Consider the following 487,500-nt stretch of genomic DNA (forward strand, 5'->3'; position numbering starts at 1 on the left):
TGGGCCCTGACCGGCCAGGGCCAGGGGAGCAGGGAGGGCAGATCAGAAAACCCAAGAAGACACGGCCGAGCCAGGGAGCCTCCATGAGCCCCCCGTGGATGGCTGTGCCCTGGACTCCAGACTCCACGGAGCCACTGCTCGCGCACCTGGGAGCCAGGAGCAGAGGGACGTTGTCTTGTTCGCTGTTGGATTCACTGGTGCCTGCGGGAGAAGGCAGGATGGGGAGGGGAAGGGGAGGGAGGGTCTGAGGGATGAGGCTGGGGCTCCTCACCCAAGTCCTCCAGCCCAGGAAAGCCCAGCAAGAAGACACTTGGCTCCTGCTGCCTGCAGGACCCCTGCGTCAGATCTCTAGGATCTGTGCGCTTCAGAGGCTTCTACAACCCCACACCCGCCCCCTGAGGCTGCCTCCTCCCGAAACCATACGCACCCTCTCTTGCTCCTTCTTTTCCCTGTCCCCTGCGTTTTAACCGTTTTCAGTGGGTCTCATTCTTTTTATATATGGGCATAATGTACTAACATATTATTCACCCCCCATCACCTCTTCTCCCCACTCCTGTTCATCCTGCCCCCAAATAGTCCTGTATTTATACTATATACATATATATATATTCTAAACTCTGCTCATAAAAGAAAGCATGTGATGTTTGGCTTTCTGATCCTGGCTTATTATTACATTTAGCATGATGAACTCCAGTCCCATCCACTCTTCTGCAAATGTCATAGTCTCATTCTTTTTCAATGGCTGAGCCATACTCTGTTCTGTGCATACACACACACACACACACACACACACACACACACACACACACACATCTATCTATACATACGTGTACACACACTGCATTTTGTCTGTTCACTGTGGCTGATTCTAGCCTGGCTGTTACAAGCAATGCTGTCATAAACGTGGGTCTGTGGGTGCCTCTGTCTGAACAGTAGCACCCAGAGCGACGGAGCTCGCAGCTCACCATTGACCCCGCTGCTCCACTGTCCTCTTGTCTCTGAGAGGGGCTTTTGTACCTCTTACCCTCCCCCACCCACCCACCCAAGACACTCACTCACACACATATACTCACACTCATACATACATACACACTCACACACACATAAACTCACACAAACACACATACACACTCACACACACACTCATACATACACTCACACACATACACATTCACACACACTCACACACACATATACTCACACACATACTCACACACTCACACATACACACTCACACACATAGACACACATAAACTCACACACATACACACTCACACACATACACACTCACACATACACTCACATACATACATACATACACTCACACACATACACTCACACACACACTCACACATACACTCACACACATACACTCACACATACACTCACACACTTACACTCACACATACACACACATACACACTCACACATACACTCACACACACTCACACATAAACACACACATACACACTCACACACATACACACTCACACACTCACACATACACACACATACATACACTCACACACACACACTCACACACACATACACATATACATACACTCACACATACACTCACACATACACTCACACACATACACACACACTCACACACATTCACACATACACTCACACACATACACACTCACACATACACACACACATACACTCATACACACACATACACACATACATACACTCACACATACTCACACTCACACATACACACTCACACATATAAACACACATAAACTCACACACATACACACTCACACATACACTCATACATGCATACATACACTCACACACATACACTCACACACATACTCACACATACACTCACACACATACACTCACACATACACTCACACACACTTACACTCACACATACACACACACACACTCACACATACACTCACACACACACACTCACACATAAACACACACATACTCACACACTCACACACATACACTCACACACATACACACTCACACACATACACTCACACACATACACATATACATACACTCACACATACACTCACACACATACACACATTCACACATACACTCACACACATACATACACACATTCACACATACACTCACACACATACATACTCACACATACACACATACATACACTCATACACACACATACATATACTCACACTCACACATACACACACACATACACTCACACACACTCACAGTCACACATACACACATACACACTCACATACACATACACACTCACACACACATACACACACATACACACTCACACACACATACACACACTCACACACATACACACACATACACTCACCCACACATACACACTCACACACACATACACACTCACACACTCACACATACACTCACACACTCACACATACACTCACACCCACATACACTCATACACACATACACTCATACTCACACACACATATACACTCACACCCACATACACACACACACTCACACTCACACACATATACACTCACACCTATATACACTCACACTCACACATACACTCATACACACATACACTCACACTCACACATGCATATACACACACACATACACACACTCACACACACATATACTCACACACACATACACACTCACACATACACTCACACACACATACATACACTCACACACTCACACTCACACACTCACACACTCACACTCACACACTCACACACACTCCAGCCTCAGCCACTTCGGCCTCCCAGGCGTCCTCAAGCTGGGCTCTCAGAAAGTTTCACCCAGGCAACAAAGCAAGTGGAGAGACCTAGGCCGAGGGAGATCTCAGGACAAAGACTCCATGCTGGAGGGCTGGAGGTCTAAGCGGAGCGAGGAGGGAGCTTTGCCCCAGCACGTGGGTCTGAGTCACCCCCGAAGCAAAGGCCCCCACGGCTGGTCACGTTCGCCGCTCTAACTGGCTGGAGGCAGCCCTGGGCCGGCCCCTGTGAGCACAAAACTCTCTAGATCTCACCCACCTGCCAGTGTGCACTCCCGGGCACTTGCCTCCCACAGGACACAAGATCGTTGGGCTGGGCACTAATCCCAGGGTCCCGGGCTGAGCAAGGACCAGGCTCGAGTCCCTTCAGCCTTCAGTACAGACTCCACCGGGCTAGCTCAGCCCGGGAGCCCCAGGCCGCCCAGGCCACCCCCACCCCTCCGCGGCAGGGGTGCGCCCCTGTGAAAGAGCAGCAGCCTCCGGTGGCAGGATTGAGCCCCACCCGAACACCCCCTCCTGCCCGGCCTGTCCCACATCCTCCACTGGGCCAATGGCGTCTGCCTCTGGCCTCCTCTGCCGGCCTGGACGCCGGACTCCGCTGCTTCCTTCCCCACGCCGCAGGCAATGCCCTGAAGACATGGCGGCAGCCCACAGGGGGAGAACACTCGGGAATCCTGAGCTGCTCTTCAGAACGAATGGCCGACAATTAGTTGTGAGCATAGCTCAGGTCCCCCGCCCCCACCAGCCCCCACTGCTCTTCCATTGCCCTCGTCCTGATGTCAACCATCACTGCAAACTAGAAGCGGGTACGCTGCCTCCTGCCTAGCCGGAGCCGGGCACCGGCAGCTCAGCCTGTCAGCCAGCTACTCCAAAGACTGAGATCTGAGGATCAAGGGTTCAAAGCCAGGCTAGGCAGGAAGGTCACCTCAAATATACTACTCAGAAAGAGCCAGAAGTGGCGCAGTGGCTCAGGAGGCTGGAGGAGAAAAGCCTCAGGAGTCAAGCCTGTCCGCCGACTCCCAGACCCTCTGTGCTACCAGGGACAGGCTTGTGGCACCGAGGCTTCCGGAGGGACAGCAGGAGGCCCGGGTGACATGGAGCAAGGGTCTGCACCTGGCCCCCGCCACCGGCCTGGGACGTGGACACAGAGGTGCCAATGCACTGTGACCGCCGTCCCGCACCCTCTTCCGGAGGCTCCTCCCCCACCAGGCACCCTTCTGTGTCCTGGGAGAGCTTCCTTCCCGCCTGAGGCTCTGCACCCCACCCCCCCCCCAGCTGGAGCTCGCCACGGGTCAGCTGTGGGCAGGACTGCGCTGCGCAGACGCGGCCCGGGAGCACACTGCTCACGTGCAGCCTCGCTTCCACGGAAGAGGACGGAAGCTCGCAGTGTTCCTCGTGTCGCCGTTAGGAATGATGCTACAATGTTTCACAGATGCTGGGCGCTGGCGCTGGCGCCTCTAATGAGCCATTGGGGGGACTGACACCCAGATGATCGTCTTCAAGGTGCAAAACCAGCCCAGACCAAAGTCAGTAAGACTCCATCTCCAACTAATCAGCAAAAAGCTAGGCCAGTGTCGCGGCTCAAGTGATAGAGAGCCAGGGTACCCACTGTGAGCAAGCACTGTGAAAACACCGAGTTCAAGCCCAGTACCAGGCAGGCAAGTGAGCAAGCAAGCAAAGAGAGAACAAAAGAAAAAGGAAGGAAGGAAGAAAGAAAGAAAAGAAGAAAGTTTGATAAAATACAATGATACTATTCCAGGAAGTCAAGAATAGAATAAGACAGAATTGGGGAGGCAACTGGGCAGAACCATCTGGAAGCCAATCTGTTCCTCTGTATCTGTCAGCCAGACTAGGCCAGGTTACCTATAGAAACAACTAAACCCACGCACCGATTTCTCATAGTAAATGTGGTGTGGGGCGCAGGCTGGGGGTTGTGCTGCGGTGGCTGAGGCCAGCCATCTCTGTGTTCCTCACTCTGAGACCCCAGGGTCAAGGCCGGGAACACCCAGCACCGTGTCGGCCAAGGTGGGGGAGGAAGGATGGTGGAAACGCCAAAGTGCTCCTAACTGCTCACCCAGCAACACTTCTGCTCCTGCTCATTGGCCAACGCTACCATGTAGCCTCCTGCTTTAGCTTCCCGCATAGCTATGGGCTAAATGATGCAGAGAGAGTGAGACAGACAGACAGATATATAGACCAATAGACAGACAGACAGATAGATAGATTAGATAGATAGATAGATAGATAGATAGATAGATAGATAGATAGATAGATAGATAGATAGATAGATAATGATACAGATAAATGGTAGATAATGATTGATAAATAATAGATGATAAGTAGATAATAACAGATAATAAATAATAGATGATATCTAGATACATGAGATGGACAGACAGGAGAGTCATTCTGTCAGGCCACAGCAGCAAGCATGGTGTCCAGACAATGATAATCTAAGACAGAAACTCCAATGGTCACAGAGGCCAGCCAGAAGCAGAGAACTCTACTTGGTCTCCAAAGAGAAAGAGGGCAAGATTGTTCTTGGTATTTTATTATTGGTGTTGTAGTTATAGTTGTTATTTCTACTAATGACTTATATAACTGAAAGAAAAAAAGTTCTTTCACTGAGACAAGGTCTATATAGCTATGGTGCTGGATTTGAACTCACACCACTGCCTTTTACTGCCCAAGTGCTGGAATTATAGGCATGTGCCACTATGACCCACTTTGAGAATCTTTTCTTTCCTTCCTTTCCTTTCTTCACTTTCCTTCCTTCCTTCCTTCCTTCTTTTTAACTTCCTCCCCTCCCTTTGTGTGTTTATTTAATTTTTCCAAGCTACTGTGACCCTTTCAACTGAAAGCTTTCCCATCATTCCCTGCAGGAAGCAGAAGCCTCTGGTGCTGACCAGGGGTGTGACACACACCTGGAAAGCAGAAGCCAGAGATCAGACTGACCCCAGCTCAGCAGGCAGCCCAGCCTCTACGGACCAGCCAACCCAGGCCTGAGCTGAGTTCACAATCCCAGGTCCTGCAAGCTTCAGTGATCAATAAGAGCATACACATGTGCACACACACACACGCACACACTCATGCACACCTATACACATACATGTGTGCACATACATAAACACAAATACACACACACACACACACATGCCCCTATGTGCTTTCTGAACACCAGCCATCCTCAGCCCAGCAGGGCCTCACCCCTGAGCCTGGCAGGATAGAAACCTCCACCCCAAGGCCACTGTGAAGAACCCATACCCCCTCCCTCAGAGGCTCCAGCATCCGAGGCTGAAGGACCAGCGTGAGGAGGGGGCCGGCCCGCCCTTGCCCACCTGGCTCCCCGGCCCCTCCCACCTGCCACCTCCGGGCGCTGCCGGCGACTCTGCACGAGGAGACGCGAGGCAGAGACCCACACGTGTGCAGATATTCCAGGGAAGAAGGAAAAACCTTGCTCCCGTTGCCGTGACAACCCGGCTCGCGCTCCAGCAAGGGCTTTAATTGGAAGTGCTTATTTGGCTGAAAACCCAGGAATAATCAACAGGAGATTAGAAACATTAAAACCAGCAGGGGCCAGGGGACATGAGCAGGGGGTGGTGGTGGAAGGACAGCCCCCCTGGAAACCATCACAACAACAACAGCAGCAGCGTGACCTGAACACACCTGTGCTAAACAGTTGCCTGTGGCATTTCATTGAGTGCTTTAGGTCTTTCCTCCCATGTTACCAAAACAGCGCTCTCCGAAGCTCAGAGCGGTTAAGGAGGTGATCCAGGCCACACCGGATTTAACTCGGATGACTCCAAATGCAACTGTGATCACAAACAAGCTCTAGGCTCCTGGCATCAGAGCCAGGACCGGTGGAGTGCTCAGGGTTCCCCAGCACAGACACCCACAGCACGGGTGACCGGCGTTGACCGCCAGGACGCGAACATATGCCTGCACCTGACTCTTGCTGGGTTCACCGTCAGACTGCCCGAACCTGCCGGCCGTCACCGGCTTTTTCTACGCCATCATCAGCATCCATCCTCAAGCGTGCTGTGTGCCTGGTGACCCCTGGTGGTAGGAGATGGGCACTACACCAAGGCACGATTTATTCCCAGGCCCCCAGAGGGCAGGGGCTGGTCTAGAAGTCTCCTTTGTAAGAACCCAGAGCCAGGCAGCAGGGGAGCTGGCCCAGTACTGGGCGCCTTGGCAGGTGTGAGCCGGGAAGAGCAAGGCTCTGGGAAGAGCTGCCCCGATTCCCTGCTCTCCTTCCCAGGACCCAGCAGGCAGGCCAGACCAAACAGCACTGAGGCATTTGCTGGGCACCAAGATACTGCACCACTGTCCTTGCTAGAGCCCAGAAAATGGATCCTACAGGTAAAGGAAAAGGGCATGTCTATTTGGGCAGGCCCCACCACCTGGAGCCACGGTCTGGAGGCCCCTGTCTGTCCCACCGCCGCCGGCATTGGTAAAATCTAGCCACGGCCACTCTGAGAGCCACCACAGTACAGGGCCTGGCCCTCCGGTTTGGTTTCCTGCAGTTTCTATGAGCAAACAACGCCGGGCCGTGGCACAGGCCCCCTCCACTCACCCCACACCCCACACCCCCACCCCCGGGCACAGTTCGCAGCCACCACAATGGCAAGCTGCAGGAAGGGTATTTTTACCCCAACATTTATCCACTGAGCCATTTAAATTACTTTTTTTTAAAGCAACTGGCATTTACTCAGTTGGCATCTTATTAAATCTCCCCCTTCTTGAACTGTTCGCATATGCAACTCCCCATTACTCCAAATAAAAGGACCTGCAATTCAAACAGTGAAGGAAACAGTACAGCAGGATCACAGTCCACGGAGAAGTTAGAGCATGAGGGCTGGGGGCGGGGAAGGGGACCGGGGGCGGAGGGGGGCGGGAGCGGAGCTGATGGCCGTGTGGGCGCAGCTGTGTGTCAGGGGGCTGGCAGGTACCTGTGTCCCTGAGTCCCCAGCCCAGTTTACCAGGTCAGCAAGATGGTTGGTCCCAAGGATAAGGGGCTTGTGGCAGCCCAAGATGCCACCCAGGGCTGTGGGATGTCTCCCAAAAGTCTGAGTAGAGTGTGTGGCTCAAGTAGGGTGCAAGGGTCCTTGTAGGGTCTCAGTTCTTGGGGGCCCAGGGGATCTCAGGACAAGCCGAGGGCCCAGCTCTACAACACCCTGTGCTGATCACAGAATCGCCCTTCAAGAGTTTGCAGGGGAGAGCCAAGCACCCAGGCTCCCCGGCCCCCAGGCCTAGCGGGCTGGGAAGACCTCCTGGTACCCAGACAGGAGAAGTCGCCCACACCATCAGCCACAGCCCGAATGCCCAGGCTGGCCCCCAAATACGCAGATGCTGCAAATGTGGCTGTGTTCTTTGAAAGGCACTGAGATACTGTACCATCCCCCCGTGCCCCACCCAACCCCCTAAGATTCTGGAGGTGAGATCTGGAGCCAGAGGACCATCTGGCCCTCAGGATGGACTCCTGCACCTGTGTGTAGGCCTTGGGGCCTCCATCGCCTACCAGTGAGATGACCCCCCCCCCCAGCTCGGCCCAGCGCCGGCAGGAGCACGGGGCAGCCTCAGCTCCGAGGTCCATGTTCGTGACCTGTGGACATTGTGTCCTCTGGTTCCAGCAATGCCACAGCTCTGCCCAGAACCACGCCGGCCATGTTGAAGAGCCTCTGCCCAGGGCCTGAGATGAGGTCACATGGCCCTGACCCTCTGGGAGCCCCGCCGGCAGCACCAGCACCGGCCGCCCCAAGAGATGGAGACGCTGAAGCCGCCGGGAGTTCAAGCAGCCCACCCAGCCCTGCGCCTGGGAGAGAGGACGTGGCCACAGGCTGCCCCCGCCCCGCAGCCGCATCAGCCACTGAGGGCTGCCCAGCCTCATGCCCAGGCCCCGCCCAGGCAAGGCAGTACCCAGAGGAGGGAGCCGCGGGGCCCAGGGGCCGGCCCTCCTCCCACGGCGGCCCGCCCCTCCCTTGCCAGCTGATTTCAGCCAGGCCTGGTGCAAACACTGGGCAGCTGTGGATTCCACAGGCCTGCAAACTCCTGACCACATGGCACAAGAGTCTGGGCCATGAAGAGCCTGGCCGGTACCCCTAAGGCACAGACTCATGGCTCTAACCGCGCTGCCTGGCTTTCACCGAGTTCCTACTACATTCCACCCATGTCCAGCTGAAGAGGCCATGAAGGACAAGTAAGAGGCTCATGTCCTGTGGAGGAGATACACAGTGGACAGGTTAGACAAGACAGACAGACAGGGAAAGAGATAGACACGGAGACACAGAGAGATGTAGGCAGAAAGAGGGAGAGAGGAAGATGGCGGTAGACTCAGAGATACAAAAGGAGAGGGGAAGAGACAGGTAATAAGGGAGGCAGAGAAAAGAAAAGCCAATTTTGGGGTTCCCCGACTCAGTGAGGAGAACACCTATATCCACCCACCTTCTGCCCCCTGCCCCTCCCCAGAGGCCTGACCCTTAGGGCTGGCCCTTCACATCTTCCCACCCCCAGGCCAGACCCAAACTCCCCTTCAGCTAGGAAGTTGGAGTCTCACAGCTCTGTGCGTTCTAGATCCTTCCACCAACCCTCCTCTGCACCTACAGAGCCACCCCCACCCGCAGCTGCCACTGCCAGGCTGCAGCTCTCCCTGCCCCGGGGACGATGGCCGAGGACCAGGGCAGGGAAGACAAGGTCCCCTCACAGCCCCCATCGTCCCAGGCTGGGTGTGCAGTGACAAACGTGGGGCTGGGGAGCAATCCCCTGAGCACAGGCACTCAGGGTCACAGAACTGTTTATCTGAAAGCAGTCTGAATAAAGGCTGGTGTCTGCCACGCAGATCCGAGAACGGCAACAAATCTCTGTTATTATGAGCGAGCGGAGGCCCCCGGAGCTGGAGGAGCGGGGATATTTGCAGATCTGCCTTCTTCAAGCCACTTAAAGAGCATCCAATTAGAAACGTTGTACACACACCCATCGCCATCCCACGGACAAGAGCTCCCTCCTCCGTCCCATGCTGGCCACGTGCACGGGAGCCCACTGCCTGCTCGCACCCTGAGCCCAGCCCCCCTGCTGGCCGGTGAGAGCACCAGGCGCCCCTTCCCCAGGCCCCACAGCCTCTCTGAGGCAGCAAAGCAGAAGTTGGGGACAAAAGAAATGAGAAATTGCTTGACCCCCTTCTTGACCATGGAGGAGACACAAGAGCTCAGCATAGCCAAACAGGTGAAACGAATGTCCCTGGAATTCTAGAAATGTCTGGAGATGCCAGGCCATGGGGCTGCAGGAAGCCAGAGCAGATGTCTAGATGATGGGCTGGACTGAAGGGACTCCCGTGGTGCAGGGACTGGATACCCAAAGTCGAGAGGCGTCCACCGACCCTTCAGCCCGAGCCCTTCACATGCATCTGGGCCCTCAGGTCTGACCCAGGCCCTTCCCAACTGGCGGCTTCCAGACTCCAAGCACACACACGGCTTCCAGACTCCAAGCACACACATCGGTGACAGGTGGGACTCGGGAGGCACTGTCCTCTGTGTCCAGTATTAGCAGTGACCCCATGAGCCCCCAGAGCAGCCTCTGCTCCAGCCCTGCCTGATCGGCCAGCAGAGGAAGTGGAGAGAAGTTGGGGGAAGGGGATGCCCGATTGCAGGCTTCCGATCAGGAGGTGGGGAGAAAAGTAACACTTAGTGCAAAAAGCCTCTTCAGACGCAGCCTGGCAATGGACCACGCAATGGCCCCCAGGGTCGGAGCTGTGATTTCCCTGGCCCTGGGAAAGACACCAAATTATGGTTTTCTCTAGTTCATAGTGCTTGGGCCAGGAGGTGCACGCGTGCGCGCGCACACACACACACACACACACACACACACACACACACACAGAGAGAGACACACACACACACACACCAGCTCAGAGCCTCCCACCGCTCCCCCTACCCCCACCCCGTCCTGAGCCTCGGCCTCCCGTTTGGCAGGGCCAGGGGAGCAGAAAGCAAAGAGCTCACCTGGATGGGGCAGAATTCTGATCCAAACCCACTTCCCAGGGGAGAAACTGAGGCACACACACAGCCCACACCAGCAGAGCTCAAGCTCACAAGTAGACACCACTTAGCAGTGAAGCCCCCAAGAGGTCCTGCTTGAGACCAGAGCCAGGCTCCCGGGATCCAAGCCATGTGTGGATGGGGCCTGAACCCGCAGACACAAACCCTGCCGGGAAACGGGGACCCTGATGGGGAGCCTGGTGGGGAGCAGGACCAGGCTGGGACCAGCCTTTGTCTGAGGCTGAGCCAGAGGACCAGCTTGATGTCTCAGATTACCAGGGCAGCGCCCAGCTAGGCTGGGCTTCCTGGGTCCCCAGGGGCCCTCATAGGCGCCCTGGCCTGGCAGAGGCAGACATACCGCAGAGGAAGCCCTGGTGGAGACTCTGTTCTTGGAGTCCAGAGACCCCAGGAATCTCTCTCCTCACAGCAGCTCCTCCCAGAACCAACCGCCCTGTCCATCATGGACGCTGCCCCAGAAAGGCGGCCGGCCTGCTGGGGGATGGGTAGGGCCGGGACCAAAATAAATAGCAAAAGGGCCCTCACCGTACAAGAACGTAGCCTCCACAGAGACACCAAGGACAGACGGGAAGGACATGCTTACACGCCGGGCGCAGGCCCAAGGCAGCCCCAGCCAGCCCCGCTTGGCTTTAGAGTCCCTGTGGGCCTTTGAAAGACAAACTAATAAAGAAAGAAGTGCGCTGGTGGCTCACACCTGTAATCCATGCTACTCAAGAGCTGAGGATCACGATTCAAAGCCAGCCTGGGGGGAAGAGTTGGTGAGACTCCTCTCCAAAAGGCCAGAAGTAGAGCTGTGGCTCAGGCGGTAGACTACCAGCCTTGAGGGAAAAGCTAAGGGGCAGAGCCTGGGCCTGGAGTTGAAGCCCTAGAGCCAGCACAAAAACAAAAATAAGAACAAGGGAAAAGGAGGGAGGCCTGTGGATTGCAGCCGCACAGACAGAACTGGAGGGGGCGGGGAGTGGAACTAGCCAGGCACTGGAAGACACATGACACAGGTTCTCGGTCCTGCTATGGGTTGTTCTTCAGGGAGAACTGAAGGGTGGTTACCCTGGTTATCCTGCGGTGGGGAAAGGGAAGGGAGAGGGGAAGAGAGAGACGTTGGATGACAGGAAGCAAACAGAATCCAGTCTGATGGTGGAGGGTCCAGCTTCCTACCACACAGGGGTGGGGAGGGGGAGAAAGAGGGGGAGCTCACCATGGTTTATCGGGTATTTTATACAGCCAAAGAGGGGAGAGAGAAATATTTAATGAGACAGAAATACTAATTACCTGGCCCACACTGCGTACACCCGCCACTCCACTGACCTGACCCATGAGCGCTTGGACGCGTCAGTTAACACGCGTTCAACTGCCTAAAATGTCAGGGTCATCTTGATTCCCACTCGTCACACGTCTATATGTTTTAACAGAGAAATAATTTTCCACACCCCTGGTTTCCTCCATTCTTGGAGAAAAAGTGAACATCACAGGAGACGCCCTCTCCTCCTAGGGCATGCACCACAGAGCGACCCGGCCCTGCTCAGCGGCCAGTGGGGCACGCCGGGCCCCGCGGCAGGGCCACCAGAGGGCATCTGCCCGGCCTCAGGCCCGGCTCTGCCTTCTTGGCTGGGTGGCTTTGAGGAAATTAAGTCACCTCTCTGGCCCTCAGTTTGCTTACCTGTAAAATTGGGACACGAGATGGATCTGCTTCACAGAGGGCTGAGAACACGTGATTTCACCCCCAGAAGTGCCTGGGGTTTCCATGGCCCCGCAGAACGCAAGGGCAATGAGGAGGAGAGGGCGCTTGCCTCCCCGGGAGCCAGGAACGCCGCGGCTGGACCCCGCAGCTCTCTTCTGCAGGCCTCGGGGAGCGGCCGGCCGGGTGCTGGCCGGGGAGGAGGGGTCCCTGAGCCCGAGGATCCTCCAGCAGAAGGTGGAGCAGGCAGGGCAGACGGAGGGAGAGAGGCCCGAAGGCCGCCCCAGCTCCCGTCCCTGTCTCTCCCGGCGTCCATCCTCCGGCTTGAACGTCCCACAAGAGGACCTTCTGATGCCAGGTGTCTGTGACGGCGTGGCAAGAGCGCACCATCTGCAGGCTGCCTCCTCAGCCCGCAGCCTCTTCCCTGGAGCACTCTCCCGGCTGGGCTGAAGGAGGTCCTCCCTGGAGCACTCTCCCGGCTGGGCTGAAGGAGGTCCTCCCTGGAGCACTCTCCCAGGCTGGGCTGAAGGAGGTTTCTAGGTGTTCCTCAGTACAGGCCTAGCTGTTGAGGGCCCATCTTAGCTCTGGGAGAACAAGAGATTCTGGGAGAGCAGGAGACAGCACCCCCCCCATGGTCAGGAGGTGGACCCTAGAAATCAGACTCACTAAGGACCCCAAACTCTGCCCTGATCTCAGGAGCCCAGACCCCACAGGCTTAGGCCGTGCCCCAGAACAACAAGAGAGGGGCCTGCAGGGCAGAGGGCGAGGAGAGCTGGTGTCGAGGCCGAGAACCATCCTAGCCCCTCAGCCCTCAACTTCTTCCCCGGCTCCCACCCCCCCCCCCCGTGGGAACTGAGCAGAACCATCACCGCCCGGTCCCCACACAAACGACCACCCCAGCCTGGTCCCCACACAAACGACCACCCCAGCCTGGTCCCCACACAAACGACCACCCCAGCCTGGTCCCCACACAAACAACCATGAACCCAGAGCCTTAGAGACAGGCTCCATTGGCAGGCTGCTCTGTGGCTCCGAGGACCCACACGGTCTCGCTGAGCTAAAAGCTGGACAAAGCCAGGCACGGGTGGCTCACCCAGTCATCCTAGCTGCTCAGGAGACTAGGATCTGAGGATCACAGTTCAAAGCCAGCCCATACAGGAACGTCTGTGTGACTCTTATCCCCAATCAAGCACCAAACAAACAGATGTGGGGCTGGGGCCCAAGTGGTCGAGCACCAGCTTGGACAAAAAAAGCTAAGGGACAGCACCCAGGCCCTGCGTTCAAGCCCAGGACTGCCCCCCACCCCCAAAATGAAATAAAATAATAAAAGCAGGAAGCAGGCAGAGCCCACTTCCCTGCCGGCACTGGCGGGGAGTTCAGGCCCCTCTGTTGTCAGTGACATTCTGCTGGCTGGGAGGGGGAGGGGGGCCTGGGGTTACCGGGCACCCAGGTGAGGAAGGTTGACTCCCCCCAGCTCCGCCTTCCTGTCCCCCACCCCCACTCCCTCCCTGCATATGACCTCGGCCCCTCGGACCACAGACATTCTGCTACTATGTACTTGTTGGTGACATGGGGTTTGAACCCAGGGCCTGGTGTTTGCTGGAAAGGCTTTGAACCATGCCCCAGTTCTTTCTGCTTTAGTTGTGTTTCAGAGAGGGGCTCATGTTTATTCCTGGGCTGGCCTCATACTGTGATCCTCCGGAACTTCCCCCCCTACCCAGATCCCCCGGTCCACATCACTGGGACCGCCAGTGTGGCCACCATGTCCGACCCAAATGTTTACTTTCTCACCGTTCCGGAGGCCAGGGCTGCAGGGCCGGGCCTCTTCTGAGGATGAGCACCACACAACAAGCCCCACCCCACCCTGCCCCTTAACAAAGACCCTTAATCCCATTCTCCCAGGGGCACCCTCGGCTCTCAGAAGCCCGTCAGGTCATGGCCTCCTGACGCTTCCCTGGTGGCTTCTGGAAGAGGCAGGGCACACTCAAACCCTAGCGCCGTTTTTTGCAGTACTGGGGTTTGAACTTGGGACCTCGTGCTTGCTAAGCAAGCATCCCACCACTCCACCCAAGCGCCCCCTCCTCCTGCTTTACTCTTACTCTCATAGCGGGGACTCAGAATGCAGTCCTCCTGAGGCCTCCCGGATTAATAAGTGGGAGTCACCAAGCCAGGCCTTAAATCCTAGCATCACGTAACGCGACGTGACACGCAAGACCTTGCAACGTACCAAACGCTGCCTCTGGGTCACCAGGAGCCAGGCCACAGCCTCTAGATACGTGGTGCACCGCTCAGTCCTGTAGCTGACCCGGGCAAGAGACATCATTATCGTCTCCTGTACGCGTGAGGGAAACTGGGGGCTGGAGGCGGAGGGCTGTCCCAGGTCGCTGGAGCTCCAGCATTGCACCTGTCGCCCTACAGCTTTAGCCCAACCCTGAGACACGAGGAGCGTGTCTGAGAGTCTGGGGCTGCTGAGCTGCAATCAGGGTGAGGCACACACCAGCCCCAGGAGAAACAGCCCGCTGCCTCTGGGGACGCGGGGCAGTGTGAACAGGACAGACTCCCCGGGAGGCTGGAGCAGAGGGCTGGCGCTGCCCTGGGCCCCCACCTCCGGTGGTAACGCAGCAGACGCCTGCCACCGCGCCAGCCAACTGGTAAAACAACGTTTTAGCCATGGTTACCAAGTAATAGATGTTCACAGTAGAAAGGTTGGGGTGGGGGGAAGCAGACAAGCCAAAGGAAGGGACTAGAAACAACCCCCAGTCCCCTGATTGCACACGCACCGCTGACACATCTCTGCCACCGCCTCCTGATTTCTCCCAAACGCTCGCTTCTGGGTCTCCATTTGTGTTCCTGCCGTGGGGATCCGGATTACGCCTTTGCTCCCTAATGCCTCCTGAGTGCATGGAAGGGAACAGCTCCTCCCTGCCACCCCCACCCCGTTCCCTTCCCTCTCCCCCTCCCCCCAGGAAACAGGAGCTGGCAGGCTGGAATCCCAACGAGCAAGGCTGCGTGTGTTACAGTGGAGCATGGGGCCAGGCCGGCATGGAGACCACGCTGGCCAGAGCCGACGCCCAGCGTGTGGACCCGGGGCAGGCCTGGGTGGCCAGGCCACTGCCACCAGCCAGCCCAGCCGCTGTGTCGGGCAGGGGCTTGCGTCTGACACCCTTGCTCCACACCTCAGTCCCGTAGGTGACAGGCCATCCACTCACGGAGAGCAGCGGCTCCCGGATCCCCACTGAGTCCATGCCAGACTCCCAGGGGACCATGATGGTTTCCTGAAGGCCACAGAACTCCAGCAGGGTGGGGCAGGCCACAGCCCTGAAGTGGCCAAGGTGCCCAGAGCAGTGACAGCCAGTGCGGGGAGACAGTGGGGCCCACGAGCAGGAACGAGCAGGCTTCCAGAATCTTCTTTAAGAGAACAAAGTCTGCTTCAGGTTTCCAATAGGAGGGCCCTGGCCAGAGTCTAGAGCTTGTGGGAACACGGCCCTAGGAGAGACTTGAGAGGGACTTCCAGCCCCAACCTGATACCCCCTTAATAGACAAGCCACGCCATCTGCCTGGGGCCCTGGGCTTGCCTGGCGGGCCCGTGTCCCCCTCGCCCACTCTTCTTTCTGGGGAAGGCTCTGTCTGCGCCCACCCAGCCATTCCCCACACCGCAGGACCCTCAGCTCGCAGAACTCTTCACATGGCCCAAGCCCTGTCCCTCGCTGGCCTCGGGAGAGGGGCCCCAGGCCCTGGTAGGATGGCCAGGGACAGAACCAGGGGGCCGCAGCCCTGCAGAGGGGCACTGGAGAGCCGGTGAGCGCGAGGCCATATCCACACCTTCAGCGACGGCGGCGCTGGCCCTGCCCCAGAGCCTGGAAGCCACAGACCCACCCTGCTTAGCACCGGGGCAGGAACAGAACCACTGTAATAGGGGTCCTGCGTCAGCAGCTCATCCCAGGTGAGCTGAGGGGAGGGGAGACCCCCCCCCATGTCGCGGGCGCTAGCAGGAGAGGGCCTCCCCGGGCCGGGCCGTGTGCCGGCTGTACAGAGCCTGGGCATCACTTTGGCGGCGAGCGTGTGGAGCAGGAAGTGTTCACCCTGCTGCCGAGAAGCAGCTGGGAAGAGAGGCCAGAACCCACTATCACCTCCAAAGCTGCCCCAGGACCCACTTCCTCCCTCCGGGCCCCACTTCCAGAAGGTTCTACCACCTCCCAAAGTAGCACCACTATCTTACGACCAAGCAGTCCACACAAGCCTGTGGGGGCATCTCAGATCACCCATCATGGCGGCCCCTGAGCCTCCACCCCAAGCCTGGAGCCAGCCAGATGCTCCAAGAAGCCCGGAGACATGCAACTACGAGAGCCCACAGACAGGCACAGCGCCAGGAGCGCCTGCCGAGCGGCCCACGCCTGCCGCACGCTGGACGCGTTGCAGGAAAGTCCTCTACGAGCTTTCTGAATCATAGGAATTTGGAATCACAGGTACATGGGAGGCAGAGACGAGGAGAATTGTGGCTTACCACGGCCCACACAAAACTCTGCAAGAGCTCATCTCAATCTGTAAGGTTCTGTGTAGTGTTGTACACCTACCATCTCAGCTACATAGAAAACATAAACAGGAGGATCGAAGTCCAGGCTTACCTGAGTATATTGTGAAACCTTATTTTAAAAAACAATAGTAGTGAGCTGGGTAGTGAGGCTCATACTTGTAATCCTCGCTACTCAGAGAGGCTAACACCTGAGGACTGAGGTTCAAAGCCAGCCTTGGCAGGACAGTCTATGGGACTCTTATCTCCAATTAACCACCACAAAGCTGGAAGTGGAGCCACATGCAGCTCCAGTGGTAGAGGCACAAAGAAGCTGAGTTCAAGCCCCAGTACTGACATCACATTAGCAATAATGATATCAAACAGGGGTGGGAGGTCGGCTCAAGTGTCAGACCCCCTGCCTAGCAAGAACAAGACCCTGAGTTCAAACCCGAGTACAGCCAAAAAACAAGTCAACACAGGCTTACTGCATGTAGCACTTACTATATCTAGGTACTAGTGCCATACATAAAATTATCCTATAACCATACACACTGCCTGCAAAATCTACTTCAGCTTGTTATTTTTAAATAGTTGTTGGTTCACAAGCAGCTGAGAGAATAGAACGAGAGATAATAGAACATGAGATCCATATTGTCTTTCTATCCAGTTTCTCCCAATGGTGGTGTCTCGTGAAATCACGATCGTACGATCAGAGCGAGCTTGCCGATGGGATCAGGCAGCCCGAGGGCCGCCTCTCCCTGGCTGGCCAGGCCTGCTTCTCTCTCACACCCACCCAGGTTTTAACACCTGCAACCACTAGACCTTTCGCTGCTTTGCTTAACCATAGACCACTGCAGGCTATCTGTGTTTTCAAAGCCAGTGTAGGTTTGTGTGAGGGTCTAACTCCTCATGGACGTCAGGAATGCAATTCTTGGGTCGTATGAATCTCCCAGGGGAGGGGAAGGAGGGGAGGGGCAAAACAAAGGAGGGGGTAACAATGCTCCACAGGAAATGGACTGATTACCTTACTCGTGTAACTGTAACCCCTCTGTACCGTATCTTTACAATAAAAATATGTATATTAAAAAAAGAAAAAAAGCCAAACTCTCTCCTGCCAGCAGTTCAGGGGTGACTCGGTCTAAATACCATCTCACCAGGGTTAGCTGATGCGACTTCTTTTAATTTTGGCCTTTCTGAAAGATGTGCAGTGACATCTCACTTTGCATTAATTTACATTTTCTTAATGGGCAGCCACGTGGAGCGTCTTTTTGTGTGTTTATTTGCTATCTTGTGTATTATTGTATATACGTATTATTTGCTACACCGGGGAAGTACCTGTTCATTCTTTCTGCCCATCTTCTAGTGGGAGGGTTTCCTTTCTCCCGTGCAGGTCTAAGAGTGCCTTCTATATTCTAGGTATTAGTCCTCTGTCAGATCGTGGCTTGCAACTATTCTCTGACACGTCCGTGTCTTTGCATTCATCCCACAAGTCCTTCATGGAGCAAAAAAAAGTTTTCATTTTGAAGGAGTGCAGCTCAGCATATGGATTGTGCCCTGTAGTGTTTAAGAGCTCTTGCTGATTCTCTAATCCAAAAAAATCTGTTCCTGTGTGTGTCCAAGAGTTTTATAACCTTACGTTTGACGTTTAGGATCATGACCCCTTTGGACAAGAACAAAGGAAAGGTGCCACTGACCAAGAAGCACGGTACTCACAACATGGTTTGTGGAAATTATAACATCTTTGCACAACTACTTAATTTTTTTCTGTTGGTCCTGGGGCTCGAACTCAGGACCTGAGCGCTGTCCCTGAGCTTTTTTCACTCACAGCTAGCAGTCTCCCACTTTGATCCACAGCGCCACTTCTGTTTTCTGGTGGTCAATTGAGTCAATAAGAGTCACTAAGAGCCTCACAGACTTTCCTGCCTGGGCTGACTTGAAAACTCGATCCTCAGATCTCAGCCTCCTGAGTAGCAAGGATCCCATGTGTGAGCCACGCATGCCAGTAACCTTTCTTAAAACAGTCTCCATATTGCCTTCGAGTACAGACTGCATGCTCTTGCTTTCCTTGCCCTGATCACGTTGCCCCTCAACATCAAGTCCGCAGTTCGCTGTAGGTAGGTCTTTGTAGATACCGTTTATCAAATCAAGAAAATTCTCCTTATTTCTCCAAGAGCACATCTCATAAATGAATATGGAATTTTGTCAAGTGTTTTTTTTCTGCCTCAATTTATGTGATCCCATGATGTATTTTCTATTGCTTAGCCTACTGATGTGGTAGATAAATTGGTTGATTTTCAAATATTGAACAGGTTTTGCATGCCCATGCCTGAAATTCTATATTGCTAAATTTAATTTGCTAATGGTTTAGTAAAGAATGTTTAGTCTGCCCATATTCGTGAGACATTATTTGTGTGCATGTAGGTTCATATTGTCCTTATTCTGATTTAGGTATCAGGGTAAAGCTAGGTTTATTGTGAATTGGGACGCGCTCTCTTCCCCTTCTATTTTATGAAAGAAATTATACAGGATTAGTGTTGATTTTTTGTTAAATGTTTGGCAGAATTCTTCAATGAAAGCTTCAGGGCCTGACGGTTTTTCTTTGGGGGGGGGAGTTTTATAGTTACAAATTGAAATTACAAATTTCCTTAATAGCCATAGAGCTATTCAAATGACCTCTTACACAAAGGGGTGGGCTGTCGCAGCTTGTGTCTTTGAAGAAGTGGCTCCTTTTGTCTGTTATCCGGTGCAGATGTATCTCCCTCTATGTCTCTTCTTGTCTGGGGCTCTTGATATCCTCTGGTCTCATTCTCACATTGACAGTGTGTTGTCTTCTTTTTCTACATCTGTCTTACTAAAAGTTTGTCAATTTTATTGACCTTCCCAAAGACCATCTCTTTCCACCATTAATATTCTTTTTTTGTTTCTCTGCTGGCCTCTTCATTGATTTCTGTTCTCATCTTTATTACATCCTTCCTTTTGTTTGCATCAGAAGTATTTTGTTCTTCTCCTACGTTTGAGAACTTTCTTCTTTTATAGTATTAAGTGTTAAAATATTCTTGGCCATGATGTTGGGGCCTCCTGTTTTCGGCTTCATTCAGAAGGACTCTGCTCAGAGTCCAGTGTTTGGAGATTGCCATCTGGTACTGGTTTCCCGAATACCTGGAGTGTGATTTCACAAATATGATGAAAGTGTGTTTGTTGTAGGAGCCACACTGATGTGGAAATACGTTCCAGATAGAGAGCATGACAAGAATATATATTCTCATGGGGGTTGGGAGCTCACACCTGTCATGCTAGCTACTCAGGAGGCTGAGATCTGAGGATCACAGTTCAAAGCCAGCCCCAGCAAGAAAGTCCATGAGGCTCTTTATCTCCAATAAACCACCCCCGCTCCAAAAAAAAATCCAGAAGTAGAGTTGTGGCTCAAGTGGTAGAGCCCTAGCCTTGAGCAAAATAGTTTAGGGATAGCACCCAAGCCCTGAGTTCAAGCCCTAGTACTGGCACCAAAAAAGGAAAAAAAAAGAGTCTGTTTTTTTTATTCTTGGGTAGAAAATTCTGCAAGTATTAATTAGGTCCACTTGGTTATGGGCGCTAAGCTCTTCTCTGTCTCTGCTGTTTTGGGGTCTGGTTCTTTATCAACTGTTGAGAGTGAGTATGAAATCTCCAGCTGTCCTTATGGCTTTATCAGTTTCTCCTGACGGTTCTACCAGTTTTCCCTCCAAATATTTTGTTGCTGTATTGGTGAATAGGGACGCATCAAGGCTTCCGGCTCCTCGTTGGAATGACCCTCGCTCATCTCACCTCTCCAGAGGGCATCTTCTTTCTCTGAGGTCTACTTGATCATAAGACTCTTGTTTTATTTTGTTAATATTATCACAGTCTTTTCCCCACACATGTGCTTTGAAGAGAGTTTTCTAGACCCTAAACATAGTTGGATCATGTTTTTTAATCCACTCTGAAAATTTCTGTCTTCTAATGTGTCCATTTACACCTTTTGTGTGTACTTTTTGCTGTATTAAGGCACAGGCCCACCCATGGGTTTTATGTTTTCTGGGTTTTTTTTCTCTCTTCCTTTCTTGTTGATGTTTTCTCCTTCCTATCTTCCTGTGGGACTTGAACACATTTTACACATCCAACGATTTGTCTCTTATAGTTTTTTGTTTTGTTTTCTTTTGTTCCATCTCTTTTTCCTTTTCTTGCTGTGTGTTGGCTTCTTTTGCTCCTCAAGACACCATCTAACTATGTGTCCCAAGCTGTCCTTGAACTCACAATCCTCTGCGTCAGCCTCCCAAATGGGATGACTACAGCTCTGATGGTGTTATAGTGTTTCTGAGCAGATTTCTCTGAGTAATTTTAGTGACTGTTCTACAGGTGAAAAAATGTACCTGTACAGGCACACATTATGTATGCCAGAAAATAGAAAAAGACAGAGGTAGGGAAGTTGGATGGGCAGGATGCTCAGAACACAGAGGAAGAAAAGCCAGACACCAAACAGATGTGCTGTCCGTGTGCTCATTATCCCCAGGACTAGGGAGCAAGATGCAACACACACACATCCACACACGCCCAGCTTGGGCAGAATCAGATGGTTGAAGTGAAGGCCTCTCACCCGAGAGACTCCAGGTCAGCAGGGGCTGGAGTCGGGCTTCTTCTCAGCTGTGCCATTGCTCCAACCCCTCCTGCTACCCGCAGTCCCCGCAGCTACTAACTAGAGTTGTCTATTGCAGACGCTTGGTCCCGGTGGAGTCGCATACTTTGTGGACCTTGTGACCAGAGAGCATTGTTCTAGACCTCTGTACAGGTAGATGTGTGCTCTGCTCCGTCAGAGACCCCGACCCTTTTATTATTTCTTCATCATAAAGTCCACCAGCCTCCTGCGGATTAAGTCAGTACCTAGCCACACGCAGATGTCCGTCATGGAGAACCCAGAGGCAAAAGGAGGCCTCTCCGGGGACCACCACAAGTGTGTCGTCCATCCGCGTCCACACGGTCCCTGGTCAGCAGGGTTTTCCCCACCTGGCCTTTGAGGATGCTCAGAGCTCAGACGGCCCATAACATATGGCTGCAGAAGTGGTTGGCCTGGGGCTCAGCCTCAGTTTCTCCATTTTCACAAAGCACTTGGGAATGGATCCACCAGATGCCTGCTGCTGCAGAGTCGGCTCTCGCATTAGTATTTGTTTCATCAGAGGGCCTCGTGTTGCTAACCAGGGCTCTGGTTATCAGGCTGGTTTAGATGGTCATTCTCAAGAACCAGGGCCTGTGGCCTGGTTGTCACCACCCAGGGAGAAGCTGCCAGTGAGCTTACGACACTGGCTCTGGACCACTGGGGATCATCGGGCCCACGCTCAGACAGGAGCATCCAAGCCCTGTAGTACCCACAAACACAGTTGCCAGGCCAGGCTTCTGCGGGAGAGGACAGCTCCCCCATTGAACCAGGGCACGCGTCCCAGCAGCAGCGAGGTCAGGCTTCAGCCAAATGCGTCTCTGCTTTCCAAGAGGCCTCTACATGGACAGACGGCAGGAAGGGGAGGCAGGAGCAGAGTGGAAGACAGGCTCCAAAGGAGAACGTTAGAGACTCCACTCAAGGAGATTTAATGAGCTAGAAAGAGATGGGAAGTAGGAGAAACTCGGGGTGTAAATCAAATATTAATCACGGTAAAGGCAAGAGTTACAAAGGCAGAAATCAATAGCGAGCCTGCAAACGTCTGCCTCCCGAAAGTGCATCCAAGATTCGGAGGCTAAAACATCAGGAGAACAGGAAGGCGAAGGAGGGAGGGGCTCCTGCGACCGGAAGGTGTCCCTGGTGCCCTGGGGAAATCGGGGAAACGCTCTGGCTGGAGTTCCAGGCTGCAGACGCTGACCACGTGGCTTCTACCCACTGCAGGGATGGCCTCAGCTCAACTCCTCGCCCCTCCACTGTGTCTCTCCTATCGTCCCAGGACCCACACCCTTGCCCCTGCATCTCCCTCTGCAGAACTTGAGGGTCCTGGGTTGTCTATCCAGGAGCAGCCAATGGCCTCTAGCCACTCTCAAGCCTCTGGCTCACCACATCCAGGCAGACGGGTGGAAGGAAGGAGGAGACGGGAGAAGCTCGCTTCTGCCCGAGCACTGACAGACATAGAGGACTCCGTGAAGACAGCAACCCAGCTTCAAGGAGCCTAAGATGTGGCCTTGGCTGAGATTCACGTCTCCCCACTGCCCAGCACGAACCCCAGCCTCCACCCTGCCCTGTGTGCTCCTCTGTCTGAACCACCCTGCAGCCTCGCGCACACCCCAGGCCCTGGCTTCTAAGTGGACAGAGAAGGATGCGCCCCAAACCATCGCCCCCCTCCACCCCCCAGAGGCTGACCAGCCCACCCCGACTCCCTGCAGGACTTTTTGAGAGGTGAGGTCACTCTCGCCCGCCTTGACCTTCCCCGAGCTAAGGAACAAACACAACCTCGCCTGGCTTCCTCCAGCCGGCTCAGAGTTTACCTCCCGGGGACAGGAATCGGGGCTGGGCTGATGTCTTCAGAGCGGGCCTCTGGCCTTTTTCCCTCTTCCAGAATTGTCTCTGCTCCCCTCGCCCAAGAATCTCTTGGCTCACGAGAACAGAGAGGTCCCAACACGGTGTACAAATGCTCTCTGCCCAAACTAATGTAGTCACCTGCCACAGGGCCGGTGCTCCAGAGACAGCGGAAGGGGCCGGATGGGCGGGGCTGACCCTTGGGATACCCTGCCCCCACTTCTCGCTGGCCCGGCCTGGGCTCCTCTGCAGCTGTCCCTGGGGCTGGGCGGAGTGGACGGGACCCTGGAAGTGCTCAGGAGGAAGGGGCGTCGGCTGGAGGCGCAGGGCACACCCTGGCGTCTCTTTTCTGCACATCCTTCAGGAGCAGCTCCCTAGCAGTAAGCAGGAACCTGGCCAGTGATGTGAGACCGGAAGTCGGGCACCAGCCACTAAAAGCTGCACCTGTTCCAGTCACCCACCATCCCCTGGGGCTTCAGGAAGTACCAGCGGCCTCGGATCGGTGAGTACTTGAAGGGGCTCCCTCCAGTGCCGTGCTGCTGGCGCTTTGGTCCTGGCGAGGTGAAGTCTGCCAGCATGTTGAAAGAGCAGGCTTACCATCCCAAGATGGCGGCCCCGCGCCTCCCGCCTCCACACAAGGCTGCGGGTATTCACGGCGTCCACCCCAGTCCCAGCCTCTCCCAGCCTCCCCTGCTACAGGGCCTCCCCTCATCTCCAGCTCATTCAGTTTGTTCCAGAAGAACTCAAGCTCCAAGGCCAGAGCTGTAGAAAGCCTCCCCTCCAGGAGAGCACTGGCAGAACCACAGTCCAAACCAGCAGGGACCGGGGTCCTTGGCGTGGTGGTGGCATGGGGGAAATGGAGGCCGTAGAAGTGGGAGGCAGACTCCTTGTTTGAATCCCATCTGGCTCTGCTACTTTCTGCTGGCTACAACCAAGGCCTCCCTGGGCCAAGTCTCGTTGTCTGTAAAATGGGGAGGCGATGCTGATAATGAATGGGCTTGCACCTGGTGGGGGGGGGCTTGTGAGGGGCCAATAAATGATCACATGGAGGACTGGCGACATGTGGGGCATACCCCAGCACGGCTGCTCTAGCTGTGAGGTTTCAGTGATTACGCTACTACCATTACCATGTGACCGGCAGCAGACCCAGCACCTGAGCTATAGACAGCCCTTGGCAGGGGGCGCGGGGGCCTGCACCGGCACAGTCAACCAACTTTGCTACAGAGATGCAAGGACCGCAGTTAGACCAGAGGGAGTAAGCTGTAACGTTGCACCCTGCAATGGTGGCGAGGGGCTGTAGATGGCAGAAATCTGCCCTAACTTGATCAGGGCGCCCTCAGATGTACAATTGCTACCTGATAATCAGTTAAGAGATGGAGCCAGGCACCAGCAACCCTCCTGTCATCCTAGCTACTCAGGAAGCTGAGATCTGAGGATCATGGTTCGAAGCCAGCCGGGGCAGGAAAGTCTTGGGAATCTTATCTCCAATTTATTACCCACAAAGTCAGAAGTAGAGCTGTCACTGAAGTGGTAGAACCCTAGCCTTGAGCAGCGCTCAGGCCCTGAGTCCAAGCCCCAGTACTGGCACGAAGAAAAGGGGCATTTGGGAGACAGACTGAGCCTAAGGCACTGGCATGTCCTCGGTGGGGCCTGCGAAGGAGGCACACGGCTCCTTTATCCCTACGGCCTTCTTCAAAATCATACGCCTAAATCGTTTTATTGGCAGAAAAAAAAAAAAAAACAAGCTTAGGATGAAGATGGGGCAGGGGAGAAAGTCACAGATCTTCCAGAAAGCTCACCAGACCGCAGCATCTCACCAGGCAGTGGACCTCCCCCTCCCTCCCCCCACCCCCACGCCCTACCTTAACAGTGAACAGGAGTTTGGGATCTTTAAAGCCTGGCATCCAACCTACCAGACAGGAAGAACCAGAGAAGGCAGTATTTGCCTAATTCTACAGAGCACGGCCCTAGAGCAGGCCTAGGGGTCACGGGGCGGGGGAGGGAGGGTCACAGAGGCAGGAGACAACCCTTCTGCTGCTCTCCCAGGGTGGCAGCCCAGATCCCACCATTCAAGCCTCCACCACCACCCGCCCCTCCTCCTCCCCACTCCCCAAGGCCACCCGTTAGATGGGCTGGCGCACCGCGGGCATCAAACACTTAGAGCATGGCACACGGCGAAGCTCCGCTTGGCTTTAAATCAGGGCCAGCAAACTCTCTCTGCGGAAGAATAACCTAGATTTGTCATGGCACATTTTGACACATTTGTATGTCTCGATCCACCCCTAGACTAACAATAGCTCCACGGTTTTACTTTAAATGAGAACATTCACAACACAGACGAGAAAAATAGGGAGTAAAATGGGCAGTCACTTTTTTAAAAATAATAATAACTTACACAAATGCAAAGACGCATTCAGTGTGCTGAAGAAAGGAAGCCCCGCCTCCAGCCAAGTGACAGAATCATCTCTAAGCGATGCTAACTGCTGCCCACAGCACTAACCTCAGGGCAGACGGCGGTGGGTGGGTGATGGGGTTTGGGACCCTTCATTCGCAGGCTCCTGGTTTTAATCTACCCCCCAAATGCCCTGCAGTCAACTAGGAGTTGCTATCATCTGGCCTCTGACAAAAGACAGGCCCGGGACCCTTGTGGGGAGCAGGGGTGGATGTGGGGGCTGATCTGGGGCCGCCCAAGCCTCGGGACAGACAGCAAGGGAGAAAGCAGAGCCCTGAGGATGCGTCTCCACTCTCCTCTCCCTGCAGTCTCCCAGTGTCCACATGGGATCAACAAAGCCCAGACTGATCCCAGCACAGTGGCTCACACCTGTAATCCTACTACTCAGGAGGCTGAGACCTGAGGCTCAAAGCCAGTCCAGGCAGGAAAGTCTATAAGACTCTTAACTCTACCAAAGTAAGCTGAAAGTGGAGCAGGGACTCAAGCCATGAGGGAGAAAAGCTCAGAGACAGCACCCAGGCCCTGATTTCAAGCCCTAGGACCAGCACACACTCACACATGCACACACACACACACACACACACACACACACATACACACACACACACACACACACACACACACACACACACACACACACACACACACACACACACACACACACACACACACACACACACACACACACACACACACACACAGAGACTGGCCTGGACAAGGCATGGGAGGACCCCAGCTTCCCCGCCTTCCTAGTTGAAGTAGTGTCTGTCCTCTGTGCCTATCCTGAGGTCTCTGCAGGAGGGCAAAGCAAGCAGATCCCCCCCCCAGACTCCACTGCTCAGGAAGATAGAGCACCCCAGCTTACAGAGGACCCCAGGGGAGCCAGAACGCAAGGCTAGGCACCCCAGTCCAAAGCCACTGTCAGTCAGTCGCTCCTGAGCTAGGGGCCTACCTGCCTGCCTCCCCACCCTGGGCATATAGCTCACAAGAGGTACCCCACATGAGACGGTCTACCATGGGGCTGAAGAGGGACAGGAGAGCTGGGCTCACGCCTGTAGTCCTAGCTACTCAGGAGGCTGAGATCTGAGGATCATGGTTCAAAGCCAGTGCGGGCTCATTAACCAGCACACAGCCAGAAGTGGGCTGTGACTCAAGAGGTAGAGGCTAGCCTTGAGCAAGCCCTCTGCTCCCGACGTTTCTTCCAGCAGCCTCTGGGCTGTTCTAGGAGCCGCAGGTGTGTCCCAGGGCTCATGGCCCTTCCTGGCGGGTAGCCTGTCTTCGTTGGCGTCGGCTTCCCACTGAGCCCAGCCTGGACGCTCAGGAAGTGAGCGGCGTGTTGTTTACTCACTGCATCTCGGCCATTTTTCATGCTGGAGCTGCGGGGACTGGAGAGAGATGAATGGCATCCACGCACTGTGCTCACCGCGAGGGGACACTTGCCCAGCGTTCCCTCCCAGGGTCATCCATCCCTGCTCTATTATATCCTGACAACGTCTGCTTCCGGTCTTTGTCATTTCCCATACCAAGGCTTATTTATTTTACTTTTGACAACTTGTCCAAGGCAGTTTTCCACACGCCGGTATTTCGTCCGGAAGCCCCTCGGTCTGCCGGTGGCTGAGGGCACCACATGGAGCTGTTTCTGTCATCTCCAGATTCTGGATGTGATTATTGACAGCTGGAATCTTAAAAGAGCTTGCTAAGCGAGACTGCCCACACCCCGCAGCCCTGTCTCAGGTAAATCAGCAGGATTAGATCAGGCCGCTTGTGCTATTCTGGGAAGGCTGCGTTTGCTTGCTGGCCAAAGAGTCCACTCCTATCTACCATCAGGAAAGAGTGATCTGTGGAGAATATCATCACAGGGCGGCCATCAGCCAGGCCAGGACCCTAAGCTGCAGCCCAGGCATCACAGGAAGAGAGAGGAAGGGGAGGGGGAGAATAGGGGGGAAGGAGAGGGAGAGGGAGAGGGAGAGAGAATACTTCAAGTGAACTAGCTGGCAGCAGCTAGCTGACTCTGGAAGGTATCCCCTTGGAATGGGGCATGACTTTGGGGTAGAGTAGATAACATTCATACACACACACACACACACACACACACACACACACACACACACACACACACACTTACACTTTGGATGGGTGGCCAGCTATCTCTCAGGATCCTATAAATGCTGTCCCATCCACACTGTGAGCCATTGTCAGTGACCGCCCTGCTCCCCAGGAGTTACCCCAGGAGGGCCCTGGCTGCCCTGATTATTATCCAAGGCCCCTGCCTGCCACTAACTGGACCAGGAACACAAGCCAATCAGATCTCCTGACCCAGGGATGCTGGGTAGCAGCCGGGAGAGACCCAGTGTGACTGAGGCTGGTCTGTGGTCTGCAGGCACAGGCAGGGGCTGGCTGGCTCACCTGGACAGAGACATCTGGGCCTTGAAGACAGAGCAAAGCAAAGAAGGGGAACATGAGGAGGCAGACACAAGAAAAAGAAGGTGTAAGCCTGCCTCACAATTCCCGCCGGGGGACCCTGAGCCCCCAGCCCCCCTCCAGCCCTCCCTGTTCTAAGAAACCTTCTCCATGCTAGGTCCCGGTGGCTCACACCTGTCATCCTAGCTACTCAGGAGGCTGAGATCTGAAATCGCAGTTCTAAGCCAGCCTGGTCTGGAAAAGCCATGAGACTCTTATCTCCAATTAACCACCAAAAAACCAGAAGTGGTGCTGTGGCTCCAAGTGGTAGAGCACTAGCTTAGAGCAAAAAAAAGCTCAGGGACAGCGCCCAGGCCTTGAGTTCAAGCACCACAACCAACAAGAACAGAAAGAAACCATCACCACTAGGCAGAGCAGATCTGGCCCACGCCTAAGCATCGACACGCCAAGTGTGTGATTCGCACACGTGCTTTGTGTCAAGCTCACCAGATCTTCACTTCATTGTGAATATTTGAATCTAATGGGATAACATCTTACTGAAAACAAGCACACAGCCACCCTTGCCAGCCAGCTGAAAGTCAAATATGACCTGAACGCGTGAATTTGTTAACGAAGTAGGGACAAGCGGTGTTTGATCTTTGGTTCCTGCAGAATACATCAAAGGTCTTGGAATACAAGAGCCACAAATGTCCGGGAAGAAGCCCATGACCCCAGAGCTAGGACACAGGAATCCAGGCTCCAGTCCCTCACAAATCAGACTTTGTTTTCTTTAAAAGAAAAAAAGAAAAGAAAAGCCGGGCATTGGTGGCTCACACCTGTTATCCTAGCTACTCAGGAGGCTGAGATCTGAGGATCACGGTTCAAAGCCAGCCGGGGCAGGAAAGTCCTTGAGACTCTTTTTTTTTTTTTTTTTGGGTCCGGTCATGGGGCCTGAACTCTGGGCCTGGGCGCTGCCCCTCAACTCTTCAGCTCAAGGCTAGTGCTCTACCACTTGAGCCACAGCGCCACTTCCGGCTTTTTTTTTTTCTTATGTGGTGCTGAGGAATCGAACCCAGGGCCTTGAGCATGCAAGGCAAGTGCTCTACCACTGAGCCACCTTCCCAGCCCAGTCCTTGAGACTTATCTCCAATAAACCACTAGAAATCTGGAAGTGGTACAGTGGCTCAAGTTGTAGAGTGCTAGCCTTGAGCTGAAGAGCAGATGGACAGAGCCCAGGCCCAGAGTTCAAGCCCCACAACCGACAAAAATAAAAGAGAGGAAGGAAGGATAGTTTTTAAAAGTTAAACTGGCTACAACTATTTCTGCCTTTTACATGAGACAGTGGGGCTGGGTGTGTCTCAGGGGTAGAACATTCACCCGCACAAACAAGGCTCTGGGTTCCAGCCCAGCACCAACAAATAAAATAGCATAGTGAGAGTGTACTTTCTTCCCTGTATTGGTCTCCCATGGCTGCAAACCTAACAGATCAATATAATCATGGCAACTTCAAACTTCCCCCACACCTGACCTCAAGCATCTAAGGGCCAAGCATCTGAGGCTGAACATCCAGTCTAGAGGCCATGGGTTGAACAGCTGGACACACTTTCCTGCCTGCTACCCTGCGCTGGGTCTCACAGGCTAATCACACCGTGATTGGGGATCTTGCAGGCGGAGGGAGGGAGGCAGAGCCCCAAAGAGGTCTGCATTCTAATCCCAGGACCAGAGAATATGTGACCTTCCAGGGCACAAAAGGCTTTGCAAATGTGATTAGCGTTAAGAACCCAGAGGTGGTGAGATCAGCCTGGATTATCCTTGTGGGCTGATGAAATCAAGTAATACCAAGTAATTAAAAGCAGGTTCTTTTCTAGCTGCGTCCAGAGGGGCATGTGACAGCAGAAGTTTGGCCAGAGAAATACCATGTGCTGGTTGTAAAGATGGTGGACAGGCACCACATGGGCTCAGGGCCGAGAGAGGCAGGTGGCCTCCAGCAGCTGGCAGAGTGACAGAGTCTTCCAGAGCCTCCAGAAGGAGTCAGCCCTGCCCTGCCCACACGGTGGTGTTCGTCCAGTGAGATCCCCATCAGACCGTGAGCTAATACAGTGTGTGGCTGAGTCCCATCACTCAGGCTGTGACATTGCAGCCACAAGAAACAGGTGCCGGGCCTCTGCGGGAATCCTACAGCTCCTTAGCGCATGACCGCAAGCTTGAAGTCTAGCCTCGTACACACGCAGAGGCCAGAAGTCTGAGGCGGGGTGTTCAGGGTCCCCTGTCCCTTCCAGCCTCAGTCAGCTCTGGGCATTTCTTGGTGGGTGGCCGTGCCAGGGCGTAGTCTCTGCCTCCCTCTTCACGAGGCCTCTCCTTGGCTCCATTGGCCTCTCCTCCATCTCCCGAGAGGACGTTTGTTGCTAGATTAGGCCCGCCCGATAATCCAGGATAGCCTCATCCTATGATCTTTAATTATGTCTGCAAAGACTCTTTCCCTAAATAAGGTCACATTCACAGCAGGTAGACATGTGTTTTGAGGGTTTCCTATTCTGACCACTCCAAGAGCATCTCAGAACATCCATCAGCAACAACAACAACCAAAAAAAAAAAAATCTCTGTATAGATACAGAAAGGAACAAGAGAAAGACTAATCACTTGTCTTCTGCCTCCTGAGCTGCTGAAGGGAGGGGCCTGGTTTGGGTGGGGATCTGGGTGGGTGTGGTCTTGAATGGGAGTGGTCTTGATAGGATGAGGTCTGGGTGGGCGGGATCCAGGTGGGCCAGTCCACTACTTAGCACTCTTACAAATGGACCATAGCTGAAGAGCAGGCTGGCCTGCTCAAATACAAAACTTCAGGAGACCTGACTGTCCCCAGCATGACAGAAAGGCCTCAAAGGGTCCCAGAGGAAATGCACTGTTTCATGGGACAAAGAGCACCTTGCACATGAGGTAGCGTCTAATCTGCTGTACCACTCAGGGCTCAGGAGATGTCTGTTCTCCACAGCCATCAAATAACAACCTAGCAGCTCATGTCTACAATTCCAGCTGCTCTAGAGACAAAAAGCAGGAGGATCACAGAGCCCAGCCTAGAGAAAAAAGTTAGTGAGCTCCATCTCAAACAATAAGGCCGGCATGGTGGTTCATGCCTGTGGTTCCCAATCTGAAGCTGGGCAAAAAGATAAGCGCCTACCTGAAAAACAATAATGCAAACAGGACTAGGGACATGGTTCCAAGTGGTAGAGCCCCTGCTTAGCAAGCAGAGGAGCCCTGAGTTCGAGTCCCATTACTGCCTAAATAAATTAAATGCAGCAACTTAGAGAAACCTGAAAGTAAATGTTTGCCTCCCAGCTGCCCCCCATCTTCAAGTTGCCTATTAGCGTCCATGTGTTTCCATTTCCTCATCTGTAAGAGGGGTGATTAGAAACACCCTTCTCCCAGCCTAGCTGTCAGGGTTAAAGTAAGTTAGAATGGACCAGCACCATTGGGGGGGGGGGTCTACAAGATGGGAGAGGAGAGAGGAAAAGGGAGGGGGAGAGGGAGACAAGGAGGAAGGGGGAGGAGAGGGGAAAAGAGAGGGATGGGGGAGGAAGGAAGAGGAAATCCAGCAAAGCCAGGCTCCCAAGAGCCCCAGCAGCTTCGAGGCCCTGGGAGAAGGGGCTGGAGAGTCGGCGCTTCTCTGTGACCCACGCGCTAACCAAGGCTGTCAAAGCAGTTAGGACAGTGTACTCACCACACTTCCGGCCGCCCAGGGTCTGTCGTGGGAACTTGGAGAGACATTCGCCCCTCCTGGGCACGCCATGAAAGGCGTCACCTCCCTCATCGGTGGAAGACGACTCAGGGTCACAGGGTAGCGGTCGCTGGTCACTAGCACAAGCGGGAACCAGGTTTCCAAGTGGGCGCTGGTCAGCGCTGCTAGTCCCTCCTGGGTCATGCGGAGGGCGGGAGCTTGGAGGAGGCTGCGTGCCGCCCTTCTCTTCCTGTCTCCCCTGGGTGGGAAAGGCAACAGGAAGTCCTGCTCGAGCTGCAGAAGACGCAGGTGAGCCATCGGGGCAGGTGCACCTGCTTTTCTCCCGGGCCTGCCCCTGCAGCCGCAGCCCAGCCGCCCCTGGGTGAGGGCAGGGTGGAGCCGCACAGCTCAGGGAGGGACCCCATCAGTCCTCCTCCACCCACCCCGCTGCAGGCAGGGCCCTGCCCTGTGCCCCTCCCCGGACCTGTGTGCGAGGACTCCAGACACAGCCATGGGAAGGCAGAATTTGGAGCAGGAGATCATTCCTTTGCCACGTTCTCTGCTGCAGAGCAAAATCCAGCCCAGATTGATTTATTCCTGTGGGGGGGGGGGGGTTCCTGGCTTCTGGACGAGGAGGAATGGGCAGCTCCTGCTGTGGACAGCAGCCAGGGCCTGGCTGCCAGGCAGGTGGAGCACAGGCTAACCGGACACGCGCGGGTGTAGGGGTGAAGACTCAGCCCCCTCGCTCCCGGGCACGGAGCTAGCTGGCTGCCTCACTGGCCTTGTCGGCCTCCCCCACTTGGAGTCCTCACGTGTCGGGAACAGAACTGGGTGAACTTTCCAGAGATTCCTCATCGATCGTAGATCCCACATCAGCAGAAATGAAATCGAGCCACTCAAATGACGCGGCCTCTTGCCCCCGTCTCCTACCTTCCACATGCCCAAGAAGCAAGTTGGAGGGCTTGGTGTCCAGCCAGGACCAGAACAGAGGGGCCACGCAGACGCCAGCCCCGCCCGCTCTCTGCCAGGCGCCTCCTGCTTTTGTAATAATACACATTTGGTTTTGAAGAAGGTGAGCTTGAAACCAAGCTCCAAAGCCCCGCAAAATGAGACACGTGGCCTGTGCCGATCAGGAGAGCCACAGTCTCCACGCCCAGCCTCACAGGGTCCAGGGCGGGCAGGAGAGCAGCCTGGCCCCTCTGTGAGGTCCTGGTGCCTCCAGAGGGAGGCTGGAGAATCAGAGGCCAGAGCATTTCCAAGAGCCTGACCTCCCCAACCCTGTACCGGACATTTCACATCAGAAATGCATTTCTCAACACAACCCAAGGGCCTAGACTTCTAGACTTATGCACTTTGTGTGTGTCTGTGTGTGTGTGTGTGTGTGTATCCATGCAATGGAATATTACTGAGTCATTAAAAACAGCAAAGTTCTGACATACTACAGCTGGACCGTGGAAACACAAAAAAAACAGACAGTAAAGGTCACAAATGGTGTGATTCCATCCATCCAGTCAGAAGGGGCATCAGCAACTGCAAGGGGCCCTGCCGAGGCGGAGGGGTGTGAAATCGTCAGGCACTAGATGAAGTTTGACTGAATCCATTCTGGTCACTGTAACAAAAATGAGAAGCCTAAGTGTCTGTCTTCAACCCATTCCTCTGTTCCGGAGCCTGGGAGTCCAACATCAAGGCAGCTGCCGTGGGGCGTCTGCTGAGCGCCGTTTCCATCACTGCCCTCGCATTGTGGGAGGGGCCAGGGATCCCTCCGGAGCCTCTTGTTAGGGCCACTAATATCGTTCACAAAGCCTCGCCTGACCCAATGGCGTCCCGATAATGCTTGCTCGTTCCCTCAAATTACTGGGGTGGCAGCTGTACCACATGGTAGGCATAGGATCATGTGTCAATGTCAGGGACACAGTCTGGAAGGGGTGTGCCAGCATCACAGAGCACTGATTCATGACACAAAACAAGGCAGACGCAAGGTCACCGGGTGCTGTCATCTCCGGTGGCATCTGTTGTTATATAGTCTGTGACCAGACAGAATGCCACTGAGTTGTACATGTACCTGTAATGCTATGTAGCCAGGCACCATGGCTCACGCCTGTAATCCCAGCTACTCAGGAGGCTGAGACCTGGGCATCACAGTTCAAAGCCAGCCCGGGCAGGAAAGTCCATGAGACTCTCATCTCCAATCAACCACCAAAAAGCTGAAAGTGGTTCAATTGGTAGAGTGCTAGCCTTGAGTGAAAAAGGCTCAGGGGCAGTGACCAGGCCCGGAGTTCAAACCTCAGGACTGGCATGGGGGAAAAAAGATAAATTTTATGTGATATAAACTTCAACTCAATTTTTTTCTAAAGACTTAGGTAAGATAAGATTTAATCTCGCTGCAAAAGGATTGTTGCTATTCCTTTGTCTCTCTTTTTAAAACAGTTTTATTGATAATAATCCACATATGGTACAATTCACCCACATAAAGAACATGTTTCAGTTTCAATATATTCACAGAGGTGTGTAAAAATTGACTGTAGAACACTCATCCCTCAAAAAGCAATTCTGAGTCCCATAGCTACCACTTCCCATTGTTCCTCATCCCCTACATACACACACAGACACACACACACACACACCACAGACTCCACACACAGACACACACACACACACACACACACACACACCAAACACACACACACACAGACACACACACACACACACACGCCCCCTGACAACTGCTCCTCCACTCTCTGTCCCTACGGTTTTGCTGGTTGTGGACATTTTACATAAATGGAATCAACACCATGTGATCCTCTACAGCATATCTCCAAGCCTTACCACATCGCATCGTGTGACTATACTTCACTCTTGTTTTATAGACAATTAACAGTCCATTTGTGGGTGAATCGCATGTTGTTTATCCCAGTGTCTATTATTTATCAGATGATGGACACGTAGACTGTTTCTGCCTCCTGGCTCCTGTGAATACTGTGTGCCTGCAGATGGATGCTTCCCTCTCCCTTGGGCTAGGAGTAGAATTACTGGTCATGTGCTTACTGTTCAACCCTCTACACATTACTAAACATCGTCTTTTTTCATGTTCTTAATGTGATATGAGTGGACAGATAATAAGGAGACAAATGGATGGATGGATATGGATCTCAATAGGTGATGGGTAGATGAGTGGATGGATGAATGGATGAGTAGACATGCATTCATGGATGGATGGATGATGGATGGATGAATAGACATGAATGGATGAATACAGATGGGAGATGGGTAGATGAGTGGATAGATGGATAGATGGACTGATGGCTGTGTGTTGAATAGATGAGGGATGGATGGGTGGATGGGTGGATGGATGGATGATGCATGCATGCATGTAATAAACACCCATTGCTTATAGTACATACTTTCATTCGGTGAATATTCCTAAGTTTCCACTGGAGAGAAAATTCTAGTCCTACCTGTAGCAGATAGAACTGGTCAACCCTCCCCAAGTCAGTTTCTCAGATACAGGAGAACACAAAAATGACACCTCAGGGAAAAGCCAAGGAAGGTGACATTGCCTATAAATATTCTCATTACCTGACTTGCAGAATTGTAAACCCTCTCTACAACTCCTTAATAATAACAAGATTATATTAATGCAAAAACTCACACCTTCCCTTGACTTTCTCTGCAGGCTTTGGGGACCACCCCCACCCCCCCAGCAGCTTCTCAGGGCCTCGCCCTTCGGGACTCCTTTTGCTCCTGTCCCCTGAGCTCATTGTTTTGACCACTATCTACAGCAGCAAACTTCCCCAAATATTATGCAGTGTAAACAGGATTTGCTCAAAAGCAAAGCTCACCAGTAGCTAGGGTACTGACAGATATTTTTATTTCCACTTGTCACGAGCCAGCACTTTTGTAAAATACAGTAAAAATAAATGACTAGAAAAGCGAAATGAAAAAGACAGAAACTACAAGTCTCAATTTTTTTATTAGATTCAACAGACATAAAATTACTCGGAAAATTGCTACGAAGATTTCTGAACATTTTCTGTCAATTTCTGTCCCCACCTTGGCTCCGTCTGGAGCAGGCCCGTGAGCCACAGGGATCCCAGAGGAGAGACTCTGCACACACCTGGCACAGGTATGTGTGTCCGAGGCCCAGACACACAGGGAGGCTGTGCGGGGGCCACAAGGTGAGCGGAGGGAGCCCGAAGCGCTCCTTGGACACCCAGTGACTCAGGCTGGGAGGCCCCACCCCATCCCAGCATGGGCCCAGATCCTGCTGTCCATCCAAGGTCAGACACAGCAGTCAAAACATCAGAAACTAGGGTTGGAAGCATGGCTCAATTGGTAGAACACCAGCCAGTGAGTGAAGGCATCAGGTACCCAGTTTGAGTCCCAGTATCAGAGAGAGAGAGAGGAGAGAGAGGAGAGAGAGGAGAGAGAGGAGAGAGAGAGAGAGAGAGAGAGAGAGAGAGAGAGAGAGAGAGAGAGAGAGAGAGAGAAACACCAGAAAGTTTACACTCCAGCTGGGAAAAGCTCATTCCCGTACATCCATGTATGTGTGCACACCTGTCTTACATGAACATGCGCACACAACCTATATGCACTGCCACCTACACGTACACACACAGGCACACATATGCCTATTGACAAGAAACCCAGTGTACTGGGAATGACTGCGGAGCTGTGTTAGGTTAAAGAGGTAGTTTTGATTAGGTCGCCAGTGAAGAGGACACCATGCGGTATTCAGGCAGGAAGAGAAGTTTATTTACCGAACTGGGGTCCCACCGCGCATGGTGGACAGGCATGGCCGGAAGGGGTGGGCCTGGGTTTAAGTAGGGAAGGGGCGGGGAGACAATGCGGCCAGTGAGGGAAGATGTGGCCACACGGAAATGGATATGACCTCAGGACCTGGGATCCTCCATGGTCTGATGGAGGTGTGACAGGGATGCCCAGGATGTGACCAGAGGCCTGAATCAAACGAAAGAGGAAAGAGGAGGAAGACTGAGAGCACACAATCCAGGCGCTCTCTCTCTCTCTCTCTCTCTCTCTCTCTCTCTCTCTCTCTGTCCCTCTCTCTCTCTCCACCCCCTTCCAGCCTTCCTGGTCTCCTCTTCTTCCTGTCCCCCATTCTATGAGCTGGAGCTGCTCTGCCCCCCACACCTTTCCGGCCATGATGGATAAAGCCTTCTCAACAAGCTAACCTTTCTGCCTGAGTTCTTCCTCTCAGGTGTTTGGTCATAGCAAGAAGAAGTCTGACTAACAGAGACCACTGAAAGAAAGAGGCAAGTGCAAGACCATAGAGGTATTATATAAACAATAATTCATACATTTAGTAAACACATAGCGTGGTATTGATGGAATCTAATGTGATATACATTACCTAGCCTACCATTGATAAGTTAAGTACACTAAGTAAATAGAATTGAATTGGTAAAATAAAGCGTCACAATCTAACATGATAAACTTAACTAGGAAGGGAAGAGATGGAAAAGCTCTGCCTTCTAGAAAATGCTGCTACTGCATGTGGAAGGGATGCTTCACTTCATGTGAACAAATTATCGATTCATGCTGACGCCAGGGAAAAGGAGACTGAGGAAACTTTGTCCCCCACTGTCAGCATGTCTCCCCACAAATTACTTGCCGATCCTAAGTAGGAAAGTGCTGCTTACGATGAGCACAGGAACCCACTGGGGAGCACCGCCGCGGTCAGAGCCGGCCCTCAACACTGGAACAGGACGGCAGCTCCTCCCGCCTCGGGCGGGAGCAGGCCATCGCCTTGCTCCACAGCCCAGCCCCACCACCTGTGGGCACACGAGGCAGCGAAACACAAGCTACGGGATGTGATAGAACCACTGTCCTGTGCTCTTTAAAAATGTCAAGGCCACAATTCTCAGATAAAATCTGGGAAATTACTACTCCAGTATTTAAGGAGAGTGGAAAAAGTAACACATGACACTGAATTAGATCCTGAAAGATGAGAAATGTGGGTATACAGGGCATGATGAGGCACTTGAAGATATTAGAGAGGTATACAGATGAGAAAGAGAGGGGGTGGGGGAGAGGGAGGATAGAAAGATACAGAGGGCTGGGAAGGTGGCTCAGTGGTAGAGTGCTTGTCTTGTATGCATAAGGCCCTGGGTTTGATTCCTCAGCACCACATAAGCAGAAAAGGCCAGAAGTGGTGCTGTTGATCAAGTTGTAGAGTGCTAGCGTTGAGCTAAAGAGCTGAGGGACAGCACCCAGGCCCAGAGTGCAAGCCCCAGGACCAACCTACAAAAAAAAAAAAAGAAAGAAAGAAAGAAAAGAAAGATACAGAATGAGAAAGAAATAGGGACAGAAATATCAAGCAAAATGAGCAAAATATGAACAATGGTTAAATTTGGATAAAGTATACAGGAATCCCTTATATTATTCTGGCAACTTTGGAATGATTTGAAATTACAGCAGAATTAAAACTTGGGCAAAATCTAACTAGACTCTGCCTGCTTTCCAGAGCCATGCCCTGCTCAAAGGTCCTAAGGACACGCACGGTACAATGAGTTACAAGGAATCACAGGACCCAAAAGAACCCAGTATGTTGACAGGTAAGGCTGGTCACAGGAAAACACATGGACTGAAACCTGCAGAGAAAACAGAACTCATGGGGCGCCAGCTGTGAACCCCCATTTGGCCTCTCCCATGTAACTTCTGCCAACAGGTGTGCTGCCCACCAAGGCCAGCCTTGGTGTCCGGGTTCTGGCAGGTGCCTGCCGCCCTTGTGGCTGAACCCCAGCCCCACTGGCAGTTAAATTGTTACAGCACTCATCCTGAATCACACTACTAGACCATCCAGCACAGCACAAGGACCCACATAAATGAAGACATCTCCTCCCCGAAGATGGGCGTTCCTGGGGCTGAGAGGTCAACTCCAGGAGCCAGCAAGGCCCAGACTACCTTTGGAATGTGCAGGGTACAGACAGCCCAGCCTGCTGGGTCGGCTCTCTACACACGCGTCCGTGGAAACACCAGATGACGTGGAAGCTGAGAGCTGAGAACCAGACTTCAATGCTGAGTTCTCACATTCTGGTGCTGTGGACGTAGCTCAGGAGTAGCATGTTGGCCTGGTGTGCACAAGGCCCTGGGCTCAATTCCTAGTACTGCAAAAAACAACAACAAACACATACTGAGGCCTGCTGATATGACCAGAATAACTTGGGGACACCCAGGAGAGTCTAATTGACCCACAGCAGAGGGAAATGACAGCACAGGTCTCAATCTCCTGCCACACATGTGGAAGACGTTGATGACAAATAGCCCAGGTTTCCAGGCCTGACCACCCATGTCTGCAGGCCCCAGAGACATCGTGAGATCTGTGAATTCCCACCACAGCTCTGATACCTCAAAAGCACCCCACATACATGACCCATCCCTCTCCCCCATTCCCTCCTGCTCGCTTGTCTACATCCACTGGCTTCATAAAAGCTTTGCTTCCCTTCTCCTTTGTGAATTTCAACCTGAAATTCTTCTCTTTGACTCATTGAAGAGGCCAAGGACAGGGAATTGGGTCAAGGTTTTCTCTTCTGCAGCAAAACTCCTCCACACTCCCTGGAGTGACATTTTCCCCCTCTGAAAATCCCTGTGGCCTAATCTCCCTGTTATTATGCTCTGCCTTTGAGAGATGAGGCCACTGAAGTCCCAGACAGAGTGGGTTTGCCAAACCTAACTCCCTTCCCCAGCACGGGCTCTTGTATGGCTCTGTCTCTGAGCAGGTGGAGGAAACCTTTGATGATTTGTTTGTAGGCCTGATCCTCCCAAGAGCTTCCAGGCACTAACACCTGATGGGCGCTGCAGACAAAAGAAGCCACCACAGTAAAGCTTCTTCAAACAATCAACATAAGCTTTTTTTTTTTTAATGATAATGTAAAACTAGAAGCCAACAACTGCACAACAAAGAATCTGAAACGACAATGGAGTACAAGAAATCCTACATGCAGCGCTCAAAGGAATGTTGGTCAGAATGTTCAGTGAATTTGAAGAGGATATCTACAGACAACCATAGGAGAATACAAACCAAAAAATGGAGGAATCCAATGGGATCAAAGATAAAAAGAATTCCAAGTGAATACGAAGAAACAGGTAAATGAACTCAAGCTCAGCAGATAAACAGGATCAAAGACACAGATAAATAAATGAAGAAGTCAAAGCCTGAGAGGAGAAAGGGAGCCAATGAAGAGCAGAGATACTGAAAAACAATTGAGTGGAAATCCTGAAGATAAAACAATAAAGTGGAGCCCAGTGCTGGTGGCTCACACCTGTAATCCTAGCTACCTACTCAGGAAGCTGAGATCTGAGGATCATGGTTCAAAGCCAGCCCGGGCAGGAAAGTCCGTGAGACTCTTATCTCGAATTAACTACCAGAAAACTGGAAATGGTACTGTGGCTCAAAGTGGTAGAATGTTAGCCTGAAGTAAAAGAGCTCAGGGACAGCACCCAGGCCCCACATTCAAGCTCCATGACTGACAAAAATAAAACTGAAGTGGAAGTTGGGTACCAGTGGCTCATACCTAGCTACTCAGGAGGCTGAGATCTGAGGGCCATGGTTCAAAGCCAGCCCATGGAAGGAGAAAGCCCATGAGACTCTTATCTCCAATTAACCACCAAAAAGGCAGAAGGGGAGCTGTGGCTCAAGTGACAGAGTGCTAGCTTTGAGCAAAATGATCAAGGACATCACTTGGGCCCTGAATTCAAACCCCTTAAAAGCAAAGAGGGCTATAGGATGACAGTTAACAACTACAGGTCCAGAATAGTCTCCCCACAAAGCTTTTATTTATAACCAAAGGACAATTTTTTTAAATCCCTTGATAAACAAATGCTAAAACATTTTTTACCACAAAGCCAGAACTACAGAAGATACTCAAAGACACCCTGCACACAGAAAAAGGAAGATCACTGTCAACCTAAAAGAAGTGGGAAACACAAATCCTACCAAATGAATAGATGAGCATAGGAGACCAGAAGAGAAAATAACACTAAATAAAAATACAGCAGGAACAACCACACTCCAACATCAATGGATTCGATTTTCCAATCAGGAGACACAAAATGGCAAGTTAGATCAAAAGGCAGCATCCAACTATCTGTTGTCTACAAGAAATTAATCTATCTACAAACACTGGCTTAGGGTGAAATGCTGAGAAAAAAACAGATTGTGAGCCTGGTGCTGATGGCTCACACTTGTAACCCTAGCGACTCAGGAGGCTGAGGTATAAGGATCGTGCTCCAAAGCTAGTCTATGCAGATAAACCCATGCAACCCTTATCTCCAATTAGCCAGAAAAAAAGCCAGAAGTGGCTCAAGTGGTAGAGTACCAGCTGTGAGTGAAAAAGCTAAGCAAGAGTGCAAGGCCCTGGGTCCAAGCCCAAGCACCTGAGTATGAAAACAAAGTGGACTGTGAAAGCAGACAGGAGTATACTCACAGATGACCAAGTTGATTTCAAGTAAAAACTAGTCAGAAGAGACATCAAAGGAGACTTCATACTGATGAAGGACTCTTTCCATCAGAAGATATAACAATTCTGCACCAACTGTGCACCCAATGCTGGGGCACCTGACTTTGCTAAATGAACACTTTTGGATTAACAACACACGGAGACCCCCTACAAAATGAGTGTTCAAGATTTCAGTACTTCATTCTCACCAGAAGACAGGACATCTAGGCAAAAACTCAACAAACAAACCTCCAGTGTAAATGATGCCATAGATCATTGGAGCTCACAGATACCTACACAGTATTTCTTCCAGCAGCTGCACAGTACACATCCGTCTCAGCAGTCTATGAGACATTCTCCACAACAGATCACATTCTAGGTCATGAAGCAAGAAGCCGCAAATATAAGGAAGTTGAAATCACCTCCCGGTATCCTGTCAGGTCATCAGGCACAAGCTCAAAAGAGACCACAGAAAATATTCCAACTCATGGAGGCTGAACAACACATTGCTGAATAATCAGTGGGTCACTGAAGGGAAATCCAAAAGTTCCCAGAACCCAGTGACAGAAAACACAACCCACAAGAACCTTTGGCACCACAAAGGGGAAAGTTCTAAAGGGAGAGTTATAGTTACGAGTGAGTGCCTACACCAACAAAATAAAGAAATGTCAAGTAAATTCCCTAATGATGTACCTCCAGCTCTTATAAGAATGAGAATAAGCCAATCCTAAAACCATAAAACAGCAAGAAATACATTAGGAAAGAAATTTTAAAAATAGAGACAAAAAATAGACAAAGAAGCAACAAAACAAAAAGACAAACAAAATTGATTAGTCCTTAGCCAATCTGATTAAAAGGAAAACTCACCCCCAAAAATAAAATTAGTAATGAAAAAGGGTATATCACAACAAATACAAGTGAAACCCAGAACATTATGAGGGGAAGGAACACTAATACACTGTTGGCGGAAATGCAAATGAGTGTAATCGCCATAGAAGGCAGTATAGATTCCTCAAAAAAAAAAAAGATTATAGAACTATCTTATAATCCAGCAATACCACTCTTGGGCATTTATCCAAAAGATTGCAAATTAGGATACAATGAAGACACTAATCACAATAGCCTAGTAATGTAATGAGCCCAGATGTCCCTCAATTGACAAATGGATCAAGAAAATGTGAGATGATAGATAGATAGATAGATAGATAGATAGCTATAACATCACATGAACACACATCATTCATACACACATACATACATGAATACATACATACATACAATGAGACTTTGTTCATCTTTCAGCAAGAATATTATTCATTTGGCAGAGAGGTGGGGGGACCCGGGAAAAATAACACTGAGTGAAATAAAGCTCAGCGAGACAAAGGGTATATGTTTTCTCTCTTATGTGGGAGTTAGAGCTTAGCTATGAACATATATGAAAACTTATGTGGGGCTACATCCACACACACACTATCAAATGACTGCAAGTGTGGTGTACATGGCATTGGTTTCCATGGTGGAACCCCTTTGCACAGTTTCACAAAATGAATGCTAGGGAACTGAAACACGTCCTGAGGGGAGCGGGGGCTAGGAGCAGGGTAGACTCATGAGAAGAGGAGGGGCCGGTGAATACATGACAATATCAGTGTACATATGTGAAGTCGTGGAGGGGGGAGGGGGTTTGATAGAAGGAGTAAGCTGCTTTGTGCACACAAATGAACGTGTCGAGTTGAAACTTCTTGGTACAACTATTTGGAGACAATACTAATATAAAAAGAATATAGAACAAATAATGCACCGGTAGCTCACACCTGTAATCCTAGCTACTCGGGAGACTGAGCTCTGAGGATCATGATTCAAAACCAGCCTGGGCAAGAAAGTCCCTGAGACTCTTATCTCTAATTAACCACAAAAGGCTAGAAGTGGACCTGTGGCTCAAGTGATAGATCACTAGACTTGAGTACAAAAGCTCAGGGACAGTGCCCAGGCCCAGACCAGGCTCCAGGACCAGCAAAAATGGAAGATGAGGAGAGAGGGAGAAAATAGACCAGGTCCTGTGTGTGCCCAGGCAGTTGGTGTTGGGGGAGGGAGGGTGGTAAACTAGGGGGATGAGGAGGGATTGTGAATGGCGAGGGTGAAAAGAGAATTGAAGAATTATATATGCCTGTGTGAAAACAGACAGGGAAATCTGCTTACATTGTTTTAAGAAGAGGAGGAGGGAGAGCAGGGCAAGGGAGCCTTCCATTGGTGCCAGTTAGCTCACGGTATCCAGCTGGCCTTCATCAGCTAATAAGATTCTAATGTTTTTTAATATATCAGAAGCTGTCCTTATCTTCACAGAGCTTATATCCCAGCGGGGAAGGCTGGCATTGAACAAAAGCACCACGTTATCATCGCAAGTCTCAACAGCAATCCCGAAGGGAAAAGATGCTGGCCTACACCAGGGAGGTAGCAGGGGGGACGGGAGCATGGCTGAGAGCGTCCGGAGAACCTGGAGAGCCCTGGCAGGGCCCCACACACGGAGGGCTCTTCTGGAGCTCCAGAGAACAAGCAGTGACACGCCTTTTCTCTGGCTGAACATCCAGACAAAGAGCAGGCAGGGAGAGCTTCCAAAGGTGCCATCTTGGTGGGCATGAGGAGCCAACCGTGGGGAACAACAAGCTGAGCCAAAGAACCACCAGGACAGCGGCTCTCGGTCCAGGACAGCAGTGGCCACCGAATGGCACTGGGGAGAAGCCGGAAAGACGCACTAGGACTTGAGCAAGTCGGGACGCTGCATCCAAGGAAAGGGGCTCCACTCTTCCCACCCCCACGGACACCCTCCAACGCAAGGATTTAGGGCAAGCATTCAGCGGAAGGCAGGGACTCTTCCTGGTGGTGTGGAGGGCTGAGAGCCCCTGTTCTGGGGCCAGCCGAGGCTGAGAGCAAGTTCCCAGCTGGCTTTCCGTCTCTGGCCTTGGGGATCGGAGCACTGTGATTTTTGTCTCTCACAAGGGAAGCTGCAGCCCCACCCAGACTCGGGTTTATCCTGTAATGCAAACAATCGCGTTTAGTTACTCGGGAGAAGGCTGAGGAATCTGGAGGGCATTTAGCCCTTACAGTGTGAAATGTTCTGTTAAATTACTAAAAGGAAAGATTCAGCTTTCTTTGAACCTGAAAGATATAGTAATTACTGAACCAGAACTCGCAGCAGGGGATGTTTTATGGAACCTAATTAAAGCTGAACAGGAGGAGAGAGTCATCGCATCTGTGGGAGAGAATGCTTCACCAGGAGCTGAGCCGGCAGAGTGAGGCGGGAGCTGTGGTGGGAAGGGGGCCCTCGGGGCCTGATGCGGCTCACCTGCGTGGGGCGCCAGGCCGGGCAAGGATGAGAGGCCATCTAAAAGATGCAAGACTGCAAATGCGCTCTCCAGCAGACCTTCCTGAGAACAGGTCATCTGTGCACACACAAGCACACATACCTCTGCACACATGAGCACCAACACAGAGGCATGTGTGTGCACCAGCATGTCCATGCATGCACATGTGTTCATGCGTGTGTGCACATGTGTGCAGGCTGCATGTGTGTACAGTCTGTAAACTCTGTCACACATGTACGTGTGTGTAAATGTACATGGACTCATGTGTATACAAGCGTGCACACACGCATGCATGCATGCATTCAGAACACAGCCCCTCCATCTTCTGGATCCATCTGTAGGAATCCAGGACCCCTGCCTACCACTAGCAGAAACCCAGACGGCCACTCGTCCACACTGCCTGAAGCTCTCTGGTATGAGCCAGACTGGAGGTTCGAACTGGCAGAGACCAGATTACGCTGGAACAGAGCAAAGCCCTCCCATCCTATGCCAGATAGAGAAGGAAAAAAAAATGGGTCTTCATCTGGATTTTCCTAGCATGCCACACCCAAGGGAAGGATTAAAAGATGGGAAGCACAAACACAGACTGTCCAGGATGGGGGACAGAGAGGGGCAAGAGAAGATGCAGGGAGCCACGCAGAGCTGCCCACAGGCTGCTGGCTGCTTCCTGCCCTGTGCTATAGCCCCACCCATGGCTTGGCGTATGCGTCTGCCCTGGACTCCTGAGATTGCATGCTAGAGAGGGAAAAGGGCACCTAGCTGGTCTTGGGCTTGGGTCCACAACCCTGCCCCCGGGCTCTGGACCTCAGTGTTTTGTAAAGAATATCAAACCCCATGCTCTGCATGGGGGTCCATGAAAGGCCAGCACAGGAGACCTGGTCAGCCTCCCTGTGGCAGCCTCCAGTGCCCGGCCCCTCATGCCCGAGACCGGTGCCAAGCTGGGCAGCAGCACCGTGCAGAGATGAAGGAATCCAAGGTTGGCATCCAATGCTAATAGCCAGAACTCCCAGTGACGCCTCTCCTGGCTGCCCACACTGCGCTCTGAATCCATTCACCAAGGCGGCCCGCTGGAAGGGCTCGCGGCTAGTGCCAGGTCAGGATGTCAGACCTGCGAAGGGAGCTCGCTACGACGCTCCGCAGTGAAGACCAGGCACAGGCCACCACTGTGGGATTCGGCTTCTGATAGTTCCCCTCAGGGCCTCCTGTCCCAGGCCCCTGCCCTGGGCTGCGCCTCCAAGATGGAATCCATCTCCACCACGTTCCTTCTGCAGGTGGTAGATGTGTCATGAAATGGTTGAGAATCAGTAAGCCATGGTGAATGGTGGGGCAGGGCTGGAGGGGCACTGCTGGGCGATCAGAGGCTACTTCTGTCCTCAGGAGGCTGGAGCCACTTCTCAGCTCATCGATTCGCTATCCTAGCCAGACCCTCAGCATGTGAGTTCTGTGTCCGCCCCGGAAGTCCTCTTCCCCAGGGGTCTCAGAAACCCCCCACACTGACTGCTGAGAGCTTCACCCCATCCCGCACCCCTCCTCAGAACAAAAGAATCCAGAATCCCATTTCTTCCTTCAAGAAAAAAAAGTTTCATTTCCCAGAGTCCAGAAAATAAAAGCTATAAAAGATTGGTAATCTTTTTTTAAGGGGAGAAATGGAATTAAATAAAGGTCTAAGCTTAGAGCTCAACCCAAGGTGAGGCGGAAATGGCCTGCCTTGGCCGTGCATTGTGTGATTAATGAGACCAATCTTGCAGAGGAAGGACAGAGAGGACATGAGTGGCCGTGGCCCACATCCTCAGGGTAAGGACTGGGGGCCCCGCCCCCCTTGGAGAGTTCCGCCCAGGCAGGAGGGGATGGGCTGCACCCCAGCATGAGGAACACATCTAGTGACAAGGGACAACCCTACCTACGTGTCCAAGAAGGAGAGACAAGGCCCCGGCTTCCCGCCACCACCCCACCCCTTCCCCGGAACCGCTGTAGGCTTCACTCACAGGCAGCCGGCTCTGTGTGAAGCAATCCGGCATACTGACAGCTCTTCTGGAAAAATGGGAGAAATGTAAGCTGAGCAAGAACACTATTTGGCTATTTTTCCCCAACGCCCCAAAGCGTTGCTTGTTCCTACCATATTGGGAGGAGATGGGCTGGGGGGGGGGGCAGTAGGGGAGACTGGGACTGGCTCCGCTCTTTCACCCCATTCATTTGATCTCACCGACAGCTGCCAGCAGCCTGCTGGACAAGGGCTGGTAGAGCCTGCTGAGAGGTCTGGGGCCAGCGCACCTCAGTCCCCGTGCAGAAATGTGCTCTCAGAAAGAACCGCGCCCCCTCAGAATTCACAAATGGGGGTCTCTACAGCCTGCAGGACATTCACGTCTCCTCCTATAGTTGCCAGCTAGGGTCTGAGGCTCCTGTGGTTAGAGCTGCCCAACCCCTAAATGCACTTCCTGCCTACCCTGGTGCCTGGACCTGCCGGGCCAACTCGAAGGTAGCTGAGGGTCTCAGAGCCTGCAGAGGGCTGACCTGCTCTGAAAGCTGTTTGTGTTCTGAAGCCTGTTCAGATCAGGGAGGGAGCTGGAGGTGGGGGTGGTGACTTTTCACACCCCTGTCCCCGGGTGACAGGAGAGCCCTGATTCTCCGCCAGGAACACTGGGGGGGGGGGGTCCTCCCCACACCAGCGGAGTTGGACCCAGCAAAGCTCGCAAGGTGCCATCACCCTCCCAGAGCCCTGGAAATGCAGGGAGGGGTGTGGCGCCCAGGCAGGGGAGATAGTAGAGCTAGAGCGCCAGGAGAGGAGGCCCAGGCAGCACCGGGAAAACGGGAAGTTGGCTCATGGAAGCCCTGTCCATCAACACTCACAGCAGCAGCATCCCGAGACAGAAGACAGAAACAGCCCAACGTTCCATCTGTGGATAAGCGAATAAGCGAAGCTTGGTACAGGCACACGACGAAATCTCACTCAGCCACAAAGGAGGGAAATCCAACACTAGCTACAATGCGGTAAAACTTAAACATATCATACCAAGTGAAAGAAGTGAGTGGTGAAAGGCAGCACGCTTATTTACGAGACCCATCAGAAGAGGACACACAGCCCGTAGACCCGGACAGCACAGCAGCGGCTTCCAGGAGCTGGGGGTGTGGGGAAAGCCAAGTACAGCCCAGGTTTGCTTTGTCAGGGAGGAAAACGTTCTTCAACTAGAGCTGGCTACACATTCAGAATGCCCCAAAAGCCCTGGAATGTTACACTTTATGTAGATCACATTTGAATTCAAAGAAACAAAGGATGAAAATGTGGGCTGAGGTGTGACAGATGCTGAACAGAACACCAAAGTGCCAAGTGTGACTGGACCCCCAGGCGTGACTGGACCTCCAGGTGTGACTGGACCCCTAGATGTGACTGGACCCCCAAGTGTGACTGGACCTCCGGGTGTGACTAGACCTCCAGGTGTGACTGGACATCCAAGTGTGACTGGACCCCCAGGTGTGACTGGACATCCAGGTGTGACTGGACCCCCAAGTGTGACTGGACCTCCAGGTGTGACTGGACATCCAGGTGTGACTGGACCTCCAGGTGTGACTGGACCTCCAGGTGTGACTGGACATCCAGGTGTGACTGGACCTCCAGGTGTGACTGGACATCCAGGTGTGACTGGATCTCCAGGTGTGACTGGACATCCAGGTGTGACTGGACATCCAGGTGTGACTGGACCTCCAGGTGTGACTGGACATCCAGGTGTGACTGCACCTCCAGGTGCGACTGGACCCCCAAGTGTGACTGGACCCCCAAGTGTGACTGGATCTCCAGGTGTGATTGGACTGGACCCCCAGGTGTGACTGGACATCCAGATGTGACTAGACCTCCGGGTGTGACCGGACATCCAGGTGTGATTGGACCTCCAGGTGTGACTGGACCCCAAGGTGTGACTGGACATCCAGGTGTGACTGGACCTCCGGGTGTGACTGGACATCCAGGTGTAAATGGATCTCCAGGTGTGACTGGACCTCCAGGTATGACTGGACCTCCAGGTGTGACTGGACATCCAGGTCATCCAGGTGTGACTGGATCTCCAGGTGTGACTGGACATCCAGGTATGACTGGACCTCCAGGTGTGACTGGACCTCCAGGTGTGACTAGACCTCCAGGTGTGACTGGACCTCCAGGTGTGACTGGACCTCCAGGTGTTACTTGACCTCTAGGTGTGACTGGACTGTCCAGGTGTGACTAGACCTCCAGGTGTGACTGGACATCCAGGCTTGACTGGTCCTCCAGGTGTGACTGGACCCCCAGGTGTGACTGGACATCCAGGTGTGACTGGACCCCCAGGTGTGACTGGACCTCTAGGTGTGACTGTACCCCCAGGTGTGACTGGACATCCAGGTGTGATTGGACCTCCAGGTGTGACTGGACCCCCAGGTGTGACTGGACATCTAGGTGTGACTGGACCCGTAGGTGTGACTGGACCTCCAGGTGTGACTGGACCCCCAAGTGTGACTGGACCCCCAGGTGTGACTGGACCTCCAGGTGTGACTGGACCCCCAAGTGTGACTGGACCCCCAGGTGTGACTGGACATCCCGGTGTGACTGGACCTCTAGGTGTGACTGGACCTCCAAGTGTGACTGGACCTCCAGGTGTGACTGGACCTCCAGGTATGACTGGACCTCCAGGTGTTACTTGACCTCTAGGTGTGACTGGACTGTCCAGGTGTGACTGGACCATCCAGGTGTGACTGGACCTCCAGGCATGACTTGACCACTAGGTGTGACTGGACTGTCCAGGTGTGACTGGACCTCTATGTGTGACTGGACATCCAGTTGTGACTGGACCTCCAGTTGTGACTGGACCATCCAGGTGTGACTGGACCTCCAGGTGTTACTTGACCTCTAGGTGTGACTGGATCTCCAGGTGTGACTGGACTGTCCAGGTAGGCTAAGGTGACTGTGAGGTGGCTCTGCAGCCAGGTGTGGCTGTGCCCAGGGCCTGAAGCATCTTTGTCAAATGTCCAATACCCAGCAGGCCAGTGAGGGAGAGCACGGGGGCACCCAGAGGCTCTGGCCGGCTAAAGTACCCACAGTGGGAACCCAGGTGGACGGCCACTTGCTCTGTACATGGAACTGGGAGGAAACCGAAGCTACTCCTGGCCCACCCAGTACCGAAGCCGACACGAACCCCTGCCAGTCCTCCAACTCTCCACACAATGGACAACCTGTGGTTCAACCCAGGAGGCTCTAAAATGTCCTGGGGAAGAGGCCTCGAGGGCCTGGTCTCTAGAACACTGCTTATGAGAACAAAGCCTGGCTGTCCTTCCGGCCCCTCCCCTCTAGGAAGCCTCCACTCTAGAACAGTGGAGGGAGGGGGACAGGAGGGACCTGGAGTCCCTGGTTTGGGGGCTACAGGGAAGTCTGGGGTGGGGAGGGACCAGCACTCTCCCATGCCATCTGAAGATGTGCTAATTGCTACTGAGATCAGGCTCCTAGAAATAATTACAGCCTGTACAGGCCGGAAGACTTAACACGCTAGCAGTGTGTTTCAAAACGGAAGACACTGAAGCATCGAGGGGAATTAAACAGCAGCTCGGAGACAGCCAGGGAAGCAATTATCTTGAGCGGGATAGGTAAGAAAGGCCAGCAGCGCCCCCCCTGGCCAGCGCCTTCCCTGGGCCCCAGGGAAGGGAAGCCCAGAGCCTCTCTCCTCCCTGGGCACCGCAGCAAACCCTGGAGGTAAGTGCTTCCCGGAGCTGACCTTCCCAGGTCTGACTGTGACCCTCACCTGCCAAGGCATGGCCGGGAGCGTCTGCCACCCACAGGGACGGGGACGGCGAGTCTCCCGGGTGGCCTCGGTGGCCGGCTACATCACTGCAGTGGGGTTAGCTCACCCTCACCCTGCGGCCAGCCTGGTCTCCCAGTGAGGGCAGGGACAGCAGCCGGGCAGGCAGCCTCAGCCACATCCTGAGACGCCGCCGGGCGTCACGGTGATGGGAGGACGCTGCCCACCCTTCTCCAGCCCGAGTCCCGCTGCCGGGTTCCATAAGTGCCCGGCGGTTGTGGGCGGGCGGGCCTGGCTTTCCCAGCGGCCGATTTTCTGTGGAACAACTGAGGCCACGTGACAATGTGGGGGAGGAATCCACCTCGCCCAAGACCCTTCCTGCCCGCAGCCAGGCCCCCAAAGAACTCAGGCCCGAGGTCCGCCAGGCCATTGGCACAGGCTGCTCTGAGCAGGGTGTCCTGGACAATCTCAGGGACTTAGCGAAGGAGTTGAGAGGGGAAGATGTGAGGGAGGGAGGGAGGGAGGCAGGGAGGGAGGGAGGCAGGGAGGGAGGGAGGGAGGGAGGGAGGGGGAGGGAGAACACGGGGAGGCAGTAGCTACTCCCCTGACTCAGTAAGTCACAGCCAAGAGCAATCAGTGCCCCACCACCAGCCACACCCGCAGGACAACTAGAATAAAGCATGATTAGCTACTTACTAGCTGAGTGACCTTAGATGAGTTCTCTGCCCTCTCTGTGCCTTCGTTTCCTCATCTGTAAGTTGGACATCACAGGGCTGCTGTAGAGGTATGTTAATCCTTGTTAGGCAAGTGAACTAAGTCAGAAATAAATAAACAAATGCTCTGTGAGCCTGGTCTTCCCCTCGATAGTACTGGAAAATGGTCCCAAAGGACAAATGAAATGAGGTGTGGTGGCTAGGGAGCACACCTGAACCACAATTCTTAGAAAACAATAGCTATAATCCATCATCTTCATCTTCATGGTCACCACTGTCACCCTCATAACCACCACCCCACCATCAGCATCAGCATTACCATCTTCATCACCACCATCACCATCATCACCATCATTACCATTTTCATGACCATCACCACTATCATGGAAAGAAGGTCCTCCTCCATCTTTCCTTCCTCCCATCTGTCCATCCATCCACATGTCTATCCACATACACACCCACCCTTCTTGTATTTGTTCATCCATCTATCCATCCACCCATCTACTCACATACCTACCCACCCATCCTTCCTTCCCCTTCTATCCATCTACCCATTGTCCCTCCATCCACCTACCCATCTCATGTTCTCTTGGGAGCAATTCTTTCCTGAAGGGCCCTGGATGCAGTCTGGAAGCTTCTGGCTTCTGAGTTACCCAAACACAGACATACAAATCTGCTCTACGTACGTACCTTGGAACTCAAGCTTCAGATGGCTCCAGAGAAGGGGCAGGGTAGATTTTTAAACCATGTTAAAAATGTAAGTCTAGACTTTACAGAAAACATGGAGCCCTTTCCACGTGTCCCGGCAATGAAGTGGTCGTGTGGAATAGAACACATAGCTTCCTGTCAGCCCCGCTCATTGATGATTGCAGTACCTGGACAGTGACAGGTGGTGAGGCCTGTATCTGCCAGAACCCTTCATCCTGAGATCCCGCTGACCTCCCCTTCCTGGGGTCCTTCCAGCCTCTACAGTGTTCCCACCACAGACTTCAGGCGTGGCCTCTTTCACCTCACAGGGGCATCTCACCAGTGTCCACTTGCTTCCCACCCAGCCTGGGCACCACAGACAACTACTGGGGGCGAGGAGAGGACAGAGTGCTGGGCACAGTTCTCACCCGGGGAAAACTACCGTTAGCCAAGTAGATGGTGGGGGGAGAGGAGGCCAGGTACCAGGCATGGCTGTGTTAACTGAGCCCAGGTGAATACACTTTTGTACACGTTTTAATGAAATAGCACAGGAAGTATCTTGGGTGGCCCCTTGGAGCTTGGCAGGTTGGGACTTTGGGGAGAATAGTTAAAGAGCTGTTCTTCCAGCTGTCACCCTGCAGGAAAGGTCAGGGCTGCTGTAAGAGACCAGAAATAAGCCGTCCAAATAAGCCGGTGTGCAGTGTGCGGTGTGCGGGGGCCGCACCCTCCCCCACACATAGCCACACTAACCGGCCTAAATATTTTGGCTCCCTCTATCTCTCTTTCTGAGTCTTGGATTGGGTTCAAGAGCCTCTCAGAATTGATTTGATGCAATGCCGCTCTATTTCGCTATCGATTTCAGTTCCTGTGTAAAACAAGAAGTTTATGTCTACACTCGGAACATAAATGCTACCACACTGTCTAAATATTATACAGCTCCCTGTCACAGCAGGACAGTGGAAGCGCAAACATGTTTTTAATTGACCTACGGGCATTCACAAGCCGCGCCATTAGCAGTCAGGCAGGGGGGGCAGGGCTCCTTCATCCGCACACCTCGGCCTCCAGCTACACCAACACGGGAGACCATCGCTCCTCATGGCAGGACAGAGACACGGAATCATCCCTCCTCCACAGCCTCCTCCGCTGCCTCACTCTGAGAAGCGCGGGGGACAGAGAGAATCAGGAAAATGTGTCCTCCCACATCACAAGGGCCATTCCAATTGGTCCCCACCCACCGAGAAATCATTATTTTTTTTCTTTCTTGGAACAAACAAGGCTTTTAATGAGCGACAGTCAAGCGTGTCAAGTCCCACGCAGAGTCCTGGATTCTCATCCGTCAGTTTACTAAAGGGAGAAAACTTAACTGCCTATCAGTCCATTTTCTCCCAGAAAAAAAAAGTTTAAAAATTATACATATATATATATATATATATATATATATATATATATATGAGGGGGAGTAAGCTGTGTTGAAATAAGACAATTTTTCATGTTGGCGGCTTTAAAACTACATACCAGAAAACTTTTCCTTAAAGGGCCAGATGTAACTATTAGGGTTTGTGCTCCATATAGTGTCTGTTGGAACAGAGCCTGAGCCAATATGCAAATGAGTAGGTGTGTCTGTGTGTCAATAAAACTTTATTAACAATCTGGTCTTGAGACATTGTTAGTGCTAAGACATGGGTAAGGTGCTGTAAGAGAGAAAGTGGGAGTCCACCTGATTTTAGACTGATTGTACAGCATGGCAGTGGCCTAGCAGGGGACTTTTCTTCTAGTAAGAAAGTGGCTTTGGGACTCCCAAGGCTCCACAAGCACCTATCAATAACTTCCCAGTCAGTGTCTCTTGCGATTTGACCCTCTTAAGTTCTGCTTTGTGACCACTACAACTAGAAGCAAGACCTGAAAGATGCTGGACACTGCTGGCTCACGCCTGCAGTCCTAGCTACTCAGGAGGCTGAGACTTGAGGTGTGGTACAAAGCCAGCCCAGGAAGGAAAGTCTGTGATGCTCTTATCTCCAATTCACCACCAAAAACAAACAAAAAAAAACAAAAAACAAAGTCAGTGGTGGAGCTGTTCTCAATGGTTACAGCACTGCCTTGATTGAAAAAGCTAAGGGCCTGCATTAGTTCCAGCATAGGGGGGGGGAGGGGGAGGGAGAGAAAGGAACTGAATGGTGAGGAGGTTCTACAGAAAACATCATCCTGGGGGCTGGGAAGGTGGCTCAATGGTAGAGCGCTTGCCTTGCATGCATGAGGCCCTGGGTTTGATTCCTCAGCACCACATAAGCAAAAAGAAAAAAGCCGGAAGTGGCGATGTGGCTCAAGTGGTAGAGCTCTAGCCTTGAGTTGAAGAGCTCAAGGGACAGCGCCCAGGCCCAGAGTTCAGGCCCCATGACCAGACCCCCCCAAAAAAAAATCATCCTAAAATACCTCCCTGGAACCAGGCAGAGTCCCATGGAGGAAGAGAGTCCACCCCCACCCGTGTGTCCATCTGCACTCTTCACTGGCATTCAGGGCCAAGGAGTGGACGTGACACAGATCCAAACCTGAGGTTCGAGGGACCTGGGCCTGGGGAGAGGTGAGGAAGACTGAGGAACTGGGCTGGAAGTTTCTGCAGAAAACCTCCACTTGGTGTAGATCGGAATCCTTCTTCCATAATTAAACATTTTCGCAGCTAATTGGCTTCAGCAATTTAAAAAAGACTACATTCAATTTCCACTTCCTTAAAATGCAATCTAGACAATTTATGAAAAGAAACTAAATATACTGTAGCAATGAATAGACTTTCTCCTGCAGTAACCCTCCTTAAAAGCACTTGGAGAGGCAAAAATACTCTTAAATCAAAAGGAATGCCATGCTTAATAAGAGGAACGTTGCCGTGATTAATTATCAGCTCCTTCAGTGACAATAAAGGGCAAACGAAGAGCTCTATTCTACCTGCTCGAGCTCTCCTGGATAAGTCCACGCAGAAGGTGCCGTGGAAATGAAGATGAATCAAGCTGCTGCAAGGATCTTCAGACCCAGCGTTGGACTTCCTGCTGTGGAGGTACAGAAAACAGTCATTAGGGAAAAAAAAAAAAAAAACAAGGGCAGCCATAGCACGTGGCTGGAGTCAAGAGAGGCAGTGATAAAATGACCAGGGCTACAGAATCAAAGGTGAGGTTGAGGCAAATGTTTCTAGAAATATAAAGAATATGAGAGGAAACCTAGAGAAAGCAGGAGACCAGAGGCAGCGGAGAGAGAGAGCTCAGAGCTCGGAGCCCTCACGTACGTAAGGTCTCTTTCACTGGGGCAAATGAGTGTGTAGATACACCGCACACCCGTGGCACACACAGAAACATGAATATGGACACAAATCACACACACAGATAGAGCCACATGCACATGTCTACACATACAGAGGTGTCCAACCCGCAGAGATGGACACACACACACACACACACACACACACACATGAATGCACATGCAAACATACCTGTACACACAGACATTCAGCATACAACAGGACCCAAGTGTATGGACACAGAATGGTGTCAGGCTCATTGTCCCACACAGGCCCCATGTAAAAGGCTCCGTCCCCCAACAGTGGTGCTATCAGGAGTGGCATGTTCTTTAGGGGGCGTGGCCTAGAGGGAGGAAGTTAGGTCATTGGGCGCATGTCCTAGGAGGGGATCCTGGGACCCTCTTTGCTTCTAAGGCTGTTAAGAGACAAACTAGTCTCCTCCACTCTGTATTCCCATGATGCCCTGCCCTGCCACAGGCCCACAGCCACAAGGCCCTGGGACTATGGACTGAAGCCTCTGAGACTGTGAGCCACAATGAAAGCCTTCTCTCCTGCTGCCTCTCTTGGGCATCCCATTATGATACAGAGAGCAGACTGACACACAGACAGAGACCAGGACAAGGAGAAGTCGTCTCTGGAATTCCCCACTCCTACTACACTGCTTATGAAAACAACCAGGCTTCCCTAGAGCACCCTCGGGGCCTGAGGTCACCGTCAACCTTGGGACATGCCTTCCATCCCCCCACACCCCTGTCTAACTTCCCTTCATACCCCAGGAGAGGGCAGACCGGTCTTAGAGAATGACCAAGGCCCAGCCCACACTTACCCACATGGTGGCTCCAATTTGGTACTTGGCTACAGGTCTGGCGCAGGCTTTGGTCCTGTCTCATGTAGAGATGCTCGGCTTAGTCCTCCGGGTCCCCTGCCTCAGTGAGCACCCTGGAGCCCTAAGGCCAGCCCCAGGAACCTCTGCCACCCCAGAGCCCCAGGGAACCTTGTTTCCCCACATACAGATGACAAAATCTAGGATCAAGCAATCTTAAGCATAGACACTCTACCTTGGCAAGATGCGGTGTGCCAGAGGGGAGAGACAAACCTACTGGAGAAATCCTGAGGTCTGGTCCAGAGCACACGGGGTGCCCAGCCTCCCGAGGTTAGTACCCCCTTGTGATCTGTGCCTGAGAAAGAGGCATAGGGCCCCCACTCCCACAAGAAGTCCACAGTTCTGTACTGTGAGGGCCCGAGCCACTCAGGGATCAGTAACAGAAGCTCTGCTTCCTGAATGAGTGTCTCTGACCCTTGGGGTACAGCAGGGCTCTGAGTGTCAGGGGCTGAGGGACTCTGTGGAGACTGACCACTGCAGTCCTCTGGGTTCCAAAACTATGTCACAGCCTTTTCAGCAAATTATCCCTTCTAGAAAGTTCAGCAGCTGTTCCTAGACCCCCACAGGGGATGACGGGGAGCAGCAGGAAGGGTCAAGGTGGTGTGTCTAGTCCAAGACCACTAAGGGACACCAAGAGACCAAGAGCACGCTGATGGGATCCAGTCTGCTGAGCTGAAGGATGTTCCATGGGTCCGACAGCCCCCTCCATCTAAGATAGACTCTAGAGTTCAGGCACAAATGCATCCTGAAGACCTAGGGGGCTGTTTCGAGAGGAACTCATTCCAGGACAGCCTCCACACCCGGCTCAGCCAGCTCTCCCTCAAGCAGCCTGCTCCCCCACCCACCCAACCTCCCAGTGGCCAGCCAATGGAGGAAGAGGAGCAAAGATCAGGTTTCCAGGCTCTGCACAAGGGGCTGCTGTCTGGGTGACCCAGCTTCAGGAGGGCCCAAAGCCAAGTGGAAAAGAGCTCCCAGCAAAGGAACTCATTTCACAGATGGAGAAAGCGGTGGAAAGCGTGACACGTAGACAGCACTAACCTTACTGTGCACCCAGCACCCAGACATGATGGCCTCATGAGCCTGTTAGGAGAATCTAATGGAGAGGCAACCTCCAGTTGGAGACAGATGCCAACAACATGCAATGGTGGGGGCTGGCTTACAAAGATCACACTCCCCACCCACAGCAGGCACCCAGATGCTGCCCCTCAGCTCTATCTGAACATTAACCCTTCCTTCCCAGCCCCATGGCTCTGGACTTGCTGGTTTTGAGGTCTTGGTCATGGTGAGGATGTAATCTGGGGCTCATGTTTTCAGGAAAGAATAAGATCATGTGCACTGTACTGCCTTGTGCAGGAGCAACTGCTGCTGGTGTGATTGCTTGGAAGTTGAACTTCAGTGAGAAGTAGGCCAGGGAGGGCACAGACTGGCAAGGTCAGGGCTGTGGGGGTAGCAAGTGTCCTGTTTGGCGTCTCCTCTAGTCTAATGCCCCATCCCACTCTGCAGAGGCTGGTGGTTGGAACTACATTTCCCAGACCCCTTTGCTGCTCAGGCCACTGTACCCTAAGTCCCAGCTGGCCCAGCTGCATCCCTGCTGGGCACAAGCTAACAGGGTGAGGGTACTGTGCTGCTCCAAGCAGAGGCAGCTTTTGTTGGGGGGAGGGGGGGGAAGGGGGGAGGGGGGAGGCCGCTCTGAGCAGGCAGTGGCAGGAACTTCCACATTTAACAGAAACAACTTCCCAGTCACTCCTGAATGCTGCAATTGGGTTTGTGTCTTTGCCATCAAGGAGTTTGATAATGCCATTGGATGCCCTGTAATAAACTCCTTTCTGGGGGACTCCAGAGCAACGTCTGTCCTCTGTGAGGCCCAGGTCCAACTGACTGTGTTCTTCCACCCTGGTTTGCCCCACAGAACTCTTAGGTTTAGGTTCAGTTTGGGGATGATGATCCATACAGAGGCCAGGATAGACGGAGCCGGAAAAGGGATATAAATCCAGCAACTCCTATTTCTCTACTCAGGACCCCTTTCAATGGGTTGTCTACAAATGCTTTCAGTTCATAAAAAGAAGCACTTGCGCGTTAAGATCTCTGAGCGACGTGTTCCTGCAACATGGGCATTACAAGCCAGATCAAAGGCTCAGTTGAGAGATAAATGACAGGGCTTCCGGGTTCTCACACAGCTCCCAGCACCAAGCCCAGGTGCCACCAGCCGTCCCTGAGCCAGGCCCCACACAGCTTCCTCGCCATCACGCATCCTCCATCCCGACCCAGCACCACCCGGGCTGGGCAGGAGCCCAGGTCCCGGAGACAATGGGAGGGAAAGAGCAGACGAGTTCCTGACAGAGCAGCGGAGCTCAGAGAAGAGTGTTTCCCCATCCCACCCACTTCCCTTCAAACAACAGTGATTTCTTCCGATGGGAGGCCCAAGCTCCCCTCAGCTGGCTGGAAACCCCACAGCTGTCCCGTCCCAGGAGACACGATTGGCTCGTGTAACTGTTCATCTCTGATAGGGCCAAGGCAGCTGGTCCCACGCCCAGAAGGATGTCTCGGGACTCAGTTTCTCTGTCTGTTGGCCAGCCCCTCCTTCCTCCACACGGCAGGCTGGCCCCTCGGGGAACCACCCACATTCCACCAGTGTGGAGAGCAGAGCAGAGAGATGTCTCTTTGTAAACAATGTGAGCAACCGCCCGGGGTGGCAGTCCCTTGGATCAACATGGGTCATTGTTTTGGAGGGACAAAGGGAAATGCCGATTGGAAGTGCTGGGCATTCTACCTATTCCTAGAGAGGATCCTGAGGCCAGAAGAGCCGCCTGCCCATAGTCCCTGAACAGACTAAGGGCAGAGCAAGAGTTCTCACACTGATACCAAAAAGGAGCAAGGTTGCCACTTCTGGAGAAGGAGATAGATGTAAACCCACAGGCAAGACACGACAGGCCATGGTAAACCAACCAGTATTGCTGCTGCTGCCCTGCACGGACTGGGAGTGGAATGGTGAGGGGAGAGAAGAAGACAAGTCCTAAAGACCAAGGCAGGTGGGAGACTGTGGGAGCAGGTTGAGATCCAGCTCGCGCACGCACGCACACACACACACACACACACACACACACACACACACACACACACACACAGAGCTCTCCTCTCAGCACGGCCCGCCCTTGAAGCAGCTCTAGTTCAGAGAAAACCACCCTGCGTTTACCAGAATAAACAACTCCATTGTCCAGCAGCTCCAAGTGAGCGTGGCAGAGCTGCCTGGCTGTTGAAATGGATCAATACAAGCCACAGGTGGGCACCAGGGCCCCTGCAGAGCACAGAATTGCCTTTTCCAGGCAGTGTTGGCCCTCCCGACCTGCCTGTAGGAGGCCTCCGTTCCGGCTTCCTTTGCCAAAAAGGAGGCACGGCTAAAATCTCAGACAGCCACGTGCTCCTTCCATTGACGAACGTGAGCCACAGAGCCCAGGAAACCAGCCCTGCACACTGCAGCGCCAGCCACCCCAGGGCCGCATGGTCCTCTGTGCTGGGAAGGAACAAAGGTACCTGCTTCCCAGGGGCAGCCGCAGTCAGCCTCCAGCGGGAAAGAGAGCTGAGCGCGAGGGGAGTGCCCCCGTCATTTGGACCTCAGAAACGCTAGCTGACGGAGGTGGCAGGGGTGGTAGGTCAGGGCTGGGCATAGGGTGTGCTAATGCTGGTTCTACGGTAGGAGTGGCAGGCAGTGATGGTGGCAGGTGGTGACAGTGATGCCTGAAGGGTGATGATGGTGATGGTGATGAATGGTAATAATAGTGATGGTGATGACAATGCTGATAGAGATGGTGTTGGTGATGGTGGTGATGGTGGAGATGATGCTGATGCTGATGATGGTGATGGGGGTGATAATGGTGTCGGAGGTAATGGGGTGATGATAATGGTGTGATAGTGGAGATGGTGGTGATGGTGATGGTGGCGGTGATGATGGTGATGGTGGCAGTGGTGATAGTGATGATGGTGGTGGTGGTGATAGTGTTGGCGTTGGAGGTAATGGTGGTAGTGTTGGAGGTGCTGGTGGTGAAGACGGTGCAGGGAATACATGAGGAGGAGGAGGTGGCAGGGTGGCATTCCCATTTTGCTGATAATGCACATGACTTCAGGTTCTCAGGTCCAAATTGCTTTGTTCAGAAGAGGTAAGATCTATTATTTCACCGCAGCCCCTCCAGCGGTGCTAACAACCATTTGCCACGGCACCTCATCTCAGCCACACATTTCACAAGCCTTCGGAATAAAGGGATCCGGATTTCTTTGACCGTGCACAGCCCAGGTTCCCTGAGGGTGCTGATCCACAGACAGCCCTCTCCGGCTGGGCTGCTAGATTCCCTGGATGGGATGTCCCACGAAGTCGAGGGGATGTGGAGAGCAGTGCCCATCGCCTGCGGCTCATCCTGCAGGACACCAGGCTCCACTCCTGGCTACCTCAGGAGCAGTGGGCTGGATTCTGGTGTCCTCGATGGAACCCAGGCCAGACCCTGGGCCCTTCCACGCTCAGCCCTGCAGGCATTTGATTTCCCAGCGGAGCCAGCCAGCCTCTGGGCTCCCTTCCCCTCACCCTTGCTTCTTCCCAGCCACAGTGCCAGGGCAAGGAACGCCCCTTCCCTGGCCACTCTCTCTGTAGGATGCCTGCTGAGCTGTGACTCCGCCCAGAGGAGGCATCCGTGCAGGAGGTGCCTGCAGTGCACAGGGACCGGGCTAGCTTGTCATTACCTCAAAAGTCAGCTGGGGCCAGGTGTAACAGACATTTGCCCCAACATCCAGAGCACACAGGAGCTCTCTGGGGCTCTGGAGGTGGCAGCAGTGTCCAGGTACCCCTGGACTCTCCCATAAAGCCCTCTTCCCAAGGTATCTGCCCGTTCCCTCCCCTCCGGCTGAGAGACGGCCCAGCTGTTCTCCCTCTCTGCTCACCCCTCCATCCCCACCCACAGCAGGTGGGGAAGAGTTTGGAGACCCGGCAACATGGATAAAGCCGGCTGTGGCTGTGAAGTTCCACCTCCCACCCCCCCGCCATGGGCACATCTCCACTGACTCTTGGAGTTAAAAAAAGAAAGGAAGGAAGGAAGAAATGTTTCTGCTTCTCGAGCTGCAGAAGGGACAGTTCCAGGGACAGACCTTCTCTCTGGAGGGCGGCCCGCAGGGAGCCCTTGGGTGCTGACCGCAGCCCGCCCCGTGCAAGCATGCTTTATTGCTGGCCAACAAAGCGCATTCGCTGGGCCAACCAGGAACATGCCAGCCCAGGAAGTAGCCCAAGCATGCCGGAAGGGAGCTTCCGCTCAGCATTTCCCTGCACGCAGCCCATCTGAGAGCAATGGAAATAACATTAGAGGAATCCTCTGCAGAGGCAAGCAAGTCAAACTCACAATTATGTTTTATTAAACCAGAGCTGCTAATGGACTAACGTGGTCCCTGTCCACGTGCCAAGATTCAAAACTGGAGGGGAAGTATGCTGCAGAGTCAGAGCTGGGCACTGCCAATAGGACACTCACCAGGGTCTTTGAGCGACAGCGGAGATCCTCGGTCACGTCTGTGGCAGAGGCCCTGAGGGACAGCCCACCGTCTCGGCACTCTGCTGCTTGCTGTGTGAGCCACTATGGATCCTAAGGGTGGGTGTACTCTCCAGCAGTTCGCTGGATCATTACTGGCCGCTAATCTTCCTCCTGATGGGGAAGATATGGTAGGGAGATCAAAAGACAGGCAAGCAGAAAGCAGGGAGCAGCATGAGCATGCCGCCGTTACTGAGAACAACTGCATGCCCACACAGAGCCCAGACCAGGGTCCCACCTTCCCAGGCAAGCTGGCTGCTCCCCAGATTTGGCAGGAAAGGCGCCCCCACAGGTCCAGCTTTGATGCCAGGGAGGTAAGAAATTTCTGGAACTTCCCCTGAATCTCTTTCTGAAAATGTGCTTCAAGACTACAGGCGGGGAGAGAGCCAGGCCAGTGTCGGCCAGTGAGAACTTGTCAGCATCTTGCCAGAAAGCTGCCATGACTGACATCTGGGGACGCCCTCACCCAGCCTCTAGAATAGCTCAGAAAGCTCCAGCCAGAGCCCTGGGTCTGCTGGAGACCCTAAGACCCTCCCCCGCAAGGCCAAGGGCTAAATGAGCGCGGGGCCATTCAACACCAGTTAGACACATCATCTGTCATGCAAGGTTACACAGGAAGTCCGGGACAGGGTCACCGGCATCACAGCCCCTCCCTCCTTCCCAGAACCCTACCGGTGTTCATCCAATCAGTGTTCGAAGACTGTAACTCCAGCCTCCTCTGTCCCCAGCAGGCTGTGATAGAATGTTTATCATGCACACACAACACTCATGTACAAATGAACATGTATATACACTTAAACATGCACACATATGCCCAGATACTACACACATGCATAGAGATAGGTTTGTACATCCATGTGTTTGCACATGCATGTGTACATGCCTGCACTGCAGCTACATGCACAAATAGACATGTTGTGATGCATGTGTGTGCATGTACTTGGGCATGGGCATATGCATGTGTGTGCATGTATATGCATTGCACAGCTGTGTGTACACATGTGCAGTGTGAGACCTTATGGGCGTGTGTGCACACATGTGCACACATGCACATTCCAGCCGTCACCTCTTGGTACTCCCAGTTCCCACTGGTTGTTTCTCTGGACCCACACATCGTCCTCTGCCACACACATCAGGCCCCCTCATGCTGCGTGTGAGTCTGTGGGTTTGCCAGCTCTGGGCATTTTATACAAATGGCCTCACCCGTGGGTGGCTCTCTCATCTGGCTGTTTCCGGGCATCATGATTGGAGGCTCATGTTTGCTGTAGCCTGAGCCCGTCTCTTCCCTTCCATGCTGGCTGGCCCTGCTCTGCGGGAGACCTCAGGTGTCCTTTCTCCCATCTGGGAGTCATGGCATAGGCATGCAGCTTGGAGGAGCTCCAGACAGGAGTGGCTTCACTAAGCAGAAGTGCTGGAGACAGCCCAACAGCCATCACCTGCCCTGGACAGAAGCACGCAGGCGCTGCCTGCTTGTGTGGGCGTCTATAGTTGGGGGGAAAAGGGGTCCACTGTGGAGGGGGTGTTGCAAGTTCCTAGGCCTGGCAGGAAGGGGGCTTCCAGTCTGGCCACTGCCCTCCCACTCCTGGCATCAATGAACTAATCAGCTCAGCATCTGTGGCCTACTATGGAGAGGTGGGACCAGGCTGAGGGAAGCAGGAAGTGACGCCATAGGATGGCTCCGGTGACCCTCCCAGGAGCAGGTGAGATTAACACACTCATTAATCTATTCCATATGAGCCAGGTCCGCTGGCTCTGGGGCTCAGTCCCTGCTGATAGTGGTCTGTTCTGATGTGGCCGCGGGAAACAGTCCCCTCACAACAGAGCCCCATCCTTGGAGTCGGATTCTGTGGACAGTCTGTCCTGCCTGTGGGGTTCTATTAGTAATGGAGTCACTGGAGAGGGAAGATGGGCTTTGCAGGGTGACAGGGAAGCATCGCCCCTTCCTGCCAGGTTCCTGGCTGCCAGCCTCCGTCTGTCTGTCACTTGCTGGCTTCCATTCTGAAGCTGGGAAGAGAGCTCTAATGAAAGCCACTACACGGATGTGCTACACAGCTCACCCAGGCGGCCGGTAGCCAGGGCCTTACTAGCCTATCAAGCTAAACTTTCCAGGATTGGGAGAGCCAAGAACTTCCCCTGAGCCCAGGACACGGCCAGCCTCACCAGGCGTGGCTGTGCAGGGCCAGATGTCCCCATCCCCGCCTCCTCCCCTGGGGTTCCTGCGGCCTTGCACCGAGACCCGTACCACATGGCAAATGGAAGGAGCTTGCTCACCTTGCCTGGCCTCTCTGACTGCCCCCTTCGCACCCGGGGAAAGACAAGCCAGCCTTCGCTTCCAGGTAGCCACAGCCCCCCGCTCAGGTCCCTCCGCCCCCTGGATCATCTTGTGAGTCCCAGCTCTGGGCTGAGTCACTGGGAGCTGGGTCTCTTTAGCGCCCAGTGTCCCCAAGCACCAAGCATCCTTGGGGACCCGAAGGCTCCCACAGCCAGTCCCAGGGGGAGTGGTCCTCAGACCCTAGCGGCTCCTCCTCTGCTGCCCACCCCGCTGGGCCTTCAGAGTGGGGCTGTTATTTCGCTGGCCCTAGGACCCAAGAACCTTCTAAAGCATTCTAGAATCTTTTTTCTTTCCTGAGATTTGAACTCAGGGCTTTGCTCTTGCTAAGCAGGCATCAAGTCATGCCTCCAGCTGGGGGCTGGGGTTTGGTGGGAGGTCAACACACAAAACACCTCACTATACATCCCTACGGTTTTCCTTCAGACCCTCTCCTCCTCCGGGGCAGGGTCTGCCAGCATCCCTGGGCCCTGGGGCTTCGCAGAGGCAGCAAGAGCACACAGATCGCCCAGCCGCCTCCGTGGAGAGGTGCCTGGCCAGGGGAGAGCGAGTGGGGGTCAATGTCCTCCTCATACTGCACCATCCTTGAGAGGAGGCCCTGGGAGACCACGCTGAGCTCGAGCCACACCCCAGGCAGCCCCAGCCAGCCTCACAACTGCAAGCAAAGCCACAGTGTTCCGAGGATGTTTGCTTTACAGTTGGGTGTCGCTCCCTGCTCTCTACCCACCAAGCTTAGAGAGACGGGAGATAGTCAGGCGGAGCCAAGGTCATCTGACCAAGTAATGCTTTCAAGAGGTACAAGAGGCCAGGCGCCGGTGGCTCATGCCTGTCATCCTAGCTACTCAAGAGGCTGAGATCTGAGGATCACGGTTCAAAGCCAGCCTGGGCAGGAAAGTCTGTGAGACTCTTATCTCCAATATACTACTCAGAAAACCAGAAGTGGTGCTGTGGCTCAAGAGGTAGAGTGCCTAGCTTTGAGCTGAAGAACTGAGGGACAATGCCCAGGCCCAGCGTTCAAGCCCCACTACCAACAAATAAATAAATAAAAGAAGAGGTATGCCAATTCTAGCTAAGCCTTCAAAATTTCCTAGCTGTCTGGGCAGGGAAACTGAGGCAGAAGACCCACACCTTCCCCATCTGCTCCTGATGGCCACAGGGCACACTGGTCCCTCGGCATAGCTGTGATCTGGGAATCTGAAGCCAGAGCTGGGTGCAGGTGGCTCACACTGTAATCCTAGCTACTCAGGCAGCTGGGATCTGAGGATTGTGGTTCAAAGCCACCCTGGGCAGGAAAATCTGTGAGACTTTTATCTCCAATTAACCAGCAAAAAGCTGGAAGTGGAGGCATGGCTCAGGTGGCAGAGAGTCAGCCTTGAGTGAAAAGTCCAGAGGAGAACAGGAGGCTCTGAGCTGACACCCCTGTAGCAGCACAGAAATAGAGGGGGGAGGAGGAGGAGGAGGAGGAAGGGGGGAGGAGGAGGAGGGGAGAGATAAAATGAGGAGGCCAAGATGACAGAGAGGCAAGTGGATGCCGCCTGGCACGTAAGAGATGCCCAACACAGCACTGTAGACCAAACGAAAACAACCAGCCTCCCGAAGGAGCTGGAGGTCCACCCTGCTGGCCTCCCAGGCTGCATGCCTGGCTAAGACTCTGTCCCAGACACATCCAAAGCCCACCACCCATCCCCAGGTGCCCAGCCTTGCATGGGCCTCGCTGAGCTCCTGCATGGTGAACACCCAGCCCCAACACCAGCCACTGGGCCCAAGGCTGGGCCCTGTGGGACAGGGTGGGGGGACAGCTGGGGGGCGGGGAGGGGACGGGCTGCCATGGCCCCTCATCCTTCTCCATCCTGCCCAGGCCTCCTTGGAGTCCCTGTGTCCAGGCCTTTTTCAGGCCACACTGCTTCTAGAAATAAATGGTTTCCGGCAGAGTCTGTTTCCAAATGCTCATTGATTTTGGTCTGTTTTCCTAGCTTCTTGTCACAACAGGTTATTGTGGGCAATGGATCGGAACTCACCCCACACCAACCCACCACCTGAAAGCCTTCCACGGCATGATGCTTCCGGGGTGTGCCTGGGTGACTCGGAGGCCTCTCCTTTTGCTCCGCAAGGTGCAGACAAGATGCCACCTCCCCCCACCCTACAACCTCGGAGGATTCACAGAAACCCGAAGCCTCAGTTAATCTCTCCTGCCCAGCTCTGGGGTTTTGGAGAAGATGGGTGGGTCCACAACATCAAGACTTGCTGTCTGCTCTGCCATTGGCCAGTGTGGCGCTCGACCTCGTGGTCCTGGCCAGTATCTGCGTCCCAGGCTTCTGGAAGCAGCTCGTATGCCGGGGAGCCAGGTGAGCAGCTGTGTGCTCTCTGGAACCCGTCCCTCACCTTCTGAGTTTGAACCCCAGCACCTGGGAAGCCATGGCCAGCTGAGTGGCCCAGAGTGAGGCTAAAGAGTGGGTCTTTGGTGACCCTCCTGGGGGGGAAGGGGGGTGCATGTAAGAGTTGTCTGTGGAGGCAGCAGGCCAGGGGTGCCCAAGTGCCAGCTGGCTTCCCTGAGGCTCCCTCTGCTCACCCCCCAGTCCCTGCTCTGCTCTCCAGGGCTCTCCAGAAAAGCAAACCAGGGGCATTGCTTACAGAGAGAGCTGCACAGTTGTAGGGCTGTCAAATATGAGCTGGGGGGGCGGTGGCTGGAGCCCCACAGGAGGGTGAGGCTACAGCTGGAGCCCAAAGGCCACCTGAAGGCAGAAGACCCTCCCCAGCATCCTCAGTCCTGGCTCTTACGCCTTCCACTGATGAGACAAGGCCCACCCCCACCACCATGGGGGGCAACTGGCTCTGCCTAAAGCCCACTGGTCTCATCATTCAACACATCAGTGCAATGCCTCTGCAGCAGCTTGTGGGCTAGACCCATGATCTGAGTACAATGACCAGCTAAGCTGGCTCACAGCGTTACCTCCTGCCAAGATCTTGCTCTGGAGCATTACCTGCCCCTAGGCCTCACCGAATGTGTTCCTCCTCCAGGCCACATGCTCTGAGCCCTCCCTGGAGTGCTGGGAGGCAGAGCGAGGCCCTTGGGAGGAGACTGAAACATGAGAAATGGGGTCCAGCCTCAGGCCTGGCTGTGGCTTCCTGAGGCAGGACCCTGGATCCCAGGCGCCGTGTACAAGGATGGGAGAAACCACACTCGAGCCCCCAGGAAGAAGGTTGTGGACTCAAGGAGGTCGGAACTCCCACCTCCATGGGCCCAGGGGCAGCTGGATGGCAGGACGGGAGGGCTAGGCCACCCATGGCTGAGCATCAGGAGGCCGGAAGCAGGAGCCAGTAGCCTCCAGCACTTCCTGAGAAAGTACTTGCTCAGCTGCAGCCTTGCAACACATGCTCTCACCCGGGAGGGGTTGATGCTCTTCTGCTGTCTCTCAGGTTGAGGAAGTCAAGGGCAGGCCAAGATCACGCCGCCGCTGGGCCAGGGTGCCAAGGCCAGGGGTCCGGTACAAGCTGGGGAAGTGAGTTGGAAAGAGTTCAAGCTTAGTGCATTTTGTAAGGTGCAAAGTTAATAACCCGTCATTCTCAACAAGGAAATCAACATGTGAGCAAAACACAGTAGGCAGCAGGCGGCGTGCCCAGGGCCGGCAGGCAGGCAGGCAGGCCAGTGTATCGGGTAGTACCCTCACAGGACTCGGGTGACGCATGGCCATGCATGGCAGGGTGGCGGTGGCTTCCTGGGATATCACTGCCCCAGACTCACAAGGGCTCTCATCAGGGGCACGATGCTCCAGCAGGCCTCGGGCAGAGCAGCAATGGATCCAGAGGCTGCTTGAAGCCATAGGTGGCTTAAAGAAACTTAAGTTTCCCACAGTTCTGGACACCAGCAGTCCAAGGTCAAGGGTGTGGGGCTGGCTCCTGCTCGGCTGAGGAAGAGGCCTGGCCTCTGTCCTAGCTCTCTGGGCGGCCACAGCCATCCTTAGCTTGCAGCTGCCAATGCCTTTGTTGTCACATAGCAGTTTGCTCTGCGTCCCTGCCCAAGTAAGGATACTCCATGATAGCAGGACTGCCCTGCTCCAAAGTCAGCCCGCACTTGGGATGCCTGCAAAAGCCTTACCCCCCAAGTTCAGGGTATGGACTTGAGCTTGAAGGTGACACTGTACCCCAGGACAGCAGGGACTGCTCCTCAGCCACCCCTTCTCCTTGGAAGGCTTCCAGTGACAGCTTCAGTGGAAACTCAGTAGCCGTTCCAAATTGGGGAGCCCGGGTTCTGCGAGGCCTCCAAGGTTAGGTTCCAACATGGCTTTGCTTCGGGCCTGGGAATCAGGAAGATGGGGGAATCCCGTGACAGGTCTCTCCTAACAAGGTTTCAGCCGGAGGTGGGGCTCTGGCCCCTTCATAGGGAGGAAGGTGGGGCGTCCTGTATCTGCCCACCCATCTCTCCAACCACCCCAGGGCAGGGCAGTCCTCTGCTCTGATCCAGCCCTGCTACACTGCGACCCATGCCCTGCCTGTCCCCATGGGATCAAGTCACCAGAGGAAGGGGGAGTTAGGGAATCCGCTGGCTGTGTCTCTAGCTTCTTGGAGCCTGAAGGAACAATTTTTAAAGCATCTTAATTTCTTTTTTTCCAAATAGAGACAAACAGCCTTAAAACACTATCGAGCGTGAGAGGGTAAAGCTCTTCTCTGGCTTTCATGTGACTCCTTTTAGTTAAATAGAGTGGGAAGGAAGAAATAAAATAACTGCTGGAAATGCCCTTGATCAAAACAATAGCACAGGCTCCAGAGAAACAAGGCTTTGCGGGGTGAGGGACTGAGCCTCCAGCTTATCTGCCATCCAGCAAGGTGCAGCCTGGTTTTATCACGTAAATCGCCGGGCTCACAAGCTCCCCAGAAATTCCAAGCCATCTGTGGCTGGCACGGTACACTTTGGGTTCAGAAAAAAATGAAGACCGGCCCTCTGCAACCCAGAGAATGGGGGGACTTGACCTAGGCTTCCTGCCAGCCCTACAGTCCCACCAGACAGATACCTACCTATTCACGAAAAGGGGCAAAGGGACACCCAGTGCCATGCCCAACAGAGGCCCAGCCAGAAGTGGGCACAGCAGCCTGAGCAGGGCACCACGCCCAGCATGCGGCCACAGCCTCTGCATGAGGAGCTCCACCTGGTCCAGGGTGGGCAGGAGGTGACCCTGGCACCGTCCCCTCTTTGAGGACTGGACTCTTCTGATGGAGAGGCCAGGGACTGTGGCCAAGGGAGTTCCAGACATGCACTTACCCACCCCAGCCCCCAGCCCAGCCCAGGAGCCTCCTGCTGCCCCAGCCCAGCCCTCTGTCCTGTTCCTGGCCACTCTCCCACTTTCTAAGCCAGATGTCCCCTCTTCACACCCTACCCCAACATCCTGCAGCGTGGTGTTGCCCCAAAGAATGCCCTGTGCTCACATGTCTTGGTTTGGGTCCTACTGGCCAGGCCAGGTCCTGGAGGAAGAGCCATCTGCCCACTAGAACAGGCAGGATAAAGATGGGAGTGAGATGGGTGGGGGTGTGGCTTCCACCGATGGCTTCGGCTGGTGTTTCTCTTGCCGAAGCCTAGCCCTTTCCCCTTGTGGGCCATCGGGCCTCCCTGGGCCCCGTGGGTATTGTGTGCCCTTCAGCCTGCAAGGCACATGCTGATCCCGAGAGAGGGGGCACCAGATGGCACTCATCTCAGCCGTCCCCACAGACCAGCACTAGGAACCCCAGAGATGCTTTCTATGGACCAAGGCCTCCAGGGGGAGCCACCTCTAGGGAATATTCTAGAATGAACTCACCTGGCCAGGAAGGAAACACCTCTGCAGGACGGATGGTGTCCCCAGCCAAGCAGCATTTGGAAAGGGGAAGAAGCGCAAGGGCAGAGGGCGGCCACAAGGCCTTGAGGTCATGGCATCTTTCAGTAGGCAGAAGCTGAGTGGGCAACTTGGCTGCAGCTTGTTGGGCATTCCTGTGTGCCGGTGTCCCAGGGCGGGGGATGGGGGCTCTGGAGTCAAGTCCAGGAAGCAAGCATCCGAGGTCATTAGCTTTTTCACTCAAGGCCAGTGCTCAACCACTTGAGCCACAGCTCCACTTCCAGTGTTTTGCTGTTTTGTTGCTGGTTAATTAAAGATACAAGTCTCATAGACTTTCCTGCCTGGGCTGGCTTCAAACCATGATCCTTGGATCTCAGCCTCCTGAGTAGCTAGGATGACAGGCCTGAGTAACTGGTGCCTGGCTTGGTGTGTGAGAACCCAGGGGTCCAAAGCAGAAGGCCTCGTCTCCTTTCCCACGCCATCACCCCAAGCCATACATCTCACTAAGGCTTCCAGCCCTGGGAGGACTGAGCAGGGCCCTGCCACCCTCCCCAGGACAAGAAGTGACAAATGGCATTTGGCACACAAGGCCTTCACAATCGCAGCCTAAGCACGGCATGGTTAGGATGCAGGCTGCAGTCAGTGCGGCTTGCACGGCTTTTCACGGGCTTGCAGACTGCAGGGGGCTTCGTGACAGCAGACCACAGGCCAGGTGGCCGGCGTGCCTCTGCCGCACACCACGCACTCATGGGAAATTCAGCCACTGGGTGAAAGAGACACGGAATAGACAGGAACAGGCCATCGTGGCCATCCCTGGGGCCTTGGCCTCCCTGCTGTTGATCTGCCCCATACGCCTGGCGGTTCCCGAGGTTAAGTGCCCATCCTGCCCACTCTAGACTCAGAGATGGGAGAATGTCCACCACTGCTGGCCCTCCTTACCTCCGGGGCTGTGAGGGCCTCCCTGGGCAAGCCCAGGCATCTGAGCAGGTGACTAAGGAAGGAGAGCCCTGGCCTCCCAAAGCCAGCAGGGATGTCTCCTCCAGGAGGAGACACAGCTTTAGAAGCACAAGCCCACATCCCTAATGACCGCTCAAATCGCAGCCGTGGATAGACCCCATGGACCCCAAGGCTTCGTCGTGCCCATGCAGAGGGCTGCGTTGCTCCTCCAGGCCTCAGGGAATTGGCATCTGGCTTCTGTGGGCTCCAGGAACCTCTCCCTGAGCAGGGCTGGCTGCTAGGCCTGCCTGTGCAACCCCAGAGCAGGGTGGAAGGAAAGGCAGAGTCCGGCCTGGCCTAGGCACAGAGCAGCACAGAATCCGCTCATGGCCTCCCACTCCCGGCTCCCTCACGAGCACATGAGAGAAAGCTTCGGCTCTAGCCTTCAGGAGGAAACACAGCACGTGCGAAACTGCTCTCTGAAGATGCAGACCACATCTGTACCACAGATCTGCAGAGGCAGCTGCGACTGCGCTTCTGTGATCAAGGCACTTTCTGCCACCGCCCAGGCAGCCAGCACCTCCACTCAGGAAGGGGGCTGAGCCCTCCTGCTCCAACCACGCCAGCCGCTCACTGCCCTAGGGCCACAGCCCCCCAAACCAACACCAGGCCTGAGGAGCCTCCACAGGGCACGGGGCTCAGGCAGGCTCAGCCAATTTCCATCCACAGGAAAAACACAGGCAAATGCTCAGAAATGAACCATTTCAGGGAATCACTTAGAAAATGCGAAACAACGCCACATAAAACTCTGCATGGCAAATAAATAGTATATTCGTACAAAATCCAATGAGAAAAACATAATCTTATCATTTAGGCTGATTTATAAAATACATGTTGCTAAGTGAAGATCAGAACAAAGTTCCAGATGGTGGCAACCTCTGCGCCATGGTGTCCGCGTGGCCGGGATGCACAGCTGCAGAGCAAGGCGCCCACATGGCCGGGATGCGTGGCTGCAGAGCGAGGCATCTGCGGGGCTAGGATGTCCAGCTTCAGAGTAGGGTGCTCGCCTGGCCAGATGTGTGGCTGCAGAACAAGGCATCGCATGTGTGGCGCCCGCATGGCTGGGATGCACGGCCGCAGAGCAAGGCGCCCGCATGGCCGGGATGTGCGGCTGCAGAGTGTGGTGCCCACCTGGCCAGAATGTGTGGCTGCAGAACAAGGCACCGCATGTGTGGTGCCCGCGTGGCTGTGATGCACGGCTGCAGAGCGAGGTGTCCGTGTGCATGGTGCACACATGGCGGGGATGCGCAGCTGCAGAGTGAGGCACCCACGTGGCCAGGATGCATGGCTGCAGAGCCAGGGCCCTGGTGCTCACGTCACGCCTGGGAACTTGGTCAAGCCGGGTTGGCATCGGCAGCGGCTTACCTAGATGCTGAGTTACAAAATGACCTCAACCAAACCCCTCCACTGGATCCTGGGGCCGAGGCTGCAATGGCCAGGAGGGTATACGGGAGAACACGAGCAACCGGCACCAGCTGCCTCTGGCCATGCCCTCACTGGTAGATGACCTTGACACAAAAGGTCTCTTCATTTTTGTCCTCATGGTCGTTGATGTAAATTAGAATCTCCTCCTGCCCCAGGTTTTCACTCGGCGCGAACCGCAGGCCAATGGTGTAGGTCTCTCCTCCTCCCACCTGGAAAGGAGCATTGGGATCCCAGTGCCTACTCCTGGCCTGCCACCTCCTTTCTAGCAGCTTCTAGAAGCATGAGGCAGGCCTTGGCACCTGGGCCACGCTGAGGCCCGGCGACACCATGAGAGATGAGGTGAGCACTGCCACATGCCATGGGGGTCCTCACGATGTACAGGCCGAGGTTCTGCGAGGAGCCCACAGGACCTCCCAGAAGGCAGGGGAGCCAGCGGGGATGCAGGACCTCTGCTGAACGCAGTGCTAGCCCTGCGGCGCCCCAACCATCCCCAGGGGAAGAAGTGTAGCCCAGCCCCCGTGCACAGCCCTACCTGGAAGGAGTCCTCCTTGAACTGGAGCAGGTCCGGGCGGCTGCTGTGCAGGTGGTAGGTCCTCCCAGAGGAGTAGGGATTGGTGTAGGTGATGCGCTTATTGGCACCCTTCCCTTTGCCCGCTGCCATCATGATCTCAAAGGCCTAGGGGGGACAGGGAGACTCTGGGGCCCCTGCGGGGCACAGCCCTGGGATCCCCTGCAGGTGCTTCTTGAACCCAGCTGTATAGCATGGCCCCAGACACTGGACCCCCAGGAAGTTAGGCCGTCTAGACCAGCACTTTCCCGCCCAGCGTTCCACAGAGCCCTGCATCTGGGCAGCCCAAGTCACACAGTCAGGTGGCACTGGTGTCTCCCTGCCGTGTGTGTGTGTGTGTGTGTGTGTGTGTGTGTGTGTGTGTGTGTGTGTGTGTGTGTGTGTGTGTGTGTGTGTGTGTGTGTGTGTGTGTGTGTGTGTGTGTGTGTGTGTGTCACACAGTCAGGTGGCACTGGTGTCTCCCTGCCGTGCGCGTGTGTGTGTGTGTGTGTGTGTGTGTGTGTGTGTGTGTGTCACAGCAGAGGTCCTGCAGTGCCTCTGCCCCTCAGCCTGCATGCGACCCTCCAACTGACCTTGGTGATGAGCGGCTGGCGGCAGGAGAGGCACACCAGCCAGGAGGCCACCAGCTGGTGGTAATCCACATCGACCAGGTTGAGGTGCATGAAGCGACTGCCAGCTCTCTGCGGCCTGACACCAACGTGCAGGTCCTGCACCCCATGAGGCGGCAGCACAAAGACTCCAGCGGGGTCTGTCTGCAAGAACGGAGGTCAGGACACAGACATGGACTTTCCTGGGCCCCTTGCCTGGCTGGCTCCGGAAATCCCAAGGTGTTGGAAATCAACAAGGTGTTGGGGTCTGACTTCACTCACCTGGGGCTGCCCAGACTGGAAACCTCAGCCCTCTCCACCAGTCCAGAGCCAGATCCACCATTGCCCCCTCCCCTCTCACGTGACCACGGGCAGGAGAGCTCAATGGATAAGAGCCATGCTGCCACCTGTCACCCCCATGCAACGCAGGCTGCATGCACAGGAGCAGGCTCAGAACAGCAAAGACTCTGAGGTCCCCAGGGCCCTACCTTAAGTTCCTGGGGGTGCGAAGTGAAGGCTCTCACTTTCCTAACTGTCTGCATCCCACGAAGGACAAGGGACAGGCGTGTGAGCTGGCCCGTGACACAGGCGACGTCCACTCGCTGCAGAGAGTGAAGGCAGACCTGCCAGGTCTGCACCGGCACGGCCAGCCAGGGATCCCTGCAAAGACAGGAGTCGTCTGCACACGTCCTGAGGACAGCAGTGCCAGCCAGCCACAGCTGCCAGAGGGCAGGGAGCTGGAAGGCCGCCCAGGACAAGCTGCAGAGGATGGGAGCCAAGGACAGGCTGTGGCCGGCTCACCTGACCCCCCGATTGCCATCTTCCCACCCCAGCAAGCTCTTAGGCTATGTAGCACCTGTCTCTGCCCCCATGGTGCCACCACGATGAGCTGAGCCTCAGAGCGTGGGCACACAGTGAGACTGTGGTCACGCGGGGCCAGGCTGATGGACATCCGCAGATGGTTACAAAGAAGCACCCAGACACGCACTGACCTCAGCCCTGCATACAGCTTCCCCCACCCTCACCCACAGAGGTCCTGCAGGGAAGCCTCCAACCTGCTCCAGTTTCAACAGGACCCAAAGGGCTGCAAGAGGGGACTACGAGAAAACAGCAAAGGGAGTAGGTTGCTTAACTGCATGACAACTGATCTTGCTTATCAAGATTATTATTTTATTGACTGAAGGTTGCCTAGGAAACTAGGTGTATTTCTACAAATGATCAGCTCCTGGGGGCTCTAACCTTGTCAATGGATTGGTCCTTTGATAGACTCATGATGGCATTATTGGGAGGCAGAGAAATGTAGAAGGCGGGGCCTGTTGGAGACCACAGATCACTGGGGCATATCCCGGAAGCCACAGCTTACCCTGGTCCCTTCCTGGTCCCATGATGGACCAAAACCCCTAAAACTGAGAGCTAAATTAAATCCTTCCTTCCTCTAAGTTGTTTGTGTCTAGCCTCTTTCATAGCAACAAGAAGGCTAATACACGGGATAAAAAAAAAAAAGGTTTGATCATTGTCTTCAGGAATAAAGAGGATGGTGGCCACTCCCCAGATTCTGTGGAGGAGCAAGCTAGAGCCCTTCCAAGTTCAGCCCAGAGCTTGGTGAGGGAGAGAGCCTGCCCAGAGCAGAATAGCCCTTACCAGGGAGACGCTGGCCCAGAGCTCCCACTGCCCGTCTGAGTCTCACGTCACAGGGCAGTCACCAGTCTCCTGAGACAGTGGGAGCCCAGGCTGCCCAGCGTTCCTCTCCTCCCCACCTTCCCTACACAGAGGTCTGTGTGCTTACGCATAAATGAGGACGAAGAAGTCTTTGATCTCTGGGCTCGGTCCACTGGCCACCTTCAGAAATACGTCCTGTGGCTCTCTGGGGCCCTACAGAACAGCTGTGGGTCATACCACTGCAAGGCCACCCACACTCTCCACCATCTACCCGCCCGGCCCTGCAGCTGTGTGAGGCCAGGGAGGTGGAGCAGACCCGCCCCCCACTGAATGCATTCCTTTTCTGTGCTCGTCAGCAGTCAGTTTTGCTCACTGCAAGAGAAAATCATTAGCTTCTTGATTTTATATTGATTTCAATAATTATATTCTACAGATTTTATCTCGTTTCCTAACCAGTCATAATACAATTATTGCCGTTATCCTTTCCACAATGGTAATTAATAAGTGTCTTAATTACCATTCCCTTTATTCACTTTGCTTTACGCCCTTGCCTAAAATTTAAATTCAGATGATTAAGGAACTGATAAGCTAGCAGAAAAAGTGAAAACTCATTCACGAAGCTCCTCTAAGGATGTCAGAATAACCCCTCAGCACCCTGAGAAGAAACCACTTAGCCTGAACCTTGAAATGGGAAGGCTGCAACAGCCAGGCACCGGGCGGGGGTGGGGTGGGCATGGAGGAGAGCGAGAAGGGAGGAGAGGGAGGGGAAAGGGGGATGGGAAGGGCAGTGACACCACCACCAGCCCACCAGCAGCAGACAGGTTGGAAGGGTCTGTCTGTGGTCAGGTCAACGTGACATACCAGGTTCTGGGTCTCACAGATGACATTGGGGTCACTGCAGCGGACATGCACCGGGGGTTCCTCACCAAACATCCCCACGGGAGCACCTGGAACAGGAAACATGGCACTGTGGCCTCAGCCCAGCAAGGCACATGTGCATGGGGGCCCCAGCACCGGCCCTCACCAATGGATGAGGGCAAGTCACCCACAGGGAGTGGTGCCATCAGGCCCAAAGGACATCACTTGGCTCTAAGGGCCACTCCTGAGCCATCAGGAGGAAGCAGATGTCCCCAGCACAGGAACAGACCCGGGCAGCCAGAGCCATGAATTAGGAGTAGAACTGGCCACAGAATATTCACCGCCACCTCAGGGGAGGCAGGATAAAGACAGGGATGCTAGCTTACGAGGCTGCACATGGCAGTGTGACAGCACCATGGGGACGCGGGAGACACGGGGGGGACCTGCCTGGCAACGTGTGCCGTGGCGGCAGGCGGATGGCCTTCTTCAGGAAGGTCAGCTCCGGGTGGTAGAAGCGGAAGACCTGGTCCACGACATGGGGCTGGGGCTCCACAGTCAGACAGAGCACGGCGATGGGCTTGCCGCCGCTCGCGCGGAACACCACCTGTGAGCAGCAGTGCTGGGCGTCAGGACACGCACGCGGCTCACGGCAGCTCAGGCCGTCCAGGGACCACATCTCCACTCCCAAAAGGCGGTCAGGACACTGCTGGGAAGGCACGTGCACACCCCCAGGGGGCAACCGAGCCAGGCCCCAGCACAGAGCTCACATGTGGACATGCCGCTGCTACTTCTCTTCAACAAGGCACAGTCCCCTTAAGGGCTAGACAGGCAGTCAGAGCTTCCCTCCCCACGCCTGGATGTGTGCAGAAAGCACTCCAGTGAGCCACCGCCCATCACCTCCCCAGGAAGGAGACAAGTCAACACCGTGTGATGTTGAGTACAAGCCATGCCATGTGTCCTGCTCCAGAAGCGGCGTGCATCTGAGGACAAGCAAACACCGCACAGGGTGCATCTAGTCACAGGCAAGTGAGACCAGCAGCCTGAGGGTACCGCATAACCACTAGTCACAGCCAAAGACAAGGTGAGCCTAAGTGGCAGCAAGCCAGCCAGGATTGGCCAGGCTTCTGGGAGTCCGATGTGGACAGGCTGAGCAGAGAGGGACATTTATGGAAAGCAAATCTCAAGACCATTTCTGACAGCCCTGGTCCTTGGGGTGCAAATTCTCTGGACAGATCCTTTGGGTTTCAGTGTTCAGTGGCATTAGGTCAATAATTTACTCTCAAACTGTTCAGAAAAAAATATGTATACATAAGCCAGGCACCAAGAGCGCATGCATCTAATCCTAGCGATCCAGGAGGCTGAGATCTGAAGATTGCAGTTCAAAGCCAACCCAAACAGGAAAGTTTGTAAGATGTTTATCATCTCCAATGAACTACCAAAAAGGCTAAAAGTGGAACTGTGGCTCAAGTGGTAAGAACATTAGCCTTGAGTGAAAAAGATCAAGGACAGTGCCCAGGTCCTGAGTTCCAGTATAGGAAGGAAGGAGGAGAAGGAGCGAGGAAGGGAGGGAGGAGAGAAGGAGGGAGGAAGAACAAGGAAAAGGAAGAGAGAAAGAAAAGGGAAGAAAGAAGAAAAAAGGAAAAGGAAGAGCACAAGGGAAGGAAGGAAGGAAGGACAGAAGGGAGGAAGGACAGAAGGAAGGAAGGAAGGAAGGAAGGAAGGAAGGAAGGAAGGAAGGAAGGAAGGAAGGAAGGAAGGAACCAGAGGCCAATATGTAGAGAAAATGGTGAGGCACGTGGGGAAATGTTTGCCATCAGGAAATGGGGGCAAACAACTTCGGAGAATTTTTTTGCATTTTCTTGTAATTTTTCTCTAAGCTTGAAATTGTTATTTTAAATTAAAGACAAAGAAGTTAACTTGAGAAAGATGGCAATGGCCAGAGACAAGGCAGTTTAGGCAGCTAAAGAATAATGCCTGCCATGGAATGAGAAATCTAGATACAAAATCCAGTTCATAATGAGGTGTCAAAAAACAAACAAACAAACCAAAAAAAACCCTTGTCTTTGGAGATTGGTTGTCCATAACTCACTGTTTTGAAACCTGGCAAAGGGAATGAATCTACTATTTCTGCTGACTTAAAGGACAAAAGTATATTTCAGGATAGCCAAAGAGCTGACAGGAAGAGCTCCTGTTTACAGATGAATCACTGGAAGAATGACAGAGCTGAAACTTTACCATTTTCCACTGGACAGCAAAACTGAAGTGGGCCATAAGCCCACAGGCTGACAGTAAGGAACTATGGGTAAGCTAATAAAATGTCTGGAATTCTCCCTAAAACCCCAAATCTGTATGAAGAGATCCTCATTTTGATATAAAGATTATTTTAAAGTGAAGACATCTGAAATCTTTTTTTGACTGGCCTAAAACATTTTTTTTAAGACATCTGAAATCTTGTTTGGCCTTCTCTTAGCTGACTAAAGCCTCCCAAAAATACAGCTGTCACTAACTACCCCTTCTAGGAAGGACCTCTTTCTCCGTCTCCAGCCTGCACACGCACGTGCACACACACACACACACACACGCGCGCGCGCGTGCGCATGTTTGCGCATACACAGGCACACACACTCAACTAGAGAATGCTGTGTGCCAGGCTCCAGAGATGCTCAGGGGCAGGGCAGAAATCACTGGGACCATGGGCTTTGCACCAGAGCCAGGGCTCACAGTGACAAGCTGCCAGGTGTCATGTCCATACTGGGCACCACGCGTGGACTATGCCAGTGCCTGGCAGGGCAGTTACTACCCTGCTGGAACAGGAAGGAAGGGTGCTTGAAGGTCTTTGCCCCACTGCCTCGTTCAACCCCTTCCTTCTAAGAAGGCAGAGAGGGGGCAGGGACAACCCTCAAGCTAATGACACACACGGCTCCAAGGCCATGGGACCAACGGGTGTCTTCTTCCCTTTACCTTGGCGTGTTTAGTGGGCATGGCTCTCCACTTCCCCGGTGACCCAGTGTCTGTGCCCTTCTCAGCAGTCAGTTCAGCCTATGAGAGATTTGTACAAGCAGGTCAGGAGGTAGAGGGTGACCAGCACTCAGACCTCAAGGGCTAGCAATGCCAAAGCCTCACCCACTTACTCTCACGCCAGCCTGTGGGTTGTGGCTACCACTGACCAGCGTCACCCAACAAGCAAGAAGCAAGGCTGCTGTGAGCTCAATGAATGGTAGACCTGGAGCCATCCCTCCCTCTGCCTGACCATCTCCATCCCTGCCTAAAGCCAAGGCTGGGTCTCAGCTACCCCACAGCCCACCCAGAGCCAGTGTGGATTGCCTGGGAGCCTCGGTGAGGCCTGAAGCCCCTCATGACAGTTTTCATCCTATGAAACATCTGCCAGCGCCGCTCCCCATCCTGCACACGTGCACATGGCTCTCGTGTTCCCAACACTTCAGGCTGGCTGAGTGAAGGAGCACACTGCAGGAAGAAGGGCATGCTCCCCCAACCAGAGACCTCTCCCTGGGGTCACAAAAGGAGTGGCCAGAATAGCCTCTGTGACACCCACCAGGTGGGGGAGAAACACCTGAGGTGCTGTGTACAGCACAGGTGCAGAACACCCACGGAGTGACACGCAGGGCAGGCAGACATTTGCGATTGATCCCCCCCATCCCCTGCTGCAGAAATGGGGGTGGGGGATGAGCACGAGATGCTGAGAAGACAGGAAAGTGCTCCCCTCCTTCCACTGGCTAGCAAGAGAAGTCCCTCCTGTGCCTGCACGCACCTGGGCCGGGGCTGGCGGGCCTGCAAAGCAGCTCTGGTACTTGAAGGGGATGTGGGCGGTCTCCCGGGGGCGCAGGTAGAGTTGGGGAGCCAGGCCGGCGCGCAGACGGAACATGTCCTCCTCCAGCGGTGTGTGCAGGCCACTGGCATCTTTGAAGTACCTCCACTCCTGACTGTCCACGATGATGCTAGAGAGGAGGGGACCGGCAGTGAGGACCCTCGCCGTGTGTGGAAGTCACATCCCCCCAGAACCGCCTCAGAGGAGGGGACGGGAGTCGATGGGGCTGAAAATGTGGCTCTGCTCACCCAGAAGTGGGCCAGGGCAGAGCCGCGCCCACCTGAGTTCGGGGTTGTCGATCTCGATGGTCACCGTGTGCTGCGTGTTATGAGGGTTCTTAAGGGCGAACTCAAAGAACTCAGCAGTGCCCAGGCTGGCATAGAGTGTGTGCCGTGTGGTGATGGCCAGGCTCAGCACGCTGGTGATGCTCTCGGCCTTGGTGCGCTCCCGGTAGGCGTCAATGACCTGCAGGTCCCTGCAGTGCTGTGCTCGCACATTCTGCTGGGCCTGCAAACACCAAGGCCCAGCTGGGGGCAGGCCAGGGGTGCGCTCCTCCCTGAGAGGTGTGCTTTGCTTGGCCAGGTGCCCCAGTATTCCAAGTTTCTTCTGGAAACACTCTCCCCGCTTCTTTGAGTACATGATTTGGAAGGAATGGCCCACCCACACTCCAGGGTATTGGAATAGAAAATAAGGGATGCTTCCCCCTCCTCGAGGAGGTCCACAGAGCACCCATCCTTTCTCTGCCCCCTCGGGGGTCTGCCCCGCATGATCCTGAGAGGACCCTTCAGCACAGCATGCAGTGGGGAACACTGAAGCAGTAGTTTCAAGTAAAAGAAAAAAAATGGCCTCAAGACAGCCTGGAGACGTGGCAGATCCCCAGGCTGGTGTCAAGAGCCTGCCAGCGACCACAGTCCACAGAGGGGGAGGTTTGCCCCAGTCCAGACTCGGACCTATGGGGTCCAAGACCTGACACCCAGCCTCAGGGAGGCTGAGGGCCCTGACACTCAGTGGACTGACACACTTGTTTTCTCATGGGTCTTACGTTAAGAAGTGAGACGGCTTCACACGAGCGAGGCCCAGAAGACGCGGCCTCTGTGCCAGGAAGCCCAGGCTGCAGCTGCTCCCGGACCCCTCAGCCGGGCTGAGAGCCTCCCCACACGGAGGGGCCAAGAGAGCCAAGGGGGCCGCTGCCCACAGAGCCTCCCACTTCACCTCAGCGAAGGAGGAGAAATGCGATGCTGCCTTAAATGACTGACACCAGCTTTCCAGTGTCCAATGCTCTGGCCTTTTCATGCTGCAGGGAGACACAGGCCTCTCAGCCCCTAGGAGGGGCAGGGCACCAACCTCCCCTTGGAGGCCTCCCTGAGCATGAAGTTACCACAGCCTCTCTGCACAGTGGAGCTGTCACTGGCCCCGCCAGGCCATGTGTAAGCACACAGAACCCCGCAATCCACACGGCGTGCACCCTTCTGGCCTAGGTGGAGGGAATGGCTCCTGTTCTCCTGAAACCAGGATCTGGGAGGATGTGGAGAGACTGGGGCTGGTGTCACGCGTGATGACCCTTACCAGCAAGCTTGCCTTGCGGCCCACGGGCTCCCCTCTGGACTCCTGCAGGCGCACAGACCTCATCCTCTCCAACTTGCGCCTGCGCACGGCATCGGCCTCACAGCCTGCGCCTGGGGACCTCTGGCCAGCCCGCACGTGGGTCAGCAGCATGGCGGCCAGCTCGCTGTCCACGTCAGCCAGCTTCTGCGCTTGGACCACTTTTTTTCCTGCTGAAAGGTCATGGGATGAGTCAGAGTGGATGTGTGACCTCTGTTGGCTAGTATACTCAGTGACCAACCCCCAGAAATACTCCGTCCAGCCATGGAGCTCCCCCATCTGACTTTTGTAGACCCAATCATCAGGGTTCAAGACACTGACGGAGACAGCAACCTCGCAGCCTGGCCCCTGCAGAGCCCTTCCCCCAAAGGGGGGCGCCAGGGTGGAAGGAAATTCTCAAATCAAAGGCATTCTGATTCCAGTCCTTCTGTACACCAGGCCACACATCAGTTTCCAGGGAAAGCACAAGTGCTTGGGATTTAAAGGGGCAGTGAACGCCCTCCCCAAGGACTGTGTCCTCAGCTCAGGGGAAACTGCATGGAACCCCTGCAGGCTGGGAACCCCCCGGATGCATCACCACCTTGGGCCCCCAAATCCACCCTGTGTGTAGACATTGTGAACCTGGAATTGAACTAGGTGCAAGGTCTCTGTGGGGTTGTGCTCCTGGGCTGGAGGCCTATCTGACTGTCAGACACAAAGATGGCTCAGACAGGCCTGGCTCAACACTGTCCCCAGCTGCCCCTGGGCGGCCTGAGCATCAGAGTGGCCTGTCTCCTGTGAGAGTGGCCCTACTCACGCCCTGGATGCAGCGGGAATCACTCAGCAGGGAAGAAGTAGCTGAACTGGCCACAGGCACAGGGACAGCTGCCACCTGTCCCTCCTTCCCAGGATGAGATCAAATGGTACTCTGCTCAGTGACAAGGCCATGTCACGGTTGTCACATGAGGCTCCCTGACTGTCATCTGGCCCAGGCAGGGCACTGAGAGAACCTGAGTCCCCCTCACTTCACAGGCACCACCAGAAGTTTCCCAAGGAAACCAATGGCAGCGCAGGTTCCCGGGGCCTGGGTCTGCCTCCTGTCAGCAGATGTTCACGGACTTGCTGACAAGCTCACGGGGGTGGGCACCCCCCCACACCACTCCTCACCCATCACAGAAAACATGCTATTGCAGGTATCTTGTCGCCAATCCATCTTAAAGCCATTTAATTGGCTTTTAGATGGCTCAAGTTGGCTTAAAAATGTCTAAAATGACCACTTAAGAAGAGTATTTTGGTTTGTCAGACACAGGCATAATCCTAGAATCATCCTAGAATCAGGTCTGAGCTGCTGTGGTTTAGTCCAGGAGCCGGAGCCGGAGCCGGAGCCGGAGCCGGAGCCGGAGCTGGAGCCGGGCAGCCGCACAGGCGGCTGGAGGGCAGCGTGGGGCCTCAGCACCTCTGCACAAGCTGCTTCCCAGCCTCCCAGAGACCAGCACTGAAGCTCCAGACTGATACTAGCTGAGAGGCAGAAAGTGCTTCAAAAATTGTGTGCCAGGTGCTGGTGGCTCACACCTGTAATCCTAAGCTACTAGGGGGCTGAGAGCTGAGGATCATGGTTCAGTGTCAGCCTTGGCAGACAAATCCTGAGGCTCTTACCTCCATGAAACACTGAAAAGCCAAAAGTAGAAGCATGGATCAAGCGGTAGAGCACCAGCCAGAAACAAGAAAGTTGAGCAATAACACTAGGTCCTGAATGTAAACTCTAGTACCAGAAGTAGAGAAGAAAAAGGAAAGAAAAAAAAGCCCTACTTTCATTTCTATTTAAAAAAAAAAAAAAAAAAAAGCTTAAAATCTGATCTGTGGCACCTTTGGGTTTAAGAGGAATGGCAAACTTTGGCATTTTCCTGCTAAGAAAAGCATTTTTACCAAACACTGTGTCTCTCCCCAAACCCAAGTCTGTCCTTCCCACGCTCTGAAGTTGGTTAGGAAAGCAATGAGCAAGTTTGTTTGTCCCGCTTTTCCCTCACTTCCTCCTCCCTGTCCAAGCAGCTTGCAACACAGTGCCACAGCCACCATCTACCCAGCCACAGCGGGCCACCAATGACACCACATAGGAAGGCTTCAGCCTCGTCTACCCAACCCCATATTACCCACCACCCACCTCCTGGATCTCACAGTTTCAACTCACGTCTTGGGCCTGCAGGCATGAGGAGGCTGCCCCCAGAGAAGTGGCTGGTCCCCACATTCGTGATGAGCCGAGACCTGGTTGGTGGGAGCATGCTGGAACCGCTCACTCTTGGTTCATCCACATGACCTGAGTGAAGGGGACCCATGAGACAGAGACCATGGCGTTGCTGACAGACCCAGCCGCCCTCCCCATAAGCAGCTCCAGTCCTGGGGCGTCACGTGCACCCTCAGGCCCACCACTGGCCCCAGCACCGGCCTCTGCTCTGGGTGTGTCCTGTAACAATGTCAAGCAGGAGCTTAGGTCTCTAAACTCTCATCTCCAGACTCGTGCCCTGCTGCACACAAGGGGTTCAGTGTGCCTACGTAGTTTACTTCTGAGTTTCTAGGCCCCCCATGTGACATGTCTGATGGGTAACCTGAGCTTTAGGTAACACCCTGGCCAAAGACAGGCCTTCTCGTGTGCAAGCAAGGAGCCACTGCACAAGAGTCCCCGTGATGCACGTACCTGACAGAGGCCTCTGCGGGCAGCACAGACGTGCCCACAGGACATACGCCCAGCCATAATGACCTCCAGCTGAACAGAAGTAGCACCCAGAGAACCTGCAAGCTGACCGAGAGCCAGCGAGGCCAGGGGGCATTCTCCCACGGAGACAGGACCCACACACTCCACACAGAGCTGACTTTCACTTGGGGTGAGGCAGGGTGCAGCTAAGGAACTTACATTCCAAAATAGGCCACCCGGGTGGCAAGAGAATGCCCATGCCACACATTGCCCCAGCCCAACAAGGTGGTTTTGAGTCTGCCACACACACGTTCCTCTGCCCACAGCCCAGGGAGCTAGCCACATTCTCACCCTCCATCAGACCAAGGTTGTCCTAATGGCATGTCACTCAGCTCCCTGGCAGACACCTCTTTCCTGATCAGGGTGGGCAGGAAGGCCCCATTCTTCCATAGAGTCCAACAGGTCTCCAAAAATCCCTGAATAAGCCGCCCACCTCCCTCTCACCCCCGCCAAGACCTGAGGCAATGGCAGCCTGGATTCCTGACTCTGCAGCTGACAGTCCTAGTGCATCAGGACCATAGCAAGCCAGCCCTGCAAGAAGACCGGTCAGTGAAAAGGTCCCAATGAGGACAGCAAGGCAGACGCCCCCAATTGTAGCAGCACATGGAGACTGAAGCCAACTCCAGCCAAAGTCTAGAAGAGGTCACCTTAGTGCGCAAACAGGCCATGGCCTTTTCCTTTACATCCTAACCACTTTTAGGGGTGAGGAGGTGCCAGTACGAGGGCTTGATCGAAGGCCTGGGCACTTTCCCTTAGCTTTTTCACTCAAGGCTGGTATTTAGTACTTGAACTACAGCCTCACTCTGACTTTCTAGTAGTAGGCTCTCCTGCCTAGGCTAGCTTCAAACTGCAATCCTAATCTTACCCTCCTGAGTAGCTAGTATTACAGGTGTGAGCCACCAATACCTGACTTTTTCTTATTTTTTTTATGTGCCCAGTACTGGGGCTTGAATTTAGGTCCTCTCATTCTTGCTTGCCTATTTCGCCAATGTTGGTTCTCTACCATTTAAGCGACATCTCCACTTCTAGCTTTTTTTTTTTTTTTTTTTTTTTTGCTGGTCGTGGACCTGAACTCTGGGCCTGGGCGCTGTCCCTCAGCTCTTCAGTTCAAGGTGAGCGCTCTACCGCTTGAGCCACAGGGACTCTTCCGGATTTTTCTGTTTATGTGGTGCTGAGGAATGGAACCCAGGGCCTCAGGCATGCAAGGCAAGCGCTCTACCACTGAGCCACCTTCCCAGCCCATCCCCTTCTAGCTTTTTGTTGGTTAATGGAAGATAAAAATTTCTTGGATTTGTCTGCCTGTGCTGGCTTTGAACAGAGATCCTTAAATCTCAGCCTCCTGAGCAACTAGGATTACAGGCCTGAGCACTAGCACCCAGCTTCCAATCACTTTTAAATGGCCTTCAGGGTGGTTACTGGGAATCTGGCTCCCGGCTGCCTCCCCGCCTCTCCTAAGGCTAGAGCGGGAACCGAAGCTCTGGAGGGTGCTGGAGCTCGGCTGCTTCCTCAAGCTGCCTGGCTTCCAGAGCTCACCGGATAATTAAACACGGGGTCGAGACACCTGCGTGCAGCCTGAGACATCCACTCTCAAAGCCAAGTCCTCTGTTGTCACTGAGGGTCAGATGGCAGGGCTGTCCCATCCCAACTGGGATGTCCCCTTTCTAGGGGAAAGGCTCCCTAGCCAGTGTTCTGTAACTGCCCACATCCCTTTTTCTTTACCCTGCTGCGGATCCGTGGCACATGGTAGCACAGCAGCTTTGATCATGCTCAGCAGGTATGTGCTGCATAGCATAGAAACGCAGCCTCGACTTCTCCCACGTGTCCACAGCTACACTGCCACCATCAGAGCCCAGGACACTTAGTGTTCTCTCCATAGCCCCTGGGCTTCCCCCTGAGAACAAGCATCTGGACAAGAGCTGGTCCCCACTGTCCTCTGCTGAGAACCTGTCCCTTCTCAACAGCCACCTGTCCCTTCCCACCTCTTTCCCAGCCCTCTTCCCAGGTATTCTGGACCCCGGCCATCTGACCCTGTCCACTTCTGCTTCTGCTCTCTTCCTGAGTCTTCTGAACCTTCTTCATGCCAAACTGCATGGCCTCAGGCAGGGGCCTGCAAAGTCCTCACCAGAAAATATACTCATCTCCATCGGATCCATTAATTTTGTGGCTGAGCTCATCTGAGGTCCAGGAAGAGCCAGGCCCTAAGATATGACAGGCACCCAGGCAGCACCCTGCTCCCCACAGGCTCCTACCAAGAGAGGCACACGGGCAAGACCACAAGTACGAACAGCCAGTGTCCTCCAGCAGCTGCCAGGAGGAGGGGAAGGCAGGCGGGGAAAGAGTTCTTCCTCCAGGGCCCAGCACCAGGGCTCCGAGCACTGACAGGCACAGGCTAGGATAGCACCTGGGCCCCCAAAGTGCCTCTGTTTCCTGCCTTCAAACTCAGAACTGGTCCAGGTGCCTCTGCCTTGTTTCTTCACACATGAATTCAATAGGGGGCAGAGGCTGAGCTGTGGCATCCCGAGGACATGCTCCCAGAGGCTCCCAGTCCCCCGGTGGGCACACAGCACCACTGCAGGGGGTCAGCCTCACACTGAGAGAAGCCCAGAACCTTCTGGAGCCTTCTCGACCATCGTGATCTCACGGCCAGGTCCCTGAATCACAGGCGAGGGCATCTGGACCCCCCACATCTGACAGAAGTGACCACTGCACTGTAGAGCCCACAGACGCTGCCTCCAGGTGGGTCAGTCGCGCAGCTCCCAGGGCAGGTGAGCACCTTCGTGGAGCTTGGGCTTGGAAGAGGACAGAGGATGACAGCAGCCACAGCGGTGAGACTTGCAGGCACGAGGTCACCTCATAGAGGAAGGAGGCTGCTGGGCCTCGCTACCACTGCCTGTCTTCATAGAGCACTGGTTTGCTGGAAGTTGGGGAAGCAAGCAGGCACCCAGGACCCAGCCTGCTGTCTGAAGTTTATGTGGTGAGACAGAAGGTGACAGCGAGCCACCCACACATTTACCCCAGGGATGGAAATTCCCCCATGCAGGCAGAGCTCCCACGCAGCCCCCTCTAGGGAGCAAAGCACGCCACCACTGGACGTCAGCCCCACCCACTTGCTCATTTGTCTGAGTCCATCACCACTGGCTGTCCTTGAAGACGTGATCCGCTGCCGTGAGCTGCTGGACAAGGAGCATCTGCCCAGACAGGTGCCCTCCGGGAATGCCCCCCAAGAGGCTGCGGAGTGACAACCTGGCTCCAGCTGACCCCCTGCTGATCTAGGCCACAACTACGATGAGTAACTCCTGTTAATGGGAAGACGGCTGCTGGGAAAGTGAACGGGCTAGGGAGAGGCCACCTGCAAGACCAAGATTCCAGGAGCCGTGGGCCGAGCTGGCAGACACCCACGCAGCCAGAGTCCATAGCACCCGGCCTGTGAATGCAGCCAGCCAGGCACGGGGACCGGGGTGGAGGCTCTGTCCTGTGGCTGTCACTCAGGTGCTTCCCACAGCTTCATCCACTTCTCTGACACACGCCTGCTGCACCATGCAGAGCAGCCAGTTTTGTAACAAAAGAGAGGGTGTAACATTTCTTGTCAAAAAATACAAAATCTGTCTAAGAAACCCAAGTGCAGCAGCATGCACCCATGGGGCCCGCCTGGCCCTCGCCCTCCCAGACACACACACACGCGTGCAAGGGACTCACACTGGCATCTCAGACCCTCCTTCCCACGGGCTTATCTCCCTCTTGCAGGCAAAGTATGAAAATGACAATTGGAGATAACATATAATGGAGCCCATCTTTCTTCTGAAGATAAGACTTTAAAACCTAGAGTCACTGCAGGGTTGTGGGCTGGTGAATTAAATATAAAAATAACCGCCACGGCCCTGGCCCTGGAAGCAGGGTGCCTCTCACAACTCTCCTGGTCACTTGAGCTCTTGAATCATGCCTGCTTCTCACATGCGGCTCGTTTATTTCTCCAGAACCTAATTGAGTTTTGCTGTTTCCATATTGTCTATTTTCCAGGCTGCCTCGGATCCTACATTTGTAAACAAGCAGGCAGAAACCTCCAGCCAGACTTAATGAGCTGTGTGCTTGCTCCTCCGCCGCCACCGCGGGCTCTGCCAACCCCTGTGCTGTCGGAACACAGTGGATGTGGCCCATGGGGCTCCAGGATTTAAAATCAAGCTGGATTTTGAAGAACGGAAAATTCCCTAATAAAACAACAGAGACCTAAGTCCCATCCTCCTAGGCTCTGCTCCAGAAACCCCAATAGCTGGTTTTGTGTTATTTTTCCCAGAACCCACCCCTTTTGGAGCACCACAAGAAGGGGCCGGTGGGTTTTATCACTAGCCCTGCAGAACCCCACATTGGCCCTCTGGGATGGGGGTAGGCAGGCATCTGGCTTTGAGCCTCAATTCCTTTCCTCCAGCTCCCTTCCCCATTACAGCCCCTAGTGGAAGCCCCAGACAGAATCACCCTCAGCCTGGCCCAGGCCCAACACCTGCACCCCTTGGCCCATCTATTGAACACCATCATGGTGTTCAATAGAATGTGTTTCTCACTCGCCTATTCCTTAGCTGATGGCATTCGGAAACGTCTCTCTAATCTCTGTGATGGGGCAGTCATTTAGTCTGGAGCTCCAAAGGAAAATTCTTTCTGGAACCCAGTCACTTTATCTGAGGACAGTCACAGAGATGACCCAGGATAGCATCAAGAAACAGAGCACAGGCAAGCCTGCGATAAACAAGGTGCTCCAATCCTGACTAGAAATCAGGACCAAGTGCCCAATGCCAGGGCAGGCTCAGCAGCTGAGCTCAGCCCTTGAAACCATGCTGATCCAAATCTTGCCCATTTCCCACTAAGTGTGCCAGGCCCATGGCGCTGGCACCCCTCCTGCTCTAGCTGGGCAGTCAAGCAGTCGCTGGACAAATGGCAGAAAACCAGTCAGGGTTGCCCAGACTCTTACCCACATTGGCCAAGGTCAAGTGCAGCCGGCCCTTCACCACCGTGTGGACACCAATGGGCTTGACAGTGCCGAACCCGGCCACGTCGCCACTCACCACCATCATCTCCTGTTCATACTCAGTCGCCACAACCTCAAGTTCGTGCGAGACCTGCACGGCTGGCCGCCCTTGACGGAGGAGGTGCTGCAGAGGGAAGACAGAGCTCAGAAACGGGGGTCTCACCAGGATCGCCTCCAGGTGGCCTATAGGTGAACTAGGCCCCAACATGTGGGGCGTGGAGGCGAGGAAAAGGAGGAGGAGGAAGAGGAGGAGGAGGAGGAATATGAAGGTCAGGGAGCCCTAGGAGAGAGGCAGAAGCCAACTTCTTAAAAACATATGACATTAACATTGGGCCTTTAATAAAGTCCACCCTGACTCAACCACTGAGCAAACACCATAAGGCACTGTGAATGTATAGGATATATAGAAGGCCTGGCACCTCCTTCGAAGAGCAGCCTCCACAGGAAGGAGGACCAGATAGGAGGCAGAAGAACCAGAGGGGCCTTGGCCATGCCCACTGTAGGACACAAGTACTCCAGGACAGAGGTCTGAACCAGACCTTCACCTTCCTAAGGAAGATGAAGCTGTGGTCAGAGGTGCTGGGAGGCAAGCTGGGCCAAGCCTGCCAGAGAGCCCTTGAGGCCAGGGACTGGCAGCTTTGGTGTGACTCATAGAGGCCAGCGCAGAGCCACAGTGAGCTAAGGGACCCCTGGAAGGCTGGCTGAGGCAGCTCGTGAGGCTCTCCGGGCCAGGCTGATGTTGGCTGGGAAGAGACTGAACTCAAGTCCCTAACCCAGAAGAGTGTCAGCACAAGTCCCCAACCTAGGACAGGATCGGCAATACTTTCTGAACCACAGCTTCTCGGCTCATCACGTTCCAGCCAGTCCTCCACTGGAGCCTGAAAGCTTACGAGGCATCCTGGAGAACAGCAATGCGACCTCCAAGCTTGGACTTTCTCCATTGTGTGGCCTTGGGAAGACACTCTCCCACTCTGACCTAGAACTTCATAAACACAAGGGTGGGGCCAAATGAAGGCCTCGACTTTTGTACTTCTTACTTCTTTTCTGTGGCTCCTGCTGGGCCTGGGATTGTAGTCATTTTGAAGCCTGCTAGCCTGGTGGTGCTTGCGCACAAACTACATGCTTGCACACCCACAGTTCAGGAGCCAAGGGCGCTAGAACACAGAGGGCCCCTGTGGGGAGGAGGAGGAGAAGCAACTCCGATCAACTAATAAAGATAAAAAGCAGCACTCAGCCTCACTGGGAAGCCAAGAATTGTGAATAAAGCAAGGTACCCTCTCTCCTATCAAAATCGTGAAGATTGTTTACAAAGGCCAACAGAGGTGAGTGTGGGGCACACGGGAAGTCCCCGCCTTGCCAGCCTCCAGGCTCTGGGCTCAGTCTATGCACCTGTAGCCCTCACTCAGCGTGGAACACTGTGGAGTGCAATGTGTCACTAGGGGACACAACGGCTAAGAGAACAGGCGTCAGAGTCTTGGGCTTCAAGATGACTGACAGCAGGGTCACGCGAAGGCTTAAGTCAAGCGCACAAGCCAAGGAGTCATTGGCAACAGCTCTTCCAGGTGCACAAGAATGTAAGAGGGTGGGGGAAAAAATCATCTCCATACCCAACAACAGGTAGGAGGCAAAATAAGCTGTAAGAATCCTCTGCTTACAGAAAATAAATCAACCCAGCAGGGCTGCGAGTGGCTCAGAGGCAGCACGCACAGGGACCTGGGTTCAGCTGGACTACCAGGGTGTTCTAACCACTCAGTACCAGCCCACAGGAATCACTTCCTACCTCAACTCCCACATCTTTTACCTGAAGCTTAAAATAAAAGGAGTTTTTTACTTAAAAAAAAAAAAAAAAAAGATGCCGGCACCAGTGGCTCACGCCTGTCATCCTAGCTACTCAGGAGGCTGAGATCTGAGGATCGCAGTTCAAAGCCAGCCTGGGAAGGAAAGCCCATGAGACTCTTATCTCCAATAAACCACTCAGAAAACCAGAAGTTGCATTGAGGCTCAAGTGGTAGAGTGCTCTTCTTGAGCTGAAGAGCTGAGGGACAGCGCCCAGGCTCAGAGTTCAAGCCCCACGACTGACCAAAAAAAAAAAAAAAAAGTGAAATTGAGGTGTCAATCCCAAGAGAATGAGGTAGTTTGTCTCCAGGTGTGAATACAGAGGGTACAGGGCTTGACTGGACCAAGGTCCCAGTGGGCCCTCACTGTCCTCCCCACCCCAAACTCCTTCCCACCCTCTTTCTGTCCCTCAGCACCACACACCATTCTCAGATGGAGAGGAAGCAGAGACAGCACCCCAGCTCCACCCTGAGGGACAGCATAACGGGGTCGGCAGACAGACAAGCAATGGCATGACCAGTCCATAGGGTCCCCACCATGGCCCTGGAGGACGGGGAAGGCCGGAGCAGCAGCCACCACCTGCTGAGTTCTCACTGCCAAGTCTTCACAGTCTCCAGATGGCTAAGCACTGTCCCCACCTTCCCCCCCCCCCCCCCCGAGCATGGTCATCATCGTCATCCCATAGATTGGGGACACGAAGTCACAGGTGGGCAGTGGTGCCAGGATTATGGGAGGGAGGAAGGAAGGGAGGAAGGGAGGGAGAAACCCCCTTCTCTGGGCCCAGAGGAGCCCCCAGCACCTCAAGTGAAGGAAAGGCTATGCAGGAGCTCAGGCAGTGAGAGAGCGGATCTGTATCTCTGTGCACAGTGGGCAGCTGCTGATGGAAGCCAAGAGGAACATGGTCACATGGGGCAAAGGACAAACTCAAAAGACCCAGGAACTGTAGTCTCTAGGTGGCCTTCTCCCCACCTGCACCCCCAACCTTGAGAGCTCTCAGGACATCAAGCAACAGGTGGAAGAGACCCAGGAGCTGGGACGGTAACTCTAGGCTCAGCTTCTGGGGTTCCCCTCAGGACATGGAGGCTTTCAGGAGCCCAGGGAGGGGCAAGGAATGGGCTTGTGGTGTTAGCAAATGGAAACAATGGACTACACAATCAGCAAGAGCTGGATTCTGATTCTAACTGGAATAGGAAAGCACACTGATGAACTGGTAACAGGAACTGGGTAACAGTATCACACCCCATCCGGTCCATCTTGAGGCCACTCAGAAGAGCCAGCCTGTCATCATGGTGAGCAGGAAGACCTGGCACCTGTCCTCAGGGAATACACATACATCCTCAGCTTCAAAGGAGGGGAAGGCAACAGCCTGGGAGGCTCACCTCGGAATACCAGGCACTGCAGAATTTAGACTTGGGAGGAGGGCAGAGAACATGGCAGTTTTTAATTAGTGAGCAAGAAGTCACACCACAACCAGTGCTGGATGGTGACCAGAATTACAGGCAGAAAAGCCACACCCTACATTCTGTTACCTTCAGCTGGACAGCAGCAGACCCGATGAGGAGCAGGGAGTCTCCATCCCAGATGTCAATCTGGAGGGCCTGGCCGGCCAAGTACTGGATGAACCAGTGCTGCTCGCCTGGCTTCAGGAACCCAGGACCCACCATGTACCTCAGCTGGAAGCCAGGAGACCCTGTGTAAAGGAGGCCCAAATGAGTGGAGAATAATTGGAGCCATTTATCATCTTTACATGTTAAAGAGATTTCTGCTCTGGTCATGATTACTAATTTCTGCTCCCATCATGGCAGCAGGTAATAAACACATTAATCAAATACATCATAAAACATCCAAATTAACACAACGAAGAGTCCTGTTTAGAAGACTGTGCATCTTCCCAGCACACACAATGAGCTCCCCAGATAAGATCTATGGTTTCCAGCACATCTTTGTAAAACAGCCCATGATGGATGAGATCAACACCCAGATGAGACACACCAGACGGTTTATTATTCTGGGCACATGCAACTTAAGGAAAAAGGTAGGCCACATCTGCTGTCAAAACTGGGACAGTCATACCCGTGCATGCCTGCACACATGTGCACACACACACATGCATGCACAGGTACACGTATATACTCACACACAGAGCTGAACCTGTGACAGCACTGAACCTGCCACACGGGAGCTCAGGATCCCTGGCCTGCCCCGATTCAGGATGGAGGCTGTCAGCCCCACGGGCCCGGGGGCTCTGAGGCCATGCCTCCTTCTCAGGCTGAGAGATGCGACCTGGACTGCAGCCCTGCCTTCATCTTCCTGACGTGACACTATCATAAATTCTCAATTGACAAAAATGCCACTGAAATCACCATTAGTTAAAGAGCAGAGAACAGCAACGCTGAGAAACACATTCAAAACAGCATCCTTCCCTTTCCTATCAATAATGGTGACAGCATTTATGAAGCTCCCCTGAACAGAGCCCTCATCTCCGGGGAAGAGGGGCAAAGGTTTGCTCATGGCTGTGCCGGGCTGAGCCTCACCCCATGAGGCCGAGTCCCCTCTGTGACACAATCCAGCAACACCGGGCCTGCAGGTTATCTTTTTGGAGAAAGAGAACAGTGGATGGAGACCTTGATAGGAGGGGGAGGGGAGTGTTTGGGGTCCAAGGGAAACACCATGGGGACCAGCCACTTGGCCTGGCTCTGGCCCCAGTGGGAGCACGTTTTCTACATGGTGAAGGAATGGGGACAAGGCCCAGGAACTGGCAGGTGTGCTCCAGTATGGCATCTCACAAGTGTCCAGACCAAGCCGAGCTGGCCAATTCTGAAGACTCAGAGCCTGTGGCATCTGGTTAGAGTTCAGGACACAACCAGTCAGACAGGAGACCTTCTCAGAGGCGCAGTGGGCCCTGGAACTGACCGTGAACCCCAACACCAGCTCTCACTGCACTAATGGCACTGCTCCCACCTGCCGTCAGGGCAGCTCAGGCAGAAAGGGGAGGGCTGCAGAGGAAGAGCGGCACCAGCCCTCCTCCATCCTAGCCAGAGCTCTACGGGGCATCCTCCTCTGCCTCTCCTACACAGCAAGTGTACCCCAAGTCCTAGGGGCCCCTTGTACCTGTGTGTGCCATCTGATGCCCCTCTTCCAGTCAGCTCCTCCTAATACCCCAGCATCATCGCCATGGTGCACCATCAGCTGCCACACCCTCCCATCAGTCCAGTCCCTCGGCAGAGGCTTTGCTGGCATGCACAGGGAATGCTGAAGGGGCACCCACAGTGCCTGCTGGTGTGGCATTAAGGTTCTGAGGCAAGGCTTCTAGGGCGCTTGCAGGCACGGGCAGCGTGGGGCTGAGGGCTCTGAAGGGACAGGCAGGCCTGGGGCTAAGGACACCGAGGGCACATGCAGGCATGGCTATCTGGTGTGGTGGTCCTAGGCTGCTGAGATCAGGCCCTCATCTCTCCCTGGGGCAGAAACTGCATCCTTCTCTGAGACCTGATCAAACATGTATCCAGCATATGCTCTACCTGGCCAGAAACTGGTGTTGCAGCCACATCTGCACTAGGAGCAGGACCAGGAGGCAAAGCACCTTCCTCTACAATCTCCTGGCCCGCTGCGACATCTCGGCTCCTTACCCAACCCCACACCCAAGTCCAAGTCTGGGTGGTTGTGCTCTCCTCTGAGACCCACACTCCACTTTACCTCCACAGTTTACAAACACCTTTTTTCCGTGCAGGTATGCACAACTCCCTTGAGTGACAGACACTTCACACTATCAGCAACCACGATTCAGAGTGAGTGCCTATAAACCAAAAGCAGCAGCCATCCAGAGGTGCAGAAAAACAGCGAGACGGAACAACAGGCAAAGAAGGACATGCAAGACCACAGCCGCTAACCCAGAAGGCAGGGCACCCACAGACGAGCATCCAGCGCTGTGCCCCAAAATACAAGACACATCTTTCCAGATACAGTTGGAACATGAATACCATATATCAAGCCACAAAGGAAACGTAAATACACTCAAAAAGTAGAAATTTTACAAGTAGTTATTTTTTACCCACATGGACTAAACAAGAAATTATTTTTTAATAAATAATTGAAATAAATTCACAAGTAATCATAAATTTCTATGTTAAGAGACAAATACAGTCAAAAAAGATTTTCTAAAATATAACAATAACAAGACAGGAGGTGGTGGCTCATGCCTGTAATCCCAGATTCTTGGGAAGAAAAGGCAGAGGGAAGGTAGTGTGTTCAAGGCCAGCCTAGGCAAAGGTAGTCAGAGCCTGTCTCAAAAAGCAAAATAAAACCAAAAGTACTAAGGGTGTGGCTCCAATGGTAAAGGTCCTGCCCAGCAAGTTCCAGGCCTTGGGTTTAATCCCTAGTACCCTGTGTCTTGTATATATGTTTATCTGACTTGGGGAAGGGAAGGAGAATAACAAAATGGTGAGACAAAGGGCAAAGGGTGAACCAATGCAACAGCGATACTCACAAGACACTATGTTGGAAATGAACTTTACAAGTCTTGGGGGGAGGGAAAGTGGGAGAAAACAAGGGAGGGGGTAACAATGTTCAACAAGAAATGTACTCATTGTCCTGCCTATGTAACTGTAACCCTCTGTACATCATCCTTACAATAACATAAAATTTAAAAATCTAACCAGACAAAAAATATTGGTAGCAATAATGAAGATGCAACTAATATGAATTCACAAAGCACTCATTGAAAGAAAATTCGCATTTTCTTTATACCTCATGTGTATGTTTGACTTTTTGAGATAAGATCTCTGTGGCATCTAGGCTGGTCTCAAACTCATGGACTCAAATTATCTTCCCACATCAGCCTCCCAAGTAGGTAGGACTACAAGCATGCACTACCATGTCTGGCTTTGGATTTTCTTTTAATTCTGGGGACTAAACCAGAACCCAAACCCAAGGGTCTTGCTTTACGCTGGGCCATGACAAATACTAGAAATTGAAACTGGCGAGACTCTGGTGGTGGGAGGAGAAACTTCTGTGCACAACCTGATCTTAGTTAATGCGCAACACCAATGATTGGAAGTGGTTTGTCCTGATGTGAAGGTCTTTATGGATGGTAGACTCTGTTTGTGCTGTACATCAGAGACTGTGAAAACAGTTCCACTGGAGCCAGAAGCCAGCGGGTGTAGGTGGCAGGTAGCTGGCTTATGGTCATAACAACTTTTAAGCAAAACTATTCTGAGAATGAGACTTCCTATGTCATCTAGGTGATTTTTGCCTAATTAATAGGCTTGTGAGATGAAACAACAAAGAACAGAAAACCATTCTGAGCCAAGATTATTGTGTATCCATACAAACAAAAGAATTCAGGTAAGTGAATTAAGCAACTCAGAAAAATGAGCAAATAACAATAAAGAATTCAAAACAGAGAGAAGGAAGGCACTAGCACAGATCAATGCAACATTTAATTAATAAAACAAGAAAATGGTAAACTCCATCCAGGTAATACCAAAAACGCCTCATTCAATGCACAAAAGGAGAAATGAACTAATCGGAAGGTGTCTATGTTCTTGTAGGACATCTGCCCCTTAGCTGTGAGTTCTCCCTACATCTGACTGTAACTCTGACAGAGTTTAGACAAATACATAGCAAGTTTCTCTGAGAAGCCAAACAATAAGGAACACCCAGAAAGAGCCTGTACAGTGGCTGGGCTTTTGGAAATCAACACCTCTACCTGAACCAGTGCTTGAGCAAGGAGGGGCAGAACCTCATGCTGAGCCCCTAAGCTAAGAATGATGAGAGGAAAGAGAGAGGAGAGGAAAGCAGGGCAGGGGAAGGGAGGAGAAGGAAGGGGAGAGGAGAATATAAAAAGTGACCCACACGCAGCCCGGAAGCCTAAAATGTCTACTGTCCAGGCCTTACTGAAAACTGTTTGTCAGTCTCTGATCTAATAAACCAAAGCAGAAAATCCAAGACTAAAGCCATGTTTGAAAAGGTTGATCTATGGCAAGGGTAGCTCTTGAGCCACTGTTTAATAAATGGCACCGGGTCAACTAGACAAGCATCTGAAAAAAGATGGAGCGTGAGCCAAACCTCTCACCATGCCATCAGACAGACATCAAACGATCAGAAATACAACGTAAAAACTGAGACCTCCCATCCTGGAAGAACCTCTGCCTGGGTCTCTGTGAGACGGGGCAGGAGAAAGCCTGTGTATCAAGACTCAAAATAAAACAAAGACTGACACATTAGACCACATCCACTGCAAGAAAGGAAAATAACAACCAAGCAGCGAAACTTACTGCCAATTTATAGCACAAAGCGGATCTTCATAATAACTACAGAATTCCTGAAATCAGAGGATGACACAGACTTAACGCCGGGTAGAAACAATGGATAAGGTGTGGACAGAAGTCTGCAGACACACAGAGACAAACACAAAGATGCTCAACTCATGCACCCAAATGGCACTGATACGGACTTCATGCCTATCAGACTATAAAAACCCCAAGGCTGACAGCCCACAGTGAGAGCGAGTAAACAGGCCACCTCCTCAGCGCCAGGGGCGATGGAGGGCAGCCCGGCCCGGCAGGGGCTGTGCAGCCATGTGTGTCCACATCACTGCTGTGGTCAGATACGACCTGGGCGTGGTCCCCAAAGGTTCCTAACGCTGAAAGCTGGTCCCCAACATGGTGTGCTGGCACGGTAGAAGCTCTGAGAGGTGGGGTCTGATGTAAAGGAATGAGGCCACATGAACATACCCTCACAAGGATTGATTCTGCTCCTGCAGAGTGACCGAGCTGTTATGTAAAGAGCCAGTGTGGTCCTGGGTCTCACCACGTAGGCCCCTCCCTCTCACCAAACCAACAGGGCTGCCTTCAGTCTCCAAAATCACCTGTTTTCTTTACTCATTGCTCATCTCAGGCCAAAATAACAGGAAGCAGACAAGGGCATGCCCAGTGGTCTCTCATCCTGTAGTTCCACTTCGGAGCCACATACACAGGTTACCTGTTGCATTTTCCAATACAGCAGAATCTTGGCGAGGACCCAACTGCCTGTCAGTAGGAAACTAGGGGAATAAAATACAGACCATCATCCATTTGAGTACTACACAGGTATTTAAAAAAGAAAAAACTCAACTGAATCAGCCAGGGGGCCAGTGGCTTACCCTGTAATCCTAGCTATTCAAGAAGCTGAGATCTGAGGATTATGGTTCAAAGCCAACATGCACAAGAAAGTTTGTGAGACTCCTCTCCAATTAACCACCACTAAGCCAGAAGCAGAGCTGTGGTGAAAGTGGTAAAAGTGCTAGCCTTGAGGTGCCCAGGCCCTGCGTTCAAGCCTCGGGATTAGGACAAAAAAAAAAAAATGGGGATGACGCCAAGGTACAGTGCAGTACAGGACACAACAGTGACTGAAAAAGCAAAGGGCAAAGGAACATTTGGTACCCCACCCATGCTACCCAGGGAATGAAAACGAAGGAAAAATAAAACACAGATATTCACCTATTGAAAACAAAAACACCAGAAGAATAAGTCCGAAACTGAATGCCTCCAGGAGGCTGAGTAGCTGGGGACCAAACACAGCAGGACCCTTGAGTCTATGCTTGATTACAGGTTTATATTTTGAGCCACAGAAGTTTTCCAAAACATTGAATCAAAAATAAAGGAAAACAAATAGAAAAGTACAATAAATTGAAACAAATGAATCCTCATGAATATCAAATTAGGAGCCTAGCTCCACTGAGAGGAGATTAATTTTGAGGGCTCTGGTCATACCGCATGGAACACACACCTTCAGCAGGAGCCCAGAACAAAAAAAGACGCTAAGAATCTTAATGCCATCTATATGTGTATTTTATGAGTATTTTAGTATCCATACTCATTGTAATTCTGAAAATGTGTGATGCAAAATGTAAAGCAAAGTCATTTTCTGTGTAAGTACAATACAAATAAGATAAAGAAACTTCAAACCTCCACATCTGAATTAGAAAAAGCAGGATGTAAGCATGTGTTAGTTCTTCCCAGTGAGACCCACAGTCAAAGCACTCCAGACCTGGGTGTCCACGGGCTGACCAGGCGCTTCAGAGAAACAGTGGGCACAAGATAAGCCTGGAACCCTACGTTGCTAGAAGGCAAAATCGTGCCCCAGGCCAGAGGGGCAGCTCAAAGCGACCCACGAGGGAACATGAGGGTCCCACTGTCCAGAGTCACCACATCAAAAAGGAGTGACAACGAGCTGGGCGCTGGTGGCTCACACCCGTAATCCTAGTTACTCAGGCGACTGAGTTCTGAGGACTGTGGTTCTTTCTGCAGCCTCCTTTTGGATCCCCAAGTGAGCCACAGAAAGAGAGATAAAAGAGAGGACAGAGCCTGAGTGTGGATGAGGTGCCAGCAGAAGGTTCAGAGAAGCCAAGAGCCAGTGCATTGTTCCCATCCAATCAAGCTTTCTGAGGACATAAGCTGGACCACAACCCTCCCCAGTCCCCGCCAAGGGTCCCAAGAGGAACCAAGGAAAGGTGGTTGGTGAGAACTATTGATCCTGGTGGTGACTGGTCTTCTCCCCCAAGGATGGCATTCCACCCCCGAGTATTATAGGCTTGTGGCTAAGGTCAGTGAGTGGTGAGAACCAAGCACGGGCTGGAGCACACCTTCCCTGGCCTCACAGCTCCATGCAGGGGTCTTCTGGGCCCTCTCGGCCCAGCCCACGGTCCTCTCAGGGCAGGAGCAGTTACCTGACTGGGTGAGGGAGAGGAAAGAGGGCCTGAGCGGCTGGGAACCTCTGCTCTCCTCTCACCTCGCACAAGAAGAACTGCTTCTAGAGCAGGTGATGCTGGTGGTACATCACGAGCCGTGACAAAATCCATCCAAGGCAGGGAACGAAGCCAGCCCTCACACCAACCAAGTTCCCATACTGCTCTGTTATAAATAAGCATAGAGTAAAGGAAAGCTAGATCCTGATCTTCATCTGACTGGCCTCATTCTGATCTTGGACAAGATATGGAGAGCATCTCCTGTTACACGGTGATTCCCCCATTCCAGCCTGGCCTCCGATCCTTTCTACTTTGTTTCCCTGTATTCACTTCCAAATGGCTTTCCTTACACCTGTATTGAGTTTATTCTCTTTTCTACCCTAAACTTCTTGGATTGAACAACTTGAACAGTTTCTTAAAGGGCCCTCCTCTCCCTTGGCAGGCAATCTAGCTTGCAAGTTTTCTTCCAAGTAGCCCTTATTTGTGGTATATTATCTTATGGAATAAAATATGGAATATTATTTTAACATTCAGCTTTAGATAGTCTTTTCTATTTTGATTTCTTCACTGACTTTTCATTCATTAGACGTATGTTTAAAATTTCTTAAATAGCAGCTCGGAGAGTTTGTGAAAAAGAGATAAATCTCTGACCTGGGGCATCATGGTCAGAGAATACTATCAAATTACATTTGGCACTGATTTCCTTCATTTGGAGTGATAGCCACTTGGTGGCCTTAACCAGTATCAGCAGTTTTTATAAATTTCCAGGTTTGCTTGAAAATAACGTACATTCTCTAATCGGACATAGAGTTCTCAAAGATCCATCTTTCTTAAGCTGTACTTTATAACGGCCTCATTAATTTGCTTCAGAGCTGTGTCAACACCACCTGGGACTGTGGGCTTGCCTGTTTCTCTTCACACATCCATCAGCTTCACCTCTGTCTTGAGGCTATGCCTGTTAGAAGCTCACAGATTCAGAATTGCCCTCCTAGTAAATTATTCTCCAGGTTATTATTTAACAGCCTCCTTTATCCCTGGCACTGTCTTGCCCGTTGGTCTCCTTTTTGTCTGATGCTAATGTAACCAGGCTACTTCCTTTTGGGGTCAGAACGTAAAGGTAATTTTTCCTTCATGCTGCTGTCAGCCTCAGGAGGCAGCAAAGGATCAGCCAGTCACTTAGGACCAAAGACAGGAAAAAACATCATCAATAAGCAAATGACATTTCAGTGATATATCTATCCACTGTAGTTTAAATCCCTCCATGTACAATGGACCAGGAGGCAGGGGAGGGCTGCTAGCCCCCCACCCTGGGAGGATGCCAGGGAGCCATGCCATCCTATATGAACTGTACCTCAGCGTGACCACATGGCTGACAAGGGGCAGTTTAGTTATGGCGGTAGCCGCTGACCAGAGAGGATTAAAAAGGAAAACTTAGGGGCTGGGAAGTTGGCTCAGTGGTAGAGCACTTGCCTTGCATGCTCGAGGCCCTGGGTTCGATTCCTCAGCACCACATAAGAAAAAAAGCCGGAAGTGGCGCTGTGGCTCAAGTGGTAGAGTGCTAGCCTTGAGCTGAAGAGCTGAGGGACAGCGCCCAGGCACAGAGTTCAGGCCCCACGACCGGACCCAAAAAAAAAAAAAAAAAAAAAAAAAAAAGGAAAACTTGTGTCCCACCCCAGTGAAATACATGGCCCACACACTGGGTATGATGGCCACCATGTACCATGGAAAGAAACACCAGACTTCGTGGTGCTGAAAACACTTGCTAGAAGCAAAACCGTATGTCTGGTCCCACGACCAGGTTGAACTCCCAACTCCCAGGAAAAGAGGGCACAGAAGACCCTTAATTCCACCACCGGAAACAGAAACAGAAGCCAGGTGCACTACAGGCCCACGAAGGCAATCAAACAGAGAAAACAGGGACCAGGGACTGTGGAGCCACTGGTGACACACAGCTGGGGCTGGCACAAGGCTCTGCCCCACCGCAATACGCAGGCCTGAGGTTTTAGCAAATTATTTTTAAAAGCTAGGAAGCTGGGGGCAGAAGAATGGAAGGAGGAAGGGCAGATGGATACGGTCATTATATTCAATACACACATGTGACGATGGAACCACATCCCTTGAGGGGAGGAGTGGGATGGGGAAAGAAGAGGAAGAACAGTGGAAAGAATGACACTAATCAAGATGCAAAGTACTCCTAATCTGACTTATTGAGGTGAGACCCCTTTGTACAAGTACTTGAAGGTAATAACAAAAAAGAAGAATAAGGTTTTGAAGTTAATTATTAAAGAAATCTTAACTAGATAAATATTAAGAATTAAGTTAAAAATTTCTAGGTGCCTATTCCTGTTTGCCTTTCAAAAAAGACTCCTTAGTTTTTTAGAGAGCTGGAAGAAAAAGTCTGCAAATGAAATTACCCTGGCTGGAATTCGTTTGAAATAAGCCTGGTTCAGTGGAGGCCCTGGGTGGGTGAGACACTGCCAACCAGTGCTGAAGCTGAGCGCCATGCACCAAATCACACATGCTCTATCCTGTGGCCAACTTTCCCAGCAGACCCCTGTCAACCGTGACGTTCACACCCAGCTCAGCACAGACGTTCCTGTACTCACCATCACCCAAGCACTCACCAGCGTCAAAGGAGCCGTCTTTGTGAATGGGAACAAGGACATGGGACAGGGAGCCAGAGTTGGTCTTCCCAGCCCCCTCCAGCTGGACCAGCTGCAGACGCGGCGTTGTCTCAGGCGGGAAGCGGTAGAACTGGAAGGTGAAATATACAGTCTTTGGCCATGGTGCTCCGCGGTAGTCCTGGGCCACTCTGAATTCAACAACAGCTCTGAATTAATCATGCGTCCACAGAAGCGCTGGGTGTGGCACTTGCAGGGACACCTCCAGACACCACGGCTCCCAAGCTGCCACGGTCACCAGTAAGAACAGCTTCCTGTGAGCTCAGCAGCAGGCGGGCTGCAGCTGCACCAGCCGTAATGACCACCTGGAAAGGCTGTTCTGAGAGCCACACTAATGTCTGAGAATTGGCAACCATGGTCCCTATTTTAATTAAGGACAGAAGACTGGGCAAAGCATGTTTCCAGCACCTAGAATGGCTCTGTGTGCTCTAGCCAAGATAAAACCCAAGCAGATGGCATTTCCAAGGTTTCTAACACATACGAAAAAAAAAAATGACAACTGTATAAGGATATGGATAAGCCGGGCGCCAGTGGCTCACACCTGTCATCCTAGCTACAGGAGGCTGAGATCTGAGGATCTTGGTTCAGAGCCAGCCTGGGCAGAAAAGTCCATGAGACTCTTATCTCCAATAAACACCACTAGAAAACCAGAAGTGGCGCCGTGGCTCAAGCGGTAGAGTGCTCGCCTTGAGCTGAAGAGTGCAGGGACAGCACCCAAGCCCAGAGTTCAAGCCCCACAACCGACCCAAAAAAAAAAAAAAAAAAAAAAGATGGATACTCTGATTTAATCACTACACATTGAATATATGTATTATCATCCTGTGCCCCCAGAAGTATATATATATATATATATATACATACATATATATATATCTTTGTCCATTAAAAATATGTATTTTTATGAAGTTGAGGATTTAGCTCAGTGGAAGAACATTTGCTGAGCTCCAACCCCAGCATCACAAAAATAATAAAAAGGTTTTTAAAAAAAGGTAAAAAGAAACATTTGTTTTATTTTATTAATTTTTGGTTGCTGGTACTGAGGCTTGAACTCAGAACCTCACCCTATCCCTTAGCTTTTTCACTTAACACTATCATCTACCACATGAGCATGCTCCACTTCTACCTTTTTGGCGATTAATTGGAGATAAGAATCTTCTAGCTTTGTCTGGGCTGGCTTTGAAGCTCGATCCTCAGATCTCAGCCTCTTAAGTAGCTAGGATTATAGGCACAAGCCACTGGCAACTGGCTTCCACTAAAAATATTGAAAGATAATAAATTCATTTTTAAAATAGCACTATAACAATGAAATGCACAAGACACTATGTTGAAAAACAAACTTTACAATATAGGCGGCTGGTGGGGGGCGGGGGGGGGGGGGAGAATGTAGTTGTGGAGGTAGGAGAAAAGGGATGGTAGGGGAAAAACAAAGGAGGAGGTAACAATGCTTGATAGGAAATGTCCTCATTACCTTGCTCATGTAACTAACCCTTCTGTACAGTATTTTTACAACAAAAAAAATATTTAAAAAAACAACAATAACAACAGACAGCACTGCCAATCTAGAAAAACTTGAGTAGGGAACGTTCTTCAAGGTCTGACCTACAGCACAGCTGCTCTTCGATACAGGAAGCCAAGCAAGAAGATGACAGAGAGGAAATCAAGACTCTACCTGCTGAAGGCAAGAAACTGTAGCACTATCTCGTTGCTGTGCAGACGATCCGATTCTTCCTTCTGAGGGTGAAACCTCACAGGCTCCGCGGGATTGACAGCTTCGACAGGCTGCTTGCTGGCATCGAGGATCTCAGGGAAGCCAGAGGACTGCAGGAGAGCCATGGAGGCTCTGGAGAGCTGGCTTCCAGAGCTGAAACACAAACACCCCTGAGCCCATCTGCCAGGCGAGGGTAGGGACATGGCTGGCCCATCCATACCTCCCTGCCAAAGACTGCCAGTCAGCCAGGTTTGATGGTCCGGCACCTGCTCACCCCTACAATCCCCTCCCCAGACCCCGCCTCACCTCCTGGTCTGAGCCCCCACCACAATGGGGGCATGCAAAGGGGTGAAGGGCAGCTCCTGCAGGGTGTCAGCAATGGGGGTTTCCAGGACCAAAGAAGTCTGGCTCAGGTCAGCCTCCAGGTGAGAGATCCTGCCTTCCAACGGGAATGCCTGCTGGACAAAGGGAAAGTATGGACTCTAGGTGAAGAAAAGGATCCCAGCGTTGGTGTCCGTGAAGCCCAGCAAAGCTGGGATCTGAGGGGACTAAGCTGTGAGGCTAACTGACAAGATAGGCCTGGTTACATTTTAATTACAGATTAATAATGAGTGGTTCTAGTATGAGTATTTCCCATGCAATACTTGACACAAGGAAAAATTATTTGTTATTTTATCTGAAGTTCAGAGTTAGCCTGTATTTCCTATTGTATCCTTATTGGTGAATCAAAGGGCAATAAATAAGGAGTTGTCAATTCCATAAACAGGTCGATATGCAGGCGAAGGCTGGTGGCTAAGATGTTAATTGGGATCTAAGCGGGTTTATGGAAAGTTCCTTCTGAACTCACATTGTGGCACCCAGCCCCTGACTGGCAAACCTGGATGTTATTCCAATCCCCACATCCATGAATTTTCTAGTCTCTCATTTGTATCCACCTTCCTCACCCCTCCAAGGCAGAAGATGGTCTGCAGGAAGAACAGGGTCTACAGATCCAGAACATTCTCTCTCAGCCTGGATTCCTGCATTTGTGGTTTCAGTTCCAAAGTGTGAACCCCAAAACCAGAGGTAAGCTCACACCATGTCCAAGTGGCCAGGATAAGATGAGCAAGCTCTTCCTAAACACATGAGCTGCACATGTGTTTTCTAACAGGGTAGCCTAGATCAGTAAGAAGGAACTGGTTTTCTTCAGCACACATCCACTGAGGCCAGAGGTGAGATCTGCAGGTGGGCTGGCTGGCTCTCCGTGTGAATTCCCACACAGAACTGAGCTCAGCCTGAACCAGGGCGGGGCTCTGCTGCTTCCTTAGGCAGCAAGGAGAGTCTGGGGCCAGAGACCTGCCTCAGCCTCCATCGATGGCTCCAGCCAGCTCCTCCTTTCGTGTAGCTCCAATGATGGCTTAACTCTTGTCTCAGGCAGACAAACCGAAATCAAGCACTGGGCCAAGAACTGAGGTCACACTCTTGTCTCTCAGACCGAGCGGTAGTTACTGTCTGAGGCCTGAAAGAGCAGTGCCCCATCCCACCCTATTGCAGCCCACCAAGGTCCTTGCCACCTAACCAAGGGCCAGATGGGGGACATGAGAAGTGGGCCAGGGCACTTACCACCTGGGAACCATCTGGAAGCTGAGGAGGGGACTTGGCTATGAGAAGTGGAGCTGGAGATTGCGGGGAGGCTGCCAGCTGGGAAAGGGACAACTGGAAGACAAGAGAGTTCAAGTGAGGCACTCATCACGCTATGGGCATCCCCAACGCATGCCTGTGTGTGCACGTACACACACACACACACACACGCGCGCGCGCACACAGAGGCATGCACACACGAACATGTATATACACACATGCACACATGCTCGCACACACACACACACACACATCAGCACAAACTCAAGGGAATGGAGGACAACTGGGGATCCTGAGGCAGAAGCACACGGCGTCTGCGGTCTCCTGGCCGATGGCTGCTCTGGAACCCAGAACCATCCTTAAAGTTCCTCGATTCCAGTTATAGACAGGTGTGATTCTCTGAGCTCTCCCACATCGTAGATTGGAATTTTAAAACACCATGTGAAAGTGAACAGAGATAAGAGTCTCAGCTACCTGGCTGAGGACAGATAGCGGAGGATGGGTCCTCAGCCACAAAGTGACCGTCACGTGACCTTTTTGCCTGTCTCCTCACCTACGAGAAGGGACGAAAAGGGAACCCAAGCTGCTGGACCACTGTCAGAATGAAGTGCAATTCCTGTCACCTGGAAAGCCTTCTATATAAAGATTTACCTTTGTATTTGGAAAGTGAATGCCGCCATATAAAGGCTGGCGTGGAGGGAGGCATGGGGTCCATGCTCCACCTGAGACACATGTGTCACCTGTGCATGCCACCCAGGACTGTTCACTGCTGGCAAGGCCAGCTGACCCAGAGATGGAGGCAGCAGATGAAGATGGGGGGAGGGAGGGGTGCGGAAGCAAGGGGGTATCCTTCAGCCTAGCGGCACCTTCAGAGAGCAGGAGAGGTCTTCACAGTGTTTGGCTTCCCTCCAACCCCACAGGTGTCATTGAGCCATCTCTACTGTGCCCCCTGAACTCTTACAGCTGTTGTAGGACCCACTACAGGGAATGCTCTGGGTGAGGCCAGGAAATGGCCCTGGACAAACACAGTTCACCTGGACCCAGCTTCTAAGCTGTGTCCACAGCTGGAGAAGCCTGGCTATTGAACGTCTCCATTTTCCTAAAAATTCTATTGCTGGAGTGGCGTGGGCAGGCAACATTGCCAGGACAAACATGTGCATGCACGTGTGGGGCTGAAGCCACCAGGAGCCAGAGGTGAACACCTAGTGACTCAGGATCAGAGGCATGGCGGCACGGGGGCATCCGAGCCTGCAGAACCGCCAAGTGCCATGCTAGAACAGGCCTTCTCCCCACGCAGGGAGTGCCAGCACTCAGGTGAGTGATATCTGACAGATTTCATGTCTGTCGGCTGTGGCCTGGAATCCCACAGGGACAGCTGCTGCCCTGGGCTCTGGGCACCGGAGCCCCTGCCCCCTTTCCTGGCCCAGTCAGTTCTGGGAGAGGAAAGAGGGGAAGATCACAACTTGGTGTCTCAGGACACCAAAGCAAGACCATCACTCCTGAGCAGTCTCACCTCTGACATAATTGCCGGGGAGAACGGTATTTTCTGAGTGTTGAAACATGCCTTAGATGGCAAAGTGGAAGATCATTACGAGTCGGCAGGAAGCCGCCACCCTGACAGCCCCACGCTGTGAGGCAGTCAGCGCGTCAGATCAGTCTGTGGCACGGGGCACCCCACGCACAGCCAGCAGCCTCCGCCCCAGGGGCACGGAGGCAGGGCTTTCTCGCCCCAGAGTGTTCCCATCCCTTGTTCTGGACTCTCAGGTAGCTCTGCCTGGCCTGGACTTACCCCTGGTCCCACAGGCGAGTCCTGGGTGGCAGCGAGAACCTGGGATGCTGGTGCAGGCGGGCCTGGGGGGAAGCACAAGGCGCCATCAGACTCTGCGGGGCCGGGGCTGAGCCCCAGCGCTGGCATGCTCTGGCGCCCTGAGCCCCAGGGAAGTCCCAGTGCAGGCACTTCTCCACCCCATCTGCAACTGGCCTGCGGCTCCTCAGATACGGCCCACAGCTCCTCCCAGCATGGGCCCAGAGAAGGGACGCGAGCAAGGCTGCAGGCCGGGCCTCCTTCCTTCTGGACCACGTAGTCTTGCTACGTGAGGGGCAAATGGGATGTGACGCCAACTGGCTACTAAGTTCTCTGATGAGCTCACGCTGTCCGTCTTCTGTCTCCCTCACCCATCGCTGCCCTGGGAGAACGGGCTCTGAGGTATGCCAGCCTTAGCAGTGCCATGGCTGCCAACACAGAGACTTCTGAGCAGACACTGCCGAGGCCGCAGCCGGCTGGCCCTCTACTCCCTGCTCAGCACGGCACCGCTGACTCAAGGTGCAGGTGTTTGAGGAAGAGTCGAGAAGAATCAAGGCCAGTCCCCAGAGGGAGGGGCTGAGAGGACTGGGGCCCTAGAAAGGCCAAGCGTGTTTCTATCCACAGGACGGGCAGCTGGCATCGCCTCAGCCTTCTTCCTCAGGCTGCGCACATGGGCTGCGCGGTGGCAGCATGGAGGCTGAAGGAAGGAAGACCAAGTTGTCCCTGTGAGTCGTCGACAGCCAGGCGCCAGCTCAGTCCCTCCACATGTGCCACCACCTCCTGTCCAGCGCGGCCAGCACGTGAGGTGAGCCCCGGGTACTTGCCTATGGGTGACCTGTCTGTGGGTGACCTTAAAAGTTGGGACATGGTGCCTCACATCAGACTAGGAAGATGGAGGTTCAAATCCAGCCCGGGCAAAAAGTTAGCAGACCCTCATCTCAGTCAAAAAGCCAGCCTGGTATTGAATGTCTCTATAGAAAGGGCATAGGTAGGATAATACCATCTTAGGCAAGCCCCAGGCAAAAATGCGAGGACTTACCTGAACTATAAAGCAAAAAAGGCTGGGAGGAGCGGCTCAAGTATAAGCACCTATCAAACTCAAGATGGAGTTCAAACACCAGCACCACCAATGGAGCCCCTCTCTAAAGCACATCGTCCCCCAATGTCCCCCTCCTACTGGACTTCCAGAATAACCTGTACCTCCTAGAACCTGCATCCTCACCCTGGCTCCATCTGGCCACCTGTCCCTCTCTTGTGGCCATCCGCCAGCACCTCCCTGGCTCTCCTACAGCCTCTGCTGCCCAGGTTCCCACATGGCCCACATCTGCCACGACAAGTCTGCAAACCATCCCCAAGCTCCCCAGCGCACAGCAGCCCTGGAACGACCCCAAGGCCTGTGCTTCCAGTTCTATACCAACCACCTCCTGCGCCACTCCAGGCCACCCACCCACCCAGGAGCAAGCACCTCAGCCCAGCACCACCCGTGTCCACACGCCACCCCAGCCTCTGCCAGAATCCAGCTAAGGAGGACACAGGCTTGCCCAGGGACAGGGTCTAGTGGAGGCCCTGGGAGGGCTCATTAATGAGGTCAGGATGGGGGGAGAGGCCAGGCCACCTGCGGTAACCCACCTGCCCAGCCCTTACACCAGGCACAGCTCACCAAGCAGCTCCCCCCTGGGCCACGCCACCCTCCTGGGAAGTGCCCCCCTCCTGGCTCACTCTTTTTAACATGAGCACCCCACTAATGTGGTTCCAAGGAACTCAGACACCTGTCAGGAGCCTGTGGATCCAGAAATACGCCCCCTGCTTGGAAGGAGCTAGCACAGCACTGGGAGAGTTCGGCTCAGCTTCATGAGCTCAGCTCATGAAGGCAATGCAGACATGGCCGCTGTGGCCTGGCTCCCTCCACACCCTGCCCTTCCCAGGCCCCCTGATCTGCTAGACAATGCAAGGGCCACACACAACCCACGGCCTCCTCCGTCTACAGAAGCCTAAAGATGAAACAGAAAAGCTATTTTGTTCCAACCTACATTGGGACTTGGAAAACTCTGCAGGCTGATTTTGGTTAACTAGGAAAAATTGCAGGAAATGGCTCCATTATCTTGAGCTAAGAGTAAAGCTGGCGCTGAGAGCCCGGCCTCCGCACATCCTCCCCGCGACGACGGGGCCGCGCCGGCCAGAAGACACCATCGAAAGCCATTAAACCTTCCCGCGTGCTGCTTCCCCCCCAAGTCTCAAATTAGGGTTTCGTGTGGTATGGTTTTTCTGGTAATTCTTCCTATTGTGACTTACGGTGTGATTTTTACAGTAATGTAGCCTAAAAAGGCCGTTTTCAAAGACACCTGCTGTGAACCAGGGGGAGAGGCGGTGAGGCCTGCATGGAGGACACAGGCAGGAGCGCAGCGTGACTCGGTGTCCCCGCTCACTGCCTACAGCGCTGCGTCCTGCTCAGGGAGCAGTGTCCTGGGCAGAGCCACCCTGCTTCTCCCACACAATTTCCACCTCAGCCACTGGTCCCCGGGGCCACAAACACATGAACAACACTGCAGGAAAGACTGAAGTGTCAGAAGAGTGCACTTACACCAACGTGGCACATTCTGTGCACCAGGCAGTGCCAGGAGGGAGGAGGGAGGCCAGGCAACGAGCAGATGTAGGGTGAGAGTGCAGGTGAGCACTCCCAGATGTGCCGGCGCATCTTCGCACTGCAGAGGGTTAGTTACACATGGTCACTCCGGTGTCCCAGTCAGGTCTGTCACCATGGCCCAGCAGAGCCAGGAGATGCACCTGGCTCAACTACTGACCCCAATCAGCGCAGGATTAAGATCAAGCTCCACAGCCACTGCTGTGAACCACAGCTGCTTCTCCCCAGCGTGAGCCCCCACAGCTGGCACCCTCCCTGGACAGGGCCGAAAGCAGAGGTGGCACTCTCCAGCAGGCTCATCGCCTCAGCTCGTGGCTCTGCTGCTCCATCAAGGTCCCCCATCAGGGGACAGCAGTGTCCCCCAGCAACCTTCTCAGTTCTGTGTCAGATTTCCACGGCCGGGGGAGGGGAGTTTCAGAAGAGGGGCTTGGAGACTCCATCACCTGTCTTGGAAGTCCCTGAGCGGTCATTGGTCCCAGAAGCTCTGCCTGTCAATCAGTGCGATGTCTGTTGCCATAAGAAGGGAACATGGCACGGAGGAAGGCAAAGGACAGTGCCCTTCCCATCCCGACTTCCTAATGATCCACACTGCTGACGCTTTACCACATGCCTGCACTCAGCCAGGGCCACAGAAGATACAAATGCCAGTACACCACTGATAGGGGACAGGGAAGGGGTTCTGCCAGGCCTCATCCCAGGTGGGACAGTGCCAAGGACCACATAACAACCTGGATTCTGAGGACACATGACCAGGGTCCCCAGAGCATCGAGCAACAATCCAGCAAGAGGTGCCCTGCACAGGAGGCAACATTAGACCCTTCGGCACTGAATGCACACTGCCCTCCTGAGATGCCCGCTACAGAGGAACATAGAACCAGGAGGCAGGTGCTGGGCTCAATGAATGACCACCCCATGGTCAGCTACCTGATGGGAGCGCCAAAGCCCTGGAGGAAGAGCGAGAAGGGAGGGCAGGAGGAGGAGACTGTTGCCTAGCAACTAGCAGCAGCTCTGGGAAGGCAGGAAAAGGCCCTGGGCCTAGGGCCAGGCAAAGGAGCAGTGTGACCACGTCACAGACAGGGAGAGGAGGAAGGAACCATTGCCACCACCAAAAGGTACGGTCACTGGATCTAAAGAAAGATGGCCAAAAGTATCTTCCTGCCACCTCCCTGAGAAAATAAAAGGATGAATCTGTATTGAATGGCATGCTAGACACTGGATTCAGAAAAGCAAACCCATCTGAGAGGCTTTTATTCCTATTTGTGGGCCAAAGTCATTCTTCCCAAGATTTTGATCATATGAATAGGAAAAGGAACAAAAGCTGGGAAGAGGTAAAGAGAGAGCCTGGAGACACTAGTGGGACAATGGACTCAGACCAGGGGCAGCCACAGGGCAGCAGTAGCTTGTTTTGGCCGGTCAGACCCCTGTAGAGGGGGAGCTTCCATGACCTTCCCAGAATCTTCACCACCTTCAAGGTCACCCACCTCACCCAGCCCATGTTCCAAACCACCCTGTCACCAGTATTGCCAGAATGTGCCTCACCGTCTGCATAGTGAGCTTCCATTCCTGTCCCAAGGGTGACCAAAAAGCCACCGGATAGCTTTCCAGTCTCCCTGATGGTGGGTGACTGAATGTATCCCGATGCATGGCCAGGACACTGTCTGACAGACAGAATGTTCTAGACAAGCCAAAGGTCCAGCCAGATCATGGCAGGAAGCTAACCCGACACAGATTCCAGGAGACACCACAGATGCATGTTCACAGTGACCCCTGATACAGAGATGTTTTCAGATCTACTAAGCAAACAACTCAAAATTCTGGCACTGCCAGAATGTTCAAAAGCAAAATATGGGTCAAGGAAATCCCTAGCAACAACAACCAAAAGAAAAAGGTGGAGACTGAGCGCCCTCTAGTGGCTCCTCCCACACTCTTCTCACAGTAGGCGCTCCTCCCTGGCAGATTTACAGAGGGAAAAAAATAATAAGGATTATTCATACAGAAAGCCAAAGTACCTCACTTAAGGTGACAGCTACATATCATTAAGATTTCCAAAGGAGCCTTATAAGTTGGTAAAATATTGAAGTATGGAAAGTTCCCATCATAAGTTAAACACTAGTGGATATTTCAGTTTCTTACACAGGGTCTTGGGAGGCAATGTCTTCAAATGCCTGGAACCTGGGCTGGAGGAGATCATATTAGCATGGCATGAATGCTGCCATAAATCCAAATTAAATCAGCCAAATGAAATCAGGTTCCATCACGTGGCTGTGCGGGTCCCCACAGGTAGCAGCTCCTGCTGCAATGATACATTTACACAATCACTCCATTTCTGATAATTCTAATAACCAAAGTAGTCTCCTCTCTGCCAAGGACAGACGATAAATCTTTTGTAAAGACTTCAAATTGTGTACCCCACTGCTCTGCATATTACGAAGCCAAGGACTGCTTGGCGCACCCCGTAGGATGACGGCTCTCTCTGCACATTCACCAAGGTGCAGAGTAAGAGAAGTAACGCTCACCCTGCCCACACCCACCTGCTGGCTGCAGGACAGGCCGCTGCCCACTGACTCCCAGCTTCTCAAACGTGGCAAAGGCCGGAACCACCAGCATCTGCTCATTGATGATGGTGAGGAAAAGCTGGGAGGCAGCTGCTGTGGAGCAGAGTTGGGGAAGGCCAGGACTGCCCTCAGGAGCCAGCCCCATTCACCCACTCTCAACACATACCCTTTCCTTGGGAAATCATCCTCCAGCCCTTACAACAGGGCCCTGTGTGACCCAGGACTCAATGTCCCCAGCCCTGACCACACTACTGATATGATGTAAGGCCAGTGACAAAAAAACAATGGTCTCTCTCTTGACTCTACTGGAACAACTGAGTAAAACAAGTTCTCTGGTGGGAAAAACCATGGGCAGGAAGTCAACTTTGCAGACAGCAAAGCTGAAAGCGGTAAGGCTTGTAGAAGAGACAGTCAGATCAAGAATGATGGAATCTCACAAGGGCCAGGATCAGCCACGCCTTACACAGCAGATCCCTTCTTTAGAATAAGCTTCTCAGGGCTGGTTTTCTAACCCTGGCACCCGGAGCTGATGATTCACTCCTCCATGGTATTCTACTGGAGACCAGGACTGGGCTGGCAGTAGAGATGAGAAAATGCAGTCCCCACTAGCCAGGTGCTCTGGCATCTCTCCACCTACTGGTGTGAGGACAGTCTTCGTCCCTCTTGCCTGGGTGGGCATGTGGCTACTTCTCACCAGCACAGCAGCAGAAGGAACAGTCATGTCTGGGCCAGAGCTGTCCCTAATCAAACAAGCTTCTCAAGGCCTCCCTTTAGCCGACCACTGACCAGCAGTATTTAATATGTCAGCTGCCATGTGAGCCCAGCCATCTCTAACCACGCACAATGTGTTAAAGACAGCAAGAGACAAACCTTCTTGCTTTAAACCATGAGATGTGGGGTTATTTGTTACCATAGCAAAGCTGACTAATATACTTCAAGAACAGGAAAAAATGAAGACGGTACACTGTGAAAGAAAACAGCAGCATCCGCTGTGGAGAGAAAGCACTATCAAGAAAGAGCACGACCTCTCTTTGAGCTGGGCTTTGAAGGTCAGGAGGCATTTCCATAAGGAAATGCAAGAAAAGTTTAGTAGAGATAGACAGACAGACAGACAGACAGACAGACAGACAGACAGACAGACAGACAGACAGACAGACATAGATTTTTAAAAAAAAGCTGAGGGTTTTTTGGCTGCACAGCTCACATTTTGAATGCACCAGGCCCTGGGCTTGATCAAGGTACGGCTAGCCTTGGATACAGATCTTCCTACCTCTGCCTCCTGCATTGCTGGAATTACAGAAACGCTCCACCGTACCTGGCTTGTTTTAGAGATGGAATTTTCTAACATTTTTTTTGGGGGGTGGGGGGGTCAGGGCTGGCCTTGAACCAAGGTCCTTCCCAATCTCATATGTAATTTGGCTTACAATGTTTTTATTATTAAGTAAGACAAGTGGAAAGTAAGATAAACATTCAATTTTTTTACAAACAGATTGAGAGGACAGAATCAGTAACTTAACTTGAAATAAAGACAAAATTAGAGTAGAGCATTAGTCTTGAGCTGAAGAGCTCAGGGACCATGCCCAGACCCAGGGTTCAAGCCCCACAACCAACAGAAAAAAAAATTAGAAACTTACAGAACAAGGTATCGGAGAAGCAAAATAAGAGCTGGTGTTCCCCCTCCCCCAACCACCACCATTACTGGGTTTGAACTTGGGTACTTGAACTTGCTAAGCAGGCACGCTACCACTTGAGCCACGTCTGCAGTAATTTCAACATTGCTATTCTGACCACTTTTGAGATAGGATCTCACTTTTTTCCCAGCCCCAACTCCCCCAGTACTGGTTTAGTCCCTCCTTCACCACATCCTTGTTAACCTGCATGCTGACACAGGCTGATTTTCCACAGGAGGGGAATGAAATGACTTCTCATTTTACTTCACATTTCTCTCATCGCTAGCGAAACTGAGCGCTTATTCATACGCTTATTAGATATGCTGGTTTCTTCTTGGTGAATTCACTCTTCATATCCTCTGTCCATTATTCTTCCCGCTCCTCTTATTGATTTAGAGGAGTTCTTTCCATAACCTTTCTCTCTAATCTTCTCAGTCTGAGTTTGGTTTTGTATATGATATGAAATGAAGGTTGGACTTTTTATCTCCTGTGTGGACAATCACTCCCACCAGCATCACGGATTGGCTGGCCCTTCCTTCCTCTTTGCCGTAGGCAGAATATTTGCTCCCCACTCCAAGATGGGCGCATCCTGGTCCTCAGAACCTACACATGTGTACACTTGCATTGCCAGAGGAAGAAGCTATGTGTCGGCTCATCCTGAGGCAGGGAGGTCAGCCTGCGGTCTGGGGGCCCAAGGCTTCCCCACAGTCATTGCAAGTACTGGGGAAGCAGTATGGAGATGAGGGAGATTGGTGAGATCGCTATACAAGTGCGGTAAGCTCCTGTTCTCTGACAGCACAGACATAAAACTGGGAGCAGAGAACCCAGTATAATAAGGCAACAAAGAGTTTATTTTTCAAAGAGAAAGCAAAGGCTGCTCAAAAGAGCAAGGGAACCCAGAAACCGATTGTCCACTGCATAGTTAGGGTCTGGCTGTTTTACTCACCACCACCACCACCACCACCACCCTGCCCCTTCCCTCTCTCCTCCTCCCCCCCCCCCCCCCCCCGCCACTTAGGTAAGTTGTCAGATCGTGATTGGTTTGTTTGAAACAAGCAAGACTCTCCCCTGCGTGGTAGCCACAGGACGGTGGCTTATAGGAGGGCTGGCCTGAGTTATGGCAAGACCCTCCCCTGGGTGATGGCCACTGGTTGGGGGAAGGCGGGGGTGAGCTGGCCTGAAATGGCTGACTGATGTTTTCCTTCAGATGCTACTGGAATACAGGAAGCCTCTAGAAGCCAGAAAGGGCAAGGAAGGAACACTGCAGCCCTGCTGAGATCCTGCTTTAAGCCTGTGAGAGCACTATTGACTCCTGACGTCCAGAGCCAGGATGTACAAAGCTGCACTGCTTTAAGTGGCTGAGCCTGTGGTTTGCTAGAGCAGCGAGAGGAAAGTCACACGTCTGCCTGTGTGCTGTCACCGGTCACCTTCCTGTGTCCCGCTCTGTGCCCATGCTGGCCCAACGCCATTCAGTCCTGCCACCTGCACACTGAGAGACACAGCCACCCTTCACCCATACTGCCTTGGCTATTTCTGACTATGGACTGTTTTCACACACAAAAAAAGAAATAAACAGCATATATCCCAAAGGAAAATGAGTGCAGTATATGAAGGAAATTCACTCCAGTCAGAAAGCCAAGAGTCAGAGCAGTGGGGAGAAAAAAAAACACCAGGTCAGGAAAGGCTTGAAGCCCCGAACCATCAGCCAGGGCGGAAAGCTCAGCAGCAGGGTGGGAGGGACAGTAACCAGACTGACCTCTCCATCTGGAACAAATGAGAAAGAAGAAAACCCCAGCATCCCCGAGACAGCCCCAATGCCTGAGTCCAACATGCCCACGGGCCAGGGAAGGGAGGGTCCAGTCAGAGCACAAGGACCACCATGGAGAAGACAGAGGAGAGTCTGGGCAATCATGGAAGCTGGCAGGTGAGGGGCAGAGCAGCAGACAGGGTAAGGTGCACAGGGCGCTATGGATACCCCCGGCACCCGGGGTAACACTGAGGGGCTCGCTAGTCTGCAAGAGGGGGCACAGCAGGAAACAGCCTGCACTGGGGAAGGAAGGAATACAGGAAATAGAAATGGTGTCCACAGGGTCCGGCCCAACACCTGCCACGCGCACACCACACCTCCTCAATCGTGGGTGCCTAAAGCATCTTGTCACCCCCAGACTAGGGTTGATCTGGCCCCACACAACAGATCTAAATAGCAAGACCCAGAAGAACCTAACCATTCTCAATACTGAAGAATACCTCTCATTATATGTAATGAAAGATAAAGATTAACATAAAGTGAACCACTGGCTAAGTTAAAAAGGAAAAAAAAAAGATACTTCTCAAGTGCAAAATTGGTCAGTACCCAATAACTGGGTAAAATTTCTACTAGCTGGAATCTAGTCACAAATTACTAGATGGGCAGAGGCAGGAGAATTCAGACCAAGTAAGGACAGAATTCAGCTCATCAACAGGCCCTATAATAGCTGGGTGCTGGTGGCTCAAGCCTGTAATCCTAGCTACCCGGAAGGCTGAGATCTGAGGATGCTGGCTTGAAGCCAATCTAGGAAAAAAAAAAGTCGGTGAGAATCTTTTCTCCAATAAACTACTAAGAAAAGGCCAGAAGTGGAGCTGAGGCTAAAGTGGGAGAGCACTAGCCTTGAGCAAAAGGGAACTCAGGGATACGGAGTTCAAGTCTCAGAACTGGCACCAAAACAAATGCCGTGTATGAGAAGCAGAGCACTGGGTGAGAAGGCTCAGCCAAGCAGGAGGGCAATGCCTGGAGCCGCTGCACAGGAACAACCACAGCCCACAACGTAGCACAGACTCCGGAGAAGCTGGACGAGAGGCTCCCCGGGCTCTCACATGCAGAAACGATGAATGCCAAAAAGACCAGAGCATGACACTATGAACACGTGTTTGAAACATCACTGCGCACATGTGCACACGCACACACATTATGCTCTGACTAAAAACTAGACTTAAAAAAAAGAAACGATCGGGACTGGCAAATGTATTAAAATTACCAAACAAGGAATAAAAGTAGCTAAAAGTGTATTTCAAATAACATGGAAATTTATTCTGAAATGACTGTGACAGGAAATGCATGCCTGCCGCCCACCCCCGTGAGGGGTTCCAGTCAACTTTCTGGCAACCCCTCAGGTACAAGGGGTGCCTCTTATATAAGATGGAGCATTGACATCCATGGGGAGAGGGGATAAACAGTCCTAAGAATGCCTGCTAAGCACAAGATTCAAAACCTGAAAGAGGCTTCACTGCTTCTATGAAAACGAGAAAGAATCGGCGCTGGTGGCTCACACCTGTAATCCTAGCTACTCAGGAAACTAAGACTAGAAGATCGAGGTTCAAAACCAGCCCCTTCAGGAAAAGTCTGTGAGATTCTTATCTCCAATTAATCACCAAAAATCTAGCAGCAGAGCTGTGGCTCCAGTGGAAGAGCACCAGCCGCGAGTGAAAAAGCTTGGGGGAAGTGCCCAGGCCCTGAATGCAAGCAAGGTGTGTCTCAAAGCAGCCACTTCAGTTCTGGTACCTACTCCCAGACCTCAGGCAATCCCAGAAGACCGTGAGAACCAAGGCCAGCAAGTCAAGCTCTAGGCCCAAGAACTAAGCTGCTCTCCACGAACCGAAGGACCCAATTCAACATAATCGGCACCTGCAAGCCAGAAGAATCTCACCTGACTCCTGAAGAAAATCACTTTCAGTGCCAGAACCAGGACACTTTGTGCTCAGAACTCCAGAATGGCAGAGCCCAGGCTTGGTGCCTTGACTTCCTGAACACTGCCTTGTAACTTTCCCCCAATGCCCAGAAGTGCGTCAGAGCTCAGGTCCAAACTAGGAGGCCCTAAACATATACTGTACAGCTGCAGCCAGAATCCTAAGCTGATCATCTGCAATCGTTCCTCAACCCCTACCCCCCCTACACACACACACACACACACACACACACACACACACACACACACACACACACACACACACACACACACACACACACACACACACACACACACACACACACACACACACGCGCGCGCGCGCCTCTGGCCACCTGCAGGGAAGGGCTGTCCCTCCATCTGCACCCCGTTAGGACTTCTGAAATCACCAGTCTCCAAGTCTGACAGGCTGTAGGGTGAGAAGACAGCTAGATGAATGGACAAGACAGGGCTGGCAGCCCATGGCTTTCAGGCAGGCTTGTAGATCCCTCTGGCCAGGAAGTACCCTCATGGGCATCACCGATCCACAGACACATGGCTGACCAAGTGACTGAGCCTACTCATCACTGAAGCACAGGTGACAAAGAGCCCGGCCACACAGCTTCACACCACGCAAAAGAGCAGCCCAGAGGCTCAGTGAAGGCCTCATGCAGCAGCGACATCGTGAGGGAGAGAACGGATGGGCCAGGCACTTTCCCGAGGAGCAGGGGACATGAAGCTACGTGCTGGAAGCCTCCGCTCTTGGGAACACTTACGTGAAGGGGACATGGGTGGCTTCCTGGAGAGCCGCCCCTCCGCCTTGGGGCCGTTGGCATGCTCGGTGGGGGTGTCCAGGCGCTCCTCCGTGCTCAGCGAGAACTGAAAGTGGACGGCTCCTAGGTCCACCTGCTCCACCTGCAATGGACTCCTCATCAGCACAGCCAGGGACTCACGGGACAACCCCAGCCCCCCACAAACCACCTCCAGGAAACAAGCTGTGTGGCACTAAAACCCCAGAAGAACGAACTATGACAGAATAGCATGTGCCCAAGCAGGAGGATACTTTAATGTATTAATTACACTGATTTATTGTAATTAACATCTAATACTGACGTATGTGCGTGCGTGCGTGCGTGTGTGTGTGTGTGTCTGTGTGTCTGTGTCTGTGTGTCTGTGTGTGTGGCAATGGGCTCATCCACAGCAGTGCCTCATCACGGCTCGTCCCTAGTATCAGTATTCTATCACTTGGGTGCACCACAGGACATTGACACAGCCATCAGGAACATCTGTGCTATTTCTCTCCAGGCTGCTGACTAGGAACAGCTGGCACCAAATAAGGTGTACAGCTTTCTGTTGAACCTCCACTTTCATTCCCTGAGGGTAGACTGCTCGGGTGTGCCGTCTGCACATATTTAATTTTGGGATTTCCTTTGCTTCAGAGTTGACTTTGGTCATCTTAATGTAGCCCCTCCAGGGCTTTCTTTTAGTGGTTGCATGGAACATTCCCCACTCTTTTGCTTTTAATCCCATATCACAATATTTAAGTCATTTAGGCAGACAGTATGCAGCTGGACCTTGTTTTTCATTCGGTCCTGGCATCTCTAACTTTACAAGGGTGTGGGGTAAGTTACAGTTAATGGAAGTACTGGCATGTTTGGGTTCAGAACTGCTACTGTATTATTTCCTGCCCTCTCTTTGCTTCTCCTTTGCTTCATACTTTGAAATAATTTCACTTTATCCATTTATTGGGTTTTAACTGCCACTTGGTATCTTATTTTCAGTGACCACTGGAAGGATCAGTCTGAGGGGACCTGTGTTATTACTACACGTGGAAGCAGAAACTCTATGGCCATCAGGCTTCCCCTCCCCCGCTTCACCGCTGTTTTATAGCTACATGCCTGAAAAACTTGGCTAAACGCGTACGTCAACCTTCCAGTGTATTTTAGAGAGCTCAAGAACAGAAGAGATTATTCTGTTCACCATTCCTGCTGCTCCACATTTCTAAGTGCTCCATCCCCTTCGTTCATTAGCAATTCTTCCAGAAGCTGTCTGCTGCTGATAAATTCTTAGTCTAGTCCATCTGAGAATGTAGCGTGTCTATTCTTGTGTCGCTCCTGCTGGACATAGAATTAATTCTGGGTTCCAAGGCCTTTTGTTACCAGTACATTTTCATTTTGTTTTTTAACAGTACTAGAATTTGAACTCAGGGCCTCATGTTTGCTATGTTCACGGGCCTTTTTGCTTTTTTTTTTTTCACAGGGTTTTGGTTTTTGTCCAGGGCTGGCCTTTAATGGCAATCTTTCTACCTATTCTCTCCCAATGGCTAGTGTCACAGGCAGGAACTACCATGCCTGTTTTATTTACTGAGATGGGGATCTTGCTACCATTTTTCCTGAGCATGGTCTCAAAGCTTCACCCTCCAGATCACCACCTCCTGCGAAGCTGTAGTTACAGGCCAGAGCCACTGTACCTGGCTTGTTACTGCTTTTGAGACGCTGTTTCTTTTTCCCTCTGGCCTCCATGGTTTGCACTCAGCGGCCTGGTTTTGTGTAAGTAGTGTGCCATTTCTCCATGGCTATTTTCAAGATTTCTTTTCCTTTATCTTCAGTCTTCAGCAGTTATGCTGTGTCTGGCTGCAGATGTCTGTATTTCTCCCTGAGGTTCACTGACCTTCTCAGACTGTATGCCCCTAACATCCTCTCCCAAACTGAGCAAGTTTTCAATCATTGTATCTTCAACTATTTCTTTTCTGCCCTGTGCCCTGCTTTTCTCTGGAGGCTCCCTAGCACGGATGCCAGACTCGTGGGTCTTGTCCCACAGGCTAACACTGAAGCTCTTCCACTGCCTTCCAATCAATTTCTCTCTAGTTCAGACTGAAGCAATTCTACTGGTTTATCCTCAGATTCAGGCTGGATTTATCCTCAGCATTACTGACTCTTCTGCCATTTTCCATTCTGCTATGGGGCCCAGGTAGTACATTTTTTATTTCAGTTACTTTTTCAATTCTAAAAGCTCCATTTGATGCATCTTTATGTCTTCTCTTTACTAAGATTTTCTGTCTTTCCATTTGTTTCAAGTGTATTAGCTCCTATTTCCTACAGCACTTTTATACTCTAAAGTCTTCAATAATCCAACATTTGTGTCATTTCAGTGTTGGTGTCTGTTAGAAGTCTTTTCGGCACAAGTGGAGATTTTCTGGGTTCCTGGTATGCCAATTAATTTTAGACTGTATGATGGTCATGCTGAATATTATGTATGAGATGCAGGCTGGTTCAATTCCCTGAGGAAACAAATGTCAGGGCTCTGTCTAGCAGAATCAACCCTGCTAGGTTCAGGCCAGTTTCTGACCAGACCCCAGGGGCTGCGGCAGCCACCTCAGGGCCATTCTCAAAGCTTGTGCGGTGCCCTCCGCATCTCTGACAGCAGGCAGCCCTGAGGCTGGCACCTCACCCACAGCTCAGCACTCAAACCTGCTGGCATGCTATGTGGGGTCAGAGCCACACCGTTACAAACAACTTTACAGGTTGCTCCCTGAACGTGCCCTTCAGTGCTCTCCCTCATAAGTGCTATCCAGCTCCCTAGAATCCTGCTTCAATTTTCAGACCAGCCCCTCTCTGTTGCAGCCTTCCTGAGAGTAAACCTGAAGCCAAAGCCAAGCAATGGTAGTACAGACAGGTGCATAAAACACACCAAAGGTCCTTATCTATCATTTTTTATGAGAGAAAAAAAAACAGCATGATAAACCAGAATGTCTACACACAGGAGGAGGAAGTGGGGAGGGAGGGAGCATGCTAATGGCTTCAGGATTTCTGCTGGCAATCCTATTACAAGGTCTCAACTAGACCATATGGGAATGCAGTATAATATGGTCCCATATTGAGAGCCATTCCTTATAGTAAGAAAAGCTGCACAATCAGCTGTTCCCAAAGCATTATCTAAATCATAAATAACAACACTGAAAATAGTATCTGTCGCTAGAGTCAGCACAGACATAACACACTGAAATAGCAGGTACAGTCCCCTTCCTGAAAAAAATGAGAGCTGAGCGCTAAAATCTCCCATGTGTACTGCTGAAACAGCCCTATTTTCGGGGCTGAGTGGAAGAGCCCTGTGGGGCCCTGCCACACCTTAGAGGGTCAGAGTGGACATCCGACATGCCTGCCCAAGGTGCCCCAGAGGTCACTGAAAATAATGCTCCATGACTACCCAGGACAGGGCAGGGCAGGGCCCTACACACACACCTTTCCTACCCTGTCCACTTGTGCTTGTTTTCTAGATTGGAGTTCAGAAGATATTTCATTTCAAAATAGTAGCTCGGCTTGGGTTTCATTTTGTTTTGTTAGAAGAGAGGGGGGTGGGTTGGGTTTTGTTTTTTGTGGGGTTTTTTTTGAGGTGCCAGTACTGTGGCTTGAACCCAGGGCCTCAAGGTCTCACTCCCCTTTTTTGCTCAAGGCTGGGACTCTACCACTTGAGCCCTACCTCCACTTCCAGATTTTTGCTGGTTATGTGAAGGTAAGAATCTTGTAGTTCTGTCTTCCCAGGGTGGCTTCAAACCTCAATTCTCAGATCTGTCTTCTGAGTAGCCAGGACTATAGGCATGAGCTAACGGTGCCTGGGTTTGTTAGTTTGGTGTTTTGTTTTCAACCTAAGCCTCTCTGCTATGGCCTGCTACTCCATACACAGCTAAGAACACTGAGGTCCAGAGGGTGGGCAGAGTATAAACAAAACAGTGAGCACAACACAACCCAGCCAAGGACCCCAGTGTGGAGAGATGAGCCGGACGCGATGAGATCCACGGCAACACTGACCATGACCCACTTCTCAAACCGCCATTTTCAGGACACATCCCCGAATGAAACAGCCTGCCCACCAATGAGCTGCTGTGTTCTGAAAATGAGTGGAGTTGCTCCATGCACCTGAGAAGGGCTGACACCGGAAGGATCTGAGGGCTTACCTCTTCAGAGCCCATGCTGGCTGCAGGCGCCTGATAGACCAGGCAGTGCGAGGGGTTGGGCCGGATCCCGCCCTGCAGGGGCAAGGTCACCCTGCCTGAGCCACCTTCCAGCACAGGGTTCCAAACGGCCCAGCGAACCATGTGCATGCACGCCAAACTGGACAAGGAGGTGGCCGACGCTCCCTGCAATGGAGCAAAGCACATCCACGTATGAATTACCACGAGCCAGTCAGCCGGGGCTCACACTTAACTCTACGGGAGCTCTGTGTGGCAAGTGTTTCATTGACAAAAGAAGGAAGAGGGGCAGGAGCAGGACTTTGGTGCTCGCAGTACACATAGCCCCTTCTCTTCTACACGAGTCTTCTGTCCTGGCTCAAGATGTCAGTGGCTTACCTCTTCGAGGCCAACCCTGTTTCAACCATCTACATCTTCCTGCAGGTCAATAAGCTCTCTGTACAGTGCCAACTTCTCCTTAAAATGCATCAGGAAAAGGCTATGACTCTATAATGAACTTTGCAAAACAATGAACATTGAACGTGGGTGGATTTCAGCTTTAGGAAACTTTCAGCATACAGTGATACATTTCTTCTATGTGGCTTTGTTGGAAACTTTGTTGGAAGCTATCATATCAAATGTGATACCCTCCTCCTTCCTGCCCTCCCCTGTCACCGGTCAGGTGAGAGGAATAGGAGCCAGGGAAAGCCTTGGTTAGCAGCTACACCTCAAGAGTCATTTTCCAAGCAGGGCTCAAGGGCTTGACTCAGCAAACTATTTGAAAGTTGCCACTTTTATGCATTTTATTTTTTTTTAAAAAGTAAGAATGCAACTGAGCTCCAGGTGTTTGCAGGGCACTGGAATGCCACATGGGCTAGACAACGAGCCTGTGATGCACCACCCTGCAGTGTGTGCTAGTTACCACTCAGAGAGGGAATGTGCCGTTCAGAGTGGGCATCTCTCATGTCCCTGCCACATATCACATCAGGAAGACAGAAACATCAGAGGGCTGTGGGTACAGAAAATACTGGGTCAGACTGGGACAGGTGAGCCCTGCAGAGACCAGCCCAGAGCCCATGGTCTACAAGTGACCCAAGAAGAAGCAGGCCCAGTATGCTTTTGCCCCAGGATTCTAAGCCTCCAGGGTCTCTTACTCAGAAGAAACTCCTTGTGGCAGTTGGTAGTAAACAGCCTGAGCATGTTGCCACCTCCTACTGCTGTCTTCATGGGCAGCAGTGGTCCCAGGGGGAGGAACGCAAGACAAGGAGGCTGGCTCCCTGCCCCTGGGCGGAGTCAAGGCCTCCACAGGCACAAACCTAGGCACCCACACCAGTTCTCACTGTGATATGGTCAGAGGGAGGAGACAACCTGAAAGACAGCCTCCCCCACCTGGCAGGGCAGAACCATGCCTGCCTAGGCCAGCAGAGTCATCCGCAAGGAAGGACACACCACAGAGACAGCACTGCAAGTGAATACAAGCAGCACCAAGGACAAGACTCTAAGTAGCCAACAGCCACACACACCTTGCTCATCTAAATGGAGACGAGGAGTGGCCATGCCACCATCACTGTCCAAACACTTGGACCCCAAGGCAAACACACACGCTCACACCTAGCCCCTAGAAGGCTAAGATCTGATGCAGACACCTCTCCTGGGCTAACCTGTAGTTGTGTGTGCCAGCCAATCTGAATACAGGAAAAGGAATAATCCTTGTTTTACCCAAGGCAGTCTTTCAGACTGCTCCTCAAAGATGACATCTTATCCCACTATAGTCTACATCCAGACTTTCATGGACATACAAGCTGCAGAACAGTGTCTCTCCAGCCTGTATCTGGACCTCAGCAGGGCCTGGGCTGGCCCCTCCCATGGCCAGACTTTAGATTGTGGGTTAGGATGCCACCACACTAGTCCCTCTGCCCAGGGTGAGTCAGAGTCACTCAATAAATGAACATCTACACCCTGGGATCTCCAGCAGAAAGTCTAAAGAAACTGAAACACCTATCCAATGAAAACAGCCTCCGCCTCCACCCTGAGCCACTGCTGGCTGGCTGCTGGATCACGAGAGGTGCCGAGCAGGTGCAGCGGTGGAAAGACATCAATCTGCTCTGCTGCCTTATGAAAATGAAATTACTACAAATGGAATAGGAAAACTAGCTCTGAGACCCTCTCAGAAATCAGGACCGTCTGGACGACTCTGGGAACAGCTGTCTCCTCCAACACAGAGATGCTCATGACAGGATCAAAAATAAAACCCGAATCCAAGCACTTGTACTATTTGTGCAACACCTTCTGGCTCCGTTTGTTCCAATGAGGTGATTCCAATATCTAATTTCTCAATTTTACTATTCTTTCTTGGGTTTTTGGTTCTCTATCAATATAAATCTGCTATGTTTTTAAAAAAAATCCATTTTTCCTGGCTTTTGTCCAAACAGCCTTAACAAAAAGAGATGACTTTTGAGTTACTGACCACCATGCAAGCCCTCAATGGGATGGCCAGGGCCTGGTGGCAATCACATGCCAGCTACTCGCCTCTCTCCCCCACCACCAGTCTACAGAGGCACCTCTCCTAAGCCCTGAGCTCTAAGGAAAAGGCCAAGGGCACCCAAGCATATGGGTAGAGCAAGAGCAAGAGTTGTTCAGTAGGCTCCTACTGGTCCTACTATTAGCCAATTCTGGTGGTTAAGACTGGACTGGCTAGCTGGATACAGTAGTATATCCCTATAGTTCCAGCTACTGGAGAAAAAAATAGGAGGATCATTTGAACCCCAAGTTCAAGGCTACCCTGGGCAACATAATAAAACTATATCTTAAATAAATGAAAGCTATTTTTAATTTCTTACCCTAACCAAGAATTTGAATTTATGTAAACTAAAAGGAAAACTACCAAATTAACACCACCTGGCTTTTTTTTTCTGTGTGTGTGTGTGTGCGCGCGCGCGTGCGCGTGTGTGTGCGCGCACACGCGCTAGTACTAGGGCTTGAATTCAGGGCCTGAGTGCTGTCCCTTAGGTTTTTTGCTCAAGGCCAGTGCTCTACCACTTGAACCACAGATCTCCAGCCTTTCTTTTTAGTGGTAAATTGGAGGTAAGAGTCTCACAAACTTTTTCTGCCTAAGCTGGCTTCAAACCGCAACCTTCAACCGCAGCATCATGGATGAGGGCTGAAGACAGGAGGGAGGGGTCCCCAAGACGCACAGGAACCAATGGATAAAGCATAGACACACACACAGCTGGTCACCCAGCGCAGCAGAGGGGAGCACCAAGAAAACACACATAAACCTGGCTAGGCTCACAAACAGCAGCCCTGGGGCGAAGAGCAGGAAAAGAGGACCTGGTTGTCTCTGAGGGAGGGAACAGCAGGACAGAAAGAACTGTAAAGATTCACTTTTTTCCAAGATAACCTTTTGTACAAATCTAACCTTATCTTTTTAAAGCATGTTTAGCATTATATGTATTCAAAAACATAGAGTAAAAGGCTGTGGTGAGAACAATAAAATTGAAAGCAAACAAGTAGGAGGTGCCAGCAATGGTACATGTGAACCATCACCACACCCACAGGAGCATGGATGAAGCAGTTGTGACTGAGCAAACGTGCCCACACTGTCACCACAGAGAGACATGAGGGCACAGCACAGCCCTGTGCAGGGCAGGCCTGGGACTGACTGAGCCAGCATGAGTGTATGATGTGTGTGTGTGTGTGTGTGTAGGTATGTGTGTGCACCTGAACGTGTACATACGCTCCTACCGTTGTGTCAGCTTGAGTCCACAGGGACAGGTATACTTGCACATGTAAAAGTCCCTCGCTGTATCCACAGACAGGGCTAAGGGGCAGACATGCCAACACCTAGATCTTGATTTCTAATGCAATCAATTCCTTTCAAAAGAACCAGAGACCATCAAAAACAAGGGAAGTGTGAGACGCCATCTTGATTGAGAGGAGCCCAGAGAGTGACACAAGAGCCAGATGAGGTGGCCCTTGGGGACCACAGCAGGAGGCAAGGACAGTAGGAAAGGACACCCACAGGGTGAGCTACGATTAATCACAACAGCAGTGCTGGCTCATGGGCTGGGATGAACATCAACATCTAACAATGCCATAGGTATGGGGGGATGGCAGTTCTCTTACGAGTACCACCATCTTTCTGCACATCTAGAGATGTTATAAAAATAAAATTTATTTTTAAAAAGGCAGAGTACAAGCTGGGCACTGGTGGCTCACACCTATAACCCTAACTACTCAGGAGGCTGAGTTCTAAATATCACTGTTTGAAGCCAGCCTGGGCAGGAAAGTCTAAGACTTACCTCCAATTATACACCAAAAAAAGCCAGAAGTAGAGCTGTGGCTCAAGTGGTAGAATATTAGCCTTGCGCAAAAAGCCCTGAGTTCAAGCCCCAGAACCAGCACGCACGCACACACGCACACGCACACACACACACACACACACACACACACACGACCAGACATACAGACACAGACACACAGACACGACACACACACACAGACACACACACACACACACACACACACACACACGACCAGACACACAGACACAGACACACAGACACAGACACACACAGACACACGACCAGACACACAGACACAGACACACAGACACAGACACACACACACGAGACCAGAGTATGGAAAATTCCAGCTCCTCACAGAAACACTCAGTGCCAAGGCTAGAACAGGGAGACGCAGGTGAGCCTAAGTGAGTACCTTGTTACTCTGAAGGTGATATGCTCAACACCAGGCACAAGATCATCACACAGACACAAGGGCAGCCAGCAGGGACTCCATCTGGCCAGTGAGAAAACTTGAGCAACCAAAGTAATTAGGAACAGCAATTTTAAAAAGCAGGGGCCCTCAGCTTGCTACTCACTGCACCATCAGGAGGGCTTGAGCCCCCTAGGGGTGTGCAGGCAACCCTAGATCTGAAGGCTCCTGAGAGAGGCATGGATGATGGCCTGGGAAAAGCCTGCTCCCTGGTAGGAATAGATATCTGCATGCTTTGAAGAGTCACTCACAGGCTGGTATGGCATGCACACCTGTAATCCCCGCATTGAGGAAGTGCAGACAGGAGAATCGCAAGCCTGAGGCCAGCCTGGGCTACTAAGCAACATCAATCTGCCCCAAGAAAGCGCACCCGAAGACTGCTGATTACAAGAAAAAAACAGTGGCATACAGTGCAGACATCACTCCACACTGGACCAGGGGGCCAAAATCAACACCACCTGATGAGTCTCATGGGCCTCCAACATGAGACCCTGCAAAGGGCCTGGCTTTCCTCAAGCACAGCTCTGGCCAAACATCCATGATCTGATTTGAGTCATGAGGAAATGCCTGATAATCCCTAATAAAACAAATTCTCTTTAAATATTTTAAAAGGAAGACAAAAAAACCTCCATTATCGAAAAATAAACTTGCCAAGTATCAAGGACCTCATGCCTATAATCCTACACTACTCGGGAGGCCGAGATCTAAGGATCACAGTTCAAAGCCAGCATAGGCAAGAAAGTCTGTGAGACTCTTATCCCCAATTAATGAGCAAAAAACTGGAAGGGATCTGTCTCAAGTGGTAGAGTGCCAGCCTACAGCAAAACAAAAGCTAAGATAATAGCACTCAGGCCCTGAGTTCAAGCCCTAGTACTGGCATAAAATTAAAAATTAAAATTAAATTTAAAAATGAACTCATAAAAGACAAAGAAATACTGAGGAGACTAAAAAGACACTGCACACAGCCCTAAGACTGGCCTGGGGCAAGCAGGACAGGAGATGGAGGGGCGTTTCCTCCCCAAAGTATGAAGTCAAGCAGCATGTCCTCATATGCCTCAATGCATCAGAGCAGTGTGTGCAGTGGGCACATGCATCTAGGCATGCATGTGTGCATGCGCACAGAGGGAAGGCAAGCCATGAGAGCAAGTGCAAGGGCAACAGCAGAGAACCTGTGCACATAGATTGTTTTTTTTTGTTTCTGCAAATCATCTATAGCTCTCGACACCATGTCCAAATAAAGGGATTAAATAAAAGAAAGCAAAGCCCTACCATGACATTCCTTTTGACAAGTAAAACATTAAAAGCATAATAAGGCAAGCTGCGGGCTACAAAAAATACTCACCATGAATACATCTGACATAGGCTTTTGTCCATATGTAAAAGAACTTCCTTCCTTCTCAATAACACAAAGACAAACAAGCCATACAAAAATGGACAAAACAATGGAATGGCCACTTGACAAAGGAAGATTATGAACAGTGAAATTCACATAGACGAGAAACAAACAGCACAGGTGCTCAAAGAAATGCAAACTAGAAACACAATGAAGTCCCACTGCCCACATACAAGAGTAGCTAGCAAGCCAGGTGCTGGTGGCTCGTGCCTATAACCCTAGCTACTCAGGAGACTGAGAGCTGAAGATTAAGGTTGGAAGCCAGCTCAGACAGGAAAGTTTATGAGACTCTTATCTCTAACTGCCTAAAAGATGCCAGAAGGGGCTCAAGCTCAAGTGATGAGAATAAGCCTTGAAGGAAAAAAAAAAAAAAAGCTCAGTGATAGCACCCAGGCCCTGAGTTCAAGCCCCAGGACTAGCACATACACATACACCACATACACGTGTACACACGTACACACGTACACACGTACACACACACACACACACACACACACACACACACACACACACACACACACACACACACAAAACAGAGTGGCTAGTAAAGTTAAACTGAACCAAAGGCTGGCAAGAATGTCAACCTGGAGAAAGAAGGAATGGAATACCAGCCACCTGCACAGGGGAGGGGAGAAGGTACCCCAAAACACAGGAGAATCACTCCTGGGTCTTCCTTGGTGCAGGTGGGTAGCTACTGGGCAAATGATCTATATTTCAAGATGACTACAAAAAAGAGTATGAAATTCCAACATAAAATAATTCATAGCTGAAGAGGTAATTACCCTGATTTGATTAATGCATATCTGATTAATGCATGTATTGAATTTACTATAATGCATCCATAAAGATGAACAAATTGATATATCAATAGTTGTTTTTTAAAAGAGAGAGAGAGAAAGAGAGAAGCACACAAAAAAGCCCGAAGACCAGCAGCTGTGACTTTCAAAGCACTGGCCATCTGCTCTGATCCAACACTCCCTAAAGACAGCCCACCCCTAGCACCACACCCAGCAGCTCTGCACTGCGGCACCCATGAAGTGCAGCGTCTTCCCACAGAGACAGATCACGGCATCCACTGAGCACAAGCACCTTCTGACAGTGAGGGGCCTGCAGCATCCACTGAGTACAAGCACCTTCCCACATTGATGGGCTGCAGTGTCCACCGAGCACAAGCACCTTCCCACAGAGACAGGCTGCAGTGTCCACTGAGCTCAAGCACATTCCCAGAGATAGGCTTCAGGGTCCACCGAGCACAAGCACCTTCCCACAGAGATGGGCTGCAGCGTCCACCAAGTACAAGCACCTTCCCACAGAGACGGGCTTCAGTGTCCACTGAGCGCAAGCTTCTTCCCACAGAGACGGGCTGCAGTGTCCACCAAGCACAAGCACCTTCCCACAGAGACGGGCCTAAGGGCAAGAGCAGCCTTATCCATAATCTTGAGCACAAAGTAACAAATTCCTACAGGAGAAACTTCAGCAGTGAAAACAGAAGAATGGTGTGAGTGTGGGTGAATAGCCAACCCACCGTGCATCATGTGGGAGTGGTCTACACTACTCATTCTAGATCAAAGTCAGAAGCAGGTGAAATCAGCTTGTGGTTATATTCGCAGTAACAGCCCCCAATCATGCCCAGACCAAAGACCTGGAACCTAGTAATACATCTTTAAAAGAAAAAGGATCTTCTCAGATGTGCCCAGGCATCTTGAAAAGGAAACAACGCTCTGATCACAGAGGCAAAAATGCCATCCCAGGTGTCCTCCTACGAGAGGCAATGTGGTGACAGAAGAAGGCGACCTGAAGGTGCTGTCCTGGGAGACTAAAGGGATGTGGCCACAAGCCAAGGGATGCCAGCAGCCTCCAGAAGCTAGACGAAGCAGGAAGGTTTCTCCCCATGGCCTTTGCAGGAAGCTCGGCCCTACTGTCACCCTGTTCTCAGCCTGATAGCATGAAGCTCCCGGCATCCAGAACTGTGAGAGAACAAGCTTCTGCTGTTTTGAGCCACCCAGTGTGTGGCCACAGCAACCACAGGAAGCTGATAAAGTGCTGAGAGACCGCAATCTGCAAGGGTTAGAGGGAGCAACAACTGGAGAGAAGCTGGGACTTCTAGAAGCACTGGAGAAGCTCCGTCTCCAGATTATGGTGGTATACAGGTATGCACACCAACCAAAACTCACATGAGGTACATGTAGCTCTGTGCAGGTCTCAGATGGAAAACATGTATGTGTATAAGGGCATGGGGGGGGGGTGATGTGTGTGTGTGGTGTGTGTGTGTGGTATGTGTGGTGTGTGTGTGGTGTGTGTTTAATCTGAGCCCCTGAATTTCCTAAGACCTCATGCCTCCCTGGAAACCAAAACAGTCTCAACTCACACCCCTAATACAAGGCGTACTTGCTGTTCAAGGGGTGGGGCCATTAAGCACACCTGCTCAATGACCTGTTCCCAGATTCCACTTGACTGGCTCCTAGGTATAGGAAATCTTGGCTTTCTCAACTGCGTGACAGAAGGTACTCCTGGAGCAGGCTCCCTGGCTGAGCAGGAGGACAATTTATAAACACACACTGGAAGAGGCAAGACAGGCTGCTACTGAAGGCAAAGGTTTTCTCCTGAACAATCCCAAGGCAGTACTGGAGCCTCGTGACTTCTCCAGTTCGGTCCCTGGAGTAGAAGTCATAGTAGCAGTACTGGAATCAAACAATGGCGAGAAACCTTTAGCCAGTTCCCAAGGATAAGACAAAATGAGCATTTGAATACAGGAATCAATTCCAGAAGCATCTCTACTGTGACAAAGTCTACTAGCTACAAATCTTCCCTCTAAAAGAAACAAGAAGGCAAAACATCAGCTCAACATAAGCAAAGACTTGGAAAGGCAACAGACTAGAAGAAACAGCAAACAAGCAAGGCAGGGCTGTCATCTTCTAAAACATCGTTTGGGCTGCGGTAGAAGCCATTCCCTTGCTGCCTGAAGAATCAACACTGAACGAGCGCCCTGAGCAGCAGCGGGGCAAGGCAGCCCACCTGACTCACAGCCTGGCAGGTATGAGACAGTCTGCAGTGAGAGGCAGCGTCCTAACCACTGGTCAGAATCAAACCACAATGGAGACCTGCCAGACAGAAGGCTTGGAACAGGGCAGGACCGAACTGAACCAACAAAATGATGAGACAAAGAGAATCTCTCTTCAAAAGTCAGTCACCAGCCAGGTGCTGGTGGCTCACGCCTGTAATCCTAGCTATTCAGGAGGCTGAGATCTGAAGATTGCAGTTCTAAGCCAGACCAGGCAGGAAAATCTGTAAGACGGGCCTTTTAAAAAAAACTAATTTTATATGAATGTCAAGGTGATGTACAGAGGGGTTACAGTTACATGAGTAAGGTGGTGAGTACATTTCTTGTCAAACTTATTACCCCGTCCTTCATTTTTCTCCCTCTGTAAGACTCTTGTCTCCAATTAACCACCAGAAAACTCGAAGTAGCACTGTGGCTCAAAGTGGTAGAGCGATATAGCCTTGGGCAAAAAAGGAGCTCAGGGACAGTACTCAGGCCCAGAGTTCAAGCCCAATGACCAAAACTACAAGTCAGTCAGAGGCCAGATGCAGTGGCTTATACCTGTAATCTCAGCTACTCAGGAGGAATGATCCAGAGATGGCAGCTTTAGGTCACCTGAGTAAAAAGTTAGCAAGACTCCCATGTCAGCCAACAAGCTGGGCATGGTGGGGTGTACTCTCAGGACACAGGGAGCGCTACACCAGTCAGCAACCAGCAACCAGCCAACACTGTGAAGTCTAGAGGCCACTCCATGCGAGCTGGCAAAGCACATTGTCCCTAGGGCCCCAGAAAGGAAGCAGTCAGGTGGGAAACACTTGGGCTCTTCACAGATAGCCTGGCTAATAAAAAATGCAATATTCAACCACAGAGGAGTGGGTGTGTATATGGGTGTACGTATGGTGTGTGGGGAGGGTGTGTAGGTGTGCACGCACACCAATACTGGGGCTTGAATTCAGGGTCTCAAATTCTAAGTTGGCTATTTTGCTCACAGCTAGCACTCTACCACTTGACCCACACATCCACTTCTAGCTTTTTGCTGGTTAATTGGAGATCAGAGTATAGAAATTTTGTTGGCCCAGGCTGGCTCTGAAGTATGATTCTCAGATCTTAGCCTCCTGAGAAGTTAGAATTATAAATGTGAGGCACTGATGCCAGGTACAGATTTGTTTTTAATGATGACAAACTGCTATGAGTAAAAAACATGCGCTCAGCCTTGAGTGAATAGGTATGAATTTAAACCGTTTTCAGCCAGCAATTCTCCTGGGACAGTTGGTCTCCCACATGTCTAGATCAACCTGAAGATGCAGAAGTGACACAGGCCTTGAGGGTGTAGCTCCTAGTGCCAAGTTAAGAATGGCCAGAAAGCGGCTCTATTTTGCCCTCCAAGCATTAGAAAGGAGACAGCATGGGACCCACCCACTGTGACTACACAGGAATGAACTTTACTCTATCCATCTCTGATAAAGTGAACAACTGGAGGAGGGAATGGCTAAAGGCAAGCTCAGTGTTTGATGACGAGGAAACTTTAGTTTGGGATTGCGACTCTGGTATTTGCAGTGAAGCCCTGAGACCCATCTTTGGAGACATCTAGTGGACCACTTGGCTGAAAGGAGAGGTGGAACCGAGACTGGCAGCGTGGGTTGCCAACGCTGAGGAGCATCAGGGACACAGGGGCCATCGTAAGCTTCTCGCCACCTTGTTTATAGTTCACATTTTCCATAATGAAAAGGCATTCTTAAAATACAAATGCTGGAGTGTTTACAGAACAAAATTATGTTCATACCTTGCCTCCAAGTAATTGAAAAGGGGTTGTAGGAGAAGGTGGAGATAAGCAAATTATCCCGTAAGTCAGCAACTGCTGATGCTATTTGGGGTTTGTTTTACTACCCAGCTTGCTTTTTTTTTTTTAAGCCTGAGGCTTAAACTCAGGGCCTAAGCACTGTCCCTGAGTTTTATTGCTTAAGGCTAATGCTCTACCACTTGAGCCACAACTCCACTTCGAGCTTTTTTGGTAATTAATTGAAGATTAAGAATCTCACTGATTTTCCTGCCCAGACTGGCTTCAAACTGTAATCCTCAGATCTCAGTCTTCTGAGGCAAGAATTATAGCCAGGAGCTACTGGTGCCTGACGCACACTTATTCTGTTTATGCCTGAAACTTCTAGGCCTCAAAGCCTTTGGGAAAGGAAAGCAAGGGATACTTAAATACACCTGAGAAGGCCTCATCCCAGTTGATGTTCTCTAAAGACATGAGGGAACCAGTGCTGGGCTGTGAGGTCCCCTCCTCAGCCTGAGCCTACAGAGAAGGCTGGTGGCTGGTGGTTTCCATGTCTCACAGACAGACCACAGGGGAGGAGCAAGAGCCCAGGCTGGCATCACAATGGACACTACCATCTTCTCCAACAGCTACATCTTGAGCTGGGAAGTGCTGATTCAAGTTCCACCACACACCCCCACCACTAAATGTTATCTGCCTCTGGCTCAGCATTTCAATTAAAGGGTAAGACACCTCAGTTTCAGGTTTCTACTGAAACCAAGTCCTGAGAAGATATTGAAGGGAAGGAACACAGTAGAGAGATTGAGACCCCACAAAGGTGCCAGGCACCTGTTCCCCTTCAGGGCCCACACTCTCCCAATTCTGAGCAGCAGCCCCTGCCCTCTATGCCATCCTGAGGCACTAGATGTCACACAAAGCACACCCCAGAGGCCCAGGTCTCCCACCAACTTCCCAGCTCTCTGAAGCTCCATCACCCAGTGAGCCACAATCAGCCCAAGATGGCCTAGTCCCACCCAGCCAGTATGTCCCAACAGGGCTGCGTACAGACTGCGATCTCAGTAATAAGTGAAGCAAAACTGACCACACTTCATTAACATGGCTGCCACCCTGGGCTGGCTCCACGAGTGTCTGCTGCCTCTGGGTCTTCTCTCCCAAGAGTGTGAATCACACACTAGAGATGCACACATGGGCCGAGCACTGCTGAAGAGGCTGAGGCCCGATGACTGCCCTGTGTTCTTCAGACAAAACTGCTGGTGACAAGGGCACCAAAGACACCTTGTCAAACTTCTTAACATACTTATTGAAATGATAATGGCTTTTTTTTTTTTTGGTACAGGTCCTAGAGCTTGAGCCCTGGGCCTGGACACTGGCCCTGAGCTTTTGTGTCCATGGCTGGTGTTGAGCCACACCTCTACTTCTAGCATTTTGGGGAGTTAGAGAAAAGAATCTCACAGACTTTCTTGCCTGTGCTGGCTTTGAACTGTGATCCTCAGATCTCAGCTTCCTGACCAGCTGGGATTACAGGTGTGACCCACCAGCACCTGGCAATATTGGACTTTTTAAACAGAAAGTTGAATCTAAAACTTGCATGACTTGGGATTACCTAAAAATCCACATCAGTGATGTAAATGATGTCTATGTACCATATTTCTTCCAAATGAATCTAAAGTTCTTTCTCTTAATTATGATGTAGATACACATAATGTTCACTATAAGAAGCTATTTATTACTTGCACAGATTCAAGCTTTACTACACTTAATGTCTCATGAAAAATACACTACAATGGCCTCGTTTTTCAAATACAATTATCGATTCAATATTATGAGTTAGTGTTATTATGACCCATTAACCACAGTGAGTGCCCACTGCCAGCTGCCGCAGAGCACGCCATCACAAAGATGGAAAATGACTACCACAAAGCTTGCCTGATAGAACCCCAGGTCACGCTGTTATCCACACAGCTGAGCAGAGTGCCAATGTCCATGAGGTCGCCCACAAGGTCTGCCCCTGGCACATGGTGCCCACCCCAGACCCACACAGAGATCTCACATTGCCATCCGCTCCAGAAGGGCTGTTGAACACGTACTCCAGCTGGAAGACAACTGCAAATGCTGGGTGACTGACCATCTCGGGGAGTCGCAGGTGGCTTCTCAAAACGAGAGACTGACTTCCAGAGCTGGGAAAAACACCAATCAGGAACTTGGAAGAGTGTTGGCCCCCATCTTGCCTTGTCTCACTTCCATCCCACTACAAATGGCAGCCAAGATCAGCCTGGGGCCTGGAGACACAGCAGGACTGCTGCAATGCTGCCCAGGGCTCTGAGAAGCGGAGGAAAGAAAGCCAGGGCTAGGCTTCAGGAGGGTAGGCCAGGACAGCTACGTCACCACGTCACTGGCCTCCTGCAGGGAATGGCCGGCCTCTGCCTCACCGAGAGGGGAGGTGTGATGGCCCACTGTGGCATCTGGGGTGGAACTGGGGAGACTGGATTCAACAGGGCAGCAGGGAATGCTGAACTGGAGCTCTGTGGCACTTGGGAAACGAGGGCCAGGGAACAGCTAGATTCTGCTGCAAGCAAGTACCCAAAGCCCTAACTCCAAAGCTGTCACTGCACAAAAACAGGCTTTGCTCAATAAGGCCACTCTAAGATCAATTCCTAGTAGGTGTAGTGAAGCAAGAGGAAAGGGAGATGACAAGGAGGAACACCCCAGGCATGTGGCAGCTGTGTTGTCCCATGACCTCTCAACTGTCCCCACCCATCTCTTACGATGTCAGGCCTTGGGATGCAGGGAGAATACCTGCTCTTAGAAGAGGAGCCCACTTTCTTGTTGAAGCTGGCGGAGCGTGTCAAGACCACATCCATCTCAGGAACCAGCACGACCACTTGCGGCCTATGGAGAAAGCCCAGGCCATTGTGCACGCCTATATGCAGTCGACGCTCCAGGACCTCCAAGGAGCCAGCATCCAACGGACCGCCCTGCAAGAGGCACAAGGTAGATGGGGTGAGTCTCATCCAGCCAGGAAGTGGGGTGACCGGAGAAGCCAGGGTGGATGAGCAAGCAGAGGGAGGACATCAAGACAGAAGCAACAAACCTTTCCAGAGGTGATGCTTCACATAAATGAGTCCAAGCAAAGGGAGATGTGTAACCCAAGAGTGGCCGCTGGCTGTGAGGCACTTCCTGGGTAAGTTCGGCAGTATTGATACAGCATGACCTTCTCTGCAACATGTCTGAGGCGCACTAGCTTCCCAAGACTTAGCTGACATTTCTCAAGATGCAGCAAGCTTAGATGGGTGATCCCATGCCCTCCCAGAAGGGATGTAGGAGCAAGTGGTGCCCAGAGGCAGAGTGTGCCAGGTCTCAACTCTGTCCACCCTAGACCTAAGACCATGAGGAAGCTGGGCAGAGAGTGTACACTCAGGCAGTAAGTCATAAACCAATAAAAATGGAATCTGCCCCAAAGTGATCACTGGATATTAAAGTGTTTCATCTTAACAGAAATTGAACGGGGACTTGAACAAATGATCAGGGCTAGACCTCCAGGCTATTAGTGTTTATTAAATTATGTGATCTTTGCAAAATGATCTCTGAGTGTTCCAGTGTTCTTCACTGTCCATTAATCGAACTGAATGGATCTAAATTCAGACTATTAGTCTTCAGAAAATGAAAATAAAACTACAGAGATAACTGAGTATCTGCCAGGTGGATGGGAACAAAAATACAAGGGTAGTAAAAAACATAATAAAACTATTTTATAGGAGTATGTAAAATTTAACAATGGTACTGTTAACACATCCCTGCCTTCACACAACCAGCCTGCTCTGGAAAGTAAGGACCACAGCAAGGCCCACACGAAAAGCATGATTCATGCTTATGTTCATGTACGACCGTGCTGTCAAGCGTGGGAAGAGTTAAAGCCCCCACCGTGCCCATACACCTATGTAACTAATAAGTTGCCAACCTCACAGACAACTAGAGTGGGAACCAACACATCCCATTACTCGTTCTCATGACAACGACATGTCACAACCCCCATGGGCCAGACACACTAATGTATACTGCATGATGTGTGCACAGCAGCCCTATCCCTGTGGTACAGGTACTCCCTAGGAGGGCAAGGGCAGCCCTGAACAGAGAGGAAAGCAAAGTGCTCCAGGGAAGCAGCGGATGGTGGGAGAGGCCTGGTAAGAAGGAAGGGGACACGACCTGTGGCATGGCCAGGGGCTCCTGGAGGGATATTCAGATGGGCACTGGGACCTGGAACCTGAGAGTGGTCACAAGAAGATCTGCAGGCAAAAGTCCAGTGGTGAACCGTGTGTCCAAGGCCCAGAGGCCCAGCAGGAATCCACATGAACAGGTCATGGTTGCAGCTCAGAATGAGGTCAGAAGAGCAGCAAAGACCAAGTGCCACATGTCTGCTTCACTGACGGTGATGCCTTTGTCTGTTGAGGGCAGGGAGAAGCCAGACTCCACAGAGGTTTCAGACAAGGAAGCTAGCTGGACTGATGTCCCTGAAAGACCACTTTGACCAGAGTGAATACGATGTTCTCTGGGCCCAGACTCTTCCCTGAGCATGTCCTTACCCCAATGTCCAGAAGCAAAAATTACAGACTCAGCCAAAACCAGCCAGTCACCAACGGAGGAAGGTAAACACTGTAACACATAGCTTTCCATGCCTGAGGGCCCAGAGCAGACAGACGCACAGCCTCTACAGCAACAAGGACAGTCAGGCTCCACATCCTCACCACCTGACCCCAGAAGTCACGCCACGTGAGCAAGATTCAAACTCCCCCAAAACCCCAGTGAGTACATGACCATCTGCCTGGCCTAGGATGGCTGATCTAGGTAGACCACAGGCAAGACAGCAGGGCGCCACGTGGTCTCACTCTCCAGCAACAGGACATGTGGAGGATAAAGAGTAACCAAAAGGACACAGCCATCGTTAGGCCTCTGTTATGCATTAAATCTACTATGATCCCCTTAGCCACAACAAGTCAAATCAGTTTCAGTAATGGAAGACCTCACGTGACACAGCAAAGGCTGTAATTCAGAGAGGCAGCAAGTCCTCAGCTGACCTGCCAGCTACCCACACACAAACAGGATTTTACTTCTTGCTCAAGATCACACTATTTAAGATACACACAGAAAAGGATGATGATAATGGCCCAACTAAGTGCAACCCAGAAGTCAGCCCATCAGCAGAGGGGACACACACACGAGCAGTGTCTCAATCACAAGTGCCATGCCTACGGGGAAGAACTGAGCTGCCTGAAGAGGAGACGGGACTGAGACTGCAGCCACCTCCTGACATGAGCCACCCACCCTCAAATGTCCGTTGTAGATATGGGGCATAATCTTTGGTGATATGATTTCTTTTTTTTTTTTTTTTGTCGGTCGTGGGGCTTGAACTCTGGGCCTGGGCGTTGTCCCTCAGCTCTTCAGCTCAAGGCGAGCGCTCTACCACTTGAGCTACAGCGCCACTTCCGGTTTTCTGGTGGTTTATTGGAGATAGGAGTCTCACGGTCTTTCTTGCCCGGGCTGGCTTTGAACCGCGATCCTCAAATCTCAGCCTCCTGAGTAGCTAGGATTACAGGCGTGAGCCACCAGCGCCCGGCTCTTTCTTTTTTTTTTTTTTTTTTTTTTTTTTTGCTGGTCCTAGGGCCTGAACTCCAGGCCTGGGTGCTATACCTGAGCCTTTGTGCTCAAGGCTAGCGCTCTACCACTTGAGCCACAGCGCCACTTCCAGCTTTCTCTGAGTTTTTTATTGAAGAGAAGTGTCTCATGGACTTTTCTGCCCAGGCTGGCTTGAAATCACAATCCTCAGACCTCAGCCTCCTGAGTAGCAAGGATTACAGGCATGAGCTGGTGATGTAATTTATTTTAAAATGAGGACTGGTTTATGATCCTTCCACATTAACATCAGTGCCTCAGGATATCAGTGCCTGAAATCATGCCCACCCCTTCCAGCATCTGTGGAGGTCTTGGCCCAGGAGGAAACAGGTCCTGGAAGACTTGCTGACTGTAACAATTCAGAGACAAAAAGAATGTCCCCATCAGCCAGAAAAAGGGAGGAAGGAGTGTGCTCTGTCCCAACTGTGCTATCATACCTCCCGGAAGTGGTCGCTGATGAGCAGCTCCAGCAGCTCCCCCTCAAACTTCTCCAGGGAGGGGGCCAGAGTGAAGGAGACAGCATCCAAGTGCAACGTGATCGGCTTCTGTAGGCGAGGCTTCCTCAGGGCGTCACCTGAAATGGGGAGAAGATTCAGGAGAAGCAGGAACAGGGCATGCACACACACACACGTATGTATGTATGTACACACACACACACACACACACACACACACACACACACACACGCGGCTCAGGCTGAGCACGGGCAATGGGTCTTACAGGCGAGAAGGTAGCAGAGGCACACCAGAATCACGGCAGGCCAGGCTGAACCACTCTCCTTTCAACCAATGCCCATCCCACTGGCAGTCAAAACTCTATCTGAACTTCCTCCAAGAAGAAATTTTCCTAAGCGAGTCCCTGAAAGAACACTGAGTACGGGAGGAAAAGCTGTGCAGAGTCCCAGTGCACGTGCACCTTGAACTGCTTGGAACACACAGGAAAGCACATGTGCGCATGACACCAACAAGCAGAAACAATGATGGGGCTGGCAGCACAAGAACGGAGCCTGTCCCCTCCAGGAGCCTCTGTGGGGCTTCGGGGCACAGGGGAGGGCAGGATCCAGGTGAGAGAAGCCCTTCCCCGTAGGAACCATGGGGTGGTGGGGAAGCCTGTGGGTCTGCCCTTCATTCTCGGTACTATATATCACACTTCAATCCTCTCTACACAGCCCCAACACTCCCCGCTTTCACATGAGATGCTGAGATTAATGTACGCCTGTCCAGGCACCTACACTTCTCTCTTACCATCCCAGTTAATAACAGCCGCAAGCCCGTGGCTGCAACTAAAGAAACAGAGAAACCCGTGGGACCTGCAGGTGGCTTCTGTCACCTGTCTCCACCTGCAGGTTCAACCACCTTCACGTATCACCTACAGGCTGGTGACTAAGCCCTCACTACATGGGAACTCCAGACCCAAACTCCAGTGCCCAGGTCATGAGGGGCAGCTAGCAGAACCCTAACTTCTAAAAGCCACACCACTTCTGTTTCCAAAAATAATCTAGTCTCTGTACATCAGTTTTCCTAGCAATGTTTTTTTTAAATTACTGAGTTTGGGGTTGGTTAGGTGATATGCAGACTCACTGTATCAAACTATAAAAGTGATGAAGGAAAAATAGTTACATTTAATCTCTTATGTTTCCATACTTAGTCCTTGGCAGAACTTCAAGGACTTTCAGAACATTTGCCTGCTTTTTTCTTTTTCTTGCCTTATGCTGAAAATACCTAGACACAAAAACATTCATTGGTTTTCACCAATACTATTCTGATATAAAAGTACATATAAAAGTAAGTTAAATAAGATTATGTCTTTGTTGCTTTGTATGTCCCTCCTCCATGGTATAACTCCTGCTTTCACTATATATGATGTTGGTATATGTGGAGGGGAAGGGAAAAAACAAATCGTTAAAACAGGGATACAGGAGGACCCATTGCAACAATGAAATGTACAAGTCGTTATGTCAAAAAATGAATTTTACAACTTTGGTGGGGGGGGGGACAGGATGGGAGGATGCGAAGGGATGGGAAGGGGAAACAAAGTAGGAGGCTACAATGCTTGATAAGAATGTACTCATTATCTTGCCCATGTAATTGTAACCCCTCTGTACAGTATTTTCACAATTAAAAAAAAAAAAAAAAGTAAGTTAAGCCTAGCGCTGATAGTTCACACCTATAATCCCAGCTACTCAGGAAGTTGAAATCTGAGGACCACAGTTCAAAGCCAGACCAAGCAGGAAAAGTCCAAGACACTCATCTCCAATTAAGCACCAAAAAAGCCAGAAGTGGAGCTGTGGCTCAAGTGCTGGAGTGCCAGCCTTGAGCCAAGTGCTAGCCTTTGCCCATGGACAGTACTCCGGCACTGAGTTCCAGACCAAAAAAAAAAAAAAGTTAAAATGAACATTTTTAATTCTATTTACCAACAATTATCTTTAAACCACTTTCTAATTAGGCAAATTTTCCATAACTTGACCTGCATATTGATTTTTCAACTTGTTTTTAGTTGTTTTCTTGCTGTGGATTGAATGTATGGCCTTACTCATTCTAGACAAATGCTCCACCACTGAACAACATCCCAGCTCTCAACTCTGCTTCCTGTATTTTTTATTTATTATACAAGATAATGGGTTTCACTATGACAGTTTCATATTCACATATTACACACTTGCTTCATATTCACTATCACCTACTGTCTCCTTCCAATAACCCCATTCTAAAATAGTCCTCCTTTTACTTTCACGCCTTTGTTCTAAGTCTAGATTCTGCATGAGAGAAAATGTGACATTCGCCTTATTGCACTTAACATGATGACCTCAAGTTCCAACCAGTTTCCTCACCACAGTATTAAGTCACAGTAGCCAAGAGATGGAGTGACCCCGTGTGTATTCACAGATGCTTGGACAGACCAAATGTGATCTAGCTGTCCAATGAGATATTATTCAGCTTTAAAAAGGAAGGAAATAGCCAGACGCCAGTGGCTCACACATGTAATCCTAGCTACTCAGGAGGCTAAGATCTGAAGATCGTGGTTCAAAGCCAGCCCAGGCAGGAAAGTCCGTGAGACTCTTATCTCCAATTAACCACCAGAAAACCAGAGGTGGCGCTATAGCTCAAGTTGTAGAGTGCTCGCCTTGAGCTGAAGAGCTCAGGGACAGAACCCAGGCCCAGAGTTCAAGCCCCCCAACCTACCAAAAAAAAAAAAAAAGGAAGCAAGGAAATTGTGACTCCTGCTTCCATAGGTGAACGCTTTAGACATTCTGCAAAGGGAGATAAGCCAGTTGCAAAAAAAAAAAAAAAAAATACTACAGGATCCCACTGCTCCAAGGGGGTCTAATTGCAGTCTCTCAGGTGACAGCAGGCTATGTGCTAGGGGCTGGAGAAAGGGGATGGGCTTAGTGGATACAGGTTCATCTTGAGAAGATGAATAGTGGTGGGTACTGCCTAAACAAGATGAATGGGCTTAATGCCCCAGAATGATCCACTTTGAAATGGGTAAATTGTTAAATGTTACATTACATACATTTTACAACTAAAGGAGATACTAATGAAGCCACAACATCATGGCACAGTCAGTATGAGAAAGATGCTCTATGAATGCGTCTCTGCAGGAAAGACAAAGATGTGTGAGGCTGTGACATATTCTTGCAGTAGGGACTGGGCAACAGCTTCCACTGCGGCCTTCTCTCCCCTGTGATTACCCAACTGGCCATGTTGCTAGCAATACAGGGTGCACAGCCAGTCTGGCCACCCCCAACCTCCCTGGAGGAGCCCACACTTTCCAAGATCTGACCCAGAACTAACAGATTCACAGTGGAGAGGATCAAAGCAGGCCTTACCCATGTCCCCATGAGGCGGCAGAAGGCCAGGAATCTGTTGCAGACCAGACACCAGGAGGTTCTCAGGGAGCAGGTGGAAGGCAGGTTCCAGGGCCGGATGAGGCCTCAGGGTGTACAGCAGGCTGCAGGCCTCCACCACCGTCAGGTGCTTGCTCTCTAGGGGAACACCATGTGCCAGCTGAAATCCAGGGCACTTCTAGTCAAATCAGCCAAGAAACACAAGCTGAACAGAAAACTCCACAAACTGAAAACTTGTGTTCCTAAAGAGTGAGAACCTGCTATGCAAATGCAGTCAAAAAGTAATAGGAACCCAGCCTAACAATCCTGTCTAAATCTGCAGTGACAAGCTTTGGTTCAGTCTTTGTGTATACCTGTTTAAGACAGGGTCTTGCTGTGTTGCCTATGCTGACCCTCAAACTCGTGAGCTCAAGCAATACTTTCATCCTGACTTCCCAAGAAGCTGGAACTATAGGTGTACCTGGCTCTGCAATTGTTCTATTGTCGTTTTGTGCTAGTCCTAGGACTCGAACTCAGGACCAAGGCCCTGTCCCTGAGGTTTTGTGCTCAAGGCTAGAATTCTACCACTTGAGCCACAGCTCCACAGCATTCTAGTGATTAAAAATAAGAGTCTCATGGACTTTGCTGCCCAGGCTGGCTTCAAAGCACGATCCTCGCATCTCAGCCTCATGAGTAGCTAGGATTACAGGCATGAGCTACTGGCACCTGGCATGAAAGTTATTTTTAAACTAATATATCCTATCTCTCCCTCCACAGGATGAGCAGAGTCCTGTGCAGTTTCCCTGCACAGGAGAGACACTCTGCCCCCATGCTGCCTTCCTGAGCCTCCACTGGGATCCATCAGACCCCACAAAGGAGCAAGATGGCACTGGATGTGGAGACAGTGTCAGAGATGGAGCCATGTCCTCAGGAGGGCCAATCCTGGACTGATGCCCAGACACACAACACACAGCCAGCTTTCCTGGGTGCACAGGGACAAGGTCTAAACACAAGAGAGATCTGGGCAAAGCCCTGGTGGGAGGGGTGGCCAAGAAGAGGTGATGTGGGGGGCGCAGGAGGACAGAATGTGACAATCCTCACCCTGGCAGGCATAAACCCTCAGGGAGAGAGGGCTCAGCAGGGAGGAAGCAGGCAACAAAAATGGGGTACAGAGCAGGCAGCTCAGAACTACAGAGCCAGAAGGAAGAGGGAACCACGCGTGTGCCCTCTCTACATGCCCACCTCAGCCTGGACCGACTCTCTCCAGTGAGACTGACATTGCCACCTCCCAGGCTAACCGGGGCCAGGTCTGGCGCTGGGGCCGGACTGCAGAGCACTAAGACACAGATTCATCTCACTCACTGCTGCTTCCATAAAAACAGACTAAAATGTGAACTACTGCGGTTATCAGAAAGAGGAATCAATGAACACTGTCCTTTTAATACTTAACAACTCTAAACACAGGCTCCGTTTACTTTAAAATACCCCTTAAAGGCATTTCACCTGTGTGGCTGGCCAGACAGAACACTGGCAGCTCTGAGGAGAGCAAACGAGAGAAATTTAGCAAAAGAACAGCTACTAAGAGGCTCAGGCCAGGCTTCACGTCAGCAACCCACCCCAGCTGCCAGTGTCACCTGCCTCAACCCTGGTCCCGCCTTGACCCTGGCCTCTGCAGAGCCACCTAAGCCACGGTGAGGGGACGAGCAGGTCAAGGAGAGGGGTTGGATGTTAAGGGGAGAAGCACATGTGGACAGTGAGGGAAACGAGGGGCAAGAGCCAGGTGCAATGTCAGGTGTGCACCTGTACATGCTACACGTGAGGTGGGGGACCTCTCAACCTTTACACTTTCTCAGACTTCTGGTATTGTGAACCCTGCGAAGCCACTGAGGCCATCGCCATTTCCATCTACTTGCAGAGATGTGAGCAGAAGGGCTGCTAGTGAGAGGCTGCCCTTCCCTCCCTCCAGTCCCTCAAGTCAGGAGGACACCCAGAGGCCATGGCCCTCCTTAAAGGCCATGAGTCTAAGGATGCTGCAAGAGACAAAGTCTCGACTAATGATAATTAATTTCAACTAAAAAATAAATAAATAACCTAAGAGCTAACCTTTTTGAATAAAACTGTTCCTGACTGATAACTTTCCTATCTCAAATTCAGGTGGGCAGGGGTTGGGCTGTGACATTTTAACACAGGGCAAGGGACATACACATTCCCTTCTGGGACACATCTTCAAGGACAGAGGGCCGCTGGCCCAAGCAAACCTACCTCATACCACTCTCCCTGCCCACACTACCCAGGATAGGTCAGCATTGGCACTGGGCCTCTAGATGCCCTTCCTGTCCACCCCACCCCACAAGCCCCTCTTGCCATGCTCCAGTGGAGGCAACAGAGGGGCCAACATGCCTGTGGCTGCTCAGGAGGTGCTGCCACGGAGAAACAGCAGGATCCCCCAGCCTGGAGCAGGCCGACCTGACAGGAGGCCACAGGGCCTCCACAGAACTCTCCCCGTCGGTGGGCACAGCTGGGGAGGCTTTGCTATGTTGGCAATATCCAGTGACTTCACAGTCAAAGTTTTCCTGGTCACTAGTGGTGATAGGCAGAAACTGCTTCATCTAGGGAACAAAGCCATTATCCTCAAGGCACCCGAGGGCCACATCCCTCCCAAGCTCCCTCACAAAACTGTACCCTCCTTTTAGGCCCATGACATACTTATCTGTAATTACTATGTAACTGTGCTGAGCTAATGAAGACTGCACCAGGAAAAAACGTCAGGGTAGGGCTGAAGAGAAGAACACTGGCAAGCCACAAGCCCACATAGGGCTGTCAAGGCCAGGCCGGACCCTTACGCTCTACAGGATCCTGGAGAAGTGGGTGCAGGAGGGCTCTGGGGGTGCCATGATACAGCCTCAACCTGGAAAAGAGAACCAGAAGCAATGTCAACTTCCCACATCTGGTATTAGAGAGGAGATGGAACTCTGCCCCCACAACCCCAGGCCTCCCAGCGCCTTCTAAGCACTGCCAGTTCCATCCTCTGAAGAGAATGGGGGTAGCAGTCTGCCATGCTGCAGCCCAAAAACTGAGAGCTAGAAAAGAAGACCAAGAGAAGTAACCCAACTCTGAAAGCCACAGGAAAGAACACGGCTGGGTGCTATAGCCCATGTCTGTCATCCTACCTACTCAGGAGGCTGAAATCTGAAAATCACAGTTGGAAGCCAGCTTGGGCAGATAAATCTTCAAAACTCTTAGCTCCACAAATGCTGGAGGGGATGTGGAGAAAGAGGAACCCTATTACACTGCTGGTGGGAATGTACACTTATACAACCACTTTGGAAAGCAGTCTGGAGGGTCCTTAGAAAGCTAAAGATTGACCTCCCTTACGACCCAATCATACCACTTCTAGGCATCTACCCTGAACAACAGGAACCAATATACAAGGACACATGCACCTCCATGTTTATTGCAGCACTATTCACAATAGCTAGGATATGGAAACAACCCAGATGCCCCACCACAGATGAATGGATCCAAAAATTGTGGTATCTATACACAATGGAGTATTATGCAGCCATTAGAAATGACAAAATAATGGCATTTGCAGGGAAATGGATGGAGCTAGAAGGAATCATGTTGAGCAAGGTAAGCCAAGAACAAAGAGACAAACAGTACATGGTCTCCCTGATAAGTGGATGCTAAATCCAAAATGTTAGGTGATACGACAAAACCAACAGGACTTAAGAAACAAAGAATTCCCACTCATCTGGTCGAACCACTACTAAATATCCCCATGCTGCTGATCACATGTATGGTGTATAACATGTGAACACCGTTATATGTTATAGACTGTGATAGACAATTTGCTCCAGGAAAGTTAGAATGAACTTGTGACTTTAAATGAGCATCATTATTCCACAATACTGTGAAATTCAGGAAACTATGTAATCACTTAATCACAATCAAAAAAAAAAAAAAAGAACCTCAGAGAAGGTAGGGAGGCAAGGGTTGGTAGGGGGAAAACAATGGAGGGGGTAACAATGCTTAATAGGAAGTGTACTCATTACCTCACTCATGTAACTGTAACCCTCTGTACAGCATCTTTACAATAAAAAAAAAGAAAAAAAACTCTTAGCTCCAATTAGCCAGCAAAAAAAAAAAAACAGACTGAAGGCATGGCTCAAGTGGCAGAGTACCAGCCATGACCAAAAAAGCCAAGTGAGAGTGAAAGACCCGGAGTTTAAGCCCCAGTGCTGGAAGAGGTGGGGTGAAGGAAGGTCTGTGGGATGTCGATGGCAGTGGGAGACAGGTTCCCACCCAGGGATGACACTGTCTCAGTGCTCCCCGCCTGTGTCCCAGTGAGGAGCACTGCCCCCATCCAGGTGTATGGGGAGAACACAGCAGCTTGAAGTAATTAATCCTCAGGGCCAGGTGCTGATCTCCAAGAAACCAGACAGGCTGCTTCTGCTCCTGGAGCGTCCACCCCAGGAATTCTACTGCACACATTACCACTTACTGGGGAGATTTTAGCTGACACACCTGGACAGGACTGCTCCTGGCACATGGTGTATGGAGGCCGGAGATGCAGCCAGCACCTTGCAAGGCACAGGACATCCCACAGGGAAGAGTGATCAGCCCTAAACGTCAGTGATGCAGGACCATGGGTGATCTTATCCTTCTCTGTACAGCCTCAACATAGCCCTGCACACAGTAGGTGGTCAGCCAGCATCTGCTGAGTGAGCACCGGCTGCTTCCCGGGCACCTGTGTGAAAACCACACTACTGAGCACTCAGCAGTCCTGAGATGAACACCAAGAGCTGTGTGTGTAGGTCAGAGAGATGAACCTTGCGCTTAGGATCCCACAGGGAACAGGTGACAGAGCAGGAAACTGCTCCACGTGCATCCTACATCCAGTGCAAGGCTCAGGGCTAAGACCAGGCTTCACTCTTGGCTTACTTAGAAGTGAAAGAAGGATAAAAAAGGGGCGGGGGTCCTGAGTTCAAACTCATAAAAAAGGCAAAAATAGTACAAATATCCCATGGCATGGCTGTTATGAAAACACACAGCTGTGATAACAAATTAAGGCTTCCTATCACCACCAAGAGGAGGCTGGGAAACGCCCAAGCACGGAAAACTAAGTAGGCACCGTTTGTCCTGGGAAGTAGAGGTAGGCGATTCAGGCTTGTTGCTGAAGATCCGAAGAATTCCAAACCCACATGACAACATCTGGACGGTGCCATCTCTCCTCCTGCCTTCAGTGACCACTTCTACCACAGCAACGATGTTCGGGTGGTTTAAAGACGTATGGAAGTAGAAGGGCTGTAAGACAGACAAACAAGCTGGTTGAGCAGAGCCAGGCTATTGACCCAGCGCTCACAGCTGCAGAAGAAGCAAGACCCTGTCATGTGCACAATACAAGGGCAGAGAACTCACCCTGTACCCTCCCGTGGACCACTGCCCTCCAGCCAGATGTTTGAGAAGGTGGCACTGTGAAGTAATCCCGTGGGGCCAAAAAGCTTTTTACTGCAGGTGCTGATATCCACAAATAGACAATCTGCTTCTGCTCCAAGGGCTTCAGCCCTGGGAATTCTACTTCCATATATATCAACAGAACCCAGAACTCTAGGAAGAACAGCTGGCCCAGCTGTGCACTGCCCTAGGGGTAGGTAAGGCCAGGCAAGTGCAGAATACACCCATTGCAAACATATCCATCCACTCAACATCTTATACCCAAGCCTCAGCTGAGGCGTAAGGTTCATGAAGTTCCATCTGAACTAATTGTGCTTCAGTTAAGGAGGATCCTGAGATTTCTTTAGTTGCTAAGGAAATTCAGAGTTCAATGTCTTTCATGATGAGAATTACCTTGAGATCTTCTCATTAGCAGATTTCTGGGGGATCTAAGCCAAGTAGATGATACTCAAATTGATCTTAAAAGGTCTTCCAGCCAGGTGCCGAGTGTTCTCACCTGTAATTCTAGCTACTTGGAAGGCTGAGATCTAAGGATGGGGGTTTAAAGCCAACCTGGGCAGGAAAGTCTCCAATTAACCACTAAAAAGGATAGAGAATGCGGCTCAAGCAGTAGAGCACTGGCCCTGAGCTTTTTTGCTCAAGACCTATGACCAGCACCAAAAAAAAGCAAAAAAATTTTCTATTTGCAACCTTTCCATGCCCAAATGCAAACACAGGATCACTGACTCCAGCTGTCTCCCCCAGCCGCGCTCCCTACTCGTGGGAGAGGAAGAGTGGAAGGTGAGCCAGTTGAGGTAAATCCATCTCCCAGGAACACAAGCACTCTCCTTCCACTCTGCTCCTGTTTTTCTGCCTCATTCAATGTACCGCACTTGTTTGTAATTAAAAGCAACTCAGTGTCAGGCACAGAAGACAGAGGTGGAGCTGAGGGTCACATCTGCCAGTCCAGGACCTCAGTGTCCATGGCAACACATGTGGAGATGACTGAGCTGGGGCACAGGGGAGCGGCATGGTGTAGAGCCACCAGCTGGGCCCGGAGACCACCCCAGCAGTGAAGTGGGGCAGGGCCCACCTCACCATGATTAATCCCCTTGCTAATGAGTCATTTCCATGTTGTCACAGAAGAAGCGGTTTACTGTAATCGCAGACTGTCAGCCCAGGATAACAGAGGGACACATTAAAACATCAGCCACAAGACATAAATCGTTATTCTATTATCTTTTATTGCAAAATGATGAAATAATGACCACTTACAGCTGACAGGTGGTTGGACTGAGAAAGAGTTATGTTTCTGTGTCCAGGACCGGGGAAGTGTTTAAAAAGCCCTGCTGTGAGCCTGAGTCTGCCATGACTACACCTTTCTATTTATACCTGTGCCCATTGGCTCTGTGAGCACTGCCCACTTTTTCTTTGGGCAATAAAACAAACATTTAAACTCTGCTAGGAAGCAGCAAGTATCTCTCAGCCTTGCAGTCACCTTGAAACTGCTGTTTGAAAACAGGAGGACCAGATGCTCAGGGATGTCCCAAGTACAAATTTATGGATACTTCCTCACCTTCATTTACTATCAGAAAGAACTGTCTTGAGACCAGGAGAAACCTTCAAAACAGAGCCCAATTACTGTGCATCTCAGCCCGGCAAGCTGTTTCATGGGCAGTCAGGGTCCCCTGGAAGCAATGCATACTGAAAGAGGATTCAAGTTCACGTCGGTATTGGTACTGATTGAAAAGGACATAAGTATACGCTTTTCCAAAATCAATTTGATATGGGAATGGCACCATGGTAAAGGATTCATGAGGAGCCTGAAAAACACAACCCATTCTTGAAGAAGGTCAAGGATAAAGACCTCATGAAGGGTACAACAACACGGCTGTGTCCAGAATGGCCTTGAGCGCATGCTCAGCTCTCTCTACTACTCATCCAGCAAAGTCATCTTTGCCAGGATCACCTGTGCCTAGGTGCCCCCCCTCCCGGCATGCAAATGAGCTCGGCTAAAATTCAGCGTGTAGCTGATTGACACCTGTAACCAGACCTTCCACCTAGAGAAATTTAATTAACATCAATGCCATACGTTTTGAGAGGAAAATTCTAGGCCTCACCTGAAATTGCATAATTAAAAGTTTAAGTCAGGCCATCAAATCCCTGCAGAGAAGGCCACTCAGACAGAAGCAGCTCCCCTTCACCCCTGCATCACACTTCACCAGTCTGCCCTGGGTGAGTTCCTCCCTGACAGGATAAACAGATTAATAAATCATTTAAATGCTCCAGGCCTAATGCCTTCATCTTCAAAAACACAGACACATTCGCCTCAGGACAAGGCTTCCATTTCTCACCCACAATGACAGGACTGAAATTGGCTCTGCTGATGTGACACCACACCTGGTGTCTCCAGCTGATGGCCCACTGTCCTGCCACCTGCTGACCTGTGCCCACAAGGCCAAGGAGGGATGGGTAGAACTGAACTCACTTTAAAATAAACCTTTCGATAACCATCTTTAAAAATTTTAAATCTTTAATAAAATAAATCCTTAAATAGAATATCTTCAGGAAGGCAAACAAGCAACAGATACTTCCCACAGCTTCTATCTACCTACTCATCTCATACCTAGGTTCAGACAGGACCTGCCCTGGCTGTCCAACGCTGACAGCCCACACAGTGCAGCCAACTCTGCTGAGCCCAACTCTCCTCTGGAACATGCAGAGTCTCAAGATCCAAATGTGGAAGCTTTTGGGGGGCAGAGGAATAGGGGGCTACCCATGGCATTGTCACAATGATGAGGCCAGCACTTAAGAACTCACCGGAGAACAGAGACTGATCCAGCCTCAGTGGTGCAGATGGAGAAACCCTGACCTACAGGAATTTTTAGCCCTAGCTGAAAAGATGGCATGTGATTATCTCCATCTCTGTATATCCAGCTCCCAGACAGCGTGGCACACAGTAGGTGGTCAGCCAGCATCCGCAGAATGAACACCCACTGCTTCCCAGGTACCTGTGTGGGAACCAAACTACTGAGCACTCATCAGTCCTGAGATGCATACCAACAGAGCCGTGAGTGCAGGTCAGAGCGATGAGCACCATGCCTGGGATCCCCCAGGGGACAAGTGACAGAGCAGGACTCTGGTTTGCGTGCACCCTACCTCCAATGCAAGGCTGGTGGCCAAGGCCAGTCCTCACTCCAGCCTGAAAGGCAACTTGGCTAACTTAGAAGAGTAGGTGAGTAGACCTAGTTATAACCCAAACAAGAAATATCCCATAGGATATTATGAGCACATGACAACAAAAGAATCCAAAGTACAGCTTCCCACTGTCCCAGCAATTCAATCACCATTCAAGTAGATCCAACACTGGAAACAGCACCAAGGCATCATTTCTGTGAAACCACTTCCTGTCATGGCCCCACTTCCAGCTGAGAGCCAGGTGAGATTCTGCTAAGTCAGGGGAGAGCATGCCTCCAGAGGTCACAGGGCATTCAGACAGGTGAGCAGCCCCATGGAAAGGACGCTGCAGCCTCTGTGCCTGTGGTTGTCTGTATCAAAATGTGTGTGAGTGCGCATGGGCATGCACACGTGCATGGGCACACATGCACACACGCACACACACAGGCACACGTGAGCAGCATGGGGCTGTGGGAGGGTTAACTGCTCATACCAGAATGAGGCTGATTAATCCAGGCTTTGGAAGGGCCTTCAGGGGCTTCATTTGGATTACACGGTTTTTCTCTGACAGCACCCACTTTTAAAGGGGAGATTACATGGCTCTCATTACTCTGTGCATAAGAGCTATTCAAGACTCGCTTTTGCACACTTCTGTGAAGGGAAGGGGACTTCTTATCTGTGTTACTTGGTGAAGGTGGCTTCCCCAGCCACATTTGTGACATCTGAACCAGTTAATGTGAGACACCCCCCCAGGGACCCTGCCCCCCCCCACTCCTGAAACAGAGGAGGAAAAGCAAGCCTGCCATGCAGGTGAGGGGTGGGTGGACATGGCAGTCAGCTAAGGAAGACTCTGGGAGGAATCATGCACATCTCCAAGAGAAACTATAGAAGTCACTGTACTGTGGCCTGCAGGACTGCTTCTTAAAAAGATGAGTACTTCAAAAGAAGAAATTAATTAATAACAGCATAAATATCTCAATTGAGAACTAAAATGTTTTTAATATAATTTTATTGTTATGATTAAGGTTCTATTAAGGGGCTGCCATTTCATAAGGCAGTTCTGAGTGCAGTTCCTTTTGGACAGTGTCACCCCTTCCCTCACTTTCCCTGTTTCCCCTTCCTGTGCCCACTCACAAGTTGTATAGTTCATTTTGCACATTGTGTCTGCTGAGTACCGTGACTGCATTTGGAGATCTAGAAGATTTTTAAATTAATTAAAGATAAAATTCATAACAACATTCTGTTTAGAAAATAAAAACTGATTGGCTGGGAAAAAAAAAGATGAGTACTTTTTTTATATGTTAAATGAATTACTGTCTCAGAGGAAGCAAAAGGCAATTCCTCTCCACCAGGGAAGGTCTCTGAGGAGAGCACAGAATTCTAGGCTCAGAGCTGAGGGAGATCTGGGGGCTGCCTGCCTGGGCCCCACAAGGCAGAGCCCATGAAAGGGATTCAACCAGCGCCAAGAGATTATTGCTTATGAAAACCCCAACTTGAGTTCAAGGCCTCCTGAATTCAAAGTCTTTTCTTGGGACAGTGTTGTGTACAGCGATAAAATGGCATCTTCTCCCTCAGCCACATACACAGGGACAGCTATGAGACCCTGAATGCAGCCCCTCAAACAGGCAGTTCACCCACCTCAGTACTTGACACCTTCTGAAGGCATGTGTCCAGAGCAGTCAGTCAGCACAATGCAATCACCACACACACACACACACACACACACACACACACACACACACACACACACACACACACACACACACACACACACACACACACACACACACACACACACCTGCTGATGGAGGCTCACCCTGGAAATGCATGTCAATCATGTGTGGACAGTGACATGTACAAGAACAAGCTCACGCACACTCACACAGATCTAAGGGGCTCTCTCCAGTTAACTAAACTTCAGCCTTTTATATACCCTGAAAGTAGTATATAGAAGGGGAGAAGGGGAGAGGAGGAGATGCTGCCTAAAGGCTGCTGGGATGGAGTCATCGCCGGGCCACCACTGGCCTCTGCTGCTCGCAGTGAGCATAGCAGCTGGGGAAAGGCAGGTTCCAGAAGCAAGTGTGGGCTCAGGCATCCCCTGCATGACTTGAAATGCTGCCATATTCTCTACTTCAGCAACTGCACGATTGAAGAGGGCAGGCTTATCCAGAAACTTTAGGGACTATGCTCCTCTTATCCCCCCACGCCTCCTACTGCACGGCCTCAACAGCAGGCAACCACGGTGGTTGCCAGGCTGAGCTGGAGTGGTTCTGACAGACATTGGATATCCCACTGCATAGTCAAGGATATCCCAGCCCAGGAACAAATGGCTGAAATCTTGGTTTTCCTTGCCCAGGTCTGAATCATGGACTGAAAGGGCCCGACCACTACAGGGGCAAAGCGAGCTAAACTGTGACTCAACTTTCAGGGCCACAGAAGCCAGATCCAACCTGAGGGCACAGATCCAACCTGAGGCCAGAAGCAGCATTGGTCCCTGGTACCCTCGTGTTGACTGGTGGTCAATTTGGTGACCTCCAGGACCAAGAGACAGAAGGGTCCACTTCACTTCCGACCTGAATCCTACTTGGGTCAGGATCACTGGTAGGGAACACAAGGTAGACACTGTGGGCCTGGTCCAGCTACCTGGAAATACAGAGCTACAAAAAGGCTTGGGAGAGCCAGGCACCAGCGGCTCATGCCTGTAATCCTAGGTATTCAGGAAGCTGAGATCTGAGGATCATGGTTCAAAGCCAGCCCAGGCATAAAAGTCTATAAAATTCTTATCACTAACCAGCAAAAAGCCAAAAGTGGATGTGTGGCTCAAGTGGTAGAGCACCAACCTCAAGCAGAAAAAGCTAATGGACAGTGCTCGGGCCCTGAGTTCAAGCCCCAGTAACAGCACCAAAAAAAAAAAAAAAAAAAGGAAAAAGGACTGGGAGGGCTGCATCAGGAACCTCAGTGACAAAGCAGCTGGATCCCCAGCTGCTTTCCCTCCCTCCCCTCCCTTCTACAAGCACTCCCTAGATAACAATGGCACAGTAACGTGAACCAGGAGACCAGAAGGACAGCAGGACACTGTTGAAATTACAGCTGAGAGTAGCCCACTCGGCTCAGCCACCAACACACCAGCCCCCCAGTGTCCTCCCCTTTAAAATGGGGACATGAGACTATGAGCCTCCACAGGATACAGGACAGGATCAAACAACATAAATGTGGCTCTAAGCCACAGAAGTCCCTCCCCAGGGAAGGATGGCTGTCCTGGCCACCAGCATCTCCTTCATCATACAAACTGTCACAATGTGGGGCATATCCTAGACAGAAAAAATCACAAGAGATGAACCTCCTAGAAGGCCACCCCCAAAAGGCAGCAGAGCCACACAGAGGCTCGTCAGCAGCAGCAGCATCCAGAGACTCAGGACATGTCACAGGCACAAGGCGATGCGGTGCCTACGCTGAGTCAGCCTCGAGGGGTCGCGTGGTGCCGTGTACACCATTTACAACGTGGAATCGTGTCTCTCCAACACAAGGGCCAGGGCGACCTTTAGGAGACATTTGCATAAGCTGTCTGACAACCTTAATGTCAGACACATTTTCTGTTCCTATGATATACACTTTGCCAGGCTCTGTTTAATCTTCCTGACCTCCAGGGCGCAGCTCCCTTGACAAACCGTGTTAAATCAGGGGAACTGCTGAGGTAATCCATGCCAAGACACACACACAATCCTCAGGCTGGGTGACAGCCAAGCACAGAGGGCTACATGTTCACAGCCAGCCTGAGCCTCAGTGTTGGCTACAGCTACAGCAGCCCTGGCACAGAAGAACCTCAGGGATAGCTGCCCGGAATGATGACTCAGGGGACAGCTGTGGTCATCTTCACACCCACTGGCACACCAAAACAGCCCAGGCCCTCCAAGTCACCTCAGGCTCCCACCTGTACAAGTCAAATCATAGGAGACCCCCTGTGCTCAAACTTGAACTCCCCACTGGGGCTCAGTGGTAAAGCAGCAGACAGCGCCCAGCTCTTAAAGATCCTACCATCTCCCAGGAAGGTCCTGCAAGACCTGACCAAGGAAGCCCTTCCTGACCACCTCCCCAACCCACCGGCTGCCACACCAACGTCTGAGCCCCTCAACCCAAACACTGTAAGAAAATATCCCCAGCCCTGCTCAGCCCAGGGCCCAGCCTCACAGAGGCCCTCCTCCATGGCTCTTCTGCTGGTCTCCTGAGAACACGGGTAGCAGTGTTACCTGCTCAGCATCTCCCCAACAGACCATCAGCACTGACAGGGGAGAACCTCCTCTCTCACCCTGGCGCCTGGAAGGTAGCCAGCAGGGGGCACTGACCTCAGGCCTGGGCACTTGGGGTGGCTGCCCAAAGGGGGAACAGTACTGTCTGCAAGGTGGCCTACCACAAGGTTACCTGGGCCTCCCCTTCCCCCCCACTCTCCCCCCCGCCCAGGCCACCGCTCGGTCTGGAGGGCAGAGGCATAGGTCTGAGTTCACACTGCGCCACCTTCCGCCCACACAGGTAGATCACACTCCCAAGTCTCAATTTCACCATATGTGATAGTTAATGCTGACTGCCAACTTGAGTGGAGTGAGAAGCACCTGGGACGCAGGCTGGCAATACTCACGCCATTTGAGCCCAGATCACACCCCCATGTGCCAGATGCCAAGGCTGGAGCCACAGGATTTAGGATTTCATTCTTGCTTTGGTCCAGACTTCTTCCATTCGTCCCTTTTGGAATGGGAATTTGTACTCTGCCACTGTATGTTGCAAGTAGATAACATGTATTTTTTGTATTTTATGGGACTCACCGCTAAGAGTGTACCTTGAGCCTCAGTAGATTTGGACTTGAGCTGGGGACCCGCATGGAACAAAAGGTCAGAAAGGAAAAGTCAGCAACCCACGCTTCCTCTCCCTATATCCTGATAGCCATGAATTAGGGCCACATGCTCTCCCCACCATGACGTCCTGCCTTACCACAGGTCCAGAATCAGAGCCAAGAAGTATGGACTGAGCCTCTGACACCATGAGCCAGAATTCATCTTCCTCCTCTCAGCTGCATCCCAGGTATTTTGTCACAGCCAAGAAGAGAACCTAACACAACTTGTATTTTAAAAAAGAAGGTGGTCATTGGGTGCTGGTGGCTCATGCCTATAATCCGAGCTACCCAGGCAGCTGAGATCTGAGGATCATGGTTCAAAGCTAGCCTCTTATCTCCAATTAACTACCAAAAAAAACGGAAGTGGAGCTATGGCTCAAAGTGATAGAGCAGTAGACTTGAGCAAAAGCTCAAGGAAAATGTCCCTGAGTTCAAGCCCCAAGACAGACAGAAAAGAAAAAGAAAAAGAAAAAGGCAGGAGGGAGGAAGGGATGAGAAGGAAAGGGGCAGTGATGGCAACAGGTGAGAGCAATAACTTCCTAAGTTTGTCCCAAGGTTCCTTGAAGGTTATGAGACCATGGCAGACATTTCCATCTGTTTGGGAACAAGGTGCCCACTGTGAAGACAAGCTCGTGGTGACAGGTCCGGAGGCTCCGTGACATCCCTACAGGTCTTAGATGCCTGGTCCTCTCAGGGCTGAGGACCCACTTCCTGAGCTACACATCCGAGGATCAAGCCGTGCCCTGTTGCAAAGCAGTCTCACCCCGCCAGCAGGGCCCACCTCATTGAAGACAACCCTGGGCGGTTGCCTGGAGAGCTGCTTGGCCGGCGTCACTGTGCTCTTCCACGTCCTCCCAAAGAAGTGTCGGTAGGTGACATCAAAGAGGGACACACGCAGATGGCATTCAATCTCCGACGACATCACCTCCGGTACTCCCTAGGAGACAGCAGGAAATGAGCCCTGAGGAGCACAAAGCACTGCAGACCACGCTGGAGAACACTGGGTCATTCAACATTCACCCCGATTTCCCTCGGGGAACTACCTCCCCCACAGCCATTGGTCTTGGTGAGCTATAAAACACAAGCACACATTGATCAAGATATGTTGTGCTCACAAACTGACATGCTGAATTGAAACTTCTTTGTATAAGTACTTAGAGATTATTAATCTTAAATTTTTAAATAAAAATGAAACAAAAACACAATGCTCCACCTTTCCCTGGCTGATCAAGCCTTAAAGCCTCCTGAAACAGACAAAGCTTAAAATGTACCAGAGCCACCAAGACAGAAGAGGACCTGCACCAGAATGCAGACCAGGAGCTGCTGACAGCGACTCTTGTCACTAGGTGGAGCCAAAAGGTAAGAGAGAACAAGTCCAGATGACCTCACAGATACCCTGGATCAAACCATACCTGAAGCTTATTGTAACAGTGGATTTGTCCGTTACATGGCCTAATAAATCACAGTAGGCCATTTGGGGTATATTTACAAACAAATAAACTCTTCCTGATAGATTCAGAAGCTCCTAAGTCTTCAATTTGCCAAAATTACTCTGGAGTGGTATTAGCAAAGGAAAAGCAGATCTTTGAGACTTGAGAGACCCTGGCTACACACACACACACACTGGGCAACCATATAGACAAAGCCTTTCCCTGCAGCTTTACCTCCAGTTCGTTACTGGGCATGACCTGTAATGGCCCAGTCCTTACCCAAGACAGAGTCTTGTGCTGTTCTCTCATTCACTCACTTAACATTCACCAGCCATCTACTCTCTGAATCTACACTGTGCCAGCTCTGTTCCAGGCACTTAAGATACAAGGGGACAAAGGACACAAGATCTCTGTCCTTGTAGGGTCTACAGAAGGAACAGGGCCAGAAGGGACGGGTGGATCTGCCATCTTGAACAAGCCAGGGTTGAGGCTCTGGGAGAGTGACATCTGCGGCCACACTAAAGAGAACACAAGAACCCCCAGGACGATGAGACAGGAAAGGAGAACAGCAAGATCCAGGGCCCTGGGGCAAGAACTTGCTCAGAGACCAAAGAGAAGCGTTCTGATTACTTTTAGCTATGTGAACTGTACTTCCTTATTTCCCATATCCTCCCTAGTCTGGCATCAGCAGCCTACCTGACAGGTGGAATGGCCTGCAGGGCTAATTCCCAGAGATGGCAAATGGCTTTCCCATGAGAATATCCCTAATTGGCCAAGTCACCAAAGCAGAGATCTCGTCACCCACACACTCTCCATCTGGCTCTCACACTCCAGGACTGCCCTGTTCCAGGACCGGAAACCAGGCAGCAAAGGGCAGCACCTGCATTTCAGAGGCCACTACAGTTCTTCAAACTGGCCAGTCCTGGGCCTGCTTACCCTGGAGGGTCACCTTACCCAGAGAGGCTCTGTCCAGCCCCTCCCAGGGAACCCCCAGGGAGCCCTGCATGGTCCTACATGGTCTACCTCCATCCCTTGGGACAGTAATGAGCTCTTTTCAATGACTGCTGTCTCCTGAGCTTATGCTTCATCAAGCCTGAAGAGAAACAAAATCCCAGATATTCTTCCAGAGACACACAGGGCTGCAGCAGGCCAAGCGAGGGGAAGGAGCCCAAGAGCTGAGAGCTGAGGGGTGCAGAGCAGTTCCCACAGGCCTCACAGAGGCCAAGGAGAAGCCAGGCTGGCAGGAGAAGCCAGGTGAGACGCGGAGCAGAGCTGGCCTGATCTGATTCAAGGTTTTAAGAAAAAGGCTGTCAATGTGGACGCTAGATCTAAAAGACACTGGGACATGATGAATTATACAGGACTCTAGGCATTCACACACACTGAGACCAAAGGAGGATACTCTGGGGCTGGGAAGGTGGCTCAGTGGTAGAGTGCTTGCCTTGCATGCATGAGGCTCTGGGTTCGATTCCTCAGCACCACATAAGCAAAAAGAAAAAAGCCGGAAGTGTTGCTGTGGCTCAAGTGGTAGAGCGCTAGCCTTGAGCTGAAGAGCTGAGGGACAGCGCCCAGGCCTAGAGTTCAGGCCCCACGACCGGACCCCGCCCCTCCCCCCCCCCCCCCCCCCCCGGCAAAAAAAGAGGATACTCTTAGGAGAGGAACACAAAGCACAATGCATATGTGCCTCTGATCATACAAAATAATATTTACTGAAATGAATTCTAAGAAATGGAAACAAAGGGTTTTTTTTTTCTTTTTTACTGTTTTCATTATCTTTTCTTTTTGTCTTGTTTGTTTGTATGTCTTTGGGAGGGTAAGGGGAGGCACAGAAATGGAAGGACAAAGGGTAAACAAATACAGCAGTGGTACTCAATAAACACCATGTTGAAAATGAACTATAAAGAGGGGAATGTGGCTTAGTGGTAGAGTGCCTGCCTATGAAGCCATGAAGCCATGAAGTCATGGGTTTGACTCCTCAGTACCACATAAACAGAAAAAGCCTCAAGTGATGCTGTGGCTCAAGTAGTAGAGTGCTAACCTTGAGCAAAAGAAGCTCAAGGGCAGTGCCCAGGCCCTGAGTTCAAGCCCCAGGTATGGAAAAAAAAAAAGAAAAGAAAAGAAAAGAAAGAAAGAAAATGAACTATATAACTTGTAGGTGGGGATGGAAGGGAAAAACAGGGAGAGAAGGAAGGGTAACATTGTCCAAAGAGAAATATACACTTTATCTGACTTGTGTAACTGTAACCTCTGTATATCTTTTTTTTTTTTTTTTTAACAGTCGTGGGGCTTGAACTCTGGGCCTGAGCGCTGTCCCTCAGCTCTTCAGCTCAAGGCTAGTACTCTACCCCCTGAGCTACAGCACCACTTCCAGTTTTCTGGTGATTAATTGGAGATAAGAATCTCATGGACTTTCCTGCCAGGGCTGGCTTTGAACCATGATCCTCAGATCTCAGCCTCCTAAGTAGCTAGGATTACAGGCGTGAGCCATTGGCTGGCTTTGAACCATGATCCTCAGATCTCAGCTTCCTGAGTAGCTAGGATTACAGGCACTACCACACCTGGCTCATCTTTATAATAGCAATTTTTTGTTTTTGTTTGGTTGTGGGGCTTAAACTCTGGGCCTGAGCGCTGTCCCTCAGCTCTTCAGCTCAAGGCTAGCACACTACCACTTAAGCTACAGTGCCACTTCTGGTTTTCTAGTGGTTTATTGGAGATAAGAGTTTCACACACTTTCCTGCCCTGGCTGGCTTTGAACCACAATCCTCAGATCTCAGCCTCCTGAGTAGCTAGGATAACAGGTGTTTGAACCACTGGTGCCCGGCAGAAAAAAAAAAAAATTGTAAAGACTGTCACTATAGTGTAAAGGGCGGGAGTAGAGGCCACCACCTCATCCAGGCAGGAGATGAGGACAGTGCACTGGCCGGCAGGAGACTGGCACTTCGGGGACCTTCCCAAAGGATGAACTGTGTGACTGCAATACTAGACTAGACGCAGAATCTGAGGAGCAGAGAGGAGGTGACTAGAATAACAGGCTGGAGACAGAATGGCTGGGGGCTGGGTTTGCCCAGCCTTCCACACACCCATCTCTAAGTCTCAAGGAGAATTACATGCTGTCTGGAGCACTGGGAGAGGTGGTGGCATCTCCAGGTATGGGAAGGATGGAGCAGTGCAGGTCTGGGGAGCAGGGACAGGAAAACAGGGTTGTTCCAGTCAGTGTTGCCTGGGACACCAGCAAGAAAGACCACTACTTGCTGCCCCAACACAGCTCCCCTTCCCTCTGCCTCACCCTCTACCCTCTACACACGTGCCAGCTCCCCCACCCCCAAGGCCAATCAGCCCATGCTCTTCCCTGCTTGCCTTGTAACTCCCAGTGACTGTCCAGCCTTAACTACTGAGTGGCTCCCAGCTGGAGAGTGAGAGTGGCATTCCTGCCATCGGCCTCAGAGCCACCAAGCACTGAGCAGATGCGCTGCTGCTGCTCCAGTCCCCTCCCTCCTCGCTGTCCTCTGGGAAGGTTATCCCCAGACGCCTTCTAGAGCACCAGGTCGTACCTGCCTCTCCACCTCCAGGTTACTCGGTACCCAGATCTCAGAGAAGTTCCCAAGTCAGTCTCCCCTCAGGACTAAAGAACTCAAGCCCACACTTTTAGTGTCTGTGGGATGGCCTTTCTTTCACCTTCTTTCACCCCCAATGTTAGTCATCTGTCTCTTTTCTCATTTTTTTCTCTCCATCCATCTTGCTAGGGGCTAATTTTATTAATTTAAATTTAAAAATCTAACCCCTAACTCCTTTGCTTATTTTCTATTAGCTGTCCTGTCTGTGAAGACATTTGTTATTTCCTTTTTTTTACTTAGTGTCTGTTCTTTATCTAGGTTCCTAAGGAAGAAGCAAAGATTTTACATCCCTCATCTTTTCTAATAAGGCTGTATAAATCTATAAATTCCCTCAAAGGAATGCATTCACTATAGCTAATTTTCAAATTTCATTATTCAATCCACATTACTCTCCAATTTCTGAATGAGTTCTTTGACCTATGGGTTATTTGGCAGTGTGTTAATTTCCTACTATATGAGGATTTTCTAGGTCTGTTAATATCGATTTCTAGTTTTAATACCATAAAGCCAGTGGACACAGTTTCTAATTTCAGTTCTTTGAGATTAACTGAGACATTTTTATAGCCTGGCACAGCTGTCTGGGGTTTTGTGGTCCATGTGTGTCTTACTTTTGTTGGTGAGAGAGCTGGGTTTGAACCCAGTCTTCCCAAAGCATCTTCCAGCTGGAAAGGGGGCAGGCAGTAGCCCAGGGCCCTAGGGCCCAGCACAGGTCATCCACACCTAGGGACTGCTGTGTCCGCTTGCTCATCATTACCTTGAACTCTGCCTTGTCAGACATAACATGAGGTATGCCTCTTTACATTTAGAACTCAGGACCCATTTTTTTACTTTAAACTTATTTAGGTCTTTATTTTTCAGTAATTTTTTTGTCAACAACATAGAACAGGGTCTTAAATAATAAATTTTAATATGGAACTGAGAACAGGAATTCCACTTGGAGGAATTATTCTACAAATATATGTGAATGTTAAAAAAATATATGTAAAGGAGGTTATTCTCTGAGGCGGTGTCTGTAACAGAATATACGGGAGAAGTCTAAATGTTCATTCCATACCCCTCGGTAAATGAGCGATAGCCCATCCACATGGAAAACATGATGTCATCTTGAGAAGTATGAAAATGCTTCATGTAATAGGATGAACAATCCACAAGATGTATTATCATTGAAGGGAAAAAAAAAGTCAGGTGAGGAACCAGTTCTAATCATCTACTATTTACGTGGCACGTAAGTATCCATGGAGCTGAGCATGATGGGATCTACCTATGATCCACCATGCAGAAGGGTGAGGCTGGACTTTCAAGTCGGAGGCCAATGTGAGCAACAAGACCCTATCTAAATAAATTAAAAATAACAGAAACATGCCATGTGGCTTTATTTATTGTACTGCTTTGCTGTCACACTAACCATACCTAGGTGTCACATCCGTGCCTTGGGGACACTGTGAGATGAGTCACCTCCCCTGTGTTCCTTATGAATTCTGAACTATGTGAATTACATTTTCAAAAATAAAATGTGGAGGAAGGGGCGAGCTGGGAAGGTGGCTCAGTGGTAGAGTGCTTGCCTCCAATTCCTCAGCACCATATAAGCAGAAAATGCTGGAAGTGGCGCTGTGGCTCAAGTGGTAGAGCGCTTGCTTTGAGCTGAAGAGCTGAGGGACAGCGTTTAGGCCCAGAGTTTAGGCCCCGTGACTGGCAAAAAAATAAAAAAATAAAAAATAAAATAGGGGATGGGGGCACGGCTCAGGTGGTAGAACACCTACCTAACAATAAAAACCAAAACAAAATAAAATAAAACCAAACAAAATGAGAGGCAAATTTTCCTTCATAAACTTCCTAGGAAAGAAAAAAAAACCTGTCAAGTATCCTGTGGGCTCCTGAAAGAAGGGCCAGTGCAGGGAAAGGCCAGCTTTGTAGGAAGCCAGGGCTGGACTGGAGCTGGGCTACCCTGGGCTCCCTGTGGCCACAGGAGTGTCCCGCAGGCACTGCACGGCGACACAGCTTGTCCTGTGGACTCCCTGGCAGCTGCGGGCAGGAGCTATCTGAGCCCAGACTGGAGTGTGCAGCGAGATGTGGGACCTGCAAGCACCAGGACTCATACAAGCCATGCATGAGCTTCCAAAATGCCCACAGTTTATAGCCCTCCTCGAAGGCTGAAGATCTGCACAAGGCCTCATGTATACACATGCAGGCTGCTTGAACTTAGAGCCTGGGCACTGTCCTTTAGCATTGTCACTCAAAGCTGGCACTCTACTACTCAAGCAACAGCTTCACTTTCAGCTTTTGACTGGTTGATTGGGAGATAAGAATCCTGTGAACTTCCCTGCCTAAACTGGCTTCAAATTACATCCTCAGCCTCCTGAGTCACTAGGATTATAGGCGTGAGCCAGTGGCACCCAACACAATGCCTCCTCTGGCTCAGAAATCAGGCCATTTGGGTTTTTAATTGTCCCACCATCAACAAAAGGAAACCCTCTCCAGTGTGAGCTGCTGACCATGTCACTGAGTCCCACTACTGGTACTAATGAGCCTCTTCACTGAGTGCTGCCAAGGCCCAGGCAATGGGTATGACAGTGAGACTCAGGAATGTAAGTGGAAATCAATATGCTCACTGAAGAACCATCTTGGATGAGCGCATTTATGGTAAACAGCAAATTTCATTACCTGTTTTATTAGCGGCCCGTCCAGAAACTTCAGAACACACTGAAACGCTGTGGACTCCTTCAGAAGCTGGCGTGCCCTCTGGGGGTGAGGAGGGACAAGTGTGTTCTGGGCAAATGTCCTGTGCCAGTCACTCATCCTGCCCATCTGAGCATCCCTGGCCTCCACGAGGACCTGCACCAAGCGTGTTTAAAGAAGAAAATAGCTATCAGGTTCAGTCTTTCCCAGAGGAACCTCCACTCCCCAAACCCCTCTACAACCCCTCCCTCCACACCCCAGCACAGTGGCCTGCACTTAGACCAGTACCCATGCCACCTCCCTGGGAAATGTGCCCAACTTGTCCACAGATCCCTCACAGGCCAATCAGAGTATAACTGCCCTGGCCTCAGTGACTAGTTTAGGGATGGGTATATACAGGGCCACTCTGTACAGTTATATAGGTTGAGCACTGCACAAAAATACCAGAGATAAGTGTCAAGCACAATTCTAGCCTGGGATTGTCTTGATGAAGGCCCAGCAAGTGTGACCCAATGAGCACCAAAGAGACACAAATCCCAGGGCCTTTGCTGGTTTCACTGAGACAGAAAAACAGGCCCTGAAGCAAAGGCTATCAGTCTGAAGTTGCTACGGGACACTCTGGAAATAGCTACTTAAGATACATATCAAGAAAAGGCGCGCACAAAAGAAGAAGCCAGAGCAATGGGGCTGGCTTAATAGCAGCCTAACTGGTCACCCAACACAGACTGGCTACAGTCTCTAGTTTCCAAAGGTGGCTGCGAGCAAGTTTTAGAATTCCTGCCTTCTTAGGCACAGGGCTGGCCCCTGACAGGGGGAAGGAGAGGCCATCTGACCCCTTCCTGCTAGAGAGGATTCCCACACCTTCCCAGATGTCTCCTTTGCTGACCACAGTCAAAACTGGAGCCTCAGCTGGGCACTGGTGGCTCCACCTGTAATCCTAGCTACTCAAGAGACTGAGATCTAAGATTCGAGGTTCAAAGTAGCGCTGGCAGCATAAAGTCTGTGAGCCATTTCTCCAATTAGCCACCAGAAAACTAGAAGTGGAGCTGTGGCTCAAAGTGAAAGAATGCTAGTCTTGAGCAAAAAAGCTCAGGGACTGCCCAGGCCAACTTCAAGCCCCACAACCAACAAAATAAAACTCTGAGCCTCAACAAGAGGCTGAGATCTTGGGCACCAAAATAGCATGCAGGAGGAAGGTGTAGCTCCTGGGACAGCAGCTTTCTACTGCAGCTGGGCTCCAGGAGGTCAGAGTTGAGAGAGCTGTCTCCTAATCTCCACCTCCTTCTGTATTTCCTGCCCTGTCCACATCCATGCTGATGGAGCACAGGCAACAGTGGACAGCTGCTGAACCCCACATGACCTGAGACAGTGGCAGCAGATTCTACTCCACTCTTGGCAAAGCCCTGAAGACTAATGAGATCACTGTACCTGGACCACAGGGTATACATGCGGCTGTCCCAGGGGAGCCCCGCTGTGACTGGGCGGCTGCTTTGTTCTTTTACTAGTACTTTGTTCTTTCACTACTACTTTTAACGAAAAGAACAAGTGAGAGACAAACTATGGTTATTCAGACACTGGGACTTAGCTGACACTTTCTCAACCATGAACAAAGTGAGCCTGTCACTTTGAGGACAACCACCAGTAAACATGGGAGTTTGAGAGCAAAAATGAGCATCAGCAACATCTACATACACACCACTGGGAGTCTGACAGCCTCACAGCTTGCCTGATGTGACAGGCAGGGGCAGAATGAATGTGAGGGTCATGCTGGAAGGCATGCGCAGCTCAAAGCCAGTGCTTTGCATGTAATGGTCAAAATCCTACAAGAGAGCCGGACACAGCAGAGGTGTTTACAGGCAGAGCAGTGGTTCATGGATCCAGCGTGAGAAACCATAGAACAAATCTCATCTCATGCACACACACACACACACACACACACACACACACACACACACACACACACACACACACACACACACACACACACACACACACACACACACACACGGTGGGGATGCATTCAGACATGAGACTTCAGCCTGGGGCAAAGCCACTCCTCTTCTTGTCAAGTTTTTCTTCTGGAAAAATGGCTGGTTTTGGTTTTTGTTGATTTTTAATGTTAGCATATAGACAGTTTATGAGTGTTGTTTTCAACACTTCTTAGCTTGATTTCTAATGCAGTAAACAAGATACAACTCATGTAAAACAGTTCTTTGGGGTTCTATTTTTTTGGGGGGGGGTCAGTTGTGGGGCCTGAACTCTGGGCCTGGGCGCTGTCCCTCAGCTCTTCAGCTCAAGGCTAGTGTTCTACCACTTGAACCACAGCACCGCTTCCAGTCTTTCTGCGTATGTGGTGCTGAGGAATCCAACTCAGGGCCTCATGCACTGAGCCACTTGTTAAGTGAAGGGTCTAGGACCGGAAAGGTTGAGGGGCTGTTCTAAGGGTCCCTCATGCTCACAGTGTCACATGGGAATGGAAAGGACATGCCTGGCAGCCTAGGATGCTCCTCAAGACCCAGGAGCCTTTGAACAGGTCCTCCCCTCCCCTCATAGCTTTAAGCCAGGATCCCTCCAAGGCCTGTGTAAATGTGGGGGCTTACAGGTTAGCTTGCCTTTCTTGCTGTTTGTGTGAGTGCTCATGTGCTGTTGTTGTTGTTTTGTGCCAATATCATGGCTTATACTCAGGTCCTAGGCACTGTCCTTTAGTTTTGGGGGTTTTTTTTTCACTCAAGGCTAGCACTCTACCACTTGAGCCACAGTTCCCACTTTGAGCTTTTGGCTGGTCGATTGGAGATAGGAGTCTCATGGACTTTCCCACGTGGGCTGGCTTCCTCAAATCTCAGACTCCTGATTAGCCAGGATTACAGGTGTGCATTATCCATGCCCAGCTGCCTTTCTTGTTTTTGTGGATTGCTCTGCCTATTCAACAACCCTCACCCAATTCCATGCATGGGGAGACTGTCCCAAATCTAGACAGAGACCTACAGTGAGAAGTTCTAAAGGGAATAGATGACGCACAGGGCATTAGAGGTAAAGCCTTCCCTGGGGAACTAAGCCAAGGTTATTCTTCCAGCAACACCCAGAACTGCCCAAACCTAAGCAGCCTGGAGCCCAAGGGGCCATTAGCCATCAGGGAATATGTGGGACAGAGGAAATCCCAGGACAGAAGGGAGGGAGGGTTAGTGGGTGGATGGGAACACAGGAAGGAAATGAACCAACAAATACCCTAGAAAACTACACACCTTCCCAGGGAAGTTTTTGTGGCAGGATGGATAATGGCCTCCAAAGATGCTCACATCCTAATTCCTGGGACAATGTAACCTTTCACAGCCCAAGGTTGATGGGAAAGAATCCTGGATTATCCAGGCAAACCTGTGTGCCCAAGGGTCTTTCCTTATAAGAGACAGGTGAAAGAGTTCAGAAAGAAGTCCATGGGACAATAGGAGAGATCCAAAGCATGAACCAAGGAAAGCGGGTGTGTCTAGCCACTGGAGAAAAAAAAAAGAGATGGATTGTCCTGAGCCTGGAGAAGAAACTGCCCTGCTCAGACCTGGATCATAGCTCACTGAGACAGACTTTGGACTTCTGACCTCCATCACTGGAAAAGAATAAAGTATGCTGTTTCAAGCCACTGAGTTTGTGGTATTATGTGATAGCAGCCACAAGATTTTCAAACAAATTCATACTGTTATCATCCATCCCCTATAAGCCAGAGCGGCCTGACCAATACCAGACTCAAAGCGACCTCTTCCTGGACGGCCTGAGGAGCAGCCTCAGCCTCACGTGGCCCCTGTGTTTCTGCTGGTCACTGTACTTATCACTGGCTACCTGCTTAAAGAAGAGCCAGCCCCACGGGTGGCCCTGACACCAGGGATGCCTTTCCCACCGCTGGCCCACCTCCTCAGCATGAGAGCCCAGCTCCCACAACCACCTGCCCCCATACAAACCTTTACAGAAAAGTCTCCACCAGGGCTATGTTGTCATGAGAGACTGTGAGTGCCACGAGTCCTTGGTTCCCAGCAAGAATCTGTTACTCAGTAGAAATGGCCCTGGAGGGGGTAGTAGAGCTACTGGGCCAGGTGAACATTACAAAGAAGGAACTAGAAGGGCTCCATGCTTGACGGCAAGGAAAGGTACATGAGGCCCTCCAGTGAACAGGAAGAAAAACAAAATGCACCAGCTTTGATGGATGCCCTGGTGGGAGTCAGGAGCTCACTGATCTCCCCACACGTTCTCCCACTGACTGGCTCACTGTTATCCCCAGCGATGGACCAGGAAACTGATGGGAGGTCCCCAGCGGGTGGCGACCGACGCTGAAGCCCAAAGCACCCTCCTCCCCACCCACCCTCTCCCAAGAGACGCTGCGGGAGGACCCCCGCCGCCCCGACGGCGCGGACCCGGGGTTGGAACCCGGAGACCCTCGCCCACCGCCCTCCACACTCGCCCTCGTCCACGATCTCCCGCGCCTGGCGCCGAACGCACGCGGGACCCCCCCCCCCGCCCCCGGGTAGATGGGCACTGGCGGCCCGAGGCTGGACGGGGCCGGGGCCCCAAGGCGCCCGGAGGCCGCAGGGGCGGGCCGGCCCGACGCCGGGCACCGAGCGCGCCGAGTGGACTGGGGCGAGGGCCGGTTCCGGGGACGTCAACGCCGCGGAGCCTCCGCGGCCCAGGCGGGCGCTGGGGCGGCCCCTCCGGTGGGGGGAGCCGGGTGCCCGGAGCCCGGGGATCCCGGAGCCGAGGCCGCCCGCCGGGCCCGGCCGCCCGGACCGTACCAACTGCCTCACAGGCAGGGGGGTGCAGGGGCCAGAGCCCGGGACGCGGCCCCACCCCGCGCTCTCCCGCCGCACCCCGCAGGCACCCGGTGTCCAGGAACTCCCGGGATGAGCCCCCCCGCGCCCCAGGCCCCTCAGGCTAGTCCGACTCCGCGGCCGCCCGCGCGTCCAGGCCGCGGCCATCCTCCCCCGCGACGCACGCGCTCGTGGTTCCGCCCGCCGCCGCGAGCGCGTTACCTAGGAGACGGGCCGGCGGCGGCTGCGCCGAGAGCAACGGAGCCCGCGCTTTCGAGGAAGTCCCCGCACCACGGACGCAGCGGTCCGGCGGCCGGGACCTGGCGGAGTCACAGGCCGTGCGGGCTCGGCGCCGGCTGAGGGGCTGAGCGCGGCCGCCGCCACCCACGCGAGGCGCCGGGGACTGAGCCGCACTCCGGCCGAGAACCCGCGCGGCGTCACTTTTTTCGTCAAGGCCTCGGTGCCAATCAGAACCCAAGTCGAGGGGCTCCGCTCGGCGAGCGCCAGCCAATCGGCGCGGCGGCGGGCCCGTCCTGATTTGCATGGACGACCGTTCTTCCACCAATGGGACTGTGACTGGCGTGAGCGACAGCCAATGATAAGAGGGTAAGGGCGTGGCCTCGGGCGTCCCACGAGGTGAAGATGCAGCGGGCGGAACCTGCTAGAGCGAGCGGGATTCGGGGGCGCTGAAGTCTCCGGGGCAGGGCGGGAAGGAAGACCCGGAGCTGGGCGCAGGATCCGGAGCTGGACGCCCCCTCCCCAGGTGAGTACCGGGGAAGACCCCGGGCGGGCGGCGCACGACCTAGGAATTGCGCCGGGAGAGCCGTGCGGACACCGCGGTCCCCCTCCGTCTCCCCGGCCCCCGCCGCCGTTCTCACCTCCTCTCCAGCCTCCTCACCTCCTCTCCACCGTCTCCCTTCCCCCATCCCATCCTCCCTTTCCCCGTCTGTCATCGCCTGGCCCCTCAGCTCGCCACCCTGACCCCCAGCCCCAAACTTCACCTTTCCCTTCATCCCCACCGCTGCCTCTCCGCCTCCCGCAGCCTCCCCGCCCCTGGCCTGCGCGCGGCCCCGGCGGAGCCGCGCTCCCAGGCGGCATCCTCTGCACCTCCCTCCCCAGTGCTCTTCAAGGCTTGTCCTTCGTCCTCGCTGCTGCCCGGTGCCCCACGGGTCCCTCGCGCATCTGTCTCTCGGGCCCTTCCATCTTGCGCTGTGGTCGCTCGCTCTCTCCACCTTGTCCTAGGACCTTGAAGGTCCCTTCCTGCACCAGTTCCCTGGGTCACCTACTCCCGCTGCCGTCCCTCAACCCCTATCCCCATCCTCAGCTTCTTCCTCCTGCCCCGACTCTGGCACCGAGCCCTTCTCCACCTCCCTACCTGCTGCTGCTGCTGCTGCTGCTGCAGGACGCAGAGCTCCGTCTGCTGCAGTAGCAGCAGCAGCAGAATGTACCTGCCCACCCTCCCGTCTTGGCGCATCCTTAGTGCTCCTCCTGGCATTTGTCCTGTGGGTTCCAGTGGGGGCTACCCTTTGCCTAGAACGTCCTAAGACTCTTCCAGGTGGGAAGCTTCCCGACACCTTTCCTGCCTTCTGGTCACCATCTCCCTCCCCACCCCACCCCCACTTTCCTGCCCAGCCTTACTTTGTGATTCAGCATTTTTGGGGATTTGGTAACTTTCTGTGATAAGGATCTGGGTGAAGGTAGGTGGTCTGGACCCTGAGGTTAGCAGGTTCACCTTAAAAACCAGGCCTAAACTGGCCCTGTGGAAGAGGGGCTAGTTGGGAGAGGGACTGGAGCCAAGGACCCACCAGTGGGAGATGCCTTTTCCTGCTTCCCATTTATCTGCCTGGTGCTGAACCAGATCCAGGGGGAGAGGACATAAGTAATAGCTCTTGGGGAAATGGGCTGTCAGCATTTGTGGAAATTAATACATCCACATCAGAGGAGCAAGAACACGAAGTTCAGGCCACAGCTGTCCCAGTGTCTGTTGCTCCAAAATTTCTTCTTTCTCTAGAACTTCTCCTCCTCCTCAAAAACGCCAGCTCCCCCACTGTTCTAATGCCAAGAGCAAGCTTCCACACTGCTCTGGAAGCTGCACTGAGGCCTCCCTTTGCAGAATTTGGGGACCTGTGTGTGAAGAGTCGCATCCAGCCACCTGATTCGCACTTGGCACACATGTCTGCTGCAGAGCACAGTCTCAGGCAGCTCATGGGCTCCTGGCCCTGAGTGTCTGCAGCATTGGCTCCTCAGCGTCCACTTGGCCTCTAAGAACCTGTCCATTCGGCCCAACCTGAGCCTCTCCAGGGAAAGCTGTCCAAGCCCACACCAGCCTCTGTAACACTGACCATGCTGCTCCAGCACAGTCCTGCCTCGAAAGCATCCTGAGGCAGGCTTCTCTTGTACAACCCTAGCTGGGCCCCAGTGGCTCATGCCTGTAATCCTAGCTTCTCAGGAGGCAGAGATTTGAGGATCAAAATTCTAATCCAGCCCAGACTGAAAATATGAGACTCTTAACTCCAGTTAACCAGCAAAAGGCTGGAAGTAGAGGTATGGTTCAAGTGGTAGAGTGCCATTCTTGAGCTAAGGGACAGCACTCAAACCCTGAGTTCAAGCCCCAAGTACACACAGATACACACACACACACACACACACACACACACACACACACACACACACACACACACACACACGTGGTAGAGTGCCATTCTTGAGCTAAGGGACAGCACTCAAACCCTGAGTTCAAGCCCCAAGTACACACAGATACACACACACACACACACACACACACACACACACACACACATACACGTGGTAGAGTGCCATTCTTGAGCTAAGGGACAGCACTCAAACCCTGAGTTCAAGCCCCAAGTACACACAGATACACACACACACACACACACACACACACACACTCTCTCTCTCTCTCTCTCTCTCTCTCTCTCTCTCTCTCTCTCTCTCTCTCTCTCTCTCTCTCTCTCCTATAAAACTGAGATCCACCCTTTTCTTGTTTCTACATCAATCAATAGATGACTCAAAGTAGCCTGGGGACAAAGCCAGGAAATGAGGCAAGGAGAGGGGTGGTATGGAAAAACCTGAAACCCTTTTCATGGATTTCTAGTGTTCCAAACTCCTATGGATCTAGATGTAGCACCTTGATGAGAAGAAGCATGCACCGGAGGTAGGGCCGGGCAGGACTCAGGCCTTGTGTGTTGGGGAGCTAAGAGGACTCAGATCTCTTGTGGGCTGGCCAGCTCAGAAGGTGCCATACTCTTAGGCTGGCTTCTTTCTTCTTTTCTTCTCCTTCTTCATTCACCTTTTAAACCCAAATGATGTGGGAGGTGAAAAATAAGTGGCCCAAAATGGATTTGGCAGTTTCTGGTCAGGACCTGGTGTCTGGGGACACAGCCAGGAGCATGTGTGTTTGGTCCTTGGCTAGATTTTCAGTGATATTCCTGTCACCTAATGTCCCAGAATTGAGGTGTTTTCTTCCAGGCCCTGCCTAGGAGGTCCTGTGGGTAGCATCTCTAGAGGTGTTTAGGAGCAGAAATCCTAGAAACCAGATGGTCCCACCTTACAGTGACAATGTCCCTATAGCTTCCAAGGTCTCAGCCACGTAGCCCAGCTATCTCTTGCCTCAAAGAAGCAAAGAAAGGGCCAAAGGGCCAAAAAGCTTCTCTGAGGTCAGCAGAGGCTATGATGGAGTAGGTCAGACTCCGTGTTTCCTACGGACCTGGGTCCAGTTCATGTCCATGGCTGTGTAAACTAGAGGAAGCAAGCAGCCCCAAGGACATCGCCAGCTGCCCTTTAGGAAGGCCCTAGTGAGGTGTCAGTGACACTCGTGGAGAAGCCAGAATCTTCAGGTGTGTCTGAGTTACTGGAGGGCCTGACAGTGCCACTAACCACAGCAGATTCTCAGATCTCCAGCCTTCCTGACTCGGCCTGTCCCCAACAAAAAAGCACTGTCATTCATGGCCACCCTAGTGAGGGCCATGTAGTTACAGGGAAAGCAGGAAGCTACAGCCCTGCATGGAAGGCGGAGGAGAAGGGACTTCTACTCTCCCTTCACCTCACCTTGTAAATAATTATATCAGGTAGGTTAATGATCCTCCATGGGGAAACCGAGGCACAGGGTGTCAGTGAAACTGACCCCGGCCTCCCAGCTAGTGAAGTAACCTTAATTCCCTCCCCACCCTGCCAGGACTGGCAAAGGACCCCTACCCCATCCAGCACATGTCAGAAATCCTCTCCTCTGTGAGGATGAGGGGGTGTCCTCTTGGGTGCTGGGGAACACAGGATCCAATTCGAGGTCTCAAGAGATATGGAGATACCTCTTTCATGAAGTAGGAAACCCTACACTGCTCACACTCAGCACTGTGCTCACGATGCTGTCCTAGTAATCCACCCCTGAGCCATCCTTCCAGTGAGTCTATGAAAAGATGGGTCCTTAGTTCCACTGAAATGAACTGTCTTGGCTCCACCAGTGCTGAAGAGGCAGAGAGTGCCGGCCCCTCCTGAGCAGAATGAAAGCCTCACACCTGGCCTTCGTCTATTTACTGTGAGTTCGCTCAAGGCTTGCTAGGTATGTGAATCTCCCAGCCCAGGTATTGTAACCAGCTGCCGAGTCTTCCTACCTTCCACCACATCCTGGGAGCTCAGATAAGAGCCTGCCTTTCTATTCCTATGCAGAGCTCAGGGCCCAACCTGAAGGTGCCCTGTGCACATCTCAGTTTCCAGTTCATCTCCATCCAAGACAGGGTCTCAGAAGGCCTCTCTTCCTCTGCCAGAATACTATATGGTCAGCTTCAGAGGCCTAAGGAATACTTCTGTAGGACGACCTACGTGTCACAGGTCACAGAGCAAACCCTATACCTGTCTGGCCTGCCTCCCATTCTGTATCTCTTTCCAGCATACAGGCACCTGCAAATAGGCTGTTTTGAGCCTGTGATGGTTGCAGATAAAGTAGGACTAGAAAAGGAAAAAAAATCTGGAGAGAGGATGAAGACCATTTCCCTCAACTTCCCACTTGTACCCTAGCCCCAGTTAGAAGAATTTCCCTCCCTGTGATCTTGCTGAGCTGTTGAGATCCATCACCCAACTTAACTGCTGAAGGCTGGGTGTCTCAGTCTGTTTTCAATTGCTATATCAGTGTATCTGAGACTGGGTAATTTATAAAGCACAAAAATGAGCCAGGTGCCAGTGGCTTATGCCTGTGATGCTAGCTACTCCGGAGGCTGAGACCTGAGGATCATGGTTTGAAGCCAGCTCAGGCAGGAAAGTCTATGAGACTCTTACCTCCAATGAACCAGCAAAAAGCTGGAAGTGGAGCTGTGACTCAAGTGATAAGAGTGCCAGCTTTGAACAAAAAAGGCCAGGGACAGCGTCCAGGGCCTGAGTTCAAACCCTAGAACTGGCACAAAAAAAAAAAAAATAGAAATGTACTTGCTCAGTTTCCTGGAGGCTGTGAGGCCCCAGAGCACAGCAGAGGCATGTGGTGAGGCTGTCGCATCCTAATGTGACAGATGGTCTCATGTGACAGGATCACGTGACCAGATAGACAAAGCCAGAGTAGTCTGCTCGGGTCTCTCTTCACCTTACAAAGCCACCAATTCCTAATTGTTACCCCACCTCCAAAAACCATGGACGTATGAATCTGAAGATTACTCTTCCAACGTGTGAACCTTGCCATGCACTTCAGCCGTCAGCCATACCAGCAGCTTGCTTCTTCCCAGTTCTCTGGACCACATTCACGTGGCTCATGAGGGCGGGGTTTCCCTAGTGCTCAAGTGGCTTGTGGGGCCCTGTAGACAGCAATGACCTTGACCTTGTACACACAGTGGTCCTTGGTCCCCAGCCTCAGCCCCTTACCCTTGTGGACAGTTAGTTTCCAGGTCTCTAACTTTCTTGTCCCCCCAAGCTGCAGGACTCCATTTTTCTGCCTCCCTTGATTTGGATTGGCCCCTCAAGAGCTGGCATAAATGGACAGTTCCTGGGCTAAGTAGATGTCAGCTCCTTCCCCTCCCAAGCACTAAATCCCAATTGTGACTCCAGCTGGAGCCCAACCTGGTTCCGAGGAGCTCAGGAGCCCTAGAGCAGAGTGAGTTGAGTTCCCTCTTGAGTTAGAGAGCTTACCCAGGACTCGAAGTGGGTAGAGCCCTGCAAAGAGCCTGAGAGACTCAGATAATTGCTTCCAGGGTGGACAGGAAAGGAGCAAGCAGAGGAAAGAAAGCCTGTTGCCCTGGCCAGTGAGAGCAATCTCCCTGGGACCAAAGGATCGCTGCGCTCTTGCCTCAGGCCTGGAGGACCAGCAAGCTGGCCATCTCCTGATCTGCCCACCCGGGGCTGCCCAGCAGCCCAGTGGTGGCACTGACGGAGCTGCAGAACCATGCTCTGAACATATTCCCTCCTTCATCATGGGTGTGTTTCCATCTTCCATCCCTTGACGGCTTCGTGATCCTTTAGGGCAAGACCCTGATGTCCACAAAGTGTCAAAACCAGGATCTAGTTTGTTCTAGAACAGACTCACGGTGGTGAAAGGGACTCTGCTTCCCTTCCCTTCCCTTCTATATGCAAGAGGGCCAGAAATATAAAACTAGAATGAGCAGACAAAATGATGAGCCCATGCATTGAAAAACAAATTCAAAATGTTACCGAAAGCCAATCAATATGGACAATGAGTAAAGGCCTTTCTTGGCCTATGATGGATGAAGGCAGGTGTTTGAAAAGCTGACGGTGAGCAAGATCACCCAGCTGTAGGCTCTGTGGGCTAAGAGCCAGGAAGGGGATGTGGAAACCACAGGACAGAATATCCTGCTAATGGGGAAGGAGAGATGGCGGAGAAATGGAGCAGAGTCATTGAATGCAGACTGTAAAGTCAGGTAGGGTTGTGGTGGGCAGACTTGGGGAAGGACTGCTGAGCGGAGGTCCGCAGGGAAAGGCCTCGCCCTACCTGGACCCAGGCCCCTACACTATGGTGTCAATGTCAGCTTGTTCCCTCCTCACCAAACATCCTTTGCCCATTCCACTTGTGCAGAAACAAGTCCTGAAACTCGAACTGACTCCCTGAGATCTCCGAACTGTATACCCAGAGAGCCAGGGCTCCAAGGCAAGCCATCCAGACCCCATGTTTGCTCTGTCAACCTCTGGACGGACCCTGCTGCCTCTTGAGAGTTCGGTAATGGAAGAAAAGGAAATGATGGGGAGGGAGAGGTGCTGTACCCCAGGGGTACAGGCTGCACCAAAGAGTGACTTCTCTTTTCCCACCAGTGGTGCACCCTTGTGTCCGTCCTCCTGTAGGCTGTTCCCATGATGCATTGCTCTGTTTCCTGATAGGGGCAAGGGTTATTTCTGGGCACACTCATGGTCTAGAGGGCCATGGCTCATCCCTTCATCCTCAGTGGTTCTGCATAATGCAACCACACAGAGCTCTGGAAGATGCCTGTGTGCCATTAACCTTCAGGGCCCTGGCCCGCCTCCCAGGGGTCCCCAGGCAACTGGATGGGCTCCATCTTTCATAGTCCCTGGTGACTATTTCAGGGTTCCATGCTCTGAGAAACACTTCCTGGTTCTTTGAGTGTGTTGATGGACTTTCCTGCCTCCTCTCTTTCAAGAGGCACTGCTTTTCTGACAGGTGAAGCTCTAGGGAGAAGAGTTCTGCTAGGGTTTCTGTGGTTCTTAGGAATGTGTGGAATCCACATCCAACCGAAATGGCCAGCTAGCATTTATCAGCTTTGACCTGTTGTATCCCGAAGGCATATTAGTAAGAAACTGTTGTTAGCTCCTCAGGCTCTGGGAACATGGTTTCTTAGGGCTGATCAACTGAGCATTTCATTTAGGCCAGAGCTGTGTAGAGGATAGCCCACCTGTGCCAGTTGTGCCCTGTCAGTCTGTGCCTACTCCCACTGCGTCTCGGCTGTGTGCACCCTACCGCACTACTCCCCTTCTCTCCCCACTCTGGTCTCTGCTGCATCCGCTCTGCGGGGGGGGGGGGGGGGCGGGGGGGCTGGAGAGGGGGAGAGGGTATTGCCTTTCCCTGGCAGTGACTACAGGATATTTTTAGTCATCAAGCCAGGAGGCATTCAGGTATCATGGGGAGGAAACCCAGAGTCAGCCTGTCCCCTTCCTCCTGCAGAGGACATGGCACCCGAGAGCAAGAATTGCACATCGCAACCCACAGGCCCCTTTCCATGGGGACCCAGGTGTGCGCCGCCCCTCACAGGAGGCCAGGAAGGAGCATCTTTGTTTACGTCCTGCTCTTAGGCAACCAGGTGCTCGAGGGACCCCAACACCCTGCACTAGGCACCTGGGCGCCCAGAACGCTGCCTCTGACAGTTACAGGGGGGCCTGAAGTAGAACAGGAGAACACACACACACACACACAGTTCAGTAGAGGGGCAGTATTCAGGTTGGGCTGGCCATTGGAGCCTGGTGTTGCCCCAGGAGCTGCAGTGATGCGTGGACAGGTTTCCCTCTCCCAGCCTGTGGATGGGGACTGTCACTCACTCCCTGGACCCATAAACCAAGGGTATGGACAAGGGTCGCTGTCCTTCGGGGTGATGGAGGTACAGAAAGAGGCGAATGGTCCATGCCATGTGGGCAGGTCTGCATCCCAGTGGGCATGATAGGGCTGTGTCCGAACAGCATAGTCAGGAGGGAGGAGGTGATGTGAGGGGACCAGGACAGGGAGGCGGGCACCATGAGACCAGAAGGGCCTAGCTGGGTAAGACAAGATCTTGGTCCACGAATGTCTTTAGAAGATGTCCAGTCTCCTCAGTGGCTGAACTGGGTCACTTGCCCAGCCTGTGGGGGAATAAAACCAGATCAGGGTCACCCACGTGGAGGCCCATACGGCCCTTCAGGAAGGTCACAGGCCCCCTGATCACCGCAGTCCCACCAGACACACACATGCCAGAGCCATGTGCTGGGCTGGGCCTTCCCCCACTACTTCGCCCACAGCAGAAAGTTCTGGCAAAGCCTGCTGGGTGCTCCTTGGGGGTACTGAGGGAGGCTTCTCCCCTCCCCTCTAGTAGCCAGTAACCACAGCAACCGTGGGGAGCTGCTGGTGTGTCCCAGCCACCTGCTGGGTTGTATGGGTGCCGAGGCCTGGCCAGGACCCAGGGTACACCATGTGGGTCCCTGGGGAGTCTCAGGGGTGGAGGGATCCTGAGCCAGGGGACCCCCCCCAGCCTCAGTAGGGAACAACAGGACACCTGTCACCAGGCTTGGCAGAATCACTGGTTCCTAATGTATCCCCAAACCCCGCTTATTTCATCTGGCCCCAGGGGGCTGAGGTCCAGGAATCCCATAGCCAAGGACCTCAGACTCATCCACTCCATGCTGGGAGGCCAGCCTCCTCACTTCAGAGAGGAGATGGGCTAGGTCAAGACGCTCCGTGTGGGTGGAGCCCAGGCCACAGTTCTGATCCCTGATTGCATCGTGGGCTTCTCACCAGGTATGCCCAGTCGTGGTCATCTCTTCTGATGTCCAGCCCCCCCCCAGACTGTGGGTCTGTGGGTCATCCCCATCACCCTTTGTGGAGCCAACCCGGATGAGATAGCCCACCACCCAACACAGGACAGTCAGAGAAGGGAGCCCCCTCCCCCCAGAGACACCAGCCCAGTCCCAGATCCTGTCCCTTTCTAAGCCAGACAGCCGGGCTCCAGCCTCCAAGAAGCCAGTGTTAGGAGCGACCCACCATGAAGTACAGGCAGAAGGGCTACCTTCCCACTCATGGACCCAGGCTGATTTCACAGGACCCCCTCCCCAGCCCAAGTTGATAATCAGGGCTCTGGGTTCCAGAGAGAGGTAAACACCACAGGCCTGGTGGGCCTCCCCCACCCCCACCCCCAACGAGCTCACTTGTCATGTTCCAAGCTGTGTTCCCTGTGTGCCGGCACAGGCCTCCCCACGGGCTCCAGAACTTCCTCTACCCTGGGAGAAGAGCATCAGACCAGGGAGGGCCAGAGGGTCCCTGGCCCCTCGTTCTGCCAGCCCCACCTCCCTCCCCCCTTCCAGGACAGCCCTGTCCCAAACACTCTGGGCCACAGGCAGCAACCCAGGAGAGACAGTGACAGCCACCGCCCTGGGCTCACTGCTCAGCAAGGGATGGCAGGAGGCAGGAAGCCACCCCTGAGCCAAAGCTGCACCCGGACCCGATGCACGGTGCCTGCAGACACCTGTCCCTGGAGCTGGCATGAGGGCAGTGGGCTCTCTGCCTTCCCATCGGGCAGCCTCGGCCTTGGCACAGTGTTGAGCTTGGCCTGCCCCAAACAGGCACTCAATTATGAGTTTGATTCCACTGCAGAAGCCATCCCAGGGCGTCCAGATCAAGGGTTCCAAGATGGCAGACAGAGAAAGCCAAGGGCCTCTGGCAGATGCCCAAGCTTAAAGGAGATGCCGGTGACTGACTGCGATGGTTACTAGTCACTGTTTTGGCAACTGGCGTGTGTAGAGGGCTTACTCTCTGTCAGGCCAACCGCTTAACGCTATGTATTTTCTCTTGGTCTAACCGCTCCCTTCAGGGGGTCCTGACTGTTGCTGGGGTGAGAACAGGGCCTGCATCTTATCTGAGTCACATAGCTAACAAAGGCTACATGAAGGCCCAGCTCCAGCAGGTGTGCTTGCTGCTACTCTGGCAAGCTGAGCCTCAGTGGGGAGGCTCCTCCGGCCTCCCTACCCATGGAGTCAGTCTGTTTTCCTTCCTTCCTTCCTCCCTTCCCTTCTTCCTTCTTTCCTTCCTTCCTTCCTTCCTTCCTTTCCTTCTTTTTCTGCAAGTTGTGGAGCTTGAACTCAGGGCCCTGTCCTTGAGCCTCTCAGTGCTCAAGGCTAGCGCTCTATCACTTGAGCCACAGCACCACTTCTGGCCTTTTCTGTGTATGTGGTGCTGAGGAATCCAACCCAGGGCTTCATGCATGCTAGGCAAGCACTCTACCACTGAGCCACATTCCCATTCCGTGGGGATTGTTTCTTAACCTGCTCAACTAGAAGAGGAGTCCCTGAGGTAAAGGCGGGATGCCCTCACCTGTCCCCTTGTAACATCTGCGATACCTCCCTCCTCCCTCCATCCTCCGCTGTAGCAGGACTTGCCCAGAGCCTCAGGCGTGGCTGCATGCATCCACCCGCACTGAACACACACATTTCGTCTTCTCATTATTCCATGCAAGGCTACTGTGAACATTCCTGTGGGTCTTCCTTGATTTCCTCTCTTGACCTGATAGGATACATCATGTTACCTGGGTGGGACCTCGGAACCCAGGGCTGTCAACCTGCGCTGCCCAGCCACTCTCCCCAAACCCAGACCTGCTCTGCCTCCTGGCAGTAGCTTCACTGCAGCCTTGCCAGCCTCCAGCATGTTGGTTTGCAAGTATATTTCCCTCTTAATTATGTGATGGCCAAGTGCAGGGCCGGATGGGTTTCCTTCACATATCTCTTTACTCAGTGGAGGCTTTAATGGGTGTGGTAGAGTAAAGCTGGCTTTCAAATTGCTGGTATAGTGCTGCACAGACCAGACATTAATCTTTCATGGCTCTGTCACGTGGTGAAACAATGGTAATCCTCTTTGAAACTGTTATTTATTCTTACTGTCCCCTGGAGATCAGGGAGGAGCCCCGGTGCGCTGGGTTTACACAAGGAGAGTCACTTGACACACACACATATACACACACACAGGACAGGGTACAGAGGGATGGAGGGGGGGCCAGCAGAGATCCAGACCCCACTAATAGGTCACTTACCCCAGAGAGGCCATTTCTCTGCATCCATACAGCCTGCCAAGGTTAGAGGGCAGTTAAGACTAAGTAGACTCAGAGTGGAGAGCTGCCTATAATCCCAGCTACTTGAAAGAAGGATCATAGTTCCAGGCTAGTCTGGACACACACACACACACACACACACACACACACACACACACACACACACACACACACATACACACACACACACACACACACACACAAAATGAGTGAAACCCCATCTCAATCAACAGGTCAGGCCTAGTGGTATCTGTCTGTGGTCCCAGATGCTTGGAGGATGAGGATTCGGATAATGGTCCTAGGCTGGCCCAGGCAAAAACACAAGACCCTACTTGAAAAATAACCAAAGCAAAAAGGCCTGGGGGCATAGCTCAAGTGGTGGAGCATCTGCCTAGCACGTGCAAGACCTCTTAAAAAAAGTACATGAGTCCCCATCCTGAAAATACTGAGCGGAAATTACCAGCTATAAGTAAGTAATTTGTAACTCTTAAGTAACTGCTAGTATATTGTGGTAATTATTGTACTTGCTCATGTCTTACTCTGTCTAGTTTGTAAATTAAGCCTTGTCTTAGGGATACATGTAGAGGAGAAAGGAAGCATATGGAGGGTTTGGTGCTATGGGAAGTCCCACGCAGCCATGGGGCTCTCCCAGCTCAGGAGCCCGGGATGGAAGGGTAGGCTGGGCCCTGCCTGGTTCTGTGGGGAGGCACTGACTCCCTATCACATGTGCCGTGTGTGTGTGTCTGTGTGTCTGTGTGTGTCTGTGTGTGTCTGTGTCTGTGTGTCTTGTGTGTCTGTGTCTGTGTCTGTGTGTCTGTATGTCTGTGTCTGTATCTGTGTCTGTGTGTTACCCTTTGCCTGTTCTCATGACATTTATCATTGGAAGTTCTCTTGCCCAAATCCTGCATGATCTTGAACACAAGATTCTTAAACACCTGCAAACCCCTTTACTAAGGAAGGTCACACTCACAGGCATCTGGCTAGGACTGGGACATGTCTTTTAGCAAGGTGTCTGCTCCTGATTCTCACCCCCAACCCTAGTGCTCCCTGCTAAAGCTTCTGTGGTCTAGGATTCCTTTCTCTTTGTCGGGGAAGGGAGTGTTTACAAATCAGGTGCGGCTGGCCTGGGGAGGGTGGCTGGTGATATGTGGGAGTCGAGTGTTGTCCTGGCAAACTAACCACAGAAGCTGGTGGTGGTGGTAGTGTATGGCTATAGTCCCAGCTACCCGAGGGCTGAAGCAGGATAGCATGAGACCGATGTGGACCCTACAGCAAGACCGTATCTCAAAAGACAAAAATGAAAACCCAGGCATGGGCCCAGAGCCAGGGCTGAGCACACACCCCTGTGACAAGGAGTGGGGCTTATCCTGGGGTCTCCTCAGCTCGCCCCGCTGGTGGGTTTAGAAGGCAGGGATCCCCCTCCTGGTTCAGGGTGCTCAGCAGCCCTGAGAGCGGTGGGAAGGCCAGGCCTGCCTTTCGTCCCACGTAGAGGTGAGACAGGTTGCTGCCCCCATGGGTGCAGAATGGGGACCCTTGGGAGAAGCACCGCCAGGGTGCCAGCCAGTCTTTCCCCTGGAGAGAAGACCCCAGGCTGGGCATTTTAGGGACTCTGTCCTGGGCGCCCCTAGAAAACAGGATAACGTCAGGTGCAAAAGGCAGATCCGCCAGCCACGGCACCTGGACAATACCTGATCGCTAGCTAGCTGCTGACTGCCCTCTGCCAGTGGAAACAGAGTCGTTGCCTCTGTTTCTTCCCGGGATCACAGTTGAAGGCCACCTCTTGAGCATTAGGAGCTGCCAGGATCGTGGGGTAAGGGTGAGGTCAGCTGAGCACCAGGCTCAGGAGCAGCGGTGACGAGCAGTCACCCACTCCCCTGCCCGGCACTGTGCCAGGCACCATGAGGGACACAGTGGCCAGAGGGTCTCTGCACCGGGCTGCCCAGCGAGGTGCCTGTCTAGACACAGGGTTCCAGCTCTCCCCAGAAACTCACATCATTGGGGTCCAATGGCAGCACCTACCACTCTCCACTCAGGACTCCCCTCCTAGCCACTGCATTGAGGTACAACCCCCGCTGGGTGTGGAGAGGGAGGACCCACAACACATCAGAACTGAGTGTCTGGGGGACTGTGTGGCAGAGTGATGACACAAGAGGACATCTGCGTGGCCACCCGCGTAAAGCGACTCCCCCTGAAACTGCCCAGCTCGTAACCACAGAACACTGCCCTCTCCCCCTTCTCCCACCCTCTGTGACCCAGAACAGCTCCATCCATCCCATCCACTGTCCATCTGTCCGGCAGGCTGCCCTGCCTGCCTTGCTGAGTCAGGTTCTGGAACACAGTCGCGGGGAAAGGCTTCTGGCTTCCTCCCCACCCCCACTGGGTTTTTCCTGCTTTGGCTCACTTAAAAATCTCAATCCAGCCATGAGAGGAGAGTCAGCATTTTCTTTATCCCTTTATGGTGAAAGCTTCAGAAAGGAGCTGGAGAGGCCAGGCTCTGCAGATAACAGTCCGATGGTCTTACAGTGCCAGGAGGGAGGTGTACCCTTCCCTGTGCTGCCCGCCCCTCCCCTGCCCTGCACACCCCCTCCCTCAGCCCAACTCATTCATCCTAGCAATGGAGGTGAGGTGGAGGTTCTATCTGGGAGGGATGGCTGGCCCGGGAGGGCTGAGGATGCTGCTCGGCCTTTGCTTTGTGTCACTGCTTCGTGGGGGGAGGGGGAGTTGATGAGAGGCAAGTGGGGAGGCGGGGCTTCACCTGGACCCCCACTCTGGCACAAGTGGGGAGAGGATTCTGGAAGTAGGCCATGAAGGCCCCACAGATAGGTTTCTGTTTGGTATGAAAGGCAGGCTTGGATTTCGCAAAGAAGACTGAGTTTAGTGTACTTCTGGCATGCCAGCTCCCCAGCTCCCCCTGCTCTTGGGCCAGTCCTGCCCTTGAGGGCAGGGCTCCCTGGATCCTCCCCATGTCCTCTCTGAAAACTCTCAGGACAAGACACCAGGGGGTTGTGAAGGGGGAAGTTATGGGAGAGGGGGTGCCAGGAGGCCCCCTCAGAGCTGTCCCCCACCCTGGCAATGCCTGGAGATCTCACACTACCTGTGTTTAACCCTTGGCTACCCTGGAGCTTGTTATAGGAAACCCAGGCCTTTGGCTGTCTGGTGGAAAGTGTCTCCCTTGACTGTGGCCAGGGCCAGGCAGCCTGCCCCATTCCCCTGGGAGTAGCCACAGTAAAAGCTGCTAGACAAGAAACCCATCTTGCCAGGCGCCGGTGGCTCACGCCTCTCATCCTAGCTACTCAGGAGGCTGAGATCTGAGGATTATGGTACAAAGCCAGCCTGGGCAGGAAACTCTGTGAAACTCTTATCTCCAATAAACCATCAGAAAACCAGAAGTGGCGCTGTAGCTCAAGTGGTAGAGAGCTCGCCTTGAGCTGAAGAGATGAGGGACAGCGCCCAAGCCCAGAGTTCAAGCCCCACGACTGACAAAAAAAAAAAAGAAACTCATCTCATCCAGGCCCCAAGGAGGAAAGCAATGACACCTTCCATGGACTCCAGGGATCCCTAGGTCACGCTCCCCCTCCACGTTTGAAACGGGCCTTGGCTGTACACTGGCATTTTTGGAGATGATGACAGTGCAGCTGGCCACCCCATCCTTGGGGGGGGGGGGGGTTCTGGGCCTGGGTCTTCACCCATACTGTGGAATAGAATGAGGTGTGGCTCGGGACAGCAGGGAAGGTTTAGTCCCCTTCACAGGCAAAGAAGCCCAGCGACACCCATCTGACCTAGCAAGGGTGGAGCAAGGCGGTGCAGGGGAGGCTCTTCCCCCAGCTGAGCAGACAGTGGGCATCTCGAGCAGTGGGTGGAGTGGGCCTGGGCACGTGCATGTGTGTGCTTGTTTACACGTGCACGCTTGCACACATTCATCCTCCGCAACCCAGAGCTTCTCACCAGGGCTGGCCTGGAACACCGTGTCCTGCCTGGGTTCCGGTCTCTCCATCCCTCCCTTCTCATCACCAGCCTCCTGTGAAGGGAGGAACTCTGGCACACTTTCACAAAGGGGGATATAAATTTAGTTTTAAAGTGGAAGGTGACCCGGACTACCCGTTCGACTGTGAGGTCCCACTGTGGGTTGAACGTTCCTTCCCCAGGGAGTGCTGGCAATGAGGTCACGGGGCCTGTGGTCACCAGGGAGCCGCTTTGGCACTGGCTTCCTCTTTGCCTCTTCCTCCCGGGCGAGTATTTTGGTCGTGGCCTCTCTTCTTAGGATTTGGGTCGTGTGTGTACCACCAGTCCTATTTCTTTGTTTGTGTTTTCCTTTTAGTCAGTTGAACTTATTTCTGGGATTTATTTTGAAATGAAACGTAATGGTTGTTACAATAAAGAGAAAACCAGCATTAGTTATCCTTAAGAGGAAACTAAAGTTAACCAGAACAAGCAAGATGTGAATCCCACCTGTCCCCACACCTCTGTCCTCCATTCCTTGAGTTCACAGGTGGAATGCCTAGCCAAAGGTCATCCCCATTGTCAAGGGCAAGTTGAGGAGGAGATGGGCATAAGGGAAGGACAGTCAACCCTATACACCTTGACTTGGCTGGGAGAGGCTTTGTGGGTGCCTAGGGGCTGGGCTAGCATTCGGGCATGGAAGATGTAAACCAGCAAGCAGAGAGAACGTTGTTCTTCGCTTAAGTCTACGACAGACTGGCAGCAGGCTCATTGAAAGCATTGGCCTTGCATTCGGTGGGCCTGCCCCGGCTCTCTGTTCTTTCAGAAGAGGCAGGTAGTCAAGGCATTGGAATTGGATAGTGGCTTCGTCCGTGTTGCTGCCCATCCCAGGGGCACACCACAAAGAATGTGGGGTGACTGATCCAGATCTGAGGCAGGGCCTCTGCAGTGGACCTGAGAGCAGGAGATTCCTCACACACAGATTCAGCATATCTCCCAGGGCGGAGTGAGGGCCCAGGACACCCTAGGTCCAGACGCAAGAGGGAGAGGTGCAGATAAGTACATCTGAGCCGGGTGGTCAGGAAGGGCAGAGAGGGGATTGAGAGCTGGAAAGGGAGATGGGGCCGGTTGTGAACGGCTCTCAATGCCAAACTGACATTGGGCTGGCTGCTAAGCCACAAGGACTTTCAGGAAGGATGTAACGTAAGAGATCTAATGTGGAGGATCGAAGTGGGTCACTGGTGACAGGTGGACAACTCTTCCTCAGGCAGCAGCTGCAAAGAAAAGCAGGAGAGGTAGGCGAGAGAAGGAATGCTCCAGGGTTAGTGGCGTGAATGGATCCAATACCTGGATTGCAGGGCAGAGGGGTGACGGATGGCCCAGCCTGGGCCCTTGGATATGGAGACAAGAACGGAAGCTAGAGGGGCAAAGCATTGTCTTGAGGGTACGATTCCAAGAGCAGAGACTGCCAACATCAGGAGTGCTTGGCAGAGGAAGAGCTGACTCAGGATGGTGGAGGAGGAGATGGTGATGATGAAGGAGGTCGTGGTAGCATTGATAGAGGTAGAAGGGGTGGTGGTAGAGTTGGAGACGGTAAAGATGGTGGTGACAGAGTCGGAGATGGCGGCTGTCGAGGTGGTGGAGATGGCCACGGTGATGGTAGAGATGGTGGCAGCAGGAATTGGAGATGGAAATGGAGGTAGAGGTGGTGGTGCTGAAGATGGTTGTAGAGATGGTGGAATGGAAGTAGAGGGGGGGTTCGTGTGTGTGTGTGTGTGTGTGTGTGTGTATCTGTGTGTGTGTATGCCCTTCCGTGTCTACCATGAGATGCCTGGCTCTCCGGGGGACTTGACGTGTTGGCGTCACCCTGGTGGGTGACTGCAGATCTGGCAGAGCCTGTCCACAGTCTGAATGCCTGTACAGCTGCCCTCCCACCAGGAGCTCCTCAGAAGAGGCTACAGCTGTTGCAGGACACCCTCTATCTCTGCAGGAGGAACAGCCAGAACATGACCTCCTACGGCACCCCCTCCCTCCGCCCTGCTGGGCTTCAGCCTCGCACTGCCCCTGGTGCTAGGTGTAAGCCAACAGCTGCTGGTGTGCTGCAGGCCGAGCACACCCAGGTGCATTCAGCAAAGGTGCACTGGGCGCCCAGGCAGGTGTCACCCCTATTCTGAGCACAAAGGGATCCACAACAAGAAACCAGACAAACCCCTCTGGGGCACCCCATCAAGTGGAGGTCCTCAGTGAGCAGTGCTCGCAGGCTAAGTATGCCCAGCCGAAGAAGGACCTGTGTACCTGGCAAAGGGCCTGTGGCACGAGAAAAAACTGTTCTGGCCAAGAGGTAAGGAGAAGCCCAGAGGGAGGACACCAGGAGCAGAGCAGCCTGGACACGCCTACCACTGGCTCAGGGCCTCCCCCAGCTGGGGAACTGAAAACTGGGGAGCCACCTGCAGGCCGGTCTTCTCCCATATTCCTCTTTGGCCTACCCGTGGGCCTTCCGGCTCCAACATAACAGATTCACCAATCTTTGGTCACCTCCTCCTCCTCCTCTGCCTGACCCAGGCTTCCACAAATCCTACCCAGAATGTTCCCGTTTCCTAGCAAGTCAGCGCACTCCCTGGAAAAACTCGGGCTGTTCTTTCCTTTGGCCTTGGATGTCTGTACTCATGACAGCCCAGGACTGTGGTTTGGAGGATAGACTTCCAGAACTGCCACTCACTGGGTGACCAAGGCAGGCTGAATTAGCCCCTCCAAGCCTCAGTTTCCACAGATGTCATCTGTGGCAAGAGTAATAACCTCAGAGGATCTGGGACAAGAATAAACGCAGAAATGCCAGTCCTTGCCCAGGGCCTCCCTGGGACCGCCCAGGACACCTGAAGTTCCGGTGCCCATCACCGCACAGGCCAGGAGCTGCTATTCGGGAAAAATCACTTCTCCTCACTGTGTGTCCCTCAGAGGGGACATTCTGGATGTCTCTAGACCCTAGCCATTCTCAACACCGGGCCCCAAAGGCCCAGCCTTTCCCCCAGGTCTGCGCCATCCCAACATCGAGAGGATGAGGCCACACTCCGGTCCTGCAAAGGGCAGGCTGGTGTCGCGGAGGCCGGGGCCTCTCCTCGGCTCATGCTCTCCAGGTACCCAGCTCATCTGTCATAATCACGAGATAACACAGGCAGGGTTTAAAAATACGACGCTCATTTAATTCAGCACAGGAGCAAGAAAGGGAACACACAGTCTGTATGAGCAACTCAAATCAAAAATAAATGAGGCAAAAAGAATCTCCCAAAATAGTGCGGCATTAGCGGCAGAAGCCTGCGTGGCACAGCCAGCTGTCCTCCGTGCTCCGCCGAGGCGTGGCGTGGCAGAGAGATTGGGAAGATGTCTTTATATCGTGTTTACTCCGGAAGAGATTCATCAGGCCCATGATCCAGCGATAAACGAGAATTACTAGCAGGGTAAGAGGGGGGCAGCGAGAATGGCTCAGGACACCAAGGGGAGGGCGCCCCTCACCCTGCTGAGCAGTGGGGCGAGGACCCAGCCAGGACTCAACCCAGCAGCACCCCGCTCATCTAGCCAGGACATTGCTGCTTTGATCTTTGAGTTCCCCTTCCAGCCTCACCCGAGAGAGGGCTGTGTCTTGACAAGCAGCATATCAAGTGTGTGGATCTCATGAGGATTTGTACTTCAGTCTTAATTTTACTAACATGTGATTAGGGATCTACCAATTACAACTCAAGGGCTTACTCTGGCCCGCTTCTTGTTTGGGTAAATAAAGATTTATTGGAACATGCTTCTATTTACACATTGTCTCTGGCTACTTTTGCACCCTAGTGTTGAGTAGTCACCAAGTAGCAGCAAGGCCTAAACTGATCACACACTGGCCTGCCTGCATTGTAAAAGTTCTCCATTTTTTTGTAGGGTTTTTTTTTTTTGCCAGAGATATTTTGGATTGTGTATTTAAGTATCCTAGGGGTAGCCTCTTGTACACTAATGACAACCTCTAGTTTGTTGGCCTGTTTGGTGGTGTTATTTAGTATGCTGATTTTGATTTGGGACTTTAGAGGAATTATCTTAAGTAGAGATGGATATGTAGTATAGATACGTGGATAATTAGGTTTCTCTTTTGTTGTTGGTGGTGGTGGTGGTCATGGGGCTTGAACTCCAGGCCTGGGCGCTGTCCCTATGCTCTTCAGCTCAAGGCGAGCGCTCTAGCACTTGAGCCACAGTGGAACTTCTGGTTTTCTAGTTGTTTATTGAAGATAAGAGTCTCATGGACTTTCCTGCACAGGCTGGTGTTGAACTGTGATTCTCAGATCTCAGCCTCCCGAGTAGCTAGGATTATAGGCGTGAGCCACGGGTGCCTGGCTAATTAGGTTTCTCTTGCGCAAAGGACATCTTTTGTCCAGGACGTTTAATCACATGACTAGCTTCCAATTCCACCTTACAGGGAACACATGCTTTTCAGCCACCAGCACCCACCAGCCACCTGCAGACATCTTCAGCTGTGAGCACAAGGAGGCCTCCCACTGTACATAGGGTCTCCTGTTGGCCACCACCTCTGCTCTGTCCCCTGCACCTAGAGGGAAGAGCAGATGCGGCTGCAAGGCTGCGCTGGGCTCCTCGGGGTCCCTTCCCTGTGGGATGACGCTGTTGACTCTCCTTCAGCTCCCATGAGTCATGGTGGAGCTATTTCAAACCTCAGGCTGTAGCAACACGCCCACCCCCTCTGGCGCCACATGGCCTCCAAGGAAGATCTTTTCTGTAGACCACAGAGCAAGAAGCGAATTCGATTTTTACCTTTTAACGTGGACTGTTGAACTTTCGACATTTTTTCCCACCGGGCACCTGTCTCCCAGAAAACTATACAGGGAGCTATCAAACCATGAAAGTCTACCTGTGGTGGGAAGGCTTTGTGGGTGTCATGCACCCCCTCAGATGGGGGCAGGAAAATGGGTAGTGACCCACCATAAGCCCCACGACCTTCCAAGCAGAGGCCACGCCAGCATCCACCGGGCCTTCTGTGCTCACCTTCCACCCTGGAGTGAGGCTTTAAATGGAGCTGGGCCAGATGCTCCAGTCACTGCTGCTGGAATGGGCCCGCCTTCTGGGTACCAGTTATCAGGGTGGATTAGTGTGTCAAATCCCCAAGAGAGGAGGTTATGATCTCATAAGAGGAAAACTGGGGCTGGCTGGAAAGTCAACAGCCCTCACCCCCACCCCGAGATTCACCCAGACCGAGACTGAGCATGGAGATGCTGACAAGAGCTTCCTACAGCTCATCCCTCTTCAGCCAGACACCACACAGACAGAGGTAAAGTCCTATAGTGGGGCCCAAGACACAAGGATGTGTACTAGGTACGTGGGCCGGGGACACGGGGTGGGGGTTGAGTGGTGGATTGGGCAAGAACATGTGTGAAGCAGATCAGGGAGTTTTCCCAGTCTGGAAGTGAGACACTCTTCTAGAAGGCTGTATTAATTGGGGAGGTGTTAGCCTGGATGGCGGATCTGTAGAAGATCAGATGGTAAAATGTCTTAGAAGTACAGGCAAATGCAATTACTGTGCCCGAGAGAGGGTCAACATGCGATTTTTCAACTTTGCAATTATTTTTATCAGAGTCATTGCATTTCTCATTTAGAATATGTTCAACTCATAACGGGCTTATTAGGATGTTAGTCCTGGTAAGACAGGGGCCACCTGGACTGGGCTCTGCCACTGAAGAACAAAAGCAGCGTGGGCAGTGTAAGTTACAGGTTGAATGTTTGCTTCCCCCAGAGTGATTCTTAGAGGCACGGCCTTTGGGAAGACGGGCAGGAGTAGAAAGGGTCTTGAAGGATGCAGCCCAGGGGCAGTTAGTGTCTTTCTAAGAGGAGGAGGCCAGAGTTCGCTCAGGACCCAGCAGGAAGAAGGCTACCTTCACAGGCCAAGAAGAGAGCCCTGGCTGGAAACTGAATCTGCCAGCATCTTGATGCTGCATTTCCAGCCTCCAGAACAGTGAGAGATTTTAAATATCCCTTGTGCACACGGCCCAGTCTCTGGCATTTTGTTGCAGCAACTCAAGCTAAGATGAGCAAGTCTGACTCTGTGCCAGGAAAACGTTACTACGCACACTGAGCTTTGAATAATTCTCATGAGTCATGAAACATTCTCCTTTTGGTTTTCCTACCTACTGGTTAAAAATGTAAAAACGAGCCAGGTGCCGGTGGCTCATGCCTGTCATCCAAGCTGCTCAGGAGGCTGAGATCTGAGGATCATAGTTCAAAGCCAGCCCAGGCAGGAAAAGTCTGTGAGACTCTTATCTCCAATGAACCACCAGAAAACTGCAAATGGCACTGTGGTTCAAGTGGTAGAGTGCTTGCCTTGAGCTGAAGAGCTGAGGGACAGTGCCCAGGCCCAGAGTTCAAGCCCCATGACTGACCCCCCCCAAACAAAAATGTAAAAATTGTTCTTACCTTGGTGGGCTACACACATATGGGCCATGTTCTGGATATGGTCCTCAAGCCACAGTAGTTGACTAACCCCATCCCAAATCAAAGATGGAGGCCACCTGGCTTCATTCTTTATAGACTGGATGGCTTGTGATGCTGCTCTGGGACCTGGCAGCCTCTGTCCGTGTGCATCAGGCCTGCCTTGAAAGTTTCCTAAGAGCTTGATATAACGCATGAAGCATGTAACACAGAATCAGCCAAAGAAGAACTGTGTCCTCTCAAGGCAGAAACTCGTGAGAGGACCAGGAGTAATGGAACCAGTTGTGCAGAAAGAAAAGCCAATGTCCTAGGAAACTCCCAGCAACGTCATGGGATGGAGGCCTGATCTCCAGAGATAAGAAGTTGGCCCCGACAACAGTTACAAAGAAGCTGATTACAAAGTGACTGCAGTTGTGCCTGTGTGGCCATCCACTTAAATGTTGACACTCACCAGCCCAGGGACCCTGCAGGGGGCTGGGAATCCTCCAGAGCCGAGCCTCCACTCCCTGCTCCTCGCCCTCAGAGCCTTCATCGTGAGAGACATGCTCCTCTTGAGACCTGGCCCAAAGGAATGTAAGTGACATTAAGGCATATTTATTTGGTACTTTCTATTTAAGTACTGCTATCTGGAGTCTAAGAGAACTGCCAGAGGTCCCACTTGGAGGAGAGCAGGCCGGACTGACACGCGATGTTACCCTTGGGAAATGGAGGAGAGCATTCAGCCGCAGCATGGCCCAACTGCAGCCAGTGAACGGCGGCCTCCCATCTCCGGTCCAGCCGAGATGCTCCAGCGGCCCTCCTGCTGCCAGCAGGAGCAGGTTGTGGTATGAAGCCTCCCGCGTCTTCCAGAACATAGCTGGAGCAGCCCCTCCATCCGGAGTACAGATCCTTCCAGAAGTCCCACTGCACACTGTATCCCAGGTCACCCCAGCCGGGAGATGATTTGGGAAATGGGTAACAGCAGGGCCTGTGAGCAGTCTAGAAACCACAGGTACCGCTCCAGCTTCATTGTCCAGCCACACTACAGGAACGCTTGCGGACTGAATGGTATTTCCACTGCTATTTACCTTTCTTTATTACGTCACAAAAATTTACCATTTCCCCTTTCATCCTGGAAAACTGAAACTGTTCCCAACAAACAACCCTCCACCTCCCCTCCCCCAGCCCCCGGTGACCCCATCTTACCACGCCACTAATGCCCCCTCTAAGAGGGATCACAAAGCCTGACACCCTGAAGGTTCATCTGTGCGGTAGCAGTTTGCGTCCTCTTTAAGGATGAAGAGTAGTCCGTTCTACGAGTATGCCACATTTGGTGCATCCCTCCATTGTTCTCCTCTCCCCCAGTGATCATTCCAGTTGTTTTTCACATTGTAGCTGTTATGAATAGTGCTACCTTAAATGTGGGTGTTCGACCTTCCCTTTGAGATGCTGCTTCCAGTTCTTTGGGGGTACATAATCTAAAAATGGAATTGCTGGGTCATATAGTAGTTTTGCTTTTGTATTTTTTTTTTTTGCTGTTGTTGGTCGTGGGGCTTGAACTCTTGGCGTGAGCACTGTCCCTCAGCTCTTCAGCTCAAGGCAAGCTCTCTACCACTTGAGCCACAGCAGCACCACTTCTGGTTTTCTGGCAGTTAATTGGAGATAAGAGTCTCATGGACTTTCCTGCCCGGACTGGCTTTGAACTGGGATCCTCAGATCTCAGCCTTCTGAGTAGCTAGGATGACAGGAGTGAGCCACTGGCAGCCGGCTTGCTTTTGTACTTTTGAGGAGCCTCCTCCAGGCTTTTGTGGTACTTTACATTGCCACCAGAGTGCCCGCACCTCTCCAAGCCAGGATCTCCTCTGGGGTTTCAGAGAATGGGTTCCTCCATTCTAATAAGAGTGAGGTGGTTCTGATTTGCAATTCCCCAGAGATTACCAATGCTGAGCCCTTTCAGGAGTTGATGGGCCATTCGTGTGTCTTTGAAAAAATGTCTCTTCCAGTCCTTTATTTTCTAAGCAGGTTTATGGCCATAGTTGTTTGTGGTGGTGTTATTGTATTGTTGTTATTGCTGAGTTCTAGGAGTTCTTTATGTATGGCTCTTCAGACGTGTGATTGGCAAGTGTTTCCTCCCGTTCTCTTTGCTACCTTTTTCCCAGTGATAGTGTCTTTTAAATTAGGTATTTCTGACTTTACCACCCAGTATTAGACAGCCATCCACTTCTTTACAGTAGCTTATATTAAAGAGTCAGCAAATTTTTGGAGAACTGTGGTTGAGTTGTAACACCTGGGCATGAAGCTAAGATCTGAGGCTGGCTCGGGTATGTCTGACCCCGCCGAGCAGGGGCAGCTGGTGAGGCTAAGATGTTCACCAGCCAGGCTTGATTTTCACCTGTTACACGTCAGCTCTGGTTCCAGCGCCATGGTCTGTCACCATTGCCTAGGACAAGAGGATAACTAGAGCCCCTGCTCCCAAACTCAGGGTCACCTACCCAGAGTCAGAGACACAGGGGAAGGGGTGCTCCAGGCCAGGGGCTGGGGGTCTGGGTGTGAGGACAGAGCTGCACCTGGAGCCCAGACAAACCTGGCTCAGTCCCCTTTGTCACTGATGCTATTAGTGACCCTGGATGCTACTAAATATTCATGGATTGCCGGGCGCCGGTGGCTCACGCCTGTCACCCTAGCCACTCAGGAGGCTGAGATGTGAGGATCGTGGTTCAAAGCCAGCCTGGACAGGAAAGTCCATGAGACTCAAGCCTCTAATTAACCAGAAAAAGAGCCAGAAGTAGAGCTGTGGCTCAAGTGCTACAACTCCAGTCTTGAGAGAAAAAGCTAAGGGACAGCACCCAGGCACTGAGTTCAAGCCCTAGTACACGCACACTCATGTGTGTGTACCTTAATTCTCTTGACAGTGCTGCTCTTTGCTGGAGGGATGAGGGGCTGTGGCTCAGCCCGGGTCAGTGTGGAGGCCCCTGCTCCCACAGTCTCACAGCGTCACACTCTTTCTGTTTTCCTCTTCTTCCTCTCCTCCCTCTTGTTTATGTCCTGACACCTTTCTTGCTCTCTGCTTTTCCCTTCTTTTGCCTCTTCCTGTCACCCTGTGCATATCTTTTTTTTTTTTTTTCTGGTCATAGGGCTTGAACTGTGGGTCTGGGCGCTGTCCCTCAGCTCTTCAGCTCCAGGTGAATGTTCTACCACTTAACCACAGTGCCACTTCTTTCTGGTGGTTTATTGGAGATAAGAATCTCATGACGTTCCTGCCTGGGCTTGCTTTGAACTGCAATCCTCAGATCTCAGCCTCCTGAGTAGCTAGGATTACAGGTGCGAGCCACCAGCGCCCTGTTCCTGTACATATCTTTATCCTACCTTGAACCCCAAACCACTCCTAATCCAATGGGCAAGAGCTAAGCCGTTCCCAGGCAATTGCAGAGCTGAGCCTGCCATGAGGAGGCTCTACCCCACCCCCACGCCCTGGGGATCAGGAAAGAGGTACAAGGGGGCAGCAGGGCCTGTAGAAGGAGTGAGCCTCTATAAAGGGCCTCCATGAGGGCTGGGTCTGGAGGAGGAGCCTGGAGGAGGGGTGAGCACTCTGCAGGTGACCAGCACTGCGGCAGATGCAGTGTGCCAGGCAGGTCCTGCTTTGGCTTAGGCCAGATTGAGCTGGAGCTGTCCCCCGGAGCAGTCAGAGAGAGCCTGGCCAGGCAGCCTTCCAGCAGCTGCCCCTCCGAGAGGGGTGGGAGGGAGAGGACCTCACCAAAAGGAAAGGCAAAGCGGGAGAGGTATGGGGCAGGAAAACCTCCCCATTGTGGAGATCCTACTTCTTTTTTATTTTTATTTTTTGTCAGTGGTGGGGCTTGAACACTGGGCCTGGGTGCTGTGTCTGAACTCTTCAGCTCAAGGCAAGTGCTCTACCATCTGAGCCACAGTGCCCACTTCTGGCTTTTTCTGTTTATGTGGTGCTGAGGAATTGAACCCAGGGCCTCGTGCATGTGAGGCAAGCACTCTACCACTGAGCCACCTTCCCAGCCCCAGAATCCTACTGCTGACCCATCCTCGAGGACACCCTCACCACACACACACACACACACACACACACACGCACGCACACACGCACGCACGCATGCATGCACACACACATGCACACCAGTGTGGCCAGCCCCATCTGCTGAGTTCTAGGACAGGCTGTGGGCGGCAGAGCTCCCAGAACTCAGCAGTGCAGAGCTCAGAGCACAGCTTAGCTCAGCCAGCCCTGGTGCCTTCAGTGTCATCTTCGGTAGAACAGGGGTGAGGCAGCAGCAGCCCTTCCTAGAGCTGTGGGGAAACGTGACAGAGCAGGTGGCACAGATGACCGGTGCCTGCCACAAAGCCAGGGACCCTGCGCGTTACCCCCATCTCACCGGGAGCTGCCCCGAGAAAGGGCCTGCCCCCAGGGCGGTAAGGGTGCCCGCTCTCCCTGCCCCGGCTAAGCTCCCCGCCTTCTCCCCACCCCTGCCGCATCCCCAGCCACTCCACCACCAGGAGGGTTGGGGTCTCCCAGCGCTCATGCTGAGCCAGCGCACTGGAACCAGAGGCCACACCCCAGCACCCCATGGGGCCGGGTTTGCCAGCCTCCTTCACTGTGCAAAGGCTGCACTGGAGGCGCTGACATGCGCTGCACCCACTTCCTGTTAGGCCTGTGGCCCGGCCGTGGACTCTCCTTCCACCATACATGCAGGGAACATGGTCTCCACGGCTGCTCTGGCTCAGAAGCAGGTACAGGGTGCTGGGGGTGGGGGGTGGGGGGGGCAGTGCTCCCCAGGATGGGTTTGTGTCTGGCACGCAGGCAGCAGCTTCCTGAGTAGGGCTGGGGTGCCTGGATGCCCAGGGCTAACACCTACGACCCTGCAAACACCCCTTCCCAAGCCCCTTGAGGCCCCACATGGACACATGGCAGCCTCATAAGCACACGCGTGTGCACACACGTCCACAGGTAGACACACAACAGCTCAGACGGGCGGCCAGCCTCGCACACAGCTCTCTGCAGGCTTCTGCCTTTGTCCCTGGGGGCAGGGGGCAGCCTCTGGGAGATGAGGAGCCCAGCGGGGCGCTCTGTTCTCACGGGAGGGGGCAGTGAGGGCCAGCTCCTGGCGGCTCCCGGGTGGCCTCCCCATCTGTTCTCCCCCGGGAACCCCTGGCTGGGGGCCTCGGAGGGCTGAGTGGAAAGCAGAGGTGGCCAGCCTTCACACGGAATATAGGGATTCCCGTCTTCCCCCGTCCTGAGCACTGAGCACGGGGAAGACCCCCTAAAACCCATCCCCACCCCAAAGGTCCACACTGGAAGGCAAACCTGCCTGCTCAGCCGCCCCACACTCAGACCCCAGAAGGGGGGCAGAGTGGGTGGGGGATTCCCTAGTAACCTGGCTGCTCAGCCGCCCCACACTCAGACCCCAGAAGGGGGGCAGAGCGGGAGGGGGACTCCCTAGTAACCTGGCTTCCTCCCTCCCTGCCCTTCACCTCCCCCCAACTGGATAAGGGAGCAGAGGATGCGGCCGGGAGCCTCCACGTCAAGGGCCTTCACTACAAGGTCACAGTGTGTGATGAGTGGATGAAGGAGGAGGCTGTGTGACCTGGGCACGTGGACATAAAGATCCTGGTGCCCACAACATCTGTGCAGCACTGGGTCCCCTCAGCAGGGTGCCACGTGAACCCCACACACACACGTGCACACACACGGGCACCAAGAGGCAGGAAGGAGCTGGGCTGGGCACTGAAGCCTCTGCTCTCACCAGGCCCCAGAGCCTCAGTCCACAGACTGTCTGGGACTTGCTCTATGCTTAGAAACACACCGGCATGGTGGGTGGGGACAGGAATGGCTTTTACCCCAACTGCATCAGAGGAGCCGGGAGGGGACACAGTGAAACCCCTCTTTCCCCAGCCCTTGGAGAGATAGGGTTGGCATTACCCAAGCCTGGGCCCCTGGCCCCTGAGCCAGTGAACACAGTCGCCCTGGCTGCATGCAACCCCTGGCGGGCTGTGTGGCCTGCAGGGTTCCAGCTCCGCTCCAGAGGCTCCTGGCCTGAGAAGGGTGCAGCTTGGTGGGTGTTGGCTGTGTAAGGAAAAGGCGTTTCCTATGTTGAGAATGTGGTGAGCTGTTGGTTTACTGCAGCAGTGATTAGGCGTGAGTGCTCACCATCCGCACCATAGTCCAGCCTTGGGGCTTCTGCCAGGTTGGGTTGATGTTGGGTATCAGGGAGCAGGCGTTTGAAAGACTCCATGTGAGGGATTACCTATCAACTGCTCCATCCGGTGGTCTTAATCTTGGCTCTGTGGTTGGTGTGGATGTGTCTATTGCTCACTGAACCGTGCGATGCCCATGTTTTTGGCTGTCAGAATGACAGGTCCCGGGTCTGCTGTCCCTCTCACTTAGGCCTCAGGAGTCTTGAGGTTTCTTGGTGACAAAAGCAAGCTTCCTGGCTGTGTTCCTGAGCTCTGGCTCCGTTTGTATTCCCCACCCCCACCACCAGCCCTAGCCTCGTTTGGTCAAAGTCAGACAGTAGTGGTAAGGAAATTGGCTGCCTGCCAGGGCCTTTGTAGGTCCCTTCTGCTCATTCCTTGGGGGACAGAACTGGCACCCAAGTACACCAGGCAGCCAACAGGAACATTTACTCTCTCTCAGAGGAGAAGACTGGGCTTCCATCTCGTCTGGGGCCCCTGGTTTCTCGGCCGAGAGGAAGGGCGTGTCACCGCGGCTCCCTACCACGTCGAGTCGTGTGGTTTCCAGCCGTTATACCTCTTCCTGTCTCTCGGGGAGGCGCCCATCAGCACGCAGCACCGAGGCCCTTCTAGGCTCTGGCTGTGGGGTGCTCACAGCATCTGCTCCTGTGCTTCCCCAGACCAGTCCAGGGAAGTGCTAGGTGACATGGGCTCAGTAGCCAGCCACTTGAGTCTTATCTGTGAGGCCTGAGGCTTTCTAGAAGGTAGCCTGAGCTGCATGCAAACAGCTGGGGCCTTCTCCTCTTTATCCCTCCCAGCCATGAGCTCTGGGCTCCTTGGAATCCTGTCCTAGTGACTGGGGCACTCTGGTGGCCTCGTGGGAGACGAGGACAGAGATCAATAGGAGGAACAGTCCATGATGGGTGCGTAGTGACCAGCCTCTTAAGATGGCCACATGTACCCAGCTTGTAATGTGGATGCCTCCCCAGGGCTGATCCCGGTCACGGGAACAGATAACACCAATCAGGTCATCGCTCCGAAGACCTCTGTGGTTGTGCACGCATGCGCTTCCAGGAGATGTTCAGCTCCAGGAAGGTCTTGAATTCAGATTGCACCCCGAATCTGAGCGTCAGAGGCACCGCCAAGATATGGTGAAACAGCGTAGTCACTCATTTCTGTGCTCAGTCATACTTACAAAAGTTTGACCTTGGGGCTGGGAAGGTGGCTCAGTGGTAGAGCACTTGCCTTGCATGCTCGAGGCCCTGGGTTCGATTCCTCAGCACCACATAAGAAAAAAAAGCCAGGGTTGGAAAGGTGGCTCAGTGGTAGAGTGCTTGCCTTGCATGCTCGAGGCCCTGGGTTTGATTCCTCAGCACCACATAAGAAAAAAAAGCCAGGGTTGGGAAGGTGGCTCAGTGGTAGAGTGCTTGCCTTGCATGCATGAGGCTCTGGGTTAGATTCCTCAGCACCACATAAGCAGAAAAAGTTAGAACTGGCTCTGTGGCTCAAGTGGTAGAGCTCTAGTCTTGAGCTGATGAGCTGAGGGACAGCACCCAGGTCCAGAGTTCTGGCTCCATGACTGGAAAAAAAAAAGCCAGAAGTGGCGCTGTGGCTCAAGTGGTAGAGCGCTAGCCTTGAGCTGAAGAGCTGAGGGACAGCGCCCAGGCCCAGAGTTCAGACCCCACGACCGGACCCCCCCCCCAAAAAAAAAAAAAGTTTGGCCTTTTAGAAAGCAGACAGGAAGAGACGTCTTTTGATAGCTAGGAGAGGGCAGCAAAGGGCAGAAGATGTCATAACCCCTCTGAGGACCTGAAAAGCACCGTCCTCCAGAGGGTCCGCTCCCTGGGCCACCCCTGTGCAAAAGCAGCTTCCGTGGCCTCTCCCACACGGTGCACGTGTCCAGCTGTGGCCAGCAATCCCCGCTCCAGGGGCTGGCGCCTCCTAGGTTTCAGGCCCTGGCTGCACACACAGCTCTCCGCACATCAGCCCCCTCCACCATCATCTCCCCAGTTCAGTGATGGAGAAATGTAACACTGGAGACTCCGGGAGGCATGCCCAGAGCCACACACCAACAGATGGCAGAGTTCGTCTTGCCAGAGAAAGGGAAGGATGACAGAGTCCCTCAGCTTCCCAGGTTCCCCACAATTCACAGGAGTTTGAGGTTCACGATGAGAAACACTGTGAGGAGTCTTACAAGAAGAGGCAGATCTCTGGTCTCTTCTTGAGGCTATTGGAGTGACCATGACAGTGGTCATCGCAGCCACCCTGGCTGCTTCCTGAACCCTGAAGGGAATCTGCCCTGCTAGAATCATCCTGCTGGGCAGGGTGGCAGGCCAGGGGAGCTTGTGTTTACCATGCCTTCCTTGAAGGGCTGGCTCTTTTATCACAGGGCCTGGGGTTGAACTCAGGGCCTGGACACTGTCCTGGAGCTCTTTTTCTCAAAGCTAGCACTCTACCACGTGAGCCATAGCTCCACCTCCAGTTTTCTAGGTGGTTAATAGGAGATTAGAGTCTCACAGACTTTCCTCCCTGTGCTGGCTTCAAACTGTGCTCCTTATATCTCAGCCTCCTGAGTCACTAGGATTACAGGCATGAGCCACTGGCACAAGGCCACAACTTGTGTGTCTTCTTTACAGTTGAATTTGCCTACTGACAGCCCAGACTACCAACATATTTGGCTTCCTGCTGGTTACACAAGAGAAGTGACCTGGCCAGGGCTGACCTAACCAAGTGACCAGACCTGGCTTCCGCCATCATGGGCAGACTCACCTGTGCGCCTCCTGCTTGGAAGTAAGAGCAGGAAGCAAGCTGGCCACACTGATTTGGTTTCATGTAATCTTCAGGCAGCAATCAGATACGCCAGAAACTGAGGCACAGGTTGGAAAATAAACGGCCTGGGTCTTGAAAATAAAAACTCAGTGTCATGAATATCCAAAATTTAAAAATGTGGTTTGGAGGCAGCAGGAGGGACAGGTGGTCTCCCCACGATGCCACCCTAAGTAACTCAGTGGTCCCTCTTCCTAAGGCTATGCCAAGCGCCCCCTACTGGACAGAGCTGGCATGGCACTCCAGAGAAGGCTCACTTTTTTTGGCGCGGGGGGGGGGGGGGGGGGGATGAGGGGGGGATGTCGGTTGTGGGGCCTGAACTCTGGGTCTGGGCTCTGTCCCTCAGCTCTTCAGCTCAAGGCTAGCGCTCTACCACTTGAGCCACAGAGCCACTTCCAGCTTTTTCTGTTTATGTGGTGCTGAGGAATCGAACCCAGGGTCTCATGCACGCAAAGCAAGCACTCTACCACTGGGCCACTTTCCCAGCCCCAAGGCTCAGTTTTTAAGTTAGACTTTACAGACAGAAGTAACTGCCCTGTTGGATTGAATCTTAGAGGATTTTGGTTTTTTGATCAGTAATGGGGCTTGAACTCAGTGCCTGGGTGCTGTCCCTGAGCTTTTTCGCCCAAGACTAGTGCTCTACCACTGTGAGCCACAATGCCACTTCTGGTTTTCTAGTGGTTAGTTGGAGATAAGAGTCTCATGGACTTTTCTGCCCAGGCTGACTTTGAACTGTGATCCTCAGTTCTCAACCTCCTGAGTAGCTAAGATTACAGACGTGAGCCACCAGTGCCCAGTGAGAATTTTATTTTAATCTAAACAAGATATTAAAGAATCATTGGAAAGTATGAAAATCTTGAATGGAAGTTGTACATCAGATGCTATTGAACTAATCTTAGGTACTGTCGTAATTTTATGATTAAGCCAGGATATTGTAACTTCAAGTAGTTAAGAAAAGTGTGTGTGTGTGTGTGTGTGTGTGTACATAGTGGTGGGAGGAGGGAGTTTATGCATACAAGCTAGGTGAAGTATAAACCATCAGCAATTAGACTGCATGGGTTTTTTGCTATTTTGATTCTTTTCTTTAAAATCAAAGTTTTTGAGCTAAGTTGGGGAGAAGAAAGAAATTGCCTTAGGTGGCCCCTTCTTGACCATTCGGGGTCACCTGTTCACACTGCCGGCTTACCATGCATGGGATAAGAGCTTGGGTTCATGTAACTTCTTTGTTCACTTTTGCATCTTGCTTTTGGTTCCAAGTTTGAGCAATCTGGGAAAAGACTTTAGCTTCCGTTTTTCCAAACATGGATCAGGGAAAGCTGTTCAAGACCACACGGAGACCAGGCAGAAGGGCAGAAGGGGGGTTCAGGAGGCCCAGACTTGCTCTGCCCTGCTTCCCTCCCTCCTCGGTCTGGTGCAGTGCGGGAGAGCCTCGCCATCCTCACTAAGGTGCCGGCCAGCTCCAGGGGATTGGCTGCTCCCTGGATGCAGTCACTCCTGATTGGACAATGGCGGCAGCAGCATCTGGAGATGGGCTCCAAGAAGGTGAGCTCTGCCCTCAAATCCTGCATCTGGAATGCAAAGCAGGAACTATGGGAGTTCCCATCAGCTCCCTCCTCCCTAGTGAGGTAGCGTAGTTAGTGGGCTGGGCTTCAGTCTCCCCAGGGTGAATGAGGAAGAAGAGGGGTGACTCATGGTCCTGAGAGCCTGACCTCAGGGTCAGCACTTCTTAAGAGTCCCAGCGGTGGAGGGACAGGGCAACAGGTGGTTTCCCTGGGGTCCCTTCCTAAGTAAGGGCAGGGGTCCCTATACCTGCGGCTGCACCTAGCACGCCCACAGGACTTCGGAGAACAATAACACAGGAAGGGCCCAAGGGGACTTAGGAAGATGGGGTTGGTGAGTTAAGATAAGAGGTGAGAAGGTGACTCGGGCACAAAGAAGCAAGGTGGGGAGCTCAGGCCATCCCTGGAGCCAAAGGCAAAGTCCAGGCAGGGAGACAAGGAACCCTGGAGCCCAGGAGAGGCGGCAGCTGGGCTGGGCTCATAGCTGCCCAGGAAACCTGCGTGGCTGGGTAGGCTGAGTACAGGCCTCCAGGAGAAAGAGGTTAGAGAGGCCTTGGAGACAGACAAAACGGCCCAAAGGCAGCCATATTTTCTTTGTCAGCGTGGGGCTTGAACTCGGGTCCTGACCACTGTGTCTGAGCTCTTAGCTCAAGCGTAGTGCTCTACCACTTGGGCCACAGCCGCAGTTCCTGTTTATTTTTGCTCATTAATTAGAGATAAGAGTCTCATAAACTTTTCTGCCCAGGCTGGCTTCAAACCACAATCCTCAGATCTCAGCCTCCTGAGTAGCTAGGATGACAGGCGTGAGCCACCGGTGCCACCAGCGCCCAGCCGTGGTGGAGTTTTGACTCTTACTCCTGATACAGTAGAAGCCAGTGGAAGGTTGGGAGCTGGACTTACATCCTGAAAGGCCCAGTTGGTCTTTGGGGGGCGCAAAGTGTCAGGGTGAAGTTGCTCACAGATGGGACGCTGCTGTTTGGCTTTGACCAGAGATGCAGGGGATGTAGGGTGGGAACTTGGATTGTGCCCCACAAGGGAGTGCTCCCGGCCCTCGACTGTGGGGAGGACGAGACTGCGGGCGGTGCCGATCAGGAGCCAGCTAAGCATGTGGATGGAGGAGTCCAGGACGTGGGGTGGAGATAGAAGCCTGGGCTCTACAGAGCAGCCACAGGGTTCAGCAAAGCAAAGAGCCAGGTGCCGCGGTTCAGGCCCGAAACCCTAGCTACGTGGGAGGTGGCGATCTGGGTTCAAGGCCAGCAGCAGCTTTTTTTTTTTTTTTTTTGCAAGACCCCATCTTGACTAATAGCCGAACACCTTGGCACCTGTCATGTCAGCTACAGGGACAGCACAGGGCTCCGGGCAAGGTGGCCACTCCTGTCATCTAGTCATACAGGGAATGCACATAGAAGGACCAGAGCCCTGGCTAGGACAGGCATGACTTGAGACCCTGTCTTGAAAATAACCAAGACAGCCAGGCACTGACAGAGTAGCTTACGAGCAGAGAGCATGCCTAGCGAGTGCAAGGCCTTTTTTGTTTTTTCAAACGGTTCCAGGTGGAAGCCTGCACAGCTACCAAAGGAAGAGAGCAGAGAGTTCAGTGGGGGGCAGCCTGGGGACAGGAACGGCACCCAGAGAGGCCAGAGGAGAGCCCAGTGACCAAGCGGGGTGTAGACGGCGCTGCTGCATGTAAGCCAGCATGACAGCACTGACAGACAGCAGCAGGAAGGTCACGGCGACCTTGGCAGGTATAACGCACACAGAGGTGGAAGAATCTGGAAGAAGAGTTGCAGAGAAGTTTTTTCTTGAATGAATTCTGTGAATAGAGGATTCTCTCCCTCAGTGGAGAAGGAAGTGGGTCCAAGAATGCTGCTTTGAGAGTCGTTCTGAGATGGGAGAGAGGTAACTCATTGCATGTAGTCCGTGCTCCACAGAGAAGGGAGAAACAGCTGCGGGCTGCCCTTGAGGGCCTGTGGTTCCAGGGGGGCTGGGTGCCCCTGGCCAGTCATGCGGGCAGGCAGGACCGCTGCTGAGGCTGCCGGTGCGTCTCAGGAGGTCAGCTCCTGGTCACTTCTGTTTCCTCGGTGATCAGAGAAGAAGCTCTATGGTCAGGGCTGAGGGAAACGTGAGGACAGAGTTGCCCCCATGGTGACCCGGTGACAGGTAGCCCAGATTCGCATAGAGGTCCCGAGAGGGTTTCAGCCTCTGTTGTCCTTGCTCAGCCCGACAACACAGTCCCTCATCAAACGGACATGAGATATTCCAACAAAAATTTATTCACAGGGCTGGGAAGGTGGCTCAGGGGTAGAGTGTTTGCCTCACATGCATGAGGCCCTGAGTTCGAGTCCTCAGCACCACCTAAGCAGAAAAAGCCAGAAGTGGCGCTGTGGCTCAAGTGGTAGAGCGCGAGCCTTGAGCTGAAGAGCTGAGGGACAGCGCACAGGCCCAGAGTTCAGGCCTCATGACCAACAACAACAACAACAAAAATATTCACAGAAATAGGCATAGGCAGCAGGATGTGGACCTTGGATTCAGCCTCCAAGCCAGTGGCTTCCGCTGAGGCTCCCTGGAGCAGCAGCATCTCCACTACCTTTGAACTTGTTAGAAATGGACAATCTTGCCGGGCGCCGGTGGCTCACGCCTGTCATCCTAGCTACTCAGGAGGCTGTGAGCTGAGGATCACAGTTCAAAGCCAGCCTAGACAGGAAAGTCTGTAAGACTCTTATCTTCAATTAACTACCAGAAAACTGGAAGTAGCACTGTGGCTCAAAATAATAAAGAAAAAAAAAAAAAAAAAAAGCTCAGGGACAGTACCAAAAAAAGAAAGAAAATGAAAGAAACGTCCATTGTTGACCCCACCCCTGTCTATGGGTCATAGATTCTTGGCCTCACTTGCTTCCACCGTGCACAACACAACCCTTCAAATGCAAGCTGTATGTGGTCCTAGAATCCTGGAAAGCATCCCTGCGTGCCACTGGACCAAAGAAAGGCAAGGAGAGGATGGCTGTGAGGGCCAGCACAGGCCCTGGGCCCTCCGCAAGGCCAGGAGAAGGTCAGGCCCTGCCTCCCACCCTTCCCCAGGGCCTGTAGACCATATAGAAGGGAACGTGGGACCAGATTCCCTTTGAAATAGATGCCCTGGCTGCTGAGAGGAGCCAGGAAACCAAGGTTGTCAGGCAGCTGGCAACAGGAGACCAACCAGGATTTCAGGTGAAAGATGCAGGTAACTCCACCTAGGGATAGCAGCAAGAGACATGGATGGATAGAGGGAGGGCAGAAGGGACAGGAGGGAGGGAAGGACGACGGATGGATGATGAAAGAAGGAAGGAATGGATGCATATTGGCTATTGTATTATCTACTGATACTATAACAAACAGCAACAGCTTGGCACTTTAAGTAGTAAATGTTTGTAATCTCAGGGTTTCTGTTGACCAGGTTCAGAAAGACATGACCGGCCTACACCTTGTAGCCCGACAAGCTGCAGGACAGGTGCTGGCCAGGTCTGTGTTCTCATGAGAAGGTTCAGCAGGGGAAGGATCTGCATCTCACCTCCCAGGGTTACCTGAGGATTCACTCAGTGGACTGTTGGCCAAGGCCGCCCTCAGTCCCTGCCACAGGGGCCTCTCCCACAGGACGGAGGAGTCAGCCAGCCAGGAGTCACGATCGATGCTTGCTCAGTCACGGAAATGACAGTTGTTGCCTTTCCCAGCCACACTAACGGAAGGAACTTCACGGGAAAGGGGACCCGGGAAGCCAGGGCCCCTGGCATCATCTGACAAGTTCCCTAGATGCTCAGGGCAGCACAGGAAGCTGCTGTGAGCTGGAGTTAGGAACAGAACAACAGACGGCATGACGTTGCCTGGGGTGGTGGCACTACTAGTTCCAAGGAAGACAAGCCAGGAGCTGAGAAGTTCAGCAGAGCCTGCTCCTAGTTCCAGAAAAAGCAGAGGTTGCTGGTGGGCTCCAGGGTGCTCAGGAGGGACATGGAGGGGGGGAGTGGAGTCCTGCACAGACATCACCTGACCATCCGCCCGTGTGAGCCCCTGGGTTGGTCTGTCTGCGTGACAGGACAGACAGAAGTGCTGGGACCTCAGACGGCTCTACCCCTCCAGGATCACGGGGCTCTGTGGCTATACCTGGGTGATACTTTTTTAACCACCATCCCATTTGCTTTTCTTCCAGAACTTTCCTCCTGTAAAAAAGCAAACAGGTCTGAACAAGTGAGGCCGGCTCCATGTATCCAGAATCGACCACAGGCTCCCCCGCGCGGCTCTCCCTGCGACAGACAGGCTCCCCGGGGATGATTTACAGGTGAGCGGCGCCCCGGCCCCTCCAGGGCCCCGCCAGGGCCAGTCTTGGTTCCAAAGAGGGGTCTCAGGCCACCGCCCTTCCTTTGGGGGAAGGGAGGACTACACAGGGACCACAGGTCTGTTAGGTTCAGAGGGCTCCAAAGAAGGAATGGAAGCTTCTGAAAACCAGAGTGGGAAGAGATAGAGACAGAGTGGGACTGAGCCAGGATGGATTCCTCTCTGGTTCCAGACTCTTCCAAAATTGTGTTTGAGATTGAGAGAGAGGCCCAGCAGTGAGAAAGAGGACCTTCCTGCCTTGGACTTCTCACCGCTCCTGGGGTCTCCATGGAACCCCAGCCCTCACGGCTTGTCCGGGTCTCACGGCCACACCAGCCCATCTGGGAGCCGCCAAAGCTCGCAGGGCAACTTTGACCTCGTGGCCGGCACTTCCGGCTCCAGGAGTGTTTGGCCACCTGCAGAGGGCGCTGGTGCGAGCTGCTGACTGCAGATGGGGCACCGGACACCAATGTCCCTGTCACCACCAGAAAAGGTTGGGGTAGGGGGAGGACCCCAGCAGCCTATGGATCCTGGGAATTCAGATCCATCTAGATCATTCTCAGGGTCTGAGCCAGAATGGATGTCTGTAGAAAGTCCAGGGAAAGGAATGTCTGTCCTGAAAATGGCCCAGAAATCCCAGGAAGGGTGTAGGCATTAACCATGGGAACGCATGCCAGAAAGCATCTTCTGAAGCAAACTAAAACCCACTCACCCAGAGGTTTAGCTTGAGAACTGTGAGGTTCCGGGCCTCTGCTCAGAGTCCACTGGGTGGCGCTGCTGCAGCGCGTTTGGTACCTGGCTGTGTATTCTAGGAGCCGGCCAGAGCTGGTGGAGGGTGGGAACAGAGGCTGCCGGGTGTTGGCCATGCGTTCTGAGCTGGCACCTGCCTGTGGTTGATGCCAACTGTGCACTCTCTTCTCTCCTCTTCTCCCCCTTTTCCCTCCATTGCTGTCCGAAGTAATCGATATGGGAGTCCCAAAAGACAGCTCCAGTTTTACAGGTAATGAGCACTTCGTTCTGCTTCCAACCCAGCGCGTCCAACACGAGGGTGTGTGGGGGAGGGCTGCGTCCATCCTGGGTGTGCCGGCTGGCGCTGGCGCTGATGACACCCAGGTCCCGCCTGCCTCTCGGTGCCATCCACAGAACGTGTGTAATGCCACGATTTTTTTTTAAATGTGCTATCGGGTTGTGTGTTACTTGTGTATTGTTAATTGTGTATTAATACACAATCAACCCACCAACTCTGACTTGAGCAAATGCAGTTCTGTTCTTGCCTTGCTCTGAGCCACCTAAGACCACTCGTCGGCGGGGGTGGGGTGGGGGTCGTGTGCAGGACACTTGCCCAGGATGCATGAGGTACTGGGTTCCATCCCCAGCAGTGGATGATTCTGCCTGCCTGAGGCACGGGTCTGTGTTTTTGGGTTACAAAGGTGAAGGCCCCGTGGTGCATCCATCCCTTCTCCCTCTCACCTGTGGGTTTGGGCTGATCTGTAAGCTATGGAGCTTTGACGTGCATCGGAGCCTGATGCGTTTGTGCAGGCCTCGTGGTGCCCGTGTGATGTGGGATTGCAGTGTCTTTCTGAAGCACTTTCTTGTTCAGATTAGAAGCAGGTGTTTGCCAGACACCAGCCTAGGTCTTGGCCCCATGCAGCATCCGGAGGCCCAGGGGTGGGGTCTGCAGGCTCCCCTTGGGCCACCCCACCCCTCCCTTGAGCCCCACTTTCCCTCACCTGTGTCGCAGATGCACCCTTCCTGGGAAGCTGGCAGGCCTAGGATGCCGGCTAGAACTATGGGGATGTACAGGCCAGTGCTCTCTGTGAGCCTGAGCACTGAGCAGGGAGCCCGGGAAGCCAGCCCCCTCTGCCCACCGTGGCATCTGAGCACACAGCTCTGAGCAGTCAGCACCGGATTCTGCACCACCCTTCCCTCCCCACTGCCTCACCATCTCTGAACCTGACCCCGGCCTGGATGCTGAGCAGTCGGCCCCACAGCCCTGGTGTCTCCACTGAGGCCTCATTCACTCCTTTCAGCTCCAGAGAGAGGGCTGGCTGGCTCTTTGATTCTACAGAGGTTGTGACTGGAGAAGACGTTTGCCAGTGAGATCTGAACCGGGGCTTGCAAATGTTTTTATTGGATGAAATGCTTACATCATGCATAGCGTGTACACACACATCTATCCGTGTGACGAAATCTGACATGAGGAGCATGTGGCATAGGTCCCAGGATCTGACCAGTAAAACCACGCTTGCACCTGACCTGCATCCACGGAGAGCCTGGCCACACTCATTCTAGAGGAGAAGGAAGGAAGTCAGAGCAACAGGCAAAAACCCCCAGGTGCAGACCTGCTGGCTCCCGGAGCCACACTCTTGGCAGGGGCCTGGTGAAATGCGGGTGTAACTGACTTGTACTGCGTCTCGTCCATCACTGGCCTGCTGGCTGCTCCTTGAACTAGGGACCGCGGCTCATCCTGCTATACACCCTGATCATCGCCAAGAACACGTCTCCGACTGAGGACAAGCTCCGAAGCCCTCCCTCCCACCTCTCAGCTCCGCATTCTCCTGCCCACAGCCCCTGGACTCCTGTCCTTTGGGTCTTTAAAGCCATTTCTTCACATAGACCCTTGGGCGGGCCCTGTGATGAGGGCCCCAAAGGCTGGGGTCTTACTCTGCTGAGCAGCCTGGCTGCCCCTGCCAGGGAGCACCCCACCACTCAGCACTAAAGTGGCTGAGTTAAGAGACAGCTATACTGAGTCAGTGAAGGCAGTTGTTCTGGGGAGTAGAAGTGTTCGAGGCGAGTGCCCTGCCCTTGAGCAGCTCCTGCATGAGTGAGTAAAGCGCTGTATCAGTCAGCTCCGCAAAGATAGCTGCGTAACACAGTGCCCAGAGGCCAAAGCAACACAGGTGACTAGGTCCAAAGCCAGTGGGAGAAACATCCCCCCCCCCCCCGGGCAGTGGGAGGAGCCATGCGGCATACAGCCATGGTTGTGGTGCAGACAATGGGGAGGATTTGGATTCACGGTCCACTTGAGAACTCTGGGAGCATCTGGAAGGCAGAGATGTCATGGAAGAAGTCCAAAGTACTGATGGGCTCAATGAATGGCATGATCACACACCCCCTGCTGGAGGAGTCCAGGAAGGCCTCTCAGAGGAGGAGGCTGCTGCGGGGAGGAGGGGGCTTTGAAGGCAGGACCTTGGAGGCTGGACAAGATTCCGCACAGTGACTGAAGAACATTCCAGTAGATGGAACAGCCACATGTGGAGATGTGCGTGGAGAGCAGGACGTGATGGTGGCCGGAGCGGGCCACCAGGGATGTGGCAGAGGACAGAGGCAGAGTGGGTAGGTGGGGAGGGGCCTGGAGGGCCAGGTGGAGGAGTTCAGGTACATTTGGTAGGCATTGGGGAGCACTGTGGTGTTCAAGCAGTGTCAGGGTCAGAGCTAGAGTAGCAGGGAAGAAGATGGACAGCCAGAGGGACCGGATGCAAGGAGGCCAGGTAACAGCCTGGGAAAGATGAAAGGGTCACATCTACAGTGGGAGGGCCGGGGGCCACGGGCAGGAACGGAGGGAGTCAGGACGTGTGACTTCAAGGCCTGGCAGGGCCTGAGACACGGAGAGGGACAAGGAGGCGATGCCTGCGTGCACAGGGGGGTTGAAGACCACCGTGCAGTAGTCAGGCCCAGGTCAGCCTGGTTTTTGTTTCTGTGATGAACTGCCTGAGGCAGACGGGGTACTAGCTCACAGTCCAGGTCCAGGGGTCATCCGCTGGCTTCCGAGGGCCTCATGGCGGAGGGCAGGAGCCGTCGGGGACTGTTCAGGGGTAAGCAGCCCCACTTACGCAGTTCACTCTGAAGAGAACTAACTTAGGGTCCCACAGAACTGCCTCCGTCTTTTCTGGAGCCCCTCCCCAGAGGCCGAAAGGCCTTCCATCAGGCCCCACCTCTTCCGGCCCACCACCTCCCAACATGGCCAGCCGCGCAGGGACCCCGAGGGACACGCCCCAAGCCTGCCCACCACAGCCAGCAGGCCTGGAGAAAAACCCCAATCCAGTCGTGGCGGCCTTCCCACGTGCCAACACACCGCCACACATGGGGGTTCGGTGCCCCCCCACTGGGTCCACCTTCTCCACACCTGCACTGGTTCCCCATCTTCTCCCTCAGGGGATACCGCCACCTCTTTGTCTGTATGAGAAACGGGTCAGTCTCTACCTAAAGTTCCGCCGGCACTGGTGTGTCTTCTCAGCAGGACTTTGTCTTCTAGCAGAGACTCTGTTGGCATCTAGGGGTGACAGGCAGTCCCCTGGGTATCTCCCCGCACCCTGGCGGGGTCGGAGGAGGGAGGGCTCAGCACAGTCTCAAAGCCTTTTCCAGTCCCTGGATCGCGATGCGTGCCGGGTATGCTGTGCCCTGTCTGAAGGGAACATCAGCGTGGTGTCTAGTGGGTTTCCAGAACTTTCCATCCGTTTATAGGTACTGACTGTCGAGGATAAACCATGTGGGGAACATCCAGTGGAGGGAGGAACAGCTCATGTGGAGGCCGAGCCTCACCCGACCCAAGCCTCTCTGGCCGCCATGTGCCCTGGCGCCCCGACTCCCCTATTACCATTTGGAACAGAGTGAGCCGAGTCCTCTGCTCGGACTGCCCCTTTCTGCCTGTGGCTCCCAGGATCCTCCCACCCTGGGGGTGGGAGGAGGCCTAGGAGAGAGCAGGACCCCCGCCTCATGCTGCACCCCAACCCTGAGTGCCGGGCGTGGGCATTGCCAGGCTGCACCACGGCGCTGCACTTAGGGGAAGAGGCTCTCGTGAATAATTCAGCCTCTTCCACCGAGATGAAAACGCCCTAATAGAGCTAATGGGCTTGCTGCCTCCAAAGTCCACCCTTGTGGGATTCTCGCATTCGCCAATGGCTTCTGGCGCTCTGCAGCGACACTCCCTAATGAGGCCGTGGCCGTGCAGATCCTCACATCCCTAATAACTGCACGGCCGCCCTCTTACAGAGCAGCTGCCGCCGAGGCAGGTGAGTCGGCCTTTGGGCCCCAGGAACTGAAATGGCGGCGGGGGGTGGGGGGTGCTAATTGGTGATGCTTTGGGCTGATCTGAAATAAGACCTTCTGCATTTCTTCCAAGCAGACAACTTCACAGAAAAAGCCAGCCCTGGCTGGGGTGAACTTGAGGTGACTGCTGGGTGGAGGGGGTTCGGGGTTCCCGCCTGGCAGCTCCGTGGCCGCCCCGTGTCCCGTGCTTGAGCCTGCTTGCCTCCCACCCTGCGCAGCGCTGGCCGGCCGACTTCCTTCCCACCTCGCTGGGCTCCCCTGGATTAAGAGTCCCACTCTGGCTGGGAAAGGAGAGGGGGTGGTCTGCTGGAGGGAGCCACGCCGCTTGTTTGGGTCCAGGTGTGCCGATTCTCCGTGCTGGTGTGTGCGTTGCAGAGTTGCTCCCTGAATGGTGACCGCTCCCCTCAGTTTCCGCCTTCAGGACATATGGCTGGCCTCTGGTGTCTAGACAGATGCCATCCTGGGACGGAGGCGTGCGGGCTTCCTTCCCGGCCCCGCGCGTCGGGCATTGGCAGCAGGCAGGGAACGGACCTCACCTGAGAAACCCCAGGTAGAAGGCGGCGCGGGGGAGAGGTGGTGAGTCCGACCCGCCTAATGAGGTTAACAGCGTTTCATTTTTCCATGTCACGGCGTTTGTTCACGTGAATTCCCCTGGGCCCCGGGCCACAGGAATAGACTGGAAGAAGGCGGGCCCCGCACAGGAGAGAACTGCCAGGTGCCGTGTGGTTAGCGGCAGCCACGGGGGCTTATGAGACCGGGAGAGGGAGGGCGGCAGAGTTCAGAGACCCTCACCCTGGGAGGCTGCAGGTCCTTGGCCAGGAGATGGGCCGGGGACCAAGGCTGAAGACCCAACCTTGAGCTTCCCTTCTTTCTCCCTGGCCACCCCTTATTCGGGGACCCCCTTGTTCAAGGTCCACACTCTGCTCCTCACCCCTGGAAAAAGCAGCCAGGGCTGGCGGCCCTCAGAGCCTGCCTGTGCCAGCTGCACACAGCCGTCCCTTCTTCACCGGACAGCCTTCTTACTCAGTCTGGCCCAGGACCCCTTTTGCGGGCACAGGTCTATGCCCCTCACCCTTCCACCACAAGCCAGAACCACCACGCCCCTGCTTTTCTCTCCAGGAATCCCATACACCATGCCTCGGGAGGGGGCCACATCTAAGCCAGGCTGCAGGGCTGGCTGAGTTACCAGGCCTGCTCTTTCCTGCCCCCGCCTCTGCACACCTCCATTCCATTCCCGCCCCTCTCCCATCTCGTCACAAACATGCATGTTCTCCATAAGAACATTCATCAGTGCACTTAGTAGTGTGTGCTTTATATTAGTGGCATTCAGTGTCCATCATTAGTGTGTATTTTATCCTGCTGGACATTTCCTAGACACATTAGGTGTCTGCGTGACTCCCTTGACTCATTCCAGTCTCTGGTCACTTGTCCCCCTCTCGCAGAGGACAGGTCATGAATTCTCCTCTCCAGAACACTTATTGTCACTGGTGTCACTGCCACGCCCGGCTGCTGGCCACCTGTGTAAGGCACACACCTGCGTGCACCACCAGCTCTGCCGGGTTGTCCAGCTCAGTCTCATAGGCCAGGGCTGCCTGGTGATCGGCCTCCGCCCGTCCCATTTAGCAGATGCAGGGAGCCAGGCGCCTTCCTGGGTGGTGCTGAGCCGGTGACAGCCAACTGCCCAGCCTCACCGGGCAGCTCAGCCGCTCTCCTCCCACGCCGGGGCCTTGGCCAGACCAGGGTTGCTTTTTCTGGGTACTGTCTTAAAAGCTAATGGCTATCGATCGGCCTGGCTGGGCCCGGCTGGGAACATGAGCATCTGAGACGGGCCCTGCTTTTCGGGAAGAAGCCATAGCCGCAGCCTGCCCGGCTTGGCCTTCTCCCTGAACGGGACCCCAGGGAAGCAAGGGCCAATGTCCATTCACCCACACACAGCGGCCAGCCAGACACACGGCCTCCTCGGAAGCTGCCCTTTGGCTGGAGAGGCAGCGGCCAGCCTGCTCGAAAGATGCTGGTGCCCCTCGCCAGGGGGCTCCCACCCCGAGCGGGCCCCTTCCCCACCTCTGAGTTCTTCTGGAAGGTGGGGCAGCCCTTCCTGCCTTAGCCTCTAGAGTTGTGCGGTCCCCACCCCAAGGATACGTGCCCCGGTGAATGAACGTTCCAGCCTGGCAGCCCCACCCCTGGCAGAGAGAGGGCAACTCGTGGCCCTGTACAGACCTTCCAGACCCCTCCTGTTGCTCTGCAGACACCGCAGGGAAGGGGCAGGCAGAGGAGAAACCTCCTGCCTCCTGGGCTCAGCCTCCCTGGAGTGGCACAGCAGGGAGGGGGGGTAACTGCATTTAGCCACAGCAGGAAAGAGGCCGGGTGGGGTGGGGTGGCACCGGGGTCTGTGTGAGGGACGATGAGGGAGCTGCCCATGAGCAACCTGGTTGGGGGTGGGTGGAATCCAGGCTAAGGCCTGAACAGACTGCTCTCCTCATGCCCGCTCCCCACAGGGCCACTCGGGAGACCCTTGCCTTCTAGTCTCTCCAGTGTGTCTAGACCCCTTCTCCACCTCATCTGCGTGTCCACTGAGCATTTCCAGACACCTGCGCTGGATGGGGATGGCTTGCTGACAGTCCCTGAAAGAGAGGGGAATAGACGTGCAGGGCAGCCGCCGTGGAAAGGACAGCTGTGGGGCCCTGGAGGCGGCCACTTCCCAGGGGCACTCGGGCCAGGCAAGTCAAGGACACCCAGGAGGGTCACTCCAGGGAGGACCCAACACTCGGGGCTCACCTCCAACTCCTGCGTCCTTCCTCTGGCCCTGGGGAAGATGAGCACAGAGACCCCGTGGAGCTCACCAGAGGAGGGGCCAGACCAGGACCCCTCCACCCCTGCCCAAAGGACCACACCAGAGCTCTGCAGTGAGCTCGGCTCCTCCAGGAAGGAGCAGAGGGTGGATAGGTCTGTCCCTTCCTGTGGGCGCCAGGAGCCCATGGCACTGCTGACCTGCTGAGATGAGGATTTCCATCTGACGGGCTCTGGTGGCCAGCCAGATGTGCAGTATCGGGGCAGAGGTGGAGCTCTGGTCAGGAGGAATGGGGAGCCTAGATTGCAGACATTCTCTTGTCCAGGCCTCTGCCCTTCACCTGCCATTGTGTCCTTCCCGGTTACAGCTTCAACAGGGTGTGGACTCCTAGCCTCAGTGCTCATTGATATTGAGGTCTACCTGCAGTAGCTACCTAGGCATGCGCTTTGCTGGGATTTGTTGTTGTTGTTGTTACTTCACTTCTGCTAGTACCAGTGTTTGAACTCGGGAGCTCATGTTCTCTCAACTTGTTTATTTGGTGGTACTCTATCACACGTCCAGCCTAGCTGTTTGCTGCTTATTTTGGAGACAGAGCCTCATGGACTTTTCTGCCGTAGATGGTTTTGAAACTCAGTCCTCTGGATCTTAGCCTCCTAAGTAGTGGGGACTGCAGGTGTGTGCCACCGGCACGTGGCTTCCGCTGCCTGTTCTCTTACTTCTCCACGGTCCCCTGGGGCTGACGGCGTGTCAGTTCCTGCTGAGATGCTGCATGCCTTCATAATGTCCACTCTCTACATGGAGTACCATTTATGTATTAATTTCCAACTGATTTTAGGGAGTTGTTTTGTTTAGAGGGTTTTATTTGGGGGGAGGGGTTTGCTCTAGATGATTTGGATTTTGGAAACAGGTTTTGCTTTTTGTAGCTCAAATTGGCTTCAAATTCAATATCTTCCTGCCTCAGCCTCCTGAGTGCTGGGATTACAGGTGTGTACTACCACACCAGACTCCCATTTTTACCCCCTTTTTTATTATGGTACTGGGGTTTGAACTCAGAGCTACATGCTAGTTAGGCAGACACTCTACTGCTTAGACCATGCCTCCAGCCCCTTCTGTTTCATGTTAATGGGTATTTTCTTATTCTTGGTTTCTAAGAGTATGTATTAGTTCAAATGACTCCATACAGTGCTTCTTTCTAGTCAATGGTAGCTCATGCCTGTCATCCTAGCTACAGCGGGAGGCTGAGCTCTGAGAATCGTGCAGTTCAAAGCCAGCCTAGGCAAGGAAAGTCCATGAGACTCTTATCTCCAGTGAACCACCAGAAAACCAGAAGCGACACTGTGGATCAAGTGGTAGAGTGCTCACCTTTAGCTGAAGAGCTCAGGAACAGCGCCCAGGCCCAGAGTTCAAGCCCCATGACCAACCAAACAAAAAAATCTGGAAGTGGAACTGTAGTTCAAGTGGTAGAGTACCAGCTAAGGGACAGTGCATAGGCCCTGAGTTTAAGCCCCAATACCAGCACACATACACACACACACACACACACACACACACACACACATATATTTCTTAACACATAAGTTGTGAGATTTCCTGATCTCCAGCTAAACCTGCTTCCTAGTTCACCCCCAGCTCGTGCTCCTTAAACACATTCTGTTCAGTCTTTCTTTTGCAAAGATCCCTGACCCTCTTGAGATCGTGGAGCACTGAGTCCGCGCTCTGCCAGAGCATTGGGGCTTCTGCATGCAGACAGCGTCATGGGGTTGGCACATCTCTCCCCAGGGCTCCAGAGCAAGTGGGACCCCGGGAGGGTGGGGCGGGACGTGGGGCCGCTCGGGGAGCCTCCCCGGGCCTCCGCCCAGGGGCCCAGGCTCTGCACGCCCCACCCCACCCCCGCTCCCTGTGGAACACTTGGAGCGTGGTGCCCCCACCTGGAATGCAGCTTGGCTGGTGCTTGGCTCTCGGTTGCAGAGGTGCAGGAAGGCGCTCTGTTTCCAGCATGTGGTGGAATCTCAAGCCAAGGCGTGCATTCACCCTGGGCACCAGGGCCTCTTGGTCGTACCTCACATTGGAGGTTATTACGCTGCCCCCCGGCCCCTGCCCCAGGGCGTTGGCACAGTCTCTAACCAACGCCACTCGGCATTTCCCGTCCGGACAGCGGCAGCTCCCGGGCCAGGCAGCACCATGCTGTCCATGACCTACAGCGAAAGTCTGCGGAGCGTGAGCAGTAGGTGCCACTCAGACTGGGGCCTGCACCCCGTCCGCCAGACAGACACGCTGGAGCTGCGGCGGCTGCGGGAGGTGCGGGCGGCCGCCCAGGCCAGGAACATGGAGAGCTTCCTCCGCATGCACGGCCTCTCCCTGGACGGCTGCACCGCGCGGCGCACAGGCATGAAGTATCGGTAAGGGCCGGGCAGAGGGGCGAGGGCAGGGAGCCCGTAGACACAGGGCCGCGGCCCATGAGACCCCGGTGACAATTCCTCTGTGTAGAGACGGGAGTAGATATTTTCGGCTTTGATATTCCAAACCCAGAAATGTGTCCAAGAAGAAACTGAAAGCCTGTCATAGAGAGGCCTCGCTATCCAAAAATAAGCAAGAAAGAAAACAACTTGGCCAAGGGCTAAGTGTGCTGGTTCGATTATCTCCTGCAACTTCAGTAGGAGAAATTGGTCATTAGGGGGTGGACTCCACCTGAACTCAAGCAAGTCTCAGCTCACCATCTCCTAAACCAACCCATCCTGGCAGCAGAAACCCCAGCTCTGTACTGGGACAAAGACAGGTTTCCCTTTATGTCCTCCACTAGGCTTTCCGTAGGAAACTGGGTGTTCGTTGGTGGCTCCCTGACTGGTTGTATCAAATGGTTGGGATGGGGGCAAAGGCTGTGAATTAAATATACACGTATCTGCATGATTGGCGTCTCTAAGTGTCTGGCATCTCAAAAGGATATTCCCTTGAACTTACCTGGCTTTGAATTCAGCACCCTGGACAGCGCTCCAGCCAGCCTTTCTCCAGAAGGACCAAAAAGCCTTTTGCTGTTTTTGTTGTTGTTGTTGTTTATAAATCCTTGAAGACTGCAAGTACACTGCATTGTTTCCTGTGCCCCTAGGCTCTTCTCAGAGCTGCTCAGCCAGAGAGGACCATCCTCACCCATCCTTGCAGGCCTTCCAGGTATAACAAAGAAAAATACAGCCTGCAGGGTTAGGACGTAGCTCAGTGGTAGAGCACTGGTCTGGTCTGGTTTCTATCCCCAGCACTTCAAAAGAAAAAGAGAAGACATGATACCTTCAGTTGGAATTTCAGGTAAAGAGTAAATAATTTTTTAAATAAATCTGTCCCATAGAATATTTGGGACATGTTTACAATTTAAAAAATTACCTGTTAGCCAGGTGCTGGTGGTTCACACCTGTAATCCTAGCTACCCAGGAGGCTGAGACCTGAGGATTGCCATTTGAAGCCAGCCCAGGCAGGAAAGTTCATGAAACTCTTATCTCCAATAAACTACTCAGGAAAAGCCAGAAGTGATTCTGTGGCTCAAGTGGTAGAGTGCTAGCCTTGAGCCAAAGAAGCTCAGAAACAGTGCCCAGGCCGTGAGTTCAAGCGCTAGGACTGCTTATCTGAAGTTCAGACTTAACTGGGAGTCCTGCAAGGCCAGGACTGTTCTGTGAACACTGTTTGGTCTTCCGGCCCATTGTTTGAACAGGCTGTTGTAATTTAAAGAAACAAAACATTTCTTCTGGGAGTCCATTAGATGGCAGAATTTTAAAGGCTTTGTACTTCAAATCCAGCTGTATGGGAAGGACAAATGTCCAGCTAGTAACCCCAACTGAACTCCTAACTCTGGTGGAAATTGCTCAAGAGGGAAACTCTTTTGTTGTTGTTGTTGTTGTTGTTGTTGTTGTTTTGTCTGTTTGGGCTAGTCATTGATAACCTTGCAGGTATTTATTCAGAGACCACTCAGTACCAAGCACTGGGCTAGATCCTGGGGAACAATCCAAAACATGATCAGTAGAGTCCCCTTCCCCTGCACGTATCATGGCTGATAACATCCTGGTGCAGAGAAGCTAAGGGAAAGTCAGCAGTGTGTGAGCAAGTTCACCGCACCAGCTGACCTGTGGCCACAAGGCAAACAATGTGGCAGAGGCCTGTGGCAGGCAGGATGGTCTGAGGAGGGACCGAGGAGCTAAGGGCCAAACCCTCCGTGGGAGGAGCCAGTGGCGGTGTGAGGGAGCACCCTCCAGGTACGTGACAGGAGACAGGCCAGATGGCCGGACTGAGGTGGAGAGGCAGGGAATGCCGGACCCGGGCCTCCAGGGTACTGAGCTCAGCCTCACCTCCCAAATCCTATAGAGGCTTCCCTTATTTAGAAATAGGGTCCCTGGCTGTATGGTAGATAGCACAAGGTCATGCTCCCAGGGAGGGGAACAGCCCAGGCCTTCGGCAGTCACTGGCAGAGGGCCGGCTCCCCAGGGGGCCTCTGCCGTCTCGCTGTCCCCTGGGTGACTCACAGGCCACCAGTTTATTCAAGAAACTATGTAAATGGCATCCCAGAGTGGACTCTTCTCTTTCGGCCACCGGGCTGTGATTCCGTTAAACTTGGTCTTAAATATTACTATGAAAAGGTAGTACCTGGAGGTAAGGGCTGCCCCATGCAACCTGGAGACCACTGGGAACATGCCTGGATGTTTATGTGCTGAACCGAGCCTGAAGCTGTCGGGGCCCAGCGAAAAGGCCTACCTTGTTACCTCTTTTTTTTCCTCCTACTGTCCTGAACTCTGGCTGTTGGGGGGGGGGGGGGAAGGAGGGGGGAGGGCTCAGGCCTAGTAGATCATGACTGGAATCCTCAGAAGACAGCGATGGGGAAGATGAAAATTAGACCTAATTCCAAAATGTCTCAAGATCCTGAGGCCTCCGTGGCCCTCCCCGTCCAGGAGAGAGCGTCTGCCCCCTTCCATTGCCACTGGCTGTCCTCGCGGGAGGCCCTGGCTCAGCGCCAGCAGTCCTGTCTGTCCGGGTCCACTGCGGCAGGACCCGAGCTCAGGGTGGCTCAGCCAGCAGCTGCCCACCCCGTCTCTCTGGTGTGTTCTGTGGACAGAGTCGAGCTTTGGGGTGAGGCAGCCATTCCTCTGGCTGCTCACAGAGGAACTGGCCATGTCAGCATTTAGCCAGGAGTCTGTTGAAGAACTAAGTCCACCACATATGCGTGGCACTTCCCCACAGGCTGGCGTGAAGGTGCCCGGCACATGTCTGGAATTTACTCTCTGCTCCTCATGGGAAAGGCTCTTTAGAAAGAAGCTGGGAGGGCACCACCACCGGGAAACAGGGAGAGCAAAGGTCCTGAGGCTCTAAAACTAGATGGCGTGAGATACAGCCGACGGGTGACAGACAGCTCTGTCATTTCAAGTGTATAACCCAACCGTTAGACTTACTCACAAAATGGTGCAAAAACCAGTTACTTTTAGAGCATGTTCACCACCTCATCCCCCAAAAACCTCTCATGCCCTTTTATTATTACTCCATACAGTCACCCCAACTTGCCAGCCATTAATCTGCTATGAGTTTCTATGGTTTTTTGTGGGGCTTTTTTTTTACATTAATGAAATCATAGGACGTTCTTTCATGACTGGCTTCTTCCACTTAGAATGATGTTTTTATATTTATCTAAGGTGTAGCAGCCATCAGAGTGTCATTCTTTCTTTTTTTTTTTTTTTTTTGAACTCGGCCTGGGCGCTGTCCCTCAGCTCTTCAGCTCAAGGCGAGTGCTCTACCACTTGAGCCACAGCGCCACTTCCGGCTTTCTCTGTTTATGTGCTGCTGAGGAATCAAGCACTCTACCGCTGAGCCACCTTCCCAGCCCAGCTTCATTCTTTTCTATGACCAAATATTCCATTGTGAGGACATGTCACATTTCATTTATCTACTTGTCATTCAGTTGGAGTTGTTTCCACCTTTCGGCTATTATGAATAGAGCTGCTATGGGCATTGGTGTTCAGGTTTTTGTGGAGACCCATGTTTTCCGTTCCCAGGGTGCATATGTAGAACCAGGACCGCTGGTTGTGTGGTAAGGACACCGTGTGACTGTGGTTCTTGTACCGTCGCTTAATTTCATGCTACTCATGACATTCCAGCCTCATGGCAGACATCGAGGAACAGCGAGACCTCAGCTCTTGGGCATTGCCACTGTTTGCCAAGTGCAGAGATAAGTAAGAAAGAAATGGATGAAGTGGTGCTGTGGCTCATAGTGGTAGAGCACTAGCGTAAAGAGCTCAGGGACAGTGCCCAGGCCCTAAGATTAAGCCTTACAACCAACAAAAAATATATTTTTTTTTCTCCAAGCAACTAGCCCAATTTTAGCTGGGCCCCAGTGGCTCATACCTGTAATCCCACCTACTCAGGAGGCCAAGATCTGAGAATCACGGTTCAAAGCCAGCTTGGGCAGGAAAATCCATGATACTCTCTTATCCTCTTATCTCTCATAAACTACTCAGAAAAAGCCAGAAGTGTATCTGTGTAGGTCAAAGTGATAGAGCTCTAGCCTTAAGCTGAAAAAGCATCCAGGCCCTGAGTTCAAGTCCTATGACCACCAAAAATCATGGAAATGTCCAGTATGCATGCTGTCGCTCAAAACTCCTGCTGAAAACGGCTGCTGGCCACGTCAGTCCGGGCAGGGCCAGAACCCCACTGTGACTGGCTCCATTGGTGTCCTGACCCGATACTGAAGGAGCTGTCCCAGAGGTTGAGGTCCTGCGGGCAGGTGCCTGTGCCCTGGCGGAAGTTGGACCTGTCGCTCTCATCCAGTCACTTCAGACTAAGTCATGTTATTAGTGTGCTTGTTGTTTTAATGGTGAGCACATGTTTGTGGGACCAGAATCACATCTGAGCGCTTTGCCCATGTGACCTGATGTAGGGCCCAGTTTTGTAATCTTGAGAACAGCATGGGGGACGGTCTGCCCAGCTCATGAGCAGAGACAGCCGGGCCTGGACCGGTTTCGTTCCTAACTTCTGTGTCCAAAAGCAGGGCATCCTGGGTGGATTCTTTCCTGGGTCCTGCTGGGGGCAGAGCTGGGCGGCTGGTAGGTGTAAAGGGCTTGTAGGGTCTAGCTGGGAGGGACAGCCCAGGCCTCAGGCCACAGCCCTCATCTTGTCCATGGGGGTCCACGGAAGGCAGCACTCCTGTGGTCACACAGTGAATCAGCAGCCGAGCCAGGACTAGACCCCCACTCGCTGGCACCCTGGCAAGACAAGTGGAAAGCTAGAAGAACATTCTGGCAGGGGTCCAACCTGCCGGGTACACTTGGGGTCAGATGACAGCCAGCCAGGGAGAACATGCGTTCACGCATTCATTCATTCATGAAGTACTGATGTCTGCCGGAGTGGAAGTACTGTGGAACGCTGGTATTTTTCTGTCCCTTGACCCTGGTCTCTTCCCTTGGCCATCGAGTCATTTCACCGAGACCCAGTGGGTTTTCTCCTCCGAGATTCCAGTGAGCAGACCCCTAGTGAACGCCCCTAGACCCCCGCCCCACGCGGGGTCGGGTGGCAGGTCGGCCCGGAGCTGCCAGGGCGAGGAGCCTCCCGGGGCCCGCAGGGCGGGCGGCTGTGCATCCTGTGTCATGAATAATGAATCTCCAGCGCCGCCAGCGCCTCTTGCTGGCTGCCTCGTTGACTGTGGGAGCCTCAGCCACCCTGTGTGCAGAGCCACGAGCGAGCTGAGAGAGGATCGGGGAAGCCCAGAGAAGCAGCTGCTCCCTGCAACCCGCCCCCCTCAGCCGCTGCCCGGGGAGGTGGCCACCGCAGCGCTGCTCAGCCCCAGCCACCGCCCCGGGCTCGGGACGCACGCTCCGCAGCCAGGGGGCCCCTCACAGCCCGGCCCTGCTGAGCGCGCTCGGAGCTGCTGGGGACAGAGCAGCGTGGGACCGGGAGTGCCCAGCAGGAGCAGGGCAGGCCTGCCAGGACAGTGAGGATGGGCCCTCACCCCTGCACCCCGGGCTCCTAGGAGCCTTGATCATTGACTCCTCTTGGGTAAGGTCAGGCGCCATCTGGAAATTGGATGCCCTTCGATTGGCGACCGCACAGACCTCTTCGTTGCATCTGAAATCTCCAAGTCTGAGCCTTCTGGGATAGTCTCGTCCCGGGCTGAGAAGGGAAAGGGGCTGGATGACTTCTGAACCTGGCCTGAAGGGAGAGACAGCCAGGAGTGGAGCCCGGCGTCAAGATGCAGGTGTCCTTCGTATGCTCGGAGCACAGCCTCAAGAGCCGGGGCCCCGAGGAGCGTCTGGGCCGGCCGGCAGCCGGCAGCCCCAGCCCGGGCACCCGCAGCCGCTTCCGGGCGGTGGCCATGGTGGCCCGGAGCCTGGGACAGCTGTCCGTGCACAGCACCCCTAGCACTAGCGATGCCAGCGTGAAGCAGCCTGGGGTGAGATATAGGTACGGGGGACCGCGGGGCGCTGCGGGGACGCGGGCGCTGCGGGTGGGGGCTGTGGCTTCCTCCTCCCGTCTCAAAACCCACTCTCCTGGCTTTGGGCAGTGTGCCGAGAGCCAGGGAGGGAGGGCTGGGGGGGAGGACTGGGGGGAGGGCTGGGGGGGGTCTCAGTGCTCGGCACACTCGGTCAGAATTAAGTTGAGGATCCACTCAGCCCCAAGCCGCTTCTCCACGACTGTAGAGGGGGTACGGATGCTCGCAGTCCTCCGTTCGCCTTCCGCCGGCTCCTCCCAGGCACCCCCACATCCTCCTGTCCTCCTCAGCACAGAGGCCCCAGAAGATACCCGTGGGTGGGCTGAGATATTTGTAGCACTCGTCAGAGTTGAGGCTATCAGGTGAAGCCTATGGTAGAATGAACTTTCCGGAGCCAGGCCTGGCTTCGTCCAGCAGGGACCCTGGCTCAGGCAGGCACAGGGCAGTCCATTTTCCCACCACGCTCAGCCCAGGCTGTGTTGTTCCCCTCCACAGGGGCTCCGTATTCTACCTTGCTCTGGGTTCTGTGAGTCTTACGTGGGGAAGATCTGAGTGTCTGGGACAAGACCTCCCTCCTGTTCCCTGCATCCCTGGTCCCCACCCGCAGCCTTGCTCCTATGCCCTGGGATGGAAGGGGAGGAAGGGCCCTGGGGCGGCTCTGGGCACCCTGCTGTGGTCTGGCCATTTAAGACCCCAGGGCCCTTTGCTCCTGAGCACAGTGCCCCTGGGGGAAGAGCTCTGCTCTGGGGCCTGAGCCGGCTGGAACGGCCAGTTAGGAGCTGTGCTTTCAAAGCAGGAGCCAGGGCTGGGGTGCCTCTTGGTGACCTGACGCCGTCCCAGCACAGATAGCTCTAGGAAGGCGGAGGAGAGTGGCCTGGATCCGGACCCGGCATTGATGCCAACTCATAAGTATGGAGAGTACCTCCCTGTAACTGAGACCTCCCCAGAGCCAACACCAGGAGGCGCCGGGCCGAGGACCTGCGTGTAAGGGACACCCCTGGGGATGGGTCCTGGCGTGGACTGGCCCTGTCCCCTCCCCCACCCCTCCACCCCAGTCCTGTGGACCTTGGATTCTCTTGAGCCTCCAGGGTAAAGGACTTTTGTCCCCAGCCTCTGTTTGGTGAGGAGGACCCAGAATAGAATTCCATGTTCTAAAAGCTCTGGAGTTACTATCTTTGGTTGGGTGGGGATCAAAAGCTGGGAGTGAATATGTGCGTGCGACCTATATTAGTTTGGATACTTACAGTCACCTCCCGTAACTTTTAAGTCAATCCAAGAATCACTCAGTCGAAGGGTTCATAGTGAGCCTGTTTCTGCACAGAGAAATCACTGTGAAGGAATTCCCTCTCAAGACTCGCTGGAAGGCGATCTCTGTATGTGCACACGTAGATGCTCCTGTGTGTGCAGAGAGAGCAAGATGGGGCAGTGAAGAGTGGGCAGCCTGGGGACCTGGGTTCAGGTCCACCTGGAGCACTTCTAGCCACAAGAGCCCGTCTCTCCAGTAAGAGAGCAGACAGGTCCCAGCCTGTGGTGGGGACACAGAAGCCTGGAGTTTAGGAATGAGGCAGACTGTTGAACAGATTCGGGGGTTCAGAAGGTTCAGTCGCTCTGGTGAGGAAGGTGTGGTAGAGCAGAGCAGCTCTCTCGCAGAGGACAGGAAGCAGAGAGTGGAGACAGGAAATGGCCAGGTCAGGGCATAGCCCCCAGTGACCAGCTTCCTCTAACAGACCACCGCCTGCCTCCCACCACCTCTCAGCAGTGCCTCAGATCATGAGTCCATCAAGGAATTAAACCACTGATTAGATCAGAGCGTCTCTGCAAACTCCAGCACAGACACACCCGGAGGTGCACCTCATTAATCAGCCAGGCAACTGTCAGTCCCATCAAGCTGACAACCGAGATTAACCATCACAGCGTGGCTTGTTAGGGGTGACGGCTGAGCCAGGCGCTAAGGGGGAAACACCTGTCTCCCTCAGGTCTAAACCCCTTACCCAGACAGGGTTGCCCTCCCGTGCCTCGTCCGGTTTTTGTCCTCCAGCCAAACGGCTAAAATGAAATGCCCTGTACTCCATTTTAAGAGAATCCGTAACTTCCTGGCATCTTCCGGTTCTAATCCTTCACAAAGTCCTGGAGTGCAGTGTCGAGTGGCGCTGGGCAATCCGTGGCTACCTGACAAGCACTCCAGTTAGGAGTCCTTATTAGTCATTTTTCCAAACCTAGGCAGAGACGTGAGACCAACCCACAAAGATCAACAATATTGGGGTTTGGAGATTTTGACCAACTATTCTAACATGATGTCATTTTCATTAGGAGAAAAAGTCTTTAGAGGAAGTGAGGTGGCTCGTGTCTGTCACTGTCCCCACTCAAAGCCAACCCACTCAGGAAAATTTGTATGGCTCTCATCTCCAGTTAGCCCTCAGAAAGCCAGAAGAGGTGTAGATCAAGTGGTAGAACTCCAGCCTTGAGTGAAAAAGCTAAGGGACGGTGCCCAGGCCCTGAGTTCAAGGTCCAGTACTGGAAGGTTAACTGCAGAAGAAAAGAAAGATCCTTAGATGGCGGTTTTTGGGTTCCAGTAGCGGCAGGCCCCATCTGCTCTGTTCTGTGGCGCTCCATCCCCCCTGACACCACACAGTCATTCTTATATAGAAAGCTCTCAGCCTGGAGGTACCCTGTCCCTTCTCATTCCTTCTCCGGAGGCCTGGAAGCAGATGGCAGAACTAATACCATCATTTTAGCTGGGAAACAAGTGGGGCAGGGTAGTCCCAGCGTCATGCAGTGTCCTAGTTTTGTTCAAGTATTCCTGTGGGTGGTGGGTGGAGAAGCCACAGAGGAGCCACACGCCCCGGGTCCCTGTTCAGCACCAGAAACAGCTCAGAGCCTTTTGGGGAAGCAGGTTCGCCTCATGCCAGCCAGACTCAGACGATGGGACTCAAGGGCAGGACAAGTCTTGCTCTCCTCCCCAGCTGGAGGGCAACAGGTGTCCTTGCTCCTCAGCCTCTCCTCTCATGCCCTCACCTGCCTCCCCATAAACACCTGAGGGCCTGGGTTTGAGTCCTCACCCCAGCACTATACTGATAAAAGGCAATTTCTCAGGAAAATACACGTAAAGCTTTTTGACCAAGGGAAATCACAGTGGAGAAATTGCTGCCTGTGTCCACTCAGGCAGGAATTTACAGAGGCAGAGGCCCAGCCTCCCTCCCAGATGCCTGGATTTATCTATTTATCTAGACCAGGCCCAGTGGGGTTCAGGGCTCTGCAAACACCCTGACATGGCAAACAGGGCCATGGCAGTATTGGCATCCATGAGTATTTCCTGGAAGAAGGCCTTGCATCTTCAGAGGGGTGTGCTGCTCCCGACCAGGCCTCCCTGGGTTTCCCATCTCTTCTGAGAAACCTGATCGTGTCCCTCCACAGTTACTTGTCCTGCTTTGTTTGCTGGTACTGGGGCTCGAACTCAGGGTCTGGGCACTGTCCCTTAGCTTTTTTTTTTCTGCTCAAGGCATGTGCTCTCTCACTTGATCTATACCTCTTCTGGCTTTCTGATGGTTAATTGGAGGTGAGAGGCATACAGATTTTCCTGCCTGGGTTAGCTTCTTCTGGGAGATAAGAGTCTCACAGACTTTACTGCCTTAGCTACATAGCTAAGAGTTCAGGCATAAGGCACTATGTCCGTCCAGTTACTTTCTGCCCAGAATGGAAGAAGTCTCCCTTTCTACTCAGTAGACCCTGCACCCACAGAATTTACATAGGATAAAGTCAGGCCTTTTGTCCATCTGCCCTGCACACATGTGGCATGGTTGACATATACATTCAAGACTTGGGGCACTATGAGATCGTCAGTGGCTGAAAAGGGGAATAAAGCTCAGAAACCTCATCTCCCTTTTTAACACAGTTGTGTTAAAGCCCTGTTTTGTCCCCTGTCTGTTTTGTACAAGGAAAAGGACTTTCCCCCACCTCCTGTGCCCTCTCTCTGGGTGCCTTTTTCCCATGTCCAGTGCTGTCTCGCTGGGTTCCTGCAGCTTGGAGAAGGGAGGCGTGTGTGTCCGTGTCCTGTGACCCAGGCCCCAGCAGCGGGAAAGCTGCCCAGTGCTCTCCTGGAAGAGAAATCTGCTGCTTTTAGGTTCTCATTTAGAGAAAAAGAAAAAAATCCTCCTGGGGGAGGAATCAGTTGGCAGCTGGACGATTTTGACGGGAAATTTTGAAAGAAAACCTGGCCATTTAAAACGACCTTCAATTGGGTGACACAGAGTGTGGTTGTCCTCAAGGTGTTTAGCGAGACTGCACACACCCATATCACGAGCGCTTTTGATCCAGCAGGCCCCAGCAGGGGTCTGGCGGCCAGGGAAATCTGCCACTCTGGGGACGGTCGGAGTGGTCGTGAAACAGGCGCTCCCTGCCACCTTCCCAGGGGGGGCCGGACTGGCGTGGAGTAATCTGAGGATGAGACAAAAGACTCCACCAAAGGGAGAAGGGGTGCCTCGGGGGGTGCTGGGTCCCGAGGAAGGCCCGCTGGCCTTCAGTGCTGACTGACCCCCTCATCCTGGGAAGTCAGTGCCGCCTCTCAGGGAAGTGGGTCTGGCCCCGTTCGCGGGGGCTGCCACTTGCCAGCTTCACCATCTGGGGCGGGACACACCCGTTTCACCCATAAATAGGACTGGGCACACAGCACCTCCGTGGGCCTGCGCCCAGGGGCAGCTGCCCGCTCCTCACTCCCTGCTCTGGCTCCGCATGCCATCCGGCATCTCTACCATGAGGACCTCAAGCAGGAGGCCTGCCAAACCCAGCTGCCAGAGGGGCCTGGCTCCAGACGCCCTAGGCCCCACAGCCTCCTCAGGATGCCGGTGATGGCTCGAGGCCCACGTGCGGGCTCTGGAGTGCACCCCACCGTGGACACCTCCCAGGCCTTCGATGTCGCCGGGCAGCTATGGGGGGCCAATTCACTAGAGAACTGAACTGTCCCCCAAACTGCCAGCCTCAAGGTCACAAGGACACAGCCCAGCCCTGTGGCCCAGATGAAGCAGGGCTCACCTCCCACCCAGCTCTCCAGAGGGGAGTAGTGACCCACCAAGTCCCAAGTGTGACCTCTGGTCAGCCTGGGACCCCGTGGACACACCACGGGCCTACGCCAGCCCTGCTGCAGCCCATACAAGATGGCATCCCTCGGCATCTGCCCTCGAGTCAGCGCTGCGTCGCCGCGGCACGGCAGCATGCCACACCGAGTGGGGGCCCAGGAGATGGGGTGTCACCCCCAGGGCAGGGAGCAGAGGCCTGGCTCCGAGGGGCTGGTGGGGGAACAGACCAGGGAGGCGTCACAGCTGAGCCTGGCTAGCGGCCTCTTGTCCCGATGTGGAAGACTCAAATGAGGTTGTTGGGTTTGTTTGTTTGTTTGTTTGTTTTTCAGGAATCTGGGCAAGTCCGGCCTGCGGGTCTCCTGCCTGGGGCTCGGTGAGTATGGGTGAAGGAGGGAAGGCCAGAGCCTGGGATTCGGAGGGCCGGGTTGCTCTGAGAACCAGGAGGCAGCCGGGGAGGAGGAGCGGACAGGGCTGCAGCCTTGGCAGATGGGCCCCCAGCAGAAAGTCCCAGCTTTTCCCAGCCCTCGGCATGCTGGGAAGACTTCTCACTGGGTCAGCTTCTCAGAGACTCCCCCAGGAAAGGCCTCTGATTTTGCCCTTTATCTCTCTCTCCAGACGTGAGCTCTGTCCGAAGAATTCCCTGTCTAACACTTTTATGGGGTACATGATAGGCCCCTCTAGCCTCAACACCCCCCCCCAGCAACAGCAAGGACCTTGCGTGGAACCCTTCTGCCCATGGCTTCAAGGGGTCCCTGGAATCAGAGCCCGGTCCGCGGTGTCCTCCAGGGCTTGCGGCCAGCTGGCTGCCCTAAGGACTCCTGCCCCCTTAGTCTGGAGACTTGTCCTGAGCGTCAGCTGTCCCCATACAGAACTGCAGAGTAACGTGGCCACCTGTGGCCTGCGGCTGCACCCACAGAACAGATATGGTCCCGGTAGACTGCCTGACTTGAATCTCTGTGCTTCCTTCCAGGAACATGGGTAACCTTCGGAGGCCAGATCACCGACGAGGTAAGACAGGGCTCCCTGGACCTAGCGTCCAGCCGGGGCTCAGCCCTGGCACTGGGCTAGAGTGGCTCGTGGGAGCTGCCCTCTTCCTGTTTGTGGAGGGTGCCCTGCCCCGGCCCAGCAGGCCACACGGGCCAAGGAAGATGCTATCCCTGGTGCCATCCCCGCACTGGCGCTGAGTCTCAGTAATCCCTTCCACTCCTGGAAGCCCGGGGGCCTCGGGTGGGTGACACCTGTGCCACAGCTCCCCCAGATCCAGCTCGCTCTTCAGCGCGCCTGTGTGAGCGTAAAACATCAGCGCTTGCCCATGTTGGTGTTTCGGTGCAGCAGCTGCGGTTCCCCCAAAGAGTCTGAGTGGGTTGGTGTCCTTCCACGCTCCGAACCACACCGGCCCCTCAGTACCGCTGTGGGTACATAGCTGAGCACATCTGCTGGGCCTTAGGTCCACACCATTGGGGTACAAGGAAGACATTAAGGGAGAGCCCGTCAGACTCTGCCAGCGTTGTGGGATCTCTCAGAAGGAGAGAGGGGAGGGATGAATTTTCAGACAGGTTACGCTCTAGACAGTGGGGGATGGGGGACGAGGGGGGGGATTGGATATCCGGAAAGAGGAGTAGCGCTGTTCCGAGAGCTCGGGGCACCTGTGCCAGACGCACAGTCACCTGTGCCCTGTGTTCTGTTGGCAGAGCTGCTCTTTAAACATTAATAAGTGAATTGATTTGAGACCTTGTGAGCTGTAGTTGCTCATCTCTGGTTTTGCTTTTTATGTCAGTAGCTGGTCTTAGAACGATTGACTACCTCCCCGCTCCCCACCCGCCACGTTCTGAGGTTGCTGGACGTGGGCTATTTTAGGATGAAGTCAAGAATGTCTAACGCAGGCCAAAGGCTTCATCTGAGCCACCAGACTGCTTCTTTCCACTTAGAGGAGACATCAGAGCCAGGAGGCCTGTGTGGTTTGCTCTAAATAAGTAGCGCCTAACTGGGCCTCCGTTCACTTTTTTTTAAGTGTGAGTGTGCTGGTACTGGGGCCTGGACTCCAGCCCTGGGCACTGTCCCTTAGCTTTGCACTCAAGGCTGGTGCTCTACCAGTTGAGCCACAGCTCTACTTCTAGTCTTTTGCTGGTTAATTGGAGATAAGAGGTTCTTAGACTTTCCTGCTTGGGTTGGCGCTGAACTGTGATCCTCAGATCTTAGCCTCCTGGGTCACTAGGATTACAGGCGAGGGCCCCAGCACCCAGCCCATTTCACTTTCAGTGTGGATGGAAGAGTCCATAAAGGGGTGTCGCTCCCAGACAGCGCTGCTGTGACATCCTGTGACAGACGCGAGCCATCCTGTAGGTGACGTCTGGCATTCCCTGGCGTGACAAATTGGTCACACCAGAGAACATTGACGAATGACCCCTTGGTAGCTCGGGGTGGCCCGCCACCAAGTCTCCCCCAGGGATAAAGATATTGGAGGTCATCTATAGATAACGCCGAGTTGGGTGGACAGAGGACATAATGCATGACAGTGTCCAGGATCTGGAAGATTGAAGCAGGCAAAAAATGACTGAGCGGAGGAGCAGGAGGAATTCTTGTATTAAATCCTACAGTTATTGTCAAAAGAAATCAATATGTCGAGTGTGAGTGTCCCTGGCTGCTGCCCAGAAGCAGAGGCCGGGTCTTGGCTTTCCAGGTGAGCTGCCCGATGGAGCTGGCAAGGCTCTGGGACGCCTCTGCACTGCCTTTTTACTGTTATTTCTTAATCAAATCCATGAACTATGAAATTGATCCTTTCAAGGGTCCAGTTCCGTAGCACTGGTTCCTTCCTATTCCTTTACAACCTTCACCACTGTTTCTGGCATTTTTTTTTATCACCCCATGGCCCCTGCTAACCTAATCTACTTCCTGACTCTCCAGGCTGTTCTTGCAAATAAAATTTTATTGGCATACAGCCACGCCCATTCCATCACACTTGCGTGACTTTCACTGTAAAGGCAGAGCCGAGAACTGGAGCATTTGGATCATTTACTGCCTGGTGCATTGCAGGAAAGGATCAAGCACTCCCTGCCCTCCCCACCCCCGTATCCCTACACACATATCCCCCAAACCTCAGCCATGTTTTGTGGCACACCAGGACAAATTGCCTTGTCCCTCCCGGTGAGGTAGAGGGAAGTGGATGGTGTTAGTAACTCTAAGAGTCCGTGGCCAGCCACTAGTGGAACTGCCCTGGGCAGAGTCAGGCCTCCAGGCTGTGACCTCACACCGCTGCTCACCTCCCTGTCACGCACAGGCTTTGAGGCTAAGTTGGGACAGGAATGCAGCAAGAGCCACACCTGGGAAATTTGTGCAGCATCTCACTTAATGCCCTATCAGCATTATTCAGGCCCATAGAGATGCAGCCATACCTGAGCCTCACGCCTCTGAGGGACCCAAACCAGGGCGGGGTGGTCGCTTGTCCCGCCATGGGGCTGGGCTGACTGGAGGTGGCTGCTTGTCCCCCGGGGGGACTGGGCTGACTGGAGGTGGCCTCTGTTGTCACCTGAGGTTGCTTCTGACTCCAGTTCTGTATCTCTGACACTGGAAAGAATCAGAGTCCCATAGTAGAGATTCAGTTAAACAAATGAGGACAGGGACCTGTAGAGCAAGTGAAAACAGCATCTACTGCGGTCTGTAGCTTAGCGCTGCAGTTCAGTGGGGGAAACGCACGGAAGACCCCCAAATCACGGCAGTGCAGTTTCACGGCCCTGAAACCTCCCGTGGCCAGTCACCCCGTGCGCCATTCCTGCGTTACAGGGGTCACAGTTAAACCTGTCTTTGTGAGGGAAGCTAAGACTGGCTCCCCATCTTCAGCAGGTCCTGCGGGGTCTGCCACCCTCGGGGTCGGCCAGGCTTTCCCCTCTGCGAGAGAACCAGGCGTGTTCAGGGTGACCGTTCTCTGGGGCACACATTGTGGAACTCAGGGAGAGGGGACCTCCCAGGGGTGGGCATAAGCGGGGCCAGCAGCACCCAGGACAGGGAGGAGGTGGCAGGAATGGCCAGTCGGGGGTCACCAGCTCCCCAGCTAGAGGACGCTGCCTTATTCAGCTCATGTTCAGTGAGCAGCACCGAATGACAGGTGCCTGCCTTCGGCGGCCATCTGTCACAGAAGACAAGCGCGGGAACGCCGGAAATGCATGCTCTCTGATGGATGAGTGCTGTGGGGAATATATCAGTGTCGTGTGGTACTGTAACAAATGACTGTCCACTGGGTGACTTCAAAAACAAAGGGGGTGCTGGTAGCTCACGCCTGTAATCCTAGCTACTCAGGAGGCTGAGATCTGAGGATCATGGTTCAAAGCCAGGCAGGAAAGCCATGAGACTCTTCAGTTAGCCAACAAAAAGCCAGGAGTGGAGGTGTGGCTCAATTGGTAGCATGCCAGCCCTGGGCAGAAAAGACCAAATAAGAGCTTGAGGTACTGAGTTTAATCTCCATTACACACACACACACACACACACACACACACACACACACACACACACACACACACACACACACACACACACACACACCCATGTGAGCTCATTGTTGCTGAGCTGAGCCCGGCTCGGGCAGCACAGGGCTGTGCTCTCCTCTGGGGGCCCTGTTGGACGGTCATTCCGGGCCCCGCTGGCTTCTGCCAGCTGCTGGCCGCCTCAGCCGCTCCCATCTCCGCAGCATGGTTCTCTAGCTCCTCCTCCCGACTGTGAGCTGCCTCCTCACACCGGGACATTTGTGGTGCCAGGTAGAGAAGAACTTTTCACCTAATTCCCTTTGCAAAGTCCCTCTGCATGAACCCTCAAGGGGTCCAGGGACACCATACTTTTGGGGCGCCCTGAAACAGTGGCCCACAGAAGAGGGGGGCAGAGCCAGGAGGGCGGATGAGACTCCCGGGTGGTATGGGACAGAGGGGAAGGCAGAGGCCGAGAGCGGGCCTGAGGCCAGGCCAGCAAAGGCAAAGCCAGGGCGGGATGCTGGGATGGGGGCGGGAGGTCAGGTCCCTGACGGAAGGCCTTGGCTTTGATTATCTGGAATAGAAGCCTCTGGAGGGCTCCAGCAGAGGCCAGTGGGCCTGCCTCTGGTCTTGGTAGGCTCGCTGGCTGCTGCCCAGGGATTTGAGACTTCTCCCCTCTCCGTTTTGTGCACCCGTGTCCTGGGACCCGCCCAAAATGCAGCAGATCCTGAAGTAGCAGGGCTGGGGCTGGGCCTGGCTCTGGGTACAGCTCAGCCAGGCTAGCACGATGCATTCCATGTAGAACAGCGCCTGGCGGAGCCAGCGCAAGGCAACCCAGAGGGGAATGGCAGTAGCGATGATGCATTTGCCTTGTTGATACTCTGGAGCCACGCAGCGAGGAACAGCACAGAGCCCTGCTGGTGAATCCAGAGACCCCACACCCTGAGCTCCTGCCTCCAACCTCAGCCGCCCAGCAGCTTGGCTTGGGGCTGCACAATCTCTGAACTGTTTGCGTTTCCCTAGGGACAAAGTCCCTGGGATCCTGGCATCTGTTGAAAACCTAAGGGATCTGGGGACGCTGCACCTCCCTCCCCTGAGCAGCATGGGGGATTGGATGCACCCCGCCCATGCTGGGCCTCCTGTGGGGTCCCCCATGACTCCCCCTCTGTTCCTCATGTCTGCCTGGCTCCTGGGCTTCTGAGCTCTGTAGAGAGAGGTTTCTAGAATCTTCAACTGGCTCTTGGTCCTGCAGTGGCTGGGAGCAGAGCATGTCACAAGAATTACTCAGCCAACCCTGGGGTTCCTGGGGGGGAGGCCTGGCGTCCTGGGCTGGGCCTGGGCACATGGGACCCTCACGGATGGACAGCCGCGATATCCTGAGGGACACATGGCCAGGCCGGAGGGGGGAAGGAGACTCCTGCTGTGCAGGTACACCAGGCTCCCCAGTTCCTGGTTCTCTGTTGGAGTTTGCTGGTGGAGCTCAGGCTCAGCCCAAGGGGCAAGACCTGGTGGACAGCTAGGGTGGACCGGTAGCCGTGAGCCTTCTGGGTCGCTGTCTGAAGAAGGTAACAATGCAGTCTTCATATCGCCACAGAGAAGTCAGTGCAATTTAACTAGACACAACAGAGCTTAAAACACATTCACCGGCCCAGCGCCGGTGACTCACGCCTGTAATCCTCTGCTCAGGAGGCTGAGGTCTGAGGTTCAAAACCAGCCTGAGTAGGAAAGTCCATACGACTCATCTCCAATAAACTACCTAAAAAGCTGGAAGTGTCGCTGTGGCTCAAGTGGTAGAGTGCAAGCCTTGAGCAAAAGAAGCTCAGGGACAGCGCCCAGGCCCTGAGTTCAAGGCCCCCATTCCCCCAAAAAAAAAGATTGGTAGTCCCTGATCTCAAGGAATTCGTAAATGGTGTCTTCATCCCTTTTGCCTTCTTTGCTCTCCTGAAAGGATGGTTCTGAGAGTTTGCCTTCGTGGCCCACAGGTCAGGAGGAGAGAGGGAGAGGCGCCATCCAGGCCTGGGTGCAGGGCCTGGGCACCGGATGGGCTGGCAGACAGTGTGGAACACGAGTCACTCCTGTTTTCTCCTTTCAGATGGCAGAGCAGCTCATGACCCTGGCCTACGACAATGGCATCAACCTGTTTGACACAGCCGAAGTCTATGCAGCTGGCAAGTGCGTGTTTCCCTCTCCCCCCTCCCCACGCATACTCACAGATACACGTGCGCGCGCGCGCACACACACACACACACAGGAAAGGAGGTACAGCGTGCCTGGGAAGAGCCTGAACTCTGGTATCTGGAATTCTTGCTCCCCAGAGTATCCCAACCTTGCCTTCCACTCTGCCTCCTTGCTTAAACTGTAAATGGCCTTAGGAGGCATTTTTATGAGCCGAGAATTGCTCCCCGAGCGCCCTAGCACCGAAGTGACCACAGGCCTTCTGGTGCGAAAGATAGGGCGCCGGGCTAGAACCATGGTTAAGCTGTTGTCTGGCATGTGGTGACCTGCAGTAAGCGCTGCCCATGCGCACGCGCACATGCTCACACACGCACCTGACATTTCCATGTCTTAATGATGCAATTAGAACTGCAGGGAATGTGGCTTAATTTTAGCGCTGGAGCAAGGCCTGGGCTCCAGAGCTGAAGGGAGCACCTCCCATCTTGGCAGTGAGCTTTTCCTACTCAATGATGTCCAGACTCAGCTCTCTCCAGCCAGGCCGCTTGGCTTCGATTTTAAAGACTGGCTGGAATCAAATCATCCACTCTCCTGCTTCATATTTCCAAATCTCAGCTTTTGTCTGTGGACTCATTTGTGGGCTCTCTCTCCGTCCTCTTTCTGCCCCGCCCCCCTCCAGCCCGTGGCTGGGCTGGCTGCAGCTCAGGATCGCTGGGGACCCTGGCCGTGGGGCCTGCCACCTGTCTCATGAAGCTTGGGCTGTGACCTGCGGCCTGCAGCGGGTCTCAGAGCACCCAGCTGAGCCCCTGCCCAAGTCCCAGCCATGGAGTAGGGGGCTGACAGTAGGGAACCGCCCCTGCCCCCCCTGTCCCCCTAAACCTTCTCCAATCCCCATCAGCAGCCTTTCCCATCTCTTCAGTGCCACAGTCCCCTCCTACCCTTTCCAAACTAGCAGCAGTTTCCAATCAAGAGGAAACGCTTTCCAGACAGATTCACTGAGCTGAAGAGTCTGAGGTCAAAGCAGCCCAGATGCCGGCCCAGAGGCCCCTCCCTCCCTGGCCTCTTCGCTAGCCCAGCTCCTGTCTGGGCTCTGCCCACGAGTGCACCTAGCAAGCAGCTTCAGATGACCCAGCCCTGTGCACACAGGTCCCGCACCCCTCCACTGCTCAGCAGCCTGCATGACCCTCCCCACGCCCCCTGCCCTCCCCTGGACGCATAGGACTGGCATGCAGAGCAAGCACGCTGGGTCCTGGGCCAGGGCCTCTGAGGAGCCCGTGGCTAGGAGACAAAGCCTGAGAGAGCAATGTCTACTCAGAGTGCCCTTGGGGTAGGCAGTTGGCCAGCACCAGCCCTTTTGCTGACCGAGCTGGCCAGGTACACATCATGCTTCTCGCGCTGACACTCATTTGGGCATTTTCCAGAGGACTGCAGGATTTCTGGTGCCCCTGGTGACTTGTGAGCCTTCCACATTCGCAGTCTGCAGCCAGAATAACCAGCAACAGGCTTGGGCCAGACTGATGTCTTCAGTCACTGCAGCCCCACCCCACCTCCCTCCTCTCCAGACCCGTGGTCAGGGAGCTCAGAACGAGAGGAAGAGGCCAGGGCTGGGTGAATTTCCCGTGCATCCTGACCATAACTTAGGCGCATTCAGAATGCATGCTAAACAGCTTGCAAATTAGAGCCCATTATTTCTGAGCGGATGACTCAAGCGCTTTTATAATTGGAATGTAGCACGGGGATGGCTCATTCCCGTCTGTTGTTTTTGCTCAGAAACATTTTGCTACACACAGAAAGTTCTTAAAAGTTAATCCAGCACTGCGGTGCCAAGCGAGGCTGGAACAGCCTGCTCGTGACCCTAGCTGGCCCGAGCTTTGACGCAAAACCCAGAGTGGCATCAAAGCAGAACAAAGAGCGGGCGGCCTGGCATCTCTCTGTTGTTCCAAATCGAGAAACAAGAAGGACACGCGCCAGCGCGCATGCCCGTGTGCATACGTGCAGACACGCATGCCGTGCTCCTGGAAATGCCACCTTTGGTGCGGTGTTGGTTGTCGGAACACAGAGGATGCCTTTTATAAACAGGTGCATGTGGAGATCTCGCCTGTGAAGCATTGCCAGGCATTTCTCCCAGTGAATTTCCAGCAGGCCAAGAAGCGGGCAGATGCGTGGCCGTGGGCCTTTCCTTTCTCCGCAGAGCTGTGGCTGCTGCTCCAGGAACCTGCAGAGGCCCACAGGCTCCTCAGGGGAAGAGCAGAACTTCCCCCCTACCAGCCTGGGGCAGCCCCAGGCCACGCCCCCTCTAGAACAAGCTGCCAGGCCGGGGCCACACTGCCAGCACCAGTGGCATTTATTTTACAGAGGGTTGTCACTGTGGGGCTGGGCTTGATTTCTTTCAGCCGTGCCATGATGCAATCCCCATGTCTTGCTCTTGCTTTGCAGGGCTGAAGTGGTATTAGGAAACATCATTAAGAAGAAGGGATGGAGGTAATTACTCGGTTCTCTCTGCAGTCTGTCCCCAGAGCATACACACAGGGAAGGCAGGGTGGGAGGTGGCACAGGGCAGCAGATGCATTCTGGGATTCCTGGCTGGGGTGAGCAGGCTGCCTGGAGCTAGCCTGGGCTTGGATGGCGCTGGGTTGGGAAGAATGAGGGCTTGGAGGTTGCTCTTTGCTGGTTGGTTACAAATGGAACATCCAGGGGTCACCTTGTCAGGCCCTGGCCAAGGCCTGGAAGTCCTTGCTGAAAGGGGAGACTTTAGCTGAGTACCAATGACTCACACCTGTAATCCAAGCTATGGAGGAAACTGAGATCTGAAGATCAAGGTTCAAAACCAGCCTGGGGAAGGAAAGTCCTTGTGACGTTTATCTTCAGTAAACCACCCAAAAACCAGACGTGGAGCTATGGCTCAAGTGGCAGAGCACCAGCCTCGAACAAAAAAAGCTAAGGGACAGTGCCTAGGCCCTGAGTTTAAGCCCCAGTACCAGTGCAATCAATCGAGAGACTGTTCCAGAATGAAAGTAGCTTCTTCAAGGGGATCCCGTGCCCACACCACAGGGGGCTTCCCTTCAAGGAGCTAGGGCTAAGGGTCTTCAAGTCCCCTGGCGGGTGTAAAGTCCAGCTCTCCGCATGGTAGAGGCGGCTCTGCGTGGAGACCGGAGCACCGGCCGCACTGCGCCTGCTCTTCACCCCGCTCCTCGGGGAAGCAGAGGCCTGGCGCTCACGTGCAGTCTCTAGCCAAAGGGCTCCCGCAGTGGCCAGGGCCAGCAGCAAGCGCCCACTGTGGAAGGCCACGTACAAAGGCCTCTTGTGTAGAGCACTTAGGATCAGAGGAACCTGGGTGCCAAAGAGAAGAGCCGGAGGAGGGGCCCATGGGCCCCACCTGTGAGTGGAGCATTTTCAGACCCACTGCGCAGGCTGTCTGGACTCGGTCCTTACCTTCCCAGGCTGGCTGGACAGTGCTGGTCCCCTAAGAACTAGGAGTACTTCAGCCTAGCGCCCCGGCCCCCATCCCTCAGGGCCGCCTCCAGGAAGGTGATGGAGGCTGTCGGGCCTGAGGTCCCTTCTCAGCAGAGGCCCCTGCTCCCATGGATGGCGGAGCCCCGCTCCGTGCTTGCTCTCCTCCCTGCCTCCCCCCCCCCCCCACCGCCACTTGCCACTCTGAATCTCACTCGGTTTGCAGGCAGTCCCCACCCCACCCCGCATGGGCTCTGGACACCCTTTCTCTCATGCACCCCGTCAGGTTGTTTGTTCTCAGCCCTCAAGGATCCCCAATGAGGTCCTTTGCTTGCAAATTCAAGCTGCACAGATTAGCCAATCCAGCAGCCTGCTGGGTCAGCGTCCCTCTGGCCTGGGGTGGGCGCTGGGCAGCTGCTGATGCTTCTGGCCCCAGGTCGCGCTGGGTGCGTGCGGCGGGAGCAGCCGCCTGCCTCGGCGGTCCCCAGGGAGACCGAGGTAACAGTCACACACAGGACTGTTACATTCTTCCACTGGAAGGGACCTTGGCTCTTGCTCTCCTGGGGTCCTGACCAAAGCCACAGCCCAGTGTCCCCAGCACAGAGGGGGAAAAAGATTCAGGCTCTGCTGTCCAGCCCTGTGCTGGCCTGCAGTTGGGGCTGGCTGGCTGCATGGTGAGGGAGTACCAGGACTCGAGACATGGCGTGTGCTGCAGAAATCCACCCCCCCCCCGCCATCCACACCCCGGCTCCCAGCTCGGGGAGGAGCTGTGTGCTGTGAGCTGAGGGAGTACCCAGGGACCGGGTCCAATAATGCCTTCTTTTTTTTTCTATCCCACAGACGGTCCAGCCTCGTCATCACCACCAAGATCTTCTGGGGTGGAAAGTAGGTGCTGTCGCCACCGGTGGTTGGTGGGTTCTCTGATCGGAGGACGTTGTGGGAGGGTGGGCTGTCAGACCCCAGGCTGCAGCTGGCTTGTCTCATTTCAAGCCTCGATTTTTATTTTTCCTCCCATGTTTCCCCCTGATTACAAGGGTGACATCCTAAAGATTCTGGAAAACAGGAAGTTACTGAGCTATCCAAACTACCTCCACATGCCTGGGACGTCACCCCATCTAGTATCGGGCTCTTTGTTGCCGCTGAAGCTGCGCAGGCTCTGTCACATAAAGTTATTACACATATGGCTGGGCGTGGCACCTCAGATTTGTAATCCTAGCTACTTGGGAGGAAGAGATCAAGAGGGTCCCAAAAATTGACAAGACCCCCCTACACCCATCTCAACCAATAAACATCTGGGCTTAGTAATTGATGTGTGCAGGAAGTATAAATAGGAGGATCACAGTCTATCCCAGCCAGGGCAAAAAGGATTGGGTTGTGGCCCACATAGTAGAATGCCTGCCTAGAAAGTACAAGTCCTTGAGTTCAAACCCAGGGCCTTTCTGCCCAGTCATCTATCAGAACCCTGCATGGATAATAACCGTGTAGCTGGGTGCAGATAGTTCATGCCTATAATACTAGCTACTCAGGAGTCAGAGATCTAGATCAGAGTTTGAGAACACTCACTAGACTTCATCCCTAAAATAACCTGTAAAAAACAAGACTGGAGGTATGATGGTAGGATGCCTACCAAGCAGCCCCCCCCAGAATTGAGAAGAGGTAAACACACACACACACACACACACACACACACACACACACGCGCGCGCGCGCGTATTTTCAACTTTTTTTTTTTTTAATTCAAGTGAGATGGAAGGGTGAAAGCGGGAGATGGCACCCCTGGGGGTGGGTCAATGTCCAGCCCTCTACTTGGCCCCGTGGGAATTCAGCCCAGAGCCTGTGGTGGTACCCCACAGGGGAACTGGGCTGCACCTCATATTTGCTGATTTACCTTTTTGGCCTAACACAGCATCATAAACCTCTTCCCAGCCCGCACCAGTGTAGCTACTTAGGAGGCTGAGATCAGAGGATCATGGTTGGAAACCAGCCCAGGCAGCAAAGTCCCCATGAGACTCATCTCCAATTATCTATGGGGGGGGGGGGACTGGAAATGGTGCTGTCACTCAAAGTAGTAGAGCCAGGAGCAAAAAGAGCTCAGGGACAGCACCCAGGCCCTGAGTTTAAGCCCTAGGACCAACACAATAAGTAAATAACAAAAATACAATCCCTAAAGACTCCCTAAAACCCCTTGCATCCTCACATGCTGGGCTGTTTTTCAGAGCGGAAACGGAGCGGGGCTTGTCCCGGAAGCACATAATAGAAGGTGAGGAGGGACTCTGGGGTGGGCCCCCAAAAACAGTGCCCCACCCCACGCCCAGCAGAGGCCCTGACTCCGAGACACCCGGAGCTCTGATTAGATCCTTCCCTTAGACCCCAGCCAGGCGGCGAGCGGCTGGACACGGCCTGGGTTTCAAATGGGGCTGCCGGATGTGAGCTTAGCCTGTGTTCTTACTGCCTTGGCAGCTTTCCTAGTTGAGTTTATTAAGGTAGTATTCACTCTATGAAACAATGCGGGGGGGGGGGGGTCTCGATCCCAGGCCCTCCCACCCCACTGAGCCCACGTGTCTACCTTGGGTTCTGAGCAGATAGGAGGACTGGCTGGTGAGCTCCGCAGCCAGGGCCTCTGCATGGGCCTGACAGCTGCCGTCCCTCCTTGCATCATAACCTGTTCCAACACCAGCCACGGGCTAAGGAGCCAGGCTTGTCCTGTCCCAGGGCATTGGACCTGTGGCTCCTCTCTCCCTTTGGGACATACCTCATTCCTATGGTGGCTTCTCACCAAAGGAATCCATCCGTCCACTGTGTCAAAGCTCCAGATGCAGGGGTGGGGGGCTCGGTCCCTTGAGCTGGGCACAGGGAGGGTCCACAACTGTCCAGATGTGCTAACAGCAGTAACCCCCCCCGGCAGGTCTGAAGGCTTCTCTGGAGCGCCTGCAGCTGGAGTATGTAGACGTGGTGTTTGCCAACCGCCCAGACCCCAACACCCCCATGGAAGGTAGGTGCTCCCCGACCGCCAGCCTCTCGGGCCCGATGGGTTCCCGAAGAACAGAGCCAGGCTGATCAGAGGTCTAACCTGAGGCCCTAGCAGCCGGCAGCAGGGGGCACGCAGGGCAGAGGCCGGTCACGGGGGCGGGGGGGGGGGGAGGGTCCAGCTCCCTGGCGGCCCCAGGCTGAGTTGCAGCTCTCTCTCATGGGCATCCACACCTGACCCACACCTGGCTGTGTCCAGAGCTGGGTGGTGCCTCCTCCTCTCTGGGCTGTGGAGGTTTTACAGCCAGATGGTGGTATGGAAGACTCCAGGCAACTGTCGCCTTGTCCGCAACCTGGTTCCACCGGGAGGGTTTAGGAATCTTTTGCTCTGAGGGATAAATGGTTACCTAGAGGAGGAAAAACAAATACGTTCAGCGCGTTGCAAAGCAGTTTGGGTTTCTTTGGCGTTTATTTATTCTCTCCACTCCTGGCTCGCGGCCCCTCCCATCTCCCCCACCGCCCGCCACCAGCATCTTCTCATTTATGCTTTGCTGCTTCAGGGACTTGGAGAGTTAAGTTGTGTTCAAGTTATTTGTTGTCATTAGTTTATATGTGTGTATGCGTGTGTGTATATATGCATATATATATGCACACATGTGTGTATATATATTTTTCTTTTACGTTTTAAGAGAATGTGTGCTCTTCACCAAGTGATTTGTGCATCCCCTGCCCCGTATCATACCACGCCTCTGTGTTCCCACAGCTATAAACTCTGGTCTCTAAATCTTTCTTTTATCACCAGGGGACCCATTTAGTTCTTCCAAGGCCAGGACATTCGTCATAGAAGGTACACAGTACCCTTAGCCCACCATTGACTTCTGATCCGAGCTGCATTTTATGAGACAGTGTTCTTATTTATACGACTCTCTGGCCCCAGATGACAGACCTCTCCATAAAATGCATACGAGGGGAGGGGGAGCGCCCCATGAGGACATCTTGCAAGTGAAGGGAAAGCAAAACGGCTCTGGAGCGGCCTGGCCACCCATCCACGCTGTCATCCATCTGTCCCCTGCGCACATGCCCGCCACCGCCGCATGCCCCGCGGTGCCTGCGCTAAGCTGAGCTGCCCTGGCCCGCTGTCTTTTGGGGGGCAAGGGGAGGACGGAGAGGCTCCTCTTGGTCTGAGGATGCTGCCATCCTCACCTGGGAACCCGATCTTGGATGGTTCCGTGGGAAGGGTCAGGGAGACCAAGTTTCTATAAGAAGACTTCAGAACACGTAGCCCCCGCCCCCCCAAGTCTTGTCTCCTCCATAGCTCACCTTTGACAAGCTTCTGTTTCTGCCAGCTACCCCACCCCACCCCACTCAAAACACGCTGACTCCTTGTGAGCTCTGTGGCTGTGTGGCTGGGTCCCCCTCACACCTGCCACCAGGTTTCTGCGTCAAAATAGAGTCACGTTCCTTGTTGGAGATGACCTAAGCAGATGGGATTGATTCTAGACCTGGGACACGGCCGCTGGCCAGGCCCGGCCTCTGCCCTTCCCGCAGGGGAGGCCCGGACCCGCCCCAGGACCGGCCTGGGTCTCCTGGGAACGGCGCAGCGTTCCGCACCACCGGTGCTCCCGCCTGCCGCCTGGCGCTGCCACCTGAGCCGCCCATGTATTATTTGCGATGCACTCACGGTGCCCCGGATTTGGTCAGGCGCTGGAAAGATTTGCCTCTGTCCAGCCGGCATTAAAGACTGAGGTGAGGGACGGTCGTCCCTATCTCTGGGGCCGCTGAGCTCACGCATGGGCAAATGCATAGCACCTCCTCCTCCAGGCCTTCCCATGTGTGTCAACCCCACACCGCCTCTTCCCAGATCCCCCCGCTCCCCCCCAGAGCTGGGCCCAGAGCCCAGTTACTCCAGACAGACTCAGCCCTCGGCCTTGTCTTCCTGGCACAGGTGGGCTCCTCCCCACCCTTACATGAAAGGGGCATCGCGGGGCATCATGTGGTCTCAGCGGTTGGGGTCTTCATGACCAGAGAGCTATGGGGGAGGAGGTCGGGGGAGGAGGACGGGGAGGGGCTGGCAGTAGGGACCCTCTGCCTTCATTCTGTCTGGCACGTGGACTAAAAAAAAAACAAAAAGCAAACAACAACAAAAGAAAGAGGTTACAGCTGCGTGGTCAGGTGGGCCGGACAGGAGCGTCTCTAAAAACCAACCAAGGGCAGCCTTGCGGGAGACCGGCTGCACTGGGGGGCAGGGGCGAGGGGTACGAGGCCCCTGTAGATCTGTCACCCTTCCCCACCAGACACATCCTCCCCCCAGCTGACGTGCTGGCGTAGAAAGGGACCCAAGAGGGTCCCTGAGAGGCCGACTCCCTGCCCGCCACGGTGCTCCTCACCAGGCTGGGACGGAGGACCCACGAGCCACGTCCTGGGTGGAAGAAGAGGGCAGGCCCTGCAGGGGTGGAGGCCAGAGTGCGGGTTTCCAGGGGCTCTGGGGCCCTGCGGGAGCAGCCCACCGGCCCTGGTGGTCTGAGCAGCAAGCAGCCTTTGGGGTGCCATAAAACAGGCAGGACAGGAGGCAGCACGGCCGCCCTGCGTGGGGGGGGTCGGCGGGGGGCTTGCTTCCTGCCGCCTCCACGCCCCAGCCATCTCCGGGCACCGCAGCCTCCCGTCTGGAGCGGGCCGCTGCAGAGGAGAGCGCTCTGCGAGGCGGAGGTCTCCGCTTGGCGTTTGGAAACGCTGTTCCTCCTCCCCACGGAACGTGGGACCTGGGAGACTCCGCAGAGCAGCCCCGGCTCCCCCCGCCCAGCTGAGGGGTGCTGGCAGTTTGAAAATGGAAGGCCAGGTTCTATTGTACAAACCACAACGTCCCCAGGAGGCAGAAGCCGCCACGGGGGGACCCGTAGGCCCAGCGGGCTTCATTGGCTCACAGAACTTTTTGAATCTAGAAAGGAGCTGTCACCTGTCAGAGATGGGCACCCCCCACACTTACCTAAACAAGGGGGATGCGGCGCCCCCCCCACTTACCTGAACCAAAGAGGACACGGCATCCCCCGCCCCCAAAACAAGGGGGACGCGGCATCCAGCCGCACTCCTTAGGCCTTGGGGAGGCTCGGCTCCACAGAGTTCTAGTTATTTCCAGAGCTCCTGGAGCCTCACACTGTCTGTACCCAGCCTCAGCCCTTCACAGAGGGAAGAGCAGGCCCGCAGGGCCCTGGGCCCCGCCCGCCCTGGAGGGACACTGGCCTGGGCCGGCAGGGGCCCCACGAGGCTTCCTGTCTTCTTCTGGCACTGGGAGAGCTGCCCCCAGCCCTGCCCTCTGGGGCCACTTAGGGCCTGACAGGTGCCATGGTCTGGCCCTGCGGAGGCCTCCCGATTCCAGTGGGATGGTGGAGAAGCTGCACAGCGGGGGGGGGGGGGGGGAACCGTGTTTCCTTTTGACTGCCACCATCATGTGTTCACAGCCCGTCTGGAATGAACAGGGTCCCCAGTTTGTCCCCCGGGTAGACGCCCTCCCCCACCCCTGTCCTAGAGCCTAGATCTCACCTTCCTCCCTCCAGGGAGACGCCCGGCCACCGAGTTCCCGTCAGGCTGGGAAGCAGCCGGGCGGCTGTGTTGGGGACCCGCTTCTTGGAGTAGGAGTTCCTTCCCTTCCTCCCTGCTGCCATCCCCAGCCCACCAGCTCGAGCCAGGAAGCACACTGCTTGCAAGACAACTCCGCAGCCTCTCCCTCCTCCCAGCACCCTGCCTGCATTCGCAGAATGTCCCCGGGTCGGGCCTGACCCCCGGCCCGCCCCACCCACACCTCCCTTCTCTCACACAGAGACTGTGCGGGCCATGACGCACGTCATCAACCAGGGCATGGCCATGTACTGGGGCACGTCCCGCTGGAGCTCCATGGAGATCATGGTACGGTGACCCCGCATGGGCTGCGCGCGCGTGGGGGGGGGACCTGGGGCCGGGAGCGGGACCGCACCGTGGGGGGCAGTCACGCTCACAGGCCTTGCAGACACAGATCTCTGGTGAATCGTGGCCCTGGACAGGGGCTTTGCCTCTCTGAGCCTGTTTCCCCACCTCGCATGGCCTGCCCTGAGGCTTCTCTGAGAAAACACCTGTGATGCCCTCCACCAGGCTCCTGCAGCCAGTGCACTGTGGGTGGGGATGGAGTCCCCACTCCCTGGGAACTGGCTCCCCTTTAACCCCCACGGCCGGGTGAGGCAGAGGCCAGGGAGCATGCTCAGGGTCACACAGCTCTGGCCATGCGACTCTCAGCCTCACTAATGATCATTTCCTCCGTGGAGATGCTCCAGGCTGAGGACCACGGGGTCCTCAGGAAGGGTCAGGGCGCGCCCGGTTCTGAGCTCTGCAGGGGAGAGGCCCAGAGGAAAAGAAGTCACCTCCGGGTGTGCAGCGGGAGGAGGGAGGCATTGTGCTGCGTCTCCCTCAACCTCCCATCCAGAAATGAAACGGTCTTCGGAAGCCCCTGGAAAAGTGGGCCTTGGGCGCTGGTGTAAGGCAGCGGGAGTTTGGCATTTCCTGATCTGCCCGCAGCCAGCACTGGGCTCTGCAGGGCATCAGTACCACGACCCCCCACACACACACACACACACTTCCCAGATGCTAAGTCTCAGTCTCAGATCAGAGGGGGTCAGGGCCCGGCCTGGGCTCACCCCAGGGCGGGAGCAGAAGGAAGCTACAAGCTAAGGCCCTGAGCTCCCAGCATGGGAGGAGACCGCTGTAGCTGGGTCCAGGGCCCCAGAGCAGGGGCCATGCCCGACACAGCGCCGGTGCCAGCCCCAGAGCCAGCCCGGCTCCCTGCTCTTCCAGCTCCCGAGAGCTCTGACTCCCAGGGCGGGGAGCGGGGCTTCCCAGGAATGCCTCTGCGTCCTCTCCCAGGGCTCCTGGGCCCCAGACTGACGTGAGCCCATCCGGACCTCTGTGCCTACAGGAGGCATACTCGGTGGCCCGGCAGTTCAACCTGATCCCGCCCATCTGTGAGCAGGCCGAGTACCACATGTTCCAACGCGAGAAGGTGGAGGTGCAGCTGCCGGAGCTCTTCCACAAGATAGGTGGGTGTCCCTCTGCACCGGCGCCCACGCGCCCCAGGCCCCGCCTCACCTGGCTTCTCTCCTCCAGGTGTGGGCGCCATGACCTGGTCCCCTCTGGCTTGTGGCATCGTCTCCGGGAAGTATGACAGTGGCATCCCACCCTACTCCAGAGCCTCCCTGAAGGTGAGCACTTGGCACAGGGGAGGGAGCACTGGTGGGGGGGGGCGGGGAGCACTGACATAGGGGAGGGAGCACTCTGGGAAGATGGCCTTGGTTCCCTGGACCTCGACTGTCCCATCCACCACCCACCCAGGTACAAGAACATGGATGGAGTTCTCCCAACCTTACCCACCCCTCATAACGGCCGATCCACTGGGGTCAACCATTCATACACACACACACACACAAACACACACACACACACACACACACGTGGATGCACTCTGGCCTGCGCCCGCCTGAGTCTGGTCCTCAGCCAGGACGAGGCCACCAGCGGGGGCGGTGGATGCGGCTGCCTGGGCGGAGGCTCTGCGGGGAGATGCCGGGCCATCTGCACGTGGAGATGCAGGTGACCCCCACACTGGGTCTGTGTCCTCTCCCAGGGCTACCAGTGGCTGAAGGACAAAATCCTAAGTGAAGAGGGACGGCGCCAGCAAGCCAAGTTGAAGGAGCTGCAGGCGATCGCCGAGCGCCTGGGCTGCACCCTCCCCCAGCTGGCCATAGGTACTGCGCTCGGGGCCCAGAGGCGGGCTGGCGACCCTGGGGAGATGGCGGGGTCTCTGAAAACAAGGGGCCTGGAGCTGCACTGCCCAGGGGGGCGGGCCCAGACAGCACCCCTCGCCAGCCACAGGCAGCCAGGATCTGAGGGGTGGGACGGCACCCATGTTCCTGGGGAGGGAACAGAGAGCCAGGGCCCCTCCCTGCGCCGGTCAGCAGCCACGGGGCTACCCCGCCCCTCCTCTAGCCAACCCCTGGGCAAAGCCTTACCCAATATTTCTGGGCACCACACACACACACACACACACACACACAGGAGGCTGAGCACCTAATGCACACACACACACACACACACACACACACACACACACACACACACACACACAGGAGGCTGAGCACCTAATGCACACACACACACACACACACACACACACACACACACACACACACACACACAGGAGGCTGAGCACCTAATGCCCAGACGGGGGCAAGGCACAGCGGAAGGCAGCCCCCTCACCCTCGGCTCTGGCCCACAGCCTGGTGCCTGCGGAACGAAGGCGTCAGCTCCGTGCTTCTGGGTGCTTCCAACGCGGAGCAGCTCATGGAGAACATCGGGGCCATACAGGTGAGCACGGGGATCTGGAGTCTCGGCCCCAGCACAGCCTGCTCAGCCCTGCCAGACCCAGGGCTCGGGGTCGAGGCCACGGCCAGATCTGTGGACACAGTGCTAAGTCATTCTTGTCCTTCCAGGTCCTTCCGAAACTGTCGTCTTCCATTGTTCACGAGATCGATAGCATTCTGGGTAACAAACCCTACAGCAAAAAGGACTACAGATCCTAAGCTCCCCCTGCCACCTGCTCGGACAGTTTCCGGTCCCCCCTCGTCTCTGTCCGCTCGCTTACGCTGTCTCGAAGCCAAGTGCAGTGTGGTTTGCATCCAAGGGAAGACACCACGCCCGGCGTCACCAGGAGATGACCTCTACGTTGCCGCCAGACGCTGCCCGCCGCTTCGCTGGACAATGTCACATGGTGCCGGGGAGATGGCATGGGTTAGGAAGGACATTCGCTCGGCCACGTCCAAGCCTGGCACCTCTGCGCATCCCCCAGAGACGCCGCGCTCCTCCACCCGGGGCCCTCCAGGGAGGCTCCCCAAGTGGAGGCCAGCTGAGGCCTGGTTGTGTCCTCGGGGCGGGCGGGACTGGCCTCCTCCCGGGCCTCCTCCGCCAGGGGCCTGGTGGTTAGGACAGGGTTCCCTCTCGATGGGCACCAGGGTGCTTCATGTGGGGTTCAGCTTCAGATCCCTCCCACCCCCCTTCCCCACCCAGCCCTGCCCCCTGGGGCAGAGGACGGGGCCACCCCTGCCCTTGCTGGCAGGGGCAGGGCCGGGGGTCAGTTCTCTTGTTTGGGAGCCACAAAAAAAGGTCGAGGCAGGGTCCAATTTCCAGCGTCATTCCACCCGAATTCCACGAGCAAGTGGTGTGGCAGAGCAGGTGCGTGGAGCACTTGGGAGGGGGTCCGTGGGGGAGGGGTCCGTGGGGGGTCCATGGAGGAGGGGGTTCCTTGCCCCAGAAGGCCCTGGGCATTCCGTCCAGCACTGCCGCACCCCGTGCTGGGCTGTGGCTGGGCCATGGGGTGACCGCTCAGTCCACAGGAGGCAGCGGCTGGGCCACTTGTACAAGGCAGCGTTGAAGAGCGGGCAGGGCAGCGGCTCGGAGCTCCCTCCTGGGGTGGAGGCTCCACGTGCCGGGCGCCCGCAGGTTGGGGCGGGAGGAGGCTGCCTGGAGTCCTCCGCTGTTTGTGGGGCAGAGCCCTCTCAATCCTGTCCTGCCACACCGACGCCAGCCTCACGCTCAGGGCAAGCAGGGCCCAGCCCCTGCGCACCTCCTCCCGCCCAGGCCCAGCAGCGCTGCTGGGCCCTGCAGAGGGCTTCTCCCCAGCTGGGCGGACGGGCAGGGAGAGGGGAGGGCCCGGCCTCGGCACGCCCTCTCCCGCCGTCTTCCAGCTGACCCCTGCCATAGCCCGGGCCTCAGCAGGCGCCGCCCCGTGGATGTGGGGAGGGGCCCTGCCCCGCACACACACGGGCTAGAAATGTCTGCTGCCAGGCAGGACCATGCAGGGCTGGTAGAACCAAAGAGCAAGACCTTGCCCGGCCTTGCTGCCAGAGAGTGGCCAGCTCTGCACGCTGCTGCCCCCCGCCTGGTCCGCTGCTGGAAGGTGGACAGACCGGAGCACGCACCAGGCGCTGGGGTGTCACCAGACGGGGGGCCGGGGCAGCAGACAAGCTTAGCTCGTCCCGACCCAGGCAGCAGCCAGGCATTGAAGCACTTACAAGGTTGGGCTCTGCTTCTGGGGGCCGGTCCCCCACGAGGGAGGAGCTGGGCGGGCCATTGGATGAAGAGCAAGTGCAGAAGCCTAGAAAGAGGGAGCTGGCCCCTCCCACTCAGGGGTGCAGCCACAGGCTTAGGGCCAGCTGCCATCTCCCCGGACCCCAGGTCTGACTTCCATGAGCTCCCACAACAGGCCCTAGGCACCCTCCCTCCGCCCCCGTGAAGCTCAGAGGCCAGCAGGAGTGGCAGGAGGCGGGGGGGGGGGGGGGGGAAGGGGGGGAACCGGGCTCACCCAGGGCCAGGTCAGATCCCAGGTGCCGGCGGCCGCAGCCCTGCTCGCACGCGCGGCCCTGTACATAACGCGCTTCCACCCCCCTTTTTTAAACGACTGCCCTCCGCTCACAGCACCCCACCAGGCAGAGACCACCGTACCCCTCGAGCTTCCGGAGACCCAGACTGAGGCCCAGCCACGTATTTATGGAATGACAATAAAACCCTGCCCGCCCGTCAGCCTCTGTGCCTTCTGTTCCCTCCCCGTCAGGGCTGGGCAGCCACTGGGGAAGGGGTCAGAAGCCCCGCCACTCCCTCCCAAGGTGCTTTACCCCAGAGCCCCGGCAGGTGGCGCCACCTCGGCAAAGCACACAGCTCCTCTGTCCACACCTCTAGGGACCGGGGTGGGCCTGGGGGCTTGCTGTGCCCCCTGGGGATACGTGGCCTCCGTTCCCACTGTGGCAGGGGGCGGGGCCGGGTGTTTGGGGTTCCCCTCCTTCCTGGTAAACCCTGAGCTTCAGGAAACATCACTTCCAAGGCTGTGGGAGACACCCCTCTCCTGTGTGACACCAAGAACCCGCGTGACCCCAGGAACCACGCCGACGCCATCCCTTCCCACGGGGTTTATTAAAACACAGAAACCAAAACATACACACAGAGTACAAAGGAAGGGTTCGCCGTGTCGGCCAGTTCCCATCAGCTCCCCAGACCAACACTGGGGACAAGAGGTGACCGCAGAGGAGCCCAGGTCCAAAGCACGGCCCTGCCCACCCCAGGGGGCCCTGGCGGGATGCCCTGCCCCCACCAGCCTGGGGCTACGCCAGGGCGAGGAGCCAGACCCCCGCGCTGGGCCTGGGCGGGCCGAGCGCCTCCCTCCACTGTCCAGCTCAGACGCAGGGCAGACAGAGTGGCTTCCCCCCTCTCCCCCTCCTCCTCCTCCTTCCTCTCCTCCTCCTCCTCCTCCTTCTCCTCTCCTCCTCCTCCCTCTCCTCCTCCTCCTCCTCCTCTCTGCCGCCACCACCACCCCTGTGCTGGAAGGAGGGCGCAGCTGGGGCTCCGGTCTAGAGTTCAGGACACACAAATACACCCAACAAGGCCCTTTTCTGGGTTATCGCACCTAAAAAAATACTTTTGTTTAAAAAAAAATCTGAAAATTAAGGGAGGGAAATCCATAAACACGACGTCGCCAATGACTTTGGGCTGATGCACCACCACCTGTAAACTTCTGGGAATAGAAAGGGGCAGCGCCGTCCACCGGCCGTGGTCTGCACGCGCCAGCTCGTGGACACCGGCTGGCCACAGCCGGACCAGCAAGGGTGCACGGAGCATCGGCCTCAGAGCCCCCCCCCAAGTCCCATCCCTGCCCCCCACGCCTGGCCACGCACGGCTACCAAACCTGCCCACCCTCAGGACTCGGGAGCCTGCCCTCCACGCACACCCACAGGCCCGGCACCCCAGACCTGGAAGTGAGGCCCAACAGCAAGCTCTTGTGGGCCTGGACCGGGTGGGAGAGCACCCAGAGGCCTCTGGGAAGGAAGTCCCAGCACCCAGGATGTCCCAGGCCTAGGAGGCAGGAGACCACGGCGTGTGGAGGGCGGCCCAGCCTCGGGAGGGCTGCAGACAGACAGGCTTCCTGCGGGTGAGGTCCAGAGGGTCGTCCTGACCCCAGGGCTGTCACCTGAGTGCCTTCCTAGATCCTCAGCCCCAAGGGGGGTGCCACAGAAATCCATCACACCAAGCAAAGCAAAGCAGCTGGCATGGTGAGGATGCAGCTGCTACTCCAACCCGGCTTGCTGCCCAAGGCCCCAGACCCCTGCCAACACCACCACAGCAGCCTGAAGACGCCAAAGACTCAGATGCGGCCCCGCCCACCCGCCTCTGGCCAAAGGCAACTAAGGGACCAGCATGGAAATATTCTGAAGGCCCTTTCTCCTGTCCCAAGCTGGTGGACCAGAGTCTCCCGCACCTCCCCCCACCCATAGCAGTAGCCCTCCCTCCAGAGCCCCTTGGGTGCCCCGCCTTCCTGGGACTGGCTGGCCCCAGGGAACCGGGGATGGGAGGCTTCGCGGAGGCACGCGGGGAAGGGGCCTAGCCCAGCCTTGGAGCAGAGCCCTGCCTTGTCTGGCACGTGCGCCCCCCAGTGGACGGGGAGGCGGGCCATCCCGCAGGCCTCCGCCAGGGCAGCTCCCCCAGGGGGCAGGGCCCGTGTGCGCCGAGCATCCTGGAGACGGCGTGCAGCTCTCAACCTCCCCGCCTGCAGTGCCGTGCCCAATGCCTTGGAGATTGGGTGGACTGGCATGTAGGAGTGCCAGTGGGAGGAGCCTCGGGGGTCCAGCCCCCAGGGGTTCAGAGAAAGAGCCACAAGACAGATGCACACACCTGGGGTTTAGCAAGGGCCAGGCAACGGCCTGAGTGTCTGTGACACAAGCTATGGAGATCTCCCCTCAGCCTCCCAGAGCCTCTGTGTCCCTCGAACCTCTCCCAGGGAACAGAGTTGGAGGCCCAGTGTCTTGCCTGCAGGCCCTGCCAGCTGCTCCTCCCGGCTAGAGTTTCTATACCCTGGCCTGCTCCCAGCTCAGGGCCTGGTGGCCGTCTCCAGGCTGGCACAAAGCTAGCAGAAGGATTAGGACCTGGCTGGCTCCCTCACCCTCCACCCAAACTTGGGCAGGGATGAGGTGGCCAGGCATGAGATGGGCCTCAGACTTCCCGGTATTCCTGCAGGAACTAAGGCTGCCCAGACTCAAGGATTAGCCAGCATTTGCCATCAGACAGGGCAGCTGCTCCCAGACCTGACCCAAGGGGCACTGAGGCGGGGGGGGGGGGGGGGAGGAGACCTCAAGCAGGCAGGAGCCCAGATCAGGGCAGTTAGACTTCCAAGTGTGGATGGGGCGGGGCACACCGAGGGCTCCCAGGGACCAGATGCTGTGTTTGTCCCAGCTGCGCAGAATCACAGGGCTTCAGGAAGCTTCTCTTGGGGCCTGGAGCCCCGTGACTGAGAGAGTGCTGCAGGTCAGAATCCCCCTACATCATCCAATTTTTATCAAGACAAATGTGTTCAAGTCTTTGATAGGAAAGTGCAAAAGATGTACAAATAAATGAAATCTCTTCTAAGGAGTCGTCTGGGGCCACGGGGCAGGTGAGGGCGTGGACTGGGGCGAGCTGGCGCTCCTGGGCTTCCTCCCCGGGACCGGTTCCCTCCGTCGCTTCCTTCTCCGTCCCAAGGTGGCGCTGGCTCCTACAAAGGCAGCAGCTTCTCTCCCGCGAGGGTCGGGCAGGCAGCCCGGCAAGTGCGGCTGCGGGGGACAGAGGGTCACACAGCTGGCGTCTGCGTGTCACACAGCTTGGAGTGACCGTGGGCAACGTGACCAGAGAGGACCCGGGGCCAAGACCTCCCCACCACCAGCCACAAGGCCAGGCATGGGGGCACCTTCACGGTGGGAGAGCTCCCCAGAATCCAGGGGAGGCGGCCAACCAGGACGCACCCAGTGCTCTACCCTAGGCTGTCCCTCCCACAGGGACAGACGGACTCGGGAGGAAGCCGGTCACCCTGGCGATGATGGTCATGAGCTTCCCCCGCCTGGACAGCAACACCCCCAAACCCTCAGCCACCCCAGGTCCTGGGCAACTCCCTGAGGTGAGCAGAGCTGGGGGTACCGGACAGAGTTCGGGGCTGGGAACAGCCATCTCTGACTTGAGGCTGAGCACACCCATACACACACACACGCACACACACGCACGCACACACGCACACACACGCATGCACACACATTCACATGCGTGTGTGCGGGCACGTACAAGTCCACTGGCCCCTTCCTATCCTGTTCCCATCTCCCAGTGGGCAGCCATCCTGGCCCCAAAGTGGCCAGGGCCCCCAAGGGGGGCTGGGATAGAAGGGCTCCCGGCCAGCAGTGGCCTCTGGGGACCCTAGGGCTTGGGGAGACGGCAGCTCTAGCCAGGCGGGGTGACAGGAGCGTACAGCAGCCCTCAGTGGCCTCACCTCGGCTGGAAATGAGCGCTGCGACGGGGGGAGGTCTTGAGGATGGCTAGATATCTGCCAAGGAGAGAGAAGAGCGCGAAGGCTTGCGGGGCGTCCACGGCGGCGGGCAGGCGGGCCGGCAGGGCTCCGCAGTGCATGCTGCCCGAGCGCAAGGGCACCTACCAGTCACATAGGGCCCCAGGGGCATCTGGTTGTAGTTGACAATCCCTCCCGGTCCAGGGCCCCGCAAGTTGGGCCCAAAGCTGTTGTTGTACATCTGGGAGGAGCCGAAAGCGCCCTGGAGGCAAGGATCAGCTTTACTGGCACAGTGCTGTCTCAACTCCCACCCCGCCCCAGCGCCAGGAGTGCCCAGAAGGCACAGGGGGACTCTGCTAGGACACGCTCAGGCCGAACCTGACCTGCTGAATGGTGGGGTCACCGGCACGGTTGGTCAGGCGGCTAAGGATACTACGCTCAGACATCTGCAGGCGAGCGGCCACCGGGGGGATCCGAGACAGCATGGAAGGCAGCCGTGTCACGTCCGCCTTCATGTCACTCAGCAGCTCCTCCAGCTGGTTCAAGACTGCAGGGTGAGTGGAGAGTGGAGGAATGGAGTCCTACCTGGTTGTGGTGCATGCAGGGAGCAGGCGGGCTGGTGCTATTTACAAGGGTGTGTTATGGCACATCCGCAGCAGCAGACACCAGGGGGCGCTCTTTACCAGGCCCTCAAAGCCGGCAAAGCAGCGCTCTGCCAACTGAGAGACAGGCTTCCAAAGAACTCTGAGCTCCTTCTGGCAGAGAAAAGAGCCAGACACCACACCGAGCAGTGCTTTCCCTCCTAAAGGCCTCCTGGAGGCCCATCCCTGGGTCAGGCATCCACTCACTGGGCGGAGACCATCATGGTCCATTGACTCCCAGGTACCAGTGAGGCCTTTTAGCCATTGGCTCCCCATTTCAGGCGGCCTCCAACCAGCCTGGGGGCTCCAAGGACAGAAGGCATCTTGGGGACTACGGAGAGAGCCGGAACAAGGGTTAAAGAAGAATCTTGGGCAAATTACTTCACACCCGAGTTTCAATCTCCTCATCCTCAGTGGGGCCACTACGATGAGTTTATGGGCATTCGTGTGCCATAAACTGCAGCCTTTACGAAGCCCAGGGCCTGCCCTCAGTTTCCCAGCAGGTGAGACGATCCATTGTATAACTGACTGTCCCAGCCTGGCCCAGGGGAGTCTGCTCTCCGGGCTGGCATTCTGTGGCCGTGGGCCAGGAAGCCTTCCTGAGCGGGAAGAAGGCGGGAGCCTTTCCCGGGACACGGCATGAGGAGCTTGCTCACCCTTGTGCAGGACGGCGTTGGCAGGCTTGTTCCCAGCCAGGGACTCCTTGGACAGGTGCTGGTGACTCTCAGCAAGGCACTCCACCTCAGCCAGGCGGGCATTGAGGGCCATGGCAGGGTGGTTGGGGTCCTGGGTCATGTTGAGGTACGCAGCCCTCCGCAGTTGCTCCTCAATGACCAGCGCCTGCTCCAGCAGCTGAGGGATGGCTGGGTGTTGGCCTGGCCCCTCCTCCTGGCCACTGCCCCCCCTCTGCCAGCACCCCCTCCCTCCACGAAGGAGGGCCCCACCCCACCGCTCTCCACACCGCCCAAGCGGAGTGCCCTTGAGAACCATGCCACGCGGTTCCCGTGTGACTCTGGGATGTGCCTGGTCTAGACGCGGGCCCCTTGCCTTGTCAGTTGACAGACTGAATGAACGAATGAATCCCCAGGTCTACTCGGGAAGGAGCTTGCTCTGTCCCTCGCTGAGCCCCCAGTCCCTCCCCACACCCGCCTCAGCCCAGGGCTGACCTTGAACCTGCGGGCGAGGAACTTGTTCTTCATCTCCAAGTAGTTTCCCTTATGGACCTCGGACTTGAAGGGCTCATTGAGGATCATGTACCTCGGATCATTCTGGATGTCCTGCCAGCGGGCATAGCCGTGCCTGGGGGCGCATTGTTAAGGGTAAAACTGGCCTGGCAGCAGGGCAGGGGAGGGCGCGGCCTGGAGCGTGGCCCACTCCTGTGCACACCGGGGGAGGAACCTCAGCTCCAAGACCCGCGGCTCTGCCCACGGCCGTGGTGGCCGCCTCGGCCAGCCAGGTGCCAGCTACGCCACACCCGGCCACACTCAGAACCTAGCCAAGACCCGCCCGAGGGGTGGGACTCAAAGGGGATCGGGAAGGGGGCCACATTGGATGGGCGAAGGGCCAAAGCCAGTGACTGTGCACGAGGAGGGAATTCCAGACACAGACGCTCAGAGAGGGCCTGTGACAACCGAGGCAGCGTGGAGTGACCCCATGCGCGCCAGGCAGAACTGGGAGGGTCCCGGGAACTCCCCGAGACCAGCGCCCGGCAGCCTGGTCACCAAGGATACGTCACGATGCCCGCCAGCAGCCAATAGTCATGGCGCCGGTGCCAGATGTCGTAGATTTTTCCCGAGGACACGGCAGCCCGCTCCTCGTTCTGCCATAGTGTGTGCAGCTCTGGGAAGACAGCCGAGTACGCAGGTAAGGGGCGCCATGCCCGGCGACGCGACGTAGACCGGGGAGAACCCCTTGCCTCCACCACCACCCACCAGCCCAGCCCCAGATCTGTTCTATTGCCAACCATTTACACACCAGTATAAAATAGCCATCTGCCTACACTGCTGGGAGCCATAAGCAGGAAGTCTGGGGTAGTCCACTGCCCCCCCCAGCACCTGTGAAGCCTCCGTCTGCGATATTGAACATGAATTTGAACTTCCCACTCTTATCTTCCTTCTTCCCCTCCTCATCCTCCTCTCTGTCACCATTTTGCTGTGTTTCCGAGGTCTCCTTCTCCTCGGCCTTGGGGTCATCTGCGGGGGGGACAGACCAAACTCTCTGCATCCAGAAAGCCCTGCCCAGAGCCTATTCCCGCCAAGCGCTGGGGACCCCTAGGCCAGCAGGACTCGTCTCTGTCCTCAAGGTTTTGGGGCCCCGCCAGCATCCCCTCCCCTATCACTGCCACCCTCTGGTGCATCAAAATGGCCCTTGTCAGAACAGGCAGAGCTCATGTTCACGGGTGACAGAGCCGCCCAAAGCACCTGACCTGAAGATTGCTATTCAAGAACATTCTAGAGAAGGCTGAGCCCAAATGTTCCAGAGCACTCTCTATGGCATGCTCCTCCCCCCCTCTAGGCGGCGGGGCCGCAGGAGGGGTTAGGACAGGGGGCGACTGAGCCCCGCGGGGGAGCGACCCAGGCCTCTGAACACCAGCTCCAGCCCAGGCCTGGGGACAGTGCCCAGGAGGCTGGCCAGGGCCAGGGGAGCACCCCCAAGGGCACAGGCAGAGCACAGGGACACACCCCCACCTGGCCTGAAATCACTGCCATCCCCTCTGCTGTGGCTCAGGCTCAGCTCCAGCTTGTCCAGAACTTTCTCCTTCTCAGAAGGCGCGTCGTCTGTAAGACACGGAAGGCTCGTGGGTGGAGGCCCAGGTGGAGCAGGACCCCCAGCCAGCCAGCCATCCATCCATCCAGCCATCCATCCATCCATCCAGCCATCCATCCATCCAGCCAGCCAGCCAGCCAGCCAGCCAGCCAGCCAGCCAGTCATCCAGCCATCCATCCAGCCAGCCAGCCATCCATCCATCCATCCAGCCAGCCAGCCAGCCAGCCAGCCAGCCAGCCATCCAGCCAGCCAGCCAGCCAGCCATCCAGCCAGCCAGCCAGCCAGCCAGCCATCCATCCATCCAGCCAGCCATCCATCCATCCATCCAGCCATCCATCCATCCAGCCAGCCATCCATCCATCCATCCAGCCAGCCAGCCAGCCAGGCCCCTCGGATGTGCAGGAGCACCCCAGCGCACTCCTCCTCCCCACCAGGCCCCTTGCACCGACACCAGAGGCCTGAGAAAGTGTCCAGCAGCAGGGCAGCCGTGTTCACCCCACAACTCCCCTCACACCCCCAGGAATGTGGGCAAGATGCATAACTACCACTGGACCTCAGCCTCCTGAGTAGAGGGAATCTTGAATGAAGCAATGATAAACAAGAAAGCAAACATGAAACAGGTAAGACTGAGAAGACCTAAAGAAGAGCTGAATATGTATACACGAGCCAGGCACTGGTGCTTTACACTATAATCCTAGCTACTCAGGCGACTGAGATCTGAAGGATCATGGTTTTCAAAGTCTCAGGCTAGCTTTGAGCCATGATCCTGCTTAGGATAGTTTTGAACCAGCAGAAAGCCAGGCTGGAGGCTCATGGCACCCGCCATGAGCAGGAAGGGCAAGCAAGACTGAGAGGCCTTAAAAAAAGAAAAAGAAAAAAATCAGAAATAAGTACTTAAGAAAGTTAAAACAAAGTCCTATAATCCTAACTACTCAGGAGGCTGAGATCTGAGGATTATGGTTTGAAGCTAGCCCAGGCAGGAAAGTCCATAAAACTCATCTCCAACTAACTACCCAAAACCTAGAAGTGGAGCTGTGTGGCTCAAAGTGTTAGAGCTCTATCTTGAGCAGAAAAGCTCAGGGACAGCTCCTGAGTTCAAGCCCCATAACCTACCAACAACAACAAAGAAAAAAATGTTTTAAGTTAAACCAAGTTGAAACTAAAATGTTGGGCCAAGGCTAAGAATGTGGCTTAGTGGTAGAGTGCTTGCCTAAAACTATCTGCAATCCTATTATTTGGGGAAATGGAGGGTTAAAATTTAAGACTACAGAACAGAATTAACCATAAACTTTCCAAAAGAGTTGGGAGGAAGGGGTTATAAGGAATATTCAATCAATTCCAAGAGATGGCAGAAAATAAGAAAAAAAAAGAGACAAGGAAGTGGCGCTGTGGTTCAAGCGGTAGAGTGCTAGCCTTGAGTTGAAGAGCACAGGGACAGCGCCCAGGCCCCACAACCGATGCAAAAAAAAAAAAAAAAAAAATTTAAACAGACAAGTGTAGTATAAAGAGAGATTCATACAAACATTTGGATGTATATAAGCTTTGTGCTAGCTACATTAAAATTTTGGGGGGATATGAGTCCACTTGTGACACCAGCATTTTAATAAGGACTCCCAGTTCGATCTCTGAAAGTGGGCTTCTCTATATCTCGCTGATCAAATTCCTGTGTAACATATAATAAATGTAAAGAGATTAAACTTCCTAGCTAGAAGACAGGGACTCCACGATTAGATTTAAAGCAAGTCCCATTGTTTACAGGAGATACCTAAAACACAATTACGCAGAGAAATAAAAGTACAGAAAAAAACATTTTCCAGGCCTATACCAGCTAAAGAATATGTAAAAAGTCCATGAAGCTGGAGGCCAGTGGCTCACGCCTATAATCCTAGATATTCAGGATTTTTTTAGTGCCCAGCTGGAGTTCTTTTTCTGAATGATAATGTTCTAGAGGAAGTAGAGCTCAAGTGGTTAGAACACTAGCCTTGAGCAAAAGAGTTCAAAGACTGTGCCTAGGCCCTGAGTTCAACTCCTAATACCACCACACACACACACACACACACACACACACACACACACACACACACACACACACACACACACACACACAAAACATTATGCAAAAAAAGCCTGGGTATTGGTGGTGCACATCTGTAATCCTAGGTACTCAAGATGATGATATCTGAGGATAGTGATTCTAAGCCAGTCTGGACAAGATAGTCCATGAGATGCTTATCTCCAATTAACTACTAAAATAAACCAGCAGCTGTAGCTCCAGGTGATAACGAGCTAGCCTTGAGCAAGAAATGTTCAAGCCCTAGGACTGGCACCAAAAAAAAGTGCTATAATTATCCAACAGTGTATCTGCACAGCTCTGTGAATGAACCGATTGCATGTTTTAGGAAGTCCACTGCCAATATACTATGTGTAATATACCATAGTACATTTATTTATATATTATTTAAGTGGTGTACTCCTCTAATCCCAGCACTTAGAAGGCTGAAGCAAGAGGGTTATGAGTTTGAGCCTGAGTTACATGCTAAGGCTCTGTATCTAAATAAATAAGGGAGTGGGCAAGAGAGGGAGGGAAGAAGGGAGGAAGGGAAAGAGGACTAGAGAGCGGTATACCAAATACAGGTAAATAGATGGATAGACAAAAGTAAGATCCATAGAAATCAGGCAAAATTAATATCAAAGCAAAATGTATCAAGAAGAATGTTAGTCATTACAGGATAATTAGAGGTTCACTTCACCAGAAAAATAAACACCTGAATACATGTGCAACCAGTCACACAATATGACAGTGAGCAATGTCTGGCTTTACAAGAACGACATGAACCTATAACCACAAGGGAAGATATTAGCATAAAGTCTCTTTTAAAAAGTGATCAAACTAAATACTAGCAAGGTGGGGGGGAACACACCTTAGTATGTCTAAAGCTTGTGTTTTGGGCCTTACACCCAGCAATTAGGAGCTGACACCCTTCCCCGCAGGCATGCGCAGTGCTTACAGAAAATCTGACCATCTCAAGTCAGAAAGCAGATTTCAACATAATCGAGAGGATTCCCACTTTCAGACCAGAGTGCAATTGAGTTAGAATCGATCATTAAAGCATAGCACAGGACCAGAATCTCTGTGTGACCAGGGCCATTAAATTCCCCCTGTGGAGATCTGAGTCCCTGCTCAGACACAGCCCCTATCTACCCCCCAGCCAGGAAGGAACTCCCGCTGGCCCGCTCTTCTCCAGGATACAGAGGCAGAGGCGTGGGAACTTACCTTTCAGCAGCTGCTCCGGGGAGGGCTGTGCCTTCTCTGCCTCCTCCGGCCGCTCCTCTCGGCCTCGGTCCTTGCCGTCAGAGCTCTCATGCTTGTCTTCCGCCTCTGCTCTGTCCAGGGCTGCGGGCAGGGCCTAAGGAAGGGCAGGGCAGGTGGGAGGCTTGGCACGAACGCAAGGCCGGCCCCTTCCCAGACCCAGAGCCCCAGACCGCAAGTCGGAGGGTCTGGGTTCTACCTGACTGTGCAAAGGTCTGTGAAGACCCCCAACTGGACCCCCACCGCACCCCACAGCGGTCAAGCCTCTTATGGCCTCCATACCTGGGGGTCCAGGGCCTTCTCTGGCTTCTGCAGCCCTTGCTCCTTCTCATCCAGGTAGCCCAACTGGGCTTCCATTTTGTCTGAAAGATTAGGGGAAAGAGGCAAGACAGGTGGGTGCAGGCATGGAATGGGGTACCCAACAAAGAGAGAGGGGGCCTGGTGCTCAGGAAGCTCTCTAGGGGCTAGGCACCTCTGGGAGAGGTGAGAGGGATTTCTGGGTACAGCTGGCCAGACCCCTCTATGAAACACGCACAACAGCGAATGTGTGGGGGTAGAAGGCAGAGAGGATGCCGAGCTGTGGGGAGGACAGTGGGGGCCAGCGGCTCCCCCGAGGGATACGGGGAGGAGGGGGCAGAGGAGGCACCACCATGCCCCAGGCCTTTACCAGAGTGAACATAACCCCACGGCTGCTGTTAGGCAGAAAACCCCGGGGAAGACATCTCCGCAGCAGGGTCCTGGGGCGGCCTGCATCTTGTGGTGTGTGCAGGGACTTGGGGACACCACATCTGGCGACCGCCACCCCCCATTCACCACCCACCCATCCACCCGGCCCCAGACCTGGCAGACCCAGCGGGGCGGGCGGGAGGTGGGCAGGGCTGGCGGGCACCGGCGTGTTGGGGTCCGAGATGACCTCCCCAGGCAGCTTCTTGCTCTCCGGCCCCTCGGGAATCAGGTCTGGGGTGCTGTACTTCCCATTGACGTGCTCGAACTCCTGAACCTGCCGTAGTGGGAGAGGAACAGAGTGCGTGTGCTCAGGCCCAGGGGACTGAGCGTGTCCTTCACTCGGGGCTGGGCTTCTCTGCCTCAGGCCAAGGCAGATGCCACCTCCCCGACACCTCCCACCATCCTGTCCCAGAAAAGCTTCCGGGCCAGTCCCTGGACATGGCTCGGGCCCTGGGCAGCCGGACACCTGCCCTCTCACAGCTGGTCCTGGGGGCCGTGCCAGGGCCCCCAGGACCCTGCAGGAAAGCCGGTCCAGGCTTACTCACCCACCTTCTTCCTAACCAGTGACATGACCCCGATGCGGGTGAGCACGTGCTGTCTGGACAGGCCCTCCCGGGGCACGCCGTCTGCAAAGGTCTCGGCGCCATCCGCCCCCGGCTCACACAGGTGCCGCATGAAGAGGGACACGTAGGCTCTAGAGGGGCGGACCAGGGCTCAGGAGTAGGGGACTGGCAGGAACCCCCTGGCCCGCTGCTGGCCCAGGCACAGAAGTGGCCTCCCTGGTGGGGGGGGGGGAGCCCTCGCCCTGGACAGCCCAGCTCCTCCCAGCTGGTTTGGGCAATGGCAGCTGGCCCGCCCTGTCCAGCACCCCAAACCCAACACCAGAAGACTGCCAACTCCCCAGAGGCCATCCACGAGTGCCCCTGTCACCAGGAGAAGGGGGCGTGCACCCTGGACGCCGGGCCTCTCACCGAAATTCTTTCTCACTCTTCCCACGGAGGTCGCGCACCAGCCACTGGGAGTTGAAGGCGTCCTGGGGGGGCATGCCCCAGCGCATGATGGCGTTCAGAAAGGCCTTCCGCTGGCGGGCGTTGAAGCCCAGCACCTGGCCAGGGCACAAAGCCTTGTGTGTCCAGGCCTGGGACCCTACGCGCGCTCCCAGCCCCCCGGCTCCATGCCCCAGGGGTGGCTGGCAGGAAGGGGCTGGAGAGGTGGGGCAGGGGTCCCACCTCGATGTTGCCACCCACTCGAGCCAGCAGAGGTGGCAGGGGCTTGTCTCGGTCGCTCTTCAGCTGCCTTCTGGATTGTCGCCGCCCGCCTGGAGGACAGCCCATGGCAAACTCTCAGGGGAGGGTCCCCCCGCCCCCCAGCTCAGCCCAGGACAGCCAGAGCCCGCAGGGTGCTGGCCCAGGCTTCCGGCACTGACACTCACTCTGCCCTTCCGGCCTCTCCTCGAAGTCCTCATCCTCGTCCTCAGAGCCGATGGAATATTCGGACTGGTTATCCGAAAGCTCGTCCTGCCACTCTGCAGGGGTGCGGGGTGGGTGATGTGTGCAGAACCCCAGCCTGGCACACCCAGGGCCAGGCGGAGCCCCTGCACTGCCCATCCTGCCCGGTCCTTACCCCCGACAGTGGCCACCAAGTACCGCCCGTGAGCTCACTTCATGACCCCACCTACCCACCCAGTCCCCATTTTAGAGCGAGAAAGTGGTGTGGCAGCTGGGCCCACATCCCCCTTGTCCTCCGCTGTCTCCCAGGCTTCCATTCTCTCCCCCCCCCCCCCGCACCAGCCCCAGCTGCCACCTCACACCACCCCAGCCCCGCCAGCCACAGGCCGGGCGGAGTCGGGGCCCGTGCCACGCACCCTGGTCCTCCTGCGAGGCGTCGTTGTAGTTGACCTGCTTGCGGATGCGCTTGCCCTTGCCCAGGTTGCGCGCCAGGTCCTCCTGCTGCTGCTCGTAGTGGTGCCGCAGCAGCTTCTCCCAGTAGTCGGGGTCCACGTTCTCCTCCTGCTTGATCACCTCCCGCTCCACCTCCTCCTGCAGGTGCAGGGCTGGGGCTAGCAGGCACCGCCCCGCCCTTCACCAAGCCCTTGCCCCCTGGGGAGCAGCCTGCCTCCTGCAGGAAGCCCCCCTTCTGATCGCCCCCAACCGGGAGGGTCTTCCCCTCCCTGCCCCTGCTTCAGTCATCCACTCTCACATCCATTCATTCGCTCACCACGAGCCTTTCTGGCCTTGCAGGCACTGGGACACAGACTGACAAAGCCCAGCCCTCCCCTCAGGGACTTGTTTCAAGAGGGAAGTTAGCCGGCATCCAGGGTGTGCCAGGAGGTGGGGAGGAGTTGGGGAGATGGAGAGGCCACCACGGGCCCCAGATGCAGGGGGGAACCTCAGATGTGCTGTGGGCTATGGAGAGCAGTGTCCAGAGTGTTCAGAGCAGGGAGTGGTCTGCCAGGCCAGGAGGCGGGGTCACAGCCCGGGGAGTGTCAGGGGAGAGCAGGACGCGGCTGGGGGGTTCTTACCACGCCGTCTTCCTCCCGAACCACATACTGCGCCACCTTGAAGGAGCTCAAGTACTCGTTCATGTTCTGCAGCTCCGTGTCTTCCGTGGCATCTTGGTTCCGGTCCAGCAGCTTGGAGATGGCCGCATCGTCATAGTGGATCACGCTGCTGTCCTCCACGTCCTTGTTGTCACCTGAGGGCAGCACGGTGTGGTGTGGGGACACCGGGGAGCCCAGGTCCAACCTCTAGCCCAGAAGCCAACCCCCCATCTCCTGTCCCTCCTCTGACCAGATCACACACACCGCAGCCTCTCAGGACACTACAGGAGAGGCCATGAGGACAGCTACCGTGGGGGGGAGAAGGGGGGCAGCCCAGGGGCCGGGCTCGGTGGGGCCTACCTGGTGGGGTGCTCCCGTGCTTTTTCTTTGCGCTGGCAGCCAGAGCGCCGCCCTTGGAGGACTGCACGTCAGGGATGGGTGTGACAGGCCTCTGGCCCTGGGACATCATGCCTGGAGCGCGGCAGGAGCACAGAGCAACCACTGGGTCGGCAGCAAGTCCTGGTGTGTGTGTGTGTGTGTGTGTGTGTGTGTGTGTGTGTGTGTGTGTGTGTGTGTGTGTGTGTGTGTGTGTGTGTGTGTGTGTGTGTGTGTGTGTGTGTCTGTGTGTCTGTGTGTCTGTGTGTCTGTGTGTGTGTGTGTGTGTCTGTGTCTGTGTCTGTGTCTGTGTCTGTGTGTCTGTGTGTGTGTGTCTATGTCTGTGTGTGTGTGTGTGTCTGTGTCTGTGTGTCTGTGTGTGTCTGTGTGTCTCAAGCAGGCCCCCCGCCCCCAAACACCCACCAACTCCCAAGCAGGACAAGCCTACCCTCCACGTCATCCTTGAAGAGCTCCTCCGTGCCGAATTTGAGAATGTCGTCCAGCTCCTGCTTGGTCATGGAGCCCGACTTGGAGCCCAGGCCCGGCCGCACCACCAGGTGTGTGAGCATCATCTTGCGCTTGGCCACCTGCGTGATGCGCTCCTCCACAGAGGCCCGCGTCACAAAGCGGTAGATCATCACCTTCTTGTTCTGCCCAATGCGGTGGGCACGGCTGAAGGCCTGGGAAAGATGATGGTTTAGCATCCAAGCCTCACCTGAGGGTCCGGGGCTGGGCACTGCAGGACTGGCACTAGAGCCTGGGACCACACGAGGGGCTGACTGTGACAGTGAGGTGTGTCAGTATTCACACTACCTTGCCCGCTCCCCGCCCACCCCACCCAGCCTGTCTAGAGGCCTTGCAGCCAGGCTGAGTAGAAGTGTTACCTGCGCAGAGGAAACTTTAAATGACTATAAAGCCAGGCACCAGTGGCTTACTCCTGTCACGCTAGCTACTCAGGAGGCTAAAATCTGAGGATTATGGTTCAAAGCCAGCCCATGCAGGAATGTTTGGGAGACTCATCTCCAATTAACCATCCAAAAGCCAAAATTGGAGCTGTAGCTCAAAGTGGTAGAGCACTTGAAGACAAAAGCTCAGGGACAAAGCCCAGGCCCAGAGTTCAAGCCCCAGGATGGACACCAAAAAAAAAAGCTATGACATGGGCTGGGAAGGTGGCTCAGTGGTAGAGTGCTTGCATTGCATGCATGAGACCCTGGGTTCCATTCCTCAGCACCACATAAGCAAAAAGAAAAAAGCCGGAAGTGGTGCTGTGGCTCAAGTGGTAGAGCGCTAGCCTTGAGCTGAAGAGCTGAGGGACAGCGCCCAGGCCCAGAGTTCAGGCCCCACGACCGGACCCCCCCCCCAAAAAAAGCCATGACTGTGGGATGCAGGAGTACATGCAAGGGACAGAGTAGCCTACAGGCCAGTGTGAGTGCGGTCACATGATGGTGGTCAGGGTGCCCCTCTGGGACTAGAAGACACAGGGGCCCCTGGGAAAGGCAGTGTGGCCTAGAAACTGCCCCCAAAGGACGTGTCAGACTCAGCACTATGCATCGGATCGCCCACATAATGTGGCCCTCCTGGTGTACCTGTGTGTGTAGGTGACATGACTTTGTGTGCACTCAGTGTGCCTGTGTCCCTACCCCAGGTGCCTAGGCCTCACCGTCCACCCGCCCACCCCGGCAGGCCCCACTCTGCTCCTCATCCCCTCTCCAAAAGTGCCGATGGATCCTGCCCACTTCTGTGCCCAACCCCAAGGGAGATGGGAACAGGGCTGGCAAAACAGACCCCTGTGCCTCAGACGGCTGCCCTGCCCTCGCTGGGCCCATTTCTCCCTCGGTGCCGTGGGCAGCTGGAGGGACAGGACAGAGCCCTGCTCGCCTCCCGCCCCACTCACCACCCACAGTGCCACATGGGGCCAGGACTCCACAGCAGAGAGAGAGAGAGAGAGGCCCAGAGAGACAGGGAGGGGCGGGGCATGGACAGGAATGGGTGCAGAACGGGGTGCTGACGGTGGGCAGGACGCACAGACCTGGATGTCGTTGTGGGGGTTCCAGTCCGAGTCATAGATGATGACCGTATCCGCTGTGGCCAGGTTGATGCCCAGCCCACCTGCGCGGGTTGAAAGCAGGAAGCAGAACTGCTGGGCTCCAGGGGCTGAAAAGAGCAGCAGGTGGGGGTGGGTTAGCCGGGCACACCTGGGCAGGGGGCAGGTGGAGGGTAGATGGGAGGGCAGGAGGGGCAGGAACTGTGGCAACAGATTGCTGGCAGAGGAACAGGACAAGGCCCTTCAACCCCATCCAAGACGGCAGCCACACCGACAGTCAGGAGGGCCTGGGAACCGCACCTGGGTCCATGAAGCCACCCTCCCCCACCACTCTGCCATGGGGCTCAGAGCCAAGGAGGGAACCAAAGCCGGGGCCAGAAGAAAGCCCATTTCCTAGCGTCTGTTTTCCTTACTTTTCCTTTCTGTCTCCTTTCTTTCTTGTATACTGGAATTCATACTCACTCAGAGCCTTGAGCTTGGTAGGCAGGCGTGAGCTAGCCTTCTATCACTTGAGCCATACCCTTTTAGTTTGTTTAGTTTGTTAGTTTGTTTAGTTTGCCTTCCACGCTGACACAGGCCAGCGTCCGTCCATGCTTTTCCTACCTCCACCTCCCGAGTAGCTGTGCTTATAGGCATATATCACTACCTCCAGCCCTAGAAAGCTGATTTTGCAAACAGCCAGCAAATACAGTGGCCATAATCCCACCCATGCTGTCATCTGCCTTTCTCCTTATCCATTCCTAACTGCTCAGAGCAGGCAACATCTACTGACCCCACGAGAACCCCAGCAGACCTGGAAGGTTCCAAAGATGAATGTTTGTGTCCCATAAACGAAGTGGCTCATGCCTGTAATCCCAGCTACTCATGAGACTGAGATCTGAGGAACATGTTTCAAAGCCACCCCAGGCAGAAAAGTCTATTGAGCCTCATCTCAAATTAACCACCAAAAAGCCACAAGTAGAGCTAGGGTTCAAGTGGTAGAGTGACAGCCTGGAGAGAAAAGCTTAGGGACAGCCACCAGACCCTGAGTTTAAGCCCCAGGACCAGCACAATAAAAAGAGAAAAAAAACCCCTCAAGGGACACTGGTGACCCCAGGACAGGTCCGCTTCCCAGCACTGTTTGTGGAGCCACTGGTGGGATTTCTGACGCAGCCTTGGCGGGGTGGGTACCGTTGAATCTGTCGATGGCCTCCTGCCGCAGACCACCCGTGATGCCGCCATCGATGCGCTCATACTTGTAGCCCTCATACTCCAGGAAGTCTTCCAGAAGATCCAACATCTTGGTCATCTGAAGAGGAGAAAGAGTTTACGAGCTGCTTTGGCATCAAGCACCACACAGGCCAGGGCCCCACAGGGCGGGGGGGGGGGGGGGCGACCAGCTCACTAAGTGGGGAGACGCACGGGAGCCATGTAGCCTGAGGCAGGACTGGAGAAGAATACAGCCTCACCCCGCCATCTTGCCATGTGAAAGCCACACCACCTCCAACAGCCTTGGATGTGAGCCTGACCCTTCTGGAAGACCCGCCCCTAACTGCTGGGAAGGCAGACATCTCCTCTGTGACACCTTCCCTGATGTGGATCCCCAGGAGAAAAGGGGGAAAGGACCTTCCAGGCTCCCCCGGCCCCATTTCCTTCCTGCCTTGAGGTACTTCAGCCGGATAGAAAACCATCAGCACGGCCCACTGCCCAGCCAGGACCCCATAGCCACTGTCTATCCAGGAACATACAGCCCACTGTTCACCCAGGATCACAGCTCGCTGCCCAGCCAGGCACTGTCAGGAGCCACAGGGCTCAGCAGCTGGTTTCACTTGACTTTGTGCACAGAGGAGCTGAATCTCAAACTCTGGGGTTAGGGCCTGGCTCCGTCCAACCCTTGGGGAAGTCCTTTCAGCCCAGAACCCCACAGAGCCGTCACTCTGGCTCCCCGCAGAGCCAGCCACAGAGCCAGGCAGCGTGAGCCCCTGCCTCCCCTCTAGGCTGAAGGAGGAGACTAGTATGTGTCCTCGAGCCTGACACACTCCAGGTACACATGGCGGCAGAGAGGAAATAAGCAACCTCTGCAGGTGGCTGGCCTTGCCATGACCAAGCAGACCGCCACAGTGGAACCCCAAGACCAAGCAGAGGCGCTCCCGAGAGGCCCTCCCAGAACAACCCCAGAGCCCCGTCTTAATGAGAGGCCAGGCTGCAGGGGTGTGGGGCAGTGCGGGGGAGCAGGGCTATCACACCGGCCTGGACACAGAGGCCAGGGGGCAGGTGGGGAGATGCTGGCCTTCATAGCAGGTGGGCCCTGGGCACGTTGACCCTGGCCTTTGGCTTGAACTTGATCGAGTCATGTGAGGGCCCAGGGGACTGACTCCCACCACAACCCACGTGGCAGGAAGGGCATGGCAGGCAGACACAGGTAGGGCTGTACCCTCGGCCATTGGGGCAGGGTGTTGATGTGGGAGGCGAGCTAGGCTCTGGGAGGCTCACCTGGGAGAAGATCAGCACCCGGTGCCCTTCGTCCCGCAGCTTCTTGAGCATCTTCTGCAGGAGCATGAGCTTCCCCGAAGACTTGACCAGAGAGCTGCCATCGTAGGAGCCATTGGGCAGGACGGGGGCCTCCTGCGGACACAGCAGAAGCAGGGCCTCAGTGGCTCCCTTTTCTGATGCCACCCAAAAGAGGCTGCATGCAGGGACAAGGGCTACGCAGGATGACAGCATGGGAGGGGCGGTGCCAGCACAGGCTCTGGCTCCGGCTCCAGCCTCGTGTTTCCAGGCAGTGCACACGCCAGCCTGCCCGGCCTCGCTCCCTGGCTGGCATCTAGGACCTGAGATGTCAACAAATGGTCTTCCCAGCAGGAATCAGCTTGGCCACTGTGGTCATGGAGGGTGACTGGAGCCAGGCCAACCCTCCACCCAAGCCAGGCAGGACAAATCAGGAGCCAAGACACAGAATGCCTCTGCCCCTCCTCCTGAGAGGGCCTGGGGCTGCCTGGGGACGCGTCACTGGTGCGGCCACCCAGCGACTGCACACTGGGGGAGCAGTGAAGGAGAACGGACAAGACCCTCAGCTCCTCCTTCCTGGCTCACAGCCCTGCGTGCAGCACCTCCCCTCCGCCTCGCCTCACACTCAGGAGAGGGTGACAGGGCTCCCACGGCTGATCCCCAGAGCCCAGGAGACTAGGAAACTTCTGGAAGGATGGAGACCCACACCGCCTCGTATGTGAGAGCCTAAGCCCCTGGCCGCACATGTGGAAGTCCTCACAGTGGACACGAGGAACACACCACCACAAAGGCCACAGGGAACCTACCACGGCAGCCACGGGGAACAGATAGGGGTGGTTGCAGCACTTCTTGAGGTCCATCATGATGTTGAGCAGCGACACCTGGTTCCCGCCCCCCTTGGAGTTCAGCGCCTCGAAGTTCCGCGTGAGGATGAACTTGTAGTACTTCCTGCGGCGGGGAGACGACGGGGCAGTCGGCTGTGCCTGGGTGGCCGCCTCCAAGCGGGCTCTGCCCTTCAGGCACCACGTAGAGAACCCGGGAGCCAGAGAGGCAAAGCCCTGGGGCCGGAGTCAGGCAGCCTCGCACTCAGGTCACTATGATCTGAGTTGAGGCCTTAAGGGAAGGGTAGGGAAAGGGGGCCCCAAAGATGCCCCCTAACCCCCAGGATGTGATCAGGAAAGATGGGGGTTAGCAGACAAGCCCGGCAGCGGGGCGGGCTGTTCCTCCACTCACTTCTGCATCTGGCTCAGCTCTACGCGGACGATCAGCTCCGTCTTGGCCGGCATGTTCTTGAACACGTCGGCCTTGAGCCGCCGCAGCATGTGTGGCCCCAGCAGGTCATGCAGCTTCTTGATCTGGTCTTCCTTGGAGATGTCGGCAAACTCCTCCAGGAAGCCCTCCAGATTGCTGCAAGAGAGAGCTGGGATAAGAGCTAGGAGCAGCAGACCCAAGCAGGCCACAGCCTTCTGTAGAAGGACTCAGGATTAGGGTTGGGGAAGGTCCGGCCAGCACAGGCCAGCAGCTGGTGGCCAGGGAACCCTGGCACTGCCCTGGGTAGCCTGCATCACCCTGTACCTTACAGCCCTCTCTACCCTCCTCAAGCCATCCTTGCATGATGAGCCCACATTTCAGACAAGGAAACTGAGGCTGATGGGTGTCCAAGTGTAGACAAGCCACCACCTGCCCTTGAGTCAACATCCTGATGCTAAAATTAACAATCTTCACTCTGGATACCCCAACTCTTAGCAAAGCATAGGGATAAGTGAAAATGAGGAGGCTGAAGAAATGGGGTGCACCTTCACCCCAGCCTCTCATCACTCACTCAGGTGAATCACCTGGGTCTCTGATGGAAAAGGACTGAGCCGCAAGTACATGGGGAGGGGGGTCTAGGGGGAGCAGAAAAAGGAGAAACTAAGGTACTCGCAGCAGCTGAGATTTCCCAGGACTCGGCAGGTGTCGGTGCCCCCCCCGCACCCGAGCCCATCTGCTCATGCTCCCACCTGATGAGAGCCAAGGCCCAGCGGCCTGACCACTCTCAGAGCCACACTGGGCCCCTGGCCCTTCCTGCCAGACTGGGGAGACGTACTTGAACCTCTCTGGAGTCAGGAAGTTGAGGAGATGGAAGAGTTCCTCCAGGTTGTTCTGAAGCGGAGTCCCCGTGAGGAGCAGCTTGTAATCAATCTTGTAGCTGTTCAAGACCCTGAAGAACTTCAGGGAGGAAAGGGGCCTGTGAAGGGGCAAGGGTGGCACGGAGGGCCCCACCCAGGACGGGCCTGAGCCCCATGGACACGGCACCTACTTTAGATTGGTTATTCTTGAGTCGGTGGGCCTCGTCCACCACCAGGCAGGCCCACTCAATGGAGCCCAGGATGGCCTGGTCGATGGTGATGAGCTCGTAGGAGGTGAGCAGGACGTGGAATTTGATCTGTACTTCTTTCTGGAGGGAGAGACCAGCACTGAGGAGGAGGCAACCAAGGGCAGGTGGACCAGGGATAACAAATGTGGTTGACAAGAAGGAGTGGTCAGGCATAGTAGCTCACTCCTGTAGTCCCAGCTACTCAGATTAAGAGAATCACAGCTCAAGGCTAGCCCAGGCAGATTAGTGAGATCCTAGCCTAACAAAAGACCAGGCATGGTAGTTAACATCTGTTATCCTACCTATGCACAAGAATCATGGTCAAAGCAAGCCCTGGCAAAAAAGCTCAAGACCCTATCTAAAAAAATTGCTAAAGCAAGCCGGGCACCAGTGGCTCACGCCTGAAATCCTAGCCTCTCAGGAGGCTGAGATCTGAGGATCGAGGTTCAAAGCCAGCCCAGGCAGGAAAGTCTGTGAGACTCTTATCTCCAATAAACCACCAGAAAACCAGAAGTGGCACTGTGGCTCAAGTAGTAGAGCACTAGCCTTGCGCTGAAAAGCTCAGGGACAGCGCCCAGGCCCAGAGTTCACGCCCTATGACCGACAAAAAAAAATAATTGCTAAAGCAGTTAGGCACTGCTGGCTCATGCCTATAATCCTAGCTACTGAGATCAGAGATGGCACAAGCCCAGAAGAAAATGCCCACAAGGTTCCATCTCCAGGAACAGCTCAAGTGGTAGAGCGCCAGCCATGAGCACAAAAGCTGAGCAAGTGTGAGGCCCTGAGTTCAAGCCATAGTATCAGCACACATGCACACGTGGGTGCGCGCGCACACACACACACACACACAATCACTAAAAAAGGGCTGATGTGAAAGAAGGAAGGAGTGACGCTGTTCAAAAAGAAACATATTCATCACCTGACATGAAACAGTAACCCCTCTGTGCATCACCTTTATAATAACATTAAAAAGAACAAAACAAGCTGGGAAGGTGGCTCAGTGGTAGAGCGCTTGCCTTGCATGCCAGAGGCCCTGGGTTCAATTCCGCAGCACCACATAAGCAAAAAGAAAAAAGCTGGAAGTGGCGCTGTGGCTCAAGTGGTAGAGTGCTAGCCTTGAGCTGAAGAGCTGAGGGACAGCGCCCAGGCCCAGAGTTCAGGCCCCATGACTGGACCAAAAACAAAACAAAACAAAACAAAACAGGTTCTCACATGGCTCAAGCAAGACAGTGCCTGCCTGGCAAATGTGAAACGAGTTCAAACCCCAGTACTAGCATAAAGACTCTGGAGAGCCCAGTAGCCTGGCCAGTTCAAGACAGGAGAGGAAGACGCTGGCCACCAGGCAACGTGGAGCAGCTGAGGCTCAAGGCTCACAGGCCCTGAGAGCGCGCATTTGGGGATAATGAAAAATAAAGTCAGTCCTCTGTGCCTGAGGCCTCCACATCCAACAGGCAGCCAGCCTCAGACAGAAAACATTAGAAAATGATCGCACTGCACCCATACTCAATGTACAGATGTTTTCTGTACATTGTTAGGGTTGTTAAGAAATATAGAGATGCCAGAGGCTCACGCCTACTCAGGAGGCTGAAAGCTGAGGAACGCGGTTTAAAGCCAACACGGGCAGGAAAGTCTCTGAGACTCTTATCTCCAATTAACCACCAAAAAGCAGGAAGTAGAGCTGTAGCTCAACTAATAGAGCACAAAAGCTCTGAGACAATGTCCAGGCCCTGAGTTCAAGCCCCAGGACCAGCACAAAAAAGAAATTAAAAAACTAAGATGAGGACAGCTGTGAAATGCCTGGTCACAGCGAGACCCTGACAGGAGCGAAGCAAAGTTCTTTCTGTGATTAACTAATTGACCTGGACAACATTTGTCCCCGCAGCCACGTCTGAGACAGGAAATTCCTTGGCTCCAGCAGGATACCCAGTTTCTCTTTTCTTTTTTGGCACTAGAGGGTTTTGAACTCAGGGACTCAAAGTCCTTTTTTCCTTCTTTTCAGATAGGGTCTCATACTTTTTGCCTGAGGTTAGCCCCACACTGAAGTCCTCCTTCCTCAGCCTCTCATGGAACTGGGTTCACAGGCATGTGCCATCACATGGCCTCAGCAGACCATTTCGGGCATCTCTTGGCAGCCACAACTACTCCAGGACCACAGCCAAAGCCAAGGTGATACACTCCGTAGCTCTGGAAGACTTCTCCAGCCTCGGCGCAGTACCCATTGCAAGCACTAGTAGTAGCTAAGGGCCTGAGTCCCGTCCTCCTCCAAGTGCAGTCCGGGCAGCAGGCTGTCTGTGCCAAAGCCCTCTGGGGATTTGTGGCAGGATGGAGTGCAACAGGCCCGGCCCAGCGATCGCCAACTCCTGATCCTCCCCCCAGCTCTGCGAGCTCTTTTTTGCTGAGAAGAATGAGGCACAAAGAGGATCTGTGACTTGACACAGCTGGTGTACTGGGCTGAACAGTGCCACCGCACCCCCTAAAATTCATGTCCACCTGGATGCAATTTTGGACACGGGATCTTTGCAGACATAGTTAAGATGAGGTTGATGGCTCTCAATGTGTTCGTTATGTGCAGTGTTTTTATAAGAAAGTAAGAGATGGGCCCGAGGGGAGGACACAGGTGCAGGCAGAGCCTGGACGGAAGATGCAGCTCCGGAAGCTGCCTGAGGCAGCAGGATGGTGGTCTCTTCAGGTTTTGCGAGAGTGTGACCTCTCTCAATCTCCTCCACACACACAGACATACACGCACGCACGCACGCATACGCGCGTGCGCGCGCACACACACACACACACACACACACACACACACACAGCCCTCCAGCTTTGGGAAAGCAGGTCTGAGGAACCAAGCTTTGTCATGAGAAGCTGCTGGGTAGTGTCCTCTGCAGGGGCCATGGGCAGCCCTTGGACCCCCCTTCCATGGGGCTGGGAATGAGGCCCCCAGGCCCCACTGGGCCCTGTGGTCCTGGGCCAGACTAGACACAGCCACATCCAGGACAAGGCCCCTCACCTTCATCCGGAACACCTTCTTCCCACTGCGAATGGCGTTGTCCTCGAAGGAGAACTCGTTCTCTCGGATCACCGAACGGCTCTCCTTGTCTCCCGTGTAGGTGACCACGTAGAACTCAGGCGCCCACATCTCAAACTCCCGTTCCCAGTTGATGATGGTGGACAGGGGCGCACTGACCAGGTAGGGCCCCTTGGAGTGGCCCTGCACAGAGATCCTGAGGCAGTGAGCGGGCCAGCCAGGGGTGGCCCGCGTCCCCTCCCCGCACTCTGCACAGCCGCCCCCTGCCCACCTCCTTATACAGCGAGTACAGGAACACGATGGTCTGCACAGTCTTGCCCAGGCCCATCTCGTCCGCCAGGATGGTGTCGGTGCCCTGGGCCCAGGAGAAGCGCAGCCAGTTGAGGCCCTCCAGCTGGTACGGGTGCAGCGTGCCGCCAGTGGAGTCCATGTACCACGGCTGCTTGTCAAACTTCACCGTGGGCTACGGGAGATCCAGACATACCCTGAAGCCTGGGCCACAGGTCACCAGCCTTTGCGCACCCAAGTTCTTCAGCCTAGAACACACTTCCCACTCCCTGCCATCTTCCTAACTCTTCCTCAGTGTCTAGACTAGATGTCTACTCCTCCAGGAAGCCCTCCCTAGCAACAGACAGGCCTAGGTGCTTCCACAATATACACCCTCTGCTGCTTCTATCAAGGACAAAGGTGGAATTCTCTGCCTGGAGGCCAGGTTGTGGAGACCACGTTGGCCCAATTTCTCCAGATCCACGCAGCACCTCAGGGGAACCTTGTCAGTATGGTTGGGTGAGTAATGAACTGGCTGCACCCAGCCATGTGGCCTCCACTTACCCAAAAGGCTAGCATGTTCCCATCTCCTGCAGCTCTGGGCCATCTCCCAGATGCACTGGACCCATGGACCTTCCGCCCTGCCAGTGACCTCCCATGGGCCTCTGGGAAGAGGTTCACTTCTTGAAACAGGGCCCACAGTTTGTGTGTGTGAGTGTGTGTGTGTGTATCACGGGGAGGGAGGAGGGGAGACCTGGGGCTTGACCTCAGGGGTCTGAATACTATCCTTGACATGTTCTACTACTTGAGCCACAGCTCCACTTCCAGCTTTTTGGTGATTAACTGGAGATAACAGTCTCACAGACTTTCCTGCCCAGGCTGCCTTCAAACTGCAGTCCTCAGATCTCAGCCTCCTGAGTAGCTAGGATTATAGGTGTGTGCCACCAGCACCTGACGAGGGCCCACATCTTTTTCACACCCTTGTCCTCTTGGTACCAAGTCAGGGCCAGGCACTAGCAGACATCCCAGGGCATGACCCAGGGTGTCCTCGCAGGTAAGAATGGTGTGTGGTCACGCAACAGTTGTGCCACCAGTGGTCCCCCTCCCCACTGCCCATCAGCCAGGGTGTGCCTTGGAGCACACAATCCAGGAGCACTGCCTGGCCTGGCACACCCCTCCCCCCGCCACACCTCTCCACTCACGTCCACAATGGGCGTATCTGGCGGCGGCTTCTCCTGTTTCTCATCCTTCAACTTCTTGCCCTTCTTGAGCAGCCGCTTAGGCAGCCTGGCATCCTCTCCCAGCATCAGCTCCCTGGGGAAGAGTATCCGATTCAAGTGAGCAAAACTGGGGGTTGGAGGCACGGCTCAGGTGGTAGAGCCCCAGCCAATGAGGGATATCATCAGATATCAAGTCTGAGTCTTGGTCTCAGGGGAAAAGAAAAAGTGAGCAAAGCTCAGGCCAGGAAGAGCCACCCACCCACCCAAGGCTGTGCCCAGCCCAAGGCTGTGGACCCCAGGCCCACCTGTGACCCCAGTAGGCCTGCTTCAGGTTGTCATAATAGGGGATATCGATGTCATCAATCTCCCAGGTGCACTGGTCATAGGACAGGTCCTTCCACTTGATGAGGTAGTGGACTTCCCCCTTCTTGTCGAAGCTACAGCACAGGGTACAGACAGTGAGGATGGCACTGGTCACTTGGGTCAGCAGCCACAGTGGGGGTCTGAGGCAGGACCCTCCCCCCGTGATGCAGGTCCTGGGACAGTGGCTCCATCAAGAGAAGGCCAAGCTGGATGCCAATGGCTCACACCTATCTTCCTAGCTACTCAGGAGGCTGAGATCTGAGGACTGTGGTCCAAAGCCAGGGTGAGGAGGAAAGTCCTTGAGGCTCTTATGTCTAATTAACCACCAAAAAGCTAGAAGTAGAATTGTGGCTACAAAAAAAAAATCTGGGCTGGGAAGATGGCTCAGTGGTAAAGCGCTTGCCTTGTATGCCTGAGGCCCTGGGTTCGATTCCTCAGCACCACATAAGCAAAAAGAAAAAAGCCGGAAGTGGCGCTGTGGCTCAAGTGGTAGAGCGCTTGCCTTGAGCTGAAGAGCTGAGGGACAGAGCCCAGGCCCATGATCGGACCCAAAAAAAAAAAATCTAAGGGACAGGCCTTGAGTTTTAGGCATATTACCAGAACCGGAGAGGGGAATGAGGACATAAGAGGAAGACACCAGGGGTAAAGGACCCAGATGGGTGCAGGAGGTCCTCTGAGGCCACCCAGCTCATGGGGGCTGGTGAGGGTCAGTCAGTGGGAAGTGGCAGAGCCACAAAGAGAAGGCCACTGAGAGGCGGAGCTAACGGGGGCTGAGGGCAGCACACATGGTCCCTTCCAGCCCCTGCTGCCATGGAGTCTGGATACAGGACTTCTGCACTCTCCCTTGGGGTAGAAGCTAGTGAAGGACGCTTAGCTGTGCCCATCAGGGAGGTAAAAAGGAGGCAAAGATTCAGGGACATGGCCTCTTCCAAACACTTTTGAGCACAAGGACCTATGGTCAGCAGTGTACAGCTCAATCCTGTCAGGGCTTCTCATCCAAATGAGTGCATCAGATCACCAGGCCAGGGCGCTCAGCACGGCCAGAGCGCTGTGGGGCCCCTGAACACCAGTGGCGAGCAAAAAAGATGGGGGAGCAGTGCTGTAGCTGGCCCAGGGACTGTTAAGAGCAAAACTGATTCCCCATCACCATGGAAACCAATGGCTTTTTTTTTTCAATAAATAATTGGTCATTATGCAGACACCAGGGAATAAATTCTAGGAAGAGTCACCTGTTCCACTCTGGAAGACAGAGAAAAACCACCATTTATGCTTTTAGCTTACAATTGGATAAAGGTTAAAAAAAAAGTGAGGGTCAAATTCAAGGTGGGGCTCAGGTTCCCACAGGAAAAGGATCATCCTCCTGGAGGAGGGACAGGGACATTTCACAACCACATGACCGCTCAGTCATGTTCTACAGTCTCCTGTCACAGGCCGCCCCGGCAAGCTCCTGACAAACCCTTTAGCTTCACCGCGGCCCATGTCACAGGAGAAAAGAAGGGATGGGTGCCCACAGCCACAAAGCTCAGCAAAAATGGGGAGCGGGGTCAGGAATCTGAGCATCTGGTACATGTCCTTAAACTCTGCCCTGCCCACAGTGAGGAAGGTCACCCGTGTCAGCCCCAGAAAGGCAGAGCCCTGAAGATGGGGCTTGTGGGGGAGGTTCAGAGCTCCAGACTGCTACCATGTAGCGGGCACTCCTGTAGCCATTGCCTGTTCTCAAGTACCTGAACCCCAAAGTCAGCAGGAACTCCCACTATCCACCACCATACCAACTCCTCTCCAACCAGCCAGCCCCCAGCCCCTTGCCTCCTCCTCCAGATCTCCTCCAGTTTCTAATTACTAAGTCACCTGGAGCATTTCCAGGCTGCTCAGCTCAGATTTGTCACAGGAGCACGAGGAGGCCACAACAGTGGCTAAGAAAGTAGGTTCCAGGCCGGGCACCAGTGGCTCACGCCTATAATCCTAGTCACTCAGGAGGTTGAGAGCTCAGGATCCTCATTCAAAGCCATCTCAGGCAGGAAGTCTGGGAGACCCTTATCTCCAATTAAACACCCAAACAAAGACTAAAGTAGAGCTGTGGCTCAAGTGGTAGAGTGCTAGCCTGAAGTACAAAAGTTCAGGGACAGTGCTCAGGCCTTTAGTTCAAGCCCTAGGACTGGTACAATGGGGCGGGGGGGGGGGAGCAGAGAGGAAGGAAGGAAGGAAGGAAGGAAGGTAGGTTCTGCCACCATGTGCCCCAGCCTGGCACTCACAGAGACTGCAATACTGGCAATCTTCCTCATGCCACCCGGGAGAGCCATATCCAGACCCAGTGTGTCTGAGCTGGCCAGCACAGGAGACCTAGAAACATACCTAGAGCCTTGGTGGATGCTGTTGGAAAGTGCTGAGTTCAAATCCCAAGCCTGGCACTTCAGCTGAGTAACTAGGCAATGACTTAACCTTGCTGGGCCTACTCTTGAATTTGGAGACAAGGACACATTACTTTTGGCAGATGTGATCAATGTGATCATAATGGGAACACCCTCCTATCTCAGACCCAGTCTGCTTCATAGGCAGGAAGCTGGAAGGAGCCTGGGAGCCAGGGGTCCCACGTTACTGGGGATCCTGCTCTGTTCAAGGTTCACAGACCAATAATCAGGTCCCGCAGGGGTTGTCCTGCCACCACAAGGGTGAACGTGTTGAATGACACCTTCCTGACTGCAGAGAGACCACCAGCCGTGGGGTGCCCTGCCGCACCCACAGCTCCGAGCAGAGGCCCCAAAGCACTGGCCCCGTGCAGCAGTGCACACAGAGAAGGCAGCCTCACCTGTGGTTCAGGATGCGGTGGATCATCATCCACTCCGGCTTGATGCCGTAGCGATAGAAGCGCTCCTCCATCTTGGCATACAGTGGGTCCTTGTTCTTCCTCTTCTCACTCTTGCCGTCCTCATCGCCAGAGCCATAGTCGAAGGGCGGCGGCTCATCCATGTCGTTCTTTCTTTGGTAGTTGCGATACATCACCGTGTGGTAGAGCTCCAGCTGTTCGTGGAAGGTGTGAATGTTAGAGAGGGAGGTGGGGGTACCCTGTGCCACCCACCCCAGCTCACGCCCCCCAAGCCCTCTCCCGGGCTTGTCAGACAACCCTCCCTCTCCACAACTCCCAACCGTGTCCTTCCCTCTAACCCAGGAGCCTCACCTGCAGCTCCTTCACCCAGGAGCAGTGCCAGTAGGAGAGTCCAGCCCACTTGACAAAGAACTCTCTCTCTGGGATACCCTCCAGGGGTTTGGGTGGGGGCATCTCCGACTCCACATCTGGTCCTGGTAGCCCCACAATGAAAGGGGCTGGGGGCTCTGTCCACCGCCAGTGGAGGATCCGCTGGACTTTGCCCTTCAGTGGGGGACACTGTGGAGGAAGGAGGGTCCCCCCCAAGTTCAGGGCTTAGCCACAGGACCTCACCCTGAAGCTGCTAGGACAGCAGGACACAGGCTCCCCAGTCAGAACAGCACCCAGTGACCACGGCCCCATGCCCTAGCCACAAGTGGTATGCATGCAGGAGGCAGGCACTGGGGGTGGGGGGTCTCCAAGTTGGCCAGGGCAGGAGGACAGGTCTCCCCTCTGCCCAGAACACACCCAGGGCCCCAGTGAATGCTGGCCCCCATAGGGCTGCTAGCTGGCAGAGAAGTGCAGCAGGTACACACCACCTCTTGTGCACCACACATGCTACCCTGGGGATGGCTCAGAGCAGCCCTGGTGGAGGGGCTTTCATGTCCTGGATGGACTGGGGCAGAGATGAGAGACTGAGGAAGTAAGCTCTGCCGGGATGTAAGACAGGCCCCCGCTCTGCCACTGCCTGCCCCCTGCCTGTGTACACACTGCCTGTACCTGTTCGGCAGTACTTCTCAGGACTGTTGGCACCAAATCACACATGAAAGCTCTCTGGAGGTATAGTGGCCACCACAAACCCCAGAGCCAACCCTGCTCCAGTCTAGGTAAGAGCAAAGGTCCACAGACAGAGCAGGGAGAGGCAAGAAATGTTTCTTCCACTGACAAGGAAGGTCCCACTCTACAGGGAGGAACCCAAGAGGTTTTTTCCCCCCCACCTCAGGGGGCTTTAGGAGAACAAAGAAAGTTGTGCCTATGAAGAGGGCCTCCCCAGACCCCTACACAGACCCAAACATGCACGCACACCCAGACACAGGCACACCACAAGACACAAGTGCACATGTACGTGGGTGTCCGAGGGCTAGTTCTGCACAGCCCAGACCTGGGGAGGGGGGATCACCAGTGGGTGAGAGGGATCACTCAGAGCATGGGCCTTCCACATGCCTACAAGGACTGGGACCAAGGGGTGGGAGTGTTGGGGAACACTCCTCTCTCCCCAAGGAAACAGAGGTTCTAAGGTTCTAGGGGGACGGGCTCCTGATCTCTCACTACTGAGCCTTAGGACAGGAGCTAGTGCAAGGTGGTCCCAGGTAGCCGGTTCTGCTGCTATGTGGTTGTAGGCAGCACACCACTTCCCTAAACCTGTTTTATCCTCTGAAAAATGGGAGTAACAGGACTGGAGATATAACTCACTGGCAGAGAAGATGCAGCACCCTCCCCAAAATTTTTTAAATGAAAATAGGAATGAACAAAAAGCTTGGCAGGTGAACTAAAAGAATGCCATGTGTGGGAGGCCCTTGGTGCAGAGTAAAAACCAACAACGATGTGGATATTAATTTAGAAGCAGAATGAGGTAGGTGGGGCCTTGAGCGAAGTGAGCACTTTTTTCAGGGTGGGCTGGGAGTGGGCGTGGCCTGGGCCAGCAGGTGCCTCTAGAGGCTTTGTGGGGTAGGGTGCTCCAGTAGCCAGGGGGCGGGGTGTTTGTGAGCAGTGGGCGTAGCCTTGCCAGCAGGTGCTACAAAAACCTTTGATGGGTACAGCGCTAGGCGCAGTCCCAAGGCCAGGGGGCGGGGCACGTGTTCCCTGGACGGGGCCTGGACGGGTTGGGGCAGGTGTAACACTCACAGTACAGCGCGGGCAGAGCCATTCACCATTTGGGATCTCCGGCAGCGGCGGGTTGAGGCAGTGCAGGTGGTAGGAGGAGGGGCAGGCGTCGCAGCAGAGCAGCTCGCCGCCATCCTTGCAGACACGGCAGAACTCCATGTGGTCATCTTCCTCCTCCTCACAGCCGCCCTCCTCCTCCTCCTCATCGTCGTCCTTTGGCTCCCACTGGATCCCCTCCTTCTCCTGCAATGGGAAGTCTGGATGGAGGCCCCAAGGCTGGGTCCCCTCCCGAGGACTGGACTCACCCTCCCCAGGACACCTGCCTCCGGGTGATGGTGCACGGCTGGGGACTAGGCACCAGTACACTCTCTTTCAGCCCAAGACCTCCACCAACACTTACACAGTGAGGGCAGCTCCACTTGCCCTCCGGAGCCTTCTCCAGCTCTGGATCAAGGCAGACCAGGTGGTAGGCCCTTGGGCAGGTGTCACACAGGATGATCTCCCCTCCCTGCTGGCACACCTCACAGTAATCCTGGTGGTCCGTCTCGTAGCCATCACCATCATCAACTACAGTGAGGAGAGAGGCATTGATGGAAGGAAATCAATGCACAAACACCACCATCTCAGGCCAGATAGGCAAATGGCACGTACTTAAACAGATGGATGGGTGGAATGGGTGGGTGAGGGACAGCTGACTGAATAATGGGTGGGTAGATTGATGGGTAGATGGATGAATGGGTGGGTTAGTTGGTGGGTGGATGGATGGATGGGTACATAGATGGATATGTATGAGTGGGTAGATGGAGAGATGGATGGATGGATGGATGAATGAGTTAGTGGGGATAGATGAATGGAAGGGTGAGCTGGTAGATTAATGGGGAGATGGATGGGTGGATAGATTAGTGGGTATATTGGTAGGTAGATTAATGAGTAGATAGGTGGGTCAATGATTGAGTGACAAATGGATGGATGGATGGATGGATGGATGGGTGGGTGGATGGATGGATGAGTGGGTGGCTGGATGGAGGAGTTAGTAGATAGATTGTTGGAAGAATGAGCTGGTAGATTAATGGGTATGTGGATGGATGGATAAATTAGTGGGTGTATTAGTAGGTAGATTGATGGTTGGATGGATAGGTGAGTCAATGATTGACAAATGGACACAAATGGACAGACGGATGGATGGATGGATGGTTGGATGAGTGGGTAGTGGATGAATGGGTGGATGGATGGACCAATGGGTTGAACAAATGCTGGAGAATGCCTAAGGTAGCAAGAATGAGGATAGAGGATATATAAAAGGAATGAAAGTGGGGAAAGGTGAGAGTGGAGGAACAGACGGATGGACAGAAAGTTTAGACAAATGGGTAAATAGGAAAGGAGGGAAAGCAGGAGAGGATAGGATTGGGCTTGGAGACTCAATGGGTGGATGGTGAATGAGCTTAAAAAATGCTTTTCCAGTACCTACTTTGCTAATGCCTCGGATTCCTAATTCCCACGCCCAGAGCAGGATGCACCCTCCCCCCCCCCGCCCCCCACAGAGATGAAGGCACAGATCAACTGCCCAGCCAAGGCTAGAAGAGGCTGAGGCTTGGAGATGACCTTCCCCTGCTTCCCGGGGAGGGGAGGACTCTACCCCACCCACAGCAAAGGCCCCAAGACCCTCCCACAGGACCACAGGAGGACCACAGGAGGCCTACTCCTCTTCTTCTTGCGCCTTCTCTTGCTCTTCTTGCCCAGGGCTGCAGAGCACTCAGAGCGCACTGACGAGCTGTGGATGCTGGCACTGTCCAAATCGGACTCCTCCCGCTCATCCTCCTCACTCTGCGGGGAAGGGAGGCCTGTGTGAGCCAGGGTGAGCCCTGGGTAGTACAGCCCCTGGGATACAGCAATACCTCCAGACCCCATGGGGTGAGCTCCGGAGATACCACCCACCCTGAGGCAGCCATAGCCAGCGCAGTGTCCCTCCACACTCCAAGCCTGGTTCTCAACCCTCCGACTCTCCCACATTTCCACTCCAACATACCCCCAGGTTCTGTCCTTCCACTCTTCCTAACTCCTATGCATGCTGTACAGGGAAGCCCTAAGGAGCCCTCTACCAGTGAGTCTCCCAGATCTCTCTGACTGGACCCATGGCACAGCATGGTTCCAGGTCTGGTCTGTCCCATCGGCCTGGCTCATGGTGGCCTCCCTCCCGGGGAGCCTGCCTGCCAGCCAGGCTGCACCTGAAGAGCAGCCTGCCTTGGCCAAGACCAAGGCTTGCACAGTAGGAGATAACAAACATCTTCTCAGGTGAGCTAGACTGCCAGGTCTGATTGGCCACCCCTTCTGCTCCACCCCCTGCTCCAGACAGCCAGCCTTGAGACCTGGCCCCTGCCTCCGGGAGGAACTGAGGATGTAACTCCATGTTAAGAGCATCTGCCCACAGCTTCCACTAGCTTTCTCCTCTGACCCACTCCAGGGCTAGGGAAAAGGGCTTCCCAATGGGATGAAGCAGGAGCTGCCCCCACACAGAGAAGGGAGGTCCCAGGGCTTAGGCTTGGAACTGGGATCATGGAATCAGGGAGAGTGGTCAGGGCTCCAACTGGCCTGGCCCATGCCACCTCCCTGGGCATCACCCTTCCAAAGCCTCTCAGCTGACCTACCTGCTCCCTGGAGGGACCCACTGCTGTGGACCACAGACACCAGGACTGAGCTGGGTCCGCCCACCCACAGCCCAAGCTAAGGAAGCCCCTAAAAGAATCCAGTCTGTACCCCTTACCAGATAGAAGGGGACAGTGAGGCCTCCATAGAATGGAGAAGGGGGAGTGGCTCCCGCTGGTTTTGCAGAATGAACCAAGGGCCCGCACGCCATGATTATCACAGCCCTTCTCATGTGTACACACACGCAGACACACATGTACGCACATGCACACGCACGCTCACCGAGGAGCCTTTCTTCCTCTTGTTGCTGATCCCTCCAAAGCGGAACTTGAGCCCAGCCACTTTTTTCCCCTTCCCCTTCTTCTTCCCATCTTTGGAGCCTTTGATCTTCTTCCTTACTCCAGGGCCTGGACATTGTGATAAGGGCTTCAGTGACCAACACTGCCACCAACTGCCCACTCCCCCCGGCCTGCTATATACCAGGGTGGGAGAGGTGCATCCTTGTGACAAAGGAAAGCTAGAGACCGACCTACGTCCTTCTACTACAGCCACTGGAATACCACAGACATGGACCATAAATGCCAGTATGGCCAGCTGTACTGGAATCAGCTCTTACCCCCTCAGAAAGGAATCCCCTTCCCCCCAAAGAACCTCCTAATCTCTACACCAGCAGGGCCACGGAACACATACCCACCATGATCCATGCCTAGACCCCCAGAGGATCACCCTGGGATATCCTGGAACCCCTTCCCTGGCTGCCAGCCTCCCAGGTCTAAGCAGCACAAGCATTACAACCCCCACTTCACTCTGCCAGTCACCCCAGGAAAGGCCTGCAGGTTTGATGCTCTGTATATGCCGCTGGCCACGGTACCATTAGCCACCTGGGGAGTAATATCCTCCCCAAGAAGGGGGTAGGAGTCATGCTCTACCAAAGTCGCCTCTCCCAGGCCTTCCCCAGCCACAGTGCACATAGGGCCACGGCTCTCAGGACTCAGCTGTACCCTGGGGCAACACCACAGAAAATCTATTTCCATTTTTCAAGCTCTGAATAGGCAGCTTAGGAAATCAATAGCTCAGCAGCTGGAGTCCAGGAAAAATATCAAGTGAGGGGCCTGCACAGGTGGGAAACAAGCCAAGGCCCCCTGGAGCTCCGGGTGACCAGGACACAGGACAGCAGGGTACAGACACACATCACAGGGCTACAGGGCACAGCACTGTCTCAGAAACCAAAGCTCCTTGGGGCTGAAATACAGGGTCTCCAGGCCTCAGTAAAACCCAACTCAAGAGGTAGAAGCAAGAAGATCACCAAGTTCAAGGCCAGCTAGAAAAAAGTCAGCGATACCCTACATCAAAAATTAAAAGTGGGCCAGGCACCAGTGGCTCACGTCTGTAATCCTAGCTACTCAGGAAGCTGAGATCTGAGGAACTTGGTTCAAAGCCAGCCCAGGCAGGAAAGACCATGAGACCCTAATCTCCAATAAACCACCAGAAAACCGGAAATGGCACTGTGGCTCAAGTAGTAGAGTGCTCGCCTCGAGCTGAAGAGCTGAGGGACAGCACCCAGGCCCAGAGTTCAAGCCCCATAACCAACAACAACAACAACAACAAAAGTGCAAGGGCTAGTGTATAGCTTAAGTGATTGACCTCCTATCTAGCAAGAGCAGTGCCCTGGCCTTGAGCTGAAGAGCTGACAGTGCCCAGGCCCAGAGTTCAAGCCCCACAAACGACACACAAAAAAATTAATTAATTAATTAAAAGCGGGGACTGGGAAGGTGGCTCAGTGGTAGAGTGCGTGCCTTGCATGCATGAGGCCCTGGGTTCAATTCCTCAGCACCACATAAGCAGAAAAAGCTGGAAGTGGAGCTGTGGCTCAAGTGGTAGAGCGCTAGCCTTGAGCTGAAGAGCTGAGGGACAGCACCCAGAGTTCAGGCCACACTACCGACAAAAAAAAAAAAATGAAAGCACAAGGGCTAGCCAGGCCTTGGTGGCTCACACCTGTAATCCTAGCTACTCAGGAGGCTGAGATCTGAGGATCTCGGTTCAAAGCCCACCCGGGCAGGAACGCCTGTGAGACTCTTATCTCCAATAAACCACTAGAACACCAGAAGTGGCACTGTGGCTCAAGTGGTAGAGTGCTCGCCTCAAGCTGAAGAGCTGAGGGACAGCGCCCAGGCCCAGAGTTCAAGCCCCATAACCAACAACAACAACAAAAGTGCCAAGGGCTAGTGTATAACTTAAGTGACTGACCTCCTATCTAGCAAGAGCAGTGCCCTGGGTTCAATCCCCAGTAGTACTAAATAAATAAAGGTCAGGGCCCACAGGACGGCTAAGCAGCTGGTGGCTCCACCAGGGACAGCTCTAGCGGGATCAATGCCACTCACATCCCAGACCAGAACCTCTGCCCAGGTGGCTCCATATCCAGGCTCTTCAAGCCCCGTTTCTCCCACCCTCCTCTCTCCATCCACCTGCCTTATCACTGAGCCATACTAGACTCCGACCTCCCTCCTGACCCTCCACTTCCTGCTCCCACTGTGCTTTCTGCAGCTGGAGGAGGCAAGAACTGGACACTTGTGCTGCCCTGCATACCTGAGAAAGCTGTCATATGAAGGGGATGAGAGGGGCCAATGGGCTAACCTTGGTCTGCCCAAGCTCGAAGCCCAGGGCTGGAGCAGTTCCATACTGCAGCCCCTTCCTCCCTCTTCTCCCTCCCTCCCCCTCCATGCCAAGTTACAGAGGGAGTAAAGGTAAAGCCACATGACCCAGAAGGCAGGCAAGCCAGAAGCTACAGCACCCAGTTACTGCTGAGGAAGGTTAAGTCAGCCCAAGATGACACAAAGCACTAGATTCTCAATAAACACTATGGATGCCCCTGGCCGCCCAGGTTTGTCTGGGGCTGCCCCCTAGGCCCCAGGGGGCCTCTGTCAGGCAGGTCTCACTACCCACCCACCAGCAGCCTTACCCTTGCCCTCTTTGGTCTTGGCCTTGCGGATGGGCATGGGCTGGGGCACCTGCTGGGGGCTGATGGCCAGAGGAGGGGCAATGGTGACCGTCTCCACAGCTGCAGCCACCGCCGCTGCCGCCGCCGCCGCAGAACTACCCTTAAAAGGGTTGTTGGCACTGAATTCCCGCCATTTGGCACCCAGGACAGTCATCATTTTGGACATAGGGATCTTTGGGTTCTTCTTGGCTATGAGTGGCCTGAAAAGGAAGAGATGAGAGGATGATGGGAGGACAGGGCAGAGGGCAGAGGGCAAAGGGCAGGGCCCACCCCTCCTTATACCTGCATGTGACACCAGCCCCACATTCTTGGTTAGAAACTAGGTAGAAGGGGGGGAGGTAGTTATGGAGGTGGGAGGGAAGGGTTGGTAGAGGAAAAACAAAGGAGGAGGCAACAATGCTCGATAGGAAATGTCCTCATTACCTTGCTCATGTAACTGTAACCCCTCTGTACAGTATTTTTACAATAAAAAAAAAGTATGAAAAAAACTAGGTAGAAAAGGGACAAAGGCTGGCAAAGGACAAAGCTGAAACAAGAATGTATCCCCAAATATTTCCTGTTCCCTCTTCACAACGGGTGCTTTTACAATTTGTTGTAGGCCAGAGAAGGCCTGCAACCTGCCCTTTCATCAAGAAAAAGACACAAGAAGCCAGGAGCTGGTGGCTCATGCCTGTAATCCTGACTACTCAGGAGGCTGAGACCTGAGGATTGTAGTTCAAAGCCAGCCTGGGCAGGAAAGTCCGTGAAACTTTTTTTTTTTACCTTTTTTTTTTAATAGGCTTTTTATTGTAAAAATAGTATTCAGAGGGGTTCTGTGAAACTCATCTCCAATTAACCACCAGAAAACCGCAAGTGGCACTGTGGGGTTCAAGTGGTAGAGCACTAGCCTTGAGCTGAACTGAGGGACAGCGCCCAGGCCCAGAGTTCAAACCCCACAACCAACAAAAAAAGAAAAAGACACAAGAAGCCAGGCACCAATGGTTCATGTCTATAATTCTAGCTACCCAGAAGCCTGAGATCTGAGGACTGAGCCTCAAAGCCAGTCCAAGCAGGAAAGTCCATGAAACTCCTCTCTCCAATTAACCACCCAAAAAGAGCCAGAAGCAAAGCTGTGGCTCAAGTGGTGGTAGAGAGCCAGCCTCGAGCAAAAGTAAAATTAAGGGACATCACCCAGGCCCAGAGTTCAGACTCCAGTCCCAGCACAAAAGAGAGGGGAAACAGAGAGAAAAGAAAAAGACCCCAGAGACCCAGGGTGGGCCCAGCTAGGGAAAGCCCAACCATCTGTCAAAATGGAGGGCCTGCCCCCCTCTCCCCCACTGAGAGGAGAGGTTAGTAGTTGGCCTATCAGCCCTGGCTCACCCAGGGAACCAGGCTCTGCCTCTGTGCCCCACCCCTGGTCTGATGCCTCCCTTGGAAGCACCATTCCCCACAGATGCCCAGCCATGGCAGGCTGCGCCCCTGCCCACCGGAGGAACTGGCTAAAGGCCTTGTAGTTGGTCAGCGTGTGGTAGTCCTCCTCGGAGAACAGGTAGTCTACGTTGTCCAGGCCCCACTCTGCCATGAGCTGCCCTGAGGACTTGGGCTCCTGTGGAGAGAGGGGAGCAGCGGTGCAGTCAGAAGGGGGGACCTGAGCCAGGCGTCGGTGGCTCACGCCTGTCATCCTAGCTACTCAGGAAGCTAAGATCTGAGGACCCAGGTTCAAAGCCAGCCATGAGAGACTCATCTCCAATAACCCACTCCGAAAACTGGAAGTGGTACTGTGGCTCAAGTGGTAGAGTGCTTGCCTTGAGCTGAAGAGCTGAGGGACAGCGCCCAGGCCCAGAGTTCAAGCCCCATGACCAACAAAAAAAGAAAAAGAAAAGAAAATGCCCTACTCAAACCCCAAGATGTACAGAATGGATGACACTACTGGGCCCCACAAGGCAGACACTTCTTGCCTCATTTCTCAGGCACTAGAGAGAGGTGATACACATAATAGTCTCCTGGGACTCTAAGGGTCCCCTGGCACTCAACCAGGCCTGCTTGGGAAGTTGGCTCTGTGACAGGTTGGACATGCTCCTGTGTGGGCTGCCCTCCCACGGCTGGCTTGCCCCCGTGGACATACCCAGCCATTCCCGAAGGCACGGGGCCCCACACGCAGCAGCAGGTGACTGATGGTATCACATATAACTCTGAACCACTCTCCAAAGCTAGTCTCTCAGAACCATCAGCCCCTCAGCTATTACCAGTCCCAGACGACTCACAATCCACCCACCAACTAATGGGATCACTCTGGGTGTCAGGGCACCCCAGCAGGCACCGGGACTTTAGTCATTCATGCTCAGCGTGCTGCCTCACCTGCCAGCAACTCTGCCAATATTTATGGAGCGTTCATCTTTACACCCCTGGTGCTATGGCTGCAAAGTGCACCTGATAACGTCAGGTCCGCTAGAGCCTTGGTTCGTTTCACTTGGTTCCCGTGTTTGTGGGCTCCAGGACACAACCAGGCTCACCTCCAACAGCTGCTCTGTTCTGGGTTTGGTGGGAATGCCCACTCAGACAGAGCAGACCATGCACTGAGGACCTCTGCCACAGGAAGCAGGGCTATCCTGCTGCGGCTCATGGCAAAGATTCCATTTGTTGCTTTATTTTCCTAAATGACTCCAAGCAAGAGGTCCCTAACACCAAACTTGAGCTTAAACTATCAATCACTTCAGAAACAGCAAGCAGCACGCTCAGGTGTTCAAGCTACTTCCCAGAGAAGCCAACCCATCAAAGAGATGCACAGATACCTCAGTTTCAGCCATCATTACTTCAAATATGTCTCCCAGACTCGTGGCTACACTATGAAACAGTGTCTACCATCCACGTGCGCACATGGACACACACATACTCAGGGCCCATGAGCCCAACTGTTTGGAAAGGACCATGGATTAGAGGTCAGAGAGCTGGAGTGTGGCTGGCAAAAGCTGCGGCCCTCCAGCCTGGCCCTGGTGGTTACCTTTAAGCATCCATCATCATTATCATCCTCATCTTCATCCTTCTTCTTGCGTTTGGCTTTTCTCTCCTTCTTCTCCTTCAGTTTCTTCTTCCTCTTCTTATTCGGGGAGTAGTCACTACCTTCACTCTCTGACTTCTCTTCCAGATCCTCCTCATTTTCTGATAGCTCATCATTGCTCCCCTGAAAAAGAGAAAGGGGGTACGGTGAGGGCCCCACATGCTCCAACAGAACCAGGGCCTGGGCTGCAATATGGCCAGGTGGGTGAGCCCACACCTGGGGCCAATAACCATCCTTCAACTACAGCCCACGGCTCACCCCAGGCCCAGCCAGAAGGACCCAGCCTGCCTGAGCCAGCACCAGTCAGACATCTCATCCTCTGAGGGCAAATGCAGGTGAGGTAACAGTGAATGCGGGTGATGTAAGCCTCCTGTATAACCAAACTCCTCCCCTCCCCCCAGACAAGCAGCCTGCTTGGACGTCCCAGAAGCTAAGCTCAGCCCCATCTGTCAACTGTTTGGGACTGTAACTAGTGTTCCACAGTGACACTGGGACCCAGGTACTCATGGAAGAGGATGTGGTGACCAGTGTCAAAACAGCTGGGAAGGTGGCTCAGTGGTAGAGTGCTTGCCTTGCATGCTTGAGGTCCTGGGTTCGATTCCTCAGCACCACATAAGCAGAAAAAGGCCAGAAGTGGTGCTGTGGCTCAAGTGGTAGAGCACTTGCCTTGAGCTGAAGAACTGAGGGACAGCACCCAGGCCCTGAGTTTAAGCCCCATGACCGAAAAAATAAAAAAACAAAAACAGCTGCAGCTGGGTGCCCGTGACTCCACCCGGAATCTAAGCTACTCAGCGTGAACTTCAAAGCCAGCCAGCAGGAAAGCCCATGAGACCCTTATCACCAATCACCAACAACCCAGAAGTGGCTTGCTGGGCACTGATGGTTCACACTTGTAATCCTTGCTACTCGAGGAGGCTGAGATCTGAGTATTGTGGTTCAAAACCAGCCCAGGCAGAAAAGTCTTTGAGACCTTTATCTCTAATAAACCACTTAGGAAAAGCCAAAAGTGGTGCTGTAGCTCAAGTGGTAGAGCCCTAGCCTTGAAAAAAAGAAGCTGAGGGACAGCGCAGGGAAACCTGTAACCACTGCAGAGCGCTTGTGCCACTTTTACCTGAGGGCCAGCTTGGAGGCTACCACTTCCTAGCCCACTTTTTCCCCACCAGCCACAGGAGATAAGGTAATTTAGGCCACTCTTAAGCCTGGCTTCCTTGATTTAGTTTCCTGTCTGTACAGGCAGAAAATGGCCCATTTATATGGAGATAAGGGTGTCTGTCGCCCAAGCAATGCCACCTGAAGGCTACTGCCCTTCGGAGACAAGCAGAGCCCCCTCAGCCCACTCCAGCCTGGTCTGTGGGGAGGGGCTGGCATTGTTGCCACAGTTACCAAGGCTTGTCACCCTACTGATTGCTATGAAAGGTTTTCAAGGTGAGCAGAGAGAGGCATAGGAGGAGAAGTGGAGATGAAAAATGAGCTCAGGAAACAGCGGTGGGAGAGGGGGAGACAGGAGGGGATGGAGACAGAAGGAGGAGACGAGGCACAGCAGGTCTGCCGGGAGAATCCCAGGGAGCCCCAGCCGAGCTCTGCCCTTTCCAGCCATGCCATGAAGAGCTCATGGCTGCCTTTTCCGAGGAGAGCACCTCCACACAGGCTCATCTCACGAGGATGCACAAGGTGACGGAAGCTTTCCCTCAGATCCAGATGCTCCCCGCGCAGGGGCCCACTCTCCTGGAGGCCCTGCTTGCTCTCGCCCGCCAGGCTTCCTACCCTGAAGTCTCTCCATCCAGTAATCAGCATATCAGTGGCGCCAGCACTGGCAGAAGCAGAACCTCCTGGCATTTCTAGATCCTACGTAGTTCCCGGAACTCTGACTTAGCCACCCCAGGCCCCAGGGGCAGCTGCCTGAATCTGGACAGCGTAAACATCCCACTCCCAGGGCTGGTGACATGTGGGTCCTAAGGCCGAAGCTCCCAGGCTCAGCCAGGGTCACTGGAAGAGGTGAGAGTAAGTTGGGGACATTTATTCCCCCCAAGTGTGTCTGAGTTCAGCTCAGGTTTTCAAGAGACCTGAAAAAGTACACTCCGTCCCAGGCCTGGCTCAGCAAGGTTACAATGGGAGAGAGGACTCTGTGAGCTTCAGCACCGTGGACAGCAGCCATGGGCCTGCCTTAGGGACCCACCTTGCCCAACCCAGCCAGGGAGGCGTGGCCAGAGGGCCCAGGGCGGATAGCCGCTTGGCCTGTTGGTCCTGAAGCTCCCTTGGAGGTTTTGCTCCTTGCTAGCCCAGGACTTGGACAAGACATGTGGCAACTCAGACCCCATCTTCCTCTTCTCGGTAAGAAGAGACCTGGAACATTCCTGACATGGGAGACAGCCAACAGAGAAACTATGCTCTGTGCTCAGACAGGAAAGGCCAGTCTCTAGAGTATCATCATGTGCCCTGGACAGGGAGCTCAGCCAGACTAGAGCAGTATGCATTCAGAACTATACCAGCCATTTGCTCCGGGCACCAACCACTCCCTGGCACAGAGGCACTTCCTCCCTTGGCAATGCTCCAAGATGCCCCACCCATGACAACCTCAGCTCCACAGATATAGCCAGGATGACCAACAGGACTCATCCACTCCTTCCTATCCAACAGAGATGGGCTACAGAACTGCACAGGGAACAGGGTCAGGAAGGATGGACAACGTGACTCTGTGGGGGAGCTGGACAGAGCAGATGCTGCCAAATCCCAGAGTGCAAGAGCAGCCAGGAGTAGCAGGCAGGCATGGCCCAGAACCCAGGGCCCAGGGGGAGCCAAGGGGGAGCAGGAGGACAGAGGGAAGACACTCCAGCAGATTGTGCTGTCTGGCAAGAGCAGCCGTGTGGGCATACCTCATGGAAACAGGGCTGCAGTGGGAAAGAGGTGGGCACTAATAGGAGGGCTCACCCCCTACCTATTTCAGAGCAGAACAAGAGAGCAGGAGTGTGGCAGAATGAGCTAGAATCCCAGGAAGGCAAGTCTGCAAATCACCAGTGGGCCCTTCTTTCAGCCACCTGTCAAAGCTCATTCCATGGGGGGGAAGGGAGGTGGGAAGAATCCAAAGGAGGGGCTGGGAAGGTGGCTCAGCAATAGAGTGCTCGCCTCCCATGCATGAGGCCCTGGGGTCAATTCCTCAGCACCACATAAACAGAAAAGGCCGGAAGTGACACTTGGCTCAAGTGGTAGAGCACTAGCCTTGAGCTGAAGAGCTCAGGGACAGCGCTCAGGCCCAGAGTTCAAGCCCCACAACCAACAACAACAACAAAAAAAAAAACAGAACCCAAAGGAAGAAAAGGCTCTGAGGCTTTGACTGCCAGCACCCTGCCCCAGCCCACCTCCCTTTCCCTGAATCTCCACCAAATGGAGACCACAAAGGCTAGACCAGCCTGGCCTATACCTGATCTTGCCTGAGCATTTACCTCCTGCCCCACCCCTACACACACCCATGATACAGGACAGGAGAACTCACACTAGGGTGCTCCACACTCTTACCAAAAAGTAAAAGTAGGGTCTGGGAAGGTGGCTCAGTGGTAGAGTGCTTGCTTTGCATGCATGAGGCCCTGGGTTCAATTCCTCAGCACCACATAAGCAGAAAAAGCTGGAAGTGGCACTGATGCTCAAGTGGTAGAGCACTAGCTTTGAGCTGAAGAGCTGAGGGGACAGCGCCCAGGCCCAGAGTTCACGCCCCACGACTGACGAAAAAAAAAAAAAAAAAAAGTAAAAAGTAGCTGGGCGCTGGTGGCTCATGCCTGTAATCCTAGATACTCTAACTCATGGTGGCTCATGCCTGTAATCCTAGATACTCTAACTCAGGAGGCTGAGATCTGAGGATCATGGTTCAAAGCCAGCCAGGAAAGTCTATGAGACTCATCCCCAATTAACCACCAGAAAACCAGAAGTGGTGTTGTGGCTTAAGTGGTAGAGTGCTAGCCTTGAGCTGAAGAGCTCAAAAAAAAAGTCAAAAATAAATAAAGGGAAAGCCGGGCACTGGTGGCTCACGCCTGTAATCCTAGCTACTCAGGAGGCTGAGATCTGAGGATCGCGGTTCAAAGCCAGCCCGGGCAGGAGAGACCATGAGACTCCTATCTCCAAAAAACCACCAGAAAACCAGAAGTGGCGCTGTAGCTCAAGTGATAGAGTGCTCGCCTTGAGCTGAAGAGCTGAGGGACAGCGCCCAGGCCCAGAGTTCAAGCCCCACGGCTGACCAAAAAATAAATAAATAAATAAAGGGAACAAAGAAGAGAAATGCAAATGATTCTCAACAACTCATCAACAGAATAAAGAGGTATACTATCATTGGGTGGTAAGGAGCCAGTGGTTCACACCTGTAATCCTACTCAGGAGGCTGAAATATGAAGATTGTGACTTGAAGACAGCTGGGACAGAAAAGTCCCTCGTACTCTTATCTCCAATTAACCACAAAAAGCCAGAAATGGAGCAGTGGCTCAAGTGGAAGAGTATTAGCCTTGACCACAAAAGTTCAAGGACAGTGCTCAGACCCAGAGCTCAACCCCAGAAACAGCAAAAAGAAAAAGAAAAAAAAGACCAAGAGCCAGTAGGAGAGTGACTATCCAACATCGCAACTTAGAAGGGGAGTTGTAGACATATTCCATTCAAAGGAAGAGACTCAGGCACAGACAAATAATTGAGTAAAGCTCACAAGCTAACCTTAGCCTTGAGGTCTAAGAGATGAAATCAACGATGTGTGCTGTGAAAATTAGGATGACAGTTGAGCCTTTGACCTTGACACTGTCCTTCACTGTAACTGCCCTGGATGTGATTGGAGGGAATGCTCCAATGGCTGAAAAAAGAATCTTCAAGGGTGTGGAGTCAACCCACAAAGCACCTTAAACACCGTGCCTGCGCTGGGAGGCCTGCACTGTGCTCAGTGTCCCATGGTTCTCCAGACCCCATTTGGGCTGTCTCTCCCCTACATCTTTCCTCCTTTCTGGATCCAGAGACGTTTCCAGATCCAGGCCTCCTTTCTGCTTCTCCCCCTCCCTCTGTAGCTCACACACATTCTACATTCCCTACCCCCCCCAAAAAAAAGAGGTATTTCAACCCAAAGGAAAGATTTGGAGAGTTGGTCATTCTCCATTTGGGGTCCTTCAAGATTGAGAGGGAAAAAGAAAGAATGAAATATGAGCCTTCCCATTCACGAGTGTTATAAACAGTTATAATTTAGCACTGAATAATTGGTTGCTATGGCAACCGCTGCAGTACAGGTTGAAATCATTTCTCCCTCCTGCGCTCTGGTCTGACAAGGAGCTTCATCTACATATGCTCAGGTTCCTGCTGCAGCCCAGTTATTTCATGTAAATCAGAATCCACGACTTTGCTGCCTACCACCCCCCGCAAAAAAAACAATGCAGCTTGGGACCCACCCATCCTGGCCCCTCTAAACTTCATGTGGACATCACCTGGTGGGAGGTGGGGAGGGAAAAGGGGTAAAATTATTATTTGGATCTGCAATATAGGTGAGCATCTGGGATCCTCTGGACACACATGCTCCAGACCCCCCACCCCCAAGATCCAACAGCTGGTCAGAGACAGCCCTCAGGGATGGGGGAGTAGTGACAGTCCCAGCCAAGGGTCCCCTCCAGGGCCTATCATCTGGGGAACTTCCATCCACCATAACTATGAACCCCTTTTGAGGAGCAGCAAGGCAGCTCATTGGGAGGAACAGGGGTTGAGGGAAGGGGGGAGGGAAATGAGATGGTGGGGACGGGAATGAGAGATGGGAAATACAAGAAGCAATATGAGAGGTTAATAAGGCAGAGAAGCCAAATGCAGGCCACAAGGAGAGACAATGCACAAGATTCAGAGAGAGCCGGAGTCTGGCAGTACACAAGAAAAAAAGAGAGAGAGAGAGAAAGAAAAGCTAGAGAAGGCTCAGACTAACTGGACAAAGGAAGTGACCTATGGCTGTGTCCAAAGAGACTGAGACAGGTCCTGGTGGCCAGCTGGACTCCAGCTCCCACCGGCCTCCTCCAGCCTTCTTCCTGGCTAGCGCCTGGCTAAACCCTGTGCCCGGCAGGGAGGGAGGCAAAGCCAGCCCTGTCTGGAGTGGAGCTCCCACAGGTGATCACGGCACCTCTGCCGGGGCCCCGCATCTGGAAAATGGGCAGATGCGGCCCCAGAGCTAAGACCTGAGCACAAAACAGAGGAAGCCCCGCCTCAGCCAGTCACAAGGCCCAGGGCTGAGGTCTGCAGAGCCTGCACTACAGGAACAAGGAGAACGGTGACTCCAGGAGACTGCACAACCTCAGCCAGGAAACGTGGACTCCTGTACCACAGAGCTTGCACTCCAGAAGTGTCTACCGGCCCAGGGACACATCCCCAGGGCCCAGGGAAGGAATAGGAGGGGGGGCTGTGGCAGGGGGTTCTGGAAGGCCAGGTCTCCTTCCTGCCCTGCCTCCTTGTTACCCCATCTGGATAACAGGGATAGGGGCCTTCTCCCTCTTCGTAGCCCCTGGAGCCTCAGAGTATAGGCTTTTGTGACCCAGGCACCTTAATGTTCTATCGAAGATCTCACACCCCACAGACAGCCTCCTGGTTGAGAAGGGTATGGGAAAGGGTGGGCTACACTGGCAGAAGCCAGACACGTGCCAATCCTGAACAGCACCCAAAACCAGGATGGAGCTGAAGGGGATGCAGAATCAAGGTTCAGGCAGAAGGCCCACACAGCGGCTCTGGCACACCCATCACCACCTTACTCCTGCCCCTGGCCTGTGCCCTGCAGCCTCCAGAGGACCCAGCCAGAGATAAGTCTTTTTGGTTTTTGTCAGTCATGGGGCTTGAACTCTGGGCCTGGGCGCTGTCCCTCAGCTCTTCAGCTCAAGGCAAGCGCTCTACCACTTGAGCCACAGCACCACTTCCGGCTTTTTTCTTTTTGCTTATGTGGTGCTGAGGAATCGAACCCAGGGCCTCATGCATGCAAGGCAAGTGCTCTACCACTGAGCCACCTTCCCAGCCCTCTGTGGAACTTTTTGTTTGTTTGTTTTTTGGTCGTGAGGCCTGAACTCCGGGCCTGGGTGCTGTCCCTCAGCTCTTCAGCTCAAGGCAAGCGCTCTACCACTTGAGCCACAGCATCACTTCCGGTTTTCTAGTGGTTTATTGGAGATAGGACTCTCACAGTCTTTTCTACCAGGTCTGGCTTTGAACCACGATCCTCAGATCTCAGCCTCCTGAGTAGCTAGGATTACAGGCGTGAGCCACCAGCGCCCGGCATGAGCTAAGTCTTTTTATGGCCCCCTGCTCACTGCCTTTCAGCAAACCCAGCTCACTCATGAGCCAGAAAGAGGCCTATAGTGGGTCTGTGGCTGTCATTAGCTTGAGTAATTTCCCAACACCTCCCTCTACTCCCCTCTGTAAAGTGAGGTACACACCTCCCCCTCCCCCACAGGGCTGCGAGGAGGATTAGAGGTGGCTCTCTGAAGGCCTCAGCTCAACAAGGGCACACCAAGGGTCCTGTCCCACGTGACAAGGACATAAGCCGTCTCCATTTCCCCATCGGCTTTCCCATCTCCCCAATTTCCAAGGCTAATCCTGAGGATGCATGAGTTGGCATGATGCCTGAGGCGGCACTGCCCACTCCTCACCAAAGCGAGTCACCACCTCACCTACCCAGGGCACCGAGATCCAGGAACAAAGCGACAGTGTGCCGAGGCCATCCTACACGGGGCACCTACAAGCAGCCAGCCCCTTACCAAGGCCTCCGAAGCTTCTCCAACTTGCCTTACTTAATCTCAACAGGTTTTCCTTGGGGGGACAAAGAGGTCTGCGACAAGTGATATCTGCAGACAGTGAGGGGACAGAGGCCAGTGACCACACAGTACAAGCAGTAAGGGGATAGCAATTGCTGGTATCAGGTGTCCTTCACAGGACAGCCAGGAAGAGACCACGTGAAATGACCCTCTAACCTGTTTAAGAAACAGGATGTAGTTGGGTCTAATGGCACACCTCTGTAACCCCAGATACTCAGGAGGGGGAGACAGGAGGGCCTCTAGTTCGAAGCCAGTCTAGGCAAAGTTAAATTCTATGTCAAAAAAAAAAAAACCTATAACTGGACACCAATGGCTCATGTCTATAATCCTAGCTACTGAGGAGCTGAGACTTGGAGGGTCAAGAGACTCCATCTCTAAAAATACCAGCAAAGCCAGGCACCAGTGGCTCATATCTGTAATGTAAGAAATTCAGGAGGCTGAGAGCTGAGGATCACAGTTCAAAGCCACCTTAGAAAGTCTATGAGACTCTTATCTCCAATTAACCAGAAAAAAAAAAAATGGAAAAAGAACTGTGGCTCAAGTGGTAGAATGCCAGCTAGCCTTGAGGGGAAAAAAAAAAAAAGCCCAGGCCTGCATTCAAGCCCCAAGTTCAAGCTCCAGGACCAGCACCAAAACAAAAACAAAAACAAAAACAAAATCAAGCCAGGAGCTGGTGGCTCACACCTATGATCCTAGCTACTCAGGAGGCTGAGATCTGAGGATTACAATTCAAAGCCAGCCCAGGCAGGAAAGTCCATGACATTCTAATCTCCAATAAACCACCAGAAAACTGGAAGTGGCGTTGTAGCTCAAGTGGTAGAGCATTCACCTTGAGCTGAAGAACTGAGGGACAGCGCCCAGGCCCAGAGTTCAAGATCCATGACCAGAAAAAAAAAAAAAAAAGAGCAAAAAGCTGGGCTAGAGATGTAGGTCACATAGCACACCAAACAAGCAAGCAAACCAAACAAGTCCTGAAGCTCAAACCCTAGTACTGGGGGGAACAAAAGGGGGCAGAGCTGAGGGTGTTACTTGCCTAGCAAGTCAGGTGTCTCAGCCCACTTGACTCAGGACCAGCCTTCTCGGGCCCCTCACCCATCCACCGCCGCAGCTCACCTCTTTCTTCTTCCGCTTCCCCTTGGACTTGCTCTCCTTGAGCTTCCTGGGTTTCTTCTTCTTGGGAAGGCTCACAGCCTCCATGGGGAAGAAATCCTCAAAGGCGTCAAGGCCACCATCCTCTTCTTCTAGAAGAGCAGGACAGAGGAGGGTTATGTTCCCCTCAGCCAGAGCCCAGGGGCACAGAGCTGGGGGAGCGCCCCTGGCACCCCACCCCACAGCACACAACGGCATCACATCATAGCCTCCGCGCTCTCCCTAGGCCCAGCGAGGACAGGAATGCCCGCTGTGGCATGGTCACGCTCACCTTTCATTCCCTCACACCCCTCTGGAATAGAAGAGCCACCACCCACTGAGGACAGGCAGGTGACAGAAGGGGATGAGGCTGTCTGGGGAGGAGGCAGCCCCAGGGGACGCTAGCTGGCCAGTAAGAGGCCCCACAGAGAGGAGGAGGAAGTGAGAGAGGGCTGTCTCTGCACAACCCCAGGCCCACACTGCGACCAGAGAGTGGCTCCTGAGGTCAGGACAATAAAGGCTGCCAGGCCCCATCACTCAAAGATCACATGAAGTAGGCATGACTGCCAGGATGCCCGCATACACCATGGACTTGACAGGCCCCCTCTGCATAGAAATGTACGCCTGCATTGCTTCCCTCCCAACCCTGCGCATGCACACGCATGCGCACACGTGCATGTGCACACACACACTAGTATTACAGAATACCAAGCACATTCCGGCTGGGTGCCCAGAAAGATGAGAAATTCCAGAATGCAGTGCCACATCCACCACACATGGGTTTTCTAAAAGCTGTCCACGGATCCTGAACTCCCTCGCTGGTTATGAGACTTGGGGAGCAGTGTGCTTGGGTGGTGGGGTATCTTGGATAAGCTGTGAGCTCTATGCCACCCCCAAAGAGAAGAGAGTGAATGGCCCCCTGCTCGCCTCCACCCCAGGAGAGAAGGACACACATCGTTCTGGGCTGTGATAGGGCCATTCACAGCCAGGGGCCGTGAAACCTCACTCGAGGGGGAGCCAGAGGTGAACCAGGGGTCCCAGACCTCAGGACAGGCCACTGAGAGGAGGGAGGAAAGTAAAAAAGTAAAAACCAAGCTACCCAGAAGCAAGGAAACTTCCAGAAGGAAGAAGCTGTAAGGGACTTGCCAGAAAGCCAGGCCCCCACCCCCTGGAGGGAGGCTGCGTGTGCAGTTCAGGCGCAGTGCGTGGGGAGGCAGTGAGGAGGAAGGGGGCGCCACACCTTCCCAGGTGCTAGAGACAACAGGGCAGACTGGGGGGTGGGAAGCTCAGCGTCTGAGGGCTGCCTCACAGTGACCAGATGACAAGCAGTCCAGACCATTCACCCCTGAAAGGCTGGGAGTACCTGATGTTCCTGCCAGAGTTCAACCCTTAGCTACTGGGTGTCACACAGCAGACACAACAGCCACACACACACACACACACACACACACACACACACACACACACATGCACACACGCACGCACGCACGCACGCACGCACGCACGCACGCACACATGCACACACCAGAACAAACCCAATGCCCACCTTCTAGGCTCCACATAGCACCTCTCCAGCCTGGGACCACTGCTTCCTAGAGTCCCAAGGGAGGAGGAGAGGTCCCACCTGGTCCCTGTGGCTTCCCTGTGTCGGAGCCACCCACACCTCAGAGGGTACTGACAGTTCAGGGAGCCGAGATCCCCCTCCCACCGCTGCACCCCACATGCTTCATCCCCTTATAACGGCTGCAACCTCTCTCCAAGGAGCGAGTCCTGCCAGCACAGCGCAGCGCAGCGCAGCTCAACACTGGCTGGGCAGGGCGTGTCCAAGTCCCAGCCCCTTGGAGCCTGCAAACCCAACAGCCCGGCTCCAGGCAAGACTGGACGCTGCCCAGGGAGGTGGGCGCAGGAGGACCAGCCAGGCGTGTCCTAGCTGGCAGAGGGCTCCCGCGTGGAGGCCTCTGGGGAGGGGGCAGCGAGGGCCACTCTAGAGTCTGGCTTCTTGTGGGCCAGACCCAGGTTTGGCTGGGTTCAAGCTGGGCTGTGGAGCCGGCCCCATCCTCTCCTTCGAACCTGGGGAGGGGGGGGGGAGGTGACAGGGTGACAGGGTGACAGGGTGACAGGGCGGGGATTTCAAAACAGCTGACCTGAATGGAGAAGTCTGAGAGGCAGGGCTGGGGCTGGGGCTGGCAGGGAGCCAGGATAGGGTGCCCAGGAGTGGCCATCCACACCTCCCCAGGCAGACACCACCTCAGAGGAGGCCCAGGCAGAGCCCCTCCCCCACCCTCCCCACCCCCACCCCGCAGTGTTCATCTCGGGTTATGTAATGGGATCCAGGCTGATGCAATCCTGAAGGGGCTGCTCCGCCTGCCTTGCCAGGCTGTCCCCTGTCCCCCCTCCCAGCAGGGCGGCCCCAGACGTAGGAAGGCAAGCCCAGCAGGGCTGGGCTGGTCCCAGACTGACCATCAGAAAAGAGGAGATAGGGGTAGCTTGGTAGGTTCTGGAAGGAAGCCTGTCAACTGCTTGTGGGTGGGAAGAGAACAAGAGAAGCCCCTGGAAGCCCCTCCCCAGGCCCAGCCTCTGCGTCTTTGATCAGAGGACCGCCTGGCCAGGGCCATCTCCTCCAGGAAGGTTCCGGAACAGGCACATGAGGATGGGAGCCAGTCCTGTCCACACCCATCTTTGACAGGCTCTTCTGTCCCCACATGGCTTGTGGCGGCGCTCTGGGACACTGTCCCCGCCACCCCACCGTGCCAGCACCCTCCTCCCACTTGGGCCTCTCTCTCCTCTTGCGCAACAGACCCTGAGCCTCAGAATACCCGGCTTGTTGTCACCCCCCCCCGCCCCCCATACACGCTCGCCATCCGCCACCTCCACGTCCCAGCCCCGTGTCCCCTGAGCCCTGCCTCCCAATGCACAGGCAGACACAGCGGAGAGGCACCACAGGGTTCCGAGACAAAGGCATGTGGACAGGGGACAGGGAAGACCCCCTCACCCAGGGAGAGGGGCTCCAGGGCAGGGATGGGCCTGCCCCAGGACTGTTTGTCCTGCCAAGTCCTGGCCCCTTGTGGCTGCCCCACAGCCTTCCTGGCTGTGCTCGACCACACCAGCCCTGCCCCTCCAGGGCCCAAGACCTCATCGATCCAAGCCAGCTATAATTAGGACCATTAGCCTGGTTAGCTCTCACCTCCCAGGCTGCCAGGTCAGAGCAGGCCTAGTGGGGGGCCTGGGAAGCTGCTCCCGGGAAAGGGAGAGATGGGTGGGTACAGGGTGGGGGTGGAGTCCGGCAGAGCAGAGACAGGGACTTCCGGCAGCTTTTCCCCCAGCTCTCCCCAGTCCCTCTCTAGCTTCATGCATACATACCCAGGCTGCAGCCCTACGGTGAGCTGGGGGGCCTACCCAGTGTCCCCGCCCAGCGGAGGAAAATGCACCAGGCCCTCGGAGCCTGCAATGATTACTTGTATCCATTTACCGGCTTCATTCAGCAACCCTGGAGATAAGAACTAGCCCCACTGCAGATGAAGAAACTGAGGCTCACAGGACCTTACAGTTCAGTCCCACAGCTGACAGGTGGCAGAGCTGCATTGGGACCAGGGCAAGACTGGAAGCTGCCCATTGGTGTTTCTGACCTCTCCCTCCAGGCCTTGGATCCACCCAGAGTTCAACATTTCAACAGTATGTCTGGGGTCCACTCTGGGGACACGGAGGCAATGGAGGTGACAGAGACAGGGTCTGGGAGGTCACAGGACCCCTCAGGGAGTCAGAATTGGTCCACACATCAGCACTTTGGTTAAGCCCTAACCAGGCTCCAGGCCCTGCCCCCTCCAGGGAGGGGCAGCCCAGAGCCAGCAAGCAGCCACCAGGGAGATCTACAAACACAGTGGGTCTAAGTAAAGAAAAGCCAGTGACTGGAGGAAAAAGTTACATCATCTGCCCAGTGAGGGTCAGAGTCGGGGCAGGGCTGGACTAAGGGATAGGACCAGAACTCTATCACCAGGATTAGGGAGTGCTGGATGATGCCATAATGTAACCCTAGCTACTTAGGAGGCTGAGATCTGTGGATCAAGCTTCAAAGCCAGCCAGCACAGGAATCAAGCCCACCCCCCACTCCACCCCCACCCCTACCCTCACCCCCAGGGGCAGGAGGGGAAGGGCTTCAAACCATCACCTTCTCCTCCTGGGGGACGGTACCTTGGGTCCCTCCCCCTCTGAGCCAGACCTGAGCCTGTAAACTTTTCTCCCAGAAATGGAATCCAAATTGTGAATGAAAAGTGTCACTCATGACCAGGGATACCAGCAGAGCCCATGAAAGGGGGAACCAGGAGTTCGGACTACGAAAAAGCACAGACTAAAGTTCCCATGAGTCCTTGGACCTCCCTTCATGTCACAGGCCTTACGGGGTGGGGGAGGACGCACAAGCAGCAATTAATAATTTATTTAGGACATTTAACAAAACCCAGACATCACCTCATTGGCGTCTCATCAAAGGAAAGCATCACTCCTGAGAAGGAGAGCAGTGAGGCTTTTACCCTAAGTGACAGGGCTTGGCAGAGTGAGGAGGGCTCAGAGCACAGGTTGGGGGGAAAAAGAGGCAAGGGGGAGAAGCATGGAGAGAAGCTCTGAAGGCAAACAGAGAGGCGATGCAGAGGGAGACAAGGGTGCTAGGCACCAAGAGAAGCAGATAAAAGACTGGCGGCTCACGCCTATAATCCTAACTACGCAGGAAGCTGAGATCTGAGGATCCCAGTTGAAAGCCAGCCCAGGCAGGAAAGGCTGAAGGAAACTTATCTCCAATAAACCACCAGAGAAGTGGCGCTGTGGCTCAAGTGGTAGAGCGCTAGCCTTGAGCTGAAGAGCTGAGGGACAGCGCCCAGGCCCAGAGTTCAGGCCCCAGGACCAACAAAAAAGAGAAAAAAGGGAAGGAAGGGAGGAAGGAGAAAGAGAGGGAGAGACAGAGAGACAGACAGAGACAGAGAGAGACAGAGACAGAGACAGAGAGAGAGAGAGAGAGAGAGAGAGAGAGACTAGCCAGTGTGGGACGGGTGGAGGGGAACAGGTCAAGCTGCCAGCCAAGGGAGTCTCTTGAGTTCACCAGCTGTGGGGTCAGCCAAGTAGTAAACTCCCAGCCCAGCAGAGTCCTAGGAGGAGCCACACCTCCAGAGGAAAGACCGAAGGGGCCGGAGAAGGCCCTGCCCCTTGGGTCTCCCTCCAGCCTCACCTAGGGCTCCACACTCCCAGCCCCACCCCATGCGGTGCCCCCTTCCCGTTCCTCCAACTTACTAAATGAGAATGCAAATCTCGGAAACATCTCCTGAGGGAGGCAGGACAGCTGCCCCCTGGCACGGTGCCAGGTTTACTGAGCGCCCTCCCCCCCATGCTGGGCATTATGACCTAAATGTTCCATGGTCCCAAGTCTTCACAATAACCCTCTATGAGGTAGATAGTGCTGTGCCCCATTCTACTTGTGGGGACACTGAGGCAGAGGACTGGAGAGCTTGCTGAAGAACACCCAGCTAGCAAGAGCAGGACTTGTACCCGACGTCTCCTCCATCCACTTCTTTACTTTTTGCAGTACTGGGGTTTCGAACTCAGGACTTCGCATTTTCTAGGCAAGCCTTTACTACCTGAGCCACACTCCCCAGCCACCCAATTGTTAAGCCCTCAATCTGACCAGCCCTCCCAGCTCCCTAGAGAATGTGACAAGGACCAGTCCCTGAGCTAAAAGAGGGGAACCGGCTACATCTTCTTCCCTGGGACAGGATCACCCACCTGCCACAAAGCCACAGAGCTCATGGCAAAGATACCCACCTGCCACACAGGAAATAAGAATACGGCTGAGCGAGCAAAAGCCACTCTGAGGGGGAGGTGGGAGACGGAGCAGAGTCCAAAGGAAAACAGATTCCCCAAGGAACAAGTCCAACAACTGTGGGTTTAAAAGCTAGTGTGACAGTTCCCAAAATACGGGCTCTCTAGACACCAACTGTCATGTCTTAGAGCCAGCTGGTCCAGGTCCTCGGGGGTCACTGTCATGGACCTGGACCCCAGGCTACAGAGAGGCCAGGACACAGGAAAGCCAGGAAGCGGTTTGAATGGTTGTCATATCAGGGGTCAGAAGCAGCCTAGCCCCCCACCTCAGACACTGAGACCACAAGAACCTCCTCTCAGACACGCAGCGCCAGACACCAGACAGGGCAGGTGGTCCAGGGAACTGCACTGGAGGCAGAGGCCCCCCCCCCCCCCCCCCGACACAGCGGCAGACTGGCAGCACTCCAGATAACAGGAAGTGCTCCCAAGAAAACAAACCGTTCAGGGGCTGGGAAGGTGGCTCAGTGGTAGAGTGCTTGCCTTGTATGCATGAGGCCCTGGGTTCGATTCCTCAGCACCACATAAGAAAAAAGCTGGAAGTGGTGCTGTGGCTCAAGTGGTAGAGCACTAGCCTTGAGCTGAAGGGCTGAGGGACAGCGCCCAGGCCCAGAGTTCTAGGCCTCACGATCAGATCCAAAAAAAAAAAAAAAAAAACCGTTCAGACGCACCCGAAAGTGAGGCCACATCTGAGCCAGAGGATCAAGGAGGGTCTTCCACGGTTCACAAGAGCCAGGACCTGTGTGTGGAAGAGAGGGAGGGAGGCCCCATCGGCCCCATGGGGAAGACAGAGCCTGCCATGTTCCAGAAGCAAGGAGCCTACTAATGCAGCTGTTGGTATGAGCAAGGGGTTGTGGGAAAAATAAGGACAGGGGAGTCCGGGCTCTGATTGGTGTACCAAAGGTGGGCCTTGGGCTCTCTGGGCGGGAAGGGGCCAGCAAGGACCGGCTGGGAGGTTCTGACGCAGACCTGTGAGAAGACAAGACCCCAACCAGGGAAATGGAGAGGAGTTAGAGCCTGGGAAGGGTCTGGTGGCAGAGCATCTGGGCTGGGGTCAGGCCAGAGAGTCCAGAGCAGGGTGTCCTCTCTTGGGGGGGAGGGGGCTGGGGGTACTCTTGGAGGCCTGGAGACAACCTGCCTCCCTTGGAGGGGAAGAGGCCAAGGTAGACTTTGACCAAGGTCTGAGCCCTCCAGCACCAACAGTGAGTCAGACACCTGTCAGTCTCCCTTCCTCAAGTCCCGCACCCCAACACAAGGAGAGCCGGGAAATGGCAAGAAAGGATGACAGGGGACCCCATCAGAGGCCGGGAGTCCCAGAAATGAAGCTGCTGGCACATGCTCAGCTCTCCAGGGCTCCTGCCAGTCCCACACAGACCACACCCCGACCACCACCGGCGCATCCTGGAGGAAACCAGCAAGCAGGCTTTCTGAGGACCCTGGCTTCCAGGTAGAAAACAGCCGTAAGAAGTTGGGTGCCATGGTTCACACCTGTAATCCTAGCTACTCAAAAGGCTGAGATCTGTGATAGAGTGCCAGTCTTGAGCAAAAAAAGAGACAGTGCCCTTGTCCTGAGTTCAAGCCCCAGTCCCAGCACACACACACACACACACAAAGAAAAGAAAATGCATCTGTTGGGCCTCTGTGTTCCCCCAATAACCTGATTCCTCCAACCTGGAGATATGACTATCAACCATTGTCCAGGCAACCCCACCCCAAGCAGGGCACCCCTTCCTACCACCTCCCACATCAGGTGCTTTGTCAATAGACTTTCCTGAAAGGAGGGGGGGGCGGGGATCCTTCCCGGGTGCCCTGGACTTGGGCACCAAAGTCACTAAGCAAGCAAGCCCCAAACCCAGTGGGAAGCCGGGGGCAAGGGGTGTGGCCACCAGTGGATTCTCTCCGCCTAGGCCGGGGAGCTGCTGCGTGGCTTGGCTCCAGCAAAACAGGAGTTGGGGTGCCGGTGTGAGGAATAGGTCGGCCCTGGGGAAGTCGTTCCGGGGAGGCCACATCCCAGCCCTCGCGCTCCGGAAGGGAGCACAGACTTGGAGCCAGGCCGCTGCGTGGTAGCACAGTGTCCACAAGTGCGGGGAAGGCCCTCGGGCCGGGACTCCTGCGGAGCCGCGGGCGGGCGGGGCGGGGGCTCGGGGCGGGCGGCGGGCGCAGCCCAGGCTGGAGGGTGGGCTGGCCGCGCCGGCCCCCGGGCAGCGGCGCCCAGAGGACGCCAGCGACCCCGGCCCAGGGGCCGGAGCGGCGACCGGCCGCGACCCCCGCGCCCCGCACGCTCGGAGCCCTCGCGGCCGGAGGTTCGAGCGCCGCCCGGCCTCCGCCGCCCCGGCCCCACCCAAAGCGCCCAGGGCCGGACCCGAGCCGCTGCCGGCCCAGCCCGGGCTCGAAGCTCGCGAGCGAGCAAGCGCGGCGCCCGCCCGCCCAGAGCGGATTCCCGCCCCCTTCAAGGGCACGCGGGCTGACCCCGCGGCGCCGCGCCCCCTGCCCGCCGCCCGCCCGCCCGCCCGCGCCTGCCCCGCGCCCAGGGGTCCCCATCGCACCCCGCCCTCGGCCGCGCCCCGGCGCCCGCCCAGCCCCGCGCCCTTGGCCTCGCGGGCGCCGGCGGGGCGGGAGCGCAGCCCGGACGCCCCTCCCGCGCGGCGCCCGCCCGCCCCGGCCGCGCTGCCCGCCCGCCCGCCGCCCCCCGCCCCCCTCGCCCCCCGCCGCCCCGGCCCCGGGGCGCCCCTCACCTGACATCTCGTCCTCGTTCTCCATCTCCTCAGCGAACAGCCGCGGCAGCTCCTCCTCGGTGCCCAGCGGGCCCCGCATGCCCGGCGCGGGGGGGAGGGGAGGTGGGCGCCCCCCCTCCCGCCGGGCGCGGTGCCAGCCTTAACCCGTGCGCTGCCGGACGGGCGCGCGCGGCGGGCGAGGCGGCCTCGGTGAGAAGATGGCGGCCGCCGGCCCCCCCGCCCCCCCAAGCTGCACCCCCCCGTCTCGACTCCCCTTCGTCCCGGCCGCTCCGCCCGCACCCGCAAAGCCCGGCCGCTCCGCCCACCGCGCCCCGCACCGAGTCCCGTGGCCGGCCCAGGGTGGCGGCGGTGGCGCGGGCGGCGCGGCGGGGGGCGGGGGGCGGCACACATGCCCGGATTGTGACGTCCAGTCTGGTTGCTGTGGCAACCCCATCCCATCGCTCCGGCAGCGCGACTAGTTAACAGCGGAGAACAAGTTGGGGGGACTAGTCCTGAGACGCGGGGCGCGCGCGGGGGACGCGGGCGCTCGGGCGCCGGGAGCCGCCGGGAGCCGTCGAGGCGCCCGCGCGCCCGGCCGGGCAGCCGGGCCCGGGCGGCAAAGGCGCGGCGGGCGCCGCCCCCTTGAGCCCAGGGCCGGGCCGGGGCACCGCCGCCCTCCGCCCCGCCCGCCAGGGCTTCGCGCCCGGGGTCTCCGCCAGAGGCCAGGCGCAGGGTCGGCGGGGCCCACCCGGGTTGTGGTCCGCACCTAGCTCGAGTGTGTGGCCGGGGCCCTCCCGGTCACCTCCCCACCCGCCTCTTCCAAAAGCACAAAAGCAGTCTCCAGACCCGCCCCGCCCTGACAGGCTGGGCGAACTCCCAATGCGAACAGGAAGGACCCGCGGGGTGGTGGGGAGGGAATGCCCGCCTCGGGTTGTTCAGGGTGAAGACAGGGAGACCGCAGCCCTGGGGAGCCAGACTGGACTTTCCATCCGGCTGTACCCAAGTACTTTTAAGAAGGAAGAAGTTTCAGGGGCAGCAGGATCCAGCTGATCCCACAAGGGCCAGTGCAGGAAGCGCACCTTCTGCTGACCGCTGTGGCCATGCGTGGTGGAGGCATACTGGAGACCTGACCACACTGCATAGGATCCACCTGGTTTGAGAAGCTAAAGGCAAAGAGAGACTTTCTGGCACAAACCCTCAGGGCTTGGCCACGCACCTGCCCCATCCAGGCAGACGCTGACCAGTGCAGAGCCCAACGGAGGGCTGCTCTCTCCCCGGTATCTTTGGAGATGCGTGAGAATCATGTCCACTTGGCACAACACCTCTTCGAGAGATAGCCACAATCCACCCTGCTGGCCAGCAGTCGACCGATGGCCCCTGGAGAATTGGAAAATACTATAGCAAAGCTTTCTCCCTGAGCCATCCAAATTAATTGCCAACAAGCTCCAAACAAAATCTGGTCTTCATTCATTCATTCCTAAGCAAGAAATGATTTGGTCCAGCCTTCCAGAACCAAAGTGCAGGGTGCAGGGAACCCCCTCCCTCTCCCAGATCATTTGTAAAGCACAGTGAAAACAGAGATGTTGGAGCAACACAGCTCAGGCCCATGCAGAAGAAAAGGGACCAGCAGCCACAGGAAGTCAGGCCAAGAATCTCAAAGCTTCCCTTGATCCAAGCTGTTTTCCTACCACTGACCAACTAACTAGCCAAGAGGAATCCCAGATCACTGAGGCTTGAGTGGGGCCTACATCTTTCCAGGAAGGACTCCCAGGCTCTTCCTAGACTGTCTACTTATTAATTATCCTACAAAACAACAACAACAACAACAACAGGCTCCCACACATACCCACTCTCCAGTACCAGGCCCACAAGACCTCTTTTCTAAGGTGGGTCTCTCACCCCACTGCAGAGAAACTTAATCTACAAATGCTTGAGTCAAGATAACCCCTCAGGCACGATTGCTGTAGGCTGCTCTCCCCCAACTGCACAGAGGTAATATTAGCAAGTGATCAAGGACAAAGCAAGAACAAGGATGAAGGGTTTTTTTAGGGGGAAGGAAGTATACAAATCTCCAGTAATTTTTAAAGAAAAGTTATTATCATGGTTAAACAAACACGCAACTTCAAGACAATGGGCCAAAAATGCCTTATGTTAAAAGCAATAGTGAAAGCCAGGCACCTGGGACTCACACCTATCCTGACTAATCAGGAAGCTGAGATCTGAGAATTGAAATTTGAAACCAGCCTCAGTAGGAAAGTCCATGAGATTCTTACCTCCAATTTAACCATCAAAAACCTGGAAGCAGAGGTGTGGTTCAAGTGGTAGAGCACCACCCTTGAGCAAAAAAAGCTAACAGCATCCAAGCCCTAGGTTCAAGCCCCAAAACTGTGTGCACGGTTTCTCTCTCTCTCTCTCTCTCTCTCTCTCTCTCTCTCTCTCTCTCTCTCTCTCTCTCTCTCTCTCACACACACACACACACACACACACACACACACACACACACACAAAGCAATCTAAACAAGTGAACGTTCAGTAAACTCTGTTGAGAACAATCCCATCATTAGGGGTAGTTTCAGGAGACGAGATTCTCATGTTTGCTGATCACAGTACTTGTAATTACACCTCAATGACCACAAAAATAAAAAAAATTAAGTATATTGGTTACAAAAGCAAGGAAAAATTCCCAAGACAACCAACTGATCTTCTGCCCATAGCAAGCAGTCTCCAATCCTGGGCTCTGTGAATCCTTGTGAACCTCCTAGTCCTCGAACAACCTCCAAACCCACTTCAAGGACACATGATGTGCTTGTGCGGGAAGGAAGCCTGCAGGACACCACCTGCTCAACAGAGGGCGCCCCTACCACTCAGGATGGCCAGGTGTACTATGGATGGAAAGTGGGCATCCCTCCAAGACCTAGTTCCTTCTTTTTCTGAGTATGAACCTTACACAAACCATGGGGCTCCTCAGGGAACTCTGGGCCATAGCCCTGAAGCCCAGGCAGCCTCCTGTCAGCCTCCATCATTTAAAGGGCACTTCCTGGGCTCCAGCAGGGGAGCAGCTAACCCATGGGGCAAGTCAGCATAGCCTTAGACCATGGAGCAGAAACTTGAGCTAGGTCTCCAATAGCCTAGAATAAAAAACCATGCCAAGGACTGGAAAATTGCTGGACTAGATATTCTTGAGCAAAGCAAAGATCCAAGAATTATGGTATTATGGTCTTATTTAAAAGGCAGCTCTCCGGGCTAGGAAGATGACTCAGTGGTAGAGTGCTTGCCTTGCATGCCTGAGGCCCTGGGTTTGATTCCTCAGCACCACATAAAGCAAGATGAAAAAAGCCGGAAGCGGCGCTGTGGCTCAAGTGGTAGAGCGCTAGCCTTGAGCTGAAGAGCTGAGTGACAGAGCCCAGGCCCAGAGTTCAGGCCCCACCACCGGACCAAAAAAAAAAAAAAAAAAAAAGGCAGCTCTCAGCAGGGCACTGATGGCTCAGGACTGTAATCCTAGCTACTTAGGAGGCTGAGATCTGAGGATCTCGGTTCAAAGCCAGACTGGGCAAGAAAGTCCGTGAGACTCTTATCTCTAATAAACCACCAGAAAACCAGCAGTGGTGCTGTGGCTCATGTAGTACTTGCCTTGAGCTGAAGAGCGGAGGGACAGCACCCAGGCCCAGAGTTCAAGCCCATGACAACAACAACAACAAAAAAGGCAGCTCTCCACCTGCTTCCCTCATCTTACTGGGACATCAAACCCCCTGGCCCACCTCTTACCATCCTCCAAGAAGTGACCCCAACCACCGAGCCTCAAATCCAGACCCATCCAGGGCCTCCCCAACCACCGAGCCTCAAATCCAGACCCATCCAGGGCCTCAGACCCCAGCCAGCCCTGTCCAAGGGGTTCCAAGGGCAATGTGGCTCCTTGGTCCTGCCACACCTGTACTTCACGCCAGGAAGGGACCCACATCCTAGCTTCAACCCTGCTCCCAGCTCCCTTGACAAGTTTAGGAAGTGCTGAGCACAGGAAGCCAAGAGCAGGTATGCCTAACCTCCATGCTCCCTGAAGCAATCTGACCCTCACCAGCGTCCTCACATTCAAATCAACCAAGTGCCCCTTAGACTGAGGTTTGGCTGGATCGAGGCACACTGTAATCTGTAACTTGGGAAGCACGGGTAAAGATTGACAATTGAGGCAAGCTAAGCAAACAATAGCAAAATCCAGGCAATGGTAGTAAACACTTGTCATCCAAGCTGCTTGGAAGAGTCACTGTCCAGAAGAGCCCAAAGAATGTGACATCCTAGCTCCAAAACGAAAGGGCTGGGTCATGGCTTATGGGGCAAACTAGCAAACTGAGGCATTGCCAGATTAAAAGAAAAAAAAATGCTGCCAGGTGCCCATGGCTTACACCATGCCTGAACCCATGCCCCTGGCTACTCAGGAGACTGAGGCCATTTTCAAATCAGAAGCCGGCAGGGGCAGAAATAAACAGCAGAAAAGCCAGGTCCAGGCCCAGGGTTGTGGCTCAAGTGGTGAAACACTGACCAAGCAAGGAAGCAAAGTGAATTCAAACTCATACCAGGAAAAGGGGGGGGGGGGGGGGCACATGGCAACTATCATCAGTATTTGGCAACCCTGTATTTCATCTGGCTGTTCCTGAGGACTTTATTCCAAAACACCTTCAGTACTGAGGAAGTCACGGGAGAATAGAGGCTTCTGAAAGGAACACACATTTAACCTTAGAAACAAAACCCTAGCATCTAGGGACACTTACATACTCAGGGCATCTGTGGTCCAATCAAGAGCTTGTGCCCTTTGTGAACTTAAATCACAGCTTACAGTTTCTGTGCCGACATTCCAGCTCAGGCAGGTAGGCCAGATGGGCAGAAGAAACTGACTTGAAAGGTGCCCTGGGCACGTAACTGAAGTTTGTACTACGCATTTCCCATCAGGAAAAGGGACTTGCCTGGCAAGCTCTCTCCCTGCTCTGGGTCTGAGGGATCTGTGCTAGGCGAGCAGGCTCAAAGCCAACTCCTGGATGTCAAGGAGGCCAGAGAACAGAGTAAAGACAAGGGACACGTTTTCCTCTATGCCTATAAAGACCAAAGTAACAGCACAGCATCTCATCATGGAGGACCAGGTTTAAGAGATAAACTTGCCCATCCTTTATAAAAAAAAAAATTTAAAAAAAGGCCTTGCACAGTTAACAGTAGCCATATGTTAGCCACTTTAATATGAAATGTGATCCACACTCAATTTTACAAGAGTTCAAAAAAGCATAGAAAAACCAGTTTCAATTTTATTACAAGTTTTTAAATCTAGGACCAGTTTTTTAAAATATGCTAACTTCAGCCCAGGGATTATTTTAACAGCCAAACAAAATCATTACAGTTACAGCAATGCGAAAAACAAGTAAAAATTACAAACCCAAATCACAAACTTACAGTTAATAATCATGGTGTAAGGGACACCACCAGAGTAACTAATGCCTTGTCCAAGTATGAAAGAAATGTTACCTCTTGTGAGGGCAAAGAAACATGCAAACAATTCTGCTTCAGGAAATTTGCATAGAAATAGAAAATGCTGGAGCCTTTTGCCACAGTGAAATTGTGAAGGCTCAACATGTTAAACTCAATCCAAGAAACACCAAATGTTAAATTGGAGCCAAGGTAGAACTTGAACATCTAATTTCCAGCTGTGTGAAATTCAGGTGTGGGATCAGCTGCAGGCAAGCTCTTTACAAAGTGCCTTTCCTAGTGAAGCATTTGTTTTTGCAGAGTTGTTTGGATTTCAGGAGGGAACCAAGGCAGCAGAGGCTTCCAATCACCTCACTATGACTCCCAGCCCTTCTTGTCAGTCGGCACAAAATCCCAAGATGAGGCGCCTTACGGACTGAACCCAGAACCTCCTCAGCTGGGCAGCACTCTACCACTCAACTGCAGCTACCCTGACATCAGACACAGTCCAGCTATGCCTTTAAGTGGCAGGGAAGCTGCTATTTGTTGGACGGCTGTCCAAGCACTTCTCATGCCTGCTTGCCTCCAGGGCCCTTCACTGGGGCTTTACAGGCAAGCCTCCTGAGGAAGCTATGCTAGGGCCTCCAGCGCCTCCTGCTGGAGGCCAAGGTGAACATGGCAAAGGCATGTAGAAACGGATTTTTTTTAACAAATTCTTTTCTGCACAATGACTTAATTTAAAACCTGGGACTTTTTACAATTGTTCTTTCTTCAATATGCAGCAATGCCTAAAGGATCACATTTTGCTTCTGTAGAAAAAAAGGATCAACATACATTATTGAGCATCGATCAAGAGCAACTTGGAATTAAAAAGTAAGGACAAAAGTCTCAGAAACCTACATTTTATTGACACTGCCATTTCCCCACAAGAAATTTCCTTTTTAATGAATCAGGAATCCCACAATATATCCTGAATCCTCCCCCATGAAGAAGGCCAGAGGCACACACACTCCACCCTTGTCCGCTACCTGCTCAACATCAGTTCCCTTGCCATAGCCTTCTATAGTTCCATATCTCTACGGAGAACTGGGGGGCAAGTCTAAACACAAGGAAGCAAGTGAAGGCTGTTCACTGTGATTCCCAATTTTCCATCCAAGCCACACTGCAGAGATACAAGGATAAACCACTGTTTGGGTTCCCAAGTTTTATTCAAGAACTCATACAAAATATTCCAGATAAATGAATTTTAATCCTCGTCTTCCTCCTCTTCTTCATCCTGGTTAATCTGGAAGTAACGTAATTCATAACTCTCTTTGCTGTTAGCAACTACGCGTAACCAATCACGTAGATTATTCTTCTTCAAATATTTTTTGGTGAGATATTTCAAATACCTGCAGAGAAAGGACACTTAAGAACTACACAAGACAGATGGTCGTCCATATTCTGAAACATCTTAACTTTTATAAAACCATGCATCCAAAAACACTCCCACCCTTCCAAAACAAAGGCAAGGCAAACCAGCAGTATCACCTAAACTAGCCATAATAATTAGGACAGAGGCCAGGCACTGGTGGCTCACACCTGTAATCCTAGCTACTTAGGACCTGAGGATCACAATTCAAAGCCAACCCAGACAGGAAAGTCCATGAGACTCTTATCTCCGATAAACCACCAGAAAACCAGAACTGGCACCATGGCTCAAGTGGTAGAGCACTAGCCTTGAGCTGAAGAGCTGAGGGACAGCATCCAGGCCCAGAGTTAAAACCCTATGATAAAAAGAGAACCTACTCTTGTTGTCAAGGCAGACAATGGCTTTTATGCCCCATATCCCAACTACACGAAGACAACTGGAGCCTGAAACCATCTTCCTTCCCTTGTGCTGGCTGTAGCCCATAGGAACTACGTCACACAAAACCAGGGCTGAACCAGGCACCAGTGTGTCACACCTGTAATCTCAGGAGGCTGAGATGTGAAGATCACGGTTCACAGTTCAAAGCCAGCTTGGGCAGGAAAGTCTATGAGTCTTATCTCCAATTAACTGTCCAGAAGTCGGAAGTGGCACTGTGGCTCAAGTGGTAGAGTACTCACTTTGAGCTAAAGAGCTCAGAGACAGCTAGCACCCAGGCCGAGTTTAAGCCCCATGACTTCAGGGAGGAGGGGGAGTGCTGACAAATTAAAACTCCCAACACCTCAGATTCTTTCACTATAAAATGCACCTCAAGGGCTGGGAAGGTGGCTCAGTGGTAGATTGCTTGCCTCATATGCATGAAGCCCTGGGACTGATTCTGCAGCACCACATAAACAGAAAAAACCCAGAAGTGGTGCTGTGGCTCAAGTGCTAGCCTTGAGCAAAAGCAGCTCAGGGACAGTGCCCAAGCCCTGTATTCAAAGCCCTAGGACTGGCAAAAAAAAAAAAATGGTGATAACAAAAAAAGGGGGCTGGTAAGATGGCTCAGTGGTAGAGTGCTCACCTTGCATGCATGAGGCCCTAGGTTTGATTCCTCAGCACCAACCACATAAGCAGAAAAGGCCAGCAAGACCAGATGTGGCGCTGTGGCTCAGTAGTAGGGCACTAGCTTGGAGCTAAAGAGCTGAGGTACAGTGCACATGCCCAGAGTTTAGGCCCACTACTGACCAAAAAAAAGAGAGAGAAAATGGCATTTAAATCATTCCATCAAAAAGGTTTCCTTGTCATTTATTATTTCTATCACACCATATTCAGATAAGATATTCAGTTCAAATTTTCAGCTAGTGGAGCTGGGAATATGGCTTAGTGGTAGAATGCTTGCCTAGCATGCATGAAGCCCTGGGTTCGATTCCTCATTACCACATAAAACAGAAAAGGCCGGAAGTAGCACTGTGGCTCGAATGGTAGAGTGCTAGCCTTGAGCAAAAGAAGCTCAGGGACAGTGCCCAGGCCCTGAGTTCAAGCCCCAGGACTGGCAAAAAAATAAATAAATAAAATTTTATGTATCTTGAAAAGTTTCTTAATAGAATGTTGGGGAAACCAATGTCCAAAGATGAGAAAGAAAAAGTTTTAGGTTAGGGAACACACCTTCAAATCCTTCAGGAAAATGATTTTCACCAAGAAAAGAAATCCCAAGTGGGTATGAAGGTGCACACCTATAATTCTAACACCAGGGAAGCTAAAGCATCAGGATAGGAAGTGTAAGGCTCTCCTGGACTACATACTGAGACCCTATCTCAAACAAACCTAAGCAAACATAGCATAAGTGTGATTCTCTAATCACACCCAGTACTAAAGAGGCTGAGAAAGGAGGTAGCAAGTTAGAAGTCATCCTGAGCTTGTCTTGAAGTAAAATAAAGCTGAGCACCACCAGTGGGTCAGGACTAATTTTAGACACAGGAGGCACAAGTCTTGAGGAAAGTGGTTTGAAGCCAGCCAGAGCAAAAAAAAAAAAACAGCAAAAAGTAGGTTGAAAGCATGGCTCAAAGGGTAGCATGTCTGCCGTAAGCAAGCAAGCCAAGCAAGCCAAGGACTAGAGTTCAAACTCCAGCACCAGCAAGAATTAATTTAACAATTCAGATGGGCAGGCAGGCAGCCATAAAACCAAGATCCTTGCCTTCAGGCACTGGGTAAAGAACAGAAATGTGTGAAAACATCACAGAAGATGTCAGCAACCTCCTCATACCATGCTATGAAGAAGTCTCCCGGGGATTCTGCTAGGTGTGGCCCAGGTTTTGCCTATACTCAAGACCCTACCAGGGTCCTGTCCCTACTCTCATACCTCATGACTCAGCCATGCAGACCCTGACACCAAAGCTTAACCTCGTCTCTTCACTGCCATGAGCTTAGTTACAGCCAGGTGTTTGCCCACCTTAAAATTCTCTTTCAATATGAGAAAAGCTAACAGGCCAGGCCCTGGGCTCGAGGCTATTGAGAACTAAGCCGGCTGTAGACTTCAGAGCCTCTTTAACACAGCAGGGCCACAGGGTGGAGCCAGAAGAGCAGTCAACTTCAGGCCCAATACCATGAAACTAAGAAGGAAAGCCTTCATACTGGGTGCTGGTAGCTCACGCCTGCAATCCTACTCAGGAGGCCGAGATCTGAGGATGTGGATTCAAAATCAGTCTGGGATGCAAGCCCCAGATTTATCTCCAATAAACCAGCAGAACCGGAAGTGGAGATGTGGATCAAGTAGTGAAGTGACAATACCCCAAGTTCAAAGCCCACTACTGGCACAAGCACATGACACAAATACCTACACCTCTTGGGCTAGGGATGGGTCCAAGGGTTAAGTCCCTGCCTGGAGCCAGGCGTTGGTGACTCATACCTGTAATCCTAGCTACTCAGGAGGCTGAGATCTGAGGATCTTGGTTCAAAGCCAGCCTGGGCAGTAAAGTCTGTGAAACTGTTATCTCCAATTAACCACCAGAAAACCGAAGTGACGCTGTGGCTCAAGTGGTAAAGGGCTCACCTCGAGCTGGATTTGAGGGATAGTACCCAGGCCCAGAGTTCTAGACCCATGACCAAATCTCACCCCCCAACCCACCCACCAAAAAGAAAAAAAAAGTCTTCCAATGACCCAGAGACAAGGGAAGCCTAAGTCTGAGCACTTTACTGGCTGAAATCTACTTTGCCTTGTGAAAGATCAAACTGCAACCCCTGCAAGCAGTATACTTTTTAATAGCATTCATTCACTCACTACCCATGTGCTGTAGGATAGTTAGCAGAGGGAACCAGGAGACCAAGGTACTCCCCAGGCGTCCTCATTCTCACCCCCTGGGAAGGGACCCGTACCTTTTGGAGAAAGGCACCTCAGAGGTTACAGTGATCTTGCTTTTGCTTCTCTCGATGGTGACCACTCCTCCACCAAGATTTCCAGCTTTCCCGTTCACCTTGATTCTCTCTTGGAGAAATTGCTCCTGTGGAAATCATCCAATCAAACAATAAAGTGGTAGGTTCACCTGGCTCCACAGAATATTTTAATTTTCATTCCCAGCACTTAAGCCATGTATTTTTCAAATGTTTAGGTTTTTGTAAAGAATGCTCAGTGAGGCACCAGTGACTAATCCAAACTACTTATGAGGCTGAGATCTGAGAACCACAGTTTGAAAGCAGCCCAGGCAGGGAAATCTGGGACTTACCTCAGGGACAGTGCCCAACCTTGAGTTCAAGCCCCAGAACTGGCACCACAGGGGATCAAACAAAAAGATTTTTGAGAACCTGAATTACCCCATCACTGATATGCACACTCATTTTATTTCAGCTGATGGCAATAAGCCATAGAGGTTCTAATGGTATTCTGTTTAAGGCCTTGCCTTAATTTTTCGTGTTTTGAAAAATCATTTTCCTTAATTACTGATATTGGCAAAACTGACCTGGAACCAAAAAGCAAATGTAAAAACTAAATGTAAATTAAATGTAAAATTAAAGACAACACAGAGCCCAACGCCCCAGGAAGGTGAGTCACAACAGAGCTGCAAGCTGGGCACTGATGGCTCACGCTTGTAGTCCTAGCTATTCAGTAGGCTGAGATTTGAGGATCATGCTTCAAAGCCAGCCTGGGCAGGGAAGTGCATCAGATTCTCATCTCCAATTAAACACCAGAAAAGCAGAAATGGCACTGTGGCTCACAGTGGTAGAACACTAGCCTGGCCAAAGAGCCCAGAGACAATGCTCAGACCTAAAGAGTCTAAGTGTGAAAGTGAGATTATGTAAATAAATAAGTCTTGTCAGGTCCAATGGCTCATACCTGCAATCCCAGCTGCTCAGGAGGCTGCGATCTCCCAACCCAAACTAGAAGCCAGCCTAGGAAGGAAAGCCTGTGGAAGTGGAGTTGTGGGGCTCAAGTGGTAGAGTTCTAAGCCAGGCACCAGTGGCTCACACCTATAATCCTAGCTACTAATGAGGCTGAGATCTGAGGGTCATGATTCAAAGCCAGACCCGGCAAGAAAGTCTGTGAGACTTCATCTCCAAATTACTGGAAGTTGGAAGTGATGCTGTGGCTCAAATGGTAGAGTGCTCACTTTGAGCAGACGAGCTCAGGGACAGAAACCAGGGCCAGAGTTCAAGCCCCATGACCAATTAAAAAAAAAAAAAAAAAAAGTGGTATAGCTCCAGCCTTAAGCAAAAAGAAGCTCAGGGACAGCACCAAGCCCAGTTTAAGCTTTAGGACCAGCACCAAGGGAAAAAGTATTTTTTGCTCTGAGACAGAAAATCAAACTCAGTTCCTGACACTTGTGTTCACTGGATAGAGTTCTACTAACTGCACCATGCCTCCATTCCCACTTCTCTACTCAAGCAGGCAGAACACAGGAGTACTGGGGAGTAGCACCAAAATAGGGACAAAAAAATCAGCACAGCAGCAAGTCTGAAAAGACCCAACTCCACCAACAACGCAGTAAGCAGGATCTTGTCAAGTTAACCCTGAAACTCAGGAGCTGCTGCCACCCCCACAGCTCCACAGCCACAGGATCAGTCATCACATGTTCACATGTGCAAAGGACAAGGGCAACACTGTACTCAACGGAGCTAGTGGCACTGTGGCTCAAGTGGTAGAGCACTAGCCTTGAGCTAAAGAGCTGGGATAGGACCCAGGCCCAGAGTTCAGGCCTCACAACCGACAAAGAAAATCCTAGCTACTCAGGAGGCTGAGGAGGATCTCTTTTGACACCAACTTGGGCAAAAAAATCCCAGAGATCTCCATCACCAATTAACCAGCAAAATGCCAAACTGGATATGTGGTTTAGTAGAGGCTAGGAATGTAGCTTAGTGGTAGAGTGCTTGCCTAGGATACATGAAGCCCTGGGTTCAATTCTTCAGTACCACATAAACAGGAAAAGCTGGAAGTGGTGCCATTGCTCAAGTGATAGAATGCTAGCCTTGAGCAAAAGAAGCTCAAGAATAGCTAGGCATCAATGGCTCATGCCTGTAATCCTAGCTACTCAGGAGGCTGAGATCTAAGGTTCACAGTTCAAAGCCAGCCAGGCAGGAAAGTCTGTGATACTCTTATCTCCAATTAACCAGCAGAAAACCAGTGGTATTGTGGCTCAAGTGGTAGAATGCTTGCCTTTGAGCTGAAGAGCTCAAAGACAGCGCCCAGGCCTGGAGTTCAAACCCACTGACCAAAAAATGTAGCAGCAGCAGTGCAGGGACAGTGTCCATGCCCTGAGTTCAAGCCCCAGGACTGGCCAAAAAAATTCTAACGAATAAATATACTAATGGTAGAATACCAAGGAAGTCCTGAGGCTCAGTAATGGTACATGTGTGTGTGCATGTATGAACAAACTACACAGCCCTCATACACTGAGTAAATAACTGGTCAGAAGTGGAGGCTGTCTCAAGCCTGTGCATGTCCAGGTCTCAACAGCATCACAAGGTTCACAAGTGTAACAAGACAAAACTTACAAAATTGGCAGCATCCATGATTCCATCTTCTACAGGGTGGGTGCAGTCCAGGGTGAACTTCAGAACCTGCTTCTTTTTTTTGCCCCCCTTCACCACAAGCTTTTTCTAGGAAAAAAAAATACAGATAAAACTGAAATCTGTCAGCAAAAAAATACAATAAAACAAAAAAATCAAAGATCAAAAAGCCCATAAACATAAAATCCTGCAGATGAGTTCTTCTGCTAGAGCATCAAGAGCATCTCTCTATCCAATCTGGCAGAGAGATAAGGAAAGCCAGCCTACAAACATGGGATGGGGAGTAATCCCCTTTGGATGAGGACACCATTCTTGAACTTCCTAGCCTGCCCAATTCTTGCAAACATGAAAGTCTGTCACAAACCACAGTAGACATGACTTCTATGTGCCCTAAAGTTGTACGAGAATGCCTTTATTTTATTCCAGGACTAAAGGTGGAGCCTACAAGGAACTCTGATGTGGAATCATCCTTAATCTATCTCTGCGGACTGTGTGACCCTCCAGCACTGTAGCTCTTTTCCCTTAATCCTATCTCCCTATTCTATTCAGTTTCTACCCTGTTACGGAGTAATATATTAAAACACCTGTCAGGGGCTGGGAAGGTGGCTCAGTGGTAGAGTGCTTGCCTTGCATGCATGAGGCCCTGGGTTCAATTTCTCAGTACTACATAAGCAGGAAAAAAAAGCCGGAAGGTAGAGCGCTAGCCTTGAGCTGATGGACAGCGCCAGGCCCAGAGTTCAGGCCTCATGACCAAAAAAAAAAAAAAAAAAAAAAGTCAACAACTTCAGGGATTTTCATTGGTTGACCATTTCAAACCACCAGGCATAAAACACATCCCCTGAGTTTAGTGTCTTTATTCTTGCAGAGGAGCATAAATATTGCTATTTCTACAAACTCCTGGCACTGCCAAAATGCACTTGTATAGCCTTCTTAGCTGCATATGCTCTCTAGAAAGTTTTCCAAATACTTACCTCTGCTCGTGTTAAAAAGCACACTTAAACCTGTGTTGAGTGGGTTTACATTTAAATCGCTATAAAAAACCACTCTCCTGGGTCTGTACCCGGCTACGGTGCGGAGGACTGGCCGAGGATCAGCAAGCCCACTGCCCACAGCGGACCTGATGGCTCCCCGCAAGCATTTCAACCCAAAGCCGACACACGCATAGGGCATCTGAAGGCCCGCGGAGGCAGAGAAGAACGGAAATACAACCAGAGATGCGAACCAGGGAGGCCCGGGGTGAAGGATCAAGCAGGATCGGGAAGGAAACCATGTTTTCCCGGTGCCCCGGGAGGAGGGCGAGCGGCGGGCGGAGTGCGTGGCTCCGCGGAGCCGCACAGCCCAGCCGCAGGCGGACTCCGAGGTGAGGTCGGGGTCTTCGTCCTACACCAAGAAGGGGCTGCACCCTGAGAAGCCAGCTTCCTCCGAGGCTGCCAGGAAGCACCTCGGGCGCCGACCTGCTCCCGGAGTCCCGGCCACCGGCGGGAGCCCATCCCGACCCCGGGCTTCCGGAGGTGCGGCTCCCCGGGAGCGCAGGTCCCTTCCGCCCTCTCCCCGTCTCGCCCAGGTGACCAGGCCCGAGGCCGGGCTCCAGCCTCCCGCCGGCCGCGGCCCGCGAGGAGCCCTGCGCCCCGGGTCTCCCTCACGGGCCTCAGGCCGCGGCCTCCCCGCCCACAACGTGCTGGGCCCGGCAGCGGGCCCGGCCCGCTCCGCCCGCCCCGCCAATCCACCCGGACCGGACGCTGCAAAGCGCCGTCCCCCGCGAGCCTGGACGGGAGCCAGCCGGGAAGGCCCGCGTGCCGCCCCGGGGCCCAGGCCTCGCGCGGAGCCGTACTAACCACGGGCGCCATGGCGGCAGCGGAGGCAGAAAGGGAGCGAGACGCACCGCGCAGACGCAAAGAGCCCGCGGCGCGCAGGGCACGCAGGGCTCAGGCCACATCAATCGCTCCGCCCCGCCCCTCGATCGCCGCAGCTCGCGGGGCTACGCGCGATCTGAGAGCGATTGGTTCTCCCGGCGTGTGGAGTCCGTGCTCCCTCGGGCGGGGCGGAGGGCCGCGGGAGGCGGGGCTGAGGGCCGCGGGAGGCGGGACGGCCGGTTCCACTGCGCATGACTGGGGGAGGGGGGCCACGGCAAACGAGCGGCTGAGCTCGACTCCTGAAGGTCTCGGGAAGGAGGCCGTCAGTAAGGAAATGGACCTCGCCGGAAGCCGCGGACCTGTGAGCCGGGCATCCCGCCCCGAGACGACTGGAGATGAGCAGCCCCGCCGCCCCGAGCGCTCCCGGCTGACTCGGGAGGCTGAGCTCCGAGGTCGACGCCCGCCCGGGCGGACCAAACCACGCGGCGCCGCGAGCCGGAAGTGGAGGTGCGGCTCGGGCGGCGGGCTGGGCGCCGGTCCGTGTCCCTTGCGAGGAGTGCCGGGGCGGCCGGGAGCCCCCGAGCGCAGGCCCCGGGGCTGGCCCACCGCCGCGGGGAGGGGGAGGCCGCCGCGCCCGGGCCGGCCCGCCCGGCAGCGCGCGCCCCAGCCTCCGGGACCCCGGCCCCTGCCCCTGGCCGCCTCGCTTCCCAGCGCCGGAAGTCTTGGGCCAGCACCTGGCCAACCCGCAAAAAAGGGGCTGGCAAGGTGGTCTGGTGGTCGATCGCTTGCCTTGCATGCACAGGCCCTGAGTTCGATTCCTCAGCACCACACACACAGAACTAAAGCCAGAAGCGGCTCAAGTGGTAGAGTGCTGGCCTTGAGCTGAAGAGCGCAGGGACAGCGCCCAGGCCCAGGGTTCAAGCCCCAGGACTCACACACACACACACACACACACACACAAGCAAAAAGGATCTGATGTAAATGCACATTCCAAGCCGGACGCCGGAGGCTCACCCTGCAATCCTACCTACTCAAGAGGCTGAGATCTGAGGACCAGCAAGCTACCTGGGCAGGAAAGTCTGAGACCACAAAGGCTCAGCGACAGCGCCCAGCTCCTGAGTTCAAGCCCGAGGACCAACACAATTAGTAAATAAAATGCATGATCCAATTCAGCGTTTCCGAGGCCTGACCCGCATGTCCCAAAAACCCAGACTTTGGCGCTTCTAGGGCTGCACGTGGAGTCGATTCACCTCTAGGCTTACCGCCCAGCCCGTTGACCCAGATGCCCGTGTCTTTATGGAGTTATCCACGATCTGAATAGGGATGGTTCACTTGCGTACACCCCAACCCCCAGGCTACCCCCTTTCAAATGTCCTTGCTCAGCAAAAGCCCCGTCTTGGTCTGATTTATAATCTGGAGGAGACACAGGCCCATGCTGACTGGTCTAGGTTTAAACGGGAGTATGATGCTAGTTACCGGGCTCCAAAACTACCGGCTGTTCTCTTGGCTTTGCAAAGCAGAGAATGTTGGCTGTACAAACGTTTTGCTTTGGTAGCTGCTTCTAGGTGGGAGGCCAGGGAGGTCTTCCTGTTTCTCTGTTGTTTTATTGCGGGTCTCCCATCTTTTTCTTGTTTTTGTGCTGGTACTGAGCCTTGAGCTTAGGGCCTAGGTACTGAGTTTCTTTTGCTGTAGGCTGGCACTCCACCACTTGAGCCACTGCTCCACTTACGGTTTTCTGGTAGTTCATTGAGTTCATTGGACCTTCCTGTCCAAGCTGGCTTTTAACCTCAGTCCTCAGATCTCAACATCCTGAATAGCTAGGATTACAGGCAAACCACTGTACTGTGCTGAAGAGTCTCATTCTTCTACCTGGCAGGCAGTGGCTGTTAGAGTATTTAGAGGCAGCAGGGGAAAGCAGTTTGTAGTTTCTGTTTGCTCAGTTTTGTTTTGTTTTGTTTGGAGGGGGAATTCAGGTCCTGGGATTGCAATATAAGGCCTAGGTGCTATCTCTGAGCTTTTGTACTCAATGCTGGAGCTTTACCACTTGAGCCACAACTCTACTTCCAGCTTTTTGGTGGCTAATTCCAGATAAGTCTCCCAGATTTTCCTGCCCAAGCTGGCTTTGAACCATGATATTCAAATCTCAGCCTCCTGAGTAGCTAGGATTACAGACTTGAGCTACAGGCTCTTAGCTAGGTTTGTAGTTCTTCCTCCACGTGCCGAACCATCTTTATTTCCTTCTCAGAGCTCCCTGCTGAGCCGCCCACCTCAGGAGTTTCCTCTCCCAGCCATCTACATTATAATACCACCCTGGAGAGCTAACTGCTTCTGCCCCACCGACTGTGTTTGGTTTCCAGGTGTAGAGTAGTTTGTTTTGTTGCAGATTGAACCTGGAGTTTGAATCCAGGGTTGGCGAGCACTCTGAGATTTGCCCGCAGCCCATTACAGCTCTGATTTTTCCTCTTAGGTTACCTAGTTAGTAAGTCTTCATGCCTTGGGCTGGAAATGTAGCTTAATAGTAGGTTACTTGTCTAGCATGAACAAGGATCAGGGTTTGAAATCCAGCATTGGGGGACAAAAAAAGGCAACCTTCAGAGTATACTTTTCTTTGTTAAAATCTGTAGACAACACCAAATTTATAAGCTTGAACTCATGGCCTGAGCTCTGTCCCTGAGCTTTTTTGCTCAAGGCTAGTGCTCTACCACTTAAGCCACAGCTCCACTTCTGGCTTTTTTTTTTTTTTGAGGGGGGGGGTCCGGTTGTGGGGCCTGAACTCTGGGCCTGGACGCAGTCCTTCAGCTCAAGGTGAGCACTCTACCACTTGAGCCACAGCGCCACTTCTGGCTTTTTTCTTTTTGCTTATGTGGTGCTGAGGAATCGAACCCAGGGCCTCATGCATGCAAGGCAAGCGCTCAACCACTGAGCCACCTTCCCAGCCCCAGGTGTTGTTTCTTTTCTTTTTTCTTTTTTTCTTTCAGTTTTGAGACCAGAATTCAAGCTCCAGCTCTATCTGCCACTATTGCTCATTGGGTAGCACTCTGCCAGCTGAGCCACGCCTCCAGCACCTTGGGCGTAGTTTCAGTTCCAGCTGAAGATGAAGATTTTCTGTAGTTTATTTGTAGTATGGGGTATTCAGGGCGGGGTTACCAGGGCTTGGACCCAGGCCTGAGCACTGCCCCTCAGCTTTTTCACTCAGGGTTAATGATTCAGTTGAGCCACATTGCCATGTCTATCTTTTGTGATAGCTCATTGGAAATAGTCTCACAGACTTTTCCTGCCCAGGCTGGCTTTGAACTGGTTACAGCTCAGATCTCATCCTCCTGATTATTAGCTAGAACTACAGGCTTGAAGCAGTGTACACCCCCCCCCCAACACATACACACATACATACACACCCAGTTCAAAGATGTTTATCCATCAGTCCTGATGATCCTGGGTTCAAGATGACTGCAGAAAAGAGTGACTCCTGAGGAAAAAAGAAGAGACAAATACAGGTCCAAAGAAGGACCGCATAGGGCTGGGAAGGTGGCCTAGTGGTAGAGTACCTGCCTAGCATGCATGAAGCCTGGGTTTGATTCCTCAGTACCACACACACAGAAAAAAGCCAGAAGTGGCACTGTGGCTCAAGTGGTAGAGCGCTAGCCTTGAGCTGAAGAGCTCAGAGACAGCGTCCAGGCACAAGAGTTCAAGCTCCACGACTGACCAAAATAAAAAGAAGAACCACATGAATGAGGCGAGGACGGCAGCTGGTGCCCTCCCTCACTGTTTCAGCTGTATAGTGGTGAGAAAGGGCTATGCAGGTCTGGGAAGGTGGCTTAGTAGTAAAGTGCTTGCCAAGCATGCATGAAGCCCTGGGTTTGAATCCTCAGCAACACAAACAGAAAAAGCCAGAAGTGAGAAGTGGCGCTGTGGCTTAAGTGGTAGAGTGCTAGCCTTGAGCACAGAGAGCTCAGGGACAGCGCCCAGCCACTGAGTTGAAGCCTCAAGACTGGAAGAAGGAGGAGGAAGAAAAGGAGGAAGAAAGAAGAGAAAGAGGAGGAAAGGGTTAAGCATTCAGTAGAAACAGAATGAGTCTGGAGTTTGGGTCTTTTCCTGGTGATCCTGGATTTGATTCTTTGATGATGCTGGCCAGCAGCTAGCTCCAGTGGTAAGTCCATGGGACAGCAAGGTTTGCAGCCGTGCGCCTCTGTGCTGGCTGGGTGCCGAGTGGGCCCTGCAGTGGCTTAGAGGCAGTCAATGCCTTTTCAGTGTAAGGGTTTCTCGGCCTGGGACCCCACTAAAAGTCAAGGAGCATCTAGAATGTGGCACCTTCTTACCTGCCTTGACTGACAGAGCCCTCAGGGCGGCCAGCAACCCTGAAGTGTGTGCCTCTGCCTATCCCCCTCACAGCTAATGCCTCCCCTTGCTGGGACAACAGAAGTGACAAAGAGAACCTGCAGTTGACACGAAACCTCCGCACCCACCTCCAGCCACAGCTCTACCAGGAGACCCTCTGCCTGACCCCTGTGGCTTTCAGAGAAGTGTCCTTGCCCCCCTCTGCTACCACACCCACTCCCTCCGATCACACACCTGCTACAGGGGACAGCAGCCAGCAGCCCTTGCCTCCGCTGAGCAATCATCACATACTTCATCTCCCTTCTGGATCATTCTCAGCATCTTTAGGAGATCCTGTCTCGGCCTTGCTGTGACTTCACTTCCTACCCCAGGTCTTCCTTCTCTACACAGAGCTTCCTGCAAGAAATGCCTCTGTGTGTGGTGCCCAATCTCTGCTTTTTTCTTCCTTTTTTTTTTTTTTTTGGGTGGTCATGGGGCTTGAACTCTGGGCTTGGGCGCTGCTCCTGAACACTTCAGCTTGAGGGGAGAGTTCTGCTGGAGCCACAGCGCCATTTCTGGTTTTCTAGTGGTTTATTGGAGATAAGAGTCTCATGGACCTTCCTGCCTGAGCTGGCTTTGAACCATGATCTCAACCTCCTGCGTAGGTAAGCCACTGACGCCCAGCTTCTGCTTTTTTCTTTCTTTCTTTTTTTTTTTTTTTTTTGGTGAAACCCAGATTTTTGCCCATCAACTACTAGACATTTCTTGCTAAGGTCATTCTGAAAACCCCTGCTTAGTGCCAGGTGTCAGCACTTCATCTCTCTCTCTCTCTCTCTCTCTCTCTCTCTCTCTCTCTCTCTCTCTCTCTCTCTCTCTCTCTCTCTCTCTCTCCTCTCATACCAGAGCTTAAACTCAGGGCCTTGTATCATCCCTGGGCTTTTGTGCACACTGCTGGTACTCTACCACTTCAACCATGCCTCCAGTCCAACACTTTGCTGGTTGATTAGACACACAAGCCTCGCAGACTTTTCTGCCCAGGCTGGCTTCAAACCCGTGGCCCTCAGATCTCAGTCCCGCAGGGTGACTAGGATTTCAAGCGTGAGCCACCAGGAGGACGCATCACCGGGAGAAGGTGGAGGCGGGACCCGGCCCGCCGGACCTAGAGCCAGCTGCACAGAGCCGAGGACGCAGGGCGGAGCCCTCGGGTGGGAGGAGGCCGGGCGCAGGCGGGCGCGGGGCGGGAGGCTGGCCGGCCCGCCTGACCTTCCCGGCGGCCAGGGCCACGGCGGGGCCCCTCTCCGGACTCCCTCTCCGGGCTCGGCGGCCCGCGGCCCTGCGCCGCCGACCCATGTCGGGGGCCATCTTCGTGCCCCCCGAGGGCGCGGGCGCCCCGCTGGCCTGCCCGCTGTGCCGCGCGCGGTTCGAGCGCCCCTGCCTGCTGGACTGCTTCCACCACGTCTGCGCCGCCTGCCTGCGCGGCCGGGCCCGCGAGGGCCGCCTGGCCTGCCCGCTGTGCCAGTGAGTGCCCGGCGGCCGGGGCGGGCGGGAGGAGCGGACGGGGTCCACCCCACGGAGGAGGGGGAAGGCGCAGAGCCGGGGGGGGGGGCAGGACAGAGGGTCCCACCCCACGGAGGAGGGGGGAAGGCGCAGAGCTGGGGGGGAAGGGAGCAGGACAGAGGGGCCCACCCCACCGAGGAGGGGGGAAGGCGCAGAGCCAGCGGGGGGGGGGGGGGGGGGGGGAAGGGAGCAGGACAGAGGGTCCCACCCCACCGAGGAGGGGGGAAGGCGCAGAGCCGGTGGGGGGGGGCAGGACAGAGGGTCCCACTCCACCAAGGAGGGGGGAAGGTGCAGAGCTGGGGGGGGAAGGGAGCAGGACAGAAGGTCCCACCCCACCGAGGAGGGGGGAAGGTGCAGAGCCGGCGGGGGGGGGGGGGGGGGGGGGGGGGGGGGGGAGCAGGACAGAGGGTCCCACCCCACCGAGGAGGAGGGAAGGTGCAGAGCTGGGGGGGGGAAGGGAGCAGGACAGAGGGGCCCACCCCACCGAGGAGGAGGGAAGGCGCAGAGGGGGGGGGGGGGGAGCAGGACAGAGGGTCCCACTCCACCGAGGAGGGGGGAAGGCGCAGAGCTGGGGGGGGAAGGGAGCAGGACAGAGGGGCCCACCCCACCGAGGAGGAGGGAAGGCGCAGAGGGGGGGGGAGGGGGGGAGCAGGACAGAGGGTCCCACTCCACCGAGGAGGGGGGAAGGCGCAGAGCTGGGGGGGGAAGGGAGCAGGACAGAGGGGCCCACCCCACCAAGGAGGGGGGAAGGCGCAGAGCCGGTGGGGGGGGGCAGGACAGAGGGTCCCACTCCACCGAGGAGGGGGGAAGGCGCAGAGCTGGGGGGGGAAGGGAGCAGGACAGAGGGGCCCACCCCACCAAGGAGGGGGGAAGGCGCAGAGCCGGTGGGGGGGGGCAGGACAGAGGGTCCCACTCCACCGAGGAGGGGGGAAGGCGCAGAGCTGGGGGGGAAGGGAGCAGGACAGAGGGGCCCACCCCACCGAGGAGGGGGGAAGGCGCAGAGCCGGTGGGGGGGGGGAGCAGGACAGAGGGTCCCACTCCACCGAGGAGGGGGGAAGGCGCAGAGCTGGGGGGGGAAGGGAGCAGGACAGAGGGGCCCACCCCACCAAGGAGGGGGGAAGGCGCAGAGCCGGTGGGGGGGGGGCAGGACAGAGGGTCCCACTCCACCGAGGAGGGGGGAAGGCGCAGAGCCGGCGGGTGGGGGGGGGAGCTGGACAAAGGGGCCCACCCCACCGAGGAGGGGGGAAGGCGCAGAGCTGGGGGGAAGGGAGCAGGACAGAGGGACCCACCCCACCGAGGAGGGGGGATGGCTGGCAGAGCCGGCGGGGGGGAGGGGGGGAAGCGGGACCGAGGGGGCCTCCCCACATCTCCAGGCCCAAATCTGCACGTTCCCCTAAACAGGTCAGGTTAACAGCCCAAGGCAAGGCTCTGAGCAAGGCCTGGGAAAACAAAAACAAAACGCTCTTAGTAATAATAATAATAACCTAAAGCCAGCCTGGTGCTGATACCTCACACCTGGTAACCCTAACCCTCAGGAGGCTGGAGGATTAGAGTTCAAAGCCAGCCCAGGCAGGAAAGTCCATGAGACTCTTAACTCCAGAAGTGGAGCTGTGGCTCAAGTGGTAGAGCAAAAACAGCTTCCGCATCAGCACCCAGGCCCTGAGTTTCAACCCCGAGACCAGCACAAAGTAATAATAATCATCAACAATAATAGGCACAAAATAATAGTAACAATAATAATAACCTAAACTAAAAGGGGCTAAACGTGGGGCTCAAGTAGTAGAGCCAAAAGCAAAGCCCTGAGTTCAGATTCCAGTACTGACCCCCCACCCTCCAAAATGTCAGGACAAGCCGGGCGCTGGTGGCTCACGCCTGTAATCCTAGCTACTCAGGAGGCTGAGATCTGAGGATCGCGGTTCAAAGCCAGCCCGGGCAGGAGAGACCGTGAGACTCCTATCTCCAATAAACCACTAGAAAACCGGAAGTGGCGCTGTAGCTCAAGTGGTAGAGCGCTAGCCTTGAGCTGAAGAGCTGAAGGACAGCACCCAGGCCCAGAGTTCAAGCCCCATGACTGACCAAAAAAAAACAAACAAAAAACAAAATGTCAGGACAAGAAATGTCAGGCCACCCCCAGTAACTCTCAAAAGGGTCTCAGAAATCTTAAGCCACCTTCAACGGACCCAAGACCTAGAAAGAGATCCTAAATTTTCCCCATGCAAGGGTGCTCATGGGTAATGGAAAGCTTCACACATGAGGTCCAGTCCCCACCATATGGCAGGATCGCCCGCTACTGGGCAAGGGTAGGGGGTCAGGGTAAGTACTGGCTGCCTATTTATAGCAAGCCTTGGGCTGCAGTAGATGGGACTTGGCTATTTTTAGCAGATGCTGGAATGGAAGGGGTGAGGCTGGGGAGCCTCCTGCCCTGTCCGGGAGGTTTGTTCTTGGCTGCAGTCCCCCCCACAGGCACCAGACCCTGGTGAAGGGTCCCAGTGGGCTCCCACCCGTGGACCGGCTGCTGCAGTTCCTGGTGGACAGCTCCAGAGACCGCATGGAGGTGGTGAACTGTGCCAACTGCGGGCTGGAGTGCAGCAAGGAGGCAGGCAGGGGAGGCCGAGGGGGAAGGAGGGCAGTGGTGGTGGCAGGTGGTATGCTCCCTACACTCGCAGCATGCACCCTGTGTCCACACCAGAGGTAGATTTTTCAACCCCCTCTCAGTGCATCTCATATCCCGACGTAGTTCTGTTATTCACCTGCACATGGAGACAGATGTCCAAGTGACTTGAGTCAGAGGTCAGACACTGGCAAGGTGGAGGCCCGTGGATTCAAGTCGGTGGAGTTGTGACCTGGCACAGGAAGGGGTCCCCAATCCACAGGTATAAAACGTTCCTTGAGGCCTCCTCCTGATACCTGAGCAAGCACAAGTAAGCAACTAAGGGGTGCAGGAGAGTGCAGTTGGAGAGGGATGTTCCTGCCCCCAGCTCACCCCAAGCTAGGAAAACCTAGCTACTCAGGACACTGAGATCCCAGGGTCATAGTTCAAGAAAGTTTGTGAGACTCTTATCTCTAGTTGACCACCAAAAAGCCAGAAGTGGCTTATGCGGTAGAATGCTAGCCTAGAGTGGAAAGAGGTAAGGGACCAGCCCCAAGTTCAAGCCCAGGAACCAGAACAAGGTGGGGGGGGGGGAGAAAGAGACAGTGAGAGGAAGGAAGGAAGGGAGGGAGGGAGGAAGGAAGGAAGGAAGGAAGGAAGGAAGGGAGGGAGGGAAGAAGGAAGGGAGGGAAGAAGGAAGGGAGGGAGGGAGGGAGGGAAGAAAGACAAAGCACAGTACAGAAGAGCAGATAATCCCCATGTGAGCAAGCAGAGCTAGGAGACTGAGGAGTGGCCTTGATTGCCAGCAGAAGGAGCTGGGCTTTATTCTGACACAGCCTTTGCCAGGATCACTCCCAGGGCTGCAACCTAAGCCCTGGACTCTCAGCTCTGGACCTGCCCACCTCCACGGAGTTGTAACCTCAGATGGCCAGGATGGACACTACCATTTCTCCACCACTAAAGGGGCCGAATGGAGCTTGAAAAGCACTCTGTGTCTCCCTCTCTATCTCTCTGTCTCTGTCTCTCTCTCTCTCTCTCACACACACAATATTTTTCAGTACAGTTTATGCACCAAATTCCCAAAGAACTGTCTCTTCTCCCTATCTGCCCTTTTCACTCTACTGACCTAGCTCTGGGCCTCCGTGTCCTCATCTGTAAATGGGTACATTGGAGAGCCGGATGATGGGATGACAGGAAAGGACTATGTTTAGCCTCAGACATGCCCCAGGCTGGGACAGACTCACTCAGTGAGATGTGCGATGTAGGTCCACCCCTGGCCAGCTGAGCTGGGGGTCTGGAGGCCTGGGCTGGAAGGCAACCTGAGCCAGGGCTCCTGCCCCCAGGACGCTGAGACCACGTACTTCTGCAACACCTGCGGGCAGCCGCTGTGTGCTCACTGCCGTGAAGAGACGCACCGGGCACGCATGTTTGAGAGCCACGACATCGTGGCCCTGGGCCAGAGAAGCCACGATGTTATCCAGAAGTGCTGTAAGGCATGGGGACCCCCGTGGGCCGGGCTTCGCGCGGCACCGCCCTGAGGCTCATTGCAGCCTCCCCTGCCCCACCCTGCTGCGTAGCTCTTCACGGGGAGCCTTTCATCCTGTTCTCCATGGACAAGAAGTCTTTGTTGTGCATCCGTTGCTTCCGGGACCTGCAGGGGTGCGTTGGGGGCGCAGGAGGGGAGGGGGCCGAGGGTGTCCGAGCCAGTCTTCTTAGCTGCCCCCCCCCCCGCAGGGAGAGCCGGGCCCACTGCGTTGACCTGGAATCCGCTTACCTGCAGGGCTGCGAGCGGCTAGAGCAGGCAGTGATGGTGAGCGCAGGTTGGGACCTGATCCAGAGAGGGGCGGGGGTGTAAGAACCAGGGAGCCGGGACCCTGAGGCTGCCCTGTCCCCAGGCGGTGAAGGCCCTGCAGAAGGCCACTCGGGAGGCCATGGAGCTGCTGCAGGCCATGGTGGAGGAGGTGCGTCGTAGCGCTTCCGAGGAGGAAGCAGCTATCCACGCCCTCTTCAGCAGCATGCAGGTGAGGGCTGGGGGAAGGCGTGCTGTGCAGATTCCTCAGCACCGTCAGGGAGGGAGGGAGGGAGGGCCTCCCTCTTGGGAGTTTCCAGTGTCCTGGGGCAGATGATGAGCCATCTTCTTGCCTACAGGTCATCCAGTCACTCACAGCTCCCTGGAGAATCCCAGGGGGACGGCCAGGCCAGGCTTGGGGGCATGGGGGAGGGGAGATTGTCTGCAAAGTCCACACCTGGGAGGTGACATTTAAGATGAGGGTGCCCAGGCTCTCAGGCACTGGTAAGCAGGAAGGTCTTTGGACAAGTCGGGGAGCTAGCCAGCACCCCTGCACCATGCCCCAGGGTAGTGGAGGGGAGGGGGATGACACAACCAGGTGGGTCAGTGGAGGGCTTTCTCTCCCAGGACAAACTGGCAGAGAGAAAAGCTTTGCTACTACAGGCTGTGCAGAGGTGAGTGGGCAGGGCTCCGTTCCCTTATCCCTTGGTATGTAAGTACCCAGATCAAAGCCTGAACGTGTACACGCTCTGCTCCACCTGGGGAGTAAGACATCCAGGTGGCCCTCAGCAAAGGGGGAAAGAGAGTAAGACTGGGGAGGAGAGTAAGACTGCAGATCTGAGACCCTCAGGGGAGGGCGGGCAGCCATTCCCCTGGAGCCCAGGTAGCCTGCTCCTCCCCAGCCAATACGAAGAGAAAGACAAGGCTTTCAAGGACCAGCTCTCCCGCCTGGCTGCCTTGCTGCCCACCCTGCAAGTAAGTGGATCTCGGGGCGCAGGGTGGGACACCCCGGCCCAGAGGCCAGGCTCCAGGCATCACCTGATCTCCACTGCAGGTTCACCTGGTTATCTGCTCCTCCTTCCTCAGCCTGGCCAACAAGGCTGAATTCCTGGACCTGGGCTATGTGAGTCTCCAGCCCCCCACCCCACCCCCAGCCTAGGGGTCCGCCCTGCTTACAAAACTGCCACTTCAGGGTTTAGTAAGCCAGGGGGGTTCTAGGGATGCCTTCCCTGCCTTCACCCCATCATCTATACTTTAGGCGTCAGGTGAGTACCTTTTAAGAACAAAGCCAGCCACCAGTGGCTAATTCTTGTCATCCTAGCTACTCAGGAGGCTGAGGTCTGAGGATAACAGTTTGAAGCTAGCCTGGACAGGAAAGTGTGAGACTCTATCTCCAATGAACTACTGAGAAGCCAGCATGCCATCCTTGAGTGAATAAAAAGCTAAAGTCCAGCACCCAGGCCCTGAGTTTGAGCTCCTGTACCAGCAAAGGGGGGGGGGGAGGGAGGGAGAGAGGAAGGAAGGAAGGGAGGGAGGGAGGGGCCCGACGAACAGTGAAGCCTGGAAGACAGGGAAGTATATTTCTTTCAAAACACATAGTGTAAGTAGGCATCCATGGCTCAGGAAGCTGAAATCAGAGGATAGAGGTTCGAAGTCGCCCCGGGCAGGAAAGTCCGGGAGACTCTTATTTCCAGTTAACTGAAACCTCACCCAAAACCCGGAAATGGCCCCGTGGCTCAAAGTGGTGGGGCACAAAAGCTCAGGGACAGTGCGGGACCCCAGGAATACCCCGGGACCCCAGCTAAAACGCTCACCGGGGCCGTCCCTCCACCTCGCGCGCCCGCGGCCGCCGCCCTCCCTGCAGGAGCTGATGGAGAGGCTGCAGGGCATCGTGGCGCGGCCGCACCGTCTACGGCCAGCTCAAAGCAGCAAGGTGCGCGGGCGCCCCGCGAACGAGGGGCGGGGGACCCCGCGGGCGGGCGGCCGCCTGAACCCCCTCCCGACCCCCAGATCGCCAGCGACCACCGCGCCGAGTTCGCGCGCTGCCTGGAGCCGCTGCTGCCGCACACGTGAGCGGGGCGGAGGCGCGGGCGGACCCGACGGGGCGCGGGGCGCCGGGCTCCGGGCTGCGGGTCGGGACGGCTCGAGCCCGGGACACTTGGAGAGATTGAGGTGGGAGTCGGAGGCCGACGCGGCCGGGCCCCGCATCCTGCGTCCGCGTCCGCGTCCGCGCTGCCACTGCCGGGGCGGCCCGGCCCCGGGGCGGGGGTCTCGGGCTCCCCGCGCAGCTGCGGGTCGGGGAAGGGGTGCACGGCGCCCCCACACTCCCCTCTCCGCAGGCTGGCCGGGGGCTCCGGACCCCAGGCGCTGCGGGGGCCCCGCTGCCCCTCCCCAGCGGGGAAGGAGTCAGGGTCGCCGGTCCCGAAACCCTCGCCGCACCGAGCCGTCAGCACCCAGGTGCTGCTGGCCGAGGGCGCGGACACGCCCTTCGCCGAGCACTGTCGGCGCTACGAAGAGTCCTACCGGGTGAGTGTGGGCGGGGACGGCTCCCGCCCCGCCCCGTCTTGAGGTCCTCCGCGTCCTGCCCCTCCCCGCATTAGCCCCGCCCTTCCAGACCCCGCCCCGTCATGCTCCGCCCCTCGCCAGGCCCCGCCCTGTCCTGAGGTAACCCCGCCCCTTGTTCACGGCCCCGCCCTATCCTGGGGTAGCCCCGCCTCGTGTTCGCCCCGCCCCGGCCCCGCCCTGAGGTCACCGCGCCCCGCCTTCCCCTCCTCCCACTCCCCGCCTGTGCGCAGGGGCTGCGGGGGGAGGTGCAGAGTCTGAAGGATCAGGTGCAGGAGCTGCACCGCGACCTCACCAAGCACCACTCGCTCATCAAGGCCGAGATCATGGGGGACCTCCTGCGCAGGTCCCTGCAGCTGGACGCGCAGATCGCCTCCGAGTTCGCCTCCGTGGAGGGCACGAGAGCTGTCTTCCAGGAGGTAAGCCCTCCGGAGCCCCGCGCCTGCCCCTGCGGCGGCGGGAGACCCCCGGGTACCCCGCGACCGGAAGAGGCGGGCCTGGGCCGGCGCCCCACCCGAGGGAGGGGTGTTGGAACCTTAGGCTCTGCCATCAGGCACCATGTGGACCCAGCTGGGCCGAGGGGAAAGATGACGCTCCAAGCCGACATTTCTCTCTCTTATTGTTTTGGTAGTACTAGGACTTGAACTCAGCGCCCCGTGCTTGCTAGGCAAGTGCTCTACTGTTGAGGCAAGCCTCCAGCCATCCAAGTAGGAGTTTCTGAAGCAGAATTGCTTCTAGTGGAGCATGCCTGTAACCCTAGCTTCTTAGGAAGCGGTCATCTCAAAGATCACAGTTCAAGGCCAGCCTGGGCAAAAAGTTCTTGAGATCTCAACAATAGAAACAATAGAAAGTTGTACACCTGTCATGTCTGTATCAGACACACAGAAAGCCACCTTGGCAAAAACGCAAATATCTCAAAAGTAACTACCTGGGAGCCAGTGGCTCAGCCTGTCATCCTAGCTACTCAAGAGACTGAGATCTGAGGATCATGGTTTGAAGCAAGCCCAGGCAGGAAACTCCATGAGACTCTGATCACCAATTAACCACCCCCACCCCCACCCAAAAAAAGGCCAGAAGTGGAGCTGTGGCTCAAGTGGTACAATCCCAGCCTTAAGAGGAAGATAAGGGACAGCATCTATGCACTGAGTTTAAGTACCAGAACAGTGTGTGTGTGTGGGGGGGGAATCCTACTCAGCAGTGGCATCCCCAGCATGGCCCTTTTCTTTCAGATTTGGGAGGAATCCTACCATCACGTGGCTAAGGAGCAGGAGATTTATGAAGGTCCCAGGCAGTGGCTGATTGCTGAGCCACTTCCCCATGCTGGAGCTAACCTGTGCGCTAGCCAGCTGTTAACAATGCATGGCTCTTCCCCATGTTTTTTCCTGTAGAGCTTTGCTTAGCTTCCTGCACCAAATGCTGTGCCCTTTAGAGATCACTGCCAGACCTGGGATCTTTAGATTGTGCCAGGCTTGAGGGTAAGAGTCTGACACTGCCAAAGCCCAACACTGTGGTCTTGGCACCTGCAGCCCAGCTCTATGACCTTCTCCAGCTGAAGCAGGAGAATGCCTACCTGACCACCATCACCAAGCAGATCACGCCCTATGTTCGTTCCATTGCCAAGGTGAAGGAGCGGCTGGAGCCCAGGTAAGGGCTGCAGACAATTCAGAATGAGTGAGGGAAGAAGAGCCACCCTCTTCAGGGAATTAATTCAGCAGGCTAGGATGGAGGGTTCTGGACAGAACAAGTGCTAGGCATTTACAAAGTAATGATTACTGAGAGCCTGCTTGTAGACACTGATAGCTCCCTGCAGCCCTGGAAGCGCTGTGCATACAGGCTGGTGCTCCACTAGAGACAAAAGTGTAGGTATGACTCGGGTGTGTGGTGTTTGGTGTCTTGTTTGTGGAATATTCCCATCTGAAGCTCCTGTCCTCATTTCTCACCCCCACCCCCACCCTGGAAGGCCTCTGGAGTTGCCCGTGCATGCCACACCCAGTGCTCTGGCCTTCAGCCAGTTCAGATGTGATTGTGCTTTTGGTGGAAAAGCGACAGTTACTAGTGGCAGGGACCCTAGGGCTATTGGCTCTGAGTAGAACAAGCTAGGGCCTAGCTGGTGGCAAAATCTGCTCCCAGCACAGGATCTGCTACTTGAGTCACACAGGCTCACCTGCTCCCACCTCTAGCATGCAAGTGTCATTCAAGTTCTAGACCTTATTCTTTTCAATAGACCTTTAATGAGTTTGGGGATGGAAGAAGGTGTGTGTGTGTGTGTGTGTGTGTGTGTGTGTGTGTGTGTGTGTGTGTGTGTGTGTGTGTGTGTGTGTGTGTGTGTGTGTGTGTGTAAATGAGTTTGGGGATGGAAGAAGGTGTGTGTGTGTGTGTAAATGCACCTGCTCCCACCTCTATCATGCAAGTGTCATTCAAGTTCTAGACCTTATTCTTTTCAATAGACCTTTAATGAGTTTGGGGATGGAAGAAGGTGTGTGTGTGTGTGTGTGTGTGTGTGTGTGTGTGTGTGTGTGTGTGTGTGTGTGTGTGTAAATGAGTTTGGGGATGGAAGAAGGTGTGTGTGTGTGTGTAAATGCCCTGGACAGCAAGGGTTTCACTTGTGTGCACGCGCGCACACCTTTTTTTGTATATGTGTTTATAGCAGGCTTGAATTCAGGACTCATGCTCTTGCTTAGCTTTTTCATTCATGGCTGATGCTCTACCACTTCCAGCTTTGTGTGTATGTGTGTGTGTGTGTGGGGGGTTTGTCTGCATATTTCAGTATATACCAGTACAGGGCCTGGGCAATTGTGCACAAGGCTAATGATCTACTACTTGAGCCACAGCTACACTTCCATCTTTTTTTTTTTTTTTTTTGCCAGTCCTGGAGCTTGAACTCAGGACCTGGGCACTGTCCCTGAGCTTCCTTTGCTCAAGGCTAGCACTCTACCACTGAAGCCACAGTACCACTTCCGGCCTTTTCTGTGTGTGTGGTACGGAGGAATTGAACCAAGGACTTCATGCATGCTAGGCAGGCACTCTACTACTGAGCCACATCCCCAGCCCTCCAGCTTTTTTTTTTTTTTTTTGTCAGTTGCAGGGTTTGAACTCCATTTTTGGTTTTCTGATGGTTAATTGGAGATAAGAGTCTCACAGATTTTCCTGCCTGGGCAGGCTTCGAACTAGGATTCTCAGATCTCAGCCTCCTGAGTCAGTAGGATGGCAGGCGTGAGCCACTAGAGCCCTTCTGTCACCCTGAGAGGCTGGACTTGGCACAGTGCACAGCACTCAGCTGAAGCCAGTTTCTGCTGCTATTTGCCGTAATTCCTGCCACATGGGCTCCTCCCCTGACAAGCACTATAACTTCCCTCACAAACTCCAAACCAGGCGCAACCAATGTGTGTGTGAACAGCAGGGATGGCTGTCCTGGGCTATGGCAGAAAGGGACAAGAAGGGGCCTCGGGTGAACCGATGCTGGCCTGGATGTGGATCAGACTTTGTCACGCTCCATAGCATGGAACTAGACTGCATGAGCTTCCTTTCCGTGCACTGATTCTGTGGGAAGCTCACGGCATGTGTGCTGCTGCCTGCTCCCAAGGGGACCCTGCTGGCAGGGCCACCGCGCCAGTAGAGCTGTGGTTTCGGCAGGACAGAAGGCTGGGCCCTGCTCCCGGAGGCTTGGCTAGGCTGAGATGGTCTCTGCTCGTCTTCAAGGCACCCCCTTCTATGCCAGCCACTCAGCCAGGAATCTGTCTTGTCCCCTTTCTTGTCCCCATGATCTCTCAGTTTAATTGGAGCCGCATTCTGGGTACGTGTATGGCATGCCCTGCCCTTGCATATGACACCCCACGCTCCCAGTCCCCCCAATTTTAGCCATCCATTCCTTTCTGGTTCCAGGAAGCCGTTCTTTCCTCACCATGCTGCCAGCATAGCACCTTCCCCTGGGCTCATCTAAGGCTTTCTTCCTCACCCTGCGCCCTCTTTTAAGTGACTTCATCTATTTCCCGGCCTTTTGCCAGGCCGGCCTGGCGCTTCCGCTCCTCCCAGCTCAGCCTGAAAAGCTGGATTATAGGTGCAGACACCAGGCACATTATTTTTTCTGAACCCAGGGCCTGGAGCATGCTAAGCATGCTAGCACTGAGCTGCACCCTTGGCATTAAAGCATTCCTTCAATGCAGCCACCCCCAGCCCTCCCCCCTCCTCAGCAAGTGCTGGGTCCAGACTCACCTCTGGCTGCCTCCTGGTCTCTGCCAGGGTGTCCAAGCCCAGCAATGGCTGGCAGAGCCCTTGGTGTCCTCTCCTCCCCCACACCATACCCGTTTCCCCATCTCAGTCAATGGTAACACCAAAGCCCCGGAGCTGCCCTGACTTCTGTTCTCGCCGCTCCATTCCCATTCCCGTGCTCAAGTTCTGTAACTGAACTGTGTTTCAGCCATCAACTTAGTGCCCTGCTGCTTCCATCCCCAAATCTAGGCCACCAGAGCCAGCCGCCCCAGCTCCTTCAGCATGCCACATAGCTGGTGATCTTGTAAAAGCCCATACCTGTCGGGTGGTGGTGGCTCACGCCTGTAATCCTAGTTACTCAGGAGGCTGAGAGCTGAAGATCACAGCTCAAAGCCAGCTTGGGCAAGAAAGTCCATGAGACTCTTGTCTTCAATTAATCACAGAAAAAGCTGCAAGTGGAGCAGTGGTTCAAGTGGTAGAAAGTGTGCTATCTTTGAGCAACAAAGCTGAGGGACAGCACCCAGGGCCTGAGTTCAAGCCCCAGGACTGGCACCAAAAACAAAACAAAAAACTTAAAAACAAATGTATCAGGATGCTATTAAAAAAAAAAAAAAAGCTGTATGCTGGTGGCTCATGCCTTTCATCCTAGCTACTCAGGAGGCTGAGATCTGAGGATCACATTTCAGTCAGCCCAACCAGGAATGTTCGTGACTTTTTTTTTTGCCAGTCCTGGGGCTTGAACTTAGGGCCTAAGTACTATCCCTGAGTTTCTTTTTGCTCAAGGCTAATGCTCTACCACTTGAGCCACAGCGCCACTTCCAGCTTTTTCTGTTTATGTGGTACTGAAGAATCAAACCCAGGGCTCTGTGCATGTAGGCAGGCACTCTACCACTGAATCACATTCCCAGCCCATTTGTGACTCATCTCCAATTAACCACCAGAAAACCAGAAGTGGTGCTGTGGCTCAAGTGGTAGAACACTGGCCTTGAGCTGAAGAGCTCAGGGACAGGGCTCAGGCCCAGAGTTCAAGCCCCACGACTGACCCCTCCCCATCCCCCCCCCAAAAAAAGCAGCAGGTCTCATTCACTGTCCTGCCTTTCCTCAGCCAGTACCTACCTCCCCCAAGGGCCAGGCCTCTGCCCTCCCATCCTTTACTGCAGCCAGTGCTTTACCAATGCTGGTAAACAACTGGACATTGGCAAATACTTCAGGACTTGGAGGGAAGTGTCAGCGGGCCCCGAAGTGTTGGCTTCAGTTTGATGTGGGTGCGGTGTGAGCCCAGGGTCATGCAGTGGATAGTCTGCTACCTTGAAGCATCCAGGCACCTGCTTTCTTTCCTCCAGGCTCCAGGCACCTGTAGACGAGCAGTCTGAGAGCCTGCAGAATGCATATGATAACGCATATGATGACAGCAGGAACAGTGAGGCGCTGGCCAGGTAAAGCATGTCTTTCCAGCTTGAGTGGACAAGTGCTGGTACTTAAGAGACAAAATGCAAAGGTCCCTTTGGTCTTGGCTTGGTGCTGGCCATGTCTATGACCTTGGTGGAGCCTCACAGTTTTTTGTTGGTCGTGGGGCTTGAACTCTGGGCCTGGGTGCCGTCCTTAAGCTCTTCAGCTCAAGGCGAGTGCTCTACTACTTGAGCCACACCACTATTTCTGGTTTTTCTGAGTGGTTTATTGGAGATAAGAGTCTCACATACTTTCCTGCCTGGGCTGGCTTTGAACCGTGATCCTCAGATCTCAGCCTCCTGAGTAGCTAAGATTACAGGCATAAGCCACCGGCACCTGGCTCAAATTTTGTATTTTTTGCCATTCCTGAGGCTCAAACTCTGGGCTTGGGCAGTGTTCCTGAGCTCCTTTTTGCTCAAGGCTAGCGCTCTACCACTTGAGCTACAGTGCCACTTCCAGCTTTTGCTGTGGTTAATTGGAGATAAGAGTGTCATGGACTTTCCTGCTTAGGCTGACTTTGTACTGCGATCCTCAGATCTTAGCCTCCTGAGGAGCTAGGATTACAGGTGTGAGCCACCAGTGCCAAGCCTCTGGGCTTCAATTTGTAAAATAAAGAGGCCAGAGAGGCTTGAAACCTGGGCGAGTGCTTCACAAGTGACTTCTTAGATGACAGATGTGACTTAGCTAGGGTTATTTCACAATTACAAATGGCAGTGTTTGCTGCCTCTGTCCACTTACACCACCAAGCTCTTACAAGGGGCTCAAGTTCTGTGATAGGAAAGGTGAATGAGGATGATTTTGTGGTGTGGGCTCAATTTCCTAGAGCTACTGGCCAGTACTTCCTGAGGCAGAGAAGAGTGAGTTGGAACAGACACATCAGTCACATTGGTCTTAGGTGTTTGTCGTCCTCAGTAAGATGTGGATGGCATTGCGAAGTCAAAGCTGGGAGAGCCTGGAGGTTTGAACTGCCTAGAATGTCAGCATGGCTGGAGACAGCAGAAAAAGGTCTTGCCCTCCACCAAGCCTCAGATGCTCCTCAGAACCTCAGCTCTAAGCTGAACCACTCAAACAGCCCCAGTGTGCCTGTGTCTGGCAGACAACTGCAGTCTCCTGGGAATTGGAGCCACTCAGAGATGAAGGGAGAATCTTCCATGAGAGGCAGGTCTTTCTGGATCTGAAGATGTGGTCACCTGCTGGGCCTCCAGCTGGGTGCTGGTAGCTCATGCCTACAATCCTAGCTGCTCAGGAGGCTGAGATCTGAGAATCATGGTTTGAAACTAGCCTAGAAAGGAAAATCTGACACTCATCTCCAATTAACCATCAAAAAACTGGAACTGAGCCAGGCAGCGGTGGCTCATGCCTGTCATCCTAGCTACTCAGGAGGCTGAGATCTGAGGATTACAGTTCAAAGCCAGCCTGGGCAGGAAAGCCCATGAGACTCTCATCTCCAATAAACCACCAGAAAACTGGAAGTGGTGCTGTGGCTCAAGTGGTAGAGCGCTCGAGCTGAAGAGCTGAGGGACAGCGCCCAGGCCTGGAGTTCAAGCCCCATGACAAGACAAAAAAAAAAGCTGGAACTGGACCTGGAGCTTAAGTGGTAGAATGTTAGCCTTGAGCAAAAAGCTAAGGGAAAGTTTGCAGGTCTTGAGTATAAGCCCCAGTACTGGAGCACGCATGCATGTATACATACCAGCTGGGTGCTGGGGACTCACCTCTAATCCTAGCTACTCAGGAGGCTGAGATCTAAGGATCATGGTTTAAAGCCAACCTGGGCAGGAAAGTCTGTGAGACTCTTATCTCCATTAAAAAAAGCTGGCTCAAGTGGTAGAGTACCAGCCTTGAGCAAAAATGTTAGGGGGAAAATGCTCAAGGACAGAACCCAGGCCCTGAGTTCAAGTCCTAGGATTAGCACAAAGAAAAAAAAAATGTCTATTGTGAAACTTTGGCAGGAGTGGACACAGCCCAGGAGCAAGGCAGATGTCCTCACGCTGAACCGTTCCTTTAGGAAAGAGAGAGAGAGAGAGAGAGAGGGTGGGGGAGGGGGAGGGGGAGGGGGAGGGGGGGAGGGAGGGAGAGGGAGAGGCAGAGGGAGAGGGAGAGGGGGGGAGGGGGGGAGGGGGAGGGGGAGAGGGAGGGGGAGAGAGAGGGAGAGAGAGGGAGAGGGAGGGAGGCATCCGAACCTAAAGCCAACAGCAGGGCCCTGAGTGGCTTCTCAGACCTCACACCCAAGCAGAACACTGGGGTGACACCCGCCATGGAGAGCACCCAGCCCCCCCCCCGACTTTGTACGCTGGGCCTTCACCAGCCTGCTTCACTTTTGTCTGTGCTCCTATGGCACCAAGGTGACCCCAGGACCACACCCCTGCCCATGTGAAGCAGCCTGGAGTCGTCCACTGGCCCTGCACCTGCATGTCAGGTGTCTGGGGACCTGGCCCCGTGTTCAGATGATAAAAGGGGCTGCTGACCTGGGTTTTGTTTTTGCTAGGCATGGGACTTGAACTCTGAATCTGGGCTCTGTCCCTGAACTTCTTTTGTTCAAGGCTACACTGCCGCTTCTGGCTTTTTCTAAGTCGTTAATTGGAGATGAGTCTCATAGACTTTCCTGCCTGGGCTGACTTTGAACCAGGATCCTCAGATCTCAGCCTCCTGAGTAGCTGGGATTCCAGGCGTGAGCCACCAGCACCAGCTGGCCTGGGTTTAACAAGATGTCAGGACTGCATAGCACCTGCCCTGCTTTGAATGAGTCACATCCTCCTGAATCACAGTTCACTGCTGACCTGATGCCACTGCAAAGTTCCACCCAACAATCTGAGCAAACTCACAAAAGGGCAAAGAACTGCCACAGTGAGGGCCGGGCCCTAAAGCCGAGGGCTCTGGCCAGCCTGTGGCAGAGGGCAGCTGCTCCATGCCACTGCTTTCCCAGATGGCACATGGCTTCAACCCATTTCTACACACCGACCTTTTTACTGAGAGGAGCTTAATAAACACTCTTAAAAACTAAGCTGCATTTAAAAGTTTTGGAGGCCAAATGGTGCCCAGAGAGCCACATTTTAAGCAAATATCCAGCAAATACCAGGGAGGCTGGCACATCAATATGAAATCTCAGTCACACTGACACCCGTGCCCTGAACCATGTCTGAGGGCAGAGGAATTCATCATCACAAACTGATTAGAAGAATTCAAAACAGAGCCAAGGAGGCACAAACAACGGACCTGAGGGCTAGCTGTATGGATTCTGCTCACCCAGCCCCCCCCATCACCTCTGAGCTTCTGTACCCCCAGAGTGACACAGTCGCCCCAGTGAAATCAAGTATTTTTATTTAATTGGAAATAATCAGTATCTGTGAAAGAAAATCCCATTTCATATACTTAAATAAACATTTCTGTATGTAAAAAGAAGAGTAGAATAATTACTCTGTAACTCCCTCTCCTATGGCAGGCCAGGCTGCCTCCACTCAGGATGGGTTGTGAGGGGGACCCTAACCCTAAGCACAGGTCAAAGGTCAAGCTTTTCAGAGCTGCACTGAGCATGCCCCACTCAGAGAGGCCACTGTGAAAGCAAATTACGGTGAGGGTCATACCGCCTACGGCAGTGAGAAAGTGCAGAGAAGGAATGGGGGGCTACCATGCCTGAGACCCACCCCCAAATCTGACTGCTAACACAGCCTGGTTTAAGACTTTTTCCCTCACATACCAACCCTGAATAGGCAGGAGGGATTCAGAAAGGTACTGTTGGCTCAAGAGGCCATTCTTACTAAGGGGCCAGAGACATGGCCACTCTCTGCTTCCTACCCCACAAGTTGGCTTGGGCACAGCCCCTTCTGCAAACTGCCACCCTGGCTGGCCAGCAGAGAACCAGGAGATTCTCCAGGTAGCTTTGTGTCTATGCAGAACCACATTCCATTTGAGATTCCACTGCAAATCTGAGTTTCTTAAAAGGAGGAAACTGTCTTGTGATACCTGAAAAGTCTTTTCCTCATTGGCCTGATTCTCCACCTCAGGTGTATCAACCCCTCCAATGCTGCCCCGCCCCCCCATCTGCTAACTCCGCCCTTGGACAGGAGGGTGGGATTTTCATCTGTACCCACCTCGATTTCCTAAAGCCTCTGGGGTGCGGGCTGGGAAGCAGCGTGGGACACTCCCAGACCTGGGTTCCTGTCTAGGTCCTGGCATGCTGCTCAGCTTGCTGGTCTCTGGCAGGCGCAAGGTGGCACCAAATGCCAACACCCAGAATGCCAACCACCCACAAGGTCAGGGGCTGTCATTAACTGCTCTTCATCCTTCAAAAAGCCAACTTCATTGCCCCCAAGGGCCACTGAGGCTGGGTCCAGCTCTGCTCAGATGTGGTAGAACTCTGCCTCAAGGAGCAGGGGTGGCTGCCAGAACCCATGCACGCCTCCTTTGCCTGCAGTCCTGGCAAGGGGATTTGCTCTAGTGGGAATGGTCTGGAGAAGCTGAGGACTGACTCCACCCATGACCCCTCCCACAGCTCACTCGAGAATAACTGTGCTGCTGTCCCCATTCAAGGGAGGCCTCCGCAAGGCCTCAGGAGGTTCCCGAACTAGCCAGCGCCATGCATGGGCAAACCCACAGCCTCTTTGGTATATATAACACTGAAAAATCAAGCCATGAATCTAGAAATAAGTACTATTTCTCAGCTGGTAAAATGTTCTCTTGAATATATATATATATAAATATACACACATACACTGCGTATGTGTGTGTATATATATATATACATATACACATATGTACACACACACACACACACACTTTAGGTATCTGCTCAGTTAAACAAATGCAAGTCCATTCTGTGCAGTTCTTAGACCATATAACTTCCTTCTCCCACCGCTCTCCTATACACATCGAGGATGTCTGACTGTCTCAAGTCCTCTTAACACCCCTGAGAGGTAGGTGGTACCGGCCCCATTCTTCGGGTGGGGAAGTCTAAGCATAGAAGAGTCAAGGGGTGTGCTCAGGCTGAGCAGTGCTCAAATCCCGACGAAGGCTTCCATGTTTGACATAAAAAGCCAAATTCTCCCCACAAACTTGCAGAAAAAAATGCCGCCCGAGCCCTGGCTGGGCAAGCTGCTCTACCCAGTTGACTGGCCTGAATTTACAGTCCTGTGTGGTGTGGCAGAGAAGACAGCTTAGGACAGAATTGGTAGGGTGGGACCCAAGAATGGAAAACAGTGCGTGGTAGATTTACACTAAAGCTCAGAACTACAAGCTATGGTAAGAAAATAAAAACCTCAAATAAATGGAGGGCAGCATTTCTCAATACATAGCAATGCCTTGCCTGGGAAAAACTTCAGTAAGCACTTCTTCAATTACAGGAGTATGGGAGGTCAGACCCCAGGAGAGCCAAAAGGCCTTTGATCCCCCCCACCCCATGCCTAGGGTACCAAAGTCACACAAAAATGACATGACCAACGGGACCTAGGGTCTGTGCTTACTGACTACCTAATAAAACCTGGAGATGGAAATAACAAGTGGGACCCTTTGAATCTAGGCTGCTTATGAGAAGTAGATGCGTAAGTAGTATTAAATGTGGGAAGAGCCAAGGTGTCACAGAAGAAGGGTCTTAAGCATTGTATAGATGTTCATGCATTCAAGGGTGCGGTAGAGGTTAAAGCTGTGCTGCTGTGTTTTCTGTTCAGTGAAAGGATTCGGTGCATTTTCAGTGCTGATAGGTGGCCACATCATGGCCCTTCCTGGGCAGAGCTCGGCAGCGAGCAGCACCTATCTCTCGGGTTGGGTCACAGGGTCACACTCCAGCCTCGGGGGCACTGGGAGTGACCTGGGTTCTCACCAGGCCCCTCTGCAAGGGCACTGATGAATATTGCTGTGATTTGTGCCTTGTTCATTGATAATCTGTGTCCTACCTTGATTCAGCACAAGAATTAATTGCTCCAATGGGTCATTTGGTCCTAAGGCCTTCTGACCATTTGGTCTTGGGTGACATTCCAGAAGAGCAGTTATTGACATATAAAATTATTAAGAAAATTCATTCTATAGTGGCCAACTGGAAGCTGTTTTGTCGAGGGCTGTGGGGGGTCCGAGGCCCTCAGTCCAGCCAGGCCCCAGCACATCATAGCCCCACCTTGACCCCCTTTATGAAAGGCAGGCCCGTGGGCACCCTCTTCTTATACTCCAGGTACTCCTCCCCAAAGAAGTGAATGAGTGAGATCTCCTCTTCTTCCGTCCGGTCTCGGAAGAAGCGCCACACTGTCAGGGCATAGACGACACCACAGATGGGATTGCACAGCATCACCTGGCAGAGACATGCCAAGAGCATCAAGGTCAGAGTGACCCACACCCAAGCACCAGTCTCTGTACCCCGCAGGATTTCAGGGCACTCAGGACTCTGTGGGTTTGTGGGAGCCAGGCCAGCACTGACCCTCACACATGTTACCTGTAACAAGGAAGGAGCAATCTCTTGAACTCCAACCTTTAGGTCAGGATGCCAGATGCCCCCACCTGCACTCAGGTGTGAATTCTCCAATGTAGGGGCTCATTCCAGTGTCCCCCTGCCTCCACACACTTACATTATACTCTTTTCTTTTTGTCAGTTGTGGGGCTTGAACTCTGGGCCTGGGTGGTGTCCCTCAGCTCTTCATCTCAAGGCTAGCGCTCTACCACTTGAGCCACAGCACCACTTCCGGTTTTCTGGTTGTTAATTGGAGATAAGAGTCTCACAGACTTTCCTGGCTGGGCTGACTTTGAACCACAATCCTCAGATCTCAGCCACTTGAGTAGCTAGGATTACAGGCGTGGGTCACCAGCACCCAGTTTATACTGTAGTCTTATACACTTACGCTATAAGTGTGGCCCCAACCCTGCCCAGAGCCCTCCTACAAGTATACACATACACGTTTTCCAACAGATAATGGCCCAGAAAGCTCCAAGCCTGAAAACCAAGCAAAACTGGGCCAAGGTGGCTTCCTCCATTTTCCTCATCCTGCAAAGTCCTCCCACAAGCTCAGGCCAGTTCATCTGCCTCGACCTCCTTTCCACATTATTCATTTTTTTTGGGGGGGGGGGGTCAGGTCGTGGGGCCTGAACTCTGGGTCTGGGCGCTGACCCTCAGCTCTTCAGCTCAAGGCTAGCGCTCTACCACTTGATCCACAGCACCACTTCTGGCTTTTTTTCTTTTTGCTTATGTGGTGCTGAGGAATCGAACCCAGGGCCTCATGCATGCTAGGCAAGCGCTCTACCACTGAAGCCACCTTCCCAGCCCCTATTCTTCATTTTTCAGGTTTTCCCCACAGACCCATAGCCAAACAGTCTCCCGAGGCCCAAAGGATTCCCAGCAACCTAGAAGCCACTCCTGACCCTATGGCGCCAACTAACCCACCCTGTGACCCTATGGTACTAACTAACCCACCTGTGACCCTATGGCACCAACTAACCCACCCATGACCCTATGGTGCCAACTAACCACCCGTGACCCTATGGTGCCAACTAACCACCCGTGACCCTATGTGCCAACTAACCCATCCGTGATGCTATGGTGTCAACTAACCTACCTGTGACCCTAAGGAACCAACTAACCCACCTGTGACCCTATCATACCAACTAACCCACCTGTCCAGTGGTGGTGACAACCTGGCACCCTATGGACATGATCTTCCTCAAGCAGGGCCTTTTACCCAAAACACCCTGCACACCCCAAATTCCCACCAATTCTCTCCACTGTGTGCAGTTTCATTTTTTTTTGGGGGGGGTCCGGTCGTGGGGCATGAACTCTGGGCCTGGGTGCTGTCCCTCAGCTCTTCAGCTCAAGGCTAGTGCTCTACCACTCAAGCCATAGTGCCACGTCCGGCTTTTTTTTTTTTGCTTATGTGGTGCTGAGGAATTGAACCCAGGGCCTTGAGCATGCAAGGCAAGCGCTCTACCACTGAGCCACCTTCCCAGCCCTGTGCAGTTTCATTTTGTCTTTCTTTGTGATACTGGGAACACAGAGCCTTACAAGTGCTAGGCAAGCACTCTACCTGCTGAGCCCTTCCCCGTCCCATCCCAGCCCCCCCCCCCCCCCACAGCTGAATGCTCTGGGCATCTCAGCACCATGCCAAGCCGCTGGTGACCATGAAGCTATTCACCTCATAGCAAATCTTTGAAATTAGCTGCTACCTCACACAGTCATCTCCTCTTCCATGTGACAGGGAAAAGATGACAAGCAGAAGCAGCCTGGCTGGCAAGTCAGGGCCTGTACTATTACCCTGGTGGATGTGTATAGCCTTTTGGCATCCATGATGGCAGCGTTCCTGACCGCAGGCTGCAACCCACTACAGTGAAGGTGAAATCAATCTAGGGCATCATGAACAGCATTTTAAGTAAGATAGAAAATACCGTTTTATAAAAAGGAAGGGTAAGAACTGGTCCAGGGAGCCAGGCACCAGTGGCTCATGCTTGTAATACTAGCTACTCAGGAGGAGATCTGAGGATTGCAGTTTAAAGCCAGACCAGGTAGGAAAATGTCCATGAGACCCTTATCTCCAATCATAGAAAAAGTGGGAAGTGGTGCTGTGGCTCAAGTGGCAGAGTGCTGGTCTTGAGCACAAGAAACTAAGGGGCAGCGTCCAGGCCCAGAGTTCAAGCCCCAAGACTGGCACAAAAAAAAAAAAAAAAGAATTGTTCCAAGGAAGACAGGTTCCGTTGACACAAACACATATGTGGTGAAGTACAATGTGAAAAATATCTATGGCCTAAAAGAACGAAAATCACCATGGCCCTACCCACTTAGGTACACAGGGAGCAAGTGTTTTAAGCAAATTATTATTATTATTATTATTATTATTTTGCCAATCCTGTGGCTTTGAACACAGGGCCTGGGAACTGTCCCTGAGCTCTTCAGCTCAAGGCTAGCACTCTACCACTTGAGCCATAGCACCACTTCTGGGTTTTTCTGTTTATGTGGTACTGAGGAATCGAACCCAGGGCTTCATGCATGCTAGGCAAACACTCTACTATTATTTTATTCGACTATAATCATCTGTTATTAGAAAATGTGACTGCAAATGTGGGAGTGATATGTACACTTCAAAAATATTAACACTCAAAAAGAAACCCTACATAACATTAGATATCAAGAGTCCCCGGGAAGCCAGGTGCCAGTAGCTCATGCTTATAATCCTAGCTACTCAGGAGGTTGAGACCTGAGAATCGTGGTTCAAAGCCAGCCCAGGCAGAAAAGTCTATGAGACTATAAACTACCAGAAAACTGGAAATGGAGCTATAGCTCAAGTGGTAGAGTACTAGTCAAGCAGAAAAGCCCAGGGACAACACCCAGGTCCTGAGCTCCAGCCCCACGACCAACAAAAAATAAAAGAGTAAATAAAGCCTGTGTCATACCTGAGTTCCAATACTCCAGTAAAACCACCCCACATAGGAAGGGTGCCGGAACCAAGCGTATACCCCACTTGTCACCAGAGTGTGGGTGTCTGACTTTTCATTTTGCACCACGTGGTTGAAGTTGGAGCCCGCAGTGAACATGGCAGCCTTTCTCAGGCACTCTCCAAAGATGACCATCAGCAGCCCCGTGGCGCTGAGCCAGGTGATCTGCTTCAGTTCTGTAGAGAGACATCAGGGATAGGCAGTGAGGACACCAGACTGCCCATCGCCCTCCTTCATCGGTCAACCTATTTCCCCAAAGACAGAAAGATCAGAAAACAGGCCCAGGGCAATTAGTATTTGTCATCACGTTAAAAGAAAACAAGACCCACCCCCATCTAAGTCGCTATTCATCCATTTGCTTTATTATTTACTGGTTTTTGACAGTACTAGGGCTTGAACGCAGAGCCTCGAGCTTGCTAGGCAGTATGCAGGCACTTTACCGCACTCGACCCACGCCTCCAGGCCTGCTTCTTTGCTGATTATTTTAGAGATGGAGTCAGGTAAACCTCTGCCCAGGCTGGCATAGATAGGATTACAGGAATGATGCAGGCTCCCAGCATCACCCATTTACTGTAACACATCAACAGGCCAATTACAAAGCAGTGTGCTCCTCCTAGGCTGGTGGCTCTGCAGCGCTCACTCACTCACATCCTTCTATTAGGAATAAGGATGGCTGGGAGAAGCACAGCCTGAATCTTGGGAAGCACACACACGTTTCTTCACTGGCAACAGAAAGTACTTCAGTCTCAGAGGGGCCCCCAGATGCTGACGTGCTGGCTAATAAAACCTTCCTGTGAAATCCCTCCTCCCACAGAAGACAGACTGACCCAAACTTCATCTGATTGCAACGTGAAAACCATCAGATTTGTGTGTTGTGTTATGCAAGGTTGAAAGCAAAAGGTCAACCTGTCCTGGATTCAAGTTCTAGAAGTGGAATTCTCCAGCGAGTGAGAGAATGAACACAAGCAGAGCCTGTTCCTTATAAATAGCTTAGTGAGGACAGAGGGCTGGGGAGAATGGCTCAGGGGAGATTAGACCTGAAAGGTGAACCAATGTCAATGTTCTCAGCCCAAGGCAAGGCGCTCTTCTCCCTTCCCCTGGGGAGGGGAGGGCAGACTCACCTGGCCAAAAGATATTTTCAAGTGTGAACTCTATCCAAGAAGAAAGAGCAGCCACTGTGTACTCCAGACTGTGATTGAGGAGAAATGAGTCCAAAGACAGACTTTTGGGATTGTTGACAGCTGTCACTAAGTACTCAGAATAGTGGAATAAGGACAGCGAGCACACATACCTGTTTAAAAAAACAAAGAGAGGAGGCTGGGAAGGTGGCTCAGTGGTAGAGCGCTTGCACTGCATGCATGAGGCCCTGGGTTCGATTTCTCAGCACCACATAAGCAGAAAAAGCCGGAAGGGTGCTGTGCACATAAGCAGAAAAAGCCGGAAGGGTGCTGTGGCTCAAGTGGTAGAGTGCTAGAATTGAGCTGAAGAACTGAGGGCCAGCGCCTAGGCCCAGAGCTCAGGCCCCATAACTGACCAAAAACAAACAAAAAACAACAACAAAGAGGTAAACTGGGCAAGAGAACTAAATTAGCCATAATAAAAATACAGATTTGAGTCTCAACTGTCCCTAAAAGTATGGTGAGGCCACTGGCACCTGTGTGGACAGGAGACAGCAACGTGTAGCCTTCCCCCTGTGGTTTGCTGGAAGTGGGTTTTTTAATGGAGTTATGATTTTGAATGCTGTTGATCAGGAGGCTTGAACTCAGGGCCTAGGGTTTGTCCCTGAGCTTTTTTGCTTAAGGCTAGCATTCTACCACTTTTACCTGCAGCTTCATTTCCAGTTTTTAGGCAATTAATTTAGAGATAAGAGCCTTTCTTGCCTGGGCTGACTTCACACTGAGATCCTTGTATCTCAGCCTCATGAGACTCTAGGATTACGGGCCTGAGGCACCAGTGCCTAGCTCCTTTTTTTTTTTTTGTCAGTCGTGGGGCTTGAACTCCGGGCCTGGGTGCTGTCCCTCAACTCTTCAGCTCAAAGCGAGCCCTCTACCACTTGAACCACAGTGTCACTTCCAGTTTTCTGGTGGTTAATTGCAGATAAGAGTGTTACAGACTTCCTGCCAGGCTGGTTTTGAACAGCAATCCTCAGATCTCAGTCACCTGAGTAGCTAGGATTACAGGTGTGAGTCACTGGCGCCTGGTTCCTTTTTTAATACAATACATGTGTATGTGTGTGTGTGTGTGTGTGTGTGTGTGTGTGTGTGTTGTACAGGTGCTTTGGTACTAGGACTTGAACTTGGGGTCTGTGCACTTTCCCTTCACGTTTTCACTCGAGGTGGTACCCTGTCACTTGAACTACACCTCCACTTCCAGCTTTTTGCTCGTTAACTGGAGATAAGAGTCTCTCAGAATTTTCTAACCTGGCTGGCTTCAAACCTAAATCCTTAGATCTCAGCCTACTGAGTAGCTAGAATCCTCAAGGCATGAGCCACAAGTACCTGGCAGCAACACACATTTTTTTTTTTAAAGAAAGAGGTAGCTATCAACGTAAAGTAGTAATGTATGTTAGAAAATTCAAGAGACTAACGTAATTCTAGTACAGAAGGATTAGATAGGAGATAAAGCTTTTTAGCTTGAAGCCCTGGTCACAGCCAGGTCAGAGACCCGAAGGCTTGAAGGACAGAAGCCCTAAGGCAGGGAAAGGTCCCACGCTGCCTGTGGGGGTGCAGGCTTGAAAGAAATGGCAGACTTGAAAGACTTAGGATGAGAAACCAAAGCCTTGCTGCCTCCTACCACTCCCATCACCTGCACCCCCTTCTGGGAAGGTCAAGTGGCCTCACTCAGTGCTGTCACCTTTGGAGAGGGTGCGGGGAGACCTGCTTCTCTCTCCAGGACAATCAAGTGACCGGCACAAGCAAAACAAGACATGTACGGTGGGAATGGGAATCCAGGGCAGGCATGCATCCCCCAGTGACTTTCTGCCTGTAGCATAGCTCAGACACCAGGAGGAGGAATGCCACTGAGGACCCTCTAACTGCCCCCACCCCGCGCACCTCCCAGAACACAGCAGTCCCCAAGTATTTCTTACCAGCCAAAATGATTCCAGGAAGATTGGCTAAAACTGAGCAGTACTCCACAGCCAAACACAAAGCCAAGGAAGCAGGCTCGGATGGCTATCTGAAACAGATCAGGATTGACACCCAGTCACCAGCTGTTCCAAACCACCCTCTGCCTGACCCATGTGAGCCCTCCTGGGATGGAAGGTCACTGGCAAGCAGAGGACACAGTCCACTTGCTCAGAGGTTCAAAAGGTGAAACAGGGCCGATACTTCCAGCCTCTCTGGCTCTGTGGCTTTGGGCAAGTTAATTAACTCCTCTGGATCTTGGCGTATCCATTTACATCGGGGGGGAAAACAGGACTCGCTGTTAGGACAGGGGTGATGACTACCTAAGTACCTGAGGAAAACTGCAAACAGAAATGGTGAATGCCATCATCTCTGCTGTAGTTCCAGAGGAGAGGAGAACTCCTCAAACATTGTTTCTCGGCTGCTGGGATCAGGACCGGGGGACTGCGCGGGACTGGGGGGGGGGGGGAGCTCCCGGCGGGGGTGGGCTGGGACTGCAGGTAAGACTCCACACCTTACATTACATAAAAGAACCGTGGCCCCGCTCACTCCCGCCCCACGCACATCAGATGCCACAGCTGCTGGAAAGCAGGAGCTGCAATTTAACACCCACGGCCGGGAGCGGCGGGTCCGTGCGGTGCCCTGAACTCGTGGCCGAGGAGCACGCCCAGGGGAGGCAGCGCGGGACCGAGGGGAAAGGGGGGGCGGGGGCCGCGTCGCCCCGCGAGCTCCGACCGCCGCCGCCGGGGCGGACGCCAGCCGCTTCCCCACCCGGCCAACCCCGACCTGCCCGCTGGCCTCCGCCCGGCCACTCCTAGACTGACCCGGGCTCGGTCCCCGCCGGCCCGGCTACCCGGCTACCCGGCCCCGCTCTCCGCCCGACCCCGACCCTGCTCTCCGTCCGCCCCGGCCCCGCTCTCCGTCCGCCCCGGCCCCCGGCCCCCGGCCCCGCTCTCCGTCCGCCCCGGCCCCGCTCTCCGCCCGACCCCGGCCCCGCTCTCCGCCCGGCCCCGGCCGACCCCGGCCCCGGCCCCGCTCTCCGTCCGCCCCGGCCCCGCTCTCCGTCCGCCCCGGCCCCGCTCTCCGCCTGGCCCCGGCCCCGCTCTCCGTCCGCCCGGGCCCCGCTCTCCGCCCGACCCCGGCCCCGCTCTCCGTCCGCCCGGGCCCCGCTCTCCGCCCGACCCCGCCCGACCCCGGCCCCGGCCCCGCTCTCCGTCCGCCCCGGCCCGGGCCGCACCTGGTAGCGCGGCGGCCGGTAGAGCAGCAGCAGGAGCGCGTTGAGCCCCGCCACGTAGAGGGCCAGCCCGGTGCGGCCCTGCAGGCCGGCACGTGTGAGCAGCGGCAGCGCGAGCACCGAGGCGCCCAGAAGGAAAGTAGCGAGGCTGAGGCGCGCCTCGGAGCCCGGCGGAGCCCGCGCCGCGCAGCCCGCCATGGCGCCGGGCGGCTGCCGAGCCGGCTACAGCCGACGAGCCGGACGGCAGCGCCTACCGTAGTCCGGGAAACACGCTGGCCGCGCCTGCGCACTGAGCCGCCGACGCCAGCCCAGGAAGGGCAGCCGCCCGGAGCGGCGTGTGGTCGGCGAGTTCTCGCGAGAACTTCGCCCCGTGCGGCTGCCGGCCGAGTTGGGCGGGAACGCCCCTGGCCCCGCCCGCGGTCCCCGGGCGCTGCCTGGTCCCGCTGGGCGGCGGCCGAGCCGGCGGGCAAGTTGCTTTGCCCTGGGCCCGAAGTTAGCCCCAAACGGATCAGGATTCCCGTCCCCAGAAACAACGTGGGGTGGGAGAGGACCCCGCCGGGAGCGGGCGGGCGGGCGCTGGCGGGGCTCCCCGCCCTCGCTCCGCTGGAGCTGCACCCGGGAGCCGCCCCGGCCCTCCGGCGTCTGCCGCTCACTGGGTGACCAGTCTCGGACTTCCCTGCCCGAGCCGATTTGGAGCCGTGATTCTCGGACCTCGGCCTCCCGAGGAGCCCCCCAGGCCGGGCTGGATGTAATATACTGAAAGCGATGCGGGACAGCATCTGTGGGGCCCGCCCCGGGAAGGCGGGGGGCTCCCGCTCCTCGGCCCCGCACCTTCTGTCCGCTCACCCTGGACCCCATCTTCAAGGTGTTTGCTGCAGTCAGGAATTCCAGGGGAGGGGGGAGTCTGCCCCCACTTCCGGGGGGACCCTAGCTTTCCTCCTTTCTTTATGGGATTCCTCTAGTCCAACTTGTTGGGGACATCTGATGTGCTATTGATTACATTACCCTGCTGTGCCATAGGACATCAGAACTCATTCCTCCTATCAGACTGGAACTGGCCTCTCTCCCTGTTCTTCACTTTTTTTTTTTTTTTTTTTGTCGGTCATGGGGCCTGAACTCTGGGCCTGGGTGCTGTCCCTCAGCTCTTCAGCTCGAGGCTAGCGCTCTACCACTTGAGCCACAGCACCACTTCCAGCTTTTTCTGATTATGTGGTCCTGAGGAATCGAACCCAGGGCCTCATGTATGCAAGGCAAGAGCCCTACGACGGCTGAGCCACCTTCCCAGCCCAGCTCTTCACTTTTAAAGGCTTAGCACCCCCACCTCACCCTCACCACCACCACCACCACCCCCGCCCTGGCCCCCAGCTCAGTGAGCAGCCATGGAGGGAATAGAAAAGTCTGCAGATGGCTAAAATAAACTGTGTAAGGGTGTATGGGCAGAAGCAAAGGAGGCTGGGGAGAACGGAGTACCCAGCAGGCCTGGGATGGGAGGCTGCAAGGGAAAGACTGTGGACCTCCTGCCTCCTGGAAATGAGAGCATGACTGAGGAAGGAAGGAGAGGCAAGGAGGCACAAGCCCCAGAGAGCTTGGAGCCTGCAGTAGTTAGTCAGCACTGACGCCAGCCCTACATCTGAGCCTCCTTTGCTCCTGCAGGTCCTGGCAGGAGCCCTGGTGGCTGTGCTTGAGGATGGAGATCCTGAGTGGCAATCCAGGCTCGGGTCCTAATTCTGTAGCCCCAAGCTTCCTGTAAAATGCGGCTCCGGTCTTCACTGTCATGGTATTTATTCTGTGGAGCTCAGCACCATGGTTGAGGTGATGCTTAAGACGACTTGCTAAATTCAGGCGAATGGGATTGGAAAGATAGCTGGTATCTCAAAAAACCCAAGTTGGGCTCTGGCTCTACGGTAAGCATTGGCCTAACATGTAAGATGAGTTCCATCCCCAGCACAGCAATAAACAAAAACAAACAAAGGAGGTTACTGTTAGTAGGGACCAAGTACAGGAGCTCCTACCAAAGAACCTGGTCTCTGGTTCCCAGGCCACCTCAGGGCCACTAGAGGGTGCTCATTGCTTCTCTACTCCTGGGAGGGAGCTTGGGCCTTGGGTGGGGTAAAAGCAAACCCCCCCCCAGTTGGGGGGTGGGGATGGGGGAGAGTGCCTTCTCAAGCTCGGGTCTTTTTTGTTGTTGTTGTTGTTTTTGCCAGTCCTGGGGCTTTAACTCAGGGCCTGGACACTGTCCCTGAGCTTCTCTTGCTTGAGCTCAGGTCTTTGAATCTCCACAGTGGCCCTGCTTTAGCCCCAGGGACAGATCATTCCATTGCACCCCAGAGCAATGTGGAACCCAGGCTGCAGTGCCCAAATGCCATTCTCTGCCCACAACTTCCTCAGACACCATCTCAGGTGGGGCTGGACTCCAAGGAAGGGACACTTCTCAAAGTTGCTGAGCTACACTGGAAAGGAAAGGAATCTGATCAAACAAACACACAGCCTGCCGGCTCTGAAGCCAACAAAAATGTAAGAAAGAGAAAAGCACTCAGCCCTGGGATGCCTGCCTCTCCTTGTAAATAAGCATGTGAATGTGTTTTGTTCTGGGAGCGCTCAGGCAGCACAAAGGGAGTCTTTCTCATGCAGTAGAGGGTCTCTTTGCAGCCCCCTTCCCCCTCTCTTCCAGCCATCCCCACCACAGGCTAAAATGGCTTTCTTTCCTCAACACAAATGTGTGTGTGTGTGTGTGTGTGTGTGTGTGTGTGTGTGTGTGTGTGTGTGTGTGTGTGTGTGTGTGTGTGTGTGTGTGTGTGTAAGGGAGGGATCTCTTTTTTTAGGCAGCCCTAAACACTATGGAGTTGAGATGCAATCAGACTTCTGTTTCTTCAGCAGGGTTTGCTTTATTGAGCAAGAGAGAATGGGGAAGAGGGTGTTAGGAAAGATGAAGTAGACAAAGAGGAAGAAAGAAGAGCCCTCAGGAGACCAGATCAGATTTTATTCATCACTGAAGAAGGCACCAAGTACCACAGAGCAGAATTGGAGGTACAAGAAGCCCGGAACACAAGGGACTCAGGGTTTCAGTCTATAGTCAAACAAGGAGGTCAGCTGTGGCAGTTGGCAAAAGGTCACCCAGGGCAATGATGCAATGACAGGTGAAGCTGCTCGAAGGCAGGGGTAACTTCCAAGAATGGCCCTGGGGATGATCAAGTGGACCATGAAGGCAGCACTGGGTTAGAGAACAAAGCAGAGTCCCATGCGTGAGGATGTACAGAGCAGGCTGCAAGCAGATGCATGGAAGTGAACCATACACTTTAAGCTGCACACATTTCATCCGGGTCTGCATGCTCTGTATGTTCTGCAAGGAAGCAGGACAAATGTCCAGGAAGCTCCCCACTTCCTCCTCACAATGGAAGCCAGGTCTCCTACAGGCCTCTATCAGTGCCCTGTGTCCAGTGTGGAGGCAGGGAGGGCGGTGGGGAGGGGGCGGGTGCAAGTCCCGTGCATCTGTAGCTCTCCCCAGGAGACAGACTGGAGGAATGAAAGGCCCTTCTCTCCAGTCTGGAAATGGGTAAATGATGTGTAATTTATGAGCACATCAACCTAAAGTGCATAAGTCATATGTGCACAAAGAGGCCGGGTAAATATTTAAAGGTTAGAGACAGCTTGGGGGGGAGGGTGACACAAAAGGCTGGGACAATGCGGGTCTCTCTGAATTCACTCTCCTTGAGCTGGGCCATCCCGGTCAGTGTTGATACACTCACTGGAGTCCTGGTCTTTGTCTCCTGAAGAGCCCTTGGCTGCCAGGCTATTTGGAGTTCCAATGCAGAGAAAGAGAGTTAAACAATTGCAGCCTCTCCAACCCCATCTGGAGACAATTGGCTGAGTGATTTCAGGGCCTTTGCTGTGTCCCAATAGGTAATTACATGGAGCAATCACTTCATTCCACTTTGAAATACATCTGTAGAGGGGAACGACACAGTTCTCTCACCGGTTATTGGTACTCATTATTAGTCCATGAGGGGCTCGGCAGTTATATGTTTTGTTTTATTTATTTTATTTTTTGCTAGTCCAGGGTTTGAATGCAAGGCCTGCTTCTTCTTCTTCCTCCTCCTCCTCCTCCTCCTCCTCCTCCTCCTCCTCCTCCTCCTCCTCTTCTTCTTCTTCTTCTTCTTCTTCTTCTTCTTCTTCTTCTTCCTTCCTTCCTTCCTTTCTTTCTTTCTTTTTCTTTTTGTCAGTTGTGGGGCTTGAACTCTGGGCTTGGGTGCTGTCCCTGCGCTCTTCAGCTCAAGGCCAGCATTCTACCACGAGAGTCACAGCGCCCCTTCTGCTAGTTTTCTGCTAGTTAATTGGAGATAAAGAGTCTCATGAACTTTCCTGCCCAGGATGGTGTTGAACCATGATCCTCAGATCTCAGCCTCCTGAGTGGCTATGATTTCAGGCCTGAGTCACCGGCGCCTGACTCCCCAAGCTTCTTTTGCTCAAGGGTAGCACTCTTACTACTAGAGCTACAGCACCATTTATTTCCAGCTTTTTCTGTGTATGTGGTACTGAGGAATGGATCCCGGGGCTTTCATGCATGCTGGCAAGCACTCTACCACTAAACCACATTCCAAGCTGGAAACACTTTTGACTTAGAGTAAAAAAAAAAGTGGTGCTATGGCTCAAATGGTAGAGTGCTAGCCTTGAGCAAAAGAAGCTTAGGGACAATGCCTATGCCTGAGTTCAAGCCCTAGGACTGGAGAGAGAGGGGGGGGGCTCAAGAACCTTGCTGCGAGGCTACCTCAGACTGCAGTCCTCAGATTTCAGGCTCCTGAATAGCAAGGCTTGCTGCATGAGCCACCAGTGCCCTGACCCACCAGGGTGTCACTTGGGATGGAAGGTGGGATCTCTGGTAGGCTTTGCAGACCTGACTCAATGTTTTGAGGGTGGATGCAAAGGTACCTGCTACATTTTCCCTTAAATGTCCTCGTGTGACAAAAGAAGATGTCTCTCACAGAGAACTCTCCAGAAGTAGATACAGAAGGAACTTTTTCCTTACATGGGCAAAGGGGGCCCAGGAAACATTGGGAAACCAATGTTCCTCATGGACCTGTGCTCCTTTCCAGGTGCCTTGGGGACCCCAGGTGCTAAAAATGGAATCAGAGTTGGTGGCCCAGTTTCTAAGTTGGTCCAGGACCTTCCCAGCAGCTCTAGAGCATTCTGTCCTGCTTGCCCTCCTGCTAGAGGACAGGGTGAATGTCTGCCTCACTCCTCCATTCTGAACATGCTTCTCTGGCAGCTCCTCTTTGGAGTGGGGTCTGCCCAGGGGTGCTGGTTTGAACCCAGAAGTGGGACTTGCAAGTGTTATTGAGAGGAGAGCCCTAAGTCCTGGGGGGGGGTCTCTGGAAGAGGGCTCAGGGGACGTCCCTGGTATCTTTTCCGGTGATCTCACCCTAGGCAAAAGACCTGACTTTATCTTCTGCAGGAAGTTGGCTGGCCAGAGGGAGAAGACTGAATGAATGGGGGACAGAGTGAAACAGAGAAAGCAAGCAGTCTTAGAACTCTAGTAAGGGCTGGGAAGGTGGATGAATGGTAGAGTGCTTGCCTTGCATGCATGAGGCCCTGGGTTCGATTCCTCAATACCACATAAGCAGAAAAAACCAGAAGTGGCGCTGTGGCTCAAGTGGTAGAGTGCTAGCCTTGAGCTGAAGAGCTGAGGGACAGAGCCCAGGCCCAGAGTTCAGGCCCTGCAGCCAACAGAATTTACATGGAGGAGTGTGACACTGGGCTCATCCTAGCTACTCAGGAGGCTGAGATCTGAGAGTCCTGGCTGGAAGGCGGCCGGAACAGGAAAGTCCCTAAGACAACACCGACAAACTGGAGCTGTGGCTCAAGTGGTAAGAGTGCCAGCCTTAAGCAAAAGAAGCTCAGGGACAGCGCCCAGGCCCTGAGTTCAAGCCCCAGGACTGGCAACAACAACAACACCAACACAGCAAGACTGTGCCAGTGATGAGGGGTTGGTTCTCCGGTAAGGGCCGGCCATCAGCACGGTGGAAAGGCCCCAGGCAGCCGGCCCGGCGGAGTGGAGGTGCGGGGCGGCGCGCCTCGTGAAAATCCCGCCCCGGTCTCCCGCAGCCGAAGCTGGACATCGCGGATTAGCGCATTGTGCGGTCAACCTTCCACGGCCTAAGAAACACGAAGCCCCCGGGGCGCGGGGCTCCCGGGCACGCACGCGGCCTGGGAGGCGCCGGTGCCGGTCGCGGGGGCCCACGGAGGTGACCCCAACTCCCCGAGCGGCCGCCAGACCCGCGCGCAGGGCCTTTGCCTTGCTAATGTGCCCGGCTGGACGGCGGCTGGCGGGGCTGCCGGTGGGGGGCGCGGGGCTGCGGGGCGGGGCCGCCGGAGCGGCGCGCGCCCGGCCGGGACAGATGTGCCGCCGCTGGAGGCCCGCGCGCGGCGGGGGGCCGGAGCTGGCCCGAGGGGGCGGGGCGGGGCCGCTCCGCGCGGCCCGCACAATGCCCGTCACCCTCGGCTGCCCCCTTTGTGCCCGGCCGCCGAGCCCGGCCTCCCCGCGGCGCCTTTGTACCGCGCCGCCCCCGCCCGGGGCCCGGGGCCGGTCGCGCGGAGACGGCCTCCGCCCGCCGGGCCCTGGCGCTTCAAAGCTGCCCGGCGCGTGCCAGCGCCCGCCCTCGGGCCTCCGCGCCGTCCAGGGCCCGCAGGTCTCACGTCCCGGGAGGGAGACGCCCCAAAACTGCCTGGAACGGGGAGGGCGGGCGCGACCCACCAGTATCCCATCAGCCAGCGCGGGGGGGGAGCCCTGGTTGCGGGGGGGGGGGGGAACTAGTGATCCAGTAATGTCCCCTCCTCCCGCACTGAGGCCCGCAGAAGCCAGGCTGATCCCTGGTCTCGGCAGGCTCAATTGTGCAACTTCCGTTCATGACCCCCCCAAACTAGAGCCGCCAGAGCCCGCGGAAGAGCGAGGTCCAGGTCCGGAGTCCCCCGAGGGCCGGGCGCCCCGTGCAGCCCAGCAACGGGCTTCATATTCCTGAGTAGCAAAAAGGGGGCCCGGGGCCGGGCCTCAAGGTGCAGGCCGACTTCTCCTCAGATGCCGGGCGGAGCTCCAGTGACCTCCCGGCAGGGGAGTGGGCCTCCATTTACCAGCCAGCCCGCAAGCCGAGGCCCGAGATCCGGTGGTCCAGGCCTCCCCGCCCGCCTCGGGGCTGCAAGCGCCCACGTTGGGTGCTGAGCGGCCGCAGCCTTCCGTCCGCGGCCCCAGCAGAGCGGTGAGGGAAGAGGCCCGCTGTGCCACGCGGGCGGGCTGCACGCTTTAATGGGACACGTGTCGCCGCGCGGCCCCGTGGGCCCTGCCTGTGCCGGGCTTTGAGCAGCCACAGGCAGAAAATCGCTACATTGTCCCAACATTAGGGCGACTAATTCGGCATTGCCATGCGGCTGGAGCGTGAAGCGAGCAGAAAGGCGTCAGTGGCCAGCGCGCCTTGCCTCCGTGTCTTCATCAGGCCCCAGGAGGCCATTAGCTCTGTCCGTCCCAGTCATCAAGGTGGTCTGGGGCCCAGGGGCCTCCCAACCCCAGAATACTGGGGGACCCGGGGTAGCCAGAGCTTGGGTAGTCTATCCAGTGGTGAAGCCCAGAACTTAGGACACCTGGGACCCACAGGGCACGGAGGGGACAAGCCTAGGAGGGGCCCCCAGGCGTGGGAAGTGGTAGGAGAGATGAGAAAAGAAGAGAAAGAGGAAAGACTCACCCAGGGAAAGTGGGGGGGGGGGTCCTGAAGGCCAAAAAGAGCCTGTGCTATAGGAAGGGGACCTTTCCCCTAGCTTCCCCTTTTGTCCCCTCCCCCTCCTGGGTTTCCCGAGTTCCAAGGGCCTCATTGACATGTAAACGAAGGGCCCCTATTAAAGCCGGCTGCCTCCTGCTTCCAGAGACATTGCAACATGGGCACCGAGCCCTCAACCCACGGCAGCTCCGGAGGCCCAGCCAGAAGTTTCCGGAAGGTATGGGGTCCTCAGGGGTTGAGGTGGGGCTCTTGCAGGCCCGTGGGGGTAGAGGGTAGGAAAAGCATTGGCAGGCCCAAGGCCCTCTCAAGGCGATTGGTCCACAGATCTCCAAGCCATTGATGGAGAAGAAGCGCCGAGCCCGCATCAACGTGTCGCTGGGCCAGCTGAAGTCGCTGCTGGAGAAGCACTACCCGCACCAGGTAAGGTTGGACCCCCATTCCCCCATCGCTTCCTCCACTCCAGCCTGAGGAGCTGAGAACCCTTTGTATGCAATGACAGATCCGGAAACGCAAACTGGAAAAGGCAGACATCCTGGAGTTAAGCGTCAAGTACATGAAAAGCCTTCAGAACTCGGTGCAAGGTAGAGGACTAGGAGGGATTGGAGCAGAAAAATGGAAGGGGAGCTGGCGTGAGCAGAGCTCAAACATTTTTAAGCTCGACACTGGTGGCTCGTGTCTCGTGCCTATAATCCTAGTGACTCAGGAGATGAGATGGAAGGATTGCTGTTCAAAGCCAGCCCAGGCAAGAAAATCCATGAAACTTTTTTTTTTTTTGGTCGGTCGGGGGCTTGAACTCTGGGCCTGGGCGCCGTTCCTCAGCTCTTCAGCTCAAGGTGAGCACTCTACCACTTGAGCCACAGCACCACTTCCAGGTTTTCTGGTGGTTCATTGGGGATAAGAGTCTCATGGACTTTCCTGGCCGGGCTGGCTTTGAACCATGATCCTCAGATCTCAGCCTTTCTGAGTAGCTAGGATGATAGTTGTGAGCTACCGGTCCCCGGCTCCATGAGACTCTTACCTCCAGTTAACTACCAGAAAATCAGAAGTGAAGCTGTGGTTGAAAGTGGTAGAAGCACTGAGTTCAAGCCCATGATGGGAAAAAAAGAAAGGCAGTGCTGAGATTTGAACTCAGGACCACACAGTTGCTAAGCAGGTCCTCTATCACTGAACTACACCACTGGTCCTTCTTGTTTTGGACTATTTTGAGATACAGGGCCACACCTGGGCCCCGACCCTCCTAGTCATGCTTCCCAAATAGCAGGCATGATAGGTGCGGGCCATTGGCCCAGCAATTGCTTCAGGGTCTGGCAAACCTCTCGCCCTGGCTGGCCTCTGAATCCCAGCCTCCCCGAGCCATTAGGATTGATTACAGGCATGTGCCACCGCACCCAGCTTTTCACGAGTTTCTTTATAGAGGAGGGATGGCTGGAGAGGGTGTCCAGCGGGGTAAGGAGGGGCTGTTGGCCAGCCTGGCCTGGGGTTGGAATTCTGGTGGGCAGAGGCCTGAGTGCTGAGAGCGGGGAGGAAGGGGCCGTCGAATGGCTTCGCTCGTCTTCACACTTCTCCTACCCTTCATCTCTCTCCTCCACGTCTGTCCTGTCTGCTTCCCTCCCTCCAGGGCTCTGGCCGCTGCCCAGCGGAGCCGAGTACCCGTCGGGGTTCCGCGGCTGCCTGCCCGGCGGGAGCCCGCTCCCCCGGCGCGGCGGGGAGGGCAGCGGCGGCCTGCGCTGCCCCCTGGCGCCCGGGCGCGCGGGCGGCAGCACCACGGACAGCTCCGGCCCCGGCGCGGACGCGGCCTCGCCCGGCGGCGCCTCCCGTTTGGACGTCCCCGCGGCCTGGGCTCCGTCCGCCGGCGGCTCCTGGTCCCCGCCACCCCGGCTCCGCCTCCAGGCAGGTCTCCCTGGCTCCGGCACCAGCTCCCCAGCGCCCCGCAGCCGAGCCGGGAGCCCGGGGCCGGGGCCGCGCGTCTGGCGGCCCTGGTGACACCCAGGCAAGACCTGGGGCTCCGGGGGCCCGGTGTGGTCCGGCCGCAGACGCAGACGTGCCTGGCCGCCCGGGCCGGCCGTCCCCGAGCCCGGCCAGAAACCGTTCCACCCAATCCGGCCAAGCCCTCCGTCCCCCGGGCAGCCCGCCCGCCCCGCCCCCGGCCGCGCGCCGGTGGGAAGGCCCCGGCCGCCCTGGCACGGAGCGGACCCCTCGCGGCGAGGGCAGTCGCCGCCCCGGCCCGGCCCATTCAGCGCCCCGCGGGCGTCCCGTTCCCACTGGCACAAAGCGCGCCGGACCCCGCCCTGCCGGCAGGCCTCCCCGCCCCCACGGGACCCTCCGCTCCCCAGAGCCAGACCTTTCCAGAAGCCCCAGCTCCGGAGTCCGCTCCCGCCGCCGGCCCCGCCCAACGACGCCACGCCCCCAGGAAGCCACGCCCCCGCGGAGTCCCAAATCGGATCTGTGGCGTGGTCTCCCCACTGCTGGGTGTGCAACCGTGAGCGCCGGTGGAGGTCGCACACCCTCGGCCCAGCCAAGACCCCTGGCCTGCATTGCGGGACTGGACGCAGCAGGTCCCGTGCTGACCCCTAGGGTCGGTCAGGGAGTCCTGGGAGTGCCCCGCACCTGCGGATGGGTTGGTACAGGAGCAGGGCTGGGCTCGGACTTGCGGGGAGACTCCAACCTCATTTTGGTTTCCTTTCCCCTCGGCTTCCAGCGCAGAGCAGCATGGGTAAGGGGTGAGACCACAGCACCTCTATCCAGTTTGTTATGCAGAATAAATGCAGAACGTACCTCTGTCGTGAGTATGTACATACCAAGGAGGTTCTAGTTTTTTCCACAATGCCTGCTGAGTGCACCTTTTTCCTCTTCCCCTCCCTCCAAGCTTTCAGTACTGGGGCTTGAACTCAGGGCCTAGCCCCTGTCCTTTAACTTTTTCGATCAAGCCTGGCAACTCTACCACTTGAGCCACAGCTCTGCTTCTGGCTTTTGGTGATTTAGTTATAGAAAGTCTCATGGGATTTTGCTGCTCAGGATGGCTTTGAACATCTATCCTCTGATCTCAGCCTCCTGAGTAGCTAGGATGACAGGCGTGAGCCACCGGTCCCCGGCTGGGTGTGCCTCTTGAAACTACAAATGGCCCTTTACATAGGTGCATTTCCTGTGTGGGTTGTTTTTGCCCTGCTTAAAAGCCAAGCCGTCCTGGTCCAATCCCAGGGCGGAGTCATCAAGTTTCCACTGCCCAGCTCCCCCAGCACCAGAGGACAGTTTCCGGCCGCGCCTGAAGAAGACCTCTGCTGCCAGCAGGTGGCGACTTCACCCTTGCAGACCTTTTCAAAAGGGGGCCTCTGAATTCCATCAGGGGTCTGCCACACACCAGGCCTGAAGATGCCTGGCTCCAATCGGCCTGTCTTGCTTGCTCTTCTGAATCAAGCTCACAAGGACTGGCATACCCCGGCCATCCCTGGGACGAGTTATCTATCTACCCACTGCTTCACACTGTTGTTGCTACAAGTCTGTCTGGTTAGTTGGAACTCAAAACACAAGCACATTAGCCAGGTTCTAGAGAGGATGAGGTGGCATTTGGGAGTAGCTGACCAGCTCTGCTGTTGGATTCCACCAACAGAGTTTCACGACCTAGGCTCAGAATACCAGATGCAAATCTTAAGGAAAATTTTATTGGGTCCTGTACAGAAGAGAAATGCCCAATTTTCAAAAAACTACAAACAGGTTCCCTAGTTCTGGGCTAGGTGGTGGTATGTAGACAGAGCTCCCTCCCCAGAATGTCCAAGGTCAAGCTCCTTATAAACACAGCAAACAGGCCTAGGGGTTGAACAAAATCCCCAAACCCCAGGATTGTCTGCTTAAGACCCTCCCTTAAGTTTTATAAAAAATCAGGACCGGAGTGGCCCACTGCAAGTATTGCCATTGGATATGAAATACAAAGTGAAAACCCAATGTGTGTGTGTGTGTGTGTGTGTGTGTGTGTGTGTGTGTGTGTGTGTTGGGAACAATGGCTAGCTGGTGGGCTCTGCCCCAGAGTTACATGCCAGCCCTTGAAGGAACAGCAGCATTAACCAGGGCATCCATGCCCCTGCTCACCTGTGGCCAGCTCACTTACCCCACAGCCTGGGGCTGTAACCCTGTCTAGCTAGGAGAAAGAGGAAATGGGCCTGGACGCCAGAGGCAGAACAGACTGCTCTGTGATGACCTTGAAATTAGTTCCATGTCTGCACATCTGAGGAGCTGCTGAGGGCTATTGCTGCAGCTCAAGGTCATGGGTATTCTAGGACTTGACTTTGCCTGAGAAGACCTGGGCCCATTTTGCTGGCTGAAACCACACCACACCAGCAAGAGGTCTTCAGGGGGGCAGAGACCTCTGCCCGGAATGCTTGCCAGATGAGGGGGAGGCAGGAAGTGAGCCGCGGGGAGAGGAGGCCCACCTTGGGCTTGGCTCCTTCATGGTGTGGTAGTGCGGTGGACTGGCAGACATCACATCGTGGAGTAATGCATATGGGGACACTAATGGGAGTCAAGCTGGCTGTGTGTGGTGCCGACGGTGATGGTGTCAAAGCATTGTGCTTAGTTGGGGCAAAGTGAATTCCCAGAGGGGCAAGGGGTACTGAGTGGGAGGCCTGGGGCCCGTGGGCCTCACTTGGATTTGCCCTCACAAAGGACCCCGAGGGCTGACCTCTCACCCCTGGCAGGACATGGGACCAGGACACTTCTTCCATCAGCCCTGAGAGAGAACATGGTCACCTGCTCATGGCAGAAGGAAACTGAGCGAGACAGGTCACAGCGAAGGAGACCTGTTTGGAGGGCACTCGGGGCTCTGAAGACCCTGTGCTTAAAGAGACCTTAAAGGGCAGCTCCTGCACCCCTGGGGAGTGCAACTGAAGTGCGGGGACGGGGGGAAGGGGGAGGGTGGTGGTGGCGGTAAACACCTCGTGCAGCAGGTGGCTCACGTCTGTAATCCCAGCTACTCAGGAAGCTGAGATCTGAGGATCACGGTTCGAAGCCGGCAGGACCACGAAAATCCAGGACACTGATGTCCAATTAGCCAACCGAAAGTCGGTAGAGCGCCAGCCTTGGGCGCAGAAAGCTGTGAGAGCGCCCCTGTCCTCGGAGGCCGGGATTCGGTCTGTCCGGTGCTGGGTGGGTCCCAGGCTGCACCGGGCCGGTACTTCCGCGGGCGCGGGGCCCCGGGCGTCTCGGCGCTGCGGCCCGCTGGGCCCCGCGCGGCCTAGGAGGCGGAGCCCAGCGAGTCCGAGTGCAGCGTGGCGTAGCCCGAAGACTCGGACGGGGAGCTCAGGAAGCTGCTGGTGCTGCCGCCGCCCGCCGCGTGCAGCCCCCCGGGCTCGCCCCACGACGCGCTCCGGCCGGTCTGCAGGGGCCCCGCGTGCGCGCGCGCGAGGCGGCGCGGCCCCGGGCTCCGCCGCGAGCCGCCGCCCGGGGGCCGCGGGGATCCGCGGGGCTCCGCGCCGTCGGGGGCGGCGGGGAAGGGCCGCGCCGCGGCGGGCGGGCGGCGCAGGGCCTGCGGCTCGCGCTCGAAGGCGGTCAGGGCGAAGGCGTCGGGCAGCAGCGACACCGAGGCGGAGCGGGCGCTGGGCCCGGGGCGGCGGCGCGGGCTTCCGGGGGGCGAGTCGTGGGCGCGGCGTGGGCCGCCGCCGTCCGGGGCCGCGGGGCGCAGCGACAGCAGGCTCTCCGCCGAGCGGCGGCGCGGGCGGTACGGGGGCGCGTCCTCGGCGGAGGCCGGCAGGCCGCCGCGGCGCCGCTCGGGCCCGGCGGGCAGCGCCAGCGCCGCCAGCGCAGCCAGGTCCTCGCCGGAGCCCCAGCGCGGCAGCAGCGCGGGCGGCGGGACGGACGCCCACACGTCCGCGTCGTCGTGGGAGAAGCGCCGAGTGGGCGGGACCTGGCGGGCCCGGATGACGTCACTGAGCCCGCCCCCGGCGCCAGGCCCCTCCCACCCCGAGGGCAGGCCGCGCCCACCCGGGCGCCAGGCCCCTCCCACCCCGAGGGCAGGCCGCGCCCACCCGGGCGCCAGGCCCCTCCCACCCCAAGGGCAGGCCGCGCCCACCCGGGCGCCAGGCCCCTCCCACCCCGAGGGCAGGCCGCGCCCACCCCGAGGGCAGGCCGCGCCCACCCGGGCGCCAGGCCCCGCCCCGCCCCGCCTCCCGGAGACTCCGGGCCGCTCCGGAGCCTGGGGGCTGGGGAGGGCTGGGGAGAGGACATCGGGGGCCGGCACTGGGGACACAGGGACGGGTTCCCCCCCCCCCCCCACGCCCTGCCGCGCAGGACACCCACCTGAAGATACTGCATCTTGTCCTCCGGCAGGGACCGCAGCGGGCAGAGCTGGGGCAGGCCTCCCTCCAGCGCAGAGAGCTCATACTTGGTCATCCTGTCCAGGGCCACAAAGTCGGCGCCATAGCTGAAGTCCAGGGGGCGCTCCGACGCCAGGTCCTGGGGGGTGCCGCCCTCCAGGCTGGTCTCTGGGGGGTGGGGAAACAGAGGTACAGGGCCATTGGAACATGGGGCATGTCCTAGAGACCCCCACAGGACCGCCAGGCAGGGGGCTGGTTACCTGGTCACAAGGTCCTGCGCCCCACCCTTTAGCCGGTCCCTGGAAGGTGACATGGAGAGGTCTTTTCCTCATCAGAGAGGTGGGGTGGGAGCTGGGAGGGCCTCACATGCACATGGGACCTGACTCTGCTGCACGCAGGGCCTCAGCCCAGGGAAACACTCTGACTAGCTTTTTTTTTTCTTTTGTTGGTCGTGGGGCTTGAACTCTGGGCCTGGGCACTGTTCCTGAGCTCTTCAGCTCAGGGTGAGAATTCTACCCCTTGAGCCACAGTGCCACTTCCGGTTTTCTGGTGGTTCGTTGGAGATAAGAGTTTCATGGACTTGCCTGCCAGGCTGGCTTTGAACCAGGATCTTCAGATCTCAGCCTCCTGAGTAGCTAGGATTACAGGTGTCAGCCACTGGTGCCCAGCTCTCTTACTAGCTTTTGTTTTTGTGCAGGTACTGAGGCTTGAGCTCATGGGTCTTGAACTCTTGCTTTTTTTTTTCCTTCTTCTTTTCTCCAATCTGGGGCTATATATACTACTTGAGCCATGCCTCCAATTCTGACTTCTGTTTAGTTGGAGATAAGAATTTTGAGGACTTGTCTGCCTGGGCTGGCTCTGAACCTCAGTCCTCAGATCTCATCCTCCTGAGTAGCTAAGATTATAAGTGTAAGCCACTGCGGGCCTGGCAGAATACTGATTTCTTTGGGGACCCTAAGGTCAGGGGTGAGCCAGGGGGCTCCAGGCTACTGGCACCCTGGGCTTGGGGTGATAACAGGGAATATCCAGCAGAATGGGGTCACCTCTGGTCTCCCCTTCCCCAGAGACCACTCCCAGGCCATCCTCACCGTCCTCCGAGTCCCCATCATCGGCCATGAGGGCCATGCACTTCTCCCAGACGGCCCTGAGGTCGGCCCGGTAACGGTCACAGGCCCAGAGGAACACTGGCAGCAGCAGGGCCTGCGCCACAGAGCACCACAGCACGCACAGCACCATCCAGGGCGCAGAGGCGTCGGCCCGCAGGCTGCTGAAGCCCACCACCTGCGGGCACAGGGCTGGGCTTGACTGCCAGGCCTTCTTCCCACCACCCCTCCCAGACTCAGTTTCCTTAGCTGAACACTGCCCAGAGCTCAGAGGAGGAGAGAGAACTCCAGGCTCTCAGGAGAACACCAGAGTGGAGGCGGGGTGGGGGTGGGGTGCCTCACTGGTTATCCCCTGTGCCCAGCCCCTCCCTGTACCAGGAGGCCCTGTGCATCTTCTTCCTCAGACACCCCAGTGGCTACGCATGGGAAGGTGTGGCATGACTTGCCTCCCTCTTTGGATGGGTCTAGAGAATCAGATCGTAAGCCTACACTATGCTGACCCAGGTCTCTGGCTCTTCCTGGCTAGAGGCCTCCTTCTCTCTGTCCCAACTCTGGGGGCCTACAACCCAGATGCCAGAAGGGTCAAAGGACACAGGGTCCAGCCAGGTGTCCTTTGGGTCACTTCTACAGGCCACTCACTTCTGCTGTCCCAGGAGAGGCCTCCCTCACTGCTCCCACACCTGCCCAGACAGAGTGTTAAAAGATTCCTAGGACAGAGTGGAAGCGTGTGCACTGAAGACACCGTGTTGGTTCTGCCATTCGGGTGCTGTGTGATCTGCTGAAAGCTGCTTAACCTCTATGGGTGTGTTTCTTCATCTGTGAACCAGGCTGAGTCCACCTCACACTATCGTATAAGGGGGAGATAAAGTTTCTGGTCTGATTTAACAGGCCAGAAACATGAAGTGGGCTCCGGTGCTCCAGAGAGAGGCCCTCCCAGAGTCCACTGCCCCCACCATGTTGGCTTTCTCTTTCCTCTGTGGACAGAGGAAGTGGGACTGCGGAGCCTGGCTGCCTAGGGGGCCTTGGGGAAGAGGGCAGGAGGGGTTGGGGCAGCAGGAGCTGCCTCCTGAGCAAGGGCACAGGCTGAAGCCCGCTATGTCATTGTCCCCCTTTGGGTGGACAAAGCCTGCAGCTGCCCCCGGGCCCCTCCCCTCCCTGCCCTGCTCCGGACACCCCGCAGCTGGAGCCTTGGGTGGGAGCCTTGGGTGTCATTCCCGGACAGCCTGCTCCTCCAGGCTGCACATCAAGGACCCCCGGAAGTCCCGCTGGACTTTGGATCCTTGCTCTTAGGCCGTCTTTGGCTTAGCTCTCACCCTGGCCTTCCCTAACCCTTAGGGTCAAGAACAGTTTCCCAAAGACATGCAAGTCCTGCCTGGCCTTACGCCGCCGCGGCCATGCCCTGTGCCTACTGGTCACACCTGGGACCTGGGCCCACGGAGGCCACAGGCCTGTTACTCCCCTCTCCCTGGAGAGGAGAAATCCCTCTGCAGGCAGAAGACCTGAGTGGATGGATGAGGGCTTCTTAAGTCTGGCAACAACTTCCCAGACTTTAGGAAGGTCATTTGCCTCCATTTCCCAATCCATCAAATGGGGACAATAATTCACCCCCAAATCCAAAGCTGGGGTTTGAGGATTCAACCGAGAGTCTACGTCCTCTAACGGTCTCCCCACGTGGCATCGTTACCCACCAGCACGGGGAAGCCCATGAGGCAGTCATAGATGACCACGATGGTGGCCACCAGGCCGGTGATCTGCAGCGAGGTTTTGGCAGGCTCTGAGCCGTCGATGGAGGAGCGGCGCTTGCCCTGGGCATCCTCCACCACGATGGTGGGAACGGTGAAGGTGCGGCGGTTCGCCCGCCGCCCCACCTGCCCAGCCAGCGTCTGGAAGAGGGCGATGGCCGTGCAGACCACGCCCATGGCCACGCTGCCGCCCACCAGCAGCAAGAAGCAGACGCCGAAGCCCAGGCCGATCTCGGCTACGATGAAGCGGCAGCCGTGGGTGTAGAAGCGTTCGCTCGTGTCGTGCCAGCCGACGGCGGGCAGGGCGGACAGGATGAAGGACACCATCCAGATGCCCATGACGGTGTGGACCGCCTGCTTCTTGGCGTTGCTCAGCCTGGTGCGGGATGGGGCAGGACAGAAAAACCCTGTGATAATCATAGGGATGTCCGGGCCTGAGGACCTGCAGCCAGCACCGTCACCTGTCCTTCTAACCATGCCTCTGTGTGTGTGTGTGTCTGTGTCTGTGTTCTGGGATTGAACTCAGGGCCTAGGCACTGTTCCTGTGTTGGTTTTCTGTTGTTGCTCAAGGCTCGTACTCTATCACTTGAGCCATACTTCTGCTTCCAGTGTTTCTGCTGGTGAACTGGAGTCTCACGGGCTTTCCTACCCAGGCTGGTTTTGAACTGTCATCCTCTCATCTCAGCCTCCTGAGTAGGATTCCAGGTGTGAGTCACCAGCTTCTGGCTTCCCCAGGCCTGGCGGTGCAGACACACCCATGCGTGCCCCTGGTAGCCTGGTGCCATCCCCATGCCTACCCATCAGGACACAGGTGTGGCACCGCACAGCTCACTGCCGTGTAGCAAGCTCACACGCCCCCCCACCCCCACCCCCGCCCCGGGCCGCCACACTCACCGGTAGTTGACGGGCCAGCGGACCATCCACATGCGGTGGTAGGAGAGGGAGGTGACGGAGAAGCAGGTGGCCAGGGTGAGGGTGTAGAAGGTGGACACGAAGACCTTGCAGAGGCCCTCGCTCCACTCGTAGTCAGGGCGCTGGCGCCGCAGCTGCACCACCGCGTAGGTGGCGATGGGCACGGCCACGTTGAGCATGTGCGTGGCTGCCAGCGTGCACAGCAGGAACTCCAGCGGCTTCCATTTCTTCTGCTTCGCGCCGACGCTGAGGATGCCCCAGGCGTTGGCCAGCAGGGAGAGGCCTCCGCACGCCAGCCAGCCCACCGCACTGCCGGGCAGCCGCCGCTCCTCACTCATGGTGCAGACCGGAGCTGGCAGGCGGCCGGGGCATCCTCCTGTGAGCCAGGCCTGGTAGAGCAGCAGCCCTCACAAAAGGCTGTTCGGGGATGCCAGGGACCATGAGCATCTGGGGAGGGGGAGCGGGGGGGACACAATCAGTGGAGCTCTGGGTCACTACATCATTACATGTCCAGTCCTGACTTACGCAGGAAGCTATATTGGTGTCTCAGATGAGTCTCTGGCTATCTGCGGAGGCCTCCTGCCCAGGGGACTGTATACAAGGGAGCCCAATAAGTGCACATTCCTTATTTAATCTGCTCCTGATCAAGGCTTGGAATGTAAGTCCCCTAGCCCCTCTCCCTTTTTAATTATTTTTGTTGGTTGTGGGGCTTGAACTCTGGACCTGTCCCTGAGCTCTTCAGTTCAAGGTGAGTACTCTACTTGAGCCACAGAGCCACTTCTGGTTTTCTGGTGGTTCATTGGAGATGTGAGTCTCATGGACTTTTCTGCCTGGGCTGGCTTTGAACTGCAGTCCTCAGATCTCAGTTTCCTGAATAGCTAGGATTACAGGTGTGATCCACCAGCGCCCTACCAAGGATGTGAACTCTTTTATTTTTTTTTTTGGCTCCAGTTGTGGGGCCTGAACTCTGGACCAGAGCGCTGTCCCTCAGCTCTTCAGCTCAAGGCTAGCACTCTACCACGTGAGCCACAGGACCACTTCCAACTTTTTTCTTTTTGCTTATGTGGTGCTGAGGAATCAAACCCAGGGCTTCAGGCATGCAAGGCAAGCGCTCTACCACTGAGCCACCTTCCCAGCCCAAGGATGTGAACTCTTGATCTGACACTCTCACTCACTGACTGACCCTCTGCCACCCAAGCCATGCCTCCAGTCCCCCTCTCCCCACAGTGTCTGGCTTTTTGCTGATTAATTGGAAATGGAGTCTTGAGGAACTTTTCTGCCTAAGCTGGCTTTGAACCTCAGTCTTCCAAATCGCAGCCTTCTGAGTAGCTAGAATGGTGTCAGCTTCTGTGCTCAGCAAGAAACTGGGTTTTCTTCCAGGTCACCTGCGTCCTCGGGCCAGGCTGGGCGGAGATGGACGCTGCAGTGCTTGGCCCTGTCCTTGCATTCCACACTGGGCCTTCCTCTAACATCTCAGGGACTCAGACCTCAGTCCCCTCCAAGACTCGGCCACATGGGGCCAGGCCTGAGAGAAGTAGCCCCTAAGCTCCCTTTCTCTTTCCTGAAGGGAAAAGTCTGCTTCATCTGGTGAGACCTTGGCCAGGCTTCCACAGCACAGCCCCAGGCAGGCCCTGGGGCAGCCGCAGCCTGGGGAAAGCTCTAGAACTCTGATGGCATGGCTGGGGAAAGTTCCTGAACTATGTCCTCCTGTCACGCTTGGCCCACGTGCCGTGTGCGGTGGTGGCCAGCACGGGCAGGCGATGCTGGGATGCTGGTCAGTAACGAGTTCTGTACGACTTAATCTGCACGGGCCTCAAGATGGCCTAGACCGAACCTGGATCCCGTACAGGGACTGCTGGCTGCCCTGGAGCGTGAGCCAGGGACTCAGCTGCTGGGCAGGGGAGGCGTCCCGCTTACTAGTGGGCTGGGGGGACGAATCCTTGCCTGTGTGGGCACAGCCCTGGCTGGCCACCCTGGCTGCAGCTAGAGCAAGGGGGGGCGCTGCATAGGACGAAGCCTCCTGCTAAATGAAGGCTCGCCCCAAAGCCTGCGTAATCTCATCTGCTTAGGCCAACAATTTTCTTGGTCTCTGACCACCAGCCACAGCCACAACCACAGGATGCCCCAGAGACAGTGTCTGCAGCTGTCTGTCAAGGGGGACACTGGGGTCTTAGCCACGCCCCCTGGCTCTCAGGCGGGGGAAGCGATTCTGCTGTCCCCGCCCAGCTGGCAGGCCCCCGCTGCCGGTCTTGTGTGCAGTCCTTGGGATGTCTGTGGTCCCGGGACGCTCGAGGATCCCTGAGTTGTCTCACTGGTTCTTGTGCCTCTGCCCCCGACACAAGGAGAGTGGCATCGGCTGCACCCCTAGCTCACAGGCACCCGCTGGCGTGCTGGAACCTCTTCCGGGTGGGGGGCTGCTGCGGCCAGAGAAAGTCCTACCCTCACACTGATTAGGTTGCTGCTGGCACAGCGGCCTCCACCTCTGCAGCCACACCCAGCGTGGGAGATGGGGAGGCCCGTCTGACTCCCCACCAGCTCCTCCTTTTTTTTTGGGTCCGGTCGTGGGGCCTGAACTCTGGGCCTGGGTGCTGTCCCTCAGCTCTTCAGCTCAAGGCTAGCGCTCTACCACTTGAGCCACAGCGCCACTTCCAACTTTTTCTGCTTATGTGGTGCTGAGGAATCGAACCCAGGGCCTCATGCATGTAAGGCATGAGCCACCTTCCCAGTCCCACCAGCCCCTCCTGTGACCAGAATAGCTCCTTGACTGTACCCTCAAAGTCACGAGGTAGGGTGGAAGAGTATGAGTTCAAGTCAAGCCACCAGATTCCAACGCCAGCTCCTGACTTGATGACTCTTGTGCCTTAAGTTTTCTAATCTGTCAAGCAGACAGAAAAGCATCTGTCTTGGGCTGGGAAGGTAGCTCAATGGTAGAGTGCTTGCCTTGCATGCATGAGGCCCTGGGTTCGATTCCTCAGCACTACATAAGCAGAAAAAGCCAGAAGTGGTAAAGTGCTCGCCTTGAGCTGAAGAGCTGAGGGACAGTGCCCAGGCTGAGTTCAAGCCCCATGACAACAAAGGGAGAAAGAAAGAAAGGAAGGAAGAAAAGTGTCTGTCTTGAAGAGTGTCAGAGATGGTTAATGAGCTAGGCCAGAGGAAATGGTCAGTGCAGCCCATCAGTACTCCATAAATACTTTTTTAGGGCCAGCACACTGAGTTTGGCTCTGTGGCTGAGCCTCAGATATGCAGCAGATGTTTAAACGTGCACTTGTATATGGGTATAGGTATGCATGTACATGCATGTGTACACATAGGTATGCATATATACACTGTGTATGCATACGTATGTTCATGCATGTGTACATATGTGCATATGAGTGCACGGGCACATGCACACATCTACACGTATATGTGTATATGCATACGCATATACCAAGCCAGGACCTGGGACAGCATAGCCTCTGAGTGAGGGGACCACAGAATTGCATGTACCCTTCAGTGTGCCGGGCAGGCTGAATGGGCTCAGCTGGCAGTGTGGTTTAACCACAGTGGGTCGGAGGCCACAGACATCTCTGACCACCAGGCACCTGGTGGGTTGGCTAGGGCCGCTTGGCAGAAGCCCAAGCAGGCTTGTCTGGTACAGCCCCACCCTGCTGGCGGGTTGGCTGGTGGTGAGGAAAGCACCACAGGCAGCTACCTACACAGCACTTCACAGCGATAGTGCCTCCCCTTGTCTAGCCTAACAGTGGCATGCTGCAGGGAATAATGTAGGTGTGTCTCTGTGGTTAGGGAGACAGGTGCACTTGCCTGAGCTAGTGTCCCAGCAATCTGGTATGATGGGGACTGCTGCTGTCCTTATTTTTTAATTAGGGCATAGTAATTGTACAGAGGGGTTTTGTGTGATGCTCTTTGCCCAAATTGACACCAACTCTATTAATCTTTCTCCTTTTTAAGACTATTAGAACAAGTTTCATTATTTTATTTTCACATGTGCATATGAAGTACCTCATATCACCATCCTTTCCTTTCGCCCTTCCCCTTTTGCAGAACTCCTACAAATAATCCCAATTTTACTCTTTTGTTTTGTTTTGTGCCAGTACTGGGATTTGAACCCAGGGCCTGGGCATTCTCCCTTAGCTTTTTTCTTTCATTTTTTTTTGTCGGTCATGGGGCTTGAACTCTGGGCCTGGGCACTGTCCCTCAGTTATTCAGCTCAAGGCTAGTGCTCTATCATTTGAGCCACAGCAACACTCCCAACTTTTTCTGCTTATGTGGCTCTGAGGAATTGAACTCAGGGCCTCATGCATGCAAGGCAAGCACTCTACCACTGAGCTACCTTCCCAGCCCCAAGATTTTTTTTTCTGTACATGAGAGAAAACATGTATTATTATTGTTATTGTTATTGTTATTATTATTATTATTATTATTACTGTACTGGGGTCTGAACTTGGGGCCTTGTGCTTGTTGGTCTGGTATTTTACCAGCCCTGCTTTTTTTTTTTTTTTTCTGGTTATTTTGGAAATGAAGTCTAGCAAACTTTTCTGGCAAGCTGACATTGAGGCTGCGGATTTCAGCCTCCCAAGTAGCTAGGATTATAGGCCACCGTGCCAGCTTCCCATCCCATTTCAAAGGTGACTCAGTAGAGGTAGACTGAGGAACCACCATCTGTCCAGGTCCTTGTTGGAGGTAGACAGAGGAACAACCATCTATCTGCCCAGGTCCTTGGTGATGCCGGGGACAGGATCTAATCTTCAGAGCCAGGATCTAACCTCAACGTGCCTGAGGCCAGCTCCAGCCTCTCACACCCTAAAGTGTCCTCACCAGGCACTTGAGCTCCTAGAGCAGAGGTCTTTGTGAGCCCCTGTCCTATGCCTAGGAGCACCGCCAGCCAGGGCCCAGGGCGGGTGGGGCCGGCCCTCTGCGGTCCGGATGGGGAGCGGTGGGAGCCGGGGCCAGGCCCCAGGCTGGTCCCGCGAGCAGGCTCCCACATCGCACCACGCACAGCCATGGCCAGGCCGACCGCAGGTGCCCGGGTCCTGGTCCCACCCGCCCCGAAGTTCCCTGGGCGGGGCCCGGGAACGGGGCTGGCCCAGGGGCGGGGCCTGAGCATGACGTCACGGCCCCAGCCAATGGGGCCGCGCGGCCGCGGGGCTCTATTGCGCAACAAAGAGAACCCAGAACTTGAAAGGATTCCCCGGGCTCGCGCCGCGCCCGCCGGGCTCCGCCCCCTCGCCGGGCTCCTCCGCGGGTCTCCGCCGCCCGGGTGCCCGCGGGCCCGCGCCGGGGCAGGGCGGAGCGCCCCGCGCACCTCCCGACCCTCAGCTCTGCGGTTCCGGCTCCCGGGCGCGGGTCGCGTCTCAGCGGCGCCTGGGGCGGGGCGCGCCGGGCACCCCGGGGTGGCGCTGGGCAGGGCGGGCCCCGGACCCCCAGGGCCACCCCCGCCCGGGAGCCCCGGGATCGGCGCTGCGAGGCCCGGAGCAGCGGGCTCCGGGGAAGTTCCCCCGAAGGTCCCCGCGCCCCCCAAGAGCGGCCCTCGGGCCCGCGCCGCCCGGGCGCCCCCGCCCCGCCCCGCCGAGCCCCCTCCCCGGGTTAGCCCGCCCGCCCTCCCGCGCCGGACCCGGGCGGCGGCACTCACCCAGCTCACCCAGCGTTCGGGTGCCCGGGGCGCCTGCTCGCTGCTCCCGCCTCGGGCTCCGGCTGCGGCTTCCGCGGCCCCGGGCCGAGCGCGGGCCGCCGGGGGCCGCGGGGGCGGCTGGCGGCGGAGCGGCCCGCGGGCCGGGACATCCTGGCGGCGGCTACCGCGGGCCGGAGCGGCGCGCTCCGCTCGGCCCCGCCGCCCCTCCCCTCGGCACCGCCTCCGCCGCGGCCGCGCTCGGCTCCCGCCGCTCGGCTGGCTGCGCCCCGCAGGCCGGGGGCGGGGGGCGGGCCAGGGCGCATGCCTCCGCCCGGGCCTCGGCGCCGCCCCGCCGCCCGCCCCGCCGCCCGGCGGACCCCGTGCCGCCCCCCGGCCGCCGCGGCGGGGCTGCAGCCTCCCCCACCCCGCGCTGCCCGCTCCGTCTGGGGTCACCCGCAGCGCCCCGCCGCCTCCGCGCGGCCGGGGAGACCCCGGCCCAGGCCGCGGGGAGGGCACCGGGGAGGCCGGCGGGGACCTGGCTGGGGCGCGCGGGAGGCCATGGGCCCCCGGGGCCAGCCGCGGCCTGAGCCGCCCTGGAGAGGCGCGAACTGGACCCGGGCCCGCGGGGCGGCCGGATTCTAGGGGTCCGAGTTGTCCGGCCAGGAAGCTGGGTCGGAAAGACGCACGATTGTGCCAACTTATCCCTGAGCCCCGGTGACAGAGGGAGGTGCAGGGCCACACGCCTGCTCCCCCCCCCCCCCCCCGCTCAGACCGGACCCCCCCTCCAACCACACTGGGGGGCTGGGAGACCCCAGGGTCAGCAGTGGGCTCGCCCTCCTCTCTCCTCCTGAGCACCCCTAGGGGGGCGTGCACAGTCTCAGCTGGCCCTGTGCAGAAGAAAATGGCCCTGGCCCTTCACGGGGACCTCTGGAAACGCCTGGTCAGGTGGAGTGGCATTCGCCTCCATCCAGGCCATGGCCAGCCGCCTGGGCCCACACGGGGCCGCCTGCCACGTTCTTTCTGGGCACACGTGGGCATGCTTCTTAGGGACTCTCCCCGGGTGGACAGGCTGGCTCTGCCTGCAGAAAGGTGGGCACCTGTCCAAGGCAGGACTGAAGCAAACGGCAGGCCAAACAGCATCTGGCACTTGTGGGGCCCAGGGAGGCTGCCCAGCACCCCAAAAGCTGCTGTACCATCCAAATGGTCCCCACAACCCAGGTCCACAAGCAGCTTTTGGGGTCACAAGGTAGCCCCATGGTCCTTTGAGGTAGAAGATGCTTATAGAGAAAGGGCCAGGAATGGAGAGCCCAGCCTGTGGGGTAGTCGGGGACTCAGTATCCCCCCCCCCAGCAAGCTCAGACTGGTCAGGCCCCACCTAGGTAGCCCAGGTTCCCCCATTCCCCCCAATCCCCCAAGTCCTAGGGCTTGAACTCTGGGCCTGGGTGCTGTCTCTGAGCTGCTTTTTGCTCAAGGCTAGTCTTCGGTACAACTCTACTTCCAGCTTTTTCTGAGTCCTTTATTAGAGGTAAGGATCTCACTGACTTTCCTGCCCCCGCAGGCTTTGAACTACAATCCTCAGATCTCAGCCTCTTGAGTAGCTAGGATTACAGGTGTGAGCCACCAGTGCCTGAGGGACCCAGGTTTTAGATCGTGGAGGGTGGCTGCAATCAGAAGGGATGTGGTTTTACTTTTATTTCTGGTGATATGTTAAACCCAAGGCCTCAAGCACACTGAGTGTGCTCAACCACAGGCCCAAAGGCAAACTGTCAGGCAACCTAGCCACTAGTACCCTATAGGCAAAGAGCAGCCTGCCCAAGGCCTGTGGCCTTGCGTGCGCCCCCCTCCCCCCCCCCCCCCCCCCCAGCCAGGCAGCTTGCTCAGTGCTATCGGTGTCTGTGTCTGCCCCATGTCTGCAAGTTCTGAGTAGGTGGCAGGTAGGTAGGTGTGTGTCTGATGGATGTCTGGGGACTTGAGTTCTATTGTGCTGTGCTGGAACCTGGTGCTAGGTACTCCACAAGCCTGGACAGTGGATTTTGGGTACCTAGAACTAAAGCCACATGGCTACAAGGCCAAAGCAGGACTGAGGGTCAGATATCAGGGCACTTTTTTTTTTTTCCTTTTTGGTTAGTCATAGGGCTTGAACTCAGGTCCTGGGTGCTGTCCCTGAGCTTTTTGCTCAAGGCTAGTGTTCTACCACTTTGAGCCACAGTCCCACTTCTGGTTTTCTGGTGGTGAATTGGAGGTAAGAGTCTCAGACTTTCCTGCCAGGGCTGGCTTTGCACTGTGATCCTCAGATCTCAGCCTCCTGAGTAGCTAGGATGACAGGCGTGAGCTACTGCACCCAGTAAGTGCACATCTTATGAAAGACATGACAGGTGCCTTGGGCGTCAGTTTTCCTTGGTAAGCCCTAGGCTTAGACCTTGTTGAGGTAGGTGTGGCTACCTCTGGATCACAGATCTTGGTTTGGCTGCTTGGGACGGAGCTTTGAAGAGCAGCTTCATCACTCTGTGTACCCCAGCATGGGTCAGGATGAGGGGCAAGTTAGCCTGAGGCCAGCCTCCAGGAGGCTGTGTGTGTGTGTGTGTGTGTGTGTGTGTGTGTGTGTGATTCTGCACGTGGCAGAACTTGTCCCCTCCCCCTGCTCCCAGGCAGGAAATGGCCCTGTCTGCTGGGACTGGGCTGGAGAGAGATTCCAAAGCTGTTGGCGGGTGTTTCTGCACATCTGGAGCTGAGTTCTCTCTCCGTGGCCCAAGGGAACCAGTGCAAGGCCGCAGCTGTTGACAGGCCAGTCTGCTCCAGGCAGCAGGACAGATGTTCAGGCCTCATGGACAAGTCCAACACCACCTTTGGGTGTGTGTGGTGGACGGGGGTGGGGGGTGGGTGGGCCTGGCCTAGGCACAGGTCTTGGTGGCTCATCTCCCCCAGAAGCAGCTGGAGCAGAGGTCCACAGGAACGCAGGCCCCAGTGCTAGATACAGCAACGTGCACGTACATGCCAGATACAGCAACACGTGTGCACACACGCACAGCAACACTGATGCACGTAAGTCTCCCACCACAAACATGCAGGCGTATGTACAACAGATGAGCGGACACGTCTGGAGGGACACAGCCTCACAGTGACTGCATGGACACTCAGGCCCTCGTGCCCAGGCCATCCCAGCAGCTGGAAGCCGCCACCTCAGCACAGGGGTCCTAGGCATCAGCTGGGAGGCACCTGTGAGAGCCGGCATACTGCTATAAGCCCGTCAGTGGGGACGTGGGTCCCCGAGTCCCAGACAGAGAGGCTGAGGCCGCCACTCCTGATCCAGGTGCTGGTGCTGAGGGGTAAGGCCCAGGCTCCTGGAAATGGAGGCGGCTGCCCGCTAGAGCAGGGAGCTGCAGGACAGGCAGCTGTCAAATGACCTGACAAATGACCACTCGGGCTGCGTAGATCCAGCCAAAAAGCAGCTTTATTAGTGGGGCTGGGTTCCTTACATACCTTACAGTGTGCTCAGAAGCTCCCCAGGCACCCGGGACAATACTGGGTAGCATTTATACTGGAAGGATATAAATAAAGCTTTGGTGCACAGTTTTCGGGACAGGGAGTAAGTTAACACTGCCGCACAGACACTTCACACAACACCAGCTCTCAATGGGAATGGGGTTTTGGCCAAGGGGTAGCTCATGGGTGATCACTGCAGCTGCGCGGCCCGCGGCAACGAGAGGGAGCCTAGGCCTGAGGCTCCGTCTGGCCCTGCCGCTTGGCCTTCATCTGCAGGTACCGTCCTTTGCCTTCCTCAAAGCGCTTCTTCTCGTCCTCTGTCTCGGGCTGTGAACAAAGAAAAGGGCACCTTAGAGACACCGCAGAGCCCATGAGGAGGAAATACAGGCGGGAGGGAGGGCAGCCTCAGCCACAGGTGAGCAGGGGAGACAGGCACCCTGCGTTTGGCCCCGGGGAATGGCAGCCACCCATGGTCTTGGCCTACAGAGAAGGCAGCAGGAAGTGGTCGTGACCTTGATAAGCCTCCTGTCTTGCATAAAACTCAACAGTGCTTGCTTTTGGGGGGCTCTTGGGGAGAGCCCTTGCCATCCTGCCCCAAGCCAGGCAGATGCTGAACAAGTAGCAGGTGGGATCCGAGACCCCTCATCACTGCCTCCCTCCTCTCGGTGGCTCAGCAACCTCATCCACAGTAAGCGACACTCGACTGACCAGCGGAACCTACCAAAGGTTGGGTGTCGCCCACAATGGTCTGGTGTATGCCTGCTGGCTTGCAGGATGACGAACAGCACCCCTCCTGCCCCCCACTTTCAGGAGTGGTCTAGCAGTGCCATGATTCCTGGGGAAGCGGGCAGGGTGCTGCACTGGGTGGTCACCTCCACGGCCCAGGAGCCAGGGCTCAGGCTTCCCTGGCTGTGCCAGTTCCCTGGGGATGCATTTCAGTGCAAGGCTTCTGAGGATGTCTGAAAGCCACAGGAATGGGCAGCTGCCCTTCATCCACGGTGACACCAAGCGCTGGGAGCTATTTTTAGGTGAATGTATTTTACAAGCGGTGTATTCACGAGGGAGAACCAGAGGCTCCAATGTCAAGTCACACCAAACATTTCCTCCCCTAGCCTTCTCCAAAATGGGCTGTAAATGTCACCAGGTGAAACCTGCCAAGGCCCTGCCAGCGCAGAGCCAATGGGACGCCCGGGTATTTAAAGACCAGAACCACGCTTCCACGGGGGTTCTGGCTCCTGTTTGAAGAGCCTTCGGCGCCTACGTAGAAGTCAGTGGCTTTTCCAAGATGCTTCATTGAAGAAGTCTGCCCTGCTGTTCTCTTTGATCTCTGGCTGACTTTTAAAATAGAAACTTGAGGCTACACAATTTGAAACAGCTCAGGGAAAAGTGAGCGGTTCTTAGATGTGTGAGCAGCTCTAAAGAGGCAAGTCACCGAGCTCCCGGGGCTGGAGGGCTCGGCGCGGCCTGGCCAAGTTACGCAGGACTCAGTCGCAGGGTCCTGTGTAGCCAGGCAGGGCATGGCAGGTCACAGCCATCTGACATCTGGGGTGCAGCCCGGTGCCATGATGCTGGTAGGTATGTACCACCTTTCCTTTTTCTTTTTTTGGTCAGTCATGGGGCTTGAACTCTGGGCCTGGGCGCTGTCCCTCAGCTCTTCAGCTCAAGGTGAGCCATAAAACTACTTCTGGTTTTCTGGTAGTTACTTGGAGATGAGTCTCATGGACTTTCCTGCCCAGGCTGGCTTTGAACCTCGATCCTCAAATCTCACCCTCCTGAGTAGCTAGGATGACAGGCGTGAGGCACTGGAGCCTGGCTGGACCACACTTTTTTTTTTTTTTTTTTTTGGTGTCCAGTCATGGGCCTGAACTCTGGGCCTGGGCGCTGTCCCTCAGCTCTTCAGCTCAAGGCTAGCACTCTACCACTTGAGCCATAGCGCCACTTCTGGCTTTTTTCCCCCCCTGGTTATGTGGTGCTGAGGAATTGAACCCAGGGTCTCACGCATGCAAGGCAAGTGCTCTATCACTGAGCCACCTTCCCAGCCACTGGACCACACTTTCTATGGCAGGACCCAGCCCCCTCTCCACTTATCCTTATTCCAAATGGGGATCATCCAACAGAGTCAAGAACATAAGATCAGCCAGGTGCCAGTGGCTCACGCCTGTAAATATAGCTATTCAGAAGGCTGAGACCTAAGGATTGCCTTTCAAAACCAGCCCAGGCAGGAAAGTCTGAGACTTTTTTTTGGGGGGGGGGTTTGCAGTTGTGGGGCCTGAACTCCAGGCCTGGGTGTTCTTCAGCTCAAGGGTAGCATTCTACCACTTGAGCCACAGCACCACTTCCAGCTTTTTTTTTTCTGCTTATGTGGTGCTGAGGAATCGGACCCAGGGCCTCATGCATGCAAGGCAAGCTCTCTACCACTGAGCCATATTCCCAGCCCTCTGTGAGACTTATCTCCAATAAACCACCAGAAAACTGGAAGTGGCACTGTGGCTCAAGTGGTCGAGTGCTCACCTTGAGCTAAAGGGCTGAGAGATAGCACCTAGGGCCAGAGTTCAAGCCCCACCACCGACCAAAAGAAAAAAAAAAAAAAGATCAAGGCATCAGGCTGATGAGCAGGTCTTATCCCTGTCTTGGGGATTGCTTGCTGTACAGAGGAAAACCTGTATGTAGCTCCTGTCCACACAGTGGAGGCCAACAGCCCCTCTAGTACAGAACTAGTATGTGGAACTTGTGAGGGGTCTCCGAGCTGGGTTCTGCTGGCCTGAGTGTGGCTGTGGCACATCTTAAAATACTGGATTGTGGGTAGGAAAGGAGGGACCAGGTGGGCTGGACCACCCATGCCAGGCACCTCCCTACTTTAAAGCTCAGGCCCCTTTCTATTGGGAGCCACTCTTCTACCTGGGGGCCTGTCTGCCCCCCCTGGGGAGGGAAAAGAAGGCAGAGGCTTAGAAGTCCAGCAGTCTTCAAAACCAAGAGCATACAAGCTGAAAGGCAGCCAGACCAACAGGACTGGGGCCAGGCAGCCAATGTGAAGATAGGCCCAAGTCAGGGATTCTTCAGGGAGGGATCTCTGCAGGGTGAGGAGCTGCTGCCCACAGCCAGACCGTCCTCTTCGGGCTCACAGGGAGCACTGGAAGTCCCACTATGATATAGGAGGTTGCTTCAAGGTGACTCAGGTGACAGCCAGCGGTCCATTCCTGTAAGGTGAGCTACTCCGGAGGCTAATATTGGGAGGCTGATTCCTGGCCCACTCAGGCAGAGAGACTGGAGAGCCCATGTCTGCGGAGGGAAGCTGGGTGTGGCTCAGCATGCCATGACCCCGGCCACAAGAAGCCTAAAAAGGCCTCAAGCTACACAGGCGGATGGGAGACTATCTTTTTTTTTTTTTTTTTTTGGGTCCAGTCGTGGGCCTGAACTCTGGGCCTGGGCGCTGTCCCTCAGCTCTTCAGCTCAAGGCTACGCTCTACCACTTGAGCCACAGCGCCACTTCTGGCTTTTTCTGCTTATGTGGTGCTGAGGAATAGAACCCAGGGCCTTGAGCATGCAAGGCAAGTGCTCTACCACTGAGCCACCTTCCCAGCCCCCAGGAGACTATCTTGAAAGTAACTGGTGAAACGCTGGGGCCGAGAGCATGGCACCTGCTTAGCAAGTATAAAGCCCTGAGTTCAACTCCCCAGTGCTGGAAAGAAAAAACCAACAAAAACCCAAAACCTAGGCGTGGTGGACAGGAGCGGGAGAACGCAGGTGGGCTGGTGCACGCGTCCGCGGATGCAGACACTGCCAGGGCAGCTAAGTATAGACTTTTTTCTTTTCCACTTTTGCATATTTTGAACCACTGGACACACAGGACAGCTGCAGATCAGAGAAACCAGCGCTTCCCACAGGGAACATCGCCTCAAGGCCCTGGCTTCCCCAGAGGCAGGCAGGGCCAATACCAGGACAGATACCTGGTGCTGCACGGACATCTAGGCCGGGACACGTGGAACATGCTTTCTTGTCCTGGGGTGGGCTCCGCCCCCTGCACACGGCACAGCTCTTCTCACAGGTGCTCAGTGGGCTCCTGTGTGGTCAACTAGGTAGTGGACAGAGGAAGCCCTGTGTGTGCCTTCCCTGGCCTCCCAGATGCCACCCCAACCATCCCTTCTCTCTCGCGGGGGCAGAGGGCTGGGTGGGGAGGACTTGGGGTGCTAAGGGAAGATCTCTGGACATGTACCAGCTGTGCATGTACCATCAGAGCCCACTGGAGTCCAGTGGCTTGCTGGCAGTCCCATGAAGCAGCACCATGCAGTCACGGTTCCCCTCTGGAGACAGGCAAGAGTAGCTTAGAGAAGCTGCGCAAGCGCACAGTGCGGAACCCACGGTGCCTGGCCACGCACGGAGACAGGTCCGGTGTGAACATGCTGGCCCTGGTGCCAGGGCCTCGGCTCCCAGCCTGTGCAGGGGCATGCCTGTCACATGGCGTGTGTGGGCACATGGGACGCGTTGCCACCAGAGCCTAGGTATACTTTGGCAACATAAACGCCAGACCCTCCGGATCCCTGAAGATGGCAGGAACACAGCACCATGGCATCCCGGGGAAAGCCAGACGCTGGCAGCCATCAGGTACTTCCCTACGCACACAAGGAGCTCTCTTCCAGGATGTGAGGGTGGAGGGGGACAGGAGGGAGTGCAGGGGGTAGACACGCTCATGTGGGAGCACCAGCACGATGAATCAGGAGCAAAAGGGCTGGGGTCTCGTCAGGGGCTGGGTGCAAATCCCAGGGACAGCCTGGAGGCATGGCGCCAGGCCCTGGGCAGCTGCCGTGGAGCTGCACTGTACAGCCTGGGGTGCTTTTATTTTTGTCTTTTCTTTTGTTGGTCATGGGGCTTGAACTCTGGGCCTGGGCGCTGTCCCTCAGCTCAAGGCAAGCGCTCTACCACTTGAGCCACAGCGCCACTTCCCATTTTCTGGTGGTTTATTGGAGATAAGAGTTTCACGGACTTTCCTGCCCGGGCTGGCTTTGAACCGTGATCCTCAGATCTCAGCCTCCTGAGTAGCTAAGATGACAGGCGTGGGCCCCCGGCGCCCGGGTCTGGGCGCCTTTTCTGAGCTTGTTCTCCATCAGACCAGGGGACTCCCTGAACCACGCAGTTCTACAATGCGGCAGCTGCTCAGCCTCAGCGGTTAACAGGCCACCAAATGTTCCAGAATCGGTGGAGGGTGCAGGACGCTTGACCCGAGGAGGGAACGGGCTGAAGTGCAGGAGTTTCTAGCGATTAGCTCAGGAGGTGGTGAAGCCAACATCCAGCACTGGGCCTCGGGGCTGGGGTAGCTATCTGCAGGGAACTCATCGCTGGGATCTGCCCACAGCTGATGGACGGGCAGGAGGTCGGCCGGGAGCGTACAGCCAGGCCTCCGCTCCAGCCCATGAGGAAGGGGCCAGCCAACCGCCCCCGGCTCTTCCCCGTTTTGGGGACAGCGGCATGTGCTGATCATTCTGGCTCTGAGGCCTAGGAGCACTGCTCACCCTGGTTCCCTTTTTTTTTTTTTTTTTCTGGGGGGGGGTCCGGCCAGGTCAGGAGCAGCCGAGCCTCCCCCTGCTGTCAGGGAACAGGGGCTGCAGCGGCTCTGGATGGGATGGGGCGGGGTGGAATGGGGCCCAGGACTGGCCTGCTTAGGCTTCTGGGCCCTCGTCTCTGGTAAACAGTTCTCCAGCTCAAGTGATCACGGAGGGGCTGCCTGGTCCCTGCTGGGTTGGGAGCTGGCAGGATGCGGCAGCTGGCTCCCCAGCACGGCCCCCACCCACCGCGCAGCTGCCATCTCCTCAAAGCCGACCCCCTCCACAGGCAAAGTCAATAACAGCGCTGGCTGTGTGGGGTGGAGGGCGGGGAGAAGGAACAAGCCTTCCCACCAGAAATCAAGTGTTTCTTCACAAGCCGGAGGCTGTTACAGGGAGGAGGGCCGGTGCCTTGGCTGCCAGAAAAGCTACCTGTGGTCTTGAGCAGGCTAGCACCGGGCTCTAGGGTTCCCTGTGCGCATGCCAGAGTGCAGGGAGAGGCCAGGGGGCCTGCGTCCCTGAGGACCAGGGGCCAGGGAGACGGGTGAGGGAGGCTGGGCTGTGCCGCTCCCCTTCTTCTGGCCAGGTTTTCACCCTCAAACAGGTGCTCAAGGAGGTGACGAGGGAGGGGTCCTGCTGAGCCCAGCGCATGTCCTGCAGGGCAAGCCTGCTGTCTTCAAAGTGACCTCCATAAGCCAAGTACACCCCTGGGGCTGCAGCTGCTCCAACTGCTGCGCACTGGCCCACCCGGGCTGTGGCCCTGGGAGAGGCAGATGGCCCCGGGCATCTTGGAGCAGGTCAGCCACAGGAGTAGCAGGTCAAAGGGCACTGCCTCCTCCACGCTCAGGGGCTTGGCACCCCTTCCCAGCCTGGTTGCTCCAACCTCAATCTGCTTCCTGCCTCCTGCCAAGTGCTGGCTTCCACCCGAGGGAGCCTCACGCTGCAAACCAAATGTTTTCCATCTTGCATTTTCTATGCTTTGAGAACACACATTTGGAATGTGGCACAGAGGATGACTAAGTTCCACCCTCAGTAAAATCAATAGCTTGTCCTTTTTGTAATTAGTGAATGTCTGCTCCAGAGAGGCCTCCTCCCAGCGGTGACAGAACATCTTCCCAGGAGCCTCTGGGACACAAATCCTCTTAATTAAGAAGCCACAAGGTCCACCCTCTCCCAAGTTCTAATGGAAGACGAGAAGGGTCTTGGGACCATCAGAAAAGCAACTACGATGTTTCGGTTATTGGGGACACTTGGCTATGAGACACAGCCCGCTGAGAGACACTGTGTCTCCCCGGGTCCAGCTGCAGCTGAGGTCTGGACTGTGCCAGGATGGCTCGGCAGCCTGTCTCGGGAAGCAGCGGAGGCTCAAGCGCTGTCTCACAGCCCTCATCTCTCTCCTCAGCCTCTCTCTACCTGGGGGGCTCAGACCCTGGCGTAACTGCTCCTGTGTGCAGCTGAGAAATCCCCTGGCCTGAAGACTAAGGAAGGCAGACGGGGAGGACCAGGTGCGCCAGTGGGAGGAAGAGCAGTTAGCTCAGGCAGCATCTGGCCCAGTCTAGGCCCCAAGCGCGCGTGTGCGTGTGCGTATGTGTGTACTGGATCTCAGAGCCTGGGTGCTGCCTCAGCTTTTTTGCTAAAACACACTTGAGCCACACCTCCACTTCCAGCTTTTTTTGCTAGTTAATTGGAGATAAGAGTCTCATGGACTTTCCTGCCCCAGCTAGCTTTTAATGTCGATCCTCTTTTAACATGGCTGCTTTCTTCCCTCACCCTGTGCTCACTCTCGGCCTTGCAGTTCTTACTGATTTTCTGGAAGCCGGCAAGAGTGGGGGGCACACAGGCACGCATTTTGAACAGATGAATGACCAAAAAAAGGACGTCTTAATTTCTTGTGTGTGTACCCTTGTCCTGGGGCTTGAACTCTGGGTCTAGGCGCTATCCCTGAGCTGCTTTTTGCTCAAGCATGCACTCTACTACTTGAGCCACAGTGCCACTTCCAGCTTTTTGGATAGTTTGTTGAAGAGTCTCCCAAAACTTTCCTGCCCAGGCTGGCTTTGAACTGCAATCCTTAGATCTCAGCCTCCTGAGTAGCTAGGACTACAGGTGTGAGCCACCGGCGCCCAGGGCGCCTGGTAAGGATGTCTTAATTTTACACCGCTGTGGCCTTCATGTTAGGATTCAAAGCTTATGTTCTGACTCAACTGGCACCACCTGACCCCAATCCAATCCAGCGCTCAGAAGCCCTAAGAACGTAGCAGGATTTGGACGGCCTCATCTGCTTTCCCGAAGCCCTGTAGTCCACGCCTGTGTGCGCACACATACCAGGCTGAGGCCGCGCCGGGCTGCAGGAGGCGGCACCCAGCGCTCCGGACACGCTGGGTCTCCAGGACAGAGAGGCGGCGGAGAGTCAGGAAAGGACACGGCACCCCCACTTGCTCTGGCCTTGTGCCGAGCTCACCCCTGGTTCTAGGGGAAGGAAGGATTTGGAGGCCATTAAGTTGCTGGACTATGAGCAATCAGGGGGCAGGGCAGCAGCAGGATTCTGGCATTTTCTAGCATGAGACAGCCTGCCTGCAAATCCCAAAAGGCGGCAGAGCGTGGGGCACGGCTGTGACTCAGTGTGGGCTGGCTGGCAGCATGGTGGGGGCCGGGCCTCTTCCCAGGCTGAGCAGCGCCCAGTCCTCCAAGAACACCCTCAGGAGCCAGCCCTGGCTGAAGGGATGAAGGAGGCAGAGACAGAGTGTTGGCTGGCCCCCACGGTGGTGTGACAGAGTCCCACCCCATCCTGACCGGAACCCAGGGCCCGAGAGAGGGCCAGAAAGTACTCAATGTCTCTTCTGGCTGTGGGGTTCCCTGGGGCCCTTAAAACCTTTGGGGGCCTGTGGTACCTGGGTTTCTACGACACTAAGATCTCCCCAAGGTGAAGACGTTTCCTTTCTACACTGGATGTGTCTCTCCTGCCAGGCCGAGGCATGGAGAACAGCCTCCACTCCTGCCCTGCCTGGGCCGTGGCCACGGACGGGGAAGCCGCCTCGGCTGGCGCTGCTTCCTCAGGAGGCTCTGGGAGCAGGGCTGACTGCCCCAGGCCGCGTCACCAAGGGACCCCAGCGGAGGGACCAGAAAGCAATGGCCACGTGGTTCAAGCCAACCAGGCTCTGAGACAGGTCGGGTAGCCACAGCCAGAGGCACCACTGCCTGCAGCTGCCCCGGCTGCACTAGCTCACCCTAGCACAGACAACTTCTAGAAGGCTCATCAGCCGACCCCTGGCTGTGAGGTGCCCTAGCCCCTGTAGAGATGCACGGAGGCTCACAGGGGCAAAGGCCTGTAGGTGTGGCTGTCTCAGAGGGGTGACGTGTGAGTGCCCGGGAGGTCCAAGACCATCGGGCTAGCACAAAGGTCTCAGCACTGGCACACACGGCACAGTAGGCAGATAGTGAGCTGAGAAAGCCAGTGGCTCTTCTGCACTGCACAGGGTCTGGCGGGAGACCACATCTCCAACACCAAGTCAACCCCTCCCGAGGCAGGCACCGAGCCTACACCTACAGCGGCCGGGACTCCACACTAACAGAGGCCAGCTCGGGGAAGACAGACACAGTTTGGTCTTCGGGGGCAGCAAGCCACCCTCTCCTGGGCCTGATGGTCCTAGACAGAGCCCCAAGGCTGGCCTAATGTATGATCTTCACAGGCCTTCCATGGGGAGGGGACCACTCTCCCCATTCCTGATGCGAGAAGAAAGTGGGTGCTGGGTGAAGACTTCAGCTCAACAGCCACCACCAGGGACCCCACCCTCCGGCCCCTCCATGACTATTTAGCCTCCTCTGGAGATGCAATCTTGCTGGCCTCTGCGGATGCCATCTTCCTGAGCAGAGGGCATTCTAGATGAGGCTGATGTGTTGACTCTGTGCTACTACTGAGAGGGGACAGGCTAGGCGGCAGAGCCATGCTTTGATGGCCCTACTGAGACATGGTGGAAACCAGCTGATGGGACTTGGTGGGAAGTAGGCCACTGGGGGTGACCCGAAGGGTCCCCTGTCCCCACTCCTCTGCTGCCCAGCCACCATGCAGTGAGCAGCTCTGCTCCACCACACACCGTAATGGAAATCTAATAAAAAACCGAGTGCCAGGTGCCAGTGGCTCACGCCTGTAACTCAGGAGGCTGAGATCTGAGGACCAAAGTTTCCAGCAGCTGCGCTGGAGCAACCCTGAAATTCTTATCTCCAATTAACTACCAAAAAGCCAGAAGTGAAGCTGTAACTCAAATAGTAGAGCACCGTGCTCAAGTGGGGGAAAGAGCTAAGGAACAGTGCTCAAACGATCAGTTCAAGCTCCACTGCTGGCACCAAAAAACCCTCAAAAAGAACAACTCTGAGGTAAGGTCAACCTCTCTTCCTTGTATTTCATCACCAGCCTTGGGGCAGTAGGCGCACACGGAGCACGGCCCTTGAGCCGGATGAGAGGACAGGAGAAGGCGAGCCTCCCCCCATCTGCAGCGCAGCACCCTGGCTACGTGAGCCTTGCTGCAGAAGGGCAGGGAAGATGGCCAAGCTCCATTTCTTTACACGCCCATCGTAACCCAGCAGACAGGCTCCGGGCCTTCCGAGGCTAATGATGGAGCCAGGTCTGGGCCCCAGCCACCGTTCCTTAGATGCAAATGCCAAGAATGAGGGTCCCCAGCACCAGCCCGACACTCAGTGTTGGGCAGCTGGGTCATATCCTTCTGCTTCAAGTTTTCATGGACGTCCCCAGTGCCCCACACAGGCGTCATGGACGTCCCCCGGCCCCACACAGGCGTCATGGACGTCCCCAGTACCCCACACAGGCGTCATGGACGTCCCCAGTGCCCCACACAGGCGTCATGGACGTCCCCAGTGCCCCACACAGGCGTCATGGACGTCCCCAGTGCCCCACACAGGCGTCATGGACGTCCCCAGTGCCCCACACAGGCGTCATGGACGTCCCCCGGCCCCACACAGGCGTCATGGACGTCCCCAGTGCCCCACACAGGCATCATGGACGTCCCCCGGCCCCACACAGGCATCATGGACGTCCCCAGTGCCCCACACAGGCGTCATGGACGTCCCCCGGCCCCACACAGGCGTCATGGACGTCCCCAGTGCCCCACACAGGCGTCATGGACGTCCCCCGGCCCCACACAGGCATCATGGACGTCCCCAGTGCCCCACACAGGCGTCATGGACGTCCCCCGGCCCCACACAGGCGTCATGGACGTCCCCAGTACCCCACACAGGCGTCATGGACGTCCCCCAGTGCCCCACACAGGCGTCATGGACGTCCCCCGGCCCCACACAGGGGTCATGGATGTCCCCCGGCCCCACACAGGCGTCATGGACATCCCCAGTGCCCCACACAGGTGTCATGGACGTCCCCAGTGCCCCACACAGGCATCATGGACGTCCCCAGTGCCCCACACAGGCGTCATGGACGTCCCCCAGCCCCACACAGGCGTCATGGACGTCCCCAGTGCCCCACACAGGCATCATGGACGTCCCCAGTGCTCCACACAGGCGTCATGGACGTCCCCCGGCCCCACACAGGCGTCACAGATGTTCCCTGGCCCCTGTCCTGACTCAGGATGGCCCTCATAGCTAACCGCACTGGAAACAAGCACACACCGAGGTGCTGGGCCACCCTGGAGCTACTGCCCAGGGCGCCAGTCCTGAGTCACTGGAGGAAGCTCCCCTGCTGTCCCTCCCCACAGGCCAGTTTCCCAGCCCTGGCCAGTGGTCTGGGGTTCACCCCAGCCTTGAGGTCAGAGGACATTCCCACAGGTAGGCTGGGGCAGCAGGGCCCGGATTCCTGCACAGCTGCGCCGGTTCTAGTCATCAGCCTGGAAAGCACAACGGCCGGCAGGCCTGAGGTGTGCGGCCGCCCCCAGCCAGCATGGAGTATTCATCAGGCGCAGCGACTCCAAGCAGAACAGAGAGGCTGCCTTCCGTGTCAGCGGCCCTGGGGAAGGCAGCTAAAAATAGACAGGAGGTTGAAGATGAGCCTCAGTGGGGGTAGGGACGAGGCTGGAGCGGGAGGGGCCGCAAGCACAGGCATGTGGCCGTGTGCAGCCCACGTGTGCGCTCCTGTTGCTGGTCTCTAAGCGTGCACCAGGGAAAGCCAGCCAGAGCTGGAAATCCCTCCTGGGGAGTCCAACCGGCCCTCCCGGCTAGTCTGTTTTCATCAGTACAGGTGGGCCCCAGAGACGCCATCTTTCACAGTGGGAACACTCTAGATCCCCAGGAAGACCAAGGTGCCTCCGTCTCGCTCCAGGCAGGCCCCGCACCCCACCCTCTGCTGGGGTCAGTGTCCCTCTGTCCTCGCCTGCTCCCGGCACAGGCCCAGCCTGGAGACCGGTCCCTTGGGGTCTTATACTGCATAGCGGGGGAGGGCAGGGTACCAGGTTCTCCTGGCACCTGTGCTGAGAAACCGAAGGGAGGGGCCTGGGAGCGTGCTGCCTATGGTGAGGAAGGAGGCGCCACCGCTCAGGGCTGGCGCCGCCATCTGTAGACCAGACTCCACTGACCTGCACCAAAGCCTTGTCAAGATGGCGTCCCAGCATGGGGGATGACCTTGGTCTTATGCCCATCTGTGTGAGCGCTGCAGGCCACACCCCCATGGGTATACGCAAGAGGAATGGCCCAGATGTTCCAAGGCTAGCCCCTGGCCCTGCCCTATCAGTAGCACCTCCAGATTCTGCTTTCTGTCCCCGGCTGTCTGTCCGTGCCCTGCACAGCCCTGATGTCCTCCCTCCTGGTCTTCCCCACCATCACTCTTCTGTTAGGATGAGCACTCCGGAAGGAGCGGTAAATTGGCAGGAAATGATGACCTGATTGGGCCTCATGTATGATGCCTGTGGCAGGTTCTACACCCGGTACAGCTGTGCAGACAAGAAAACCAAGGCACACACAAAGTTCACGCAGGTCACACAACTGCTAAGAGCTAGGGCCCTGAGGAGAGTCCAGGCAGCGGGATGCTGCTCAGCACCCACATGTGCCCAGCAGCGTGTGCAGCACCGCTGCACCGGCCTGGGGATTTTTACCCAGGGTGGGCCCAGCTGGGTGCCCAAGGCAGGGAGGTGGCTTGAAAGCTCAGGTCTCCACACTACATTCCAGGGTCTGGCTTGTTCTGCACCAGGTGATCCACAGGCTAAAGCCCCAGTGTGAGCCCTCTCCTTGGGGTCCCCAAAGGCCCCTTGAAGGCATGGAGGACTAGAGATCCGAGACACAGCTGTCAGCCAGGTCAGCGCAACACCAGGAATCCCAGGTAACCTGCGCCTTCAGGCCGGCAGCGGCCGGGGTGCCCAGGCTCGCCCGGCAGCCAGTGAGGCAGAGCTCACAGGCCTCTCCGCAAGCTCACGGGTGCTCCTTCCTCAGACCTTGCCCCATCTGCCCACGGCCTGGGCCACACTCTGACCCGCCCGAGATGGGTCCTGAACCTGAGGACGCACACTTACCACAAGCTGCGGCACAGGCAGCGGTTTGCCCTCCTGGCTCAGGGACACATAGGTGAAGAAGGCACTGGCGGCCCGGTAGCGTTTCTGTGAGTTGTCTACCACAGGGTCAGCGTCCACCAGGACCTCAATTTCCATAGACTTATTGCTCGTGAAAGTCATGCGTCCGGAAATGGTGATAACACAGCCTACGAGCAAGGGAAGGAGATGTTAGGAAGCGGCCTCTGCCCCCACGGGTGGCTGGGAGAAAAGAGCATGACTGAGGATGGTTAAAAGACACATGGTTAGGAGACATGGGCAGCAGTAGCACCAGGACACCAGTATGACAAACCATTAGAAGGCACCATTAGTAGCCCATGTATGTTCTACGTTACGTGCCAGCCATTTCCTCCTCCCTCAGTCAAGTCCTTCCTTAGGGCGCATCTGCAACCTGCCCTTCTCTCTAAAGACTTGCTGGTGCCCACAGGGCCACACCATGAAAGCACCTTTTGAAGCCTTCCTTCTCCACACTGGGCTGACAGTCATGCTGTCGAGCTGACTGTGGTCCTAGGACTCTCCTGAGCCACCTCCTGCTCCGGCCCATGCATCCCCTCCCCGCTCCCATCCCAGGGGGGTCTCGGTGTCCACTCAGTCTTTCCGCTGGCCTTGCCCAGGCCTGAGGCTTTGTCCTCTGAGCCGCTGGACCCCTGCTCAGGCTCACTGCTTCTTCTTCTTTTTTTGGGTCCGGTCATGGGGCCTGAACTCTGGGCCTGGGCGCTGTCCCTCAGCTCTTCAGCTCAAGGCTAGCGCTCTACCACTTGAGCCACAGCGCCACTTCCGGGTTTTTTCTTTTTGCTTATGTGGTGCTGAGGAATCGAACCCAGGGCCTCATGCATGCAAGGCAAGCACTCTACCACTGAGCCACCTTCCCAGCCCAGGCTCACTGCTTCTTGAACCTGCACAGTCTTGTGGGTCCCTCGGGTTCCTTTCTCCCTCAACCCTAAGTCATCCATTCTGGATTTCCCACACCCCTGGGCATGGGGTTCCACCTGGGCCTTTGCTCTAAGACCTGGACCCCTCTGTAGCCTTGGCTGCCCCTGACCTCAGCACAATCTCTTAATCTCAGCTTTCAAGGCTCTGCTTGGCTGCTATAATGCGCGGGCGAGAACCTGTGCTCGAGTGAGGGGATAGGGGCCTGGCGTGAGCACACCGCTGGCACTGCCCCCTGTGAGGGCTTCCAGAGCAAGGCCTGTGCCTGACTGTCAGCTCCCCCCACGGCTAGAATGCCCCGCCCAGCACGGCCTGCCTGTCCGCGCAGCCCCTGGACCTAGTATGCAGGCCCTTTGAGACCCCATCTCCCACACCAGCTTTGAGACAGGCCCCACAAGACACACTTAAGAGACCCAGAGAGAGAAAGAGAGAAAGAGTCAATGGGGGCAACACAGGCTACTCTATGTTAACAAGTACCAGAAAGTTCTATGCCACATTCAACTTCATACTTACTGGGGGTGCTGTGTGCGGGATACGGCCATTTCTGGGAGAGAAGGAAGGAGCCACACGGTCAGTGGCCGGTGGCATGATGGGTTGTGGTGCACAGTCACATGGTTGCACATCCCTAGACACACGCCAGGACAGATGCCCCCACACCGAGTGTAGCCCAACCTCCAACTCAGGGGCTGGGAGGAGACCTGGCCATCCTTGAGTCTTCTATCTCCCTCCCCAGATGCCTAAGCAACACCCTGCTCACTCAGGACCCATGAGCGGAAACCTCTGAGGAAATCTGCTGGCCTCTTCCCTCTAGCATGTCACAAATCTGAAGGAACGCCCAGGGTGGAAGTGGCTGTGACACAGAGCGCCCAGGGGGGCCCGCAGAGCCCTGGACACAGAGCGCCCGGGGGCCCCGCAGAGCCCTGGACACAGAGCGCCCGGGGGCCCCGCAGAGCCCTGGACACAGAGCACCCGGGGGGGCCCTGCAGAGCCCTGGACACAGAGCGCCCGGGGGCCCCGCAGAGCCCTGGACACAGAGCGCCCAGGGGGGCCCGCAGAGCCCTGGACACAGAGCGCCCGGGGGCCCCGCAGAGCCCTGGACACAGAGCGCCCGGGGGCCCCGCAGAGCCCTGGACACAGAGCGCCCAGGGGGGCCCGCAGAGCCCTGGACACAGAGCGCCCGGGGGCCCCGCAGAGCCCTGGACAGCCTCGATGCTGCGCTCATTTCCTATCAATACCACGTCAACCACCGCCTCTCATGAGCCGTCGCCTTCCAGCGCAAGCCTCAGCCTGACCCTAGCGGCAGACTCGGACAGCCACATGGACAGCCTCTTTGGAGCCGAACGGCGATCTGGTTAGCAATGGGCTGAGACTGAACTTGAAACCTTGGAGTCAAGAGACAAATTCCGAGTCTCAGTGGCTGAGGAGGCGGAGCCTCGCTTACACTATTTTTCACACTATTTTACACTATTTTCTTACACTATTTTACAGTATTTTCTCCTGCACCCAGACCACCTCCTCCCTCCACTGTGGGCTGGATCCCCCTCCGCGGCTCAGCTTAAGCCTCCCATCCCAAGACTTGGCCTCTTCCTCCACTGTGCCATCTATAAGGGCCTTCCTGCCTTGTCTGCAGCTAGCTCGTCCATCGCGGACATCTCTATGTCCCTGGCCAGAGGGAGCTGCCTGGGCTGTGCTGCTGTGCTCCCCCCACGCCGCCTCAGTGTCTGCGTCAGAGTGGCAGCCCTGGAAGAGGTGAGCCTCCGCACATCCAGCTCAGAGGGTGGCCAGGAGGGCGCCCCATGCAGGGACATCCTAGACAGGACGCCACTGTGAACGAGGAGCTGTCCACAGTGGACAGGCCACTTCTGCAGAACCCAGCCCATGTTCTTTTTTCTGCATGGTTGAATGAAGACCATGGGCTGTGGCAAGACAGGATTTAGAGCTAGCATCTCCAGCTTGCGAGGAACATGGACGGCAGACCTTAAAATAGACCATCCCTTCTCCTCGGGTCCCAGACGTGACACTGAGATATGACTGCGCTCTGCCAGGGACTCTAGGAAAGCCTGTGGCTGGGCCACAGCTCAGCACGCCCCATGCATGACCCTGGATGTGGAGACATGGCTATGCCCCGAGGGCCCTAAGCTATACAGAACCTTCTCTCACATAGGGTCTCTGTCAGAGTCCTGCCTACACACTTCCGTTGATGTGAGCTAGACAGGAAAAGGCAGAGCTCATGAACATGTGGTGGCCATGTAAGTGAACTGTGGTCTGTGCTCCTCAGAATGATGGTCCCGGAGATGTCCACCTCCTAATCGCTGGAGCCTGAGAACCCCTTCACAGATGGGGTTAGGCTAAAGACCTTGAGATGGAGCGTAACCCAGATGAGACAGGAGAGCCCATGCAAGAAAGCAGAAGAAGAGATCAGGGATATGCCATGATGGAAAGATGGCTAAAGATGCCACATGCCAACCTAGAGGTGGAGGATGGGCCAGGTGCCAAGTCATTAACATGAGGAACACAGAGGGATGGAGTCTCCACCGAGAGCCTGCCCTGTGGCACCTTGATTTTAGCCTGGTAAGACTACATTAGAGTTCTGAGCCCCTAGAACCGGCAGGTAGCCCAATCTGTTTAATCCTAAAAAAGAACACAGCTACCCAGGTTGGAGGGTAAACCGGGCAGTTCTGATGTAGCTCACTGGGTTTCTGGCTGTTGCTTGTCTTCATTAGAAGTACAACGACAACATCAGGAACATGAATACTTTGTGAAGCTCCAAGTATTTCTTTAGTTTTGGGGAGCCAGGTTGGTCTTGCCCAAGCATGGCCCGAGCTGCTGGGCACGTGCTCCACCTGCTTCAGCCTCCCAAGGAACTGGAACTGTAGGCTTTGTACCATGTCAGGCAAGTACTCTACCACTTGAGCCATGCCCCCATCCCTTTTCTTCCTGTTTTGGTTTTGAGATAGTTCTTGATATCTCCACCAAGGCTGGTTCTAACTCATGACTCTCCCCTGCCTCTGCCTCCTGAGTGGCTGGGATTATGGGCATATGCTACCATGTCTGGCTGTACTTTTCAATCCAATGATAACCAACAGTCATGTGGGTCACGCCGTTAAAACAGAGGGCAGAGCCGCACGAGGCAGAAGACTGCATCAGGCTCTGCTGATTCCCAAATTCAGTAGGAAAACTGAGCCTGGGTGGAAGGCCAAGGAGGAGCTCAGCTCTCGGGTTCAAAAAGCAGCTCCCACATAGCACCTAAGGTGGGCAGTGCTGCTTGATCCCAAGGGCTGAATTCCACCTCTGGTGCCATCAGATGAGACTAGAGCACCAGCTGGGAGTTTGTGGGCGGAGTGAGCCCAGTGGCTGCGTGGCCCCCACGGCTCCTGTGTCACGGCCCTGGGAAGCAAATGGTTTCAGGGACCCAGGACAGAGCTGGCTGTCAGCAGTGGACGACTCTAGCTAAGCTAGGAGGACAAACATAGCAAGTAGGCTGAGTTGTGAATGGCAGCTACTGTCTGCTTTTAAATGCCAGGGAGCTGGCAGGGGGCGGGGCGCCGCGAGGCTGGCAGATGCCCCGGCCGACGCCCCCGCAGACGGCGGGGCTCCCAGGCAGCAGCCAGATTTGCAGCAGTACGCCAGGGATTTGGAAAAGAAAACAAAATAATAAAAAGTAGTGGTTCCCAAGCCTGAGAGGTTGGCAAGTGCTCTGAAGTTTATGAAGAGAGCAGTGCCTGCCCCGCAGCCTGCCCCACAGGGACCTCCTAAAGGGCCAGGCCCCAGGAGATCGGCTCTCCACGAGAACTTCCACTAGGTTTGCTTAACACTTCCAGCCCCACTGCTTCAAGGTAGGTCCCCCCCTTTAACGTTTATTTATTTTATTTATTTATTTATCTATTGTTGGTCATGGGGCTTGAACTCTGGGCCTGGGCGCTGTCCCTCAGCTTTTCAGCCCAAGGCAAGCACTCTACCGCTTGAGCCACAGCGCCACTTCCGGTTTTCTAGTGGTTTATTGGAGGTAAGAGTCTCACGGACTTTCCTGCCTGGGTTGGCTTTGAACCGTGATCTTCAGATCTCAGTCTCCTGAGTAGCTAGGATTACGGGCATGAGCCACCAGCGCCCAGCTTTTATTTTATTTATTTATTTATTTATTTTTGGTCGGTCGTGGGGCTTGAACTCTGGGCCTGGGTGCTGTCCCTCAGCTCTTCAGCTCAAGGCGAGCGCTCTACCACTTGAGCTACAGCGCCACTTCCGGTTTTCTGGTGGTTTATTGGAGATAGGAGTCTCACGGTTTCTCCTACCCGGGCTGGCTTTGAACCACAATCCTCAGATCTCAGCCTCCTGAGTAGCTAGGATTACAGGCGTGAGCCACCAGCGCCCGGCTTTTTTAAAGTTTTTTTTTTTTTTGGGGGGGTCCGGTCGTGAGGCCTGAACTCTGGGCCTGGGCGCTGTCCCTCAGCTCTTCAGCTCAAGGCTAGTGCTCTACCACTTGAGCCACAGCACCACTTCCGGCTTTTTGCTTATGTGGTGCTGAGGAATCGAACCCAGGGCCTCAGGCATGCAAGGCAAGCGCTCTACCACTGAGCCACCTTCCCAGCCCCTGCTTTTATTTTATTTTATGTCAGTCGTGGGGCCTGAACTCTGGGTCTGGGCACTGTCCCTCAGCTCTTCAGCTCAAGGCAAGTGCACTACCACTTGGGCCACAGCACCACTTCCAGTTTTCTGGTGGTTAATTGGAGATAAGCATCTCATGGACTTTTCCTGCCCAGGCTGGCTTTGAACCCCGCTCCTCAGATCTCAGCCTCCTGAGTAGCTAGGATGACATGTGTGAGCCACCAATGCCTGGCTCAACTTTTATCTTAACAACTGCCTAGGCATTGTAACCTCTCCACTGGGGGCAAAAACTGGAGCAAGACCTGGAAAGAGCACATCACATTCCCATGGTTTGGCTTCATCACCTGCCCTGGGTGACATAGGCTGTGCCACCCACTGGGTGGCTCCTGGCCTTCTGTGCTGTCCTGGGATCCCCCCACCCCTGTCCCTGGCCTCCTGTGGTCCATTGCCCCCGGCATCCATGCTGTGAGGAGCTTGCAGTGGCTTTGCAGGCAAGAGCCCCATGAGGCAGCAGGTTTCCAGACACTCCTCCCAGCTCTCGAGAGACCGGCACACACCTGCCAAGGAATCACCTGGAACACCAGGCTGATCATGGGTACCATTCGTGGGCAGCCACTGATGGAGGCTGAGAGAAAGGACAGGTGGTGGTAAGAGAGAATGCCAGAGTGGGAGTGTACTGGCCCTAGCCCTGGGCCCTAGACAAGAGCAAAGGCGCCCTAGAACTACGTTTGCAAACAATGAGTGTGCCGCCCTGCCAGGGGCCTGGGCAGCCAGCATGGTCAGAAGCCATGCTGAAATCTTTCCTTGTCTGAACGCTGATCCTGGATTTGTCCACCTGGGTACAGCAAGCCAGCTCTCTGCACACATTTTGCCTGGCCATCCTCAGTCCTTGATCATGGATGAGTGATGATACAAAGCTGCGAGTGACTTTCTGGTGGACACCCCTCCTGCTCGGGACACCGTGGCCTGGCGTGAGGCTGCTGCACAAAGGACTGCTCTTCTGCATGTGACATGTGGCTGAAGGGAGCTACCACAGAGCCCTCTCCCCTGAGACTTAAAGAAGTGGCTACCCAGGGAGGGCAGGTCAGATCAGAAGCAGTAACTCCACTGGATTTGCTCTCCTCACCAGGCCAGATGAGTGCTCATCTCAAAACTGTGGCCCATTCTTCTGTGGCTCTGAGCAGTCTCTCTCCAGGCTGGTCTCGAGGGAGAAGGACCTACATCCACATGGGCACAGAGTGTGGGAATGGGGCAGGGGGCATGGTCCCACCAAAGGGAGCGAGTGAGCCCAGAGAATCAAACATCAAGGGCAGAAGATTGAGCAGTGCGTCTCCCTAGTCATTCATGTGCATACATGACTGCAGACAATAACCTTATTTGGAGTAAGGTTGTGCTGGTTTTGTGTATTAGTCCTGGGGCTTGAACTCAGGGCCTAGGTGCTGTCCCTGAGCTTTTTCTGCTTAAGACTAGAGCTCTATCACTTGAGCCACAGCTTTACTTTTGGCTTTTCTTTTTTTTGTTGTTGTTGGTTAATTGGAGATAAGAGTCTCACAGACTTTCCTTCCCAGGCTGGCTTCAAACCAGGATCCTCAGATCTCAGGCTCCTGCGTAGCCGGGATTATAGGCATGAGCCACTGGTGCCGGGTAGGAATAAGGGTTTTTGCAAATGTAACTGAGATAAGGATCTCAAGATGAGACAATCCTAGACCCCAAGTCCGAAGCATGTCTTCTGAGAAACAGACAGGCAGGGACTGATGAGCTGTGGCCACAGGCCAGGCAAGCCAAGGGACATGCAGAGTGGGAAGAGGCAGGTGGGTCTTCACTAGAGACCCAAAGGGATGTGCTCTTGCAACACCTTGGTTTCAGATTTCTGGGCCCTCAGATCCAGAACTGAACCCGATTCTGCGCAGCCTGTGCTGTGGTCCCTGGGAACCAACCCGCAGTTCTTTCACAAGCCCCACAGGCTGCAGACACATCACAAGGCAAGGGTTGGGGCAGCCAGCAGTTCTGCAGGCTCTGCTAATGTCATCTTACCCTGGACTCTGACGTGTCAGAGTCTGCTGGGGGGCTGGCAGGTCAGCCCTGCAAGCCTTGTCTACGATATAGCAGGGAGGGAGGAGCGGACTAGCCAGGGACAGTGCCTCAGAGGCACTAGAGCCTGGGGGGCTCAAGGTGACCTCAGAACATAGAGAACTGGGATGCCAAGCCCCTTTGGCAATCAGAAACCCAGAGCCAACGAGGACTCAGGTGACGCTCTGCACCTTCCTGTAAGAACAGTAGGCACGGGCCGAAGGTGGCAGTGCCCTGTGCCTTGAAGCGTTCAAGACGAAGTGCCACAACCCCACCTGAGCCATGTGGATGGAGACCTGGCTCTCTGGCCATTCCCAGGCAGGCTCCTGTGCCGAACACTGCTCCTGACCCACAGTGACACTCTTCTAAAGACAACAAACAAGGTGTAACAGCGTCTAAGGGCCAGGGACGCGGGCACAGAAGTAGGTCAGACTCCACAACTGCTATTTCAGTCTGGCCCAAATTTCCTCATATCCAAAACAAGACGTCACCTAGGAAAACAGCAACTCTGTCTGTGCTCCCCAAGTGTCTCTCAGGGTCCCAGGCCAGAGGTGCAGAGGCCAAGGCTGTGGCAGCCAGGGAGAGCAGGCTGCAGGGGGCAGGGCCTCCCTTGAGCTCTTCAGCTGTCCTGGCCGCTGTGAGCAGCTCAGCCACCAGGCTCTGTGCAATCTCCTCGGTGCACATGGGGTGCCTTGCAGAGGTCAGGGTTTCTAGAAACGAAGGTGTCCTTCTCTGTGGCCCAGATAGATCCACCCTTAGATGGGAAGTCTATCTTCCCAGGCCCCATCCGAACTACCTAATGTTTTCTAGAGGGCTGAAGTAACCCTAGGAAACCCATCCAATTCCAGTGTTTTTGTTTTTGTTTTGCAGATATTGGGGCTTGACTTCAGGGCCTAGGCACTGTCTCTTAGCCTTTCCTCTCAAGGTAGTGCTCTACCACTTGAACCTTGGCTCCACTTCTGCCTTTTTGCTGTTTAATTGGAGCTAAAAGTCTCCTGGGCTGGGCACGTAATCATAAACTTCACATCTCAGCCTCCTGAGTAGCTAGGATTGCAGGTGTGAACCACTGAGCTCCTTCAAGGTGGTTTCTGGCTGTTGCTTAGGCAAGTCTCTCTTCTCTTAGTGGTTCTAAAGCCACATGTGGACAACTGAGCAAATCAAGTTCCACGGAAACCAAGTACTTTCTCCACTGTGAGTCTGGATCTGTATTTGACAGTAGTTTCCTAGGCAGTGGCTCTAGAAAGAGTTGTGGAATCATACCACACCACCACGGGAGGAGATTCTTTTTCCCAAAGGCTTCTGCCACCCAGTACCCAAGCACCCAGCACTAGCACCCAGAATACTGGAGAGCCTGAGGGCAGGGCAAAGCCAATTCCGAAGTGATGCTGTAGTCTAGGCTGCCAACATGCACGGTTGGTTAGGAAGGGATCCTGGAAAGCAGAGGTCAGTGATGCCGTCTGTCCCGTCCCCTTCCCACCCTAAAGCCCCAGGCACCATAGGCTAAGCACAGCGTACCCTGCTCTCAGTTACAGAACTGCAAACTGCTGGTTTTAAGGAGTTCATGCTGGACTTCAGGCAGGTAAAGGCTGCCATCATGCTGGTGTTGCAGATTTCCCCAGATTGAAAAATGAAGCCAATAAAACACTAGCTGCACCGTGTGTTCATAAAGACAAAGCAAAAAGCTCTGCCTTGTTTCCCGTGGCACCCCAGCAGACGCCAGGCTGAGCGCAAAGGGCGCTGAGACCAGGGACCCCGTACCCCGAGGGCCACCGCCCCCTCCTCTCCCCAGGAGTCTGGTACCTTTTCGGATCTTGTCATGGAAATTAATGGCGTCCACAGAAGCTGTCACTATGTTGGTCTTGCAGTGGCGAGCGGCCACGATCCCAGCCACCTCATCCATGAGCTTCATGGTGACACCTGTGGAGAAAGGGGCCAGTGGCAGGTGAGACTGGGGAGGGGGGGCTAGTTCACACCCTTGGGAGAAGCCCCTCCCCCCCAGCAGGGCTGCGGCTGGCTGTGGGTGTGCCACACCAGAGCGAGGCACTCCGTGGCTCTCATTTGAAAATTTGCTCTCCGAGGAGCTTCTGAACATGGCCCCAGCTGACACTGAAGGTCCCTGAGCAATGACAGCCCTTGCGCTGTCCTTCCCCGACACCCCTTTCCGCCAGGGGGGCTTCCTGACGACACCCACTGGAGGGCTACAAGGACATGGCGCTCAGGCCCTCACGCCTAGTGACATCGGGAAAGGTGCTCCTGGGTCCTGCCAGTCCACACCGTGGACGGAAATGCCCAAGAGCAGCAGGAAAACACAGTGGGCAGAAACCCACACACATTTTACCTTTCTCTGATTATCACAGCCGAACAAGGGAAACAAACTCAAATGTGCACAAAACAAGACCTATCTATGCAGCACAGAAGGACTCACGTGATACACCCAGCAACATGGAGGACCATGAGCTGATGGGCCACCCCATGACCTGCCAGGTCAGGGGACTGGGCAAAGAATGGATTCTATGGGTCCCGAGAGACAGGGAGTAGACATGGCTAAAGGGAACAGGGCTTCTTTTCCAGGTGATGGAATGTTCCAGAATTGACCATACAGGCTGGGCAGGTTTCCTAAGTCAAAATCTAAAATGATCCAAAATAATTTGTCAGTTGTAGGGCTTGAACTTAGTCAGGGCACTGGCACTGTCCCTGACCCTTTTGCTCAAGGCTAGCAATCTCCCACTTTGAGCCACAGCTCTACTTCCAGTTTTTGAGTGGTTAATTGGAGATAAATCTTTTTTGGGGGGAGGGGGGTCCAGTTGTGGGGCCTGAACTCTGGGCCTGGGCGCTGTCCCTCAGCTCTTCAGCTCAAGGCTAGTGCTCTACCACTTGAGCCACAGCACTACTTCCAGCTTTTTGCTTATGTGGTGCTGAGGAATCGAACCCAGGGCCTCATGCATGCAAGGCAAGCGCTCTACCACTGAGCCACCTTCCCAGCCCCTTGGAGATAAATCTTAAGGGGACTTTTCTACCCAAGCTGGCTTTGAAGCATGATCCTCAGATCTCAGCTTCCTGAGTAACTAGGATTTCAGGCATGAGCTTCAGTGCCTGGGTCCAAATTTTTTTTAATATTACAAGTAAACAATTTTGTATTATTTCACACAAAAGTATTAAAGATACTGTCTGATAGGGATGTAAGTATCTCCACTATGAAAATAGTGGCTAAGCATTGTAGCTCATACCTGGAATCCCAGGTATTTCAGGAGGCAGGGATTGGGAGGATTATGGTTTGAGGTCAGTCCAGGCAAAAACTTGGAGAGATTCCACTGGCTGACACACCTGTAAATCAAGTGACCCTAGGGCATACAGAGGAGGATCACAGTCTGAGGCCAACCCAAGGCAAAAAAAAAATCCAATGGGGAAAACAACTAAAGCAAAAAAGGACAGGCGGCATAGTCAGAGGATGAAGCACCTGTCTAGAAAGTGCCAACCCCTGAGTTCAAACCCCAGTTTAAACAAACAAAAATCACTGGAAACAGAACGACCGCATGACATGACCCAGCAATGCTGCTATTAGTAGGGCATATATCCAAAGAAAATGAAATATTACACCAAGAGTCACCTGTTCTCCCACGTTCACTTGCAACACTACTCATAAGAGAAGCAACTGAGATGTCCATCATCAATAAATGGCAACTTTACACCATGGATTACTAGTCAGGCATAACAAAGAATGAGATCCTGTCATTTGCAGCAATGTAGACGGCACTAGAGAATATTACGTTGAGCGGAATACGCCAGGTACGGAACAACAAATATCACAGGCTCTCACTTCTATATGGAGGCTAAAATCATTGGCAGAAAAGTTCGTAAGACTTCTTTCTAACTCGGCTGGGCACAATGGTATGCACCTCTCATTCTAAACTATAAGCAAGGCTGAGAGTAGATGGACTGCAATTCCAGGCAATCCTCGTTACAGAAAGGTCCTAGAGCCTTCCTCTCAACAGAAAGAAGCAGGGTGTGGTGGTACACGCTTGTCACCCCAGCAGCGATCGGAAGCCTAAAAGAGGCACATTGTGTTCGGGTGTGTGTCCATGCAGGAAGCCAGATCCTATCTTAAAAGTAACCAGTGAAAAACAGGGCATGGCTCAGCAGTAGAGCATGTGTGCAAACTCCAGTGACTCCAAAAAAAGGAGATGGGAACTGATCTGTTAATTAGTTACAGATTAATTGCAATCAAGCATTAAGTATAAGCCGCCCCCCCCCCCCCCCCCCCGTTGCCAGGGAGAAGCAGGCCTATGTGCTGCACATGCTGAATTGAGACCCACTTGTCGCCTGTCACAGGAAATGAGGTCATGAGGCCGGCGCAGGAGTGGCTCTCACACCTCGGGGAAGTGCTTGCTGTAAAGCTTTCCATCACCCATGCCCCATCCATGACCGCATAAACATCGCCATGTGTCCAGTGACATGGGTTAAATTCTGTCAAAACCTAACAGCCCTGTGCTTGGTTCAAAGCTGCCTGTCCAGCTGGCGTGCCGCCACCCAAAGGAGCCACCAGCCCACCTTGCTTTCTTGCCCACCCACCCGCCCATGAATCAAACTACCAAGTGCCAAGCTTGTCTACAATGCCTCTTCCAGGTGCCCACAGGAAGCCCCTCACTGTTTCCAGTTAGGCACAGTGAGCGCCAACATCGAAAAAATAACTTGAGCAAATTACAGTCCACTGTGGGCCGTGCGTACTTCCCAAGATCAGTAATTTAAAAGATGACAACAAAATTGTAGATTTGCTGTCTTTGGAGACTGCACTCGCTTCAGGAATTATGGGAAGGGGGGGGGGACCAAAAAACAACAACCAGAACTGGTTGGCCACTAGCATGTAGATAAATACTGGGTACCAAAGATATTTTTGAATCTAACATTTAACTGCTTACAGGTTTTTGTTTTTTTTCCTCTTAAAGTATTGACAACATGCTGACGGGATTAAAAATAGCGGCTTCATGTTCCTTTCCCGGGCCGCAGGCTGCGCCAGCCGAGCCTGGAGCCCGCGGCGCTGCCCACTCAGAGGGCGGGGATCTGAGATGCCCCCATTTCTATATTTAGCCCCAACTGGCAAGTGTGGGTACCAGCCTCCTATATTAAGCAAACGATAGTAAGTTTATCTTATTTCTCACATCCCACCTTCGGCAGAGGCAAGAGGTTATTTGAAGACGCAGGTGAGGGTGGGCTCCCAGACACTCTGGCTTCTCCTCTGGGTCCTATTACCCGGTGTGCGTGCTGTGAACTGGGACCAAGGAATTCCTGGCACAGGAATCTAATTAAGTTCGTTAGTCAGAATTATTTTTGGCAATTAGTGCACAATGGAGTAAAGATGAGTTTCTAAAGATAGTAACAGAATGTTAGAAGTAGGAGCTGTGGCCAAGTCCCAGGTGGCGTTGAACTGCGGTTCCCGCATGCCTGTGAGCATGGCGGAGCCGGAGCCGAGGCCAAGTCTGCCTGGCAACACGGCCTCCAGCCATGAACCGGGAACGCAGGGAAGTCAGGTAAAGCTCCAGCAGCACCATGGCAGTACAAACAGGAGGTGGGTATACCTGCAGGGCTGGTGCGGAGGGACAAACCAGTGGGTGGTCTTGGCCTCAGCCCAGAGTCCAGGAAAGCAAAGGGTGATGGTTCAACATCTGGGGAGTATTTGGGCAGGTCATCAATGTCCTTCTAACAACCTGGACTGGGGAGGACCGGGCTGGGGTGCCAGGGTGCATCTGCCACAGTAGCTGATAGACACAGCCAAGGATGAGCAAGGGCTGATTCATGCAGCACCCAAAGAGGCGCTCACACAAATGCCATGCCACTCCAGAAGCGAGTATAGGCTACTCAGCTTTAGAGGGACAGTGAGCTGGCCAGCAGGGCCCCTGTGTGAAGCCACCTCCAGGAGGGACGGATGGCTAGAGTGGCCAAGTCCACATCCAACCATGGAGGTGCCCAGGCTCCGGTGGGCTCACACCTCTGCCCCCAGAGCCTCTGTATGGACATAAAGACTGTGCTTCGGAGCTCCCGCTGCAGAGCAGTGTCTTCAAACACCAAAACTTACAGAAAGGAGACCTGGAGGACCACGCTTCTCACCCAAGACTGTTCTTCCTGAGAAGGCAAAGCCAGCAATGCTCAGGCCAGTGTGTCTTGGCTCACCTGTGGACCTGACCAGAAGCTCCTCAAGAGCTCCAGCAGGCTTTCCCTTCTCCATTCCCTGCCCAGGCTTACCATAGTGGCTCAAGCCAAAGAGGGCTCACAGTAGAAAGAGAATCTGCACCTCGATCTGTTTTCTAGAGAGTGAGAGGGGCTCTTGCTGCTGCAGAACACAGTTCTCACAACCGCCCTGAGAAGCACAGTGCATGGCCCAGTCCTGCAGCCTTCTCTGCCATCTTGCTCTGGTGCCCAGTCCTGCTACTCTTCAGGTTCCAGCTCAGCTGAGCAGCCCCAGCCTCAGCCCCTTGGGCAGTGTGTGAGCCCCACAGCTGCTGGACAGATGCTGCACTGCTAGTCAGGGGAGGGCCATTTCTGCAGCCCCCATGTCCCTTCCGCTGGGACACTGGGCCAGCCCTGGCTCATCAGGTGCCGGCACAGTCCAGCATGGCTGGCATGCTCCCTGGGTGGGGCTGACTGCGCTCTTGCCAGGCCCTGCCCTAAGTGAGACGCAGTGCCTGGGCGGGCAGAAGCCCCACTGTGCATATTCGTGCTCTGGGTTGTGGAGGAAGTGAGAACAGCGGTAAATGCTTTGGAACAGAAGTGAGCAGGGCCAGGAATGAGGATGGGTCAGTGCTTCACACCGCGCGGTGGGCAAGTTCCTGTCTTTCCTTCACAGATGGGAAGAAATCATAGCTGCTGGGCGGTTGGTTTGAGGACCACAACCGGGGACAGAGCCCACAGTGCTCCATGACCCTGGCATGGCAGGGAGGGAAATGGTAGAAGGAGACCCTACCGTTGGCAGGGAGGGTAAATGGTGGAAGGAGACCCCACTGTCGGCAGGGAGGCCTTGGGGAGGGAGATGAGCTCGGGGAGGGGCTAGGAGGGAAGAAATGGCCCAGATAAAGACCTGTGGCTTCATCTCCAGGGCCCTGAACAGAGTTTGTCTGAAAAGATGGTATGGGACGCTGTCCAGCAGTGAAGGGGGTGCCCAGTGGGGGTCAGCACAGTTCATGGCCACAGTTTGGACCAGAAAGTGACAGGATAGGGAGAGTTCAGATTCTGATGTGCAGGAAGGTGGGAGTGGAGGACAGGCTGAGAGGTGAGGAGGAGGGCTCCAGAACAGAGCTGAGTCTGGGCCCCCTGCAGGAAGCCTGGCTGGGCTGTTCAGGGTATGAGGTGAGGGGCGGGGAGGGGGGGAGGGGAACCACAGATCTCCCTGTCTAGCATCACATCTGAGAGGCCCTGCCGGTGTGCAGGGGAGAGGCTGGGGCAGGAACAACCAATGCAGGGGGTCAGGGTGGTGGGGAGAGCAGTGGTGCAAGAAAGGCCTTGGGGTCATTAAGGCAGCAGGAGCAGCACAGGGACAGAAGGGGCAGCAGCAAGGTTAGGAGGAATCAGGGAGGTTCTGTGGGACAATGGCAAGGAGATGCATCTGCACTCTGGCTTGGGCAGGAGGCTGGGCAGGTGATCTTGCCCGGGAAGTGCCAGGGGCAGGATGGGGGGTGAGGGGGCAAGGAGTGCCAGTGCCAATAGCTCAGAGGCCCTGGGCCGCTAGGGGGAGGTGCCCGAGCGGCTGGGAGGAGACGAGCCTCCCCTGCCTCCTGTTGCCATGTCTGCCTGGATGGGATGAGGGGGCCCTAGGACAGCTGGATGAGTGGAGCCCAGTGACGCTGGCTGAGGAAAGGCTTGTCGGCAGTCACTAGCCATTATGCTTTTCCAGAAGTGAGTTAACACAGAGCCAGGGGTGGGCAGCAGGTCGGCAAGACTGCCGTGGGAATGTGGACACACTCCTTCACACCCACAGACTGTTAGAAGAGGGTGCCCTCTGCAGACAAATGCTACGGACAACGTAGCGGCAGCGAGCGAGTGAGCCCGGGACCCTGTGTTCTACAGACAACGTAGTGACAGCGAGCAAGCGAGCCCGGGACCCCTGTGTTCTACAGACAACATAGTGACAGCAAGCAAGCGAGCCCGGGACCCCTGTGTTCTACAGACAACGTAGTGACAGCGAGCAAGTGAGCCCGGGACCCCTGTGTTCTGCAGGCAGCAATCCCTGCAGGGCTGGCAAGTGACATGCTGACCCCCGACTCAGGTACCTACTCTGTGATGAAGGCCAGGAGGACAGGAAGGGGGTGAGGACAAACTCATAGCCACAGTCTGCACAGAGTGTCAGGAGAGAATCCAGCCGCTGGCTGGCATAACTGCCTGACCCCGAAAAGGGGAGCTATCTGTAGAAAAGGGGTAGGAACACATGCCTAGCCAGGTCAGCATGAAGGGGGGCTTGCAGGAGGTGGGGACCAGCACAGGATAGGTGCTGGGACAGTTCGATGTCACGAGAATGTGGTTCTGGGCAAGCAGTAGGAGCAGGGAGGGAGAGGGGTGCAGGCAAACACTGGGAACCCAAGAACCAAGACAGCCTCTTGGCCTTGAGTCTACTCTCCTCCTTTCTGTGGGTGGATTTTGTTATTCTTTTCCCAGTTCCAACACTTAGGTATTTTTAATTTTTCTTTTTAAGTATCACAGGCTCAAAGCTATCTACCCCACTTGTGCTCAGAGAACATCTTTATGCATATTCCCCAGATTCTGAGAAAGCACCCTCCTTTTTGCTATGTGAAGTCCAGACTGCTTGCTCTTGGCTCCATCATCTCTCAGAGCGCAGCTCGGCTTCTAGGAGTAATGCTCTTGTTCTGGATGTCCAGGCTCCATGGTCCCACTTCAGGGAGTGTGTGTGTGTGTGTGTGTGTGTGTGTGTGTGTGTGTGTGTGTGTGTGTGTGTGTGTGTGTGTGTGTGTGTGTGTGTGTGTGTGTGTGTGTGTGTGTGTGTGTGTGTGTGTGTGTGTGTGTGTGTGTGTGTGTGTGTCATGGGGCTTGAACTCTGGGCCTGGGCGCTGTCCCTCAGCTCTTCAGCCCAAGGTGAGAGCTCTACCACTTGAGCCACAGTACCACTTTCAGTTTTTCTGGTAGTTCATTGGAGATAAGAGTCTCATGGAGTTTCCTGCCTGGGCTGGCTTTGAACTGAGATCCTCAGATCTCAGCCTCCTGAGTAACTAGGATTTCAGGCGTGAGCCACTGACACCTGGCTGGGAATTTGTAATTTAAATGCTCATTGTGGTCAAAAACATCACCACATTTCATAAACACTCCACTTGATTCTCCATGGAACACTCTCTCCTCGCTCTCTGTAACAACAAAACTAATAAGGTAATAATAAAATGATGCAAACAAACAAAAAAAAATGATGCAAACAGATCTGGGCACGGTGGTGCCGAGAGCCACTCGAGGCAGGGGCAGGAGTAGCACTCGGGCCTAGGACTGAGGCCAGCCTGGACAGCACAGCAAGATCCTGCCTCAAAATTGAAAAACACCTTGACTGCCACTTCCGAATGCCACTTGCTTTCCCTGCATTACTTCATCTAAGCAAAAGAAACTAAGTCCCAAGGGGTGAAGTCAGGGCTGTGATTCCAGGGGGCGCCCACACAGCACACAAGTCAGAAAGGAATGGGCAGGTGGGGAGATCTGGGGCCACAGCCCTGGTGGGTAGCCCCTGGCAGCCTCGGCCGGGCCATAGTGAGCTAGGAGCTCCTGGGATATAGACAGAGAAGAGGACTGGTGACAACTCTGGGAGTCAGCTGCAGGGGGTGGGGAAGCGGGGGTGGGGCAAGAAAGCCCTCAGTTCTCACTCCTCACAGGTACCTGTGCCGGTACTGGACTGCAGGAGTCCAGCTCTCCCCCGCCCCAGGCCCTTAGGCCCACTGCTGTGTGAGCCCTGCAGGCTCAGACTCAGGCTAGGTGACACCTCAGAGGGATCTGCAGAGCAGAGGGAAAGGGTGTGAGGACAGCCACAGGTTTGTTGACAAAATACACATCCTCGCTGTGGGCTCTGAGTCATCAGAAGCACCAGGCACTCCTGATTAAAGATGTAGCCCTGGCCGGGGCTGCACATCACAGCCTCATAGCCTCTAGAAGAGCCGAGCCTCTGAATACAGGCCCAGATGATTTCTAAGGCTCAGGCAGGTTTAGGGAATGGCCTTAGCCCCAGCTCTCTGCCACAGTCCCACTTCTGCCCCCAGAACCAGAAACTGTGACCAAAGCTCTTGCCTCGAAGAGGTCCCGGGTGTGTCTGCCAGAGATCCAAAAACTGATCCATCACACTGTCGTTCTAAGACAGACAGCAACCCTGCCCTGCCCTTCCTCTCACACCCTGAGTAGCGAGGCCCAGATCGCCCCATGGGGACCAGGCTGACATAGATATGCCAGACACCTGCAAAGCCATGCGGTGGGCCAGGTCCTGACCAGATCCTGGGGCAAACAGAGCAGTTCCTGACTCCTATCTAATGGAAACCTCCCAGCTCTCTTCCTGTCCCAGTTCCTAAGGTCCTCTCATGGGGTCAAGGATGGTCACAACAGATCACCATGGCCTGTAGGAAGTGGCCACTTTTGTCAAAGGCATGAAAAAGAGCATAGCAGCCAGCACTGTGGCTCCTGCCTGTACTCCCATTCAAGAGACAGCATCATGAGCCGGGTGCCAGTGGCTCACGCCTGTCATCCTAGCTACTCAGGAGGCTGAGATCTGAGGATCGTGGTTCAAAGCCAGCCTAGGCGGGAAAAGCAGTGAAAGTCTTATCTCCAATAAACCACCAGAAAACTGGAAGTGGTGCTGTGGCTCAAGTGGTAGAGTGCTCTCCTTGAGCTGGAGAGCTGAGGGACAGTGCCCAGGCCCAGAGTTCAAGCCCATAACCAACACACAAAAAAGAGACAACATCAGGAGGATCAGGAGGTGGAGGCCAGACTGAGCTATGTACAGAGACCTAGTCAAAAAAAAAAAAAAAAAAAAAAAGGCTCCAAGCTTCTTCTTGAAGGTGATCCAGGCAGATGACAAGAGTGCAGAGTTCAGAACCCGCTTGAGAGGGAATGCACTGCCAGTCTGAGGGGAGGTCCCTCTCCCTCCTCTCCAGGGTAGAAATTTGTAGCACTGGTGCTGCTCCCAATTAGCCAAACACCGCCCACCTGCCAGGGGTCCCGGCCAGCTGTGTGGGTGGGCCAGGGGTCTCCCATGAGCCTTGCAGGATGAAAGATAAGGCTGGGTATCAATCTCAGTGGAAGTAAAAGCCCAGCACACATTCACTAGGTGCAGTGCCTATAATCCTAGCTACTCAGGGGGCCCACATCCGAGGATCTGTTTGAAGCCAGGACAGGAAGTCCATAAGCCCTATCTTTAATTAACCACCAAAAAGCTAAAAGTGGAACGGTGGCTCAAGCAGCATAGTAGTCTTGGACAAACAAGGCTCAGAGATGGCCTCCAGGCTCTGAGTTCAAGCCCAAGGACTGGCAACACATACACGAACAGCACACAACAGTAATTCTGTCAGCAGAGGGAGAAGAGACTGGATCTGAGGGTCTGACAACAGGCAAACAGCACCGTGGTGAGGGCAGGGGCGGGGCGCCTGCAGCAGAAGCAGGGGCAGTGTCCTCTGGGGTAAGACAGCAGCACAGGAGGAACCCAACAGAGAAAAGTCGCAGAAATCTGCAGTAAGAGGCAATCTCTGTCATGCAGTGAGCCTGCTGGGAGTGTCTGGGTGGCAGAGCTGGGGCTGCAGAACACAGCGCTCTGCTCTGCTCTGCAGCTGCAGCAGCACCTTGCAGACTTGGGAGGCAGGTTCAGCTCCCAGTCTTCTCAGCCCAGCCCACTGCCGTTGTGACCTGCTGAGCTGAGCTACAGCTGTGATTCTCCAATGTGACCACACATCAAGTGGCTGCCTGGTGGTGCCCCCGGCGGGGAGGCTGTCACATGGTGTCACACACAGTTGGCTGGAAGGTTAGAGATGGGCCAAGAGGCTGGAGGCCAGCGAGGGGAAGAGCAGGTCAGCAGATAGCAGAGGTATGGCCAGAACAGGTCGCACTCCACCAGAACAGGTTTGCAGAGGTGTGACGTTCAGGAACGCGACCCCACGCCAGGGACCGCGGCCCACAGTGCCATGTCAGCCCTGGACAGCTCGTGCCTGCACCGTCATGGAAATCCCACCCCCTTCCTTGCAGAAGCTGCAGTTTGGGCTTCTCCCAGCTGAGCTGGGTCCTAGGGCTGCCTTTCACAGAAGCCACTGGCTACCTACCAAAGTCAGCACAGGAAAACCAAAGACCAGAGTCAGGACTGGCCACCCTGGCCCCAGGCAGAAGATGCCCCTGGATTCCACCTATGGTTCCCAGACCGCAAGGACCATCTCCTTCCAACCACTGTCACCTCCACAACCACGCCAGCGAGTGATGAGACAATCAGGATTCACGCAACTTTTCAAACCCCCACAGCCCAGAACCCGAGGAAGTGCAGCCGATATCCACACTGGGTCAGCAGTCTCTCTTGTGACTGGTGTCTGCTGACTAAGTCAAGTGGACAGGACCCAGTAGTAAGACCACAGGTGACGGTACCTAGGAGACTGCAGGTGATGGTACCTGAGAGACCACAGGTATGACAGTACCTGGGAGCCCATAGGTGATGGTACCTGGGTGTTTTGGGCACCATCTTTATTCTCATTTATTCCTGGTCAGTTTCCAGGCACAAGAGAGATGATTAGACCTGGTAAAATTGCTAAGCATAGCTTATAAATTGTGCATGCAAATTTGAAATGCCTATAAAAATAGACACTAAATATTAGAAAGCTATGCTTCTCAATGGTTTTCAAAGGATTCCTCAATCCCCGCATCTGGCTGATGCCATCCAGTGTGGAAAGCAAGAGGACAGGACTGAGGGAAGTCCAAGCACTTCCTGCCACAAAGGCCGGAAGACACCAAGGCCACACCTGGTGAAAAGCTGCCAACACACACACACACACACACACACACACACACACACACACACACACACACACACACACACACACACACACACACGGAATTTGGCAAATTTCAGAAAAGCTGCCAAAACACACACACACACACACACACACACACACACACACACACACACACACACGGAATTTGGCAAATTTCAGGTAAAGTAAGAGCTCTGTAAAGCCCAAGGACAATTTCTCATGGTGATAAAAGTCTGGGCTTAGGGGCTGGGAAGATGGCTCAGTGGTAGAGCGCTTGTCTTGCATGCATGAGGCCCTGGGTTCAATTCCCCAGCACCACATAAGAAAAAAAGCCGGAAGTGGCGCTATAGTTCAAGTGGTAGAGCGCTAGCCTTGAGTTGAAGAGCTGAGGGACAGCGCCCAGGCCCAGAGTTCAGGCCCCACAACCGGACCCCCCCCCCCAAAAAAAAGTCTGGGCTTAGCAGAGGAGCTGCTGCCCCCTGGAACTGGAGGCCAGCAAGGTGGGAATGGGAAGAGCTCATGAGCCTGATGTTTTCAGTGTTTGAGTAGAAACATACACCAATTATCTATGTTCCTGTGCCTATCCGAAAATACCATTTGTCACAGGTGGAATTTCCCCTGAGAAGGACCAAGTCAGTTAGACCAAAGGGGCATGAGGCCAGCATTTAGAGAAAACAACCATAAGACTGAAAAAGAAAACTCAGAAAAAGGGATCAATTAAAAAGAAAAAAAGAAGAAAGCAAATTTTAGGCTGTGGCAGTGGCTTATACCTGCACTTGTAATCCCAGCTCGAGGTTCAAGGCCAGCCCTGGCCAAAAGCTCTTAGGATCACATCTCAACCACGAAAGGGGGGTAGGTAGGGGCATATCTGTTACCCTAACCTGGCAGGAAGCCTAAACATTTAGGAAGCTTGTGGTCCAAGGTGGCTTGAGCCAATCTGAGAGTTCCTATTTGGAAAAGGGCTTGCGGGGAGGGGGAGTTCACAGCTTGAGCACCCAGAGTTCAAATCTCAGAACCACCAAGATCAAGCAAAGAAAGAAACTTAAGAAGTATCTCTCACATAAAGGCCCACTGAATCTGACCCATCCAGGGTCTTCTACCCTCAACCAAGAAGTAATCTGTGCCCCACTGGGAAACAAGGGAGTGCCTGACTGGCTGGAGACACCACAGAAGTCCAGTCCTTGACCCTGAAGGACACTTGGTAGAAATGTCATTCCACCTGGGTTTTGAGAGATGAATAGGAGTTTTCTGAACAGAACAGAACTTGGTGTTCTAGGTACCAAGGAATGTGAGCACAAGTGAAAGCACGGTGCAGAAGTGCCTGCCGTATCTAAGAACTGACTAACAGCTGAGCACACAGCAGCGGCTGTGCTGGCTCCGCCACTCACACCGTCTCACAACCTCTGCTACTGTCGGTACCACTCAACTACCGTCCTTCAAATCAGTCTGCCTGTGTTTGGGAGCCAGGGTCTGGCTTTGGTGCCCAGGTTGGCTCCAACTCTTGGGCACAAGTGATCTTCCCATCCAGCCCTCCATCCTATGTGTGGGATCCAGTGGCCTGGCTCAGCATGTTTCTTATGTACTCAGTCTTATACACATCACATGTGGGTTAATGTGCAGGTTGTATTTGCCTTAATTCACAGAAATACACCTGCAGACTATTCCCATACAAACACCCCTCTGCAACTCTACAGCCAAGTCCTCCAATCTCCCAGCACGTGTTTGGACTGTGAGCAGCCTGGGCCAGGACCTGCTCAGCCTGACTTGAAGTGGGTCTGCATTTACAAAAAGAAATGTAAGCCAGGTACCGGTGGCTCACACCCATAATCCTAGCTACTCAGGAGGCTGAGATCTGAGGATCACGGTTTGAGGCTAGCCCAGGCAGGAAAGTCTGTGAAACTCTTATCTCTAACTACTCAGAAAAAGCCAGAAGTGGTGCTGTGGCTCAAGTGGTAGAGCACTACCCTTATACACAAAGAGCCTTAGACCCAAGGAGGAGGAGGAAGAGGAGGAAGAGGAGGAGGAGGAGGAGGAGGAGGAGGAGGAAGAGGAGGAGGAGGAGGAGGAGGAGGAAGAGGAGGAGGAGGAGGAGGAGGAGGAGGAGGAGGAGGAGGAGGAGGAGGAGGAGGAGGAGGAGAAGAAATGCAAGCGTAGGTGGCAGGTGCTGCGAGTCCGTGCATCGCCGTGCCACAGGCCCCTAAGCCAGGCCCTGCCACCGCCACCTCTGCTCCAAGCTCCCTGGGTTGCGTGTGACCTCGGCTGGAATGTGGTCATCCATCCCATTTTCATTTCCAATTTTAAAACAGGCACCAATAGTATTCCAGTAATTTCTTATGCAACCTCTTGGAAGTTTAAATTTACACTTCACTGAACACTAAGCCTGAACTGGGTCAGCCGGCAGCTTGGCTTCCTGGCGACAGGCGGGGGCAGCAGCAGGGGATGGGGGGGGGGGGGGAGACGGGGGAGGGGAGGCCGGGGGGGGGGCCAGGGGGAGGAGGCGGGGGGGGGGGAGAGGGGAGAGGGCGCAGCCAGTGCCCAGGCCCAGGCTCTTACCTCCATGCACGAAGCCGTGCAGGGTGCAGTCCGAAGGCCCCACCAGGTGGATCAGGCTGGACTGGCTGTAGCTCACCGTGTTGGGCTCTGGAGAGGCAAAGCAGAAGCATTAGTCATGGGGGAGATCACCTCCCACCCTGCAGCAGTACTTCACCGAGGATGACTGCCTGCCAGCACTCAGACTGGGTTCTTCGAAGGAGAGCTGAGGGCTCTGCGGGCCACAGCTGTGGGGAAGGCAGAGCAGGCCCAAGTAGCCCCATGAGTGGTTCACAGTATACTGCCTAGGGGCATGGCACCAAGGGGGCTTGCCCACAGGGTCACAGGTGATGCTCCACCAGGATGCTGTCACCAACCTCATTTTCCACTTTTAAGAAAATCACCAACAGCCAGGCACCAGTGGTTCATATCTGCAATCCCAACTACTCAGGGGGCTGAGATCTGGGGATCACAGTTCAAAGCCATCCTGGGAAGGGGAGTCTGTGAAGATTTATCTCCAATCAACCACCAAAAAGCAGGAAGGGGAACTGCTGCTCAAGTGGTAGAACACTAGCCTTGAGCAGAAAAGCTAAGAGACAGTGCCCAGCCCCCAGCTCTAGTACTGGCACAAAGGCACACACAAAAATGGTACCAACAGTATTTCTGTAGTCTACATTGAAGCTCCATGACTGGCCCAGGAAGGCCCGGCTTTGGAGGGTGTCTGGGCTCAGGCCTCCTGCCAGGCAGCCTTCCTTCCCACCATCCTGTCCATGATCCACGCCAGGCCTACACAGTGATTCTCAGCAGCAAGACAGCCAGCAGGGTGGAGGCCATCCTGACCAGAGGCTGGGTCTCCTGTGTCAGTATCTCTAAGATTCCTACTCTTCCCAGCCCTGGATATCTCTCCACAACTCCCACACTGTACTGGCCACAGCTGGTCCTATCCTGATTGGTGAGACACACCTCTGCAAGCTCTGTGTGGGTTCCCCAGAGACAACTGGATCTTGAAGGCTCTGAGCACATCAGTGGGTCAATTCATTGCTGCATTCAAATCATGAATAGACTAGGAGATAAGGTGGAAGAAATAAGTCACTGGGTGTGCCCCTGGGGCTGCTGGGGCCTTTCACAAAGGACCTGCTTGACCAGCTGAAGGACAACAAAAGAACTGCTTTTAAATTTCAAACCCAAGCAAGGCTAGGCTTACTGCTCGGAAGGAAGGAAGGAAGGAAGAAGGAGGAAGGAAGGAAGGAAGGAGGGAAGGGAGGGAGGGAGGGAGGGAGGGAAGGGGAGAGGGAGGGGAAGAGGGAGGGGGAGGGAGGAGGGAGGGAGGGAGAGAGGGAGGGGGAGAGAGAAGGAGGGAGGGGGAGGGAAAAGAGAAGAGGGGAGCAGAAGGGAGCAGAGAGCAGAGGGGAGCAGAGGAGATTAGAGATTTGTCCAGCAGGAAGGAAACTGACCTATACTGTTCCAGTGGCCTCAGAATATTTGTTTTGCTTTGGGAGGGCAAAGGCTGGACCAACAAAGAGCCAAAGAATGTGCAAAATCCTGCTAGACACTGCTGAGAAACCAACTGCACTCCAGCTACCCCACAAGCCAGGCTGGAGAAGCACAGTGATGTGAGCATGGGCTGGCTGTCATCCACACCCTCCTTGGTAAGGAACGTGGCTGTAGCCTGAAAGGAGGACAGCAGAGATAATGGCGGAGCCCTTAGCCAGAGCCCACAGCAAGGTACAGCAGCCCAGCAACACGGAGGGAAAGGGAATGAAGCCTAGTGAGCCTGACAGCTGCCCAGGGACAAGCAGACCTAAGAGAACCCAAGTCAGGAAGTAGAACATCCACTTTATCCGGGACCCACAAGGACTTGAGGTTGAGGACATCATCAAGCCCTGCACAGAACATACAGGTATCATGAAGACCAGTAAAGCAGAGAAGCATAGAACATTCTGGAAAGTCATCAACTCTACTAAAATGTGACAGCTGTGTGCGCAGAAGGCGACAGAAGTAAGGCACATTGCCAGGGAGACATCCCATAAGTCAAACTGTCCAGAAAGGTTTGACAAGCTCCCAAGAACTGCAGTCCCAAAGTGCATCTGAGAACCAGGGGCTCTGGTGTGGAAAGGCTGTTCTTGGGAGAAACACATTTGGTCAACTTGGCTTCTGCAGGGATTTGTGAAGGACAGAGAGGGGTGGGCCCACAGGACAGCTGCACATACAACAAACTGTCGCTCACACAGTCACACGTCTGCACGGTAAAGGAATGGTGGTTCAAACTTGCCGCCATTTGTGTTTCGGTGCTGTTGCTCAAGACTAGCACTTTACCACCTGGCTACAGCTCCACTTCCATCTTTTTTGTGGATAATCAGGTAATAAGTCTCATGGACTTTCCTGCCCAGGCTGGCTTCCAACTGCAAGCTCCAGATCTCAGCCTTCTGAGTAGTTAGGATTACAGGCATGAGCCACTGACCCTGACTGTTTGCTTGTTTTCTTTTCTTTGTGTGTGTGTATGTGTGTGTGTGTGTGTTGTTCTTCTGGGGTATTTTTTGGCCAGTACCACTTGAGCCATAGTTCCACTTCCGGCTTTTCTTCGGAGTAGTTTATTGGAGATAAGAGTCTAATGGCTGTTCTAGCTTGGGCTGGCTTCAAACTGAGATCCTCAGATCTCAGCTTCTTGAGTAGCTAGGATTACAGGTGCCTGGTTGTTTGCTTATTTTTAGTGAACTAGAAAACAAGCTTCTAAGTGTGCAGCACAAACTGGAAAAACATAACAAAAGCAAACGCCCTGAAGTAGGCCAGTGTCCCTCTGTCCAGGCCCTGGCACAGAATGCCCCCCAGAGACTCACAGAGGTGCCATGCTGACTTCCTGCATGTTGTGCCACTGGGAGGGGCCTGCCTTGGCTCTGATGTGGGAAAGGGACAAAGGGCCTGGCTCCAGGAGAGGGCACTGGACATCTGGGAGACCAGAGGACGGTGACGGTCGACTAGAGTGTCCCTGTGGCCTGAGCATGGTGGGCAATGATATCCGCAGGTGAGAAAACACGGGGCACCAACTCCTACCTGGGTTAAGGACAGGCTGGACAATGTCCCCGTTCCTCCACTTGGTCTCCATGCGCTCCAGCTTCTGGGCTTCGTACCGCTTCCGGCCCTCTTCCTCCTGCTCCTGCCGGGAGTACTGTGGAGGGAAGCAGGCCAAGGTGAGGCGCAGCAGGGATGGCGCCCAGTCATCTAACTGGGCGCCAGCTGGGACTGGTTTTGTGACAACACGAATGAATGAAATCTTGTGTAGTCTCCCTCACCAGAGATAAGCTGGGTGTATGTTTGGCTCAGATCCTCCCAGACCAATGAGTTTACAAATACATAGACCATTCTTCTGTACCATATGAAGTTAAACCTGTCTCGCTAGGCCACACACACAATTTCTCACTATTAAAACAGTATTGACTGTCTTGGTCATGTCTGCCCTAGTCCTGGATGTAAAATTGCACAAGTTCAAGACCAACCCTAATAACTACTGGCCAAATGACACCTTTGCAGATCAGTAAGCCAAGGTGGAAAAGGATCCCGAGGCTCCCCTAGGGGATTGTGGGAGTTTCTGACTCAAGAACTTAAAAGGTATGAGAATATAAAATCTTTTTTTTTATTAGTAAGTTTTTTTTATTGTGAAAATACTGTACAGAGGGGTTACAATTACATGAGCAAGGTAATGAGTACATTTTTTTTTTTTTTTTTGGCCGGTCATGGGACTTGAACTCTGGGCTTGGGTGCTGTCCCTGTGCTCTTCAGCTCAAGGTGAGCATTCTACTGCTTGAGCCACAGTGCTACTTCTGGTTTTCTCATGGTTTATTGGAGATAAGAGTCTCACGGACTTTCCTGCCTGGGCTGGCTTTGAACCTCAATCCTCAGATCTCAGCCTCCTGAGTAGCTAGGATTACAGAAGGGTACCACTGGGGGCCGGCATGAGTACATTTCTTATCAAGCATTGTTGCCTCCTCCTTTGTTTCCCCTTACCATCCCTGCCCTCCCATCTCCCCCTCCCTCCCCCACCCCACAAAAGTTGTAAAGTTCGTTTTTTGACATAACGTCTTGTACATCTCATTGTTACAATGGGTCCACCTGTATCCCTATTTAAACAATTTGTTATACTGTGGGGGAGGGACATACAAATCAACAAAGAAATAATCTTATAAATATGTTAGAAACAACAGCAAGAAAGAAAAACTATTTGAGTCCTTATCTTGGGGTTCATTTTGCCTAACATCAACTTATCTGACCATTTCTGCTTGTCTCAGACATATACTAGTTATTGCAAATAAGGAAACCATGGGACCTATGTTTCTTTGGGCCTGGCTTACTTAATATAATTTTTTCCCAAGTCTTTCCATTTCCTAACAAATGGGGCAATGTACTGAGGGCCATCTGGGTTGGTCCCATATCTTAGCTATGGTAAATAATGCTGCAACAAACATAGTTGTGCTGGTAGCTTTAGTATGGTCTTGTTTGTGATCATTTGGGTAAATGCCCAAAAGTTGCTGGGTCATAAGGGAGCTCTATGTGGAGTCTTTTGAGGAACCTCCATACTACTTTCCAAAGTGGTTGAACAAGTTCACACTCCCACCAACAGTGCAGTAGGGTTCCCTTCTGTCCACATCCCCTCCAGCATCTGTTGTTATTAGAGTTCTTGATTATCACCATTCTAACTGGGGTGAGATGGTATCTCAGGGTTGTTTTGATTTGCCTTTCTTTTATGGCTAGGGAGGTTGAGCATTTTCTTAATAGAGACCCAGAAACAACAAATCAAAGAAAGGTTAGACAAATGGGACTGCATGAAATTGCAGAGCTTCTGCATGGCAAAGGACATAGCTAGCAAGATCAATAGAAAGCCCACGGATTGGGAGAAGATCTTCACTAGCCATACCAGGAACAAGGTTCTCATATCTAAAATATACCTGGAACTCAAAAAATTAAATCCCCCAACAACAAATCCTCAAAGAAACAACTGCCCAATAAATAAGTGGGCTAAAGACGTACAGAGAAACTTCTCTGAAGAGGAAAGAAGGATGGCCAAGAGAATATAAAATCTTATGTGTAAACGAAGGCTCCTCATTCTTGGGCACACTGGGGGACGTGAGATCTCTGAAGTTACAGCAACAGTCCATGCATCACCTTCAATGTCCCTCATCTTCCAGCCCAGGTAGGAACCTCACCCCTCCCCATGGGACCTTCAGGGGGACACAGTCCAGGTTTAGGCCTTACTGTCCATGCTCCCCACACAGTCCCCACCCTTCCCCTTGGCCTGGCCATCCCGAATGACCACAGCCTGGACACTCGCAGCCAGCTTTGCCAGCTGCCCCTCCTCCCTCATTCACCTGGCCAGTACTGGTGGCTGAGCCCTCAGGGCTCCACTCTGTCCCTCCTCAAGTCTCCCCAAACTACACTGTATTCGTTTCTGCTTGTCTAAAGCTAGTTTTTGGCCTTTCTATGTTCTTCCTTGCAGTTTATCCTATTGTACCCATCTCCTTTGGTTCAGTGAGCCTTCTTCAAAGGAAGCCAAGAAAGGAGACAGGGGTTTGTTCAAAAGAACCAAGCCAAGTGGAGCATGGTATGCACGCCTATAATCCCAGCACTCAGGAGGCTGAAGCAGGGGGCTAAGTTCCTGGACTTCCTGGGCAACACAGCAAGATCTTATCTCCAAAAAAGAAAGAAGCAAGGCTGGGCATCAGCGGTTCACACCTATAATCCTAGCTACTCAGGAGGCCAAGATCTGAAGATGGTAGGTTGAAGTCAGCAGTGGTAGACTCGTATCTCCGATAAACTACCTAAAAATCTGGAAAGTGTGGGGCTGGGAATGTGGCTTAGAGGTAGAGGGCTTGCCCAGCATGCATGAAGCCCAGGGTTCAATTCCTTAGTACCAGTTAAATGGAGAAAGCTGGAAGTAGTACTGTGGCTCAAGTGGTAGACTGTGGCTCAAGTGGTAGCAAAAGCAGCTCAGGGACAGTGCCCAGGCCCTGAGTTCAAGCCCCAGGACTGACAAAAATAAAAATAAAAAAAATTGGGGTAAGAGAGGGCCAGGAGCTGGGGAAGTAGCGGTAGGATGCTGTCTAGCAGGCACAGGCTCTGTGCTGTGTCCTCAGCACAGTAAAGAATAGACAACTTAAAAAACAACACCCCAACACCCCCCCGCCCCCCGCCACTGATTCCTATTCTAATATGTGGCAATCAGCAAGCTCATCAGAGCTCTGAGAGCACACAAGACGGATGGGCCTTTCTGGAAGCCAGGCCGCAGGAGCCAGCCAATAACACACGCCTTGCCTTGATTCTGGGAACTAACAGCTGCAATACTTGAGTGAAGGACTGGTCTCAGGCTCAGTCCCAGGACTCACGAGATCCACTCATCTGAAGCAGTGACAGCATGGCCTGAGTGCACAGACTGCAGCCTGAGTGTCTCATAATGCAGGTCTATTTGCATGTTTGTGTCCACCCGTGGCCCTCCAGCTTCTCCAGGGTGAAGCATCACCAGCATCACAGGGCCACTGCACTTCCCAACCGCAGGGAAAGGCTTCCTCTGCCAGGCTGGGAAGAAGGCGGAGCAAGAAGATAAAGCTGTTCTCTACATGACAGTGCCCAGAATTCCTCTGGGGAGATGAACACAACAGAAAATCGTGTGTGTGTGTGTGTGTGTGTGTGTGTGTGTGTGTGTGTGTGTGTGTGTGTGTGTGTGTGTGTGTGTGTGTGTGTGTGTGTGTGTGTGTGTGTGTGTGTGTGTGTGTGTGTGTGTGTGTGTGTGTGTTTCCGCGTGCGCACGCAGGTTTGAGTGTGTCTGATATGTCTATATTTCAGCTAGTTGGCAACTGTGAATATGTTTATACATACTATCCATGGCCAGCTAAGTGTGGAAGGCTGGCAGGGCAGATGCTGAGGGCGCTGGAAGCCTGCAGTTGGGCTCCAGGAGATATGTACACAGGCCTCCTGGAGCCAGGAAAGGAAGCTGTGCCCAAGCAGGGCTCTGCCAGCCCTGCAGCCTGTGTTCCCAGGGAGCTGAGGGTTATCATTTCAGGGCCTGGTGTGGGGAAGTGATCGGCTCACCCCTGCAGCAGTGAAGCTGGATCCCAGCTTTTTCTCGCAGCCCTCTCTGCCTTGGCTCCGCAGCCATGTTCCAGCACAATGTCTACAAAGCCAAGCTGGCATTTATGTCGTATCAACTCCACCATACAAAGGAAGCGAAAAGGCTCCTCCAGGATGTGGGAGAGCGGCTACAGGTGGTGAGGAGAGCAGGCAAGGCTGTGCAGAGGATCTAGCCTCCAGCAAGGAGAGGGGAACCCGGGAGTGTGGACCACCCGCCCCTCTACACTGGCCAGAGCCCTAGTGCTCTAAGCACCAGGTGCTGACAAGCGGAAAGGCACAGGCTTTTTGTCCAGCTCCTCCGGAAGATGTTGCAAGACACCGACACCAACAAGAGGCCTGCATCAGGTAAACTACACGTGATGTGGCAGATCTGACACTCAGGGCTCCAAGGCCAGGCCAGACAGGTGCTCCTGTGGCTGTCCGTTTCTCCTGCTTCTTGGGTCAGAACCCCAGTTACCTGAGAGTCAGGGAGAGGAGGGGGATGACTGTGTTGAGTAGGGGGGGGTCTCAAAATTGACCTTCACCTAGAACCAGAATGGGAATGTAAATAAGCTGCGCACCAGTGGCTCACACCTATTATCCTAGCCACTCAGGAGGCTCAGACCTGAGGATCGCAGTTCAAAGCCAGTCGGGGCATGAAAGGCCACAAGACTCTTTTCTTTAATAAACTACTAGGAAAAAGCCAGAAGTGGTGCTGTGTTTCAAAGTGGTACGATGTTAACCTTGAGCAAAAGAAGCTCAGGGACAGGGCCCAGGCCCTGAGTTCAAGTCCCTGCACCAGCAAAAAAAAAAAAAAAAAAAAAGTGAATGTTTTAGGAAACAGCGTTCTTGTAGTTGCCATTAGTAATGAGGTAAGATGTCACACAAAGTGGTTGGCCCTCACTCCTATGACTGGTGCCCTTTGAAGAGTATGAAAGACAGAGCATGAAGGCAGTTTAGTGAAGCAAGTGGATGGTGGCGTGCAGCCCGAGGCCAGGCATGCTGCTGCCACAAGAAGCTGGAGAAGGGGGAGGTGGGGGAGAGATCCACATCCATCTCTGAAGATGCCTCTTCCTAAGCTGCTGTGCAGAGCTCAGCCCCGGCCAAACCTCAATTTCAGGCTCTGACCCTCACAACTGTGAAGAATCGACTTTTGTCTCTAGGCCAGGCAGTCTGAGGCACTTTGTCACAGCAGCTCCAGGACACTAGCACAGTATTGCTGTGGCCTGACTGCCTCCAATCTGTCCCTGAGCTGTGCCTACTCTACCCACACAGGGAGGTGGATCACCTGGAGTTGTCAAAGGCTGACAGGATCAGCCTGCTTTCAGAGACCCAAAGGGCACAGCCACCAGCCCAACAAGCCAAGGCACACCACCCTTTCCAGGAAACATGGTGAGGGCTCCGGTCACCCAAGTGTATTTTTAAAACTCTAGACCAGCTAGGTATGCTGGTGCACACCTGTAATCCCAGCACGCAGGAAGCTGAAGGAGAAGGATTATGAATTTGAGACCAACTCAGGAAACAGAGGCAAGAGAATCATGCATTTGAGGCCAGCCTGGGTACAGAGGCCAGTGGTCTATAAACAAGAACAGGTATGGGCCACGAGAGATCTGGTTCTCAGTTGTCACTTTCTTTTATGTGTTCTGTTGGTCACAGGGCTTGAACCCAGGGCCTGGGCTCTGTCCTTGAACTCTTTTGCTCAAGGCTAGTGTAGTGGTCTACCACTTTTGAGCCACAGCTCCACTTCCAGGTTTCTGGTGGAGATAAGAGTCTCACACCTTTCCTGCCCAGGCTGGCTTTGAATCATGATCCTCAAATCTCAGCCTCTTGAGTAGCTAGATTACAGATGTGAGCCACTAGCGCTCAGCTTCAGTTGTCACACTTCTAAAATCATGTTCTAATTAAGCTCTGCCCCTCCCTGGTACAGGAGTACAGGCAGGGCGAGGCAGAAGTACAGGAGGCGGCCAGGGAGACTTCTGGGAATGAGTGAGATTCTTTCCCAAGGGCTTGCCGCACAGGGTCTGCATGGTCCTAGGTGGTGCTCACAGGCCGATCCCAAGGACATCATAGTGAACTCCTCTTGTGCTCAGGAGCTTCTGTCCACAGCTGAGGGAAAATGAGACCCATCCAGAGGAGGAACATACCAGCAGGGACAGGAGGAAGAGAGTAATGCTCACAAGAACGGAGATGAAAACTAGCTCTCAAAAGGGTCAGGGCAGCCGGCCCGGCCCGGCAGCAGGGGGTAGGGGGTGGGGGTGGGGGTGGGGTGTCCAGGCTCTGGGCGCAGCTGGGTCCAGGCACTCCTCAGCCTGTCGCACAGTCTCCTCTCTGGTCCATGATATGACACAAGGGTCCTCCAAGACAAAGGAACTCCTGTCTGTGGGTTCTGTGTAGCTCACTGAAAGCACGAATTATACATGGACTAAACTACACCAAGCAGATTCGTCTCCGTCCCTCCATTTTCTCTAGGAGAGACTGGGTTCTGAGCCCATCCCAGGAGGCACCCCAAACTGCCGCTGCTCCCTTGGGACACGTCCTTGGCTGGACAGCCCTCCCCCCAACACTCAGCAGGCCCCACTTCTACATTCAGCCCAGGAGACAAGCTAAGGGGTCAGCTCACCACGACAGGAGGCACCTCGAGGACCTTGTCCACGTTCTTCAGAGACAGGGGCACGTACCACAGGGTGGCCTTATTGGTCAGCTTTTTGGTACCTTAAAAAAGAAAACCACATGCGTGATGTCCTCCTGGGGAGGTGCTGCCACCAGACCTGGCGATCCCAGGGGCCTGGGCCCCCAACACTCAAGGTCATTTTCAGCCTCCTGCCCTGGTGACTACCGACATAGATCCAGAAACCCATCAGCAGGGAGTACAGTCCCACCTCCGGGACCCTGGGACCCAGCTCTCCCCATGCTGCCCTTGGGCTGGGAATGCTTTCTAGCGGCTACTGGACCGTGTTTTTGGTTTGCTTCCAGTATTGGAGGTGAACTCAGGGTCTTGCACTCTTTTTTTTTTCTTTTCTTTTCTTTTTTTTTGGTCTTGCACACTTGCTTGTTTTTTTCACTCAAGGCTAGCACTCTACCATTTGAGCCATACCCCCACTTCTGGCTTTTCCTGATTAATATGAAGTAAGAATCTCTTGGACTTTATTGCCTGGGCTGGCTTCGAATAGTGATTCTTAGATCTCAGCCTCCTGAGTAGCTAGGATTACAGATGTGAGCCACCAGCGCCCAGCTTTAAAAGCTGCTTCTACAACAGGAAAGATCCCAGTGTGCAGCACAAGCGAGATGGGCAACGTGGCTAGACGCCCGCCCCACACCCAGCAGGAGCCTGGGCTTTCCGAGGGTCCAGCTCAACCCAACCCAGGCTCTACATCCAACCCCAAGGGGGTCACTTAAGAAGAGGCCCTTGAGCCCCACCCTGCTCCTAACACCAGCCCTCCAGTTTGGCCCTGGCACAAACACCTCAGAACAGAGCTTCCGGTTCCTGTGCCAGGAGCACAGACAGCTACTCTGAGAAAATATTTTCACCACACTTTGACTGAGCAGATCTGACAACCTGCTTTTGGGAATAAAGATTTCCTGTTGGATTCAGCTGGAGCCAGCCTGACGAGCTGGTTTCCATGGAAACCCGCGTGGCCTCACTAGACCTAAATGCACACTACAGAGCAAAAGGAGGTAAACATGCTAATTGTACATTCTCCACTCTTCAATGGAACGCTGCCAGAACTGTGGCATTAACATCTCTTTTTAAATCTTAGGAGCTTCCAGCTATTCTCTGGAGCAATTCACAGCAATCACATCCCTGTTAGCTTAATATTTTGACAGGTGCTAGAGGTGAATGAAAAGGCAAGTTTTCGGGTCCTCTGGCCTGTGTTCATTCAGCTGCCGTGGGACGCGAAGGGGAGCATGGGCCCTGCTCCCAAGGTGGAGAAGGAGCCGAGTACTTGTGCCCACAGCATCGTGGCTCAGCCCTGTTAGAGATACCTCCCTGGCCCTCCCAGGGCCGACCACACACTGCATGTGCGCTCGGGGGGCATTGGGAGAACAGAATGGGTCTGGAGGCTACAGGCCAGGCACAGAGGTGCACCTCCCAGGGGACATGTGGGCAGGAGAGAAACGGAGGACAACAGAGATCTGCACGGGTTCTCAGGTGGGGAGCCAGAAGGTGGCTGAGAAACAGACATGCAGAGCTAGAGAAGAGGCAGCATGACATGGTGGGGGGGGGGGGTCACAGAATAGGCTCTGGGATGAGGTGACCAAGACATGGAGACAAGTCAAGCCCTGCCTTGGGCCTGTGAGGAAGGAATTGAGGAGAACCTAGGGCCATGACATAGCTGCACTGAGAGAAGCAAGGCTCCAGGTCCCAGGAGGGCGAACCTGTGCAGCCGTGCCAGCACTGCCTCCGTGCCCTAGAGCTGGCCCCTCCCTCCTGGGCAGGCCAGGCCCTTTGGACTGGGGTTGAGGATGCAGCAGTCAGAGGAAGGGCATGCCCATGGGGTAGGCAAACAGAGGCTTGGGCTTTGTCCCCTCAGTGTGAGAACCTTAACAACATGTCATCTAGCTGGCACCGGCGGCTCATGCCTGTAATCCTAGCTACTCAGGAGGCTGAGATCTGAAAATCAAGGTTCAAAGCCAACCTGGGCAGGAACGTCTGTGAGACTCCTATCTCCAGTTAACCACCAGAAAACTGGAAGTGCCACTGTGACTCAAGTGTGCTCGCCTTGAGCTGAAGAGGTACAGTGCCCAGGCCCAGAGTTCAAGCCCCACGACCAACAAAAAAAGACAGGCCAGGTCATCAGGAGGTTGAGGAAGGAACCTGACAAGATTTGACTAGAAAGATGGGGCTTCAACTCTGGGCCTGGGCGCTGTCCCTCAGCTCTTCAGCTCAGGGCAAGCGCTCTACCACTTGAGCCATAGTGCTACTTCCAGTTTTCTGGTGATTCATTGGAGATAAGAGTCTCACAGACTTTCCTGCCCGGGCTGGCTTTGAACCATGATCCTCAGATCTCAGCCTCCTGAGTAGCTAGGATTACAGGCGTGAGCCACTGGTGCCCGGCTTCTGGCCTGTCTTTTTTTTTTCTTTTTTCTTTTGCTGAGCCCATGGAAGTCGCTATCTGGAGGCAGCTCTCACTGGAGGGAACAAATCCTCAGCCCCAGCACCCCTGAGTGAGCAGGCCCACTGCTCTCTGCCCTAGGGACTGAGGAGGGTCCGTCCTGCCCGTCTCAAAGCCTTGAACATCTTTCTGACCCTGCTTCTCGCCATCTGCACACAGCGGTGCTGTTCTGGTCACCAAGCCCATGAGGTCCAGAACAGGACTCCAAGACCAGATCAGGAAGGCAGCCCGACCAACCCGCTGTTTCTGAAGCCAAGACTGCTACAGTGAATCCCACAGTGGCTGCCGGCTGCCAAAATGGTGGGCTACACACAAGCATGAAGACTGAGAGGCTCTGGGAGCAGCGGACTTCTGCTCCTGCGCAGGGGCAATGTCCACCCCGGTGGCCACCAGAGGAAGAGGCCAAGCTTTCCCGTAGTGGTGCACACTTTGCTTCTTGTGATACAGCCTGAGACCAGCAGCACCCAAGGGTGCTTCCAATGCTGAAGACGCCTTCTGTATCTAGGGCCCAGTCTAAAGGAACAGCCCAGAGCCAACCATCTCTCCCCCAGACAGCCCTCAGCCACATCATGCACTGTGCTGTAGCTGGACTGATGCAACCCGTTCTAAGTGCCAATCCTGCTGAGGTCACTGGAAAGTTCCAGATGGATAACTGAGTTCCTGGCCTATCAGGAGAACAGGCTCCACTGCCAAGGAACCAAGAAGGAGAGGAAAGGACACAGCACAGCCGCTACTCTGCACGGCCTGGAGGGTGGCTTGGGACCATGGGGATCCAGAGCGCGCGGGAGGCAGCCGGAGGTTCACCTTCCCCACCGCCAGTCTGGCTATAAAAAGAAGTGTGAGAGCCAGTGAGAAGGAGCCTTGCTCCCCCACAGAAAGAGGAGACACGTTTCCATGGTTACCATGGCCAAGGAGACCGAGCAGAAGAACCCAGAGCAAGGTTCACCCAGCAGTTCCGATCTAGGCCTGGCTCAGGCTGGGGCGGGGTGGGCCTCCCTCAAGGCCGAGCCAGTGTCCGCCACCCTCCAGGAGAGCAGGGAGAGGCCATGGACCACTCCCGGCCCCGCCACGGACTAAGTGGCCACCGCAAGGTGGTAGCTGAGCCTTGGTCCTGTTCTGGCTGGGTGGTATTGGGCTCTCGTTGTGAAATCTCTAGCCCATGAGTGCCTCATCTGAAAAGTTCAGGTAAGAGCAGAAGCTGCCCATGGGGCTGGGGCTGGGGCTGGGGTGGGACACCCTCATGTGTGCAAGCAGCAGTGAAGTACAAACAGGCAGTGTGGAAGTTACCTGTGAGGATGTTCTCCGATGTCACGTGGACCTGCACCTCCACCGAGTGCTTGGAAGCGTAGGTGATTTCCGCGCTCACATGTGCCACCTCACCGATGCACATGGGTGACAGGAAGTCCGTGCGCTCCACCCTGGCCAGGGCGGCCACGCAGCGCTCCTACGGAGACCAGAGAGGGAAAGTTACCCCGCCAACCTGCCAGCTGCTCCCTGGCACTGTGCTCTTGAGGTTCATTCATGCTCAAGAGCTCAGGCACATGGAGAAGTCTGGGGACTGCAGGGGGTGGTGGGGTGCTGGCCGCGCATGCACCTGCCACCAGCGGTGCTCTTACAAGTTTCCTCCCATACACACATAACCTCATAATCGAATGTGGAAAAACAGGTGCCTACTCAGAAAACTTGGGACACAGAGGAAAGGAAGAAGAAGGGAATCGCCCTCCTTTCCAAAGTTGAGCAGTTACTATCTAGGGAGCCCCCAGGTGGTTCCCTAAGAACAGGGTGGTGCTGGCTTAGTCCTCCCTTAGCCTGACTCCCACTTCACAGCCCCAGGGGAAATAACCTGCCATCCTGACACCTCACCTCGCTTCAACTCTTATCGCTGCAGAGTCACTGTACAAAAGGTTGCACTGTGATCGTTCCCTACATGGATATAGTGCACTTTTATCAAATCCCTTCTGTTACTCTTTTATCCCTCATCTGATCATTATTTTTATTTAAACTACATTTTGTCCAGCTGGGCACTAGTGGCTCACGCCTATAATCGTAGCTTCTCAGGAGGCTGAGATCTGAGGATTGTGGCTTGAAGCTAGACTAGGCAGAAAAGTCTAATTAACCAACAAAAAGCCAGAAATGGAAGTGTAGTTCAAGTGGCAGAGTGCCAGTGTTAAGCAAAAAATGCCAAGGCTGAGTTCAAACTCCAGTACTGGCACACACTGGCACATGCGCGCACACGCGTGTGCACGCGTGCGCGCACACACGCGCACACACACACACAAAATCATCCTTCAAATACATGACCATTCTCATGATTCAAAATTCAAAGTACTCAAAGGACAGCTGGCACCAGGTGTGTCCCCAGGAGCTAGCGCAGTCTGCACTGCTCCAACAGTGCCCACCAGATGGCAGAGCCCCGGGGCACCGCCTTGGCTCAGCTCCCTCCGAGATCACCCTACAGGTACTTAGTCCATGCAGGCCACTGTAATGAAACACCACAGCCTTGGCTGGATTATGAGCAAGAGTTTATCGCTCATGGTTTTGTTAGCTAGAAGCTAACAAAAGTGGTTGGGCCCACTTCCGATATGTGGAGAAGGGACAAGAGAACTCTCTAGTGTCTCTTGTTGTAACAGCACTGAGCTGGGTATGGTGGCAGACACTCGTCATCTGAACGTTCAGAAGTCTGAGGTCAGAGGATTGACTACAGGCTATCGCCCTAGCCAGCCTAAACTACACAGCACGACCCTGTCTCCAAAACCAAAAGTAAAATAAAAGCAGAGTCCGTTCCTGGAGTTCCACCTCCTGATCTCAAGGCCTCTAACAGCGACACCTTCTAGAGCGCTGCCTGAGGGCTGGGTCTCCAGCAGCACCTGAGGGCTTCCCTCTGCTGCTGCTTCTCACCATACTCCATCACTAAACTGTGACCTTATTTTCTGGTGACAGTAAGTTACCACTAGAGGTAACCCAGACCTTTTGCTTTATTTTTTTTTTTTTTTTGTCGGTCCTGGGTCTTGAACTCTGGGCCTGGGCACTGTCCCTCAGCTCTTCAGCTCAAGGTGAGCACTCTACCACTTGAGCCACAGCGCCACTTCCCATTTTCTGGTGGTTTGCTGGAGAGAAGAGTCTCACGGAAAGCCCAAGCTGGCTTTGAACCTCACTTCTCAGATCTCAGCCTCCTGAGTAGGAATACGGGCGTGAGCCACTGGCGCCTGGCTTTGCTTTGTTTTTGAGACAGATGTTGCCTGCGCCAGTGTGGACCTTGAGCTTCCTACTTGTGTTTCCCAAATAGATTGGATGAAGCATGCCCCCAAACGCCTAGCTATTGTTGGGACGGGGGTGGGGGGGTCACATTAGTTTTTGGTCAGGGCTAACCTTGACTGCAGACCCTCCCAATCAATAAGGACCAGCTTACTGGAAAAAAAAATGTGTGGGGGTACTTGGTTTTGAACTCAAAGCTTTTTGCTCACTCAGCTGGCATTCTACCACTTGAGCCACACCTCCGGTTCCAGTTTTTTGGAGACATTAGAGTCCCTCTGGACTGCTTTGGAACTGTAATCTTCAGATATAGGCCTCCTGAGTAGCTAGGATTGCAGGCATGAGCCATTAGCACCTGACATTATCTGTGGCCAGCATCGGCTACCGCTCTATAATACTGTGGCAGCCTTTCCTCTGACTATTTTCTGCACTCGGGCTCATCTTCTCAGCCCAGGGATCATTATTCTTATGAATGTCCCCAGGGATCTTTCAGCTGGCACTACAGATCAGTTTGTTTTCATACTGGCACGTGGCATGACCAGGTGTCCGGTGTGTGACATGTGGGCCTTCTTTCTCGGGATGTTGGCACATGGGCAAAGGCCTTGGAGACCTTCCCCCAGGCAGGATGGAAAAGCGGGGGGGGGGGGGAACCTATGGGGGTCTGACCACTCTCCTACCTGAATCACCTCTCCACCCTCAAGGCACCCTTAGGCCAAGGTCCCCAGGTCACTGGGAGAGGACAACAAGTTCTAGCCCTGGTGTGTCTGTACACTCTCCCCTCCACCTGTTGCCACGTGAAGCACAAAGTGTGGGGCTTCCCTGTACCTGGCAAGTGTGTGCATGCTGAGTGGGAAATCTGGACCCTAACTCTCTCCGGGGAGATCATCACCCAGGCCAGGGACCATAGTGTCTGTTCCTAAAAACATCTTAAAAACAGATCAGCAAAAGCTGGGCACCAGTGGCTCATGCCTGTAATACTAGCTACTCAGGAGGCTGAGATCTGAGGATCATGGTTCAAAGCCATCCCGGAAGTGGCGCTGAAGAGCTCAGGGACAGCGCCCAGGCCCAGAGTTCAAGCCCCGAGACAGAGAAAAAACAAAACAAAACAAAACAAAAAAACAGATCAGCAAGGGGGTGGGGACAGGAGGGGAAAAGAGAGAGAGGGAAGGGGTAATATTGTCCAAAAAGAAATACATTCAATTACCTGACTTATGTAACTGTAACCCCTCTGTACATTACCTTTATAATTTAAAAAAATGCAAAAAATGGGAGAGAGAAAGAGAGAAGGAAAGAAGGAAGGAAAGGAGGGAGGGAGCGAGGGAGGAAAGGAGGGAGGGAGCGAGGGAGGAAAGGAGGGAGGGAGGGAGGAAGGAAGGAAGGAAGGAAGGAAGGAAGGAAGGAAGGAAGGAAGGAAGGAAGGAAGGAAGGAAAGAAAGAAGGAAGAGAGTTGGGAGAAAAAAGTTGGAAAAAAGGGGGGAAAAAAGCTGGAAGATTAAAAAACAACAACCAACAGATCATCAAGGCCACTAGGGCTGGGCAGGAAGCTGGGACAAGAAGCCTGCTGGGGTAGGGGCTTCCCCGCCCTGACTCACCCCACTGGGGGCAGGAGTCCTCACCCTGACCGGCCCCACTGGACTGCTGCTTCCTTGTGGAATGGAATGGGAATGGGGAGACACTGCCCGTGTCCATTAGCGTGGCTATGATGCCACCTACTGGCAGAAGTTGGAAAAGCAAGGGCTGAAGCAAGACTACACCCCCTGAGGGTCTGGCAACACACCACTTCTCCAGAACTGGCAAATCAGAACGCAGAATGAAACAGAAGTTGCAATCACCTGTTTGGGCAGCAGTGACCTTGTGCCTCCGACAGGTGTACCGAGGTCATCTCTGCACCTGAGCTGTGCAGGATGACATACTTCACCCACAGACTGTCAGGGGCCAGGGCTGTCCCCTCTTAGGGCTGGGGCACCTGTCCCCCGGGTTTTCATTGAGGGGTGATGCAGAGACAGGAACTTGGGAGACTCACAGGGATGCTGTATAGGGGAAACCTCAGAGGAGGGGACACAGAGCTGAGACACAAATGACCCAATGTCAGGGAGGAGACGGTGATGTAATGCAAGGGAGCAGAGGGGAGGGGAGCACGGAAGGAGAGCCAAACCAGAGCAAAACCAGAAGAGCCAAGCTGCAGGGGGGTGTGGGCAGAGCATGGCCTCTGGGGAGGGGTGGGAAGAGACACCGAGGCTGGTCCGCTCCCTTTCTGGCCCCCATGCCAATGCTGTGGGAGAATTCACAGGGCATTTGGTATCCTTCTGTTACCAGGACAAGTTAAAGACATGAACCAGAGAAAGATACAGGACTCCAGCGAGTGCCATCCCAGCGAGGGGCCCTCGGTTTTCCCATGGCCTCCACCAGGCCTGGCACCAGGATGCCTAGCAACACCTGGCACCATTTTCAAAGGTCAGGCCATTTATGATTCTATCCTGGCTCAAATCCCTGCAAACAGCAGGAAAGTCTGCCACAGCCAGGAAGGAATCTCGCCTCTGCCTCTTCACGCACACAAGACCCTGGGAGGACAGTGTTCTAAGCTGGTGAACGGCTATCTGATCAGCTTGGCCTCCCAAAAGCCTTGGGATCCATGGAAAACCATAGGGCTGGGTTTCTAATGGACTCAAGACTTCATGGCAGGCCAGTGGCTTCAGAAAGAGAGCCTTATCTTCCTACCATCTTAGGAGGGTGACACAGTAGGAAGGATCATGGTTCAAGGACAGCCTAGGCAAAAGTTAGTTTGCAAAACTCCTCAACTAACAGCTGGACATGGGGGGACACAGCAGCACAAGCTTGTCATCCCAGCTTTGTACCCCGCTGGGAAGCTAGAGCCCCTCTCAAAAATAATCCACAGTTGAGCACTGGTGGCTCACGCCTGTCATCCTAGCTACTCAGGAGGCTGAGATCTGAGGACTGCAGTTCAAAGCCAGCCCCGGCAGGAAAGTCCATGAAACTTACCTGCAATTAACCATCGAAAACCAGATGTACACTGTGACTCAAAGTGGCAGAGTGCTTGCCTTGAGCAGAAAAGCTCAGGGACAGTGCCCAGGCACCACAACTGCTAACAGACAAAACAGAAACAAAAACAAAACCAACAGCAGAGGCGGGATGGGAGGGAAAACTGGGAATGAAGGGGTGACTGTGTTCCAGAAGAAATGTGCTTGTTACTTTAACTATGAAGCAGTAACCCTCTGTATATCATCTTTATAGTAACAACTTTTAAAAACAACATAAGGAAGTCTGGAGGCATGGCTCAGTAATAGAGTAACCACCTTGTACATGCAAGCCCTGAGTTCAAGCCTCAGTTCTGCCAAAACCAAAAGGAAATGAATAGAAAAGGCCTGGGCCTGTCCAGGGCCCACACCTCAGCGCTGCAGATTACTGGTCTGCAGCTCTGGGCAGCAGCACACAGCTCTAGCTCAGTCTCTGTGAAGTGGCACCTGTGGGCTGCTCCAATGATTTGGGCAGACACCATGTAAAAAGCCCAAGAGGGGACAGCCATCTACAGACATCTGAGCAATGGACATATGAACAAAGTGATGTGTGCGGAGCAGGGCTGCACCCAGGAAGGCGCAGGAATGGTTGGCTCATGTGACTGTCGTCCCCGGAGCCAGGTGCCCTGTGCCTCTGGGGTCTTACAGCTGGCAGCAGCTCCCATGGTACAGCTGTCTGCCCTTTGGAAACCAGTCCTTTCTGCACCTGTTTCCTCACCTGTAAGATGGGGCTACCAACAGTGTGAGCTGCGGCTGGAGAGGCTGCATGAGGCCTGGGCAGTGGGAGCTCACTGAGAGCATGCGTTTCCAGCACTCGGAGTCCACTGTATACACTCCAAGCCTCGGTCCAGGCGCTGAGTGTCCACGAATTGGGCAGGCACAAGCCCTGCCCTCAGGAGACTTTCCCCTCCAGCAGGGAACAGCCCCCCCCCCCACCCCAAGATCAATCAGGAAAGATCAAGGTCAGACGACATACTGCTCAGAGGGCAACTGGAGCCAGGAGGGAAAGGGTGACGGGGAGGCGGGGCCGGGGGCCGGGTTTCTGCAGAGCCACAGAGGCAGGGGCCCTGTGGGTAGCTGGGGAGGAGTAGCTCAGGCAGGGAGAGGAGCCAGTGCATAGACCCTAAAGCAGGAACGCAGACAGAGGAGGGCACCCTGGAGGAAGAGCCGCAGTCACGAGGTCCCATAGCTGGCCAGCCAGCAGGAATGGGACTTGGGGGGACCGGGGCCTGGACTCCATGCTGCCCCACAGAGCGGTGTGCTGACTGAGCATGCTCAGGGATGGGGGAAGGGCATGCTGGCAGGACACGACACCGATGACAGTGCTCAGAACAAGGACACACCTAGAAGGTGGCACAACAGAACCACCGTGGGTGTGAGAACACAGCCGATGGAGACCCCAGACGCTGAGCCTCAGAGGTCAGGTCATTCTGGAAGGGGAGGGAGATTATAGGGGAAGCCTGCCTGGGCCGGTGGCCTAAAATTTAAGCACCAGGTGGGGCCAAGCCCTGAGGGAGGAGACGGTGCACCCTCAGCCGCCTGGGACTGGAGGCTGTCAGCCCAGGGCTCCAGGAGCTCACAGACCCCTCCTAAGCCCAGAAATGTCTAGGTCATCATTTTGGAGCCCACCAGCCCAGAGGCTCCTCCAGCAAGGGGGTCAGAACGACTCCAGATGCCAGGCTCAGAGAACAGCTCCAAGCCAGGTCCAGGCTGGACTCAGGATGGAAGGTGCCACGATGTTACCACCCCAGTCCTGCCCCTGGGACTCTGTACTGCAGCCACCAGGTGGCGCTCTCTGGGGTGCTGGGCTGCAGTAGAGCTCCAAAGAGAGCAGAGCCACCTACACAAGGCGGCCCCAGACAACTGGCTCTGCCTCACACCCTCCAACACACCAAGGTCCCCATGTCCACCCTTGCATGCCGTTCCAGTCACAGCCTTCCACCTCGCTGGGGAACAGGGCTGAAGGCCTGTGCTGTGGGGGCCTCTGGGCAGAGAAGAGGCCATGCGAGGAAGCCCTGGCAAAGAGGCTGTGCCCTTAGAAAAGGAACCCAGAGAGATTCCGCACAGCTTCTAGCACAGAGGACAGGGAGAGGACTCCGCCCACGAAGCCGGGGACAACCCCGCCAGACACAGCCTGCGGCACCCCAACATGAACTCAGCCGTTTCCAGGACCAGGAGAAGTCCATTTCTGCTGCTCAAAAGCCCCCTCCCCAGGCATGTCTGTCTGCGCATTCTCAGAGTTACTGCAGATACACTTCCAGTCCACCATGATCAGGAAAATGCTGCAAGCCACAGGATAGACGCCTCTGGTCCCTCAGGGCAATCAGAAGTTATGTTTACATGATGACATTGTCATCTATTATGTGTGTGCCAGCATCATGTCCAAAGCGCAATGTATGTATCTTAATGTTACAAAGCGTCTCATTGCTAAAAATCCTAGCAATCACCTGTACCTTCAGACTGCCCATGGCAGGCTGGCCTCAGCCCTGGAAGGCTGCTGGCTGATGGGGTTGTGGGTGCTGGGGTAAGGGAGCCAGATCAACTTCAAGGGAGAGAACAGTGAAGGCTGTGGAGTAGACAGACTCTTCCTTTCACAAAAGATTTCTCTGCAAGCTGGGCGCCGGTGGCTCACGCCTGTAATCCTGGCTACTCAGGAGGCTGAGATCTGATAGTGATTCAAAGCCAGCCCAGGCAGGAAAAATCTGTGAGACTCTTATCTCCAATGAACCACCAGAAAACCACAAGTAGCACTGTGTCTCAAAGTGGTGGAGCACTAGCCTTGAGCAAAAGAGCTCAAGGACAGTGCCCAGGCCCTGAGTTCAAGCCCCATGCCAAAAACCAAAACAACAACAACAAAAAACTTCACTGCAACATGCCGTGCTGTGTGCAGGTGCAGGGCTGCGTGCGGGTGCAGTGTTGCGTGCTGGTGCAGTGCTGTGTGCGGGTGCAGGGCTGTGTGCGGGTGCAGTGCTGTGTGCGGGTGCAGTGCTGCGTGCGGGTGCAGTGTTATATGCGGGTGCAGGGCTGCGTGCAGGTGCAGGGCTGCGTGCGGGTGCAGGGTTGCGTGCTGGTGCAGTGCTGCGTGCGAGTGCAGTGTTGCATGCGGGTGCAGGGCTGTGTGCGGGTGCAGTGCTGTGTGCGGGTGCAGGGCTGTGTGCGGGTGCAGTGCTGTGTGCTGCTACAGTGTTGCATGCTGGTGCAGTGTTGCGTGTGGGTGCAGTGCTGTGTGCTGGTGCAGTGCTGTGTGCGGGTGCAGTGCTGTGTGCTGGTGCAGTGCTGTGTGCTGGTACAGTGTTGCGTGCGGGTGCAGTGCTGTGTGCGGGTGCAGTGTTGTGTGTGGGTGCAGTGTTGCGTGCTGGTGCAGGGCTGTGTGCGGGTGCAGTGCTGTGTGCGGGTGCAGTGCTGTGTGCGGGTGCAGTGCTGTGTGCTGGTGCAGTGCTGTGTGCGGGTGCAGTGCTGTGTGCTGGTGCAGTGCTGTGTGCGGGTGCAGTGCTGTGTGCTGGTGCAGCGTTGCGTGCTGGTGCAGTGCTATGTGTGGGTGCAGTGCTGTGTGTGGGTGCAGTGCTGTGTGCTGGTGCAGTGCTGTGTGCGGGTGCAGTGCTGTGTGCGGGTGCAGTGCTATGTGCTGGTGCAGCGCTGTGTGCTGGTGCAGCATTGCGTGCTGGTGCAGTGCTGTGTGCGGGTGCAGTGTTGTGTGCTGGTGCAGTGCTGTGTTCGGGTGCAGTGCTGTCTGTAGGTGCAGTGCTGTCTGCGGGTGCAGTGCTGTGTGCTGGTGCAGTGTTGTGTGCTGGTGCAGCGCTGTTTGCTGGTGCAGCGCTGTCTGCGGGTGCAGGGCTATATGCTGGTGCAGGGCTGTGTGCTGGTGCAGTGCTGTGTGCTGGGCTGGTGCAGCGCTGCCTGCTGGTGCAGCGCTGTCTGCTGGTGCAGGGCTATATGCTGGTGCAGGGCTGTGTGCTGGTGCAGTGTTGTGTGTGGGTACAGTGCTGTCTGCAGGTGCAGTGTTGTATGTATGTGCAGTGCTGTCTGCGGGTGCAGGGCTGTGTGCTGGTGCAGTGTTGTGTGCGAGTACAGTGCTATCTGCTGGTGCAGTGCTGTCTGCAGGTGCGTTGCCCCACAGCAGAACTTCCTAAATTACAAAGGCAATTCTCTTAAAACCTGAAGCAGCTTTATCAACGTTTCTGGAATGTGATAAATGCTTTGTTGTCCTTGCAACAGTGCTAGGCCTCTCCACCAGGAGGCACTACTGTCAGAAGCTTTGTAAGAAGCAACTCTTCATCCGCTAAGAGGGGGCGGCTGTTAGGCCCCCCCTTCTAACTACGGCTCCCTTGCAGTCCCTTCCTGTACTGACCTGACCCAGTGAGGGGTAATCACCTTCTTTCAAGCTCCTGCTTGACTTCCCACCAGCCACGAGTTCTCAAGGGCAACTAGAAGGATGATTCCCTCATACTTCCAGAAGAGTTCTGGTTTACCTTGCTCTTATCCATAAGAGAGGGCAGCGTTGGCCATCTTAAATAACAGGAGGGGTGTTCTTAAATATCAGGACTCGAAGGTCACTGGCAGCATGGGACCAGGCATCAGTCTCAGCACACACCTCCACCAGAGCTCTTGAATGACAAGGTTCAATGCCAATGAGGATTTTCTTTCTGGTGGTGCTGGGATTTAAACTTAAGACCTCATGCCTGCTAGACAGGTATCCTACCACTTGAACAACACCTCCAGCTCCTTCTGCTTTAGTAATTTTCTAAATAGGGTCTCACACTTTTCCAGCCTCTGTCTGTGATCCTACTAGCTACAGCCTCCCCCAGTAACCAGGATCACAAGTACAGTATCATGTAATGCCTGGCTGACTGACTTCAAAGACAGCCACCATTTTTTGCATAGGCTGGCCTGAACCTCTTTGCAATCCTCCTCCTCTGCCTGAAGAGCAGCTAGGATTATAGGCAAGCCACCATGCCCAGCTGAGAAGTTTCTGATTTTTTTTTGGGGGGGGGGGTAGGGGATAGATGGGGGGAAATGCCAGTACTGACATTTGAACTCAGGGCTTTACAGTTTTTTTGTTTTTTGTTTTGCTAGTCCTGGACCTTGAACTCAGGGCCTGGACATTCTCCCTGAGCCTCTCTATTCTCAAGGCCAGAGCTTTACAACTTGAGCCACAATGCCACTTCCGGTGCAGCATGTGGTACTAAAGAATGGAACCCAGCGCTTCCTGCCTGCTAGGCGAGCACGCTACCACTAAGCCACATTCCCAGCCCAGGGACTCACACTCTTGTTTGGCTTTTTTGCTCATGGTCAGTGCTCTACCCTTGGGCCACATCTCCACTTCCGCCTTTTTCTGACTGGGCTGACTTTGAACCAAGAGCTCAAGATCTCAGTCTCTGAGCAGCTAGGATTACAGTCGTGGATTATTGGAACCCTACAAAAAATATTAAAAGAAAATCATTTTCTCTGCGTAATAGGTCTCATCAAGTGAGCGGAAAACACAGGGTTAAATCATGGAGTAAACAGGTATGCTGCCATCCAGGCTTTATTGCTCCAGGTAGAGAGCACAGACAGAGATTTCTTAAGGACCCCTAGCATTTCTGGAATTATTTATATTATAAACAACTAAAAGGCACCAGATGAGAAGCAGCCTGTCTCATGAAGATCTGCACCTGACCCTGGCCGAGGTCTCCCTTGCTGTGGAAGTCCTACACAGCATCTTCTTGCAGTAGAAGGCTGTTCTGTCCTCACTGACCATCCACTGTTCAGGGGCCTTTAGGATCACAGATCCTGGCTCAGTTTTCTGAATGGCTGGCTGCGGATTCTCCATCGGCATCAGCTTGGCTGTACTCTTACGTTAGAGGCAACTGCTTTCCTTTTTTTTTTTTTTTTTTTCTTTTCCCCAGAGCTGAGGACCGAACTCAGGGCCTTGCGCTCGCCAGGCAGGTGCTCTTCCGCTGAGCTAGATCCCCAGCCCAACTGCTTTCCTTAACCTCACGAGCCAACCTCTGCTAGCTTTGAACTTGGTCTTCTGGAGCTACTTCAGCTCTCCCGGGCTTCAGCTGAATAGTATTCTAATTCCCTTCAAGAATCCTTCCTTCACATGCACAGCTTGGCGTAGCTTTAGTCTGTGAGGCTTTCAGTGCTTTCCTCGCTAAGCTTCATCATTTCTGGCATTTGGCTTTAAGAAAGAGATATGAGATTCGTCCTTTCAGCTGAACACAGAGAAAATGCCATTGTAATTACTGTCCTAATTTCAACCTGTGTCTCAAAGACTCTAGGGAAGCCCAAAGAAAAGGAAACACAGAGGACTAACTGATGGGCAACAGAACACACATACCACTAAGTTACTCCATCCCTGCTGCACCCAGCTGCAGGGCAGGCAGCAGTGGGCCTTGTCCAGGCATGGCTGTGCAGGCCTGTTGGGCTTTAGGGCAGGAAGCAACAGGGCAAAGAGACAAAGCACTTGTCTATGACACCAAACTCTCTCTGGTCAGGTGCAAAGGGGGGACCTCGGCCAAGGGCTGTCCAAACCCCATACAGTGAGGCTCATGAGACTCCTGAGCCCCACTACAAACTTCCTCCCGGCAGGTGAGGTCCGCTTCTGACCACAATGGAGCCACCAGGTCAAGATGAGGCTTGGGGCTCCACAACAGTGCAGCCCAGCTGACGACAAAGGCTGGCAGCGGATTGGCAGCTTTGTCTCTGGCAGCCTCCTACCCTCCTCACTGAGGTCAAAACCAAACCTCACTCCCAGGAGCCCCTCTAAGACTGACTGAACCAGAGCATCCATGAGCCCACCGGTGGGCAAGGGAAGGGCCCACTCTAGAACCGGGCTCCCTGTAAACTACCTTCCTGATCCCTGACTGGCACAGCCCATGGCTGGGCAGGCCAGGGCACTCACCCCATTCTGGCTGTTGCAGTGCCGGGTGCTGATGATGGCCCCTGCCTCCTCGATCATCTTCAGAATGGTTCCCCCGTGGACATTGCCGGCCACATTGGCATCATCCGGCCGCATGATCCTGGTGCAAGAGAGAGACTTGAGATGAGGCCTCCAGGACAGAGTGCCACCTGTGCACAGCGGCCCGGGGAAGGGCAGGGCCCTCAAGAGCCCTCTGGCTTCCAGAAGGAAGAAGAGAACGTCCCGCACATCTGGGCTCCCCTAGATGGGGTGCTCCTCATGGACAGGACACAAAGGGGCTACATGGTCCTCGCTTCATGAGACGGGAACGCCAGAGACTTTTACCAGCTGCACCATGGGGAGAACCCTGCCCTGGTCCGGAAGGGCTGAAAGCAAAGGAAGGGCTGTAACTCAGCCAATGGGGTCCTCAGAAGCCTCCAGAAGCTAATCTCATGACCATTACCTCATCAAGACTCCCAGAAGAGCTGGGTGGCATCTGAGAACTGGACACGGGTCGTATCTTTAAGACTTCTGAGCTCTGCCAGCAGGAGACCACTGGCTCCAATCTGCCCCCAGGGTGGGGAGGTGGTCAGGGAGTCCAAGATAGGTACCCAAGCCCAGGGTGGAAAGCTGGGAGCTCCCCAAGCTAGGAAAACACCAGCTCACTTCCCCAGCACATGCACTGGTCCCTGCTGTGGACGGCCAGCCAGGCAAGGCGCTGCACATCTTTCGAATCTCAACAAGCCAGCTTGTTTGTTGTTCCTACCCAGGGTGGCCCCAGGACAGCCTGGCACCTTCCCAGACAACACCTCACTGATGGAACCCACAGTCACAGGTAATAACGGGGGCTGGGAATGTGGCTTAGTGCTTAGAGTGCTGACCTAGTATGTGTGAAGGCCTGGGTTCACTTCCTCAGTACCACATAAACAACAAACATAATGATAACAAGAAAAAAACCAGGTGATAGCCAACAGACGGTGAGTTTGGGTCTGGCTGGCACTGGTTACGAGGCACACGGGCAGCTCCAGCCCTGTTGGGTGGCGTGAGGCCTCAGCCCAGCAGCCCCAGGATCTGGCATTTACCAACCCCGCCTTCAGCAGCTGGGAAGCTGAACAAGTCATATTCCAAAGATCAGGCCTGGCTTAGGCTTCTACCAGCTGAGGTCCTGAGCAAGCTGCCAAACTTGACCTCTGCATCCTGCCCATAAAGTGGCATACACCACACAGTCCCGCCGGTGGTGGGAGATAAACGCCCAAGACCATGCAGAGAGTGTCATCATCCTCAGCCCGTGTGTGCACACAGCAGGTACTTGATACATGTTAACCCATAGGACTTTTCTCTCGGCTCCAGGAAAGAGTCAGAAGATGGCATTTTCTAGAGCAATGAACCCAGACATCCCCAAGTGATGGACAGCTGAGTCTGTCCCATCCCCAAAGCCATCCTCCCCCGGGTGAGATGTGGCCAGGAGTGAGGCCCCCTCAGGTCTGACGGCAGGGCTGGAAGCCACCTGCGTGGCAGCACAGTGACGTGAGGAAGGACCCGCGGAGCAGGAAGGAAGAAGGTATTTCACAGTTTAATGTGTAGAAATGTAACAGTGAAATCTTCCCACCTCTGCACCAGTAAGCTAAAAAAAGTAAACAAGGGCTGGGAAGGTGGCTCGGCAGTAGAGTGCTTGCCTCACATGCATGAGGCCCTGGGTTCGATTCCTCAGCACCACATAAACAGGAAAGGCTGGAAGCGGCACTGTGCTCAAGTGATAGAGCACTAGCCTTGGGTTGAAGAGCTCAGGGACAGTGCCCAGGCCTAGAGTTCAAGCCCCAGGACTGATTAAAAAAAAAAAAAAGCAAACAATGCCAGTTGAGATCTAAGGATTGTGGTTCAAAGGCAACTCTGGCAGACAAATCAGAGACTCTTATCTCCAATTAACCAACAAAAATTAGAAGTGGAAATTGGCTCAAGTGGAAGAGTGCTAGCTCTGAGTGGAAAAATACAAGTGACAGTGAAAGGCCCTAAGTTCAAGCACCCATGTCAGCACAAAAAGATAAATAAGCAGGGCACCGGTGGCTCACGCCTGTAATCCTAGCTACTCAGGAGGCTGAGATCTGAGGATCATGGTTCAAAGCCAGCCCAGGCAATTAAAGTCCATGAGACTCTTATCTCTAATAAACCACTAGAAAACCGGAAGTGGCGCTGTGGCTCAAGTGGTAGAGTGCTGAGCTGAAGGGCACAGGGACAGCGCCCAAGCCCAGAGTTCAAGCCCCACGACCGACCAAAAAAAAAAGATAAATAAAAAGTGGAAATCACACACACAAAAAATACTTGTTTTTTAAAAATGCATTTACAACTATAACCCCCCTGTACATCACCTTGACAATACAATTTTAAAAAAAGAAAAGAAAGAAATTGCATTTACGCTGTTACGGGTCTTTGCGAATTTTAAGCTTGAGCTCCAACGCAGCCAATTGTAAATCACAAAACAGTTTTTACAACGTGTCTCCTTGATTCCCGTTTCCAACTCAGCAGGAAGGCCCCTATGTGCCCTGCTGCGGGGGGCGGGGGGACAGCCAGGGGCCCTCTCCACAGGACAAGGCTGGTACGAGGTGGCAGAGCACAGAGCTGCCTAGGCAACTGCTCGCAGGGTGAGGACAGAGCATAGACTGTCTGAGGAGCAGCTGGTACCTCTGTGAGGCTCCTTTGCCAAGAACACCAGTCCAGGCTGCCAGGAAGGAAGAAGGAAGGAGCCCATGGGCACCGAGGAAGGGAACCTTCAGGGTAGCCTTTGTGATCAGAGGCTAGGAGTGGCTCCTAAAGCTGAGAGAGAATCTGGAGCCACCCCAAGAAGCAGGGCTTAAGGTGAGGGGCAGGTTGCCTACTCCAGGAACTCCATGCCACCAACCAAGGACCCCGCACATGGCACTATCTCCATGGGAATAAGCATCAAAAGCTTCAACCCCATGCCTTCTCTTCCCAACCCAGCCATCACCTGCTGCCCTGGGGTCCTGCACCAAGGACCATCCCAACTCCCAGGCCACTGGCCACTGAGAAACACAGCCTCGTTACGTTAATCCCCAAAGGTCCTTGCCCAGGACAGGACTCTGCTGTCATTTCTATCATGAGGCCAAAAAGCCCAGCGCACTCAGTCCTGCTCCTCAGGACTGCTCAGGCAGTGGCAGCCAGCAAGCTCCTGGTCCCAGTGGCTTCCCAGCCGGGCCTTACCCCCACTAGCCACTACCCCAGTGTTGCCTCTCCCTTCCTCCCAGACACACCCAACTGCCACACATCCAGCCAGACATGCCTCATCTCCAAGAAACAGGGGAGCCAAGGGAATTTGTGGCCCCTAGTTCAAGCTTTCGTTTTGGCAAACACAAGGGTAATAAAAAGTATTGGAATTGCTCTTTACTATCAACAAAAGAAAAATAAAAGAGAAGCAATGCCAGCAGAGAAGGCAGGACACTGGACCACCTGCTGGACCCGGCAGGAATGTGACCAGCACACACAACTCCTGGAGGCCCCAAGTTAATGAAGACCCTCCTGAATCTGAAGCACAGGGGCCAGCTCAGGTATCAGCCAGGGCCCAGCCTGCCCAGTCCCAGGCCTGACTGTGGAGTCGGACTTCTGGTTGAAGTCTGATCTGTGACATCCTCCCAGGAACCCATGCCCATTTTATTACACACACACACATGCACGCACGCACGCACGCACACACACACACACACACACGCACGCACGCACGCGCGCACGCACACACACACACACACACACACACACACACACACGGAGCCCAGACTCCAGAAAAGCCAGCCAGCCAGCCAGGCAGGGATGCCGCTTCCTGCACGACCAACTCCTCTCCTTCTGGCTAGACCTCGCCATCCTCCGCCAGCTGCAGTGGCTGCTGACTCACCCACAGCCTCCCCTTTCCCCTGCATGCCAGCTACTCCTGGCCCACACAAGAACCACACAGATCTAGTCCTAATGGGATAAACAGGCCAGGCTGGGTGGGGCCCCAGGCCAAGCTCCATGGGAACCACTGCCCTCTGCAGCATCCTCTGACGTGGGAAGCAGGCTGATGACATGGGCACCTGGGAAGATGAGCAAAGATGCAGCTAAGAGCCGCCTCCAGGATTCTGGGCAAACTTCCCAGAAGAAGTGACACCTTGGCCACATCCTGTGGAGGAACAGAGGGCAGAGGCCAAGGAAATGTCCTGACGAGAAGCGGCACTTCAAGAGGGCCTGCCTCAAAGACGTAATTCTACAAAGCAAACCCACAGAGCTGGCATGTGGCCCACACAGGGGCTGCGGATGAAAATAACCAGGAACAAGGCCCAAGCTTGTCATGGGAGGCCTTGGGACTACAGCAGTCTGGATTCCGTTCTAGGAAGAGGGGCTCAGAAGACAAGAGGATCACACACTCAGATGGGTGTCTGAGGAGGGTATCCAGCTTCTCCACCAGGCCTATATCCTGACTCACTGCCCCAAGGGAGACCATCCTAAGCAGGAATCTGGTGATGACTGCGTCAACCATTCCTGCTGTAGAATAAGGACTCAGCTCCCTTGTAAGGTATTTGACCTTTCTCCACCTCATCTCCACTGCCCTGTGGGGCTCCAAACTGCACCTGCCTAACCACTGCTGTTTATCAAGCACACCTGGCCATCCCTACTGCCCTACCTGTGCCCATCCCACTCAGCCAGCAGCATCTGAAGAGAAAGGATGCATCTACAAATGGGGCAGCAGCATCGACAGAAGCTCATGGAGAGTGATCAGCATTCTCTTCCAAAAGCCCAAGCAAGTGCATAGGTGTGCCCAGGTCTGGGACCTTCCCCTAGCATGTGACTTCACACAAGAGAAAGCAGCAAGGTCAGTCTATCCAGAAGACTGTCCAGCACCTTAAATGTCCACCACTAAAGATGGAGAAGTTATACCCATACGACAGAGTATCACTCAGCCTCGAGCAGAAGCGCTCTAATACAAAGTTAGGTGAAATAAAGAACACAGAACAATAAGGACAAGGTGATCTGGGAGTCTGGAAGCTTCTGAGCACAGCTCAGTGAGAGTGTCAATTTTACGTCATCAAATTACTCTAAAGTCCCTTGAGAGAACTCCAGCCATCTCTTCAGTCTCCCTCGGGTCTGTCCCAGGAGAGCTCTGCAGCCGTGCTCTCAGGGTAAAGCCACTTTCCCTGCAGATGGCTCCATGCCCATCCAGAGTACAGATAAGGGAGGAGCTGGCATTCTGGAGCAGAAAGGACAGGTACAAGAACAGACAAGGAGGGCCTGAGAGGGGAGTCACTCCTGTCCTCCTGTTTCTTGACACCCTCCCAAGATAGAACCCAGCCTGAGCCTGGCACGGAGCCTGTGCCCTGGGCTGAAACAGACCCTTCCAAATAACGGACAGAAGCCATTTAAAAGGTGTAAAGAAGACAGGCACTGGTGGCTCATGCCTATAATCCTAGCTACTCAGGAGGTTGAGGTCTGAAGATCACTGTTTGAAGCCAGCCCAGCAGGAAAGTCTACCTTATCTCCAATTAACCACCAAAAAAGCTGGAAGTGGAGATTTGGTTCAAGTGGTAGAGTGGCAGCTTCAACTGAAAAGACCAAGGGAAGCACAGATAAATAAAATAAGGAGTAAAGACTTACTTTGGCTCTGTCTGAGGGGTTTCAATCCATGGCCAGCCAGACCACTGCCATGGACCAGAGGCAAGGCAGAAGAGCCCAGCGCATGGCAGAAGCTACTAAGTTCATGGGGGTCAGAAAGCATGGGAAATACAGGAAGGGGCTATGGCAAGATACACCCTCAGGGCTGGGAAGGTAGCTCAGTGGTAGAGTGCTTGCCTTGCATGCATGAGGCCCTGGGTTCGATTCCTCAGTACCACATAAGCAGAAAAAACCACAAGTGGTGCTGTGGCTCAAGTGGTAGAGCACTAGTCTTGAGATGACAGCTGAGAGACAGCACCCAGGCCCAGAGTTCAGGCCCCACGACCGACACCATCCCCCCCCCCGAAAAAAAAAAAAAGATACACCTTCAAAGACACGCTCTCCCCCAACCAGGCCTCCCTTCCACAGTTCCAACGCCTCCCAAGAGTTTACTCAAACTTAAGAGTCCATAAATAGACCACTGATTTAAGGAAAGCCCTTGGGAGCCAGTCTCCCAAAGCCCACCTCCAAACATCGCTTGTACTAGGGACCAAGCCTTCAATACAGGAGCTCTTAGGGCGACATTTTAGGTCCACATCATTACAGGGTAGGCCCTAATCCAATGAGTGACATCCTCACACCCTTCACACAGGGAGAAAGAAGGCCATGTGAACACAAGACAGAGTCTGAAGTGAAGCAGCCATAAGTCTAGGGGTGCTGAGTTTGCCAGAAGTCTTAGAAGCTGGCAGGAAAGGCTCCCCGGGGCCTGTGCGAGAGCACAGCCCCGCCGACGCTTTGATCTCAGCCTTTGCTCTAGATGACAAGAATACATTGACTGTATTGTTTGTGCTCACCCCACTCTCCGTGGCAGCAAGGATTGGCACAGGTGGCCCAGCGGGGCTGTGGTGCCGCAGCCTGGATGCCGGGCTCGGCTCCCGCAGCCCCGGGCCCCGCCAGCCCAGGCCTGGTCCTTGCACTGTCATCTTGTCAGCAGCCCAGGGGGCTGGCCCCTGCCTGGCCCTCCCACAGCCCGCTCCGCTGGGAGGGTGGCCAGCATCTCTGTTTCTGCTTCGAAAATGTCAGCGCTAAAATTAAAACACTGCTGCATGAAAACCATGGCAACGAGGGGTGTGGCGTGTCGCTTCCTCTACTCACGGCGAGTGAGAGAACTGAGGCAGGAGGCGGCCACACTGAGCAGTCAGGTGACGCAGCAGGCCCAGTCCTCTTGAGGTCCCCATGGTGCCAGAGCCAGGCAGGCCCCTGGTCCGGCTGCTGAGGGGCACACGCTGAGCCAGGAGGGCTAGGGGTGGGTGGCAGCTCAGGACAGCACACAGATCGGGCCGGAAGCTCTGGGACCTCTCCCTTCCGATGGCCCCTCCCTCGCAGAGAGGTAGAGGTGGCAATGGTGTGTGCGGCGCAGGTTGGAGGCCCCCACAGGGGGCCTGTGAACTCTTGGAGCTTCCTCAGGAACAGATGCCTTAGTCAGGAACATGGGGACAGGGATGCTGCCCCTGGGGGGTGAGGAGCCCTGGGAACTTCACACCAGGCTGCTTCACAGGACCAAACAGGCTCATGGCCAACCACAGGACCCTGAGAGGCAAAGGGAGACACATGGGAGCACCTCATCTTCCCCCAGGGAGCTCTGCCAAACCCTGAGACCCTACTATTCCCTCACAAGGAGGTAGGGACAGAAGAAAGAGCCGGGCAAGAAAGAGTTCTGGGGGTACCTGCAGGCCCGAAGCAGAACAGGGAGGTGCTAGCAACCCACCCCCAAGCTCCTCACACTTTGGATGGGTGGGGGATGGACCAGAGGCCCCACATGGGGTCCTCAGACCGGTACCCACTAATACCAAAGACCCAACGCTGATGGCTGGGGAGGAAGCAGAGCAGTAGCACTAGGCAAGCCACAGCATAAGAAGAGGGAGCAGGAGCGAGGCTGGGAAGAGAGGCAGCTGCCTTGACCCCAAGGCTCAAATTGGGGGTTCCTCTGACCCACCCAAAGTCCACCAAGTCACTGAGGCTGGACTTCTGGTCCCAGCTTTGGCTCAAGATCAGTAAGCACAAGGCCAGGGAGGTACTTCACCAGCCTTCCTGGGCACATGCAGACAGCCAGCCACGAAGCACACTGCTCGGCCCAGCTCTCTCCTCCAAGTATCCTCCAGATACACAATGTGCCCCCAGTGACAGCGTGGGCAGTACCTGCTCAGCTGGGAGGCCATGCCAGCGGGGATGGCCCATGCTCAGCCCAGAGTCAGGCACGGGAGGCGGTGGCAGCCAGCATCACGGCCTCTCATCCTTCTCTACTGCGCAGGGCCATGCTCAGGCCTGCCTGACCCAGAACAGTCCCAGCTCCCTGCAGGTCAGTCCCGGCTTGGGAGGGAGCAGCCAGACTGACATCCGGGGCTGCTCAATGTAAACAGGAAGAGTTTGAAGTTGTCATAGAAACCTTGTTTTATATACCACTCCAACTGCCGTGTCAGGAAGGCAGGAAGTAGAAGGTGCAGCTGAACTGAGCCGCCCTCAGGGTGACATCTGGAGGCTGTGCTGTCCCTAACAGGGCAGTTGGCCCTCTTCAGCCCCCCAGCCGAGGCGGCCCCACCCAGGCCCGGCCATCGCCATCCGGAGCTCCAGAATCCCAGACAGAAGAGCGTCACCCACCGTGGAAAGGCGGCCCCAAGAGCTACGCCCATAACCTTCTGAACCTGAAATCAGTCCCAAGGACCCCTCAGGGCCTGGGGGGTGGATGGAAGGGGAGTCAACTAACATCAGTCTCCCCTCTGCCCTGTTTCTGAGGACAGGGTACTTGTCTCAGGCTCTGCAATTCCATACCTTCAGCAGACTGTAGTTTCCTGCCTAGGTTGGCTTTGAACTGCAACCTGCAGATCTCAATCCAAAGCCAGTCCAGGCAGGAAAATCTGTAAGACTTTATCTCCAATTAACCAGCAAAAAGCCACAAATAGAGCTGAGGTTCATGTGGTAGAGCACTAGCCTGGAGCAAAAGAGCTCAGGTATAACATCTAGGCCCTGAGTTCAAGGCCCAGGACCAACACAAAAATTAAAAAGGAAACATTAGGCTGGAGTTTGGGTAAGCTCAGGCCAGTGGCCCCTCCTGCCAGCATTCAGCCCCCCTCCTCTTCCGCTCTTCTTACTTTCTAATCAGGTGACCTTCTGGTGAAAGCAATCTACATTAATTATTACCGAATGTACAAGTGCCGGTGTCTGTAAATCCTCTCACCTATAGAGGAAGGAGGAAATTGTGGAGCCTCAGGTAGAATGTGGGTGCTGCCCCAGCCCTGAGGACCCTGTCTGGCCAAGTAGGCTAGGCTGACCTCGCTTCTGCCAGCACACGGCCATGGAACGTGATCCTCAACCCAAATGCAGCCCCCTCCTGGAGCGCAGGGCAGAGGCCGAGTCTTCCAACCCTGCAGCTTGGCGGCTCCTGCCCACAAGTGCGCCTCCTCAGTCCTGGTCGCAGATCTCACTCCTCCATTTGCTGAGAACGCCAGCCCCTCTGCCTGCCACCTCCCCTCACCACGTACACACCCATGCTACGTGCTCCAGACAGAAGAGGGTGTCCACTCTCAGGGCAGCTGGGTGCCCAGGATCTTCCTGTTGCTCCTCAGCAGGGGAAAAGCTGGAAAACTCTTACCCCTGCCCCATCCCGGACCCAGAGTCCAAAGTGGAGCTTCTATACAACTCAAGCCCCGAAAGTTCCCTACAGACCCTAGGATACCCCTCAAAGCTGGGGAGCCCAGGAGTACCCAGACCACAGGCCATCTTTCCAGTCCATCTTGAAAAGGTTATGGGGTATCCATTCCAACAAGCACCCCAGAATACAGTGTCCAGACCCCACAGCTCTGCCCACTTGTGCACACAGACCTGGTCTTCTCCAAACATCCCTCTACCACCCCACAGTCCTATGGTTCCTCTCAGCCCCCAAAACTCACTGCTTGGCCTTCTCCCCAACACAGGCGTCGAGGACCCCCTTCCTGAGGGCCTGGAGAGACAAGGCTCGCCATAGCATGAGCATGGTCTTCCTGGGCCTCCACTGTGACCTCCCAAAGCTACAGCCAGATATACTGCAGGGACTGAGCCTCGGCCCAATGCTGGGCCCTTTGGACTTGGCCTCATCCCTCCAGGAGGGCATTGCCACCTCCCTAGGCAACTCTGGCTTCCTCTTCCACCCGGCCCGGGCCTGAGCTGGATCAGGCCACCGCCTACTCCAAAGGAGCAAGGAACATTCCAGGCTTTCACAGTAACACTGGCTCACACCAGCAGATAAGGACTTGTCAAATGATTCGGCCTTATGAGCGAATTATCTCCAAGTTAAACAACTGTGAGATGCTGTCCTCCATCCACTAAACTAAGCAAAGCCATTTTAAAATGGTACAGTCAGATGATGGAAAACATTCCCTGCCGCACGATTCAGTCATCAAAAGCCAGACACAACCCATGTGTCCATCACTGATAGGTAAATAAACAACGTGTCCACACGACAGATGATTATTCAAGCAAGAATAATTCCACCATCTGGGGCTGGGAAGGTGGCTCAGTGGTATAGTGCTTGCCTTGCATGCATGAGGCCCTGGGTTCAATTCCTCAGCACCACATAAGCAGAAAAAGCCGGAAGTGGCACTGTGGCTCAAGTGGTAGAGCGCTAGCCTTGAGCTGAAGAGCTGAGGGATAGCTCCCAGGCCCAGAGTTCAGGCCCATGACTGACAAAAACAAACAAACAAACAAACAAAGAATAATTCCACCAGTGGCTCACATCTGTAAGCCTAGTTCTCAGGAAGCTGAGATCTGAGGATCAAGGTTCGAAACTAGCCTGAGTAGAAAAGTTTGTGAGACTCTTATCTCCAATTAAGCACCAAAAAAGCTGAAAGTGAAGCTGTAGCAAGTGGTAGAGCACTAGCCTTTAGAAAAAAGCTGGGATAGTTAAGTGGAGGTAAAAGTCTCATGGATTCCATGCTGACTTTGAAAAATGATCTTCAGATCTCAGCCTTCTGAGTAGCTGGTACCCAGCATCAGCCCTTGGTCTCAAGATAGGTCTCACTTTGTAGCTCAGAGCGAACTAGAATTCATGATTGTTGTGCCTGTGCCTCACAAGAACTGGAATTACAGACATGCAACATGACGGGTTTTTGATTCTGTTTTTATAAAATTCTAGAAACTGCCAACCACAACAGACAGCAAGCAGAGGAGCAGTTATCTGTGAGCGGGAAATGGGAGGGAGGGAGGAAGGAAGGGAGCGAGGGCAGGAGGGAGGAAGGCAGGAACAGGAAGGAGCTCTCGGGGTACTGGACATGTTTGTTATCTTGATTGCGGTGATGGCCTCACAGGCATATATACAGGGTAAAGTTGATCCAACTATACACTTTAGGTATGCAGTCATACCAATAAAACAGCTTAAATAAACATCCCTCCCACCCCACTTGACTGACCTTTAAGAACCAAGTTAGTTTTGAATGCTTTAAGTCTGTACTTGAGACACTGATCCAGGGCATTTCCAGAATTCAGCAAGTGCACTAAAGTCACCTGGGGCTCCACATGCTGCAGCCACATGCTCAGGAGAGGTGGGAGGGAGGCAGCCCCACAGTCACTTGGGGAATCCCAAGAGCTTGGCCACCCAGAACTGTCCAGCACCATGTTGGCATTGCTCAAAGTCCTGATGCCCACTGGACACCCTGGGGACAGACCAGCAGGTACTCAGCACTGCTCAGAGTAAGTTCAGAGTGTGGGGCCACCTGAGTAGGGAAGACTGGAGCCACTGGGCAGTAGCCTTGGGAAAAAGCCTGACCCACAGGCAGAAGCCTTGCAGCCGGCTGGCTGGACATGCCCAGCGCAAATGGACTGGAAACCGAGGCCCAGGCTCATGGTCACTGTGGCCCTTGGGTGTGCTGCAGGCTTGCCTGTCAGTGGAAGGCACAGGCCAGGACGACAGTCCCCTACTCTGACCCACAGTTTCAGCCTGAGGAAGACAAGGTTCAGAGAGGAAATCACCATGGCCCTGGCCAAGACTGGATCACCTCCTCTCATCCTGAGCAGCCCATGGCTGACGGGCCAGGCTTCTGAAATCAAAGTCAGTTCTGAGCTAGGAACTGGGGACTCATGCCAGCAATCCTAGCTACTCAAGAGGCTGAGATCTGAGGATGGCGGTTCAAAGCCAGCCCAGGCAGAAAGGTCCCTAAAACTCCTATCTCCAAATAACCAGCAGAATGACTAAAGTAGAGGCGTGGTTCAAGTGGCAAAGCACCAAGCTAGGCAAGAACACAAGACCATGAATTCTCAAGTCCCAGCACTGGCACTGCCTCTCCCCCCACCTCACCACCCCCCCTCCAAAAAAAAGAGTTCTGAGAAAGACACTGTTAAAGAGAATGAAGAGACAAACTAAGACCAGGGGAAAATACTTACAAAACACAGATCCGATCCAATTAACTATTTGTATCCAAAATATCAAGGAGCTTTTTTTTTTTTTTTTTTTTAAACATAGGGTATGGCTACATAGCCCAGACTGACCTCATATCAATCTCCTGTGTTTGCCTCCCAAGTGCTAGGACTGCAGGTGTCCACCGCCAGGCCTGGCATCAAAGCACCTTTAAAACTTCAAAAAAACAACAACACATACACATAATAACAAGCCAGTGTTGGGGTGTGGCTCTGTAGTAGAGCACTTACCTAGCATGCTCAAGGTCCTGGGTTAAATTCTTCTACACCATCAAAACAAAAACAAAATTATAAGTTAAGAAAATACTAGAAATGTTTTCCTATACCACGGATTAGCTGGGTGAGCAGGTGCCACTCTATGGATGCCCTCCTCCTTCTAAGACCTTGCCTACTGCAATGTAAGGATCACACAAGGCCCAGCCTGCTGTCACTAAAGGGAGCATAGGATATCAACATGCAGACTCCATCACCAAAAGCAATTTAGTTGTTAAAGCTGAGGTCCCAATGCATGCGCCACCAAAGTGAACAGCACAGACAAATCAGCACAGAAACACAAATAAAACGGTCTGACACTTGCTGAAAGCAATGGCCACCAGTTTCAAGGCTGGATCGATCTCCCACCTGACACCTCAAATGACTGTGCCAACAGCGCAGGAGTGCCCAAGAGGGAATGTAACACTTAACTAGCTCAGTAAGGGCTAGAATCAAACCCAGGTGTGGCAGTACACATCTGCAGTCCCAACTACTTGGAAGTCTCACACCAGAGGATCACTTGAGCCCAGGAGTTTGAGGTTAGCCTAGGCTACATAGCAAGATCGCATTTCAAAAACAAAAGATCAAGATGCATTGTACCCATAACCAGAACTTAGTGAACTGAAACCTCTTTACATCACTACTCAATGGCAATAATACAAATACTATTACTACTACTAATAATAATAATAAGACGAGGATGGCCGGAGACACGGCTCACATGGTAGAGCAGTTTCCTAGTAACATACAAGGCCCTCAGCTCAATCCTAGGGAGGGAAGGGGAAAGGCGGGGTGAGGGAACTGCTTCAGTGGCCAGCATTCTCCTTGCTGGTGATGAGCTGCAGCGGACAGGACAGGACAGGACAGGACAGGACAGGCGAGTCCAGCCCCCTTTCCTTGGATGACAGGACTCACACACCATGTGCCTTTCCAGGTGTGCATACACGTCCTGCAGGACAGGTAAGACAGGCTTCCCAGGCCTGGAGGTGGGCCCGGGACACCCACAGCAAGAGCACCACCCAGCCCTCCTGCATCAGGCTCTGGGAAGCTCAGCTGTGGCCCTATCTTACTCCAGATCTTCACCCCACCTTGATAATAGCAGCCAGGTCACCCTCCCCTGTCCATCTGGAAGGGCCGCACTGTTTCCACCATCTGCACCCCCTTCTCAAGCATCTGTCCTGGGTCCAAGCTGATGGAGAGGTACAGAGGATTCAGTCCCACAAAGATCGGGTTTTAGTCCATTTCACTGACCTTGGGCTCGTCACTTCTGCCCTCAGTTTCCCCATCTGAACAACAGACACAATGGTCCCTGAGGGCTGCAAGAAGGTGGGAGCCTGGAAGGCAGCCTGCCTGGGATCCTGGGGTGCAGGCCGCCCCCCACTGCAAGGTCACACGTGAAGGGTAGAAAATTTGTTTGGCAAATTAATTCTGGAGCATTCAGGTCCCAACTCAGAGCTAGCTCCCCAATCCAGTCTTAAATTCTGATTTGCCTAAGTCCCTCATGCGGAATCATGAGGGAAGTGCAAGGACGCTCGATCCACGCAACTGCCCACCGGAGAGCTTTCAACAGCTGCAGTCCCGGCACCCCTGCTGGCCCCGGGCAGCTGAAGCCTGAGCCTCTGGCCTGACAGGGTGACAAGGCTGATAAGGTCACCCTAGGGGACCTGCCCAGTGGGCACCTGGACACAAGAAGCCCCCCCCCCACTTTCCCTAGCATAAACTAAAAGCAGGGAGGAATACCTGGTAGGAAAGAGAGGAAAGAAAGGCCAGTATGGGAGAGGGGTGGGCACTGAGGTGGCCAGGGGAGAGGAAGAGGAGGGCATCAAATGAAGTCTGGGCTGCTCCTGGATGGGCGGGGAGAACATGTTTCTGCTCATGGACTTTCCTAGCTATCCTCTATAAAGAGACCTATCCACATGTGAAGAATAAAGTGGGGCCAGGCGCCTGGTGGCTCACGCCTGTAATCCTAGTTACTCGGGAGGCTGAGATCTGAGGATCCCGGTTCAAAGCCAGCTTGGACAGGAAAGTCCATGACACTCTTACCTCCACTAGAAAACCAGAAGTGGTGCTGTGGCTCAAGTGGCAACGCACTTGCCTTGAGCTGAAGAGCGCAGGGACAGTGCCAAAACCCAAAGTTCAAGCCCCAACACCAACAGAAGAAGGAGGAGGAGGAGGAGGAGGAGGAGGAGGAGGAGGAGGAGGAGGAGGAGGAGGGGGAGGAGGAGGAGGGGGAGGAGGAGGGGGAGGAGGAAGAAGAAGGAAGAAGAAGGAAGAAGAAGGAAGAAGAAGGAAGAAGGAAGAAGAAGAAGAAGAAGAAGAAGAAGAAGAAGAAGAAGAAGAAGAAGAAGAAGAAGAAGGAAGAAGAGGAAGAGGAAGAGGAGGAAGAGGAAGAGGAGGAAGAGGAAGAGGAAGAAGGAAGAAGGAAGAAGGAAGAAGGAAGAAGAAGAAGAAGAAGAAGAAGAAGAAGAAGAAGAAGAAGAAGAAGAAGAAGAAGAAGAAGAAGAAGAAGAAAGTGGAGCCATGTGCCAGTGCTCATGCCTGTAATCCTAGCTATTCAGGAGGCTGAGATCTGAGGATCAAAGTTCAAAGCCAGCAGGGCAGGAAAGTCTGGGAAACTCTCATCTCCACCAGAAAACCAAAGTGGAGCTGTGGCTCAAAGTGGTAGAGCACTAGTCTTGAGCAATTGAGCTCAGTGACAGCACCCAGGCTCCGAGTTCAAGCCCCATCACTCACACACACACACACACACACACACACACACGAAAGAATGAAGCTGCACCCCTACCTCATACCATAAACAACTATAAGAATTAACTCAAAATAGGTCAAATACCTAAATGTAAGAGCTAAAATGATAAACCTAAGTCTAAACATACAAGTACAGCTCTGTCACCTCAAATTTGGCAATGATTTTTAGATGTGATAACAAAAGAATTATCAACAACAGTAACAAAACAATGTAAGTGAGATTTTGTTTCCTTTTTGTAGTGCTGGAAATCAAACCCAGGGCATTGTATAAGTTAGGCAACTTTTCTACCACGATGCTACACCCCCACCTCCAAATAGTAAAAGCTGATGTGGAATGTAAATATTGTTACACACCTGTAATCTTAGCACTCAGGAGGGGCAGAGGCACGGGCTACATAGCAAAACACTGGGACTGGGGATTGAACTCAGGTCCTTGGTGCTTGCTAGGCAGGAGCTGTACTACTTAAGCCAAACTTCCGGGCACTTTTTGCCTTGGTTATTTTTGAGGAATGATCTCACTTCAGACCCAGGCCATCCTGGGTTGTGATCCGCCTACTTGTGCTTTCCCATGTCACTGGGATGACAGGTGGGTGTCACTGCTCACGGCCCTGGCACTCCCCACAGCTGGAAGAACAAGCCACCAGGCCGTCACACCCAGCCCTGGTTGAGCTGGAAGTCTCTCAAACCTCTGGCCTAGAACAGTAATCCCCTATCTCTGCCTCCCAAGTAGCTGGGATTACAGGCTTGAGCCACTGCTCCTAGCACAGTATCCAGTTTCACAAGCTGAAGTGCTTTGGAAATGGGATGTAATAAGAATGCACATCATAACTGTAATTGGAGCTGCACAATCAAACTGTATCTATATGTATTTCAGAAAATGTTTTTCATTTTCATTTATTTATTTGTTTGTTTGTTTGTGCTGGTCCTGGGACTTTAACTCAGGGTCTGGGTGCTGCCCCTGAACTACTTTTACTCAAAGCAAACACTCTAAATCTTGAGCCACAGCTCCACTTGCGGATTTTTGGTGGTTAATTGGAGATGAGATTCTCACTCTTGCCCAGTCTGGTTTTGAGTAGCTAGGATTACAGGTGTGAGCCACTAGCATGTATGTGGCAGCAATTTTTTTTTGGGGGGGTCCGGTCATGGGGCCTGAACTCGGGGCCTGGCTCTACCACTTGAGCCACAATGCCACTTCTGGCTTTTTTCTTTTTGCTTATGTGGTGCTGAGGAATCGAACCCAGGGCCTCAGGCATGCAAAGCAAGCACTCTACCACTGAGCCTTCCCAGCCCCGGCAGCAAAATTTTTTAACTGAAAAAAATATATATTTTTTTTAACTGAAAAAATATGGGGCTTGAACTCCAGACTTGGGTGCTCTTCAGCTCAAGGCAAGCGCTCTACCAATTGAGCCATAGAGCCACTTCTGGTTTTCTAGGGGTTTATTGGAGATAAGAGTCTTACGGTCTTTCCTGCCTAGGCTGACTTTGAACCCTGATTCTGAGTAGCTAGGATTACAGGCATGAGCCACCGGCGCCTAGATTGAAAAAATAATTTTTAATGACTAGAAAAATAATTAATTGAAAAAACTATCTGTAAATGGTCCCAGGGGCTGGGAAGGTGGCTCAGTGGCAGAGTGCTTGCCTTGCATGCATGAGGCCCTGGGTTCGATTCCTCAGCACCACATAAGCAGAAAATCAAGTGGTAGAGTGCTAGCCTTGAGCTGAAGAGCTGAGGGACAGCGCCCAGGCCCAGAGTTCAGGACTCACGTCTGACAAAAATAAAAAAATAAAATAAATAAGCCAATGACAGGCAAAGGACCTAACTCAACAATTCTCCAAAGATATTCATAAGCATACAAACACATGTTCGGTATCATTACCCATGAAGAAACTGCCAATCCAAACTAGAATGAGAGACCATGGCTACAGTAAAGACGACAATGCAAGGAAGGGTAGGCAAGATGTGTGGACTCTGAAGCCCCATACCACCAATGGGTATGAGACAGTACACCCCAAAAACTTCCCTGAAAAATGGATGGACCTAGAACAAATCATGTTAAGTGAGGTAAGACAAGCTCAGAGAGACGAACAGCACATGTTTTCTCTCACACGCTGAAACCAGATCCAAAATACACTGAGACATGATCACCTACACAAGACTCTAGGCAATCACACACAGTCAGACTAAAGGCAGATACTCTAAGGGGAGGAACCCAGCAGTGTACCTCTTCTGAAGATTCATGAAATTTAATGACAAATTTAATGAAAAGAAAATTAATTTATCAAAAGTAATTCCCCAACAATGTTCAAGAGGAAGTGTACTCATTACCTCACTCATGTAACTGTAACCCTCTGTATAGTATCTTTACAATAAAAAAATTAAAAAAAAAAAAAAAGTAATTCCCCAAAATGGAAACATGTTTTTTTGGTGGTGATGGTGGTGGTGGTGATGACAGTTGGTTTTTTTTTTGTTTTGGTTTGGGGTTTTTTTTTTGTCGGTCGTGGGGCTTGAACTCTGGGGGCCTGGGCGCTGTCCCTGTGCTCTTCATCTCAAGGCAAGCACTCTACCGCTTGAGCCACAGCGCCACTTCTGGTTTTCTAGTGGTTTATTGGAGATAAGAGTCTCACAGACTTTCCTTCCCGGGCTGGCTTTGAACCGTGATCCTCAGATCTCAGCCTCCTGAGTAGCCAGGATTACAGGCGTGAGCCACTGGCGCCTGGCTGACAGTTGTTTTTGCTTTTGAGTTTTTTTGTCTTTTGGGGGACAGGGGACAAAGAAGGGTGCAGAAATGGAAGAAGGAAGGATGAACAAATGCAGCCATGGTACTCAGCAGACACTGTGGAAATGAACGATGCAACTTGTGGACAGGGACAGGAGGGGCCAAGTGAAGGAAGGGGTGACATTGTCCAAACTAGAAATGTGCTCATTGTGAGATGGTGACCACTGTGCAACACCTTCATAATAACAACAGAATTATCTTTTTAAAAAACGCTTCCCTGAAGTGGCAGGGGCAGGAGAAGGGAGAGGGAAAGTGGGCAAATGCTGGCATACAACAACGTACATATGTGAGCGTGGACGCGGGTGGCTTGAGAGCCTGCGTGGGCTGGAGAGGTGAGGAGAGTGACGGGAGAGCCACGGAGCTGGCACTGAACTCACAAACTGACAGGGTGAACTCAAACCCTTTGTGCTTCTTCAAAACAAAAAGTAAGGAAATAAAGCCCTGCCGCGCCTGCCCGGCTCCTGTCCACTCTCTCCCTGTCCACCGGGAGTAGCTTTTCCGACCCCTTCATGGAGTCTACACAGGCTCCGGGCTCAGCCATCAGGAGCATTCACCTCAGATGGCAGGCGTAAGCCACCAGGGTCGTCGCTACCCACAAATCAGAGCCCCTGGGAGCACAGAGCTGGGCTGGGCTTCATTCACAGTAACTCGTTCATTCATTATACAGCTCACAACCAAGCCAGAGGTGTGGCTCAAGCAGTGCCTAAATTCAAACTCCAGCACATGGGAGGGCACACGGGTGGGAGGGGGGCAGACAGAACCTCTTAAAGGTAGACCCCAGGAACAGCTAAATACAAGAGCTTAGGAGGGCAAGGCATGGGCACAGAGATCACCTGTCATCTCCTGGCTCCTGGGCCAAGACCCCCTGGTGGCCCGTACCTGGGAAGCTCCCAAGCCCTAACTCCTACTAAGTTTTTATGGAGAATTCACAAACTCAACTCAACCCCAGGACCTGCCCCTCCTCACAGAGGAGTGTAGAGGATATACAGGGTAGGACTGAAGTTCCTGCCCAAGATGCCAGTTCCACCTGGAAGCTATCTAGAGGCCCTGAGCACCAACCACCTCGTGATCTACAAAGACAAGGGTCTTAGGAGCCACTATCAGGAGAACAACCATCCTCTGCCCTACCTGGAAAAACTGTCTGAGGTCATGGTCACATGGCCCTGTGGCAGACTGAAAAACCAGCCACTAGGCTGCACACACACACACACACACACACACACACACACACACACACACACACACACACACACACACACACACACACACACACACACACACACACACACACACACACACACACACACACACACACACGGGTAAAATGAACAGTGTATGAATGCAACTGGCACTAACAGGGGCACCTATGCCAAGCTTAGGAGAAATCCAATGCACAAACACACAAGTCATTTGAGAGTAGCTAAGGGTCAAGATCAGCCAGCCAGAACGCCTTCCTCTGCCCTGTAGCCAACCTGCAGGCCTTCAGTCACACTTCAAGCCTGCCAAAACAGACCTGCCCGCGGGGCCTGCTCCAGGAAGAGTAGCGTGGCGGAGTGTAGCGCATCTGCTGACTCACAGGACGCTGCAAGCTAACTCTCCACAAGCCCCACAGGCCCGGATTCCCGCAGCCTGGCTGCCATGCCTAGAACCCGGGGTCCTCTGCTGCCCACTGGATGAACACCACCAGATCTCCACCACCTACAACAAAGCCCAGCCCCCTCCGCTCATCCCCAGGGATTCCTAATGGCCTCCAAACCCAGGGCCTGAGGCCTGGGGCAGCACATGGGGAAAGGAAGCCTCCCAGCCAGCCTACCTTCCTGTTACCATGGTGGTGAAGCCCAGTTGAGACTGTGGAAGATGCGTCCTGGTTCCAACAGCCTGGTGGATGGAAGCCCAGCATCCTTCCCTGGGCCCCATGAGTTTCTGGCCAGCCACCAGCCTCCCCGTGGCTGCCAGCCGCCGGGTAGCTGCCTGCCTCCGGAGCGCCCTGAGGCACAGAGCCTTGACAAGCAGTTTCATCCTGCAGTAACAAAGCCAGGCAGGTTTCCGCAGGCACAAGGCTTAGCTCCCGTGCCCCCCCCCCACCAGCTCAGCCAATGTCCTGATCCTGTCCTGATCCCACACGGCCTCCCAATCCCTCTGGCCTCCTTCTCCCTCTACCCACAGTGAGTCAATGAGTAGGCCGTCTTCCAGAAACAAAGGATGTAAGGAATTCATGACTGGGTCTGAAGTTACACAGCCCAAAGCCACACAACCTGAAGCAGTCACCCAGCCCAGCTCTCAGGAGCAAACAGGATGGACAGAAGGAAGAACGGGGCACCTTCTGCAGGACAAGGAGGATCAGCCGAGAGCCCCTTCTCCAGGAATGTCAAGTCTCACACAGCTTGCCCATGCCTGGTTTCTGCCCAATAGAAACACAGGTTCTACTGAGGCCCAACACCCCTCAGTGTGTGGCTGTCAGCAGGGCTGGGAGGCTGCCAAGCGGCACAAAGGTCATGGTCCAGCAGCCAGGCTGAGCAAAGGCAGAGGCTGAAGCCATGAGTCAGGTGCCGGACATCAGAGGAAATGCCAGTCTCTGGTCCTCCCCTTCCTGCCTAGAATTCTGCAGGTAGGGGCTTGTGATGTTTATTCTTTAGAAAACATCAAAGGCAGCCAGGAGTGATGCCTACTAGGGAGACAGAAACAGGAGCTCAATCATGAGTTCAAGGCTAGCCCAGGCAAAGTTAAGGAGAACCAGTAACAAAAATAAAACACACACACACACACACACACACACACACACACACACACACACACACACACACACACACACACACACACACACACACACACACACACACACACACACACACACACTAATAAAAATTAAAATTAAAAAAAAACACAGGGCTATGGGCCTGGCTCGAGTGGTGGTACACTTGCCTGGCATGGGGGTGGGGGGGGGCATCAAAGGCTTACAGATTAGGGGGGAGAGGAAGGAGGAGGAAGAGGAGACAAATCCTCATGTCCCCACCCTGTAGCTTCTAAAACAGTCAGCTGGAGCCCTCTGCTTTCCCTCTACTCCGAGCTGCTCCCTGCAAGTCAGGCTGCTTTGCAGGAAACCCAGACTGCATAGCTAGGCATCCATTAACAACTTAGTGTCCCCTCAACTGACACATTTCTTTTAAGAACAACCACAGCTACTTAGAAGAAGGAGGATCAAAGTTCCAGACCAGGGCTGGGAAGGTGGCTTAGTGGTAGAGTGCTCACCTAGCATGTTAAGCCCCAGGACTGGCAAAAAAAAAAAAGTTCTAGACCAGCCCAGGCAAAAGTTAAGGAGACTGTCTCAAAAACAAGCCAGAAGCCAGGCGCCAGTGGCTCATGCCTGTAATCCTAGCTGCTCAGGAGGCTGAGTTAGAAGGATCAAGGTTCAAGCCTGACCAGGTAACAAGTCTGTGAGACTCTTATCTCTAATTAATCACAGGAAGCTGGAAGTGGCGCTGTGGCCGTGGTAGAGCGCTTGCCTTGAGCACAAAATGCTTAGGAATACAACACTGGTACTCAGTAGACACTATACTGAAAATGAACATAACTTGGCGACAGAAATGGGAGTGAAAACTGAGAGAGAGTGAAGGAAGAGGTAACACTGTCCAAAAAGAAATGTATTCAGCCAGGTAGCTCATGCCTGTAAGCCCAGATAGATACTCAGGAAACTAAGACCTGATACCACAGTTCAAAGCTATGAGTGAACAAGAGTTAAAGTCAGAGAGACTGTTACTTCAACCACCAGAAAACTGGAAGTGGTATTGTGGTTCAAAGTAGTAGAGTGCTAGCCTTGAACAAAAAAGCTCAGGGACAGCACCCAGACCCCAAGTTCAAGCCCCATCTCTCTCTCTCTCTCTCTCTCTCTCTCTCTCTCTCTCTCTCTCTCTCTCTCTCTCTCTCACACACACACACACACACACACACACACACACACACACAAATAATTTATTCATTATCTGATTTATGAAACGGTAATCCCTCTGTATATCACAATGACTTTTAAACCATGTTTAAGGACAGTGCCCAAGCCCAGAGTTCAAGCCCCTAGACTGGAAGAAAAAAAAAAGGCCAGAAGCCGGGTGCCAGTATCTCAAGCCTATCATCTTACTCAGAATCCTGAGATCTGGAGGACTGCAGTTTGAAGCCTGCTCAGGCAGAAAAACTTCTAGACCCCATTTTCTTTTTTTTTTTTTTTTTTTTTTGTCAGTCGTGGGGCTTGAACTCTGGGCCTGGGCGCTGTCCCTCTGCTCTTCAGCTCAAGGCGAGCGCTCTACCACTTGAGCTACAGCGCCACTTCCAGTTTTCTGGTGGTTTATTAGAGATAGGAGTCTCATGGTTTCTCCTGCCCGGGCTGGCTGTGAACCGCGATCCTCAGATCTCAGCCTCCTGAGTAGCTAGGATTACAGGCGTGAGCCACCAGCGCCTGGCTCCTAGACCCCATTTTCTAAAAGGCAACCTCGGGGCTGGGAAGGTGGCTCAGGGTAGAATGCTTGACTTGCATGCATGAGGCCCAAGGTTCAAATCTTCAGCACCACATAAGCAGAAAAAGCTGGAAGTAGCGCTGCGGCTCAAGTGGTAGAGCACTATCCTTGAGCTGAAAGACCTGAGGGGCAGCACCCAGGCTCAGAGTTCAGGCCCCATGACCGACAAAAATTAATAAATAAATAATAAAAAGCAACCTGACACCAGGCACCAGTGGCTCACGCCTCTAATCCTAGCTGCTCAGGAGACAGAGATCTGAGGATTGTGGTTCAAAGCGAGCCCAGGCAGAAAAATCCCTAGTAGACTCTTATCCCCAGTTAACCACTAAAAACCAGAAGTGGCGCTTTTGACTCAAGCACAAAGAGGTTCAGAGACAGTGCCCAGGCCTTGACTTAAAGCTCCACAGCCAAGAAATAAAATAAAAAGCAACTAGAGAGCTAGACACCAGTGGCTTGCACCTGTAATCCTAGCTACTCAAGCAGCTGAGATCTTAAGACCACGGCTGAAGAGCAAAAGAGCTCAGGGACACGCCAAGAACCTGAGTTCAAACCCTACAACCAACCAAAATAAAAAACAAAAAATCTTGGCTGGGGATGTAAGTCAGAAGCAGAGAATGTGCTCAGCATCTACAATGCTGATTCAATCCCCAGTACTGCAATAATTAATTAATTTAAAAAAAATACCACACCAGGTGCTGGTGGCTCACGCCTGTAATCTTACTTACTCAGGAGGCTGAGATCTGAGGATGGCAGTTTGAAGCCAGCTCAAGCAGGAAAGTCTATGAGACTCTTTTTTTTTTTTTTTTTTTTTTGGTCTGGTCATGGGGCCTAAACTCTGGGCCTAGGCGCTGTCTCTCAGCTCTTCAGCTCAAGGCTAGCACTCTACCATTGCAGCCACAGCACCACTTCTGGCTTTTTCTGCTTATGTGGTGCTGAGGAATCGAACCCAGGGCCTCGAGCATGCAAGGCAAGCAATCTCCCACTGAGCCACTTTCCCAGACCCTCTCTGAGACTATCTCCAATTAATCACCAAAAAAAAAAAAAAAAAGTGGTGTTGTGGCTCATGTGGTAGAGTGTTAGCTCAGGGATAGCACCCAGGCCCAAAGTTCAAGTGCAATGACCGGCAAAAAAAAAATTAAAAATATAATACATATATATATGTATATATATATATATATATATATATATATATATATATATATATATATATATATAAAATTAAAAACACGGTCAGTATAGTGGTGCCCACCAATAGGTCTAGCTACTCAGGAGGCTGAGATAGACACATCAGGGATTCAAGAAGTTCAAAGCCAGCCAGGGGAATATAGGGAGACCTTGTCTCAAAATAAATAAAACCAGGAGCCAGCTGAAAACTGGAGGATCAAGATTCAAATCCAGCTGGGCAGAAAAGTCTGAGAGACTATACCTTCAATTAAATAGCAAAAAGCCAAACTGGAGGTATGGCTCAAATGGTACAGTGCAAGCCCTGAACAAGAAGAGCTGAGGGACAGAACCCAGGCCCAGAGTTCAAGCCTCACAACCGACAGAAAAAAAAAAGAAACAGAAGAAAATAATGCCAGGAGCTGGTGGCTCACTCTTGTAAACCTAGCTACTCAGTAGGCTGAGATCTGAGGATGATGGTTTAAATCAGCCCCTGCAGGAAAGTCTGTGAGACTCTTATCTCCAATTAATCAGCAAAAAGCTGAAAGTAGAGCTGTGGCTCAACTGGCAGAGCAACAGCCTTGAGTGAAAACCACAAGGACAGCCAGGCACCAGTGGCTCACGCCTGTAATCCTAGCTATTCAGGAGGCTGAGATCTGAGGATCTGGGTTCAAAGCCAGCCTGGGCAACGAAAGTCCATGAAACTCTTATCTCTAAGAAACCACAAGAAAACCAGAAGTGGTGCTGTGGCTCAAGCAGTACAACAGTGCCCTGAGCTGAAGAGCTGAGGGACAGTGCCCAAGCCCACAGTTCAAACCCCACAACCAACAAAAAAAAAAAAAAAAAAAAAAGCACCGGGCGCTTATGGCTCACGCCTGTAATCCTAGCTACTCAGGAGGCTGAGATCTGAGGATCGCGGTTCAAAGCCAGCCCGGGCAAGAGAGACCGTGAGACTCCTATCTCCAATAAACCACCAGAAAACCGGAAGTGGCGCTGTAGCTCAAGTGGTAGAGCGCTAGCCTTGAGCTGAAGAGCTGAGGGACAGCGCCCAGGCCCAGAGTTCAAGCCCCATGACCAAAAAAAAGAAAAAAATCAGATCATATGTTTTCATCAATTCCATTATAAAGTCAAAGACAACGCTGCTGGGTGCTAGAGGATCAAACCTGTAATCTTAGTTACTCAGAAGACTAAGATATGAGGATCAAGGTTCAAAGATGGTCCCAGGCAGAAAACTCCATGAGACTCTTATCTCCAATTTGCCACAAAAAAAAACTGGAAGTGAAACTGTGGCTCAAATGGTAGAGCACTAGCCTTGAGCACAAAAGCTCAGGAACAGTGAGTGTCCAGGCCCTGAGTTCAAGCCCCAGGATGGGCACACAAACACACACAAATAAGGTTCCAATGATTAAAGGTGTAGCTCAGGTGGTAAAGCACTAGCCAATGAGCAAAAGCATCAGATACCAAGTTTGAGCCCTGGTCTCGGATGTCAGGGTGGGGTTCTGAGCCCTGGTCTTGGGATGGGTGGAATTCTGAGTCCTGGTCTTGGGGTGGGGTAGAGTTCTAAGCCCTGGTCTTGGATGTGGGTGTGGGGTTCTGAGCCCTGGTCTTGGGGTGGGGGTGGGGTTCTGGGCCCTGGTCTTGGGGTGGGGTTCTGAGTCCTGGTCTTGGGGTGGGGTTCTGGACCCTGGTCTTGGGGTGGGGGTGGAGTTCTGGGCCCTGGTCTTGGGGTTGAGGTGGGGTTCTGAGCCCTTGTCCTGGGGTGGGGGTGGGGTTCTGGGCCCTGGTCTTGGGGGTGGAGGTGGGGTTCTAGACCCTGGTCTTGGGGTGGGGGTGTGGTTCTGGGCCCTGGTCTTGGGGTGGGGGTTCTGAGCCCTGGTCTTGGGGTGTGGTAGGGTTCTAAGCTCTGATCTTGGGGTGAGGTGGAGTTCTGGGCCCTGGTCTTGGGGGTGGGGGGTGGGGTTCTGAGCCCTGGTCTTGGGGTGGGAGTAGAGTTCTGAGTCCTGGTCTTGGATGTGGGGGTGGGGTTCTGAGCCCCGGTCTTGGATGTGGGGGTCGGGTTCTGAGCCTTGATTTTGGGGTGGGGGTGGGGTTCTGGGCCCTGGTGTTGGATGTGGGGTTCCAAGGCTGTGCCACCTGGGCAGCCTCACACTAAGATCCAGGCCCCTCCATGGGCACAGCTGTTTGAGGACTGTGTCTCTTTCGGGTGGATCAAAAGGAAGCGGAGACATGACCCACATGGGCCTGATAACCCAAAGTTCTGGTTCTCAAGGGTTTCCTTTTGCATTTGCATGTGCTGGAAACAAGACAAAGCTCATCAGTTATCAATCTTTACAAAATCCAAACAGCCACTCAACTGCCTTCACTCTACAACACGAAAGCCAAGGAGGAGTGAGGTACAGGAGTGAGGTTAAGGCGTGGAGGCCACCGCAACCTGTGAGAGCTGGGTGGGAACGCAGGGCGCCGCCCTCCTGGGCCTGCGTCCCACCTCACAGAGCACTTCCCGTGATGCTGCCTGGGCAGCAAGAGAATGAGGACATGGGGAGGTTAAGCGGCAGACTTCAGGTCACTGAGCCACCAAGGGGCAGAGGACAAATTCACCCCAAGCCCAAGACTGCAGAGCCACCTGTTCCCACAGCCCACACCTGCCTCCGAAGCCCCAGACCTCCAACGGCTGCTGAAGTGACAGCACACGGCCACCTGACTCTAGGGTGACAGGAGCGCTGCATCCTTGCTCTGGGAGACCGTACCCTCTCAACAGACTAAACTTTCCACTTGTCCCAGCGCTTTGCTCCTTGGAGGTATCAGGTGGAATCTTGTTAAATTCATGGCGCTCTCGGATGTGCTAGGCCAGGAGGCTCTTCTTTCAATGAGGGCGTAGGCTCAGATGTCCTTAAAGGGCTCCTCACCCTGGCAAGGCCCATTCTCCAGTGTTCTGGAGTCCCTCTGGGTCAAGCACAGGAGTCCACAGCCCTCTTCAGGGCTCCCCCTCCCCTGGCAGTCATGCTCTGTCCCCAGGGGCTCACCTCAGCCAGGAATCCTGGTCATGAGTAACAGCAAGAGGCAGTAAGAAAAGGGACACACTAGGTGGCAGTGGCTCACACCTGTAATCCTAGCTACTCGGGAAAACTGAGGACTGAGGACTGAGGTTCTATGGCAACCTAGGAAAGTCCATGAGAAAAAGCCAGAAGAGGTGCTATGGCTCAAGTGGTGCAGTTTAGAAACAATGCCCAAGAAGGAAGGAGGGAGGGAGAAAGGGAGGGAGGAAACCAGGCACTGGTGGCATATCCTACTCAGGAAGCTGAGATCTGAGGATTATAGTTCAAAGCCAGCCTGAGCAGAAAGTCCAGGAGACCCTTATCTCCACTTAGCTACTAAAAAACAAGCAGGGGGGGCTGAGAAGGTGGCTCAGTGGTAGAGCACTTGCCTTGCATGCATGAGGCCCTGGGTTCGATTCCTCAGCACCACATAAGCAGAAAAAGCCGGAAGTGGGGCTGAGGCTCAAGTAGTAGAGCACTAGTCAACAGCTGAAGAGCTGAGGGACAGCGCCCACGCCCAGAGTTCAGGCCCCATGACCAACAAAAAATAAAAATAAAACAAGCAGAAGAGCCAGGTGACAGTGGCTCACACCTGTAATTTTAGCTATTCAGGAGGCTGAGATCTGCTTATTGTGGTTTGCAGCTAGACCAGACAGTGGAAAGTCTGTGAAACTCTGTCAGTTGTGGGGCAAAAACTCTGGGCCTAGGCACTGTCCCTGAACTTCTTCACTCAAGGATAGTAGCATTCTACCACTTTAAGCCACAGTGCCACTTCCAGTTTTTTGTGGTTAACTGGAGATAAGAGTCTCAAGGGGACTTTTCTGCCTGGCTGGCTTTGCAGTCCTCAGATCTCAGCCTCCTAAGCAGCTAGGATTAGAGGAGTGAGCCACCAGCACTCAACCCATGATACTCTTATCTCCAATTAACCACCAAAAAGCCAGAAGTGGAGCTGTGGCTCAAGTTGTAGAACACCAGCCTTGAGTGAATAAAGCTAAGGAATGGTGCCTAGACTTCGAGGTCAAGCTCCAATATTGGTACAAAAAAAAAAAAAAACAGCACAGAGATGCTTATGGATGGATGGGCATGTCTAAAGCGACAAATATTCATCAGCTACTAGAAACTAGCTGAAAAAGAGACAAAATGGACAGAAATCTGCAGGATTTTATCAGTATTTTCTTCATTCGAGAGCATGGAATAAAGAGCACTGCATGTGGAAACAGAGACGTTGGAATCAAGCTGCCCCCACAGCTCTCCAGAGATGGACAGCCTTATTGAATTACTCAGTTTTCCAGAAACCTTCATTTCCACCTCTACACAGCAAGAAGGTGAAGGACTTTCCGATCCAGCCTCCCAGAGAAGCTGAGCAAACCAAATAGGGTGAGCTGTGTATAAACAAGCTCATTAAGCCAAAGGTCCCCACCCCTATCTCCAAACCTATCTCCATCACCTATCTCCAAACATCATCGCCTTGCATTACTTTTGGGGGTAAGGCCCCAATTGAGCCTTACACAGGTAAGAACAGCCACAGAGAGGCAATAAGGAAGCAGCAAACAGAGCAGGAATTCCTTCAGAGATCATTTCCTCTCTCTGGAAAGGTGAAAACTGACCTGGAGGTCAAGAAATGACCTCTGCCGGGTCAAAATGTGGACTTGGAAACAAGGAGCTGTATTTATGCAGACACATATATATGTTATGTGTATACGTGTGCATGTGCGTGTGTACACATATGCATGGCTGGCCTTCCAGAAAGGGCACCACAGCCACAGCACAGTGACATGGCGTGGGTCCAAGGGCAGTGCGATGCCCAAGCTCCAAACTGACCGTGGATGTTGGTCGCCAGGCAGGAGGGACCCCATGCAGGCCACTGTGCCCACACTCGCGGTTCTTTCTTAGTACATGCACAAATGCCAGCCAGCTCGTGTCTGCTTCTGATCCTGCCAGAGGAGCCGCAGGATAACCTTGAGGCTGCCCTCCCCACCACCTCTGGGAGGGGAGCCTGCTCATCTTCTACCTCCAGCTTCCTCTGGGGGCCGGGTCTATCTGAGCAGGGCCAGGTGGGTGGAGGCCCTGGCATGGCGGGCACATGAGAGCATCCGTTTCCCCTATTGTGTGAAACACCTCCAGGCCCAATGACCCACGCCTTTCTTCTCGAGGGAGAGTCCGCGTTCTCGGTTCTTGCTTTCAGCCCCGGATTTCCCCATCACCCGAGCGGTGCGCGCGAGGCCCGGCGGCTCTGCGGCCCTTCCCCCGGGGCGCGCATCCGCGTCAGCGAGCCGGGCTCCGGGCACCTGCCCCGCACCTCCGCCGGCGGAGGCCGAGGCCTGGCGCGGGGAGGCCCCCGCGGGGCGCTGGTCCGCCGGCGCACGGCCCGCCACCACCACCACCTCCCGTCGCGGGCCGCCGGCACGGCCCGGCTTTCCCGAACCGGACCGCGGTCACCGCGGCCGCCGCCCTTGGGATGCGGCCAGGAAGCCGAGGGGCGGAGCCGCCCGGGCCGCAGCATCGCCGGGCGCATCCCGGCTGCGGCGGGCCGGCCGGCGGGCCGGGGTGGGTGGGCGCGGTGGGCCGGCGGCCCGCCCGGCGCGGCCCGGGGTGCGGAAGGGCAGGGACTGGGGTGGCGCCGGCGGGCGGGGGCCGCGGGCCCGCGGGAGTCGGGGGCCGCATGGCCCGGCGGGCCGTTGTCTTACCGGCAGATCTGGATGGCGGATGGCGTCTCGGCGTCGGGGCCGGACATGCTGGCGGCGGTGGCGGCGGCGGCGGTGGCGGCCTGGGGTGGCGGGAGCCGAACGCAGGTGTCCGTCAGGCCCGGCGCGGAATGAATGAGCCCGGGCGGCGCCATGGAGGGGGAGGGCGGGGGCGGGGCCATGGCGCCGGAGAGGCGGGGCCTGCGCGCCGGGGGCGAATCGCGCGCCGCCTCCCCGCGCTCGCCCCGCCCCCGCGCTCGCCCCGCCCCGTTCCCCTCCCCGCGAGACGCCAAGGCCGCTGGCGCCGGCGCAGCCGTCCGATTCCGGGTCGGCCGCGGGAGCGCTGCTTCCAGAAGGTTCGGTGGCGGTTGCACGGCGCGGGCGACGGTGGGGAGCCGGCGCGTGGCCGCGGCCCGATCCCCCTCAGGGCTGGCGGGCCGGCCGAGTCGCGGAGCCCCCGGGGCGCGTGCGCTGCCTCCGCCGGGGCCGAGCTCGTGCGGGGCGTTCCCGGCGCCCGCGCAGCGATTCGCTGCCCGCCGGGGCCGGGGCCGGATGAGGTCACCGCGGAGCCCGGGCTTGGGCCGGCCCCCGCGAGAGCCGCCTTCCCCGATCCCCGCGCCGTCCAAGGACACCCGGGGCGCCCGCCGGGCCCGGGGTGCTGTGCGGCCCCGGGATGCAGCCCCGCTAAGTCGGGGTGCGGCTCCGGGGTGCAGCCCCGGGATGCAGTCCAGTCCCGCTAAGTCGGGATGCGGACCCGGGGTGCAGACCCGCCAAGTCGGGGTGCAGCCCCGGGATGCAGTCCAGTCCCGTTAAGTCGGGGTGCGGACCCGGGGTGCAGTCCAGTCCCGCTAAGTCGGGGTGCAGCCCCGGGGTGCAGCTCCGCCAAGTCGGGGTGCAGCCCCGGGATGCAGTCCAGTCCCGCTAAGTCGGGGTGCGGCCCCGGGATGCAGTCCAGTCCCGCTAAGTCGGGGTGCGGCCCCGGGATGCAGTCCAGTCCCGCTAAGTCGGGGTGCGGCCCCGGGATGCAGTCCAGTCCCGCTAAGTCGGGGTGCAGACCCAGGGATGCAAGCCCCGATCAGAATCACAAATAATACCTGAAAGGAGGGAACTGCGGTCGGCTGCTCCGACGCGCAGTGTGGAGAGATTTTTTTCTGCCTTGTGAGATTGAACTTTTTTTCCCCAATTTTCTAGGGAACATAGACGTGATCAAGTTTAATAAAATTATACAGTGGCTCACGGCTGTCAGCCATTCAGGAGACAGATCTGAGGATGGAGGTTCAAAGCCAGCTTATGCAGGAAGAGACTCTTAACTCCAATGGCTTTTTGGTGAAAAAGCCGTAAGTGGTGCTGTGGCTCAAGTGGTAGAGCACCAGCCTTGAGTACAGAGACAGGGTGCAGGCCCTGAGTTCAAGCCCCACAACCAGCACAAACAAAACATAAAGGAACAAAGGCCTACTGAAGTCACCACCCAATAGAGACAGACCAACCCATGTAGGTTCTGAAGAAGCTGTCACTCCCACGGATCTGCAACACCTGGCACCAGTTTGATTTGGGGGTGGTTTGAGGTTACCCTAACATAGTTTTGTTGTGGGGCGGTGGGAGGGATAAAGTTCAGTAGTGCAGAACTGCCTACCTTGCTGTAGCTCCTGACTTCTTTACCTAGCTCCATCTGAAACAGGAACTAGCAAACTAACCAGGTTTGGGGCTTTAGGCAAAGCATTTTTTTTTTTAATAAATGGGTAACAACACTCACCTACTAAACCAAGGTGTGGTTGTTTAATAAATTAGGGGGGTTAGCTGAGAGGTGTGGTAATTTGCACTTCTAATCCCACCTACTTGGGAGGCAGAAATGCAGAAAATGGAAGTGCTCTGTCCAACTGCAGCAAACAGACTTCAAAGATCAGTGCATGCTGGCACTACTAGCTCATATGTGTGATTCTAGCTGCTCAGGAGGCTGAGATCTAAGGTTTCTGATTCCAAGCCAGCCTGTGGGAGGCAAGCCTGTGAGTCTCACCTCCAGTTAACCAGGATGAACCTGGAAGTGGAGGTATGGCTCTAGCCTTGAGCAGGGAAAAGCTAAGGTAGGACTCAGCAAGAAGCCCTGAGTTCAAGCCCAAGCAATCCCAAACTTGGTGGGGCAGGGGGGTGGGGGGAGTGAGTAATTTTTTTTCCTCTTTGTTCTGTGAGTTGCAAAGTTCTGTTTCCCATCAAAGGCCACCCCACCCCCCCCCCATAGTAAATGCAAAGTAAGCATTTACTGAAGCCCTGCCCTGTTTGTACAGGTGTGCTCAACCAAGTAAGGTCTCTTCTAAAAGGGAAAATCAGCTGGGAGCCAGCAGCTCACACCTATACTCAGGAGGTTGATCTGAGGATTACAGTGTAAAGACAGCCAAGGTATACAAATCCCAGAGACTCTTCTCTCCAGTTAACCAGCAAAAAACTGGAAGTAGAGGTATAGCTCAAGTGGTAAATCACCAGCCTTGGGGGGTGGGGAGGCCAGGACAGCCAGGTGCTGGTGGCTCACGCCTGTCATCCTAGCTATTTAGAAGGCTGAGATCTGAGGATCACGGTTCAAAGCCAGCCCGGGCAGGAAAGTCTGTGAGACTCTTATCTCCAATAAACCACTAGAAAACCGGAGGTGGCACTGTGGCTCAAGCAGTAGAGCACTCGTCTTGAGCTGAAGAGCTGAGGGATAGTGCCCAGGCTCAGAGTTCAAGCCCTAAGACCAACAACAACAAAACAAAAACAGATTTCCAGGCCTGATACTGGAGACAGAGAGAGGGAGGGGAGGGGGAAGGAGTGAGGAGGAAGGAGGGAAGGGGAAAGAGAGTGAGGAGGAGAGAGAGGGAGGGAGGGAGAAAGGAGGGAGGGAGAGAGAGAAAGAATGTAAAGGCTTGGACTGCTAGACTGGAAAGGTAGGTAGCTTAAGAAAGCCAGTTGTGGCCAGGAGCCCGTGGCTCACGTCTGTAACCTTTGCCTCTCCTCTCTTGGCCCAATCATTTTATGTATCTAAAGATGGAATATGAAGGATTGACCCACACACACACCCAGGCCCATACAGATGCCAGGCAAAATCCCAGGTACCAGTGAACTTGTTTGAAGTGCAGGCAGGGCAATCCGCCTGAGCCCAGCTGTAAACATCCCATTGTGGGACCAACTGAAAGGCCCCCCACCTTCCTTGACCTAGTGGCTTTTTCATGAACCTCTGCCTCCTTGCTCAGACCTTCTATAAAACCCCAGCTCCTGTCCCAACTCTCTGGTACAACCTCCAAACCCGCGGGAAGGTCTGTCCCTTGCTGTCCTCAATAAACAGTCCTTGCCTGTTGATGATGGATTCCGGCCTGTTCCTTTTCCATTCTTCTCCATTTTCCCAACAGTAGCCACTCAGGAGGCTGAGATCTGAGGATCACGGTTCAAAGCCAGCCAGAGCAGGAAAGTCCCCGTGAGACTCCAATTAACCACCAGAAAACCAGAAGTGGCGCTGTGGCTCAAGTGGTAGAGCACTAGCCTTGAGCTGAAGAGCTGAGGGACAGTGCCCAGACCCAGAGTTCAAGCCCCAGGACCGACCAAAAAAAAAAAAAAAAAGAAGAAAAGAAAGCAAGCCAGCTATGAGTGAAAAGGCTAAGGGAGAATGTGAGGCTCGGAGTTCAAGCCTGGGGACTGCCACAGCTCCTCCTGACGTGCTTCCTGAGGCTTCCATTTTCCCTGGCAGGAGACCTTGGGCAAGGTGAGGACCCAGTGGTCATTTCTTGTCTTCAGGAAGACCCTCTCATCGCTGGGTTATCCTTGAATGATGTGGGAACCGTTCAGAGCCAAAACCTGACCGGGAGACCCCAGAAAGTCTGACTGTGCCCACAGACTACGCTAGAGAAAGCCCTCCGCCACAGGGATGCTCCCAGAAAGTTAAACATTTAATAATCTGCTCCTTCCCAGAGGGAGGAGGGAACAAAAGGGAGAGATGTAGAATGACCCTTGAACCTTTGGTGAAGGCTTGGCTAGCCCTTGACTTGAGACAGCATCTGTCCATGTCCCTCAATTTATAGCCCCGCTGATGGCACAGGACCAGGGGAGATAACACTCAACACTGGATGTTACTGAGTCCTGATTACACAAAGAAAGCCATGCTCCAGACATGCTCATGAAGCTGCTGCTTCTAAGGCTGTAGGGGAGGGGAGGGGAAGGCATGGGCCTTAGTGATAAAAACTTGCTGGGGGGCTACACACGGAGCTGCTCTCCCGTCACACCTGCTCACCTGCTCTTTGCAGCTTATTTTCTTCTTTCTTCTCATGCAACTGGGCCACTTTTTTTTTCTTTTGGGTCCAGTCGTGGGGCCTGAACTCTGGTCCTGGGCGCTGTCCCTCAGCTCTTCAGCTCAAGGCTAGCGCTCTACCACTTGAGCCACAGCGCCACTTCCAGCTTTTTTTGCTGAGGAATTGAACCCAGGGCCTCATGCATGCAAGGCAAGTGCTCTACCACTGAGCCACCTTCCCAGCCCTGCAACTGGGCCATTTCTATCCCTCACTTTTTCTTTTTCTTTTTCTTTCTTTCTTTTCTTTTTTTGCTGGGCTTGGATCTCAGGGCCTGGGCACTGTCCTTGATCTTTTATGCTCAAGGCTAGCACTCTGCCACTTGAACCACAGCCCCAGCTCCACTTCTGGCTTTTATTTTATTTATTTTTTGGTAATTTATTGGAGATTAAGAGTCTCACAGACTTTCCTGCTTGGCTGGTTTCAAACCGCAATCCTCAGATCTCAACCTTGAGAAGCTAGGATTATAGGCATGAATGAGTCACCAGCACCCAGCGCTATCCCTGAGCTTTCAGGAAATTTCTCAACAGAGCTGCTTGTCCATGCACACCCTGTCCCCCACCCCCTGCCCTGTCCCCTTGGAACCTGTTCTTCCTTGGATTTTGTCTGTGACACTCCACTTATCAAGGCCCCTAATTCCTTCTCAGTTGATAAATCCACTAGTCTCTTTGTCAGAAGTTTCCCCCTTGTCTGAGCAGCAGTGAATGATCTGGCCGGCTGTTGGGGGCGTCCTCTCCCCCAGGACGCTTCCCCAATGCCCTTTCCCGAATGCCACACCCCCCTTTCCTCCCAGGGCATGCTGCTCAGCCTCTTGACCCACTTCTCTTAGGACTGAAACCTTCCCAGCCCAGCACCAGTGGCTCACGCCTGTAATCCTAGCTACTCAGAAGTCTGAGATCTGAGGATCACAGTTCAAAGCCAGCCCAAGCAAGAAAGTCTATGAGACTCCTATTTCCAATGAACCACCAAAAGCATAAGGTAGAGGTGTGGTGTAAGTGGTAGAGCTCCAGCCTTGAGTGATAATGGTAAAGAAGCACCCAGGCCCTGTGTTCAAGCCTCAGGACCAGCACATTCTCTCTCTCTCTCTCTCTCTCTCTCTCTCTCTCTCTCTCTCTCTCTCTCTCTCTCTCTCTCTCTCCTCTTCCCCCTCTCCCCCTCTGTCTTCTCTGTCTCTGTCTTCTCTGTCTCTGTCTTCTCTGTCTGTCTCCGTCTCCTCTCTCCTTCCGTCTCCTCTCTGTCTCTGTCTTCTGTCTCTTGCTCTCTCTCGCTCTCTCTCTCCCTCTCGCTCCTCCCCACCCCCACCCCCCAGCAACGCTTGGGCTTTTCTGTCCTGCCTTGTCTCGACTTAATTCTCCTCTACTCAATCTGGCCTGTCCCCAAAACCCAGGTCCCAATATATTCTTACCTGTCCTGACCCCCACTCACCTGGTCCCACTTCCCTGACATCCCCTCCATCTCCCCATCATAGCACACTGCAACTCCATCCCCTAGCCCAAGCTAAGAACTCAACTCATCATGGGTGTGTTAGGTCTTGAACTCAGGGTCATGAATTTACTGGGCTTACTCTCTCATATCTGGTACTCAACCACCTGGGCAAAACCTCCAGTCTGGATTTTTGCAGCCTATTTTGGAAATGGAGTCTTGTGGGTCTTTCTGCCCAGGCTTGCCTCAAACCAAGATCCTTCGGGTCTCAGTCTCCTGAATAGCCACAAGTACCTTGATTCCCTTCTTTTTCTCACATCCCTCGTCCAAACACATTCTATACACTGCACTCAGAGTTAATCTAAGATCTGAGTTCTTGTCACTGGCAATTCAAGAATATGTTCACAACCAGGCACCGGTGGTTAATGCCTATAATCCTAGCCACTCAGGAGGCTGAGAGCTGAAGATCATGGTTTGAAGCCAGCCCTGGCAGAAGAGTCCTGATGTGAGACTCTTATTTCCAATTAACCACTCAAAAATAATAGAAGTGGGGCTGTGGTAGTGGAAGTGCTAGACTCAAAGTGGTAAAGCGGTAGCCTTATCAAAAAGAGCTCAGGGACAGAGTCCAGGCCCCAAGTTCAAGCCCCAGAACTGACCAAAAAAAAAATTGAATATGTTCACATCCACACCCACACTTCTGACCTCATCTGCTCATACAGAGGCTGTGGCTCCCTGGTAGTCCTGGGTATGTCAGACACGCCCCCAGGGCCTGCGCACATGCGATGTCCTCTGCCTGGGCCACTCCTAATGAGGCTTTCCCCATACTCTGTTATGCCAAGGTCGCAGGATCCCCTGCAAGAAGACCACCGAGAGTCAGACTTTACAGCTATTTAAACGGGCTGCAGCAGCCAGGCGCTGGTGGCTCACGCCTGTAATCCTAGCTACTCAGGAGGCTGAGATCTGAGGATCGCGGTTCAAAGCCAGCCCGGGCAGGAGAGACCGTGAGACTCCTATCTCCAATAAAAAAACCACCAGAAAACCAGAAGTGGCGCTGTAGCTCAAGTGGTAGAGCACTCGCCTTGAGCTGAAGAGCTGAGGGACAGCGCCCAGGCCCAGAGTTCAAGCCCCACGACCGACAAAAATAAATAAATGAATAAATAAATAAACGGGCTGTAGCTCAGGCCGAGAGTCCCAGGAGGAGAGCCCAGGAGAGAGAGTCCCAAGCTAAGGATTTGCAGGTCTTATAAAGGCACACAATCAACCAGGTGTTTGGATTACTGCTGCGGACCGGAGGACACCTAGTGGAGGAACTGGAATAGGTGGGGAGATGGCAAACAGACAACTCAAACACAAGAGGAGTGGATGCTGAGTGCGATTTAATGCAGAGGATAACAAGCTTTTATAGCAAAAGTCTCCATGAGAAAGAGCAAAAGGTTACACAATCTTGCTGCAAGGCTTTGTTCTTGGGTGGTCACCAGCTGCTCGCCTGATCTTGTTTTTTGGATGATGAGCTATGGCGATAGGCACTTGTTTTTGGCTTTACCTCTATTTTTAAGAAATACAATGGGTTTTGATGTTTATCACCAATTAACCATTAACCAGAGCATATGGGCAAGGTGCTGAACAGAAAGGCATGAACTAGTACTTCATAGTTACTTTTGTTTAGTTTTGTACTTTATACATTTCAAATCTTTTTCTAAGCAATTATGCTTAGAGGGTCCCCAATTTGTGGCCAAAAATCATGATATTCAGTATACTTAGTTAAATCTGGCCATATATCAAATTTAAGCTCATAGTGTCTTTTCTGTAACCCTTTCACATAATTGTTTACTCTTCTCCATAGAGGCCTTAACTGTCTCATAAGATCTTTCTTGTTCCTTCTTTAATAGTAAGCACCAACGAGGCCTAGATCTAGCAAGTCTCTCAGTAAATGAAAGAGAGTAATAGGAAGTTCTTTCTCCTCAGTAGTTTTCCCAGCGATTGCCATCCTTATTATACATACCGTTGTCCCTGCAATTGCCATCCTTATTATACATACCTGTTGTCCCGACCCGCAGGACTTCAACCAGGGCGGTGAACCTAAGCGAGAAGGAACCGCAGGACTTCAACCAGGGCGGTGAACCTAAGCGAGAAGGAATGAAGGGACAAGAGACACAAAGAAGGACAGCAAGACAAGGATTCTGATCAAGCTGCCAAATTTTATTTTTCACACAGGGGTATTTATATGCTTAGAATAAGGAAGCTTTTTCATTGGGCGTAGCAGCTGCAGGATGCTTGCTTAGGGCAATGTGAAAAGGTGGTCAATAGCAGCTACCTGGTCTTTGTTTGGGGCAGGGTACAAAGACCAGATTCTGTAAATAGCCTCGAGAGATGTTCCAGCTAGATAGTCAAGCTTATCATGCAGAGAGACTAGCTGCAGGGCTCTCGACAACCTGTAACAGGCTATGAATTTGGGGGAAGTCTCTGGGGTCCTCTAGATAATGGAGGATCCCACCATTTTCCTCTGATAAGCCATTGCCACCTTTCATCTACCAACCTTTTAGGAATTTTATTTAGCTTTTGGTCTAAATATCCCTCTACATCTTTCTTATCTACAGGATATCTATATGAATCTATTGTATATGTTTTAGGATTAAAGGGAAGTCTCCAATAGCCATACACTCTGCTCTAGCCGTGCCTACAGCTTCTTGTAAATCTCTTACAAACAATTCCTTCTGCTGAAGTGACGTCATGAAACCCCCAATACTTTTATATTTACTTATGACTTGTCTACTAGCCTCCACAAGAGGGGCTTTCAGGGTAGCATTTAACTCTGGTAAGTTAGTCATATTCTTAAGACACTCATCAGATGTTGGAGTCGTCAACACTTTTAAGAAAGAGCCTTGAATAAGGGAACGTTGAGCATGAGTAAGTACAATGAGCAGCAGGAACAGTAAAAGATTAGTAGGCGCTCCTATACAGCAAAAAAAAGAAAAACAGCAACAGAAACACATCTTTCCCAGGGGCTTGCCAGCCTTTTCCAGGAGGTAGGCCTCTTTGAAGCCCCATTCTCAGATCTGAAAGCAGGTTTCCCATGCTAAGCAGACTCCACCGGAGTAGGTGTGGCAGATTACCACCATGTGTTGCTTTGCTAGACAGAAACAAGCAACAAGTGGTCACTGCCTCAAACTTTAACCTTTCATTCCCCCCCTTGACTTATGGTCCTGAGCCACAATCTTGTGGCTCTGGCCCAAAACTAAACTAACAGCTCTTGATCTTGAACGAGTATACCAATAACAATCAGTCCATTTTTCTTTTCTTGAGGCGTATGCGGAGTGGTTGGGTAGGATACTTGGAGACTTCCCATGTTTCCCCACGGTCGTCCAGGGCAAAGGGGTCAGCCAGTCTGGCGTGGGAGCAGTGGATCCAAGCAGCAATGCCATCCACCTTAAGGGCAGTGGGTATAGCCAGTAGCACCATGTAAGGTCCCTTCCACTGTGGTTCCAGAGATCTCAAGTTGTGCCTTTGAACAAACACCCAGTCCCCTGGTTTAAACAAATGGGGGGTAGGAATAGAAGCAGAATCATAATGCTCTAAGCTGGGGCCACATACTCTTATGCACCAGCTGTAAATAGTCAAGCTTACACAGAAATTCAGTATCATCCAAATCAGCAAGCAATTCAGTCTGAAGGCTAGGGATAATGGGAGGAGGGTGTCCATACATTATTTCAAAAGGAGTAAAGCCAAGCCGATAGGGTGAATTTCTTATTCTAAACAGGGCAAAAGGAAGAAGTGATACCCAGTCTGCACCAGTCTCCAAAGCCAATTAGTTAAGGTCTCTTTTAGAGTCCGATTCATTCTTGCTACCTGCCCTGAACTCTGGGGTCTATAAGCACAGTGTAATTTCCAATCTGTCCCCAATGCCTCAGCTATTCCCTGACTTACTTTTGAGATGAAGGCCGGTCCATTGTCCGACCCGATGGTGGATGGGAAGCCATACCTGGGTAGGATTTCTTCCAGGATCTTCTTAGCCACGACGTTCCCGGTCTCATGCTTTGTTAGGTAGGCTTCAACCCATCCTGAAAAAGTGTCTACAAAAACTAGCAAATATTTATATCCAAATTTTCCAGTTTTAATTTCTGTGGAGTCTACTTCCCAATACACACCTGGCCTGTCTCCACAGAGGCGAGCTCCTTTTGTAACGGGTCGATTGGGGGCATTGGTGAGCTGACAGGCTACAATTTTTAACAATGTCCTCAATGAGTTGATTTCCTTGCTTAATTTTTACTTCTGAGTATCGGAGCAAGCCCTGCATTCTTCGAGTTCCCATGTGAGAGACCCGATGGATTCTCTTAAGAATCCCCTTGCCCATTCTTTGTGGCAAGACAAGTTTCCCCTCACCAGTTTTCCACCAGTCTTTGTTTCCTTCTCTGTCCGGGGGTTTATAGGCCATGGGAATTTTCTTTATCCACTCCAAGTCTTCTTGGGAGTACTGAGGCTCAGGAGGCAAAGCTCGTGGCCCTTCCGCTCTGGGCAGGAGAGCCGCCTCCTTAGCTGCCTGATCGGCCAAGTTATTTCCTTTGGTTATAGAATCAGTTCCCTTCTGGTGGCCAGGGCAGTGCATAATGGCAATATTTGCTGGTTCCCATATGGCCCGGACGAGGCTTAAAATTTCTTGTAAGTTTTTAATAGTCTTTCCCTCAGCTGTCAGCAGCCCCCTCTCTTGGTAAATGGCTCCATGGACATGCACGGTGGCAAAAGCATACCAACTGTCCGTTTAAATGTTTAGTCTCTTCCCTTTTCCCATTTGTAGGGCTTTTGTTAGTGCCACTAGTTCTGCTCTTTGTGCAGACATTCCTTGGGGGAGTGCTTCTGCCCACACTATCTCAGCGTCCGTGGTGACTGCTGCGCCTGCGTACCTTTTTCCATCTCGAATGAAACTGCTGCCATCTGTGAACCAGATATACTCAGCATGCGATAGTGGCGAGTCCAATAAGTCTGGCCTCTTTTCCTTGGCCTGGTCTCTCTTTTCATGCTCAATTTCATGTTCTCTGTCCTTCCTTTCCTGTTTTTGCTCCTCTGTCTTTCTCTCATTGTAAACCTTTTCTGCCACGGCTACTAGATCCCTAATAGACTTGTCACCAAATCTGTCTAGAGCCTGTAACTTTCACTTTATGTCTGGTGCAGCTTGATTTATATAGGCAAACATAATCATCTGAGCCGACTCCTGGGTCTCAAGATCATACGGGGTATATTGACTAAAAGCTTCCATGAGCTGCTCAAGATATGCTGCCGGACTTTCACTTCCTCCCTGTCTTACATCATAAACCTTGGCCATATTAGTAGGTCGGCGAGCTGTCACCTTGAGACCTGCCAACAGAGTCTGGCGGTAGACGAGGAGTCATTCCCTACCTTCAACCGTACTGTAGTCCTATGTTGGTTAGATCTCAGGAAAATAGGCAGCAATCAGGGCAGGATCCATGATGGGCGCTCCTGTGGGACCAGGGATATGTTTCCGGGCTGCCTCTCGGATACAGTCTCTCTCTTCGATGGTAAAAAGGACCTGTAAAAGCTGACTGCAATCATCCCAAGTGGGCTGATGAGTAAAGAGAATAGTTTCAAGCAAATGAATTTCTGGGGTTTCTCAGAAAAGGGGGCATTTTGGGTGTGCCAATTGTATAGATCACTGGTAGAAAATGGCCAATATTGTAGTTGCTGTGGACCATTCACATCCACAGGACCTACGGCGCGTAAGGGAAAAACAGCTGCATTAGAAGGGGGGTTGATACCACGGTGTCGTCGAGTGACTGGCCCCTCAGAAACTTTAAGGGCAGGTGCCGAGGGTTCCATAGCTCCCTCTTGATCATTCTAAGGTTCTGCAAAAGGAACCTGGAAAGGGGAGTATGGGGGAGGAAACATTTCTTCTTCCAAGTTATCTCCCTGAAAAATCGGGGGATACCTTTTCTTTTCCTCTTTCTCAGTTTCTTTTTGTAAGTCTAGGGGGCTAGATGGAATGTTGCCCATGGTTTCCAGTCCCATCAGTCGTTCAGTCCAAAAAACAATAAACAGTACAAACAAGACACATGCAGGCCTGACAGTTACAGAAAAAAAAAAAAAAAAAAAAAAAAAAAAGCTTACGAAGTGGAGATCTCCCGAATTGGTCCGCTGACTCCTGTAATGGGACACCCACGCCCCACAGAAGGAGCAGACCCACAGTGGGCGAGTTGGGCCTCGGTTAGGAGGCCCTCTTGGTCAGTTCTGGCCCAACACTGAACCGACCCCCGCCCCACAATTCACACGGGAGAGGTTCCAAGGACCCCCACCCCACATGGCAGGGTTACCCCCGCCCCACAAGAGGATCTGGGACTTCTCCCAGTTCCTCCAGGGTTGTCGGGCAAGCGTGTCCACTTTGACAACCCTTTACGAATCAGAGCGGCCGTCCTCACAAGGGAAAATGAAAGTAAAACAGACAAACGTCAGGACAAGACAAATTAACAAAGACAGCGCTGTTTTACCTTTGGAGTCTGAGGTCTCGGGGGTTTTTGGGGGGTATCCTGGATGAGCTCCCACTAATACGTTATGCTAAGGTCGCAGGACCACTGAGAGTGAGACTCTACAGCTGTTTTTTAAACGGGCTGCAGCTCGGGCCTCGTCCTACACTCCAACACAGCGGAGCCCAGGAGGAGAGCCTCAAGCTAAGCATTTGCAGGTCTTATAAAGGCACACAATCAACCAGGTGTTTGGATTACCACCACGTGTTGCTTTGCTAGACAGAAACAAGCAACAAGTGGTCACTGCCTCAAACTTTAACCTTTCACTCAGGTCTTCCCTCTTTCTTCCCACTTAACAACCATGTAACAGATCTTTTACCCAACCAGTCGTCGTGTCTGCCCCAGGTAAAATAAATAGGCCAGGGGCTGGGAAGGTGGCTCAGTGGTAGAGCGCTTGCCTTGCATGCTTGAGGCCCAGGGTTCGATTCCTCAGCACCACATAAGCAAAAAGAAAAAAGCCGGAAGTGGCGCTGTGGCTCAAGTGGTAGAGTGCTAGCCTTGAGCTGAAGAGCTGAGGGACAGCGCCCTGGCCCAGAGTTCAGGCCCCACGACCAGACCCAAAAAACAAATAAATACATAAATAGGCCAGGAATATTTTGTTTTTCTGTTCACTGCTGTGCCCCAGGTTCTTGGAAGAGCAACTAGCACGGATGTGTACTCAACCCATACTCAATGACCCATAATTCATTGAGACAGGTGCTTCTCCATTTCTGACTGGGCTACATCTCAATATTTCAACCATAAATTGAAAATACTCTTAGTTAAAAGTGTTTCCAAGCTTGGAATATGGGTTAGTGGTAGAGTGCTTGCCTAGCATGAATGAAGCCCTGGGTTCCATTCCTCAGTACCACATACACAAAATAAGCTGGAAGTGGTGCTGTGGCTCAAGTGGTAGAGTGTAAGCCTTGAGCAAAAGGAGCTCAGGAACAGTGTTCAGGCCCTGAGTTCAAGCCCCAGGACTGGCAAAAAAAAAAAAAAAAAGTGTTTCCAAGCCAGGTGCTGATTGCTCTCACCTGTAATACTACTCAGGCGACTGAGAACTGAGGATTACAGTTCAAATACAGTCTGGGCAGGAAAGGCTATGAGACTCTTCTCTCCAATAAACCACCAAAAGCTAGAAATGGAGCTGTGGCTTGTAGAGCACTAGCCCCAGGCTCCAAGTTCAAGTTTCAAGATCAGTACGTACACACACACACACACACACACACACACACACACACACACACACACACACACACACACACACACACACACACACACACACACACACACACACACACACACACACACACACACACACACACACACACACACACACACACACACACAGTGCATCCAAGCTGGGCGCCAGAGGCTCACACCTATAATCCTACTCAGGAGGCTGAGATCTGAGGATCATGGTTCAAAGCCAGATGGGCAGAAAAGTCCATGAAACTTTGCTCTCCAATAAACTACTAGAAAACCTGAAGTGGCGCTATGCCTCAAGAGGTAGAGCACTCACCTTGAGCTGAAGAGCGCAGGGACAGCACCCAGGCCCAGAGTTCAAGCCCATGACTGACCAAAAAAAGTGCATCCAACTCGCCTGACACACCATAGCCTCACAGAACCTACTCTGTCTCAGGATACTCAGCACAAAGCCTGCTTTATAATAAAGTGACGAATACCTCCTGCGACGTATTAACTACTGGTCATTCCCAAAACAACGCTGGCAACACAGCCCACTGCGGAGTAGCCATGTTTGTACTACCGGCGCCAGGGCTGGCTGGCAGCACTGGCTCACTCCAGCTGTCCAGACTCACGAGAGAGACATGGCACATAGTGCCAGCCTGGGAAATGATCCAAATTCAAAATAAAAAACTATGGTTTCCAGCCAGACTCGAGCCTGGAATGAGGCCACTCGGGTGGCAGAGACTTGAGGGATCGTGGTTGAAGGTCATCATGGGCAAAAGGCAGTATGAGAGAGTCTGTCTCAAAAAAATGACTGAGCGCGGCCGTACACACCTTCATCCCCAGCAACAGGAGAAAGCACAAGTAGGAGGATCGCAGTCCAGGCACGAAGTGAGACTACTTTTAAAATAACCAAGGCACAAAGGGCTGGATATATGGCTCAAGTGGTAGAGTCCCTGCCTTGAAAGCTTAAGTCCCTGAGTTTTAGGCCCTGGTACCACCAAAAATAAATACAGATCTATTATCTGTATTTATCTTCTTATTATCTGTATTATTATCCATACCCATTATCATTTTGCATTCTAGGAAAAGTTGAACATCATCATTATAGGGGCCATCCTGGGTTAGAGACCGCACTAGATTAGGGACCATGCGGGGTTAGGTACTATCCTAAATTAGGGACTGTTCTGGGGTAGGGTAAGGATTATTCTGAGTTAGGGTCCATCTTGGGTTAAGGACATCTGTAACTGATTTATTGACCAGCAGCAGATATATCCAAAACTAGTCATTTAAAAAGGAGAAATAAGGGCTGGGAAGGTGGCTCAGTGGTAAAGTGCTTGCCTTGCATGCATGAGGCCCTGAGTTTGATTCCTCAGCACCACATAAGCAAAAAAGAAAAAAGCCTGAAATGACGCTGTGGCTCAAGTGGTAGAGGGCTAGTCTTGAGCTGAAGAGCTGAGGGACAGCGCCCCGTCCCAGAGTTCAGGCCCCACAACCGGACCCCCCAAAAAATTAATAAATAAATAAAAAATAAAAAGGAGAAATTAGCTGGGTGCAGGTGGCTTACACCTGTAATCCTAGCTACTCAGGAGACTGAGATCTGAGGATCTCAGTTCAAAGCCAGTCCAAGCAGGAAAGTCCATGAGACACTTATCCCCAATTAACCACTAGAAAACCAGAAATGGCACTGTGGCTCAAGTGGTAGAGAGCTTGCCTTGAGCTGAAGAGCTGAGGGACAGGGCTCAGGCCAGAGTTTAATCCCCACAACTGACCAAAAAAATAAAAATAAAATAAAGAGGAGAAATAAGCCAGGCACCAGTGTCTCATGCCTATAATCCTAGCTACTCAGGAGATTGAGATCAGAGGATCATGGTTCTAAGCCAGCCCAGGCAGGAAAGCTTATGCAACTCTCATCTCCAATAAATTACTCAGAAAAGGACCGAAGTGGCTGTGGATCATGTGGTAGAGCATTAGCCTTGAGCAGAAGCTCAGGGACAGAGCTGAGGCCCTAGCTGCCCCAGGACTAGAAAAAAAAAAAAGACAGAGAGAGAAATACATAGGCTCCAGTCGCTCTTCCCTACAACCCTAGCTCCTGAGCTACTCAGGGGGCTAAGATCTCAGTATACTACCTTGAAGCCAGCCTAGACAGATAGATCCCAAAGACTTGGGTTTTTCTTTGTTTTTTGCCAGTACGGGGGCTTGAACTCTGGGTCTTGGCACTATCCCTAAGCCTCTTTTGCTTAAGGCTAGTACTCTACCATTTTGAGCCACAGCGCCATTTCCAGTTTTCTGGTGGTTAATTGGAGATGAGTCTCACAGACTTCCCTGCCCAGACTGGCTTTGAACTCTGATCCTTGGATCTCAGCCTCCTGAGTAGCTAGGATTACAGGCGTGAGCCATCAGCGCCTGGCTTACGTAGTCTTTTTGAACGCCAGTACTGGGGCCTGAGCTCAGTGCTTCCCACTCTTACTCATTTGTTTTTCTTCGCTTAAGTTTGGTGTTCTACCCCTTGAGCTGCACTCTACTTAGGGCTTTTTTGAATGGTTTATTGGAGATACAAGTCTCACAGACTTTACTGCCTGGGCTGGCTTTGAACCATAATCCTCAGATCTCTGCATCCTGAGTAGCTAGCGTTACAGGCATGAGCCACAGGTCCCTCGCTTGTCCTTTCATTTTGCTTTGTTTTTCAAGAGCTAAGGAATCGAGCGCGGGGTGTTGAGTCTGTGCTCGGCAAGCGCTCGACCCTCACCAAGCCAAGGCTTCATATTATAGAGCTCTCAACTCAGCTCTGCAACTGCAAAGGCCAAATGAGGCCTGGGCAGGGATTGTGCTTCTGGGCGTGTGGGCAGGAGGAAAGGCAGAAGGAGGTCAGGAGTCAGGCCAGCTCCAGTGCCTGAGGAGGGCATGGGGGCTGCA

General features: G+C 54.1%; 10 protein-coding genes across 40 annotated transcripts; 3 read left to right on the forward strand and 7 right to left on the reverse strand.

Annotated features, from left to right (window-relative positions):
* Positions 1 to 48,292: 48,292 nt before the first annotated feature.
* On the reverse strand, positions 48,293 to 51,710 carry LOC138838441 (neurofilament heavy polypeptide-like). The gene is made up of 4 exons (XM_070037946.1): positions 51,639 to 51,710; positions 49,088 to 49,513; positions 48,718 to 48,990; positions 48,293 to 48,616 (listed from the first exon to the last, which is right to left on the reverse strand). The coding sequence occupies exons 1-4, from the start codon at positions 51,708 to 51,710 to the stop codon at positions 48,293 to 48,295; spliced, it is 1,095 nt and encodes a 364-aa protein (XP_069894047.1).
* A 19,929-nt stretch (positions 51,711 to 71,639) lies between these two features.
* On the reverse strand, positions 71,640 to 169,956 carry Nphp4 (nephrocystin 4). 6 transcript variants are annotated; one of them, XM_070037195.1, is made up of 30 exons: positions 169,743 to 169,956; positions 164,719 to 164,889; positions 157,795 to 157,950; positions 148,650 to 148,822; positions 146,359 to 146,423; positions 143,519 to 143,674; positions 140,127 to 140,263; positions 136,819 to 136,997; positions 136,073 to 136,199; positions 123,043 to 123,225; positions 118,865 to 119,003; positions 107,507 to 107,568; positions 105,700 to 105,792; positions 104,404 to 104,555; positions 104,059 to 104,250; positions 102,333 to 102,520; positions 92,516 to 92,676; positions 89,094 to 89,274; positions 83,573 to 83,698; positions 81,370 to 81,578; positions 80,084 to 80,310; positions 79,747 to 79,933; positions 78,939 to 79,016; positions 76,425 to 76,581; positions 75,981 to 76,066; positions 75,247 to 75,332; positions 73,949 to 74,120; positions 73,446 to 73,625; positions 72,838 to 72,981; positions 71,640 to 72,514 (listed from the first exon to the last, which is right to left on the reverse strand). In XM_070037195.1, the coding sequence occupies exons 2-30, from the start codon at positions 164,860 to 164,862 to the stop codon at positions 72,374 to 72,376; spliced, it is 4,281 nt and encodes a 1,426-aa protein (XP_069893296.1). In that variant the 5' UTR covers positions 164,863 to 164,889; positions 169,743 to 169,956; the 3' UTR covers positions 71,640 to 72,373. The 6 variants fall into 6 exon arrangements, with proteins under 6 accessions (XP_069893296.1, XP_069893299.1, XP_069893298.1 ...); XM_070037198.1 differs by lacking the exon at positions 169,743 to 169,956 and adding an exon at positions 168,681 to 168,999 and having other exon boundaries at positions 104,404 to 104,552; XM_070037197.1 differs by lacking the exon at positions 169,743 to 169,956 and adding an exon at positions 168,681 to 168,999 and having other exon boundaries at positions 81,370 to 81,575.
* Kcnab2 (potassium voltage-gated channel subfamily A regulatory beta subunit 2) lies at positions 169,957 to 249,564 on the forward strand. Of its 7 annotated transcripts, none has more exons than XM_070037203.1 (17): positions 169,958 to 170,283; positions 206,405 to 206,533; positions 207,527 to 207,568; positions 228,256 to 228,299; positions 228,897 to 228,934; positions 234,476 to 234,555; positions 236,992 to 237,036; positions 238,846 to 238,890; positions 240,222 to 240,265; positions 240,911 to 240,997; positions 241,775 to 241,819; positions 244,787 to 244,872; positions 245,912 to 246,032; positions 246,100 to 246,194; positions 246,614 to 246,734; positions 247,265 to 247,353; positions 247,479 to 249,564. In XM_070037203.1, exons 2-17 carry the CDS (start codon positions 206,457 to 206,459, stop codon positions 247,566 to 247,568), a joined length of 1,149 nt encoding a protein of 382 aa, XP_069893304.1. In that variant the 5' UTR covers positions 169,958 to 170,283; positions 206,405 to 206,456; the 3' UTR covers positions 247,569 to 249,564. The 7 variants fall into 7 exon arrangements, with proteins under 7 accessions (XP_069893306.1, XP_069893304.1, XP_069893307.1 ...); XM_070037204.1 differs by lacking the exon at positions 169,958 to 170,283 and adding an exon at positions 196,300 to 196,399; XM_070037205.1 differs by lacking the exon at positions 207,527 to 207,568 and having other exon boundaries at positions 169,957 to 170,283.
* Positions 249,565 to 252,340: 2,776 nt separating this feature from the next.
* On the reverse strand, positions 252,341 to 306,817 carry Chd5 (chromodomain helicase DNA binding protein 5). Of its 5 annotated transcripts, XM_070037193.1 has the most exons (42): positions 306,609 to 306,817; positions 298,000 to 298,127; positions 289,043 to 289,222; positions 287,529 to 287,647; positions 286,024 to 286,262; positions 283,347 to 283,471; positions 282,122 to 282,245; positions 280,822 to 280,988; positions 280,443 to 280,664; positions 278,631 to 278,837; positions 278,262 to 278,473; positions 275,398 to 275,529; positions 275,075 to 275,186; positions 273,877 to 274,068; positions 273,588 to 273,788; positions 270,524 to 270,661; positions 270,311 to 270,432; positions 269,458 to 269,631; positions 269,031 to 269,172; positions 268,210 to 268,341; positions 266,908 to 267,025; positions 265,723 to 265,847; positions 264,142 to 264,373; positions 263,679 to 263,789; positions 263,301 to 263,473; positions 262,644 to 262,818; positions 262,212 to 262,304; positions 262,009 to 262,097; positions 261,751 to 261,884; positions 261,329 to 261,473; positions 260,894 to 261,053; positions 260,336 to 260,415; positions 260,018 to 260,150; positions 256,665 to 256,754; positions 256,032 to 256,169; positions 255,708 to 255,816; positions 255,144 to 255,276; positions 254,634 to 254,829; positions 253,720 to 253,883; positions 253,484 to 253,598; positions 253,322 to 253,375; positions 252,573 to 252,617 (listed from the first exon to the last, which is right to left on the reverse strand). In XM_070037193.1, exons 1-41 carry the CDS (start codon positions 306,685 to 306,687, stop codon positions 253,368 to 253,370), a joined length of 5,868 nt encoding a protein of 1,955 aa, XP_069893294.1. In that variant the 5' UTR covers positions 306,688 to 306,817; the 3' UTR covers positions 252,573 to 252,617; positions 253,322 to 253,367. The 5 variants fall into 5 exon arrangements, with proteins under 5 accessions (XP_069893290.1, XP_069893291.1, XP_069893292.1 ...); XM_070037189.1 differs by lacking the exon at positions 253,484 to 253,598 and having other exon boundaries at positions 252,341 to 252,617; XM_070037190.1 differs by lacking the exons at positions 253,484 to 253,598; positions 306,609 to 306,817 and adding an exon at positions 303,292 to 303,373 and having other exon boundaries at positions 252,341 to 252,617.
* Positions 306,818 to 313,221: 6,404 nt separating this feature from the next.
* Positions 313,222 to 321,351, reverse strand: Rpl22 (ribosomal protein L22). Its single transcript, XM_070037217.1, has 4 exons — positions 321,255 to 321,351; positions 319,405 to 319,509; positions 316,795 to 316,919; positions 313,222 to 313,423 (listed from the first exon to the last, which is right to left on the reverse strand). Exons 1-4 carry the CDS (start codon positions 321,264 to 321,266, stop codon positions 313,279 to 313,281), a joined length of 387 nt encoding a protein of 128 aa, XP_069893318.1. The 5' UTR covers positions 321,267 to 321,351; the 3' UTR covers positions 313,222 to 313,278.
* A 5,498-nt stretch (positions 321,352 to 326,849) lies between these two features.
* Rnf207 (ring finger protein 207) lies at positions 326,850 to 342,944 on the forward strand. 6 transcript variants are annotated; one of them, XM_070037211.1, is made up of 17 exons: positions 326,850 to 327,104; positions 329,607 to 329,739; positions 331,077 to 331,221; positions 331,311 to 331,392; positions 331,468 to 331,543; positions 331,629 to 331,754; positions 332,150 to 332,196; positions 332,425 to 332,497; positions 332,577 to 332,645; positions 333,387 to 333,455; positions 333,533 to 333,591; positions 333,862 to 334,048; positions 334,318 to 334,503; positions 335,314 to 335,365; positions 335,611 to 335,728; positions 339,637 to 339,729; positions 342,228 to 342,944. In XM_070037211.1, the coding sequence occupies exons 1-17, from the start codon at positions 326,935 to 326,937 to the stop codon at positions 342,238 to 342,240; spliced, it is 1,698 nt and encodes a 565-aa protein (XP_069893312.1). In that variant the 5' UTR covers positions 326,850 to 326,934; the 3' UTR covers positions 342,241 to 342,944. The 6 variants fall into 6 exon arrangements, with proteins under 6 accessions (XP_069893312.1, XP_069893310.1, XP_069893311.1 ...); XM_070037209.1 differs by having other exon boundaries at positions 342,283 to 342,944; XM_070037210.1 differs by having other exon boundaries at positions 342,369 to 342,944.
* Positions 342,945 to 343,043: 99 nt separating this feature from the next.
* Icmt (isoprenylcysteine carboxyl methyltransferase) lies at positions 343,044 to 353,788 on the reverse strand. Its single transcript, XM_070037215.1, has 5 exons — positions 353,501 to 353,788; positions 352,227 to 352,315; positions 350,260 to 350,429; positions 349,097 to 349,314; positions 343,044 to 346,016 (listed from the first exon to the last, which is right to left on the reverse strand). Exons 1-5 carry the CDS (start codon positions 353,693 to 353,695, stop codon positions 345,834 to 345,836), a joined length of 855 nt encoding a protein of 284 aa, XP_069893316.1. The 5' UTR covers positions 353,696 to 353,788; the 3' UTR covers positions 343,044 to 345,833.
* Positions 353,789 to 361,596: 7,808 nt separating this feature from the next.
* Hes3 (hes family bHLH transcription factor 3) lies at positions 361,597 to 363,831 on the forward strand. Its single transcript, XM_070037947.1, has 4 exons — positions 361,597 to 361,677; positions 361,757 to 361,838; positions 362,876 to 363,236; positions 363,366 to 363,831. The coding sequence occupies exons 1-4, from the start codon at positions 361,597 to 361,599 to the stop codon at positions 363,829 to 363,831; spliced, it is 990 nt and encodes a 329-aa protein (XP_069894048.1).
* Positions 363,832 to 364,894: 1,063 nt separating this feature from the next.
* Gpr153 (G protein-coupled receptor 153) lies at positions 364,895 to 377,101 on the reverse strand. Its single transcript, XM_070037218.1, has 6 exons — positions 376,949 to 377,101; positions 371,299 to 371,763; positions 370,351 to 370,780; positions 368,648 to 368,840; positions 367,543 to 367,727; positions 364,895 to 367,150 (listed from the first exon to the last, which is right to left on the reverse strand). The coding sequence occupies exons 2-6, from the start codon at positions 371,652 to 371,654 to the stop codon at positions 366,482 to 366,484; spliced, it is 1,833 nt and encodes a 610-aa protein (XP_069893319.1). The 5' UTR covers positions 371,655 to 371,763; positions 376,949 to 377,101; the 3' UTR covers positions 364,895 to 366,481.
* Positions 377,102 to 380,360: 3,259 nt separating this feature from the next.
* Positions 380,361 to 471,580, reverse strand: Acot7 (acyl-CoA thioesterase 7). 11 transcript variants are annotated; one of them, XM_070037221.1, is made up of 10 exons: positions 462,094 to 462,194; positions 461,587 to 461,793; positions 441,925 to 442,042; positions 430,042 to 430,198; positions 426,261 to 426,352; positions 419,594 to 419,711; positions 416,570 to 416,656; positions 402,849 to 402,965; positions 393,411 to 393,595; positions 380,361 to 380,737 (listed from the first exon to the last, which is right to left on the reverse strand). In XM_070037221.1, the coding sequence occupies exons 2-10, from the start codon at positions 461,790 to 461,792 to the stop codon at positions 380,639 to 380,641; spliced, it is 1,179 nt and encodes a 392-aa protein (XP_069893322.1). In that variant the 5' UTR covers position 461,793; positions 462,094 to 462,194; the 3' UTR covers positions 380,361 to 380,638. The 11 variants fall into 11 exon arrangements, with proteins under 11 accessions (XP_069893322.1, XP_069893323.1, XP_069893321.1 ...); XM_070037222.1 differs by lacking the exon at positions 462,094 to 462,194 and adding an exon at positions 462,029 to 462,088; XM_070037220.1 differs by lacking the exon at positions 462,094 to 462,194 and adding an exon at positions 461,938 to 462,002 and having other exon boundaries at positions 419,597 to 419,711.
* Positions 471,581 to 487,500: the final 15,920 nt, after the last annotated feature.

This window comes from Dipodomys merriami, unplaced genomic scaffold (genome assembly GCF_024711535.1).
Source record: "Dipodomys merriami isolate MVZ:Mamm:240054 unplaced genomic scaffold, mDipMer1.0.p SCAF_28, whole genome shotgun sequence".
NCBI lineage: Eukaryota > Metazoa > Chordata > Mammalia > Rodentia > Heteromyidae > Dipodomys > Dipodomys merriami.

Coding starts and splice junctions, on each gene's coding strand:
- LOC138838441 (XM_070037946.1), bottom strand. CDS start 51,710: ATGGTCATGAAAATGGTAATGATGGTGATGATGGTGATGGTGGTGATG. Junction 49,514..51,638: donor TGGTAATGCTGATGCTGATG/GTGGGGTGGTGG, acceptor CTGGAGGTCCAG/TCATACCTGGAGGTCCAGTC. Junction 48,617..48,717: donor ATGTCCGGTCACACCCGGAG/GTCTAGTCACAT, acceptor TTGGGGGTCCAG/TCGCACCTGGAGGTGCAGTC.
- Nphp4 (XM_070037195.1), bottom strand. CDS start 164,862: ATGGGCAGGATGAGTGACTGGCACAGGACATTTGCCCAGAACACACTT. Junction 148,823..157,794: donor CCAGGGTTGTCTTCAATGAG/GTGGGCCCTGCT, acceptor TCTGTCTTACAG/CCCTTCTACTTCCATACGTC. Junction 76,582..78,938: donor TGCCCACTAAACACGCCAAG/GTAAAGGGAAGA, acceptor TGCTGCTCACAG/GTGGTGTTCCGCGCGAGCGG.
- Kcnab2 (XM_070037201.1), top strand. CDS start 222,615: ATGCAGGTGTCCTTCGTATGCTCGGAGCACAGCCTCAAGAGCCGGGGC. Junction 237,037..238,845: donor ATTAAGAAGAAGGGATGGAG/GTAATTACTCGG, acceptor TCTATCCCACAG/ACGGTCCAGCCTCGTCATCA. Junction 246,195..246,613: donor ACTCCAGAGCCTCCCTGAAG/GTGAGCACTTGG, acceptor GTCCTCTCCCAG/GGCTACCAGTGGCTGAAGGA.
- Chd5 (XM_070037189.1), bottom strand. CDS start 306,687: ATGCGGGGCCCGCTGGGCACCGAGGAGGAGCTGCCGCGGCTGTTCGCT. Junction 263,790..264,141: donor CTTCAAGGATGACGTGGAGG/GTAGGCTTGTCC, acceptor GCCGCGCTCCAG/GCATGATGTCCCAGGGCCAG. Junction 262,098..262,211: donor GGAGAGGCCGGAAGGGCAGA/GTGAGTGTCAGT, acceptor GCTGTCCTCCAG/GCGGGCGGCGACAATCCAGA.
- Rpl22 (XM_070037217.1), bottom strand. Junction 316,920..319,404: donor TCATGGATGCTGCCAATTTT/GTAAGTTTTGTC, acceptor TGATTTCCACAG/GAGCAATTTCTCCAAGAGAG. Junction 313,424..316,794: donor GAGGTGCCTTTCTCCAAAAG/GTACGGGTCCCT, acceptor CTTTCTCTGCAG/GTATTTGAAATATCTCACCA.
- Rnf207 (XM_070037209.1), top strand. CDS start 326,935: ATGTCGGGGGCCATCTTCGTGCCCCCCGAGGGCGCGGGCGCCCCGCTG. Junction 331,393..331,467: donor TGCTTCCGGGACCTGCAGGG/GTGCGTTGGGGG, acceptor CCCCCCCCGCAG/GGAGAGCCGGGCCCACTGCG. Junction 334,049..334,317: donor GCTACGAAGAGTCCTACCGG/GTGAGTGTGGGC, acceptor GCCTGTGCGCAG/GGGCTGCGGGGGGAGGTGCA.
- Icmt (XM_070037215.1), bottom strand. CDS start 353,695: ATGGCGGGCTGCGCGGCGCGGGCTCCGCCGGGCTCCGAGGCGCGCCTC. Junction 352,316..353,500: donor ACCGGCCGCCGCGCTACCAG/GTGCGGCCCGGG, acceptor GATCTGTTTCAG/ATAGCCATCCGAGCCTGCTT. Junction 349,315..350,259: donor TGAAAATATCTTTTGGCCAG/GTGAGTCTGCCC, acceptor GTCTCTCTACAG/AACTGAAGCAGATCACCTGG.
- Hes3 (XM_070037947.1), top strand. CDS start 361,597: ATGGAGAAGAAGCGCCGAGCCCGCATCAACGTGTCGCTGGGCCAGCTG. Junction 361,678..361,756: donor AGAAGCACTACCCGCACCAG/GTAAGGTTGGAC, acceptor ATGCAATGACAG/ATCCGGAAACGCAAACTGGA. Junction 363,237..363,365: donor CCGCGCGTCTGGCGGCCCTG/GTGACACCCAGG, acceptor AATCCGGCCAAG/CCCTCCGTCCCCCGGGCAGC.
- Gpr153 (XM_070037218.1), bottom strand. CDS start 371,654: ATGAGTGAGGAGCGGCGGCTGCCCGGCAGTGCGGTGGGCTGGCTGGCG. Junction 368,841..370,350: donor TCATGGGCTTCCCCGTGCTG/GTGGGTAACGAT, acceptor CTGTGCCCGCAG/GTGGTGGGCTTCAGCAGCCT. Junction 367,728..368,647: donor TGATGGGGACTCGGAGGACG/GTGAGGATGGCC, acceptor CCCACCCCCCAG/AGACCAGCCTGGAGGGCGGC.
- Acot7 (XM_070037219.1), bottom strand. CDS start 461,990: ATGAATTCCTTACATCCTTTGTTTCTGGAAGACGGCCTACTCATTGAC. Junction 442,043..461,586: donor ACCACCATGGTAACAGGAAG/GTAGGCTGGCTG, acceptor CTCTTGCACCAG/GATCATGCGGCCGGATGATG. Junction 430,199..441,924: donor ACTGCAACAGCCAGAATGGG/GTGAGTGCCCTG, acceptor TGGTCTCCGTAG/GAGCGCTGCGTGGCCGCCCT.